Source organism: Melospiza melodia, chromosome Z (assembly GCF_035770615.1).
Source record: "Melospiza melodia melodia isolate bMelMel2 chromosome Z, bMelMel2.pri, whole genome shotgun sequence".
In the NCBI taxonomy this organism is placed as follows: domain Eukaryota; kingdom Metazoa; phylum Chordata; class Aves; order Passeriformes; family Passerellidae; genus Melospiza; species Melospiza melodia.
The window spans coordinates 1,985,607-2,476,564 of record NC_086226.1 but is presented as its reverse complement, the minus strand read 5'-3'; the positions used below and the strand labels follow the sequence as shown (position 1 = coordinate 2,476,564).

The 490,958-nt window shown below is 44.8% G+C and overlaps 9 protein-coding genes across 32 annotated transcripts in view; 4 read left to right on the top strand and 5 right to left on the bottom strand.

Moving 5' to 3' along the window:
• Window positions 1-2,637: 2,637 nt before the first annotated feature.
• ATP5F1A (ATP synthase F1 subunit alpha) lies at window positions 2,638-10,097 on the bottom strand. The gene is made up of 12 exons (XM_063179638.1): window positions 9,997-10,097; window positions 8,793-8,871; window positions 7,661-7,830; window positions 6,717-6,890; window positions 6,473-6,639; window positions 6,195-6,343; window positions 5,122-5,273; window positions 4,768-4,992; window positions 4,553-4,660; window positions 3,891-4,035; window positions 3,545-3,695; window positions 2,638-2,893 (listed from the first exon to the last, which is right to left on the bottom strand). Exons 1-12 carry the CDS (start codon window positions 10,054-10,056, stop codon window positions 2,812-2,814), a joined length of 1,662 nt encoding a protein of 553 aa, XP_063035708.1. The 5' UTR covers window positions 10,057-10,097; the 3' UTR covers window positions 2,638-2,811.
• A 4,438-nt stretch (window positions 10,098-14,535) lies between these two features.
• Window positions 14,536-23,697, top strand: HAUS1 (HAUS augmin like complex subunit 1). 2 transcript variants are annotated; one of them, XM_063180032.1, is made up of 9 exons: window positions 14,536-14,618; window positions 15,668-15,842; window positions 16,821-16,956; window positions 18,280-18,414; window positions 19,362-19,485; window positions 20,046-20,111; window positions 21,398-21,469; window positions 22,522-22,569; window positions 23,467-23,697. In XM_063180032.1, exons 1-9 carry the CDS (start codon window positions 14,565-14,567, stop codon window positions 23,524-23,526), a joined length of 870 nt encoding a protein of 289 aa, XP_063036102.1. In that variant the 5' UTR covers window positions 14,536-14,564; the 3' UTR covers window positions 23,527-23,697. The 2 variants fall into 2 exon arrangements, with proteins under 2 accessions (XP_063036102.1, XP_063036101.1); XM_063180031.1 differs by having other exon boundaries at window positions 22,522-23,697.
• Window positions 23,698-32,500: 8,803 nt separating this feature from the next.
• On the top strand, window positions 32,501-77,969 carry ARK2N (arkadia (RNF111) N-terminal like PKA signaling regulator 2N). 2 transcript variants are annotated; one of them, XM_063180787.1, is made up of 5 exons: window positions 32,501-32,574; window positions 47,610-48,423; window positions 66,643-66,825; window positions 70,910-71,036; window positions 74,976-77,969. In XM_063180787.1, exons 2-5 carry the CDS (start codon window positions 47,700-47,702, stop codon window positions 75,157-75,159), a joined length of 1,218 nt encoding a protein of 405 aa, XP_063036857.1. In that variant the 5' UTR covers window positions 32,501-32,574; window positions 47,610-47,699; the 3' UTR covers window positions 75,160-77,969. The 2 variants fall into 2 exon arrangements, with proteins under 2 accessions (XP_063036857.1, XP_063036858.1); XM_063180788.1 differs by lacking the exons at window positions 66,643-66,825; window positions 70,910-71,036; window positions 74,976-77,969 and adding an exon at window positions 54,569-61,051.
• An 11,595-nt stretch (window positions 77,970-89,564) lies between these two features.
• ARK2C (arkadia (RNF111) C-terminal like ring finger ubiquitin ligase 2C) lies at window positions 89,565-144,828 on the top strand. The gene is made up of 8 exons (XM_063180185.1): window positions 89,565-89,647; window positions 129,090-129,399; window positions 131,313-131,438; window positions 135,813-135,942; window positions 136,944-137,048; window positions 137,554-137,649; window positions 138,753-138,859; window positions 139,967-144,828. Exons 1-8 carry the CDS (start codon window positions 89,587-89,589, stop codon window positions 140,082-140,084), a joined length of 1,053 nt encoding a protein of 350 aa, XP_063036255.1. The 5' UTR covers window positions 89,565-89,586; the 3' UTR covers window positions 140,085-144,828.
• A 4,731-nt stretch (window positions 144,829-149,559) lies between these two features.
• Window positions 149,560-301,564, bottom strand: LOXHD1 (lipoxygenase homology PLAT domains 1). The gene is made up of 41 exons (XM_063180704.1): window positions 301,489-301,564; window positions 283,962-284,076; window positions 274,159-274,239; window positions 273,179-273,363; window positions 259,249-259,347; window positions 257,452-257,600; window positions 254,394-254,517; window positions 252,353-252,603; window positions 250,443-250,578; window positions 246,977-247,137; window positions 246,567-246,653; window positions 243,857-243,992; window positions 240,530-240,684; window positions 237,105-237,265; window positions 230,061-230,137; window positions 229,037-229,233; window positions 228,515-228,707; window positions 227,529-227,689; window positions 224,570-224,858; window positions 223,894-224,048; window positions 222,385-222,518; window positions 221,344-221,492; window positions 220,049-220,153; window positions 219,200-219,328; window positions 218,283-218,447; window positions 213,753-213,934; window positions 208,693-208,809; window positions 204,114-204,276; window positions 201,199-201,353; window positions 200,208-200,417; window positions 198,036-198,159; window positions 194,296-194,504; window positions 189,469-189,654; window positions 185,892-186,019; window positions 181,878-181,995; window positions 173,207-173,384; window positions 167,710-167,895; window positions 156,033-156,203; window positions 154,702-154,840; window positions 153,063-153,224; window positions 149,560-150,156 (listed from the first exon to the last, which is right to left on the bottom strand). Exons 1-41 carry the CDS (start codon window positions 301,562-301,564, stop codon window positions 149,676-149,678), a joined length of 6,579 nt encoding a protein of 2,192 aa, XP_063036774.1. The 3' UTR covers window positions 149,560-149,675.
• A 27,408-nt stretch (window positions 301,565-328,972) lies between these two features.
• On the bottom strand, window positions 328,973-401,177 carry ST8SIA5 (ST8 alpha-N-acetyl-neuraminide alpha-2,8-sialyltransferase 5). 4 transcript variants are annotated; one of them, XM_063181209.1, is made up of 9 exons: window positions 401,025-401,177; window positions 377,643-378,351; window positions 362,057-362,164; window positions 350,107-350,199; window positions 347,606-347,692; window positions 343,681-343,825; window positions 341,146-341,258; window positions 337,671-337,763; window positions 328,973-335,735 (listed from the first exon to the last, which is right to left on the bottom strand). In XM_063181209.1, the coding sequence occupies exons 2-9, from the start codon at window positions 377,771-377,773 to the stop codon at window positions 335,273-335,275; spliced, it is 1,233 nt and encodes a 410-aa protein (XP_063037279.1). In that variant the 5' UTR covers window positions 377,774-378,351; window positions 401,025-401,177; the 3' UTR covers window positions 328,973-335,272. The 4 variants fall into 4 exon arrangements, with proteins under 4 accessions (XP_063037279.1, XP_063037278.1, XP_063037280.1 ...); XM_063181208.1 differs by lacking the exon at window positions 401,025-401,177 and adding an exon at window positions 394,923-395,074; XM_063181210.1 differs by lacking the exon at window positions 401,025-401,177 and adding an exon at window positions 394,923-395,074 and having other exon boundaries at window positions 377,643-378,211.
• Window positions 401,178-424,720: 23,543 nt separating this feature from the next.
• On the bottom strand, window positions 424,721-452,670 carry PIAS2 (protein inhibitor of activated STAT 2). Of its 9 annotated transcripts, none has more exons than XR_010031301.1 (15): window positions 452,573-452,670; window positions 443,174-443,648; window positions 440,767-440,851; window positions 440,115-440,165; window positions 439,930-440,020; window positions 436,527-436,661; window positions 434,482-434,587; window positions 433,888-433,961; window positions 432,911-433,071; window positions 432,179-432,312; window positions 431,563-431,734; window positions 429,196-429,335; window positions 428,646-428,704; window positions 427,330-427,367; window positions 426,581-426,677 (listed from the first exon to the last, which is right to left on the bottom strand). XR_010031301.1 is itself a non-coding variant. In XM_063180945.1 (14 exons), the coding sequence occupies exons 1-14, from the start codon at window positions 452,594-452,596 to the stop codon at window positions 426,512-426,514; spliced, it is 1,881 nt and encodes a 626-aa protein (XP_063037015.1). In that variant the 5' UTR covers window positions 452,597-452,670; the 3' UTR covers window positions 424,721-426,511. The 9 variants fall into 9 exon arrangements, 4 of the variants coding, with proteins under 4 accessions (XP_063037015.1, XP_063037016.1, XP_063037017.1 ...); XR_010031299.1 differs by lacking the exon at window positions 428,646-428,704 and adding an exon at window positions 427,698-427,859 and having other exon boundaries at window positions 426,609-426,703; XR_010031300.1 differs by having other exon boundaries at window positions 426,614-426,703.
• Window positions 452,671-459,409: 6,739 nt separating this feature from the next.
• KATNAL2 (katanin catalytic subunit A1 like 2) lies at window positions 459,410-489,016 on the top strand. Of its 8 annotated transcripts, none has more exons than XM_063180216.1 (16): window positions 459,410-459,543; window positions 465,857-465,927; window positions 466,324-466,490; window positions 468,544-468,586; window positions 468,990-469,113; window positions 470,096-470,191; window positions 470,711-470,809; window positions 471,533-471,610; window positions 474,683-474,781; window positions 475,328-475,391; window positions 476,626-476,744; window positions 478,806-478,897; window positions 480,447-480,557; window positions 486,412-486,487; window positions 488,174-488,276; window positions 488,608-489,016. In XM_063180216.1, the coding sequence occupies exons 1-16, from the start codon at window positions 459,493-459,495 to the stop codon at window positions 488,745-488,747; spliced, it is 1,533 nt and encodes a 510-aa protein (XP_063036286.1). In that variant the 5' UTR covers window positions 459,410-459,492; the 3' UTR covers window positions 488,748-489,016. The 8 variants fall into 8 exon arrangements, 5 of the variants coding, with proteins under 5 accessions (XP_063036286.1, XP_063036285.1, XP_063036288.1 ...); XM_063180215.1 differs by having other exon boundaries at window positions 486,412-486,574; XR_010031148.1 differs by having other exon boundaries at window positions 468,547-468,586; window positions 486,412-488,276; window positions 488,608-488,652.
• A 1,841-nt stretch (window positions 489,017-490,857) lies between these two features.
• Window positions 490,858-490,958, bottom strand: part of HDHD2 (haloacid dehalogenase like hydrolase domain containing 2) — a 13,316-nt gene continuing 13,215 nt past the window's right edge. For all 4 annotated transcript variants that reach the window (XM_063180224.1, XM_063180223.1, XM_063180220.1 and 1 more), the window contains one exon: window positions 490,858-490,958. This exon is cut by the window's right edge and continues 976 nt beyond it. The gene's annotated coding sequence lies outside the window, so the exon portion shown is untranslated.

Here is a 490,958-nt window from a genome sequence, read left to right as displayed (position 1 = left end):
ACAGCCCTGCCCACGCCACCTGCAGCACCCTGCCCGCCCGGCTCGGAGCTTCAGGAATGCTTCGGGAAGGTTTTATGGAATCAGAGAATTGCTTAGGTTGCAAAAGCCCTCCAAGGTCGAGTGCAACCATTCGCCCGGCCGCTACCAAGCCCGCCCATGTCCCACACATCCACATCCACAGGACTTTTTAATGCAAGGGTGAGGAGGTCACTACTGCCCTGGGAAGCCTGTGCTAGGGCAGGAAAACTCTCCAGGTCAAGAAACTTTCCCAATATCCAATCCAAACCTATCCTGGCACAGCTGCAGGCCGTTCCCTCTGCTCCTGTCCCTGTTCCCTGGAGCACAGCCCCACCCCCCCGGCTGTCCCCTCCTGTCAGGAGCTGTGCAGAGCCACAAGGGCCCCCCTGAGCCTCCTTTGCTCCAGGCTCAGCCCCTTCCCAGCCGCTCCTGAACACGCATAACTCCCCTTCACCACACACATCCCGTGTCACACAGTTTATTAGGGGCCATTGCCTGACACAAGGCACTCCATGAGGGAGCTCTGAGCAACGCTTGGAAAATATGAAAGCAAAGATTGGACACTGCATACTGAAATGCCTCAATCACACCCACCACACTCAAATTGAGGCTTTTGCTTGAACACAGGGACAGCTAAAACACTCCAGTAGTGTAAAAAAATGCATTTTCAACTTAGTGAAATAAGTCTGCTCAATTGTAACCTGAGGCTAATTTATGCAGACTGTGTGTAGCCTCTAGACAAAAGAGAGCACAAACCGCTACCATGACTCCACTCCACCGAGCACCTCAATGTGCTCTAAGAGAGCTGGAGAGGGACTTTGGGCACAGAGTAACAGAGCAACAGAGCAAGGGAGAACTGTCTTTCCACTGAGAGGGCAGGGATAGATGGGATATTGGGAAGAGACTCTTCCCAGAGAGGATGGTGAGGCCAGGGCACAGGTTTCCCAGAGCAGCTGTGGCTCCCCACCCCTGGCAGCGTCCAAGGCCAGGCTGGAGAGGGTTTGGAGCAGCCTGGGAAGAAGTGCTCCGCACACAGCAGCAGGTAGACACAGACGATCTTTAAGGTCCTTTTCAAACCAAACCACTGTGATTTTGTGATCCACTCACCATTTCCCAGCTTCCAGCCCCAGCCCTTGGCACCACTCAGCAACATTTATCTTATGTTACTAGGAAAAAATAGATCTCTGTTTAGGACTGAGATACTTTTGAGTTCAGGACTTTCCAACTATAGCAGCACGTGAAGCATGGCACAGCAACATCAAGCAGTAACGAGGGTTTAGTCACTGGGCAGAAAGTCACAAGCTTTTACAGCTGTCCTGGAAGGAACGTGATGTTGGGCAGATCAGAGTGGAAATGTTCCACAGCAGAATTCCCTCACACCTGTGAGGCCCCCCAGCCACCTCCTCTGGGGCTGTAGGGTTAAAGAAACAAGATGAAGGAACACAAGATCCTCCTCCTGGAGCACAGCACTAACTGTTTCCAAAAGGTATTTGCCATCTCTGGATTTCAAGTGTGTGTTTATTTTTGCCCAGTACTGCAGATCCCACTCTCTTAAAGCACTCAGGCCGTTAACAAGAGAAGCTTGTCAGCCCAAACGGTGTGAGAATGTTTCTAGCTGCCTGTAACTCCACACCTGGACTGGGAGGTGGACACTGCTGTACAGGAAGTTAACCTGGGACAGCGCACACATCAAGAGCAGTCCTGCCCCAGCCTGAACCCCCTGCCCTGGGCTGATCCCCAGCGTGGGCAGCAGGGCAGGGGGATCCTGCCCCTGTGCCCCTGGGCTCAGGTGAGAGCCCACCTGCAGAGCTGCCCCAGCCCCGGCTCCAGCAGCACAAGGAGCTGGAGCTGCTGCAGGGAATCCAGAGGCACCAACATGATCAGAGGGATGGAGCAGCTCTGCTGAGAGAATTGGGACTGTTCAGCCTGAGGAGAGGCAGTTTTGGGGTGACCCAACTGCAGCCTTCCAGAGGGCAAGGTTAGATGGGATATTGGAAAGAAATTCTTGTCTGTGAGGTTGCTGAGGCCCTGGCACAGGCTGCTCAGATCAGCTGTGGCTGCATCATCCCTGGAAGTGCTCACGGCCAAGCTGGACAGGGCTTGGAGTGACCTGGGATAGCGGAAGGTGTCCCTGCCCATGGCAGAAGGGTGGAGCGAGACAATGTTCAAGGTCTTCTCCAAAACCATTCTGGGATTCTCAGATTTAAGTCATCAGGTATTACTGCTGTTGACAGCTACACCTGCAATAGTGCCAAGACACAAAGACCAGTATTCCTAAGGCCAGGCACCAGGACGGGTCAGACAGCAATTCCAAGAAATGCTCTGTCAGTGTCACAGTTAAGGGAATCCTGTGAAGCCCAGTGGGTTATCCCTGTGACCCCAGCTGCAATGCCCCTCTGCAGGATAAGCTGCCTGGCACAAATGATGAACACTGAGAAGGTCCCTCAGCTCTGCCACTCTCCTGGCTCCTGTAAGGGGATTTTGCCCACTCAAGCATTAAGGACACCCCTGATTCCCAGAGTGCTTCCAGCAGGGCTGTGTCCAGGGGAGTTCAGATCAGTTCCACAGGTGCAAGAGTGAGCCAGAAGTACGGACAAAAAGAAATCACACAGAACACAGTTATTTTTACATTCAGAACAGAGCCTTTTTACATGGGAACCTTTATTCTCACCGAGATCTGTACATTCAAGTCGCACATGCTTTTGTCATCTTTGACGGAGCTGGAACACTGGATCACAACAGCCTGGGCTGGTCTGCTAGAACCAGCCTGGTCTGGTCTGTTAGTTTTAGAGTTTACGCCTCAAAAGTAGACAGGAATTTTGTGACTATTTCCTTCAACTTTGCTTCTGTCTGGTCAGAGATCTTCCCTTCGGTCCTGTGGGAAGAGTTCAGTGAAATTCTGACACAGCAATCAAAACAGGGTCAACCCCAAGACAAACACAGAAGCTTTACAACAAACCTTCCCATTCCTAACAAATTCAGTAGATAAATGAACACACTTGTTTGGTACATGAAGCCATCCCACTGACAGAGTATCCCTTCTCCTGAAAGAGCCAGTCCTGTTTAATTCACAAATTCTTTCAGAACAGCCATATGAATTCCAACAAGGCCCAACCTACGGAGCTGGTCCCCAGAGACAGAAAGCATATGATTGTCTTCATGACAAAAAAAGCCAGGACCAGTTTCCAGGACAGGACTACAGAAATAATTCCCAACAGTTCACTCAGGAGCACTTAACCTACAGCACTCCAACAGCTCAAAGCTGTCCACAATATGAATCAATAAAGATTTCAGGAACAGGTTAGAGGAGACACATTGCAAGAAGGCTCACTTTAAGCATCAGCTGCTTTTCCTAGGAGCTGAAGCTGAGGACGGCAGATGGTAGGAAGGCTGATTTAAGCCCCAGTTTTGATACAGCCATCTGAATGCCCGATGTTCTAGGACACATTACACTAACAGGTCAGTGACCATTATCTGCACTACAGACATCAATACCCTTGGGATAAATCAAGGTAAACCACCATACCTGATTGTGGAGAGGAGGTCCTGGTGCTGGCTCAGTACATGAGCCAGGAAAGCACTCTCAAATTTGGTGATCTTGCTGGGCTCCAGCTTGTCCAAATGACCTCTTACACCAGCATAGATGACTGCCACCTGCTCCTCAATAGCCATGGGAACTGCAGGAAAAGACAGCACTCACACCACTGGAACTCTTCCACCAGGACATAACAGACTACAGAGTCCTTGGAAAACCAAGTCCACACGGACAGCTCAGTGCAAGCAAATCTGCACGCACCATGAGCACAGAACAGACACAAATGCTACCCAAGGCCAGTGCAGGCAGCCCTGCCAAGCCCGGGGCACGCACTCACCGTACTGGCCCTGCTTGAGCAGCTCTGTCAGGCGCACACCGCGGTTCAGCAGCTGCTGCGTGGCCGCGTCCAGGTCAGAGCCGAACTGGGCGAAGGCGGCGACCTCCCGGTACTGAGCCAGCTCCAGCTTCATGGTGCCGGCCACCTGCAGGGCACAGTCACAGCCACTGACACCACCGCTAACTGTGCCCAGGAGTCTGAACGTTAGCTGGCTGCTGACAGGTGTTACAGTCAGCTCTGCCTTGCACTCCATAAAAGTCAATATACAAACTGACAAATTATTATAAACATTACAAAAACCCCACACTTTACCATAAGCACACTATCTCTCTGTGGAAACAGCAACTGTTGATATACATCTCTCTAATTCTAGATAATTTAGTCTGGACTAAAAGCCTGCAGTTAAGAGAGCATTCTCTGTTTTGTAAGTGATCAATACCCAGTTCAATACATCAAAACTGAATCCTGCATCTTTATGCAGATATTGCTTCCCTTTCTCCCATGCATTTCTCAGCAGGCAATGGAAGCATTAAAGAGCTATCTAAAGTTTGCTCTTTTATAATTGTGTTAACACTGATAGATGCAAAGCTTTAATCCTTCTCTGTTCACACCTACACACCACTCATCTCTAGCACGAGAAGGAACAGCCATTTCCCAATTACCTGCTTCATAGCTCTGGTCTGAGCAGCAGAACCCACACGGGACACAGACAGACCAACGTTGATGGCTGGACGAATACCTTTGTAGAACAACTCAGTTTCCAAGAAGATCTGCAGGACAGAATTGTAGTATCACTATCTTGTTCAGAAGCCTGAAGGCCTCCTCAGAGACCAGTCACTAAGCTCCACGGAGATGCTGGGCTGTGAGGAAGCCCTACCTGTCCATCGGTGATGGAGATGACATTGGTTGGAATGTAAGCAGACACGTCCCCAGCCTGAGTCTCGATGACAGGCAAGGCGGTCAGGGAGCCGCCCCCGAAGGAGTCGTTCATTTTGGCTGCCCTCTCCAGCAGCCGGGAGTGCAGGTAGAACACATCGCCCGGGTAGGCCTCGCGGCCAGGGGGGCGGCGCAGCAGCAGAGACATCTGACGGTAGGCAACGGCCTGCGTGGAGCACAGACAGCCTTCAGAGCTCTGCACCCCACTCAACATTTCACAGCTCTAAACCTGAGGTGTTCTTACGGCTACAAACACTAATGCCACAGCACAAGGCCCAAAACCAAAGTTTCTGACCTGTTTGGACAAGTCATCATAGATGATGAGTGCGTGCTTCCCGTTGTCTCTGAAGTACTCCCCCATGGAGCAGCCCGAATAGGGAGCCAGGTACTGCAGGGGGGCCGCATCGGATGCTGTGGCAGACACCACAATAGTGTACTTCATGGCATCTGGAAAGGATTGGAGACACCTCTGAGTGCCCTGCGTCATCATAAATCAGCAAACACAACAAGCACGAGAAGGACCAGTGCCGAAGCACAGCCAGGCAGTGCCACTGTTGCTACAGGAAAGCCCAGCACACCAGATGTAGCTAAACACACCTGCTAGCAAAACTGACTCAAGAGTTCTCAAGAGCAACTTTGTGGCAGCTAACTTTTAACACTTGCAGACATCTTTCCCATTTAAAACAAAGCTTAAGATGAAGACAATTTTTTCTTCTCAAAAAAACTCATACTGAAAGTCCATAGTTTCCTGGCTGCTGTAAGACAGTACAACCCTCTGTGACAATCTCAAACAAATTACTGTCCTTAATGTGTGGGTTCTTCCATGACAGCTGCCAGGACCACCAGGAATGAGGTCAAAGTGCCTGATCTCCTGCGAGCTCTGTTAAATGTGGAGCCTTGGTCACAGAAATCACTGATTCTGAAGAGATGCTATTATTTAATGCCTTGTGTTTGGGCAGTAAAAGCTCTTCACTGCATTTCCAGCTGCCACTCACACTGACTGCCACATGGAACACATGGGACAAATGCCAAGTCAATGACAATTTGAAGGCCACAGTTTGTCACCAGGCCTGCCTGACTGCCAAGATGAAGCTTTCAACTCTGCTGAAAAAAACTAAATCTACAGGGTGACTTTTCCAGAAGGAATTCAGCAGTTTGGGGACCTCAAAATAGTATTCCTAACTGTGATACAGAAAAAATGATGTTTTTTCCCCATGACAGGTATAGAGATTTCTTGTTCATAAAATTAAGTAATTCACTCATGTAATATGAATTCTGTCTACACCTGCAGCCAGGAGAGGTCACAGCATTACAATGAGAACAGGATGTCATTAGGTGCCAGGCTCAACCATCTCCCAAAATCCATACCTGCATCAGTGAGCCTCTTTACCAGCTGAGCAACAGTGGATCTCTTCTGGCCAATTGCAACATAGATACAGTACAGCTTCTTCTTCTCATCCGTGCCATCGTTGAATCGTTTCTGGTTGATTATGGTGTCAATTGCAATTGAAGTTTTCCTATGCAACAGAGAGGCTGGTGAGTTAAGCTGCCCACGGTTCGCCCAGCCCTTCCCCAACCCTGTGTCCAGCTCCGCTGTACCTGTGTGTCTGTTTAAGGAACATTTTAGGCTTGAGCACTACACTTACCCAGTCTGTCTGTCACCAATGATCAGCTCACGCTGGCCACGGCCAATGGGCACCAAGCTGTCCACAGCCTTAATCCCAGTCTGCATGGGCTCACGCACAGAGATCCTGGGAATGATCCCAGGGGCCTTCAAGCCAACTCTCCTACGTGTCTTAGATGCAATAGCACCCTAAAAGAGAGAAAAAACTGCTGAGGTCTGTATCACACAGATAAGAGCAGAGGTACTCAGCACCCAGCTACACTTACCTTCCCATCAATTGGATTGCCCAGGGCATCCACAACACGGCCCAGCAGCTCCTCCCCCACAGGAACATCCACAATGGCACCGGTCCGCTTCACAACATCCCCCTCCTTGATCAGTCTGTCGTTACCAAACACGACAACACCAACGTTGTCAGGCTCCAAATTCAAGGACATGCCCTGGGACAGAGATCACACCACTCTGAGAAAATCCATACTGACATGCATAAAAACTTTCATATTGACATGATCATTTCACAAATCCTACATGATCTACCTCAACCTTGTGACAATGTTCTGCTTCTATGTACAAGTGTCTATTTTCTTCCACACTGGCTAGAGAACCTGCCTAAGTTTTCAACCTACCAGGTAGTTATACCCCAGCAGCCTAGCACTCAAGTCAATTGTTTCTCTAAAAAGAACAGACTGGGTAAGCAAGGTTCGAGTACGTTACTCCCTTGCCTAGAAGCCAGACAAGAGAAAAGGACTGGCTTCTTCTCCGCTCAAGGTGAAATGGGCCATTAAAAATGTTCAGAGAGCTGTTACAGTACTCTTGAAACAGGTTTTAACCCTAACTCAATGACAGGACTACAACAAACCAGCAAGCTGCATAATGTATTGAAGCAGGGAGGTCATTATTGAACAGTGAACAGAAAAGACACCCTGAAACCAAAGAAATAATCCAGTGCAAATCTAGTCCTTTTACTTTCTAAATGAAGACAAAGACAGCTCAAATGTTCAAATGCTGGCTGAGAATCAGATGCTGATACTGAAAGCAGTGTTATAAATTAAAAAAAAAAAAAAATCACCAGTTACTACATATTAAAGTTGCAATGAAGCTAATGCGATGTTCATAGTGGTGCCTCCAAGCATAGTCTCAGGTTCTCCTTAAAATACTGTCTTTTTAATATCTCTGTGCTAAAGAGACACTGTGCTAAGTGGCAGCTTACCTTCAGCCCCGAGGAGAACTCAACCATCTCCTCTGCCTGCACGTTCCTCAGGCCGTAGACGCGGGCAATGCCGTCACCGATGGAGAGCACGCGGCCCGTCTCCTCCAGCTCGGCCGAGGTGTCAGCTCCCAGGATGCGCTCCTCCAGGATGGAGGATACCTCGGCAGTACCTGGGGAGATGTTTGAAATCAGATTAGCATTGTAAGGCACAATAAGCAATCAGCAAGCTTGCTTCGAATTCACAAGGTGCCTTTTTCTCCCACGTCTAGTTAGCAACACCTTTACCCAGGCTAAGATAAATACCAGTCTCTGTATTGCAAATAAAAGCAGCTTCAACTCATCATCACCAGCCAGCTTCAACCAAAACAGGCCTGGTAGTTATCCACTTTCCTGATTACATCCTATGCTCTTGCTCCCTAGAAAGCAATTTGATTAATTAATCAGCCCAAGCCCAGGCAGAACAGGCCTGCTGGCAGAGCAGCTACTTAGCCTTGGATACATCAGAACACCCTGCCAAATGATTTGTGATCCAAGATCCACACATATGTAAATTAATTTCATTATGTTTCAGGAGCAAGTCGTTTGATGTAAGATATAAAAACATATTCTCCATACTTCAGTTTGACTTCCAACAGCTTATTTCCTCAGCTAAGAAACAATAAGTAACACTGTAAAATTTATTTATTAGTAATGTCCTTAATCACCTTAAACCACTTTAAAAAATTTGCATAAAGCACTGCCAAGCACATGCCACACAGTGCAGCTGTCTTCTCTAAACACCAGACTGCTGGCAGCAAAATAAAGTTGTGCTCAAGGACACAAGGTCAAACCCAGGCAGGCCTGGGGAAGTCATCCAGTCCTTCATTCTGTTGCAGGCAACTCCAATCTGGGGCTATCTTTTTTTTCAAATAATGCTGCAGGTGAAGCAGGTACTCTGTGTAAGCCAGCTGACACACAACCGCTCCCTGCTCTGGGGGCATTCTCAAGGTATTAAAGTGCAGTTTGCTGGATGCAACGGCTCAGCATTTGAATGTCCCGAAGTGTTGTCAACTAATACTCATCATATTCAAATTCCTTTTTTGTCTGACAGACCAAATTCTTAAACCACACTCAAGACCTTCCTCAGACTCACCAGTTTTCTGAAAGCATGTTTTGGAGGCATGGAGGTTTCTTGTAGCAACAAATGCTGCGCTGAGGGTGTTTCTGGAAACCTAAAATAAGCCATTGTTTCAGTAAGATTCCTTTAATCGTGCAAAAAAAAACCGCTGAGAGATTAACACATCTTTGATCTTGAGCTGCTTAAGTGCATTAAAGCTTTGAGCTAAGCTCCACAGCACCCCATTCACAGCTATGGAACCAATTCCAGCACCACTAAGAAAGGACAAATAATGAAGGAAATTGCTCCAAATCCCTCGCTGCATTTTTCTGCAGTGCGCTGATGTCACCATCAATCGCTGCAGCAGCTCTCAAAGAGAAACCTCCTCATACTTGTCATTTCTGTGCTGAACACGAGAACCTTGGGGCATAAAGAAATCACTGCAGCAGTCAGTGCTCTGCAGAGAGAGAAGGTTGTATCTCCTAACACAAATCTGACTGCAGTGATTTCGATTTTGTTAAAACACATATGGAAAAAAAAAAGAAACACAAAGCACTACAACAGAAATACCTCACAATCACAATTACTTTGGAAAAGAGCTCTGAGGTCAACGTCTGCCCAAGCACCACCTTGCCAACTAGAACATGGCAGTAAGTGCATTATATCCTTAAACACCTCTGAGCTGGCATCTCCATCACCCTCTGGGCAGCCCCTTGCAATGCCTAATCACCCTCCCTGAGAAGCAACTCTTCTCATGGCCGACTTTGAACACTAAAGAAGTAAAAAAAAAAAATCTGTGATAATGAATGCATTATATCATGCTTTTGCATTTTAAGCAATGCTCCCAATGCAAAAGCATGCAGCAACGGTGATGCCATTTATTAACCTGCACCCCGAGCAGGCCTCTTCCCCATTCATATTCACTGGAAATACTGGCTCCTCACGGCTCTTCCCACCCTCCGTTTCCTCACAAACATTGAGGGCATGAGAGAGAGATAAACCCCTCACCCCCACAACCTTGACCTTGCCCTGACAGCTTTAAACCACTACCCCGAGCCCGTGCAGGGACACCCTGTTCCTCAGCGGGGTCTGTCCCACAGCGCTGACAGCAGACCCCGTGCTTCCCTCCCCAAACTCCGAAGTCACCCCCTCACACCCTCAATGTCACAGCGGCCCCCAAGATGGCGGCGGCGCCGCGTCCCCCCGGCCCCGCCGGCTCCGGGGCGGGCATGGCGCTCACCAGGCCGGCCTGCCGCGGCAGGGAGCGGGCGAGGGCGGCGGCCACGCGGGCGGAGAGCATCGCGGCGGCGGCGGGTCCCGGGGGAGGCTGAGGCTGGCGGACGCTGAGGGCTGCCGGCCGCGCGCTCTGCACACAAAATGGCCGCGGCGCCTCACGCCCCTTTTGGCGCCGAGGCCGCGCCCAGGGGGCGGGGAGCGCCAGGGAACTGCTTCCCGTGCCCCTGGTTTGGATGCGTGTGTGTATATCTACCTGTCTGTCCGTTTATACACGAATATGTAGAATGGGCAATAAAAATAATAGAAATAATTTTTAAAAACAAAATAAAACACAAATGAGGCTTTTAGAAAAAAAAAACCGCTGCAGGATGTGTCCTTGAAATGGCCCTGAGCGGGCGGAAGGGGCGGGGAGTGAGGGGCCACCGGAGATGGGACAAGGGCAGGGACACGGGAAGGAATAGGGACAAGGGCAGGCACACGAGAAGGAAAACGCACCGGAACAGAGGCGGGGACACGGGTAGTGACAAGGACAGGAGCACGGAAAGGGACGTAGACAAGGGTAGGGACACGGGCACGGAAGAGAACGGGGATAAAGACAGGAGCAGGGACAGTGACAGAATCAGGGACAGAAGTGTTACCCCCCGGGCTCGTTCCCCGGTGTGCAGCACCATTTCACACACCGAGGCGAGGTATTTCTGTCTTTTTCTAGTTGGCAGAAAGCAGGTAGTTGGATGTCGAGGTTATCCATCATCAAAACGTTACTCTGTTTATACATTTCAACAACCAAAGGCGTCAGCATTCATTGCTTACAAGTTACATAACTTCTCGGTTAGTTAGTACCATTCTATTAACTACCACTTCAATTAATTACCACTCTTACCCTTCTTTCCTAGTTAAACCTCTCACTTTTAGTTAGTCTGTTTTGAGTTGGTGGTCAATGAGATGCTGGCCGCAATCTCCCGCTGCCAGAATCACTCTTCTCCCAGGTACTGACTGCTCAGTCCTGCTGACTTCAATCCTCGTGGCTCTCATCCAAACTGCCATTCCTCTTGTAATCATCTTGATTTCCTTAAAAAAGCGAAGCTCACAATATGCAGCTGCTTAATCATAGCTGTCCTGATACAGCTACTGATTAAATCTTGAGGGGTGCAAAGCTGGTGGGGCTCAGTATCGGGCAGGAAAAGGGATGGGGCAGTGACAACGCTGTCTGCAAAAATTTGATTCCATACCTGTTGTGCAATAAGCCAGTAATTAGACACACCAGAGAGACATTGATTATTTATTGCAGGGTTGTGCAAGACTGCGTGCTTAGTGGTATTCTAGAACAATCAAAATGCTTAACAATTTATACATTTTAGCATACAAAGGAACTAGTGTTCACCGGCTATGTTACATAATTCTCTTATTAATTAGTATTGGTTAATGATTCTACTGTTTTTCATGCCCAGTCTTTCTCTTCTTTTGGGTCGGTGGGTTTCTTGGGTCAGTTGTCACAGATTCCCCCTGCCAGAATTACTGTTTACCCAGTCAGAGCTGGTTTCAGCACAGGTGCTGGGTTCACTTTATTAGTTTCTTTCTCATCTTGGAAGTTCAAGCAGATGTCCTTGTGGCCTGTAAACTCTGCATTCTCTGTGCCTGCTATCAGTGTTACATCCTTTCTTCTTGTTAATCTCCCTCTAGGTCTGAGATCATTGAAGTGTATCAAGCTTGACAAGGCAATTCCACCAACAAGTAATTTGTTTTCTCTAACACATGGACATTACTCAGAGCTTGCTTGTTAGCTGCTATCTGTTTCATGGATTAAATCTGGTTGGCCTGAGTATAGAAGCCCAGAAGATTAGAGGTTGTGTGCCTCAAACACCAATAGCTGGATAATTGTAGAGCCAACCACAGATTGTTGGTAACAAGAATCAAGGTTTGTTGGTAAAAACACAGCTGTGAGGAACAACAGGATGTGGCTGGAAAATGGGCCATTCAGAAATTGGGCAGCATTTTTCTGGGACAAACATCCTTGTTCTAGTTCCTGGAGACTAACACAGCACAGCCCAGCAATGAAGCCTAGAAGCAGTCTAGGACTATACAGGGAATTAAAACCACCAGAGACCCTTGAAGCCCTCCAATTCATTATCAGAAAGAAATGAAGAATGAACTGCAGATTATAAATTTGCATAGAAAGTGAGAAAGTAACCTCCAGGGCAGGGAAAGTCATCTGTTAAAGGTGCCCCCACCAAGACCTTATGTACAGGCACCCCAGGACCCTAGACACTCCACCAGCCAGATCAACACTGGAGCCAAGCCTGGTGATCTCTTTCTTCCTCTCTGCCCCTCTTTTATCCTTTCTTCCCTTTCACCCTACCCCTTTATCCAAAACCCACTGCCCTGGGCTTATATGAAGAGGTCAGAGACCAACATTAATTTCCATGCCAAGTGTGTAATTTAACTTGGAAAACTTTTGTGAACACTCTGAATTTTGTCGTTCCTTTTGACCATGAGCACGTTTGAATCTTGGATGCTTCATTCCCCTAAAGGGTTGGACACCACACCAAGCCCAGTCCAACTTGGGCCAGAACACTTCCAAGGCTGGGGCATCCACAGCTTCTCTGGGCACCCTGGGCCAGGGCCTGCCCACCCACACAGTCAGGAATTCCTTCCCAATATCCCATCTATCCCTGCCTTGTCCCCAGTGGCTGTGCAGCTCTCCTGGAGCCCCTGGAGGCCCTGGCAGGGGCTCTGAGGTGTCCCTGGAGCTTCTCTGGTGCAGCTGAGCAGCCCCAGCTGTGCCAGGCTGGCTCCAGAGCAGAGGGGCTCCAGCCCTGGCAGCAGCTCCGTGGCCTCCTCTGCACTGGCTGCAGCAGCTCCAGCTCCTTGTGCTGCTGGAGCCAGGGCTGGGGCAGCTCTGCAGGTGGGCTCTCACCTGAGCCCAGGGGCAGAATCCTCCCCCACACCCCTCAGTCTGCAGCTGGAGATGATTTTATGTCTCATGTGAGACAGGATTTAGTCTGCAGTGAGGAAGTGCTGAAACTCAGGCACAGTGTGATCGGTCCCTCTGGTAATCCAGAGAGGTTGGTAACGCCACAGATTCCAGTGGATTCCCCTTCTAGGAATTGAAAAGGTTGAGTGAAAAATCCTCAGCTACTTTGGCATGTGTTGTACTAAATGTGATTCTTCACCAATTCTTTCCATGCTGATTATTTTGGAAATCACTTAAATTTCTGTAAAACTGCCTGAAAAAAAAAAACAAAAACAAACCACAAAAAAAACACCCACATGGATGTTAAGAACTAACACCACCACTCACCCTGGCCTTAACACCTCCAGGGCTTCACACCCCTTTTTAAGAAGACAATTTTCTGATTATCCCATCTAAACCTACCCTGGCCCGGCCTGAGGCCGTTCCCTCTGCTCCTGTCCCTGTTCCCTGGAGCACAGCCCGACCCCCCCGGCTGTCCCCTCCTGTCAGGAGCTGTGCAGAGCCACAAGGGCCCCCCTGAGCCTCCTTTGCTCCAGGCTCAGCCCCTTCCCAGCTCCCTCAGCCTCTCCTGGGGCTCCAGCCCCTTCCCAGCTCCGTTCCCTGCCCTGGACACGCTCCAGCCCCTCGGTGTCTCTTCTTGTCCTGAGGGCCCAGAGCTGTCCCCAGCACTGGAGGTGCCTCAGCAATGCCAGCACAGGGACGGGCACTGACCTGGTGTTACAAACGAGAGCAAGCTCCTGGTACTAGAGTGATTTTAGCATTTATTATAATAAAAAGAAAGGCCTAAAGCAGGGGGCCCGCGGGCTGAGCGGGAGCGCTCCCGTCTGGGGTGCTGCAGCGCTGGCGCTGGGGCTGCTCAGCAGCGATGGCCCTGATGTCCCAGATGGGGCGGCACAGTTTCACTGGGTCAGAAGCCCCTTTTTAGCCTTTTTTTTTTTTTTTTTTTTGCCCCTTTATATTGGTTTCTGTTTGGATCCTTCACTTGCATGAACGTTTAAGGGGCTTAATTGACCCATTACAGTTCTGTCCTGGCTGGCTCGTTTCGCCTGGGGGCTGGTGCACTTTACTTAGGTGTAATATGGTACGCTGAGTACCGTATTTCCTATAATGTTGTAGTGTGTTGTAGCAGCAAGGGTCAGACTGGCCCAGGCACAATCTAACTGGTAATATTGGGATTCATATTCCAACACTATAACTTAACCCCTTTTACAATAACCAAACTAACAGTACATGCTTAACACTCTAACAACTATTTTACAACAGTTTCTAACCTATTTTTAACCCTGGGGCTGTGTCACATCCTGGCTGGGACAGCCCAGGGGCCATTACCCATTGGGCACTGTGGGCTCATGTCCAGCCGCACCCCCAGACATCTTTCTGCTGTACTTAGCGATGCCTTCCTCCTGCATCTCTTCTGTTTAATTTTTCTGTTGCTGGGGTTCGTTTGGCGTTTTTTTTAACATCTTCCCTTAACGGACAGACGGCGTTTAACGCTCCTCTTAACGGTTAAAACACGTTTCCATCGCTATTTCCCCCCGCCCCGGGGTAAGCCGCGGCGGCGCCGCCCCTCAGCCGCCCACTCCCGACAGGCTCCGGGCAGGATGGCGGCGGCGGGAGCGCCGGGTGGCGATTCCTTCCAGGAGAAGCTCACACGGGTAACGGGGGCCGGCAGGGCTCGCTTTCTCTTTTCTTCACAGTTCTCCGCGCGCACACACACACACACACACACACACACAGTTCGTGCTTTTTGCGCCTTATGCTGCGGTGGTTTTCTCCATCGCTGCTTGTGTGCGCGTACAGCAGCAGGATGAGGGACGAGAAAAAATATACTTAAAATTATACGGCTGCGTCAATTCTCCGTCAGGTTTATTAGGCAGACTTATGCAAGAGTTTATGTTCCTTACATGCTGTAGAACTTCCGTGTTCTTCAGTTATTACTGGTCATAATCTAAGCTTTCCAATCTAATTAGGTTGGATTTAGGGAAAATTTTTTCACTCAAAGAGTTGTCCAGGCCTGACAGAGCTGCCCAGGGCAGTGGTGAAGTCCCCATCCCTGTAGGGACTTAAAAGCTGTGTGGATGTGTCACCTGGGGACGTGGGTCATTGTTGGGCTGGGCAGTGCTGGGGGAATGGATGATCCTGGAGGGCTTTTCCAGCCCAAACAATTCCATGGTTCCTCGATCACAGCCCTACCTGAGAGCACTGTGTTGATCTTTTATTTCTGACCTTGTTTTTGATGGTACAACTGCTTTGCAGGGCTTGTGACTTCACTTTATGGTGACTCCTGTTCTCCTGCAGAGAGACTGCTCCTAGTGATGGCTCAGGCACTTTTATCCCACACACTTTAACACAGTGTTCACCATTTTTCCAAACACCTATTTAACATCTGTTGGGTTGTTACTGTGTCTGTAGCCAAGAGGTCACGTGAATAAAAAGGTGAAATTTTATCACATGGAGATAAGCAGGTATTCCAAGAAATGAGGGAGATTAAAAAGGATATAATATAGTCTTCTAGACCACAGAGGGTGTTTAAAGAAGAGGGAAAGGAATTTGTCTCCCCTTTTCTCACCCATGCCTTCTGGACTGATGTAGGAGTTGCTCTTCAGGAATGCAGAGTTTGCAGTGGTTTATATTCTTCACGTCTATCAGCTATTTTCTGTCATTTCACATGATTGCTTGCTCTTTTGTCTCCCTTCTCTGGCAGGTTATTTCATGGTTAAAGAAATTAAATGGGCATGTGCCTATTCTGGAATGTGAGGTGAATGAAAGGACAGTGGATATTTTGCATGAAATTATGGAGAGCAATGAAGAGAGAGTAAAGGATGTTATGTTGCTGATAGAGGACATGAAGGACAGGACAAGCAAATATAAAGCAGAAGGTGAGTTTGAAGCTCCATTTCTCAGTTCCACCTGAGTCAGGCTGTTCTGAGTGGTCCTGAAGATTGTATTTGTTGGAAACTTTGGAATATATATAAATATATGTAATTGAAACAGACTCAGCTTTTTTTTTAATGCAGTTTATATTACAATTTACAGCGACATAAGATCACTCAAGGACAATTTTATAAGCCATCTTGAGCAGGCCATAAATGTGGACAAGCAGGTTAATTACTAAAACCTCCTAGTCTGCTGGGCTGGATAGCACAGCATGGAAATATTGCCTGGATAGAGAGGGAAGTATCCCTGCAGCTCATTCAAGAGTCTGAGCTGGTGCTAAGCCACTTAAGGAAAGCCCTGGGGGAGCCTGAAACAACATTGAGATGATTACGTTGTGCTGAAGCTGCCTAGAGTGACTATTTCTTGATTTGTTTGGGTTTTTTTGAGCAAGTGAGTGGTTCAGGGGACCATAGTGTGTTTTTAAAACACATAATAAAGGACTGTCACTTCATAGGCTTTTCTCAGGAAGGAATTTTGCTTTTCTGTGCAAAGGCTGGCATGGTACACATGAAGATGTTTTTGTTCTATCAAGTGCCTTGCCACCAAACAAAAAATGATGGAGACAGACTTCCTGGATTTGCCATGAACAAGGCTCAGCCTTGTGGGCTTTGTGGGGAGGTGACCTGCATGTGCTCATTGCTGTAGCACAAGGGTGAGCTCTTGTTTGTCTGATGTCAGACAGACTGATCAGGGACGGAGTGGAGCAGTGCTTTCTCCCTTTATACACTGAATTTGTTTGACAAATGGAGATATGGCAGCAGTTTTGTGTGTTTAATCCTGTTTTAAAAGTGTCTTTTTCCTCCAACAACAGGCAGGTAGCTAAGTTCCCAGTGTGGGATTGGGTTCTAGCTTTGAAGAGTTCCATAAAAGAGCAGTAATGTTAAAAAAAATCACTGCTTTGTTTCATGTATATTTTCCAGCTCACACCTGTCGTAATATTCTTGAAGAAAGCCTGGGATATTTGGAAGACGATATGTCCAAGGAGGCCAAGGATGACCTCACTGACCTGGTACAAAGTGCAGTAGAACTCAACATGGAGGACACGTCTCTTACCAGGTAATTCTTCACACTCTGCATTCGTGGTGAGGGTCTGTGCTGTTTTCCTCTGCTTTTCCACATTGGCAGCTCCAAACTTGGCACTAGGAATCTTCTTTGTCAGGTTTATTTTTCACCCCTTGGGCAGCTTTGGAGTGCATGGGAACTGAGCACAAAGTGCTAGCACCCTCCTGCCAACCACCAAAACAAGCAACACGTGATAGGAGGAGGAGAGGGGTGAAAATCCAAAACTGTACTTGGAAAAAACCCCACCCATCTGTAATAGATATATATTTCATAGGTCTTGTTTAGGCTTCATTTATGCTCTTGGAATTAATTTCTCCCTCTTACAGAGAGCCTTGTGGTCCTTTTCAGCACAGTGGAGGGAGGTGGCAATAATGTCATTTAGGGAGGGAGGAATTTTTCTTTTGGCAAGCAGAGGTGCGCCTGTGCTCCAAGGTCTTGGGTGTACTATGTGAGGATGGATAAGAAGTGAAGACTACATTTGAATTTCCTAGCTCTAGGTTATCCCAGCACAGGAATCTCTGAAGCCTGAGAGGGGCCTGGGATGGAGTTAAATCCCTCCTTTTTCTCCTGCTTTTGTGGTCAGTGGCTGCAGGCTGCTGCCAGTTGGACTGTTGTGCCAGGTGTCCCAGGCTACAGCAGCGTTCACACTGCTTAGGCAAGGACTGGGGAACTGTGACTGCTCTTCCAGCCTCAGCTCCTCATCATTGTCTGTCTCATCTGGCCTCAGTTCATGCAAGGAGATTCCCTCTGCCATGGAGAAATGGCATCTGTTAGTCTGGTCTCCTTGGGCCTCTCTCCCTAGCATGGCTTTGGCCTGTGGCACTGCAACACTTGCAGCAAAGAAGGGGTAAACCCTACTTTGAAACCAATTTTTATGCGATATTTAGGATCTTGGCACTTGCATCTCTCTTCCTGAGCTGGAGGGGGAAGAGCTTTGGGCCGCTTGGGAAGAGGAGGGTACTCAGATGCTGCCGGGCACATCTTGTGACCACGCATTTTCAGGGACTGAATACAGTTTCTCTCAAAGGCAGTGAGGCAAGCCAGGAGTGGAGCACGTGGTGGTTTTATTCACCAGAGTGCCAGTTGTGTTCACTTGCTCACTTACTCAGGTAGCTGGGCTGTTTTCCCTTCCACGTGGAAATCTGTGTTAGTTATGGAAAGGAAATTCCCTTGGTATATCTTACTTAAATTTACTCCTGCCATAACATCAAGAGTAAACTAAGTCAATCATTTAAGGTGTGGAGAAAAGAATAACAACAACTCTGACTTTTAGAAAAGCTGACTCCTAAGCATTCCTACTGATTCTCTCTTCACCAGCTTCTACAGTGCCATCCATGACATGACCTTGGAACTGTATAAAACAAAATCAAAAAACGAAGAAATGGAACAGAAATTGAGGACCCTCACAAAAAAACTGATGTCAGCACTGATGTTGGAAAAGCAGTTAGAGAAGTGAGTAATGGACGAAGAAGAGGGCAAGATTAAAGTAATACTGGTGATTTCTATCTTGGGCAATGTTGGTTATGGTAACTAACAAGGAAAACTGAATTTTTAGGGGTTTGACACATCTCCAATTCAAAGTATTTGGAAGTATCTATCAAAACCCATGTGTTATGGATACTTTCAGTAGTCAAAAGAGATCTGGCAAAGCATCAAACCAATTATTTTAAAGCAAAAGTGATCTACAAGCTGTTTTCAGATGCAAGTTTCCATCTTACACCAGTTACTTTTGTCTGAGGCTGAAGACAAATCTGATTTTCTTAGCACATTTAGCATAGCCTCTGTAGTCAGACTAAGGGAGGCAAAACAAAAACCATTCTCAGGTAAGAAGTTCTCTTAACCAGTGTGTAGAAGACGTAATAATAGTGATAACTCAAAAAAGAATCAGTGTCAAGCATTTCCCTGGAGGATGTAATCTGAAGAGGTCTGCAAAGCACAGCACAATCAACCCCAGCCTTGGTGGGAGCTGGCCCAGATGCTCTCCACAGCTCCCTTCCAGTCTAATTATTTCTAGAATGGTTTTTTTTTGTCTTTTAAAGTGGCAATTGGCCTTGTAAACGATATTCCCATGTGCTTTCTGCAGGTTTGCCTCCTCTTGATCTGAGGTTTAGCTGGTGTAACAGGTCTCTAAGTGAGTTAGGGAATTATGCACGAGATTATTACCCTTTGCTTTTGGGCATATGGCTTTCTTCTTTGCCTCTATTTTCCCTGGTCTGTGGCGTTCTGGATGTAACACTGTATAGGTTTCCATTGGAAAATCTCACAGGGAAATGCAGGGTTTTCTCAGTTTTCTTCTTTCATGTGTTTGTTGTATTGCAGGGTTTAGCTTGAGCATAGGTATTTGTGTACTGATACATCTTTGAATGTAACAGCTTTTTCTTTCTGTGTTATTTTTTAAGGGATATTGAAAAACTGAAGAAATCTCAGGGAATACAACAGGCCAAAGAAGAGATTCAATCCATGAACCTGAAGTTCCTGGAAGACAAATCTAAGGATCTGAAAATAAGGATCTGTGATGCTGAGGTAGGTGGAAGGAGTTTTCCTACATGACACTGTGATAGGATGACACAGCCGTGGTTGGTTGAGCCCAAATTTGTAGTTACAGAGACATTCCATAAGCTTCCTGAACTCCAGTACTGGGGACTCTTGAGCTAACAGGACAACATGTGAATATAGTTCAGGTGTCCCTGCTGATCTCTCCTCAGTGCATCCTGTGATCAGTACAGTGCTGTCTCCTCATTCCCTGAGAAACTCTGGCAGGTTACTTTATGGCTAAAGTAAAGCCATACCTGATACCTTGACAAGCATGGGAATGGAAAGTGTTGTGTTGCAATTGAGATTTTCCTGAGAAGCCTTTCTTCAGCCTTGCCGTGTGCCCTTCTCCCACTGCTTTTCTGGAAAAACTTGTTATTCTTAATACAAATTTTAGCACCACCTCATTTTGTACACCAGCTATCGCTGTGGCTCCAATAATAGCACATGTTTCTGCCATGGACAGCCTGTGTTCTTCCCTGCCTGTTTAAACAGAAAGAAGTGGTGAAATCTTTCTCCTTGTTGCATTTTGTGCTCTCTCCTGTTTGCAGGCTGAGCTTGTTAGCACGGAGTTGAACCAATCCCTGACACATGAGGCGCTGGTGGAATTATCTGAGGTAGGTTTTTGGATACAGGAGGGATGTTGCTACAGTGGGACAGGCCAGGCTTGCTTGTTGGGTGCTTTCAGGAATAGTAGTTTGCTCTTTGGCTGCCTGAACAAATCTTAATGGCCAAAGGAAGCACAAATAAAAATCCTGTAGGTGGATTCCCATGAACTGGGCTCTTTTGTCTCTCCTAGAGGCATCTGCTGGAGAATTTCCACAGAATAAATTGCCTGGCACTGAAAACAGATCTGCCTCCTTTATTTCTGATCTGTGTTATAAACAGAGTGGATATTCTGTGGACTATGTCCACAGAATTATTACCGTTTCTTGATAGAATGACCCATGTGATTCTTGCTTTGTGTGAAGCAAATCTCTTCCAAACACTTAAAAAAAAGGAGATAAGGTCAAAAGAAACCCAAATTCAGAATCACTGTGTTTGTTTTTTTTTTGTTTTTTTTTTTTTTTTTTTTTTTTGTTTTGTGGTGTGTTTTTGTTTTTTTTTGTTTGTTTTGTTTTGGTTTGGTTTGGTTTTTTTTCGGTTTTTTTTTTTTCTGTGTCTTTAAACATAACATTTTTCAGCTTTATTGTAAGCCTAGTTGAACATCTTAAAGAAAAAGCACATTTCTTGAGTTTGTAACTACAGACTTTACATCTTTGTCCTCTGCACTCAACACATCTTCATATTTTTTGCTGTTATTGTAGTGGGAACTCAGTCTTTCTCCTGATTACTTTTGCTGCCTTTTCCTTTATGTTTTCGAGTGGAGCAGTGAAAACAGATTTCCTGGTTTCTCTGTTGTGCTTCTCACCAACCAGCACTGGGTGGCAGTGCTCACATTGCCCAGTGTTACACGAGGGTACTGACCAGGACTAATTTTTGTTGGAATTTTGCATCCAAAAAGCCACAGGCAAATTTTCTGGGCTTGTCATCTTCTAGAGCCCAAGCATAAGGTACAGTTTGACTCCTTGACATTTATAGAACTGCTTTGCCAGGACATCAGTGATATGGGCAGCACAAATGGCTTTATCTTTTTTATTTAACTTTGATTATTTGAAAAGAGTGTGGGACTGTGGAAGGTACTCCGTTTGCAGTCCCAAAAAGAAATTACTCCCACTTGATAAGCATATGGGAGAGTCTTTTTGCTGCTGCATGTGCAAAACTTTGGTTTTCCATGTGTTTTATAGAGGATGAAATCTCACACATACTAAAATGTTGTAGGTAACTGTGGATCCATCTCACCCATTTCCATCAATTCTGCAAATAATTCCCTAGAATGTCGTCTGCCTTTCTCTTTCTGCAGGAGCTGGCTGCGCTGCGTAAAGAAATAGAGCCCTTGAAGATGGAACTGGCATACTATCTTGATTTACCTCTTGTAACTATTTACTCCACTGTTATGTTGTATTTACCATCAGGTTAATTTTAGTGGCCTTCAGAATGTAAGGGATATCCTTGTGATGCCTTTGGTGGACAGGCAGATGTCCTACAGGTCTGGTAAAGACTTGATCTCTATTTATTAATCAAAGCCAAGAAATTAAGCTTCTTGTCAGCCAAACTGTGTTCTAACAAAGTAGACAGATTTGCTGGGTAAATTAGTATTCGGGTGAATTATCTAGAAATTGGACAAAGAAATATGGAAGAAAAGGAATCCCCTAGTATAACCAACTTTTTGAGTTTTACCAGTATTTTAGCTGTAATGCTCGTCAGGCCATATTGGTGGACACAGCATGTGTTGCAGAGCTTGGAGCTCTGAACAGGATTTTAAGGATCCTGAAGAAATAGCCAAATGTAGGTTTTGTCCCCTGAACTGGCTGCTCCATCATTTCCTTTGATTTCTCTTGAGTGTGCTCTATGAAAATGCAGTTTTCTCCCTCATACAAACACTGATGTCTTGCTCCTAGGGAAAAAAATAGGCTGTGGCTAGAAATGTGGGACTGCTGCTCTGTTTAATCCATGTTCCTCCAAGAGGCAGCTTTCTCCTTCTCTCAGGTGGAACAGGACATTCAAATGGGATTAGGTTCCCCAACTCCCACCTCCAGCCTTGCTGTCCCTGGAGACTGGGAGAGCCCCTGGTGCAGGCAGGGGGAAGGGAAGGAGGTTTTTCCCTGCAAACTTACTGTACTTTGGAAAAGTCTTGCACAAATACTGTTGAAATCAAGTCCCTTGGTTGGTAGATTTGGGAAATTGCTTAAAATGAAGGGTTTTTTTTAGACTTTAGGCCATACCAGACTTGAAAAATATGTGATTGCCCAAACCAAACCAATGGCAATGACTTTTAAAGGCAGGACCTTCTGCATGTGAAGTGCCTACACAAAACTTCATTAATTGTCCATTGATTTACCTGAGGCTCATCATTAGACTCTTGTAAAGGTGCAGGGACTTTTATCTTGATGAAATGCTGATTTTTATGCCATTTTCTCTCATTAGAGCATTCCCCTGGCGCAGGTGAAGGTTGAAGAAGTGAGAAGAGAACTTGTAAGAGATTTCTTATCTTTCCAGGAGCTACATGTATTAATTGATTACAGATTTATTTACAGATTTATTACAGAATGTTCTCATGGGGGGATGTGGTGAGGCAGAAGTTGTAGGTACTGATCAGGGGAACTGGTGAACTGATGTCTGAGCTGCAAAGGCAGTTTGGCATAGTGATATCAGTGCAGATTAGGTAGCTGTAGCCCCATGAATTTTGCCTATTGGAATGTTTATCCACTCACTGTAGGTCTCAGAATCTTCCTTGCTCCTCCTGAACTCTCAGAGGGCTCCAGGCTTATTTTAGTCAACATCTGCCTTGTATGCTGCAATGGGGACATTCTCCTGTAAAACACAGTGCCCATGTCCTCCATGCAGGTGTAATCTGTTGAGCCAAACACCATAAAGCTGTTTGGGAAGTTCATACGTAGCTTTCCTGAGTGAGCTGAGCCACGTTTGAGCCCCATAAAACATGTTTTTGTCCCTTTGGGCTACTGCCTGCTTGCTCGTAAAGCACAAGTGGTAAGCCTTAAACCTGTGATCAAAAATCACATCTAGGTAAGAGCATTTTGCACATTTTCAGGTGAGAATACCTGGGGTTTTGATTGAGGGAGTACAGGGTCCCCTTACCAGCCTGCAGCTGTTCTGAGGTCAGAATGCTCACCTCTGGGGAGGACCAGTAAGCTGGGATGTGTTCAGAATCACATTGGGGCTCAGAGTGAAGGCAGCTGAGCTTGTCCAGCCTTCCATTTGGAGGACAGGTCCATCCAGCTCAACACCGGGGTTATTCCATCACTGCTGACAGGCTCCCAGGGTTTGATCACTGCAGATGTGTTTGTTTGTCAGCAGCACGTGGAAGCTGTCTCATGGTCCCTGATTCTTCTTGGTTTTCTCTCCTGGTAGAATGCCTTGGATGAAGAGCTCATAAAGGAGATTAAAGCTCTGCCTCTCGAGCTGCAATAGCCCAGCAGGCCTGCCTGGAACATGATCCTCCTTCTGTCGCCTACCTACTTGCACTAGCAATGCATTTCAGAACTCTTACCTGTACCCTGGCAGCTTCCTGCTGTGTTCTTCTCTCTGTCAGCCTTGTGTTTATAAGCTTCACCTATTTTTCATTAAATAGCATCCAAACTTGCTGTTGTCTTTATGAGTTATTTTTCCCTCTGATACACACCTGTAAAGCAGTTCTATAGATAGAGCAGGCAGGCGTGGTTTTCTAACAAAACAAACAAAAAAACCCACACAGTAAGACCTTTCTAGGTCTGAAAACAGTATTTTTGCAGAACCCCTGTGGGACATGATGATTTTGAAGTCAGATTGTCCTTAACAATTCTACCTCAAACGTCATGGTCCATGACGGTTCCCTGAGCTCTGTTATTTCCATGCCATCACCACACCAGCCTTCTACACTTTGAGAAGTGTTTTACATATGCCAGCTTTTAGAAACTGTTTGATTCCAAAGCCAAAAATCAGAAAATCTGTGGGTAGGGAAAAAGCAAAAAAAGCAAAACCTAGAAAGAGTGGTAGCAGCTGAGGACATTGAGCATGGGCCTATTTGTTGTGGGAGGCAACCAGGCAAATAGTGGTGATTTCAGTGACAATCTGTTTGCAGTTGGAGTTGCAAGAGAATATGGTCACGAGAGCTGTTGCTTCACTGCAAAAGTTGATTTTCCACTGATCTGCAGGACAAGAGATTCAGAATTACACTGGTGTCAATATTAACAGCACAAGTGTAACCTCTGTCCTCTCTTTTTTTTTTTTTGCTGTGATGGGGAGAAGGGAGGGATGCCCAGAGAGCCACTGCTCATGGGAATCTCCAGCCTCTTTCATAGAGCAGAAGGAGTTGCTGTTTAGTTCCTCCAAGCTGTGAGGAAAGGGTGAGTTGCCTTAGTTTTAGGGCTATTTATCTTCACTCCTGGTGGGGTAGGAAATGAGTGCAAAAGCAAGTGGAAAATTCGTGGGCTAAACTGGCTGAGGAGAAATTACCTCAGGGGTCACTGATGTGAAATTTGGAGCAGGCAGCATAGTGCAGGGATGATTACAGGTACAGCTACTGCTTATGAATAAAACCTACACAAAAGAAACCATGGGAATGGTATTTGAACCTGGAAAGAACAAGAATATAATCTGATTTTCCTGTTGTGGTAGGGGAAGAAGTTGCAGTCTTGGAAGACATCAGAACATGGCTGGGTAGACATCAAAGAATGATCTAACAAGAAAGGCACTGGAGGTCATAGCCTGGCAATTAAGGAATCTTAATCACTGGAAGCTCTTAAAAGCAAATTAGAAATTATTTGCTCGAGTGTTTAAAATGTGAAGGAGTGTTAATCACTCTTTGGGATACAAAGATGGGATAGATGAGGGCTTGAGGGTGATGCCAGCCCTGCTTTTTAACGAGAGCCTCAAGACTTACTTGGCTAAGATTAGGAGAAGACTTTTTATCTCGCACGCGTAACCATGACTCCAGGCTTGGGAAGATTTCCTGGGGACTGTGGCACTTCCATAGCTCCACCTCATCATGAAATTGTGAAAAGTTGTGGAGCCTGGGGCTGTTGTCCCCTCCCCACGCCCACGGAGGAGCAGCTGCACCTCTCCCCGGCTGCTGCTGCTTCACAGCACATGAGGAGCCTGAATCCAGAGAGCAGCAGGGCCAGGCTGTCTGGAGAGCTGCCCAAACACAGCCACGTGTTGCTTCCTAGCACTGGAAACTCAAGGAGGAAAATAACAAAAAATCCCCAGCAGCTGCATCTGAGCCGTGTGTCACAGCTGAGCCGTCCCTGGCACACGCAGCGTAAATCAGCAGGCAGCTGTCAGGTCTGACTGCTCAGCTCCCGGTTGGAAATCGGGAAAAGTAAGATAAACGAGATTTGTGGAGCCCTTTGGGAAGGTTTCTCAGCTCTCTTTGGTCAGAGTGCCTTAAGGGAACCCTTTCCCTTGGGGACAGACTGGCTTTTCCCAGGTGGGGATGGGATGCTGGAGGAGGAACGGCTCGCTGAAGTCCTGCTGGGACAGGAGCACACCATGCTGGCTGAGAAAACCCCTGATTCTGGGCTTCCCCCTGTGCCCTGGCAGCTGTTGGGTGTTCTCATGGGAGTCACAGCGGGTGGGTGCCAGCTGGACCCTCGGCTGCTGATGGTATGCAACAATCACCCAAGTGAGAGGGACTGGGGAGCCTCCACTGCTCCACTGTCCCCGCAGGGCGCATCAGCTGCTCCCCTCTGAGCTCCCAGACTGAGCTTTGGAGACACCTGTGTTAACACCTGCAAGATGGGAGCAGGTGCAGGGCCAGGCTGAGCTGCAGACATTCCATTTTCCCAACAATGTGCAAGAGGTGTTTGTGTTTTATTGCGGTGCGCTTCATTTCTCCTCCTGGAAAACACAAGGAATTCCACCAGAAAACAACAACAACAACAACAAAAAAACCATAAAAACCCCACCAAAAACACACAAAAAAAGGAGTGATTAAAATTGTGACTTCAATGTGAAAAATGGGGATCAGCCTCAAGCGAAAGCTCATACATATTTTACCACAAATTGACACACTGTTCTTGTCAGGCCAATATGCAAAATAATAACTCCTTTAGGAAAAAAAGAGAAATCATCTGCAGACTAGCATAGTATTATGAATCTATTTAAAAAAAACCATTCAGATACTAAATCCAGAATAACTAAAGTAAAATGCTAGAGAAATACAGAATCCATCAGGGAAATTTAAGGCTTATGAGCTGACGTATGTGTCTTTTAACTTCAAATGCATTGAATCAAAAGGTGGGGCTGGAATCTCTTTTGGCTGTATGTTTTGGCTAGTAGCATAGAAATACTCCATCTGTTGCAAACATTTCATTGTGATTCCTTTCCCGTCTTTCTTTGACTGTTGTGGTTCCTTTCCAGTCTTCCTTTGACTGGAAGTATTCAGAAATCTCCTTTAATTTATATAAATCCTTTGGTAGATGTAAGATATTAAGATGGGGCCTTAATTAAAAATAGCTAAAAATATTAAAAGTTTCAAGATTTATTTTAAAAGTAAGTTGGTTGCATTTGGTACCACCTCCAGTAAAGCACTCCAAATATCTTGATACTCAATGTTGTTCTGGGGACTTAAAAGCAAAATTTTATGTGTCAAATAGTAAATGTGTAAAAGATCTTTCAAATTACATTTAGAATTGAATGGGTCTTGGAGGTCTGGGAAATGATTTGTATTTCTAAGCTATTCTTTGAATTTTTAAAGTACAGGGTCAGCAGTGAAACAATAGTGATCCTGGTCTCTGTGACCTTGCAGGAAATCCTTCACTTTGCCTGCAAGCAGCTAGTCACTGTTAGCAACTTCAAGCAACTTTAGAAACATGTCTTATTTTGTTAAATGCTCACTTCTCCAAAGAATTTCAGCACTGGGCTGTGTTTCTGCTTCTCCAATTCACAAATATTTCTCTGACAGAACAACACCACATGTGAGTAAGCAAAGGCTTTTACCAGTGAGAGCGTATTTGAAGTGAGACTTGTGATTCCTTCTGTCTTTGCCATGTCCCACCTACCTGGGAGAAGGACACAGAGCTGCCTCCCTCTGCCTTGAAGTCCTTCAGCATTGCACTGTCCTCAGCTGTGTAAACTCTAGTAAAAAATCCATCCAGCAGCTCCAAAATTACAAGCTAATTTAATAAATGCTTCCTCTAGCCCCTTGATAAATATGCCTCTAATGCTAACGAAGCAGCTGTGCTGGTTAATTAGATTATGCTGGCTGATAAAACCTAGCAGCAAGGAAAGGTTTTATTTCTTTTCCTTCCCAAGGAGACTCTGGCTGTACCTCGGGGGTGGATGAACACTGTGGTAGACACACATGTGGGGAGCTGGACCCCACCAGATGGGATTCGTCTTTCTTCTTTCGGGAACTGGACCGTCACCATCTGGGGATACTCCTTTGAGATACATCCTGAGAAAGAAAAATCACAATAGTATATAGAATTGTGATGTAATAATTTAGAATAAAAGTTGCTGATGAGTAAAAGATTGGAAATAGAAACTGCTGAAAAAAAACCTGATGGGTACCCTTATAAATACCTGTAACAATCAATTATCGGTGTGCAGTTGGAGGGAAAACTTCCCCCACTGTACCCAGCGCTGTATTGCTCCTACTTTACCATATTAAATAATAAATTGATTGCTGCTTGAATATTGGCCTAGTCAGGCTTCTTATTCATAACACGAGAAAATGTGGCTGAAGGTTGTGCGCCAGCGCTGAGCTGATTTCCTCCCATTGTCCTTGGGGACGTGCCGAGATTCCCTTTGGTCAAACGCGTTTCCTCCTGGCGGGGGAGTTTTATCACGTCCTTGTGGGGTAACTAACGCTGAAATCATTGCACTCTTGGCAGACACAGTCACAGAATGATAACGTGGAGCCAGAGGAGCCTAGAAGATGTGCTGGGCTGTACTCCCAAAATTCCTGGAGCCAGCACCACCTCCAGCCTTTCCTCTCCCCTTCCTAATCTTTCAGTGCAATCTCCCTGATGTTTCAGAATGAGTCCCTTAATATTTCCCCTAAAATGTCATTTAAAATCTCAGGCAATAAAGCTTTCACCACTCCCCTTAGGGAGACGATTTTTCCAGCCTGTTCTTCTCCATTCAAAAGCTTTCCACACTGATTCCCAGCTTAGACATGCCCTTCTGTAATTTCACCCCATTAAAATAATTAATGTATCCCCAGCCTTCTCCCTTGATGCCACTTGCTTCATCCGGACATTTACACATGACTGCTGTCTCCCTGCTCAGTTCACTAATTCTGCCGTGCTTAAGGCAATCAGGATTCCTTTTCCTCTCTTTTTGCCGGTTCCTTCAGCCACGGAGTCTTGGAGCTCCTTCCCGTGTGTCATTCTTCCTGCAAATCCAAGGCAGATGCTCTCCGCCCTTGTCCTTGTGCTTTCCTGCACTCCATCCAAAACTGTTCCCGACTGCCTGTGAGCTGCCTGGTGTCCTCTGGGTGTCTTTCAGGAGGCAAAGCACATTGTTCCCCAAAAATGGAGGTTCTGGATGTTATTCTCCCCCTGGAAATGCAGGTTCTGGATGTTATTCCCCCCTGGAAATACAGGTTCTGGATGTTATTCCCCCCCGGAAATACAGGTTCTGGATGTTTTGTCCCCTGGAAATGCAGGTTCTGGATGGTTTTGCCCCCCTGGAAATGCAGGTTCTGGATGTTATTCCTCCCTTCCTCCATGGAAATGCAGGTTCTGGATGTTTTCTTCCCCATGGAAATACAGATTCTGGATGTTATTCCCTCCCCTGGAAATTCAGGTTCTGGATGTTATTCCTCCCATTTGAAATGCAGGTGCTGGATGTTATTCCTTCCTGGAAATGCAGATTCTAGATGTTATTTTCCCCCAGAAATGCAGGTTCTGGATGTTTTGTCCTCCCTGGAAATGCAGGTTCTGGATGTTATTCCTCCCTTCCTCCATGGAAATGCAGGTTCTGGATGTTTTCTTCCCCATGGAAATACAGATTCTGGATGTTGTTGCACCCCTGTTGAAAATGCAGGTTCTGGATGTTATTCCCTCCTCTGGAAATACAGATTCTGGATGTTATTCCCCCCATTTGAAATACAGGTTCTGGATGTCATTCCCCACCTGGAAATGCAGGTTCTGGATGTTATTCCTCCCTTCCTCCATGGAAATGCAGGTTCTGGATGTTTTCTTCCCCATGGAAATACAGATTCTGGATGTTGTTGCACCCCTGTTGAAAATGCAGGTTCTGGATGTTATTCCCTCCTCTGGAAATACAGGTTCTGGATGTTAAACCCCCCCCCCCCCCCCAGAAATGCAGGTTCTGGATGTTATTCCTGCCCTTGGAAATGCAGATTCTGGATGTTATTCCCCCCATTTGAAATACTGGTTCTGGATGTTATTTCCCCCCCCCCAGGGAAATGCAGGCTCTGGATGTTATCCCCCCCTGGAAATTCAGGTTCTGGATGTTATTTCTCCCCCTGGAAATGCAGGTTCTGGATGTTATTCCCGCCTGAAAATACAGGTTCTGGATGTTATTCCACCCCTGGAAATACAGGTTCTGGATGTCATTTCCCCTGTAAATGCAGGTTCTGGACGTTTCCCCCCATTCCCCCTTGGAAATGCAGGTTCTGGATGTTTTGTCCTCCCTGGAAATGCAAGTGCTGGATGTTATTCCCCCCTGTAAATTCAGGTTCTGGATGTTAATCCCCCCTGGAAATGCAGGTTCTGGATGTTTTTTCCCTCCTGGAAATGCAGGTTCCGGATGTTATTCCCCGCTTAGTGCTTTCCTTGGTGCTGACATCACAAATGATGCACTCACCTTCCCTGACAATTTTTTTTACATATTTGTGAGAAGTACCTTGGAAAGTACGAGTTTAAAAAATAATTGTGGAAACCTGAATGCATGGTTCTGCTTCCAGCTGCATCTCTCCATCTCTCCCAGTATGATAAATGTTTCTGGGGTGGCATGATGCCTGTTTGTCCCAAGTCCATGCCCACGATTTGGGTGGTGGTGCAGGTGGATTTCCCACACATTTCCCTGCTACCAGCCCTGGCACTGAGTCCTGCCATGAGCAGCGAATGCTTAAATCCTGAATTTCCCCGGCGCTCCTAGCCCTGACCAAGGCTTACAGACTGTGCTGGAATTATTTCCTTCCACCGTTCGGAGTCTCGGGAAACACCTGCAGCTGTGCAGGACAACCCGCCAGGACGGCGTTTAACGAGGGCATTACCATGTTAAAATGTGCATTACCATGTTAAAATGTGCATTACAGTGATTAAAGTGTGCATCACAGTGTTTAAAGAGGGCATTACAGTGTCACTCTGACTGAACCGCAGCTTCCCCCCAAGCAGCCCCCGGGGCTCGGGTCTCCAGAGGCGCCTCCCAAAGCCAAAGATCCCGGAATTCTGCGGTCTCAGGGAGCGCAGGATCGCCAGGATCGGTGTGGAAGGGAGAATGTGCTCCGAGTGTGTGACAGGGACAGGGACAGGGACAAGGGACAGTGATAGGGACAGGGACACAGGGACAGTGACAGAGTGACAGGGACAGTGACACGGTGACACAGGCCTGGTGACACAGGGACAGTGACAGAGTGACAGGGACAGTGAGAGTGACACGATGACAGGGGCAGTGACACAGGGACACAGGGACAGTGATTAGGAACTAAGGGACACAGGTGGACAAGGACACAGGGACACTGACAGAGGGGCAGTGACACAGGGCTGGTGACACAGGGACACAGGGACAGTGACACAGGGGCAGGGACACAGGCATGCAGTGACAGTGACCCAATGACACAGGGATGGTGATAGTGGCCCAGTGACACAGGGACACAGGCAAACAGGGACACAGTGACACAGTGAGAGTGACACAGTGACAGGGACACAGAGACAGGGACACAGAGACACTGTAGCAAGGGGATACAGGCACAAGGGACACGGGACACAGGGACAGAGTGACACAGGGACATGACATAGGAACACAGGGACATGGAGACACAGGGACATAGAGACAGAGGGACATGGGTACACCGGGAAGGGGACACAGGGACTCAAGGACACAGGGATGCAGACACACAGTCGCAGGGACAGGGACACAGGGACATGGGCATAGGAACAGGGACATGGAGACGTAGGGATATAGAGACACAGGGACACAGGCACACAGGGATGGGGACAAGGGGACAGGGACCCAGGGACACGGGGACAAGGGGACAGGGACAGACGGACATGGACATGGACATGGGGGCAGGGGCAAAGGGACATAGGGAAACGGGGACTTGGGGACACAGGGACACAGGGATACAGGCATATGGGGACAGGGACGCGGGGACATAAAGACAGTGACACAGGGGCAAGGGAACAGGGACACAAGGTGAGAGGGACACAGCGGGGCAGGGGCACGGATATGGGGGCAGGGGCACGGGGACACGGGGACAGGGACATGGGGACAGGGATACAGGGACGCAGGCACACAGGCACACAGGGACACGGGGACACGGGGACACAGGGACACAGGAATACAGTGACACAGGGATACATCGACACAGGCACACAGACAGACACAGGGACACAGACACATGGACACACAGTCGGACACACGGGGACACGCACATAGTGAAACACACACACAGACACACAGACATATGGAGACAGACAGACACACGGACACAGCCGCACACACAGACACACACACAGACACACACACACACGGACAGACACACAGACACACACACGGACACACACACACACACACACACACACACAGAGACACACGGACACACGGTCGCACACACGGACAGACACACGGACGCACACACACACACGGACAGACACACGGACAGACACACGGACAGACACACGGACACACATACACACACAAAACACACACACGGACAGACAGACAGACAGACAGACAGACACACACACACACACACACACACACACGGACACACACACGGACACACACACACGGACGCACACACGGACACACACACGGACAGACACACAGACACACACACACACACGGACAGACACACGGTCACACACACACACACACACAGACACACACACAGACACACGGACACACACACGGACACACACACACACACACACACACACACAGACACACACAGACACACAGACACACACACGGACAGACACACGGACACACACACACACGGACACACACACACGGACAGACACACAGACACACACAGACACACAGACACACACACGGACACACACACACGGACAGACACACGGACGCAGCCGCACGCGCGCCCCCGGCGCCGCTCCCGCCGTTCCCTCTCCGGCCGCGCGGGGTCGCTGCGGGGCGCGGGCGGCTCGCGCGGGCGCTCGCGGCGCGGCGGGCGGAAGTGACGGCGCGGCGGCCGCGGTGACATTCCCGGCGCTTCCCGGCGGCCGCTCCGGCTGCGCCCGCGGCTCCGGCTCCCCCGGCCGCTGCCCATGCCCCGGCCGCTGCCCGCGCCGGGCAGGCCGCGAGGGGCCCAGCCTCGCACAGGTGAGCGCGCTGCCGGCCGGGCGGGCGGGGGGCCGCGGGGAGGGGCGGTACCGGCCCGGCCGCCCCGGGCGCGGGCGGGGGCTGCGCCCCTCAGGGTGGTCCCGCCGCCGCCGGTGCTCCTGCCCCGGCCCCTCCGCCCTCCTCTGCCCTGACCCCGCGGGGGCCAAACTCCCCACAGATCCCTGGAGCAGCTCCGGGGCCGCTTTGTCTTTCCCGGGACTTTTGTAACGTGCCTCTTTTTTTTTTTTTTTTCCTTTTCATTTTTTTTTTTTTTTTTTTTTTTTTTTTCTTTTCTCTTCCTGCAACGACTTTTGAAGTCGTGCGAGCTGTTGGAGGGTTGGAGAGTAGCCCTTGTTTCTGCAAGGGGTCCCTTATGTGCTTCTCCAGGGGTTTCTTTGCGTCTTTGTTTACCTTGGCCGGTGTGTTCCTCTGGTGGGAAAATGTGTTTTCTATGGGAAGGACGCTCGAGTCGCTCGTTGCGGATCCAGCCCGGGTTCCCCCTGGGCTCCTGACATCTAATGGGTTGCAGATGTGGCTCCGAGCCGCACAGCCATCCGCGGGGAATATAAAAACTTAACTGTGCTACTGGTTCCTTTTAAAAAGCGAAACAAGGTGGTCTGAGAAGACTTGTAATATTTTAACTGTTTCCCCAGTTCCAGTACTGTAACTTTATTTGCCTGGAGGTTATTGGACAACAAAGGCCACTTTCTGAAAGACTTGTTGTTTTGGTTTTGTTTGTCTGAGTTTTTAAAAATTTAAAATTTATTTTTAGGGTTACATTGCTCCCACCTTTGTTAAGTAGCATCAAGGTGTATTTATGTCTTAGTTTGTTAACCGTGTAGCAAGGCAGCTTGCCTCAAAGTTTGCGGGTCCCTTGGTGAATCTATAACTGTAACAACTTAGTTAAGCAAGGTCGTGGTTGTAACTAGTTGTGCACTTTAAACCAGCACAAAGTACCTAACAACACTTCAAAAGCTGAAAAAAAACTTGTGTGTCGAGATGGCAGGAGTCAGTCCTGTTTGACTTTTTTTTTTTCCCCGACAAGTAATTCTAGCTTTTAAAAGTGAATGAGCAAGTAAATCTTTGAACCCTTGAGCATCCCTTTAAAAATGTAAAATTTATTTTCATTCCCCCTCCCAGGGATTTTATTAGGTTTTAGATCTTCTCTGTTACTTGCCAACCATCAGACCAAATAGTAGTTTCACTTACAGCTTGAAGAGCTGCACTATTTCCACTCTCCGAGCTAAAAATTTAAGCACAAACAGTAATGCCTCTGCCCTTGGAACAGGAAACAAGTGCTACATTTAAAATGTTTCTCTTAACGAGTGCTAAGTTGCTTGAGTCTGTCAAAAACACGCTGTTTGACCTTGAGGTGGAAGATGAGTGTGGTGCTCCTTGGAGCTCCCCAGCGTGTGGCTCTCCTGCCCCTGTGCTCCTGGAATTGCTGCTCCCGAGGTTGCAGTGCTGGGAGCCAGGCAGCCAGGGCAGCACAGCTTGCTTTCCCTGCTGCCCTGGAGGAGGGAAACGTGGCCTCTGTGGAGCAAACAGGTCTGTAGCAAACTCCCAGGGGGAGCAGCGAGGTGCTCGTGGTGTGTTTGTTAAACCCAGACATCCCTCATTTATATACACGTGCATATAGATAGATAAATATAAATAGATATACGGTAGGAAAGCAGCGAGGGGAAGTGTGGGGGACTCATCTGTCCAGCAGCAGTTGTTCTTAAGAGTAATTTTCTGATGTTTCTCACCTCCAGTGATCTAGAGGAGGCTGGTGCTGTCCAGACAAGCTCCCAAGGGGGTGGTTATGTGGCTGCTGAAAGCCAATAAAAGCAGTTTTCTGTGGTTCTGGCTTTCCAGGGACACTGGTGCTCTGTCTGGGGAGCCAAGGGCAGGGATGCAGCAGGTGATGGAAGGCGCTGTGTGAGTCTGGGCAGCTGGTATTTCTGCTCGAGTACATGAGGGCAGCGGTTCTGACTCATTTTGAAACACTCGAATTTTTTAATTACACTGTGTCAACTATTTTCTGTTTGCTCTGCAGCCCGGTTGCTGGCTGGCGTGGTGAGGAGGTGCAGGGAGAAGTCAGGAAGGAGGAAGGGCCGTGGCCTTGCACATGCAGCCGTGCGAGGTGTGTGGCAGTGCAGCTCTGCCTGCCCGCAGGGAGTCACAGAGCACAGACCAGGAGTGGGAAGGAGCCTGGAGCCGCCCACGAGGCAGCTGGGAACAGCCACAGCACACAGAAAATGCTGCCCTGCTGCAGCTGATGGAGAGGAGGCGGGAAGGATGTTTGGGTGCCTCTGACAAATGGGCACTGCGGAGGGGGTGGGACTAATGGGGCAAGTTAAGGTTGAGTGAACAAAGAGTAAATGTGGGTTACCATGAGGGGCTTTGAACATCAAACATTAGGGAGATAAGTTGGTGTAACTCAATGAGAGCAGCAAGAAATAATTGCCTTGGCTGTCCTGACCTCCTCCTCCTTGCTGTATATTTACCTTTAAAATGCAGGATTCTTTGCCTGGGTCCTGTTCACTTTCTTCCCTTTCCCTTGTATGTTATCACATCAACTGCCTGCACCACCAAGGATGTATGTGCCATCTTTGACCTGCCTGTGCATCAACATCTCAGTGAAACATCTGCTAATGAGATGGGGGGTCTGTATGTACCACACGGGGAAGGGGCTGCACGCTGAGTGATCCAACTCTGGTTACCTCTGACCAAAATACCACCAATTATCTAAAGATATGAAAGCTTTGGAAAGTTTTTCAAATTACTAAATAGTTTCAAGCAACTCACACGTACTTGTGTATAGCATTTCAAACTCGTTGTGTTCATGGTACTTTTTGACAGAATTGGGCCTGTGGTCAATCTCAGCTTCTGTGTGTTTATCTGCACCTGGCAGAATGGCTTAGAAAACTGCAACCATTGACAGAAACTGAGCAGCAGATTTAATAACACATGTACTAGATCAAAGTAAAAGATTTAAATATCATAATTGCCAGCATGTAACTTGTACTCACTCTGGAAAAGAGTTACTAGAACTTGAATATTTTTGCTGGCTTGAACATTATTGGTGGTGATGGGAGCTGAAAATGAAGCAGCACTGGAGAGGGGGACAGGCATAGTGCTGGGAAAGAGCTCTGAGATAAAGTGTGGTACAGTGTGTGTCGCTGCTCTGAGATCACCTTGTGTGGAAGGGAAACAACTTTTGGTTTTCCAGAACCAAAGTAAATGTTCAGCACATGAATGGGAGTTCAGCCTTTATCACTCTTACTCAGGAGCAGCCAGAGTTATGATACTGGAATCTGTGGCAGCAGATGTTAATTGCAGAGAACTTGGACAACAAATCACCACAGAAATAGTACTTTCTGTCACATCTTTGTTCCAGGTTTTTAATGCATATTGCAGTTCTGAGTCTGCTACTTGGGGTTTAGAACACAACGTCCACAAATGTGTAGTTTTGAACAGAAAGAGAACTGGATGAAAGGGACTGTAAATCAAAATGTGCATATGGTCTAAACATTAGCCTGTGCTGTTGCCTGCTCTGATGGGCACAGTCCCTCTCTGAGCTAAGCTGAGTGACTGATGCCTCATCACTTGCTCGGTGTTGTGGGATCTCAGCCCCTCAGGACTGATGTGCAGAGTGGCCGAGACCACCCTTGGGGGGCTCGGAGGTCCTGGAATGTTGCCAGAAGTGTCTGGTGGCTGGACTTTGATCCTGCACGGGAGACAACACCTGTATGAGGATGGGAGGATCTCACTGGGGTAAATGGTGAAGGGATGGGTTAATTAGAGTGTGAGACACAGGGTTTGGGATTTCTGTACAGGGGGGTCTAAAGAAGTAAGATGGAGGAATTGGGGCGTGTCCTGTCCTTCTTCTTCTTGGCCTCCATCTTCTGGGGTGATGTTGGCACTTTGGGATTGGTTATTACTAAAAGTGCACTGGTCAATAAGGGTAAAAGGTATTGGGGAAATAGGTAAATATTGTATACGTAGTTTTGGGTATAAAGATAGGTGACCGCCCCGGGGGCTCTCAGTGTGCTCATGGCTGGCTGCTGTGCAGACCTCTGTGGTCCGAGAGAAAATCTTTTAGATAAAAAACTAATAAACACTGAAGACCGAGAAAAAACCAGAAGCCTCTTTCCGTCCTTTGGAGCGCGGGCTGCCCAAGGCCATCCCGAGCCTTTCCAGGCCATAAAACAGCCGAGAAGCCGACAGGTGTTTCTGCTAAGGCTTCACGTGCAATCTGTGCTTGCCCATTCCCGCTGGTTCGTGCTGCCCCTCCCGGTGTCTGACGGGCGTGAGTGGAGCCTGTAGCAGTCTCTCCTGGACGTGGCTGGCTCCCTGCAGCTGGGCACACGCGGGTTCCTCGCAGGGCTGGAAATGGGGCGCAGGTGTTGCGGTGGCGCCGTGTCAGATGCATTACTGGCTGCTCCAGGAGGCCGAGTAACTCGCCCGTGGTCATGAGGTGTGTCAGCTCTATGCTCAGAATGATTCACCTCATTGTTTAAGAAGGTGTCCGGGGCTTTTGTATCAATTTGACCACACAGTTTGTCTCTCCAATGCTCATAAATGATCTAAGTAGCAGAATAGAGTACACACTTCAGCCTTACCATGCCTTGTGGTATTTGGTCTCCAAGAAAACAGCTTGGAAGCTGTTAATACTCAGTCTGACAACTTTTGAGTCATAAGTGGAATGCTGGTCACTTTTTAAATAAATGCAAGGCTTTGAAGACTTCTTCCAGCTCACATTCTTGTTTCAGTGTGTGTGTGTTGTGGATTTGACATTATAGTGAGGATTTTGCAGTGTCCTGCAAGATGTTCTTCTGTGTGATGCTTCAAAATTTCCTGAAAATGAGCGGGAAGACCCAGACTTTGATTGTTCCTCTTGCTGCCTCTTTGCTCTAGTGTCTTGTTTCATGATGCTTGATGGTTAACATTTCACAACTCACTTTAGAAAAGGCAGATTTCAGTTCCATTCATCCAACATGGGTAGAGGCCAAGTGACTCACAGTAACAGAGTTGGGAATAGCAAAGGGCCAGACTTTATAATACCAGTTGTCTGCATGATGAAACAATTACCATTTCAGTAATTTGTTTCCCACTGGGACTGTTGCATTTTGGTGGTTCCAGTGTGAGGCTGGTGCTCAAACACTTGAAGAAAAAAAAATAATCGGGTTGTTCTGATAGCAAGGTGGGGCTGAACCAGTGCCCTTCTCTTGTTCTTTGGATTTCTCATCAGCTGGTAATTCTCCTGGCTCCTCAGCTCACTCTCACTCCTTCATGCTCCCTTGGAATGCCAGGTCTTGCCAGAAAGACATTTCTAAGTAATCTGACAATTTCGGGAAAAAATCTTGGTAAAGAGTAGATCAGGAAAGTTGTCTACTAATTCTGTCTGTTTGTGGTTGGAAATGCAATGATTTAAAGGCTGCCTCCTAATGAAGGAAGTTGGGTGAAATGCTTGGGGGGTCCTCATCGTGTTTGGTGAGAAGCTTTTTGGAAATGAAGTTGCCCTTGTAGGAAAGAATGGTCTTTTGGATAGTAGTGCCCATGAGCCCATAAGTGCAATTTCTGTTTCCAGTAACTAAGATTCATCCAGAGGAGGTAACACCTTTTAATAGCACGGTGCAGAATCTGTGAGGAGTTACAAAAAAACACGTATTTCTTTGAGTATTGTGGTTTGAAAGCCTTCATGGTGAAGTTCTGTCTTTCATGGTTCCACTTACTGCTGTCATCAAGTCATCTTAAATGCAAAATACAGACTTTGGATCCACTCACTGTAGTAAAGAAAAGAATAAAACTAAGCTAAGGAAGTTCACTGAATATCTTGCCAGGGTTACCTTCATAAACCCTCAATAATTACTTATACATCTCACCTCAACCTTAAGTGAATTTGATAACAGACACCTGATTTCCCTTGTTTGTTTTACAAGATCAAAATGTTTTTTTTGCTGTTTAACACCTGTAGTGGATGTCATTGTTTGTCTGAATGGAGCTCTCCAAGCTCCAGCAGCAATAAGGCTGTGTTGAATTAATGGAATGAGGTTGAATTGATAATCCTGGCTCCATGCTCTTTTGGTGTTTTCCTTCCATCTCCCCTTTTACTGGGAAAGTTGTTTGTATAGTTTGTCTCCTGTTGCTAACCATTAGTTCTGCCAGCTGAGCCAATTCTTCCTAAACAGGAATAACAATGTAAGAAGCAGTTTAAGGGTAAAAGATGCACTTTAAGGGAAGGGGGGAAAGGGGATTAATGTTTGGTTTTTTAATTTTTTTTTTTTATCTTGACAGTACTTGTTTGCAGGGTTCTGCTGAAAACTACCTTTTAATTTTTCTTTTTATGTCGCCGGTAACTTGGTATCTTCTTATATACTGTTATTTAATTTCTGCAGTCAAATACACGCAAAGTCTTGTGTCTTGTGGGAAAGAAGTGTCTGCGTTCCTGTCTGTCTGTTCTCTTGAAGCAGAGCTCAAATTTCTTCTCCTCTGCCAACTGGAAGTAAATACTGTAGAAAGATAGTAAAGCCCATGTTAGAGGCACTTTTGGTTATCACACATGTGACTGGCTTTTGACCCAGTCTGTACTTCTTTTTCAAATACCCAAAGTAGTTTTTGTTCATTTGTAGAGCCAACCTGTGTTTGCCTCATACTGAGAACTGGGATGTGAATCCTTTGCTCTTTTAGGAGCACTTTGGACACGTAAAGACTGCACTGTGATTGTTAGCAAGCTGGGGGATGCTGAAATCAACTGGCACCACTTGGTGACAAGAACATCCCAACAGCTGTTAAATTTCATCATTTGAATGCTACATGGCTTTACTTTAGTGTACTGATACCATTTATTTTTCTGTGGTATACCTCCTATAAATCTCTATTGCAGTATTTAGATTTTATACTGCTAGCTCAGAAATTAAAGAAGCAAGTAAATACTATGAGTAGTTATGTGGATAAGAAAATTGTTTGAGATCAGGGCTTGTTGGGCTTGCAGCTCCTTTTCAGCCCTTCTGTAGAATTTGGATGTGTCACCTGATGGTCAGACCATAGAGTGGGTATCTTACTGCCCTGTGTCTTATGGCAAAACATTCATTGGTGTTGAGTTAAAGCCTTTGAAACTTTAAAATACCTGAGAGTTGGTTTTGTTTGTTTACCATGGCAGAGATGAGCAAAAACATCTGACCATAAAATATTCACAAACTGCAGAGTTACTTAGTGTCTCATAAGTCGTCTTTGTAAAAGGGCTCTCCTAAACCCACACAAGTCTAGTTCAGTGCCTTGAGCTTTTGGGGAGATGTGGAGGTGCTGGAAAATTGATGTGGATTGTGGCACTTGAGGACATGGTTTAGTGGTGAACTTGGTGGTGGTGCTGGGTTGAAGGTTGGACTTGATGATTTTAGAGGTATTTTCTTACCTTTATGATTGTGTGGATATGGCACTGCTGAGATGTATTTACTGCTTTGAAGTTACATTGCAGTTGTCCTGATCTACCAGCTGGAGCTGTTGGCGATGACACAATGTTGATTACTTTCAGTATAGCTCAGGTAAATGTTCCTAACTTCTGCTCTGAAAATTAGGATTAATTTGCTACACGGTGTTCAAGCAATTCGAAGTGTGGCTTTTACGTGAATGTTACTTTTATCGTGGTAGAACAACAGACTAGCATTTCTTTAGGACATCTGTTTGTATGTGGTGGGGAAGCACAGAGCCCATTTCATTCAAGAAACAGATATGGGTGGGTAAAGTGGGAAAACCTGTTAAACTCACTATCTTGGAAAAAGGTGATGATCCTCTGTAGAGTGCAACTAATGTGTAGCAAAGAGAAAAGGGAACTTTTGTTGTGTTGATTTCTCCCACTTGTTTTATTGAAAGAAAAAATGCGAAAGTGAGTCATTTGAAGTTTTAGGAACAGGTAGTAATAAAGATATGCCCTCTAATTTTTAGAGTAGAGAGCTTTGTAGACTTTAAATTGTTGTGCCCTTGAGAAAAAATGGTTTCATTATGAGGAAGAAAGGAGATTCTTAGAAGGCTAAGTGCAGCCAACCCTGTGTGCTTTTATCTGTGTGCAAGGACTGTGATTTTTTTTATTGTGGGGTTCCAAGTGCAGCTGGTGAATGTTTATGGAAGCCTGTGTGCAGAGTAGTGAAATAAACCTTAGCTGGTACTTGCCTGTCCTTTGAAAGAGGCAGAATATGTGCATTAAGCATTACAATGCAAAAACCTGTATTTAAATGTGCAGTCTTACTTCTTATGTAGGATAAAAAAATGTTGCTTTTCAAGATTGCAAAGGATGCTCTGCAAAGCTTTGTATTAACATATACACTTGTAATTTGTATTCAGGCCTTGGTAATTTGTGTATGCAGCCTGTTGAGCACTCAGTAGGAGCAGCCTGTTTTTAACCTTCATTTATTTATGCAAAACCAGTTGAAACACAGAATTAGTTTAATCCTCTGTTCTTTTGCTTTGTATTGCAATTCTCTTAACCTGTCTGTTCCGAAGGGTCCTGTTCTTTGGGGTTGCTACCAGGCCTGATTTGTGAATCATCTGATGAAGATCCAGCTCCACTCCCAGAAATGTGCCTTAGGTAGAATCGCATGCCAGTGAGTCAGCTTTAGGGCAGCATTTTCAAAGGAACGCTATATAAATTACACAGTATCCCTGTGGGGGCGGCTCGGTGTTATGAAAAATCTGCCGTGGAGCATCGTGCACACACGTCCACACAGAGCTGAGTCAACTGTCTTGACTTAAATTGACAGAGTGCTGGTCTCACTTGTGTTGTTTTAAGTGCACCGGTTTGTGTAAGACTTAAAAGAAGATGAAAAGGAATGTGTGGTATCTTCGGGAGGAGCTGAACAAGCTGGGAAGTCCAGAAAGTGTCAGCATTTCTACATTCGTCTGGGTGCAGATCGGTCTTTCCTGATAGATGTCTATTTTTTGAATTTAGTCATTTTTAGTTAATGAAGCATTCTGCTCTCTGGCGTAAGGTAATGGCTTTAAACTGACAGTGAGTAGGTTTAATGAGGTATAAGGAAGAAATTCTTGGCTGTGAGGGCGGTGAGGCCCTGGCACAGGATGCTTTGTCCCAGGAAGTGTCCAAGGTAAGGGTGGATGGAGTTGGAACAGCCTCATCCAGTGGATGGTGTCCTTGCCCTTGGCAGGGGATTGGAACTGGATCATCTTTAAGGTCCCTTCCAACCCAAACCATTCTGTCATTCTCTGATAGCTCTATGTGTTTTTTGTACTAAAATGTCACTGGTGAGTTCACTGGATTAACTGTGTTCATTTTCTATGGGAAGGAAGGTGATTTGAGAAGAAAGAAAGCATGAACGAGGCACCTACACTGGCAAAGGGGTTTGGTGAAGCTTCAGAAGTGGACAGGTTCATTGGCACTTCACATCTTCAGAGTTACACGTCCTTCTGTCAGAAGAGGGCCTGACTTTGCTTTTTGCCAACAATTTAACCTGTGTTCTGAAGCATACATGCACTACAGTCAACCCTTGAGTACCCAGGCTGTTTGCAGCTTCTCTCCTTTCCCAACCCACCCTCCTCAGACACACAGTCTATCCAGTGTTCCAGTCAGAGTTCTTAATGAGCTTGTCTGTGTGTTTACATTTTTAAAAATAGTCAGCTGTTTTACATAATTTTATTACCCTCTATTTTATGCATTTGTCATTACCTCTCTCACACCTCTGATTTATTCCATCTCTGTTGGATAAATGTGATATAATGTAATCCACTGGAGATGGAAATAATTGTTTGTGTAAAAATGAGCCATTACAGCATTTAGTTCCTTATAAATATCAAACCATTCATATTTACATGAAAATAACTGACTTCTGTGGCACCGAAGCTGTGAGGTTGGAAGGGTCTCTAGTTAACTCTGTACTCTGAACAAATGACTTGTGTGCAGCACTACCATTTAACTTTTCATTTATGTAGTCACAAAAGCCTAAAGAATGTACATGATGTTATTTCCTTCAATAATATCAGTACAATTTCTCATTTAAAAAAAATATGGCTTCCAGTTGAATGGTAAGTGGTGAGAGGAGGTGGGTTGTTCAAATTGTTTTCTTTCAGCACTAACTGAAAGGGCAGTAAAATGCAGTGTTCTGCTAGATAATTCTTTTTCATTACAACAGTTGCTAGAATTGGCATAAGAAGGTTATATGACCATAAGCAGGGAAAAGAAGTGGTCTGTTGGACTGTGATTAAGAGGAAATGTGTCAGTAATAAGTTGAAGTGAGTTTTCCAGCAAACTGCTGTGAAAACACTGGTACCTGTAAAACAAGAATCTGTCCCGTCCGTAGGTTCAGGAAAAGAAGACCTGGTTTGCTGCACACAAGCTAGGCATTCTTTATCATTAGTCAGCTCAATAACACCTAAAGTGACAATGTACAATTAAGGGTAGGGTGTCATGGGGTTTATTAAGCATTTCAGGCTGTTGAGAGGTACTCCTTGTTCAGCTGAAGTAAGTTAGTTGTAGGTAGAATGAGTAACCTTCTAGCTCTTAATGTATGACACATGATTTAGTATGTTGATTGCTTGGCCTGAGTAGCTGGATTTGATGAAGCCTTCAGCCTTAAGCTGTGTAATTTAGTTAATCTTCCTAATAGCTGATACAGAGCTGCTTTTTATCTGTGTTGTGGGAAGGACATGGGCAACAAATGGATATTTTAATTGCTGCTGTGGACTGCTTACCTAGGTGAGGGCTTTTGTAGTTCCCTGTGCTGTGCCACGGAGCAGAGGCACCAGGGGCTCAAACCAGAGGTCAGCAGGCAACCACCACCAGCAGCAGCTGCAGTTCCACATGGGCTGAATGGCCTGCCTGGACATGGAGAAGGACCCAGAAAGGTGCTGTAAGGCCCCAAAAATCAGCACTGAACTAAGAGGTGCAGGCAAGACATTAAATTCTGTAATTCCCTGGGGATTTCTTTGTTCAGGGTCTCTCTCCAGAGACACACAGCTTATCTACTGCTCTAACACTCTGTTAAATTATTTATTTTTATAATCTGATGCCTGAAACTCTGCTCTGGGAAACCTGCTGTCTTTAATATAAGTCTTTGTGCTGTAGTACATATTACATGAAAATTGTTATTTAGGAAGCTGCTATCACTTCTGAGGCTTTTTGCTCTTAATCCTTTTTTTTTTTTTTTTTTAATTTACAAAAGTCTCTTCCCAGAGCAAATGGTGCTGAGAAGGAATGCTCAGGACCTTCTGCTGTCTCTGGGCAGAACCTCTGAGTTCAAGGTGTGATGATACAAAACAGCAAGCAGCTTTAAATCAGATTTGTTTTTTTTTTTTTTTTTTTTTTTTTAACAGGGATGATTTGTGCTTGCTCTCCCTTCCCTCCTTCCTGCGAGCTCTGGCAGAAAATGTCACTTGCTTTCTCATTTTGACTTGTGCTGGCTTATTGAAAGGAATCTACACACAGAAGGGTGGGCCAGTTGTGTGCACAGGAGGGAATATGATGGTGCAGTCACAGTTAGGTGGGGAAAGAATGGGGACAAAACCCAGAGAGGCTGGGCTGTCTCTGCAAACCTGACCTTCAAAATCCTTCTGGATTTCTTCCCTGAAGAGCAGATTCCCTAGCGTACAAATTGTGTGCCTTTACAAATGAGTCCATGATTTGAAAATGTTTCTCAGGGTAATTTAATGGCTTCCTCGCACTAGTGTGTTATATGTGTGACTTGGAAAATAACATTTTCTATTGGAAAAATCGAGGACAGAAGTTTTTACAAAATTGCCTTTTAAAATTTTCGTTGCAATATCTGCTCACCAGTAAAAGGAGAATGCCATTTCTGATCAACATCTAATTAAGTATCCGTGTCTGTAAGCATCTCAACTTATTTTCAGTTCTGTGTTCCCATTTCAGTAGAAAAATGGTCTTTTGCTTGCACCACCTTGAGATTTCCTCTTCTAGTAGTGTTACTAGAAAGGTGAATGGCAAGAAAGAGTGGGAGTTTTTCAATAAAGTCTCTTCTTGCTGTTCTGTACATTTTTCAGAGGGAACTAAATACAGACATTTTTTTCTTTCTTTGAGACAAGGATTTCCTTGGCATAGATATTTTTTGCCAAACGGGCTGTATTCTTCCATGAAGCAAAGTCTGTTTGAGTCATGGTAGGGTTATTTTTTTCCCACTGAGAGAAAGGCAAAGCTCTGGTATATGTGTATATATATATATATATATATATATATATATATATATATATATATATATATATTAATAAAGGAATTGATGATGTCTAAAGAGCCAGTTCAATGGACCTGTAGAGTACAAACCTTACCAAACATGTGGTTTTTCTATATACACAGAAACACATCAGTGTCATGAAATTACTATTCCCTCCTCTACCGCCAACTCACTGAAAGTCACTGTGTGAGGGATCGAACCAGTGTGGTTGGAGTAGTTAAAGATCCCACTTAATATTAAAAAAATCCAGTAAAATAATTTTAATTGAGCTGTTAGCAAGGCGGCAATGTGCAGATGAAACATATTTTTTTCTGGCTGATAGACCAGAGAGATGGAAAGGCAAGTGCAGGTGTTGTTACAGCCCCTTTGGGAGCTGTGAGGTAAACGATGTTTCCAAATAGGACATTTGTGGAAAAAAGTGTACAGCTGACTTTGGCTGCCCTTTAGCTTCATGTCAAGCTCTGTTCTTTGTGCTCCCCAGGCTGAAAGGTTGAACAGTGCAGAAATTGTTCTGCAGTTATTAGTATGAATATTTAAGTATGTTTTCGTTTGGCCAAGCTAATACTCTTGGTTTGTGTCTGAGCAACCAATATTTTCCCTGTGTGTGTACATTTCAAAACTCTCAGAGAAGATATTTTTCATTTTAAAGTTCATGGCCAGAGGAAAGCCAGGAGCTGCACTAGCAGGTACAACACAAATTCCACTTATTCCATCATCAAATCTGTGCTTTACTTACCTGTGTAATAGGAGAATTATTTGATAATACAGATTTGTGAGTGAATTACCTACAAATATTGGTTTTACTGACATGCATTATGTCTCTGAATGTGTGTATTCATCATTTAGGTTTGTTGGTGCTCTCCAGTAGCCTTGGAAATAAATTGTTCCTACATGATGTTTGCTGCTTACATGAAATTACTGTCTCCAGAAAGTCTTCTTTGAAGTTGCTTTCAAGAGAGCAAAAGTATGCACAAATGTTTTTCCTGATATACATGTTCCTCTTTTCCACAATATACATTTTAGTCTGGTTTTTGGAAGGGATGTGCTGAGTTTATTGTTTGGGATTTCAGGTTTGTGGGTTTCTTTCCTCATATTTAGCAGGTTTGGTCCTGCCATCTGTATCTTTCTTGTGATGTCTGATATTAACCAACCCTTCTTTCCTTAGCTGGTGTTTCACTCCCATGAGTGTTTTCATCATTTCCTTGCCCTATACTGCAGTTCATTCATTAGCCTGAAGGAAGCATGATCTCTATTTTAGCATTCTCTAAAAATGAAGTTTCACAGTGGGTTAGGGCACACAGGACAGTGCTGAGCTTGGCACAGCACCTTTAGAAGCAGGGAAGTACCCTTATATTTTGTATTGCATACCTGTATACACTTAATGCTTGCAAGCAGCTTGGGATGGATCAGGGAAACAAAGAAGGATTTTCAGGGTACAGAAAAATCTCTCTGAACCATCCCTGCTTCCTCAGGGTGCTCAAGGGCTGGTTGGCCGCCTCTGCAGAAATGTGGTTTTTCAGATAAGATCTCACTGCTGCGTTTTCTTGCCTACACTTTGTTTTTTGAAGTGCCATAAATTTATAATTTACTGTACTTCTGAAGCTGTAAAGGATTTGTTCCATGCCATTCATCTGTAAGTGAATGTGGTAATTGAAGAATCTTTATTCTGTGTTGTATTCCAAGAGAAAATTCAGGTGAAAGGCAAAGTGTGAATAATGAAGACAGAATGCTAACTATTGATCTCTCCAAGAAAATTTCTTTGAAGTTGCTTCAGGTAGTTTTGGGTAGATAATGTGCAAGTTATCAATCAGATAAATAGCTTGGTCTTTTTATTTGCACTGAAGCAATGCAATTTATTAAATTATGACTTGAAGTAAAATGTCGGATACTGCTGTGGGTAGATAATGTTTTTTGCTTGCAGCCCCTACTATTTAATGCTTCTTTCCTGGCAGATTTGAGAGAAACTAAATCAGACTTGAGGTTCTCATATAAACAGGGCTTGTATGGGAGACAATCAAGGACTTCCTGAGTGGTGTATTAGATATTCCTAAAACATCTTTGTGTGACTCACCAGCGTGGTGGTGCTCTGGTGAGAGCAATCTGTGTGACACCTCTGGAGCCAGAGCCTGTAGCTGTGCCTCTGACAATTCAGTAGCTCTTCTTTATTTAATAAGTCTTTGATATATAAGGTTCCCATGCAGAATGGTTCCACTGGGAACCCCATTCAGTGTGACTCCTATACCATTTTTCATGGGTGTGTAAATGAAAGAATAATTTGTAAAACGATGAGTTCACTTGGTAAATTGAGAAAGCCAACATGATGCTGAGCAATAAGATGCACTTCTGTAGAGCGAGGCTGGGAGAGGTGGGAAGTGTTCACTTGCACCAGAGAAGCTCCAGGGACACCTCAGAGCCCCTGCCAGGGCCTCCAGGGGCTCCAGGAGAGCTGCACAGCCCCTGGGGACAAGGCAGGCAGGGACAGCACCCAGGCAATGGCTCCCACTGCCAGAGGGCAGGCACAGATTCTGGCACATTGGGAATTAGGAATTGCTGGCTGGGAGGGTGGGCAGGCCCTGGCCCAGGGTGCCCAGAGCAGCTGTGGCTGCCCCTGGATCCCTGGCAGTGCCCCAGGCCAGGCTGGATGGGGCTTGGAGCAGCCTGGGACAGTGGGAGGTGTCCCTGCCCATGGCAGGGGGTGGAATGAGATGATCTCTAAGATCCCTCTCAACCAGAACCACTCTGGGGCTCTGTAAACCCATTCTGCCTGCAACCAAAAGCAGTGAGTTGTTTATGGTAACACTGTGGAGAGCAGGCTGAGCTGCTTGTGTAATTCTTTCCTACTGTTCTGTTCCTGTGCAGGCTGCTGCATTGCTGGAGACCACGTCTAGCTCACCCAACCTCCCAGACAATGTGCTCAATGCTTTGAGACTGGAAGGACCTTCCTCTGCAATGAAGATGGAGGCAGTAGGAAAAGCAGAAGAACTTGTTGATTCAGAAATTCCACCAAAGACTTCTGAAAAGCAAGAGACTGCTGCTGATGAAGGCAGGCCTATAGAACTCGAGACACAACCTCAGAACGACGGTGTGCCCACTGCAGCAGACTCTGCAGTGCTCTCTTCCATGCCTTGCTTGCTGATGGAACTGAGGCGGGACTCCTCGGAGTCTCAGCTGGCATCTACGGAGAGCGACAAGCCCGCGGGCGGCCGGGTTTATGAGAGTGACTCTTCTAACCACTGCATGCTTTCCCCTTCCTCCAGCGGGCACTTGGCCGACTCAGACACGTTGTCTTCCGCGGAGGAGAACGAGCCCTGCCAAGCTGAAGCCGCCGCGGAGGGAGACCCTTCTGCAGGGTCCGGAGCCGCGGTCGGGAGGAAATCCAGGAGATCCAGGTCCGAAAGCGAGACTTCAACAATGGCTGCCAAGAAAAACCGACAGTCTAGCGATAAGCAGAACGGCCGAGTTCCCAGGGTGAAGGGTCACCGGAGCCAAAAGCACAAGGAGAGGATCCGGCTGCTGAGGCAGAAGCGGGAGGCGGCTGCTCGCAAGAAGTACAACCTGCTGCAGGACAGCAGTACCAGCGACAGTGACCTGACCTGTGACTCCAGCACGAGCTCGTCAGACGACGACGAAGAGGTTTCAGGGAGCAGCAAGACAATCACTGCAGAGATACCAGGTAGAGGATGTTTTTTAAACTGAACTGTAACGCGCCTGACATCCTTTCTCAGCTGTCATGCTAAGTTAGATGAGTGACACTTGAGAAAAACCCCAGGAGAACTGCAGCTCTGTGTAAATTTGAAGACTGCAGTGTAATAACAAGACGTGGGCAAATTTAAAAAAATCTCTTCTGTGAGGTTCCTGTGCACTTTTGCACACCAACAAAGAGTAGATATGGTAAATGGGAGGAAGGACTACCTTTGAATTCTGGATTTTTCAGATCTTTGTAAGCCTATATGAACTCATGTCAGTGCTGTCAAATCGCCTTAGATGGTGATGATCTTATTCTTAAGATAAGTGGCCAGCTTTGCTTTAATATAAAAAGCCCACAGCTTGGCAGCTGTGTCAGAAATGGCACGGCACACCTCCTGCCTGTGTAACAGTAAGGCCCTGGCCATTTTTGCACTTATTCTGTGCTTTCAGCTCAACATGTCAGTGCATGACATGCCTGCTTAGCCTTATTCTAAGTTCTTTCAGATTGCAGCTGGTCACCTATTTTAGGATACGGATATGATTACACAGGTGCCCAAGCTATAGTCACACCTAAATTTTCAATATTTTAGACAAAGTTGTTACCATTTTCCTATGTTGTTAGGATCAATAATTTCTACACTTTAAACTTTCTGACACAGCTGTGTTAAGATGGAAGGCGGCAAATTATAGGGGCCTTCTTGTCATTTTGTTAGTGTCATTTTATTAGCAGAAGAAGGTTGAATTCTTCAAGGCTTTTGTCTGCTGAGTCTTTGTTACTATATTAGCCCAAGTGCTGTGGACAGGATTTTGTGTGAATTATTCTTGCAGCATATTATACCATAGAACCATCATCATATGGCAATCAAAAATAAAATCCATAAAAATAAAAATACGTAAAAATAAACTTTTTTTGCTTGCCAATTTTTACTGGGTTACATGCCTTTTGCCTGTTGTGCTAGAATTTTTTCTTTTTGAGAAAAATAACATCTTGGGTAGGGCAAGAACATTTAAAGGAAAACTGCAATATTAAGTTGCGGAACTAATGCTTTCTAGATTAACTATTTAAAATACTGCAGCAGATTTTGCAAATAACTGACTTAACTGAGTTGATTATGGTGGATGATGTTGTCACCATGAAAACTGGCATTTTTCCCACACCTGCTAGGAAGCAGGTTGCACAAAGGAAGTATATGTTTATTATTAGAATGTCTAGAAAAGGCATAATATCCTCCTATAATTATTGTGTAGTAAACTTTTAATAGAAATCTAAAATTATTTTTACCAATTTAGTAGTTAGTCTTGTATCTTTCAGAGTTTTTGCTTTTTTATTTATAATATTTACACTTTGGGCAATTTAATCCTAATTTAAAGCCTATTGAAGAATAACTGTTTCACTGATTTTTGGGACAGGTTGTTCCCCACCTCTCAAAAAACCCCAAAACACACAGAATAAGTCTCTCAGGTCACATTCTTTTTTTAAGTCATAAAAGTACCTTGTGACCCAGAAGGGCACCACATGGTATTTTCAGGTTTCTGAGGGCCATGGTGGGGACCTGATGGGGCCGTTCCAGGATATTGTTTGTGTATCCCTGGGTGCCTCTGTATGTGACTCTCGGTCCTGACCACGAATGAGATGCTTTTGGTGGAAGGATCCCATCACATCAAGGGCTTGACTATTCGTGGTGGTTACACCAAGGCCCAGCTTTACCTGCAGAACAAGAGTGCCCAAACCATCCCGAGGGAGGGACAGTAGCATTTATTCTGATTTCAGAGCACGTGTCATCTGCTCGGTGCTGAGTTCTGTTTGAGACATTGAAAGGTTGGAGCTGCCCCCTTGGTGCAATGGGGTGCGATCTGTGCCTGCCACATTGCGGTTTTCCTTTAAATAGAGATGGCTTTGCTTTGTGGGAAACGCCTTCCAAGTGCAAGGGAAAAAGACCCTCTGTAGAGATAAGGATGTGGTTTGTCCAAAAAACGCATCCTGTGCTGCTCTTGGGTGGAGGAGACGTTGTGGTTTGAGAGCTGCGGTGGAGCTGCGAGTCTGGTCGGACTCCCAGCGCTCCATCTCTGCGGCGGCTTCCAGGCCATCTGCCATCCCTCTGCCTGCAGCTGGCAAAGGACTCTGTTCCTTTTTCTGGCTAGAAAGACATTTCAGGGCAGTTAGCAAAACACTGCGAATAGCCTCAAAATTGAGGGACCGAATTGAGTGTAGATAGGAAACATTGCAGGGTGTCAAAAAGCGTTATTGGAATTTCAGTCTGCCAGCGCGTGTTCTCTGCACACAGTGGAAAGCTGAAAGGTTTGACTTCAGTTTCAGGACATAAGCATGAAAAGCTTTTGCCCTTACTTTTAAAAGAATTACCTGTACACACTGATGCAGAAGAGGTTTTTACAGGCAGCATGTGTTCCCCTTAGTCTGTGTTTGGACATTCAGCTGCAGTCTTGGTTACTTACTCAATCACTTATTTTCATATAGTTTTAATTTTTAGCCTTCTGTTGCCTGAAAACCAGCTTTGCCAACAGAGATGCTTAAAAAAATTTAGTGACAGGTAATTTGACCCTCATTACAAAAATTACACAGACTCTTAAGCTGTCAACACAGGTAGTGTTAACAGCAGGCAGTTTGCTTGTGTGTGGTCTGAAAAATTAAATTGCCACGTTTGAGAATACAGTAACCTTTCATGTTGTGTCACTAGAACTCTTCAATTTAAATAGTGCAGTAGTTTAAATAAACCTTTTTTTTTAAACCATCCACATCACTGGCTCTGAAATACATTTGGCTAAATTTGTAAGGTAAAGAAAATGTTCAGTGAAATACGTGATGATGATGATGACGCCATTAAGTTACAAACAGAGCAGTTGTTCAATAGACAGTCAGGTCTCTCTGCTGAACTTAAAGGTACTGTGGATTAAATTAGTGCCAGGCTTGTTTTTCTCCTCAAGGAAGACTGAAGAGTTGAGATTTTACTGGTGATATTTCAAAAGAAGTACTGTGAGCTGCACAGGAGCTCAGCACAGTGCAAGTTATGGAATTGTGAATGCATCCTGTGGTGTTAATTTACACCTGAAAATACAGGTTCAGTCTAAACTTCAGGGGTGCTCCTGAGAGCCTTTTCACTGGCATGAGCAGTCATAATCTTTGGCTCTTTGTTTCAGGGAATGCTGTGATTTTTGGATTATTGCAGAGGAGGAACAACTTTTTACCTTTTAATGACTGAGCCTCTCTGTTAGCATCTAAAATTTTGCTATTCTTCAACACCACATAAACATGGCATAGGAGTCCTGAAATAGATTCTGCTAGGCTTCCTGCTGTATTAGGATGTTTTTCCTTTAAACAATTCCCAAGTGATGCTGCAAATTAACTCTGGATGAAATTGGCATGAGAACAAGTCTGGGAATCAATATTTATTGCTGTGCAAACACTTAACTTTTGTAAGAAGCAAGAGATTTTAAAATATTCAAGTAATATACAAAAATATTTTGTATTTTACCACCATTGTGGTTTCTACAACTTAGAAAAGTCTGAATTGAAATGGGGATTACTTATATTTTAGGCTATCACAAAAATCAGACAAAAAGTTTGAGGCTTAATGTTGAAAAAGCCTCATCTCACTTTGTTAAAAAAAAAGACAAGTCTTTTAAAATATGCAGTAAACCCAAAGAGATGGGCCCAGCTTTCTTCCTCCTAAGAACTGTGCATAGATCTTGGATAAAACATCTGCAAAGGATAAATTCAGAATGGCAATTATAGTTAATAGATAGGAAAAATAATTAGTCTGTTAAGAATGATTTGCTGTAAGATACTAATTTAGAAGTGTCTGCAGCAGAACCAACCATTGCTACTTAGAATGAAGATGAAGCATATCTTACATTGTTATGTTGCCAGACTTACTAAATTAAATTTCTTTGGGTTTGGTTATTACTTAGACTGTACTTAGGAGATCCCATAAAATGACAACATTGGGACATTTCTTGGGTACTGTTTTGCAGGAGGTGTTGTCTTGAAAATGAGAGAGGAATCTTTGATTCTGACCCCTTTGTGACCTCAAATTTCTTCTACTTTAAACTTAGCATAATTAGAAAACTATAGTTTAAAGTTTATAGACAGAAGAGGGACCAATTAAATAAATGCTAGCATTTTTAATATGTAAAAACTGCATTTTTAGGCTTGGAGATTTTTTTTTTAAATAAAGGAAAGATTGGATACAGCTTGTTGTAGTAACTGCACAGGAAGCATTTAAAACATTGTTTTGCTGCTGCTGTAAATTTGAGATACTCTATCATACTCTATGATGCCTTTTAAAATTTGTCTTGCAGGGCTATATATATTTCAATACATACTTTATTCAGTTTACAAAACAGTTTTGTCAACTTTGACCATTCTAGTTCATTCTTAACTTCAAAAACTTGAAAAGATTGTCTCACTTATCAACATCAATAGTTTTTATTTGAATTGCAATTAAAAATTAACATTACTTATTTGAATGTCTATGGAAATCAGAAAGATTGTAAGTTAGTTCCTGGAGTTTAAGTTAAGGTCTGGGCTAGGGGCAAAGAAACAGAATCATATTGGATGTTCAGTACTAGAAGTAAATGAACAGAAGAAATACTTCTTTTATTGAACATACAAAAGGAGCCATGTTTTAGAAAAAAAATACCATTTTACTTAATTTGTTTTGGTTAAAATGCAGTTGGAGGGATGTAAATTAGTATAAAGTAAATATTTTTAGCAGAGGACCTGAATGCTGAATTTCCAGCATGTCTGATAGGTAAACAGATGGGAAAGAAAGACTTAAAAACTACTCTTCAGAAATGCGAGAATAACCCAGGGCTTAGTTTAGCTGTTCCTGTAGGATCTGTGTATACCTCATTTAAACAGTTCCTAAAAAGAATGTAGGGTTTAAGTGGTACTGTAATTTTGTGTACTCAGTGAAATCCCAATAAAGATTTAGTGCCTTAGGTTTTTATTAGTAAATATTTGCTTAGGTCATGCAATAATTTCTCTCATTCTTAGGGTATTTTGTATTATTCTTAGGTTAGAGGGTGCCACAAGTTTCACATTTAGATATTAAATTACCATCTTCTATAACTTTGTGGAGTTTAATATGATGCTTGTCTTGTTTTGGTATTACCTTAGGTGACATTTGTGTATTTGAATGGCATGCACATACTGTTTATTATTCCTCAAGCGGGTACAGAGCCTTATTTTCTTTGGGGTTTATTGCTTCCTAGATGATTCCTGAGTGAACTCTAGACTTTAAAATATAATTTCCACTGCCTTTTGTTATTGATCTGTAGAGTAAGGCCGTGAGGATTGGCCTTTTCTTCTGGCTGCTGCAGTTCTTCCTAATAATCCCAAAGCCAGTCACTTCCACTGTGCTTTTGATGGATAGCTGGAAGCAGAACAGTTTTCTTCCAACCATTCCCTGTTTTCTGCCTTGCCTGGCACTGGCTGAAGGAATGGTGGCTCAGGGCAGGGTCCTGGCTGCTGTGAGGCTGCTCAGGGCTCCGTGGTGTGCAGGCTGTGCTGTGATGGAGCTGTGTCCATCACGCCTGGCAGAGGATGCTCTCCCCTCCTGTGTCAGCACAGCTCTCACATAACCCCCCCGTGCTCTTGTGTTTTGTGTCCTGTGTTCTCCTCATTCTCTGTGCTTCCCAAAATCAGGCCAAGGGCTTTGGGCCAATTCCACCTGTGTTTAACAGTCTGTTTATAAAAGGGTCCAAGCGTGAAAGCAAAGTACACATAATTATTCAGGTTTGTCAGTTAAAAAATAGCATTTTGGATTGCAACTTAGTAGAACTAAACATATTACTGTATGATGTTTTTGACACCTTCAGTTGAATTCAAAACAAATTGCAAGGGAACTGGAGTAATTTGGTAAAAAAAGAGACCTTTGTGACAGAATTGTCTGAGACTGAGAATGATGCCAAAATTTCTATTATAACCTGAGTGGGTGTAAAATTTTATTATAAGAGTAATACTGTCGGTTAATATATGCTAATTCCTCTCCTCTTGTCGTATCCAAGGGGCAGAATTAGAAAAGTTGTTTTCCTCAGTTAACATGCCTTAATAAACAATATTATGTTCTTACTTAATGATGTCTTATCAAATGGCCTCAATGTCTTTAAAGCTGGCTTCAGTCGTGCTGGGGGATCTGGAGGAGCGACCAGGGAAATTCCAGGATTGCTTGACAGGGGCACCGTGTGGGATAGGAACTGCATAGGCAATGTCCTGGAAGAGGCCATGAACTGCTTTGCCGAGATGCAGAGGCAGACAGAGGAGAAATTCCGCATGTGGATAGAAAAGCTAACCCACCTTGACACGGACGAAGAGAGCAAGCAGCAACTGGAGCCCAGGGAACCTAAAATCCAACTAGTTGGCCAAAGAATCCCCCCTACCAGCCAGTCAGGGGCTTTCGCGCAGATGCCTGATAGCCAAGCGCTTCCTCAGCAGCCCTTTAATTCGTGCGTGGGCTGTCAAAATGCCGATGCCGCGCTGGAGTTTCCAGTGACTTTTAATAACAATTTTACACCAGTCTTTCCAGAGAATGGGAATATGGCAGAGCCTGATCTGAATAAATCATAAACTTTAAAAAAAAAAAAAAAATTAAAAAGAAAAATAAATCTGATTTTGCAATCTTGATGTTATTTTGGATTCTGCTAAAAACGAGGTTTGCTTTTCTCTTTGTATGTGTTTGTTTTGTTTTCTCTTTTGGGTTTTATTACCATGATATTGTTTGTTTTTCTTAATTTATAGTGAATATATGTAGTTAAAAAAAAACACAGTATACCCACCTGCATGTGCCAGTACACACATATAAACAAACACCTTTAAAGGTGTATAGGGGAAGCCACCCTAAGCTTTCATCACCAAACTCGGGACAATATAACTTAGAATCCATGTCTAGATACCCCAAAAGCAGTAGGGCTGTGTTTGCTACAATAGGAGCATTCAGGGTATTCATCCAGATGCCCTTTTTGCATGTTAAAACATTTGTATAAGGAAATAGTTTTATATTTAAAGAGATAAAGCACCCTAGAGATCCAGACCCATGACATTTCCTCAACTCTCTGTTTACTCTCAAGTTTTGCAGCTTGTCCATGCCACACGTTAGCTTATTGATTTTTAAGCAGAACTAATAAATAAGATTACGCTAAAAATTTGGCTGTCCTTAACAAGCGTGCCCAGCAGATGGAATTCCTTTTCGTCTCCCATTCAGCAGCTCAGCCTCTGTCCAGGGTTTTTATCAGCAGCACTGCTGTGTTGCACAGGGTGCATTTATGGAGGTGTCTGCCTTTCCCTGCGTGCTCACACAGGCACACTCACACACGGCTCCGTGTGCAGATCATCTCACCCATGCCAGGTGCCCGCTCTGCCCTTCCCTGGGTCTCAGTGGGAAGAGATAAGGCTCACTGAGGATGCCTCCAGGCAGTGTCTTCTCTCCCACGAGTTGTCCCTAACCTGGCTTATCATTGGTCCCTAAGAGATAACTTGGGGTGAGATGAGTCACCCTGGCCTGTGCACACAGAGCAGCTGCTGCTTCCTCCCGTGAATGCAGCCCAGCCACATCCTTCACACTGGAATAAAAACAATCCTGTCTGCCCTCAGATAAGCAGCCATCAGGGGATGGGTTGAGCCTTGGCACAGGAATTTAAAGGAAGGCTTGATAAGCAAACACTGTGGTGGTCTGATAGCTGCTGGCCTGGGTCAGACTGGACCATGCATGAGCACCACTGAAATCATTCTTTACTTGTGATGGGGAATGCCACAGCATCAGGTTAATTTAAGTGAGGCAAGAATTTACTGTTTTGTGAGTTCTTTTTTTTTGTACTAATAGTTATCCTGAATAGGCAGGCTTGAAACTAATATTTAAAGTAGGATTAATTTAAACTATATATTAGAAATATTTAATTCTTACTGTTATTGCTACACACAGGGATTTTTGGGTCACCTCTCCAATAAGGCCTTCCTTCATGTGAAGTAACTTCTCTGTAGCTACCAAAAATTTTATATTTTTAATTAGCTAGAACTTGATAGAAGTTTCTAATGAAAATGAAATAAAAATTTTTACAATGGCAAATGAAAACCTGCAGTTTGAGTAAAGAAAACACTTAAGTCTCCTTTAGCTCAGTTAGTCTGCTTTTTAAACCACAGTCACTTTTCCCCTAATTATTTTAGTTTACTTTCTTTTTCTCCTCTTGGGAGTAACCACAGTATCTTCTTTAGGTCAGGCTTTTTTTACCCTCCCTAAAGTCAATGGGAGTTTTCCCATCAATTTATGTGACAGTTTGGATCAAACCTGTAACAGGAACTCAAGAAATACTTTTTGTTATCAGTATAATATCTACACTGGTATTTTAACATTATTCTTGCCCTAGACTGACTTCTTTTAAAGTATATGATGCCTTCATCAAAAAAAATTAAGTTAGAGACCTGTGTTATTTTCAGAGTATCTGTTTGAAAGACTGTGCAGGAGATAATTTTTAAGTACTGGGATAAAGTCTTTTCAGATCACCTTCATGCATAATTTTGATACAAAGATTTTGATACGAACTTGTTAGAAAACTCCCTTGTCTGAAATTGTGTGCATTTCAGGTAAAAGTTAAACAAGTTGTTCTGTGTTTGATTGCAATTTAAAAGCTTATCCTCATCTGTTTAAAAAGATTCTTCAGGGAAGAGTATTTGCTGATAAAACAACCCTCACCAAAGTGGATCCATCTGGTGTTCATAGATTATATATATATATATATTATATATATATATATATTAAAAAATCTCTTTATGATGATAATAAGAGCAGAATATTCTAAAGCATGACAGCTTTACAAATCTTCCCGTGCATGCAGAAGCAGCTTTTTGCAGTGACTGGTTTATTTTAATGTGTATGTCTGTAAGCATGCCCATAGTATTTTTTGTAGAATAGTATAAATGGAACAATTAGGTATTTCAGAGCAAATTGTGTAAGGAGTTCAGTTGAACTTATTTATGTCTCAGACTGAAACACCTTTACATATGTATCTCATAAATGGATAATAACTTAATTACATATGTAGCCAGTGAAACTTCTGCAAATTTTCAATGTTTTAGTCAGGTAGTTCTTAAAAAAGAAAAAAAAATGAAATAATTCAATGTATGAATAGATAAAAATTTGTGTTTGGTTACTGGAGGCAAAAATTTAAGCATTTTATTTTTTCCATCACTGCTAACTGTTATTTTCAATGCAAACAGCTGTGAACATAAAGAACAAGCAGAGCATAACAGAAGCTGAACATGCAAACTTTAAAGCTGTACTCTTTCTAGGATAAAATTATCTCAAGGCTTCCAGAAGACTGGGGGAATAGTTCCTGTTAGATATAACTTCAACTTAATTTCCCCACGAAAGCTACCTAGTTGAAGGCTAAGCACACTTGTGCAAGATCAGTGGCTGTAAATTGTTTTGTAAGTGGTAAATAATATTTCCTTTCCTCACTCTTTCTGCTTGGCTCACAACCAGAGCCAAATCTTCAGCTTTGTCACAAACCCTGTCCTTTGAAAAGAGAAGTGTGCGCTGATGTGCACGGCTGGGTACTGCTCCATGAGCTGGTTTTCCACGTGGGGAGTGTGTTTGCCCTGAAAGTGAGAGGGGCACCCCACCTTTCTGTAGTTCAGGTGTAGCATAGCCTGCCTGGTGAAGGATTTGCCCATAAACAGGAGCATTTCTCTTCTTGCTCTGTATTCTGAATCCAGGAGGAACCAACCTCCAGATACCAATACTAGTGATGAGTCTGTGTTTTAACTGTGTGTGACAGTCTTTGGCATCTCTTTAAGAGAACAGGTTCCCAACACATAGTTTCAGATTTTATATTTTTTGCCTCCTGGGAAAATTTTCACTATATTTTTATGACATGGCTGCAGTTGAGTTTGTCATGATTTCCATTATAAGCTCTTATTTTCAAAGGGCTTCGACTAGAAACCCTCAGGGAGTTAAAATTTCTTCAGATGAAATTTTAACATAAATTTTTATCTTACCCATTCTGTATCTCATGGAAACAGTCTGACTTATCTAAGACTACTTTAGGACTATTGGAAGAAAGCTCATCTACTTTTTAACTCTGAGTTACACTTTGAATGTGTGTTTATGCTCATATCTCATCAAACTACTTCAAAACCACCATATTTAACAAGTAGAAATCAGTAGGAGTTTTGCACAGACATGGAGAACCACAGAAATTTAGAGTTTCTCTAATTGCCCCAGGATTTATACTTCAGAATAATGTGAAGAAACATTTTAGTTCCTTTAAGGAATTTTACTTTTGGCTTGGAAAGGTCAGATGCATCGAGTCAGGTGAGCTGGTGTAAACTGGTGTAATTCCAGGGATTTTGTGCCAGTTTAAACCTAACTGGCCTGTTCACAGAATCATGGAATATTTGGGTTGGAAGGGACCTTAAAGCTCATCCAGTGCCACCTCCTGCCATGGGCAGGGACACCTTCAACCATCCCAGACTGCTCCCAGCCCCATCCAGCCTGGCCTTGGGCACTGCCAGGGATCCAGGGGCAGCCACAGCTGCTCTGGTTCAGCTCCTATATTATCACTTTAAATATTGAATTATGTGTTTTTAATATGGCAGCTGTTCCAGCCTGGGAACAGTGGGGCACCTTTACCCCGGAGTTGGAATTTAGCAGCAGGTGATACACAGTGGTTTTGGTTTCATGTTTTTTGTGCACGTGCACAAGAAGTAAGCCTTTATATAAAGGTTCAATTTAATTTTCACTAAATGTCAAAATGACATTGCAGAAAAAGGACTTCCTTCTAGGATCAGTCCCTTTTTAGGAGTTCCTGGAAGTCCAGGGGCTTCAGTGTGCAGTGTTTTTGCAGGCTTGCCTGCAGGTTCTTCCCAAGGCATTCATGCTCCTTTCAGTGGGGTTTGGTGAAGAAGGTCTTTAGGGATAAATATCTGAATGGTCAGGTTTTATTTAGGAAAAAAAATTTATATACATTAAACAAACTCAAGGCAATGAAACTTTTTTTCAGATTTTCTATTGCAAAAATAACAGTGCAGGGAGAAAAAGAGTCAAAATCTAAAACTTTCAGTGTCATTTTTAACAGTACTAGGACAGAATAATTCAGGCAGAAATACACATTTATTTTTTTAAGCTCAGTGTCTTATAATGTTTGTGCAGGATTGTTTGGTTATTTTATCTGAGCTGCTAGGGTAAAGACTGAAAAACCAATCTTAACTTCAATGAAAGGGGATTATATTTTGCAGTTATGTTACAAATTGGAACATATTTATTATCACTGTTTTCTCTTTTAATGTATTTTGTCTCTTTTTGTATCCACATACTGTATGTGGATAAATTTATAAATAATATTTCAGGGGCATTAAGAATTGAACTTTAGCCCCATTGATAGTAGTAGAAATTTTCTACTGGTTTTAATGGGGCTGGCATTTAATCTCATTAAAAATTGAACTTATTCTGCAGTTTTTTGTCCAGAGGATCCTCCAGCTGACCTTGAGGGGAGCCTTTGCCTGATGGGGGATGTGTGAATCAGGCCAGTTGAGTAGATGTTTTTGAAATGATGGGGGTCTGCACTGTGACCACTGCAGTTACATGTGTTAGAACAAATGCACTGTGTGATTTGTACTGTAGAAGCCAAAATAATCAGGCTGATTGACAGAGATGGACAGTACCTTGCGAAAGATGAAGCCAGAAGTTGGTATTTCTCCCAAATTTCATTAATCGCTTGCTATTAGGTCAGCAAAATGAAGGCACATGGAAAAATAGGCTTAATAAGTTAGCAGGGATTTCAAGTGCGATGGAGCAGGGAATTAGTCTGGACCATCAGAGGCTGCATCAGTCCTTCCACGGAAAGGTGCAGTTTGTGCTGGGGAAAATAGGATATGTTCTGCAGGGGTGCATGTTATCTGCCTTTTCCTAATGGAAGTTGTGTTAACACAGGGAATTATTTACTTTCTTTAACTACCATGGCTATGTAAGGATGTGACGATTTCCAAAACCCTCCTGAGACACTTCTCCAAGTAAAGCTGGGAAAGAGATCTGGTTGATATACCTGCTATCATAATTATTGCATTGTTAGGCAGCGTCACAGAAAATAACTCCTGTAATGAGATACAAAGTGAATTCCACTTCCCAGTATTCCCAATCCATAGCCATATTCCATGTGCCTTTGCTTAACGCACAGTGAAAAATGCTTTGTTATCTTCATTCATAATTTACTAAATTAAATCCAAGATATTTTCCATCCAGTCATCAAAAAGCCTGAAAGTATGAATGTTGTTTCGCAAGACTTGAATTTTTGGAATTTCTTTTCTTGTGATATATTAAAAAGTATCCAGTCTGAGAACAAATGATAATTTGATCATGTTGCTTTGATTTTGTTTTATTATTATGGTTAAAAGAAACACCAAACAGAAAAGCTTTACTGTGTGAAACAAAGGAAAATGTCAGGAAAGTGGATTCACTGACAAAGTTCACTTTATGATTTTAGAGAGAATGTTGTTACACTGCTATTGTTTTTTATTGTACTTACAATGTATTATTTGCTTTACCCTGTAAATTTTGAAATGTAACTACTGTAACCTGGAATAAATAAATAAACCTAAATAGCAATGAAGTGCTCCATGTTGCTAAACAACACAAAAAAGCATAAATTTCCAGCCCCCCACTCCCCTTTGGGAATTATTTGAGGGTTCAGGTAGTTTGTGCCATTTGAGCTGCACATACTTTTGAAATGGAAGGTCTGGGTCAAGTTTTAATTAATTCCAGGTTTATATTGCTTATCTGAAACAAAAAGGCTGTCACTTCACCCTGTAGGTTTTGTATCAGTATATTATTTTGATTGTGGTCATCTGACCTTAAAATTTATATAGGTAATAAAGTCAATTTTATATTTTGTGTAATCTGGAAGTAAATGAGAGCTATCTGTTAAATTTAAGCATCCAGTGTAAATGAGGGCGTTCTTAGGTCTTTAATTACTCTAAAACATCTCAGTATTCTCGTTTGTTCCATAGAAATAAATTGAGTTAGAGTAGTGAGGCTGCGACCATCAGTGCCCACGTTCGCAGCCAGGAGGTGGAGGTGAGGCTGGCAGAGGCTGTGCAGCCTTTTTAGCATTTGCACCTTTCCCAAAAGCACTGCTTCTAAACTCCTCAAACATTCAGCAGTTAAAAATAGCCCAGTAATTGGAGGGGAATGTTGTTTTCAGCCACGCTGAGCTCCTCTGCTCCTTAGCCTTGAGCAAGCTGCAGGCTGCTGCCTGCCTCAGTTTCCCTCGTGGACAGAGGAGGTTAATAACCACCTCGGAGTTCTCCAGGATACACCAGTGGAGAGCTTTTTATAAGAACAAAGTGCTGTAATTATTGTTGCTTTTATTACTGTACTGGTCTGTGTGTCTTAAAACTTGGGGTGATTTTCATACCTAAATATGGCTCCATGTCTCTTCCTTGCAGGGACACTAATGAGCAGCTCAGACCACCAAAATTAGGGGTTTAATTTTGGATTTATTTTAGTTGGGATAGGCCTCTGGAGATTTCAGTGTTTTTTCCTCTACTTATAGAGGAAACGTTGCGAATTTTAAATCCCATCCCTGAGGCTGGAATTCGTCTTGTGGAACTTGAGCACTGTAAAATTGAGGTGCCTGGGCTGAGGTGGTGTCTAAGCTTTTTCTGTTTGCTGGGGAAGGAGGGGAGATGGGGATGAGCAAGGTGATGCTCTTGATGCTCCAAGCTGCAATTTCCAGGCTGAGTTTGTCTGACTCTCAACTTCCTCTCTCTGGCTGCAGTGGGAAGGAGTTGAGGTGATGAGCTCTGCTCAGCATGCCTAAATGTAAGAAAGGTGAAGAGAAATAATGACTTGTGATCATAGAATGGTTTGGGTAGAAAGAGACCTTAGGGCTCATCCCATTCCACCCCCTGCTATGGGCAGGGACACCTTCCACTGTCCCAGGCTGCTCCCAGCCCCATCCAGCCTGGCCTGGGGCACTGCCAGGGATCCAGGGGCAGCCACAGCTGCTCTGGGCACCCTGGGCCAGGGCCTGCCCACCCTCCCAGCCAGCAATTCCTAATTCCCAATGTGCCAGAATCTGTGCCTGCCCTCTGGCAGTGGGAGCCATTGCCTGGGTGCTGTCCCTGCCTGCCTTGTCCCCAGGGGCTGTGCAGCTCTCCTGGAGCCCCTGGAGGCCCTGGCAGGGGCTCTGAGGTGTCCCTGGAGCCCCAACACTCTCAGCTCTCAGCCTGTCTCCACAGATTTCAAGGACTTGATTCCCCACTCAGGCTCTGCCAGTGAATATCTTGTGTTTCCTTTGCAATTTTAAGCAGGCTGTGCAGTGCAAAGGGACAGTGCTTCTTATGGAATGGCTGCTTTTAACCTACAGCTGAAATTTTACGCTTGAGTTCCCCTTTCTGCTTGTGCTGCCGTTATAATGAAGTAAGGGATAATAGGAGTGTGGATCTTACAGCATGGGTTAGGCTGCTGAGTGCTGAGATGTGGCTCTAAGAAAAGCAAGGGAGCAGGTAGCAGATGAGAAGTGTTTTAATTTTCTGTGTTGCTAGTTGAAATTGAGAATTGATTTGTGTAGACCTGGATTTTTGTGCATGTGAGTTCTGATTCAGTTGTTCAGAGTGGAATTAGTTGTGATGAGCTGTGTAAATTAAGGGAGAGTTGGACACTTGGAAATGCTGTCCCCGTGATGACCTCTGCCTCTGAATTCCTTGGGGAAGAGAAAAAGAAAGCAGGCTTTCCCTCCCCCCTTATAGCATTGAATGTCAACAGCTGTATTTTGCTGCTGGTACTTATTAACTTTCAGCCTTGCCTTTTTCAAGCATTCATTGCTTTAGAAATGAATTAGTGCTTGTCACCAGGGAAATGTACTTCTTCCAGCTACCTTGGGTTCTCAAAAGATGTAATTTTTCTAAAGTAGATACTTTAAATTACTGACCAGGAAACCTCTTGACTGCTCTACATTAAGTCTTGGTTCTGGCATGGTTTGTCTTGATGTCTGTTTGTTAATATTTTGAAATCCTGTTAGGGTCAGTAATTATGTGTAGTGTCTCTATTATAAAGAAAAGATGATGAATTATACCTATGCTTGTAGTTAATCCTTTTTACCTTTTCAACCTGAAAGCATTTTTTCACTTTATTTCCTAGCTGAAGCCAATTGTCATTATTTCTTAGTACCATTCATTCACTTTGCATCACATCACTGGATGATCATGTACTTGGCTAGGGAAGTATTATTTATTTCCAGATTTAACCACTCCTGTCCCTTCCATGCAGCCCTGAAAAGGAAACAGCTTTTGGGAACAGAGGATTTTTATACAATTTTTTTTAATATGCCTTCACTGCAACTTCCATCTAGTTGTTGTTGCCGGTAACTTCTTTATTGTTTGGTTTTGAGTGTTTTTTGTTGATTTTTTTTTTAAACACATGTGAGCATTTATGCTTATTTATTTTTTTGTAAATATGGGGGATCTGAGGATTTGTTGCAGTTTGGTGGCCATTGTCTTGGCTTTGTCAGTCATTTACTGATGATAGGTGTAGATAAACGTGGTGCTGGGGGCCTTTCCAAATTTCCAGATCTGATCCTGAAAGGCAAGGCTGAGAACTGCAAAAATAGATCTCTGCTGTGCTTGCTTTGTAAATAGGCATCTTGTTTGGGGTTCTTTTTTCCAGATTGTTAAATTGGTGGCTATTACCCTGACAAATATAATTACAGTATATAAATTATATTGAAAATATTTTTGTCTGTTTGATGTATACTGAATTTAAGCTAAGTTATAAGGTGTGCTCTTTGGAAGTGTGGAAGATACAAGAGTGGAGCTACAGATAACAAGTTTATGCTTGTATTTCCTACTGATGAAGACTTTCACACAAGTTATTTCTATGGGTAGGTGATGAGAATATCACTCTGCATGTATATACATTGATGATACATTTTTGCATGATTATACATGTAGGAGTGGTACAATTTTGACTTGAGACTATTGGTGCCTTTTGTCCAAATACAATTTTACTCGTGTGGACACGTCTATCTAAAAATCAAATTTCGCTTCTGCTTTTGGAGGTCTGAGTCAGAAGCGAGAGAAACAAAGGCCTGAGGGAACAGTCCCAAGCTCCTGAAATCTTAGATAACCTGTTGAAAAAATGGTCAAATAGTCAATATTGTACTTGACCCTCGTATCTTCTGCACTCGACTGTTTATTTTTACAGCTCACATTATATATGTTCACGCTGAACTCTGATGATAAGACTGAAAGAAAACATGCCTCCCATGATTCAGTCCAGCCCTAACTTCTGCATGTAATTTAATCATCAGCTGTCACAAATAATTAACCGAACATCAGCCAGCTTAATTCCGAACCCGGTATTCCATTATTTTGTAATTGCCTTTTAAAAAGACAAAGATTGCCTTCCAGTTAATTATCAGGAATTCTGTTCCAGTCATAATCATCAGCGTTTCATGTTGCGAACAGTTTGGTCTTTAATACATTGGCATTTAACTACTCATTTATTTTTGTTGGGTCTGTTTTAAGTTTGTAATGTAACATTGTTTCATGGAATTGTTGTTTTGGAGGCAGGTCTGAGCCGAAATATTTTGCGAATTTCTTCATACCTTGTTGCAAAACTGATCTTTAGTACGACTTAAGCAAAATGTCACTCTCTGATGAACTGTGTTGCTAATCACAAAGCAGGGGTTTCTGAAAATAGTCAGTTGAATTTTATTTCAGGCACCAAGTTACTAAAAAACACCCCCTCCAAAAAACCCCTAAAACCAAAATCCATTCTAAAAACCTCAGAAGAACAGCCTTTCAGAGAAGTAAATTTGAAACTTCTAGTTCATCGTGTTCTTTCAGTCTTCAACAGCCACTCAAAACTATGAAAAGAAAACAGTTTTTCCTAAGGCTTTTCATTTTATTCTTTATCACTTCAAAATATTTTATTAGTCATTTTGTAACTCTGAAAGTCCTGTCTTCCTGAACACATTCTTAGCTTATGATTATTTTATATTATCCCATACAAGTTGTACCCTCCATGTATCACACCCATAACAAAAGGTCCTGCAGATGCTCAGCTGCAGAGCTCCAAGAGCCTCCTTGGAGTTAAAGAATTGCAAAGATGCCGAGCCTTGGCCCAGCCTGTGTTTGTGTCTCATGCTTATTTGTGTGGATGAAGCCTTGGTCCAAATAAAGTTTTGATCCTCTCCTTTGGGGAGGGGGAGCTCCGACCACTTTGATCCATGCTGAGTCAGTGAGCTGCAGATGGGGCAAGGCATTTGAGCTGAAACACTCACATCCTCTCAGAATTGCATTACTTACCCATTCTCTCTGCTTCCTTATCAATCTTTGTCTTGAATTTGCCTGGTTTTTTTCCCTGACCCTCCTGTGTTTCTGGCATGCTTTCCAGTTAAAAGTTATTTTCATTCATCACAAAGAATTTAGTTGGTCCTAACAAAACAGATCAAAAAAAAGTTTTTTGTTATTCCTCAAGGACAGAATCATGTAAGCAGTTTTATCTCCCTCTTTCTCCTTCATTATGGTAGCCAAAAATTCAAATGACAATCATGTTGAATGAAAAGCATATTCATCACTGTAAAATATAATTTTGTTTCTTGTTATTCTTGACCTTATAAAAAACCCCAACAAACACCACCAAAAAACATTGCGATTTTTAAAAATTCCCCTGCTCTTGACAGGTGAATGTTATGAAAAGAAAGTTGCCTAATGTTAAATTCATTGTCACTGGATCAGTTTTATGAAAAAGTTAGTTTTATTCAGTCAACCCTATAATAATGTAAGCTGTCACTTGACTTCTGTAAAATTCTCTAGATAAATATCTTGTCTGCCCAATTTGATGTCCTGTGATGATGTTTTTTTTTAACTGGAGGTTTTATCCTTTAAAGACTGTAAATGTAACCTTGTCAGATATGGAGATGTTTATGTGTTAATGTAAAAGACAGTAGACAAATAACTGATACTCTGATAAACGTGTGTTTCTGACACTTGTGTTTTCTGTGTATGCAAAGGTCAAAATGTCTCTGTAATCTCAGGCTGTGTTCATTAACTGAAGTTTAATAATTAATACAATTTACCACTATGTAACTTCAAGAGCTTCATATAGGATGTTGCATTAATCCTTAAAAAAATTATTTGTACTTTTTGAGGTCTGTGCTGGTTTCTAACCCAAGTTGCTTTTCTCCCCTGCAGATGGACCCCCTGTGGTGGCTCACTATGATATATCAGACACAAACTCAGACCCAGAAGTGGTAAATGTGGACAATCTGTTGGCGGCTGCAGTAGTTCAAGAGCACAATAATTCTTTAGGAAATCAAGACTCAGGATCTGCCTGGAGAACCAGAGGGCTGCTGAATGAAATGAGTGCTGATACAGGTTTGTTTAAATTCTCTGACATTTGTGCCTGCAGTGCAGTTGGTGGGTCTCCCTTTCTTGCTTTCAGTGTTTTTGTAATTTATACAGCTGTAAAAGCTCCCTATGTGGGTTTTGTGAGAAAACAGGACAGGTGCTTATTTAAAAGGTCTGACATTTACTCCAAAATACAAATGATAAAAATTGACAAATATTCCTGCAATATATTTTTGACATTAATTTTCTTAACTACTTTTCTTCTTCTTCTTTTCCTTCTAATTACTACAGGGAGCTTAGATCTGGGATTTTGGTAGTGTTTTTTTTTTTAAATGAAAGTGACCTAATCTTGTTGCTGAATGATTGATTATGACAGCCCATGCCACCAGCTAGTCAACTGGCCCTAATCTCATTTTCAGGATTGGGATTGCCTGTGTATGGGGTTTTTTTTTAAACTTTTTTTTTTTTTTCTCTTTGTATCTGTAAAATACAATCATTAATTCTTCCCATATTCCATCTGCATTTCCAATACCACTCAGAAAATTGGACAGTGTTTTGGATGTTAGCAGGGATCATCTTCTATCAGCTTTATCGCAGCTTTTTATGCCAATGTTTTACTTCCTTTTCACTCCTTTTCTTAACTCCCATGTTAGGATTTCATGCTGCATTGGACACATAAGTCTTGCCTGGTGGAGCACAACAGGTTGGTGTTTGGTGCTGTTTCCCTAAGGTCTCCTGCCACAGGGCTCCCACATGGGGAGTGTTGTGGAGGCTCTGAGCTGCTTTTCACTGTCTCCAAGGCTTAGAGAAACACAATTAGGTGGTGCTTTGTAAAGAGATGCTCCATTACTATGGAGTCTACAAGTGCACAATTTGAGTATGAGAATCTCTGTGCATCATTTTCTCTGTGGTCCATGGCTGGATGTTGTTGCAGCCTTTTTGAAGCTTGCCTTTGTTTTCCAAGCTCACTGCTATTTTTTGCAGGACAGCAGCTGACTGATAGCTATTTGACCTCTAGAAATCCCAGTTCTTTATTAAGGGATTTGTTAAACAATTAGAACAGCTGAAATCACCTGTATTACACAGCAGTAATGGATAAGTACACCAAATGAATGTAAGGAAATAAAAGGTAATGTTTCTTACCAAGCTTTCTTCCACTTTTCTCTTGAAATGCTGCAGTGCAGGTAGGATTTTTCTTTCTTTCCTCCACATATATCCAAGGGGACTTGCAGGTAAAAGACAACTGGAAACATCAAGAGACTTCTTCATCCCTGGGAATGTTGATGTGGATTTGGTCCTGGTTGTATGGCTGTGTCAGCAGCTGAAAGGATGAATCTCTGTTTGCTCTGCATACACCTTTCCCTGCAGCCTCAGAACACATCTGACTGCACCTTTGCCAGTGCTGCCCTTTTCCTGCCAGCTCTAGGGCTGCACATTGGGAAAGCAGAATTTTCAGATCTTGCATCTGGTTCACAAGTGTAATCTTCAGCCAGGATCTTGTTTAGCAGACTTAAAGGAATGTATTTCCATGGGAAAATAGCAACATCAGCAGCTCTATCAAAGTGAAAAATCTTATTGCACTATCACATCTTTGTGCGTGGGCAAATATTTGGGGCTCTTTTGCAAGCCCTGGTGGCATAGGGCAAACAAAACATCACTTTGGGCGTCATCCTAATGTTTGTGCAAAGAAATTAACAGTGTGGGCATGAAATTTGTATGGCCAGAGGCTGTAAATCTGTCTGTCTGTGCTATAATCCTGATTAACACTCAGCTACTCTTGCAGTATTTACTCTGCTAATCATGGTTTTGCTACTGCTAATTGTCTTTTTGTTGTCTGAACTTAAAGCTGTGGTAATATGTGGAAGCTCTTTTAGGACTCCAGTTTATACCTCTGGGGGTAGTTTTTGGGGCTATTCAGGAGCTCCTTTGCTCCTTTGCCAGACATTACCCTGACAAGATAATGAAGAGTGGTTAGGCAGTAAAACAATAGATATCATGTTAATAGGTATTTTATTATATTATATAATATTATGGCCATCCCATTCCCATTCCTTGTCATGGTCAGGGACACCTTCCACTGTCCCAGGCTGCTCCCAGCCCCATCCAGCCTGGCCTGGGGCACTGCCAGGGATCCAGGGGCAGCCACAGCTGCTCTGGGCACCCTGGGCCAGGGCCTGCCCACCCTCATGGGGAAGAATTTCTCCCCAATGTCCAATCCAGTCCTGCCCTCTGGCAATGTGAAGCCCCTGGGAAGTGAATTAAAGCCTCTGAGCACTTTCCTTTCATGTTTCACAGTCTGCCCAGCCACTTCAAGAAATACCCATGACCCATTTTTGGGCTTTCTGGCAGTCACTGATGTTTGCCAATAAATGTTCAGCTCAACTGCAATGCTGGGGTGAGACTGTCTGGGCTATTAATTTGTTTTAAGTTCAGCTGACCAATATTTTTTTGTCTTTTGAGGTGGAAATTCCTCCTTCAGGTACCTGCAGCACAGGTGTTCCCTTCCCTTGCTAACCCTGATCCAGCCACCAAGGGTCTTGGCTTTCCAAGAGTGGCACACACAGCATGGTCTCTGCTCCTGCAGGAGAGCTGCACGGCCCCTGGGGACAAGGCAGGCAGGGACAGCACCCAGGCAATGGCTCCCACTGCCAGAGGGCAGGCACAGATTCTGGCACATTGGGAATTAGGAATTGCTGGCTGGGAGGGTGGGCAGGCCCTGGCCCAGGGTGCCCAGAGCAGCTGGGGCTGCCCCTGGATCCCTGGCAGTGCCCCAGGCCAGGCTGGATGGGGCTTGGAGCAGCCTGGGACAGTGGGAGCTGTCCCTGACCATGGCAGGGGGTGGAATAGGATGAGCTTTAAGGCCCCTTTCAGCTAAACCATTCTGTGATTCCATTTGCTTGCATCTTTCCCACGTGCTTAAAGCACTCATTAGAAAGTTTCCCTGGCGCTTGTTTCAGGTTTAATTTCTTCTGTTTCCATTTAATGTCCCTGGGGGTATAATCAGTTCTGCTTGTTCACACACCTTTGAAATCCTGTGGATCATTATTGCTTCTCCTCCTCCTCTCATCTCTGAGGAGGTGTCCACTCAAACTAGACACACATAAAATATTCACCTACTCTCAAATTTCCTGCTCAACACATGACTCTGCCCTGTGTAGTACACCTGACCAAGTGGTTTTTCAGAAGTAGGCAGGATCAGCTACTTCAAGGCTGCCCAGCATCCCTCAGGCTAATGATAGAGAGAGACAATGGAATTAATAATTTTCTCTTTTTCCTGAGGGAAAAAAAAGGGTAGAAGTTATATCTTTTAATTAACTGATTTTTCAAGGAATCTATTTTCTGTGGGAGAAATAGTAATTCCGGCTGCTTTGTGTTTCCCATGTAAGCATTATCCTGTATGACTCAACACATTCTCTAATTGGGGTGAAGAACCTTCTTAGCAGCACTTTGCAGAAAAGGCAGAAATGTGCCACACTTGCTGTGAGTATTTAGAGAGGGTTTGTGGTTTGACTGACCGACAAACTGGATGTCACTGAGGAACTGTAATGAAAACACAGCCTGCTGCATATGGGAGAAAACCACTTTTTCTTTTCAAGTATTTGTAATAATGTTAGAGCAGATGTGTGAAGCAGCACTGCCAGAAATGGATGGGTTTGCTGTGTTTTTTTGCTGACCAGTTTCCCCTTGTTTTTTATTTAAAGAAATAAATCAATTTTCCTTGATGCGTGGATGCTTCTGTCCAGCTTATTGACTTTTTTTTTTGCTATAGGTATCATTGTGTTTGCTTAGATTGTTTTGTTTCTTAATGTCAAGGAGGCTTAGGACAGTCTGACTCTTATCATAAGACTGCCATAACATTTCAGCTGTAAATTCTGGTTGTTCTTGGTGCAACAGTCAGGCTTTGTTCACACTTGTGTGCCAGCACCATCACCAGAGCTGCTGACACTGGCTAAACCCAGCGATTTTCCTGTATCAGGTGATTAATTGTGAGTTGAAAAACTTGGTCTAAAAACTTGGTATTTTGTTAGGTTGGGAAGCTCCTTTTCCAGCTGATTTCTGGGTCATGTAAGCTGCTAAACACTGTCTGTATTCCCATTTTCCCCATCTCTAGGTCGTTTGGATCCAGGCTTCCTTGCAGGTGACAAAACCTCTTGTGGCAATGCCCAGGCCAATGAAGAAATTAACATTGCCTCTTCTGATAGCGAAGTGGAGATTGTTGGAGTTCAGGAACATGCCAGGTATGAATTATTGTTTCTTGCTCTAATGTTAATTTCATTTTATCAGAATGGCTGTGATACCATAATCACTAAAGAAAAAACTACTGACCATCACTTCTCTAGTTACCCATCCGTGAGTGATGCCCGAAAGGCAGCAATGTTGCCCTTTTCTTTTTCTGTTTTGCTGGTCATGGTGATTTTGGAATGTGTTTTTCTTTAGAAAGTGACCAGTTTGATAGTTATTCAGTTTAAAGCTGTGTTTCAATATCAAACTGTAACTGGCTAAAAGATGTGTGGTATAAAAATACCAAATATTGAGATACTAAGTGTACATACATCAGAAATTCAGATTTTAATGGAATACATGAATATACAAATAACTAAGTGAAAATCTTTGTGTGGGTTCTTATTTCCTTTTGAAATATTAAGTTTTTTTAACAGCTTCCACTTTATTTAATTAGTCATTAGGGGTAAGAATACTATAAGTTTTTCAATGGCTGATGTCATAAGATATCCCCTTTAGGTTAAAAATCAGATAATTTTGAATCTCGGGTTTATTTCAAGACAGGTCAAAGTAGATGAGGGTAAGGGTGCCAGAGGTTTTTCTCTCAGTCAGAAACCTGTGCAGCTGTTCTCCCTGGTAGGTATTTATTTTTATGTTACTCATCATTTTGGTCTGTAGTCTTTCCTTGGCTTAAAATATTATGAAGCAGTTAAGCAAAACTGACATTTTCTAATAGTGTGGAGTGTGAATTTGGTGGAATAAAACCAAGTTAAAACAGGACACAGACAAGCTGCTTGCAAAATTTTCTGCTGCCTAGTGGGTGCTTGGAGGCAGAAAAGGGTGTGAGGAACATGGAAGAGAGTTCCTTGTCCCTTTACTGCATCTTCCTTGAGGAAAGAAGAAAGAAAGTGTTCAGGACCCAATTTCCCAGGCAGGAAACTTCATGGATAATGTCGGCACAGAGCAGGGCTGTTGGCTGTGAAAAAAAGGAAATTTTCAGGTCCAGAAAGCGGATTTAGTCTTAGCTTTTGGAGCAGTGAGAAGGTCCTTGCATGGCCAACTCTTCTGGAGGATGGTAGTTCCTTAGGCAGCAGCTCTGCTGGCTGTTTGTGCCCAGAACCCAGGGCTGGGAGGGTTTGTGCTGGTGGCGAGGGTGTGGGTTCACCCTCAGCGCTGCTGCTGTAAGGCTGTGCAGCCCTGCACACAGCACCCTTGTGCTCCTGCCCCTCTTTGAAAGCTTTCCATGCTGCTGCCTCAATAACACTCACTCTCTGTGGGAATGCAGACATGAGCTAAATGCAGAGCTGCTGTTTAAAATGAGTTTTAGTAGATAAGAACTGAAATGGTTTCAGCAAATCAGCCTAAAAGCACTCTCCTGTGCTTTCCTTTGTTCCTGTACCCATCTCCTGCAGACCTGTGTTTACTGCCTCTCTGGAATACTCACTCACACATTTCACTTGTTTGGATCCTATTTAGAGTTTTATTTCTCTTGCAGGTCTAGGCTTGCAGTTATGAAGTATTGATGGGCTTCTGGCTGGGTTGTTGTTTGGACAGGAGTTAGGTTTTTGATCAGTAATTTCTGCACACTTAGCTAATGTGGTGTTTGGATCCTGGTTTTTATCATGCTCCCTATTCCATGTCTGGTGTGAGTTGTGACTCCCTGGAGTTTGTCCATGGTTTGTAGTTCTTCAGATTCTGAGTGAATTGGTGCTGTTTCTCATCATTGGGATATTCCTTGGCATCTGCTTAGGACACAGAGTCATATTTTTCAGTTTGTTTAATTTTTCACCGGTAGAATTTTTTTTAATCACACATGTATATAAACCAGTTTTCCTCCAGTTTTTCCTAGGAGGATTTTTGGATTTTTTATTGCCTTTACTTGGTATCTTCCCTTAGCTGTAGATTGGAACCATGTTTGACTCAATGTTTTGCTGTTGGCTGCTTGTGTGACTAGTTTGAGGATAAACACTTTTACTTTTCAGAGGTATGTTTTTTTTTATGAGATAATTTATGGCTTGTTTTCATAATCTTCAGGAAGAAAAGTTAGTCTTAGCTTTGCCTAAACACTTGAGGACTGTTCTCAGAATGGTGCACCACAGTTCCTGAGACCAAACATCATATTTAATTTGCTCTGCCTACAAGATTTTCTTACCAGTTAAGCTTAAAAATACTTCTCCTTAAAAGAGAGCTTTAAAGGAAAGAAATCCCATACATTTTTTAGACTTCCAGGATCTTATTGCTAATTCCTTGTAGATATATACTTTAAGTATGTGTTTTTATGACAGAAGAAGTAATAAAAGAGCCATTCTGAACATCACATCTAAACCCAAGCAGCGTATCTGAGAAGGCAATGAGACATTTATATTCACAGAAGTTACAGCTCAGAGAATGAGATTTTTTATTCTATTTCACGAAACTCCAACCAGAACCAAGAGAGCTGAGCATAACTTAAGTAGTTTTGGAGAAAATAAATAGCACGGACGTAAATTGGAATAAATAAAACGTAAATGTCAGGGATATTTGATCAGTGCAGGAAATTGGAGTTTCTGAAATACAAGTGCCTTCACAAAGAAATGGGAAAAGGTTACCCCAGCAGCCAGAGCACCTCGTGTTTATCCATGCAGCCAGGAGGAGCTGCAGCCACTGCCAGTGCTTGCAAGAGCAAAACAATTTTTTGATCACTAGATATCAAGTTTTATTAATGCCTGTGTAGGACTTACAGCTTAAAATTGAGTGATCATCCTAAAGCCTCTAATAAATTCCTGTCATCACTTCATCATACACAAAATCATTCTACCTTTCATTTTGCATTTATTTTCTCTAATTGCTCTTAACCTGAGACTCATTTGTCATGTATCTACTATGGGTATAATAGGTAAAAATGCTGTGTGGAAGGTACCTGTGTATCGTGCTTCAGCAGGGCACTGTAGCCTTATCTTCAAATACACCTTTTAGTCTCGTTGGCTGCAGTCACTTAAAGCTTAAATGTTTTGCTGAAGTGGGGCTGAACTGTTGTCAGTGAGCATTTCCCAGAGTGTTTGTAATTTTCAGTTAAAAAGACCAAAAGAAAAAAAAGTCAGGCATAACGACTGTAATAACATAATTAGCAAGATCTCTTTTGCAATTATTGTAAAGTAAGTATCATTACCTCCTTGTTTTAATATGGCTTTGATTTAATATTGCAGTATAACTTTTCATTTTCTCGTAGGCAGCCTCACTTCAGATTTTTCTCTTTTTAGAAAGTCCAGTGGGTAAAGCTGCATCAGGAAACTGTGCATGGGATTACACATGGTGGGGGAGGCTTCCTCAAGATCTTTGGGATGCATGCACATATTTTTTAAGGAGGATCACTGTGGTGGTGTTCACAGGGGTCTCAGGTTGAGGGAAGAGACGAGGGTTTGACTTCATATTTCAGAAGGCTTGATTTATTATTTTATGATATATATTACATTAAAACTATACTAAAAGAATAGAAGAAAAAGTTTCATCTCAGAAGGTTAGTTAAGCTGAGAATAGAAAAGAATGAATAACAAAGGCAGCTGTCCCAGACTCTCTGTCCGAGCCAGCTGACTGTGATTGGCCATTAATTAGAAACAACCAGATGAGACCAATCACAGATGCACCTGTTGCATTCCACAGCAGCAGATGACCATTGTTTACGTTTGTTCCTGAGGCCTCCAGCTTCTCAGGAGGAAAATATCGTAAGGAAAGGATTTTCATAAAAAGATGTCTGTGACAGATCACATTACACTCACTAGCATTCCTTTGGAATAATTTAATCCCCAAATTTAAATCCAGCTTTGTTCACTGGGCATTTGAGATGCCGCGGACTCTACAAGTGGAGAGTCCAGTTTGGAGAGGGAAGTGCTGAGCAGACAGCAAGCAGCTGGAGGAGGGGGTGTGTTGTGTGCGCTGAGCAGTGTCCCTGAGGCTGTGTGTGTCCCTCTGCTCTGCAGGTGTGTGCATCCCAGGGGAGGGGTGATCCAGAGCGTGGCCTCCTGGAAGCGCGGCTCGCCCTTCGGCAGCGCCCAGCCCGCGCAGCCATGGACAGCAGTGGCTCCCCAGCAGAGCTGGTCCTCGCCCCCAGAAGTGGTGGATCTGACTCTGGACGAGGACACCAGACGCAAATACCTCCTGTGAGGCCGTGTCACTGTGCTCTGCCCCCGTCCCCTCCCGCCCTCCCTGGCACAGAGCGGTGACACCCTCACCTCCAGAGCCCCGTCCTTGGCACCAAGAAACCCAAACCCACGGCGGTTCTGCACCTCCACACAGGAATGTAGTCTGATTTCTGTATCACTTCAAAGGGTTTTGCCTTCTCCGAGGAGGATTCCTGCCCAGAATTAACAGCACCAAATTTAAAACACATCTGCAGTTACTAACGTGTGCGTGTACACCTAACGAAATAACTGCGTGCAAACTTACGTCCTGCCACGCTCCCCACCTCCCAACTCCAGGACTTTTTTAATTTATCAGTATCTTGAGTTTGTTAGTAGAAGTTAGTGTGTTGCTGTGTGAGCATCAGTGATTTTGAGAAATGCTGTGTCCTCACTGATTTCAGTGGAACTGGGGGTATTCAACACTTCCAAAATTTGGGCCAGGAGTATTTTTACCCAAACTGATTTGGTTATGTTACCAGCAGGAGGGATTGTCTTTAATGCAAATGGCCCATAAAAAATGCACTGAACAGCTTTTAATTAAAACATTTTTTATTTTCAATGTAATTTATAGTTTATACTCTTCAGTGCTGAGTCTTCTGTCCACTTGACTACTGTGTTTCACTGGTCAATTCCCACAGCTTGGAATGGCTAAAATAGTAATAGTAGTGACTTAGGAACAGCTGAACATTGCAAAAGCACAGGAAAAGGTAATAAAAAGGCCCAGCATCCATCTCCTTTTTAATTATAGCTTATTATTATTATTACCTCTATCTGAGTTTTGCCTGGAGTAGATGAAGAAGAGGAATTAAATGTTTTACTCACAGTCCCCATCTCTACTGCTGCTTGTTTGCGTCATTCACCATCTCAGAAAACAGAAAACAAATCCCAAGCAGATTCCAAAGCTCCAGCCTGGCAAAGGGGTGGTCATCTGGGACCTGTTCCTGGAATTTGTGGGGCCACTCAAGTGCTTAAAACTCTGTCCTGAAAGATGTTGCAGGATCAGGGTCACAAACTAAGGTTGTGGTTTTTAACTTTTTTTTTGTTTTAAATTAATAATCTGCACCATTTCCCTGGCTTTCAATCATGCCTCTCCTGCTAGTTTTGGAAATGCCAGGATTCAGGAAACACCTTCTACCAGAATATTTACCAGAATCAGTGGAACAACTCACTTTAGCGGGCTGCAGTTTCTGTGGTGTACATGGAAATTCCTGCCCCTCATCTGTCATTTTGAGCCTTTCCCAAGGCAAAAACCAAAGATTAAACTTTGACAAGATGATATTATACACCTTAAATGTCTACTGTGCAATTGAAACATTCCTTCATATTCCAGATGTTTCTATTGGGAATTTTGTACAGCTCTGCCATTAGATTTTTCACTATTTTAAGCTGAACAATGGTGGTCAGGACATGGGAAATTCTGCTTTCCTTTTGTACTGGCTGGTTTTCAAAATTTATTTGGCTTCCCTTAATTTTATCTGTGGGCAAAATAAAAAACTAAAGTAGAGTTATCTGTGTTGTCACATAAAGGCAAAACAGCCCAGCAGGGGGGAATCTTTAGTAACAAACCTCTGTTTCTTCCATAAGCGGAACAGCTCATGCTGCACTTTACACAACAGCTAGGTAAGGACTGATATTCCCATTTCCAGCTTTCTAGAACATTGAACATAAGTGTCCTGCATGGCCAGAGAAATACCTGTGGTGTTTTCAGTGACCAATTCCTTTCTGTGGGAGGGAGGGGAGCGTGGATGGATCCTGTTGGCCCCGCAGCAGGGAGAGGCCCCGTGCTGCTCTGCCCATCCTTTCTGCTCATCTTTGCATCAGCTGTGGGCTCACACTCCTGCTGTAAAGGTAACTTTGGAACAGCCACCTCCTGTGGCTGCTGCTTCCCGTTTCACAGAGTCTCCTGAGGAGTGGTTGTGAGGAAAGCTGCAGGGACCCCGTCTGCAGCCCTTCCGTGAGAAATGCAAACGATCTCTCCTTGATTTTCACTTTGGATATGATGTGACTTCCACGTGTACATAAAAACAACTGCCTCCTAACCAAACTTCCTCCAACTGTGCACTGTGTTTGTTTAAACAGCTCATGTATGGTAGTCCGATGCAGGTTTTCTTTTATTTAAAACACTATGTATTTTCTCTTAACAAATTTCAAGGCTAGTGATCTGAAAAAAGCAATCACTGGATATAGGTAGGAAATAGTTTGGTTTTATTTCCTTTTTTTTTTTTTTAATTTTTTTTTTTAACTTCTGTTTTGTTTTTTGTTTTTTTTTTTTGTTTTCTTTGTAAAAAGAGCAAAAACGTGCCTGGGTGGTTTTTGCTCTTCTCAGCAGGAAAGAGAGAAGTTAGCCATTGTATGGCTGTGAACCAATGCACTTGGGGCCTGGAGCAGAACCCACTGGGGTCGGTGTGGGGCTGCCCATCGACCTCAGTGTGCATTGGCTCGAGCCCTTCAGGGTTTAGCAGTTTTCCTGAATTGCTGGAGTGTGAGCTTGGGATCTTCTGTAGTGAAGACAAATCATTGCGCGGAATATAAATGTTTAAAATGTGCGGCTCTAGTTAAAAATAAAATTCGATTCTTCTCGACACTCACTATTTAGTTCTCATTTTCCATCTAGTATTTAATGGTCTTTGGAGAGAAATAATAATAAAACAGAGTGTTATATATATATATATATATATAAATATATATATTTTTGGTGCAAGATGAGACCTTCTGTTTTTTGAAACAAGTCTGTAGCATAAAGGTTAAACTATTTTAAGACAAAATAAAATAGAGTGTATTATTTAAACAATATTGATTGATTGGGGTTTTTTTTCCTTCTACTTCCATCAAATAAGCTGCTGTTTGTCACATCTACAAATTAAGCTTGTAAATTCTGGGTTACAGTTGCTGAAATTCAGCACTGTTTCTTGCTGTAACACATTTAATTTGTACTTCCAGAATGTTTAAGTGATTTCTTGGCTGCAAAACTTTCCTTTTATCTCAGACCAGGGCAAGACTGACACTTCCCCTGTAGCCTTGCAGCCAGAGGATGTACAGATACCAGTGACAAGTGGCTGCTGCCCGTCACAGAATCCCAGGACAGTTTGGTTTGGGTTGGAAGGGACCTTAAAGATTTTCCAGTTCCACCCCCTGCCATGGGCAGGGACAGCTCCCACTGTCCCAGGCTGCTCCAAGCCCCATCCAGCCTGGCCTGGGGCACTGCCAGGGATCCAGGGGCAGCCACAGCTGCTCTGGGCACCCTGGGCCAGGGCCTGCCCACCCTCCCAGCCAGCAATTCCTAATTCCCAATGTGCCAGAATCTGTGCCTGCCCTCTGGCAGTGGGAGCCATTGCCTGGGCACTGTCCCTGCCTGCCTTGTCCCCAGGGGCTGTGCAGCTCTCCTGGAGCCCCTGGAGGCCCTGGCAGGGGCTCTGAGGTGTCCCTGGAGCTTCTCTGGTGCAGCTGAGCAGCCCCAGCTGTGCCAGGCTGGCTCCAGAGCAGAGGGGCTCCAGCCCTGGCAGCAGCTCCGTGGCCTCCTCTGCACTGGCTGCAGCAGCTCCCTGCCCTCTCTGTTTTGGGGCTCACTGTGCCTGCAGAATCCCCTCCAGGGACACAGTTTCAGCACAGCCTCCGCCTCCCCACACACCTGAGTCCTTCAGGTGTCTGAGCAGCCTTCCCACCATTATTTTTGTGACTGCATCCCCCTGTGCCATCCCCCAGACACCTTCTGCTGTCAGTGACACTGCCTGGCTCAGGGGCTGATGCTTCAGGGTGGTGCCAGGTGTTCAGAGAGCCACAAAATTGTGTGGGGGAATTTGGAGCCACAAGTGAAAAGGACGATGGTAAAGCAAAACTGCCCTGTACTGAACGTGGGGTCCTGCTGCCTGCCAGCCCCCTCACAAATGGGGGGAATGGCAAAATGGGAATGGGAATCGGAATAAAAATAATAATGATTATAATTCAGTACCTCTGCTGGGCTTTATATGGATTTATCACATGAGAAAGCTCCCAGTGCAAATCAGGAAGAACACTTATCTATGTATTTTAAGTACCAATATGGATAATGAAGATAAAGTGGTCTTCAGCCTTACTGAGTTCTTGGCATTTGTGGAGCCTGAAAATACAAAATCTGGGCCGGGTGGTCGTTGCACAGCCAACCAATCTCAGATTTTATTTTGTGTTTATCAGCAGCTGAGGGAGAACAGAACCCTGTTCTGGAGTTTGGTGCAGATGTGGGAAGAGGACAGATAAAATATCTGCTGAATCTGTTCTTCTCTATTACCAAGAGATACCCAGAGTCTGTAGGCTTCAGAGTACACTGGATAGAAAATTTAAAATTCCTCCTGTGGCTCTTGGCACTTCCTTATGCAGGAGCCATTTGACTTTGTGGGAATTGCTATTTCTGGGGCAACACAAAAACTGATGAAAACTACCCAGAACCAGGTTAGATTTTGTATTGTGTTTCCCCCAGTGAATTGGTTGCAATTCAGATTAATTCTGTGGCTGAAAGTTTGATTTGCCTGCCTTGAAATGAGGACTGAAGGGGTTATGCTAAAGTGGCTTTGTTCCCCAGCCCCCTGGAGAATCTGCAAATGGTGCTCTTTGCTGAAGGCATCGCCTCCCTTGGCTGAGACTCTGCCAGTTTTGCCTCTCCTTTTCGGGGCTGTCATCTCTGAATGTCAGCTGCTGTGGCTTTGTCCCCAGAGCACCCCAGGGATGCAGTTTCCCTTCTGCCTGCACCGGGAAGGAGCAGAATGCCTGCAAAATGCAAACTTGGGATGCACAAACCCTGCACTTACTGACAACTTTGGTGCAAATAAGGTGAAATCCTCTTGTTACTGGTGCTAAAGGGCAGACAAGGATCCAACCCACGGATCCCCCCAGTCTGTATCTTGAGTTTTGGAAAAGCAAATTCAATCCTGAGCGTCCTGACGACTGCTGATTCACAAATGCCCCTTGGAAGTTTTCTCATGGATCTGGTTAGTCATCTGGGTTTGCAATTTAGTTTAAAATTAGAATTGAGTGCCAGCCACTGGGAAGGCAGCATCTTTCAGACAGTCTCGGGGCAAAGCTGGAGTGGGCAGGGGGAAAGCTGTCTGGAAGTTTAATTTCAGATAATTTTCTACACTTACTCGCTGCATCGGCAGCTTCGGGTGAACCCAGGGCAGCCACATCAGAGCTGGGAAAACAAACGAGTGCTCTGTCAAATTCATTTTCCATTGCTGTAGGTGCTGTGAATTGAGCACAGCTCCTGGAGCCTGACTGGTGCCTCTGATGAAATGCCATCTGCAGCTGGGCAGGGCTTCTGCTTTGTCCCCGGCTGGCCCGTGATCAGCAGCACCCAAACCTCTCCTGGTTTGTTTCTTCCACATCCTTGTGTGTCTGCTTCAAACTGGGAATTGCCGTGTGCCAGTGAACCCCGGTGTCAGGCCAATCACACAATCACAGAATTATCTGGGTTAGAAGGGAACTTAAAGACCAACTAATTCCAACTCCCTGCCATGGGCAGGGACAGCTCCCACTGTCCCAGGCTGCTCCCAGCCCCATCCAGCCTGGCCTGGGGCACTGCCAGGGATCCAGGGGCAGCCACAGCTGCTCTGGGCACCCTGGGCCAGGGCCTGCCCACCCTCCCAGCCAGCAATTCCTAATTCCCAATGTGCCAGAATCTGTGCCTGCCCTCTGGCAGTGGGAGCCATTGCCTGGGTGCTGTCCCTGCCTGCCTTGTCCCCAGGGGCTGTGCAGCTCTCCTGGAGCCCCTGCAGGCCCTGGCAGGGGCTCTGAGGTGTCCCTGGAGCCTTCTCTCCTCCAGGTAACACACCAAGACCATAATGCAAAACCACAGTGAGCAAATCCTCATAAAAAGGGGGATCATTTCAAAAACAACCTCACGACATGTCTCAGAAGAAGCCTGGCAAGTTGAAAATGTTGCTTAGTTCAATGCCCCCCACAGCAAAAGGAGAACCCCGGGTGCCCACAGGAGACCTCCACACTTCCCAAGCATTTTCTGTGGTTGGGATGCTGTGTAAACAAAGTCTCAGGCCATTAAAAACCCCATCCCACTTGCAGCTGATGAATCCTTGACTCCTTGGACAATCCCTCTTTCCTCCATCTTCTTGTCAAAAGGAGGAATTAGGGCTATAATTAAAGCTGTCCCACCCGGGCATGGCACAATGCAGGGAGTGAGATTTCTGTGAGGGGCTGAGCTCCCTGACACTCAAAAAATTGTTATTTTAATGCTTTATTTTCCCAGTAAGCAGCAGGATTGCACACTACAGCCAGGTTTTGGAGGGGTGATGCAGCACTCCCTCATCCTCCGATGGCCAGTGTAAGGTCTTGCCCTGGGCCAGCATTCCCAGCCTGTCCAATGGTACAGAAAAACTCTAAAATGTCCTCAAAATTATCCAAAATGCTCCAAAATTATCTTTACACCTGCATCCTCTCCTTCCCTGTGCCCCCGGGAGAAATCCCTGTCATTCCTGGGGCTCCAGGCTGGGCTCAGCCTGCTCCCAACCCCACAGAAAGGCTGGGAAGGAGTGGGTGGGTGGCGGTGAGGGCTCTCAGCAGCATCCTTTTTGGAATAACAATGATTTTTACTGCAGTTTGGCCGCGGATATTTTCCCTCAGGAAGCCCTGGCTCTAAGCAGCCCCTGGGAAGGCACTAGATGGCACCAGAGCCAGAGGATACGGGATCTGGCTGCTGTCTCACCCTCCTCTGCATCCCCCAGAACGGGGAAAGTGCCCTCAAAAACAGGCAAAAGGGCTTCTGGATGTTAAAAAAACAATCTATTTTTTAAAATAAATGTAATTTATGTAAAATTAAGTATTTATTTTTTAAATTAAATATTTATTTTAAATTAGTTTTTTTAAAATTTTCCTAAAGCTGCAGGACTCCGTCACCTTTGTCTGACCCTGTCCATGCAGGCCACATCCATCCCAAGGCAGGGAAAAGGGCCCTGGGAAGAGCAAAAGAAATCAAATCATTTAGATGGAATACTGAAATTAAATTATCCAGCCAGGATTTTGAAGTAATTAATCACTAATGAGTCATTTCTCCAGATATTAAGCCCAGGACCTGGGAATGTGGACCTGCAGGGGTTGCTGACCTTGCCTTATTTTTGGTTATTGCAAACCAAGGACCTGATCTCATAAATAAAATAGTTCAATGTCCTTGACTAGAGGCAGAATTTGTGGGATTTTGCAGCAGAGCATGTTTCCAGGAGAGGGCCTTCCTTTCTTCTCAGTTCCTGGTTGCATCCCAAAGCTGCTGCTGCTGCAGGGAGATGCTGGGATACTGGGATGGGGAGAACACTGGGGGGCTACCAAGGAAAACACCCCAAAACCTCTGCTCCCCAGAAATAAGGGCAGGATGGAGGCGACAGGATGAATCTGGGGTCGTTCTGTTTGAAACAGGGTGGTGTGACACATAAAGCCCAAAACCGCCCTCACCTTATGGTGGCACACAGGGAGCAATGAGCATTGCGAGTTAAAACTCTGATGGAAAGGAAGGATTCAGTGTCCCAGTCTGGACTCAGTGCAGTGAATCTCCACCAGCTCCCATTCTGCAGCAGCCACCGCCAGCCAGAAAATCCCCAGCCCTGTTTTGCCATCTGCCACCCCCATGCAGACGGAGAATGAAATTCCCCAAAGAAAAATAATGAAGAAAAATAATTAAGAAAAATGTTAAGATACAAATGGTGCATCATAGACTCATTGAATTGCTTTCGTTGGAAAACCTTTTAAGACCATTGAGTCCAACCATTCCTCAGCACTGCCAAGGCCACCACTGACCCGTGTCCCCAAGTGCCACATCCACACGGCTTTTAAATCCCTCCAGGTGTGGGGGCTCCAACACTGTCCTCTGGGCAGCCTGTTCCTAAGTTAATGACCCCTTTCCATGAAAAAAATTCCCTGCTGTCCACCCTGAGCCTGCCCATGCCCAGCCTGAGGCCGTTCCCTCTGCTCCTGTCCCTGTTCCCTGGAGCACAGCCCGACCCCCCGGCTGTCCCCTCCTGTCAGGAGCTGTGCAGAGCCACAAGGGCCCCCCTGAGCCTCCTTTGCTCCAGGCTCAGCCCCTGCCCAGCTCCCTCAGCCTCTCCTGGGGCTCCAGCCCCTTCCCAGCCCCGTTCCCTGCCCTGGACTCATCCCCTCTGCCCCCTCAAGTTGTGCTCCCTCCTGAAATGAGCCTCATGAGGGCTCTGGGTGTGTGCTGGGTTCCTTGGAGTGCTGTGAGCTCCCAAAAATCCTCCTTTCAGGGAGAAGGGAAAAAGCACCTCCTGGGCCACATATCTGAAACGGGCTACAGCAAAATAATTGCAAAGTGTTTGCTTTCTCTCCCTTTCTCTGCTCCCAAATGGCTGCTCTCTGGAGCTGAGGTTTTCATCCATCTTCTTATTTTATCTCTTACTTTATAAAACTGGAAAATTGAAATGCTGAGATATTACACTTTAATCAAATGCGTAATGATTTCCTCTAGATTGCCTCTCTTTCTTTTTTTTTTTTTTTTTTTTTTTTTTCAGCTAAAGAAACAAGGTAAGAAGCAGAAGAGAAAAAAAAGATTCCAGGGAGGCAGAAAATAAAGCAGCAAAATAACCCGAGATAAAATGTCAGTGTAAAAATTCTCAAATAAAGCCCTTCCATTTTCTGAGTCCCCGCTTGGGTTTGGGTTGCTGCTGCTCTCAGGCATGGAACAATGCTGTTTGCTGTAGAGATTTCCCCTCCTTTTTTGCCCTTTCTCTATCCATGTTACCTTAAGTGTTTTCACCCCTAGTTTTCCCTGGATGTTCTCCAGTGCTGTTCCCCAATTCCAACAGGCTTTGTGCCTCCCCATCCTGAGACTTGAGACCCTTGGTGCCCCAAACCATTCCAGGATTCCATAAAAAGGCCTCAGGGAGGTGTGAGATGTCCCTGTGGAGCAAACCATGACTTCAAAGCTGCTGGATGAAGCCTTTCCCTGGGGGCTGTTCCACTGTCCTGCCTGAGGCCAGACAAAAAAATCCCCAGAATTTCAAGAAAATTGACTCATCATTTTTTGAGCCAGTTGAGACCATCCTGACCCCCCAAAGGGTTTCACCCAGCTTGGTTTTGCAGAGGGGGTGAAATGTCCCATATCAGGGTGAAATGTCCCATATCAGGGTGAAATTACAGAGGGCTTTAGGGTGGGCAGAGTGTGACCGTGTTCACAGGGGTCTCAGGTTGAGGGAAGAGATGAGGATCTGACTCCATGTTTCAGAAGGTTTGATTTATTATTTTGTGATATATATTACATTAAAACTACACTAAAAGAATAGAATAAAGGATTTCATCAGAAGGCTAGCTAAGAATAGAATAGAATGGAATGATAACAAAGGCTTGTGGCTCGGCTCTCTGTCCAAGCAAGCTGGGCTGTGATTGGCCATTAATTAGAAACATCCAACATGGGCCAATCACAGATGCACCTGTTGCATTCCACAGCAGCAGAAAACCATTGTTTACATTTTGTTTTTGAAGCTTCTCAGCTTCTTAGGAGGAATAATCCTAAGGAAAGGATTTTTCATAAAATGTGTCCGTGACAGGCAGAGGGTGGGGGGCACTGGGGTCACCCTCAGTGGTGCTGATGTGCCACGTGTGGCCCTGGGCCTCCCAGCTGCCCTGTGTCACCTTTCAACTCCTGGATATCCTCCTGGATAAGGGGAGATCCTTCCCCATGGCACCGAGGCGTGAGACATCCATCCCCCTGTGCCTGGAGCATCCCGAGAACGCCCGCCCGCAGGGAGGCAGGGAGCGTCCCGGAGGAGCGGGACTGTGAGCCTGGGGCAAAGGCAGGAGCACGCCCCAAACGGGGGGTGCTGCGCCCCAAAAGCTGCTCCGGGGATGGGCAGGAGGGAGCCAGGGGCTAATTTTAACACCAACCTGTGCCTGCGGCATGTGTGGAGGATCGGGTGTCGGGCAGGGCGGGGATGATGCGCAGCGGCAGCAGCGGGGGCTGAGCCCCGTGAAATGCCCGGGACAGCTGCGGGGCCGCGGGAGCAGCTGCCCGAGGCAACTGGGGCTGCGGGAGGGGCTGAGCCCAGCCCGGGGCCAGCGCCGGCCCAGGCACCACGGAGGGGATGGCAGTGACATCCATGAACCCCTGGGACCGTCCTGGGTATGGGATAGGGAAGGCATGGGGGCATCCACCCATCCATCCATCCATCCATCCATCCATCCATCCATCCATCCATCCATCATCCATCCATCCATCCATCCATCCATCCATCCATCATCCATCCATCCATCCATCCATCCATCCATCCATCCATCCATCATCCATCCATCCATCCATCCATCCATCCATCCATCCATCCATCCATCCATCATCCATCATCCATCCATCCATCCATCCATCCATCCATCCATCCATCATCCATCATCCATCCATCCATCCATCCATCCATCCATCATCCATCCATCCATCCATCCATCCATCCATCCATCCATCCATCCATTATCCATCCATCCATCCATCCATCCATCCATCCATCCATCCATCCATCCCTCCATCCATCCATCCATCCATCCATCATCCATCCATCATCCATCCATCATCCATCCATCCATCATCCATCCATCCATCCATCCATCCATCCATCCATCCATCCATCCATCCATCCATCCATCCATCCATCCATCCATCCATCCATCATCCATCATCCATTATCCATCCATCCATCCATCCATCCATCCATCCATCCATCCATCCATCCATCATCCATCATCCATCCATCCATCCATCATCCATCCATCCATCCATCCATCATCCATCCATCCATCCATCCATCCATCCATCCATCCATCATCCATCATCCATCCATCCATCCATCCATCATCCATCCATCCATCCATCCATCCATCCATCCATCCATCCATCCATCCATTATCCATCCATCCATCCATCCATCCATCCATCCATCCATCCATCCATCCATCCATCCATCCATCATCCATCCATTCATCCATCCAGCCATCATCCATCCATCCATCCATCCATCCATCCATCCATCCATCCATCCATCCATCCATCATCCATCCATCCATCCATCATCCATCATCCATCCATCATCCATCCATCCATCCATCATCCATCCATCATCCATCCATCCATCATCCATCCATCCATCCATCCATCCATCCATCCATCCATCCATCCATCCATCCATCCATCCATCATCCATCCATCATCCATCCATCCATCCATCCATCCATCCATCCATCCATCCATCCATCCATCCATCATCCATCCATCCATCCATCCATCCATCCATCCATCCATCCATCCATCCATCCATCCATCCATCCATCCATCCATCCATCTCTGTCGGATCCACGTGTGGGCTGGGGCACCCTGAGGGTTTTTAGCCATTACAGCAGTGTCCCACGATTAGAGAGGTGTCCCCTTGTCGGGTGTGTGTGACACAGCCAGCTCGGCATCACCCTGAGGGTGACCCATTGCTGCTGACAGAGAGGGTGGGGAGCGGGCGTATTTCCATGCTGCCACACAAATGGGGCTCAGGAAGCATTTTATTATGGTATTATAAACATAGGAAATTAGATTGGATTGGATGTAGGGAAGGAGTTTTTTATGGTGAAGGTGGGGATGCCCTCGCACAGGGTGCCCAGAGAGGCTGTGGCTGCTCCTGGAAGCGTCCAAAACCAGGTTGGATGGGGTGTGAAGGAACCTGGGGGAGTGGAAGGTGTCCCTGCTCATGGTTTTAGACAAGCTTTGACGTCCCTTCAAGCCCAAACCATTCTGGGATTACAGGGGAAAGAATGAAACAGCAAATTTTGCTCTTTTCTTGGAAATATTAACGCTGTTGGGACATCATCATGTGCAGCCCGGCGGGGCTGGCAGAGCCACTGCGCACAGCAGCACGGTGACAGAGGGGACAGAACGCAGCCCTGCCCTGCCAAGAGCCCCCCAGGAGCCAAGCAGCCGCCCGAGGGCACGGAGGGGGCAAATCCCAGCCGGGATGCGGTGGGGTGGGCACCGGGAGGCAGCGGGCCCCTGGAACTCGTCCTGCCGCCGTTTTTGGGGGGCTCAGAGCAGCAGCTGTGTGAATGTGCCCCAGAGGGCCCTCGGAGCTGCAGCGCTGGAAAGGCTCCGGGGAGAGCTCGCAGCGACCCTTGCGGATCGAGTTAATCCTTCCCAGCACCTGCCCCGGGGCTGCGGCGCGGGCAAGGAAGGGGTTACACAGATCCAGGACACCGAGCTCACGTTTTCATCCAGATCAGGAGGAAAAAAAAACACCAAAAAACCCCAAACCAACCCTTCCCCTGCAAACAACAGACCCGCAAACGGAGCCCAGCCACGGAGCCGGTGCCATAATCCGGGCGGACAAATCCACGGCACAGCCGCGTCCCGAGCGCCTAAACCCGCCAGATGCGCGGCACGGATAAGGCTAAACCGGGATTAAGGGGGTCCCCACGGCGGGACGGCGGCCCCAGCGGGCGGGGGGAATGGGGGAGAATAAAAAATAAAATAAAATTAAGAAAAAAAAAAAAAGTAAAAAAAAAGAAATAAAATAAAATAAAGTAAAATAAAGTAAAATAATAAAAAATGAAATTTAAAAAATAAAATAAAATAATAAAAAATAAAAAAATAAAATAAAGTAAAATAAAATTAAAAAAATAAAATATAAAATAAAATAAAATAAAATAAAATAAAGTAAAAAAAAGAAATAAAATAAAGTAAAATAAAGTAAAATAATAAAAAATGAAATTTAAAAAATAAAATAAAATAATAAAAAATAAAAAAATTAAAATAAAATAAAGTAAAATAAAATTAAAAAACAAAATAAAATATAAAATAAAATAAAATAATAAAAATATAAAATAAAATAAAATAAAGTAAAAAAAAGAAATAAAATAAAATAAAGTAAAATAAAGTAAAATAATAAAAATGAAATTTAAAAAATAAAATAAAATCATAAAAAATAAAAAAATTAAAATAAAATAAAGTAAAATAAAATTAAAAAAATAAAATAAAATATAAAATAAAATAAAATAATAAAAAATGAAATAAAATGAAATGAAATGAAATGAAATAAAATAAAATAAAATAAAATAAAATAAAATAAAATAAAATAAAATAAAATAAAATAAAATAAAATAAAATAAAATAAAATGACAGCCTGGGCAGGGTGCGAAAGCCACGGAAAAGTCACTTTGCTGTGGGGTGAAATGATTCCCTGGATGTGCGCTTTGCCAGCAATCCCTCCCGCGCAACAGGGGCTCTGAGTCCATTAAAACAGTTTGGGATGGAGATGAGCATGTGTTTGGGGTTTTTTGGGGGGAATGGGGTATGTTTGGGGTTTTTGGGAGTGAATAGGGTGTGTTCGGGGTTGCTGGGGGGGTGAATGGGGTGTGTTTGGGGTTGTTGGGGGGAGAATAGGGTGTGTTTGGTGTTTTTGGGGGGGGTTTGGGTTTTTTGGGGGTGAATAGGGTGTGTTTGGTGTTTTGGGGGTGAATGGGGTGTGTTTTGGGTTTTTTGGGGGTGAATGGCCCTTGCTCAGGCCGGGTTGTTCCTTGCAGTGGCTCCGTGCTCCCAGGGCTTTCCAGCGCTCTCTGGGCTCGGCCGGAGCCGTTTTAGGTCAGGGATGCCCCAGCGGATAAATTCTGTCAGCAACTGGGGCGTCAACACAATAGGCCACTGTGTCACCGCGGGGAGGAGGGACGGGACAGCGCGGGGACGGTGGCACCGGCGTGGGGACAGCGACAAGCCCTCGGTGCCCCTGCTCCTGAGGGTTTCCCAGTGCCAGGGAATGCCAGGGAGAGGGATGGGCGCTCCAGAGTGTGACCCAGGGAGAGTGGGGTGGGAGGGCTCGGGGCTGAGAGCAGGGGACAGCAGGAGCACGGGGGGTGTGGCGGCGTCCGTGTCCCCGTGGGAGGGTGTGACGGTGTCCCTCTGTGAGGGTGTCTGTGGGGGCTCTGAGGGTGTTTGTGGCGTGTGTCTGTGTGTGCAGCTGACAGGGGTGTGATTGTGTGGGAGCGTGGATGGATGGATGGATGGATGGATGGATGGATGGATGGATGGATGGATGGATGGACGGACGGACGGACGAACGGTCAGACAGACAGACGGACAGACAGATAGACGAAGGAAGGATGGATAGACAGACAGACGGACGGAGGGACGGATGGAAGGATGGATGGATGGACAGACGGACGGATGGAAGCACGGCCGGACCGGGGGGCGGGTGCGCGCGCACGCGACCCCGCCGCCGCGCGCGTGCGCGTGCGCGCCTCCCTCGCGCGCGGTGCGCCCCGCCCTCAGCGCCCATTGGCCGGCGGCGGGCGGGGGGGCGTGTCCCGGCGGCGGCCCCCGCGCTGCCATTGGCCGCGCGCCCCTTTGTGTGCCGGCCGAGCGCGGCCGCCGCCAGTCGCCGGCGCGTCCGGGGGGCACAAAGGCCGCAGCATGGTCCTGGTGCACGTCGGATACCTGGTGCTGCCCGTCTTCGGCTCCGTGCGCAACAGAGGTACCGCTCCCGGCAACGCGGGTTCGCGGCCCGGGGCCGCTGGTGGCGGCGAGGGGGGGCGGCGCGTCCCGGGTCCCCGGCGGCAGGCAGGGGGGGCTGCCCCTCAGCGTTCCCCTCAGCGCACCTCACCCAGCCCGGCGGCGTCCCCCGCTCTGGGGCGCCTGCCGCCCCACACACGCCACGCTTCGGGACCCCTCTCCCGCCCGCACCTCCCGACTCCGCTGCGGTAGATCTGTTCCCCCCATTCCCCCCCTCCCGTTCTTCTTTTACGGATTTTATTTTATTTTTTAATTTACCCTCTCCCCCACCCCCACCCCTCACCGTAGCCACCAGGCCATCCCAGCGTAGCTGTAGCCGATAACAGCCATTTTTGTACCTCCATCCTGTGTAGTAGCTGAGTTACATTTGCACTGTAAATTCCTGTTAAGTGGATTCGTTTTGCTGTGGTCGTCGTCGCAGAGTCTCTTTGGGGTGCGGCGGGGCCAAACGCCCCCGAATTGCGGCCAAGCCCACAATCCCGGGGCGGCTGAGCTTGGAGGGCACCACGGTGGGGTCATCTGGTCCCACCTCCCTGCTTGAAAACCTTCCAAAAGCCCATTAAATTTGGGGAGGGGAAGCGCAGCGGTTGGCCGCGGCTCCCCGAATCGGGCTGGCGGGGAGCGGGTGCTCGGGGGTGCAGCATCCCTGTCCCCGCGGTGACACCGCTGTCCCCGCGGGCATCGCCCCCGGCCCCGGCCCTGCCGGCAGCCACAAGTGTCCCGTCCCGCCGGCACAGCCCCGACAGCCCGCCCGGCGACACCCCCCACCCTCCAAAAAAAAAAAAAAACCAAAAAACCAAAAAACCCAAACAAACCGGGCTGCCGAAAGAGACGACTGGCAAAATGGTTTTCCATTAAACAGGGATAACATTTTTTTCTGCTGTGCTAAATTACTTCCTGTTCTTATTTTGTGGGTAATTTTTTCTGTACCGAATATCCTTTGGTTGTGTATCTCCACCTTTTTTCTTGTACTAAAACTAAAGCATGGTCTGTATTTTTTTACATTACCTAGTTTCTGATGTAAATCTCTCTGTAGAGACATACCCTGCTGAAATGTAATGTGCTGTAGCCTATACATCTGCTCAGTGTACGCTGCTTTTGTTCTGTTGCCCTTCCATAGCATGGTGGGCCTTGCCTTTTTGTATTGTGTGCATGATGACATTGTTACACACGATTCCACTAATACTAATATACGATCTCTCAATAAAGAAACTAGTTTTCCTATATTAACCTAGTGTGCTTTTTCTATTGCTGTTTTCCCATTTATTGTCGTATCCTGCTGTTTAGATTTTTTCCTTGCTTTCCCCTCATCGTGAGGTTTGAGTGAGTGGATTTTTTCTCCCTCGTAGAACAGATATGGGGGCTCTTAAGTACATTTTTTCCCCCCGCACTTCCTATCCCATATCTCCCCTCAGCATTAGTCTGTGTGTACATACTTCCCAGCGCACAGTCCATATTGCTGTTGTGCCGATGCAGAATTCTTCGTTTTACCGCAGAACAGCCAAAAAAAAAAAGTGTACAGATCCAATCCCTCATTATTAATCAAAAAGAAATTGATGAAGGGTCTGCTGCTTATTCATTCTAGTTACAACATTACACCTTCCTTACCAGACTGATCCCTCTGTATGGATGGGGGGGGAGGAATTGTTTAATTTTTATAAAGTCCCGATTAACAAGAGGTAAACCAACCTGTATTAAAAAAAAAAAAAAAAAAAATTAAAAATTCCCCCTCTAATCTTTAAGCTGTATATTTTAAACGTATGCATCCATGCGAGTGCCCTGCCCACCATCTGCCAGGCGAGAAGTTGCCGTGCCTCGGTCCCGCGGCGACTGGCACGCTATAAATATCTCCACTAGACCCCTGCAAGGCAGGGCTCGTAAAAACGTCCCAGCTGCTAATGTTGTAACTACATTTTTTCCTGCTCGAAGCCTCCAGGCCCACCATCTTCTGAATAAAAACTCGATTTGGTAAAAAAAAAAAAAAAAAAAAAAAAAAAAAAAAAAGGAAGAAGGCAAACTATGGGGTTTGGTGAAAAAGTCACGGGGAGCCTTAAAATATTGGAAGCGTGGAGGAATGGATGGATTGCGGTCAGCGAGCAGCTTTGCTGCGGCTGCAGGGCGATGATAATCGTAGTGGTCGCCTCCTCTCCCGGGTCTGCGGAACGGTCCCGTAAAACCTCCCGGTTTCGGCTCGGATGCCGCGAGGGGCTGAGGGAAGTCAGGGCTCCCAAAGCCAGGAGACGGGGCCGGGAGGGGAGGCGGGGGAAGCATCTTGTCTTTAATTACATTTCCACACAAGCGGGGGGGAGACGCAGCATTGGTGATTGGTCTTTAATGAGAGGAAGACAAATTCAGCAGGTCGGTGGTTCCCACCCGCTAGAATTTCACGAGGAGCCGCTGGCAAACAAAGCAAAAGCCAGTGGCTCCTGCAGCCCGCCCTGCCTTTACCCCAGCATCCCTCTCAGAGACGCATCATTTCGCAAGGCTGTGCCTTTCCACCTCTCTCCTAGCTCTATCCTGAGTTTGGTTGGTTTTCTCTATGAACATTTATTTATGATTTCCTTCTCCATATTTCCTTTTCCGTGTCCCTCGGTGACTGTTTGGCCATCCTGTCCCCCTCTGTATGAGCCCCGGTGGGGTGCCCCCTGCTCCCCCTGGATGTAGTGTATGCCGTGGCCCTTTGTTCTCGCTCCATCCTCGCCCCGGGCCAGCGCTGAGCTCCTCCGTGCCTGACACGTCCCCATACACATCCCGAGGAGGGAGGCTGTGCTTCTCGCTTGCATGAAGGGAGACATGCATGCCTGTTGGGGCTGATCATTTTCCAATGTGATTTTTTTTTATTATTTTCTCCCCCCTCTCCCGCCCTGTCCCTCCCCTTTTTTTTTTTTTTTTTTTATTTTTTTTGGTTTTGTTTCGTTTCTTTTTTTTTTTTTTAATTCAACCCCCCTTCTCCCCCACCGACCCCACGCCACGTGAGACAATGAGATTCGGGTTATGGCGTGGGGGAAGAAAAATAAAAAAAAACCCCTTTCTCCTGTGCCCCCAGCCCAAACCCCAACACGGATAAACCCATCCCCTCCACGGACACCTGCCGGCAGCTGCCCCTTTGTTGGGAGTGGGGATTCACTGCAGCGAGCGTGACAACCCCCCCAGGTCTCACTCTGCAAATCAGCCCTGCTACAGAGCAGGGCTGCGTGCTCAGCCCACTCCGAGGATGCCTTGGTAATCTAATAATGCACAAAACTGCTGGGTTAATGGCAACTTTTAAAGCAATTTATCATCCGCATCATATTTTTGACCTGTCTTGTTAGAAACACATCCTTACAAGAGGAAGCATCCCCCCCTCCTCCACCTCCCAGCCTTGTTAGTCAGTAACCACCAGGCTTTCATAGCTCATAATCCATCAAACTCATCCACATTTTAATCACTTAATTCCTTTGACACTCTGGAAAAGCCACGTTTGAGTCCTGAAAAAGCCACCTGGTACAGAGAAAATTATTTCTTTTTTGTTTGGTTTTTTTTTTTTTTTGGTTGTTTCTTTTTCTGGTTTTTGTTTTTGTTTTAGCGTTGGTGGGCTGAGGAAATCCAAGGTGGGTCACGTGCTGGTGGTGCTGCTGTGGGTGTGGAGGCACATGCAGTGATTTCTGTAAAGCCTAGACGTCTCTCCAGCACCAACCTGTATCTCTGGGCTCCCTTAAATAACTCCTTTCAGTGACAGGGAAGAGGATAATCCCAAACACGGACAAAAGGGGCTCTGAGGTTCATTTCTGTCAGGGTTGTGTAAAGGTCTCACACTCATCCGTGCGCGATTAATGACGGCAAACGGGAGCTGGGCTGATGGGTCTCTCACACGGGGTTTGGGCTGGTGGCACAGCTTCCATCCTTTCTGAGAGAAGCAGAAACAAATAGTGGTCACGTTTTGCTCATGCTGGGAATTACCAGCAGAGCCTAAAGAGAGAGCTGATCTGGATTTACCTTGCTGCGTGCGGATCTGGCCCCGTGGAAGTGTGTTATTTAAGAACCGGTGAGTTGGTGCGCGAGGGAGGCAGCAGCAGAAGCTGTGAAGCTCGGGGGCGCTCACGGGGGTGTGTCTGCCACAAAGGCCCGGAGCTGCTCTGGTGCAGGGGCATGGATGCTGGGGACACGGTGGGGACACAGCCCAGGCTGCTCGGGGTGCCCTGGGCAGAGTGTGGGTGCCCCACAGAGCCTCCCCGAGTCCTCCTTTGTGACCCTTCTGGAAGGACTTTCCTAGAGTAAGTCTTGAGTTTGGTTTCTGTTGTTGCTGCAAACCCTGCTTGGAACCCAGGCAGCTCCTTGTTAGCTGAAAGGGGAGGATGGAGCATGGCTGGGGCAGGCACTGCCCCAAAAGATGTAGGAGAAAACCCCCCCAGGTACCTCGGGGAGCACGTGGGACATCCAAGACTGGCTCAGGTGTCTCCCCTGATGGTGGCAACCACTGGGGGTGCACAGATGGAAGGACAGGGGAATACAGCTCTTTTGGGGGTAGCAAGGACATCCCCTCCCACCCCTTTACATGCTGGTTTAACCCCAGACCATGCACTGGGGTGCCTCATGTCTAAACTGGAAGATTCTTATCTCCAGAGGTATTTAAAAAGGGACAGGCGCTGCAGCAGATCAGCAGAGAAAAGCCTTTCCCACCCTTAACCTGGGAGCGCTCATTTTGGGAGGCTCTAAATTAAGGAGTGAGAAATCCAAGGGGAGACTTGCAACTTCTCCTGTATTAAATTGTCTTCAATATGGGTAACCCCCAGGAGCAGATTTGGTTTGGCAATTGGAAGAGGTGTGATGGCATTGCCAAATGCTGTGGCTCTCGGGCGTCTCATGGAATTTGGGTGTTCCTGCATAACCCTGCAGCTCCTGGAGCTGGGTGATAGCATGAGGCTTTTCTCTTCAGGGGTTTCACATAACGTGGAGCTTCAAGGTGCTGCTTATGGCCAACTTGGTCCTCAAAACCCACAAGTCTGCACTCAGCAGGTGTTTCAGCTGATGTGGGGGTTTGGGAAGCAGAAGGGGAACATGGGGCTGCAGGGCAGTGAGAGGGGAGACAACATCCAGTGGGGAAAATGCTAATTTTCTCCTTTTTGGTTGGTTTTGGGTAGATGGAGTGGGTTGGTCTGCAGTTGGAGTTGGCAAAGTGGTTTCCCAAGCAACTCTGCACAGGACGTCATGGGAGATCCAGAAGTTAAATCCTTGTGTGGTCTTGTCTTACTCCTAAACCTTCTTAGTGAGAAAACTGTCTTTTGAGAAAGGTTAAAAAAAAAAAAAGAAAAAAAAAGAAAAAAGAAAAAAAGGTGCAATCACTCCTTAGACTCTTGCAACAGGTCCTGGTGGTGGCAAGGACTGGGCTCCTGTGCTGGAGAGCTCAGCAGCAGCCAGGATGGAGGGAAAGGAAATCCTCATCTGCTCCATGCCTCCTCTCCACCTTTTCTTAACCCTTTCTGCTCCTCCTCTGCTCAGTTTTGCAGTCTCCCAGGACCTTTTCTCACACATTTTCCTGCCTGATGGTCCTTTGCATTTCCCAGCCCCAGCTGGATTGGGCTGGTTGGCCCATGCTGTCGTGGATCTCTCTTGGTAAGTGTCCTTAACCTCTGTTGTTTTCTCTCCCTCCCTTTGAAGGCTGCAAAGTGTGCCTGCAGGAGAGCTCTGTGTGCGTGGCTTGTGGCTCTTTAATGAACAGAATCTCTTCATTGGCTTCATTGCTGCACCCAGTGGGGTCAGCAGCAAAGAAGTGCTGGAAGCAGCAAAGGTGCAGGTTGTGGGGACAAAGAGAGAGTGAGGGGCAGCCCTGTGGGCTGGGAGCCTGTGAAGTGAGGGCACGCCAGCAGGGTGAGGATTTTGGTGCTTGGGGGAAGGATTCAGGTGTCTGTGTGTCTCTTATCACATCCCTGGGGTCCCAGCTGCTCCCAGTGTGGAGGTGACACCCCGAGGTGTGAGTGACCCTCACCTCAGTCAGAGCCATTGTCTGATGCTGGTTTTCCTCATTTTTCCTCCCTCTGGAAGGCTTGAGTGGTGCTATGGAGCTGTTGCCATGCTCCACCCCTCCATGTCCTTTCCCAAATGGTCCAAAGAGCAAATGTGTCCCCAAACAAGGAGAGCACCAGGCATGGGCACCTTCTGGGGCTTCTTTGAGCAGGACTGGTGGAACTGGACAGCCTACCAGACCATATGTCAGCTCTAGAGCTAGGAGCGGCTGTGGAAACATTCTCTTGTCCTTTTTTCCAGGCTGGAACGTGTCTCTAAAAGGCATTCAATAAAACCATTCCTGGGACATCTGTCTTGCTGCAGCTGCTTCCCACCCTGGGTTCCTCCAGTGAAGGAAGGGATTGGGAAACATCCCTGTAACAAATGTGCCCTCCCCAGCTGTGCTTCCTCTGTGTCTCAGGGATTCCTCACTCTCCTGGTGGCATCTGACTCCTCTTTCAATCTCGCTGCCAGATGGAGGCACTTCCCACGGGATCTTGGGATTTTTGGAGGCTGTGGGTGCATGAGGAGTCACCACTCATGACCACTTGCCCAACTAGCTAGCTGGTTTTATGCTGCCTCTGCTGAAAACGGGGCATCTACAGACAAAAGGAAGCTTTCTTCTCTCTTTATTTTTTTGTTTTGTTTTGTTTTATAATATCAGAGGAGGTGCCTGTGTTTTCCTGTGTGCCCTGGGGCAATGCAGGAGGTTTTTCTGGTCCATTCAGGGCTGGCCATCCCCAGCTAGTGGGAGCTGGTACCTGAGCAGTCTCTCCTGAGGGCCCAAACCTCAGTGAGCAGCAGCTGGAGTCTGGAAGGAGCTGTGGGCTCATGGTGAGGCTGCCTGGACCTGGGCTTGGATTCCCATCTGGCAAGGCCTGAACTTGTTTGTGCGTGCATAAAACCAAACAAACCCAAACTCCTCAGCTTTTAAAGGAGTTGCTTGGCATTTGCACTGGGGTGAATAAGATGAGACTCTAGTCTGAGGTGTGTTTTTATCTTAAAAGAGAGAGAGAGAGAAAAAAAAAATTGGCAGCAAACTAGCTGCAGAGTAAAGGTATTTTGTTTGCAGGAGGGTTTGGTGGTGAAGCAACCTTTGCAAATACTATTGGGGTGCACTAATCCCTGCTTTGGCATTTGCAGTTAAACTTGAGCAGGAGCTTTTTAAATCTCAGCCAGAGTCTGAAGGTAATGGGGGTGGTGATGCTTCAGGAGAGGTGTCCATCAAGCCTGGCAGCTTCCACAACCTCCAGGCGGAAAATACCACTCGTTTGCCTGTCAGGATAGGAGCTGTAAATCTCATGCAGATTACCACGCTGCTTGTTGTGGTTTGCTAAATCCACACTTCTCTCCCTTGTAGCCTGGCCTTTAATATTAATATCTTTAATTTCATTTATAAATTCACTTATCAGCTTTCATTAGTCATCCCGTTAATGATCCCAGGCAAGAAATTTGTCATTTGACGTCAGAAGGCAGATTAAGGGACTTCTAAAGCCTTGGGAAACAGCTTCATGCTGCACCAGAATTATAGCAGTTGGCATACGAGGCTAATGCTAGGTGTAATTTGCATCTGCTGCTCAGGGGATGAGTGATTATTTTATATATTTAGCAGAAAACAAGAGAATTTCTTAACCGTGAATGGCGCTACATTTCCTGCAAACTCTGCAGCATTATGAATCACTGGGCTATAAACACCTTGTTTGCTGGTTTCATGTCAGCACAGGGGGATCCTGACAGCTCCCCTCCTCCTTGGTGGGGTTTTCCTAATTTAAATTAAGAGATTCCCTCTGTGCTAGGAGCTGGAAGGGACAGGGAGTGGATTAAGTTTTGCTGTGCCAGAACTGAGCGCCTTTGGTGGCTGAGCTCCCCTGATGGAAGGTGAGGATGTTTGGGAGGGTTTGGAGATGGGTGCCTAAGGCGTGGAAATGCAGGGAAGAGCCCTCACAATATTTGCTCAAAATGTCTGGAAAAGAGCAGGGTTGGACTGAAAAGGGATGAGATGTAGCAGCTCCAGGCACTGGTCCATTCAGTCCGTCAGGATGAGGGTTTGCAGATGCTGGGAGCAAGCAGCGTGTTGGGAGAGACCTTATCTTAACCAGCTGTTATTTGTGATATCCCACAAATCTCCTGGGGCTGAGATAAGGAATGAGGAGGCTTCCTGCACAGAGATAGGGGGCTTGGAGTTGTTACAAAGTTGTTTCTTTTTTTTATAATGAATGCCTCATTGCATGCAACCCTGTAAGAAATGCCCCCTTCCCTGCAAAACCCATTGGCAGCCCCAAACTCTCTCCTGCTCCTCTGTGCACAGCCTCCTTTGGGATCAAAGGGCTACAGGCAGATCTCCAGGAGCCTGAACGGAGAAAATGTTATCCAGTGTGCACCAAAAGCATTTGGGAAGCTGGTTTTGCTCAGCCCTCCTTGGTCTGAGTGGGAAATTCCTGTGGAAACTGCAGTGGATGACCCTGACTGGACACCAGGTGCCCACCCAGCTGCTCCATCAGGACGGCAAGAGGGAGAAAATAAAATGGAAAAGAAGTTGTTGAGATAAAGTCAATTTAAAGAAAGCAAAGGAAAATAGAAGGGTTACACTCTATTTCCCATCACCAGGTTATGTCTGGCTACTTCCTGGGAAGTAGGGATTCAGTATTTGTAGCAGATGGTCTCTGGGAGCCAGCCAGGCTGTGACACAGCCCCAGGGCAGTGTCACGTCCTGTCCCCTGTGCTGGCACTGCTGGGACACCTCCAGTGCTGGGGACAGCTCTGGGCCCTCAGCACAAGAGAGACACCGAGGGGCTGGAGCGTATCCAGGGCAGGGAACGGAGCTGGGAAGGGGCTGGAGCCCCAGGAGAGGCTGAGGGAGCTGGGAAGGGGCTGAGCCTGGAGCAAAGGAGGCTCAGGGGGGCCCTTGTGGCTCTGCACAGCTCCTGACAGGAGGGGACAGCCGGGGGGGTGGGGCTGTGCTCCAGGGAACAGGGACAGGAGCAGAGGGAACGGCCTCAGGCTGGGCCAGGGCAGGCTCAGGTTGGATATTGGGAATTTTTATCCATGGAAAGGGTCATTAAGCTTAGGAACAGACTGCCCAGGGCAGTGGTGGAGTCCCCATCCCTGGAGGGATTTAGAAGCTGTGTGGATGTGGCACTTGGGGACGTGGGTCAGTGGTGGCCTTGGCAGTGCTGGGGAGTGTTTGGACATGATCTCAGAGGTGTTTTCAGTCTAAATGATTTGCTGATTCTCTGTTTTCCCGAGTTTATCAAAGCAGCAGCAAAACCCATATCTGTCCTTAATCTGCTGCTCAGCTGTGCCTGCCTCCCTCCTGCAGTATATTGACCAGTGGTGGCCACACTCTTGCCTCCCAGGTTTTCCCTTCAAACTGTGAGCTGAAAATTGGAGTGTGGCATGGATGTTGGGCCCCAAGGCAAGGAATGTCCTGTCCCCACAGCGCCAGGAGAGTGCATGGGTGAGCAGTGGGTGGTGGGCCAGCAGCTCAGCTGGTGGCAGTTCTGTTGAACCGAGTTGCCAGGGACTAGAAAACAAGAATATCTGGTTTTGATGATGATGATTATTTTCCAGTTCACTGGCTGAAAATTTATTTTCCTGGGTTTATATTGTCCTTGAGTTTTTCAACAAAATGAGAGGTGGGGAGAGGCTTTTAAATGGTTCATTTGAAGGGAGATGAAATAGGCCACAACCCCAGAAATGAAATTCTATATTATGACAAAAAATGAAACAGCACCAACTGGATGGAGGGAATAAAACCAATTCATCGTGATCTTTAAATTGGATTTTTCATACACAAATGTTTGACATAATTTTTAAAGTATTTTAGAGGTGGGTTAGGTGTTTTGGGAAGCATGTAATGGTCAGGAATAGACTGCCTTTGTGTTCTTGTACTGTGAAACCATCAAATTTATCTAATCAACAGAAAGTGCTTTAATAATGCCTGAGATGAGTCTTGCAAAGATATGGGAGGTCACAAAATGAGGAAGGTCATGTCAGCCCCTGCCTCTTCCTCCTCCTCACCTCCATTGGCACCAAGGATGAGTTTCCAGGCTCAGGAAGGGCCAGAGGTCATTTCCAAAGTGACAGTGAGAGTGGAAATCCTGACCAGGATGTGTCACCACTGCTCTGCTCCTCACTGGACTCACCCAGCTCAGTCTCTGCTGCTCTGCTCTGGGCTGGGGCAGCCTCACCTCGAGTGCTGAGGGCACTTTTGGGTGTCACAATATAAAAAAAGTCATTAAACTGTTAGAGAGCATCCAAAGAAAGCCACAGGGAGGTGATGGGCCTTGAGGGGAAGCTGTGTGAGGAGCAGCTGAGGGCACTGGGTCTGCTTAGCTGGAGGAGAGGAGACTGAGAGGAGACCTCATTGTGGTCTTCAACATCCTTGTGAGGGGGAGAGGAGGGGCAGGTACTGATATTCCCTCTCTGGTGACAGGACCCAGGGAATGCCTGGAGCTGTGTCAGGGCTGAGTCCTGGATCTCAGGGAAAGGCTGTTCCCCAGAGGGTGCTGGCCCTGCCCAGGCTCCCCAGGGATGGGCACAGCCCCGAGGCTGCCAGAGCTCCAGGAGCCTTTGGACAGCGCTGCCAGGGATGCCCAGGGTGGGATTGCTGGGGTCTGTGCAGGGGCATTGACTCCATGATCCCTGTGAGTTCCCATCCCACTCAGGATATTCTGTGATTCTCTCCCATCCTGCAGGTGCAAACAGCACCTTCTCCATGGCCTTGTTTGCTGTGGGCAGGAAAAGCTGTCTGGCACGTGTGCTTACAAACCTGCCAGTGGAAATCCTGTGTGCTCTGCCACAGGACACCACAGAGGCACCTTGGGGGCCAGGATGTGTCACCTTGCCCTGGGTCACCTGCAGGGACAGTCCTGCTCTGCCAGCTCCAGATGGCTGTGGTGCTTCCCAGGTGCTCCTTCTGGATGGTGCAGGGGTGTCCTGGGAAAGGAAAATATTGCCAGGAGGGAGTCACAGGATTAGAAAAATAGGATGTGTGTCAGGGGGAAGGAAGGCATGTTCCCTTGGATAGGAAGCAGTTCCTCCTGAGAGGGTTTGGGATGCCAGGTATGTTTGCTTGGTGTTCTCTGTTCTTCCTGCAACAAGTGATTTTTAGCCCCTTTTGCAAAATCCAGGGCCAAACCTCAATGCCTGGGAAGCTCAGGGCAGTTTTTGGGGTATGCTGGAGTGGTTCATTGTGGTTTAACCCCATCCAGCCCCTCACAGCCCCTCACTCAATCCCCCAGCGGGATCAGGGAGAGAATCAGAACGGTAAAAGCTGGAGAACTTTTGTGTGGATTGAGATAAAGGCAGTTTAATAGACACAGCAAAAAGTGTGCACATGAGGAAAACAAAAGCAAGGAATGAATTCAGTGCTGCTTCCCACGGTCAGGCAGGTGTTCAGCCATCTCCAGAGAGCAGGGCTTCCTCCCACATGACAGAGGCTTGGGAACACAAACACCATCACTCCAAACATCCCTCCCTTCCTCTTCTTCCCTCACTTTATATTATCTTCACCACTGTGGCCACACAAAAAGCAGAAAAGGCCTTGGCTCTGTGCAAGCCCTGCTCAGCAATAACAAAAACATCTCCTTGATATCAACCCTGTGTTCAGCACAAACCCAAAACACAGCCCTCTAACAGCTACTGTGTAGGAAATTAACTCTATCCCAGCCCAAACCAGCACACTGAAGCATCATGCAGACCTTGTGGGACCCCTGTCCTTGCCGTGGGATTCCTTATCCACAGCCCAGCTGCTCTCAATGGACCTTTTCCTGTGAGAAACTGAGCCATGAGGGAGGTCTTTTCCCCCTGGGCTGGCCTTGGTACCATCAGGCTCAGGCTCATCCTCTGTCTCTCTGCAGACTCAACTTCTGCTGCTCCTCAGCAAATGTCTTCTGGGCCTGGTCGTGTGCTGTATGAGTAGCCTGAGAATCCATCTGAGCTGGAAGGGACCCACAAATCAAATGGGATCATCAAATCCACACCCTGGCCCTGCACAGACCCCCAGCAATCCCACCCTGGGCATCCCTGGCAGTGCTGTCCAAGCACTCCTGGAGCTCTGGCAGCCTCGGGGCTGTGCCCATCCCTGGGGAGCCTGGGCAGGGCCAGCACCCTCTGGGGAAGAGCCTTTCCCTGAAATCCAACCCAAACCTCCTCCTAGCCAGCATCACTCTTGGCATTACCTTCACTACACTTCTCCACCTTTACCTGTCTCATTTCCCACCCCGTGTTACAATACCTGCTGAGCTTCCCCTTGTGGATGCAATGAGTTTTTTTGACTTGTTCCTTCATCACATTCCTCCTCCAAGCGCCAACATCTCCCTCGGGGCTGGTGCTGGCTCTGGGACCCAAACCTGCTGAGAACACTTGAGATGCTTCAGTACTGGCCTGGTGTTGGTGTAGGGGAGGGTAAGGAACTGCTCTCCATGTGTCCAGAGCTCCCTGAGAGCTCAGTGTGGGCTGAAGGGATGAGGAGGCTGAGGAGCAAGCCCTGTCCTCTGGCTGCTGCCCTGGGGGCTGTCTGTGATGGATGGTGTAATAAGTGGTGTCGGGAGCACGGAGCTGGGCAGATCTCTCTCATAACTGGCTTTAAAGAGCAGCCACGTTCATTGTTTGGCCAGGAGAAGGGAACATCGTGGTGTGGTGCCAAGTGGGCTCTCGGTGCACATCCCTCTTCGAGTTTCACTTCCAGAAAACACTGCCTTTGGTGGGGGTGGTGGTTTTGATGGATGCTGTGCAGGAAGTCCCTGTGCTAAAGGGCTGCTGCTCTTTCACAGAACAGGGAGCACTGGTGCCTCTCCTCTATTTTGCTGCAGTGGCATCACTGGTCACAGCTTTGTGGCCCCGTGATGGGAGTGGGGCAGCAGCAAGGGCTCCTTCCCAATGCCCTGCAATTTTAATGGGAAACAGGGATGGAGATGCTCTGCAGGAACCCGACTGGCTGGCAGCATTCCCTGCAGGTGGAGGTGATATCCAGGCCAGCACGAGGGGCAGAGGGCATCAGAGGGGTGCCAGGGCCTGGCAGCAGGGTGGTGCAGCGCAGCAGAGATGCACCAGGGCACCAACAACCCCTGCTTGGAGCTGCCACCTCTGCAGAGGCCCTGGGAGCCCTCTTGGAATGCAGCCTGATGGAGGTAAGTCTAATGGAGCAGGTGGGTGTGCAGAGTGGGCACCCTGCCCCTGAGCCAAAGTGCTCCTCTCCAGTCCATAATGATCCCAGATCCTGCTTGCTATTGGGGATTTTTCCACCCCCAAAAGAGAACAAGCCCTTTTCTAGTGATGCCATGACGTGCACACTTTGCATCAAGCCAGAGAGCTGGAGCTTTGGGAAAGCCGACAAATATAATGAGACTTTGAGATTAAGAGAAAAAAAAAAGGAAAGAAAGAAAGAAAAAAAGATGAAAGCCCAGAGCACAACAGCATGGTGAAAACGTGAAGTGTTTGCCAAGGTTCAGGCACCAAAAAGCCAATGAAAAGTGATTTGTTGCTATCAACACCTGTGGTGAATGATCTGCTCCCCACATCTGAGTTTGGGGTTGGGTGGGGTGCAGCCCATCAGCTGTAGGAGTTGCTTTTTCTGTCTGTCAGGGCAAACCACCTGCCTGGGGGAGAAAAGTGTCTCTCTGCAAAGAGCAGGGCTTAAAATTCCTGGGAAGTTTTCATCTGTGGGGGAGGTTTTAGCCGTGCTCTGTTGTGGAAGCGCTGGGTGACAGGGGAGGAGGGAGGGTAACAACGCAGAGAGAGGTTCAGGAAGTTGTTAGGGCAGCAGGTGATGGAGCAGAGGGTCAAGGGAAAACAGCAACACACAGAGAAAGCCTACAGTGGTCTGGGGCTGCTTGAGGAGCAGCTGGGTGATGGTCAGGAGAGCTGTGGGTCTCCACCTCCAGCCTGGGGTGGAGGAGGTTGTTGGCTGGTTCCTGCAAAATTGAGAGGGAGGGAGACCTTGGTGCAGCCTGCTGAGATGCTCTGCAGGGCTGGGCACCTTTCTGAACGAGCCACCCCTTGTCTTTGAGAAAATGGGGCATTCAGGAGCATGTCTGAGCTCAGGGTCCCAGAGGAAGTTTGCCCTTCACACAGCTTTTGTTGTTGCTGTAAAAAGTAGGGGTGAGGCCACTGCAAAATCATGGAACCATAGAATCTTTAAAGTTGGGGAAAATCCTCCAGGATCGTGGAGTCCAACCACTCCCCCAGCACTGCCAAGGCCACCACTGACCCATGTCCCCAAGTGCCACATCCACAGGGCTTTCAAACCTCTCCAGGGATGGAGACTCCACCATTGCCCTGGGCAGCCCAGTGAAGAAATATTTTCTTAACATCCAATTTAAACCTCCCCTGTCACAACCTGAGGCTATTTGTTCCCATCCTGAATGTACAAAAAAGTCAGGAATTGGGATTTTGCCCACCAGCTTCCTGGGTGAGGGTTTTCAGGGCTTGGGGACAGCCAGCAGACACCTCTTCAGGGCTTGATGTTTGCAGACTTGCCAAATGTTGGGCAGCTTCTGAATCAGCCCAGAGCTCCTAACTGGGGGCTCAGATTGATTTGCTTGCTCAAAATGTTTTTTCTGAATGGAGGGGAAGGGTTAGATGCTTTGTAGTCCATCACTCCCAAAAGCACCAGAAAGATTTTAGAGATTCAGTGTGTGGCTCATCTGATGTTCTAGAGGCGCCAGCCTTTAATTAACATCACTGAGAAGTTCAGATCCCAAATTTAATTCCTTTTTGTGTATAACGGGGAGTTCTGAGGTGTCAACAGGTTTTGTGTCTCGAACAGATGTTACTTTTTTCCCCTCAGAGATGGGTTTAATCTGAAATACTGCTTTGTAATTGCTGCTCCTCTCTCCTGTACTTGATGTCTGCCAGAACCCCCATCCAGTGGATATTACACGAGTTAGTGTTATTTGTGCTCTGTTATTTCCACCCAGGCAGAAGTCTTCTCTTGGGTTCAGCAGTTAGCACTGGAGGAAAAAAAAAAACCCCTTGTAATCTTTTTCTGCTCTCTCTAAAGGTCCAGTTACATTGTGAACTGACGGTATAAGTGGAAAATCTAGGATTATTTTCATTACAGTTTTTGATCTCTCCCAGCTGCCCCATAAGGAGTTGAGTAGGAAGAACATTTTCAGGAAGAAATGTTTTTATCCTGAAGGGGTGGGCAGGCCCTGGCCCAGGGTGCCCAGAGCAGCTGTGGCTGCCCCTGGATCCCTGGCAGTGCCCCAGGCCAGGCTGGATGGGGCTTGGAGCAGCCTGGGACAGTGGGAGCTGTCCCTGCCCATGGCAGGGGGTAGAGCTGGATGAGGTTTAAATGTCCCTTCCAAACCAAACCCTTTTGGAATTCTATGACCCAAACCATCATGGGTGTGTCCAAGGCCAAATATCTGTGCCCAGCACCTGGAGCAGAACCCAGCTCTTCCCAAAGTGCTCCTGGTTTCCCAAACATCCTTGTGTGGCTCAGGTGGGTGTGGGCACAGCTTGCAGACCCCCGGCTCTGCAGATCCCCATCAGAATCTCTGGGAATGGAGATTCTAAGGCTGAGCAAGAGCTTTAGATCTCTCACCTTCATTTCTCCACCTGCACAATGCACCAGTGACTGTCTCGCAGGCCACCCAGTGTAAAATTCAGGGAAAATGCAGGTGATTCTGCTCCTCGGCATGTAAAATTCATGGCTAAATGTAAATATGGGTGAGAAAAGCAGATTTCTGTCTCGTATCCTCCTTTCTGTGGTCACTCTTGAGGAAATGTGTTACAGGAGATGTCTGGAGGATTGTATTTAGACATAAAAACTTGATCAGATGTCTCTGCTTGCTTCAGGAAACAGATTTGGAAATGACACAGAAAACTGACAAAACTGAGACTTTTGAATGAAAAATGAAAACCTCAATTCTTTCCTTATGTCAAAGACACAAATAAATATTACTTTTTAGATAATAGCTTTACCATTATTTGGTTAAAATCCTAGGGGAGGCACTTTCCCGAGGTCACTCACTACAGCAGTGGGAAGAGAGACTCACACCCCTTTTCCTCTAATGAAATCTGCTTAAAAATACTGATCTGGGGGAAAACCCATCTGCTGGCACTGCCTGTACAACTTCCTTATCTGGCTGCTCTGATCAACAGAGCAGGTTTTCTTTCCCTGACAGACCTTGACAAAATTTTCGAGTCCAACAGCAACTTTTCTTTCAATGCCACCTGAGAGAGGGCTGTGGGGATTTGTGGCCACTTCTTCATAGCAGGGGATTTGTCAAAGTGAATCAGATCTGGAGTCACTGAGAGGGAATTAATGTGAAATGCCTTGATGTTGGCTTTGCAGTTGCTTTAATAGGCATAACTGCACTATTAAACTGATCAGCCTGTGTTTAGCAGCTATTTGTATTTCAGGGGAATAAATGTTTTTCTTTAGGAAGGGTGAATTCTACAGAGTAAAAGAGCTATTACAAACCTCCCAAATGCCTCAGCAATAACAATGTGACAACTCACAGCCTGAAATCCATACTCCTTGTGCTGTGGTAGTGCCTCAAAGTCCTGTTTCACCCTCTTCCCTGTGTCCTCTTCTTCACCCCAGGAGAATTTTCAAACTATCTCTGAAACAATGGTGCTGCTCACACACCTTCCACTCTCCCAGGCTGCTTCAAGCCCCATCCAACCTGGCCTTGGACACTTCCAGGGATGGGTTAGCCATCCTGTGCCAGGGCCTCAGCACCCTCTGAGATGGGGATCTAGAGGAAGTTGCACCCTGGACTATTCTGGTATAAACTCTGGTGTAAAACTCTGGTATAGACATGAGCTGGCTGCACCCTTGGGTTGGAGTTTGTGTGCTAAAGGGTGCAGGAAAAGCCATTTTCTGATAACTTTGTAGGTCTCCTTTGCTCAAGGGTGAGAGCAGCCAGCCCATTCAGCTGCACGAGCAGGGAGCTGTGGGCTGTGGTTGGTTTTGGCTGTGCTGCAGTGGGTCAGGAAGGTGTCAGGATGGTTATGGGGAGGACACCTCTGCTGCTCATACTCCTCCAATGCCCAGAGTCCAGCAACAGGGAGGCTCTAGTAACATCCTTGGATCCTCTGAGTCCTCTTTGTGGTGGACAGTGGGTTAAAAATCCTTTAACCTCTCCTACAAAGTGAGAGTAGAATCATACCTGGGGGAGAGGGCTTGAAGCTGAGACAGAACAACCCAGCTGAAATATATTTCTTGCTCTGGGGAATTTTTTTGTAGGGGTTTTTTGTGTATTTTTCCCCCTCCCTTTTCTCTTGGCTCTATCTTTCAAATTGCAGCTCATGAAGATTTGTCACAGGTCAGGAAGACTTAAGCCATGATTTGCAGAAGATGAATGGAATTTTAAAATCAATTTAGTGGTCCCCAGTGTCAGTGGGGTGCCAATCACCATAGGCTGGCACTGCCCACTGCTATCATTAGGAGGCGAGAGCAGCATTCATTACAGAGAGGCTGAGCCTGGCTGCCTGCTAATGGAATTGAGCTGCCTGACCTTAATGTGTGCCTGATATTTAATTTGAAATTTCTGTGGACACCAGCAGGCTGCATCAGAAACAATACAGGCCCAGAAATGCAAAGCCTTAGCACTGAGAAGACAGCAGAGTAAATTAAATTTGGTAATTAGTAAAAAATCCTTGGGGCCTAGAGGTCACATGTGGAAGAGAAAAAAATGTGTATTTTTCTTGCCACTTGGCAGCTGGACAGGTTCCTGGTAGGATCTTGTGTGCCGCAGGGAGGAGTGTGGTGCGCTTTGTTTGTCCTGGACTGGTGGGAAATTTTGGGATGCTCTCGGCCCCACTCGGATGGGCCCCTCAAAATGAGAAAGGGATCGAGGGGCTGGAGCGTGTCCAGGGCAGGGAACGGAGCTGGGAAGGGGCTGGAGCCCCAGGAGAGGCTGAGGGAGCTGGGAAGGGGCTGAGCCTGGAGCAAAGGAGGCTCAGGGGGGCCCTTGTGGCTCTGCACAGCTCCTGACAGGAGGGGACAGCCGGGGGGGTCGGGCTGTGCTCCAGGGAACAGGGACAGGAGCAGAGGGAACGGCCTCAGGCTGGGCATGGGCAGGCTCAGGTTGGATATCAGGGAAAATCCCTCCATGGAAATGCTTGTCCAGCCCTGGCACAGCTGCCCAGGGCAGTAGTGGAGTCCTGGAGGGTTTAAAACCATGTGGATGTGGCATCTGGGGACGTGGGTCAGTGGTGGCCTTGGCAGTGCTGGGGAATGGTTGCCACAGTGACCTTAGAGGGCTTTTCCAACCCAAATGATTCTGTGTTTCCACCCTCACAACCATCACCATCCCCCTCCTGGTCTATTTGAGGTGCTCATGGCCCCCCACGGTACCTCATGGCGCCTCATGGTGCCTCATGGCACTTCATGGCACCTCATGGCACCTTCCTCCCAGCAGTGTGGCTCCCTGTCCTCCCCATCTGGCCTCGGGGCTGTGTCCTGTGAAAATCCATGTTTGCCAGAGTGGATTTGGGATGTGGTCTCCCCTCATCCTCGGTGCCTGCTTGCAGGCCTTGCTCCATGAGGCCTGCAGGCAGCAGATGCATTGAATATGACACACCTGGATCTGCTTTGAGGTCCTTCCTTGGGGAGGTTGTCCACAGCTAGGAACATCTGTGCATCTGGGTGACAAGGTAGGCTGGCTGGAGGAAGTTTTCTTCTCCTCCTGTGGGATTTTCAAGACACACAAACCTCTGCCTTTGTCTCTGGGCTTTGGGCTTCAGCTGGGCCCCAGCACTGACAAGTTTCTGCCCTGCAAGTGCCAAAGATAACAGGTATGAGTAGGTCTGCAGCGACCACAGCCAGGTTTGTTGCCTGTTCCCCTCTCTTCCCTTTCCCCCTTGGAGCAGCAGGACAGGCAGGGTTCTCAGCATAAGGTCCTTGCCAGAACAAAATAAAGCTGGAGAGTGAGACATTCCAGCTGTTTGGCTCCTCAGTCTGGAGCAGATGAAGGTGTCTCTCTGGGGCCAGGAGGAAGGAAGCTCTGGGCTGGCACAAGGCCAGATAAAATATTCCTGGTATTCTATTTGGATGTTAGGAAAAAAATTCTTCTCTTATAGGGTTGCTCAGGGAAGTGGTGGAGTCACCATCCCTGAAAGTGTCCAAAAAAAGGACACTTGGGGACTTTGGCACCTGGGGACATGGTTTAGTGGTGGGCTTGGCAGTGCTGGGGTAATGGTTGGACTCCATGATCTTAGAGGTCTTTTCCAACCTAAACAATTCCATGACTCTACAAAAGATCAGATTGCTATTTCCTAAACGCCTCAGGAAATCTAGGGCTATGACACTGTAATAGGTCCTTTGGGAAGGAAATCTCTCCATAAGAAGCAGGGGTGAGATACATGGATAAAAGCTGAGCTGATAAAAGCTGAGCTGTTAAAAGCTGAGCTATCTTATGTCTGTAAATGTGCTGCCCACTTCTGTGGGGCTGACCCAGTGCCCTCCAGATGCATCTTCCCACTCCTGGTTGTGTGTGTCCATGGTTTGCAGGGCAGAAAATTGCCTGCTGCTGGGAAAAAAAGAGCACATGTAAGGCAAAAATAGGGTATCTAGGCTGTTCCTGGTAGAAACTCAGCCCTGCTTGTGCTTGGGTCACCTTACAAGCAGTGGTAACACACTTACTGTCATATTGTCACATATTGTCACCCTGGGAGGGGGATACCTGAAAATCATGGAATCATGGAATGGTTTTGGAAGGCAACTTAAAGCTTATTTAGTTCCAGCCCCTGCCACAGGCAGGGACGCCTTCCACCAGGCCAGTTTACTCAAAGCCTCATCAAGCCTGCCCTTGGACATGAGGGGATGAACAGAAAATGCTCTGCAGGCCTGTGGGAGGCCTTGGCTGGTCAAAGGGGGAAAAGTGGCTTTGATCCTCAAAGCATCAGCAAAAGGGAGCAGGAAGGGAACAGCATGGCAGCAGCCTGCCCTTGTACAAGCATTTTTCCATGGGACACAGAAGGGGGAATCTGGCCCTGGATCCACCACCCACCCACTGGTTCTGCTGGCCAGGACAGCTCTGCCCTCTGCCCCATCCCCATCATCTCTGTAAAACAGGGTGCAGCCACCAGCCCTGGTTCTCACTGCACTTTGCCACCCTCCCTCTGTGCCATTTAACCAGAGAAACAGCTAATTTGTGTGTGCTGTGGTTTGCCATGGCACGAAAAGCCTGCAGAGGAACTGAAATCAAACAAATTTCAGATGGTCTCGCAAATGAAGCTGAAAGGTCACAACAGTATCAAGCTGGAGGTTGCGTGTGGTGCTGCAAGCCTCTGCTAAATATCAGCCAGAGATTAGTCCAACCTCCCTGAAAGGCCAAGAGCCACACAGGCTCTGAGTTCCTCCTGCCACACGTCCAGGCTCGCAGCATCTAAAAATGGCACATTTTTAGATGTGGAAGAGAGACACAACTTCAGGGACAGAAAATTCAAGGGAGAGCGTCAGGCCGGGGAGGTGTGTGAAACTGAGTTTGGAAAATCCTTAGATATCTTTTTTTTTTTTTCCCTCGAAGCCAAAAGGGACTTGTAGATCATGTGGCTAGTGCTAATTAAGCTGGCCCTGTGCCGAGCATTGTCATGGCAGTTTAATCAGCAGCCGTGAAAGGCAGCGCTGTCCCTCTGCCAGCCTCCAGCCCCGGCTCTGGGGACGGCAAGGGCCATCTCTCCGCTAGGTACATCAACCCATCCTGCATCTGTTTGAGAGCCTTTTGAAGGTCTTTTAGAGGCTTCATCTGACATCAGAGTTGTCAGTACAGGAGCTGTGCCAGCCAGGAATTTCATCTGGGAAAAGCAGTGTCAAACATCAGTTTAACCGGGGGTCAGGCGCTCGAGGAAAGAGCTCAGCAGGGCTGCAGGCTTCTCCCCAAGGCCACCGACCTTCTCCTCATAGCACTGCTCTAATTTAATGGCAAATCCCTTGGCTCTGTCAGGGGTGGATGGTCTCACTTCATTCATTCCACCACCATCCAGTTTCTGCTGCCTTATACTGGGTCCCCCATGAACTCCAGAGAGTCAGGACCTGGAGTTCGAGGAGCAGCTGAGCCTCACACTTACTAAACGCACTAAAAGCCCATTTGAGAAACCCTGCTAGCATGAAATAACCCAATGGTATTAGGGGAATATCCTCTGATATGTGGTGGGTAGTGATTATTCCTGAAAACCTGTGGATGGAAGCATCAGTTAAAATAAAAAGTGCCTGGTGCCCAGGGTGCAGAAATGCCACAGCATCCCACCTTCCTCCCACCGTGTGACAGCTCATGGGCTCCAGTCATTGCCACTCCTTGTATTTATGGGGCACTTAACCAGCTCCTTAAACAACAATTTGCAGGTTTTTCTTCACCCTTTAACAAAAACCTCTTATTTTGTTGTCTCTGTTAAGAGCACTGCCTGCAGCCCTGAGAGTCAAATTCTTTCTAAATGTCAATTTCGTTTCTCAACAGCAAGGCTGGCTTTGGAAAACAAGATAATGGTGGCAACCTGGTGCTGTTAATGGAATATAGCAAGGGGGTTTTGTTGGTCCAGCAGGGCAGAGGGCTGTGCAGCCCCCCCTGTACCTGCTCTGCTTTCTGGTTATGCTGAATGGCAGCGAGGAGATTTCCAAGGGAATAAAAACAACATCCACGTGAGAGAGGAAGAATGTTTCTGTCTGAGCAGGCTGGGCTAAACCACTGTCAGGAATGCTAAAAATCATAGTGGGAGGTCAGCTCAGGTCCTGGAAGGGCACGCAGCGGGAGGATGCAGCTCTTTGGAAGGAAATGGTAAAGGGAGATACACTCATCTGCCATTGCATTTGCAACCCTGCCTCAAGGTGAGTTGGGATGACCTGGTTTGGCTTGTCTTCTGGTGAGAAGAATGTTTTTCTCCTAGCAGCTTCCCCCCCTCCCCAGTGCTCCCCATCCCATGAGGTGCCCGGCCATGGGGTTCGTGCAGGGCGAGGATGTTGGACCCAGAGCAGTTTCCCACCCTGTGATGCTCAGTTTGGCTCTGCCTGAGCTGATTTTATGGAGAGCAGACTGCTGGAAGTCGTGTTTAGCTCAAAGGAGGGAGCAGACTTAGCTGACAGGGTCCCTTTCCTCCTCGCCTGCTCATTCCTCATGAAGCCTCATGCTTTGCTTTGTGTGGGTCTCCCTTGTCACCCAGCTTGGTTCATCCTGGATTTGTTGGTAGCCCCTGCGTCTTTAATGTGTGCATGAATAGGTCTTTTGGCTCTGCAACAGCTTTTCTGTTTGAGGTGGCTGGGTCTGCTTTCTCAGACGAGTTCAATTACTCAATTGACTTTAATTTTAAAATAAAAAATAAAAGGCATTCATTGATGGCAAGCACAGGGAGCGCAGACCCACTGCTGTGTCTTTCCTGCAGAGAGACTGAAGCCAGCTTGCATGGATTTGCACAGACATTCCTGGCATGAGCCTGATGTTGAGCAAACGCTTCCCAAGCGTGGAGCATGCCTGCTGCTTCCTCCAAAGACCCAGCTGTGGGATCTGGGTTATGTCTCCTGTGAATGAGGGGTGGGGAGGCCTCGCTGTGGCTGGAGGTAGCTTCGGATCACAGCGTCGCAGGATGGTTTGGGTTTCCTCCCTCCTTCCCAAGAAAGAGAATGTGGGCCTGAGAGGATGGAAGGGATTGTCCAGCGTGGAGAGGAGAGGAAAAGACCCTGGGGACACCTCATCACAGAATGACATTAAAGCTCAGCCAGTTCCAACCCCCTGCCCTGGGCAGGGACACCTTCCACTATCCCAGATGGCTCTAAGCCCCATCCAGCCTGGCCTTGGACACTCTCAGGGATCCAGGGACAGCCACAGCTGCTCTGGGCACCCTGGGCCAGGGCCTGCCCATCCTCACAGCCAGCAATTCCTTCATAATATCTACCCTACATCTGACTTCTTCCAGCTTAAACCATTCCCCCTTGTCCTGTCCCTCCATCCCTTTCCAAAATCACTCTCCAGCTCTCCTGGAGCCCCTTTAGGCTCTGGAAAAAAGCACTCTAAGGTCTCTAGGCTGCTGTGAGGATGCAGGGCTGCATTTTGTCCACCAAAACCTTCCCCCAAAAACTGCAGCAGGCTGATGCTTCTTCCTTGGGTGTGGCTGCTGCGTCCTGGCAGAGTCGTTCCGCATGGGTGACCTCTTCTCCTAGGAGCTTTGTAAGGTGGCTCGTGGCTGGCATTTCTGAGGACAGATGTCCCAAAACGTACCTGTGTACTGGGGGGGTTTTTCTTTCCATCCACCACTCCCCCATGCAGTGAGTCAGCCTGCTGCTCTGTGAATCCGTTCCCTATGGGAGCCATCCTGCTCCTCCTGGAGACCACGTGCACGCAGGGCTGACGGCAGCCTGGGTCCTGCTGGGACAAGGGGTGGTGCCTGCCTCGCTTGCAGACACAAAATTCCCTCTCCTGGAGGCAAGACTGCACTGGATCTGCTGGGATCTGGGGAGGCTGAGCCTCGGGATCAGTGCGTGGGGAGGCTCTGTCCATGCTGCTGGGTTGCAAGCTGGGCATTGAGATAGAGAATTTGGGGGGAATCTTTCCAATTGTGCAGAATTTATTTCAGCCCTCCTTCCCAGGAAAGGGGGATGTGGGTCTGAGGGGATGATAGGAAGGGGTTGTCCAGCATGGAGAGGAAAAGGCTCTAGGGACACCTCATTGCAGCCTCTCAGTGCCCAAAAGGGTGCTGATATTAAAGAGGGAGAAGGACTTTTTACATAGGATTTTTTACAGACCAAGGGGGAAAGATTGTAAACTATAAGAAGAGGGATTTACATTGAGTATTAGGAAGAAATTCTTCCCTGTGAGGGTGAGGAGGCCAGAGGAGCTGGCCAGAGCAGCTGGCCAGAGGTTTCCCAGAGCAGCTGTGGCTGCCCCTGGATCCCTGGCAGTGTCCCAGGCCAGGCTGGATGGGGCTTGGAGCAGCCTGGGACAGTGGAAGGTGTCCCTGGCAGTAGGGCTGGAACATGACGTCACTTTAAATGTCCCTCCCAACCCAAACCATTCTGGGATTTCTATGAAATCTGCAGAATCCTCCTTGGACTGTGCTGCACGTCTCTGACCCATTATCAGCCCAGCTCCCCATACCAGTGCAAGCTTCTCATTCCCTGAATCCCCGCCCCGTCCTTCTGTGAAAAAATCCCAGCCCCGCAGATAACAAATCACTCGGCAGTGGCACCATCTGGACAGTGGCCCAGTGTCCCACTGGGGAACCTCCTCTGACTGGAGCTGACCATATGAACAAAATCACTATTTCTCTCTGCTCCAGCTGAGGCGGACTTTTGAAGGGCAGCCAAGTCCTCAGGCTGGGGGTTTGGGGCGTTTCCTTGGCTTTTGGCCACTGGGAAGTAGCTGGAGTAGGTAGAGCACAGCCTGAGTTTGGAGTAAATCCCAAAGTGCTGAAATCCTGGCGGGTTGCTGATGAAAACCAGTGCTCGCCCAAGGGCTGGGCAGAGAGTGCTGGGATGCAATAATTGCTGAACTCCAGAGAAATGTGAGGTCACAGAGGCACAGTTAAAACAGCCATGCATCCTCAAAAATATTACTGCTATTGGTTAAAGGGTTCGTGGAATTTTGCTGTGTTTTAACTCTCACAGAACTTCGGGCTTAATGTGCCAAAAATAGAATAGTCCAAAGCACCCCCAGAACACTGGGGCTGCAATGATGGCACTGCAATCAATCCTATTAAAAGTGGATGTAAAAAAAGCAAAAGATTTGAGAAATTACATTGTTGGCTGTCTGCATCTGAAAAAAAAAGCCTGCCATTACTCAGTATAATCTACTTTTCCAAAATTATTGGAAGGTAGGAAAAAAAAATCCCACACATTTTTCTTTTCCCATTTTACACATTTAAGCCAAAATGAAAAATAGCTTATGAGATTTAAGCTATTTATTATCAAATAAAACTGCATCTGGGCCATGTGTTTCTGCGCCAAGCTTTGGCACTGTGAGAGCACAAATGCTGAGAGTTATGAGCCCCTCAAAAGTGAGGTTGATGGTGGAAACATTGACTTAGTCCTAATTCTCTCAGGGAGGACGGGTCCAAAGCTGGTTGTAGGGAATTGAGATGCTGGCCCTGACATGGAGCTGTATCTGCAGCATCCTGTGGGGTTGTGTGCAGCCCTGTGGGATGCTCTTGATGGAATAAATAGAAACCAATTTTTGATAACACCTGGGGGGACAGCTGGAGCTGTGCCAGGGAGGTTTAGGTTGGATATCAGGGAAAGGCTCTGCCCCAGAGGGTGCTGGCCCTGCCCAGGCTCCCCAGGGATGGGCACAGCCCCGAGGCTGCCAGAGCTCCAGGAGGGTTTGGACAATGCTCTCAGGGATGCCCAGGGTGGGATTGCTGGGGGCCTGTGCAGGGCAGAAGTTGGACTGGGTGATCCTGGTGGGTCCCTTCCAGCTCAGGGTGTTCTGTGATTCTATGATGGAATAAGCAGGAATGTGATTCCTCTTCCCATTGTGGTGGAAAATCCCTTGCACTCAGTCTCCTCTGGCTTCAGAGGGAGGGGGAAATACTCACAGTGGGTGGATTTCCATGCTGGAAGGGACAGCTGTTGTCACCTTCTCCATCCGACATCCCAAAATTAATCCCTGTGCAAGTAGGGGGATGTCCTTTAGGAAACCAACCAGCCCTGGTGCTGAGGAAGGGATTTTGGCTGTGGGCAGGTGGTTTCCAGGCTGCGCCTGCTGCAGGCCAGACCTGGCCTCTGGGTTTTGTCAGGCTCATTGCCTGCCTGATGAGAACAAACCTCATCCTGCCCAGCTCACGTGTGGCAGCATTTTAGGCTCTGCTCAGCCATGGTTCTACCTTTGCTGGTTCTGACGTGGAATCACAGGTCTCCTGCAGCGCCTCCCTCCACGGTGGATGCTTGGGCTCCTCTCCAAGCCTCCTTCCCAGCTTTGGCATCAATCTGAGGCCCTTATTGCTCCCAAGGAACCCCACCTCCTGCTTTTTATATAGCAAACATTTGTGCCTTCAGATGCTGCTGGGGCTCTGGGAGCTCATGGTTTGCTGATTACCAAAATTCACTTTCCCTCAGATAGCCTGACACCTGCAAATAGCACCTGTACAGGTTTTTTTGATGGATGACTTTACATTTAGCTGTATAAAATACTTTTTTTTTTTTTTGGTGTTTGGTTAGAGTTTTCCTTTATATGTTATTACAGCAGGGCTTAGCAGCACTAACTCATGCCAGGACCTCATGCAGAAATGTAAAGTAAGAGCTATTTCCACATCAAGGAACTGACGTTTCCCTCGTACTTTAAACACAGCTCTGTCTCTCCTGGAGTGACATGTACCTATAAAGTTTGGGATATTAAATTTAATAGGGAACAGGCTTCCAGGATCTTTGATTTTTAGCCACAGACTTCTTATTCACGGAGCGTAAAAGGGGAATTTCCAGGACACAGCGTGGCAGGACTCACCGTAGCTGGGGTTTTCCCAAACCCGAGTTCAAGTCAGTTCAGTGCAGAGGACTGCTGAGCTGCCCTGACCTGTGCCAGCATCCACTGCACCTCTCACAGCTCCACACCAGCCTTGGACCCTGAGCCCAGATGCTGCCCTGGGTGCAAGCAGGTGACTCAAACCAGAGCACACTGATGGTCTCAACTCCAAAATCCTTTAGAAAGCTGATTAAATGAAGAGGTCCAGTGGGGACAGGGAACTTGTAGGGGCTCCACAGGTGCAGTCGTTCCCCCACTGTGCTTTGGATGTGGGGCTGAGCTCTTGGGCTCAGGATGGGGATTTAAGAGTGGTTTACAGGGGATTTGCTAGCGTTGTTCTGGCACTGCACCCAGCACACCCACCTCCTAGGAGCAGTCTGCTCTCTCTTAAGAGATAATCCTCATTTTTTCTTTTTGTACCTTAGCAGTTGTGAGAGGCTCCTGTATTCTGTGTAATGTCACTTGAAAGAGGAACCAGCTGCTGAGCTTTCACTGCCTTCTGGGGTGAGGAGGGACATTTTGTGGTGTGGCTTCTGAGCCATCTGTAAAATCTCAAGGGGGACTACACATTATACTGTCTTCCCTGAGTGTCAGGTGCTGCACAAGTTACCCTCCTGGCACTCTAAGGGTTTCATGCAGGCTGGTAAATCCCCTACCTGATATGGGATTACAGGATTTAAGATAAAGCCCAGAGGGTGACCTGAAACATGCCATCGTCAACCAATCCCTTTGCAAGGGGGTGTCCCATGTCCTGACTCCCTGCCAAAATCTTCTGGCTTAGGGGCTGATTTGCCAGAGAGCCAGGAAAGAAGAAAGGCTGGGCTGCCAAACATCTCTCATCCAAACTGATGTGCTGTTCCTAGAAATGCTGACATATTCCACCTGTCTCCCAAACCTGCTCGCCTCCCCACAAACCACTGCCACTCACCCTGCACTCTGTGGACATGATGGATGGGAATCTCCCAGCCCTGGGCTTAAGATGCAGATAAATAAATCCTCCAGGAAAACCCAGCTGGTTATTACAGTCCCATTTGAAACAAGGGGTGTGTGGGTGGGGAATTGATGCGTGCAAAACAGAGGCGGATGGGGATTGATGCAGAATAACCCGCCCAGAGCAGCCTCCTCTGTGTTTCCAGGGTAGGTTTCAAAGTCTGTTCCAATCTGTCCCTGGAGGGGAGGTTTAAAGCAGGTCAGGCAAACAATGCCTTCCAAAAAAATGGAATCTCTCCCCTGTTTGCTGATAGTGGGAGAACGGGATGGAAAGCCCTCCCTGGAAACCCCTTTGTGGGGATACAACATGTGTGGGAGAGGAAAGGGCCAAGACCACCACACAGGTCCTCACCCAAAAGCTGCTGTGGAGGGAGGGGATGTGGAGGCTGGCACAGGGCTGGGGTGCTGTGGTTTCCAAGGCTGTGGATGATCCCAGGATCCCGAGTGCCCATGGGGCATGGCCATACACAGGGACTCTGCTCCTGCCTGAGCCCCTCCTGTGTGTGCTGGGCTGGTGCTCAGCTCCTGCAGGGGTGAGACCGGGGGTGATCACAAAACCTTTTGCTTAAACATGGATCAGAGTCAGCTGAGGGCATTGGCTCTTCCCACTGACTCCCTCTCTGGGTTAAAGCTCCATGAGGAGTTCAGACCCCTAAGGTTTGGCAGTTTTTGGATGGGGCTGTCACAGCATTAAGAAGCTCCATGAACAATGCAGAGCAGCCCCCAAGACCCTGCCAGGCCCTTGCACTATCTGGCTGGATTTTTTTTTCCCCCCCCATGGCTTTGGCTTTTTGCCTGTTTCTGGATGTCCCACATATCATTACCAGTAGGAGGGAGCTGCTGCAAACCTCCCTGGCCAGTCATTAGGAGCAGTTAAGAGTGTTTTAAAGGCAGGTGTTGAGCACTTCCAGATGCCTGGGGAAGGCTTTGGACACTGTGAAAGCAAGGAAACATTGGAAACACAAGTATTGAATTTCCTTTTCCAAACAACTGGCTGCAGCCTATCACTGCCTGTCAAAGTTGAAGGCACAAGTCAGCACGTTTTTGCATTCCCAAGGGCAGAGATAGGGATTGCTCCAAATGCTTCCCCATTGCAGGGAGAGCCAAGTAATAGGCCGCTGTCATGCCAGGATTTTTTATTCCTTATTTTTAAATAGGGGAATTCCTTCCCCTGGTTAGTTACCACGTTTCCAGGTTGGGGATTCATTCACATAGTCGTATCACCCTGCCAGCAATATAAAACCACAAAAGTTGAGCTTTATTGGCTCCCTTGGCCAAAGGGGACTCAGACCCACTCCACTTCCTTTTCAACATTTTTATTTTTTAATTTGAGATAACTGGCCAGACCCTGGAGAGGAGCCTTTGAGCCCAGATGTCTTTCCACAAATTGGGAATACTCAAACTTTTTTGGTATTTTCCAATGCAGAGCAGTGCAGAACAGGCTTGGGTTGCACGCAGGATGGAATGGTGGTGAGGGAGAAGGGGTGGCTGAGCACACAGAGTTGGGCTGATGGGCAAAGTTCAGGTACCAGCCAAACCTTCTCTGCCCTTGGAATTGCTGGAATTTTGCTTGGACATAAGCCCTGCAGCCCAAAAAAGCCTGTGGGACCTGCAGCGTTACTCCTGCTTTCAGCATGGGAGTTGTGGTCAAGTGATTCCTATCAGTTGTTCCTTCCCCAGCACCTTCAGACCCAACAGGAAGGAGAAACATTATTTAAAGCACCATTCTCAGAGGGGCTTTTCAACACCTCCAAAGCCAAAATTCCTCCAGGGCTTGCTCCTGGCAGGTGGGCAGGGCTGAGCCTAAACCCAGGAGAAACAGGGCAACCTGGGGAGAATTTGCTGTGCTGGGTGAGAAACACCATGCCAGGCTGTAGAAACATCATGCCATCCCTCTAGACATTCCAGAGCCTGGGAGAAGAGGAATGAAACTGGGACCACTAAATCCCAGAAAACGTTTTCTCCCAGTGCAATGTGGCTTTTTTTTTTTTTTTTCTTTTAATGTGATGATCCAAAAATCTCAAATACACCCTCGAATTCAACACTGAGAATAAGGCTATAATTAAAACACAGTGAGAAGTATAAAAGCAAAAAGACAGCTTTAAGTGTAGCAACGCTGCTGAAGTGTTTCTCCTTCCTCCTTGGAAAATATTGCTGGATTCAACACGTTGCTGTGAAACATCAGCTTCAACAAAACTTTTTTTCCCCACTGAAGCTAGTGGGAAAGAGTTGCAGGAAAAAAACTCTCATCCAGTGGTGTATGAACAGCTGTCTCCCTCCTGTGATGGGTCCAGGCTGCCTGGCTGTATCCCATCCCTCATTCTTGCTGGCTCCCATCCCCAGCACTCAGCACCTCTTCGGTCTTGGTGTAAATAGAGGTGGGGGGTCGGAACTAGATGATCTTTAAGTCCCTTCCAACCCTTAACTATCTATGATTTTGTGTAAATATGCTGATTAACGCTGGTCACTGCCAGCTGTAAATCACAAAATCACTGCTTATCCTGAGTTGGAAGGGACCCATAGGGATCACCGAGTGCAGCTCTGAGCCCTGTGCTGAACTGCCTTAAGAATCAGACCATGTGCTGGGTTTTGATTTTTTTGTGGAATGCTGAGCTTAGGCCCTGGTAGGGTCCCACCTCATCTTTTTTTTGGTGTATTGATGCTGCACGTGGTTTCCCTGCTGTGCTCTGTGTTAGGCACCCTGAGACACACCAGCTCGTGTCACAGCAATTAATGAGAGGCTTCATTAGTGCGAGGGGATGTTGACTGGGGGCTGTACAAGCAGGCAGGGGCACTGTGCAGGCTCTGAGGTCTGTGTTTTTGAGGATTTTGGGAAAAGCTCAGCTGTGTTCTGCCCGCACAGAGGCACAGTGCAAAGAGGGCGGCTGTGACTACCAAAGAATTAATCAGCACTGGGGAGCCCATCTGAGCCCCTTTCCCCTGAATTCCTTTGAAGCACTTTTCCATCAGGTGTGAAAGACTCTGACCAGGAGATGATAAACCTCCAGAACCTCAAGCTGGCACCCAGGACACAAATATGCTCCACCAGCCACCACAGACCAGCCTTTCATCCTGACTCCTTGCTGGCACAGCACCACCTCAACAAGTAAATAAGGCATATTTAAATAGTCTTTATCCATTTATTGCATCTCCCAGCCACAGATTTGGGGGTCCTTTACCACTTCCCTGGCACTAGACCAGTGGGATGGCAGGCTGTACCCTGGAGCTGGCAGCCCATTATTTTTAGCATGGTTTTTGGCTTCTTGCATCTTGCCCCAGCAGAGCAGCAAAGCAGGTCAAGTGTCTAAAAAACAAGTAATATAAGGAGTGGCTGAGGGAGCTGGGAAGGGGCTGAGCCTGGAGCAAAGGAGGCTCAGGGGGGCCCTTGTGGCTCTGCACAGCTCCTGACAGGAGGGGACAGCCGGGGGGTCGGGCTGTGCTCCAGGGAACAGGGACAGGACAAGGAAAAAGGTGCCAGAGGAGATTCAGACAGGATATTAGAGTTTTTCTTTGTCGCTGCTGGAGTGGGTCAGGCATTGGAATAAGTTGCTCAGGGAGGTGGAACCATCACCATCTCTGGAAGTGTCTGAGAGGTGTCTGGATGTGACATTTGGAATGGTTATGTGTGGTGCTGGGTTAATGCCTGGACCCAGTGATCCTGATGGTCTTTTTCAGCCTTGATTGGATTCTGTGATTCTCAGTTTCACTGGATGAAATGAGAAAGCTGTTGGCAAAGGTGCTGAAAGTGAGACAGATTCCTTCCTGCCTGATAGATTTCACTTAAATTCTTTCCTCTTCCTTCATCCTCACCCAGAAGTCAGCTGTCCTGTAACAGCAGTGAGACAGCATCTCCCTCTGCCAGACCACTCAACCTTTATGCAGCTGAATACCTTTAATTTGGTCGGGGGGTTATCTATTTCATGTTTTATTTTCCATGGCAGGGGGGTTGTAACTAGGTGATCTTTAGGGTCCCTTCCAACCCAAGCCATTCAATTGTTCTGTGATTGTCACACCACATTTCCTATCAGTAAGTGAATTTTCACTCATTTCATAAGGGTATGGTCACAAACAATTTGAAGGCATTAACACGTGTGTGATGACCCCAGGCAATGAGGAGCTTGTTTGTAGACACAGCGCGAGTCCCCTGTGGTGTCCTTCTCCATGTGCCACCTGGAGCTGGAGCTGCTCCCATGATTTTGGCCTTTACTCACTGCATGCTGTCAGGGCCCATGCAAATTTCCCACCGTGTTGCTGGCTCCAAGGGGAATTTTAATGCACATCCAGGGAAGGGAGCTGCAGGCTCCTGGGCTGGTAAAAGCCTGGCAGGCTCTCCTGGTGCTTAGAGAGGCACCGCAAGGGCTCCTGTTGAGGGGCTTATCTGCCTGCCCAGTGCCGGACAAGGGGTCACTGGGGGTCTAATCAGGACAAAGTGGGTGAGACAACCAGGCTCCATCCCCCAGCCTGGCTGATTACAACAGCAGCTCGTCCTCAGCTGTAAAAGCTGTCAGTGAGTGAAGCCAGGGCTCTCCAGGAGCTGCCACCTCCCTCTGCCATGATGGGACCTGGATGTGAACCAGCCCCAGCCTCCCTGACACCCCCAGCCCCCACGTGCAGACCACAGGGGCCTCAATGAGCAGCCCAGGTTGCCTTACCCAGGGGAGATGTTCACATGCTTTGCAGGTAGCTTAACAGCATGAGACAGATTTTGTTTTTCCCTCGAAGGCGGCTGGGCTCCCTGGCTCCAGCTGTCTGCTCGAGACACCTATCCCAGCTCCTTTGTCCCTTACCAGGAGCCTGATTGCATCGAGTGCTATAGCCTGAGGAAGGGAGGTGGAAATAAATAGTTCTGCTTTCTGGGTTTTTTTTTTTTTTTCTAAAAGCCTGTAGCATCCCCTGTCTGGCTGCAGGGATTACCCAGAGGCTTTGCATCTCAGAGATGGGTCAGTGTTGGACTGAGCACACAGATCCCTTGAGCCTTTCAGGTTGAAATACTGGTGGGTGGATAAATATGCATGTGCCTAGATGAAGTCAAACCCTGACTGATGCTAAAGGAGAATCCCCAGTGGCAGAATCACCTAGGACCAGACCAGTGTATTTCTGTGACTCAACGTCACTTACCAACCTGCCAAAATTTATAATTCACAGGGTTCACCCGGGGGTGCAAAGGGAGCGTTCCTGCTAATGAAAAAATGTCTGTGCTGCTTTGGATAATGTATGGAAACAATAAATATAACTGTAGAACAGAGGGAGAAAAGGAAAAAAACCCTAAGCAGCAGCAGTGGAAGTGAGAAAGAGGTGGTGAGGGGGATGTGCTGAGTTTCCCTGCGGGTTTCTGCCGCGCTCGACGCCTGTGAGAGCGAAGGGTGGAAATAGCAGCGAGCAGCCGAGCAGGTTCCGCTGTCCACAGGCCTGCATCATCTGCTGCTTTCTAAAAACTAATTTGTACCTTCCTCAGTCTGAGGCTGAAGGCTGTGATGCTTCCAGCTGAGTGTTTTGGGTGCTTTGTAGATTGTTGTTCAGCAGCCTTCCCCGTGGGCTGGTGGAGGATTGTCTGCACAGTGCAGGTGGGGATGTGGTTTGGCAGGGGGATTGGCACGGCTGGATTGGACTTTATGATCTGCGAGGGCTTTTCCAACCCAAACGATTCTATTATTGTATTTTATGGTGCTAAATTATTCTGCGAGGCTGTGGCATCAAGGAGGTGATTTTGCCCCTCTGCCACACTCAGGTGAGAGCTGCCTCCAGCTCTGGGGTGCCCAGCACTGCAAGGACAGGGATCTGTTGGAGCCAGTCCAGAGAAAGCCACTAAGATTATCAGATAGAGATGGACCACCTCTGCTATGAATAAAGGCTGAGAGAATAGGGATTGTTCAGCCTGGGAATGAGAAGGCTTTGGAATGACCTCATTCCCTTCCAGTTACTGAAGGGAACCTGCAGGAAAGAGCCTGGTGTGACAGGACAAGTGGGAATGGCTTCAAATTGAAAGAAAGTAGGTTTCGATTAGATATTAGGAGGAAATTCTTTCCTGTGAGGGTGGTGAGGCCCTGGCATGTGTTGCACAGAGAAGCTGTGGGGGCCCCATCCCTGGCAGTGTCCCAGGCCAGGCTGGATGGGGCTTGGAGCAACCTGGGATAGTGGAAGATGACCCTGCCCATGGCAGGGGAATTGGAACTAGACGACCTTCAAAGACTTCTTCCAGGCCAAACCATTCTGTGATTGTGTGATTGTGTGATTGCAGACCTGGGTATCTGTGGGGTGTACTGCAGGCTGTAGAGACCCAGAGCAGTGGGTATCACACAGACCCAGCTCCATAGCAGGTTTTCAGTATCACAGTGTGAAGCTGCAGCTTCACAGCAGCCGAGGAGAGCCAGGCCAGCTGGGGCAGCCGCTGACCACACTCGTGGTCTGTCAGTGGCAGGAATCACCCAAGTACTGATCCTCCACCTGTTGACCCCTGGTGCTGAACTTGGCTTTAGGATGCCATCAAAGGAGCTGAGAGGGACTGGAAGCAGCAACCAGCAGAGCATTGCACAAGGCAGGGAGATGTTGGTGGTGGTCACCCAAAGGCATCCCTGGCTATATGGCCCTACACCATCACAAAATGCCACAGCCTCTTTTGGGTCAGACTTGTCCCTAGTTAGGCCAGAGAACCACCCAGCTCTCTTTTCCACCCCACAGACAGCTGTCTGGCCCAAGACATGATTCATTTCTCCAGCAGATCCTGTCTCAGTATCCATGTATTATCACAAATTCTGAGGCTTGCAAAGCACCTTTTAGAGCTGGATTATCTAGATTCAGGCATTAGCTATCTCTGTGGCTCAGCTGAGCATAAGGCAACAAGTGCTGTCCAGGCTGGGAGCTTAGGTGGGTGTGTGGGCATCTGGGGGCATTTTGAGGACATTTGGCCTCAACCTGTGAAAGGAAAACTGCCCAAAACTGGAGCAAATAATCACCTGCTTTGCTGACACAGATGTGATGCATTGCTCATCTCAGAGCTGCTGATCTGATGTTGCTCTGAGCTGTCATCATCTGCTACAGCAACAGCATTTAAATGAAAGGAAGCACCATCAGGACAACAAAATGGTTTTTGGCTGGTGGGCAGCCTGACAGTATCCCAGGTAAATCAGTTCTCTACAGCTCCAGACAGGGGCAGCTGGAATTACTCAAGGCACCAGGAGCATGCCAGTGAGCCTCATGGAAGGGGCTGGTTCTCTCATTCCAACCAGCAGGTTGGGCACAGCAAAAGGTGTTTCCAGGCTGGCCTTGGGTCAAAAGCCTCTCTAGGGCTGGTGAGGACTTTATTTTGCCTCTGTGGACTTCCCTGAAAATCTTCCCTAGAGATATTAAAGAGCTGGACAAAATTCTGAGTAATGTGTTCTAGGGGCCCTGCCTGAGCAGGAGGAGTGGACTAGGTGAACTCTGGTGGTCCTTTCAACCTTAATTCTGGGATTTTGTGATTGTCTCCTGGGCTGGAGAAGGCAAGTGTTTGGACATGGAGGGTAAGCCATAAAAACATCCAAAGATCTGGCTAATCTCTCTTCCTCCAAAATCCAAGTATCCCAATGGAGGAGGAGAATCCTTCTATGGTATGGGGACAAAAACTTGAGTTCATTAAGCTGAAAGAAAGTCTCTGCCTTGCTGATTCCAGAGCAACATTGTCTTCACGTGGGCACCACTGGGCAGGTGATGGGGAACTAGGATCCTGGAGCATGATAGGCACACTTTGCATCCTCATTGTCTTTGCTGTGTATGTGTGCCCAAAGCTTGGCTAATGGAAGTGTCAGCTCTGCCCTTGCAGTGGGGAGTGAAAACAAAAGCTGGAATGTGGTATCAGGACTCGGTTTTAGTCATGGATTAGTCTCTGCTGTGGCAGACATTGCTATCCAGGCAAAAAGCAGATTAAATCCGTGAGTTCAATTTTCTTGCAGTATCTTATGGGCAATGCTTATGCTTGTTGGTGTCAATGCAAGTGTGATCTAGGACCACACTTGTGGCTTGGAAAAGAGGGAGAAGACTTTGTGCTATCAAAGTAATCACTAACAGAGCTTCTGGATCTCCACAACCCCCTGAAAGCAGGGGGCAGCCAGGTGGGGATCAGGCTCTGCCCCCAGGGAACAAGGGATGGGATGAGAGGAAACGGCCTTGAACTGTTCCAGGAGAGGTTTAGGTTGAATATTGGGAAAAATTTCTTCACAGAAAGTGTGGTCTGGCTCTGGGGTAGGCATTCAGGGAAGTGGTGGAGTCCTCACTTCTGGAAGTGTTCAATAGTCATGTGAATGTGGCACCTGAGGGCAAGGGTTGAACACGACGACTCTGGGTTAATGAACTCTCTGATCCTAGAGAACTCTTCCAACCTTAACAATACTGGGATTCCCTGACACTGCTAACATGTGAACCTCTGTGGAATTCAAAGGGATGAGTGCCTGCTTTTGGTGTTGATTGTGGTGAGCTACCTGGACAAGGATGCTCAGCTCATGTTTGCAGGGTGACACTGCATTTACCTTGTGTACACCAGACCAAAACGTGGGCTGGGAAAGCAACCCCCACCAGGGCCTTTTGCATCTAGATGCAATGAGCAGGAGAAGGTAAACTCAAAAATAACTAACTTTAAAATGTAATCTTCTGTTTTGAGCTGTTATTTGTTTGCCAGGGCTTTCTGGGGCTCACCAGCACCCTGCTTAGTGAGGACTGGCTCTTTGTTTTGCAGACTGGCTTGGTTATGCCAGCAGTGTAATTGGATAACTGCTAATAAGCATAGGATTGCTGAAGTATTCCCCAAAGTCTTTGCTTTGCTGTAAAAATCCTCATCAGCAATTGGATTAGTTGAAGAGAATGAACAATTACTACGTAGGGTAATGTGTTATGTTAAGACAAATTGATGGGTTTTATTTAATCATATGGTCTCGGTCACATCTTGACGGTGTTATTCCAATGAAGAGAAATGCATCACTGCATCAGTAGGCACTAGCAAAAAATACTGAAAAATGCTTTATTTAATTAATTAGTTCCTACAGATAAGGCTAATTGACTCTGTACCAGAACAAAATGAGTTAGGCTTTTGCTTTCAGATAGGTTAGCTCTGTGTATCTTCCTGCACACATACCACAGATAAAGTTTGTGTGTTCTGGACCTTGGGAAAGTGCATGACTGAGTTCCTCTCAAGGACTCTCTTTGTATGAGAAGCAAAATCCAAATCAAAACCATGACCAGCTGATCTGCCCACCTGGTGCTCTCTAGTTCCCCATGGCTCTGGCATCAAAGGCCCTCCAGAGATTTAACTGAATTAAGGGTTCCCACAACTCAGTAAAAGCTGGGAATCAAGGGCTGAGGTTACACCAGGCATCGAGAGACAAGAGAGTCACAGGAGATGAGAGACAGGCTTTCTCTGCTTCACTTACGTGCTAGAGAATGTGTCCCAGGAAATGTGGGGGAGTCTCGCTGGGTTTCACTGTCTGGTATGGCCCTAAGGCATTTTTGTCTGGAATTCAGCTGAACCTCAGCGTGGTGGCACAGATTGGAGTGTTGGTGTGTGCAGAGGGTGTGACATTTTCACCTGCTCTCATACCTTGTCTCCAGGCCTGCACAATGGCTCACCTGTGACCTGCTGCAGCCTGCGGGAGCACACGGCCATCAGAGGCTGAGCAATTCACCACGAGTTCCTCACAGCAGCCAGGAGGCTTCTCCTCGCAATTCCCTCCAGGAATGGGCCAGGGAAGGGCAGGATCCCCATTATTATGCAGCCTTTACCTCTTTGTGGTGAATTTGGGCCAGGCCACCAGCAACAAATACAGCTTGCAGGGAAACAGGGTATGTGAGTGGCTCCTTGGCCTGGGTTTGCAGCTCTGTCATTGAGGAGCAGCAGGTCTGATCCCACCACCTCTGGCTTTAATTAATATCGTGGCCGAATCATGCCGTGATCTGACAGCAGGGGAAATTATCACCTCAAGAAGCACTGCTGTGGGTGGCACATATTGTGTAACCTGCTCTCTCTCGGAGGGGCACTGTGGAGGATTAGTTTGCATTTAAGAGGTGCTGTGTGTAATTATGCACAGTTTTGCAAACCTATCCATTTCTGACAGGCTCTCTCCTGTTGTTTCTCCTGCTGGCATCTGGCTTGCTCAGGACTCCCTGAGCTGCTGTGATGGACTGGCCCTGCCTGCCAGGGAGATGTGAGGCATTTGGGTGAAGAAGGCATGATGTACATGCTTGTGCTTTGGGATGAAATACTTTCTCTTGGTGCTGTTGTTCTGGGATGTTTTGTACCAATCACAAAGATTAAAACAGAGAGGAGAAGATGGGGTGCTCAAAACACTGTAAAAAGGCAGGTGTCCCATCCTGAGGCTATCCTTAGCAAAGAGGCATCTCTAATAGCCTCGCTGGAGTCCCATCCTTCATTTCTGAATTGACTCTTTCCCCAGTTAAAGAGCCAGAAGTTTTGCATAGCGCCTGTAAATGCTCCAGGAATGTAGGAATTAACAGGCCAGACTGGGCCTAGGGCCTGTCCAAGGGATCTTGAGCAAGGTGCAAGCCAGTGCCAGATGTTTTGCAAAACGCCTCCACTATGGATATCTTTCACACCTCATTTCTCCCTCATTCCCATCAGCTTCATGGCTGATCCCATAGCATTCCATGCAATGTTTCCAGCAGCTGCTCTCTCCCTGCTTGCAGCCCATGAGGACGGGTTGTTGCAGGATCTCAGCAAACACACAGGGCCTCCATCCCTGCTCTCAGAGGGGGAAGTTGTCTCACTCATGTCCTGAAGTCAGTGTGAGGAAGATTTTTAGAGCAGAGATTATTTCCTTGCCTATGAGACAGTTTTAGAGAGGCAAGGAAATGACTTGCAGGAAAAGTCTGCAATTCAGGGAAAACACTCAAAACTTGTGTGAGATAATATATAGAACCCAAATATTTTAGAAAATGGGTTTTGTTGTTTATTTCCTTTTCTAGAGTGTTTGAGTCTATATCATAGAATGGTTTGTATTGGAAAGGACCTTTAAAAATCATCTAGTCCAACCCCACAGCCATGGGCAAGGACATCTCTCACCTAGACAAAATTGCTCCAAAACTCATCCAACCTGGCCTCAAACACTTCCAAAGAGGATGCATCCATGTCTTTTTTGGGAAATCTGTGCCAGGGCCTCACCACCCCCAGCACAAAAAATGTCTTCCTCTTATCTAGGCTAAGTGTCCTCTCTTTTTGTTTAAAACCATCACTCCCTTTTCTATCTCTGAAGGCTCTTTTAAGACTTTTTTTTCCTTTTCTGTTTTAGACAGGAAAGCCAAAACAAGCTCAAAGCAGTTTTCATCAGCATACACTTCAACTTGGAGCCAAAACAGGACTTTGAACCCAAACCTACGTTTTGGCTCCAGCATTTTCTTGGATAAGAAACACCATTAGTCAAAACTAGCACTTTTTCTTGTAATCAGCTTTAACTTGTTCCCTTTTACTTGTGTTTTTTTTACAAACGTTTGGCAAGTGGAGAGTGACAGCTGTTTGTCCAACTCTTTTCCTGGGTGGTGCTCTGCCCTGATCACTGCTCGCCCCTATGACCTCTGTGTACGGTTATTTATTGTTGTGGTGTTGTTGTGGGTCTCAGGACAAGGTGGGAAATGAGAATTGACTCCCAAGTACTCAGAAGGTTGATTTATTATTTTTGATATTATATTATATGATATATGATATATATGATATATATGATATATATGATATATGATATATGATATGATATTATAAGAAAATTATATACTAAAACTGTTCTAAAGAAAGAGAAAGGAGACATCAGAAGGTTAGCCAAGAATGATAATAAAAACCCGTGACAGACTCAGAGAGCCCGACACAGCTGCGATTGGCTATTAATTGAAAACTATTCACATGTTGGGTAAGCAATTCTCCAAATCACATTCCAAAGGAGCAAAACACGGAGAAGCTGAAGCTTCTTAGGAGAAAAAAGCTGAAGCTTCTCAGGAGGAAACATCCCGGCGGAGAGATTTTTCAGAAAATACATCAGTGACCGCCGCGCTCTTCTCTTCCAGGTGCTCCCTTTCAAAGGTCTCAGCATCCCCATGCTACCTCCTGCCGGCACTTCCACCTGGGTCCCCAGCCTCAGCTCTCGGCCGATTTCGCCCTGCCTCACGCGGTGCAGCCGCAGCCGGGGCTGGCTCCCCACATGGCCCCCGCGCACCAGCACAGCGGCGCCCTGCACCAGCCCCTGCCGCCCGTGCCCGCCCTGCCCTTCCAGGACGTGGCCGGGCCCTCCTTCCTACCTCAGGCGCTTCACCAGCAATACCTCCTCCAGCAGCAGCTCCTCGAGGCGCAGCACCGCCGGCTCATGCCCCATCCCAGGTAAGGGCATCCCCAGGGATGTGGAGAGGCCGCGCTGACCGCGCGTTGCCTGCGGAGCCACAGCCGCGCTGGTGGGGTTGGGTTTTCCTCTCCAGCTCACCTGTGTGCGCTGAAAAATGCATCCACCTGAAGGGCAGGCTGCACCTGAAGGTGCGCCCTTCCTGTGGGGATCCTGCTGTGCCCATCTGGTGTGTCCCATTATTGTCACTCCTGGGAGAATCACGGTGGTGTTGCTGGGGGCCTTCCCAGTCTCTGCGTGCGTGAGCTGCATCCTCACAGCTGCTGTTTCAAACCCGTGCATGCCCACCTGCCTCATCAGGTCATACACATGGAGGTCGTGCTGCTCAGGGCTGCTCAGGGTTTCTGTCTCTGTGAGGGAATGATGCCACTGACCTGCAGCACACTCTGTCATTGAGAGCATCCTAAATCCACACTGAGCTGACAAACACAGAGAGAATTGCTGTAACTCAGCAGAGATGGAAATGGATGCCTGGCCTTGTCTTGATTGTGTTTCTCGAGAGAGGAGTGATTTTTTTTGGAAACATATGGAAGCTATTTGTGGGTTGTACCCATGGATCAAGAATCAGAGGATGAGACTTTGCAATGATGCTTCATTTGGAAAGAATGCTATGGATAGAAAACCCTTTCTTTCCATGTCCTTTCTGTCTGAAAATTGTGTGTTCTTCTCATCATTGTTTTGTTATGCATAAACTGGATTTTAGGTGGATTTAATGATTAGCTAATAATTGGGTAGCAAGTATGTTCCAGGCAGAGAAATTGATGATACAAGTGTTTATCTCTTAGTCATAAGCTGAATTCAAATAAAAGCACAGAGCACAATTCCATGCAGAACCTGCTTTGGTAAATGCTGTCAGTGTTGTATTTGCAAGTGGGCTGTAGTGTAGAAGAAGGCAGGAACCTCTTGCCCAGTCCCAGTGCTTGTGTCTGAAAGCTGCAGTGGAGCAGGATGTCAGAACCCTTACAGGCATGAGGCAGGAGGTCCCAGTAATGGGAATATGAGTTATGCCTTTGAGAGTGAAGCTCTGAACTGAGGCTGCACGAAAAGTTATTTACCTGGCAGTCTCCCCTGCTCCATTTGCCCTATTTTTTTTCTGAAGACTTTCTTTCTGATGGTTCTACTGGTCAGCAAGCAAAGGGTAGGAGCCTGTCTGTAATGCAAATCCTGCTTGTGCATCCTCCTTATCTCTTGCCAAATGTGGACACTGATCCAGCTCTTCCCCTGAGTAGTTTAAACAAGCAATAATCATGAGACTCAAATCCCTAGAAAAAAACCTTGCTGTATTTTCTAGCACTTTCTTTTCCCTGCCTGCAATGGCAGCAGAGCAGAGGGAGAAGGACCTGGAACCCAGCCTGGCCTGTCCATCATCCAAAGAAATGCTGGCAAAGGCCAGTGAGGGTAAATTCTGCTTTCAGTCACTCGTGAGTAATCTGGTTATGAATGAGGTTCCCCAGGAGTTTATGGACTGCACAGGAGACGAGACAACCTGCAGCTTCTTTATGATGATGGATCACAGCTGGAGCAGGGGCACATTTTACTTTGTGTGTTGTTTATGGGGCTGACTGCAGCAGAAAAGGAAATAGTGCAAACTGCACAGAGCTGCTGAGAAGTTTTTTGGCTTCCATTCCTTCTCTGCACATTGCCAGCAAATAGCATCTCCTGCAAACTGAGCATATGTGGGTGCCACAGGGCCTGAGAGTGGATTGCTCTGTGATGGCCGTGAGGGAACAACAGCCCAGGGCTCCCCTTCCATTTACACCTGCCTGGAGTGCTTGGCTTTGGACACCTGTCCACAAGCCCAGCCTTTGGGGGGTGCCCGTGGGTGCCTGTGCTGCAGTGGAGCTGCAGTGCCCAGGTGTGCCTGACCCTGCCTGTTGCTGCTCTCCTCCCGCAGGCGGGCCCAAGAGCGCATGTCTGTCCAGCCTCACCGCCTACACCCCAGCTTCGACTTCAGCCACCAACTGCAGACTCCACAACCCATAGGCCCCCAGCCCAGGTACCTGGCAGAGGGCACGGACTGGTGAGTGATCCCCATTTCACTGCTGCACCCAATGAGGTGTTTAAAAAGTCCTGGGAAGGCTGCGGGTTTTGGGGAATGCCACCAGGGATCGCGGTGTTGGCGAAAGCTAAGGAGCCAGCTCAGTGGTTGTGGTGTGGGGAGAGTGCAATGGGAAAACTCATCTCTGACATGTCTGTGAGAGTGTGAAAGCCTCCTGTATAAACAAATCATTGGATCATTTAGGTTGGAAAAGCTTTCTAAGACTGTGAAGACCAACCATTCCCCAGCACAGCCAAGTCCACCACTGACCCATGTCCTCAAGTGCCACATCTGTATGGATTTTAAATCCCTCCAGGAGGGGGGACTCCAGCATTGCCCTGGGCAGCAGTGCCAGGGCTGGACAGCTCCTTGGATGAAGAGATTTTCCCTAACAGGCAATCTGAACTTCCACTGGCAGAACTTGAGGCAATTCCCTCTCCTCCTGTCCCTTGTACCCTGGGAGCAGATCCTGTTCCCTGCCAGCTGTCCCCTCTTGTCAGGGAGCTGTGCAGAGCCACAAGGTCCCCCCTGAGCCTCCTTTTCTCCAGGCTGAGCCCCATTCCAGCTCCCTGAGTTGCTCTTCATTAGATTTGTGCTCCATTCCCTTCCCCAGCTCCATTGACCCCCTTTAGGCACACTCCATTGTTGTTGCTTGTAACTTTTCACCTACAGATTAATAGTGAAGCCAAACATTAATTCTCCCAAGTTGCTCTTTGTGCTGTAGGGCACAGAGGGTGTTTTTTTCCTGTAGACCACTGTCTGCCTGAACTAGACCCTTTGCTGTCCTTCAGGCACTCAAAACCCAGTCGCCATAATAGTTTCTGTGGTCCAAATTAGGGAGCACCTTACTAGCCTGCCATGCAGGGTGGTATGAATGGAGATTTGTTCATCATTCTCCAATTGCAGTGTTTAATACCCTGGAAAAGCTTTGCAAGTTCATTTCATTTTCAGAGCAGGTTGAGAGCCCTTGAACAGTTAATAAAGTATGGTAACCTGGTCAAAAGAATAAGAAAATAAAAACATTCTTCTGAGTAGCTGCTTGTAAGCTGAGCAAAGTCCATTCTGTGCACTGAATGGAAAAAATAGCATGTGAACTTGTAATTAAAGTCAATCGCAATGTGTTTTCACAAGAGGACTGGAATAAAATGGCACAGGAAGTCTTAATGATGGCATTTCCTAACATCTGAGCACTCCACTCTGCAAATGAAAAGTCCTTTTAACCCAGGGTTGTTGCTTTTTCCCCCCCTTCAGTGCATAATACACAATCTAAAATATGACCACATCCTTCTGCAATTTTCTTCTCAGGTGTTCCCATTATTGGCACTCCTGTGGGCTGAATGTGGTCGGGATGACATTTTTCGGATTGGTTTGCAAAGCAGTTCATGTACCATCTGGATAGAGCAATTCTTTCTGCCTCTCTTTCAGCTCAGAGTGCTTAATTATGATCATTAGAAGTATCTGATAAAGCATCACTAAGTGCCTTCCCCCTTCCCTCCTTTCCTCCCCTCTGTTGCTCCATAGCCTTATGAACCCCAGGGAGTGGGGGTGACAGGAGCCATACACGGGGAGCATATGTTTGGGTGACTCACTTTCCCTTGGGGCACACAAAGAGTTTTGTCCAGAGACAAATACAAAAGCTCCCCTCTAATGTGTTACCCCTGGATGAGCAGCAGCAGCAGGGTTTTCTCAGAGGCTGCTGGTGGTGGGTGCTGCCACAGGAGGTGCAAGTGGGGATGGAGAAAAGATCTGAGGGTGTATCAGACAGTCCAACCCCAACTGAAATCTTCTGGTGAAGAATAAACTAGCTCCCACTTGGTTCCTTAAATCTGCACACATATGCAGTGATGACCATCCTACCTGTTTTATCTGGTGTTTGTCCTTCACTCCTTGGCTATTTGTTGGCAGCCCATTTACCACAAGCATCACAACTCTTGGACCTTGCACCTGAGCACCAGGATGCTGTACACTTGTTCCTGTACCATGGGCTAGAAAGTGATGGTTAGTTCCATTCCCCTTCAGCAAGTGTGCTCTGCTTCTTCAGCTCCAAACCCTGGGAAAACACTGTTACGTGCCATGTTCTTCTTTGGACACATCTGTAGACCCAAAGCATCACCTCAGGAACCTCAAGATCTGATTTTAAGTCTCTAGATGCACAAAGAGTTCAGCAGTCCTGTTACTGCAGTTACCTGTGCAGTTTAATAATGACCATTCACCTTTGAGAGATGTTCTCAGTCCTTGATTTCAAAGCACTCCATGAGTTACCACATCTATTTCATAGACAGGGAACATGGGGAGGCAGAGAGAAAGTGGATCAAGGTCATGCATCAAGAAGGTGTCAGGGCTGAGAATGGACCCAAAGCCTCTTGATTTCCAATTGACCCCTACATAACCTGGCAAGAACCTTAAGCAATTGGATAAATATCCAAAATTGGGACACAGGAGCTGGAAAGTGCCAAGACCTGTGGATTCTCCCCTTGGTTGTGTTCCTGCCAGTTGCCGGCTGTGTTTCATCCTCTGCCAGGTGTTGTCTGTCTAGCACATGGCTAACACAGGGCCAGCAAAGGTAGTCCCTCTCCTGGCCTCAATGTAGAATCATAGAGTTACAGAATATCCTGAGTTGGAAGGGACCATGAGGGTCATTGCATTCAGCTTGGTTTGGGTACTAGGGAGTTCTAGAGCATTGCTGCTGCTGCCTGGTGCACAGGCTGTTCTGGATGAAGGGTTTCTGCATCTACTGTCCCTTCAGTTCCCCATCCTCTGGTTGGTGCAAGCAGTTTCACAGCTGCTGGGAGACACATCTGGGCTGCTCCCAAGGAGGTGTGGTACCCACTGCTGCTGTCCACTGTGAAGGGGAGGAGAAGTTGGAGGCTGAAATGGGAAGCCACCCTTTAATTAGCTTTTCTTTGGGAAATGTGAAGACAGTTGTTATTAGCGCAACGGATTTTGAAATGATGATAAAGTGAATGATGTTCAAAGCACTCGTTTGCCAAGAGACTCTCAGGCTGGAGAGAATGGGGATCAGCTAATTGGATTAGAGATGGAAATGCTGCGTGGTGTGGTAGTGGTGGGGTTGTAGTTTGTGTGTTGGGTTGAGCAGAGCTGTGATGTTTGATGGCATTTGGTTATGACAAGTCCAGGGATTCAGTTGGGTTAGCTTTGTGGAGGATGACAGTACTCAGATTCACCAAGCTGAGCTGCATCTCTGCTCACCTGGGCCAGGCTGTGTTCAGGCAAGCAGGGCCACCAGGGATGTCTTGCTCTGTTGGTGTTTGCCCTCTAGTTTTGTTTCATCCTCTCCTCCAGCTGCCTCATCCATGGGCTTTTCATTTCCATTTCTTAAAACCTTAAAATTTTTTTTTGCAAAAATCGTGGTTCTGGAGTTCACAGAATCATAGAATTCCAGAATGGTTTGGGTTGGACAGTACCGCAAAGATCATCTTGTTCCACCCCCTGCCATGTGCAGGGACACCTTCCACTGTCCCAGGCTGCTCCAAGCCCCATCCAACCTGGCCTGGGACACTGCCAGGGATCCAGGGGCAGCCACAGCTGCTCTGGGCACCCTGGGCCAGGGCCTGCCCACCCTCACACCTCAAAGCCTCCCTACCCTGAGGCTGGATTCAGGAAAGGCACAGTGTCCTTTGACTCCCCAAGTCCTGCCATGATCTGGGCTGGACTCTAAGGAGAGCACAGGCACACCAAAAACCTCACAGACAGCGCCCATCCAGCTTCTAAAAGCTACCAGAAGCTTCTGAAGCCACAATTTTTGAGTCCCTTGAGTAATTAACTTCATTCCTGCAAAACATTCAAGGCAAACTGTAATAGTTTGCAGCACTGGAAGATCCTGGTCTGACAGGTTGAGTTGCTGAGCCTGGGTATCCTTTTGAGCCACCAAAATGCTCTTGCTCTGAAATTAGCAGGGTGCATCTGCACGACTCTTGACCCCAAATCACTCAAATGCTACCTGGCACAGAAAAAACCCCTTACTCCTTCATGGTGGCCTGGTGGGTGACTCCCCAAACCGGAGGAAACTCCCTTCCAAGCCAAGCCATGCCAGGCTGAGGAGCAGCCCAGAGCTCAGCAGGGAGGTTTCCTGCTGCAGTCCCCTGGAGCACAGCCAGGCACTCAGAGCCACATGTCCCTCCTGGTGCCCACAGGGAGGGCATAGAAACAACCCCTCACTCCAAGACTCCCCAAAACAGAGGAAGCTCCCTGTCAAGCCAAGCTGTACCACCTCTCCAGCCTGAGGAGCAGCCCAGAGCTCAGCAGGGAGGTTTCCCAGAGTGGGGTCTGGTGTGCTGCAGTCGCCTGGAGCACAGCCAGGCACTCACACCCACGTGTCCCTCCTGGTGCCCACAGGGACCTCAGCGTGGACGCGGGGCTGACCCACGCCCAGTTCCAGGTCCGGCCGGTGCCCCAGCCCTATCAGCATTACCTGGCCACTCCTCGGGTGCACCACTTCCCCAGAAGCACATCCTCAACCCAGGTGGTAAGTGAAACGCTCTTACTGAGAAATGTTTTATGCATTGTCTGCCAGAAAGCAGTCAAAATAAAGGCTGTTATCTTTCTATCACCTGTCTCCTGCAAATCCCACTTATCTCCGGCCGTGGGAGGGAGTGTCTGAATGGATAATGTTGCATCACTGCACTGGCTTAGAGAAAGAAAAGAAAAGCTTCAGCTGTTCTGGAAGGATTCGGTCCATTGCTTGCAGCACCACGTTCACAAGCTGGTCTGCAAAACATGGGCAGGATGTGAGAGACTCAGCAGTTAATATTAATAATATAATTAACACTGGAAGAAACTGTGATCTCCCGGGACTTTTTGTGTGCTGAAGGACTGGCAGTGGGTGACTGCCTTCCCTGGTGTCAGCCCCCAGGACCATCCCTCATCAATCATTGCTCTCTACGTCAGCTCTGATGCCACCTGTAAAGGTTTTCATGACCTCTTGCACAGGTGGAAGTGGGATTGATGAGAAGACAGGCTGACTGGGGTAATTTTCTACCCCTTCTCTTAGCAGGGTGCTGTATTTGGAGCTAAGTCAAGCCAAGCACTGCTAATCCTTAAAACACCCCCAGAAATCCCATGAGGACACTTTTCCCTTATGCTGTGTCAGACCCTGACACCTGTGTACTAAAGCAAGCCTTAAAAAAAACCCAATCAAAGCTTGAATGAACAGAAATCCACCCATTTAAATGAAATAAAATTTCATTGTAATCTAATCCATGTTGGGGGTTTGGAACTACAATGCTGTGGATGATATAGGAATTATTATAACAGTTTATTTTGAAGGAGTTGCACGTTCTTAGATATTTCTAGGAAATGTATTCGATAAAACCTCATTTTTTTGTTATCAAGAGGCTTAAATTGGTGAAAATGTCAATCTACTCTTTCAATTTGAATTTTTCAAGCATTAGATTTACATCAGGGCACACAAAGGTTTTCTGTAGGCAAGTATACAGGTGGCTTTATTTTTCTCCCTCACTTTTTCAGGTTGTTCATGAAATCAGAAATTACCCTTACCCTCAGCTTCAGCTGCTTGCTCTTCAGGGACTGAACCCAAGCAGACACACATCCGCTGTGCGGGAGAGCTATGAAGTACGTATCTGGGGACTGGAATTATTCATTTTTAAAGGGCTGTGAATTTATGCAAGATCTGCTATAGAGCTGTAAGACAGTTTTTTGTGGTGTGGCAGTTGCGTTGAGCCTTTCATCAATTTTAGTAATAGCTGGGAAGTGATGGAGTTGAGTTTGGTTAAAGATGGTTTACTCCAAGGTGCCTGGGTCTGGCTTGGGTTGGCTCTGGCTCCTTTCATTTATGAACAAAGTGCTCCAGATCTATGGGGCTTTCTTTCCCAGCCTGTCAGATGAAGCTCAAATCCCACCCTAATTTGTGAAATATTGGATATCCAGCTCTTTGCCTCTACCTCTTAGTTATTACCCCAAGTGCCAGGGATCAGATCCATCATTACAGCATGGTTGATTTGGGGTTGATGGCCATTCCCACTGAGCAGAGGACAGGAGGGAGCCTCAGTTGCCAGCAGGTATGGCTGCGTGGTGGGAGCAGTGGGGATGGCACGTTGCTGATGTTCCTGTGCCGCAGGAGCTGCTGCAGCTGGAGGACAGGCTGGGCAGCGTGAGCCGGGGCGCCGTCCAGAACACCATCGAGAGATTCACCTTCCCCCACAAGTACAAGAAGGTGAGTGCCCCAGAGCACAGCACGGCTGCCAGCCCCTCTCACTCGGCCAGGGGCTGCGGGCACGAGCAGGCAGCAGGAAGGACTTTGGTGGGTCACAGTCCCACTGCAGCAGGGGTGCTGCAACTTCTGGCGGGGCTCCCGGGGGCGGGAGCGGTGGCGTAGCTCAGCTGCCTGTTTCTCACTTCTAGGCTAGGAAGCTGCGGGCCAAATTTTCAAAAGGGTCTCAACCTTCTCCCACCACCCAGCGGGTGCAATTTTCCCCCTGTCTGCACCTGGTAAGAAAGTGCACACCACCAAGGGGGCTTGGTGCATGCAAACCCGCCCCGTTCTGCATGCCAGCGGCGCTGCCCCGTGAGGGCTCTGTGTCCAGGGAGCCTTCTTCTCCCCTGGCTTCAGCAAGGGTGTCTCCTCTGTTGAAGCTGACCTCCCCACCCATGAGGAAATGGGCACATTTTTGGGTTGTGCTCAGTAGAAATTGGGAAGAATGCTTGTCTGGGTCGTCGTTCCTGGTGTCGGTCACTCCTGGCTGGAGGGTAGGGATGTCGCATTGCCCAGGTTGGAAGTGAGGTAACTCCTGCTGCACTTGTCTCTCATTACATCTCCAGGAAAAGGATATGAATAGCAATGGATGTGTGGGGGAAGAGAAAAAGGGGCAGCTGACATGCTATGCACAGCCCTGTGGTGCAGCATGGGACTGGGCCAGTGGCCAAGCTGGCGTGGGGCACAGTGGCTGCCCTTCCTGGCAGTGGTGGCACCATGAGATTTGGGGTCTCCCCAAGGAGAAGCCTCCAGCAAAGGAGACCATGGGGCCGTCCCCACTGCAAGGAAGTGGTGGGGGGCTGTATTAGGGCAGCAGAGGACAGGCTGCTCCTTGGGCACTGCCACCAGCCTCACTGCCACCAGCCTCAGAGGAGACGTGCCAGCCTGCAGCATGCTGGTGCCACACGCATCTCGCTGGCTGTTTTGGCTGGGCTGGCTTCCCCGAGCTGGAGGATCTGGCTGATAGATGGAGATCTCATTATTTATCTTCCTGCAACTGCCCAGGCTTGGGAGAGCATTAGAAGGGCACGGTCTAACCAAATGTCTTTATAATCTTGCTGCAGAGAAGACCACAGGAAGGCAAAGCTGAGCAAGACAATGGCGAGGAGTCAGATACCGACGAGAAATGCACAATCTGTCTGTCCATGCTTGAAGATGGAGAGGACGTCAGGTGAGATCCTTCCATCCCCTCCTCTGATTCTCAGTGCCACCTGAGTTGTGTTTATTTGGATTAATGTCTCTGTTCTTGTCCTGGGAAACTCACCTGGGCTGTTGTGGGGTCTGGGAACCCAAATGCTTTGCTGATGGACATTGATATGGCAGGAGGAGCCTTGCTGCAGCACGGGGCCAGGTTTTTATAGTATTCCCTGGGTTTGGATCATCTGCTTCCAGGCTGTGCCAGCTGGCCAGGTGGCAAAGTGTCAGAGAAGGGTAGGTTAGACTGATCTCTGACAACCATCTGCAGCTTGGGGTCATCAACACCTGAGCCTGACAGATGACCAAAGTATGATAAAAAGCAGTGTTGGTGAGAAGTCCAGGAGAGCTGGGCTTGTGTCCAAGACACAGCTGCTTTATTGTAGAATGAGTAGGATTACTTTGCCCACATGGTCACAGAGAATCATCCCCAGCCAACAGAACTCCAGTTGTCTCTAACATACATCCCAGGCTGCTCACTGGGTCCAGTCTCTGCTTGAGACAGAGGATGGGGACAAGAAATTGCAAGGGGCTGAACTATCATGGCTGAAGGGACTGCAGGTGAGAAGTACTTCTTCTCTTCTCATCCTTAAATTCCCAAGAAAAGCCCTGATCCTTTTGCTGTTGGTTCTTGTGGTTCAAGGTTTCCCTGTATCACAGGGGTGACACATGATGATGGCAGAAGCGATGTAGGTGAAATGTGACCAGGTTCCCTGGGGACACACATGCAGGAACAGTGTGGGCCCACCTGACTGCTAATGTGACACAACCATGAAGAGCTAAGAGGCTTTGGAGTATAACCTTGCTCCTGAAAGGTTAAAAATTAGCAGCCAGCACAATTAATAACTGGAGCAACTAAATTCAGGATGGTGTGGGGGTTTCTAATAAGCCCTAGGAGGACACTATCTCCAGCCCAGTGCCCTGTGTGAACTGGCATGGCTGGGAAAGGCTGCTGGACCTTGGTGGCAATGGTGTCACCCCAGGAATGTTTCCCATGTTCCAAGCAGCCCCAGATGCTGTTTTTCATCTCTTTTTGCTCCCTTGGACCTCCTCCACCCTAACAGTGCTGTTTGTCTCTCTGCAGGCGGTTGCCCTGCATGCATCTCTTTCACCAAGTGTGTGTGGACCAGTGGCTGGCCACCAGCAAGAAGTGCCCAATCTGCAGGGTGGACATTGAAACACAGCTCGGCTCGGACAGCTGAAAAGACTGGCTGGACACACCATTTTCCTTACCAGGTCGTATGGCCATACACCCTTGCAGCGAAATTTTTTGCCTTCTGAGCCATTTGATTGAGAGGGGAAGTCTGCAGGCACGGTAGGGAGGAGAAGGAGGAGGTGATACAATATCTAGCAGTAGGAGATGTTGCACACATACGCAGGATACAGGCCCAGTGAAAGGGAGCTGGCATTCCCGGAGCTCAGAGACCCCGTGCTGCAGAAGATTTTAGTGTTGAATATGAAGGAACTAGTTGTGGTTAGTCCGGCCTGTCAATCCTGCTTTTCATGGGGATTGTATATATACCTCTCAAATATGTAGAAACATGTTAGGGGTCCTTTAGCTATTTCTATGGATGGCAGCTGGAGCATGTTAGCTTAAGAAATGTTGTGTTTGATGCCCTACTCATCTTGTGGTGGACATGTTGCTGTTACCTAATTTGCACCAAATATTTTTTCATAGATTCCTTATTTTGGTGCCTGATTAATACATTGCAGAGGGGGAAATAAAGAGGTCAAACATCCCCATCCTTGGGGTGGGGGAAAGAGGAGAAAATGCAAAATCCTGTTTACAGTCAGAAGGGTTTGTGCTCTTTGCCTCAGCCGCGTGTACTTCTTTCCCTTGCATTTACAGTGTGTTGCAAATTTAGAGAAGCTTAATAAAAATAAAAATTGGGGATAAAATGAACGAAGCGATAGGGAAAAGCTTCGTTCCTGCTTGTCTGCTGGTGCTGGACACTTTCTGTAGCGGCAGAGTATTTGAGTAGATGCTGTTTCTTTGCTTTCTGTATTTTAACAAAGTAGCTTGTCATATCAAAATCCAAGGAAGTTCTGTCTACACGATTGCAATTGTCCGTGATGCTTTCTTCTGTGAGCTGTGTGGCGTGTTGGCTTTGCCAGCACTGCTCCAAAGGGATGGTTACGGAAACCGGCGCCTTCCACTGTTCTTTGGGGCGTGACAAAGGCGCCGAGAGGTGCAAAACGTTGACTCTCCTCCCATTGCCAAAGCATCTCTTGATAAGGGGACAGAAGAGAACTCGAAGCTCACAAGACACTGCTGAGACCAGGAACTCTTGGTCGTGGGAGGGGAAGGCAGGGTGCAGGTGGGGCTGCCACTTTTGGGAGCCGTGACCTGCCCCAAAGCCCGTGCACTCGCGGGCTGGTGTGCGCGTTTCAGGCCGTACCCACACGGAGTAATCAGTGGCTGTTAAAAAGAAACTTAATCACATTAACACTCAAAACAGAATTAAGAGGTAATACCCAAAGGAGTGAGCTGTTGCAATCCATGCTCCCCCTTAACCAAAAAAAAAAAAAAAGACCACAGTACGCCAACTGTAGGGATCGGGCGGAAAACCCTCGGGAAAACCGACATTCATAACCAAAACCTGTAGTTTTCTTTTTGTTTCTTTTTTTTTTTTTTCTTTCATACTAAGGGAGAAAAGAGCTGCAGAGAGGCAGCAGGGCAATTAGAAACATAATCTATTGAAAATGTTGGTGTGGTGGGAATGATTTCTGTCTCCCCTGAGCGTATGTTTCACTGGAGAGAAATGCTCTCCCAGGTAGATTCAGTCATAAACTCTCATCTGAGAAACTGCAAGATTCTCATGAGCTGTAACTGGAAAACACCAACCTCAGAGGCACACAGAGATTTACTTTTTCCCCCAGTGAGAGAGGAGAGAGAAGAAGGGAAGCCCCATGTGAGGGTGCAGGACCCTCTCATTGTGTGCCAAACCAGGTGGGAGAGAGAGGAAGGAGACAAATGGTGACATATAGGGAAGATGTATAAGGCAGAAGTTCTTGGCTGTGAGGGTGGGGAAGCCCTGGCACAGGTTGTCCAGAGAACCCTGGAAGTGCTAAAGGCCAGGCAGGATGTTGTCTGGAGTGACCTGGCCTAGTGGAAGGTGTCCCTGCCCACAGTTGGGTGTTTGGAACAAGAGGAGCTTTGAGGTCCCTCCCAAGCCATTCCATGACTTGATGGCACATTTGCCACCCAGCACAAGTGACGGCTTCTCGGGGAATGTGGTGGTCCCAGCCCTGATGTCCATGGGTCAGGGGGTGGCCCATGGATACCTATGGGTCTTGCTCCACCAGCATTGAAGCAGCATTACAAATAATACTAATAATACTAATACCATGACAAGCAAAGCAAGGTTTTGGTGGTAAAATACTCTGCGCAGGTTTGGTCTGCCCAGGTGTGACCTGTGGGGGAGAAGCAGGGAGAGCAACAGGGGGATTGACACCCCCACTGGGTGGGGAGGGAATGAGGAACACTTCTGGACCCTGTGTTTTATTTTAAAGCCTATGAGAAAGTGTTACTATTTGCCTAATAAACAAGCACAGTTTTTTAAAAAAAAAGAATAAAAAAAATTGATCAAACTGAAAAAAAAAAAACCAAACCAAACAAACAAAAAATAAACAAGCAAACCTTTGATGAAGAAAAGCACCAAACTCCCATGGTCTTGTGTGAGTGACTGATCCCAAGGTGCGTGAGAATTTACAGTGTCTGGAGTTGTATCAGTGTGTCAGGTTCCTTTGCGTTTAAATAATTTGTACAACTAGGTTGCGAGTTAGGATCGTGAGTTTAAAAACAAAACAAAACAAAACAAACATCAACAACAACAACAAAAAATCTAGAAACAAAACATCAATAGTTTACAGGGTTTTGTGAGTTTAAATGCCTTATATTTAACAATCATAATTTATGACTAACTTGTAGATATTGTGGGTTCTAATTTAATTATTTTTATAGTTTTTTTTGCATTTTTAATTATAATTTATTTATTTAGAAATTACTACTAATTTTTTTTATTACTCCTATTACCTCATTTTTGCATTGTTTCTGGGAATGGAATGCTTTGCATGCATCGGTACTTAAAATAAAATTAAACAGGGGATGTGGGGGGTAATGCTTATCTTGTCAAAAACAGTAAAAAAAAAAAAAGAGAAAAAAATCAGGGTGTGTGATTACAAACTGTATTACTGTGGTGCTGTTACCTTGGATACATTCCATAAAAATGCAAACCTTTGATTCTGTATGCTGTGACATAGTGGAAAACTGCAATATAGTGACTGTGTTTAGCACATATATATGAATATTATTTGCACTCATAATCAAACTCTGGTGATCCTTTCACTTGCGTCCTTGCGCACTGAAGGCGGTTAATGACGCTCTGCATAAACCAAAACGTTTTGGTTGTTTCTCGGTACTGCCCTGTCCCTGATGCCTCTGGCGATGCTGCTGCTGCTGCTGCTGCTGCTGCTGCTGCTTGTGTGACCCTGCAATAACACCCAGCAGGCCCCCACTGCAAGGGGCAATGCATGCCTTTAGTGCAAGATTGTGTCAAAAGCCCAGGTTTGGTGGCTCTGTAATTTCTGGCGTCTATCAGTGCTTGGTTTGGCTCTTTTCACCCTCTGTGTGTGCACCCAGCTGGGGTGAAGGAGGCAATAGGGTGAACTTAAGCTTGGAGGCAACAGAACTGAGGGTTTCAGTGGAGTTTTTAGGGGTTGGCTTCCTTACTCAGAGGCTAGGAAGGCCCTGGCACTGGTTTTCCAGAGAAGCTGTGGCTGCCCCATACCTGGAAGCATCCATGCCCAGGTTGGATGGGACTTGGAGCAACCTGGGATAGTGGAAGCTGTCCCTGCCCATGGCAGGGGGTGGAATGAGATGAGCTTTAGGGTCCCTTCCAGCCCAAGCAATTCTGTGATCCTGTGACACCACGTCTAGCTGAGAGTGGTTGGGATGGACACGGGATCCATTTGCCATCTCCTTGCAGTGCCTGCCATGGGCACTGGCTGTAACCCAGCTCTGACACATGCAGGGGGCAGAAGCACTTAACACTGGTCTTGACCAGTTGGCTTCACCCCTCCTGTACAGGAGGGAGCCTCAATTTGGAGCTTTTTAATCCAGTGTAGTGTTGGGACCCACTCCAGAGCCCTCCTGCCCCCAAGAAGGGGGTCAGCCCCAAAATGACATGGCCAAGCATCCCCATCCTGCCATGGCTGCACCACTCTTGCAATGCATTGCCCTTTCCCCAAAGTCTCCTGAGTATCACAAGTTCCAGCTTTGCCAGAAGGTTAGAGAACCTCTGATAACATTTTAAGCTTTAAGCCATAACCATGCTCGGTCAGTGCAGACATTTAGCTGTGTACAGGCAGAAGTGGGGTTTGATGCACGTGCTCAGCCAGTAGCCATCCTCCCCACAAAAAGGCTCTGGATGAAGTTCTCAGTTGGGTTAGAAAGGCACAAAATCACAGTACCTTAATTCTTTTCTCTCTGTCCCTTCAGGGTGCTGCGCTGCTTTGTTGACTTTGCCTTACCCCAGGTTTTAAACCTGTCTGTGTTTTTTACCTTGCTGCTCTGTAACACTCCTCCCCTGTAGCCTGGAGCTGTGATTTTGAGCTGTGTGGGGACTGGGGGGTTGGCTGTCGTCCCCCACAAAGTCACTGTAAGAAGGATAAGAAAAACAAGGAGCGAGTAAACAAAACCCCCTCTCCTTTAATGACCCGGGCAGGTGAAAGGATCACCCACATTTTTGTATTCCTACTGCTGTTCTGTTGTGCTGTGCAACATTTTGCTACATAGACTATTTTATAGAAGAAAGCTAGAAAAATATTTATTATTAATATTAAAGCAATAGTGCATTGAAGAAATGGAAAGACATTAGAAATTGTGTAAATGCTTAGATTCACTTTTGGTGGACTTTTTGTACTTTATTTATAACTAATAAAACAAACCGCATTGCTAACTATAAACCTGTGCCACGCAGAAGACACCTGCCAGGGCGGTCGCTTGGTCTTTATTTGCTGCTCATTTCTGGTTTCTTTGGGTTGGAACCAATTCTCCTTGCACTGCTTGTGTCTTTGATGAGCAGGAGAAGCACTGCTGGGGTAAAAAATTCCCTGCCCATCTGGTTTGCAGAGGCTGCTGGTGGCTGGGCCCCACGGCAGAGGTGAGGTGAGAGTCTCCACACTGGGCACGTCGCTGTGTGTGGTGTCCTGTGGCACCAGTTTGGTCGTCAGGTACCAAAAGGCTTTCTAGAATTTCAGGAAATTGCCTTGTTAAAGAGAGATTTCTCCTCTAAACACATCACACAGTGCCTGTAAGGTGTCTCTAGCAAGTCCTGCAGAGGTGTCAACAGGTTCTCCCACCCTCTCTCCTGGTGGAGAAGGATTTCCTTCTGCCTGGGTCTCCACTTTAATAACTAGGAACGGGAAATTGACTGGAAGAAAAGAAAAACCCCAAACCCTTCAAACCTATATATTTGGGGGTATTTTCAGTCCTTTTTGCTACCCATTGGAGAATCCAATGGGTCATACACCCAATTTTGCATCCTGCAAAATCCATTCTGTAGATCCTCCCGTGCTCTTATTTCCTCCCACAACAAATGGTGCCAGTCTCTGCTCCTGCCCACTCTTGATTCAGCTGCTCCTCCTGAAAAGCTGAGGCCAGTGCCCAGCTTTGACTGTGTGATTAGACTTAAATAAGCCTTGGAGACAAGTGGCTGCTGATCACAGAGATTTGGTTCCTGTGGCTGAAGGGAATTGCCGGCTCCCCCATCATCCATCAAAAGCTGCATAAGGGATGAACCTTGTTCACACCACATGAACCTCTTGTTACAGGAGGCTTTTAGAAACTCAGAAAACAGAAAACAGGTTAAAAGTGACCCGCTGGTCCAGCTGGGGAAAATCTCAGTTCCTCACTGAGATCCTGCTGATGTCCTTCAGAGGGGTGACGCCGCTGAGAGAGGTGCTGCAGATGGCAATCAGGTTTGTTTTGGAGCTGGAGCAGCAAAGGATCTGCCACAATCTGATAACAGCCCTGCTGAGCACAGAGCCTGCCTGGGGAGGGAGAGGGGCTCTGCCCATCACAGCACAGCAGCACGGACCAAAATGCAACATCTTTATTCACTGCCAGCATCTGCTCTCACTGCAGCTGCCCAGGGTTGAGAAATTGAGCCTTTATCCAGTGTTATCCAGTGTTTTGTGGTGCCTAAATCTGGGCCTGGCCCACAGGTTGCAGCTCAGAACTGTACCACCCCATTAATAATTTTTTTTCTTTTTTTAATTTTTTTTTCATTTTAACTCTTTTCTAGTTTACAGTTGGCCTCTAGACACAAGGAAGGAGCAAGGAAGATTATAAGATATTTTCTACACACAGAACATAAGATACGTCACATCTCAGTCATTGCCCCTTCATGAGCCTAGGGTTCACATAGGGATATGATGCTACCAAAAATGCTTAGCAACAATTTCAAAGAGATTTGTAAATAATTTTCTGTGTCCTGCACCAAGAGGCAACTGGTCCTTCAGCATGAAACACTGCTAAGTACCCCTTGTTAATGCTTGTTTCCACTGGCAGCACCCAAGTGCTTTAGTAAGCCTAAATTTGGTAAACACAGAACTCCATCGGAGTTCCAAAATGATGGAGAACACAAATACAATGGCCCAGCCAGGTTTTGAAGACTCACACTGAGTGCTACCAATCTTGCCCTTTGCTCTTGCTTCTTATTTACATTGTTGTTTTAGGATGAAGGAATGTGCATTAAAATCCCACCAATTAGGAAATAAAGTGGAAAAAAAAAGAAGGCAGAGGTTGGTGGTGGGAGCAGGAGCTTTGAATCTGCCCAAGATTCCAGCCTTGGGCAGCTTGGCCTCCACAGGAAAAGACTGACTAAGCCCTGCAAAAGGCACAGGACTAGGAAAATTTTGGCTTTTCTCCTCCCTAGATCTCCACTTGTCCAAGAAACTGTTGGATCCAGCAGCTTAATGCAAATCCAGCCTCTGGAAAAACTCCACTCTTGCCTTATTACTTCTGTAGCAGCTGTTGTAGCAACAGAGGGATTCCCCAGAGCCAGGGTGGAGCTGAGCTTTGCACTGAGGAGGGGCTTGTTTGAAGTGGAAAAAGCAGAGTTCCTTCATGCTTTGCCAAGGCTGCCTTCCTGGAGTCAGTGTGGGTGCTGACCCTCTATCAGCAAACCCTCCCTGGCCCTTTCCAGCTCCTGGCAGCTTTGCCTGGGGCTTTGGTGCTGAATAAGCCTGTCCAGGGATGGCAGGGGGCCTTGATGACCCCAGGTACCTGCAAACCCATCTCCCACCTGCACAGTGGTTTGGTCACCCTGAAGATATTAATTCCTGTGCCTCAACCCATGTTTCTGGCCACTTGCCACCTGTGATTCCTCCCAGATGTGAGCACATTTCACACGCAAGGTAAGAATTTATCTTTCCTCCTTGCCCCAGGGAGGGATGGTGTGTGGATCAGGAGCTGCCTCCCTGCTCCCCAGGGCTGGAATCATAGAAGAATCCTGGAACCATAGAATCACCATGGGCTCACAGAATGGTTTGGGCTGGAAGGGACCTCAAAGATTCTGTTCTCCCCCTCTGCCATGGGCAGGGACACCTTCCCTTAGAACAGGTTGCTCTCAACCCTGTCCAACCTGGCCATGGAAGCAAGTGCCAGTGCAGTGAGCTTGCCCAGGGGATGGCAGGGGTTAAACTGATGATCTAAAATCAGCTTTCCCCCTACCCTGTATGAAGTAGGAGAGACTGGAGCCAGCTGGAAATGCTGGGACTGCAGCACTGCACAGGGACAAACTCCTATTTCACAGCAGCACTCATTTGTCTGAAAAGGGGCCAAACCTCTTGACAGGAGAGGATTTTTTTCCCACACTGCTGGTCAGACTTGGGTGGGAGGGAATGCAGGGAGATCAAAAGCCTGACCCTTATTTTGCTTCAAACACCTACTGGGGAACTGCAAGGACACTGCACAAGAACAGCAAACCCAGATGCACCAGACTCCACTCATGGGATGCCCTGGGTATCCAGGGAGTCTGAACTCCATCTCAGCAGGATCCCAGGGATGCAATCAGACCCTAGCAATCACCTCCAGCCCTCCTAAGGGCTGTTCTGCTCCTCCTGCTCCTTGCTAAGGGCTGGGCACACCAGTCTGCCATGAGGAGGGAGAGCACAGCCAGCAAAGGCTGCTATTATTGTTATTCCTCTCAGTGAGTAGCTGATCCCTGATGAGCTTGATTACTGGGCTCATTTAAGCAACTTGCTCTGCTCCAGAACCATCAGTTACCATAAAGGTTTCTAAAATGAATTAGGCTGGGCTATTATTTGTGAGCTGGCAGAGACAGCCATGATATAAGGTCATGTCTCTTTGGTGGTGCCTGCTGTGGGAAACAGAAATCCAGAACTCCCCTGGAAGGGCTTTAGTGGGTTAGCAGCTTTCAAACACCTCTGAGCAATCAACAGCATTTCTAAGATGCTCCTGACTCCTGTCTCAGCATCACCAGGCTTTGCTGGGCCTCCCTTGCCCATGAGGAGTGAGGGACTGAGCAGTGGGACAGTTCTGCCTTGTGGCCTGGCACATCCAGGCGTGGTCCCAGCAGAAGCATCATCCTCCACCCAGGAACTGGCTGGGCTTGGTGGGTTGAGCCCACTCTTTGCCCCTTTGATCCCTGTTCTTGCAAAGTTCTTGTTTAAAGCCAGCTTCTGGCAGAGGGTGGGCCAGGAGGAAGGTCCTCATGGCTCAAACACCTCCATTTTTCCTCCTAAGGATGTGTCCTGCTGCTTTGCAGCCTAGAGAGAGAGACAGGGCTCCAGAAGCAATGATTTATGAACAGATTTTCTTGTTGGTACCTGTAGAGATGTGAGTGCCTGGGAAGAGCTCATTGACAGGAGCACTGGCCCTTACTGCCTCCAGGAAATCCCTTCTGAGCTACGGAAAAAGACAAAACAGCAATCCTTATTAAAGGAAAAAAAAAGTTGAAATGCGTGGCAGTTGCTCTGAAACAGAGCTGGTATTCAGGCCATGTAGGGTATGATTATCCTGAGTCAGCTTTGAATATAGTTAGCACAGCTTCCTTGCTGTGGAATTGATTATCTGGAAGGTCTTTTGCACTGGCAGCTGTAACCATAGATCTCAGCTCTTGGCAGAGTTGTAGGAATTCAGCCAGGGAGCAAAGTCTGCCCTGGGGGAAAAAAAGCTCACAGGTCAGAAAACATCACGCAGATCCCACTGCTTGAGACCTGGCTGGGTGGATGCAGATGCTCCCCAAACTCCCCATGGAACATCCCACTGTGCCTGCTGTGTTTTGATGTGGTGCCCTTGGAGATGTCCATATGTGTGTATGGACATGCAGAGCTTGCAGTTGCCAGAAGTGGGAAAAAACTGTGATCTCCAAGCTCAATTTTCTAAAATAAAAGTGTCTCAATTCTCTCAACCTCTATGCTTATCTAAAAGTGGACCCTATCAGTGGAGTAGGTCAGTGGGTATTCTCAGCTCTGTCAAGGCATAGCACTGAAAGCAGAAACATCTGAACTGGTAAAGGAAAGTTTATGTCTCTGCCGGTTGTAGCTTTTAATCATAAATAACCAATAAATGCATTTATTTAATTAATAGTTTTATGTGCACTTTAAAAAAAAAGCAACATTACTTTTACAAAATGTTAACCCAGGAAGAAGGTCTCGCTACTAAAAATCTCTCAATACAAAAGGCAGCGTATTAAAAAGTAAAAGGCAATATAAAACAGTATAATGAGAAAAAAAAATGCATACTGAAGGGACCAAAACCCTCCTCAGTACCTAGGAAAAAGATCCCTACAGATTAACCCATCCCCTCGGTTTTCATCCAGCCACTTCCCACAGGGAAATATGGTGGTGACGCCAGTGGCCGAGTTGGTGATCTCCACCCTCTCCACCAGCCAGCCCGGAGCCAGCCCGCTGTTGTCGTGCTCAATCTTGACCTTCTTCAGCTCCCCCATGTCCAGCGTTTCCAGGTAAAACCTGCTGGTTTTGCCCCGCTCGAAGAGGTTCCTGAACTTCTGCCGGAGCGCGCGCCGCCCCGAGTCGCCGTTGAGGCCGTAGATGGTGATGAACACGTTGGCGTCGGTGCCCGCGCCCTTCTCGAAGCCCGTGACCACGATGGTCTCGTATTTCACTGGCACCAGGCTCCGGGCTTTGCTGGCAAAGCTCTCGGTGACCTTGGCACACTCGAAGACTTTGTAGTCTCGCCGCTTGTAGCGCAGAGGGATCTTCGCGTTGCACCTGAAGAAGTACCTGACGTGGGGAATAAGGGGAAGGTTAGTGGCATCGATGGCCACTTTATGGGGCAAATGTGAGGGAATTGTGAATTGTGGGATTGTTTGTGTTGGAAAAGCCTTCTAGGATTGTTGAGTCAAAGTGCTACCCCACCCCAGCACTGCCCCGTGTTCCCAAAGTGCCACATCCACATGGCTTTTGAATTCCTCCAGGGATGGTGACTCCACCACTGCCCTGGGCAGCTGTGCCAGGGCTGGACAGCTCCTTGCATGAAGAAATTTTCCATAATATCCAATCTATCCTTCCCCTGGCATGTTTTAAGGCCGTTCCCTCTGCTCCTGTCCCTGTTCCCTGGAGCACAGCCCGACCCCCCCGGCTGTCCCCTCCTGTCAGGAGCTGTGCAGAGCCACAAGGGCCCCCCTGAGCCTCCTTTGCTCCAGGCTCAGCCCCTGCCCAGCTCCCTCAGCCTCTCCTGGGGCTCCAGCCCCTTCCCAGCTCCGTTCCCTGCCCTGGACACGATCCAGCCCCTCGGTGTCTCCCTTGTGCTGAGGGCCCAGAGCTGTCCCCAGCACTGGAGCTGCCTCAGCAGGGCCGGCACAGGGACAGGCCCTGTCCACCTGTACCATGTTGTTGGTACAAAAATGGAGCCAGAAAGTTAGGGAGTGTGAATTCTACTAAGTTGCCCAATATTAATGCTGTTTCAGCATTTTCCCCTCCATGTACCAGAACTTGAATATTTCTCTAGAAAGAGAGCCACAATGGAACTTTGCAGTTCCATGGAAAAATCTGACCTGTCCCCACACAGCTGCAGACACACTGCTCGTGGGAAGGATCTCTGTGGCTCTTGTCACCTCTTCAGCCTGTGCAATTGCATGACCAGCTCCAGACCCACCAAGGCAGTGACAAGCAGTCAGGCCCAGAACTAAAGCAGGAAAAAGGCATAAAAAAAAGGAACGGGAAAGATGGAGGAGGTTTAAATCTCCCCTGCCCTTTCTAGATCACCTGTGTCATCTTTAGCAGGAGCAATAAAAGTGGGAGCAGGGAAATGAGAGGTACCACATGCCAACAGTGCTGTGTCTGGTGATGTGCAGGGAGCACCGAGCACATCCATGAATTTCCTCGTAGCTGGCACTCAGCCAGGGGCTGGAGCACTCTGCTTTTAATGATGTATTTCACTTCCAGTGATGCAGATCAGTTCCAAATGAGCTCTGCCCCTTCCCCATCTTCACTGAACTGCAGCAGGTCTCTCTGAATGGAGTGTGGCTGGATTGCAGTGCGTGTGTAAAATAAACACCTGGAGGAAGGGTCCCTGTGAATCCTGCTGTATGGTGTTGCTTAAGCACTTCCTATACTCTTGGCATTTTCTGCAGACAAAGTGAAGCACTTATTCCCTGGGAAGAAGCTTTGTAGATGAGAAATTCTAGGAGGAAAAAAATTTTAGGCTCAGGGGCAGAAAAACTTCATGAGAGTATGATGGAGAGGATGCCCAGTGCTGCAGATTGATTTCCTCAGCTGTGTAATATCTCATGGTCTGGAAGTGAAATGGTGCATGCCAATCTTCACAAGGGGCAAAAAGAAAAAAAACTTACCTTTGTAGCCCTGGAATGTGCAAGGAAAATCTTTAAATACTATCTTTTTACATACTAAGAAAGGAAAAATCCCAGTATAATTCAAAACTATTGCTGCAACAATCTGTTAACTCTTTAAACTTGGTCTTTGGCTTGTCTGGGTAGGTTTTTTGATGGGTAATACCTGAAGTGAGAACTTGTTCTCGTGGTGCAAGCTCTCCAGTTGCTTGTGTGCACTGCAAACACCCCTGTAAAGTGCTGCATCTGCAGAGCTGGAGCCCTGCTCCAGTGCAAGGACAGACTGCAGGCTTTACCCACACCTTCTGGCTGCCCTCTCTAATTTAAAACAATCTCTAAAATGTGAGATTTTATGAGAAAACCTGTGGCTCCCTCACAGCACACTGTCCCAGCAGTTTCAGCGTGCTCCCAGTGAGTTCAGTGCACGGATCTGATTGCACAGCTGGACTCAGAGGGTTCCAGGCTTTTCCCCACCAGGAGAAAAGAGCATGTTTTAGTATGCAATTGACTGAGTTTTCATTCAGCAAATATTATTAAGGCTCTTCAGTTGGCTGATTAATTTGCTAGGAGAGACTCTTAGCTTCTAAAAAAAAACCTCACCACTTCAAGGATTTCTTCTTAAACACTCAACTGTCTCAGCTGGAACAAACTCCTCATAGTTAAATTCTACAGCAGCAATGGAAATATCGTGGAGAAGAGAAGAAATCCACAATTAATGTCGTGGACTGTTTTACTGGAGTGCAGTTTGTTCTGCAGATGGGTGATCTCCTCTGCTCCTGTGGAATCTGCTCCCCTTCCAAAGATGGGGCTCAGATCAAAGTGTGCATGACCTGACCATGCTCAGGGCTCTTCAGGCATGGCTGAGCTGCAGGACTGCAGCCTTTCCAGTGATGTGTGGCCTTTTGGACCAGACCAGGAGGATCTCTCATCCAAACTGGTCGGAATCAGAGGCTCAGCCTTTGTCTTACTCTTGTTTCCAGGAAATCTTTCACAAGACTTACTTAAAGACCAGTCTGTGCAGAGTATCCTACATTTGAATTTTAGCCATTCTGGTTATTTTTCATAATGTGAGACATCAATTCATCCTGGCTGTGAGATTCACCCCAGCCAACTTGTTTGTAAAGTTACCTGCACATGCAAATACCCTCTCTAAGAATTCAGAATTGTGCATGTAAATCAGACAAGGACATTCTGGCCCTGACACACCAAACTACACAACAGAAAACAAGATTTTCTGTTATTTCCTAGGCCTGAAATGCTTCAGGAGGATGTGTGCAGAGCTGCTGAGCTGCCCCATGTCCTCCCAGGGCAGCTCCTTGCAGGTGAGAAGGCACTTACTTGTTGCAAAGCTCCATCTCCGTCACAATGATCTCCTGCACGTGCCAGAAGACATCAGCTTTTGCAGATGACTTCTTCCCATCCTTTGGGCAGTGACCAACACAGATGGCTGCAATATCACCAACGTTCTTCGAAGAAAACTGGAACGTGTCAGTCGCTCCCCTGCAGGAGACAGGGAGCAGTTTCAGCATGCTGGAGGCTGCCAGTGACTTGCCTCATACGGACATTAAGTAATTTGCACATGGCTATGGAAGATAGAGGATAAGCCTTCATTTACAGTCATTTGATTTAACCTACAATCATTCAACACAAAGTATAATTTCCATATTTAAATTTAGTATTTTCTCTGATTAGGGGTGACACTTTAAATTGTTGCCACTAGGACTTTCTAGGATAAACTTGAGCTGTTCCACATACAAAATCAATTTGCCTCATTATAGATAAAGCTAAAGAATGACTAATTTCCCCTCCAGCACTTATTCATTCATTCTTGACAGATACTGTATCTGTTACACATCTACCCACCATAGCTGTTTTAAATTTGCTAGTTGAGCCATCCTTCCTGAAGCTTGAGTTGGAAATAGCTCAGAGGAACAATTAAATCACAGAATCTCAGAATGGTTTGGGTTGGAAAGGACCCTAAAGATCACCTAATTCAAAACCCCTGTCATGGGCAGGCCTGATAGGTTTCTGACAAAGAGTTGGCTGGATTCCTGTTGTGTTCCTTGAGTATCTGTTGGGTTTATTTCCTTGGGCTGGCCCTTGGTCCCTCCAAGGACAGACTGTGCCTAATGAAGAGGGATGTTTAACTCCTCCATGGGCACCATCAGCTCAAGAAGCTCCTCCTGTTCTTCCATATTTCATGTGGTGTCTCAGTCAGTCATATTGTGTTCCACATGAGCCAGAATTGCACCTTCCTTTACCAGAAAAAGTGATTTGGTCATCCATCACTTTTCCTCCCTGCAAAGCAGCAGAACATCAGCAGTGCCCGTGACTTTGGTGAGGTCCCCATCTCCAGAGGGTGTTCCCTGTCCTCAAACAAGCAGAAAACCCATATCACACCTGGAGCATCCCACGTGGGAGAGGGAATATGCCCCCTGTTCCATGATGTGCCTCCAGCAGGAGGCTGATCCTGCCTTTCCTCACACCACGGTGATCTCACAGCCTCACCCCCGGATCCGTCTGCAAAGCCAGATCTGAGCAGCTCTGACAACATCTAGCCTGCAACTGTTATTACTTTCTCTCTGATTCCCCCTCCCAGCGAGATGCTCTGAAAGGAACTAAAACCACCTCCAGCTTCCTCCTGCTCCTCCCAGCTCAGAATCCACTCAGCCTCCCTGGGGGCTCGCCAGGAGCCTCTTTGTATGTTCAGACACAAAAGGACACACACACACACAGACACACATGCAACATCTACATTTCCCTTTGCCAAATGCCTTTTTCTTGCTGTCCTGAAACCTACTCTGTGGCTGCCCACCAGAAACTAATTTTCTATCTTCCCTGTTATCCAAATAGGAAGCCATCAAGCTTTTTGGAAGCAGCATGGCACAAACACAGCTCCCTGTGGCAAGAAGAGGTGACATTTGGGGAGGACACACAGTGGGTGGGAGTTCCTCTGGCCCACCATCCTGCTTATTACCTTTCAAACCTCCTTTTCTTGGAAGAGTTTTCCATGAGGAATTCCTTTGAGCGGCCCATCTTCCCTTCCAGGATGATCCAGATGTTTTCCTTAGTATCTGCATCCTCCCTGTCGCTGGTTACTGTGAGAATCTCATAGGCTTTAAAGCATAATTAACACACACGTTAAGCAGAAAAGGGAGAGCAGATGGCCTGCAAGATCTCTTCATTTGGCTGTCACTTTGCCTAAAAACCCCTTTCCTAATATTTATCACAGCCCACAAGACAGCAAGCATTTGCAAAGTAAGGGTGGAAACACACTGAAATCTGTGGGACTTTTGACTTCTAAGTGGTTTGGGATAGAATACATGAAAAATATGAGTCCTGTTCAATTGGGTAGCAAGAATAGATGGAGTTATTCTTAGAATCATGGAATATTCTGTGTTGGAGGGACCCACAAGGATGATTGAGGTCCCTCTTGAACAATCTGTGTCCAGCTCCATGCTGTGCTGAGCATTTAATCTGAAACACAGCCTGAATCCTCCATATATTATTTTCTTTCTTTTTTTTTTCTTTTTTCTCTTAAATTTGTGCCACTGTTCCTATCAGTGAGGGTGTCCATGCACCCAACAGGATGTGCTCAGATGCTGTGGTGGCCTGTAAGTACCCAGAATGGCCCTCACAAGGCTGATATTTTTTCAGGGGTAGAGCACAATCACGGTGAGGATTGTCTCCCCAGGATTCTCCTGTCAGTAATGTGATTATTGTCTCCCCAGGATTCTCCTGAAGAAGAGCACTGGTGCAGTAGTTCTTGAGATGGACTCTGCATACCCTCAGTGTGGTTAAGTAACTCTTGTTGGCTGAGTCACCCCCACATCAGACAGCAGTGTAATTGCCTTGGCCCCAGTGGGATTACCCAGAGCAGATCCAGGGCCATGGGCTGTTAAGCTCAGCTGTGATATTCAGCTGGGACACTTAAGCTCATAGCCCAGAACCAGTTAAGGAGGAAGCTGGAGCAATGTTACTTACCAAGCTTTAAGGACTGAACTTATTTTCCACCTCAAAGGCTCAAGCACATTACTTCTAATGAGATCATATCCATGAGTTCTCATGGCTCACTGATGGACTGAACCACTGCAGATGGGCCCCTCTTTGCTTTCAACACAGAATGAGAACTTTTTCTTCCTCCCAAATCCTGTTTCATTTCTTTCTTATCCCAGAACTGCACTATTGAACTGAAGTGTACACGAAATAACCCCCAAAGCCTGCATGGGAGCCTCCAGCTTGCAGGACATGTGGTCCTACGACCACTGAGGTCCCTCAGGAAGTGGCACAAGAGCCCTCCAAACTCACCTGTCCGTTCCTTCAGTTCCAGGATGTCATTGTTGGCACAGGCCAGCTCCCTGATGAGCTGCCCATCATCCTCACCCTTTGCCAGCCAGCGATCGCACTGGAACCGGAACGTCTTGTCCATGGCAGAGTCCGTCACATCAATGTATTCCAGGTGCCAGCCTGGGGCAATTCCTGGTAAAAGAGCAGAAATAATAAAGGTCTGAATGTTTGCACATAGGAGGGGAGGTACCTTTCCTTGGTTGTTGCTATAAGTCATGGAATTCAAGGAATGGAAGGGAGCTTTGAAGGTCAGCTCTCCTGCCATGGACAGGGACACTTTCCATTATCCCAGGGTGCTCCAAGCCCTGTCCAACCTGGCCTTGGGCACTGCCAGGGATGGGGCAGCCACAGCTTTTCTGGGCAATCTGTGCCAAAGCCTCCCCATCCTCATTGTGAAATTTTCTTTTTTTCTATATCTAATCTAAATTGACTCTCTTCTAGTTTTCAACCACCCCCACTGCCCTGTTGCAGCAGGTCCGGCTAAAACATTTGTCCCCATCTTTTTTATAAGCACTAAGGTTGGGGCTCTCTCCTCTTTGGATTTGAAGTCAGAATGTAAAGCACAACTTCCTCCCTCAGCCCTGCCAGCCAGCACATGCAAGGAACCTTCCCATCCTTGCCAAGGAGCGAGGGCAAATTAATGAGTGCTGGGACTGGATGTGAAAACAGGACGGAGTAAAGTGATGGATGCTCCAGCATGGATGACCAAATCACTTTACATTTCCCCTGGGGCCTTCTGAGGAGCCACAGCACCTTTTTAGCTTGCTACTTTGTTTGTTCAGTTTGTTTTTTCCCCATTGGAAAAGCAACTTGAAGACAAAGAAAACAGCATTTGAGAATGTTTTCCTGATTTCTTTGTTAAAATCACAGGAACACTTGTTGACCTCAGTGGGGACGGGAGGTTCTGACAGTTCTACTTTCAAGTCCTGCTATTAGTCAGAAAAAAAATGTTATGTTCATGATGAGACATATCTGCTCACTTATTATGTACATCCTGGAGAGATTAAACAGCTCTTGCTCTTCCAGGAATTCACTGCCGTGTGCCTATTCCCTACGTTTGCAAAAATTAATCCTCATTATCCCTGAATAGAAAATGATGGCACATTTTTTGAGTTGTGTCAACAAGCTGCCCTTCTCCTGTGGACTGTGAGCCTCCACACCATGTGCTGGCAGTTCTTTACCAGCTTCACAGCCATTGCTGTTTTGTGCTTTGCTTCCTGAACCTTCTCCAAGTTAAGAAATTAAACTGGGTGCTATGCAGCACAGACCTCAACCAACACCACCATTCACCCCTTAAATTTCAGGGGCACAGAACTGCAAAGTCATTGTGTCTGGAGGGTTCATCTCTAGAACATTTTGCTTAGGGCAAACTCAGCTAAAGCAGATTCCTCAGGGTCAGGTGTGGCCAGGTTTTTAATATCTCCAGGGATGGAGATTCCACAGCCTCTCTGGGTGGCCTGTGCCTGAGTCTCATGACCCATGCAGAGGAAAAGAAAAGCTTTCTTTTCTTTTTTTAAATGGAATTTCCTGTACTTCAGTTTGAGATCATTCATTCTTGTCCTGTCACTGGACACTGGTGAGAAGAGTTTAGTTCCATCTGCTTTAATTTTACAGGTTGCCCCAGAGCAGCTGTGGCTGCCCCTGGATCCCTGGAATGTCCAAGGCCAGGCTGGATGGTGCTTGGTGCCACCTGGGACAGTGGAAGGTGTCCCTGCCCATGGCAGGAGTTGGAACACAATTGTCTTTAAGGTCTCTTTCAACAGAAATCATTCTGTGATTCTACAATTCTGTGAAGTTTTCCAGGGCTCCCACTGTGATTTAACTGGAGCAACTTGCTCTTTGGGGCTGTTTTGGAAATTTATTCTACACATGTTGGCAGTGTCAGCTGTTAATCTTTTGGCAGGATCTTTTCCATTTAAGTTCAGTGAGCATCTCTGCAGGATATTCAGGAGGCTGCTCTGCTCCCATTAAAACTTTACATGGTGACAACAGTACAGCACGAAAGAAGGAAATCATGCCTTCCTTCTGCAGTGAGAAGTGTCAGTGCCTGCAGACCAGGATGGAATAAATTGTTGATCTCAGCCTGGCTGCCAGCAGCAAACAGGATGGTGGGGTCAGGATCAGTGCAAAGCAGCAGTGCCAGAAAGGAGACTGGGTGAGATGCTCGTGCCCTCCTCCCTCTCCTCCAGCCTGCAGTGTGCCAGCAGCCACACTCCCCAAGAAGCTGCAGCAAATTCCTGCTCTTTTATCAGAGGCAGAGATGGGACTGACCTGACTTTGCTGCAGATGTTGGAGCTGAGGACAAAGCCAGCTCCTCCCCACAGAAATGCTTTTATCAGCTCTGGGCTATTTAAAGAGCAAGTGCTGAGCTCTGTCAGGGATCAGCACTGAAAAGCAAATGCCAACAGGGTGTCCCTTACTGCACGGGGGTACATAAATTAAGGAGCTGGATAGACAGTCCTAGAAAAATGGTACAACTTCCCCTAAACATCCTCCTGTCTGCTTTAAAGAAAGAAACATTTCTCTTCTCTCTCACTAAAAATTGCCTTCTCTCATTTTCATTCTTGATTGTTAGTGACTTAAATTAGATTATGAGACCTGTGTTTGGATCCCTAAATTCTTTTCATTTTTAGAAGAAATAGCTCACCCCAGGTGAAAGCTCTGCTGGATACATCCATAGCAGCATATCTCCCCACCCTGTCCATGTCCCATTGTGCCAGGAGTGGTGTCACATCAAGGGTTTCATTGCCACAGCACTAAACACCATTTAAAAGCTGATGTAGAAATGGAAGGGTTGGTTCATGTCTGAAAAATGCACCCTGCTCTACTAGAAAAAAATATTGTTTTTCTTTTGTTTCAGTCTGGGAAATTATTTATAAAATTGCTCTTTGCATTGGTATGGAAAAGAAAATGGAAAGGCCAGTGATGCACAGAGTCTAAATCTGAGACTCCCCCACTGCTGGGCTGGCTCTGTGTGCTGGGCATCACGTCAGCAGAAGGAGAACAAGTCATGTTTGCAGAACTGCTTTCCAGGTCATGAAATCCTGGTTTCAGGCTATTATCCCTTTACCCCTTGTGTTCCTCTGTGACTTTTGCAATGGGCTCAGAGACTCTACAGCAATGATAGGAAAGGAAACTCGTACCCCAGAGTCACCAAATCCACAGCCCAAGCTGGGTTATAGAGCAGCATAAGCAGAAGAGGAAGAGGAGCCAGAAGGGTGATGTGAATATAGTAGAGTGAAAGGACTTTCCCACATCCTGACCACTGCCCACACAGCCTGGCTGCAGGGAGAAACTGAAGGATCTCTGCAGCAATGGCCCATCAGCCTTTCCCCTGGACACTGTCCCTGACTCTGATCCACAGAGCCAGAGCTGCTCCATCACTCAGTTTTGGATGATTGCAGAAAAAACCAGAGCAGACCTGCCTGAGTCCTGTTGGCACCTCAGGCAGCAGTACCAGGAAAACAAGTGCTCAGGAAAACATCAGATGCACAAATTTCTGCTGTGAGCTCAGTACAAACCAGGACCACTACATTTGCCTCCATTAATGCTTTGGGGCAGAAGGGAAGAAATAGCACACATCTGAGTAGTTCCTGCCCCATTATTCATCCCTTGGTCTTTAAAATAATTTGGCGAGCACTGTGCCTTTGTGAAAGGTCCCCTACCACCAAAACAAGTGTTCAACACTTGTAACAAAAGGTATTTCACCCCAGGCCTCATTTTGCTGCCATTGAAATCCCCAGCAACAAACCTGCCTTAATAAAACCCATGGCAGGGCCACATAGGCTCCTTAATGGTCTGCAGCTGGAAGTGACATTTTCAATAGCATGCAAAACATTTCAAATGTAATTAGAGGAAGAGAAGAGCTTTGGGGAAAAAAGAATCACTTTGCTTGCTTGACTCTGTATAATTTAGTGTGATCTAGAGAAAATGTATTCTGTTCCCCAAATGTCCTTATCCAAAAGAACAGTTATTTATCTCATTTATCCTCCTTCCTAAAAGGATCCAAGCTGGCCACTGGGGGATTCTGGGCAGGGACCACCTGAAAGGCCCTGACAGGGCCTCCTTTCCTTTTCCCCAGGTGATGCTGGAAGTCTGTGCTTTCCTGACATTGGACAGGTTGGATTGTAAGCTCCTTGTCACCCATTTCTGCAGTGATTAGCACAATTGAGCCTGACTGTAGAGGCGCAGATGAAACACAGATAATGACATTACTGCTTCATTTAGCTAAAACCCCAGCCTGCAGCACCAGAAGCTTCTTTTGCCTCTCTCAGGAACAGCCACGACTTGCCTGCACTCACCCCTAGAATATTAAAGCATTCTGACACCTGCAGAAACATGGGAGGGTGGGAGGAAAAAATGGGGTGGAACAAGTGTGGTGGGTTCACTGCTCAGCAGGCACCTGGTCCCTGACCTTGCTTTAGTGAACATTAACTATTCCTGGCAAATAAAGTCCTGGTGGGATCAAATCTGCTGTCAGAGCCACATCTGTGCTTGGATACACACACGTCCATGGAAGTCTCCACTTTTTCCAGCCATATTCATTGACTATCTTCTCTATCCCTTGACTTTCTGCAGCAATATCTCTTCTGGTTTGGTTTTGGAAGCAGCTGATGTCTGATCAAGGATAATAGTAGTCGTTACTGCTGCTTATGTTTCCACAGGAGTAAAAAATCCCTCCTGCTAGGGACATTGACTGCTCAAGGGCCAGTGAAGAATTGCTGCTGCCAAGCCATTCACAGCCACCAACCAGCACTGCTCAGCCCCCTAACTGCATTTTTTGTTCATTTATTTTTTAAAAATTTTCACGTTTTCTGACACATGAAGTAATGGCCATAGCACAGACAGCCTTGCATCCTCTGACATTTCTTGTCCCCTGCCTGGTGAGGTGAGCATTCATCTCTAAACCCCACCTCGTGAGGCATCACCCAGAAAGTGGTGGGAGTTTTGATAGCAGACTTCAAACCTCTAGAAACAGAGCATTAATTGTGAGGTGTTAAAATCATAGCATCTAGCTGTGCACCAGTACGTCTCAAAACACTCTAGGAAGGTGAATAATTTTTATCCCTAATTTACATAATTGAAAATGAGGTACAGGGATGCGATTTACGCAAGGTCATTCAGCAAGCCAGTGGCAGAATAAAAATAGATCCATTTTGTGTATCTCTCCTTTAGGCTCATGTTGGTTCACACCACAACATTTCTCATCAGGGCAGACGGGCAATGCAAAAAAACCTCTCACAGTCTTTGAGAAAGCAGAAGATTAACACTTGGGATAGTTTTAGAAAGTGAGTGCCCTGCGCCCCCTCTCCTCTGTTTCTCTGCAACTTGTTCAGAGTTCAGGATTTGACTCGGGTCAAAACCACCCATAAATTACCCTCAGACACACCCCACTCCTCCAGCCCTCACATCTTACAGATGAACTACTCCTGTGCAAAACCACTTAACAACTCAGACTGGAGATGGAACAATTTCTCAGATTATGTTCTTGTGATTGAAGGAAATTTCGTATTTTATAGAGGGATACTTGAAGCAAAAGCTTTTAAAAAGGATGCAGGATAATTTGTCCCCAAGAGGAGCAAAAGAGGCCTGTAGAAAAGAGAAGCTTTTACGGAAATTATAATTCTAAGGCTACATCTGTCCTTTTGGGATCCTTCTGAAAGGTTCTGCAATTCACAAGATTGGAAAGGAATGAATGCAGAAGGTCAACACCAAAGTCTTTGTGTTCTCTCTGGGTCTGCAATTTGAATTCCTTACATGTCTTATTCTGCTTCATGTCACTTCTGGACTGTGATACCTTGGCATTATCTCTTGGTTAAGATGTAACACCTGTAGCACACCTTTCGCAGAATCATGGAATGGTTTGGGATGGATGGGAGATTAAAACTCGTCCCATTCCACCCCTGCCATGGGCAGGGACCCCTTCCACCATCCAAGGCTGCTCCAGGCCCTGTCCAGCCTGGCCTTTGGCACTTCCAGGGGTGAGGCAGCCACAGCTCCTCTGTGCCTCTGTGCCAGGGCCTCATAATCCTCACAGGGTGAAATCCTTATCTTTGTGACAACACCTTTGGGTGAAAAACCTGGCCTTGGAGAGAGAGGAAGGTGCAAGGCACATGAGAGGGGGCTCCTTGTGTCAGTGCTGGGATCTCCCAAGGTGCTGAGGCCAGATTTGGACAATCTGAAGGAGTAATCAGCCATGGCACAGTTGCTGGCATGCTGCAAGTCTGCAGATTGCACTCCCACTTGAGCCCAGTCTGAGTTGTAGAGTTGATCCATGCATGCAGAAGGATGTGCAGGAGTTGGCATGGACTGCCCCTGTACTGAGCCACCAGCAAAACAGAGAGTGTGATGGACTCTCCTCTCCTTGGGCAGTTTTACACATCTATTTCTCGCCCTCTCACTTTTTATTTAAAGCAGAAACTCTTCAACAAATCTGCCCTGAGGATCAGCACAGTTTATGAGGCACCAGTCCAGAGCTGAGAGGGAAGGCTTAGAAAAGCCCTTCTCGGGCCTGATAGCTGAGTAAATCCTTACAAAGGGATAAAAAAAGACAGTTCTTTAGGTTTTTAAAAAAAATAATTTATGGTCTACAAGTGCCCCAAAGGCTTGGAATCATGTCCATGAATTGGAGAACCAGACCTCTGGAATGGCTGTGTGCTGTGAGTTCAAGGCCTGGGCAATTTAACATCTGAGTCAAGACACTGCTCCTGGAAAAGGTAATTCCTTCAGGGAAAGGAAAGGAAAACCAAGGGTATATAAACTGTTTTGACTTGAGTCCAACTCAAAAAGGGAATAAGGTACTTTCTCTTTTGGGAGAGCCACCCAAAAGGAGTCATGGGGGCAGCTGGGCTGTTTAAAACTCTGCTGGACAATGTCAGAGCAGTTGGTGAATTGAGAGAAAGGCCTTGTTAAGGCAAAGAAGAAGTTTGGCTCCATAACCTTGGTATTTACTTTTGTCTTTGCTCCCACAACACAGAAAAGTCTGGTTTATCCATAATTAGACTCTTCCTGGCTCCCCTTGGTTGATGGCAACTGAGATAATCAAGAATCTGAAATTAATTACTTTAGACAGACTGCTTATCACCTGGGTCCAAATCTACTCAGGCAGATGAGGGAGCTAAGTCCAAATTTCCCATACTTCCTTGTTTCATGGAGAAAGGGGCAGCAGCCATCCAAAAACAAACAAACAAAGAAGCAAACAAACAAACAAACACAAAAAAACCCCACCACATAAAAAAGGAGGGAAACCAGCCTTTTTCTAGGTAAATAGTTCTGTTACTGAGATACTGAGAAACTTTCAGTCATTCTTCCAGAGTGGTGATGTAGTCCTTATAGCAGACTAAAAAAAAAAAAATTTAAAAAATTTGAGGCCTATATTTAGAAAGTCAGCATTTCTACAGACCTACAGATAGTGATCTTGCATAAATGTAGAAGTAAATGAACGGAGATATGAGAAAATACATAGTGCCTATCTGAGATCAGGAGATGGCGAGCCTGGAAGTGATTAAATTTGCTCAGGGAGTCTAAATATATTAGGTTGAACATCACTATCTCAAAGTAAACAGGGGCAAGATAAAAAGACATGGAGCAAAATTAAAACTAAATTTCATTCATATCACTTTGCTGTTACCAGAATCTCACTTGTGAGCTCTAAACATCTAAAAACATCAGGAACAAGTTCCTTGAAATTGCAGTTGTGAAGTCTTTAAACTGCCTGTTTACAAATGAGCAACAACTTCCTCCCTAATCATTTTTACTGAAGTTAGAGAAATTAGATGGGGGCTTCATTCCTCCTTTATGTCTCATACAGAGATGTCACTCAGCAGTTTTTGTGGGGAAAATGGCATTTAAAAGCATAAAGGGGGACCATAAAACCGGCATGCTTTTCCACAGGATGAAAACATGGTGTTTGCAATTTAAAGACCTCCTGATTGTCTTGCCATGGCAATTACTGTCTCTTCAGCTCTGAACACCCCACTGCAGTCAAATTTCAGTGAAAGGATAAACAAAAGATGGGAACTGGGAGCGAAGCCACTTCAGCAAGGCTGCACCAAGGGAGAAGGATGCTGAGCTGTGGTGCGTGGCACAGTGAGCACAATGGGCAAGGCATTTAAATGTGTTTTATCCTGAAATACAGGCAGGCAGTTGGCCTCTGGATATGGCTAGGAAAAGGAAGCCTTTGGATGGTTAGTATTTCCCCTTGATGGGGCACCTCATGTGGTGTTGTCATTGGCCCCAAATATCAGCACACGGAGCTGGAGCTGCTGCAGCCAGTGCAGAGGAGGCCACGGAGCTGCTGCCAGGGCTGGAGCCCCTCTGCTCTGGAGCCAGCCTGGCCCAGCTGGGGCTGTTCAGCTGCACCAGAGAAGCTCCAGGGACACCTCAGAGCCCCTGCCAGGGCCTCCAGGGGCTCCAGGAGAGCTGCACAGCCCCTGGGGACAAGGCAGGCAGGGACAGCACCCAGGCAATGGCTCCCACTGCCAGAGGGCAGGCACAGATTCTGGCACATTGGGAATTAGGAATTGCTGGCTGGGAGGGTGGGCAGGCCCTGGCCCAGGGTGCCCAGAGCAGCTGTGGCTGCCCCTGGATCCCTGGCAGTGCCCCAGGCCAGGCTGGATGGGGCTTGGAGCAGCCTGGGACAGTGGAAGGTGTCCCTGCCCATGGCACAGGGTGGAAGGATATGCACTTTAAAGTATCTTCCATCCCAAACCATTCTGTGATTCTGTGGTTCCTTTTTTCTGTCATTCTGTGATTCTGTGATTGAGACTGACAGTTTATTTCAGGAAAAGAACACCAAGCATGCTCCACATATTCAGGACTAGAGGAGCAATGGGGTGGGCGAGTGTGAGGCCAGGCCTTCCACAGGCCATTGGTAGAGAGCCATTTAGTCCAAAAAAGCCAGAAAAGAGGTAGAGAAAGAATGATCAACATCTGAAGCCTCGGAGCAGCGGTAAATACAAACACATTTTTATTTAATACCCAAAAGTCCCTCACACATCTGACAAAAAACATACTTGACCCCTGACCCTACTACTCATTTAAAAGAAATAGAGCCAGGAATTTCTAGGCAGTGCCACAGCCAATTTATATAAATTATATATAGGGAGCAGGCATATATTCAAAGGATAGCTATATCCTGGATCTCAGCAGTAATAAATACTCTACCCACCCAACAAACTGTCATGCTGAATTGTGTGAAGTTTTAGATGGGAGATGCCTTTCACATGACTAATGCAAGAACAATGTAGACAACATATGTTATGATTTAAACAACAGTTTTCCTTCTTTCTGTGGGGAAAAGCAAGAACATTTTTGCTGAACAAAACCTTAGCATGGTGTTTATCCAAGGCTTAAATTAACCTTGCTGTCAGACAGGTCTGGTAAGGACTAGTATTTATAAGTGGAAACCAGTGTTATGAGGAAATAAGGAAACAGAATATGAGGCTGCCATGTGTATTTATATACATATTTTAAGTTCTAGACACCCAGCTTAGTATTTTAGCTGACTTGTGGTGGTTATCTGGGTACAAGTTCTTAGCCCAGAGCAAATTTAAACTAATTGAGCCTATTTACTGCTTAGCCCAAGGCTAACTCTGTTACCTCCCTTTGCCACCAAGCAGCTGCACACAGCCAGCAATTACCAACTTGTGTCAGCAGCATGATCAGTGGCACTCAGAGGGTGAGCTGTGATCACTTGTACAAGAAGGAAAAGGCAACAAACCCCTCCTGGATTAACAGGATTTGCTCGTCACGCAGCAGGCAGCAGACTCGTGGGAATCCCTGCCCATCATGTGTGGGTGCCAGTGGCTCCTGGAGGGCCTGGGCAAGACCTTGAATGAGAAAATTCACTGGAAATTATTTAATGGACAAGAATGACATCCACTTCAGGAAACGCCCTGAGCTATTCGTCATGCAAAATGAAGAGGATTGTGACAGGATTACACGTTCAGCCTGTCCCCTTCCTCGGGCAGCCAGGGATGCTGCTGCTGTTGGAAAGAGCAGCTCAGACCCTTGATCTGATCCAGTTCTCACCTTCCTGCATCCCAGTCTGTCCATTGCCTGAGCCCTAAGGACCAGCTCTGCTCTGGTGAGTTTATTTCATCCTGTTAGCACACCAGGGAGCCATGATGCTACTTGGGGAAAAAGTTCTTTTAGCACACGTTTCAGGTGGTAATAGGTTTGAAAGCAAATCTGCCAGTCCATGTTGATTTCTTGGTGCTATCAGAAGCATGTCTGAACCAGTCTTGGAACAGCCAGAAAACCTGTTTATTGAGCTAAAACTCTCATGCAATAGCCCTTTCCATATCTACATCTAAACTGCAGATCTAAGGAATTAGTGTTTTGGCAAAGTAATCAGGTGAAAGCGGCTCCCTTACTGCATTCAGCACCAGCTATATAACATGATATTATGGAGTTTAATCAACTAAATTGTGCTGTGTAGTGGGAGTGATAAATATGAGCTCAGATCTTGCAGTGTCTGGGAGTAAACAATCATGTTAGGTGGATGCATCCCCATATTTCACTGCAGACAGAGGCTACCATTAGATGTGCTTTTTCTCCCCCTCAAAGACTTTCCAATGGGAAAGTCTAATCTAGAGATAGCATCTTTTATTACTAGAGCATGACATGCAGCCTTCCCCATCTGCCACAGCTTGGAGTAGTTGAGAGGATGGTGGCCAGGTCACATCAATACTGGCATGAAACCTGTCCCAGTCATAAACCAGCTGCCTCAGTACAAACAGGTAATGACCAGGTGGTCCCTGTGCCATTCCTCCCCAGACTGTGATAAATATTGCTGCCAAACAGCATTGTTAAGAGTGGCTCAGGTGTGAGCCTGTGTGAGCTGTGGGGCTTCACCTTTGGGCTGCAGCAAGGGCTGGCCCCCAGTGAGCAAGCAATTGGTAATGCAGTTTATTGTCTTTTGCATGAAGATGGGATGGGATGTCACACAGCAGTGTTAGTGATGCATTTGTTACAAGACACCACTTGGTGCCTGAATGACAACACAAATGACTGTGACAATCCGACTGAGCTCTGCTCTGCAGTTTGTGACACCAGTCAGGGTGTCCAGCAGCAGGGGAGTGTCAGAACCTCTCTGAGCAGCACGCTGCGTGCTCACTGGCTGATGCAATGATCTTAATAAAGCCAGACACAGATCTTCATTTCTTTCTTCTGAGGCTCGCTGTGTTATGCCGGGCTGCGTTTCCCCACGTGTCAGTGTCAGGCTGAGAACATTAAATTGCTCTGGGAGCACCATGCTGGCCTCCTGTGTGAGAGGTGGGGATGGACTCAGTGTGTTGGGACAACAGGCTGGGTGGCTTTGCTCTGGGGGAGGCATCCAGAGGTGGCTGTAAGCTCAGACTGAAGCTGGGGGCCAGTTGCACCAGCAGCCAGGGAGAGAGTCACTACATGAAGTTGTGTATCCAGACAGGGATACTAGGGACACCAGCTCCCTGGATCTGGGTAAAATCCTGGTTAAAATTAAAATTAAAGAATCAATATCTGGGTAAAATTATCCAGGTAATTTTTCCCAGCCTGAAGCAGAGCTGGGGACTCTGCCTTCAGCCTGTCCTGTGTCTGTGTGTTCCCTCAAGTGACAACATCCCGAGCTCTCCCACTGCCCCATCGCTGCCCTGACCTTTGTTGTCGTGCCAGATCCTCACTTTGCAGAGATCTCCCAGGCTCAGCATTTCAGAGAAGCTGAATTCATCCATCTGGTTCCTCTCGAACTTGTTGGACTTGTTGGACTCCTTCAGAGGCAGGGTGCCGCTGTCCCCGTACTCCCCAAAGAGGATCAAGGACACGTTGGCGTCGGTGCCTGCTCCTGGAAGGAGAGAGCAGAGAAAAATGCCATTGTTAAAAATGCCCAGGGTTACCCTGCCACCCTGGGCTGGCTCCCAGCCCCAGCTGCATGGGGAGGCAGCAAAGGTAGGCTGGAGGAGGCTGCAGGGGTGCTCATGTCTCTCTGGGCACCGCCAAGACATTTCGGTGGATTTGTGCAGGATCCTGCAGGGAGGACAATCACCTCTTCCAGTCCATCCCACAAATACAGCTGGATGCTTTGCCCTGGCACTTGAGGTGCATGACTGTGGTGGTGGCAGTGCAGTGGGAAGCAGAAATTTGAAGGACTGCCCATCACAGCACTCTGCAGGGGATGTCAGGTAGTGATTCCCATTATTCCAAAGTAGCTGGGGAAGTAAAGTGACTTACCCAGCAGAATCCAGCAATCTGCTGAGGAGTGTTAAAGAACATACTTTATAACTTTTCTAGCCACAAAGCGGTGTCCTGGGCTTCCCACTGAAGCACAGTCCCTTTTCAGCACTCAGTCATTCCCTCCTGCAGTCCCACAGCCTTCTCCTAGCAATTGTGGCACTCAGGATCCTTCAGCTGGGGTCTGTCTCCTCCTGCTCTCGCTGTGTTTGATGGTACAGGGATTTCAGTGCTACTTACACATCATCAACCCAGCCACTGTGGCATCTCATGGCCCACTTCACAACAGATCCTCCTTCTATATTGCTCTTTCTCAAAGTATTGACCATGCAGCAATCAATGAAAAAAGTCCCAGTTTCTCATGCAACAGTTTGCCCTACCACTTTCCACCTTCTTCTTGTGTATATGCTAGGAAATTAAAAAATTTCCAAGATGATCTTTATTACTTGATATTGAGTGTCATTTGTCCTCTACTGTCCATATTTTGCCAAAGAAAACAGCCATGCTGTTCTCCTGAATTTTGGGAAGTCCAAGACCAAATGACCTGCAGTGAGCTTACATTTTAGCTGCAAGTGTTACATTTTCACCTGGCACTATTTATAGTTCCACCAAAACGATTGCATTTTAATTTTGACACTGTAATACAAAAGCAGATTCACGGAGAGAAATAAGATTACACATGGGCAGACAGTCATTGCTGCGTCAGAACCAGGGCTCTTAAATTTTGGAAAACCAGACCATCAAGCTCAAATCTGCCTTACAAAGAAACTCAGCATCTGCTGCCCTCATTTGGATAGCCCAGCTTTGAAAGTCTAACCTCCTGCCAGGCCCTTTCTTGCACAAGAGTATCACAAATCCACTTTGAGCCACATAGGCAGTATTTCCCACAGCTCCATTTAAACACTATGCAGAGACAAAGTTAGGGGGACTGTAAACTTCTGGAGAAAGGCCCTACTTCCACAGGATTATGACTTGAATACAGAAGTTAGGAAGAAATAATGACTCTTCTTATGGAAGGGCTGGAAAAAAAATTGCTAGAAGAAAAAGAGGAGAAAAAGAGTCCTATAGAGGAAAGGCAAAGCAACATGTGTCCATGCGAGAAGCTGCCCGTGTTAAATTTGGGCTAATTTTCAACAGTTCCCTGGGAAGGGTTTAAGTAGGAAGAGAAACCATCAGGGATCCAGGCAGTTCATCTGGCAGTACTTTTTTTATGATCCCAGAGTTTGCTGAGGTGAGGAACAAAGCAAACTGAAGTCCCTTTCCTTGCAAGGAGCAGGCTCCTAATTAATGCCAGGTCTCAAAAAGCACAGAACCAACTGTTTCTTAGCAAAACTGTCCCTGCAGGAAGAAGCTTATGAAGGTCTCATGCTGTGACATTTCCCTCACAAGCAATTAGCAGGAGATGGGAAAGTAAAAAAACAGAAATGGTAAATCAATGTACATTTCACTTATTTGGGTCACTGATATTTTTGTTGTTGTTGTTATTGCTGCCAGTTCCAGGAAACTGCCAGGCACATTTAGGAACTGTAAAAAACCTGACAAATGAAAAGATGAAGGTACTGTGGTTGCACCAGCCCTAACTGGTGATGAGTGCAGTAGCTCATGGATTGATTCTGGGGTCTGCAGAACTGAGCTGGACTTCATCATCAGCACCCGAAACAGTGGCAGAGTGTTTCCTCAGTGGGTTTCCAGCCAAGGGTAGATTTGTGTGAGTGAGTGACATGCTGAAGGCCAGAATTCCAGCCCAGATGGACCTTGAGAAACTTGAGGGGTGGGCAAGCAGAAATCCCATGGAATCCAGCAAGGAGAAGTGCAAACTCCTCTGTGTGCAAGGTTGGAATAAACCTTGCGCATGCTGAAGAGAAGCAGAAGGTGTCCCAAAGTTTGCAGCAGTACCCTCCACATTCTGATTGGATCCGAGCTAGCGGGAGGTTCCCAGAGCTCAGTGCAATTCAAAGCACTGAATTTGAATTCCTGGGTTGTGTCAAGATGCTGAGAAGAGCTTGGAGGGTGGATACCAAGAGGAACAAGTGCTGGGACACGCCAATGAGAGGAGAAGCCCTGAGGGGAGCTGGGGCAGCGCACAAGGGCCCCAGTGCAGGCACAGGGGTCACAATGACAGGGCCATGCACTGTGCCACATCATTCCCCAAAACACCAAAGCCACAGGCTGCTGGGGAGGCTCAGGCTGGGAATGAGGAAAAAACAAACTTCTCAGGAATATGGTGCAGATCTGGGTGCAGATGCCTGAGGAGGTGCTGGCATCATGACTGGTCCTGGAGCTGTCCAGTGTTTGGCTGGGCAACACTCCTTTGAGCAGGAAAATGGGTGAAATAACCTCTAGAGGACCGTTTAAACAGAAATCCATATGATTATACAATTCCTTATGATTATATGAGCAGATGCTTCATTTTTAAACAAACTCTGGGCTTGAGTCACAACCTTCTGAGGCCAAAGAATGTCTTTCTTTTTACATGAAAAAAACCTATATAAGGCACTATGAGCTGACACCAACTGTCCTAAATTATGTAATTTGTAGGTTGGAACTGAGTTGACAACATCCTAATTAATCTTATAACAGCAGAGATAAGAACCTTCTGTTGCATTAATGCTTGGAAAATGAGAAAGCAGTATTTATTCACTCCCCATCTTTATTGCATTAACATGTATATGATGCCTGCAGAGAGAAAGTAAAAATTAACCAACCAAAGGACATTTTTGTGCCTCAGAAAGAGCCATCAGGTGGTCTTTCCCTATTGCATCTATGTCTGTGGGTCCTGCCATGAAGAAAATCAGATTGTGCTTTACATCTGAGATCAAGACCTTGGTTTTAACCAAAGATTTCCCATCTGCCTCAGGAGGTGTATGCCCTGACAACCTCCTCTTATCTATGTGCAGCCTGAGAGTCATCTGAGGTACTGCTGCTGGTGGTGGAAGAAAGGTGATTTGAGCTTTTCAGGAGCAGAGCTGTTCCCTCTGCAAACTCTGTAGGTTAAATCTTCACTGGAGCAGAGTGACTTTGTGAAAGACAAACTGTAACTTAAAGGTTTCCTTGGGGAAAACGTAAAACAATGATGTTGTTAAACATGTGTGTGTGGTGGAGAGAAAATAGCTTATGCTTTCTAGTTTGCTGCAGAATCTTCTTTGTGGGATTAATTTTCCCTAACTTTATCCATCTAACCTAATTTAATAGTGAAATCTCTGCCTGAATCTGATGAAGAAAAACTCAAGAGTCAGAGACCCTCAGGAGAGTTATCCAGACCACTGGTGAAGACTTCTCTCCCAGATGAATTGACCAGAGACAGTCTAGACTAGGAGGAAATAAAACCAGAAAATATTTCAGAGAGTGGCAAATAGGTGAGATTATTTTGCCTGTTTTTGTTTTTTTTTTTTTCTTTCAGTGACTCTTATGACCTGGAAAGTTGAAATCCACTGCAAACTAAAACTTTATAGCTGGAATTAAGCACATTTGACTCCAGCCCTTGTGCAGTATTGCTGTTCCTCGACAATGTTAGTGTGGCAGGAGATGATACAACATGTTTAAACATCACCAAGGATAAAATGTCTTTCTTCCTGAGTTGGTCCAACCAGGAGTAATTGTGGAATACATAATGATCAAAAGGGGGAGATGGTTCATGACTTGCACCTGCTTTAGATAAGCTGGATGAAGTTCAGCATTGTGTCAGTGAGCTGTGTGATCTAATCACAAACAGACTCCCTGAAACCTCTCTGTAATCTGCTCTTTCCTACTGGTTGTCGCTGTTCATAATGAAATAAAATGTTTCTTCATTAATACCTGTCATCCTTCATTCAATGGGAAGGGCAGATCTGTCTGCTGCTGCTGTCATCTTCTGTTCTCTCCTCACTTCTATTTCCATCACCTTTGTGAGTTAGGGCTGGTTTTCACAAAAAAGGTCAGAGAAAGATTTACTATTATATTAGATGGATGGCCAGATACATAAACAACTCTTCCCCTCTCTCTCTCTTTTGTTTTTTGTATTTCACTACATGTTTTTCAGACAAGCAACCAGCAGAGAAGATAGATAAGAAGTGGTGAGGTGGCACGAAGATGCTCTGCCAGAAAAAATTTTGATATTCCTCAATCAAACTTTAAAAGCTGCATAAATTACTGCTGATAAAACCAGAGGGAAAGAAAAAAAAAGAAGCAGCAAAGGGATAAAGAAAAGATCTTTAGAGGTCAGCAGTTGGTTATGTGCACTGGTGTGACAGAATCTCACTTGAGGAAGACATCTTGGAAACAAGACAATGTCTGGCTTGCCCCATCTTGGCACTATTCACTTTGTATGTGGCAGCAGATTTCATCCAGCAGCCTGACAAAATTTCCCATGAAAAGAGGTGGTGATCCCAGGAAATTACATTGAAACCCCATTTCTTGGCTCTGGAAGCTCTTTCTGTATACTCTGTTCCACCTCTTCTATCTATCTGGTGTGCATTTAGAAAAGTTTTTTTCACAGCCTGAGATAAATGGTCTCAAAACACTTTGGAAAGGTGGGTGAATTATTGCTGCCTGCTTTAGGCGAGGCACACAGTGCTGACTGAAAACCTGAAGCACACCAGCTCTGACCCTACATGGATGGACCTGACCAAAAAAGAAAAATGTGGCTGCTGACCTCTGCAGCTTGGTCTGGTAATAGTTTCTGTTAGGGTGTCTTCAGAGGAATCAAAGAGCAGTCAGACCTGGGCCTTGTGTCTAAATATGTTATTCCCAGAGCTCAGATGTGAATGAGTCTCTTAGACACTGCCACAGTGAACAGCCAGCTAAAATGGTTCTATTCCAGCTAAACGATGTTTTTTCAAATGTAATTTCAAATGAAGCAGATGGGTTTGCTTTTTTTTTTTTTTTTTTCATTATTAAAAAACAAACTTTACACTAGAAAATTAATAAAATACCCAGCAAGGACCAACCTCCAATGTCACTGGTTTTAACCTGAAGAGTGTACGTGGTGTCCTCCATCATCTGCTCGTCGTTTATGACAGCTGGCATCTCACACACCAGGCTTCCCGTGGCATTTTTCAGCTTCGACAGCCAATCCCCATAGGTAAATGTGGCCACTTCTTGGTTAGTAAGGTTCTTTAGGGTGATCTGTGAGGAGACAAAATGGGGGAAAAAAACCTTACCATTTGAATGAGGGCAAATGTTAAACTCATAAAGTGAATGATGTGGTAGGACATGGGGAGAGCTTGGCCATAGCTCCAAAGCCCACACTGGACTCTTCTGGGATAAATGGAGCTCTCTCCTATGGACAGTAGTTGCTGTGGTGGTTTGTCCTGAGAAATGGTCTTCACAGTATTGTAATGCGTTTTCAACCATGTGTCAAAGCAAAGGGAGAAATTTGGACCTGTGACCAAAGTCCATCTCTAAGAGGGTCAGACCTCTCCTGACCCTCCAGATTCCCAGATCCCACCTAAACTGGCTCACCTCCTGTGAGCCAGCATGGAATTCACTCCAGAGAAGGAACATGGTTATTAAAAACTTCACTACCTCTCCTGGAAGCACTCAGCATCTCTCTTTTGCCTGTCTCCTTTGTGTGAACAAGCAGAATTCATTGTAGAGAGACGCAAGCCCAAACAAGTTAAAACAAGGCACAAGATAAAATTAGGCCAGCAAAAACTTAATATTTCACACACACTTCTCCCTCTGGGAAAAGGTGACAGAACAAACAGTATGCAACAGATATTAGTCACACTATCTAACGTGTTGTGGAAGCAGCTCAGATGCTGTGGTGATAAGAACAGAATGGAAATGAATTCAGAGCAGCTCAACAAGTTATTCCAACAAATGCCTAATAAAATACCCACCTTTATGTCTCTTGTTGTGTGTGGGCTCAGTGGAGCATCAGTCAAGTGGGAGGAAAGCATTACACCTGCCTGGAGCAAAAACCTAGCAGCAAGCTCTGACTGAACTGGGGGAGCTGAAGGGAAGGCAGGGGACCGTGGTGTAAATTGCCATTTGTGTCACCGTCTAACAGCAACAGAGGCTGTACCTGTGTGTAGCAGAGCATCAGGAAACGCTGCCTCTGCAAAGGCCATGGAAAGGTGAGCCCAGAAGTGCCAGGGAAGTGTGGCACAGCATCAGGGAGGAGTGAAGAGGAGTGGTGGGAGATGTGACATTGGAAAGGGTGCCTGGAGGTGCACAGCTCCAGCCCTGCTACAAGTGTGGCTGCATGCCGTGCAAAGCCCTGTCCAGCTGAGCTGTGAAAATCCCCAAGGGTGCATGTGACAGTGTTCACAGGGGTTTTCAGGTGAGGGAAGAGGCGAGAATGTTGACTCTATGTTCAGAAGGCTTGATTTATTATTTTATGATATATATTACATTAAAACTATACTAAAAAGAATAGAAGGAAAAGTTTCATCTCAGAAGGCTGGCTAAGCTAAGAATAGAAAGGAATGAATAACAAAGGTCTGTGTCTCAGACAGAGAGTCCAAGCTAACTGGGCTGGGATTGGCCATTAATTAGAAACAACCACATGAGACCAATCACAGATGCACCTGTTGCATTCCACAGCTGCAGATAACCATTGTTTACGTTTTGTTCCTGAAGCCTCTCAGCTTCTCAGGAGGAAAAGATCCTGAGAAAGGATTTTTAATTAAAAGATGTCTGTGACAGGTGCAGATTCCCCAGACACTCTGAGTCCTCATCCCAGGGTGCACCACCCTCATTGGGAAGATTTTATTCTTTGTGTCTGACCAGGGGTTTCCTCAGTGCAGCTCATGTCCATTGCCTCATGACTTTCTGCTGTCCACCTCTGAGGAGAGTGTGGATCAATGGTTTCTGAAACCTCCTTTCAGGCAGCAGAAGACTGTGACTACATTCCCCCTCAGCCTTTTCTTGTCATGGCTTACAAACTCCATTTTCCTCAGCCTTTCCTAGTGTGCCACGTGCTTCTTGTAGCCCCATGACCACCTCAGTGCCCTTCCACTGTGTCTCATATATCAGCCTAAAGAAAAAAAAAAAAAACTTAGTAAAACTTATCTTGAGATAAAATGTGCTCAAATTCTGTCTTCATACTCCAGATGTACCAGTCCATGGCCTTCTATTGACCCTAACCAAGCCTTGCTGGAGTCTTCAGCAATTCAAAAGAAGAATACTGCTCCAGGTTATAAAAAAGTTGTTTCAAAGAGGGCAGTAGCTACACTGAAGATGATCAGTGAGCCAAGCTGTTTGTGCATTGAATGGTTCTGTGGGTAGGACACTCATCTGGGGTTTTCAATCTGCCTGATGCTAAAGAGGGATCTGTAACACAGCACCTTCACCCCTGTCCCAGGGGCACAGGACATTTCTGGCTGTAGAAGATGTCCCACTTTTCTAAAAAGCTGCTTATTCATAGCCAGTGACACTATTACTTTGTGGGCAAAAAAACCTGTTCTGTGAGTCAAGAGATATTCAATCAGACCCTTGCTTTGAACCAAGCAGAAATCAGGTCTCCCCCAGCCCAGCTGGTGGCCTTTCTGCTGGGACACACAAGTGTCCTCTCTCAAGGATGTGTGAATGATGCCTGCATCCTCTTAGGAGTCCAACCCAGAAAGTTTTCTTTGCAAAATTGAACTGTGAGCAATGTCAGGTTGACTGAAAAAATCTATTTTCCCTATTTATGAAAATCTGTGGTCTATTTTCCCCCCACCCCAGGGCATAAACTCCATGCTGGCAGAGATTCAGCCAGCAGTACCCGTGCCCTGCTTGGGAATGACAGTGACACTGTTACAGCAAAATGTCCTGAGCAAATCTTGCAGGGAATTGTCAGGGAAGCAGTAAGGATAGAAGCAGATTAGAGTTGTCAGCTGGAGAGCACTCACAGACACAGAGGTCAGGCCTCTCACCAATACCCAGCCCAGGCTGAGCACTCCAGATGCTGTCTGAGAAAAAAATGTCTGGCTACTAAAGCTGCTGGAGCAAAGTGCCAGTTTTTCCCATCCTCAGCCCCTCACTCAGGATGTGTGATTGCATCTGTGGGCATCTTACTGTGAGGACAGAAACAGAGACCTGCCCTGGTATCCTGTTCTGGAGTGGTGCTATAGGAGGAGTAGATAGGGGAAAGAATTTCATTTTATGAGTGCTGGGATGTCAGCCCAGAAATGCAACTCTATCCTGTGCTGATCCCCCAGCAGAGGAGGGGATCCTGCCCCTGTGCCCCTGGGCTCAGGTGAGAGCCCACCTGCAGAGCTGCCCCAGCCCCGGCTCCAGCAGCACAAGGAGCTGGAGCTGCTGCAGCCAGTGCAGAGGAGGCCACGGAGCTGCTGCCAGGGCTGGAGCCCCTCTGCTCTGGAGCCAGCCTGGCCCAGCTGGGGCTGTTCAGCTGCACCAGAGAAGCTCCAGGGACACCTCAGAGCCCCTGCCAGGGCCTCCAGGGGCTCCAGGAGAGCTGCACAGCCCCTGGGGACAAGGCAGGCAGGGACAGCACCCAGGCAATGGCTCCCACTGCCAGAGGGCAGGCACAGATTCTGGCACATTGGGAATTAGGAATTGCTGGCTGGGAGGGTGGGCAGGCCCTGGCCCAGGGTGCCCAGAGCAGCTGTGGCTGCCCCTGGATCCCTGGCAGTGCCCCAGGCCAGGCTGGATGGGGCTGGGAGCAGCCTGGGACAGTGGGAGCTGTCCCTGCACATGGCAGGGGATGGAATGAGATGATTTTTAAATGTTGTTTCCAAACCATTCTGTGATTTTGTGGTCACAGCAAGAGACACAGAAGCAGCAGCAGGGGCAGGCTGACCGCTGTGTCACAATGTGGGGACATTGGCTCTCACTTACCCAGCATGGACCCATTAAATGTTGGTCATCCAGCCCAAGCACATCGTGTGGTGGGACCTGGGTATCCCCAGGGAAGCCCCAGGTCCCACCTTAACTGGGGGCAGGTAAGGAATTATTGAGGCATCGCCCCCTCTCTCAGGTCTGCCTGTCTCATAACTACAGAGGGCCCCTGAGCAGTTTGTTGGAAAGGATGAAAGCTGAATGTAGCCTTTTTCAGTGACTAAAATAGCAGAAAATTAATCCCATCCTGCAAGGAGATGTTTGTGGGTGTTCCACACACAGAGGATGATGCAGGATTTTGGTTTCAGTCATGAGGGTCAAGCAAGTCATCTCAGTGAGCTGAGACTATATTTAATTTCTGCCTGTTCCTCTCAGTAAAACCAGCTCCTGCTTGGCAATGAGACCACTACTTTGCACTGCACCCAAGCTATTTTTTTAGGATACCTAGAACTTGCTGTGGGCATCCAGAGTGCTTTTCATCTCAAACTTCATTGCTAATTATGCAAGGAGCCTAACTGGGCTATAGAACACCAATAAGGCACGGAGCGGAAGTGGCAGAAGCGTGTATGAATAACACATTGATAATTTGCTTTGTAGCTGAGCAAATACAGTAGTTGACAGGAACATTAAACCAACAATTTGAAATTAATTGCCCACTGTCTCCGGCAATGGAAAGGTTTGACATGTCCGATTATTTGATTTACCCCTACCCAGCCTTTTTCCAGATGTCGTGTAAAACATGCTCCACAGAGTCTCCCACTCCTGGAAATACACAGCACCTGGAATTCACCTTTAAAGGCTCAAACACAGGATTTCATGCTTCTGTCGCATGTCATTATTCTTCACTCGAACCTAGGAACTTCTGACTGTAAAACAAAAAGACTTCTCTCTTTTGCAAAGAATAAAAGTCAGCTTCAGCTATATAATTCTCAATTCTCAATAATAACTCTTAAATTCTCCTAATCTCCTTTATACAAAGGAGAAAGGACTGAATAAAGACCGAGTCCCACATGCAGGATTATTTGTGACGTTTGAATGCAATGCAATTAGTGCTTCATTAAGGCAGCTTCTTATCTGTCTGGCTTTGACAGCACAAAGTAACATTAAAATTCTGAGGGAAGCAATTCTGCAGAATTCAACAGTCTCATAATTCCTGCTATTTCACTGAGCTTTCATCCTTACTTGTTTCTAGCTTTTCAACTTCAAAGCTAAGGCACTGGGCAGCAGGTGAAATCATCACAGGGACTGAGGAAGCAGCTATCCCAGGAAGAGTTTTCCAAAGTATGCATTTAGATAAGTTTTCTAATTAGAGTGAATTTTTTTTAATGCTGATGGTAGTGAGGCCCTGGCCCAGGGTGCCCAGAGCAGCTGTGGCTGCCCCTGGATCCCTGGAATGTCCAAGGCCAGGCTGGATGGGGCTTGGAGCACCTGGGATGGTGGGAGGTGTCCCTGCCCATGGCATAGGGTGGAATGGGATGAACTTTATTGTCCCCTCCAACCCAAACTATTCTGTGATTCTATGATTCTGTTCCCTGTTTTTTCAGAAACACACAGCAGTGTCATGGCAGCTTGGTGTGGAAGAAGATGAGATTCAGCATCAGATCAGTGGAAAAAATCCCCACTCTGTGTTCCTCCAGCAGTGGTGTGATCAGGAAGCATTGCTCAGCTTTGGAGAACATTCACCATGCCTGTTTGGGCATAGTAATGATCAATATTGTTCATTTTGTTGCAAAACATCACTAATCAAATTTTGTTCCCTGTAGAGGTTTAGGTACTAGCATTTAAAACATATTGTGACTTGTGGTAGCAAGTTTGAATTTGCAGCACCAGGTTCATTACTTCGCTGAGATTCTGAATGAAATTTTAGTGTATTTTTATGTAGACAGAAAAAAATATGACTACTTGCCTGCTTGTAAATTGAATCTTTTGGCTGTGTACAGGATCATTGATAATTCATGCATTTTAATCGGTATTTATGCATTTCTATATCTGCTGAACTAAAAGCAGTATAAATTATGGCTAGCAACAGTTTACCAAAAGACCAAAGAGAATTAAAAAGATCATTTATTGTTAGTTTAACAGAACAAGAAAACTGAGAATATCGTGTAGATAAATGGAGCAACAAATGGTTAATTACGGGGTTGATGGCTTAATCTAGCTTCTCATTTCACTGTGCTAGTTAGCACTAACTGTGAACCATCTGTCTGAGAGTTTAGCACTACCCCCACAAGTATTTCATTATGCAGTCTTAATATGCACTTTTGACAGAAATGGAAATGGGCTCCGATCAGTTTTCATGTCACACCAGGCTACGTAAGTTTTTAAGGCTGGAATACAAATCAGAGAACAAAAATCCTTCCTCCCCTCTTCCAGAATGGTTCTGTAAGCCACCCTCTGCCTGGGAATGCAAATGCTGTGTTTACCTTTGCAGGGAAGGTGGGAAAGAAAACCAATAAATACAGTTATCTACGTAACACTGGAGTTAAAAAATCCTCTGTGATGTGTTTATCTAAAAAAAATTAGGGACTATAGGCATAATTTCCATAAGCTTCTAAAATCATATAATTATAAAAGATGGTTTGGGTTGGAAGGAACCTTAAGGACTTTCCAGTTCAACTCCTTGCCACAGGCAGGGACAGCTTCCATTATCCCAGGGTGCTCCAAGCCCCATCCAGCCTGGCCTTCTACACTTCCAGGGATCCAGGGGCAGCCACAGCTGTGCCGGGTCCTCAATACCCTCACAGCCAAGAGTTTCTTTCTAATGTCTAACCTAAATCTCTCATCTTTCAGTGTAAAACCCTTGCCCCTCATTCTGTCACTATCTGCCCAAGTAAAAAATTGCTCTTCCTCGTTTTCACAAGCCCTCTTTTAAGTCTGTCTCAAGACCTGCTCTTGTTCCATGGGTCCACCTGTGGCTTCTGCAGAGCTGGAAGGTGGCTGTAGGTCTGCTGGAGGGGTCCAAATGAGAGTCCTCTGTGCTCAGTTCCCTGGGAAATCTTTGCTTTTGGTAGCAGGCTGAGGGTTTGGAATGCCTGGACAGACAAGGCAGCAGGAAGGTGGGAGGCACACCTAAAGATGCAGCCACCCCTTGCCTTTGTGCTGCTGCTGATTCATGGCTGCAAGACCTGGAATGCCTCTGGATGAATAAGCTTTATTTGATTTCATTTTATACGAATAAGATTTATAAAACTAAGGGGAAAGCATGTGAGAAATTACAAAGGGAGTTTGACCAAGATATCTGAATCAAATCAGACAACAGATTGAGTTATTCCTTAGGCACAGAGGGAAACTCTGCATCTGTGGCATCAGTTCTAAAGATATATGCTGGAGGCCTAATCCCTTGAGGAGCTGCAGAAGCATCATCATAAAATCATGGAATGTTAAGGGTTGGAAGGGACTTTAAAACTCATCCAGCCCCACCCTCTGCTGGGGACATCTTCCACTATTCCAGATGGCTCCAAGCTCTGTCCAACCTGGCATTGGACAATTCTAGGGATGGGGCAGCCACAATCTTCCTGGGCAACCTGTGCCAGTATTTTGCCACACTCACAGTAAAAATTTATTTCTAATGTCCAGCCTGAATTCCTCTCCTTCCCCAGCTGCTGAGAAAAAAAATTAAAAGTAGAAATGTTGAAGTAGAAATGGTACTGCAGCACAGAAATTCTGAAAGTGAAGAGAAATCCATCACTTCACTGAAAACTGGTGGCTGTGTAGGGTCAGTGTTTAGAAACACATTACCTATGTGAAAAAGACTGCAGTAAATTAGTCAAAAAAGGATAAAAGGACCCAATTAAAAAATCATGCAGTGTTTCCTCTGACTGTGGTTAAGCTAATAGGTCCTAAACTGTTCTCATGAAAAGGTCAAGATACAGAAACCCAGCAGGATGTCATCTCCAGGAAAAGCATGGTAAGGAAAATGGCAGAGATGTGTTTCTCCATTAATGACATCTCATGGTCTGCAATCAGCACATCATTCCCCCTCTGTCTTACAAATTTTACTATAGGCACCCACAACAAGCAAACTACTTCCGTCTGCCCAGACAGAGGTCATCCTTACAAGGAGCTGATGGTTTGACAGCAAAGATAAAGGCAAGCACTGTACTTTTGTGAGAGGTAGGACATCAGGGAGAAAGTACCATCAATTTGCATGCTGCATTCAAAAATGCCAGATAAAAAAGACACCTCATTTGTATGGACAAGAAAAGAAATAAATGTGTGTGCTAGAGGAGAAGGAAAGAGGAAAGATGGGATGATCCAGCAGAATGGATGGGTTATTTGGGAATGTCTCACACAGCCCAGGGTGTCTCTGTCTGGCAAACACCCACCCTCCCAAGGATTCAGATTCCCACATGGCAGAGATCTGCAGGGGCCAACAGCACAATCCAGAGACCAGAAAACACTGCAGGAGTCCTGGTGACAAAGCAAGGCTCGTGCAGAGGAGAGTGAGCAGAATCTGTGGTGAAACCATAGAATCATTTATGCTGGAAAAGATGTCCAATATGATCATGTCCACCCATTAACCCAGCACCACAGTGATCATTGTAAAACCATAGCCCACAGACGTGCCACACCCAAAAGCCTTTTGAACACTTCCAGACATGATGATTCCACCACAAGAAAAGCTCCAAAGTACAGCTTTTCCCTCTGCTCTCTTCTTTTGTGACTCAATTCCTGCCGGGAAAAACCGGCAGAAAAACCGTGAGACACCAAACAGAAAAAAACTGTAGAAAATTAATGAAAATGGGTCCCTTGGTGCCTTTCTCCTCTTTGCCAGGGGCTGAGAGGCTCCAGGAGAGGCAGGCTGTGAGCGACCTGTGATGCCAGGAGCGTTACCCTTTCCATGAACCAGTGCGGGCGCGTCCCCTTCCCATCCGTCCGGATCCTCATCTTCCTGAGGGGCGCGATGTCGGCGATCTCCATGATGAAACTGTCCTCCTGGCCCCGCTCAAACCTGCAGGGATTGCAACAACAGGGAGGTTTTCCTGCTGCTTTACAGCCTCTCCACACTTCTGTCCCGTGCCCCAGCCCTGGCCATGCCAACAGCCTCAAATCAGAAGTTTATGAATGTTCTTTATTGGACTTGAGCTTTCCTGTGTTGCAATCACCAGCTATTCTGCTGTTGGCAAGACACCTCGGTGCAGATTTGACAGGGATTCCTCCTTCCCTGGAAAACACAGCCCACCTGGAGCTGCTCCAGGCAGCCTGTGGCATACATTACTGTTCTGTTTGCAGCAGGAACAATAGCGGCTCACAGTCAGGCTTCTGAACATCGCCTCCCTCCTGGCAGCTGCCCACTTGCCTGTCCTTGGCCAGTTCCAGCTAGAAGGCAAAATAATTTTGCCTCATCTCCTTCCCTCTGAGACTCAGCACAAAACTTTGTGTTTTGTGAAGAGAGGCAGTCGCTGCAGCTCAGCTGAATGTGGCACTGGGATTGGAGCCCGGCGCCCAAGTTTAGTAAGCACAGGCAAATTGTGTTAGAGTGGAGACAAAGCCAGCCTGATGGAATTGGGGGATTTGGATTTGCAGACTGTCTCTGCCTCTGGTAAGAACCAGGGTGGGCTTGTGTAAGCTTGCGTGAAAGACCTTCCCCAGTGTGTGGCTGCTGTACAGGCACAGGGATGTGCAGGAGCTGCTCATCCATAGCAATCAGCAGGAAGCAGGAGAAGGGAAAAAACAGCTAACATGTGCTTCCCAAAGAAGATTACATTGGCTAGGACTGCACCTTCCCTCCCTCCTGGCATCACTGGTGTTGATGGAAAGCCTTGCTTCAGTGGAAGTGCTGCCTCAGGTTCAATATTGCTCTGTTCTGAACAAGTGTATCTTCCTGTTTGCTCCCTCAGATACCTGGGGACCTGCTGCGGTCTTGGAATTGGAAATCTAATCCTTGCTAAGGAGAATGGCAGCCAAATCCAGGAGGTCCACCAAGCACGTGGTGACCACTCTGCTGCTGAGGTTTCTCCTTCATGCCAACTTGTTGTGGGGGAATTTCCTGAGTGTGCTGGGAGGTTTGGGAAGAGCCCCGCAAACTGTGGGCACTGCCACAACAGAAACAATCCATAATGATGATATCTCATTCCTGGCAATGCACACAGCCTCCCATAGCTGTGCAGTGACAGAATGTTGAGAAAAAAACCCCAATTTTCTTTACCAACCTCTGTTCAGATTACCCCCTGCAGGATGAATGTGATTATACTCACACCATTATCTGAGCATGCATAGCTGCAGATGTTAGTAATAGGGGTTGGCTCGAGCCTCTCAGTTTGCATCCAGGCATTGCTTCCTCTGCACTCCCAGAGGCATTTGGACAGGGCATTTTGGTCCCAGTCCATTTCTAGTTATTAAGGGTTATGTTTGCTCTTTGAAAAACTCCTTTTTCTTCTTATTTGTCTTTCTTGTGGTACCGGATACTGAGGCAGCCTGTCTCACTGTGAGAAATAGAATGTACTTTTGTCCCTGAACTGGATTGATTTCCACATCTATTTAACAAAAAGGTGTGACCCTTCCAGTCTGAATTGTCCTGTGATCCCATGATCAGTTTTTATTACAATCACTATTACCTACAAAGCTTCATAGAAATCTCTCACTCTGAGGCTTTCCAGGCTGAGCAGCTCTAAGCTAAAATGTCTGCTAGCAAAATACAACATTCTTTATCTTCAGCAAATGCCTTGTTTGAAGTTTGTAACACTGATACCCATCTGCTTCTTCCAAGAGGAAAGTACTAGAGGGAAGTGATTGCCAAAGTGACAAACTGGGTGACCCAGAAGCTCTTTGCTATCCCTAATTTGTATGAAGATGAACATAAACCTGAAAAAAAAAATAAAATTGAGGAGGGAAGAAGTAGCCAGACAAGCTGACTGCTGCTATTCCCTTTTCAGGACACTGAACCATTTATCTACAGGATTTCATTAAGCTTTCCTACCCATGCCTGCCCTTATAAATATTTCCATTGCCCAGGGGTCTTGGCAATAAGTGTAATGTAGCGAAAATTGCCTTAAATCTGTGGCAGGTTAGACAGACGGCTCTTGGTAACACACTAAGCTGCTGTGAGTGAATTGGCACTGGATGGCCCCAATAAAGATGAAGAGCCTTTTACCATTGGGTTGCAGCAGCTCTCCCCCATCCCCTGCTCTGCTGGTGCAAGGGCTGGAGAGATTTCCATGCGGAAAGGAGCCAGGAGAGCCTGTGCTGTTAACAGCTGGATGAAGACTGGTGGCAGTGGTGCGGAAGCAGTCAGGATGTGAATTTGGGGACACGAATGTCCTCTGCAGAGGGTGCTAATGAGATGACAAGAGCTCTGTACAGCTGGAGGTGTGATGCAGAGATGTGCCAGCAGAATAGCACAGCATCCTGGGGCTATTAACATAATAAGAGTTGTGCCTTACACTTCCTTTTCTTTACACAGCCCCAGTGATTTTTCAACACCTTTCACAGCTCCTCTACTGTCAGATGATAACCCAAGCAACTAATAACACAGAGACTTTTCTATTATCCTGCAATGCATTTTCATACTTTTATATCAGAGATTGTCCATCCCACCCGTGTAGACAGATGGGAAGTGTTTTTAAAGGCCACAAGTTTAGGGGTATGGCTTGCCCCAGATGCAGCAAACTTACATCCATGCTCCTGAGGGGCTGGAGATGTCTTGATCCCCTTTTGAGGTTTTTGCTTGACACACCCAGGTATGAAATCTGCTTAATTTCTGACTCTAAACATCAGTGGTCCATTTTTCTGCCTACCAGGACTGAGAGTTAGGATTAAATGAGTGGAAGACAGGCCAGTTTGGGCTTTCCCAGGGTGTTGTAAGAGGGGTGCCATTGAAGGGCACACTTGCTGGTAAGCCAGGGGCATTGCCCCACATGTTGGATGTTCCTCAGTGGTGGGGAGCAGCAAGCCCCAAGAGCTGTGGTTTCCTGCATGACTCAGCTATGTTTCTCACAGATATTTTAGTCAACAGCACCTCTGCTGCATTTTTTTCCACAACAGACAAGGCTCGTGCTTGTCACTAACTAGACACATGAAGCTCTCAATCTTAGCTATGTTTGCCCAGACACCCACTCTGCTACAACAGCTTCAAGTGAAACATACCCTGAGCAAACACCTCTGTGCACCTTATCTCTCAGTTATCCAGCATTCCTTCAGCAAGCTGAGCTCAAAATGTGTGGCCAAAAGCTCCCACCCTTTGATGCTCTGTAGATGCCTTGCTGAATAAGATCAGAGCTAATCTATTAATTAAATGTAAGCATGATGCCACTGAAAGACAATTCATTCTCGAGCATGCCAAAGCTTTCTGTACTAGGGAAGGTGCTAGGAGGGAACAAATAAGCATTGGGAAGTGGATGATTGGTGGCGTGTGTGGGTTTTATGGCTTATGGAAGTGCTGGCATCAGGCTAGGGTTATAGTGTTTGTTAGCTGTTTCTGCTGAAGAAAACATGAGGTTTGTCATTTTTAGTAAAATCAGGGCATTCAGTACAGCATTCTCTGCCACCACCCATCCATTTCCCAGTGCAATCCTGGGCAGTGTTCACAGTTCTTCTTGGGGACAATGCAGGACTTCATACTTTTGTTCAAGGTGCTTATCTCTAAAGCCACTGAGGAACAGGTTAAACAAAACTTGCACAAATAACAAAGGGTGTTTTCCCTGGCTATACAGTGCTCTCTTTTCCTTTGCTTTGCTAAAAATCTGACAGAAATACTTACAAGGGGCCCAGGTCTGAATCTATAATGTCAGTGGGAGTAAATGTTTGTGTTGCAGTGGGAGCATGATCAAAGCTCTGAGTGCTTCTTGACTCGACACTGAAATCTGCCATCACTCCACTTCTAACCAACAAAAATGACAGCCACTGTACCTGTCCCCATTTTTTTCCAGCAGCAGCTCCTCAGTGTTCCCATTGGATCCAAAGACAGTCATGAAAATATTGGCATCGGTGCCGCCTCCTTCGATGTCTCCGGTCACAACCGTGACTTCGTAGAGGACCTGGGGAGGGTTGGAAGCAATCAGAAATTTAAACAGCTGTCCTTAACCCAAGCCGAACTAGGCTGATGCCTCAGGTTTTACTTTTTTTATATTTTTCAGATTCTGTGCTGCTTTAGTGTGTGGGTCTGAGCTTCATATTAGGGGATGGTGAGATCTGTTCACAGAGCAGGGAGACAAAACAATTCCTTCTCTAGATGGGCACCCAGGACAAATGATCCAAATTTCAGGCCCAAGAGCATAAACAACATGGACTGAAGAGATAAAAACAAGAAGGATGGGACTTCATAACCTAAAGCTGTAATTGTACAATTAACTCCAATGTGCAAATAGAGCAGAACTTATAAAAGTGAGAGACCTCATGACTGGTCGTGCATTTTGTGACCATTTTGGTTCATCTTGGGTGTAGCTCTTGTACTCCCCAAAGTGTATCAATTGAGGCCTCCTAATAAATCCCTACTTTATTCTGTAGCTCTGTCTAGTCTCTGTTCTAGGTCAGCCTTCACAAGGCAGCAGGATTTCCTGGGGATCTGCTTCATTGACAGAAAAGGTTCCAACACAGCTTCTTGGTTCTGATCCACACCATTGTTTTCAGAGGCAAAGTTAGGCATCAAAACTCACTACAGGACTTTCCATCTATGACCTTCTCTACAGATTTTCTCAGTCTCAAAAGAGACACATTTATTGTGACAACATCTGAATTTCAGAATCACTGGATGGATTGGGTTGAAAGAGACATTTAAAGCTCATCCTGTTCTACCTTTTGCCATGGACAGGGACACTTTCCACTATCCCAGGCTGATCCAAGCCCTGCCCAACCTGGCCTGGGACAATTTCAGGGATCCAGGGCCAGCCACAGCTCCTCTGGGCATCCTGGGCCAGGGCCTCATCGCCCTCAGTGTAAAAAAAATCATTCCTTTTATCTAATGCAAGTCAACCTTCCCTCAGTTTAAACCTGTTATCCCTGGTCCTGTTGCAATACCAGTGATGCAGATCTCTGAAGCTGCTTCTTCAGAGGAGTCACAACCATCACATCCATAGCTGGGTCTCCAACCCTCTGCTACCAAGTGTCTCTGCCTGGTCACCTCCAGCACTCCAGCTCTGTACTGCACCAAATTCTTGCTAATTTTAAAAAAGACTTTCCCAGGAAAACAATTGTTCCTTTTTCTTGGCTGCAAAATGTTTCCACCAAAACGTCAGTGTTTATCTGGGTAATGTTTATTCCAATATCACTAACAGTTTGGAGGTTTATACATCAGAACACTCCTTGTGGTACAAAAATTCAGCTGTCCTGCTCTCCAAGGGGATGCTCACTATTGCATCAGCTGCAGAGTCCTCCCAGAACTTGTGTGCACTGAAGGCATGTCAGTTTGTGAAAAGATGTTTTCTACAGTTTTCACCTTACTAGCCTAATTTTGTTCTATTCTCCTGATGTGGGAACAATAAGACTCTGAATAAACATGTCAAAAATGTGCAAATCCCAGTGGCCATCAGGGGTTTTAAGACTTCTAGACCACTTAGATGCTTCCAAGGTCATAGCTATGGTACCAAGGCTTCTTTAAGACGTAGAGGAATATCAAGAAACACCTCACAGAAACATATTTTAAATAGTGCCCTGCTAGCCTAGTTTTATTGGCCTGAATTTTGGCTGCCACATAAATAAACAGTGCAAAGGAATAACATGATATTAAAAATATTTTTCACATTTGTTTGAACCTGAGTAACCTGTTGATCACATATTCACCCGCACATATTTTAAATCTTAGCAATGCATCCTATTTTTTTACAGGAAGGAGAAAAACTCTTTTACCACTGCATTGAAGGCTTCTAATGGCTGTGGTGGACATTGAGTAATTTCTCCAACTATGGGAAAACAAATACTCAATTTAAAGCAGAAAGAGGGAATATCAAGCCAAGAAGAAAATTAAGTTGAAATGAGTACGCAGGGCTGTACAAAAGCCAAGCAGGAAAAAAAAATTAGAAAAGTATTAATCTTCCCAATGATGCTAAACATATCAGTTGTCTTTGAACTCTAAAATGCCTGTAAGACTCAGTTTTTAACTACAGCTATTAACGAGAGAACAGTCCCAAATTCCCTCAACTAGGAGACTGATCAGAAAGTCAAATGCTCACTTCTGTTTTCATGTCCCAAGCATCTGCCCAGATTTCCTTCAAGTCTCCCATCAAGTTTCTGGCCCAACATCACAGGGAAAAAAAAATTGTTGCTAGATGTGTCAATTTTTGGTGTGTTTATGAAAATAAATATTCAGGATTGTGCTGTTAAAGGAAGACTGAACATAAGTCTTCATTAAGATCCACTTCAATCTATGGGCAAGCCATCAGCTCACCAATAGGGGCTTGGAAACCTCATCCAGGAGGTTAAACGACAGATGGGGCATTTTTTATGAGATTGGTTTTAACCTTGGTATTAAGTCTGAGGAAGGTTTTAATACCCTCTTAGGTCAATTCCACTACTGAAATCTGCATTGATTTGGTGAATCCTTCACAAATGCTGAAAAAGGTATCAATTTTTTGCATGTCTGGGGAACAAGAAAGATTTCAGGAGAATATCTTTAGCTTGGGGATCAAGAGCAGCATAAAGAAAAAATAATGTACTATGGAAGTGTAACCTGATTGTAAATAGAAGCACATCTGTAGAGATTTTAAATTGTCACACAGGTATTTAAATTGCCACAGGTATTTAAACATGGTGTTATTGTCACATTCATCCAGACTGTTATTTCTGCTACAAATCTTACATCCAAAATCAGCATAGCTCAGCTTTGCAATTTGTACTTGTTTGAAATACAGCGTACCAGATATTACTTCAAAATTCATATATTTGAATGAAAAAAAGATAGAGTTTTATTCATCACTGATTCAACTTTTGTTAGTTATTCTCACCAAAAATCAGGCTTAAAAATGTTTTCACGTTTCAACAACTTCCAGTAATTATTTATTTCCCTATCTCCTGTTAGAAAATTTGGTATGTAGCCACATCATGGAGGGATTAAAACATCAGGATATTTGCACTGCTCTAATCTGATGAGTTACAAGTAATCCTTCACCTTGCAGCTGTTCCCACTCCAGGGGTACCAGGTGGCCCAGTGGGTGATAAGATGAGGACAGGCTGCTGAGCTGTGCCTCACCTGCTCTGCCCTCCCACTCTACCACGGCTGCATCCAGCCAGCCTCACTAAACAGGGCCCTAAACAGTTGTGGTCCTAAACCAAACCTAAAGATTTTGCTAATAAAATAACATAGGGAAGGAAAAGGGGAAAGGGGAAAGAGGGAAGGGGGAGAGGAGGGGAGGGGAGGGGAGGGGAGGGGAGGGGAGGGGAGGGGAGAGGAGGGGAGAGGAGAGGCTCAAGCCAATTACAAAAGTCAAAGCATGAGCTATGCCAGCAGAGCTCCCTGCAGCAGCCAAAGGCACAGAGGGAGCTTGGTGCCTACCTTGATGCCGACGTTAACACATTCTGCATCCATGATGTTGAGGATCCGTGAGGTGAGCCCGTCCCCTTTGTCTCTGGCCAGCCAGCACTTGCAGACAAAGTTGTACATGACGCCTTTGGTGGGCACGACAATGGTGAGCTCTTCCATCATCCAGCAGCTCTCAGGGGTAGCACCATCATGCCCCACCTGTGAGGGACAGAGAGAAAACTCCTCCTGGGAAAGGGGATTTCTCTGGGAGGGGGTGATTCACCTGGAAATGAGGGACTCAGAGGCTGTGTACACCCTCACAGCAAACCATTCCTCACGGGAATGGAGGGAAATGGTGCCATTGCCATGGGCAAGGAAACTCAGGCCATCAGCTGCTATCCATGCGGGAAGGCCAGTCTCAGAAAAAAGGCAAGGAAGACTGGACTGACCTACATGGAAACATGTCCAGCCTCTTGTCACTCTGCTCCTGCACCATTGACCTCTATAGGCTCATTTTCACTTGGCAGCAGACACACTTCTCCACCTTTACAAGCCTTTCCACTTCTGTCACTACACTTGGAAGTGATTATTCAAAGCTTTATAGCCAAGAGGAAAGACGCTCAGCAAACACCCACGTGTATTATTACAAGCACTTCCCTCACAAATCCACATAACAGTGAACTGAATGTATGAGGCTGTTTCTCTGCTTCCCATCCCCTTGGAGTGCAAAAGCTCTGTCTTTGTACAGGAGACAACAGATGGAGCTTACATCTGTAGCTGGTTGATTTTCAAGGACCACCTCCTCCAGCCTCAAGAATGATCTGTCCTGGAGACCAGGAAGGCACATAAGGGTGGCCACAAGCCTGCATGGATTAACAAGGAGCTCCTGAAAAAATTTAAGTGGAAAGAGGAAGAATACTAGAGGTGGCAGCAGGGGCAGATATCCTGAAGAAATACAGAGACAGTGCAGGAATGAGTTAATGATGAAATCCAGAGCCCACCTGGAACTGAATCAGCCAAAACCCAGGGTTCCTGCAGGTATATCAGCAGCAAAACAATGTTGACAGTGTAAATCTCTCCAAGAACCTACATGTTTCTCTCTTAAAGAAGGTAGGGAATTCAACCTGGGGCAGACTTGGAAGCAAAATTATGTATCCAAGTTAATATATCAACCTTGGTCAGTCATTCCAATGAGCTATCTGTCCATAAAAGACCTAACTGCACTTAATTATTTTCAGAGAAAATGTTGTTTCTGTCATTTCCAGGAAAATGAGGTCCTTAATCCAAATACCTCACTGGTTTTTGTTTTTAAATTATTAGGATATTTAGGGAGGCTCAGAAAGCAATTTTTAATAACAGATTCATCTAGGGTGATATATCTGTGGTAACTATTTTTTTCCCAAAAACAAGTGATCTTTTCTGTCTGACGGTCTCAGCCATCACTGCTATTAGGAGTATTATTGCTGTACTAATGTCTGTGCAGCTGCAGAAAATTAGAGCTAACCACTAGGGAAATTCAACTCTACAATGGATGCATTAATCCTCGGATTCTTGGGGTGTGAGGTGAATGGGAATATAACATTTGCCTTCCCATTCCCTCCCTGCCAGCTTGGCTGAGCCCGAAGTCAGTGTCTTAGTGCAGCTCTGCTGCAGGATGGCATGGATGTGGTAGTGGGAAAAGTTCAGGGCCATGGTTCTGCAGTGACAAAACGGCTGGAGGAACAATCCTAATAAGCCTCATAAAATTAGCTGGTCTTTTGTGTTCATTGCACACTCCCACTTGCTCACATCATAGAATCATAAAGGACTTGAAAGCCCATCTCATTCTAACCCTGCTGCCATGGGCAGGGACACCTTCCACTATCCAGGCTGCTCCAAGCCCCATCCAGCCTACCCTTGAACAATTCCATGATGGGATATCCATCTTTGCACAGCTTCCCTGTGAAAAGTTTCTTTCCAAGACCTTGCTAGCTGCCACATCTTCACAGCAAACTTTAACTTCTTTGGTGTCAGTGACAGCCAGAAGGAAACAACCTGAGCATCCAGCTGCCTTGGAGAACCTGTGCACTAACAACTTTCCAAGGACCTCAAGAAAAATTCTGGGACAAATTCAGTCTGTGTCAGCCAAGACTTCCCTGTGGCTGGACTTCAGGAGCAGAGCACCAGGATTTGAGTTTCAGTTCCAGGCAGATCTTCAGACAGACCATGCCAATGGAGTGAATAATGCCAAGCCATGGCCACACCAGCAGCATAGCCTGGATGTGGCATATCAATATCACAGCAAGTGGTTTGGGCTGAGATGTTTGAGCTAAATTAGAGTGACAGAATTTCAAAGGCAGGTGGATCCTTACTTGGGCTGTTTGAAAACCTTCATACCTTGTTCCTCCTGTCCTTCTGGGGGAGGAGGGACTGCACTTCACTGAGACTGAGATTCACAGTGTATACTGGGCAGCTCAGGATCACATAGAAACTGAGCACAGTGGCAGAGGGAAAATCTGAGAGAATATTTGTGGAAAGAAGGTTCAGGGAATACTAGAGAGACTTGAGGGTCAGGTCCGTAGTCCCTGAGGGACTGGACTTGCATTTGCAACATTTCAGTGGCCTTAATCTTCCTCTGTGTTCATGGTGGGGAGAGGCTTTGAACCAGAAGACGTTTGTGAAAACAAACCAATGCAGGACTCTCCTAGACATATCTATGTCTCCCTGCAGCAACAACAGCCTAGAAACAGAGATACTTTCATTCATGTGGAGAAGAAATACTCAAAATTACTTTGAAAACACAGTATAAAGTGTCTACACCGAATAACTTGTGTTTTTTGTTTTCATGTCAGAGTGTCTATTAAAGTCCACCAGTAGTAAATATTATATTTGTAGGCTTACAAGACAGGAATAAATGTGGCCCTTTCAAATTACTTCATGTTCCACTGTTTCTGCTCTCAGTGGAGTGCATTTGTAGCAGGTGCATAATACCAAATCAGGAGTAGAATCACACTGCAAATCTCACCACCCTGCTAAATGTACAGTCTGCTGCCTGGGTTGTACAGAGGGCTCCTGGAAACTTAATCCTCATACTCTGCTGTATACTCTCTGTTTTCACATGGTAACTCACACTCAGAACTTTTCACCTTCCACACAAACAGACAAATGCCAAACCCAAGAACGAACTGTTCCTCACTTTTCCCCAAGTAGATAACTAGCAATTTTCTGCAATGTCCCCGAACACTGCAATTTTCTAGAAGGAAAATGCGGGCTGGTGCCATGGCAACCACGGCAGACTAGCACATCAATGTCATCCCTGGGACACGGGTCCAAAAGAGGGGACCTTCCAAGCTGAGGGCCCTGTGTGAGGGAAGGCAGAAGGCCAGGAGCAGGTGGCTCCTTCAGCTGCGAGCTGGGGAGTCACAAACCAGAAGGGAACAGGGAGCCAGGGGTGAGGCAGCAGGCTGGTGAGATCACTCAGTACAGGGGTGAAAGAGTGCACAGGAACATCACCAGCCTGAAAGATATATGTTATTTCTTTTCCTAGCTCTCTACATTTTATTTGCAACCTTTTATCTTCTTTCCCATTTGTATTCCTTTTCAAATTAATTTTTGCCTTGCTTCTGCCTATTTCAAAGTGTCTTCTCCTACTTCTTTTTTCTACCCATTCCCTACCCTATTCACTGTATCTTTTCCAGCATCCCTTTATATTTCTTTCTTCAGGTTGTTCTTCCTGTCTCTCTGACCCTGAGGGTGACACTGTTATTTTCCTCCCTCTCTGTCCCACTCCCTGGCTGTTTCCCTGTGTGCACAATGTGGAAGAGAAGGATTGATGCACTTGCTTCACTATAAAAAGTTTGACCTCGAGATGGGCCAGACAGAAAGTGCCACTGATACACATAATAACTGGGAGTGCATTAAGAAAATGGCTTGATAATAAACTCAAATCTGATATAGAGATTTCTCAAGATGTCAGAATTCATTGCTTGAGTGAAAGTCAGTGTGAGTGACAGTCCCTCAGCTGCAACAGCAGTACATACAGATGCAAGGATTTTCTTATTAGTTAGGATTTCTATTTCTTTCTTGTCTCTTTCCCATTATACAGGCACACACATCAACAGATAGGATTACTTCCACAAAGGGATGTGGTAAAAACAAAATTAAATAGGCTCCTAGAGTCCTCAAGTGCTGTGGGTTTCAGTACTTGAGGGGCTGGAGCAAGATTTAAGGAGGTGGAACTGCCATATGAAACAAGAATGATGTACACAAACGCTCTGGAATATTCATGCCAAGTTTAAGCCTGGTGATGGAAAGTCTATGCAAATTGTGTCTCCCTGAGCCATAACAGAAAAAATGGTTCCTGTACCGAAATCTGTTTGAGCACATTACTTACAAATTATGATTAATTTTCTTCTCTAAGTCTGTGTCCTCCAAGCTGTGAAAACAATTTTCCTGTTTATCTGGGAAATTATACAAGATGTGTTTCTCACAATTTATGAAACCCTATTGGAAGTAGTGAAAAAAATCAACTAGTAAAAAAGACCAATGAAGAACTGCATCCTGGGAAGCTTTACTGCATCTGGCAATAGCAGGGATTGAGTAAGAAAAAGCAGTGCCAGGGATGGGGCAAAACAGGGATGTGTTATAACTTCTTTATAATTCACAATTCTCTTCCGCTTCACGAGGATCCTGGTTTTATGCAAAGTAAAGCATACTTATTTACAGGTTCAGAGGCATGCAAAATCTCATCAGCAAAGTCTTGTTTACATTCTTTCTATACCCAAGAGCCTTTCCTCCACTGCTGAGAATAACAGAACCACGTGTTTTATTTGGCCACGTATTTCATACGCCTCCGGCGCTCGCGCTGCGTTCACAACATACCTCCACTTTTTTGATCTCCCCAACGTCTAGGCCCCAAACTGAAAATTTCTCCACGGAGCCATCTGCAAATTCGTCCTTTCCTTCTGGGAGATCCAGCCACAGCCTCTCCGTCCGCAGCTTCTGCGGGCCCATGATGATGATGAACACGCGGCTGTCGGTGCTGGAGTCGTACTCCGTGCCCGTCGTGACGGTGATGTGGTACGGGATCACTGCCACACAGAGAGAGGTTTGCTCATCACAAAACCCACACACATATGCACTTCTGTGAGACTTGAGAAAACCCATCCCATCAGAGGGAGCAGCTGTGCGTGCCAAATAGGTTCACATCCCATTGAATTCATTTGGAGAAGTGATAACATCATGCTTTGCTGGGCCACAAGTGTGCTTTGGAGACCACTTTCCCACGGCGCACTTGGGACTGAATTCTGCAAGGGTTAATTTCCCCAGACAACCCTACTGGCTTCAAGGAGGCTGTAAGTCCAGATTTCTCCCTATATGCATGACAGAACAGCAGAAGGGCTGAATCCTTATTGACACCAAGAGACCTTCCTGAAGATGAGTCTGAGCACCTAAATCTTAAACAGGCTATTAGGCCAAAGTGATCTTACACTCCCCATTCAATAAAGACAAATAAATCTGTGCTGACTCCAAGGTAAGCCATCACTGACTGAATGTCCCAGAACAACCACAAATGCTCTCCTTTGTGCTTCATTCAAGGATTGCTGTGATCTATGGGGCAGCTCATGGTTTCAGCGTCCCTGTACAAACCCAGACAGAAGAGAACAGTTCATTGTATTAAAGGTAAGTTGCTCAATATGTCTGTGTGTTGCATAACCATTTTGGTTGGGGGGAAAACCTTCAGGGCAAGGCTTGGTAAAAGAGGAGGTGGTTTTTCTGTGGTTTTCAGAAATTTCAGTTCAGCTGTTAAAAGGGAGGAAGTGCCAGACTGCTTTTCAAGGGCTTTCCAAAAGCTCATTTGGGTAAGCCGAGCAGGCGGTGCAGAATTGGTCGCTGAATACTCGTTTGATTTCTCAGAACATTTGTGCAGGGCTGTTCAAACAGTTCTGACAAGACTCAGAGCTCTGAAACTTGCTTCGTCACAGACTCGAAGCAGCCTGGCTTCATCATCACTCTTCTGATTAAAAATAAAAAAGTTTGTAAGTTGACAAAAAAAATTTGGCTGGTTTTCAAATTACCCAAGATTGACATCTAATTTTGCTTTATGATGACTAGCAACATTTTTGAGGTGGGGTTTGTACTAGAAAATATGTACACTTCACATCAGACTCAGAATACTTTTGCAACATCAGAGAAGGCATAAATTCATGCTGAACAAATCTGTCCTTACCTCTGGACAGAGCAGAACCCAAAAAGATTCGTTCAGCCCCAATTTGAGGATTTTATGTAACAACATAAAATGAGATGATGATTAGGCAAGATTTATTCTCCCATTTATGGTATAATTTACATTCTAGTGGGTATATCACCACAATGATGCATTTAGCAGGAAAGGGGTTTAGTTGTAGTCAAGGTAGATTTTATAAGAATATATTAAGGGGTCATGTTTAGGACATCTCCAGACTTTAAAATAAAGTATATTTTGAATAGGGACATTTTCTTCCATATGGGTTTTGTCCTGTTCTGCTGTGACAGACTAGGTTCAGAGAACTACCAGCATTTCTAGGTGATCCTTAACCCAAGGTACTTGAAGCACCTATAAAAAAGAAATGAGAACTTTGAGTAGCTATAATTTCCCACTTTAAATAATGGACACAGAGATCCAGAGTAGCTTACTATCAGAAGGCAGGAAACATCCTTTGCTGTTCTTTCCTCTGAAAACTGGAAAAATGGATCCCTAAATTAGTTTATCTTCCCTCTCTGTTCTCTCCCCCTTTATCTGGGACTCCTATTACCCCTTTTTCAAACACAGGAGAAAGCAAAACCTGCAGCAAACGGCCACAGCAGGACACCCCAGGTCCTCCAGCCCATCTCCCCTTGTCCTTGAGTGCCAGCACAGGGTTCAGGCTGCTTGAGGCCATGTGTTCCCCTCTCAGGAGTGTGGGTTTCCTTAGGGATCCATCCATGCCATCTCCAGCATGGGAGAAGGTTTCCAGTTCAGATTCCAGCCGCATCCTAGCCAAGAGGACTTTTCCCTGAGCTCCATCCTCACATCCTGCACCTCCTGCCCCTCGGAGGCATTTGCCAGATTGATCTCAGCACAGTCAGGACTGGGCTGAGTGACAAAATTCCCTCCCTTTCCCAGCCAAATCCCTGTTCCTGAGTGAACCAGCTGAGCTGGCTTCTTATCCCACTGGGAAGGTGGCTGCCTGGCTCACCCAGTCCATCTTATCCGACATTCCTTCAGGAAATCTGACATTCCTTCAGGAAGCAGCTTCCTTAACGGGGCCATGTCACTGAGCAGAGACAGTGGTGATGACAGGCTCCAGGGCTCAGGGGAACAAGGACCCTGGCACAATGGGGACAATGGGAACTGCTCTCCTAGCTCTGCTGGAGAGGAGCTCTCCTGGGAAATGATGATATTTCACCCATTATTTGTGAAACTACACAGGATGCCAACGTGGCAGATGTTATCCATTGTCACTGCACAGAAGTAATATCAGAAGGAACATGGAAATAACTTTTTTTTTTATTTGAACACAATGTGGGATTGCAAAAGAAGGACTGCCCCAAGACACATGGGTTGCAGGCCAGGTTTAGCAATGTGCAGCATTAAATCTGTCTCCAAGTGAAAGGTGTGGGATGTGCAACCCAGGTATCACACCTCAAGGTACTGGGCATCAGAGGAGCTGCAAACCATCCCTGTGACCACCTCTGGGCTCTGTGTGAGTCCCCCTGGAGAGCTATCTTTAGCTCCTAATGAAAATGACATAATTTTAACTTCATTTACCATGGAAGCTTAAGATAAATTTAATCATTTTGCACTTGCTGTGGATTAAAAGCACATAGACAGACAGTAACTGTGATGCAGCTGCTGCTCAGTCAATAAAACATAGTATTGTAATCACACATCTAAAATCTTAATCTAAAGCTAAAAGGCCTCGTGTAGTTTCAATTTAGCTCATAAGACATTGTCCTGGAATGCCGAAGTAGTCATAAAAAGGGTATCTAAATCATGGAATCATAGAAAAGCAAGGTTGGAAGGGTCCTTAAAGTTCATCTCATTCCAAGTCCCCTGCCATGGGCAGGGACACCCTCCACTAGGCCCACAGGACAGCTGTTGTGATGCATACTATGTGTGGCAAGGAAAAAGAAACCTAAACCAATTCTAAAAATAAATCAGATTTAAATTCAAATTAAATAACATTTCATCTTGAAACATCATCTCAATTGAGTCAAACAAACAGTTTGGAAACACTTGATTTTCTGTGAATTTCATGACTTATCCCACTGTTGAGGTCAGAGAGCTGTAGGAAAAGCAGCAAACACAGGAACACAAGTCCTGATCCAGCCTTTCCCAAAGCAGTCACAGCACAAAGAAAGAGAAGTAATTGTTCTGCTTCTCCTGGCTCTTCAGCAGGATGAACACAACCTCTTAAGCACTGCAAACACAGAAACACAAGTCCTGATCCAGCCTTTCCCAAAGCAGTCACAGCACAAGGGAAGAGAAGTAATTGTTCTGCCTCTCCTGGCTCTTCAGTGGGATGAACGCAGCTTCTTAAGCACTGAAAGCCAGGAGCACAGGGGTGCATGCAACCAAACACTCAGGCACTGCCACTCACGCGAGCCTTCCTCTGCTGCCTTGACCAGGCTGGACTTTTTGGGCTCCTTCGTGTTGGCATTGCTGTCCTGGCTGGACACACTGAGCGAGGCTCCATCCAGGCTGTTCCGCTCACCATTGTAGCTCTGGGTGGGGAATGGTTGGGAAAATAATGAGGCTGAACTCTCGTGGTGTCCCCTGTTTCCTTGTGCCTCCAAGGACATGAGAAGAAATGCCTCTAGTCCCCCAGGTACCTTTTTGGTCAGTGTAGCTTGAATAAATGTGACTTGTATTGTACTGGTGGATTTTCATTTACTTCATTGGTAACCCTGGCAGGCCGTTTTGGATGTGTGTTACATTAAAAGAAAATATAACAGACATAAGATTCTTGTGAGTTGTGACCTTTTCTGTGCTGCCTGTCTGAAATTGTCTGAGGTTGTCTGAAATTCAGATCAATGGAGCAGTGCCAGAGCTCATAGGATCACAGAAGGGACCTTAAATGTCATCTTGCTCCAACTCCCCATGGGCAGGGACACCTTCAACTATCCCAGGTCGCTCCAAGCCCCATCCAACCTGGCCTTGGACACTGCCAGGGATCCAGGGACAGCCACAGCTGCTCTGGGTATCCTCAGGGCCTCCCCATCCTCACAGGGAAGAATTTTTCCTAATATGAACTCTAAACCATCTCTCTTTCAATCTGAACCCATACCCCTCCTGTCCCATCACTCCAGGCCCTTTTAAATTGTCTCTCTCCATTTTTCTTGTCATCTCTCTTCAGGCACTGGAAGGCTGCAGTTGGGTCACCCCAAAGCTGCCTCTTCTCAAGATGAACAATCCCAATTCTCTCAGCAGAGCTGCTCCATCCCTCTGATCACGTTGGTGCCTCTGGATTCCCTGCAGCAGCTCCAGCTCCTTGTGCTGCTGGAGCCAGGGCTGGGGCAGCTCTGCAGGTGGGCTCTCACCTGAGCTCAGGGGCACAGGGGCAGGATCCCCCTGCCCTGCTGCCCACGCTGGGGATCAGCCCAGGGCAGGGGGTTCAGGCTGGGGCAGGCCCAGCTCTCACCCACAGCACCCCCAGCTCCTTCTCCCAGGGCTGCTCATTAGGTACAGGTCAAATATCACAAGAGGCAGAGTACTGCAAATCTGAGTGATGTGAAACACTGGCTGTGTTTGAAGAGTTACTGACAATGCATTTGGTGTCATTGTCTAACAAATGTGAGGCTTTTGTAAAAAAATAGATGTGAGGCTAATGTCAAATAATTATTTGACAGTGTGAGGCACACCGTCAAATAATATAAAAAAATTGAGTGATTAGTTTTTCCTCATTATGAATTGATATAAGCAACAGGGTAAGGCTGTCCAGAAGCACTGACAGGGTTGTGTGCTGCAGTTTTATGAGGCAGCATAAGGCAACACTCATCCATGGTGTAACTCCTCTTACATCCACTCTGCTGCCTTCAGGATGAGTCCAGGACAATTCCATTGATGATCACTTTAGTGGTAACCGTCACTTACAGCGCACTTTGCAAAGTGGACTCCTTAAATAAAATGAACTTATAATCAGCTGCTTTATTATGTCTCACTGTATAGAAGTAAGAGAAGTCTATTAATCTTGTTTGCTAATTTTAATTAGAGCATGTACCTCGAATTCTAATTAGCTGCACTAGGCTGATAAGCAATGGAGAGCGTGCAAGTAGAAAGGACACTTCAGTAAAAAACATTTGGTGCTTTGAGTGGTAGCAGAGGGACCTGGCTTTTATGTCAGGCAGTGGTGGAATGGGCATCTGAAAAGAAATAAACCACCCAGTCCAACTGAGGATGAAGTGAATGGACCCACCACTCTGGCTGGAGGACTTTGAATAGCGAGACCCACTAATCACCTGCTTTGTGGGCATGGCAAGGACAGCAGCAGGGAAATGCTGTGTATCAGCAAGGTAGTGAACTCTCATCTGAAGGGTTTCTTACTTTCACTCCTTGATTTTTCTGCTGAAATTGCAAATTACAGAGCTAGTGATAATGGGCTGAGAGTGGCCTTAATTTCAGCCCTCATTTGAAAACCAGAAATTCATTTTGGATAAGCCAAACGCCCTCTGAGTCCCTAATGAGCTGCCTTGGACTTCCACCAGATATTCAAGAATTTTATTTTTATGAGAGTTTTATTTTTTATGGAATCTGCTGTGAGCCATAACTGTACCTGCTCGTAAAGTGTCCGCTCTATCTTTTTGTCCTCTTTCTTTTTAGAGAGCCAGCGCTCGCACAGGAAAACGAATGACTCCTCTGTGGTTTCATCCAGGATCTCCACTTTCTCCAGAAACCAGTCAGGGCTGATCATGCTATTGTCATGGCGAATCTTGATCTTGTATATGATGCCAAGGTCAACAGCCTGTATTGTGAACGTGTCCTCCTGCAGGGTGTTCAAGAGCAGTGGATTCTGTTAACAAAACTCTCAACAGACCATCTACTAGGAAAAAAGCAAAAAAAGGGAGGCTACAGAACACATATGTTTAAATTCCATATTGCCGGATGGCATTTGGCTAAAAGCTTTGCAGAAGCCTACTGAGGCATATCTGTAAGCTAAAACTGTTCTTCAGGGAAACGCTTTAAAGCCTGCTACTGCTAGGAGGGGAGCTGCAAGAAACACCACTTCTACAACCAGTTAGAATATTGAAATCCTGGGAGATTTTTAAGTAGACTTCCCTTTCTAATCCAGTTAGATTTGCATGAACAATCCAGATAAGTCAATCCTTGCCACCGTTTTATCCAAGTGACCCATGGGATGGCCACAGGACATCACTTTTGGTGTTACTTTCCCAGATACAGCTGAAGTTTAAGTCCCATCAATTTAACAAGTTTTGTGGTGAATTCCAGCATGTACTGTGTACATGCAAGTTAGTGGCACAGGGACTGTGGGAATCTGCAGCTCACAGCTCCAGCAGTTTCCATGACCAAGCTCATAATTTGTCCATCAATGACTTCATAGGAACATCTGCCTGTTTGCTGCAGTGCCTGTCAGCTGTAATACCCAGCTGACAATCCATACAAAGCATTTTAAGAGGTAATGAATGTGGTAAATGGAATCAATCAATTCATCCCTCATAGGAAAACTCAGCCTATAAAGGCAGTCATTGACTTGACAGATTGAAGACTGAGAAACGGAAAGTGTCATTAACCCTTCACATTTGTACCTGTCCTCTTTCAAACTTGTTGAAGTTTGTTTCGGATTTGCTGAGTTTTCTCTCCCCCATGTCCCCCATGTCTCCGTAGATATTTAGGAAGACATTGGCATCTGTCCCAGCACCGTAGATATCCCCAGTGAACACGCTGATCTTGTAGGTGTGAACTGCAGAAAGAAACAGAGATGGTTTCTGGTCAGATGAAATATTAAGATCCTTGTTAGACACTGAATTTACCTAAGAAAATGTTCCCCAGGTTTTCTGCTCATCACTTGTAGAGGTATTAAACCCCATGTGGTTTTTCTTTGAGGCCTCCAATCCACAGACTGGAGAATCCCTGGGCTAACATTTGCTGACTTTCCCTTTCTCCAGCTAATCAATGCCTGTATGTTGCTTTGATCACACAGCTCATGGTTAAAAATGCAAAGAATCATTATGGCCATTATGGGATGGGAAGTCGATAGAGGTGAGGGAGCTCAGCACCTTCTCAGACAGAGGCTCCAGGGACACAGATCTGAGAACAAGCCACTCAGAGCTGTGAATCCTTAATACTCCATCTTCCATAAACAAAGACTGGGAATTCAGATGTGCAATTACTACAGGAGTTAATGGCATGTATCTCTACAAATTCCCCATACAGACAGAGAACAGGTTTCTGGGTCCTTTTGCTGAGAGAGTATTTAATTAAGGAAGGGCTGGAGCTGTGCTGTTTAAGTACCCTTTCTCTTTAGCTTGCTCAATGATGAGACAATAAAACCTCATCATGCCTTTAGTAATGTGCTTTACTAAACCTGTTAAATACTCCTATTTTTATTTTGGTACTCTTCTCCCAATTATATGGGGAAAACAAACAGTTACTGAAAGCATCCTCTCCAGGAAAACAGTGAGGGTCTGTACAAGTCTCTGATTACCCTGGTGGCATATGAGCCATGGAGAATGCCTCCCTGCAAATCCCAGGGCAATGCAAATGAGCAAGAGGCACAAAGTCTTAGTTAGGATTCTGTGTACGTTAACAGTGTTGAAGAAAATTGCTATATTGTCTTTTTCTTCTTTCACAGTAAGACAGACCCTATTCTGCTTCGTCATCCATGAAAGATTTCCACTGATTTTTCTGAGAAATGGATCAGAGAACATCCACCAGGACAATGTGCAGTGCTGGATTTTCTGGTTTGCCTCCTCACATTTGTCCTACAGAGTTCCAGCTCCATATTTGAGGGGCAGCTGCTAATTTAGTAATGAAGGAAGCAATGCATATTGTCTAATCAGCCAATGCATCCCTCCTTGGCCTTTGCTTGCTGGTTCTAGAGACCTTGAGGACTAAAACACAGCGTATTATTAAAAAAAGATGATCCTCAGAATACCACGAGCTGATTTTCCATCAGTGTCATTTACACCATGTCACTGCCCAAGATGTATGAGAACTCACAGACATTGAGTGTCCCAGATATTTCATATCTAAAGCAGAAGTTCCCAAACTCAGCCCTAACTCCATGCCAGGAGAAACTTTCAACAATCCAAACATTCTATTCCGTAGATTGTAAAACTTGTTTCAAGGCTTTGCCTTCAGAAGGAAAAGTGAGTCACGTAGGTTAATTAACAAATGGTAACTGATCCAAGGTAAAGCAACAGAAATTAACAAGTTAAGGAAAATGTCATGCAGGCACCTAGATATCATAGGATCATTGAATCATCAGTTTGTTTGGGTTGGAAGAGACCTTTAAAGGCCACCTTGTCCAACCCACCTGCCATGGGTAGTGACAACCTCCACAGGGAATAAACCTGGTTTATCAGAGCCTCCTCCAACCTGAGTTCAAATGTCTCCAGAAATGGGTCATCCACCACTACTCTGGGACACCCTTGCCAGTTTTACCACTCAGTAATTGCTTTTAAAATTGTCTTTAAAATCAATTAAAGACAACTGATTTTAAAGACAATTTTAAAATCAATTACTAAATGGGAAAACTTAGTCTTTCCCACTTAGCTTGTAGGGAAACTGCAGGAAAAGAAATCTCCCATAAGCTACCAGGAAGAAGGACACCAGTCTTCCTTCCAGCAAAGCACCTCTTCCCTTGGCAATGGAAAACAATCCACATTAATTCCACCCTGACAATGTTCTACAGCAAATGCAAGTCAGACTCTGAAAGAAAAGAAGCAGTGACAGAACTTATTTTCTCAGTTGAATCATCTTGTTTCCAGATGCAAGAGCCGAGAATGAAAATGGCAGCTGAATTCCTTTTGCTCTGCTCAGGATGAGGAAGTCCATGACCTCTCTCAAGGACATAATGAGCTCTGGGTGAGAAAAGCAGATCCTTTTTCTAGAGGAAAAAGAGGTACAAGCAGCTGGCCATATGGTGACTTAGGGGTGAAATTTCAGTTCTTTTTAATTTGCTTCAGCTACCAGTAAAGCCAAACACCGAATGTCACCACTTTGTACGATAAACTCAGAGCTGAACAAGAATTTTTTCTCCTCCTGGGAGGCACTTTAATGAGGTGAAGGTGGCTGCAGTGACCCAGGTTTTAAAGGTTATGCATGTGTACCTGAAGGGCAGCAGGCAAAACTACTTTAGGAGGAAAGAGGAGCATTAATTAGACGCATAGGATGGGAAAGGAAGAGGCAGAGTGCACAGGACAGGTGAAATTGGGCAAATGTAAGAAGAGAGGTTAGCACAGCCTGGAAGACAAGTTTTTTGTTAGGCATCAGAGGAGATATGGAAACTAGGGTGTGGAAGGGTGTCTGTGACAGGTTCTTCAAAGCCCCAGAGGAAAAGAATGACATTATTGCACAGAAGTGCCTCAGTTGTGAGAGAGGCAGAGAACAGGAAGGGAAAGAGAACAGTGGTACCAGCATGGCACTGAACCACACATCCAAATGTTTTCCTTCAAAAAATCAGACAAGTCATCTCTACCTACTCCTAGGATTATATTACCTTCTAAAGGTTCTTCAACTTCTTCCTCTATTTGCTTGAGTGTCCCATCCTTCATGAGCTTTTCAGTAAAGATATCAGATGGCACCAGTTCCCTGACAGTCTCACCATCATCTTCAGACTTTGCAAGCCATCTTTCACATGGAAATGTGACAGTTTCCGAGCCCTGGAGTAAACATGACAGAGGAAATCTCTTCAAAACAACATGAACACATGTTAGCATGTCCCTTTGAAAACACTCAGATGTACAGGCAAGGATTTTCAACTCATGTATGTGTGCACGAGTGTGTAGAGGCAGACCTAAAAGAGTGCACAGAAATGCATTTCCTCCAGAGAGAGGACATCTGAGGGCTCTCAGAAGAAGCACTGAGCATGCAGCAGAAAACAGGATTCCCAGTGGGTGTGTGAGAGTGGCTGCATGATCCAGCAGATCTCTGCCCTTCCCAGTATTGAAACTTGTAAATTCCTAACCAGGACTGCACCATTCCTGCTGAAGCTGTGCTTTACTGAGACTCTGCAATTCCTCTTCAACCCTTATTCAGGCAGCATTTTCTTTGAAGTCAGTAGGGCTTTTATTTTTTTCCCTGAGCTCAATACTTCATGATTTTGCCGGTAATTCAGTGACTCAAGCTGGGTTCCAGGCAATTCCCATACATGCAATAAGAGGAGAAAAATAATGATTTAATTTTTGATCTTTTGTTTTGACTTCACTTTGGTGGAAACAAATATGATTTATATCATCAAACAGACAAAAACAATAGAACATGTGTTTTCCACTTGGTAAACAAAATTAATCCCAGACTATTCATTAAGAGCAGACTCCCATAAGGCCTCCCTTAAGATGGCAAGATGCAGGCAGCTTTTCTGCTGGGCACCCCAGGCTAAGACTCCATGAAGAGAGGAGCATGAGCCACCATGCAAGACACAGAGGCCACAAGTCTGAACAAAAAAAAACAAAATAAAATAAAATAAGGAAGTTAGTTTTAATCTCACAGTAAATAAATACAGAAAAAAAGTCCTTTTCTTTACTGACAAGCTCATAATTTATCTCTTACCCTTCACAGGGACTTTCTGCTCTTTCCAGAATACTGTGTGGCATCACTTTCATATATAGCATACCAGTGGAGGTTAACAGCATCCCAGAGGGGTTTTTTTGGGCTGGAGGGGACCTTAAAGATCATCTGGTTCCAAGGCCCCTGTCATGGGCAGGGACACATTCCACTGTCCCAGGCTGCTCCAAGCCCTGTCCAGCCTGGCCTTGGGCACTGCCAGGGATCCAGGGGCAGCCACAGCTGCTCTGAGAAACCTGGGCATCCCCACCCTCACATTCAAGAATTTATTTCTAATATCTAATACCCTGCCCTCTGTCAATCTGAAGCCATTTTCCCTTGTCCTGTCCCTCCATCTCTTGCCCAAAATCCCTCTCCAGCTCTCTTGTAGACACTCTTCATGAATAATTTCCACCTTAATTACCCTGCTGTGATTACTTACCAAGCCAATACAGGGCCCTTTCTTCACTACTTTCTCTATTTAAATATTAAATATTAATACACGGCAAGGGAAGGGAATAGATCTCACTGTAGCAGTCCTGAACATTGTTGTGACTGTGTGCTACAGCCTGGAACTGCAGGTCCTGCCCTCCCTGACACCATCAGTGGGGAGGAACAGCTTGTGCACGCAGGAGCAGATGAACACTCTGATCACAGCCAGCCTGGAGTGAGCAGGTCACAGTGTCACCACCCAGAGATGCCGGTCTGTGGGAGCAGAGCCCCTCCAAAGGGCTCGTGTGACTGCAGCAGAATCACACTTGGAGTGCACACAGCCCAAATCCTCTGCTGCTAATGAGAGCCCATTTCTCCTCCCCTCTGCCGTTCCCCGCAGCGCTGCGGTTTAACCCCAGACAGAGATGTTTAACTCCAGGAGGAGGTTTGGAGCGTGGCATACAAAATGGTGTCAAAGGAAACCGGCAGCACTTCAGGTGATTTCACATCTTTTACTTTCAAGTATTATTTGTGCTACACAAGCAGGATGCAGTGCCTAATAATTCCTGCCTCCTCGTTTCTGCACTGGCTGTCTGACCACTTCACCTGTATTATCTGACTGTACGCCGCGCTGATGAACAGTGCTTATCTCCACACCTGCAGGCTGGGAAGAGAGGGCTTTCCAGAACGATGCTTCAGAGCTGAAACTCTCTCCTCCTGATAGAGATCCCACTTCAGTCACATTCCTCACTGAAGCTTTCAACAGCTCCTGAACATTCATACTGCTGGCTGTATGGGCCGTTGATGCAAACACTGTTTATTTGGTAACAAGATATCTAGGGACTGGAGCGACAGCACAGTGGGGCATAATGTGCACTTACTGCAAGAGTTAATTATCTCATTATTGATAATCACCATGTCATTGCCACGGTTTTTATTGGGGTTTCCCTGTTAGTGATTGTATTAATATTTAAGCAATGTAAAGTGCCCTGGTTTATATTACCAACTATAAAGTCCTCTTGCAGCCCTGAACAGAATTTGTTAGAGTCTGAGTCTGACCTAAGCTAGGAGCAGGGTATGATACTGTGCTAAAAGTCAGTGCTTTTCCCCTTCTCCAAGTTGTAACAAATGAAATATAATTATCAACTATAATTGGCATGCCAAGACGTTTTTTTTCAGCACGCAACAATCCTAGTTTCCTACCCAAGTGCTTTCAATTTAATCTGAAAAGTTGCTGACCTCATTTTTTCTTTTGCAGCTCTACAGATACATCTAGACACATCTTAGCAGTCTAATCAGGTAGCAGAGCTTTTAGAAGCACTGGCAGCATATTGCTATCCTGTGGCAGGTCATAATATCCTGCGGCTGATCAGCGGCATCATGCAGCGCGCTGCTTTCTTCTTTTTTTTTCCCATGCCATAATCAAAAGATCAGCAGAACTGTGAATCTCTCCATTCCCAAGTTGTTCAGGGCTTTTCTCCCTTCCTCCCTCCTCAGGTTCCCCCCCCACCTGCCCTTCAAAGCTGCTGCAGTGGCTGAGGAGGGGGTGCAGCCCCAGGACCCTCTCTTGGCAAACTGAGGAGCACCCAAGACAGAGCTCTCAGGCACTTCCCAAAGTTTTCATTTTAAGGCCAGTGCAGAAAGAGGAAGCCCAGGAATCTCTTTTCCCTTGGTTTCCACACATTTGGGCACCCCTCTCTTTATCTTCTCCAGCTTGTGACCAACAACATCTCTGAAAACACTGTATACCTGTTCATTAACCTAAGCAAGGGTTAGGCAATACACAGAATCTGATAATGTCAGATTGTCAAAAAGGTGATAAAGAGGAGCAATCTGAGGCTTGTGAAGAAGCTTGTCCAGGAGGATGGAAATGGGAGAATGAGAGGGATTTTCTCACTCTGCACAACTCCCTGACAGGAGGTTGGAGTCAGGTGGCGATTGGGCTCTTCTCATGGGGAACAAGGGACAGCAAGAGAGGAAACAGCCTCAAGGTGCACCAGGGAAGATTTACTCTGGATATTGGGAAAAATTTATTCCCAGAAAGGGTTGCCCAGCCCTGGCAGAGCTGCCCAGGGCAGTAGAAAAGTCCCCATTCCTGTAGATTTAAAAGCCATGTGGATGTGGCACTTGGGGACATGGGTCAGTGGTGGCCTTGGCAGTGCTGGGGGAATGGTTGGACTCTATGGTCTTGGAGTTCTTTTTCAACCTAAACAATCCCAGAAACAATTCTATGGTGAGCAGGGTTCAAGGAAGAAGACCTGGGAGTTGATTGTGTAGCAAAGAGAATAAAACATATCCTGTAAATTTTGAAGGAGGAAACAAGATGAGCAGTGGGATCACCATGACTGATCTTGGCATTAGGAGTCACCTGAGGAGTGGGCAGACCTGAGGGGAGATAAAAGCTGACATCCCTTTGGAATAAGGGGAAAGAGTCCAGGTCTTCTGCAATGCAGCTACTGCTCCAATTCTGAGCTGGCCCTGAAGAGGTGATTTTCTTTTGAACCTCCCCAGAGCCAGATTCATCCCTGTTGCTATAGCCAGCATCTGAAAGCAGGACTGAGGGACATTTTCTAATGTGGACAGGACCAAGGTGACCAATCTGACTGCACTGTGTTAGTCTTGTTCACATGAACAGCAGAAAATCCTATCATCTAACTTGATTTTTTAACATGATTCAGAGATTTGCACTGAGAGGCATTTTGCTTGCCTTAATTGTACTGGCTCCTGGCATTTCTTTCTTCCAGGATTAAGGGACTGACAAAATTGTTCCTTGTCCGTGTTTGGCAACAACACTTTTTATTTTAAAATACTACGCCCACTTTCCACTCCCGTCCCTGTGATCCCTCAAAACAGAAGTATGCATGAAAACACGAAGCCCCCCAAAAAAAGTAATTATTTCAGTGCCTTATCATCAACATTTGAAGAACAAAACATGATAACACGCGTTTGTTGTCCCCAGATCCCCAGGCTCCAGCAAGTTTAGAGCGCATTTCTCTTCAGGGAGCAGTTTTTCACTGTTAATCACACTTTGTACACAGGAGATGCAATCTGGGAGATGAAAATGGTGGCTCCTGGGGATGTGCAGGGATTTCAGAGCCTACCTTCCCGTTTGGCAGCAGCCTCCGGATCGTCACACGGTCCAAGTGCCACCCCGAGTTCAGCCCTCCGCCGTTGTGTCCGATGCGGATCTTTTCAATAATGTCACCAACGTCCTCCAGCTGCAGAGAAACAAACAAACAAACAAACAAACAAACAAACAAACAAACAAACAAACAAACAAACAAACAAACAGACTAACTAACTAACTAACTAACTAACTAACTAGCACCAAACCTGTCAGAACCCAGGACATTCCTCTGACTGCTCGAGACCCTGGCAGGGGGCTCAGAGACCTTGGCACAGAGTCAAAAACACCTGCGCCTTCGATTTTAACCCATGGAAACAATCACCAACTTTGTGGAAAGAGTTACAAGCCACAAGGGTTTGAGTAGAATGATAGTTAATTTATCACAGGGTGAAAAAGTATAATTTGGGGGTTTTTAGAATAGGGGTTCAAGAGGCAAGATGGAGGAATCTGGGCATGTCCAGTCTTTCTCCTTCTTCTTCTTGTCCTTCATCTTCTGCTGTGAAGGTGACACTTCTGGATTGGTTTAGAGTAGAAACAGAGTGTCTAACATATGTTATAGGTATTGGAAAATTATTGTAAATAAAGTACACATAGTTTTCAGTATAAAATGCTAACACCACTCCAAGGGTGGTCACTGGGTCTCAACCCAACCTACTGGACAGACCTCAGCTGGTCAGAAAGAGAATGTATTAAATAAGAGAAAATAAACGACCTTGAGAACCAGAGAACCAGAGCTGAGGAATCCTGACTTCTTCTTCAGTCACGGGGCTGGGAAAAAAGACTCTTTAATACCTCCGGAGCCATTTCAGCAACACAACAAACCCGAGACAAAACCAAACAAGCAGAACCCCCAAAAAATTTAAAAAAGGGAAATATTAGAGTGTGAACAACTGGCGGCTTTTCAGACACCACTTCTCTACCTTATTTCATCTTTTTCTAGGCTGTTTGAAGTCCCAGGGGAGAAAATGTTAGTGCTGATATATTGTAGAATTATAAAGTAAAATCCTAGAATAGGTTTGGTTCAAAGGGATCATAAAGATCAGTCAGTTCCGCCCTCCTATGATGGGCAGGGACACCTTCCATTAGACCAGGGTGTTCCAAACCCTATCCTTGAACACTTCCAGGGATGGAGCAACCACAGCTTCTCTGCAAAACCTGTGCCAGGGCTCCATCACCCTCACAGGGCAGAATTCCTTCCTAATATCCCATCTAACTCTGCCCTCTGTCAGTTTAATACCATTGACCCTTGTTCTATCTGCCTATATAAAAAGCCCCATACCCTCTTTTATTAAGTCCCTTTTAGGCCCTGGCAGGGGCTCTGAGGTGTCCCTGGAGCTTCTCTGGTGCAGCTGAACAGCCCCAGCTGTGCCAGGCTGGCTCCAGAGCAGAGGGGCTCCAGCCCTGGCAGCATTTCCATGGCCTCCTCTGGAGTTATGCCCTAATTTGCATTTTGGCTAAAAGTTTTCCCTGGACTTCTGCTCCAAAATTGAGAGACCCTTGCTCACCACAAATTACCCACCATATGAGAAAGGCCTGGCTGCACAGCAGCAATCCTTCATCTCAGGCTTCTCCGCATGAGTGGGAATGAAGGCTTGGAAATTGTCCCTGTACTTGGCACTGGTGAGGCAGCACCTTGAGAGCTACCTCCAGATCCGGATCCCTCAAGCCAACGAGGACACTGAGGGGCTGGAGCGATGGGATAACGCTGGGGAGGGGCGAGGGGAGGGACCATCCCTTGGGCAGACCACCAGGGGTACAGAGACCAGGGGGGTGAGGGAGCAACCATGTGAGGGAATATACACGTGGAATATACATCCACGTGACCCAATAACATATTTTCCCAACACTCAGTGAAAACAACTAAATAACTATTTAGTGCAATACCACAGTCCAGGGCAGGGAACGGAGCTGGGCAAGGGGCTGGAGCACAGGTCTGATGAGGAGAGGCTGAGGGAGCTGGGAAGGGGCTGAGCCTGGAGCAAAGGAGGCTCAGGGGGGCCCTTGTGGCTCTGCACAGCTCCTGACAGGAGGGGACAGCCGGGGGGGTCGGGCTGTGCTCCAGGGAACAGGGACAGGACGACGACAGAGTCCTAGGCTGTGGGGAGGTTTAGTTTGGACATTTGGAAGAAATTTGTCACAGAAAGAATGATTAGACATTGAAATGGGCTGCCCAGGGGGGTGGTATAGCCACTGTCCCTGAAGGCATTAAAGGAATGAGGGGATGTGGCCCTCAGTGCTCTGCTCTGGTGACCAGGCCAGACCTGATGATCTCAGAAGTCTTTTCCAGCCTAATTGATTCTGTGATTCTATGAAACTGCAGTGCAGCTGCATTTTAAACTGCTTTTTAAAAATCACTTTCTTTTTTAAACACTTGTGTGAACTCTCTTAAAACTGGAAGAATAACTTTGAGGTTAAAGTTCTATACAAACAGCCTGGCATTTTATATTATCTCCTCTTCTGCCACAGAATCCAATGTCATTCTGAGAAAGCCAACAGGATGATTACCTTACAAAGTTGCTACTGGGTTTTTATGCCTCACCTTATTAATTGAGTAATTTGTTACTAGTGCATTACTTTTAACTCACTTCCCTTTCAAAGGCTTGAACAGAAAAAATTGAAATTTGCTCCTAAGTATTAGCTTTTGGTTATTCCTGTGCAAACTTTTGTGTAGCTGGCCTTCAAATACCCAAGGCTGGCTTCAGACCTTTGCATGTAGAACACTGAGCTGTCCTTCTGTCCTTGGGGCCTCAGAGTCTGATTTTATTGGATAGAAAATGGAGCATATCCATTTGCACCACTGGAGACTGCTCCCTTCTCTCCCCAGCCATACAGAAGCAAAGACAGCAATAGTTTTAGAAGGCTCCATAGGTCAGTGGGTCTGCACTACCCAAGGAATCCACACTCTGAACAAACTGGGTTTGACTCCAGCAGCCCTGCTCCAACTTCAGACAGCATAAGATTCACCACAAAATAATTAAACTATCCAAACTCATTTCTAAAACTCACACACATACATACAAGTATGCGTTAGGGAAAAATTATTTTCCCTCTTTTGTCCTGTCCAAATACTCATCTTTCACTGAGACTTTTAATCAATAGGTAGCAATAAAATGATGCTTGAGCAGTCAAGATCCATGTTAAAGAAGAAGTGGGCTTTGCCCTGCTCCAGGCATCTCCAGCAAATCATCACTTGGAAGCATAGCAAAGAGCAGTCTCTAATCTTTTGTGCCTCTTTTGCAAAATACAAAATGATAGAGGGAGGTAGAACCACAAAGCAAACAGACAATTCCCAGTTTGTGTTTTCTGAAACCCCCCAAATTGTTTTCAAGGTCTGTTGAACTCCAAATTATGGCCCTACACAAGCAGGTGAAAGAAAAATATATTTTGCTTTGTTCCCATCTCCTGCAGAAAGAGGAACTGGTGAACTGAGAATGAAGTTTGGGGACAGGTTAATGTGATGTTATAAATTGGTAGAACACACTGCATTTTCTCTCACTTAATCTAAGAAAAGTACTGATGCTTCAGATTCCACCAAAATTGAAATAAATCTTATGTAATAAAGACTTAAGCAGAACACTCGGTTTAAGATTTATACCTGTGGATTAATGCAATGTCTACTATGAAAAATTGTGTGGAAACTCCACCGAAATAAGTCTTATTCTTTGTTTTAAAGGAATCACACTGGGGATTTATTTTATGATTCATGACATGCAACAACAATGTGGGCTGCAAGTATTTTAAGAATTGGTTTAAAATTTCCCTTCAATTACAAAAACAAACCAGACTCAAAATAGAGAGAAGATGTAAAAGCCTCTGTGAAGTCAGTGTTGGTGCTGTAGCAAGGAAGAAGGGAAGGGAAGGGCATGGAGCAGCATCAACAGGATAAGCCAGAGCAGGTCTGGCTGTGTTTTTTGCCTCTTACAAATCCTCAGCAATAGGAATATACTGTGAATAGGAATTGCTTAAAACTGGATGTAAATGAACTCACTCTTTGATGTGCACTGGTTTACTATTTGCATACAGTTGTGCAAACACTTCAGGAAATACTTGGTGAGATCTTTCAAAAAGTTAGCCCGGGTATTCAAAAATCACATTGTCTACAGCAAAGAAATGATTTCTCTGCCTGAGGATACAGAATGAAAAGCATTATACTTTTAAGTATTGCAAACTGCAAGAGAATCACAGAATCATAGGGACCCCCAAGGATCACCCAGCCCAGCTCCTGCCCTGCACAGACCCCCAACAATCCCACCCTGGTCATCCCTGGCAGCGCTGTCCAAAGGCTCCTGGAGCTCTGGCAGCCTCGGGGCTGTGCCCATCCCTGGGGAGCCTGGGCAGGGCCAGCACCCTCTGGGGAAGAGCCTTTCCCTGATACCCAACCTAAACTTCCCCTTCATGCTGTTTCCTCAATCCTGTCTGCCCATGAGAGTGCAGGGATCAGTGTCTGCCCTTCCTCTTCCCCTCATGAGGATGCTGGAATTGTGGTGGTTTCTCCCTTCAGTCTCCTCCAGCTAAGCAGACCCAGTGCCCTCAGCTGCTCCTCACACAGCTTCTCCTCAAGGCCCATCACCTCCCTGTGGCTTTCTTTGGATGCTCTCTAACAGTTTAATGACTTTTTTTATATTGTGGCACCCAAAAGTGCCCTCAGCACTCGAGGTGAGGCTGCCCCAGCCCAGAGCAGAGCAGCAGAGACTGAGCTGGGTGAGTCCAGTGAGGAGCAGAGCAGTGGTGACACATCCTGGTCAGGATTTCCACTCTCACTGTCACTTTGGAAATGACCTCTGGCCCTTCCTGAGCCTGGAAACTCATCCTTGGTGCCAATGGAGGTGAGGAGGAGGAAGAGGCAGGGGCTGACATGACCTTCCTCATTTTGTGACCTCCCATATCTTTGCAAGACTCATCTCAGGCATTATTAAAGCACTTTCTGTTGATTAGATAAATTTGATGGTTTCACAGTACAAGAATAGAGAGGACTAAGGGTATCTATTGCTGACCGCTGCATGTTCCCCAATGCCCCCCATGCTTCAATCTTACCTCCACGATGAACTGATTCACTGAATTCCTTTCAAAATACATCCTTTGCTCTCTCTTGTTGAGGCACAGGGATTTTTGCTGAGTGCAAATCCCATCACTTCCATAAAGAACAATGAAGACATCTGCATCCGTGCCAGCTCCAAAAATATCACTGGTGTACACTGTGATCTCGTAAGGAACAACTGGTTTAGGAAATGACAAAAAACAGAAACAAGCCAAAAGGAGTTAGAAGCCAGCACAGCAATGCCCCTAAGGAAAAAAAAAATTAGTGAAACAAAAAATGAGTTATAAATCTCAACAGTGAAAGAGGAGAGGGTACCAATCATACACTTGCGGTCAGTTAAATTATCAAGTTGGTCCGTCCTATGAGAATACAAAGGAATTCCCTTTCATAAGGAAATTCCTTTTCTTTATAAAGCAAATTGACCTTGATTTGAGTTGATGTAATGAGTTTTTAGGTTAATCATACGACATTCAGTATACTTGCCATCCAAAGTTACTGAAACAAGATTTATTTCAACAGCTCAAGAGTTAAAGCAAAACATGAATTTGCAAATTGTCGAGCATTTAAGAAGATGGATGAAGTTAAGACAACTGGAGGCAGTGAAAAATATTCAGGATAGTCTTATTGATAAAAAAGTCCGAATATTTCCATTACTAAACACATGACAAAAATCCATCACAAGAAAGTTAATAATTCCTCTGTTCCATTTTTCACTTGGTACCACCCTCCCTGAAACTCTGAGTCAAACAGGTTAAATTACAACTCAGAACCATGGTGAATGCAGAACAGTAATGTTCAAGACCATAAATACTCCCCTATTCTTTTCCTGTAGTTTCTCCAGAATGTCCCATGACCTCAGGATGTGCTGCCTCCTTTTGTTCTATTCTACCTTCACAGCTTCTCAGTCCTGAGTCCTGCTGGAGTATGACTCAGACTTGCTCAGGAATGAGGCTGACCCAGGGATATGGGAACAGGGGCTCTGCTCCTGGCTCTGCTATGGGCTTGCTGAATATATCCTCAGTTTTCAAGGTGAGATGGTGTTCAGCTCACAGAGTAAGAAACAGGTTTAGATGCCTGCTCATCAAGGTGTGTGCATCTCCAGATGTCAGCAATAAAGTCAATAAAGTGCAGAAACACTTAATCAAGGAACGAAGGCACTTTCCTTGGGATTAGCTGGATCACTCCCCAAATCCATGATCAAATAACCATGATGGCAATTCAGACATTCCACTGTCACGAGCACATGTGGTGTCAGGTGTGCCAAACTGTATCCTGTCCCAAACTGTGTCCTGTCCCAAACTCCTTTAAATCCTTTCTGAAATCAAAGCACCAGATAAGGCTTGGGCATCACTGAACAGCTCTGCAGGGACCTCTCCTGCCTCAGGAAGAGGCTTTCCCTCAGTCCCACTACCCACAGGCACAGCCTTCAACACCAGGATTCTGCCACGCCACGATATGCTCCTGGCCATCTCTCTCCCATGCATCTCTAAAAAACTTCCATTCTTTCCCATCCCTCACTACAGTCTTGTCAGCTTGTCATTCTCACCCTCCTACTCTGCCACATCTTCAGTAGTTTTTGATCTTTACATTACAGCAGCTTGCACTGTGTTTCAGAGTCAGCATCTCTGTTAGGGTAGGGAGAAATCTCTCAGTACCACCTCTATTACTGTTGGAGTAACTCTGATTATCCATATAAGACACTAATCATCCATTAAAAGCTCAGGCTCTCTAAATACAGCTCTCAGGAGGCCACAGATGAAGAAGTTTTCTTCTACAGAGAGTCAGCCTGGAGATACTCAATATTCTTCCTGCCCAACCCAATGAAATTTGCTGTGCTGTGCTGCAAGTAAACTGGAATAGTTTCTCCAGAATGTAAGAAGAGGGGGAAAAAAATCCTGCATACCAAAAATCACACACTATGCATTATGAATTAAAAATTATCCTCTCTGCTGAAGGCTGTAGCACTTGCTCTTGTTGCTTGAATATTAACATCAGCTTAGAACTGAATCAGCAAAGCAGCGCCCTAACAAGGTCACCAACAGCACAACTTTCAGCTGTCAGATGCCCAATTCATTTACATGGCACTTTTAAAGCTGTATCCCCACAGGGATGATTTTAATTGGACTGTGGATGACATGTTTTCATCGTGAAACAATTCTGGCACGAGTCATCATAAAACAAATCAAGCCAGTTTAGTTACCTCTGGCAAACTGAAACCCATAGGTTAATTGCTAGGAAACCAGAATGTAGTAAACAGCACAGTGGGGATGGTTCAAATGGTGAAAAAGCCTAAGCTGACAGCGGGCCTGGTGCAAAATGTTTGCCAGAGAGTCCTGACTGCTTCCAAAGGCTGGATGTGGACTGCTGACAAAAATCAGGATAACACGAACTATGTGCTCAAAGGCACAGCATGCCAGAAGCTCCTACATCATTAAAATATTCAGTATTAATAAATTATATAGTCAACATCTGCATCAAAATATGTATTGATTGGGATAACATGGAAAAAACAGAAGGGATGCATGTATTGAGTCTCTGAGGTACAGTCACTCCTGTAAAAGGTATCACTTCATCTATTAATCAGTTTATTTTTTCTGATACAACGAAATGGAATACTGCATCCAGCTCTAGGGTGCCCAGCTTAAAGAGGACATGGAGCTGCTGGAGGGAGTCCAGAGGAGACGATGGAGATGCTCCAAGAGCTTGAGCTCTGGAGCCAGCCTGGCACAGCTGGGGCTGTTCAGCTGCACCAGAGAAGCTCCAGGGACACCTCAGAGCCCCTGCCAGGGCCTCCAGGGGCTCCAGGAGAGCTGCACAGCCCCTGGGGACAAGGCAGGCAGGGACAGCACCCAGGCAATGGCTCCCACTGCCAGAGGGCAGGCACAGATTCTGGCACATTGGGAATTAGGAATTGCTGGCTGGGAGGGTGGGCAGGCCCTGGCCCAGGGTGCCCAGAGCAGCTGTGGCTGCCCCTGGATCCCTGGCAGTGTCCCAGGCCAGGCTGGATGGGGCTGGGAGCAGCCTGGGATGGTGGAAGTTGTCCCTGCTCATGGCATGGGGTGGCACTGGATGATTTTTAAGGTCCCTTTCAATTCTGTGAATTTACTTTGTCTTCCATTGGACTGACAAAAGTGCAGAAGGGAGCAAAGGGAACCCTTTCTTCTGCTCCAGAGAGTTTGGATAAAGAAGGTTAGACACGAGAAATAAAAATACCTTGATCAAAGAATAGGTGAAGCACAAAGACATGACAATGGCAGATCTTCAGAGAAGAAATTATTTCAACTTACAGGCTGCAGGGATCTGAACATGGGAGGGACCTTCAACATGAATCTCTGTCTTCATAGCAAAAAAGAAGGAGGCAAAACAGCTGATGGCCTTCCTTGTGGTTATTCCTACAACTACTTGTGAAAAAGGAAACTGAGGCAGAGAAAGGGAGTTTGGGCAGCTCTAAATTTTGATATCTAAATAAAGAACTGCAGGCAATAAGCCTTTTGATACCTTCAGTGCATACACTGGGGATGAGAGGGGAAACTGCCGCGGTGTGAAATTTTTTAGCTCTTCTTGTGAATGACCAGGGAAGAACCTGTCAGGCAATCAACTCCTAGGTGTCAGACCTCATCCCTCATCATTGTGGCATCCAACCCAATGTTAGGAAAAGGCAGTTCTGACAGTACCCTGACAGTAAGCAAAATTCATCAGCCACTTGAAATTAAGCAGATCAGAGAGGGACAAGTCAAATACAGTCCCAGGGCTGAACTCTGCACACTGTCAAAGATGCTTAAGAAAGGGAAGCAATGAGAAGGGAGAGGGCTAAAAAGTAGGCAAAATATTTCATTTATTTCAAGAAAACCATGGTGTCTGATACTCAGTATTCTGCAAGCAGGAAAAGAAGTTTCCAGAACTAAAGAGTTTGAGTTGCCATAGCAGACTTGAGTTTATACTTAGAAGGAGCTGAGTAGGGGTAGTGTTTACCCAAAAAATTAATTTGGAGGGGAGTGAAGAGTAAGGAAAAATTGGAGAACGCTAAAAAAGGCAGACTGGTGCAACACTTTTAGAAAAGCACCACACTAAAGAAACTCTGGAAGAGGGTCTTTCAGCAAGAGAAGAGTGTGCAATGCCAAAGGCACTGGAAGAACTGAGACTTGGAAGCAAGACCACAGTGTCTGCTTTGGCACCAGAAATGGCAATATTAGAATGGAGCAAGATCAAAGGGAAACTGGAGACAAGAAAGACAGCTTGGAATGAGCAGAGGACTTGGAGGGGATGGGGAAATAGGAAGAAAAAGACAATCATCCACATCCACATGACTTCTGATTATTCTCTGATTTGGCAAACGCAGTAAATGTTAATCTAGAGCACCCAGTGGAACCTTCTTGTAGTAATTTGAATAGCTGGCATGAGATCTACTTTTAAATTTCCCAAAGCCAGTTCGAGGGAGAGGTGAAACCTATAAAACTGCATGAGATAGTGAGATTTTAATCTTCTGTAATGACAGGTGTATCCTGGGGAAATGGCATTCTGCTCACATGGGATGTACTCCACTGTCTGCAGTTCTGCAGGGAAGATGATTCTCTCAACGGCTCCATCATCCTCAGATTTATCCAGCCAGCGGCCACAGGGAAACTTGAGGCACTGTCCCAGGGATGGGGCATCAATCTCGACCCATTCCAGAAACCAGCCAGTTGAATTACCTGTGGTGCAAAGATAACAGTGAATAACCCACCAAGCCTTTGCAGACAACAGCAAATAAATCACTGCACGCCAGACCGCCAAGAAATAAATCTTTCTGTCTCTTGCCAAAGGGAATGTAGAATATATGGCTTAAAGATCATTGGATGAAATTGCCCAGGATTGAGGTAAAATGCTTCACATTTCTATAAGTGTCAGGCTAAAGATGTGCACGTGGAAATGCTAATTACTGCATCACTTTTATCAATTGGCCTCTGTAATAATACAGAGCAGTTATCAATAAACCTGTCATTTAATGACGCATAGGGGAAGAGATCCATGCATAGCTCCACTGCCTTCCTTGTTTGTAGCAGATACACAGAATTCTGTCTAAAAAGCAGCCAAGACTTTATGATCAAAATACCACCAAGAACATAATAAAGAAGTGAAACAAGCCTATGGGTCCCATGCAAAAAAAAAAAAAAAAAGGGGGGGGTTGGTGGTGGTATCTGTGAAATCTCACTAAAGATGTGGCTGCAGAACTATAAAGACTTGCAGAGGGAGAGGATGCAAAGCTGCAAGTTGGCACCACTGAGCTCCTAATGTCACAGGGGAATGGAATCAGCAGCAAAGTTAGTAGCAGCAGCAGCCAAAGTGACAGCAAGGATCTGTCACCAAAAGGTAAATTGCGTTTGGGGTCTTGGAGGCAGGTTATTTTATACAGCAATGCACTCTGTGCACTAGAAACACTGCATTACAGTGCAGATTATCTTACCTTTATTGTCATGGCCTATCTTGATTTTTTTCAGGTCTCCAATGTCCACAGACTCCACTGTAAACTCATCTACCTTCCCACGCTCAAATTTGTTCTTGTTAAACTTTGAGGCCTTTAGGCTGACTATCCCTGTTGTGGCGATGCAAAAGGACATTGTTCAGCATGTGAAACAAATCCTCTGGGAATGTCAACAGTGGGACGAGGGAAGGGGCTGAAATGCAAAAATTGGCTTTTCATCTCAAGATCTGAGCTTTGTCCCTCCCTCTGAGCCCAAGTCTGTATCAACACCCAAAATATACAGAATTCCTCCCTTGAATGATCCTCTGGCAGTGCAACAGGGACGATGTTGTCGTGCTGTGCTCGCAGCTAAAGAAATCAGTGCTACCCATCAGTTCCCTGTCACTCTCACAGGCATCCCAGCCGCTGCACACACAGCTCAGCTGCTTCCAAGAGGATTTGCTCATCAGCTGATTAAATACTTCTGGGCCACTCAAAGAGGCAGAGGAGGGTTGGGTTTCAGGAGCATGCTGATTCATTGCTGAGGAAAGCAAATCATCCAGTGCATTCACTGCTCAATAATGTAGTCCCAGTCAACTGTGCTGTTTCTATAATTGAAATTAAAACCTTTAGACCAGCAGCTGGTGCAAATCAGCATCGCAAAGCTTGGCAGTGATTTACAGCAGCTGGTGCTGTGCTCCAAGTTACCACGACGTGAGCACCGACTGCGAGAACACAGTCACTCTAAAAGGAGTGAGAAATGGGTATTGGGGAAATGAAAAGAAACCATGACCTGTCTTTTCAGGTGTCAGACAGAGAGCTGCTTTCCTTTACCATCATTTGAAGCCATACCTGTATCATCTTTACTTCCATACAGTATGATGAAAACGTTGGCATCTGTCCCAGCATTCTTCTTGTCCCCCGTTTTCACTTTCACTGAGTATGTAGTGGATTTAGCTGCCAGATAAAATATCTTAATTTAAGAGTGTGATGTCCAGCCAGGAGTTAACTCTACTCTTCCTTGCATAAATGTATGCTTGGTTTGAGTTTTGTTTTGACTGATCACAGCCATGCTGTAATCTCTAATTCCTGTCCTATGCTCTGGTAGTCCTTGAGGTGAGTTGGGTTGTCTGGTTCCAGAATTTTCTACTGCCCCAGTCACTCAGCACATTGCCTGCATATCTACAGATAAGAAATGTGCTCAAGCCTTCCCATTTGCTTCCTGGGAACCTCTAACCCTCTTCAAAGCTGCCTCTGACTGCAATATTTCAATTAAAAAATCCACGTACCCCCCCCCCCCCCCTTTATTTCATTTGCATCAAATAATACATGTGCATATAACACATACTGGAAAGTGTGTACATTGACATATACAGTTCATATTCACAAGAACACCTTTCAGAACAGCATTAGTAGGGATGTTTCTACTGCACCATCATCTAGAAAGTAAACTAATAAAAAAATCTCATGGAAAAGTCTAATATGGTGCTCACTCAGCTGCTATAACCTCAAGATTTCCAAAATGGAATGTTTCCTCCCTAGCTGGACATATCTTTCCAAAAGAAAAAAGTTAAAATATTGGGCACTCAGCAGCTTGCTGAGTGTGTCTCAGTGACCCAGGAATATGTCACTGCTCTGTGGTTACAATGCAAATTTATATACAAATGAGGCAAAGTTGTTTTGGAGGACAACAGACACAAGCAGCAAGATGGAGAATGAGACAAATTTGGGTCCCTTCTCTTTCTCTGGGTATGTTTCCTCTCTGCTCAGTTTTATGTTGGAACATTTAACCATTACAGTCCATGATGTGAAATAAATGAGATTTATTCCTTAGATATTAGCAACCAATATGCATTTCAGTTCAAAAACAAGGACGGAACCTATTACCCATCTTCCAAGCTTTGTCACTTGGGGTCCAATCTTGCAAGATGATTAAAGCAACTAAAAATGAGGAGGGTCCACTCCTCACAGTCTGACACACACTTGACACTTCATTCAAGACTGAAAATTTCATTTTGGGGCAAAATTACTGCCAGCACAGTGCGTAACTGCTACTGCTCACTGCTAATGCCCTCAGCAGCACTAATAACCTGGTTTCTTTCCAACCCCACACTGGAAGAAATTCAAGGCCAACATATACATTGCACCTTTCTGTTCCAGGCCCAAAGTTGCAGGGGACTGGCCCTCATTTTCCGAATCTTTCTTTACAAATGCTTCATCCACTGGGACCAGCTCCCTGGCAATCTGACCGTCATCTTCCTCCACTGCCAACCACCGCTGGCATGGAAAGTAATACCTACAAAATGACAGCAGCACCCGGTGCTTACACAGGACTTCACAGGTTTTAAAAATATAAACAAGCACACATCAGAGGCTACTTGAAGGAAAAAACAAAAAACCCCGACAAGATTACTCAAGGCTGAGCAATATATATGTTTTCATCCTTGAGATCTGGTGTTGTGGGAGCTGAATCCATAAATAGGTTAGGGAGCACATACTGCTAAGTGCTGTTTCTGGGCTGCCAGCCCCACATGGTTGATTCATTTTAATTTCACTCCCAGAAAGAGTTCAGTAACTTGAAGGACCTCCAGACTCCCAGGCATTTTATGTTTATGAAGACTGAACCCATCTTGTCCTGAAGAGTGGTCCCACCCATCAGAGCATTGTGCAATTTTTAAGCGTGTGATTTCCAGCAAGTTCCAGCTCGAAGGCAAGCCTATATTTCATGTTTTGAACAGCCCGTTCTTTGCTCATCCAGCTGTCTGTGGAAATCATGAGAGTTTGCTTAGATCAGAATTTGCTTTTGGCCCAGATCTTTGCATTAAGTAGAAAGGGCAAACAAAACTCAGAGACTTCCAAAGTGAGGCCTAGAAGGGAAAAGCTTGAGTGGAGCCTCTGCTCCAGGAGGGAGAGATGAGCCCGTCCCATGAGGAGAAACAGAAAAAAGCTGAGGCCGCCTTCCAAACACTGCTGGTCCCCAAATTACAGAGGTGCTGGGACAGCAAACCCCGCCATGGGGACCCCAGAATGGCCCCACACTCTGGGCCCAGGCTCCCAAAGGATGGCGATTCCCTGAGGAGCTCCAACAAGGCCCTCCTGCATCTCCTCTGCCTCCCCATGGCTCTGCAGGCCCCTGAGAACACAGCCCCTTTTCCAACCCCATGGAAAGGGCACAACAGGCTCCTCACGTGGTGCTCTCCTTGAGGTCAGTAATCTCCACCCTCTCCAGGAACCAGCTGGGTCTGGTACCAGTGTTATCGTGGCGGATCCGCAGCTTCTTCAGCTCGCCCAGGTCGATGGCTTTGATGGTGAACACGTCTACCTGCACAGGAGGCAAGAGGCAAATGACTGTGTTTCCAAGAAAGGAGGAAAGAAATGGCCAAGGGTAATCATCCTTTTTGCCATTAAAACATAGCTATTTGTAAGTTCTCTTTGTACTCTTTGTGTGGGTGTACGAAAATAACTACAGAGCTCTGAGGTCTCCCATTAACACACTCATGTTTGGCTCCTACAAGGCAGTAACAGCCCTGGAGCTGCTCTCCCCTTCATTCCTCTCTTTACCTCATCCCATTTTCAGCTTCCTGTAAGTTTAACACCTCTCTGCTAAATATCATTACTTTCAGGCTTAGCATTTTCCCACAGATTGAATCTGGAACCGGACAAAAACCATGTTGACTCCATGGAAATGCTCCTGCTCACCTCTGTGTAGAATCTTCCAATATCCACAGTTGGAAGGGATCCACAAGGATCACTTGTCCAACTGAGTCCAACTCCTGGCTCTGCATGGGACAGCGCCAAAATACAGCCCATATGCTTTATTTCAAATATTTCAGAATTTCTTCCTTTTGTCATTTACCACAACCAAGAGGATTATTTATTAACTGTGTTAGTGTGACAGGATGGCCCTTGTTATCATAACAGTTTAAACATCTTAATGTGATTAATATGTTGGTAGACTTTGGGTTTGTACTCCCCAGAGTAAGGAGCATTACATTTGCAGCTTGGAGCTCTTCCCACTGAATGAAGAACCATGTGCAGGTTGCAGTTTCACCAGTGCCAAGCTCATAAATCACAGCTAACAGCTTATTTAACAACCTTAGGGCTCTTTTTTTTGTGGTTGCAAGTTTTCCACAGCTGTTTTTTGTTTCTATAATTTTTTGTTCTTCAGAATTACTCCTTGAAAAACTCCTGGCTATAACAGTAGATTTTTGTTAATTGTTCATAAACATTTTATAGCAAATACTCAACATACAAGAGATGATGTTTAATTGGATTGGATTATAATGTAATTACAGCACACTGTGTAATATTGCTTTTATTCCCTGGCTGGTTGGGTAGAACATTTAGAATAGTTTTTGCATCTAAATATCTACATGCTTGAACTTCCCCAAAAATACTCTTCAACATTAATTCAAAGTTTGTAAGTTTTAAGTATTCCTGAAAGGAGGCATTATTACCAGAATGCTTACAGGAAGCAGACGCAGAAAGTGGCTCCAACATGGAATTGGTGTTCAGCTTATTATTCAAATGAATCTCCCCTGTAAAATGTTTTGAGGCATTTTCCTTTATATAATACATTTCAGAAATAAAGCATTTTTGAAAGAAGTGAGAAGAAAGTGTATTGAACGGCCAGCACATCAACCGACAGAGCCCTGCCAGGCTCCTTCTCGCTTGAGCGAGTGGAGTTCATGCATTACCTGTCCTTTCTCAAACTTGTTGAGGTTATTTGACCTTTTCAGCTGGCGCTCACCCGTGTCTCCTCTTTCCATGCCATAGATGCTCAGGAAGACATTAGCATCCGTCCCAGCCCCCCACACAGTCCCAGTGAGGACGCGGACTTCATACGTATTTTCTGCAAGTAAAATAGCAAAGGCAGGTCAGAAGGACCCCTGAAATGGCCGTATTTCATCAAACCTGTGGCTCACCACAAAAGTATGTAACCCCTGAAATGCCAGCACAGAAAGAGTTTGCCTGAAGTTTGTTGGCATCTATATTAAAACATGAGCAGCTCTGCCTTCCTCCAGCCCCTCTCCTTGGCCATAACAGCAGTTACATCTTGCTAAACCCTCAGTTGCAGTGGGACCTTCTGGGACTGTTGATCCAGATGACCTTTGATGAATCCTGTGGAAGTCCTTTAGGATATTCCAATTTCAGGCTGTCTCCTCCGTGCTCTGCCTTAGTTTACCCACCATCCTCTTCCTCCCTAGCTTGACCCACCACAGACCCAGGGCATGCCTGGGGCAGCGGGGTTGTTTTGGGGGATAAATGGTTCTGCCAGATGTGGTTATCATCCTTCATGGAGAGGCTGGATGGATACACACACCCACACACACCCACAGACACTCTTACAGATTTCCTGTGGTATTTATTTACCCTCCAGGTCAGATTCTCCATCAGGCACCAGCTCCACCACGAGCTCCTTATCCCCTTCGTCCTTAGCCAGCCAGCGGTGTGCCACAAACGTATAGACATCCATTCCTTCTCCCTCCTTGGTCTCCTCATTCTCCACATCAGACTTCTTCTTTGTGTCTTCATCAGAGTCCTTTGTTTTGGCGGCCAGGCGCTTCAGCGTGACGCTCTCCAGGAACCAGCCGTCCCCAATGCCTGTCCCGTCGTGGCCTATGCGGATCTTGTAAATCTTGCCAACATCTGCAGCCTCTCTCTGCCACCCAGGGAAAGTCAGCACCCAGAGGGATAGAAGACAATCTTAATTTCATAAAGCGCGTTCTTAAAAAGGAGAAGCACGGCCTCCGTCACACAAAATATCTAAGCAGGAACAAAATCAATTTCCTAATGCAAGTTTACACTTTCCATCCTGCTTTACTCTTTCATACTTCCCATCAACAAATCTCATCTGAGCAGATTAAGCTGAAGACATTCAGAGCAGCCATGGTGAGGGGAGGAGCTAAATCCATATTTATTGGGCTCCCTACTTCCTCATTGCTCTCCTTACCTGTATTGTCTCCGTGTTGTCGCTAAAGATGAATATGTGATAATACCACACCAGGTTTCTACAGATTCTCAGCACATGAGGCATTTTGAAAATTAATAATAAGATGCCTTTCATACTCAGCACAGGATATGAACCCAGCAAGAAGCAATAATGGTGTAGTGAAAAGGCAGTTAACTCATTTAACACGATCTCTGACACAGACTGTGGGTTTGGAGAGCCCTTCTCCCTCCTTCTCATCTGCAAAATTAGAGAAGTATTTCCTCACTGTTCTGGTGAGCAGAGAGGATACAATCACTGGTGGTTACAGTGCTTCAGTGGCAGAAGGCTGATCAGTAAGAAGATTTACATCCCTCCAGTCAGCACAGCAGACACAAAACCTTCTTGGTTTAGATTATCTGTCTGGATTACTACCTAATGAAGTTGGATAGAAGATCTTACTCCACACAATCCTTCAACAGCCCATGACTTGTTTCTGATGATTGCTTATGCTGTTATGCAGTGTTTATGTTATAAAACTTGCAAACATTTGCTTCAGGCTGAAATCTGGCACTTGGCATGTAAGGTTTTAGTCTAGAAGCGTTTTGTAGATTAAAACAAAATCAATTGCACACAAGATGCTTATCAGAAAACTGAAATTGATCCTGCTGTCCTGACATAAAGAATGTATCTATCCTAACACGGATTTACTCTTAGATTTACTGTAATCATCCTGCATGCCTTGTCCATGACTGATGGCATTTCCTATTATCACGTAGCTCACAGAATCTTATTTTTGCCTGTGTCTTTTTGTAAACATTCATATAGTGAAAGAGATAGACGATCTATTTATTAATGCTCTAGAGCTTCTGCCTTGTATGCTTATAAAAAAAAATCACAGAAATGGGCATAATTTTCAAATCTGGCAATAAATATCAGAGAGAGGATATAAGCAAAGCTATGTAAACAGAACACTGTACATATGGCTTTATTATAAATCTTATATTGGCTAATAGCTCTTACTCATAAATTTTAGAAAGCTTATTTCCTTTAAAATCAGAGAAACCTAATTTTAAAATTATAGAGAGTTTTGAAAAAGCAAACATTTATAAGGTACTATTCATTTCAAATCCCCAAAAACTCATTAAAAATAGATAAACATCAGTAACTCCATTCGGTAAAGCAAGAAAATGATGCAGGAGGAGGTGAACTGATCTCAAAACACACAGTATAAAACTGGTGAAACTGTGGACAAAGGCACCTCCATTTGGCCCCTGACAGCAGGAAGGATATCCCAGTCTTGATGATTCAGGGCAGCTTCAGCAATTAGCTGCAAGCTTAACTGTGCTGAGGTGGATCCAGCCTCTGTGGGGCTGCAAATTCTCAGGAATACTTTGGCACTGCTATGAGCACATGTGGCAGATGTGCCTTAAATCCTGCTCCCACCTGCACTCCCTGCTTCACTGTCCAGAAGTTGGTCTGTCCTTCCCCACAGAAGGATGTGGCTCTGACAGAGCACGCTGTCTTTGCTCTGATCCCACATCAGGGCAGGTGCTAGGGCCATTCCTGTCCTGCAAACTGTGGTTCCTCTAGGCAGAAGGGAACATTGGTCCCGAAGGAGAGGATCCTGACCATGTTGTGATCCATGCTTGCTGGGCAGCCTCATCAACCCAGGATTATCTTGCTGGATTATCCAAGTCCTGGCTCACTCCCTAGAGTTAAGTTGGAGGTTCCTCACCCCTCTAAACACTCCCTTTGCTGCTGGGCTGCTCAGAAAGAGGTGTGGGCTCTGCAGTATAAACCTGAATTTTTAAAAAGCTCTGAATTCTGACCATCCTGATACCTGGAGGACTGAGCTGTGCACACAGTCCTTGAGTGTCAGGGCTGTGCAGTGTCTGCTGGGACAGTGTTACAGGCACTGTAAAATCCATGGGGCATTCACACATTCTCAGGAATTACAGCTGCAAACTCTGCAGGGCTGACATCTGTACCCGTAGTTAATGGTGTGTGTGACCACAGGCAAACCTGGGATTCCTTATATTCTCATACAAAGGTGTTTTATTTTTCCCCCAGCTACCAATGAGAATTCGCAATAACACACCGCCCGAAGTTTGGGCAACATGCTATTGCCAGGCCCAAAGTTTGAAGTCTTTTAAAATCCTTTTGAAAGTATTTTTAAACAAATGCTGCTATTTGATAATAAATTTCAATGACATCTTTGCTAGTAAAAAAGCCTTCCAAAACTATGGAGAGAGGACAGTAGACACTGCCAGACCTGCAATTTTCTTGAAAAGAATTCTTTTCAAAAATTTTCTTTTTTGGCCAGTTACTCTGTTGATGTCTGAACTTTGGCTGATAATTTCTTTCCCATTTTAGAAGTGGCAGTGACAGCCTCCATCATACCTTGAAGATATCTGTGGCTCCCCTTTCAAAGTTGTTGGATCTGTTGTCCAAGATGATCAATTCCGTTTTGCCAGTCTCGCCATAAATCTGCATGAAGACGTTGGCGTTGGTGCCTGCGGCTCGCACGTTTCCAGTGACTACAGACACCTCATAGTTTATCACTGCTCCAAAAATAAAGCAATTAAATCAGCAGAGAAACCCAGATAACAACATTCCTGGGGGCTCAGGTTCAAAATTAAATTACCTTGTCTTAACAAATGTCCGCGTAGCCAACCATTTGCTCTTATCCAAACTAAATGTGAGATAACAGAACTCTTCACTGAGGACTAACCTAATAGTTTTCCTTTCACAAGTGTTAGCCAGTGTCAGGGGGGTGCAAAACACAGCCTTAAAAGGGAATTTTGTTTCAGGACTAGCTATAGAATGGTTGAATGATCTCCTTAGCACAGTGCAAGGGAGGGAGGTACAGAGAGCAGGGGAAAACCATAGCATTCTTTCTCAGGACCCAACAGCAGATTTTAACTGCAGCCTTAAAATAAAATGGGTCTACTGATAAAAGTCAAGTGGCCAGTAGGGATTTGGCACTTAGTTATCAAACAGCTTCTCCTTTCCAGGAAACAGAGTAATAAAGACAGGATGGGACATGTGCTGGTGCATAAAGAGAAATAAGGACTGGGGCAGATAAATGTAGAAAAAAGAAGAACCCACTGATATTGCAGTGAAGAAGCACATTGTCTTGTGCTGTGCTGCGCTGCCCAGGTGTAAATTTTTCATATGGTCTCAGGAAATGGAGATGAAAATCTCTGTAATGTTTTTCCACCTCTTTTCAGAAAACATGAGGAGAATATTTTACTTTCCTCACAAATATAAGCCCATAGGAATGGTAATTATTTTGGTTTTGATGTCTAAGACAGTGGTGACCTTGCCCTGAGGATGGGAGCACTACACATTTAGCCCTAGCTTCAAAGCAGCATGTGTTCTCTTACATTTCTCAATAGGCAAAATCTCACTTGGGTAGACCTCCACCTCCACCTTGCCATCAGCCTCATCCTTGTCCAGCCAGCGGTTGCAGGGGAACATGTACTGCCTTCCCTGGACTGGAACTGTGATCTGGACACTGGCCAGGAACCAGCCGGACCGCAGACCCACGTTATCGTGCCCAATCAGAATTCGGTTGATCTTTGGAAAAAGCACACAAAAACCCAGAGGGCAGGGAAAAGCCCAACACAACGGAATTTGCTTAATGTAAAACAGTCTCCTTACCCTGGCACGGTGTTCTCCCACCGTGTTTGTGTAAATAGTTTATATATGTATTTAACTGCAGACTTAAAACACTCCTCGCATGCCAGCATACGCAATACACTGGTGTAAAATCTATGTAAAATGTGTCTCTTAATATCCAGTGTGAATGTCAAAGGCTCTTTCATCACCTTCAATATGGAGTGTTATTTTGCTCCTGAATTCAGGCACTTGCACAAAGTATAGAGCCACCTGCAATTGATTCTTACCTTTCCAATATCCATCATATCTAGAGTAAACTCATCCACTCGACTACGTTCAAAATAATTGCCTAGATCATTATCAGAGACTAAGAGAAACTCTTTGCTGGAGTCTGCTTTTTCACCGTAGAGTTTGATGAAAACCCTGGAATCTGAGCTGGCACCGGGGATATCTCCTGTCTTCACGCTGATGTGATAACTGACATCTGGAGAAAGATTGATGCACAAAACACAGACAGGTGAGTGGCACTGCCAGTGCCCAGCCAGGCAATGGGCTTCTAGCAGCTGACAGGGGAGGAAGGCTCCAGATACAGACACAGAAAGGACCTTGCCATCTATTCATGCGTCCAGAATCTTAGGGACACGCTGGAGAAGCTGCCACACCTGGGAGTTATTCACCAAAAAAAGAAGAGATCCACTAGGTACACTGGTAAGCATAAAACATTCTGTATGCCTCCCTCTCACTGTTAGATGATTACCCAAGGCATAAAATTGCACTTAGGCAAATGGGATTATTTCACCATTTTTATACTTAACAATTTAATTCAATAACTCTGACCTTCTTTTTATTTATTTTTTTAAACACAACAACCTGCACTGTGCAAGCACCATTTTCTAGGGAAAATTGTAGCATTGGAGCCCTGGTTCTCCAGAAAAGGACAATATAATATTTTTTGTTATTTTCTTCAGAGAATGCCATTATTTGACGGCATTTACTCTACAACAGTGGCAATTCAAGATCCTTCAGGGAAAGATATAAAAGAAAGCAGTTATTAAACATATCACAACTTTAAAAACCTTTTCTTTCTACATATATAATGTTGCAATTATGTTCTTTTCCCATTTATAAACTAGAATTTAAGAGTCAGAGGCATTTCTCTCAGCATGACCTACTGCAACTTCTTGCATAAGAATGGCAAAAAAGGCCCAGTAGATTTACTGGGAACTGACAAGAATTATTAAAAAGAATAAAACAAATCAACACATCCATGTACAACTCAAACCCAGACCTTTTTCTCCAAGCTAAACTCACTTTTCAGCAGTGGTGACTCCCCAGCAGGCACTAATTCTCGGACAATCTGACCATCATCCTCATTTTTGTCAAGCCATCTGGTTTACAAACAGAAGTTAGTTATCTTTGAATAATTAGCACCTGTTAGACCTTTCAAAATCTACATTGGCTTCACACATAGCCCATATCCACAGTCAAAAATAGATTTTTAGAGGGCTCTATATCTCTGTTATCTTTGCAGGGACTTGACCAGACCATACGGCAGCCACATTTTAAATCTCCATTTTCCCAAGAAGAGGGACCGTGAGAGCTCTGCTCGCAGCAAACAAGCATCTGCTGTGATGTGCATCTGTCTGAAAAGCACAAACTCCACTACCACAAGTTATTCCTGTGAACGAGCAGTCTTAGTGTCATGAAAGATTTGACCTTCATTGACCAGAAAGACTTGGAGCCTCTGCTACTGAAGGGAGGGGATGAATTGTGTTATTCCCATTTTCAGGGCTGGATATGTGCAGGCAGCTGGCACCAGCAAAAAGGATGGATTTGCAAAGTTTCTTAACTCTAAAGATACAACTAGACTAATTGAGAAGAGGAGCTGGGCACAAAGCAAACTGTGGAATGACCTCAAAGGAAAAAAATCTGAAAGGAAAGTCATGGAATCATAGAATGGTTTGGGTTGGAAGGGACAGTGAAGACCACCCAGCTCCAACTGCCTGCCATGGGCAGGGACCTTCCCCTGTCCCAGGTGTCTCCAAGCCCCATCCAGCCTGAGCTTGAACTCTTCAGGGATGGGGCAGCCGCTGCTTCTCTGGGCAACCAGGGCCTCACCACCCTGATAGTAAAGAATTTCTTCTTAATATTTAACTTCTCTGCCCTCCTGCAGCTTAAAATAATTTCTGCCTTATCCTACCACAACATGCCCTTTCCAAAAGTTTCCTCTTCAGTCCCGCTCTACAATTCCCCTGCCAAAACAGAGGGGAACTAACTGCTAGCCTGGCAACCTTCAGAGCTGCTCCTTCAGCCTCTGGGTAAAGGATTCACAGCCTCAACCCCATCATGTGCCCTACAGCAACCACTGCATGACAGCAACCAGGGCCCTGGCAGAGGTTTGTCGCTTTCCTGTCCCCACCCAGGGTGCTGCAGCACTCAGTGTATTCCTGTAAGCATCTGTTTGGGGTCAGGTTTCCCACAGTGGTGCTGCGAGAGCAGGAGCAGTTCCCAGAATGCTCATTGTTCCCAGGTGCACATCTATCTGCAGCAGCTAAAAATACTGCTTCAAACCAGCAGGGGCGAGAAAAGGACAAATGAGCACTCTCTGCCGGGTCATGCAGAGTATTTAAATGGCTCCAGAAGCAGAAGGAGTAGAAACAAATCCCCAGAAATGGTTTCTTTTTAAAGGTGGCCGCGCTGGAGCACAGCTGCTCCTGCACAAACACATGGAGCCCATGTGCCCTGTGAGCTTCCCACGGAGTCACTGTGACACACACATTGTCCTCGGCTGACCCGTGTGCCAAAAAGGACGGGAGCTCACCTCCCATGGGAGTTTCCCTCTTTGACCTTGACAGTGAGTCAGCACATATGGAAACCTGAAAATGACCCTCAGAACCAGGACTTGGGGACATGGACAAAGAGAGCTGCTGAGAGTTGGACCAAACCTAAGGCACCTCGCTGGTTAAAAGCCAGCACAGTTCAAAGTCGTCACCAGTTGGACCAGATATTTTGGAAGACCCAGGATGGTATGTCTCCACTTCATCCATCTGAAGGAATGTTACATTTTCAATCTTCTCCCCTCTCCTCCCACCCAGAGGAAAACAATAATCACAAAGAAACCATGCAAAAAACCCCCCAACAACCCAGCACCAGGAAAGAAATCCAAACATGAGCTAGAGCCAGCCTGGAAGCACGAGCAGCAGTGTTCTCATGCAAAAGGGGTGCACAGAAGTCCCAGCACACAGACACACATCTCCAGCCCCAGCTTCCCTCTAAGCTTTGGGAGGTTGTTGGGTGTGCACTCTGCCCAAATTCTTCTCTTTCTCTCAGTAAAGCAGGTGGTCCTGTGCAGGACTAAAAGCTCAGGTGGTCAGCATGAAGATGAAGAACACATGAACATGTGATGATCACACGAGCACCACCTGAGGGCATCTGATGTGATGTTGTGCCTCAGAGGAGGCCGAGGGGTGTAGTGGGAGCAGAAAAATCCATGAGGAAGACCAATCAACTGGTGACAAGAATTGAGCAAGGGTAGACTGCAAAAAGAGCATGCTAAGACATCATGTTGCCTTAAGAAAGGAAGCCCTTATTGATAGTTTGGGGCTGGGGTGGGACGGGGTTATTTTACCTGTTAAAACTGGTCCTTAATACCTTTGTCTTATGTAGCTCTTGATGCTGGCTGAGGATTCAAATCCTTGGACAGGTATCCAATGGCTAGGGGATCACGTAATCCCAAAAGTCAAGATGCTTCTCTGTACATGGATGTTAACTAGGAGGACCCACAAAATTCAAGCCACCACCCCAGGACCACTTCAGGAAGGCAGAAGCTCACAAGGTAGACACACTTGTACTCTTTTCCTTCTCTTTTTTGTGCCCTGCAAGCTGCTGTTTCTGTTGCCAGTGGACATGCTGCTGTTTTCTGTCACCTTTGCCACTGCTGACGTTTTAGGGGTATCTGGGATAAATCTGAGTGAATGTCTCCTGCACTGAGGTGGCAGGGTAAAAATACCTCCCACAAGAAACAGATCTCTGTGTGCAGCACAGCAAATGCTAACTGCTCCAGCAGTGAGGGCAGAGGAGAAAAGTGAATCAGAAAAGCAGAACACACCCTGAGATAAAGAAATTCCCTCTGCCAGTGTTGGTAGATAGTGATGGCAAGGGAAGGAGCATATCTTGGACTGGAAGAGGAAGAGGGAGGTTGCTGGAGGAGGGAGAGGGAGGTTTATCAGCAGAGGTGGCTTTAAAGCTCCTTGTGCTGTTTCAGCCAAGAGAACAGCCAGGAGTGGCAGCAGCACTATTTTCTGGAGAAGATTAGTGACAGAGGGAACATTTGGATGAGCAATGCCCTGCATCCCTTCCTTTCATTATATATGCATCAATATCCTAATTTCACTTCAGTGTAATTCCAGCAGCATATCACTGAGCAGCAGATTGAAACCAGGGGTTTATAGTCTTACCCCAAACACAAATGGATTGACACATCTGGCTGCAGAAAATAGAATATTTCAATGCACTGCCATCATATCCCTGGTACAAAAGGCATGTCAAAATCTTTTATTTTATCAGAGCTCTATATGAGTTCAGTGAATGTAATTGACATGCCACTGTGGATTTTACAAGGGTGTAGCCGTGTCCTGTGTCACATCCTTGGTTTAAAGAGATGCTTTATGACCAATATAACTCAAAGAGGACAGAAATATGACATGAAAGCCACTTCAGAATTTCTAGAGGATAAGAGATTCAGGTGACCACTGGAAAAAAATGCAATATGACATCATTTATGGCATTTGAAACCCAGCTTGAGTGCAATTAGAATGATTGGCACATCCATTAGATTCAGAGGCACATATGTATTTGTGTGTGCCTTTAAATATAACCTATATACAAAAATGTGTAAAAAGAGATAGACATCTCAGTTTATTTTTAGGCAAGAAAAGGAGGTTTCTCTGGCTCCTTTGTATGATGAACATTTTTTGGCATTTGATTGAATAAATGTTCTTTTGCAGGAGTCTCCTAGTGCATCATCCCATTTGTGGTCTGTTGCTCTTCAGAGAATTAACAATGTTCCCTTATGCTTGTGCTGGAGACAAATTAGGATGGTGGGGCCGTATGCTTAGAAAAAAAATTTAATGACGTATCACAGAAGATTTCAATGGAGTTGTAGTGATTTATAGCATGTAAAATTCTATCCTATCATGAACTCATGACTTTGTCTGATTGAAAATTCATTTCTCTCTGGGATATAAATATTGTAAAAAATAGGTTGGTTTAGAGCCTGTCAGGTAGTCCATTCCTGGACTTCCAGAAAGCTTTGAGGAGAAAATGACTCCAGAAAAACTCAGTTTTGTCTTGGAAAAAGTTTGACTCCATTTCTGAGGCAAAAGTTGAACTCCCTTTAATTTTGAGCTTTGCAGCACTATTCATCATCACCGTACCTAAACCACACTAGGTACTACAAGGTATAAACTGTTCAGTGATGCCACTGAATGATTCAGTATTCAGCTCCTAAAAGCATGGATATTATAATGCCATGTGGTCGTAAGGGAGGAATAGTACTGCATCCAAGTGATGTACTAGTAATTCTGCAAATAACACCTGTGGAAGTAACCTGCATTTACTTCTTGCAAGCACGGATCAAATGACCACTTTAAAAATCACTGACTTTAAGCCAACTGTTTAAAGAGTTGAAAGCACAGGCCTGGGAGTCGTTATTTCTCGGTGCTCTTCCTGAATCTGACACAAACTCAAAATTAATCCACTTAGCTTCTCTTTATCTCTGCTGGCTCCCTTGGACAACAAAGATAGTTCTTCTCACAGAGCTCTTGTGATTGCTAAATGATAGATGATCCTATGGAGTCACAGCAAAGATTTCAAATTAAAAGGCAAAACATAGTCGTGTATATAAATATGTAAATAACAACAGCAGAGAGACTTCAACAAGTTCTATGCAATGAAGATCTATAAGGGTATGTTAAAGATACCAGTTAGAGAGGAAGCTGTTAGGCAGCTTTTTGATAGAGTGTCTGCTCCTCACATGTGTTGCAGCCTGGTTTGCACAGGGGCAAGGAGCTTGTGGAGCTTCCTGCACAGGTGAGATGTGTTTCTGGAGCTTTCTGCACAGGTGAGATATGTTTCTGCTGGAAGGCATTTTGTCCCCTAGCTGTCTCACAGGAGCAGCTGAGTGTAACAAGGTCAATGGAGTAGTTTTCAGTATGAACCCAGCAGCAAAAGGTGTTTTCTCCAGACCATGCAATTGTGCTGTGTGGAAGAGTGGAAGTTAAACAAGTCTTGGAGATAAAGGCAGTGAGAATAACATGTCTCAACAAGCAGCAAACAACAGCAAGCAGAAAGAGAATCTTCCCTGGTGCACCCCTTGGATGGAGTGTCTAACAAACATCACTTGCATTTCCTCTTCTTGGAAAACCCTTTTCCCAACCTCTTGCCCCTGCAGAGGCGGATGGAACAGGACTCCCTGAGCTCCTGCCAAAGCAGCGAGGACATAAAGCTGTCCTTGGCCCACAGGAGTGGAGAGCAACATCCAGACGCTGCAGGCCATGGAAGTGTCTATCCCTCCCCTGGAGGATGCAGTGGGTGAGCACCTTTGCCCTCAGATCTCTGCAGAGTCCATGACGACACCCGTACACTGCGATGGTGCCGCAGCCTCCCGGGAGACACGGGCACCAAAGGGAGAGAGAGGGAGCAGCTGTCCCTGTGCTTGGTGGCGATCAGTCATGTCACCTCCTCAATCTGAGAGGAAAGAGATAATGCTGGCACAAGGACAGCAGATAGAGCCACTGGTGAGCAACGCTGGTGTCACTTGGGAAAGGAGACATTTAGAAAGATAAGAAGAGTGGAATTCCGTCGCTTGGTGACCTGAAGCCTGAAGGTACACCATGAATGTTTTTGGGGATAAAAGCTTGGGTTTTTCTCTCTGTCCTTTTGCCATCCCTGGCCTGAGGGGAATGCCCGCTGGTGTTTGTGATCAAGAGGTGCAAACTGAAGGGGAAGGGAGTCACTCTGAGCTGATGGAAGACACCCAGTTTAGCAGTCACATAAGGATACAATTCAAAAAGGAAATCTCTAAAATGAGCCAGCTGCTGTATGGAGTTAGACACAGAAATATCTCTGAGGAGCCTGTGCAAAACAGCCCTTCACATGGACACTTCATGTCCAAGGAAAAACCTGTCTAGCCTGCCTGCTTAACTCAGTAAAACATATGGTTGTTAAATATGATCAAAAGGCAGCAATGAGTATGCGGCTGTTTGTTCCCTGAGAAGGGAAAGAGTGGCTTGCTTTTCGCAACCAAGATGACATTGTGTCTGCTGCTCTGTGCTGTCTCCACAGTGACTTTGCTTTCTGATGTGATGGGGCTTTAGCAATGCCAAGAGGCTGGGGCTGGCTCCTGCTTTGTATTTGGCTCCCTTCATTATAGAGGAGCACTTTCAAAGAGACAAGTAACCAGCTTAGAGGCTTTACCTTTGTCTTCAATTTAAAAATAATTGTGTTTGAGCTTTACGATTCCACTTGTCCCCGGGAGATGATTTTTTAGAACAGGTACATGGTGTTGTTAAATGGAGCTCACTGGATGTCCCTCCTACAAGATGGACATTCCTGAGAGGGTGAGTGGGACTGCACTGGAGTTAATCTTTAATGTTTTCACCCAGTTCTCTCTAGTTTGTGCTGCAGTGTTGAGGCAGACCCCAGTTAGTGCCAGGACAGATCATGCATCTTGTTCCCCACAGGCAGCCTCAGTACAGCACATATCTTTTGGCCACTGGATTGTCTAGGGAAGAGAAGACTACACTCATAACTCACCCACAGGGGTAAGCCACAGCCCTCTGCCCTAAAACTGTCTGTCTGCAAGATGTGCATCTCCCCTCATGCAAGGAGCTCTCGAGATGGCAGCATAATAATTTTGCATGCTCCCAACACAAAAATAGCATCCCATTGCTGGGAGAAAGATGGGATGTGCATGTGAGGGACCAGAACCTCGTTACATGCAGTAACACCAGCAGATTGCAGAGTGTGTTTCTGCAGCAGGCAATTGCAGTGACACTGGGTGTGGTACTGGAAGGTTGCTTTTTGTCTTTTGGAAATTCTCTGCATTACTGAGCTAATTGCTGAGAATTCACAATCCAGATTGCTGGTCATTTGGTGAGGGGAGTTAACTGTATCTTAAACCTCCCAAAACACACTCTTTGCTTTCAGGCTTAGCAAAAAATAAATGAACATATGAATAAATAAAAAGGATTAAGCTGTGCTCAGAAAATTCCAGTCATGGACCAACAGCTAGGCTCTTCAAAGTCTGGCAAATGCAGAGACAGAGACTTAATTTGCAAGCATTGTTTCCAGTACCTGTAGCAGGGGAATTCCACAGCCTCACTTTCTGGCTGTCCTTCTTCCCTCACTATCACTTTGGCAAGGTACCAGCCACTGCTTCCTCCTTTGCCATCATGCCCTATCCTCACCCTCCTCACCTGCTTCAGCGTTACTGCTTCAATGAGGAATTCATCAGCCTTTGAGGAGGAGAATAAAAAAGGTAAGGCAATATTTCTCCCTAAAAGCACACAAACAACTCAAATTTATTATTGCAATGAAACCAACATCATCAGCATGCTGCAAGAAAATTCTTGACAAGATGAAGGAGAAAGTACGAATTTACCAAAGAATAAAAAGAATATTTGTGCTAGATGTGTAAGGTTAGATTTGTAAATATATGATCCACCAGCATTTTAAATCTGCCATGTCATTGCACGCCCTCCACAGCTGTAAAAAAAGAGAATTTGATTATTAAGAAATTCACACAGAGAGGCAGGAAATCCAAGTTCAAACCCCTGCTCAGATATAAGCTTTCTGAGCAGTAAGAAGCAGGTCACTCCAGACCAAATCTATGGAGGTGTTTGGAGGCACAGCTCAAAGTCATTACACTGTGCTAAAGTCAGGCAGCATTGACTACCAGCACAGTTTAAACCCCTTTAATTTCCTGGCATGCCAGCATGGGCAGAGCTGCACAGGGATATTTCCAGCTGCTCCATGAGTTGTGTTTGGAGGGTGCTGTGAACCAAACCCAGCAGAGAAATACCCTCAATACCACACAAGAGACATGGATTTATTATCTTTTTTCCTTTTTTTTTTTTTTTTTTTTCCTGGAAATAGGCTCAAATAACCAACCTAGAGATTAGCTTGAGGGATGGCCCCTAAGATCAGAGCTCTGTTACCCAAGAGCTGACTGGCACCAACAATCCCTGATGGATGAGGGAAGAGAAATGCATTAAGAGAGCGAGTTACTCCTCTGGGAACCAGGCCAGGCAAAAGTATCTGTGGCCCATGTACAGATGCACACACATGGCACTGGCATGGTAAATCCTGGGTGTAAACACACAGCATATCTGCAGTGTGTAGCCCAACGAGGAGGCATGACTGCTCTGGTGGCCATCTGGATGAAATGCCTTGCTTAGTTAAGAGATGGAAAACCATTGTCTTTTGGTTGTTCTTCCTGTCCCAAAAGCACTTGTGGTGGTAGCATATATCCAGCTAGCTCCCAGGAAGCATGGTGGCAAGGCAGTGTTTATGCAAATACTGAAAATTATTAAATAATATAAATTATTAAATAACATAATAATTATGTCATCATTCAGGACTCCAAAGTCACCTTTAGAATGAAGACAGCTAAGCATTTTGCCACTGCTTAAAGTGTTAGTGATGGGCTTACCCATGTCAATGCTACTTACACACTCAAAACTGCTGAATTGGGGATTTAAGGCATCAAAACCTCACTGACTCAGTCCAAGTCAATATAATTTAATTCATTAGTCCTGATGCTCACCTTACTTGTTAATGGCTGATATAAATTAATGAGTAAGTAACTAACTGGAACCACAACAGGGCAAACACTTAATTTAGAGGCATCTTTAAATCTTACTTTCTACACAGGCTGTTAGTTTGCATCTGCAGGCAAACTTTTTAAGCCAAATTGGTAATCAACGTTCTATTGGTTTAAGTGGCTGTAGATTAGAGACCATACTGACTTAGCAACATTTCTTTTTAACAGGGCATCTGAGTTAATCAGTGTAGATATACTCATTCAGCCTCTTGAATATATGCGCTCTAAGTGTGTCAGGATCAATTCTTAAACAACTTCCCATTCATTCACCAGCTTTCAGCTCCTCGTGCCAGGAGAGCAGTTTTCCTCTAAAAGGCTCCAGTTTGGTTTATGTCATCTGCATACTACTAATCGCAATTTGATTGCTAAAATTATTTTTCCCTTTTTATCCTCCTTCATGCAAGTTAGCCTGTAACTTATTTTTGTGACTAAATGTCATCTCAGAACCCTAGAATGGTTTGGGTTGGAACGGACCTTAAAGGGGCCTGACATGGGCAGGGACACCTTCCACTAGACCAAGTGGATCCAAGTCTCATCCAGCCTGGACTTGGACTAGGATGGAACATCCCATAAAATAGCCAATATCTGTGTTTAAAATATTTGTATTCTCTGCAAACCAAGCATCTTTCTTTGGAACGGCACTGAAACAATCTTCAGCACCAAAACACTACTCATTTTGCTACCATTTTGACAAACACAGGCTTCATCAAATGACAAAATGCCATCCTTTGGATGGATCAGCTTGGATCTACTTTTTAAAACTAAAATATCTATAATATCAATGCATAGGCAAAAAAAGGGAGATGTTTGTAAAGTCCATTTATGCAAACATACATGATTTAGAAGCAGAATGGACTGTCACACTGCCACGTTTCCACAGACAGATCTTAAAAGCACAAGAAATACTTGATGAAAGTTCCTTTAAAGTCCAGAAGAACTCAGTGATTTCAGTGAAGAATTGGAAATTCTGGACACTCAAAGGCAAATTCAAACTGCTAATGCATATTTCAGAAGTCTAAATTCAGTGGTCTATTTTGAAAATGTGACCTCCTTTTATCTTCATTTTCTTTCCACTCTGAACCTTCAATCAAATAATGACACGAGAAATGGGAAACCTGCAGAGTTCTCTGATCGGATTCTCAAAATCTCCTTCTGGAGATATTGATTACAATTTACCAGTCTAAGTTGGACCCTAGAGATCCAAAATTGGATACATATTAAGTAGTTTGACCCTACAGATCAGATCAGCAAACTATTTGCTTGCTGATACTGCCAATGCTGCAAGGGCTTTAACTACTGTTCGACTTCTTCATTATCTCCAGCTTTCCAGGGAATAAGCGCTGTCTTCATTTCAGTCCATTTCCACCCCCCTGCATTCTGGATATGGACAGGCAAAAATATGTTGAAAATCAGTTTGAAAATAAGACGTAAAATTGAGTGCAGCTTGGTTGAGGGAGACTGGAGGAATTACAAAGGAAAAATGTAAGGCTTTGGGTTCTGACTTGCACATTAAATAAAATGCTTTTTTCTTCCTTTGCCCCAGGGAGCCAAATTTTTGCTATATTAGATGGAAGGGAAAAGGCTCTCTTTTATTCTTGGAAGATTTCCTGGAAGCCTTCCCCAATCTGAAGATGCAATTTCAGCAGTCAGAACTTAGCTGGGAGAGCAAACCAAGAGACTCTTTCATGAGGACACATCAAGCAAGGGCACACTGTCCCCAACCCAAGCCTCCCTCCAGCTGCAACCTGTTACAACGCTCTGTCGGCAAGATTCATTTCTCCCCACTTCCCTAGCCCGAGCTGGCAAGGAAACCACCTGAGTTTACACACACACATTCAAGAAAAAAGAAATTAATTTACAAAAAAAACCATGTTGAGGCGCCGCTGCACGAACTTACGTTGCCTTTTTCAAACTTATTGACGGTGTTGATGCAGTTGTAGAGGACGCGTTCGCCCGTGTCCCCCTGGTCACCAATGAGGCACACGAAGACGTTGGCATCTGTGCCACTGCCACTCACCGTGCCCGTGCACACCGTCACACGATACTTGATCACTGCAGAGACAGAAACCACAGAAATGACCCCAGAATGATGAGGCACACAAAGTATTTGATCACTGGGGAGACAGAAACCACAGAAATGACCCCAGAATGATGAGGCACATGAAGACATTGGTGTCTGTGCTTCTCACTGCTCCTGTGCACATCGTCACATGGTATTTGATCACTGGGGAGACAGAAACCACAGAAATGACCCCAGAATGAGGAGGCAGATGAAGACGTTGGTGTACGTGCTGCTGCCGCTCACTGTGCCCATGCACATCGTCACGCAGTATTTGATCACTGAGAAGACAGAAACCACAGAAATGACCCCAGAATCATGAGGCACATGAAGATATTGGCGTCCATGCGGCTGACCATGCCCATGCACTCCACCACGTGGTACTTGATCACTGGGAAGACAGAAATCACATAAATGACCCCAGAATGATGAGGCACACAAAGTATTTGATCATTGGAGAGACAGAAATCACAGAAACAACCCCAGAATGGTGAGGCAGACAAAGATGTTGGTGTCCGTGCTGCTCACCGTGCCCATGCACACTGTCACGCAGTATTTGATCACTGTGGAGACAGAAACCACCTAAATGACCCCAGAATGATGAGCAGATGAAGACATTGATGTCCGTGCCGCTCACCATGCCTGTGTACACCGTCACACAGTATACTTGATCACTGGGGAGATAGAAATCACAGAAACAACCCCAGAATGATGAGGTACATGAAGATGTTGGTGTCCATGCTTCTCACCGTGCCCATGCACACCGTCATGCAGTATTTGATCGCTGGGGAGACAGAAACCACAGAAATTACCCCAGAACGGAGAGGCAGACAAAGTATTTGATCACTGGGGAGACAGAAATCACAGAAGCAGCACCAGAATGATGAGGCAGACAATGAGGCAGAGCAAGACATTGGCATCTGTGCCACTGCAGCTCACGGTGCCCGGGCACACTGTCTCGTGGTACTTGATCACTACGGAGACAGAAACCACAGAAACGACCCCAGAATGATGAGGCAGATGAAGTATATGATCACTGGAGAGACAGAAAGTACAGAAATGACCCCAGCATGATGAGACACACAAAGACGTTGGCGTCCGTGCCACTCACCATGCCCGTGCACAATGTCACGCGGTACTTGATCGTTGGGCAGACAGAAACCACAGAAATTACCCCAAAATGACGAGGCACACAAAGTATTTGATCAGTGAGAAGACAGAAATCACAGAAACAACCCCAGAATGATGAGGCAGACAATGAGGAACACCAAGATGTTGGCGTCCGTGCCACTGCCGCTCACCCTCACGCGGTACTTGATCACTGGGGAGACAGAAACCACAGAAATTACCCCAGAAACGCCTTTTTTTTTTTTTTTTTTTTTTTTATTTAATTTACTGCTTTTCTGACAGGCTTGTAGTTAACTTTAGGTGTTTGTACTTCTTCCAGTTGGTGCTTCTGCTGGTGTATTGACTTGGATGCTTTTCATGTCGCCACTAGGAAAAGGAGCGGGGGGGGGGAAAGCTAAAATAGAAAGGCCTGAAGCATTGGGAGAACCCATGAAAATCCTCCAAATGAGGACATAAAAATCCTGGCCCTTTCAAGAAAAACGTCATGCAGTGGAGTGTCCCTGTCCTGCTACCTCCACTGCCAAGATGGCCCTGGGGGTCAGGAACCTTGCAGTGTGTGTGAGAAAAACAACATTTTCAGCATCCAGGGCCATGGCAGGCAGATATGAAGAGTTAGAAAGGGAAAAGTGCTCAGAGACCCTAGGAATGGGCTGTTCATGTTAATGTTGTATTTATGGGACAAGACAGCCCCCGCTGGCCTAATCCCCTTGGGACGGTTATAATCACACAATCAGAAAAACATCACATCATAAAGGATGGAAAAGACCCTCAAGATCATCCCTATGAGAGTCCAAAATTTATGGAGGAGGCTGGGTTGTCTTGCCTGCTTTTTTCACCTTCAAGGTCATCACATGGTTTTTCTGGGTGGATTTTAGTCTGCCACCTTCCTCCCCTGACCATGCCCTCCTCTCTGTCCTCCCATCCCATTTGGTGAATGATTTCCAGGAAGAAATATCAGAACATGGAGGCAGCCCACAGACCAGCTTTTGAGAGAGAACCCCTTTCCCCAGCATGGGCAAGGGACAAGAAGCAGTGCTCTCCACCCTCCCTCCAAAATCCTCCTGCAAGCCCAACATGGAGATGCTGCATCTCACCTCTGATCAGCACAAATTCTCCACACAGGAAAGTGCCTGAGCAAGGATTCGAGCTGCCCTCTCCACAGCTGATTAAAAATACATTTCAAAACCCGGTTTATTTACATTTTAATAACATCTGCAATTACAATTACTCTTCCTTTTCTGAGAAACTGCTCCACTGCATGCAGATCACTAATGTCACAACCAGAAATTTCAGAAAATGGGGGACTCAAGGTCTGCAGACTGTGGGTGCTTTGGTGGAAAGATGAAAAATCCCACCAGCTACCTTGAGATGTTCTGCTCTTCTAAATTCTCCCTCTAAGTAGAATTAATTCTTGTGACACAAGGTCAAGGCAGAAATGGCCAGTCCTGGAAGCCAGGGCAAAGTTCTGCAGCTTTCGTTAATTAAATCTCCAGTTCAATTAAAAGAATAAACAGTTTGGATTGCTCATACATACTGAAAGAGGCATATGCACTAACCACTGTGCTGTGCAACTTACTATATATTTATACATACAGCTGCATGAATTTGCATATAACTAAATAAAACTTTAAAGCCCAAAATATGATTGTCAAATTTTAGACTGCATTTCAGCTAAGCTTGCTTTCCATGAATATTCCTCAAACCTTGCATTTCACATTTTAAGGGAGACTGGAAAAAAGAAATCACAAGTTTAAAAAAAACCCAAGCCCTGGAAATGATTGTGCTGTGGCCAGATCTCTCCCATTTCCCACCACAGAGAAATCTGCTCCCAAAAAAAAAAAAAAAAAATTAATAAAAGGCTGGGATTTCTCGAGCTTCATGCAGCTAATGATGCGCACAGAAAATACTGCAGAGAGAAAGTGCCAGAAAGAGAAGTTAATTGAATTGCATCAGTCTGCCTGTGCATCTCTCACACAAAGAGGTTTTCTTTTTATTCAGGTCCTAAGCAAGCCTCTGCACGGAGCCCGTGGCTCTCACCTGGCATGACTTCAGTCACCAGAGATCCCTCGGCGGGGAGCTCCCGCACGATCTCATTGTCCTCTTCATTTATATCTAGCCAGCGGCCGCAGTTGAATGAGTATTTTTCTTTTGTCAGCGTTTTCAGCAGAGTTACCTTCATTAAACCAAAACACCGCATGAGTTCAGAGGCTCAGAGGCAAAAAAGCAACAAGATCCTGACAGGTTTTTTGCCAGGGAGGAAAGATTAGGTAGCAACAGAGAAATAAAACACATTAATAACGAGACCGTCGAGGATGTGCACTGTAGTGTCGCATGGAGAAAAGTCTGCCCTACTGGTGGCTTTTCACTCCTCCTTTCTCCAATCATTCCATGGCATTGAGGAACTTTTGGGGGATTCTGGGGCTCTGCAAATGGCTCACCGTGTGCCACTCTACAACCCCAAGGAGCAAATCTGGGATGGGGCTTGTGCTGTGGGTTCTTGCTGATGAGAATCAATGCATTGAGGGGGAAAAAACTAAAAATAAAATTGCAGGAACCCTGAAAAAAGATCTGCAGTAGCTCCCAAAGGAGTAATGAGCCAATGAGGTGGGGCTCTGCAGTGGTCTGTTGAAGTGTTTAAAGCAAGGGTGTGATGAAGGTCTGTAAAATCACAGGTGACAATGAAGAAGGCAGAGAGGGATCAGATGTTCGCTCTTCTGCCTCAAGAAATACAAGGCATCAAGTGACACCTGTGAAACAAAGTTCTAAGCAAAAAAAAAACCAAAAAACCAAAAACAAAAAAACAAAAAAGACAAAATCAGCCTGTGAAGTCCTTGCCAAAAGCTATTAAGGTTCAAGGGGAGGCTGGAAACTTCAAACCACTAACTGGAAAAATAAACCTGCTAAATGCTTTCTGTTTGGTAGGTCAGTTTAGGAAGTAAGTGTCCAACTGGAAATAGTCAAAACCTGAAAGAATGTTAGGAGGAAGTATCATAAATGCTTGTCTTTTTTCTTACGCTTCTAAAACCACAAACTCATGTGACACAAGAGAGTGGATGTTGGGCTCAAGGGACTTTTGGCCTGACCAGGGTGGCTGTTCTGGGTTCTTGTGATAGAGAATGGAAGTCTGACCCAGCAGGAAGCAAACCAGGCAAGAAATGTGGGAAGACTGGAACAAAGCATCATTCAGGTTTAATCTAATTTCCTAGATGCTATAATGGGTGCAGAAGTGATGGGATTTCTGTGCCATGAGCCTGATCCACCCAGAAAACATCAGAATGAGTGTGTATGGACAGACTCACTTTGCTAAAGTCATAGAATCATTTAGTTTGAAAAAGGCCTAAAATGAGTCCAACCATCAAGAAGAACATAAATTCATCTCTTGCATCTTAATCAGGTTTACTTAGACAGTTTGGCCAAAAGGGAGTCCTAGACACACTCTAAGTTCTTTTCCTTCCTGAACAATTTTTTTTTTGCAGGAAAATAAGATACCACAGGCAAATATACAGCTGTGGAAAATAGAAACATTCTTGCTTATCATCTGTGAACAAACTAATAGGGATGATTGCAGTGGCCCAAAGTCTGACCAGGAATTTCTTTGTCATAAAAGACGCCAGCCAGACACCTTCTCCCACCATGTGGTGACAACAGCAGCACTTGATGCCCTCCTACCCCTGGAGATGGGTGTTGGCAGTGGATAGTTTCACAGCTCCATGACAATGCAGGAGAGCAGGATCTGTCAAAGCACATTAGAGGAGCCCCAGAAAAAGCTCTAAGTGGTAAACTGTGATTTATCAACACACTTATTTACAGATCCAGAGCAAGGTGTGTGTTTTGCTAAGAGCTGAGAGTGCCATCCAAGCTGCCGAGGAGGAGCAGGGGTAAAGCTTAGAGGTGAATTTTCTGTCCAGACAACCCAGATGAGGGGTGATAGCACTGTAATCAATGCTGGTAGAGCAAAGGACACCAAGCAGGTCACCCTTGTCATCTCCCACACAGAACAGGGCTGCTCTCCTCTGCACAGTCTCCGTGGCCTCCTCCAGCCTGCAGGAGCTTAGCCCCCATCACAGGGCTGTCAGCACTTCAGGGCAGGGGATGCTACACTGTGCAATCTCTGCTGGAATCAGGTTCTTTCTTATGGGCATTGTAAATAAGCCACAGAGGGAGTGGGTTTGCCTTTCTGTACAGTAGTGGTGTCTAAGAATAGGAAGTCTTCTGAAGAGCAAGGAAGAAACCCTTGGTAGCAGTGAGATGAGTACATCAGTTGTCTGACATGGGAAGAGTGGGAAATTGGGATTTTCACCACCAGTCCAAGCTGTTGGGAGCTGCCTCCCCCCACTGCTCTCATTTACCACACACAAAATCACACAATCATTTGGGTTGGAAAAGCCCTCCAGGATCATCAAGTCCAACCATTTTCCCAGCACTGCCCGGCCCAACACTGCCCCATGCCCCCAAGGGCCACATCCACATGGCTTTCAAATGGATGGGGGCTCCACCACTGCCCTGGGCAGCTCTGCCAGGGCTGGACAACCTTTTCCATTAAGGAATTTTTCCTAATGTTCAATCTAATCCTTCTCAAGTGCAACTTTAGATCATTTTATTTTGTCTTCTGACAAGGGAGGCACCTCAGAGCCCTGCACATGAAGCTCAGCTGCCAGCTGGGGAACACAGTGACCCAGGACAGGCACTGCAGAGCTCTGTGATCAGCCTGATTTTCCAGCTCTACCTTTCCTTACTGTCCCCTCACCTTATTCAGATGCCAGCCAGCAAAGGGATTTCTCTTCTCGTGCCATATCCGAAGCTTATAAAAGTTGCCGAGATCAGGAAGCTCTATCTGTAAATGGGTAGAAAGGGTGCAACATCCATTTTTGTAAGTCAGAAAAGCACACACACAAAGGGCACCTCTGAACATCATCTTTTAAGAGCTAAATCAGAGAGAAGTCAAAAATATCAGCCTATTCCCTGTTTTGGAAAGACAAGCTACATCCATATGCAAGTAAATAATTTGCATCACCACCAAATGGACTGACTTCACCTCAACTTTAGAAAGATCTAATAGAGTAAAAATCTCTTACTGGTGATTTTCTGCCCAGGATTGAAGCTAAACCCCTGGAAAACAATACCAAGCCAAATCTACCACTTGCAGAAGATTCATACCATGAATTTGTCAGTCTGTCCAGTTTCAAAGTTGTCTGAATTGTTGTCTAGCTTCATCTCATCTGACTTCCCTTTGTCTCCATAAATCTGGAAGAAGATGGTGGCGTCTGTTCCTGCATTTTTAATGTCACTTGTCCAGATCCACAGAGACCAGGGGTTTTCTAGAAAGAAAGGTTAAAGATACCTGTTTTAAAAAGTAATTTTTATAGGGCAACCTGGTGAAAAACATAATTATCATTGCTTCCCCTGGTAGGTAGAGAGGGTAGGATGAAGAAAGACAAAGACCTTTTATCCTTTTCTGCACAAACATAATCAGCTGCTGCATGATGTTCAGGAATGAGACTGGAAACATGAATCTGCAATTTCATTTAAAAGAAAATGAGAAAAAACATAAATAACCTCTTTTCAGGCGAACCATATTCTCTTGTTACGCTCTACCAACAGGGTCGTGCAGGGATGTGACCCAACACTGTAGTTTCAGTTCACTTCTCAAATACCTACAACTCCAGCCCCAAAGACCATAAATTCAGGGAAATATTCTTCTGTTCTTTTGTCAGTGTCCAGTTACTTGTGCACAGTGCAATGCAGCTCCAGGTACCTCCAAAAGCTTGTCTGATCTATGTCTGGACACAGACGCCCTATCACCTCATCCTGAGACAAAAAGCCTCCCAAGACTGGACTAATTATCCCAAAAATGCTTCTTGCAGAACTGTCTGTCTCAAAGGCCACTCAGGCATCCATCCCTAGTGAGGCTGCACCATGTGGGACAAACACACTCAGAAGTACCATATCTTTAGTCAGTGTAAAGATATTTTCCAAAAGGTTTTGAATTATTTAAATACCTAAATCTGACACATCTTCAGCTAACACTTTCTTTAATACTACATGACATACCCAAAGATTGTGGCAAATTTGCAAGATTTTTATCTGAAGTCTTCCTCCAACATTTTAACCATAAGTCTAATCCACCTGCCGCAACTTTACATTGGTTTTCATACCAGAATATTGCATATATAAGGGTTCCATTATTTCCTCTAGATGGCCCCTCATCTGCATGCCTTATTGACCATAATGTGTGTCACTTCTGCAGGCCTTGCTGCACCTACAGGAGAAGGAACAGCTTTTTTTCCTCCCTCAGACACCAGCTGAATTATTAACAAATCCTAATGAGAGAATTGCTAACCCTTTCAGTACACCCGAGCCCACACTAGCACAGCTTGACCTTCAGAGCCCAGAATGGAATATAAAAATATGATGGCATGCATATAAATTAGGTTTTTACTGGTCTTCTCAGTGTTGGACTGTATAAAAAAGAGACAAGAGCTACTGAAAAAAAAAAATAGGAGGGGAAGAGGGATCTCTCAGAAAAAGTTTTGCCCCTGTTTTAATAATATACAAAATATTCATGACCACTCCTCTCTGAAAAGCACCAGCAAGTTTTAGAAGAGCAGAAATGAAGCAAAATCTGTGGATGGCATGTGATGGAGAAGCCTGTTGTCCCTGGGGAAAGCTGCAAGTGCAATTCAGACACCAAAGGCTGCCCTCATCTGTGTGTTTTGGCCTCCCTGACCCCTTGCTGAGGGAAAGGAGGAGTGAAGCATGCACGGAGGGGGAAACGGGACCTTGTACCAGGATTAAATGCTGATAGAGGGCTGTCAGGGAGAAACCACGCAGGGGAGGTGTGGCTGAGCTAGGGCTGAGGCTGCTGGAGAAGGCCAGGCATCTTCCCAAATTCCCATCATCATCATCCTCCTCTCAGGGCTTGCTGGGTGCATCCCATCCCTTCACACTGAGGTATCCAGGCACTTTGGAAATTCTCGAAAGCCCAGGGCACAGGGAGGACAAGCCCTGGCACAACAGTTTCCAGGATAACATTCCAGATAAGGAGAGGAGGGAATAAAAAACCCACAGAATAAACACAAGCTACATATGGAGCTGCAATCTGCTGCGGGAGCAGCTTCTGGATGCTGTGCTGGGAGACGTTTCACCATGGATACCCCAAGTGGGGCTGAAGCCAGCTTTGATCATTTCTGCAGAAAGGGACAGTCCTGTGTGCACAGGGAGATAGCAGGGATGACATAATGGGTCTTTTCTAACTCCGAGTCTTGCACTTCTATAATCTGGCAGCTAAAGGTCACAGATTTCTCAAGGCTAATGCTCTGTGTCTATCTCCTGCAATGCAGTGCTGAGGGAATTAGCCTGTCAATAACAATCAGGGCTGATAATAGGGGGTTAAAGGTTGCAGATGCTTTAGCTAAATGGACCGAGTGCAGGAGGTGCAATGTGGTTACAGCGCTGACTAACATTTAGATAAAGCTTATTCAAATGAACTGCTGTTTAAGCAGGAGCCCACCCGAAGCACTCTCGGATTAAACCGCGTCTATTATCCTAATTAAAATATTTTGTTTACACATGGGCACACCGGCACGGGCCGGGCAGCAGCGATATTTTTTGGCTCGGTGCAGAAGCAGGCTGGAGCAGGAGAATTTGGGGATGGATGAACATGCCCACACGGCACGGAGCAGCTCCTCCCAGCAAACGTGAGCCATTGCCTCCCTCTAGAGAAAAGGCTCTGCATCCAGCACGCACCTGCCACATGGACGGGGCTGGGACCTGTCGTTTCTCTAGGTCAGGAATAAAAAACTGCTGAAGTCAACAAGGAAGAGTTTTGTTTTATTTCTCGTTTTCACTCCCTTCCCCCACCAAGGTTTGTCTCCTTGTTGTATTTTTTTGTTCCTGTCTCTAATAAGAATGGTTTGCTTCTGTAGTGATAAGCAACATGGCCTGGCTTGTCTGCAAAGGTAAGATGATGTCTGAGGGAGCCCAAGCACAGTGGACCTTAAGAAAATGAGTATAATTCTTCAAAATATTTAGGAGTTTAATTTTATACTCCCCTAAAGCAATATTTTCAAAGCTGACACCCATGCCCCACCATCAGAAGGACGTGGAGCTGCTGCAGCCAGTGCAGAGGAGGCCACGGAGCTGCTGCCAGGGCTGGAGCCCCTCTGCTCTGGAGCCAGCCTGGCACAGCTGGGGCTGTTCAGCTGCACCAGAGAAGCTCCAGGGACACCTCAGAGCCCCTGCCAGGGCCTCCAGGGGCTCCAGGAGAGCTGCACAGCCCCTGGGGACAAGGCAGGCAGGGACAGCACCCAGGCAATGGCTCCCACTGCCAGAGGGCAGGCACAGATTCTGGCACATTGGGAATTAGGAATTGCTGGCTGGGAGGGTGGGCAGGCCCTGGCCCAGGGTGCCCAGAGCAGCTGGGGCTGCCCCTGGATCCCTGGCAGTGCCCCAGGCCAGGCTGGATGGGGCTTGGAGCAATCTGTGATCCAGTGACTGAACCCACCTGAATCTCTCCTAGGCCCTGGCTATACCCACTGAGTGTCACTGAGGGGACACTCAGGAGCATGAGGCCTGTGGGAGGAGGGATGATGGGCACAGGAGGCTCCTGGACATTTGCACCTACTTTTCAGCCTTTTCTGGCGCAGAGAGACCATTTCATAGAGCTCCCGCTCGATGAGGCCGTCCCCTTCATCTTCATCCAGCCACTTCCCACATGGGAAGGTCTGCTCAATCCCAGTGAACGGGCAGTAAACCACCACCTGGGAAAAGAGATTGGGACAGTGAGCTTGAATACTCTGCTACTGGCAGCCCACAGGAGCTTGGCACTGTAAACTTAAACAAACAGAGCAAAGACAGAGCTGGAGGTCTTGGTCCTGCTCTCAAAATCAGCATTTCTGGACCAATATGAACCAGACTGGTTGCACAAATCCCAGTTTGGAGTACAGCTACGACTCATCTGTTCTGTTATTCCCGTTTTTGCAGCAGTACATCACAATGGGTCAAGCAGGAAGAGGTGAAACACTGGGAGGGGAAGGGAATGGCAGCAGGCAGGGTGTTTGCAGCAGTCAGCGTGCAGCACAGGCCCTGCACCACACCAGGGCTGTGCAGAAAGCACAGGCTACAAAAAGCCTTCAAACATATCCATCACAAGCTGATTTTGCTTGCCAAGAAAACTGAATTTCCTCATAGCTTGAGGGTAGGCATCTGCCTTCATCTCCACGCTCGTGGTGACCTCGTATATGATCTACTGTTGCCACCAAAAGCTCGGAAATAAGTTCTCCAACAAATTTGCTGGGTTGGAATGACAAAATTACTTCTTAAAGATGCTGGTTTCGTGGGAATTTCACCTCAAAGCATGAGCAACAACCAAACAGAGCAAACATTGCACTAATACATATTTGTCACATTCTATCACATATTCATTACATTTCCTGTATGCATGAATATATGCTTATTATTTCCATTAAGTTACTTAGATACAAGTAGGGGTCTTTTGGGGATTTTTGGTGGTCATTTGAGAACATCCCATTCCCCAAAATTTCCTTATGGTCCTGGATCTTCTGTTGAATCTTCTTTCCTGTATCCAGCTTGTGATGCACTTTTCTTTATCATTCTTTGCTCTGGCACTCCACCTCTGCTCTCAAAACTAAGATATCTACCAGTACATATTAATCACTTGTGGAAGCAAACAAGGAAGCGTTAGCTGGCACAAAACTTATTAGTCACAGATGCAGGGAGTTAACACAAGGCCACATTAATCTCTGGCATGTGTACTAAGCACTGGATGGTACAAAACCAAACATTACCCACGGATATAGGGATCACACACCATGTACTAAACTTAGAATAATTTTCCAACATCTTCCCCCACTGCTGTGTAGAATTCTTCTCAAAGAAATATAAGTCGTTGAGTAACAACTTTGCATATTTCTCCACTGCCTCTCAGTAGCAGCTGGGGTCAGCCACTTTCTATAGGGTATTTTTGTTGTTTGGTTGGTTTTTTTGTTTGGTTTTTTCCCTTTTTAAAAAAGAAATATATTATTATTATTTCTGAGCCTCCAGAACAGCATCTAGAAACTTCAGTGCAGTCTGAGCATAGATGATAACTTTGAAACGCTCAGCACAATCCAAGGCTGCATTTCTGTCCGGCCCCTTGGGCAAACATCTGAAGGTGCTTTTGGAGCTGAGCAAACAATAATCTCTGTCTTTGTGACTGCAGAGGGGCAATCAACCCAATTAGCGAGTGATTGACTTATGCATCTAACGTGCCTTTGAGGCAATCAGCTGCTCTCGTGTATGATGTATAATATTGACTTGTTAAACCGGGGATATTGCCTTCCAAACAAAAAGCAGACTTATTTATTTATTTTTGAGCTGGTCTGGGCTGTCGGGGTCAGGTTCTGAATGGGGAGCAGCTGCCTGCATGCAAAACTCCTGGCAGTGTTGGCCCAGTGGTAGTACTCCATGAGCTCATTCCAAACTGAACCATTCCAAACTGAATGATTCCATGAGTTTATGGTAACTAAGCCTCACCTTCTCACAAAACCAGCCAGAGCTGACCCCACAGTTGTCATGCCCAATGGTGACTCTGCTGAGAGGGCTGAGGAGGGCAGCGATCTCCACGTTGAAGACATCTGTCCTGGCACGCTCAAATTCACCTCCTTCCAGGAAAATCTTCCCGCTGTTCTTCAGGCCTTTGGAGCCGTGGAGGATTACATGGATCTTGGAGTTGGTGCCGGCTCCCCTGATATCTCCGGTCACTACAGCCACGTTGTACACAATGCCTGGAGGAATCAGAAATTTGGTTAGGGGGAAAAAAGAAGGGAGGAAAAGAGTCTGGGAGCTGTGGCTTTGATTGGATTTATATTGGAGACTCTATTGATTTCCCGTGGTCTGTTTTGGCTTCTCTCTTACACACAGTGCAACGCTTCATTTGTTTTTGACCCACACATAATTCTGAGAAATGCACATCTACCTTCAGACTGCCCAAGAGAAACAGGCATGGGGTGACAAGCTCCCTATTCCATGGCCCGATGGGAAAAAAAAAATTCTTTTTTATTCACTCCATGACGCTGATTAGGTGAAGAAAGGTTTAAAAAAAATTAATTGGCATGTATGTAATTTGATTTTGAGAAATTCCAAGCACCAAATAGGTCAGAGAATGCTGAGAAGATGGAGAAGTATTTCTTTAAACAGTGGTAGCAAAATCTTCAATATCACAAAACTCTGAAAACTTTGGGTTTATTTGTTTCTTAGCCTATAATGTGCTGAAGCCATCAGGACCTCCACAGTCACAGTGAGAACCTACAGATCTCAGCAAAAAAGGTTTGGTTTTCCAGCCCAGCTGGAAAAAAGAAAAGTATCTCTGTAAAGAAACCTATTTACATAAAAGTGTCCTTGGGGCTTTTTTTTCCATCTCCAACTGTTGGTCTAAGAATGAAAACACTTCTTCCCACAAGCCTTACCTCACAGAAAAGCACATCTTAAACCTGTCTCATGGCATCAAAAACACACCTAAACACTATAGGAGCACGTAGAAAATAGTTGAGCCTAAGCCAAGTTTTTTGATTAAATCAGTCAGAAATTTCAATAGGGACCTGGGATGAAGCAAAAGCATCAGAACTCACTCTCTTACAAATAATTCTCCCTTTGAAATTTACATTAAAAAGTACTTAAGCATGCTTTACTGTTGATGTATCTTCAACAAAATCCCAGAGAGCAGGAAAACAAAATACAGTCATGAGTGGTAAAAGAAAAAGGAATCTTTTGGGGATTGAATTACATTTATTTCTGGTTTCTTCCCTTGATTTTCCCTCATAAGCATCCTGCAGTGAGGGATCTGCACCCAGACCACTTTACTCATGGATGTGCAGGGGGAAATACAAGGACTGCAGATGCTGAAGACCATACAAGGAAGTAAAGAACAGTTGTTACATGCATCATCACAGTGTTTGCCTTCGTGCTATTAAATAAATACAGGCAGGACACTATCCAAATAATCTTCTGCCTCGTGACAAGTTCTTTTATGGACTTAACATCCAGGTTTCTTTTAACAGAAACATAAACTTTGGTTGTCTTTGCTTTAACCACATTAGACAATAAAAAAGACTGATTTAGGGCTCAGCACTGTGTTTCTTGTTTTGTAAAAGGATGTTTAGCTCCCCAGACAAGAAACCAAAGTACAACATTCACTATTTTGTCCTTTTGGAAATAACAAACACTTTGTTTGAGTGCTGGTGAGCAATTTGCTGAATTGAAGTACAAGCTGTATCTTTTATTCCCTGCCCAGCAGCCCCTTATCCAGGTGCACCAGATGATAAACCAGCACGTAAGTCCTGCACAGCTTCACAGGTGAGGCACAAAGGTGGGAAATGTGCTGGCAGTTCAGGAACCCTCACACAAAGCCTACCACCAGCAGATGCTTCACTGCAGGCCTTCAATATGGGCCTGCTTCACTGCAGGCCTCCCTGAGCATAAGGCCTCCCTGAGCATAAGGCATTCAATCTACTAAAGAAAACTTGGCTAATTGCCTTAATTTCCCATTTCCCACCATGGATTTGGGCCATGATTTTACCTGTGGCTTCAGTGCCCCCAACAAGAATGTCCCTCTGGATTTTCCCATCATCTTCATCTAAAGCGAACCAGCGTCCAACTGGGAATTGGTACACACATTTATTGCCTATGTCCTCAATGATCACCTGAGAGAAAAGAGACACCACGTTGGAAAACAGCATGGGAAAAGCAAAGGTTTTACACAGTGGGGTGGCAGAGGAGCAGAAGCTTAAAAATTTACACTCTCTCACTTGGTATTAACATACTCAATGCTCCGGCAGATCCCACTCCACTCCCCAATTAGTGCTGATAGAATTTCAGACAATCAGTGAGTAAACCCCCAGATTTTTTATTTTCTTTCTTTTTTATCCAGTGAGCCCACTCTGCATCTCTTGCGGTGCACGAGACCAGATGTCTCTGCTATCAAGACCAGCTGGCCTGGCCTGTGTTCCTCCTCTCCAGAGCCTGTGTGCTGGCCACACTGCTCCATCAGCTGAACGACAGCTCTTTGTTCTGCTTTGGGAACAGGCTGTGTTCTCCCTCTCTGCTTTAGAGCTTTGTTATAAAATAATGCCTAGGAATTTCAGGGCAAATCCAGACCATCAGATGAGCCTGTGTGACACAGTACTATCACTAGATCCCAGACATTTACTCCAGGGTGGAACCATTGAAAAGGCACTCCCATTAAAACCCTGTGGCAGGAAACAGTTTCTAATTTGGAAGGATTTGGACCACAGTGAGGTGAAGCTGTGCAAATATCATGAGGTTTAACAAGGCCAAGTGCAGGGTCCTGCACCTGGTCTGAGGCAATCCAAAGACAGGCTGGACAGAGAATGGATCAAGAGCAGCCCTGGGAGAAGGAGCTGGGGGTGCTGTGGGTGAGAGCTGGGCCTGCCCCAGCCTGAACCCCCTGCCCTGGGCTGATCCCCAGCGTGGGCAGCAGGGCAGGGGGATCCTGCCCCTGTGCCCCTGGGCTCAGGTGAGAGCCCACCTGCAGAGCTGCCCCAGCCCTGGCTCCAGCAGCACAAGGAGCTGGAGCTGCTGCAGCCAGTGCAGAGGAGGCCACGGAGCTGCTGCCAGGGCTGGAGCCCCTCTGCTCTGGAGCCAGCCTGGCACAGCTGGGGCTGTTCAGCTGCACCAGAGAAGCTCCAGGGACACCTCAGAGCCCCTGCCAGGGCCTCCAGGGGCTCCAGGAGAGCTGCACAGCCCCTGGGGACAAGGCAGGCAGGGACAGCACCCAGGCAATGGCTCCCACTGCCAGAGGGCAGGCACAGATTCTGGCACATTGGGAATTAGGAATTGCTGGCTGGGAGGGTGGGCAGGCCCTGGCCCAGGGTGCCCAGAGCAGCTGGGGATGCCCCTGGATCCCTGGGAAGATTCAAGGCCAGGCTGGATGGAGCTTGGAGCAATCTGGGCTAGTGGAAAATATCCCTGCCCATGGCAGGGGATGAGACTGGAGGGTCTTAAAGGCTCCTGTCAAACCAGATTGTTCTAGAATTCTGTGATACTTTGCTGAAACAAGCTGGGGAACAATATTCCCCTTTAATATTAGACTAGTTCTCGGCATCTCCTGCTGAGATATCTTCTGCTGGACTCCTGAATCCTGCCATAGAGTTACTGTAGTATTTTAAACCAGCAGAGAAGAGTATTAAAGGATTTCGGTCAGAAGAGAAGAAATCAAAATCTCTACTCCTCTGCGTGGGTTATGTCTCAGAGGGGGGAAAAAAATCACTATAGAAAGCCCTTGACACTTTTCTCAACAGTGAGGGAGAATCTGAAACCTGTCCTTTCTGATAGATTTATGAAACCATTCTTTGGGAAACAGAGCTTCCCCTCCTGTCATTCATCCCACACCGTGCTGTTGCCTGTAGCACTCCTGAGTCCTGTTGTACCTCCACAGACACAGACAGCAGAGTCTGCCAGGGCTGGGATTGTCAGCATGAGAGAGCTGGAGTGCTAGAGACTAAAATAGATGAGGTTTGGGAGAAATAGCAGCACTCCAATGCCTCTCTACCAACTGATCCTCTTTGGGTTCCTTTCAGTGGGTTTGTTATTACATTTAGAGGTGGAAAACCATCTCTGAGTATTAAGCCACTCTGAAAACACAGGAAACATGAGAACAGGTTCATCCTGGAGTGACAACACTAGAGTGTCCAAGTATTGAAACAAATTACAGAAAAAAAATCTAAAACCAGTAGACAACAACAGAACTATTTTAGCTCAGTTCTCCAACCTTCCCTCTGAATTTGCAAGGCCAAAGCTGCATTTTATTTATTTACTTAAATATCCTGGCGGCTTGTGGCAGAGTACAGGTTTGGTGTGATAGCTGCAAGTAGACACTACACCAGGTTTTGGGACTTGAGCAACCTCACCAACCTCATCAAAAATTATGTCATTACACCTCTGATGTGAGAATGAGTTTCTGTGTTTTTTCCCACCCACTATTTATGACATTGAGCACAACCTCTCTGTTTTTTACTTCCACATTTTTCATGGGCTGCCAGCATTGTAACTTTTCCTGCATTGTGTGGTGGGGGAGAAGCATGTGCTAATATTTGCATTTGTATTACATTGAACTATCCTGTTATTGAGGATTTACAAATATGGGGTCAGGTCTTCTGTGGATTAAAGCCAGCTGTGTTAAACTACATCAGCAGAGGAAAGAAAATGAGACCAGAGAGAGTCACAGATTTCCCCTTTTAAAATATTCCTTCAAGTATTATACTAAAAGCTGTAATACCTTCCTACCCTGTAGCAGGAGATTAAAATGAAAATGGAAGAATAGGGTCTTTGTGGCAAACATATCTCTTTTGCTGAGCCAATGACAAATCACTTAAATTTGGGCAAGCTATGAGTCTGCAAATTTTCACTGTGAACAGATCCAACAGATAACTCTTGGATTCTGGTATTTTTATGGTCGTGGTAATGAGTTAAGCCAAGAGAATGAAATTATTTGTGTCCTTCTCAGTAACCTGTATCACCAGCAATTATTCTTAAATCTCTTGCTACCAGACCACTGAGAGGGTGAGATATTTTGAGCCCATGAGATGCTTATGTTGAATGTCTCAGGAGTAACTAACCTTTGCAAGGAACCAGCCAGCAGAGCCTCCCTTGTTATTATGCCCAATATTAATTTTTCTTAATTTTCCCAGATTCGGGGCATCGAGCGTGAACTTGTCTTCTGCTCCTTTTTCAAAGTTGTCTTTGTCATTGTCCAGTTTCCTCACACCTGAATGAGCAAAGAAAAAGTAAAAATAAAAGAAAAACAAACAAGTCCCACAACAAAAAAAAAACCAAACAAAACAAAACAAAAAAATCCCCCCCAAGCAAATAAGTAATAAAAATTAACTCCAGGGAGGAAAGGGTTACTGGCACACGCATGTTTGTAAGTGAAGGAATATTTAGGAATGTCAGAAACTCACCACTGACTGAATCAAATATTCCCTAGATATCAGCTCTCTGCACCCAGGATTCAAGGTAAAGGCAGAGGACTTTCTATTCTAATAAAAAAGGTACCTTTTCTCAAGCCCACAAAAGACCAGGATTTCCATTCTAATGTCACAGTTACTTGCAGCTCTCAGAGCTTTCAGAAATATATATATCCAGATGGCTCTTAAATATTTTTTTTTTTCATATCACCACATTTCCCTTTTATTTTTACTGTCTTTGAAAATCTCCAAACTGTTCAAGAAAGGCTTTGGTCACAAGCTGCAGATTCTGACATTTCAGGACACAGAATTCTTTGCTGTATCCGAGAGGAAGGATTTATTTTCAAATTAGGACCCAGCCGGGGCTGTTGGCTTTTTCCTGATCCCACAGGGGTTTGCCTTTATGAAAAGTATTAAAGCTGTTCCCCCGTTTGCAGCCTGTGTGATGCTGTGAGTGGGATGAAACCCACCCAAGGCTCCAGTGCTGAGAAAGAGGTCAGTGGGCAACTCATCCCTCTTACCTTAGAGAGGATGAATCATCCTCTAGGGGTGTTATTTCTCTGTGTGGATATGACAGAATGCCTGGACACCCAGCTAAGATTCAGACTCCCACTTTGGGATGTCTTCAGGGAGATCAGATGAATCCCCCTGTGAAACTCTGGAGGATTAATCAAGGGTGAGCCCTATCCACCAGGTTTTATAATCTGTTCAAGGACACTTGGCAGACATCATATCATTATTTCTTGAATTTGACAGGATAGATGTAGTGAAGAAGCGAGAGAATATTTGCTCCCTGGTTACAGGGATCTCCAGCAATCTCCACCCACTTCTCTTCATGGCCCAGAGAGCTTGGTTTGGGCACATCTTTTAATATTATTCAATTAATTTTTAAAAAAATTAAAGTTTCCAGACCACTGTTGCAGTACAATCTACATTTAAAAATAATTACAATATTTCTAAAAAAAGCTATTCAAACCCAACTAATATAAACCTTGCCTAAATTATTTTTACAAGTGGCCGAGCAGGCTCAGCCATCACCTCCGCCACAGAGAAGGGATGTCATTATCCCTCCAGGTACCTGGAAAATGAGACACAAGGCTCCCACTGCATTCCCTGTAAATACTATTGGTGTTGGATCCTTCAGTAGGTTGGCACTTTCTCCACTGCTTTCTGCTGGTGGTTTATGCTGTGTTTTTCCCAGAATCTGCTTTTTTTCAATGTCAGGTAACTTGGGTCATGCCCACGCCCAGCCACAGCTGCTGCATTGCAGATGCACCTTCCAGGGGCTGTGGATGTGAGGGCCCCCACACCATTTGTTGTGCCTTTCACTCAGCCAAATCATTCTGCCTTTGCCAGATTGCCTGTGTGTGCGCGTGTGTGTGTGTTGTTCAGATCACAGGCCTGCAGAGCAGGAGGAAATATTTTAGGAAATTATTTGCATTTGAATACCTGTGTCTCCTTTCTCACCGAAGATATTAATGAAGACATCTGCATCTGTTCCGCTGCCGCTGACTTCACCAGTAAAAACCCGGACCACGTATTTGTTGACTGCAATGAGGGAGGCAAAAATCCCAGTACATTAATAACTCAATGGTTTGATGCAAAACCCAACAGTACAGACCAATCCAGGCTGTGCTGGTGCTATCCTGAAAGCGTGGCCTGAACTGTGGCTCTCGGTACAATGACCCCCTTCTCCACAAGAGGAATAAAATCCATAGGCAGGATTCTGACACTGCATATTCACTGCCCAGGGCAGGAGGACAGATCACTTGGTTCCTGGCCTTGGCACTGAAGAGTGAAATAGAAGAGAAAGTGAAAATTTTGATGTGGATACAAAGGACCTATGGACCAGCTCTGCTTTTTCCAAACATCGATGAGTTATGGAGTCTGCCCAAGCTCAGGCCTGACCCCAGTTCTGTCCTGGAGCTATTTTGAAAGTTTAGTTTATACCAAGCAAGTATTTTTGGGAAATAATATCATAGTGATAGAACAAGGAACAAAGGGTTTAAACTGAGAAAGGAGAAATTTAGACTGAATATATACGGAAGAAATTCTTTCCTGGGGGCGTGGTGAGGGACTGGCACAGATTGCTATGAGTTGTTGACACCCCAGCCCTGGGCATGTCCAAGGCCAGGTTGGATGGAGCTTTGAGAAACCTGGTCCAGTGGAAAGTGTCCCTGCCCATGGCAGGGAGTGGAACTGGATGGACCCAAAACATTCTGTGAGTCTCTGAAAGGTCAGCCACACTGCTTGAAACAAAAGTGTGAAGATGGCCACTCTTTCCTTAAAAAAAACAAAAAAACCCCAAGAACAACAACAAAAAAATCAGTCATCCAGTCTTTTTTATTTAATGAGGAAACAGTAGTAGACTCAGGAGCTGTAACACCGTGGAGATACATCATCTATGGCACCAAACCCCTGTGGGTGAGGCCCATCATGGACATTACACACATCATGTCAGTGAATTTGAGAAGCAAGTTCTTCAGACAGATCAGGGTGGGGCCCACTTGGTTCCCAAGGACAGCAAAAGTGACCTCAGTTTCTTCTGGAATCAATGAAAAAGCTTCCATGATTTTCAGTGTGACGTTATTTGAGCCAAAATTTGAGCCAAATGTGAGCAACGTTCAAAATCTGCCACTAAAGTCATCCGACCACCTCCAAGCAAACAGCCATGACAGACACCTTGTGCTGTATCTGCAGTGAAAATCTGAGTGTTTGGAGGCAGGCAGCAAGGCACAAAAGAGTTGAAGATGAATGCAAAATCTGCTACTGAGCAGTGCACGATGTCACACAAGCCCTGGACAGAGTTCCTGTTACTGAACCCTGTGCAATGTCACTTCTGTGTTTCTGAGTCCTGGGCACGCTGCTTCTGTGAAAGGGTCAAATGCACAAGTCTCCTCACACACAGATCCTTGGCAAAAATAGAACTTCTTGCACCACAGAATCATGAAATAATTAAGGCTGAAAAAGACCTCTAAGATCATCAAGTCCAACCATTAACCCTGATTCTTTGTTTGCAACCCTTTTTCCCTTTGGCAAGCGCCAAGTTAGGGCATAATCTTTTCTGCACTTCCCAGCCAGCTACAGAAATGGATTCTCTCAGGAGCCATGGAACATCACCAACACTGGGTTACCACTCCCAGAACAGATCCCCTGCCTCCTCCCCCATAATCAGTGCATATTAAAAGTTATTCCAGAAGACAGCAGAGACCTGGTGCATGTGCTCCCGCAGAGGCAGAGGACGTGAGAGCAAAGGGAAGAAGAGCGGCTGTTGGACCATCCCCTGAATTACAACGACGCTCTCAGCTCCCAGGGTGAGGAGTGCAAGGGCAGAGCCCAAACAGAAGGGAAAATCACCTGTCACAGTTTAATGAATGTGCTGGGAAAAGGCTAAAAATCGAGCTGACATCCCTGGCGCCTCATTGCAAAACATGCCACGGCAAATAAAATAATAATGATAAAACTGCAACAAATACTAAATAACAAGAAAGAGAAGAACAGAGCTGGGCTCAGACAGGGGAGAAAATGCCTTAATGATTCTCTTTAACTCTAACAACCTGCTAGAGAGACACTAACACCAAAAGTGTTCATTTGCATTAGCAAAGTGTGGGGATGGTGCAATTTATGTCTCCTACTTGGCCACTAAGCTGCTCTAACTAAAACTGACCCATTGTACCTTGCAGTCTTTAATTACAGATCACATTTTCCAAGAAGCTTTGCTCCTTGCACCTCCTCTAGAATATTTAATCTGATGTCAGTGGTTAATTTTCCACTCCACTTTTTGGGAGCGAGAAGAACCTGACAGGATAACAGGATCCTCAAAAGGACAAGCTACAGTGGCTTAGCTTACATTCCCCTTGCAGGAAAAGGCTTTATGTCTCTGAGATACAGAGACTCTGAGCCCAGAGGGATGTCTCAATGCATGCAGAGCATCAAGGAAGACATGCAGAGAGCAAGTCCATGAAAAGCAAGTGAGCAAACACAGTGCAGCAAGGGCACCTTGCATGTCTACTGCTAGGGCACATCTGGCCAGCAAGGAAAATGCTGGTAAAATTACTTGCTAGATCCAAAACCTTTAAATGTTCCTCAGCATGGTTGTATTTCCAATCTAAGGTCCAGAATGACATGTTTTGACCTCCTGCTTGGAAAACCAAGGGGTCTCAAGGGCTCTGTGGCACACAGTGCTGCTCTCAGTGTCAGCATGAGGAGCCCTGAGGCAGAGCTGGCTCCTGAGCCAGGGATGGGCCATCACTTTGGACTCGTGGCAGTCACAGGGCACTGTGCTGTGAGGGTTTTATGTTGTCCCCTCTAATATGAGCATGGCTGTGGTGTATGGCATGCCCTGGCATGGCTCTTTTCGACGTTGATGTGTTTCTGTAGGCAAAACTACTTCAAGAGCATTAGAGGTCCTTGACTTAGGTTAGAGCACATTCCTGCTTCACAAACAATGCCTAGCCTGTGCTCATAAGGTCTTTTCATTGGTTTTTTCCTTCTTAACGACTCTGAAATTGGATGCTCAAACCTGTCCCCACACCTGACCCTTAGGTCTGCTTTCAGAAAAAATTTCAGCTCCTCCATCTTCAGAAAGCAAGCCCTGAGCCATGCTGAATTTTTGCCAGCACTTTCTCCCTCTCTAAGCAATTTGACATTCAGCTGCAGCAAGGAGAGGAGCTCTTCATGCTGCTCAGGGGTCCTTCTGTTCTTCGTACATCAGCACATCTTACAGAGTGACATGGTGGATGAGCAATTTAAATGGAAAGGGATGCTGCCTCTTAAAAAGACAGTGAGGATTCAGCTGCTAAAAGCATGCAAGAGAAAGCTCTCGCGGCAGCCAGGAAGAGATCTGCCATAAGTCAAGTACTCTTCATTTTGATCATGGGTGGATGTTGTTCCCTATTTTTTAAGCCCGTGGCAGAAGCATCTTTTCAAAAATACCCACTTGGCTTTTTTTTTTCTTTTTTTTTTTTTTTTTAAAGTTTTTTTTTTTTTTAATTTTTTTAAATCCAAATACATGGCTCTGACTTCATCAGTGAAACACAGATCAAGATGTTGCCTGGATATCTTTTTTTTTTTTTTTTCCTCCTGAATGCTTCTCCTAGCACTGAGAACATGCAAAATGTTAATGTAAAAGCTGTGCTTCCACCGAGCAGTGCACAGGCTCACTGCAGCACAGGCACGGGGAGGGGAGCTTTCCTAGGAGCAAAATTAGCAGCTTCAGAGGCACGTACTGCAAGATGCCAAGAGCAGAACAGCCAACAAAAAAATCAGTAGGAAGAGCAGTAGCTATTTTCTCTTGTCTTTCCACTTTCACATTGCAATGCACAAGTGTAAATGCCCTGTGTGGTAACAGCACCTTCCCTTTCTTCACAGTTGTGTGTCTGCATTTGAAGGCATTACCAGGATGCCATCTCTGGGAGACAGTGGGGTGGCACTGATGTGACCCTACTGCATTAATTTAGCAGAGGAGTGGCATTCAATCAGCCTGTCTGCTACTGATTAACTCAGCCTCAGCTTTCAACAGACAAGAGGAAAGGTTAATTTTGCACTGTGGGCTGGAGTCAGGTTCTCTCCACTGAGAGCCAAGAGGGTTTTATCTGTGAATGTGATGCACTCCCAACACATCCTGGGGGATGAAGGGCACGGGGCTGCTGCTCTCCAAGCCCCCAGCTTTCCCATCCAGGCTGTCCCCACTGTCATCCCCACCCTGCATGCAGCATCAGCCCCATACACTGCCCAGAATATTTCCATCCAGACCCAGCACCCCTGGGTGCTCTTGTGCAGCCTCTGTCCTGCCTCCAGCCATGGAAAATGCATGGACACATCCCAGACAAATCCTGCCATCTGCAACCTGCAGCTGACTGCCCAGCCGTGTGGTATTCATCTGTTAATGTCATTTATTTAGCAGTATGATATCATGGTCACTTGAAGCACCCTAGGATGGAAACGCCTAAAGGAATTTTGTATCTACTATTATTTGGGGCATTAGATAGTATGTTTATGCACAATCTGCTGAGTTTCCTGCTGCAGAAGCCTGAGATTTGGGCAGGAAAACCAATTTGACTGTGTTTCATTACCTGGGGTTATCACCTCCTGCAGGGCACAGTGAATTCCCAGCTGTGCTTGCCTCCCATGCGCCTGACCTGCTGTGGATCCAATATCTGGGAAATGTCACAGCCCTCACAGGCAAAGCACACGGGGTTAAAAGCAAGGAACCAAGCCGTAGGCAGGGATGGATCCTTCTCATAAGGCAACTCTTGGCAATTATCCCTCTGTTTTCACACTGCTCCCAGGAGCTGCAGTGCTGGAGATCCATCCTGTGCTGCTCAGCACTGAGCAGGCAGATTTGGGAAGGGGCTGGGGGAAAGGAGCTGGGTGGACAGGGCAGAGGCACTGCTACCATCTCTGAATTACTGCTGGAAAAGGAATATTTTTGTGGTTAGTGTGGAAAGAATTGTTGCTGGGGGGAGAGGCAGGCACCTGGACCTGCAGACAAGGTACAGCTTCACCCTGAGTGTGCCACAGCCTTGCACCAACTCAGGATGGAGGTTTAATACCCAGATGCCTTGGTTCCTGCCTGTCAGATCGAGTCAGTCAATCCAGCCCACCAGGAACTGTCTGAAAAAACCTCTGCTTGATGGAAGGGACTGACTTGTCAAAGTGGAAGCTGCTTTATACCACTGCTGGCAGCAAGGTCCTCAGTGACAGAGCTCTGGGTCAGAGCATCCTTAAAATGTCAGACAGCCCATGGCCAGGGCACAAAGCTGGGACCTGGCCTCCCAACACACTTGATTCACAGCAAACATTTGAATTTAGTTCTTGTTTGTCCTGGCAGAGAGCTCATCCCACCAGGATAAAATAACCTCTTCCTGCATTAGCTTCTGGTGACCTTCTGCTTGGAGATGTCCTGCTGGTCCTGTGTATCCAGCAGCTGAGTGTCTACAAATGAAAGTAGAACTCACCCAGCCCACCCATTAAACCTCTTTGTGGCACAGTAGCAGGGACCCCAGAGACAGCTTTGCACAGCAAAATATGATTAGAGCCTAAAGCAACCCCTGTAAAAGCAGAGGGGTTCCTCTGAGCTCACCAGCAGCCAGTTCTGTCTCAAAACTGGGTCCTGCTCTTGCACAAAGCAATGGCACACAGATAAAGAGGACTTCTTTTTTCTCCCATTCAGAACAGTGTTGAATTCTAAGGGTTGGTTTAGAGCTCAAACATAATTAATCTCTTTCAAGGGTGATTGACAGCTACATTTGTTAATGAGCAGTGCCTCCAGAAGTGGGGAACAGTATCTTTAACCAAGGGTTCAAACTGGAAATGCAGCTTACAAGCACGCCTGGAGCAGGGGGTGCTGGAGAAGGAGGAGTTTTGCATTTGGCAGAGCACTGAGTGACTTGGTCCAGTTGCAAATGTGACTGCTCACTGTGGGGGCTTGGAATAGCTGAGCTTTAGAAGCTCCTTCCAGCCCAAAGCATTCTGTGATTCCATTCCTTTTGGCTGTGAGCACCTCTGCCAAAACCTGGTGTTAGCAGGGGAGAGATGCTGAGGAGCCTTTGCAAGGCTTTGGGGTTCCTGTCCCTGGAGGCAGCACCAAAGATGCTTTGAGCTGCCTTGACCCTGGTTCAGCACTCCTTTAATCTCACAAGAGCTCTCCAAAAGTGTGTTCCTGAGAGTTATCATTGCTGTCACTCAAGGAGGGAAAAGGAAAGGATTCAAGGAGCATCTGGACAATGCTCTCAGGCACAGGGTGGGATTCTTGCACTGTCCTGTGTAGGGCCAGGGTTTGGACTGGATGCTCCTTGGGGGTCTGCGTGGCCTCGGGGTATTCTGTGACTCTGATTGTGCTGCTCTGTAGTATTGCATCACCCTCAGCCACTGCTCATGCCCCTCCCAGGATGAACCCAGTCCCTTTGGCCTCCCCACCCTGGCCACAAACCAAGAGATTCCCCTCCATTTCCTGCAGCTCTCACAGGAAAGCAAGGCGCGCGCCCAAACAGTTAATGTGTTAGGATTCAGGCTGGATCATCCCTCTGCAGGGCCTGTGAGAGGCAATCTACCACATGCAGGAGGCTTTGCTTGTAGGATATGCTAAACTGATGTTCCTACTGTGACTTCAAAGTGATGATGACTTTTTGAAGTGAGCTTTAAATGACCTTGCTCAGGAGACAATGGTGGTTTAGTTGCAGAGGCATGGAGCTTAGCACATGGCAACCCACCTTGTGACAGCGGTGCAGAAATCCTTGTTCATGTAATTCTCCAAGATTTATCATTATTTTTCATTAGTTCAGCCCCAGGGTGGGAGCCCATTTAAAATAAAAAAAAAAAAAGGCAAATATTTCACAAAAGAAATATCTCTTTTCTGCTTTCACCACATCTGCTATTATCAAAATTGAAGAAATCGTTGAGAATATCCTCTTGGTTTAAACACATTTTCTGAGAAATAAGAGTGAAATAAATAATAAATTTACAGTGTTATCAAAAATCATATTGTTAACTCTGTACTTCAGTCTTGCTTTGAATAGATCAGAACTTTTAAAAAAAGTTACTTCATTTCAAAACTGAAAGCTGAATTAATTTCCATATATAGACATAATTAGTCAAAATTATCACACGTCTTCAAAAACATGCTGTACTCTCTGTTTGGTATTGGGTACACAGAGATCTATTTACCAGCCACACACTCTTGCCTCTCCAAAATCTTTTCTCTCTTTGTGAATTACAAATCCCTTTTTCTGTCCCCTTTCATGACTCAGTGTATTTTTTTGCATTTTTCAAGTCACTGGTGTTTCGTTTTATTTCTACATTTCCATTTCTCATTTCTTTTACCTATCTTTAGGAAAAGAAAAAAAAATAAACCAAAAAAAGAGAAAAAAACACAGGGAAAAAAAAAAAAAAAAGATGTGACAAGTAGAATGTCAGCAGCTCCCTCATTTTGGATACAGTGACAATAAGTTGGGCAAAGTTTGCAGGGAAAGTAAAGTCCTTGTTAGAACAAAGGAAGCATTTTTGATCAAAAAGAAAAGACATTTCTGGATGCTCAGTATGCCAGGTAGCATCACAATTTTTTTTTTCTCAGTGTTTTAAATGGGTGGTAAAAGATATTACTACTTCTACACACCCTGTTTATTGAATGCTTCACCATGCAGCAAGGCCTCATCCTGCACACAGAGGGCACTTGCCATTACTCAGAAGCAAACAACTCATATGTATTTCATAAATATATTTATCTGCATTTTCCTGTGCTGATTATACACTTCCAGCTTTCAGAGCAAATAAAGATGCATTTTGATGAGAAGATAACACATATTAATATTTCATTCCCTCTTCCTCAACTTCTGCGTCCTTAGAAATAATCTTTTTTCATTTTTCCCGTCATGAAAGTTTCCAAAAGCGTGAAATTGTGTGACCTCATTTTGAAACAAAACCCAGGGGAATCCAAGGGTCACGTAGGTTTGAAAAGGCCTCCAAGACCATCGAGTCCAACCATTCCCCCAGCACTGCCAAGGCCACCATTGATTCACGTCCCCATGGGCCACATCTACATGGCTTTGAAATCCCTCCAGGGATAAAGTCTCATCCATGAGGGACCAATGCTGGCCTTCAAGCCCAACCTTTTATAAAATGAGGTTGCAAATCCGGCAGGGCATCATCAACTGGTGCCTCACACCCCAGATTCTGCTCCTTACCTGAGCTTCTAACATCATTGGGAAATATTGGCCACAGTTTCAGCTCTGATCCAGCCCAGCCCTCGAGGACATGCACATCCCAGGATGGAAGGGAGGATTTAGCTTCTGAATCATGTGCAGCAGCACCTGCTGCTCCAGATGTTTCCTCAAGTCACAGCTAGGTCAGTGCTCATGAGCCTTCAAGTCAGCCAACAGCCAGCACTAAAACTCTGGACAATGAAGTGTGAAGCCTTAACCCAAGAATCCTCCAAAGAGCAAAGGAGTAAGCTCACATTCACAGCTCAAATACATGAGTTTTAGGTCATAGTGGATCTGAAAACCTCAGAGAATACCTAGAGCAGGTTAATGCCTTGTTCGTAGACATTTCTCTAATGTTTTTAAAGGCAAGACGCCCCCTTCTGCCTGCATGAACACTCCGGGAAATTCCACCACTCTAATTTCACCTCTTGACTAGAATCCAAATCCCAGCTGCTCATTGTGATTGCACAGCCATTACCCTTTATCCATGCAAACTCTCAGGTGCACCATGTATCACCCCCAAATCAGGCCAGAACTGACACAACCAACAACTTTCCCTTTCAAAACTGCTTCTTGTTTTAGCAAAGCAGAAATGTTGTGTCTGACTGTAAAAGACCCACCCCCAGATAAAGAACAGCTATATTTGCTCTCCTCTTGTGATTCTTTTTTTAAAATATAACAACAATAATAACAAAGAATAGCAATAGATGGCCAACTTTCAACACATTTAAATATGGAAAAATTAAACACAATGTAGCTGTGTTGGAACTCTTCCATCTTCAAGGTCGAGGTGTGCCACAGCAATGTGCTCCTCACTTTCATTATTAATAGACCAAATAAGATTAAACTTTACCCAGAAATAGTAGAGATTGAAGTAGTTCTTCAGTTTGGTGTGACACATGCAATTCTGTCCTACTGGGAATATTCAGCCTTGAAAGAGTTTGACACGAGCTGCTGTCCCAAGCACATTTATAACCCGTCATGTCCAATCCTAAATAATTTCAGGGTGCTGATGGCAAAAAGCCAGATGAAAACCAGTCCCTGGCTCTCAACCTCATTTTCAACAGGCAGGTTGCAAAGCCTTGACCAAAATTTGACAGGTTAGCATAAGATAGAATTGCACAGGAGACTGAATTAGTTTTCAGCTCACCCTGCTCTTGAGCACAATTTTAAGGACCAAGTGAATGAACATCCCCATTGCAAATGAATGATTCTGCTTTCTCAGAGTAAAGCGTGTACAGGGAATTGTTTGATTAGCGAGAGGTTTCAAGGGAAATCAGGAACAGCCAATATCTATTTCCCTTCTTCTGAGCATAACTGGAGGTTACACTGCACAGAGCCCAGACCAGCCTCAAGCAGCTGAGTAGCCTTAAATGCCTGTGGTCACCCCCTGAGCAAAGATGTTTATTGTTGGATAAACAACATGGCATCTAACCCAACCAAACCTCAGCATCTTTTATGAATCTGGACAAAACTCAGCCTTGCAGGTATGTTTTGGTATTATGTCTTGAGAAACCCTGCAACCCACATGAAGACCAGCTCTCAGGGCTCCCTGCTTGCCAGCCAGGTGATGAAAAGCTTTATTCATCACACATAGGGATGGAGGAAGACACAACCTTGGTGTCCCACCTGCAGGGATGAAGACCATGAGGGAAAGGTTGGCAAAGTCCAGGCAAAGGAGAGTCACTGTGGGGTGGGGCACATGGGGATCTGTCCACTGAGTGGTACAAATAATTCCTGACCATTCTGCAAGAATCAAACAAGGGACTGGGGACTTCAGTTACTGGCACAGCTGTCCAGGGAGTCCCCATCCCTGAAGGGGTCCAAAAGCCATGTGGATGTGGCCCTTGGGGACGTGGGGCAATGTGGACTGAGCAGTGCTGGGGAAACTGTTGGGCTCTGTGATCCTGGAGGGCTTCTCCAACATAAAGGATTCTGTGATTCTATGAGCTGACTCCTGAATTTCATGTCCTTTTACACCTCCATGGGGTCAGTAGATCTCCCAGTGCAGCTGCAAGCTGTTATGAATGCACCCCCACCACTTTGGCAGGACATCAGACACCCTCAGAGTGATCCAAAACCGGCAGCACTCAAAGGAAAACCGGCACCTGGCTCCAGTTTTGAGCCTGTCCCTTGCACAAAGGCTCAGCCACAGCCACACAATCCCGAGGCTTCATGAACTCAAGTGAAGCAGCACAAAGCTGAACAATGGGCCTCCCTTGTAATTAATACCTGTAGTGTAAATTAATCCAGGCTGCCAATAGAAGCTGCTGGGTAAATAAGAATCTGTGACACTATCCCTGTCAAAGGCCTGTGGGCATATGATGCCATGGATGTGAATACAGGGAATAGAGGGTCATTCAAGCAGGAACACTTCAATGTAACCTGTTCTCCTTGAGAAACACGTGGCATTCCACAGGGAACATGACAGGAGGCATTTCATTCGGATAAGTAAATGCAATCACTCAGATGTCTGCAACTGCCAAGTCAGACGTCCATGGTAGTTCTATTTGGATCATGAAAAGTACTCTTCTTTTGGGTTTTCAGTGTGTGTGGCCATTTTTTCCACTATATATACATGCATCCATCCATCCATACATACATATTTATATATGTTTATATATTTACACACACACACACACACACACATATATATATGTACATATATATACATATATAAATATATAGTTGACTGGTTTTCTGCCACACATCTTTTTCTGCATTTTTAAATTATTCTCCCTTTTTTTTCCCCCTTAAAATTAACCTCTCCAAAACTCACAGTCTGCAGGAATTCTCTATCTGGCCTGTGCTCCTCACCAAGAAAGAGGCCAAGTCTGCCCATAGTTTAGTCAGTTTTGGTACAAGCACCAAGAGCCCCCCCTTCAAATAGGCTTCAGGTGCCTTTTCAATGAATCAAAAATATGACAAAGAAAAGGAGTTTATTTCTTTCAAGCCCACATCCTTCTCACACAAAGCACAGAGAAGGTCCCAGCAGTGACCTCCAGTTCAAAGGAGGAAGGTAAATCCTCATGACAAAGACGGGAAAGTTCTCTGGGAGAAGATCAAAAGCTGAGGCTGCTGCAGCAGAGGGAACCTGGAGGAAACTTGTTTGATTCCCTCCAAAAACATTCCTGACTGTGACAGCAAATGGAGCATGAAAGCAAAGCATGAAGCTGAGTTTGGCAACAACAGTGTCTGAGTGGTTTACAAAGAAAAACTGAAGTAATAAATGGATTGAAGATGTGATTGAAGAGACATAACTAGAAAGGAGAAGAATATGGCACTGAACTGCTAATGGGAACACAGACTTAGGAGGGAATTACTTATCTTTCCTTACATAAACTTAAAAATAATTTTTCATTATCTGGGGGCCTAGAAAATATTAATACTCAAAGAGTAAACATCACTATTTAATCCATTGGAAAGAAAAAACAAAATGCCCTAAAACCCAATCAAATTCAGGACAAACAACTTGTATGTACAACAAAAATCATATCACAATCTCATTTCAGATCTTTACGGATCTGGAGGGAGGCATATTAATTCAGATACATTTACATTTGCAGCTGACAGCTCACCGCAGCAGTCTGGGGATGTTTATCTTTCATTAATTATGGTTCAAGGGGAACTGCAACCTGAGATAGCTGAGCTAACCCTCTCCTCTTACGGATTCAGGCCTGCCACCTGGAAAGCATCCAACCCTTCACCCGTGCCTCTGGCCCCGGCCCAGCTCCCGCCTTCGCGCACAGCCCGGCCTGCTCAGCAGCGGGGCTTTATCTCTGGTAAAGGCGGTGAGAGCCGATGCATTTCTGACAAATGCCTGCCTAAATCTCTTCTTTCACGCTCGGGAGATGGTCTTACTCATATTTATCCCGGGCCAAGCACGTGGAGAGCAGTTCATCCATATCCCAGAGCCGCTTCTCCAGAAGAGCGAGTGCTCGGGACTGGCTGCTCTGCTTGTGAGATGCAAAGTGGCTCCAGAAATTTCACTGGAGCTGCACTCTCCTGTACCAGCTGAGGGTTTAGCCCACGAGTCCTTTCCTGCTGTGAGACAGGTGTTGAACAGGATGTAGGAAATCACACACGTTCCCTTGAATCATTTCTCCCAGGCAGAGGCAATGATAAATTTGGAAAAGGTGTTGTGTCTTTTAAAGATCTATTAAGATTGAATGGTTGACTTCCTCCTCAAGGGAACCTCTCCTTAATCGTACATTGCTTTGACTCATACACCACCTTCTCCAGAGCCCTTCTGCCCCTCGAGTGTCCTTAGATTCTCCATTTCAGAAATCAATTTGATTAAAAAAGCAGCAAGATACTTCAGCACACACAGCCCCAGTAGTAACTGGGTGGGTTTTTGGCAGATAATGTCTCCAGATGTTATCTCATTCCCTTGTGGCAGCCACCCTGGGGATGTCTGCATTTTTAAAATGCTACAATATGCATTTCTTGTCAATGGATATTATTTGTGCATGCTACCTCACATGCAGCATCCTTTAATGCTTACATATTCGACATACCAGCACTCTTTTAGAAGGCTGTATCTCAACAGTGCAAAATTACTCAACGATTCCGGGTCAATTTAGTGTATTCTTTCACTGTTAACATGACCTCAAGAAAAATAACAATACTTTGCCCTTCTAGAGCATCTATCAATGCCCACAACACTGCTTAAGTCTGGCAATAAATTGGTTTTACCAGACAATTGCTCCTAAGTGATAATGTCAGCAACACTATTGCAAGAGGTCTACTAATTATTCTCAATAAGATCCAATCCTGGCAAAAGCACAAGTTTCCTCTTTTTAGCACTGAACCACACAGACCTGTTTCCCTGCAGATCTGTAGCTGATGGCCTTCCCTTCCATGCCCAAAATTAGGCTCCCAGAAAGGGGCAGTGCCCTGGTGAGTCTATCAGGAACACACAACCCTGTTTCCTCATTAGCACTTGCAGATGGAGTGCTGACATCCCACCTGAGGCTGGTTTGCTGGCTCGTCTTTCACATCTTGATCACTCACGTTTCATGCACCATACATCCCTGTGTGGCTGCCACGCTGGTACCAATCTGGGAGTACATGTCTGGTGTGCAAGCTGTTCTAGCCTCATTTCAACATCATTGGCTTAAAACCACGCTGAAAAAACAGGCACCAGCTCAGTGTGGGTATCATGCCCACATACAGCAACACCAGTGTGGAGTTACAGCAAAACTGGCACAGAGTTACAGCGAAAGGGTTGGGTCCTCTGTGGAAATTTCCTGCAGGACATCACCAGAGCCTGGAAACACTTAACTCTATGGACAGGACTGCAACCACACTGCCTCTCTGGGGAGCACACAAGGGTACCAGCTACATCTTCCAGGGTAGGGTGCCTCTCATCTACATCAATCTAATTTAATGTTGTCATCACAGATCCCTCAGTACTCGAGGAACGAGTGGAGCTTCTCCAAACAGTGATTTATCCCACCCTAGGACATCAGACCTAACACTGGAAGAAGAAATTACCCTCTTGAGTCATCTTGCATCTTCCTATATCTCTCTCCACTGACTATAAAGAAAACTTAAATTAGCTTAGACTACACAATTACTTTTTATGCGATGAGATCATCTCAAAGCAACCCTGTCCTTTCCCACAAGGCACCAGAAAGCCAAGCTGTTTGTAATATTTTTTTTAAAAAACACCTTACTTTTGGGCACATCCATGGGATTCAGGCTGCCGATGAGGTCTCTGACGTAGAGCCCATCCCCATCCTCCTTGCTCAGCCAGTTGTTGCAGGGGAAGTAAAAGCGGAGGTGAGGTCTGTTCATGTCGGTCACGATGACGCGGTCCAGGAACCACCCCGCGTTCAGCCCCGTGTTGTCATGCTCAATCCTGGAGGAAGAACAGCCCTGTTTCAGTATTCTGGCTAAGAATGGCTACTAGCACCACAATTTTGTGGAATATTATTTATTAGGCGAGGCTAGAGCAACTGTATGTACACGTAATTCCCATTTATGGCTGACTATCCAAAGATTTTCAAGGAACTTATGTGCTTTTACAGGGTATATTAAAAATAACAACCTTCCATATGGGCAGAGATCACAGGTGAGTGTGTGAATCTTTTATCTGCTCACAAACGTACCTACACCTCCTCATTCATTCAGCATATGCATTCATTCACCTTGCACTGCATACCTAAAACATAAGGGACTCCCTTCCCACCCAGTCCCCTCCTGCTCTATTCTCCTTTGCATTGTTTTAACCACCTCTTCCCAGCTTTCTTTGTACTACTTAGTAATTTTAAATTTTTTATCAGTCAGTCAGACAGTGGTTAAACATAATAATTATCATTTACATTACACTAAGTTAACAAAAGTGGATGGCAAACCCCATTTACCTCCATCGGGACATAAAAACAGTCCTAAACGTCTTTCCCCGTGATTGCATATGACAGAAATACAATTCTTGGTGGGGAGCATGGATACTTATAAGCAATACCGTAGGTGATTTCACACTTCAGTTCAAATCTTCGGCAGTAAACAAGCTTTTACCACCCCTTAACTTCACCTTGATCGGAGCACGTTAAGGAATAATGAATAAAACATGGCAATGCTTAAACCTCTACAGCCTGTCATCCTATTAGCACCTCACAGAGCAGGTGTTGTGGTAGCAGCTTTGTGCAGGTACCTTATTTTCTTTATTTGTCCGACGTTATTGGTTTTCACTCGGAACACATCTGTTTTGCTCCTCTCAAAGGCCGTGCTGCTCCTGCAATGCACATGCATCAAAAGGAATGGTGAAAAACCAGCAGCCCTGACAGCAGGCACGCAAGTGCTAGCGTGTAAGGATAAAGAAGTGTCATTCCTAATGCTGGAAGGACCTAGTTTTCACTGCCCTCTCCCTAGTGACAGGTTTTGGATGCTCTAGGTACTGACATTCAGCAGACTTTTTTTCCTTCTCAGACTCCAAGAGTTCTTCCAGAAGCTTTGGGGAAAATGCAATGCGCTTTTTGTATCAGAGTCCCACTCCCAGACACGTCCTCTCCTGCCATCCAGACCTGCTCCTGGTGGTGGGGCCAAGGGCTCCAGCAAGTTCCCTGCGTGGCCACAGATCTGCCCAGGACTCAGCCAGAGATAAAAGCATCCAACCACATCCAACTTTCCAGGCCCATCGCCCATCGCGTTTTTAAACAACTACCGAAATTTGGTGCTTCCTCCTACAATTTCCATCTCATTTCAAGTAAAACAATTGTAGGCAGGAAGTAGTTTGATTTTTTGGGGAAGTGTTAAATGTGCAGTTTGTATTTCACAGGTGCAAGAATATAAAGTCTATTGGCCCAGGTCAGGGGATGTAGAACTTAATTCCCAGTTCTGCCTCTAGCCTGCAGCGTCATCCTTGGCAAGCAGCTCTGTCCTTTTCTGAGCTCGTGTTTTCCACGAAAACACCATGAATAACATCAAGGCAAAGCTCTGAAGACACAGCCTCTCCCACCTGCCCTCCCTGATGGGCCCCCATTTCCCCTGGGCTGCTAAGCATGGCTACGGATGATTAAACACAGCAAAACCCAGAAGTTGTATTAAAACGAACAAGAAACCACAGCACTGGAGCAGCCCAAAGCCACGGTGACAAGCGGTTTGCAAGAGAAAGTTAATGAATATTAATAATCTCAGCAAGGGGGTTTGGCTTTGCTTGCTGCTCTTCACGCTGCTGAAGAACCTGCATGTGCCTTGCTTACAGGTCATTTTGTGCTCTGCTAAACCCATGCCCAGCCTTCCTCCTCCTCCTCCTCATCCATTCTGCTGTTTCAGACCCCGTGCCAGGCGCAACACCAGCGTAGGAAAAGGCTAAAATGGTTAACCTTGCCGCGAAGACAAGAGGCAATTAATCCCGGCTCAGCCTCCCCCAGCCTGGCTGGCTGGCTGCGGGAGTGAAAGCAGCCAGCGAGTGCAAGGCAATTAGTCTGTCAGGCTTGAATGAGCATCGTAATGACAGCGTCTTCTCCCCGCATTGGCTCGGGGATCGATGCAGTGCTGCAGGCTGCTACGGAGATGTCATGCAAGTATTAAGTGAGAATAATCAGCCCAAAGCTCCCCGTGCACCAGTCCCACTGGCTGCTGGTTTGTGGCGCTCCTGGCCTCTCTCGTTTGCTGGGGAGCCAACCTCCTTCTGCAGGGCATCCCAAAGTGCCCACTGAGCAGATGCACAGTGCATCCCTAAGCAGCCTGGGGAAGCATTGGAAAACGTGACACAGCCCAGGAGTCAAACCCCTGGGAAGTCTTGCTGTCGAAGGGTAGGAAGAGTTCTGGCAAGTCTCTTCCCTCGAGATGGATCTGCAGCATCAATGGGAAAGAAAAATCCTGTCCTTCCTTCCAGCACTGCGTGGGGAGCGAGTGAGGGAATACCCCACAGTGAATGGCTACACTGAAATATTGGCTAAAGAAAGAAAAGAATGAAAGGAAAGGAGAAATTACAGCTGGGCTGTGTCAGAGTCTGGTCCAGGCCAGGACTAGGATGAGACATTCACAGCCAGATTACCATAAGGAACTTGTTACACCAAACAATGAGGCACACTGTCTTGCACAGCCCTGGTGACAAATAATGCAGGAAAAATATGACTTGGAAATTGCAGCGCTAAATTTGCAATGTTCAGGCTTGACTGGGTTCAAACCCAGGGATTTTAGACCATAAGGATCTTCTGAATTTCACTGGAGGCCTGTCATTAATCTGAAATAACAGGCCAGTGCAACTCCAGAAATATGTTTTGGTTGGGTTTGTTTATTTTGACATATTTGATTGGTCCTAGGAGCTCTATTTTTTCCATATTCTATTGCAGCATTTTTCCCAACTGCTTTGTAAGAAACATCCAAGAAGCTTCATCAAAGACTAGTATACAACATTCTTATATTTTTTTTTTAATTTAATTTTTTTAATCTGTAGCTGTTTTCAGATTTTTTTTTCAGCTGAGTAATTGCCTGCAGGCTGCACTGCTTGTGGCTCTGCAAATGCACAATCCTTCAGAACACTTTGTTCCCTGGTTGGGTTAGTGGTGCTGCTAAAAGTCTGCAAGAACTGGTACATATTCAAGCATAGCATTTTTAAATCCCTGCATTCATCTCCTCTGCAGGCCATGGGCACAGGCAACAGAGCCAGTGCCATGAGAGTTTTGCCAGTTCTTGATGGGATGATAACCAGAAAGCCTCTACAATGCAGTTTTGTTTGCAAAAGTACATAAAACAAACATTTGTACAAGTAGATTTTTTTTTTATGAAGGTGAATTAAAAAGAGTTGACCCACCACCTAAATAAAAGTCACATTTGAAATGGAAATTTTGAGTGTTTTTTTAGATAATAGTCTTCCCTTTTGATCAGCTAACAGCACCCTTTTCACAGGTCAGTTCTTAAGAACAGACAGAAAACCTGGATACTGATCACAGCAGAGGCATAAAAATAATGACCTTCAGCAGTGATGGAGTAACCTAAGCCAATTTAGCTTTGAATCCCTGCTTAACAATCCTTTAAACTGCCTTTGCATTCGGTGTTTTACCTGAAAATGCCTTGTACACACAGAGCTGCCAGCAGAAGTGCCATGGATTAAGGGCTGCACAAAGCACAAAGTGTTATTCTGGATGTCAGTTCAAACAAAATTTTTAAAATGCTCCATTAAACCATTAGAGAGAGTCAGTTCTTGGTTGCATCTCCCCGAAATGCTGCCCACAGGTCTGCCTGCTCCTGCCATGGATGTTTAGCAGCAGTTGGAGGAGCTGAGTATTTGGGATGATTTCGGAAGGTCAGACAGCCCAAACCATCCTAAAGGCTGCCACTCTCTAGGAAAAAACAAATGCTACTTGGTTCACCTGCTAGGTCAGCGGAGTTTCTCATGCACTATGGGTGGGCAGTGTAGAATGCCACAGAACCACGGAATCATTGGGTTGGAGAAGCCCTTCAAGGACATCGAGTCCAACCATTCCCACAGCACTGCCAGGGCCACCGCTGACCCATGTCCCCAAGTGCCACATCCACATGGCTTTTAAAACCCTGCAGGCCTGGGGACTGCCACCACGACCCTGGGTAGCCTGTTCTGGAGTTGGACAGCTCTTTTGGTGGAGAAAATTTCCCTAATATTCAATCATAACCTCCCCATGCCCAGCCTGAGGCCGCGTTCCCTCTGCTCCTGTCCCTGTTCCCTGGAGCACAGCCCGACCCCCCCGGCTGCCCCTCCTGTCAGGAGCTGTGCAGAGCCACAAGGGCCCCCCTGAGCCTCCTTTGCTCCAGGCTCAGCCCCTTCCCAGCTCCCTCAGCCTCTCCTGGGGCTCCAGCCCCTTCCCAGCTCCGTTCCCTGCCCTGGACACTCTCCAGCCCCTTGGTGTCTCCCTTGTGCTGAGGGCCCAGAGCTGTCCCCAGAGTTTAATGTGTGTCAGAGCTGAATTGAGAGGGACAAGAAGGAAATTTCTTCCCAAAACCACACAATGAACCCTGCTCCTCTCCCCGTATATTTGCAATTACTAGAGTGTTCTCTCTTCACGTCCTGTTTCCATGAAGCATTTCCCTTCCACCCTTCAGCCAGTATCAACTGTAAGGGTGCCATGAAAAGGTGTCAGGGATGAGCACTGGTCTGTCCCTGTTGTTTTCCTGGCTGGAAAGTACAGACAGCTTCCCTCATCCTCAGGTTGTCTAATACACATTACAGGCTGTGTGAACCTGTGTTATCAGGCCTGTGGCTAAGATGGCATCTTGCCAGAAGATGCAAAAGGTATTGGAAAAATGCTGACAATGTGTTGGCCTCATCCCTCTGTCCCTTCCTACACATCCACTATCGATCATTCCTGGAGAGAGGACATTGTCATGTAAAAGCTAACTACAAAAAAAAAAAAAAAATCCCCCATATGTTCAAACCAGAGCAGCTCTTAGCACAGAGCTCCAATAGCAGCATCATTAACCTCCTCCTTGGAGCAACAAATACTCCAGGGAGTTTGGTCTGCAAATATTTAGCCAAGGCTGTTTTCATGAAGCTGACAGCATCAGTCAGCAGGTGGCTGGGAGTACCACGTGAGGCAGCAGACGTCCAAAACCACTCCAGATGGAAAAGAAACCAGCAGAAAAGCACAGCCACTGTCAGTGTCTGTACCAAGGACATTATCAACCAGCAGAATGAATCCTGCTTCAGCGGGCACTGAAAAAGTTGGTGAAAAAAACAGCCCCACTTGAAAGGGTTTAATTGGATGGGATGAATTGCTCAGGGCTGTAGCAGAGTGATGACAGCCAGGAGCCAACACCAGGCCAAAACCCTCTGAGTCTGAATTCACCCCAAAACTTTACAAAGTGCCAGAGGACACTCAGGCTCTGCCTTATCCATAAGCATTCCAGGTACAGATTCAGACAGCCTTAATTACAGACACTGAGTAAGTGCTCTTTCACTGTGAACTGCATGGAGCAGCATCATCTTAATATCAGATATTTTCATCTTTGGTGGTGTGATTTGCATAAACAAAATAAAGTAGTGGTGTTTAATTTAGATAATCTTAGCTATGCTTTATCATAACATCATTGAATCATTGAATGTCCTGGTTTGGAAGGGACCTTAAAGATAATTTCTTTCCAACCCCACTGCTGTGCATGGGGATGTCTTTGTTATCTGCAGTTTGGCTGTTATTTTCTAGAGAAACTGTGTGCAAAGCAAACAGTGCCACCAAGAACAGTGCACAGGTTGCTCAGTATTTCCCAGTATTAAATAACATTTTAAATTACATTCACTTTGCCAGATTGATGTAAATTTTAGTCATTTGAAAACTTTCATCCCCTTGCCATGGAGAAATATTTTTAAATTTTCAAAGAGAATGAGCTCAGGCATTTTTAAGACTGACATTAATGAGTTGGGATAGGGGCAGGGCTTTGAGCAAGACAGAATGGTTGAGTTTGTTCCAGGAATACACCTTACTCTCATCCCAAGGGGAAAAGTGGCCAGGTTTTACAGTCTGACAAATGCAGCTGACACTTGATCAGCAGGGACCTGGGTCTAACAGCTGAATTCCCTTAAAAGTCTGGCTATTTTAAGCAAAATCCTATTTTTCTCTCTAAGGCTTGACCTTCCTTGTAGTTGTACCACCAGCTGTTGTGTTCATAGCTGCTGGTGGATTATAATTTATACAGATGCTAGTTATACCCACTCTTATATTTAGGTTGTTCAACACCTCAGTCTAAGCACTCTCTCAGGTATTTTATTCCTGAAATACTAAACATGGGCTGTCTAGTAAGGCTGAGCAAGAGAGAGGGAAAAAATTCCCTCTTTTTCAGAAGTGAATACGGACTCCAAAATGTGCTGTTACTTAATGCTGTCCCAGACCATTAAGCCTTTAGAGAGCACTGAAAGCGCTGCAGAACTGTACAGACATAAATCAGGGCACAGTCAGATACATAAACAGCTGTAAAATGGGAAACCTCCCATGGCATTAAAGGAAAAGGATCACAGCTCCTCACTGAAGCAGCACTTTGGCACCAAGGTGAGAATCCTTCCCTCTCTGCACCTGGGGTTTGTTCCCTTCCTAACCTGAACTGCTCTTTCTGCATCAGCTGCCTAACCCTTCCTAACTTACTATATTAACTGCTCAGAGTAAATAAGCTCTCTTTCCTGTATTTATTAATTTATTCCAGAGAAGTTAAATAACAAAATCAGGTCTTCTTCCACTGGGCTTTTACCTTAACTGTATTAAGGCTACAAGCATTACTATCTTCTAAAGACTACCCTGTACATACTCTGCAATTCATATGTATTTGCTGGCTTAAGGAACAGGAAAAACTCTGTATAGTCACCCAAGATCAGGTACAAGTGACTGACAATTAATTGTCTTCAGCATCAGAAATTTTAAAAAAATCCTCTGTATTGTCGTCAAGTTCAGTAGAAAGCCAGCTGTCACCAATTATTTCATCTTTATTCCACATTGCCATAGCTGCTAAATCTTCTCTTAACTCTTTCCTCTTTTTTTTTTTTTTCTCAAGGTAAAAACCTCTCTGTGATATTATTTGCAGTGGCCCTCAACTGGACCAAGTAAGCCTAACACCGAAAAGTTACACTAGTGAGAAAAAGATGGATTTGGACTAAAAACTGTGAATGAGCCAGCAGTGGCACTCCCAGCTGAGTGCTTTACTATTTCCCCAGCCTCAGCCTGGTGGGAAGCACGTGAAAATGGAGAAGTAAAATACTGTGGAGCACTCTTTGCTCAGAGTTGGACCACAGAGGATCAATTCACAGCTGGGGGAAAAGTTTGGACAGCTGTCAAAATGTCACCAAGCAAAGCCTTGGTGTTCACCCACGTGTCCGTGATGGCGCCTATGGAAAGAAATTAATTTGTGGTGGTGCTTTTAGCTTCTGGCTGAGCTGTACCTGCTGCAGGGTGGCGGATGGGGAACTGAAGAGTTGCATGAGCTGGGTTTTGAGGTGGGATTTCGCCAAGAGCTTCTGGGCCCAAGCAGCACTCTGCCAGCACCAGTGATAGAGTCCCCCCAAACCAGCAGAGAGTGGCTGCAAAGGAGGAGTCATCCAAGCCACACCCAACTACTTGCCTGAACCTCTTTTCCAAAATAAATCACATTATCACAAGATTTTTGTGTTGGAAGGGACCTTAGGGGCCTTAAAGTCCATCTCATTGCACCTCCTGCAATGGGCAGGGACACATTTCACTATGCTAAGTTGCTCCAAGCCCATCTAGCCTGGCCTGGAATATCCCTGCCCCTGCTTCTCTGGGCCTCACCATCCTCATACCAAAGAATTTCCTTCTAATATTCACCTAACCCTGCCCTCTGATATTTTTAAGCAGTTTCCCCCTTGTCCTGTCACTCCATGTCATTTTTTGTAGCCCCCCGCTTTGGAACTCAGCTCTTGGCTCAGATTTTGAGTGCTGTCACTTCCAGAATGGATGCTCTTCCTGACCAGTCATGGCAAAGATTTGTGTCTTTCACAGTTACCGTATTGTTGCCCAACGTTAAAAACACAGGACATCTCATTAGCTTGCCATGTCTTCCCCCTTACAGCCCATGACAAAAAGACCTGGACAGTCATGTCTTTCACTACCAGCACACAGTCGGGAAAGAAACAGGAAAAAACCCATTTTAACCAGAAGGCGAAGTGGTAGTACCATCTTTAGGCAATGCATGATATTTTAGCTGTCTGTCGTACATGGGGAAATGTAAACACCTATAAAATGTCATGCATTTGCAGTCATAAGTGAACTCTTGTAAACATTTAGTTGAAAGATGCATGAGATTCCATCCTTTTGCCATATTCACAAAGCTGCATAACAAGTTTGGGTGAGGAGGGGGCCAAACTGACTATTTCACTATTTCTTCATAATTAGGAGACAAGACTATCAATTAAGCAGGTCTGAAGGCACTCCTAGGTTCAGACTAGATTTTTTTTCTCAGTGTTCCTCGATGGAGCACTGTAAAGTGCCAGACTTTGCTTAGAGACACAGAAATTTTGCTGATGTTTGGGAAACCCCCAGTGGAAAGCTGTGGTTGCATTTCTAGCGGTCACCTCCTATGGGATCAGTTTCAAGAGCCCTGAACTGCACAAGGTTGGCTCCTTTCATCCTTGCTTTCCACACCTCAGCCATCTGCTCACTGCAGCATCAGGGACCAAACCCAAAAGGCTAATTCAGGTTTAAACAAGCTCAGGGAGCTGCTGCTGCTGCAACCTAAAATAATCTCTGTGTGTCCTTTCTTTTTCCTTTTCACAAAATAAAAATGGTGAGAGCAGGAGGAAAGAGGAGGCATTAACCCAAGTTCCAGCAAAGACCACCTGCACAGCCAGCAGCATGTTTAATGCCACCGCTGATGGACATATTTTGACTTCTCTAAAGGGCATAGAGTTTATTTATTGATTTTTAGGGTAATATTTGTGTTCTTCCCATAGCCTCGAGCAGACGAGTGCTTACCCAATGAAATGGCTGTTTATGTAAATGCTGACCACAGGACAACTCCCTGGAAAGCAGATGTTGCTTTGATGGCTTTGCCAAATACTACAGGGCAGGTTTGGAGGCTACAAGCTCTTTCCCCAGCAGAGCTGCTGCTGCTGCTCCCAGTTCTGTCACTGACCTGCAATGGAACCATGTTCCCTTTTAGCTCCTTGCCTCGTTTTCCTCCTCTGTTACATCAAAGAAAATGGCATTCCACTTTCTCAGTTTGATGGGATGTCTGGATGAAAATCACACAACAAAAACCAAAGCATTTCACATAGACATAAAATATACAATCAGGAAGCTCTCCCTGGTGTTTCTAGAAATTCTGGGATAATATAACTCCTTCGCCTAGCTCTGGTTTCTGAATTTGAAATATGGCAAACAGGGCTGAAATTTCATGTATTTTCTTTACCATTCCCATATCATTTTCTTTACAGACTCTCATGTTTGAGTTGTTTCACTGGGAAGAGAAGCTCTTTTGAGGGTAAAATTTAAAATAGCTGCAGGTACCTCTTGTCGGTGCTGTAGAAATGGAGAAAATGTGAAGTTACCGTGTGACATTAGCACAGGATTAATAATTCTGAAACACATTTTCAAGAAAACCAAAACAATAAGAACAGAGACACACAGCCTCTCCCAGACCCTCTGGAGAAGGGATTTCTGATTTATCTTAGTGCAATTGCCTGACTAAGGGGAGATTAGTACATGCAGAGCTGGTACATGTTGATTTCATGGGAAATGAGCACCTGCTGACCCTGATGCTCATTTTGTAAATTAAAAAAAAAAAAATTAAAAAATTTAATAAAAAAAAGGAAAAAAGCTATTTAGTCAAAAGCATCTTAATAGGTTCTTATAAAATATGGCTCCCACTAAGTTCAACATGCTGATAAGGAATGAGAAGATGCATCCATAGGCTGGTGTTGACATCAGCTGGAGGAAAATAGAGCAGGGCCACCAGAGTGATGTGCAACTGCAGTGGTGTGCAGCAAGGCACACAGCAGATAGGATGGAAGCAGTCTAAATTAGGAGTCAGCTTAAATTCTTCCATTTCTGCTTGCCTCAGATTTCCTATGGCTGGTTGTAGGTGGTTATCTATCAACATTACTTCAAACCCACTGAGTTACTCTTCAGAATCATTCAAGGACGCTTCTGTCTGTACCTGACTAGCATGGAGACCTCTGTGGGATCTAGGCATGGGAATACAGCCCATCATGCCCACTTCAACAAGCAATGAATATGCTCAGCTCCTAATTTGGGAGCTCCAAAATTAAGCTCTAAGAAAAGCAAATATCCCCACACCTTGCAAATATGAGCCTTATGTAACATGGATTTCCACCTACAGAAGGGAATGCAGGTTTGTGACGGATTGGGTACGAAATACGCAATGGCAAAAATTCAGATTTCCCTGGTGATCTTAAAATACTGTATAGATTTATTCCCTCCACATCCATCAGCATGATATTATGTTTCATCAAAAATGCTTTAACACAGTCCCTGAAGAGCAGGCCTCAGAGATACAGACTTCCTTTCAGACACGTACTTGCTGGTGAGATGAGTCTTGGGAGTGATGCCGTGCTCTCCAAAGAGAGTGACAAAGACGTTGGCGTCGGTTCCTGCTCCCCGGACATCTCCTGTCACTGTCACCACCTCGTACACTGTGGAAAGAGAAAAGAAACATCAGGACAACAGGAGAGAGCCTTCACCCTTTGTAGATCCAAGTCATCACCAAACCTGAGCTGGTAAACACAAACTAGAGATGAATCTATGCACCCACTGCCCAAAACAACCCATCTCTAGGACAGGGCATAGTGAACCCAGCTCTTGAAGATCATCACATCAAACAAAACTGCTGGAGACACTTTGCATGGGCAGAGAGGGACTGTGTTAGGATGGACTTTGCTGCAAATAAAACACTTCTCTGTGAACATGCTGCCTCCCCTACCACAACGCGTGAGGATGTGTTACATAGAGCAGATGAATTTATGTGAAGTGTTAAAGCTGTTGAGCCACTTTTCATTTATGCACATGTCAATGCAATGCACGCTTTCCTGTTTGCTCTGATAAGATATTTGTATGGAAGCTGGGACATCGCTACAGCCAGGAATTTTGCATTTTGGTTGTTATGGAGATTTTACCAAAGACAAAATGGTAAATTGTGAGGAGAATCACAGAGTGTCCTGAATTGGAAGAGACCTGGAAGGCCCCAAAAAGTCTCGCTCAACAGGGCATCAATCTTTCCACTCTCCCACAGGACCCACAAGGATGATCAAGTCCAGCTCCTGACTCTGTCCAGATACCCCAATTATCCCACCCTGTGCATCCCAGGGAACATTGTCCAAGCACTCCTGGAGCTCTGGCAGCCTCGGGGCTGTGCCCATTCCCTGGGGAGCCTGGGCAGTGCCAGCACCCTCTGGGGAAGAGCCTTTCCTGATACCCAAACTAACCCCCCTGGCAATAGGTAAGAAAACACTTAAATCAGAGTCTCAAAGCTCTATCTATTTATCTTTCCAAGCAGCACACTGAGTGATAGCTTTATTTACACACACACACATCTTCTTGGGAGACACACAAGTTAAAAAGTGCCTTTTACTCAAGAGGCATCAGAAGACCCAATGGCCAAAAGGCAGAGTCAGACAGATTGAAATAACAATAATTCTGTAGTCAGACATACATTTCTTAGGATGATGAGTGATGTTAGAACAAGACTTGAGGCCTGAAAACAGGTTACTTTACTGAAGGACTTGTCTTGGTTGGCTAGACAGAGAAGGAACTGGAAGAAATTACAAAACCTTGCCTGTGGCCAAGCTATGCACCCTGATGGCCCTTTCTGGCTTCAGACAACGTGATGTTCATGATCTAGTGATGGCATCTCAACCTCAGACCTATCAGCTAGAGGAGAGGCTGTACTTTCAGTATTTCATCCTGCACAAACTGACTGCTAACTATGGGATTTCTCACAACTAATGCTGTAAAAATTCCCTCTTGATGGGTGCATCAGAACAGTTACATGTTTTTATTAGTGTCCATCTCTCCCTCCCTACATCACTAATCTATTGTATTCACATATGTATTGTATTGTATTGTATTGTATTGTATTGTATTCTAGTCTAGTCTAGTCTAGTCCGTTCTATTCTAGAATTCTATTCTATTCTATTCAATTCTTGACTCTATTCTATTCTACTCTGTATTTATTCAAAAGACACAAAAACTATATTGTAACTCTGCTCTGAGCATCAAATGTTCTTCCACAATAACACTCTTCCCTCAAAACATCATCAGAAAGAAACGTAATCACCATTTCAACCAAAAGAGCAAAATGCAGAGCGCTCATGTAAAACTGATTAAAAACTATTCTTTATTTCCATCAGCTCTATTGCATTGAGAAAAAAAAAAAGTGCAATATTTTCCTAATCTCACCTTCCCATGAATATAAATAGGACAGGAAAGGGGACATTGTTGTAATAAATACAGGAAGTTGTGATCTGTGCTCGGAACATTTTAAGCATCCCTTGGGCTGGTGTATTTCATTTACAGGCTCAAAGGAAGAGGAGATAAAAAAAAAAAAAAAATCCAACAAAAAAACCCCGGGAAGAATATGGGAACTGTTATGAGTAGAACAGCTGCCCATTTTTTTAAAAGGTTGCAGAGTTACTAGGTTGGGCCAGTTGCTGCCAGGGTGGAGTTCTAACTGTTTGTTATTGCAATCATCTGTTGTTTTCGTTAACACCTGTCACTGATGGTTAAGAATTCCCCTTTTGTCCAGTGACACCCTGCTGCTTCCTGGAGGATGGCACCCGGGACGGTGAAGAGGAGGAGACCTCGGAGTTAGCATGCAAATGACCTCAGAACCAGCATGCAACAGGAGAGACCCCTCACCAAACCTTGCCAAAAAACCCCTAAAACAACGAGCCAACACAAAATTGGCGCATCAAGGTGATGGCAAGATGTGAGGAACAGAATCTAGTACCCACCAAGGCCTTTTTACTCCTCACACTAACCTAAAGATGCTGGCTAGACAGAGGAACTCAAAGCTAAAAGTAAAGGATTTCCCAGCGTTCTCATGAGGATAGAGCCCCTGGCTTTGCCCACAGACCAGTAGTCAAAGCTGCTTTCTTCTTCCTCCTCTTGAGTCACTCCTGGGAGCAGCGGTGGGGTTAGTGCAGACCCGTTGGTTCTCCCCACCCGAGCTGATCACTTTTAATAAAGGCATTAAAAAGGAGAAAGGTCTCCTGCCAGTGTTTATTTCAGGATCCACAGCCTGCACATGAGTAATAAACATGAGCAGTGTTTTCACACAGAAGGTGTTTGCATTAACCATTAGCAGGCCGGGGCTGCGGCTTCAGAAACAGTCGGCTCACCTTAGGATGTTGCTGTGCTCATCCTGACCAGCCCTTTATGCCTGATCATCTCAAAGAGTACTATGACTTATCTGTGCAGTGGAAGTATTTGTCACTCTCAGCTTGCCACTGCCCAAGTGGCAGCTACAGCTCATCATCCCTCTGGAAGCTTCGTGCCTGGTCTAGCTCACAGCTAGTGTTTGTCAAAGTTTGGTGATCCTTGATGATCTTGGAGAGCTTTTCCAACTTCAGTGATTCCATGATTCCAAGCTTTTTTAGGAAAAAGGGTCTTTAGGCATTGTCTCCTCTTTCATCACAGGGCCTAAGCAAAATTTGCCCCTGTTCTGGTTTTCAGGGGTGAGGTCAAGTTATGTTCAACTTTGTCTGGCATGCAGACATTTTTCATGTGAGAAGAGAAAAAAAGAGCCATCACAACAATCTGTAAGTTCCCAGAGACCTTTCAAAAGCTCAGACAGTTTTTCTAGTGAGTTTCTTTCACTGCTAGAGAAGTGCTAGGACTTTTTTGTTATATGTCCATTTAACAGAGTCTGCCATGCTAAACCTGCCCATCAAGTGGAACTCATTTTCTTGAGCTGGTCTGCTGCATCTGTGCAGGCATTGACATCACCCCATCTATACAACCAATCTTAATTTCCTTGCTGAAGTTGTAGAAAATTATCTACTCCCTAGCAAGAGAGGTGATGGGATACAGGGACATTGTCAATCAATTTTCAATCCCTAGCAAGTGAGGTGATGGGATACAGGAACATTGTCTAAGATAATGTCCACCACCAAGCCACAATTTCCCCCCCTCCCATAAAAATAAAATCCCTCATCTGATTTCTGCAATGGGAGTCTCACAATTGGAAAACAGTGACAGCCCGAGTAGATGGGCTGCCCTTTAGGTTCACAGCCCCAAAATCAGCCTTCATGCACTGCAGTGGGCAGGCAGCACGTGGATGAGTAGTTTTTCCCAGGACAGATGTGCTGAGCCCTACTTGATTAGCTCATGCCATTACCAGGCATACATTGTGGTTAAGACCATTTTAATTCACTTTGCACTGAGGGACAACAGGAGGGTTTGGGTTGATGATATCAGCACATCACTGCATTTGACACATGTTACAGTGCACTGCTGGAAGGGGGAAGGAGCCCTGCCACCTCTTTTCCAGCACTACAGCTGGATGGCCAGCTGTGCAAATACATGATGTCCCAGATTTCCAGTGATGTCATGGATGCAGGGCCCATAATTTTCTTTGCAGGAAGAAAATTAAAGTTTAATGCTAATATTGATGCCAGCTACTGCAAAAGGCAGGAGACAAATGCAGATTATTTAGCCACTTCCTTCAAAGGCATGGAAGCTCAGCAGTATAGATTCAGGATTGTTTCTTTTCTTTGCATTTTTTTTCAATAATTTTTTTCTCAGACCCTGACAACTGTCATATTTGCACTTTGAGGGCCCAGAAGACAGAAAAGGCAGAGCTGGGGTGGGGATAAACATTTTGTACCCCAGCCCCTTTGCTGGGAACAGCACCCATGATATAGTTCCACAAAAACTATAGGTTAGTGACATTTCATAACCACCCTCAAGTTTGTTCCTGAATAATTGGATATTCTGTCTTTGAAAGAACATGTCCAGTGCTAGCAAATCCCAAGCATAAACATCTTGTATTTAGTGATTTAGGATGACAAAACTGAAATAACTTAAAACTTGAAATAGGGTATCTGTGGAAGTTATCTAACCAAAGTTGGCATCTAGGTTAGAAGGATAAAGTTTACTACTTCAGTGCTCCAGTTTTGAAAGAGAATATTAGGAAAATACAGAAATTGAATTCCTAGGTATCTTGTAAATTTCATACATCTTCCAATCAAGCTCCCTACTTCCTTTTTGAATGGCTCCGTGATATTTCTAATCTTTCAATTTTGAGTCCCTGTTTTTCATACTCTCCATCACTCAAAAGATCCTAGTTCTCATGGAGGGTTCACCCGCATTATTATTTTCTGGATCATGGGCACTAATGCTCACCAAAGACTTTCCTACATGGTGCCTCTTCAGAGCTTTGCAGTAACTTTTGGCTTCTGGGATGTAAAAAACCAACTCCTTTTACATGTTCCTGCTGTTTTAACTGACTGAGATGTGCTTTGGCAGAGGCTTCTTGGCCTCTCTTTGCACCCATGATGCCCCTACTTCCTTCTTGGTCTAACATAAGATGTAAATCATGACATTCCCATGTCTCCATATACTTTCACTGGTCATTCAGGCAGGATTCCCAAAGGTCTTCACCCAAGTGGTCAGGTCATGAAGCCAGCATTCAGACGCTGCTGTGGGGTTTGGAGCAACCTGCTCCACTGGAGGGTTTCCCTGCCCGTGGCAGAGGTTTGGAATTAAATATTCTTAAAGGTCACTTCCAAGCCAGATCACTCTGTAGTATGCCTTACTGCTTTTCCTAGCAATGTTGGCTGAGTTTATGAAGTTTATGGCAGCCCCTGGGCAGCGGAGCCCCAGAGGGAGACCACCAGGGCAAGGCCTGGACCCCAGTGTGATCATCATGCTGCATGGGCCTCTGCCCACAGGAACACTCCTACATCAGGGTGCTTGATTTAGGTGGCAAACAACCCTGCTTAAAGGTCAGAGTGAGTCTATTCTAAGTGCTCAGATCACTGCCAAGTTGCAGAAACCCACAGTGTTAGTATGGGAATGACTGACTTTCAGCCCAGTCTCCAAGTCTTGCTTTTCTCCCAATAGGCCAGGCTGAGTCAATACAGAGCTTTAATATGCTTACTGATACAGGCTCTTTTGTTCCAAATATTATCTCAATCAAGCGGAATTTAGTTCACTTATCTCCTCTGGTAGATATTGAATCCCCAGCTGACTCCACTGCTCAGCTATCCTGCACAAGGCCTTCAGAAGCTGGTGAAAGTTCCAGCAAGCTAAACAGGGCTGATTTGCTACCAACTGCAAACCCATTACTGCTTTTCTCAGGCAAATACAAGCTCAATAAAGGAAATTACAGACAGTACTTTCTTTGTTGAAAACAAGCATTCAGAAATGGCCATTTCAAGTGCAGGATACAGACAGCATAAAATCAGTTTCAAGTTACATTGCATCGCTGCTGGAAACACTCACACCCGTTTCCTTGCCTTGCAGGAGGAGATGATAAATGTGAAGTTGGCTAATATAAATCCATCCATTCAATGATGAGAGTAGAGAAACACTTTCTTCAAAATGACTCCTAAAATTACTGTAAAACTGTAAACACTGACAAGTGCATACTGGGACACTTCAGCCAAGAGCATGGAAACTTCCCTTAGCGGCCCAAGAAAGGAATATTTCCAGGACAGAAGAGTGCTTTGGCTGATAAATTCAGGTTTTTCTGACTCCAACAACATGGGACTGCTCAGCATCAGTTGTGGCAGTGACTGCAGGCCCTGTCAGGTCACGTTCTCATGAGGTGAATATGAAGAACTGAGTTGGTGCCTAATTTCTGTCCAGCAAGACTGTCCCTTGGAGGAAAAAAAATTAGGGTTGTGCCACTAGAATGATTAAGCAGGTGAAATAAGACAGAAGAGATAGTGAGGAATTGGGGAAAGAGAGAAGGAAAGCAAAACCCACAGGTTTCTGAGGGGATGTGCCAGAGGATGGGCCAGTCCCTTCTCAGTAATGCAGAGCAATGGAACGAGAGGAGCAAGGAGAAACAGAAGGAAGCTCCATCTGAACATGGGGAAGAATTTTGTTGCAGACATTTTTTATGAAAAATCCTTTCCTTGGGATTTTTTCTCCTAAGAAGCTGAGAGGCCTCAAGAACAAAATGTAAACAATGGTTTTCTGCTGCTGTGGAATGCAACAGGTGCATCTGTGATTGGTCTCGTGTGGTTGTTTCTAATTAATGGCCAATCACAGCCCAGTTGGCTTGGACAGAGAGTCCGAGCCACAAACCTTTGTTATCATTCTTTCCTATTCTATTCTTAGCTAGCCTTCTGATGAAATCCTTTCTTCTATTATTTTAGTATAGTTTTAATGTAATATATATAATAAAATAATGAATCAAGCCTTCTGAAACACGGAGTCAGATCCTCATCTCTTCCCTCAGCCTGAGACCCCTGTGAACACGGTCACAGAAGTTTGCTGTGCAGTGATCAAGGGCTGAAACAGAGACCAGAGAGGGTGTGGAGTCTCCCTCACGGGGATATTCCATGGACAAAATCCTGTACCCTGTGCTCTGGCATGACCCTGCTGGAACAAGGAGATGGAACCAGGGGACCCACTGTGGTGCCTCCCAGCCTGAGCCACTCTGGGATTCTGTGACTCATCTTGAGTATAAGCCCAAATCAACACCAGCTGCTTGGAAGCCGTGGCTCTCAGAGCTACCTTCAGATGCTTCTGTTTGGCAGGATGCATTTACCTCAGCAGCACTAATGGCTGTTTGCACTTGGCTGCACCTCCAGCTGGGAATTCACTGATTATCCTCAATATTCACTTCATGTTGATTCATGCAAAGCACCAATCACTCTGGCTTCTCCTGAAACACTTTGGAGTGTGTTTGTCTTGGAGCACCTGAAGAGTACCTTGACATTTATGCAAAATACTTGGAAGTTTTTAAGGGTCTGTGCTGACTGTTTTAGGTTGTGTTTGACAAAACAATGCTCTCTGCATGTGAACGCATCAGTTAAATACTTATGATGGCTGCAGTTTAATCGGGACCATCCTTTACCCACCACAAAGAACAGCCTTTTAAATTGCAGCCTGTTTGTTTTTAGTGAGCCACAATTTGTGCAATAATCTCTTGTCGTACACAAAATGAGTCAAATTCTCCTCTCATTCACTCTGAAGCAAATCCTGACTAACTCCATTGACTTGAGCACAATGGCTTTGGATTTGTACCTCAGAACTGTGAGCAGATTTGGGCCTCACACTCTATGAGAGATTGCCTGCTCTTTAAATGCTTCGTGGAAAGAAGCTTTTGAGTCTGGCATGGATGCCAAATTAATTATTCAAAGCAGAAGAGAGGGATTTTTTTTCACAAATATTTGGACTGGCTGCACACTGTTACACATTTTGCTATTCATAGTTTATACAAGGAATTGCAGAATTAATAGCATCTCGCATTTTGAGACTTTGTCACGGACATGAATAAGGAAGGTTTTCTTCTAAGCAAACTTAGTGCTGGTACTCACAAAGCTCTGATATATCATTTATCTCTTAAAATATAAATCCAAAGCTGAAAACTGTCCTGCCTGTTGTCACAGTCAGAGTAGTCACGGTTTGGAGTGTGTTTTACTTAATCAGCTATTGTAAAAATTAACATTTCATTCTCATGCAATGTAGGAAGCCAAACTCGATTCATCTGGTGCTCCAGCTACCACTTAAACGAGTATTTTTGCCTGAACACTACCAGGAAAAACCACCTTAGTTCTTTGCTGGAACAGTAAAGTAGAATTAGTGTAGCAATCAACATCTTTTTTATTCAAGCTTAAATTGTGTTGGAGGAAAACACTGTGCCTCAGGGGGGACAGACACTCACAACAGAAACCTGTTCCATTTCTTTCATTGTCTCTTGGAGGCAAGAAAGACCTGCCAGGACATGGGGTGCCTCTGAGTCACCACTATCGACAAGAACATTAGAAATTTCTGTCCAATGGGAGGTGTGCAGCACAGCCTGGGTAAAATATGAAATCGATTTTATCTGCAGCACTGAACAAAGTCTGCGGTAGAGCGACGTGCCTGCAGAATGCAGCTGGAAGTAATTCCCTGCTGTCTGTCATGTCTCTGATTAGGGGGATGGAGCATCTCTCCTATGAGGAAAGGCTGAAGGCACTGGGAGAGCTCAGCCTGGAGAAGAGAAGGGTCTGGGGTGGCTTTCTGGCAGCCTTCAATTACCTGAAGGCAGCTTATTAAAAATGTGGGGAGAGACAGTGGACAAGAGCCTGGATTGACAGGACACAGGGAATGGCTTCCACTGCCAGAGGGCAGGGATGGATGGGATATTGGGAATTAGGAATTGCTGGCTGGGAGGGTGGGCAGGCCCTGGCCCAGGGTGCCCAGAGCAGCTGTGGCTGCCCCTGGATCTCTGGCAGTGCCCCAGGCCATGCTGGATGGGGCTTGGAGCAGCCTGGGACAGTGGGAGCTGTCCCTGCACATGGCAGGGGGTGGCACTGGATGCGCTTAAAGATCCCTTCCAACCCAAACCATTCTGTGGCTTTATGCTCTATGCCACCAGCCTCTAACAAGATCCCACCCTCTTCTAGTCACCTAGACAGAGAAAAACCAAGACCAAGGAGAGACCTTCTCCTTGCTGCCAGCCCTGACCCCAATACCCAGGTAGGAGGAAGAGCAATTTCACCAAAGACTCTTTTATTGGCCACTCCTGCCCAGCATCCCTGGCCTGGAGGCATTGCAGGTGCTGGATGTTCCCTGACATGAGCAGGGCAAGACATTTCTCACAGCCTTTATTCCAGAGAACGGCTGAGCTGTTTTCACAGAGCAAAACACAGAGAAAAACACACCCACATCAACAGCCTTTCAAAACTGCCTGGCCTGAGGCGCTGAATCCAACAGGAATGTGTTCAGGAGGGAGCAGCTGGCAAAGCCACTGAGTCAACAGCTGGCAAAGCCACTGAGTCAACAGCTGGCAAAGCCACTGGGTGAGTCAACAGCTGGCAAAGCCACCAGCAGGTGAGGCCACCATGAGCAGGGACAGCCGTGCCACAGCAGGAACACTGGCTGCAAGCCCGAGGGGACGCTGCACCCTTGGCAGCTCTGGGGTGAGGAACCAGCTCATTTGGAGCTGATTTCTAGCTGTGTTTCATGTTCGTGCTTGGCCTAAGCAGGGAACAATGCCTGATAGAAGAACAGTGCCTGTGTAATAAATACAAGTTATGCATGTCACTGATATTTACATGAGCACTGTTAGATGTTGTTATGGGTTGGGTGTTGGGTGAGGTTTGGAGCAAACTGGTCTGGTGGTACTGGAATTATGTAGCCTCCAAGGTCCCTTCCAACCCAAACCATTCCAGGGTTCTATGATTCTAGGAATAAAGAGCAACTCCCCAACTTAAGTAGTCATGGCACAGAGTTTCTACTATTCAAATAGCACCATAAAAAGAAATATTAAAAAAAAATTAGTCTTTCTTCCTCCTACTTCTGCCTTCTTTACAAATATGTCTCAATTAACACTTACAGTTCAGAGTGAAATTCTGATTGAGATACTACTGCAATACAGATGTCTATAAAATGCAGACCTCCAAACTGATGCTGAAAAATACAACATTTCTGAACATCAGGCAACAAAGTACCAAAAAGACCTGGTTTCCAACAGTCACATTCAATTACAGAAACAATGCACAACTCCTCGGTGATATGTCTCCAGCGTGTCTTGCAGTGCACGTAAATCCATCAACCAAAGCCACAATTATTATTTTCAGTCTTTCTTTAGGTGTTGCCATTCAGGTATTTGTGTCACTGTGTTGCAAGGAAGAAAAACCGCCCTGACAATGCCTGGAGAAATAGCTGCACCCACAAGGCACTGGCAATAAATAAATAAATAAATAAATATTTCTTGGAGCAGCAATAGTCAGCCAAGAGGAGGCCTTAACCAGACAAAAACATGTTGTGAATCTGGAATTTACATCCTGATTGCAAGTTTGACATCTAAAACAAACCCTCAGTAAAACACCACATCCCTGCAGTGATCAGAGGCTCTTGACACCAAACCCACCATGACTCTTGGCTTTCCTGGGGCTCAGCCGGATAAACCACCTCACCTGAGGCTGTAGGATTGTCCCAGGCTGGATTAAAATACTGGTTTGCCCTGCTCCCCTCTCTGTGCTTAGCCACTTGTAGCTCAGTATTATTTTTTGCCCAGACTTTCCATCCTGATGGATGTAATTCTGCTGTTTTAATGGAACAGTATTCAGATATTAGTCCAAATTCCCAGGGACAGGATGATAAACAGCTTCACAAAGGGCCTAGAAGATGTATATTTAACAAAGTATAAATGGGAACAAAACTAATGATCCTTAAAATATAAATGTAGTCCTGAAACTTGGAATTTGATGTACTGCTAGAGGAACTGATGTACCTGTGAGCAAAAACATCTCCTCAGTTCTCCTTCTGCAGCCAGAGAATGAAAAACTACCCAGGCAAAGATTGGATGTTTTAAAGACAAAGGAATCTCAGCTGTTAAGGCAGGAAAGAGAAAAGGGAAGAGGGATACAACAGAAGAGGGAAAGGTAAAAACCCCAAATAGTCTTGAATTATTCTAATGTGATCAAGTATAGATAAGTGAATAGAAAACTGAATCCAGACTGGTGGGATACCTGGGCTGGGGTTAGATGATCCAGGACTGAGAATACTGATGTGCATTTAGCATCCATTCTCAGTGCCAGCTCGTTCAACTCCTCTCCAGGAACTCTCAGGTATTTTCTATTCAAGTCCAAACTCAAACACTCAATCTAAAAGGTACCCACAGGCAATCAAGGGTATGAAACTGAACTCCATAAAAGTGAGCTCAGCACTCCATTCAGAGCTGATTGTTTTGGGTGTGAGCAGAGCAGCAGTGCTGGGGAGCTGTGGCTGCTGCTCGTGGGTGTGGGTTTCACATCAGCTGCGCCGTGCCTTTGGCAGCCTGGCACCCACAGCTGCTCCTGGATGCTGTTTTTGGGGCTGCCAGCTGGACTGAGCCATCCCAAACGGATCATGTGTGCCTAACAAGAATGAATTCTGCATATGTTTGGGGTCCTGCCCTGGCAGAGGAGAGGTGGGGGAGCACAAGTGCTTGCTCCCCCCAGCTCTGTGCCTGCACTTGGCCAAACCCACACCTGCAAAGGAAAGGTGACATCTGCAAACCTCCAGATACCAGCAAGAGCTTGCTCCAAAAAGGTTTATTTGCATTCATCTGCTTTATGACACTGATTTTCCACACCAGTGACTAGTGACATCCCTGCTGCAAGTCGATGGCTCATTATGGGCTACGAAGAGCTGCTGTGATTCCTTTCAAAGCCCCTCTCCCAGCATTTTAATCACTCATTTCCAATTTGTAAGGCCCTGTTCCAGCATGACACCTCCAGGCAACTTCAGCTCTCCAGTGGGAATACACAGGTGTGTAGCAGGGGTGTCCAATAGTCAGGCACAAAGACTTTTTAGCACCAACATAAAAGTTATTTTTAAGTGCTCCTGAAACTAATCAACACTTCAGTATCACAACTAATTTAGTATTGGCTTGTTCTGTCACACAATAGTGAATTTCTGTGATAGTTGATAGAATCATAGAATGGCCTGGGTTGGAAATGACCTTAAAGACAGATGAGTCCCAAGCTCCCTGACAGGGGCAGGGTCACCTTTCACTAGACCAGGTTGCTCCAAGCCCCATCCAGGCTGCCCTTGTACATTGTCAGGGATGGGGGATCTTGTGTTTCACCCCCTCCACAGAGAAGAATTTCTTCCTAACATCTAACTCTAAACTGTTATTACAGGACATGAAATAACACAACGTGAATACACTGCTCTTTCAAGGTAAAAGAGACTTTTTAATTTCTGACTCCAACATTTATAGATTTCCAAAAGTGACACCTCTTCAATGACACTGGAGAAACCAACAGTCCATCAAATTTCTCTTCCTCCTCCATAAAAAAATGCAAAACAATAACTAATTTACATAAAATGTGTGAGAAAGTTTGTTACAAGAATGCAAACATCAGAAGGTTTAGAAAATTTTAAAAAATCAGGGTGACACTAAACCTACCCTCTCTCAGTATGAAGTCATTCCCTATTGTCCTGTCATTCCAGGCTCTTGCAAATAGTCCCTTTCCAGCTCTCTTGTAGGCTCCCTTCATTTACTTTAATTAGGAGGACCCAATTAAATAGTTCCAAAGTCCTCTCTATTCCGGGCATGTACTCACAAACACCTAACAAACATTAAAACTAATCTAAACTTTTCAAAATACGTATTTTCTGTGGTCATTCACAGCTGTGGGAGATGCTGGGGAGCAAGCAGATGAGATCCATAACTCCAGTGGGTGTTCAGAACCCCCTTCTCTCAGCAGCACAGTTTGCATCTCCCAATGGACGCGAGACATCAAATTGCCACTGGCACAAAGCTCTCCTCAGAATGTTTTATGCCTGAAACCCAAGCTCATTTTAGTGCCAAGGAGTAAAAATAATACCTGTCTTCCAAAGAGGAGTCCTTGTTCGTCCTGACTCAGAACATTAATCAAAGGCTCAGCTGGGGAAGATCCGTGGGTGCAGGGTGCACACAAGGTGATGCTGCAACTGACGATTGTCTGCAAAGGCATCACTGCAGCTCTGGGCAGGGACAGGGCTGGCCACAGCACTGCGCTTGCACTCCTCCACAGCTGCCAGACTGCATTAAACAGAACTTAGCAATAAACTCAGCACGTCCTGAATGCTTTTTCTGTGTAGCCCTTTTCAGGTTCACGAGTATGGTGTGATAAACATAACACAATAAATCCAATGGCGCACATCAAAGGAAGTGATGAGCAGCTTGCGTGTCTATTTACAAATCAACAAGGGCTGTCTCCCCCTTCCATCACCATTTGAGGCAACACGTTAACAAAAACATGCAATTTTTGAGTAGCTTTCTTCATGTTATGATTTTCATACTGCTAAGATCACTGAAGTCCAGCTTGACCCATTGTGAAGAAGGACAAAGCAGCAGAGAATCACAGAGCTCCTCAGGTTAGAAAAGGCCCCTAAGATCATTGAATCCAACCATTCCCTGCCACTGCCCAGCCCACCAGCAAGCAATGTCTCCAAGTTCCACATCCACATCATTTTTTGAACACTTCAAGGTGTTCACAATGGCGATTCCACCACTTACTGATAATACACGTAATAATATCCATAATATTTGTATCTGAAACTTGTTAAGAAAAAAAAAGAGGAGTGAAAAGAAAAATGGAGTGATTTACCATCATGAGGACCTCCAAAAAATGGATTGGTATTCTCTGAAGTGATATAAAAAAGGAACCTTGAATTTCTCCTGAGCCATCAGCATTTTGCTGTGACACAGGACAGGAAGGAGCTTTGCACCATCTGTCACACCCTGTGCATGTCTGGGCCTGGGCTCACCAAAGTGGCAGCTACTGATTCAGCCAGAGGGAAAACACATTTAATGGCATGAAACCATGCTTGGAAAGAGAAACATTTTCTTTCTTCCTAGCAGCACTGAGATATCCATGACTTTGGCAGGAGTCACCCAAAAAACAGATAGAGACATTTCGTCCCCTCCTTCAAAATTCTATGGCCACAAACGTGAGTGGGAGGAGAAATAATCATGCCAGTCTCACTCTTCCCTATCACAGACAAGACCTGAGATATCAAGAGAAAGGTATGGGGGAAAAAAAAGGAGGTAAATTCCTCCAAAGAGTTGTCTCTGAAAGAGTGAACCTCAGGCATCTGTTACCTGTAAAAGCTTTAATGGTGGTTTGGGCAGCCTGGGAGCTGTGTGAACACTCTCTGGATACCAACAGCCATTGATTCCTCTGATTAAATGTTTCTTACACAAAACATTTGCAGTGTTATTGGCAGTCAAGACTGTTGGACGGTTTGGGTTGGAAGGGACCTTAAAGCTCATCCAGTGTCACAGACACATGTTATGAAAAATCCTTTCCTTAGGATTTTTCCTCCTGAGAAGCTGAGAGGCCTCAAGAACAAAATGTAAACAGTGGTTATCTGCTGCTGTGGAATGCAACAGGTGCATCTGTGATTGGTCTCATGTGGTTGTTTCTAAATAATGGCCAATCACAGTCAGCTGGCTTGGACTCTCTGTCCCAGACACAATCTTCTGTTATCATTCTTTTTCTATTCTTTGCTAGCCTTCTGATGAAATCCTTTCTTCTATTCTTTTAGTATAGTTTTAGTACAATATATATAATAAAATAATAAATCAAGACTTCTGAAACATGGAGTCAGATCCTCATCTCTTCCCTCAGCCTGAGACCCCTGTGATCACTGTCACAGTCCTGTCCCACCCCTGCCATGGGCAGGTACACCTTCCACTGTCCCAGGTTGCTCCAAGCCCCATCCAGCCTGGCCTTGGACACTTCCAGGAATGGGGCAGCCACAGCTGCTCTGGAAAACCAGTGCCAGGGCCTCAGCACCCTCACAAGGAGTAATTTCTGCTTTATGTTCCATCAAACCTACTCTGTAAGTTTAAAGCCATTCCCCCCATCATGTGACTGCAGCACTTGGTAAAAAAGCCTCTCTACAGCTTTCCTTAAAGTCCCCTGCAAACATTGAAAAGCCACAATAAAGTCTCCCTGTAGCTTCCTTACTCTGCTGTAGAAGTAACTTTGCAAACACTTATTAATAAATAACCAATCTCATTAACACCATGATCACAGGAATGGACAACAGCTGCAATTTAGTTAAAAATACCTGCTATCTCTGCTTTAATTTTCTCAGATACACTATCACCCAGTCACTTGATATCTTTTGTTTCCCTGTCCCCAGGAGCTGGATTTGCCTTGTTCTTCAGTCATCGATTGAACTTGATGGGGGGATCCCTTCTCTTGTTTGCTTATACAATAAGATAAAGAGGATGTCAGATGACACAGGCACCATTAACTCCCTGCTTATAAAACATTTATAACATCTCTCTTTTCTTTTTTACAGCAAAAGGAATCACAGCTTGCAGACTGAAATATATCTCTGCTGAATATTCACCAGCACCAAGGGCAGCTGACATCCCCAAAGCTTCTGGGAGGCTTTTGCAGAGGTCACACAATTCTCCAGAGCCTGGCCAGCCACAGCCATTTCACTCAGTGGCCCTTGGGGAGAAAAGGGGCAGAAGCCTCCAAATAAGTCACACAAAAAAAATCTGCTTTTTGAATTCAAAATAGTAAGAATAGCAGTATGATGCACAGTAAAGGGAATAGCTGAAATCCTGTCCAGCCTAGACTTGAACACTTCCAGGGATGGGGCGGCCACAGCTTCTCTGGGCACCCTGTGCCAGGGCCTCCCCACCCTCAGAGCTGAGAATTTCTTCCCAATATCTGATATCAGAAGAGCACAGAGAAATTATATAATTATAATTATATTATATAAATTATATAGAATTTATATATAATATAATATATAATTTATATAATAAAATATAAATTATTGTTTATAATTTAATTGTAATTATAATTACAATATATTATAATTACATTGTAATTATAATATATTGTAATTATATAATATTGTAATTATAATTACAATATATTAATAAATAATTATATATAATACATAATGAATATTATAAATTTATAGTATAATTATAATTTATAATTTATAATTTAAATTATAAATTTATACATAAACAACATAAATTATATAATTATATTACATAATTATAATTATATTATATAAATTATATTTAAATAGTGCTCACCTATATAAAAAAATGTAATATGAGGTGGGACAGCCTCCCTACCCCTCTGGGGCCACCACAAATGAAGCAGGTTTTGTGCATGGGCTAAATACAGTGTATCTGTGAGGTACTCACTTCTCAGAAGACTGGAACAACTTTTTTCCTCTTTTCAGAGGAATGGGACAACTTTTCTTGTCCCAGCCATTCGTCACCACGATAGAAACCCCCAAGTGCGGTGGAGCTAGACCCACCCCAGGAGTGTGGAGTGCTTTCCCACTGCTCAGGCACGCCCAGCTCTCTCCCAGCACATGTTGTGACTCTCGTGGACTGGTGGGGAGCCAGCAGTGATGGAGGTGAAGTGTCCTGCCCCAGGCACGCCCGGATCCAGGTGCTGGTTCCTGGTACCACCCCTCAGCATCCACAACCACTTTGCTGCCCACGTCCCTGACGAGGAGATAACCTCACTGTGCTTGGGAGCATCCTCCTATCATCCTCCTATCTATATTCTTTGTATCATAAAGCTACACCATGGTGTTCTGAAACTGAGTGAATCACCTGAAGCCTTAAGTAGCAGAATCACAGAATCTTTCAGGCTGGAAAAGCCCTCCAAGACCATTGAATCCAACCATACCCTAGCATAGCTAATGCCACTGCTGACCCATGTCCCCAGATTGCACATTCACATGGCTTTTAAATCCTTCCAGGGATTGGTGACTGCACCACTGCCCTTGGCACTCTTCATGAGCCTTTCCATGAGGGGATTTTTTACTTGTGTCCAATCCAAACCTCCTCTGATGCCCCTTTGGGCACAGCTCACCATGCATTGAACCAAAGTACAGTCTGCTTGTGAAATAAGTGGTCTGCTTATTGCAACAACACTGTATTGAGGTTTAGAGGCTAATATTGATGTTTCCCCAGCTGATTTTGTTGCTTTAAAACAGCCAGAGGTCTGGTGTGCTGGACCTCCTGCTTCTACATCAATCCTAAGTGTTCCACCCCTCTGGTTGCTGAAATCCCCAGCACGCTCCTGCTGCTTCTGCTTGATCAGGACCACGCACCTCTGCCACGGATCCTGCTTGCACAGGGGGAGCCTGCTGATTGCAGCTCCTGCACAGCCCCACAATGCAAATATTAATTAGGAGAATGTAATTACAGCAGTGCCACACGCACGGCAAAGCGGCTCCGTAAACAGAAAAGCTCACACGGACACAACCTGTCACTGACACCTCAAACAATTAACAATACATTTAACAAAAATATGACCCATGTAGGAATAACTAGTGCCTGCACCCCAGGAAGGACCCCAACAAGGGCCAACAGTGCCTGCTGAAGAGGGGAGATGGGGAAAGTTTAAGCTGACCTTTTTTTTTGTTGTATTCATCTTCCGTGGCATTGGAGGAGTCCGAATGATAGTCCCGAAGCTCCTGTTCATACATCTCCAAAAAATTATCATCTATCTTTCCTTTCTTGGACTTGTCACCCTTCTTCTTCTTCTTGTCTTTGCCTTTTTTGCCTTTTTTCTTCTTTTTCTTTTTGCGCTCGTAGTCATCTTCCTCCTCACTGCTATACTCTCTTCTCTTGGATTTTTTCTTCTTCTTTTTCTTCACCTCCCCATCAATCTCTGAATCCCCAGACTTTGATTCCTTCTTGCTTTTTTTCTCCTGGCTTTCATCTTCCCCATCTTCCTCAGCTACCTCTTTCACTGCCTCCCCTTCCTCTTCCTCCTCCTCTTCCTCCTCTTCTGTTTTGTTCTTTTCAGTCTTTTCTTTCATGTCATTGTTTTGCGCCCCAACCCTTTTCTCAGCGCTCTGGGCTTGCCTTAATCTCCTGCCACCTTTCCAGCTGCCAAAGTCCTTCTGTTACCCTCTCCCTGCCTGGGGCTGGGCTGCCCTTCTTTCCCAATGTCCTTCCTCCCCACCGGCTCGGTGCAGATGTGTCCCAGAGTCCCTTCCTATCCCCCCTCTCCTTCTGCCTCTTCCTGCCTTCCTTCACCTCCCCGACTGAGGCCCCTTCCTCTCTCCTCTGCCTCTCCCTGTCTTTGGGGTTTCTCTCCTTTTCCTTACTATTATTTATTCATTGGTGTGTGCTGAGAACTTTCTCCTCTTTTTTCAGAGCTGCCTCAGCCTCTCCTCAGGGTCAGTTGACAATCTGGGTCTAGGGTATCAGGACATGCCAATCAAGGCTGTAACTCCCTGGAAAATTGGTCAGGTGAGGGCACGTGGTCAAGCCGCTTCTTGTCCTTCATATGCCAGCCCAGGGCAGGGGAAAACAAAGATATTTCTCCTCCTCATGGCATGTAGCAGCTTCAGAAACCTCATGAAAAATTACTTAGCGTGGCCCAGCCATGTGGTTATGAGACAGATGGGCAGGTGAAAAAGGAGACCCACCAAGCAACCATATCTCACTGGACTGTATTTCCTCTCCATTATTCATGGTGTCAGGATCACCTTACTGATAACAGTGGTCTCAACTTTACATGGATTTTTTTTTTTCTTTTGACCAGTGACCAGTAAAGACAAACACCCCCAGGACCTCTGCATGGAGATGTCATGGCAGTAACAATTTACTCCTCCACCCAACTCCTCCAACCCATTATCGTGCTCCAGAACCTCCAAACAGTGATAATAAATAAATAAATTGCGCTGTATACACAGACAGCTGCCTGTGTTGGCCAACCAAATGGAAGCAAAACTTAGATTAATAACTCAGCACAAGCACAAGTGTGCCCACCTGACTGCTTCCAGGGGCAAATATTGAGGAGAGATAGAAGAGAGAGAGGGAAAATGAGTGATGTAACAGCACAGGACTGCAGCATAAACTGTGCCCAACACCCCACTTGTGCCCTGGGTTCCAGCAGGCTCTCATGGCAGATAAGGGAAGGACAAACACCATGAGATTGGATCAATCTCAGTTGCAGTCAGGAGCTGATGATTTAAAGTCTGACAGAATGAGAACAGAAAAGGGGAAAAATAATATCTTCTTTTTTCTTCAAAGGTGCTGTTATGGGCTTTATCAGAGAAAATTAAGTTTAATAAAAAAACCTGTGGTTTGGAAAAAAACATACAGAATTTCTCCAGTGGAGATGAAGTGCACATAAAGCAGGCAGGGCAGTCAGCCTGGCTTTAAATCCCATTAATGGAAGAGCTGGGTTTATGGCAGGGTTGTAGGATGATGATGATGATGCAGAACCTCCAGCACCACCCACTCTGTCTGTGGGATAACTCTGCCCACAGCTTCCTCAAGTGATAAATTAAATGTGATTTCCTTGATGGTGCGCTGCCCAGGTTAATGATGCATGCCAGTAAGTCAGAGGTTTCATCCACGATGGGTCTTTCATGTACATGATTTAAAACATTTTAACTTTCATGTACATGATAAAACTGGGGGCTTCCATGGCCCAGCTGGAAGGAGAGGATGGCAGGAGCACAAGGAACAGATGTTTTGATGTGCAGCCCACACAGGGTGGCAGTGGCTGGGAATAAAAGGGTGGAGAGCACCAGGCCCAGAGGCTGCAGGGTTGCTGTGGGTCAGTCCCTCCCTCCTTAGCAGTTGTTTGGCACCAATCTCCAAGAATTTCATGTGGATAATATTTTAGAAAGCAACTGTATTTTAATGGTCCCTGTTTGCTGAGTGAAATCCTTTTCTATTAAGGATCATAAAGTGGATTATTCAGGGAGAGCTTCCAAGTTAAAGCACAGGTTCGAGATCACACATGAGAATGGCTTTTCCAGGCTCTTAAAACCACAAAGGAAATAAAATTATCACTGTTGTCCCTTATGATACAGCTCCAACTTGCCAAACTCCCAGGATGTCAGCACCACAGGAGCTGCCTGAAATACCCTGATTATTTCCAGGTCCTTATTTTCTGGGAAGCAGCAGAAAGGCAGATCTCTGCATGTCAGTTCTGAGAGCAGGCATGGAACAATTGTCCCAGCAGGCACCAAGGGCACTCTGCTCCAAAGGCACCATTGAGGCACGTGGATGGTACCAGTCCCAAGGATCCCAGGGATCCTGCAGGGATATTTGATGATGCAGCACATTTTCCCAGACAGATGCTCTGCAGCTCAGTGCATTTCTGGCTGTTGCCTTTCCCCTCTCAGGGAAAGCCACCAGCACACAGCAGAAATTGCAGGTGTAAATATTGCAGCTGAAATCTGGGAGATGGATTTAGGCATTGGATGTGGAGAAGCCAGCCCTCTCCAGCAAGAAAAAAATTAAAAAAAAAAATCCACAGCACAGAATAAAAACATGCCTTCAGAAAAATAAAATGCATGGAGAAGCAAGGCTCATATCTTTGTTATGTTATCTTTGTTATGTTTTAGGTAAAAACTTCACCACATCGAGTCCCTGGGACCTGCTGCTCTGAACAGCTCCAGCTCAATGCAGCAAAATGTTGAGAGCTGAGTGTCACAGAATGGTTTGTAAGGGACTTTTAAACTCATCCAGTTCCACCCCCTGCCATGGGCAGGGACACCTTTCACTATCCCAGGGTGCTCCAAGCCCCATCCAGCCTGGCCTTGGACACTGCCAGGGATCCAGGGGCAGCCACAGCTGCTCTGGTAAACCTGTGCCAATGTTAAACCAACCTCACCAAGAAAGAAAAAAACATTACTTTGACAGCAGAGCTGTTGGAATAGGAGAAATGCCTTTTTCTTCACCTGTACTGAGAGATTTAGATTTAGGATGCTTGTGGCACATCTGGAAGCAGCCTCAGGCTGGTGCAGCCCCAAAGAGGGACAAAACACAGCTACTTTGCAGAAATGTTGCAATTAATGCCTCCTGTGTCATGAGGAATGATCTGAGGCACTGAAGGCACCCTGGAGCAGCAGGACAGCTGTGCCAGGGAGAACCATCCCTCTGAGATAACTCCAGCCTCACACTTCACCTTGTCCTGGCGCAGCAGAGCAGGAGTTTAGGTGCAAGCCAGAGATGAATCCCCTCTATCAAACAGGCTGAAATGATGGGGGAGAAGAGACATTTACCATGTCTTGATCCAGCTTTGCTCCACACTCCTCCTTTGTCTGTCATTTCATTTTAATTAAAAAGAAAAGTGCCGAGAACGCTCCACCTCGCCTTTGTACTTTTTGTGAATAACAGCTGGGAGAGGAACAATAGGATTTATTGGTGCATAAAGAACTACCAGAAAAGCAAGCAAGCTATCGGTGAGAACCATTAGTTACAACTGTCAACAGTATTTATATGGGTTTATACTTAAACTCCACATTCTGCAAGAGATTCTCCCAAATCCTCCCTCCCAAAATGACTCAGGCCAGAGCCCAGAAGAGCACCATGTTCCAGGGAGACTTCTTCTATTATAACAGATTTGGTAGGGTAAAAGAAGTCAAATTCTGTCTTTTTGAGATCCTGACTCACCTGTAAACTTTTTCCCCTAAAGTGTGGAAACCTGTCCAGTGCTAAACCTGGAATTACCCATTATTAGGCAATTATATGACTAATAACAAAAATTACCACCTAAATATTAGGCAATGCATCAACACACCTTTTCTTTAGCTCATTCTCTTCCCTGTCACTCCTGTTTTGCACTGATTACGATAAAATCCAGATGCCTGTACCCACGTGCCATGCAACACAGCTGACACATCCCAAAGAAACCTTAGAAACATTTGTCCCACCCTCCTTCCCAAGGCAGATGCAGGGAATCCTCCTGTTTCACAAGTTGTTTTTCAGTACATGCTGCTCTGCAGTTATGGTTAAGGAAGATTGTTTTCTCATTTTTCTTGCACAGTCTGGGAGGGAAATTTAAATAAAGAAATAAACTAGTTGATAAATAGAACAAAAACTAAACAAACAAATAAATAAACAAACAAGTGAATAAAAATAAATAAATAAAGTCAGTGTGTGCCTGCCGGGTCTATGTTTTAAGTGCTCTCTTGGTGACCAGCACAGCCCATGGAGATGAAGGCAAAGAAAGTGGGTGCAAGGGGCAGACAGCAAGGCTTAGGTCAAGCACAGGCAAAGCACTTTCCCAGATGTTTTATGAACCAGCTGTTTTAATTTGCTGCCCCTATGCAAACCCATGGTGGGTTCAGGTTGAGGTGTAATGTGAATAAAAAGAGCAACTTTGACCTCCAGTTATGAGAGCTTTGGGTGAGTTTGGAGCACTCAATGCTCTGCCCAGGGCATCTGAAATACCAGGCAAACAGCTTCAGAATATTTTATTTTCCTGTGCATATTCTTGGCATTAAAGCAGGCTCTACCCCCATCTCTGGATAGTTTCTTGGAAGTGCTCCCTGCAGCCCAGCACATCACACACTTATTGTAGATGTACTCACAGAGCCCCCGCTCCTCAGGAAAATGAATTTGTTTACCACCATATAAACAAATAGCAAAAGATTTCTTTAGCTGAGACGTTTCATTTCTCTGCCATGCAGGTGAGTGGTGCAGGAGGTTCCCCCAGGCTGGGCAGAGGAGATGTTGTGGGAGCTGCTGCCTGGTGTTGCAGCGCAGTCATGGCAGGTTTAATCAAATCCCAGTGCCTCCCTTCAGCTTGGCTTTTTTTTTTTTTTTTTTTTTTTTTCCACTCCACCTGGCTACTCACCACTTTTTCTTAATTTTTTAAAAAATTTATTTATTTTTGTTTTTTAATTAAATAACAAAACCCTCAGGGGGATCCCCTCTGTGGGATGCAGGGGTGCAGAGAGAGGCAGTTCGGGGACGCAGGGGTAGAGAGACACCTCGGGCAGGCTGGAAGGGTTTTAGAATATCCCTGGGGTTTGGTGTGAGCTCGCTGCTTCCAAGCACATGGGCATATCGGCCTCTGCTGGTAGAACGGGGTTTTGCCGAGAGAAATGTCTCCTGGCAAAACGCAGCGAGGAGTTGAGCATCCCATGGAGAGCAGCAGCAGCCCCGGGAAGCGCAGCATCCATCCGCAGGGAAATGCTGAAATCCAAGGAATCCTCAAAAGCCTCCAGCCAGCAGCTCCCACAGCCACCTCCAGCTCAGGATGAGGGAAACTACATCACTCAAGGTTGTAAGAAAAAGCCTTGAAAACGGCAAAAGGGCATGAAGGCTCTTAACAGATTCTGCGCGGAAAAAACACCCCCAAAAACTGTATATGTGCATCCTGTATCTTTCAAGAACAGGTGATTGAAGTTAGGATCTTAAATCCACCTCACCACAGGTGTTTGTTGGACTTCACAGCACAGAACTGTCCCAGGCACCAGAACAACCCCTGGAGCTCAACTGCACCTCCCATGACTCAGGCAGTGTTACCTGTCCAGCTCCAGGGCCACAGCAGCTGCAGGAGACCCGAGCTCAATGCAGCCTCCATAAACTGAAAAAGGGCAGGTTTAGGCTGGATTTAGATTGGGAATTGGAGAGAAATTCCTTACTGTGGCTGCCCCATCCCTGGAAGTGTCCCAGACCAGGTTGGATGGAGCTTGGAGCAACCTGGGATAGTGGGAAGTGTCCCTGACTTCCAGCTGGATGGGATCAGCTTTAAGGTCCCTCCCAGCCCAAACTATTCTATGATTTTATGATTTTGCACAGGTCTTCTCTCTGATGAGACTTCCCATAGAAACAAGGAGTATGATGCCCTCATCTGCTTTTCTCTGGAGCTGCTGTGCCTTCAGTTTGAAGGCTTCTTCCAAAAATGCAGGATCTGCTCCTGATGCCCACAGCTGACATCCAAGTTATGCGTGCAATAATTCACTAATTTTTATTCAAAATCTTAAATTATTTTAGAATTATTTTTATTTTTAGACTTATTTTTATTTTAGAATTATTTTTTCCACAAGTCTGGAAAAAAGCATTTTAATGCAGTTAGTGTGAAACTGAACACTTAAAAGAACAAGTCGGATGAAAGAGGTGTTGTTTTGTTTGTTGTTGTTGTTGTTTTAAATCCATTTAATTCACGAGATTTAAGCACTGCTAAGAATTCATTAACAACAATTAAAACCAGATTGAACTGTGATTGTGATTAAAAACTCGAGTGTACATGTACTCAGCAAACACAAGCTCAAAAAAATATCTCTATTTGAAACTTTCTGCTTAAACAGAGGGGCCTTGAAGCTGAGAAGTCAAACTCTGTCACCAAAGGAGTGTGCAACAGGGCATTGGGAAGAATGTGATCCAAACCCTCTTCTAGGGAGTTTAACAACATGAGAAAATGGTAATGGGGTTTATTATATTTTCAACTGCTTCTTCAACTGCCCTTTAGCAAGGTGATAAGAAAGTAAGTGATAAGATGATCAGGAATTTCAAGTGTACACATGTAAAACTCCAGTGCAGGAGGGACAAAACTATCAGCTAAACAGCTTAAAGGACATTATTTCTATTTAAACCAGCTGTGCAGGAAGCTCTATCTAAAGCATTAGCTGCAATTATTGGTGTTGCACCTGGCTTCCTACTGAAGAGACTTTTTACTTAAAGACTAGCAGCCCAACATGCTGATTCCAAGAGAATAGGAGACTGAGCCCCAAGACTGCAATCCATCTTTTCCGTCTCATCATAATATAGGTTATCCCAGCCACCAAACATGGGAAGAGTTATTCTGAGCACCTCCTGTACCAAGTCCTTGAGCATCCCACCCAGGAGCCTCCATTGTCTTGCTCAGGGTTATTTTAAGTTTCCCCAGGAAGGATCAGCCTACTTCCTTGCCTGCTACAACCTTCTGATGTGGCTGTTCTGCCAGAAGACTACAAATTCCAGCGTTTCCTGAGAAGACTGTGACTCATCTCAGCTTTAGGTGTTTCAAAGGATGATGTTCTTTCCCAGCAAAGAGGAACACCGCAGGTCACAACGAGAGGCAGCAGCAGAAGTGCCAGGGATGCCAGGAGCAAAGCAGCTGCCTCCAGGCACTGCAGCAGGGGTGAAGAACCCTGAGACCTCTGTTTTGTGAGGTATTGACCACGCTGAGATTTCAAGCATCAATTGAGCCACTGGGACTGATCAATGCTGAAGCTCCGAGCAGGTTAAGCAATCACAGGGACTCTGCTTCTCTCCCAGGGACATCCAGCACATCCCTGCTGCCTGAATTTGGGGGGTGGCTGCTCCTCCCTGCAGAGTCCTGGGCCCCTCTGCCTGCTCCTGCACAGCCCTAGGAACCAGCTGCAGCTCCAGGTCCTGCTCAACTCCTCCCTTGCCCAGGCACTGGGACAGCTCCAAAGGGGAATTTGCACCCTTATAAATTCATTCCTTACCACCCTGTCTAAACTGATGTCTGTGGGGGAGGCCAGGCACCATCCCAGCCCAACATTCCCCAGCTTCTCCCTTCTCACTCCAGTGCTGTTTTGGGCACTGCATCCATCCCGGCACCCACTGCCCCAGCCCTGATCTTCCTCCTCCTCAGTTCAGGTCATTTTGCTCCATCTAGAAGAACATTCAAAGCCACCCCTGAACTCCAAGCTGTTTGCTTTTCACACCTCTGCCCAGCTTAGGCCAACAGCCCCATATCCATCCATATGCAGGGCTGCCACTTCCACTGGGGAGAGGAAATTTGAAGGGGGAAAAAAGGGAGAGAGGGCTCCAGGCCCACACTTTCCTGGTAATTCCAACCGACGGACCAGGCTGCATTTCCATCCTTCTTCTCACTACATCATGATCAGCACATCTTTGCTGCACTGATCTACCCCCTGCAGAGTTAATAATTCTTTTCATTAACCTGCATGCTCTTGGGATTAGATCTTCCAGCAAAAAACCTGACTATAAACCAAGTTATGAGCCAAAGGGTGTGTTTAGGGAGCACCCATGTGGGCAGGGCTCCGGCAAACTGACCGACCTGCTCCCACCTCAGCACTCTGCTCATAGGCAGGCCAGGAAAGAGATTCTCCCTTGGATTAAGAATAAATACACCTCCTCCTTTGAAAAGCATATTAATTAATGGCATTCATTAGGGAGGTAGCCAGGAAACCAGGTAATTTAATTTCTCGAGTACACAACGTCAGGAAAGATAATGGGCCCAATGCCAGTGCTGCCAACAAGGTGAAACCTCTTTCATTTATTATCTGAGAGGTGGGGAAGTCAAGCATGAACGTCAGAGTGTCACTGGAGAAACCAGATACACTAAGCAAGTACTAAATTATCCAAATGAGTCCATTATATCTATTGCTGCCATGCACTGCCTGAAGGAGATGGGAAAGCTCTCCCAGCAGAGCAGGGATGCCATGGGCCAGTGCGCTCCTGCACGTGAGAAGCTTTGCTGGGCTGGGGGACCACACAGATAGACAAAAATCGTGGAAGAGAAAAACCTACCAGGCAGCAGAAAAACCTACCAGGAAATCGTGAGCATGCCCTCACACAAATAGTGCATCCAGTTCTGTGGAACCTCAGCATGGGAGTGACATGAATTTACTGGAGCGTATCCAGAGGATGACACCAAAAAGCCCCAAGGGCTGGAGTACCTCTGTTCTGGAGACAGACAGCTGGGGTGATCATGCTGGAGAAGAGAAGGTTCCGGAAGAGCTCTGGTTTCTTCAAACATCTCATAGAACTTAAAAACCAACCAACCCAACAGAAAGTAGCCTAGCCCAAAAGCTTTTCCACCATTTGAAAAGATAATTTTGGGCTTGAGGTGGGTGGAGATAGTGGATTTATGACAGCCACTTGTCCAAGCTGATTTAGCAAAGCTGGGACAGAAATATGAGCAAATGAGTCCCATTTCCCCATCCTTTCCCTGGTACAAGTGTTGACCTTTTTCACCTTGGGCTGTGACAGCCTTTCCTTTCCAGGGACCCAGCACCAGTCAGGGGAAGCAAGACTGCCTCAAAGCAAGCAAGTACAGGGCAGCTCCCCTTCCTTTTCCATCCCTAAAGAAATGCAAATGTATTTTTTCCCTCCTCTGAATGATAAGCCACCTCAGTACATTAATTTCCCTAATCACCATCATTGCAGTGCACTACTAAGTTCTCCTAATTCATAAAAAGCACTGTACTCCAACACTAAATCTGACCTGGGGAATTTATTCTTTCCTTTAGGACAAGTTTGAAATTACTTTTGGATATACCTAAACCCTTTAAGATTGGAATTCAAGCAATTTCACTGAAACCATGTTTGATTTCTCTATCCAGAAACAGAAACCCTATCCTGCACATATCTCCAAGGGAAAGTGTTCCTGTTATCCGAAATGGCATTAAGATTTAATACAAACAACACAGTAATTTAGCCTTTTAAAATTCAATAATGGCTCCTCTGATTTGACACACAGTGAAGTTGATTGCAGAACTACTATTAACTTCAACAATTTGGCTGCGAGCTTCCTGACAAATTCGAAATTACATCCAAATCACACAACATCATTTATTATGATGTAAGCTATTATACATTAAATTAAAATCAAAGCTTGCAGATGTTTCTACAGCTCTGTTTACTTAAAAGTTACACAACTAAAGAACACCATTTAATTTTTTTTAAATTTTAAACCTATGCACTGTCTTCTGAATCCAAGTACATTGAATATTTAATGCAAACATGGAACCGCAGAGCCATTGAGCTTGGAAAAGCCTCCAAGATCATTGAGTACAGCCATTAAACTGTGTGATCCCAATGAGAATTTATTGCTGCCAAGTGAAGCCATGGCCACTGTTGCCATTTGACAGCAGGAATAAGTGCTTTCAGAGTTCAGACCCATAATTGATGTAATGGCAGTAAATATACAGACCCTGATGAGTATCCTCCAACTTCAATGGAGTTAAACTTTTAAGAGATTTCAGAGAATCCTGGAATGGTTTGGGTTGGGAGGAACCTTAAAGCTCACCCGTCTTGTGTGGGAAAGGACACATTTCACTATCCCAGGTTCCTCCAAGCCCTGTCCAACCTGACCTTGGACATTGGCAGGGATGGGGCAGCCACAGCTTTTGTGCAAAAACTTCTCCAATTCCTCTATCAAATCCATGTGTTGGAGACCAGAGGACCACCAATGATTAAAGCCTGTGGTCCCCAGTGTGCTGTTCAGTCCACAGAAATTTGCAGAAAATATCCCAATCCTGCAAGTTATCCTTGTCCTGCTCACTTAAAGAGAAAGATCTAATTCAACAACCCCAGAAGGGCTCAAGCACTCAGGTCTTCAGATGCTGCCAAATTACCTCTGAAACTTGTATTGATTTCATCCTCAAAATTTGCCAAAACATTGCTCAGCCTCCCTGGCTGCCCCTGACCCTCCTCTCCTGTGGGATGGAGCAGCTGCATGGACAGAAATTTCCTGGCAGCAGTGCCCAGACACATCTGTGGTCTACACCTTAAATACTTCCCTGGTGCAAATGTTGCCTTAGATTTGAAAACATTCGTTAACAGCATAGCCCCAGCCAGAGAAGCCTCTCTTCTGGGATAATAGGGGAAAAATTTCCTTTATTTGTAATTTCATGGTCAGCCTGCAGTGGCATTAGTGTTCCCAGCTGGAAATGGGTCCCTGCTGTGCTGAGCAGTGCAGAAACCACACTGAGAGGGAAAGCCCTCATCCTAAAGGATCTGTGCAGGCAGGAGGGACACAGGACTGTAGGAGCAATGGGAGGTGGGATGGTGGGGATGGACAGAGACAAGAGATCTCTGCAGCCAGGTCAGGAACTTGGGGTTTATTGCAAAGGGCCTGGGTACAGGGGCCTTTTGGAACTTGGGGTTTATTGCAAAGGGCCTGGGTGCAGAGGCCTTTTGGAACTTGGGGTTTATTAAAGCAAAGGGCCTGGGAGCAGGACCCTGCTGGGATTTGGGGTTTATTGCAAAGGGCCTGGGTGCAGGGCCCTGCTGGGATTTGGGGTTCATTGCAAAGGGCCTGGGTGCAGGGCCCTGCTGGGATTGGGGTTTATTGCAAAGGGCCTGGGTGCAGGGCCCTGCTGGGATTTGGGGTTTATTGCACGGGGCCTGGGTGCAGGGCCCTGCTGGGATTTGGGGTTTATTGCACGGGGCCTGGGTGCAGGGCCCTGCTGGGATTTGGGGTTTATTGCAAAGGGCCTGGGTGCAGGGCCCTGCTGGGATTTGGGGTTTATTGCAAAGGGCCTGGGTGCAGAGGCCTTTTGGAACTTGGGGTTTATTAAAGCAAAGGGCCTGGGAGCAGGACCCTGCTGGGATTTGGGGTTTATTGCACAGGGCCTGGGTGCAGGGCCCTGCTGGGATTTGGGGTTTATTGCACAGGGCCTGGGTGCCGGGCCCTGCTGGGATTTGGGGTTTATTGCACAGGGCCTGGGTGCAGGGCCCTGCTGGGATTTGGGGTTTATTGCACGGGGCCTGGGTGCAGGGCCCTGCTGGGATTGGGGTTTATTGCAAAGGGCCTGGGGGCAGGGCCCTGCTGGGATTTGGGGTTTATTGCACAGGGCCTGGGTGCAGGGCCCTGCTGGGATTTGGGGTTTATTGCAAAGGGCCTGGGTGCAGGGCCCTGCTGGGATTTGGGGTTTATTGCAAAGGGCTTGGGTGCAGGGCCCTGCTGGGATTTGGGGTTTATTGCAAAGGGCCTGGGTGCAGGGCCCTGCTGGGATTTGGGGTTTATTGCACAGGGCCTGGGTGCAGGGCCCTGCTGGGAGCTGCCAGACACAGCTCAGAGCAGGCCCCAGAGAAGAGAGGGGGAGAGAGGATGGGAGGGCGAGAGAGTAAAAGCATAAAAGAGTAAAAGGGGTAAGAGAGTAAAAGGCGAGAAGCAAGAGAGCTAAGAGAGCGAAGTTCCCATTACAATACAATAAATCATCTTCTGTGTGGAATATTCTATTTCTCACTAACCAATCTAGTACAATATACAAATCTTATAGCATTTCTATACAACCTATAAGAATCACTACATTACTATACTGTGTTACATTTTAAACCCTAAAAACTCCTCTTTGGGCCCCTTCTGCCAAGCTGTAGGGTCTGCTCTGACCCTTAGGGTATTGCTCCATCAAAAGGGGATTACCTTCAGTCAGCCACACCATTGTTTTCCCATTGTTCTGTAACTAAGGGATCTCAAAGCTTGCTTTCATTTCAATCTCGCTTATAGTTTCTGTATTCTCAAAATCTTTTGCCAGGCAATCATATTTATGAGGCTTTCCCGTTTCATCTTCCCCAACACAGGGCTAACAGGAAAAGGGCAGGAGCATGGCCACCAGGTCAGCACAGCCGAGCTGGGGACACGTCCTGACACCATCACATGTCCTGCTTCAGCAGTCATTGGGTCACCAGCCACAACTGCACTAAAGCCCCCAAGTTCTGGGTGTTGCAAAATGCACCAGCCATCGATGAACCACAGCTGCACACCTTACACGTGAGGCATCAGAGAGGATGGAGAGCTCTAAAAGCAGGGGCAGAGCTGCAGGGGCATTATTTCCTTTAAAATTGAAATAAAAAATAAAAATAAGAAAACAACCCCAAAGACCCCAACAACAACAGTAAAGACCACACGCACACACAATCCCTAAACAAACAAAAAATCCCTAAACAAACAAAAATGCCCCAACAAAGTTTTGTTTTTGCAATCCTGTACAAAAATTGTGTCCTCTTAATTTTTCACCCTTTCTAACACTAATTGTTCCCAGAAAGCTCACAACAAGGCAGAATTTCCAGGACCTGATGTTAAGAAGGAAACAAAAAAACCACTTCTGCAGTTCTTTTACCGATTGGAAATGCTGTGAATCCTACAAGCCCTATCCAAACTCTGACATGGGATTTCAAGTGGTTCCTCTGAGTCTGCTTAAACACAGAGAGGCTGAATGGGTTTATTCCTCTTTTAATTCACACCAAATCTCTGAGTCACCCTGGTAGCATTGTCTATCTTTCATCATACCATCCTCACCCACCCAATGCTCCTTATCTTGAAGAGGTATTAGGGCTTTGCAGCACACAAAGTACTCTAAAGATGTAGTGAAAGTCGACTTCTGGCCAAACTTCTTTCTTCTTTCAGATATTTGTTCACCTCTTTTCTTGTATCAGCCGTAAAATTATCACCACCAATTTTTCTTTTTTAATTTTTTCCTTTTTTGCTAAGAGAATTAGTTTAAAAGATTTCTGCCAAAGAGGATTAGAGACGTTGTTACAAGCTGCCAAGAAACAAGAGTGCACGTGTATGTATGTGTGTCTGGGAAAGGATAAAAGTGAAATAACTGCAGCTGAACTTGCTCAGATAACAGCAAATAAATACAAAACTTTCTATTAAGCTGACACAAAAAATAGAAAAGCTGTCAGAGTTACAGGGATCCGGACCTAACACAGGAAACACCAATACCCCTTATCTGTCTGTGCCACGGATTTACTCTCAGGCTGTCAGGCTTGATCTAGTTATTTCCAGCAGGACTCACTGCTTCCCACACCTTATCTGAATATGCCTGTAAGTAGCTGTGCACATGCAAATAAAGCTCTCCTAAATGCACAACACCAGCTCCCTCCCCAGGTACCTGTATGAATCCTTAGCCCCTTTGCCCAGCTCCCTCTGTTTTATTTGTTCACAGATGACTCCAGCACAGCTGCACAAATGCTCTCCCTCCGGTGATAGAGGGCAAGAAGCAAATCCTCAGGTCACAAAATCCCAGGATGGTTTGGGTGGGAATATGGGCCATGAGCAGAGACACCTTCCACTATCCCAGGCTGCTCCAAATCTCATCCAACCTGAATTTGGAAACTCCCAGGGACAGGGCAGCTTCTGTGGGCAGCCTGTGTCAGTGTTGCAGCACTTCAGGACCTGGCTGGATCCTTTCTGCAAAACCACCAATAAATTCTGTTACAGCCCAGGTGAAGGGAAAACCAAGTTTAGCACCCACTCACACTGACACTTCCCATGGTAAACAGCTCTATTTAGTCTGGTGATTCTTGGTCCTGCTTATCAGCCTGAGACTGGTGGGACTGGATGGCAACACTGATACCTGCAGGTGAATTTTGGGGGTTTTAAAAACAATGCTTCCAAAACTGGAGAATTCAGCATAGTTACAATAAAGGTTCACCACCTCCCCAGAAATCATCTTCTGGTTTCAGCTTCCAACAACATCTTTTGTATTGGCAAGTGCTAAATTGAAGCCAGACTGGCTTTGGGTGCCCAGGCTGGTACTGGCACAGAGACCACACTGAGGAAAACCCAGGTGTTTGATTTTTCTGTCCTCAGGGATATTTCCAAGCTTTTCACCATTATTCTTTGAACTCTATTTCCACAGGTACAAGTCCCATCACAGCAGGAGTTGGTGGTTAACTTGCTTTCACACTTGTAGACGTGCTTTTTATGTCACTGCATGTACTGACAGATCAGCAGACGGATTTTTTTTTTTTTTCCATTTTGTAAAACATAGATCAAGAGCCAAAAACAACTAACTCAAACCCCAACGCACCCAGAAGGTTTTCACTCCTGAGAAGGGTTTGCACCAGCCCTGGAATACTTTACCCACTGAAGCACAAGTGCAGAAACCACAGAATCATTCACAATCACTGAGTCCAACCATTCCCCCAGCTCTGCCAAGGCCACCACTGACCCGTGTGCCCAAGTGCCCCGTCCACAGGGCTTTTAAATCTCTCCAGGGATGGGGACTCCACCACTGCCCTGGGCCATCAGTTCCAATACTTAAAGAAATTTTTCCAAATATCCCATCTAAACCTCTCCTGGTGCAATTTGAGGCCATTCCCTCTGCTCCTGCCCCTGTTCCCTGGGAACACAGCCCGACCCCACAGCTGTCCCCTCCTGTCAGGAGCTGTGGGGAGTGATGAGACCCCTGAGCCTCCTTTGCTCCAGAGCAAACCCTTCCCCACTGCTCTGTGTTGCAGCAGCAGCCACCATGAAGCAAGCAGGTGATGATTTTCTTTCCACTCTGTTAGTTTTGAAATTAGATTTCTGAAATTACTGTCTCAGGACCAACCCTCAATATCCATCTAAGTGATGACTGTGATGCTACACAGCCGAACTCCAAAACAAAGAGGAGGATGGCAGTGACTTCCATTTGCTAAGGGAAAAGGACACCATGGCAGGAGCAGGGAGAGTTGGGGTAATGTGCAAATATATATGCACAGTACACAGACTGTAAACAAGTATCTGAAGCACTAGGACAAACAGAAAGGAGAAAAGTAATCCAGCCCAGCTAACACTCTCTTTGCAGTGGGCCACAGCACACAAAACAAAGACATGAAATATCAAAGCAGACACACAATATAAAGCAGATGAAATAACCTGACACAGAGAAAACCAAAAACCAACCAACCAAAACCCAAAACTAAACAGAAAACCCCAAGCAAAACAAACAAACTGACCCCCATTTATAAAGGGTGCCTTTACAAGAGGACATGTAGAGAGAAATTTTATTAATGTGTGTCTATAATCTAGGAGGCATATCTGATTGAGAGCCAATTCCCATCCTGATCTTTGTACAGAAAGCATTCATGGATTTTATTTTTATTCCCTTCACGAAGAAATTGCACAAGGCCAAATTTCCCAACTCTCATTGTCCTACCTTGAGACAAATCTTGTGCTGTTTTCACCAGGGCTAAAGAAGTGCACCTAAATAGGTTTTTTAGAAAGTTTCCTCAGACAAAGGCCACCAGTGCCACCAGAAGAGCAGCCTGTGCACTCCTCAGGGGCTTTGGGCAGAGCTGAGGACAAACCTCCCCCTCCTTATCCCTTATCAAAACAGTCTCCAAGATGTTTAAAACCCACCCAAAAATCCCTGCCTCAGAGATCAGTAATTAGGGCCATGCCTCACTGGGCATCCTCCATTCCCTGCTTGGGCTCAGTCCAGCAGCACACCCAAGACAGGCTTAAAATTAAGCCTCAGACCCCAGGGTCCAAAACAGGGATTTTTGTGGTTAAAGCTGCTCAAAGAACAGGGAACTGCTCCAGGTTTCAGCTGTACATGATCTTCAACACATAAGGAGAAATCATGCATCTATTTGAAAGACCCTAATTTCTTTCATGTGATGCTACAAAGCAGAATAATTAAAATATATAATTAATAAAGAGCCTGTGAAAGTGTAACTGGTCTTTGGTCTTTTGAGAAGATTTGCTTTCACACCACCTCATGTGCAAATAAAGAGAAATAAAGCAGCAAAATCTCCTGACTGTTTACCATTTTGCCATCAAGATTTTCAATACAGTTCAAACCTCATTGCCAGGGTCAGGACATTGAATTGTTTGGGTCAAAAAAGACCTTTAAAGATCATCTGGTCAGCAACCCCTCTCCCCCACCCCAAATCTTCAAGTCTGCATTATTTCATTTAAAATATTAATAAGCCTCCTGTCTCGTGCTGCAGCAGCCTAACCTATGCCCCCCCAGCCATATGGATTTGGAGAAGCTTATTATAATCATAAGCTACCAAATCATCATTTAAGTTTTTAGTTCCTCATTATTAACTTATGTAAATTCAGCTCCTTTGAGAGTGGAGCTATGGCAGGGAGTGAACAGGGCACTCCACTGCTCTTAACCCCAATTTATGCATGCTCTTACAGGCACCTTCCACCCGTGCCAAAGAACAGCAGCACTCATTTTTGATGTCACCTGTCTCCTCCTGCAGGGGATGATATAAAAATTACATAAGGTTTGAGATTTTGGGTTAAAAAAAAAGGAAAAAAAGCAACAAAACAAACAAGAAAGGGTGCCAGTGTAGCTTTTTTACCTGTCTACAAGATATCAGTATTAGGCTCAAAGTAAACAGAAGCTATTATGGCAGTTTGCTGCATCAGCCTGAAGGCTTTTTCTCTGCATATTTCTTCTTTCTCCTTATAGAGATAAAACACTCTGAAGGTATTTTTTTTCTCTCTGATTACAGCAGGAAAGCAAAAATCATATTACAGCTTCTGATTCTAACTGAATGTTGTTTCATCTCGTTTGCTGGAGGGGAAGGGCATCTGTGCACTCACAAATTTGGGGGTAATAAAAACAGAAAATGAAGACCACTGCCCTACCAGCAGACTGCAGCCTCTTCCCCAACCACATGGTGCCCACTCTTGTTCTGGTAGTGCTGAGCCAGTTCCCTCCTTCAGCTCCTGAGTGCAGGTTCCTGAATGGAGCCACCTGAGAGAGGAAAAAGCTCTTCCCAAGGTCTCAGGTGCCTTCAGCAGAGGAGTTCAGCCAGGAGGGAGTCGGGGTATTTACATGCCAAAGTCAGCTGGGAGCCCTGACTGAGTTAATGAGGGCTTTAAAAAAATATGAAGCCAGCAAGGACCTATTGACTTCTCAGAGATGTCGAGGAAATTATGCCAAATTATTATTATTATTATTATTATTATTATTATTATTATTATTATTATTATTATTATTATTATTATTATTATTATTATTATTAATAGTAATAGTAATAGTAATAGTAATATTAACATTGTTGTTTTGTTGTTGTTGTTAACATTAACATTTACATTATTATCATTATTTACTGTTGTTGTTGTTATTGATAATAATAATGATAAGAAAAAGAATTGTCTGCTAATTCAGCCATTGCAGGTTCACCCAAGAATTCCCACTTAATTCACTTTGCCTTTCTCCATACAATAGAGAGTAGATCCATTTTATCCCCTTGTACAAAGGTGGAGAAAACCTGCAGTTTCTGACTTTCAACATCAAAGAAGAGTCAAATCCCCTTCTCAAGGCACAGACCGGGTTTGTTTGACGGAGTCAATCCTATTTAACTGAGGATATTCAGTTCTGAAGACAAATGGACCTTACAGGTTTTTTGTGCTTTTCAGCATGCAGACCTCAGCACAGATTCCCTCCCTCTTTCCCCAGCATTTTCTGCTCGGGAAAAGGAACAAAGGACGGCTAGGGAGAGCTGTACACCATGGCCAGCTTGTACTCCTGACCAAAGGGCAGGTCACTGCTGCTTTGCAGTCGGGAGAAAATCAGGTCAGAGCAGGAATTCTTAGGAAAATGTGCTGGAGAAACCCTGCGTGGAGGACACCATCTGCTGCTCTTCCTCAGGTCACAACTCACCAGCTGCACTTTCTATTGTAAAACAAATAGTTTTCGCTGTAATTAAAACGCTGCATAATCACAGAGCTGCTCTTGAGAAGATCTGGCCACCAACAAAAGGATACATCACTGGGTCTCTCTGAAAGAGCAAACTTTGAGGTTTGATGTGTGACTTTGAAGGCATTAAACCTACCAGCCCTGTCACAGGGGGTGTTGGGGGGTCTCAAGGTGCTCAAGCCTTAGCTGGGGTGGCACTGCCAGCCCACAACACCAACCACGGTGTTCACCCTGCAGCACACCATCCCTCAGAGAAATATCTGAATTTAGGCACCATTTCTGTTTGCCTGGCCCAGTGCTCTGTGCCTGTGTTCAGGTGAGCACATACTGAAGTGGTCTTTGCTTTGCTGGCTTTGGTAAATTCAAAAGGACAGAGCTTGAAACAACTAATGGAGCTGGTTAGTGAACTCAGCTGCTTCAGAGAGCTGAGGGAACAAAGTGTTGGAGACCTTTTGTGTCAGAAGTTCAAAGCTCATTATTTCCAATGTAAAGAGTATTTTATGGGGGTGGTGGGAGACATACTGAAAGAGTCAGTCTGAGTCAGACTTTGGAGTTAATAAATAATAAGATATATTGCACTGTGGGTTTTGTAAGTAGAGAGAACTAACATGAATTCTTTTTCTGATTACTGACTACTTTTTCAAGGAATGAAAATGCGCCAGCTCTCATATATTTGCAAGTTAGTCTGTTAGGGAATAAACAAACTGTGAAGTGGAAAATAACTTAATCAGCTAAAGAAGGTGTGGGCTGATTCAAGTGCTGGGCAGGGAAAAAGAGTCAAGGAGGTTTGCTGAAAGGTGAATAAATGAGCCAGAGCTTATCAACTGGAAACCCAGCATATGTGAAAGATGTGGGGGGAAAAACCAAAACACAGGAATAATCAATATGAAGGAAAAGGTTTTTCCATTCCTTTAGATGCAAATCTGCTCCAAGCATATGGAGCAGCTCCCAAGCACATGATACCAGTGCCAGCCTGCCCACCTCATCCTTCTCCTCCTGGATTTCCTATCTGGCAGCTGTCCTTTGAGTCCGGTTGGGTTTTGTTTTTTTAGGTGTTTTTCATATCAGTCTCATTGACTGTGATAGCAAGAGGAAAAACTGCTACTCAGGTGCTTCATTAACATCCTCATTAAATAATAAAATTTGTGCTTGTGAAGTTTTTATAATTTTTCATGTGGTTTATTTGGTGTCCCTTTGATCTGGCAGCAGTTACATCTCCTGTATATATATTTAACACCAGAGAAAACTCCTCAAAAAGACAGAAAAGCATAAAAATACGTGAGCTACTATTATTCAAACCAGGCAGGGGTATTGGTGGGGTGAAGAGGGTGTTCCATCACAGAAGGAGTGAGGCCATTGTCAACTGGAGCTGTGGAATTCAGCAAAGAGCAGAGCAATGTGCCTCATTTACACAAAACCCAGCTCAGCTGAGTGTCTTGGGGACCATTTCTGAGATATTTTGCTGTTGAAGGCAGAGTTTCTGCTTGGCTTTGAGGGAATGGCCACGAGGAGCCATCCTGCACAGCCAGGAGAGGTGGCCCAGCATCTCGCTGATGGGCACACCAGTGCTGTGGGAGGGTTCTGGCACCACAAAATATCTCGCACAGCCAGAACTGGGGGGGTTTTGAGCAGCTTCCACCCCACAGGAGCATCAGCAAGCCATTATCTGACAATCAGATCATGATTCTGAGAGGCAATTGCCGCTGGGTGCCTTAGGGCTCCATGGTGAGCGCAGGTGGAGATGGGGAACACTTAAGGATATGTCCTTGAAGGTAAAGGCAGGGACAAGATGCTCAGAGAAAGGAAAGAAATGAGTAGGTGGTGAGCAGGAACATTCCCCCCTCAAATATGAGCAGGGCAAGCTATGAGCTGTGTCTGGGAATGCCTCTGCATGACATTTTCCTGTGCTGCTCTTTGCATGGCAGAGCTGACTACATTGATATTTTGAGTTAGGTTTTAAGCCAACAAAACCCTCACACTCCCCTCAGCCCATTCTAGTCTGTAATTTCATGTTGAAAAAAATCAGAATAATCTGAAATATTTTCTGCAGGGTCACGTTTATATATATTTTGAATTCTGGACTGTAGTTTGCAAAGATATTAACCAATTCTAGGTAGAATTTGAAGACAAATGCTGTCCCACTCCAATCATCTTTGATATGCCTGTCTTGATCTGTTTTCCCTTGACGCCCTTCTCCTGAAAAGATACCCAGGAAACACTTAAGACATACCTCTGTGCAATAAATAAAGCAGCAACATTAATAGTTAATAGTTAAGCACTAAATAACAGTCTATGAAGATATGGCAATAAAGTAAATTAATACTTCAGGGTCCTGATTTGTGTCTCACTTACACTGATGTTCCAGCTCTAAAACTATTGGTTTCTGCTGGGTCATTTACAGACAAGCAGTGGAGGTTAGCCTGACCTTGCATTGCTCCAATAAATACATTAGAGCAACAACAGACCCGGAGTCAGAAGGAGTTTGCAACAGTAGCATGGTGTAAATAATACATGGATATTAGAAAAGCAATTACATCCCAATATCAGAGCCCATATCATGAGCACAAACTGCTCTGCAACACAAGCTGGGTCTGTGGGGATGGAGGCCCTTCCTAAATTACAGCCTCACAGATCAGCTGGATGTTCACTCCCTCTGGAGTTATGCAAATCCACTCCAACCTTAGGATCAGCCCAATTTTATTTTATTTTATTTTATTTTATTTTGTTTTATTTTATTTTATTTTATTTTATTTTATTTTATTTTATTTTATTTTATTTTATTTTATTTTATTTTATTTTATTTTATTTTATTTTATTTTTTTAAGCAGATCTCTTCATCTTTCAGAAAGAGCAATGCCCAACTTTGGCCCTGGAAACGTGTGGGATGACATCTCCATTTAGCTCTGGTGCCTCCAGGCTGGTGCAGAGGAGGGAGGACAAAGGCAGGATGGTGGTCAGGAAAACTGCATTTTGTAGGGAACAACACCTAATCCTGGCCTAAACTGATAAATCTGGGCTGTATTTCTGCTAAACAGAGCCTTGGCAAGGAGCTTACATGTTGGCTCTACACCGGGCACGCCTGAACTTAGGAGAGATTCGTTTCACACTAAGAATTGTTGCTTTGAATTTGCAGGAGGCACAGACTCAACTTCTCCCAGTCCCTGGTTTTCCACATGAAAATGGAGAATGTGAACAGCACACAGCTGTGCTCCCCAGGCTGCTGGAAATCAATGGACAAAGGGAAAGGCTTTCACCCCTGCATTTGCCAGGCTCTTTTCACACTGGGGTTGTGCCTCAATTGTTCAACAAGCAGGATCTTGACAGCAGCTTTAGAAAAAGCTAGGCTGAGCTCTCCTCTTGGCAGAAAGTTCATTTTTCACTCAAAAACGATGAAACGTGACACTGAGAGATGAGCCAGATTTGGTTTTCTTGTGCAAAGGGTATGATTAGACCTAAAAAGCGAGAGTCAAGGTTAACAACTCAACCAGGCCCATCCAAGCCTGTGTGATTTATGGATGGATTACAATGAGCTGTCCTTCATAGCAAGCTCCCTTAAATAGCCATGATCATGCTATAAAATTATGTAACAAAACCCAATAGTTTTTAACAAAAATAATCTTGCTTAGGATAAGGAGGTAGGGCCAAACTATTTTAATGTCATATTTGATTGCTGAGTGAGTGCATCTTGTTTGCTTTTTCCTGTTGGTTGTGCATATAGAATTAAAAATCAAAAGGCTAATAGATGAAAAAGTTGTTAACATAAAGGTTAATTAATCCCCAGAAATCAAATCTTTTGCTCTTGCAGCTATAACATTTTCCTAATCATAAAAATACATTTTTCAAGCAACAGCTTAGCAATACTTAGCAAAACTTTGCACTAGGGGTGGCCAAAAATACTCAGCAGAGGAGATGGAAATGATCTGTGCATAAAGACACACAGCTGGTGCATTAAAGACCCTGCTGAGGACAGTCAGCATCTGGTGAGCTGGTTGAAAACTCACCCAAAACATTTAATGATAAGAGCTTATAAAAATGCAAATACATGCCGCTTTCTTCGGAGAGCCATGGAGCTGCATTTGTACGTGTCTTATCACTCTCTCCTCTGTGACAAAATTTAGCATCTGCCTGGCAAAACATCTGCAGACCTATTTGGGTTTAATATTTGGGGTAAGTAGTGGCTGCTGGTGTGATTTCTTACAGAGCACATTGTGTAAGGGCCCTGTCAGTGTCTGTCAGTCTCACCCTTTCATCCCTGGCACTGAATTTCAACCAAGGCAGAGAGCAAGACTGAAACTGCCAGAGGGCAGGGGGAGGTGGGATATTGGGAATAAATTCTTCCCTATGAGAGTGGGGAGGCCCTGGCACAGGGTGCCCAGGGGAGCTGTCCTGGATTGCCAAGCAAATTGTGTTCTATTCCCATCTGTGTGGCAGCTGTCTGCTGTTCAGTGGGCAGTTTTCCTTATCTCTTCCACAACCAATTCTCCCTCCAGGGGGATATCTGCTGATAACAGGCTATTGAATGTTACTGCATGGCTGATAAGACCTACAGCATCCCATTGGGAGATGCTCTGCCCAGGGGGAGGAGCCAAGCATTCCTACCTGGATATAATCTGGAGATTCTGGAACACCAGCACGACTTCTCCATTGGATTCCCAGAGGAACAGCAGCTGCCTCTTCTTCCACTGGATCTTCAGGGGAAGAGGCTGCACCTTTCTACAGGATCCCTGCTCCAACAGAGCCACCCCTGACACTGCAGGAGGGCTGAGCCACAATTCCAATGGGACTGCTGCAAACACCCTGACCCACAGGGTGTCAGGTTGTGTTCTGACTCTGTCAGTGCTGTTTTAGTTTACTGCATTGTTTATTTTATCTTTTTCTTTCCCCTGTTAAAGAACTGTTATTTCCTGCTCCCATATTATTTCGCCTGAGAGCCCCTTAATTTAAAATTTATAAGCAATTTTGAGTGACGGGGTTTACATTTTCCATATCAGGGGAGGCTCCTGCCTTCTTTAGCAGACTCCTGTCTTTCCAAACCAAGACAGGAGCTGTGGCTGTTCCATCCCTGAAAGTGCCCCAGGCCAGGTTGGACAGGGCTTGGAACAACCTGGGACAGTGGAAGGTGTCCCTGCCCATGTTAGCGGGTGGAATGGATGAGCTTTAGGCCCCTTCCAACCCAATTTATCCTATGATTCCGTGATATTTGCCACCACATATAGCAGTGGCTCATGTACTGCTGCCACAGCCAGCCTTGAAGCAATGGGAGGGCCTCTGCTCCATAAAAATGGAAAATCCAGGGATACCCCTCTGTTCCAAACACCTGCCTTGCTGTGTACAACTCACTGTGAAAGGTTGCAAGGCAAGAAAGACCAAAGAGCCATGAAACTGTGAGTGCTAAGGAGAAAAATAAATACATGAAAAAATGCATCTTCTGAGTGAGGTCAGACAGGCCTGGTTCTGGGGCTGGTCTGAGAGTGGTGCAGAGTGATGTGCAGAGCTTCTGTCCAATCCTCCTGTCTCCCTTCTGCTTCTGGGAAGAAAAGGCAGCAGGAAGATTCCCTCAGACCACAAACAGCAGCCTTGAGATTGCTGCAACCAAAGATTTTCTTGAGTAATGCATTCTGGCAGAAACACATCCATACTACCTTGTAGAGAATGCAAACAAGATTTCCCAGAAAAAGGCAAGAGAAGCAGTGAGACTCATCCCACTAAAATAGGAGAAAGGAGCTGGTGAATGTAGCAACCTGCACTAAGATATTTAGATGATTAGACTGGGTACTTTGAAAAAATGCTTCATGACAAGGGTGTTAAAGGATCAGGACAGAGCACCCAGGGAAGTGGTGGAGTCACCATGCCTGGAAATGCTCTAAAAATGTGTGTGTGACACCTGAGGATGTGGTTTGTAGTGAACGTGGTGTTGGTGCTGAGTTGATGGCAGGAATTTGTGATATTAAAGGTATTTTCCAACAGTAATTCTATATTCCCATATTCTCTTCAAGAGGTTGTGGCTGAACACCCAAATCTCATTGGGAGAGAGGGGAATGTACATGTTCAACGATCTGGACTCAGTAGTTCTGCACAAGTGACTGAGTGTCCACCAAGGACAAAGGGAAATATCTCAGGGTGGTTAATTCCCATTCTCACCATCATCCAAAGAGCCTATTCAATCAGTTTTGAGGTAAGGAGAAATTGAAATTCATCACTATTACAAATCCTTCCCCAGAGTTGCCACACAAAGGAAAAAATTGTGAGAGATTTATTAAAGACGTGATTGGGGAGACAGATCTGAAACAAAAATCCCCAAAACCCATTCTGAGCACACAGCACTTCATGAAACACCTAGATGGGAAGTCAAAAATTTAATTAATCTTTTCAGAGGGAAGGGACACGTATCCCATATTTATCATCCTGCACCACATACTCATGGAAACCTCCAAAGAGCAGGGCATTAGGGACTCAGGATTTCATTTTATCTCCTGCTGGTGTCTGTGTTGAGCAGTAAAGATGGCAAATTATTTGCAAAATTATCAGGCTCCCTCAGTGCCTCAGCACTTGTCAAGGGAAATAACGTGCTTAGAAATACAGATGTCACCAAGATTAACTTCCAGTGCCTGAAAGGCATTTGCCTGCCTGACCTGAGTGCAGACCATGGCTTTGCCAAGTGCCACTCAGCAAATGAAAATGCTCACGTGAAGCTCCAGACATCAGCTCAGACACCTCGATGGCATTTCACTCACCTTGTCTGGGGGTAGGGTGAACTTCACTCTCCAAAACCTGACTCTCAGCCCAGCAAGGCAGAAAGACTTCTGAAACTGACAGTGGGGCTGTTTGTATGGCTGACAAAATCTATTCCTTCCAAAAAGAAACAGAAGATGCTCCATGAAGAGAAAATGGTGGATTTTAGCCCTTATTGTTTCTAAAGATGCAATAAAACTATGTGAAACCTGGTTTTTGTGGATGAATTTTGTCACGCTCTCTCAGGCCTGGCAGAGCACCTTGTATCTTGTGTCTGGAAGGCCCTTAATTCACTGGTCCTTAATTCTGGGGGTCTCAAAAGGCAGAACTGAATCCCAGGAATTCAGTGGAATTCCAAGACCCTCTTGTCATTCCACCATGGGACCAGCTGCCCCAACAGCAAGGACCTCTCACAACTCAGAGGTTCCATTGTTGTCTCTGAGGTCTACAGAAGTCTATATTCACCTTCAACAAAATGCTCATGCTCTCAGCTCAGGGTTAAAACCTGAACATGCTGAATCAAAAGTTTAAAGGTTTAGAAAAAAGTAAGCGGGAGTCCTGAAACCCTCCTCATGGGCAGCTTTAGTGCTGACATCCTTGCAAACAGCATCTTCTCCACCTAAAAGAGTGGCAGCACTTACACAGACTTAATGTAGTATTTTACCTCTCTGTGATGGACAGTAGTCTCTTTATGGATTAAAATGTTTATTCTTCTAGCCAGATCCATTGGATGATGAAAAGATGACTAAAAGATGTAGAGAGAGAAAACAACTAAGTGATAAAATTACCTGACCTCTAACATTTCACCATCCAGGAGCAGATTTGAGTCAGCAGTGCTAGGGAAAAAAAAAAAAAAAAAATAAAAAAGAAACAAAAAAAAGGGAAGCAGAAGATAAATAGAAATTCATAAAACTTTCATTCCAAGAGGTGCTCCCTGTGATGCTTGTGCTGGGAAGAGGAAGGTCAGTACCTGCCCTGGCTCCATCTGGCAGGGCCTACAATCCAAAAACATCTTGCTGGGCACTCTTGGGAGCTCATAAGAGCAGGAGGAACCACTTCATCATGAACACAGAGCTGAAATCTGACACTCAGTACCACACAGCACTGCCGAGGCCAAAAATACAAGCTGTCAATACCAGTCTGAGGGAATACCAGCAGAAGGGCCATTTATTATTTCCCCTGTTTCTTCTGCTCTTTCCCTAAGTGCCCACTTCTGGGCACTGTCAGACTGTGGTGAAACATCTCTGTAATTCACTCTGGCTTTTTATGGAGACTTTCTGGGAGCCAAGGCTGCAAATGCCACTGAGGAAAATGACGGATGCAGCAGGCTTTAGGAAATTAACCATTCTTTGATTGCTTGCTTAGCCGAGCAATTTGCAGCGTGATAGACAGAAATTATATCATCCAGTGTCAATTTGTCTATTCATTTTTCCCTCTCCACATGCTTCCTCTCCTTGATTGAATAATCACTAACAATAATCACAAGCATCTGGGGGAAGGAAGTACATCCATCAGTTTTAATGTCAGCAAGAATGAGGGCTGATTCCTCCAGCATTCACCACAGCTCTGCATCTTCAAAGTCATTTACATTCTCCTTATACCAGCACTAATACCCAGATTGTATTATTTCTGTTACGTACTTCCATTTCAGTTTATAATCGAGGAACAATAGAATGGCAATTGGGAAAATACCCAGTTTCAAAAAATAGATGGTTGTTTCATCTGCTATCATGCATTACCACAAATATTTTTACATCTATGTTTTAATTCTCTGAGAATATTGATGGAAGTGTAAGCTTGAAAGACTGAGGCTGAATAAGACAGACCAGATCCAAAAACGATGATTTTCTATGAAGGATGAAGACAGTAAAGGACAGAGCTGTTAGGAAGGTGTAAGCAGGCAAATCCCAGGGATTGCAGAGGCTTTGCAAAGGCTGTCTCTGCACAGTTTGCTACTTGCAGTAATAAATTACCTTACTGTGTCTAGATATTTTGAAGACAACAGTCCAGAACATATACTGAATATTCAGTGATCAAAATACCAAATTCTCAGTTTTTATGGCTGCATAACTCTAAGTATACTTTTATATATATATATATATATATATATAAATGATGCTCTATCATCATATAATTCTACAGTGACATTCTCTAGTTTTGTGAATCAATTTCTACCAGCTGAGCTTCCAACTCCCCCTGTTCAGGGACACAGAACAGCAGAAAATACAAAATCAGTGTGAAGGCACAATAAGAGGCCCAAAGATTGCCTTTCCCACAAAACTGTTAAAGTGATTTGTTTATTCAATAGAATTAAATCATCTTTCAAACACAGTGACACAGACCAAAAAAAAAAAAAAACAGAAAAAAAAAACAAACCCCAAACCCCCTGATTACTGTTCTAGTTATGGCTTACAGCAATTGATAGGCTTTCTATCACAACCATAGTACAGCTACAGAAACAATAATAAGCCAAAATTACAAGGTGTAAGGTCGACAAAATAAAGGTCAGCCAAAGGACACAAGAGATTAACATCATCATAAAACCAACATGAACCCTGCATGGATTTCTCCACCCTCCCTGCCACTGCCTTACAGAAACAACAAACATGAAACAGCTTTATTTTTGTCACAGCCCAAGCTCCCCTTCAATGAAGACACAAAGTTTTACTCCAGTATTCCCAAAATAAGCATTTGTTTCCCACCAGGTGAAAACCAGGGAAATACTCAACAGGCAGCAGTTGCTCAGTAAATTTACATGGGCTCAATGCAGAGGTTTGATCAGGAACCTCATGGCTGGCAGCAGGAGGGCCCAGAAATGAAGAAAAGTCACCAAATTTTTGTCCTGTCTCAGAGAGGGAAGGGATTTTTCTCCCTCTCCTCATCTCTAAGGGGACAGGCTCGAATGCACACCTAAGTGTGTGTCACACAATGCCAACAAATAGGGATTAATTCTGCCTGTTCCACACTGATAAGAAGGCAATAACCAGAGTCTTCACAAGCTGTAGGGAGCACTGGAGATACTTCAGTGTCTTGGTCCATCAGGCAGTTTCAGGTACAGCAAACTTCTCAAGATAAAGCCAATGCAATATCTGATTTTTCTGGCTTAATTTGTCACTGCTTTACATGCTAACACATTTTACAGTGATTAGTACAGTCAAAAATGTACATCAGCTTACCCAAAGATCAAACACTGAGAACATCTATGGCTTCTAAATAGAAAGTCAGACACATTGGTAACATATTTACATCTTTCAATCCTTGAAGCACTGAGGCAGATTTGTCTTACTTCAAGCTTCCCACTGTGGCCCAGTCCCTCATTTCTGATGCTTCTTGGGTGCTCAGGGCTTTGGGGAGCACTGGAGGTGCTGACAGCCTGGGACCCAGGCTCCCTCAACCCAATGCCTCTCGTACATTTGGATTTCTCTTAAGTTTATTTTTAAAAGCACTTAAGTACAATTTCATTGAATAGAATCAGTTTTGTTTTTTTTTTTTCTTTTTATTTTTAATACCATGCAGACAACACGGGATGACAAGCAGGCTCACACACATTGGACAGGATGATAACAAGACACAAAATGATAATAATCTGGGTGGGTTTTTTGGGAGATGCAGGTTATTGGCTTGGCTTACAAGCACTGATGTAAGGCCTGAATTCTCTTTCTGCTGAACCCAAATGTGAATGTTGTGGTGGCTTTAAAGGTAGTGGGCTGCATCCTGCCTTCAACACATTCATATCACTGACAAATTCCATACTGGTATTTTAAAGCAAGCAGAAAAAAACCCTCTTTTCCTGAGGCCTGTGGTTCACACACATACTGCCAGGTACAGGGGGCTCATGTAGGATTTACACCACCACAATGAAATGCTTTGCATAGATGAGCTTGAAAGGATGAATTGATGAAATCTGGAAGGGAGAGTGACAGTCACAACACTTCTGCTTCCAGAGAAGCTTGTTCTTTACTCACACCATTAAAAACATAGTATTGCTCCTGCACTGTATCTAAAGCATATGAAAAAAGTGTATCTGAAATCAAGTGAAGGGGGGGAAAAAGAGGCTGCCTCATTTTGCCAATGATCAAGGCCCATTTCTGGAGCACACAAAATTTCCACACACTTCACTGGGTTTTGCAAAGGCCCTAAGCATATATACTGACCTCCTTATTCCTGGAACCTCAGCTCACTCTAGAATTTCCCAGGGAGCTTGGCCCTTTAGGGACTGCCGAATTTTGCTGTTTCCTTTTTCCTATACTTGTGAAAGCTCCAAGGCTCTCTGCACACTCAAACGCGAGTGAGGTGGGGGAAAAGGCCCATTTCATAGCATTTCACATTCACTACCCTGGCAGACAAGTGGACATGCCAGAAGATGAGAAAGGACAGATTCCCAGCCTCCCCACCTCGGTTTCCCCCCAGCCACAGCAGGGTTTGCTCCTCGCTGCCAGGGAGGGCTGAGCACCCACGCAGCTGCGTCAGCACCAGCGCTCTGCCTCCAAGCAGGAGCAGCCCTGCCACTGATTCACCAAACACCCACAGAGGGGACTATTCTTGGAGCTGATTTCCTTCCATCCACTACATCTGGCCATCCCGAGTCACCTTTAATTCATCGTCAGCCGAGCCTGCAAGAGGGTGGATTTTTCAAGGGCTGCAGGAGCCACCCCTGATTGCTGCAAGCTGTGAAACTTCTCCTGTTCTCTCTGCCGTGTTATTCCAGGGCACTAAAGGCTCTGGAGCAGAGCTGTGCTTGCAGCCTCCTGTATTCCCTTGACATTGTTTCTCAAGGAGACCACAGACCTGCTCAGCACGGTGCCTCTCCTCCTTGAGATAGCAGCAGAAGGAGCTGCTGCTGCCATGGCATGGCTCTCCCTTTTGCAATTCATGAGCTGGCTTTGACAACTCTGCTGCAATCACAGGAAATATGCTAAAATATTATAATGGCCCTATCGCCATTGAAGCCATTCTGTCCAACAGCAAAGTTGGATTTCATGAATCAAAAGCAATCAGCTAAACTATTCCAGCTAAATACTTCCTTCCCTTTGATGACAGCACTGGCAGATTCATAAGCCTCCTCTGTTGACCCGACAATAAAGTCAAAGCAATCCCAGTTATCATTTCCAACTCAACTTGCCTTGCTAGTGTGTGCAGTATCAGGAACTTCTTAAGGGATTCTCCTAAATAATGTGAGGGATTGGGGATTAAACCATAACATTTTCTCTCTGCCTGTCTCAGGCTTCATATCCTCAGCAGCAGAGCTGAGATTACAGCTCAAGCTCAGGATGTGGTACCAGACAGCTGACAGCCTTTCTTCATGCACAGATCAGAATTATTGGTGGGGGGGATTTTTCTGGGAAAGCACAACGTGCTACACACATCCTTTACTTGCAGGAAACACACCTGACAGTCACTTCTTATCACTCATCTATCCCATTGTTCAGAGGTTAAGATTGGACATTTGGAGCTTAGACCTTGTGGGAGAAGGGAAAACAAAAGCAGCCCCAAACTCAGACAAATGATTGATGTCAAAAGAATATTTTCTTATGCTCAGCACACAAAAGAATGATGGCAGAAACCAAGGAGGATCCTTCTTTCTGCAAAAGCCCTTCTACATATGACATTTCTGACAAATGCCATAGTTTTGCAATCATTTTTTGAGCAACACCTGAAAAATTAATCAGAAAGTGAACATGTTGCAACATGTGTTTCATCACAAGGATTATTTTATATATATTTCATTAATAATCTTTCTGGCTTGCTAATCACTCCTTAACTGTACAGCTATGTACACCTTCACAGAAATATCTGGGCCTGTTTCTGCAGTCCCTACACAAATAAAATACCCACCCACCTTAATGGGGGCTCTTTTCAGATAAATGTGGCAAGATTGGGCCTTTGGTACATATGTGCAAGTAACCTGCACACACTTCTTAAAATCATTAAAAAAATATAGTAGCTATAGATTTATAAGCAATCAAAATCTAAGCACAGTAACACTGCACTTATTACAGTGAATTTACATTGCTGATTTATATGAAGCAAACAATGGAAAGGAAATGTCTGTGACTCTGTATTTACAGATTAACTGTAAATGCAGTTTTGCTTATACTTTTGTCTGTCCAAAAGGATTTCTTGCAACGAAAAAGAGGGATTTGCACTATTTCTATCAGCATATGGATGCTTCTCAAGTGCTTTCCCATCTTTTTTGAAGTGCCTTTTGCAACGTATCAGACTCCTTTCAGTTGATTTTGTTCGCTTCCATCACCACAGTAAAGAAAAATCTCTTACTAAAGAAGGTAACCTTAGCAGAGCAGCAGCAGCAAAGCAAACCTGAAGCCACTACTAGCCCCAAACTCAGGCAGAATAAGGAGTAAGGGCTCCAAGTACCAGCTTCAGTGTCATTACTGTTATCATAATAACTCAATGCACAGCGAGACGGCCAACCTGCAGTGTCACATTGTTCTCTAAATAGCACTTTCATCACAGCACTTCATTGTCAAAGCCCTTTGCACACAAATTTACAGAACACAGCAAAGACAAAGATCTCTTTTGCATATTGAGTCAAGGAAACCATTTCACCTGCAGGTTGATGGGGGTGCTGCCTATTTCACAGGTAGACAATATGAGGGGGTGCTCAATAACACACAGTGTAACTCTAAGACCTAAAACACATCATCACCACAAATAATACATTAAGCTTAAGCACTGGTCCTTCACCTGCCCCTGGCTGGTGTTTCCCAGGAGAGTTCTGACACCTTCATCAAGGACATGGGTTGCTTCTAAGGCAATCAAACCTCAAGAGCGCAGTGTAAATAAAATGCACTCTCACATACCACCCAGGTCACTGCTGGCCAGCAGGGACTTTTGAAGTGGTGACCAACGTGCTTTCACTTTCTTTGTGATTCATTTTATCTGTAGTGTGAGCAACTTGCACAGCTCTCAGCATAGCACAGAGGCTTTTAAAAGAAGCTTTGTGCATTCATGCATTACAAAGTCAAAATCCAAGTCCATATTTGGATTTAAACCCTCTCCCCGCCAGCCCCCCACAAAAATAAAATATCCCTCATACAGAATTTTAAACTTCAAGTCCTTGATCAAAGATCTTGCAATCTACATAAGACAAGACAAGGCAACAGCCCTAGTGCTTCAGACTAAGAACTTAGACAGGGAAACTCTGTTCATTTAGCTATGCCAGCACAGCTGGAATAGCAAACCTCACCTCCTGTGTATGCAGTCATACCAGTATGAAAGAGCAATTACCAGTAGCCTACTACAACAAAATAAACTCCAGCAACTTCTGGCACCTTTTCTGCTCCAGGATTTTGTCAACTGTAGCAGGTGAAAAATTAGGCTTGGCATACCTGGTAGAGCTACATTGATGACATTTAAAGAATACACCACCAGCCCTTTCACTATCCTAATAACATTCTCAATATACAAAAATGCCACATTAAGACATTTGACATTTCAAGATGCATAATTTTAAAATAAGCATCATAATCTAAGCCACAAAATAACTTCTCTGAATTTTAACTTCATTTCCTGACATTAACATATTACAGATACCTGAAAATGTTAACTCAACCTGTACAACAGTGAATCAACATTCAGATACTTTTACAAAGTCTTTAATAAAAATCAACGAGGAAATTATTTTTTTTCTATCTTATGCTGAACAAAAAAATCAACTTGTAAAATATAACTATGTAATCCCCTTGCTCTTCATCTCAAGAAAACCTTGTGAAGGAGCTTGTTTCTTCAGCAAGGACTCCAATGTGATGCTGAGATGGTGGCTGTGGGAGGAAGTGCACACATTGCCATGTGTTAGCCAGAAGGAAAGCATCACAGACAGGGAGAAAGGAAGCACAGTCAGCAGAGGAGAACAGAAATGGCAGGCGCAAGAAGGAAGAAACAATCTCTAAAACAATATCACAACATGATTCACACAGTTACCTGTTGCTGTGAATGGGAGTTCAACGTTCTGTTCTATCTTGGTTGAAAAAATTCATAAAGTGATTTTGTTTATTTCTAACACAACTATCTGCTATTTTTGATCAACACTTTGTGACATTACAGAACAAAGATTTTAAGTTATATATCCCCATTAAGCTATAACGCTGAAGAGTATTTTCAAAAATCTAAAGGCCAGAGAACAGAGTGTTCAATAACATCTGGCAATACCCCAAGGTACTCGATTCAGAAACCTATGTAAAGTCATATAATCTATGCTAAAATTCTCCACCTCTGTTTTTCCTCAAAAGTTTGGTGCTTTTCTCCATAGTGAAATGATAACTATATTAATGTGCTCTATTTATCTCTAAATGTATTGTAAATGTGCTTCTTATCTGACTTGCTTTCCAGGACAGGGTGTACCCTGGGGCACAGGAGTTTTGCTTCTCCTACACTGTTACGGACCCAACTCTGCTAGCAGGAAAGATGCTGGTGTCCTAGATCTTATGGGATGCAACGCCTTGAGGAACTTTATATCAAACAATTATTGCATAATCTCGGGGTGTAACAAAACCTCCTCCACCATACACAGGCCATCGAGCTCACGCCACACTCTGGCAGTGTCCCCTGTCAGCTGCAGGTCCCCGTGTGAACCCGCAGGATCCCCTTGCTGTGCATGTGGAGGAAGTTGAATATCTCCGAGGGCATCGCGTGGAAGCCGGGGCGAGGCTTCACGTTGTCGTAGTAGTGGTGAGTTATAAAAATCCCTGAGGGGTTCATGGGGAAGGCCCAGAAGCCGAAGAGGTGCACCTCCTCGCAGAGCTCCAGGGCCGCAGTCACCAGGATCAGCCCGGTGCTGACCCGCTTGGCCCGCACGCCCTGGCCGAGCCAGTAGCGCGAGACGTTGATGAGATACTGGGGGTGGAAGTAGTAGACGGCCTGCTGCGACTCGAAGTCGTCCAGCACGTACTTGACGCGGATGGACACGTCCGTGTTGCGCGTGTTGTAGAAGGCCGGCAGCAGCACGGAGGCGTTCTCGTACACCTGCAGCACGTCGTAGAAGGGCTTCCTCCACTTCTCCAGCTTGTGGAATCTGCAGGGGAGAGGGTGGGAGCGATTGCCATGGTTTGACGCTGGCACAAAGCCAGCGCCCCCATGAAAATACATTCTTTCTGCTGTCTGCTGTGAGATGTGAGCAGGAATAAGCAAAGCAGGCCCCTACTCAGAAATAAAGAAAGGAAAACTTTATTAACTAAACTACAACTATGTGTAAAAAGAAACACACAGGGAAAAATGAAAGCCTTCTAAAACATTTCCTCCTCCCCCCACCAAATTTCTAATACATCTATCTCTTAAATTACCAACTCCGTCCGTCACTACTCTTTAGATAATCAATTCTCAGTTCATCAAGAGGAGAGGAGTCCCTCTTGTGCCATAGGCTTCCTGAGGAAACACTGTTGGAAATCTGAACACCTATTGGCTTGACCACTTCATATCCCAGAAAACTTACTTCTTCTCAAACCACGACAGTGATGGTCGGCACATTCCCAGCAAGAAACCCCCCACAATGGGCTTTTACTGAAATACTTCTGACACAGGGATAATTGAGATGATTCTTCCCATTGATGGCTTCCCGTTATCAATGGGAATGTACTTAGATTTGTAGATACAGCATCAGCATGAAATGTAGGGTAGAAATGACATACTTCTGAAAAAACTATTAAAAATATAACATTTTAAAAAATTTGTTTTTAAAAAATTAAAAAAAAAATCATAATAACTTCATAATAACCCTGTGGCCATTACTGATGGTGTCTCGCTTCTCATGGTATTATTAGAAGTACGTAATTTTTCCAAGCTACGTGGTGCACTGTAGAAGGATTTTTAGCAGAACAAGGCCATGCTGTACTCCTCCATGGACAACCCTGGCCTTCAGACTACAGAGTTACTTTGAAGACCATGTGCTGTCTTCAGGACAAGATAGACCATGTACTGTCCTCATAACAAGACAGACCATGTACTGACCTCGAATGGATCCAACAAGGAAGAATGAGCATTGTGCCAAGATGTGACTAGATGCCAAGCACATTGTGGGAAACTCTTAATTTGGCACACCTTAACTAAAGATGCTTATAGGTGTGACAACCCATCAGTAATTAACATGTATGTGCAACTATAGTTGCTTAACCAATGAGCATCAAGCACTAGTGGTGTGAGACAACGTATAGAAAGGAATAAATATGCCAAAGTTGGTGAATAAAGGAGAACAATATGTAGCAATGTAGAACAACATTGGTATGATTGTTGTTACTCAGCCGACTCTCCTGTCGAGGACCCTCCTCAGTGCACCATGCAGTGCAGGGCTGTATAAAAAAGTGGCCAACACCAAAGCTAGCAAGTGCTTAAAATGTCTTACTGTAACATTTTTAAAAGAAATCCAAAGTCAAACAAATTATTTTATGTTGCTTGAGGAAAGAAAAATATCCCCCTCCTTTGAGAAAGGAAAGCAATAATGAGCCTTATGGTCCCAAAAGTGTCACTACGTAGCATTAGGGCATTTACAAATTTAAAATTAAAATCACCTAGTCAATCCTGTCTACAGTAAAGTTTCACTGGCATTTCTTTAAAATATGTGACAATGTGTTACTTTATTTACTTGATGATCTTAGTTTCCCAAAGTTGATGACTCTGATTCTGTGACTTCAGCATTTCGGGTGAGATCCAGTTTCTTTCACCCTGAATGTTTCTAAGATGTTTGACTGGGACTTGCAAGCAGAGCAGGGGAAGGATGGCTCTGTTGTTTTAATTTAATTTTAGCTCATTGCCTTTCCATTTTCCATCATCAAAGTGCAGGATTAAGTGTTTAACACATTTCTACAACTTGTTACTTATTCAAGTCAGAATGAAATGTATGATTCATAGTGATGGTATAAAGTAGGGTTTGGTAAAAAATTCTGTGTAACAGAATTACATTTAAGGTAGATTTGGGAAATCAAGAAAAATGAAAATACAAAAAACCAGAAATAACCTCTCAGTGATTATACTGGGATTGACAGTCACGACATCTGTCTTCACCCCAACGTCCATGAAGTATTTCTCAGATATAGGAGGCAAATTGCATCTATAAAAAAGAGAAATCAGTAAGAAAGTTCAAAAATTTATTTCACCTTTTCAGGACCAGTAAATAAAATTTATTTAAGCATTTCTGCCAAGCAACAAATGTAGAAGCAGAGTGAGAATTTAAAATTGTATCTAAACATGCTGATGCCCAAACTTTGCAATAATCTAACAAGTTCTTGAGGGCTGTGCGAGGACTTTTCTTGTTCCCTCACCTGTGAGAGATGACTTCTCTTTGCAGGTGTAGCCAAGGCTCATTTTGCCTCCTTAACAGCAATTTACCTATTTACTCTGGCAGTTTAGGATGCAAAATGAATTGAAGCTGCAAGGCCAATCAGCCTATAAAATCAAAGGCTTGCTGAGCAGTAGCTGAGATGCATTCAATAATTAATAAACTATATCTAAAACACTGCCTTTAAGATGCTTCGGTTTATACCCAGGAGAATTTAGGGGAAATGTTCCACAAGAGAGAAATCAATCCAGACCTAATTAATCCCAAACTATCTGCTTCATTTCCTTTTCCATTTATAAGCATCTCCCAACATGGTTTAATAGCAGCAATTCTGACTCTACAAGTTCACCATAGTTATTGGAAGCAAACTTGTGAGATTTGCAAGACTTGACTTTGCCCAGCCTCCATTCACCTTGGCCTTGTCCTAGATACATCATCTCACAAAATTTAGAGTATCTCTCAAGAGATGCTGAAGTTACTGAAATGCACACTCACAAGTTATCACGCTGTCTTTCCTTCCAAAGGAAATCCAGCTGAAAAAAACCTTCAGCATGTGTTTTCAGGGATAAAATGTGTGGTCTGGCAACTGGTTTTACACTCAGTTTAAGCTAGAGTTAGGCACTGAGTGACACTTTGAAAGCTTTTTGAAGTGACCTGCAAGCCTCAATTAAAACCATCACTGTTAAGGCCCCCCTCATCTCAAAAATACTGCTGTGCCTAATTTTCAAAGCTGTCCTTATTTCTGAAGGACAGGGCTGAGCAAAAACTGTGATGGGATTTAAGGTAAGAGATGCTTACTGTTTTCACAATACCACAGTTCAGCTGACAGGAAAATTTCTCAGTCAAAGAGAGAGGACAGCTTGGGGAGCAGAAGAATGCACAAAATTCCTCTAAAGTCCTTCTAACACTCAAAAGGTTCACATCCACCTCACAGATAGTCCATCTTTATATGGCCAGAGAATTGGTTTTGGTTATCCTTTTCATAGACAATGCCATTTCTAGGACTTCCTTCTGCTGGGTCATACAACTCAAGTGTTTGGGCACCCCCAGCACCACCTAGCACTGGGCACTGTGCTTATTAGATAATATTTGAGAAGGGTTTTCAGATAATCAGCTTCAATGTTTCTGAACAGAAAATTCACACCAGGATTAAGAGTGACTGAATTTTTTTAAGATAATGATAATGCCTTATAAAAATGGTCTAATCTGGACAAACTGTACTTCTGTCACAAGACTCCAAAAACTCATCCTCACCAAGAGCAGTCCCATCTCTAAATTCACAGAGGTCCCCTCTGGCCAGTAGATGGAGACAGACAATAACTACTGGTATATGCAACCCTGGTGTGTATTTTATATATTCTATTGTACTATAACTGATTGCTTTCAGAATTTACTTCACAGAACAATCCTGGCTGCATGCTGCTGGCCACAAGAAAAGATTTCCCCAAGTGTCATGAAAGTATTGCTGAATGTAATCAGGGCTCCAGAAACACTTGTGAAATGTTTTATAAAATTTCACTGGTGGCCAAGATGATGATTCCTGATAGTTTGGTGGACTGGAAAGCAGATGTGCTCAGACCTGATCTTGAACACAAGCTTTACTTTAAAACTGATGCCAGCAAGACCTTGAGTTTTAAAACACTGGCACATCTTTTTGCATAATCCACAATTTGGAGATGGTGAACCAGCGGTTTCTTTGGCACTGATATATTTTTTCATATTCCAGTTCTGACTAAACCTCCATTGAAATGCAACCCAGTTTCTAAGTTCTGTAATAATCTCCTTTTTTTTTCACCAGTTTTGGTACCATTCAAGGAAGAGTAGCAGTGGTAGAAGAGGAACTCTACTAAAAGTCCTTAAAGATAAATGATAAATTTCCCAGACATATTTCAGCTTCTGCTTAAGAGCTTGCAATCTCCGTGTGTCACATGGGCTGCTCCTTTCATCCATACTTATGGTTGTGATCCAACACAACAGCAGCGAATCTACAGTAATTATTTAATGCAAATGGAATACACTAAGCTTTTAAGAAAGAAGTTATGTGAAGCCTAGACTTTCTCACAGACTTTTTTTTCATTGAAAACTAAGATAATAATTTTCTGTAAAGTTGCAATAGGAGGCAGACACAGGAGTCTGAAAATAATAAATCCTGAATGTAAAATTTTCTCATATGATGTCAAGTTGAATTAAGACTGCACTGAATCAAAATCTGATCTAATTTTTGCTGGTGTGAAGTCAGAGAAATTAATTGCTTTATGCATGGTTATTCTAAACTGACAACAACATACCCAAGATCAGAAAATAGGCCAACTGAAATAAAGAGATTTTTCTTTTCTAGAGAGCAAGTCATGAATCTGTGAGCTAGCGGTCATATGCCATGACCCAGGCAAAGAGCTTAACAGGATTTAGAGAGGGATTAGTCATGCATATGAATAACCAAAAAAAAAAAATCTTTCTCATATATATTAAGGATTATAAAATTGCTGCTAGACTCTCTTATCCAGGGACACTCATCGTGGGACATCCCAGTTTATGCAAAACCTGGGTAATTCCACATATAGTGAGGAGCAGTGAAGACACTTAACCTTTAAAGTTATTCTGGTGACTTTGGAAGCCCTGGATAGATTATTGATTACAGTAAATCCTGTTATTGAGCACCTGAGCTCTGCACTAGTCCAGAAACACACCTCTGAGGCACATCAGCTGTGAGCTATTAGCATCTGACCAGGCTGCTTGTCACTTAATAGAGGTTGTACCTCTGGCTCAGATCTGCCCCAGAAAATTATGCCCAGGTTCATAGGACACTGCTTATAGCGTAATATCCATAGAAGGATAAATCCATAACCTCAGTGGCAGGGAGAGGGCATCAGACTTTGCCAATAAGTCAGTGATTAACCCCACGGAGTTTGGGAGAAGTAATTCCTCAAAGCTTAATTAAAAAAAAATATTATGAAGAAAGATGTTTTGGGGTGGGTTTTTTTTGTTGTTGTTTTGGGGTTTTTTTTGAAAACCAGCTTTTTGTGCAAGAAGTAGGCTTGACACAGCCAATTTAGCAAATGTCATGTTTCCATGCGAGAGAGAATAGCTTCTCAACGTTCCATTTGTCATTGGAAAAGGCAAAAATAAAAGAGGAAAATGGAGCCGTGGTGGTTACCGAAACACGAAGTCTGCACTGTCAATCTCCCGGCCACATCTGCTGTTCTTCAGAATTCCTCCATTCCCAACCACTGCACACCTCTTGAACTGGGAGCGGTGGTACGGCATGTCCTGCAGCAGCACGGCAAGGAAACAGTTAAAGACCCCAAAACATGGACACAACAACCCCCCTTTTTCACTTCTTCCTTTGTTGTTTTTTTTTTTTTCCTCTGCAGCTGCACCTTGCTGCATTAACCACAGGATGTTGACACTGGTTCTGGGGTGCAATATTCCCTTTACACAAAGCGATGGATATTTTGCTGTGCAGTTAGAGATGGCACAGGCAACAAACCCAAATGGCACAGGCAACAAACCCAAATAACCTATCATTTTTCCCCAGGTTCAATAACATAAGGAATAATTTCAGACATTTTCTTTCCCCTTTGATTTCCATGTGAGGGCACAAACCATGAATTAGTGTAGCTCTTTTCTGGGCCGCCTGCAAACTGCTGGCTCCTGAGGTTCTGGTGTCCTGCTTTTGGGAAGGCTGCACACAGAGCTCCAGGGCAGCCAGTAAAACCCAAGAAGTCTGTCAGACAGCATGTCACAGAAAGCAGCCCAAATTTCATTGCTTACCAGTAATTGTACTGATAGTATTAATGATTATTAATTAGCATTTGCACTACCAGCACTGCCTTTGGTCAGGCACCTTTATGAACTTGTGGATGATGCAATCCACAATTTTCTCCTGTAATCTTTGGGAAAAATCCCGCCTTCACACACAGAGATGCAGCTGCTGCTGGAGCCAGAGAGTGAAAATCACATCCTGAGAACAAACTGGGCTGTTAGGGTGAGAGGGCTGTGACGAAGAACTGAGCCATGCTACACCTTATGAATATGTAGGGATGTGCTTACATAAGCATGAGAGTGCTCGTTTTTGGTACATACATATTTTATCAATAATCTCACGCTGCAAACTACAGAGGGATGCAAGAATGGCTTGACATTTCTGGGTGATTATTCCCAGGATCTTTCCACGGCATCCATAAGCCATGAGGCAAAAAGGGCATGCAATTACACCTGTCTGAGAAAAGCAGCAGCTGTCTAACAGAGAGGAAATATGGAGCTGTCTGTGCTTTATGCAGTGATTTCTTAACACACAGTCCCTTGGCAGCCCTGGAAGGGAAATCAGAAGCCAGGTGTCCATGCTTAGCACAAAGCTCTTGCCCCTGCAGCATTGCTTCTGTGTTTTCAGCCCTTTATTTCCTACATGTGAGAGGCTACAGCCGTACTCCCATGCAGAGGGTGGCTTTGGTCACTGCCCAGTGACTCCCAAAGGCATTTTGGCATGCAATGATGCCTTCACAGCATCCTGATCATCCAGGACAAACCTAGCAGATCTCAGGTGTTCAGACTTTGATGCACTCATTTGCCTAACCAGGCAGGGTTCTGAGGATAATAGTCCTGGATTTAGACGTACCCATTCTTTGCACGTCTCCAGATGCCAAAGTGCTTTCCTGGATCCCAGCCTTTCCCTGCTTCTGCCCCAGCTCCCCACGTGCACATTCAGATAACAGCACTTCCCTTCCTCTCAGCAGTGCTCAGAAAGCCAAAGGATTAGATGTGGTGTGACCCTGAAGGACGGGTTCAACGGCACAGATTCTAAGTACTTAACCTGAATATTGGTGTCTGGCTTTTCAAAAGGGATCAGTTTCAGCCACCCCCTCCAAGTATTCTGTGTAAATTGAAGGGGTGAGCCCTGTGATAAATCTGCAGCCACATCAGCCCATTCCTGCTCATCAGTCATTCTGTGCAGAGGGAATTGCCCACTGATTATAACCTTGAACACTCCTGGAGGTCAAGTGTTATTTGCTGGAAAGGCTTTGAATAATCATTACGATGAATACATTTAAAAATTATGAAGCCTGTTTACAGATAATCTGCAAACGGAAATAAGTATAAAAATAATCATTGTGAATATGAATTATAAAATAATCATGCCAAAAAGAAAATCAGACCTACCCTCAAATGTTGGATTTACTCTATGTGAATATTATACTTTGAAAGAGTTCTGATAAATCAGTGTCTCTTTTATTTAGCTTTCTTATTTCATTATCCACTTTGCTCCTAAGTCAGCAATATTCTGCAGGAAATTACATATATATGTATCTATATGTATCTATATCTATATCTATATCTATATCTATATCTATATCTATATCTATATCTATATCTATATATCATATACACATACACATACATATACATATACATATACATATACATATACATATACATATACATATACATATACATATACATATACATATACATATACATATGGATGGATGTGTATGTGTATATTTTGCAGATGACGCCAGAAAACAGAATAATCACCTAAAATATCACATTAAAAAAATAAAGATTTTCATATCAAATATAAGCAGTGAATGAATTCTGTAGAAATGTCAAACAAGTGCTAAATGCTTGGCTATAGGATAGTGCCTAATGCAGCAAGTACAGTGAAGCTGATCCTGCAAGTGGGCAGAGGCACCTTTGGAAACATTTTGAAGATTTCTTGGTTGATATGAAAGATTCCACTCGTATCCACTTCATATTTCAGTTTAGTTCCCAAGGGAGTATTTTTCTGGGTGGTGAACAGAAAGGATGGGGCATTGCAACACCTTGACAGAGTAGACCTGTGAAAAGAAAAAGAAATAAGAACAAGGAGATGATGGCATGACACAGGATTTGCAATTACTGTTGCTCCTAACAAGGTATTTTTCACCAAAAAAATGTTTTTAGCTCTTGGATGGGTAAAATGGTGGTTTGATGGATTTTCACTCAGAAAACTTCAGATTTGGTGAAATTTTCTTTGATTGAGAAAACTGTGGCAAAACAAAAAGAAAAAAGAGTAAATTAGATACCTACACTTGTCTCTTCTAGGGGAAGATGGAAAATCATGCGCAAATTCATGGGAATTGCACGTGGGAAACTCATGTGCAGATTCTGCCCTGCTCAAGCCCCAGAGATGAGCTTCTGCCTCCCATATCCTGGCAAAACCACATCAGTGAATTAGTCCCTCTCTGCTTTCGAGATCTTCACCATTTTATGAATTATACACTCATCACTGGGCAGGAAATGTAGGGGTTCAAGAGTCCCTCTGGAGACATGGAAATGTGGCAGGGCAGTATTTGAACACAGCAATACCAAAGACACTGCCCCACCTGACAGACTGCTGTGGAGCACAGCACACTTTGGCTGCAACAAAAAAAAAAACTTCAAAAATCTTAATTTTGCCCTTGGCCTTGCACATGTGTGCATCAGGGAGGTGATGTGGCCCCAAGAGTTTGGCGCCAGGCAAACTGGTCATGCCTAAAACTCAAAATCCTCTGACTAATGATCAAAATATTTTTGCATAAAATCCCAAATATGGGATTCAGAGTAAGAGAGAAAAAACATTCAGGTCTGATCTCTTTGCTGTGTTTTGCATTGTAGAAACCCAAACCACCAAAAATATTTCTCTGTCTACTCAAAGTGTCCTAACCCCCAAGGTAGCACTAACTTTAACCCTCATTCATAGAAAAAGTTTCCTAGACTTCAAAATAGACTGAAATCCACATAAGTGTAAAATAAAGTATAGGAAATGGTGTATCACTTAGTAAAAAATGTAAGTTAAAAAATTTTTTGTATGTTGTAGATGGAAGCAAAATAAAAACCACAAAGTGTCGTCCTAAGTGTCTTCATGCTTCTTCTTCCTTCTTCTTCGTAAGTTTAAGTAACATTTTGTAATTAGCCAAAAAAATACACATTACAAACTTTTTAGAATCAATTATTAAGTTAAGAGAAAAAAATAATCTAAGTGTAAATTCTTAATTAAATATTTAGTCCTGAAAAACCTTGTAACAAAAGATCGTTAACCATTTTCTGCCTTCTAATGAAAAGCTGCCAAACTCACAGTAATGAAACTGTTTTATAATAAAAAAAAAATGAAGACTTAAATCCAAACATAAACTACCATCTCAAATACCTTCAATCCAAACCCAAAAAAAACAACAACCAATACCCCAAAAATGAAACACCCTCCCATACATGAAATGTAGATAGGAAAAGCAGCTTTGTGAATAAGATTCCCTTTCCCCATCCTGCCCTGGATACTTTTCTTCTTTCACTGGTGGCACTGGAAGCCCTGACTTCTGCTCACCCTTATTCCAGAGATGGTATATTTCCCAGTCAATGTGTTTGATACCTTTAGTGAAAAATCCATGTCATAGCAAATGTATGAGCATGAAGGCAAAGCCAGATGGCTCTCAAATAACCCAGATTAAATGCCTTGCCTCTGGGGTGTGTGGCCTCATATTCTCAGTTGGAAGAATAAGCCTGTCTTCTTTATGGGTTTTATTACAAGCACCAGAAAGCAAATAGAGAATTATGCAAACATTTCAGTGATGTCCAATTACTCTCATATACTTGACTCATGCAGGATGGCACAAAATGACCAGATCAAGGCAGCAAATGAGACTGAAAAAGTCAATGAATAACGTTCAACAGCAAAAACAATTACAAACAGATTCAAGGAATTGAATTGTTATAGTTTGGATATGAGAAAAACCTCTTCATTGGCTGCTCCTTAAGGAATGGGAAGAGATGTTTTTCCTTAATGTCCAGCTGGTTTTCCAGAGGCACAGAGGCACACATGCACATTTTGTGAATGCCTGATATCTGATGGAAGAAGATTCTCAAGGAAACTGCTTTCCTTAGTCTTTACATACAAACTTTATTGTGATTTTTGCCCTTCATCCCTCTCTGCTGCTCAAGGAGCTGCCATTTAAATCTGCTGGATTCTCCTCATCCACATGATGGGACTGGAATGGCAAAGCTCAAAATCCCACAGCTGTAAGGGTTACACATTTCATCCTCCTCCTAACAGCCTCCAAACTCAGAGACCTTGATTTGCTGTTAGGGACAGCAGCTTCCCCACAACCCCACACACTGATGTCTCTGCCCCACTGAACACAGATGAAACAGGCTTTACACATTTTCTTCTTTTTAATTGCAAGCACTACTGTTGCTCCTGAGACCAGCTGACAGAGATTATGTTTGCATCTGGGTGCCAGTGAGGGTTCCTGGAGCAGTGATATATCAGTCAGGCAGGTAGAAGCAGTGACAGGAGTCCCTCATCTCTGTTTTCTCTCAGTGCACAGGGTGGAGAGGGGTTCTTTGTTTAATGTGCTGGTGTTGGTGGCCTGAGATAGACTGATGGTCCTCCTGGTGGTCTTTGGAAACTCCTTTCTCATTGCTCCCATCTCTGCTCTGGCCTCCAAAGCTCAAGGGGCTCCTTTCCATACCTCAAAGTGCTGCTTTCTCTCTGGGCACAATCATTACTCCTCTCACTCCAGCTGTTTTTAAAATAATGAGCTGCAATCCTGAATGACTCTCCTCTTCAAAACAGGCTCTGATAATTGCCTACCAAGTAATTTCCAGGAAAAATGCAGGGGAAAAAAAAACCAAACAAAACCCAAACACCTAAAAAAACTTAGGTGTGGAGATCACATTGGAGAAACTGCTATGAGTCTGAGACTAACAATGTTATTTTTAAAGATGTCAATGACTAAGTCAGCACATGCATTCTCACACTCTCTCATTAACTCCTGACAGCTATTTCCTGGAATCATGCAAGAGAATTTGAGATAAAGCTGGGGGCCTTATTACAAACAACGTCTCTGGATTGTACCAGTGACTTGCAGACTCCAGTCTACAGCACTTACCCTGAAATAGTTTATTTTCTCAAAACCTACTCAAATATGGCACTGGAATATATCAATATATAACATTCAAAAACTGGTTTGGCTTCAATCCACTGCTGCCTTCACAAGGCCAGTTCCAAAAGCTGTGTCTTGAGAGGATCATGGAGCAGAGAAGTTACATGAAGAAAGACAGAGCACTACAGAAATTAACTGAGAGGTCTCTGAAGACCAGAAAAAAAATATGTAGATAATCTGTGAGTAAGAGCTGAGAAGCCATTACCAAAAAAAAACCAAACAACCAGAGAAAGTCATAACCAAGGGCTGACAGTACCTAAAACACCCAGAAGAAATCAAGTATTTTGAGTATTTTGTAGGCCAAATTTGCACTATCACCAGTGGTATTACCATTCCAAGCCAGAGAGTTAGGCTGATGTGTTAGGGGCAGCCATTAAATCTCATCTCCATCCCCACTGCTGCCCAAATAACATATGGAAGTCTTTCCCACATCAAATTCCTTGCCTTTCCTGGAAGACTGTTCCACCTGCCAGAAATCTTATTGCTGAGTTGTTTTCTTTAAAGTAGGAGGAAAAGTCCACATTTATTCAAAAGCATGGTATTCCAAATGTTGTCATGCTTACTCTTGGTAACCATGTGAAATTTTGATCTCTGCAAGAAGCTAAACTCAAACTAAAGTAGATTTTACCCAGTCTCATTAATGTGAGACATTCTTACTTGAATAAATTGGCTTCTGTGACATTCATCTCCCATTTGCACATCTGTAGGCTCTTCCATCTGTCAAACAATTCAGTTTGTTTCACCCTAAAATATATAAAAAAAGAAAAATTAAGTTTATTACAAGGGCTTAATTTCCTAAAACAGCTGCAGATAGAATACCATGCAAATTGATGGGACAAATCAGCCAGTCTCAACAGTACAAAATTTATAATTTTTCTTCCTTTTTCTGCTCAGACATAGCCACTCCAAGCCCAGTGAATGCAAGAACTGATGTTTGGGACTGATTTCTTCTCCCTGATAGGCTTTGACTGTTTTTTTCAGGATAAAAAAAATGCAATATTGAGCAAGAAGCAGCTGCTCTACCAAAATCTGCTGGGAAGCAAATTAATTTCAATCAGCTGGGTTTTGGGGAAAAGGTGCACCCAGCAGAAGGGCCCAGGAGGGGAGTATTGGAAAAGAGGATTAATTTGGCCAACTAAAGCTGCATTTTGGTGAGGTTAACTTGAACTGTGAGATCCTACAGCACAACATTGTGGGTAAATTTATTTTATGAACAATTTATAAGCTCACGTGTAGGGATAAGAGTCTGTGATGGTAAGGGGAAATGAAAAGAAATGAACAGCTCTTTACATAACGATCTCTACCTCCTCCTCTGCTAATCAGTACACCTGTAGTCACATTAAAAAAAAAAATAAAAATCCCCACTCCTATTTCAACTAGGCTGATAGAGGATGACTCATTTTTTGATGATATCACCAATTCCAAGAAGTTCCTCACTGAAGTTCGCACATATTCTGGTGCGTTTGGACAACAGAGATAATGAAGGCTTTGCAAATATCTGGAGGTAGGAAGCAACTGTATAATCTGGCTAGGAAATTTGGAAGCCTGTGATTTCTGCTAGATTGATAGGTCTTAATGAGTTCTTTTCAGGCTTGAGGGCTTTTAATGTTTGAATAAAGCATAGACTTTTAAGATAATTATATATTTAATGTGAGTAAAACCGAGCATTTCCCAGGCTGAGGAAGTTGCAGGAAGGAATTAGGTCATATTGTACTTTCTGTAGCCCACCAGAGCACATTAACTTGGAAATCTTCCATTACCATAAGGGCTGACTTGGGAAACATAGCACATTTGAATCAAGAACATCAGAAGAGACCAGCAGAGTAGAAGAGTTTAATGTCAAACAGCATCTACTGTAGAATTTAGGGTAACTCATATCTAGCTGAGCAGGAATCCACTACCTTCCTTGGGCCACTGGGTAAGATGAAGAAAAATGAGGAATTCTCTGTGCATGCAAAAATTAAAAAGGCATATCAGAGCTCCTGATCTTCAGCAGAACACTGGGGAAGTGTGACATTCTCACCCCTCCCTTTTATTTTTAAGCACTGCGAGTCAGCAAGCCGTGCAAAGTGTGTTACTCGTGTACCCTTCATCCAGTGCAGGAGGCAAGGACATAACCTACATTCTGCTGTGCACACAGGCAGGCAGGGAGGCGTGCTCAGATTCGTGCAGACCTGGAGCAACAAATTCTATTTTCTGTAGCCCTGGCTGCTCAATGTTGTGCATGTGTGGAGCTGCATTTTGAAGTTACATTCCCAGGGCAATTTTCAGACCCTGTGCATTGCCTGCCACATTAATAAACCATTGGCTTTAGATGTGGTGAGGGAGTAGGCATAATCGAAGCACCTAAACTCCACATTCAGTGAAATGCTGAAAAATGCAAAAAGGCAACACTAAAATCACCCAGCTGTGCACTGTCGTACTGGCAAACTCACTTTTTTCACCCAGTTCCCTTGCTGTAGCTTGACATAAACATCTCATTCAACTCATTGGTTTCCTAACATACTTACTGGACCACAAAACACAATTTAGAGATATTTTATTGTTTCCCAGAATCATATTTTCTTACCTTTTCACTGAGGTGTTTTGACTTGTGAAACTCTCTGCTGTTTGAAAAGGTCAGAAACACAAATGGGCTCAGAAAATATCTAAACAAATTAATAGAAAGGTCTACTCTGATTACTCCACTCTGGACTCCTTCTACCAGTCCACAAGCCCCGATGCCAGTATTTATTATCAGGAAGGGCTGAACATTTTCTTCCTTTCTCAGCCTTCACTACTGGCCACTGCCAATGAAAGAGCCTTAAGCTGGACACTTGCATGAGTCAGTCTGGCTGTTCTTGCCCTTCAAGTACTGCAAATATGATATTACAAACACTGTATTGAATTCTCAACAATAATTCTGGGCCTGACCAAAATGCCTCAATGTATGGGAAAAGCTTCCATGTTCTGTAAATGGAGCTCAGATCAAATTCAAACACTGCTTGCACAGGTAAGAGAAGGCTAGAGATCCCTTCTGAGATCCCTGCTGATGTCACCTCTTGAGCCTTTTGGCAGTGTCATTGTAAGACACCATTCCATCCTGCCTCAGAAGTAACACTTTTAGCAATGCTTTTATTGCTAAGTACTTCTACTTTTTGCATTTAGCTCATACTTACATAGACAAGACCTTCACCTCGATGATGTCCTGCCTTAATTCCAGGCATTTTGTAGAGTTGTACTCCAAAGGCCCTTCATAAAACTCAAAATACCTGGGGAAGGACAAGAAAAGACATCGTAAATAAGGTTTAGGCTAGAATAATTCTCTTGCACATCAACAGAATTTTGCTGAAAGTTGTCATTTATGATTTTTTCCTAACTTGAGGCTGCACTGCCTGGCCCCTAGGCAGCTTGTTCCTTCACAGGAAAGCACAGATGTCCCTGCTGGTCCTGGAACAGTCTCCCATGCCCAGTTTGTCCATTCCTACAGGAGGTCACCTATCTTGAGGCAACAACAAGGACCAGCTACCTTTTCCAGCAGTCAGCACTTGGCAGCTGGAACTGAAAGCCAGGGCAAAAGCACCGATCATTTAAGGGACACTGTTCCCATCTTTGGAGTGCCTGACTGTGCTGGGTTGGAAAAAACAATACCATAAAAGTGCTAGAGATGGTATGCCATCTGTGGAGGCTATTCCATAGCTCCTGAGCAACTGAGCTTTTCACTGGGATTTACTGTTTTGGTCTATTTGGAAGTGAGTGGAAACAGGGATTATATTCTAGAAAAAGTAATTTGAGAACAAAAGGATTTGAATGCTCAGACACAGGAGAAATAAGAGTGATATTCTTTATTAAAATATAGAGAGAAATAATTAATTTATTGGCTAATTTCTTTACCTTAATCACTGGGCTGAAGGGGAAGAAAACCACAATGGTAGCTACTCATGCTAGGGAAAAGAAAAAGCCCAGGCTGACAAGTGAACTCAATGAGTCTGCATTGAAATGACAAACAAGATTTTGGATTTAAACCAAGCTCTGCATTAGTTTCACTCCTAATCATTACAAGTCTGTATTAAAACCTAATGCCTAAGACCTGCACATACCCATGAAACACTTGAGAGGATAATGAAAAACTGAGAGAAGGTGACCTGAGGAATAGGTACTATGAACAAGACTAGGGAAAGCTCTTTTGATGGATCATTTAAAATCCTGGTATTCATGAGGTTGTAACTCCAAGAACTCAATTTTTGAATCTTCAATGAGAAATATAAGATAAGATTTGTGGAAAAGCTTCATTCAATCCATCATTGGAAAGGAAATATTTGAGGTTTGTGTCATTGCAAAATAGTATCAAAATTCATGTTTGACCCGTGTGTAACTGGAAAAAGTCCAAGAGACTCCCAAAGCAATTTGCTTTCAACAGGGAATATTTCTGTCCTTCTGTCAAGTGCTGCTTTAGAAAAATGTCTCCTTCACCTCTCCCTGAGGTTTTCACCACCTCAGCTTTGTCAAACCCCAAACCAAACATTTCTGTGATCCAGTGAGAAGCACAAGCCTTGAGACTGAAAGGAGGAAGCCCATGCTTAAAAGGTGGCAGGAGAACAAAAAAAAAAAAATCCTAATAAAGAAGAACCCAATAGCTCATCCTCAAAAAATGTGGCAATTTGTAAATGTATTTGTATAGACTTCAAGGCAACAAACATGTATTTTTTTATAAGTTTTGTAGAAGAAAATATGCAATTAAAGGATTCCAAGATCAGTAAGAACTCTATGAAAAGACTGTTGAATGGAGACCTAACATGAATCTTCATCTCACCAAAAGGCTCAAAGTCTCCTTCCAGCTGAATTATTCACTGGGATGTGACAGTGTTCACAGGGGTTCTTGGATGGGGCAAGAGATGAGGATGTTTACTCCATGTTCAGAAGGCTTGATTTATTATTTTATGATATATATATATTACATTATAAGTATACTAAAAAGAATAGAAGGAAAGGTTTCCTCTCAGAAGGCTAGCTAAGAATAGAAAAAAAAAAGAATGATAACAAAAGGCAGCTCTCTCTGTCCGAGATAGCGCAGCCCTTAATTGGCCATTAATTATAAACATCTAAGGTGGGCCAATCACAGATGCACTTGTTGCATTCTACAGCAGCAGATAATCATTGTTTATATTATGTTGCTGAAACTTCTTAGCTTCAGCAGGAAAAATCCTAAGAAAGGATTTTCACAAAAAGATGTCTGCGATGCCTGGACATTCAGCATTTGCTAAGGAGAGGCTGAGATCCACTGCCCTGGCGCATCTCCCATGGGCTTGTCTTGTTGAGCTGGAGCTGAAAAACTTGTGGAAGAGGCTTCAACTGGATTTGGATTTAGAGCCCACCTGCTTGCTCCAGACCAAAGACCTGCGTGGATGTACTCAAGGTAACCTCCCCAAACTAAACCAAAATCTCTCTTTAGACAGCACCAGAGAATTTCTTAGAGTTCACAGAAAATTCACAGAATGTTCCAGGGCTGAAGGAGTACCCTCTGGCTGCCAGTACAGACAACATTTTAATCCTCTGAAATAATCGTTTTTCTGACTGTCTTTTTCAGAAGCAATCCTTTTCTTTGGCTCTTTGAGTAAGGCAATGCTGGCACCCTGGATGTGCACGTTCTACACAGTGACAAGGGGCAGATAAACACCCCCACACAACATTCAGCACCTCACACACCCCTCCTGCCACTCAGGGTGTGCAGGAGTGAGCAATCCTATCAGCCTCATCCTCACCTGCCTCCCAACACTTCATTTCAGTGCCTTGAATGTGCCTCAGGACAGATAAGCAGAGCAAAAATCTAGATTAACATTTATTTTTATCTTTCCTGCGCACTTCTGGCTGTGCTGCTAGGTTAGAGAGCAGCAGCTCAGATGTTGAACAGCACATGCAGTCACGTGGGAGCACCACAGCACAGGAAAGCTGCCTTCAGCCTGTGGCATTGGAGTCAAAGATGTCATTTTATGGAATGGAGATGAAATTTCCTGTGTCCCAGCCATTCCCTTTGATCGTTGCCTGTTTACTCAATCCACAAACCAAAAATAGAAATGAAAAAGGATGTGTTACCACAGCAGCAGAAGGTTAAGAAGGAAAGGATTGGGTCAAAAATAAACCACTTCTGGATCTGAAAGGAAATCAATCCATGAGGCAACACTGCGTTTCCAGCAGAGCTATTCCATGAGCCTATAGATTGAAAAAGCACAGTCCTGCAAATCTCTACCCTCACAACAGCTTCAGCTTTCCCAACAGAGCCACTGGCAGCACTGAATTCACCATTTAGCACCCCATGGAAGGGCAGAGGGAGGATCCATGGGACGGGCTGGATGACACATTGCTGATGGGACACATGCAGCAAAGGCAGGGGACAACAATGGCAATGTCATTCTGCACAGAGAGGGGAGGAAATGCTGCTGGCCATGGGGTCAGTTTGGCTGAAGTGAGCTCAGTGATGCCAAGCTATTGAATAAACATCCTTTGGGCTGTCCTTCCTCAGCCTGAACCTCTCTGGAGCAGACAGACAGCCACTGAACCCTCCTGAGTTGAAATGCTGTGGATGCTTCTGCACATCAGCTGCCCATAATAATGGTGCTGCAACAGCAGTGGGAGTTTTTCAAGACAGTGGCTGGTCAATAGACTCAGGGAAAAAAAAGAGTTTCTCTCTTTCTCCCAGGAGTATTCATGCTTTTTATTTGCTTCACAGTGATTCCTCCTGCTGCAGATATTACAGGATATTAGCAGAGGCTGTTCCCCAGAGCACTGGACAACCTCTTCCCACAGAAATGCTTCACATTGTGCTTTCCTAGAGTGCAGCTTTTGCACAACACCAGGCCCTAGCACAAGGGCCATGGGTTCCCTCAGCTCCAGAGATGTCCTTTAAACCCACGTCCTCATCCTGCAAGGGTCTGGACCTGCAGGGAGTGTTTGGAGATCAGGCCCCCACACTTTCCCAGAGGAAGCATCAGTCTCACCCACTCCCTGGTCTCTGAGAGCTCTTCCTGCCTATTAACTCCCACTCCAAAACATGTAGTTCCCTGTGAACGAAGATACATTTGCCTGTCAGAAAGCTTAATTAGCACAAATGGAAACTGTCCTCCCCATCATCCTCCTCAGTCTGATCTCCAGCTAAGAAACAAGGATGTAGTTCAGTTTATTTTGATTTATGTTCTGGATTAGTGACAAGTGACAAACCTGACTATACTACTTACTCCTTTTGCTACAGAAAAGGTCTGTGCTTTGGCTTTAAAAGAATGACAGTCAAGTTTTATTATCCATAAAACAGAGTTGATCTGTCACCACCATAATGTCCTCTCCCTGCATTTTTCCACTGCCCCTGACGAAACATAAATCCCTTTAAAGGTCAAACTCTACAGGTAAACCAATACAAGAATTCATGATTCTTTACCTTAAGAACACAACTGCAAATGAATTATAGCAAACAGCTCAGTTGTATGTAGGATTGTGCTTTCCCGGGGCACTGGGTGCTACACACCTCTCCCTGCTCTGTGTCTGCTCACGTCAGTTGTAGCTTTCAAACCCACAACACTTTTCCAGGGTCAAATTCTATGCCTGAACACCACACAGTGCTCAGAGAGCACTATTTTTTTACAGCCCACTGCACTGAGTACCCAGGAATTAGATGCTGTTCACTCTGTAATTTTCCATTTTTGACTGACTGAAACTTTCTTCTTTTCTAACCTTCACGTCCCCCATTGCAACCTCACCTCCAGCTGAGCTGCCTACTGAGCTCGCTAGTGAGAGACACATTTGGTTTCTCAGTACATCAGCTAACACTTAGGTCTTTGATCATCTGCAGCTGGGCAGCTCCTGCTTTGATCAGAAGTAAGCTTTTCTTGATCACACTACACGAATTAAAAAGTCCGAGACTTCAATCCTGCCTTCAAGCAACACTTGGGTTGAGACACTGATTTTGTCTGATATACTGAACAAAGGTTTAAAAGTATAATTTACTGCAATGGTCAGGCATCTTTTAAGCAGGATCATTTTCTGAAGCTGCCTTCCCATTCATTCTGCTCACTCCTGAAGTGCCAGTTCCCAACCCTGCCTGCAGTGAGGCTGCAGCACTTGCACGGCGAGACCGCAGAGCATGGCAGGAAGGATTCCACCCACCCTGCAGGAAAAACAAAGATCTTTCCAAAAATATACATTATCCAGTGACTAAGAAATGAGAATAAAAGAACCAAGCCCTGCAGGCTTCTACTAAATGCTTATTAAGAGTGCTGTCCAATTAGCAGTGCCTGTGTTCATCACTATGGGCAGATCCATGGCCAACCTTGGGTCGAGATTCACCTTCCTTACTCAGGAACGCTCCAAGTGTGCCAGAGCACACATTCCCCAAAGCACAGGGGACTCACAGCATCTGGCAAAGTCTGCATGGAACCTTCAGGTCCCTGGAGCAAAAATAGAGCTGGGGTGGAGCCTACCACAGCTCTAGAGGCCCTGGACAATTCATCTGGAATAGAGCACAGTAGGTGTTGACTTCATCAGAGCCCATTGTGAGAGACCAAATCCCTCTGGCCTTTGCTTCTCTTAATGCTTCTATGTGACAACATCAAAACCCACAAGATTTGGTCAAAGGGTTTAAGGGCTTTACATGAATTCAGGGTTTTTTCTCCCTTAATAAAAGCATCCTACCACTTTGCATGGCCTGTTCTCCCAAGACTATTTTGTCCCATTGGGAAGGGATGATCCCTGTTCAGCAGGTGAAGGAGCTGATGTAGATGTGGCAAGGGAAGCAGGAATCTTTGATGCTCTTAGAGTAACTTAAACTTCACTTCACTAGGACTGTGGCACAAAAAAAAAAAAAAAAAAAAAAAAAAAAAAAAAAAAAAAAGAAGAAAAATCACATTGCTGCTTGTGCTGTTTCTGCTATTTGAGAGCCTGAGTCAAACTGTCCACAACAGGATGATGCCTGAAAGGCTGAACTGAGAGAGGAAGAGCTGTGGGTTCAACAGAGGAGACTGGAGAAGCATCAGGCTTCTTTTGCACAGCTTCATGAGACTATTTGATTGTCTCATCTCGGGGGACAACAAATATTAAGAAAGGCGGTTCACATTCCTCCTGCCTACCTCGTGCTGATGACAATGTCACTGGCAATACTGGTTTAAACCCTGTACCATTTTCATCTCTAATGCCTTAGATGTCTAACTGATCATGAACTTCCAGTATGTCTCTGTAGGTGGGAGCAAAATATGCCACCATGAGCTGTGTCATGTAAAAAAATTTAAAATACAAGCAAGATAAAATGGTCATTTATCTCTGTATGTATCATGTAGTAATAGCTCTTATGAATTACTGCATCCACTTCTGACATTTCATCTTTGGGGAAGATTTGAGACACTGGCGAGAGTTACAAAAGGACTTGCAGAAATTTTCTGGATTCTAAAATATTATGAGAGGCGTGTGAAGCTTAATCTAAACATATGGTGACTGAATAAGGAGATACTGCACCAGGAAGCAATTACCAGTGGCAGGAAGGTTTTCAATGCAGTATAGCAAGGAAAAACAGTATTCAGTGCCTGGAAGCTAAAGATAGAAGTGGCATGCTTAGTTCAAGATTAGTTGTCTTTCTAGAAGAATCAAAGTAACTAAAACTCAGGATGTGGAATTCTTGTACAGGGGTTTAGGTTTTCCAGGAGATTCTTGTAGCTGAGATTATAGATTCATGAACCCACTGGTCATTCACTTTGGATATTTTTGTATGTTTGGTCTTACAGAGTTGTAAGCTTTCCTGGGGTTTCATAATAGATGATTTTAGATAGGTCCATCCATCAAGACAAGGACCATGATATTGCGCCTGTTTTCCAAATTAAAATTTTTGCTTTCAAAAAACCAAAAGTGCTTCCATGAACCAGCCATAAATCCATAAGTTTGATCTTCTTCAGAGGAGGAGTGGCTTTTATATTTTTGTCCTTTAAAGGCTTTTCTTGTATAGCTCACTGAACATCCCCAGAAAAGTAGAAAGTGCACAATTTTTTTCTAGTTGGAGTAGCTCCTTTTCTGGATTCTTTTTCTGACCATGACTCCACAGGTATCACACACCCTATCTGTGCAGTCAAGATGATGGCTGTGATGCCCTGAGGATATATTTTTCATCACAACCATGGAAGCTCCTGGCAAACTGTCACTGGCTGCTCACTGCCATCTTCATTATGATCTCCCATCTCATCTCCAAGTCTCCACACACAGATCACTTGGAATTGCTTGGCTCTGCTGCTCATTGCCTCATTAGCAATGGGAATTGACCAAACATCCCCTCCTGCCAAAGGCACGTTGTTCCCTTCCCATCTGCTCACTGATTTGGGACACAAGGCTTTCTCTCCATGGTTTCAGCCTAGCACAGCACCACAGTAAGTTGCAGAACACAGCTCCACTGCAGCAGGCGTGGGTGTAGCAGCAGGAGCTCCAGCAGAAACAGCCCTAAATGGCACAGCAAAGTCCAGGCTGCCTCCTGCTTCTCCCTGGAGATAAGCCCACCTTGCAGCCCATCAGCACCACCACCCCCTGTGCTTCCCAGGCCCTCTCTGAGCCAGGCTGACACCCATCCTCATTTAGAGGTGTTCCCACTGCGCTCTGTGTGTGAATGATTTATTGGAGATTGCATTGGATTTGAGTTTCAGGGACATGTTGGTGCTTCTTGTCTTTTGCTGTGTCAAACCAATGCTGTCTCTTGACAAGCAGCAGTGGAGTGTGCTGCAGGAAGCCCTGTTTTCCCAATTTAATTTCAAAATTCTCAGATTTTTAATAAACTGGTTCTTGGGTGTTTTAATCAAGCCCTTTCCCATTCACTCTGACTGAAATAATCTGCTGATGTTGTTACCCATATGACCACCCACCTAGAAGATACAGCAACATTCATGACAACCCTTATGCATCAATGACATCTTAAACCCCACATTTTAGCTTATTGCAAGCATCTGCCTTTTTTTTTTTTTTTTTTGTCATTTTTAGATTTTAAGATCCTTGTATGAAGAACTCAGCAAGGTGACTTAAGCAAAATCCTAAGTCCTTATATTCACTTCTGTGAAACATGTATTTGACAAATCAAATTGATTCTACTCTTTACTTTGTAGCCAGTGGGGACAAGACAAAGCTTCAGATTTGTCATGCTAGAGAATTCAGTGTGCAGATTGACAGGCCTTAAAGTAAGATCTCCTCTCACCCACCAAAGGTTTCTGCAGTTTTATCACAGAATTTTACATTGAATTTTATCTGCAGCTCCAGTTGACTGAAGGAAACACCATAAACCAACTCATATGGCAGACAAGTCATCCTGTCATTAAGGCAGCTTCTTGCCAGTGAAAAATTACTTAAGCGTGAAGACTCACAATTCCAGTAAGTTGGAAAATATATTAAAAGGAGAGCAGAAGAATCAGGGCTCTGGGAAGGGGTTGTGTATATCACTTGTCATAACCAGCACTAGATAAAACCCTTGATCTGATTCTCCACAGGGATGCTCTAAGGTTTAACAATGCTTAGCACAAAGTAAAATGCAAAAGATAGAAATATGAGTAATGGGTGATGCACAAGAATCAAAAATAAGCCAGTGTTCAACAACTGGTTGTTATTGCATCTGTGTGGGTAGTCCTCCTTTGGTTGAAATCCCTATGGATTTTGTGGAGCTCCTGTGCTTCACTTTTACTTCTTGTTAGTAATCACTATTTCCTTGACACCTAGGAGGCCTTCAGCAACATAATGAAATGAAGACTCTGGTGCCCAAAAAGGCCCAGCAAATTGGGATCTGTCAAGTGCCTGCCCAGAGCAGTGTTAGGTGACACAAAGGGGATCCACACTCTTGGTTGCACCACATACATGACACAGGATTTTATTTCCATGGACTGCTTCTACACAGTCTGAAGAACTGTCTTTAAGCACTGTGATGAAAACCTGGGTTAGCTGAGTTACCCCAGCTCAGCAGAGCTGTCAGAGCAGGGATCAGTGTGAGAAATGTGTTTGGTTTCAGACTTCAGACATCAGAGGGCTGGAGCCCCTCTGCTCTGGAGCCAGCCTGGCCCAGCTGGGGCTGTTCAGCTGCACCAGAGAAGCTCCAGGGACACCTCAGAGCCCCTGCCAGGGCCTCCAGGGGCTCCAGGAGAGCTGCACAGCCCCTGGGGACAAGGCAGGCAGGGACAGCACCCAGGCAATGGCTCCCACTGCCAGAGGGCAGGCACAGATTCTGGCACATTGGGAATTAGGAATTGCTGGCTGGGAGGGTGGGCAGGCCCTGGCCCAGGGTGCCCAGAGCAGCTGTGGCTGCCCCTGGATCCCTGGCAGTGCCCCAGGCCAGGCTGGATGGGGCTAGAAACAATCAAGGATAGTGGGAAGTGTCTGGGTCCATGGCAGGGGAATGGCACTGGATGGGCTTTAATGTCCCTTCCAAAATATTGCGTGATTTTATCTAAGGCGTGCCTCAATGTTTACTGAAATCACATAACACAATAATATTAATATCTTTCTTACTTAATCATTTTCATGCAGTGTTTAATCTTCACTGCTCATTGGTTTCTCTAAGGCCACTATTCTCATTAAGTCTGGCTGACTTGCAATTCTAATGCACTCATTCTTTCTGCGTGCTTTTGCTTTGGAAGTCCTTCATTTTGATCTAAACCTTCACTCCTACAGGATGAGTTGTCAGCATCTCTACACCCTGTATTAGGTTATGTAATTAAAAGATAAAGAGTAGTTCTAGAATATGTTCAAGTTGATACCACACATGCATGAATAAACATATGTCTTTATATATATAAATGGTACAAGTGAATGGAAATGATATTCACATCTATTTCAATTAATATCTTTAAACACTAAATCTTTTACAAGAAGGTGGTGGCACAGCAAACTGCAGAGCTATGCAGTGAAAAGGTATTCTGTGTGCTTATGTTGACATACAATTAGTTTTGTGCACTTCAGACATCTCTCTGGAGTCCTGTAAATATATACAAATAAAATCAGTTCTGTGAAATGTAGTCTGCAAGTTTTCCATTCAGTGGAAAGAATTATTCATTAAAGGAAGACTTGTTTCCATTTTACAACAACAGCATAAAGTTGAGTGTCAGATTAAGACTCTCAGGAGATGTCTGGTGACAACACAGTCAGAAAGGTGATCAAATGTAAATAGTAAACAATTTTGACACAGCTCTGCAGTAGTCACCACACAGTCTCATCTCCACACTTACAAAGTACTTTTTTTTATTTTCCTATATTCCCAGGTTCCATACAAAAGGATAAATAATATCTCTAGCACACTTAGATGCGAAATATGTTGCAGGTAGACTTATCCCTGACTGAAAAAGCTTTCAGCTCCACCGCCAGTAACACAGAACCCCAGAATGTCTTGAGATGGAAGAGACCCACCAGGATCACCAGCCCAGCTCCTGCCCTGCACAGACCCCAACAATCCCACCCTGTGCATCCCTGGCAGCGCTGTCCAAAGGCTCCTGGAGCTCTGGCAGCCTCGGGGCTGTGCCCATCCCTGGGGAGCCTGGGCAGCGGAGATACAGTCACTGACATATCACATAACACAGGCTTTGAAATACACATTTTTTCTTCATTGATATTATGACTTTGTCCTGTTTATATCTAGCTTGTGTGGTTTGTTTGTGTAAAAACCCCTTGCACCTTGAACCTGTTTGTCTTTGAAGAGGCTGAAGAGACTGAGAGCAGCACTGTGGCTCCGCCCCTCACGACTCTGTCTTTTGTATTCAAGGCTTTTGGTTCCCTGTCATGCAATCAATGATGGTTCAATTGCCTCTGTCAAAGGTGTCTAGAGGAGGAAATCTATATTTGTTTATTTTCTCATGCCTTCAAGATGATGTGTGTCTTTGTGTCTCACTGAGTTCTTTTATACGCCAAGCGCCTAAACTGAAGACTTTGTAAATACAGATTATATATGCAGATACTGAAAAGGCAACAAGAGAGGAAGATATATACACACACCAACACATATACACATGAATCCTTTTCCCCCCTGCTCTAAGAGAAAAACTGCAGTGGAGGATGGTTGTTCTCATAAAGAACCTTTACAAAGCCAACCAGCAGAGCAGCAGGCAGCACTCACAGGATCACATTACAGCAAGAGCCTGAACAGGAACTGCAGCATTGCTGTGGCTCAGTGACACGATGATTTCTGGCAGGTTAGACTCTGCAACTTCTGCTTGCCTTTGAAGTGCTATCAGCTCCACAGATGCAGTGGTGTACGGTTACAAAATGATGATATTTAAAATAAAATGGGCAATTTACCCAGTGTTTTGTTTATACACAAGTACTAAGTGTAAGGTTCTTTTAATTGTTTTTGGTTTTTTCTTTATTTTACAGCTCTTTCTAAGATTTCCCTGCTGCTTATTGCACTCGATGCTACACATGACTCAGGATTTTTAACTACTCCTGTAACCGGTGTTCCAGGAAGAGAGCCCAAATATCCACCCTGTGCCTGTGCCTGGATTTGTGCAGATGGCCTGGGATAGCTGTGGAGTTCTCTAGGCACAACTGCTGCCAGTTTTCTGACTCTGCTCATGACCCTGCAGACACCTGAGCCCATGTCAAACCCGGAAGTACAAAGAGTGCAGCAGCACATCAGTGCTTCTCATGTTGCCAAATACTGTAAATAAAGGAAATACTCCAGCCTTATCTTGACAGAACACTTTTCCCCTGCTAGGCCCTGAAAAGAATTTAAATTAAGCTATGTTTTCATGGAATACATGTTTTATTCTAAAGACCACATTCCCCAGTGTGCTCTGTATGCACCAGCAGTGTTATGTTGGGACATTTTCTGCTGAAATCCCATTCTCCCATACTGCCACACCTTGACACACAGCATTGGTAGGGAAACAGGAGAGGACAGAACATAGAAACCACCCTCCTGCAGACTTAATGGATGCTTATGGCACATTCCAAAATGTCCCCAAGGCCTGCAAGGGGGAAAGCAGCACAGTGCTTGGGCATCCCTGACGTCTTCTGTACTGTGGGGAGCAGTGCCAGGCAGCCAAAGCACACTGCAGGTCTCATTTTTCATACAGCCTGTGCTCACATTTGTGGTTCACACAAGGAGAGAGAGATCTCTACAGCCATTCCCTCGGGTGTTGGTACCTGGTGCCTGTGTCACTGCCACTCTTCACTGCTCCGTCATCCGTGAAATTAAAGGTGCCGGTCCAATTTGCCAATTCCTCTCCATTCTGCCAGCTAAACTGCAGCCCTCTAGCAAGAAAACGAGGCAGTTGATATTTGATATCATTCATTAGGTCAAGTCTATCAGCATGAGTTCTCATGTCCTATTTATTAACATACACATGTGACTATGACACATTCATCAAAAGCAATTAAAAGGTACCAAGCGCAACAAGATATCACCTTATTAGGGTAAACAAATAATATTTACTTCCCATAGACTCTGCAAGTCGTTGGATGAAAACAATACCAGGTTCCCCACACAAATTTGAAGGCCAGTAGTTATCTGTGTTCATAAACAGCACACATCTATGAGGAGGAGGAAATTTCATTCTCCAAAGATAAGGGCAAAAAGCTGGAGACATGGGAAACCACAGGGCCAAAGAAGTAAAAGCTCCAAACTTCAGTTTTACATCTATAGGCGTTGCTAAATGTGTTGGGCACTGGGTCGTTCCTCTGATTTGCTGGCTTTGCTAGCAAAGGATGTGTCATTTTGTGACGTCTCTATTAAAGTCATAACACAGTGCTTATTTTGCCTGTTTGGTAAGATGGCATTTTCTTAAAGCCAATGCATAAATGCAATCACCACAAGCCCCTGTTTTCCAAACTTTCACAGATTTGTTCCAACCCCCATGAGGCTTGCAGTCTTCTGGAAACTACACCAGTAGCAGGGTAGAAATTTAAAAATGCTGGGGAAATATTGGACAACACAAGCCAAAACCCTTCTCTTATCTCAGAAGCCAATGAAGAAGGATCTTGCGGATTGTTATTTTTAAACTTCTCCTTTTTAACCCTATTTCATTATTTCAGAAGCCCGTCAAGCTGAGTTGCAAACATTTGGTGCTGCCAATACTGAAAGTTAACTTCCCAGTTGGGCTGTGTGGGGACAGCCAGGAAGCAATCTGCCAGCAGGCTTTATCCAAAACAAAGGGCATCCAGGACCCCGATAGCTTTGCTGGTCACCAGGCTTATGACAAGGGATGGTGAATCTCTCTGGCCACATCCATCCTCCTGTCTAATTGGAGCAATCATCAGCATAGGGAATTAAGAAGGAACAACATGGGGTGTTAAAAAATGCCCAAGGGAATCTTGTGAGGTTTAACAAGGCCAAGTGCTGGAGCTGCACCTGGATGAGGGCAGCCCATGGGATGAACCCAGGCTGGGGCTGAGCAGAGGCAGCAGCCCTGGGAGAAGGAGCTGGGGGTGCTGTGGGTGAGAGCTGGGCCTGCCCCAGCCTGAACCCCCTGCCCTGGGCTGATCCCCAGCGTGGGCAGCAGGGCAGGGGGATCCTGCCCCTGTGCCCCTGGGCTCAGGTGAGAGCCCACCTGCAGAGCTGCCCCAGCCCCGGCTCCAGCAGCACAAGGAGCTGGAGCTGCTGCAGGGAATCCAGAGGAGGCCACAGAGCTGCTGCCAGGGCTGGAGCCCCTCTGCTCTGGAGCCAGCCTGGCCCAGCTGGGGCTGTTCAGCTGCACCAGAGAAGCTCCAGGGACACCTCAGAGCCCCTGCCAGGGCCTCCAGGGGCTCCAGGAGAGCTGCACAGCCCCTGGGGACAAGGCAGGCAGGGACAGCACCCAGGCAATGGCTCCCACTGCCAGAGGGCAGGCACAGATTCTGGCACATTGGGAATTAGGAATTGCTGGCTGGGAGGGTGGGCAGGCCCTGGCCCAGGGTGCCCAGAGCAGCTGTGGCTGCCCCTGGATCCCTGGCAGTGCCCCAGGCCAGGCTGGATGGGGCTTGGAGCAGCCTGGGACAGTGGGAGCTGTCCCTGCCCATGGCAGGGGGTGTGACTGGATGATCTTAAGGTCCTTCCCACCCAAAGCATTCTGTGACTCTGTGAAACCCTTGCAGTCTCTTTCTCTTCAGCCCCGTTTAACCCCCGCTCCTTGGAGCCCAGCCTGATGCTGCTTTGTCGTGAGGAGACGATTGCGGCTCTGAACTGAATCCCGATGGATGCAGGTGAGGACACGCGAGCTGGTGTTCGCCCCTGGCGCTGTCTTGGGTGGGTGAACACCGCCCCAAAGGCTGCTCTGAGCCCGGCTGGTCTCTCACCAGCCCCGCAGGGTTTGCGACTCGCTGGCTGAGGGTCCCAGGGTTTGGGCATCTGGGGGTTCCCTGCCAGATCCCTGGCTGTGGCTGCCCCTGGATCCCTGGAAGTGTTTAAGGCCAGGCTGGATGGGGCTTGGAGCCACCTGGAATAGTGGAACCTCCCCCTGCCCATGGCAGGAGGTGGCACTGGATGAGGCTAAAGTTTCCTTCCTGCCCAAACCACCCTGTGATTCCATGATTAATGTCCAAGTGTGAATACATTATGCTGTAATAGCCATTGGGTAATGCAGTGTTCTGGATTGTCAGGCAGCCCCATAACTTTCGTTTTTATTCAGCTGACCGGCCCAAGGTAAAATTTATGAATCGAATATTGGTGTGTGAAGAAAACATAAGAAAATTACTTGGACACCTTCACTTTGAGGCTTGTTGAAATAAATGCTTGTGGTTCTGTCCCATATACCACAGTCTTACACATTTTTTACCACACTAACTGGTATAGAACCATGGTTTCTTCAAATATATATCTTTGTAAAAGACATTTAAGTATATGGCCTTAAAAATATCTTTTAATTGTTAAAGGCATCACTGAATGATACATTGGGAGAGAGGGTAGAAGTGTGGGAAAACCAAGCTGGAATTGTGCCTTTTAATTGGATTTAAATTCACTATTTGGGACTTCAATATTTGCTTGCAAATTGAAATAGAGAGCATTAATCCAGATAAATGGCTGGTCTTGGTGTGTCCTCCAGAGGTGAACTCTTCTACAGCATAGCCAATATTCAGGCAGATTAAATGAAGAATTAAAACATGCAGTAAAGTCCCTTCCCTGTCTGTGTGTCTTTACTCTGTATGTAACAGCTGAAAGGAAATCTAAGTAAATGTTTCAGAGTGGAGGGGGGTGAATCTGTCCATCAAGCAAAACAAATCGTAAAATCACTTTTTAATGCCCTCCTTTCATCAAGCTGGTTTTGGGGAAGGGCGTGCACTGCAGCAGAAGCACAAAGTGTAAAGGACATTCTCATTTTGGGTAAGATCCAAGGGGAGATTGCAAGACTAACCCTGAGGAATGGCAGATATGCCTTATGATGACCAGCTTGAAATAGTTAGCTTTGAAGTGGCAGGGTGGGGATCTAATGGAGGTACAAAAATATCCAGGGAGGGATCTGGGTACGACACCTCTCTGTGGTTAAGGACAGAGCTGTGAGCTGAGCTTAGGGTCAGATTAAAGTTAAGTGTCCAGCCCTGAGCCAGCCAGACCACACAGGGCTCTTCTTCCAACAGGTACTCCAGGGATTAACAGAATACAGACTTATAAATGCACAAAACACCCCACCAAAGAAACTTTTCACAGCTTACAGAGCTGTGTGTCTCACTGTAAGTCTGCAAGAGTAAGACCAAGCTGCTGCTCTGCATTTTTTCCAGAGGTGGTGCAATAAATCTCTTTCTCACAGTAAGAACTACTTCCATAAATAATGGTTTGTGGTATTAGGACTGAGTAGATACCAAGGATGAGACATTTAAAAACACTGAATTAATTCTGTTTCTAACAGGATTACTGAGAGCTTTACCATTGATTTCAATCAGCCTTGAGTTGGGAGAATTTAATTTTTGAAATACAAAATTTTCTAATCCTCTCAGGTTTGAGTTGTAAGCATCCGTAAAAAATTGTCTGGCCAAATGTGCAAACAGCCTGAGAAAACAGAAAAGAGACTTGAGCTGCTTCATCAGTGTATTTCTTTGGCATTCTATTTGAGTCAAATTCTACCCTGTTCACTCTCAGCAGTAACTGCATTTAAACAGGTAAACAAATTAAGGTTCTGTGAATCAGAATTGCAATATAAAAGCACACAGAGCACAGACACACAGAAAAGGAAGAGAAAAAGCATCAGAGCAAAAGGGAGGGTAAGGAAAGATTAAAAGAAGGTGAGGAAAGCTGAGGAAATGACTGAGACATCAAGGCCTACTATGTAATTTACATAGCTTGTGTCAAACAGTTCAAACAAAAAAAAAAAAGAAAAAAAGGAAAAAGAGAGAAAAGGGGAAAGAAAAAGAGAAAAGGAAAAAAAAAAGGAAAGAAAGAAAAGCTAAGTGGAAGCTTGGAATTGTTGCCAATGATTGTCAAGTGGAACTTTGCCATTTGCTCAATTTGCCCTAATATAACAACTTCTAAAATTGGGATGTGTCCCCAGCGTGTGATGCTGATGACGGCAAGGAAAGAATTCATAAAAGGTGCAATAACCAGAAACCCTCTCAGTGCAGAGATGCTTCGTTTTGCCCATGAATGTAAGCAAATTGTTCATCAAGGAAGATGTACGTCAGTTATGGATACCATTAATCACAAGACTTATCCCTAACAAACAAAAGTGTGAGCAATGCTCTGCCTCGCATTGCAGAAACTCCATGAAGTTGGATGCCTTAGCAACAGAGGCCTTGAGTTTCAGGTAAATGTCAAAGCAATATTTTGATCCTAATTGGTAACTGTAAGTGTTGAATCAGTGTGTGGTCAAATAAACATCAGTGTAAAGTAATAATAGGAGGAGGGGGTGAAAAGCCAGAAAATTAACAAAGCAGCAGTGACTCTGAAGGGCTTGTCAAAACCGGCTGTTAGGAAGCAGCAGGAAGCAAAGACTGAAAGCCTGTTGCTGCAATCCAAACAAAAAACAACTCCTACACAAGCAGAGGTTTTAATAGCAGAGGATGTCAGATAATTATGAGTGTTTTGAACTACAAGGCAAGAACGAGCAAGCGGATGAATTGCAGGGAGAAGCTTTGCACCCGTGCTGCTGCCACACTGAGATCCCCCCTCAGCAGGGCCTATTGTCCTTCTGAAAAGGAAAGGAAAGGTGAAAACCCACTTCAAACCGGAAGGCAGGGTGTATAAAGGGAGCTGCTGAAAGAAGGAGACCCAAAAGTCTCCAAGCACAGCTGGAGGTCGTGTCTGGGCACTGTCCACGACTGTGTGTGCAGCAGAACCTGCTCAGGAGAGATCCATGTGCTTCCCAGGCACAAGAGCAGCTTGGTGCAGGCGGCACAGTCATCAGCACCTCTGGGTGACAGAGGAGCCATCAGTGCCAGTGGGGCCATCACCTGCCACTCCTGCCACAATTATTCCCCAAATACCACCGGTTCATCCCATTTAATCCCAGGCAGCGGGAGACTTCCACTCACGTCTAAAAGGTGACAGCTACAACTATCCTCATTTGGCATCCACCACAGGCAGGCTAAATCCAAGCCCAAGCAAAAACCAGGCAGAAATGAATGTTATTTTCTAATGGTGAAGCTAAGCCAAAACCTGACTCAGCTTGCTGGCCTGCACAGATGGGCAAGGAAGGAGAAGCAGAGGAAGGGAAGGAAGATATGGATATCCCCAAGAACAAGGCAAATTTTTTGTCTTTCTGAGCTCCCTCTATTATTTGTCTTCACTTCTCCTGCTCTTGCTTTCCAGCAGTTCTCACATCCCTTCTCTGTATGCACTCTCCCTAACAAAGAACCCATTAGGAAGTGACAGGACATCCAGGTTTTGTGACTTCAGCTCCTGTTGAAGTTATTAGCAAATAGTACATTCATTAATTCCATATACATCATTAGTAATTTTATAATCCTGTTTCTGCTAGAAGCCATATACACTTCTCAGATATAGAAGCCATATCCAGCCTCTGTCCTGATGATCGACAGCCCAGGCCATGTAAAGGCTTCCTAAAGTCACTGGAAAATCAATTTCACTGTACCTCAGTTTCCCTGTTTTGTAATTCGTGTGCCCTTGAGGGGGAGGAACTGAAGCCTTTAGTGTTAAATGATCATTGCTGTCTTTGAAAATGGAAAGTGGTGCCCTTAGCCTGTTAGCAGGGGTGTCACAGAGGTGCTGGAAAGTCAGATGGTTAATCTTGCCAGAGATCCAGTTCCTTCTTTCCGCAAAATAAGGAAACTATGACTCACTGTGTCCACAGGGTGTACGGAAAATAAAACTAAAGCCGTGGTATGCATGAGTGACCTGCAGATGAGAGGGACTGGAAGCACTCACTAAAATGGATCAGGGAGCTGGAGGAGCTTGGGTGAGGGGAATATCAGGAGTCTCAGTGTGACAGACTGCTGCACAGGTGAGGAGAAGCACAGCAGCCAGCAGAGACAGCAGCAAGAAGAGGTTTGGAGCAAAACCAAGGACCCCTTTTCATTTTTGCACAGGCCAGAAAAAGCAAAATTAATTACACTGAGCTTGAAAAGATATCAGAGGGGCCTAAAAGGAGTAAAGGACTAAAGTCACCGCAGTGAACAGTGAGACACTGGGATCAGACCCAGCCCAGCAGTGCCCAGTCGGACCAGCCTATGCTCAAAACCCCTTCCCTGACAAAAGGGTCAGACTTAGTCCCTGAAGATAACAAAGCCAGGTGACAAGAACAAGGCAAATGCCTACTTGATTAGTTAAATATTACTTTAAACACCCCAATCAATTTTGAAATAAATATGCAAGGCACAACAAGTTAAAAGATGCAGGACAGAGGAGAGAAAGAAAGAGAGAGAGAGAAAGAAGGGGCGGAAGGAAGAGAAGGAAGGAAGAGAAGGAAGAGAAGGAAGGGAAGGGAGGGAGGAAGGAAGGAAGGAAGGAAGGAAGGAAGGAAGGAAGGAAGGAAGGAAGGAAGGAAGGAAGGAAGGAAGGAAGGAAGGAAGGAAGGAAGGAAGGAAGGAAGGAAGGAAGGAAGGAAGGAAGGAAGGAAGGAAGGAAGGAAGGAAGGAAGGAAGGAAGGAAGGAAGGAAGGAAGGAAGGAAGGAAGGAAGGAAGGAAGGAAGGAAGGAAGGAAGGAAGGAAGGAAGGAAGGAAGGAAGGAAGGAAGGAAGGAAGGAAGGAAGGAAGGAAGGAAGGAAAGAAGGAAAGAAGGAAAAAGAAAGAGAAAGAATCTGCCTGCAGCAGTAGTCCAGGTCCAATTCACCTGTGCTGTGTCAGGTAATACCTGTAATCCAGGTCCATAACCGTGCCAGGCAAGGCACAAATAAATAAAACATTCCTGGGGCCATCTCAAGGACTTGAGCAATATGCTCTCCTTCTAATGTGAGTCCATTAAAAAATTCATATCTTTCGGTGGAAGAAGCATTGAATTTGACCAGCCCAGTTTAGAGAAATACTTATTTCTCCAGAGAAATTAGCAAAATGCAAGTTTTAGTCCTGCTACAAGCACTTACATTCTTCTGCTCACTGCTTTAATAGAGATCAACCTTTGTCTCAGTGACCTACAGCTCTGTAGATAGACTGACAGTGGGTAATTACTGAGCTCATCACTTACCATCTCACAGGGACAAGATTATTAAAAGGCTTTGAAAATTGTATGAAAATAAGTGGAAGAGCAGGAATGGTATATTCAGAGCAAAAGGAAGAAATTAAATAACATGAGCCCCACAAAACACAAAATATGGATGGACAATATAGGAAAGGTGCACATCTGGTTTCACCACACTCTTGGCCTTACAGAATTATACCAGGGAAAACTTTGGCTCTTTATGTTAGAGGGAAATAATAGTATTAAAATGGTGGAGGAGTATATTTTGACTAGTGCAAAAAGCAAAATTGGAAACATAGGTGGGAAGCTTCTGGATTATAACCATTATTACACAGAAAAAAGGTTTTGTTTCATGTAGCACGTTTCACATTTGGGTTAAATCTTGCATCAGATACTCACAAGCAGTATCTGAAAAAACTTGGTCTAAAAGGACTTCCCAGGAAGGAAAAAACACATTCAAATGGTTGGCTTAAACTGGATCTAATGTTGACCAGGACATCAAGAATATCCAAGGATACCTTCCAAACCTTTACAGTCTTACCTTTTCTCATCTGTGGCTGGAAGAGAAACATCCAAGGAGTAATAGATAACCTTTATCAAACTTATTAGCAATAATTATTCACAATTATAATTATTCATAATTTAAATATCCTGATTTGTAATACTGAGGGACAGGACAAAACCAACAACAGAATGAAATTATAGTGAGGGATGTAGTTTTCAAGAAAAGAAAAAAAAAAAAATCAACCAACACAACCAAGCCCTGAGCACAGATACAGGGAATCTCAAATGTTTTAAGATACCAGCAAATTCTCACATTTGAGATGGTAGATGCCTGATGCAGTGTGGGTTCCAAATCTCACCACACCACAAGAGATCTGACTAAAATAATTGCACTGCATCTCAAGCTTCCAGCACCAATATATTCAGCATCAGGTCAAGTGTCCCCACAGTGCCCTGAGGGCTCAGGCTGAAGACAAGGAGAAAAATGCATTCACAGTCAGTGAGGGTGTACCCAGTGCCAGGCACAGGGGTAGCACATATTCTCTCTCTCCATCACAGAGGTGGATGGCACAGTCTTCTCCTGCCACTTAGGCAACCCTTCCAAAATATTTACAGCCTAAGATGTTCAGTTAGGGCTTACAAAAGCCCAGCTTTGGCTGTATTTGCTCTGATAGAAAATGCCAGACCAATGACAGAGGCTGCTTTTAAGGCATTCACCCTGAGAACTAAAGCATAAACCCATCCAAATAAAATGGATGTGAAAGGACATCAACTATCTGCAGGGCTGATGGAAAAGCAAAATGGATGCAAGCAACAGAGGGCAAGCATGCCTCAAAGAAATGAGAGGTTAAGTCCACAATTTGCCTGAGGGAGACATGGACTGCTGAGCAATGAATACACTTGAATTAAAAATTGAGAAATGAAATGAAAAAGCAATCAAGGGTAAGAATGAAGCACAGTGGAAGTAAGAAAATACAAAGCTTTGCGCAGTGATTATGGCTGAAGCAAATCCAGCAAGTGTAAGAACCATCAGGAAACTCCAGCAGGGTCAAAATTAAAGGACCAAGGCAGCAGGTGATCAACATTGGCCACAGAGGTTCGTGGTCAAGGCTGTGATCCATCCCAGGTGGGGAGCATGGGTGGATCACAACCCAAAATGGGAACACAGGTTTCTGGGTTTGGCTTTTCACAAATGGCTTCACCCAGAGTTCTGGGTTTGGCTTTTCACAAATGAAGGCAAGACTGACCTTTGTACCTGCCCACACACAAAGAGGCCAAGCAGGTAATTATTTTCAAAACATCATAAAACAAATTGATGGCATTTCTTCTCTAAGAGAGATGTCTCAGCAGTTAAATCATGTTGGGTGAAAAGGTGTTGAATGCTGGGCATTGGCAAAACTCAGCCATTACTTTGTCATACCAAGGCAACAGGTCTGTGTAAAATGAGGATTTAACCCAGATATTCAGCCAAATACACAAGAATTTTGTTTGCTTGGATGGAAGGAGGCCTAGATCTTCACAGAACAAAGTAGACTAAAGGAAGCTGCTGCTGGGTACTACATGAATTAGAATCAGGATTTAATTTTCTCTGTATTAATGAGTAGGGACAATGGCCACTTTTTGGCTAGCAGGCAGGACACCTATAATCCACTGCTCCAGGGCAAAAAGTTTCTGGAGAGCTCCTACAGCCCAGCACAATTCAAACCAGCCACAGGGTGGGCTTGTGGACACTGGCCTAGGAGCTGCTGGGTGTCCAAAGCCACAATAAAAGGGACAAGTGTCCAAAGGCCACCGTGTAGGACACATCCCTCATGACATGAGGTCAGGAAGGACCATGGTGTGACACACCAGGGAGTGACACGCTTGGATAGTGGAATTTGCACATGTAAAACACTGAAATAAAGGATGCTCATTAACTTAATTGACTGTCATCTCAAGAGTGGAGAAGGACTGGCAATCCACAGGCCAGACCAGCAGGTGGTTTTGCCATCTCAACAGCAGAGGTGGAACAAAACAATGCTGGAAATACAGCATAGAGGGAGCAGGGATATAAACCCTGCTGGTTTTCTGCATCAGGGCCATGGGGATCACTGCCAGGGAGCACAGGACAGGAAATAACATTTCCTCACACTCTAAAATTTCAGCCATTAGATGGTCTCCTTTAAAAGCAAATTAAAATCATGGTTAAAAATCCCCAAACCTTTAAGTATAGAAGGAAAAATTGTTGGATTCAGGAGAATTGCCTAAAGCAACCAACAGTAGCAGTGGGAAAGGGAATGGGGTGACAAATGGGAAGGGGTGACTGCATCCAGCCTCTGGATGGAGGAACATCAACCTGTTGGAGCCAGTCCAGAGGAAGCCACCAGGATCATCAGAGGGATGGAGCAGCTCTGCTGAGAGAAAAGGCTGAGAGGACTGGGGCTGTTCAGCCTGGAAAAGAGAAGCTTTGGGGTGGCCTCTCAGCACATGAAGGGAGACAACAAGGAAGATGGAGTGGGACTATTTACAAGGGCCTGGAGTGACAGGACAAGGGGCAATGGCCTCAAATTGACAAAGGGTGAATTTAGGGTAGATGTTAAATTGTCCCCTGTCAGAGCGGTGGCCCAGGGTGCCCAGAGCAGCTGTGGCTGCCCCTGGATCCCTGGCAGTGCCCCAGGCCAGGCTGGATGGGGCTGGGAGCAGCCTGGGACAGTGGGAGGTGTCCCTGCCCATGGCAGGGGTGGCACTGGATGGGCTTTAAGGTCCCTTCCAACCCAAACCATTCGGTGATTCTGTGAGCCCATGACTTTGGAGACAGCTGAATTAATCTATCAGCTCCCTGTTGGTTCTGCCCCCTCCATCCCATTGCCAGCAGGGATGCCTGCACTCCATGAAATGGCCTTGGGAGTGCCCTGTAGCAGGAACAGCATGAGTCTCAGCTTCTCCTGCTGTGCTCAACTAGATCCGGCCACTTTAAGGTGATGTCCATATCCTGTAAACACATATTTTTTGGTGTTCTATATTGTTTGAAGACTTTGCTTTGTTCTGAAGTTTCCAGCACTCTTCTCTGAAGAAAGCTTCCCAAACCCAAGACCTCCCAGCACCTTGTCAGGGATTCATCCAGATGACTCACAGGATACATGTAATTTCTGTGGAGTAGTAATTCCCTCTGGTTAGAGCTGGAAGCACAGAGCAGTGTGACCAGAGAGAGATGACTCACTAGGTGACCTTCAGATTACGCCTTTTGGGGAAGATATTTCAATGGCAGGAGAGTTTTAACACGGGAATAGATGGTCCTAGGTTATGGCTAGCACTTTCACAGGGTGTTATGAGCTGGCCAGAGGAGCATGTGCCAGAGATGGGGCAGGAGCTCTCAGCTGACCTGAGCTGGCTGGAGTTAGGGCAAAAAAAAAAACATTTTAGGACAAAATACAACTTGGGCCACACGTAGCCTCCATGTCCCCATTTGCAGCTCCTGCTGTCCCTGCTGTAGGAATGACATGAATTTAGGGTACAGATGAAATGTGCAATTCAGGTTCATCTTCCCTGGGTTTATTCCTTTAGTCCATGCAGTGATCACAGATAATCTTACATGGTAAGGAAAGAAGTAAGGATGCCTGGGAATTGATTTGCAAGTGCTGAGTAAAAGCTGCCTAAGATATTAAAAAATGGTGGATTTACCTCAAGTCATGAGATTCAGATATTAATAAGAGGGCACACATACATAAGAGTGATGTTTTATTCTCATTTAGAAGATACAAAGCTTCCAAATCATACAGGCTGCCTGCATGGGAAGGTTTGCTGAATCTTGCTGTATGATTCTTTGCAATCTTTTTTTACCCTCTGGCAGGCCCTGGGGTAGTATTTGTTTAGGGTCTTTAATAGTTTTGGAAATGTGTTCTCCTAACTCAGCTGAATAAAAGGAGTTTCAAAGGTGCAGATTCCCTTCTTCACATGACATTCTTCAGTGTGCAGAAGTGAGTCTCTTAAAATACCCAGAATTTAGTGAATTTCCTGCCAACAGAATATTGGTATATAGCAAAGTATTGCTCTGATATCTTTCCCTTGCCAAAGGGAAGGACTGTCCTATTGATCTCTCCCATGCTACAGGTTGGGAGATGAAGACAGATTTCAACATTTTTTTACTGTAGTGGCAGTTTCCTAATGTAATCCAGGATTATTCCCTGCTGGCCAAACAAGAGCTGACAAAAAAAAGGCCAGCCCTCAGCTGAGCATCTGATTCAAAAGAAAATTCAGCTGAAAGGCGAGCATTGGAAAGATGAGTCAATACAAAAGCAAGAGGCAGCTCTGGATTTAAGCAGAAGACCACAGCATTTAACCTACTTTAGCAGATCAATGCAGTGGATTTTTAATCATCACATTAATCCTAAAATAAAAATAATTACCCCAGAGATCGGTATTAAAGTCTCTTAATTATATCTCATTTCATCATCCTTTTTACTGGGGATCAGAAGCTGCAGAGACCAGAGCTTCCCGATGCCATTTCTGCAGCTTGTGGTTTGACTCTCCTGTTAGAGAACTTCAGCTGCAACTGCAGGGATGAGGCCCTGGCCTTGATGAGAGCACCCACACCCATCCCACCTGGGAGAAAACTGAAAAAGGGCAAAAAAGAAGGGGGACAGGACTCTGCTTTCCAATGACACTGCATAAAACTGCAAAGGAAGGAGTGGGGAACATTACACAGTGGGTGAAAAATGTGTGAATGCCTAGAAATTCAATCCCTACGCTGTCCCCTTCTTCCAGCAATGCCAGGAGCTCATTAACATCCCATAAGGGTAAAGGGAGAACTCTGACCTGAGGCTGGGCCCCTTATCAAATTTCCCTGAGCAGAGTTTATCTCCGGGAGCATCCTTTCCTGTCCTGCCACCCCCACAGATGCTCTGGGAACATGGCCACGGGCAAATGCAGGATCCTGAGCCTCCATGGACAGCCTCAGGTGGGATTTCACGGCCATCAAACCAGCCCATTCCCTGCTGGTATGGGTAAGTGGCATGGCACACAGCAAGCTTCCCCATCTTTCTCCCAGAAAAGGGTACCTTTCTCCACTCTGCTCTTTGGGACCAGTCCTGTGTCTCTGCTGTCACCTGCATTGTGCCCAAGCTGCTTGTTTCAGGTCACACTTCCCTGCCTTGATGGCCTTTACCCATTTCCACCACCTTCTTGCAGAGAAATGAGCCACCCTGGTGTTATATTTAGACTTAAAAGCACTGTACACTTACTGAAATAGTACTTTAGGGCAATTTCTCCAAATACACGGGGGAATTTCTTCCTGCTGCCTTGGGAGGAGGCCATGGGGCCTGCTGTTGCTGCAGGTGCTGGGATGCAGGCAAAGGCATCCCAAGCAAGCAGCACATGGAATCCCAGAGAGTAAAAGGCTGTGTCCCCAAGCTCCAGCTTGGCAAGTGGCACCAGGGATATAAACACCCCGCTTCCCCTCTCCGAGGAGCCTCTCCAAAAGCACCAGGTACAAGTCAAAACACGTCCAAGGAGCCTCACAGCCGGAATCAGCTTCTAGCAGGGGGCTTAACACAGGAGGTTTGTGAAGTGCAGGAGTAATTAAAGGTTACAGCTGCCCCTCGCTGGCAATCAGGCTGCCCTGGAATGCTCACCAGAAGGTAATGCAGGGTGTTAAGGGAGAGGGAGGGAAAGGAAAGCTGGAAAAAAAAAAGGTACCTTCATAATAACGTTGTGGTAACAATGCAGGACGCTGATTAAATCACATTTCTGTCACCAAAAACTTGCAGCCACATCCTGCATTTCTATTTCCATGGAAGAGGGGAACTGCCAGTTCCCAGCAGAAAGGAGCTGAGGTGCTTTTTTTTTCCCTGCACTGAGTTAGCAGAGCTCTTTATGAGACTATTTTCACATGGTTAATTAAAAAAAAAAAAAAAAAAAAAAAAAAAAAAAAAAAAGAAGAAGAAACTAAAAGAAACAAATCATTGCAAGCTGGAGTTAAAAAAAAAAAAAAACAGAAAAGTAATATTTTCCAGTCCAAGTGACAAAATATATGCTCATCTCCCTACTTGAGACTCTTTGATGGCAGAGGGCTCAGAACCAGACTTTCTCCTTGCAATCCCAGGAATTGGACATCAGCCTTTTTTCATTCCCTGATGATGACAGGAGAGGTTCTCAGGGCATGAAGCAGGACAGAGGCAGGCCCCAGAGATCACTCAGTGGAAGAGTTTTTGGTTGCATCTTTTCATAATTTTATCTTTACTGTGACATTTTTAATTTCAGTGTGTACTTTCTTCTCTCAAACCCCGTTACAGTAATTTTGACTGGGAAAAGCAAGGATTGGTAGGACTGCCAGGCCTCCAGGATAAATGGAAAAAACTGAGAAAATAAGACAAAATGAGGCCTTGACCTGGCCATAAAGTCATGTTCTTAACACTCTACCCTTGTCTACCTACCAGGTTCCTGAAGCTCCCCAAATGTGGAGATTTTATACCTCCTCAGGTAATTATTTTCTTTAAAAGTTCCCCGTCATGATTAAATCCAAATCTTTCCTGCTACAACATTTTAGCACTTTGTGAGTGTTTAGAGAGAGGCACTTATTGCTTATTTTCTTCTAAGATTTAATTTGGCTATTTCAAGTCAGTTATCCTTTTTCCCCTCAGTTTTCTCCAAGCCAAAACCCCCCATGTTTTCTACACTTCTGCTCCTTCTCGCTTCTTCTAGCTGAGGAAGTCACGTCTTTCTGGAGCTGAGGTGCCCAAAAAAATCAGAGTCCCCCAGACAAGGCCTTGTGCTACACAAGGCACACAAATTGCTCTGTGGATAAACAACACCCCTGTCTAAACATATTAATATCATGCTTGCTTTTCCCTCCCAGAGAGAAATGTTGGCTGATTTGCCAGCATTTTGCTTGCTCTTGGCACAGGGCAAACAACTCCATGAGTTGCAAGCAAGGCAAGAACAAAACCATTTATCTCTCCTGGCAGAATGCAGCTCAATTCCAGTAAAAAATTCCACAGCAGCTGCCTACACAACTGAAACACTTACCTCAAAGCATGTAAGGGAAACATTCATCTTCATAAAATCATGCGAGCTGTAACTTCTCAAACTAGGTTTAAGTAAAATAAACTCCGCATGGGTCAAGGTTAAACATTTATAGAGCCCCCTCGGTGTTTGCTGTGAAAAGAGCATTTTCAGATCAAAGAGTGATGTGCTCCACAGCGAGGCAGTCTCAGCAGCTATTCCTGAGAACACAGCAGTGCAAAAATAAAGTGCTCTCTCGGTTATCTGGAACACTAATATTGATTTTAGGAACTGCATCTGCATGTTTGTTTCTAAAGACATTGAAGTTTCAGCAATGAACATGCTACTTCAATTCAACATCTCGAGCCATTTCAGCCTGAACTTACACAGAGTGGGAGCCTTGTAAGGGGCAAATACTCAGATGGCACGAGTCTGTTTAAGTTGAATACAAACCCATATTTTTGCCGCAGCTGAGGACTTAAACATAACCCAGGGAACTCACAAAACATTATATTCTGCCTAACCCTCTCCTGCACTCAACCTAACAAACATTACAGATGCTGGATACACCTTCCCAGAACTGACAAGATACTGTTATCATCAGCAAAACACTGAGACGTGGTTTGAACTGCTGTAATGGTCTGCCTGGGGCTCCCTCTCCCCTCAGCCTGATCAGACAACTTTTCCTATTCCCTCTGATCCCCCCTTACCTCTTGAGATAGTTCCTCCCGTAGAGGATCTGCTGCAGCAAGGTGACCACGGCAAAGGCGCAGATGAAGATGAAGAACAAAGTTCTGTTTCCCAGCAAATCCCGGCTTGATGAAGGGTCAGTGTATCCCATCCTTCTGAAAAGCCACGGAAGCTTCGCCGGGTAAAATTCAGTTCATTGCCACCTTCATGCCCTTTTTGCTGGGGGCTGGAGGGGAATGCCTGCTGGCTTTTCTGTGAGCAATCCAAGGACAAGGTATCCCATTGTTTGGCCCTGCTGCCCCTTCCTTGCCCCTTTTGGATGTTAGCTCCAGGACTGTGCGCAATGGCTTGCTTCCATGGCAAAGTTTCCAGGAGATTCAGACGTGGGTAACATCTAAAATCATCTCTCAGAGCTCTCTCAGCGCAGGCAGCCTGTGCTGTGTGAGAGGCATTCTGTTCCCTCTAAGCCTCTCTTGAAAACCCGCTGCTAGCAATTATCTACTTCAATCCCATTTTCATATTCCAGATGGGGGAAGCTGCACACAGACCGGGGAACTGCAGCCAATGGCAAACACGGGGCTCCGGCAACCTGCGTTGGAAGCACATAGTCGTCAGCTCCTCTCTGCTTCTGCTCAGTGATTCCGACCAAATGTGCTCGCAAGGAGACGTGACTGGGGCTTGCTATTATTGAACAAGCATGCAACAATCATGAGGATTTCATTCAGAACCCTGCAGGGGAAAAAAAAAAAAAAAAAAGGGGAAAAAGCAGCTCAGCAGCAGCAGCAGTCTGGTCAGGCTAGCAGGAAAGCTGCATTCTGTGCAGCAGCACGCCGTCCGTGCCGTGGCTCCCGTGCTGTGGCATTTGCATGCAGAATGCAGAGCCTTCGGTGCCACTCTGCTCACTATTTGGGCTCCTCTGTTTCCCCTATTCCACCAGAGGAAGCATGAGCAAGGTCACTGTGCATCCCTTCAAGGACAGAGCTCTCCCTGCCTGCATGCTGATTTATTGGAGGCTCTGAGTAGCCTCACAGCCGCAGAGAGGGAGCCTGCCTCTCAGTGCAGGCTCTAAGAACCATTCATTTAAAGAGACAAATATTCTGATTGTTCCTCCGCTAGACACAGTTCCCTTTTGAAAGGGCAGAGCAACAAGACCTTGTCCACAGCCATCGTAACTCCTCTAAAACCCCCTCATTTTCAGGAGAGGCTCAGTTCAGCTCACAGAGAGTTTTGTTGCTCATTTCTCTGGGAGCAAAGTCAAACCCAACCCTAAAACAAGTTCCAATGAAAGCTTTATCCATGAATGAAACATCCAGACTAGGAGGTTGTTTTGCCCCAATAACAGATGGGAAAACGATTTTGACAACAAAATGAGGGGGGGGGGGAAATCCTTTGTCTAAGAGAATAGAAGATTTTTGTGTGAATAGATTTTTCCAACAGTTAAATCAGCGTATGCAAATTGCTCTAGTGTGCCAGCAGCCCAGCTGTGTGGAGCAGCAAACAGAGTGTTCATGGATTTTGTTTCAGCTGTAACTCGTGCTCCTTGTGAAGAAGGGCCAAAGGTAACTTTGTGCAACCCTTTCAACACAATCCTTAAAGACAGGGCTAGTCCTCAGCATGCCCTACAGCAATTTAGCCAAGACAGATAATGGCTAAAGCAGGCTTTACCTTACTTGATTTTGAGTAGTAAAAGTCACACAAGTGTTTAAGGTGTGATGCTGGTCACCCTGAACTCCTGCACGCTGGAGAGCAGCATTTTAGACACAACTAACTTTGCAGAGAAGGTTCAGGGACCCAGCCCCTGGTGTGTCCTGCCTCAGTGCCTCTCACAAATCCCACACCTCTATTTCTGAACCCTGCTAAATGCTTCCATTATCACCTTGCTTATAAATACAGTGGGGACCCCAAGCCTCATCAAAGATTATCCAGGGAAAAGCAGGGGTAGAGGGCAAGGACATACTGATACTTCCTTGGAAACACTCTTCTACTATCTTGTCATTCAGGGTCTTCCATAAAAAAGGAAAAAAAACCCAATATTTAGGATAGAGAAATAACTCAGTGGGATGCACTGCACTGGGAATAATACATACACCAGGGGACTTCAAGCTAAACACAAAAAGTAGTTTGATTCCCTATTGTCAAAGCCATCAGCTCTGGGGTCAAATAAAAGCCATCAGCTCTGGGGGGCAAATATTTATTCTTTAAATGATCAGTTCTACAAGCTCACATTATATGAGACTGTTTCCATATAGGAACTGAACCATCTAGATGGATCTACCAAAAACCCTCTCAGGAATAGGAAAAGCTGCACAGCCATCAAAATTCCCAGTCTGAGACCCCACAAGACACTGCACTGGCAGATCTGTATGCAGCAGCTTAGTCAAGGCCAATAAGTTCAGAAGTGAAGGAAAATTTACTTAATGATTTGAACTGTTTGATTTCTACTGATAGCTTTGAAAACTCAGAGAAATTTGCCTCAGTTGCTCTGGGAGTCATTTTACAATAACAGCAAATTATCAGAGAGTAGAATTTGGCTTCCTATGATTTTCTGTAGGTGTGAAACTTATTTTGCAGATTCCTATGTCACCTAGGTTTTGGTGAAAACACTTTCAGCTTTTCTACTTTTACTGCCCTCCATTCAAAATGATTTTTTTTCCCCTCGAGATCTGTGCAGTAATGCACCAAATTCCTGAGCCTAGCAGAAGCTCTTTCTCCTGGAGTGATGGTGAGCCTGAGCTGCAGCAAACAGCCCATGTATTCTGTCAGTCTTTGATTTTCTGTGTCCTCTCATCATTCTCTGCTATATCAGGACTGGCCAGAAGATGCAGCACCTGAGAGACCTACGAGCAGGAGAGCTGCAGACCCAAAGTACAAAGGTATCTACAAAAAATAGGAGAGGTTTTCCGTGCCAGAGCTTGCACAGGCATCATTCCCGACGTCACATGCAAAAGAAATCTGTTTGCTGCCCTCAGCCCAGTACAACAACAACACTGCACAACTGGAAGCAGACCAGCTCCGTGCAAGCACAGAGAAACAGAATGTCTATTGACAAATTTTCATAGGATGCTCAAGGTTGCCTGCAATATTTATTGTGAGTGAAACAGTCTGAGACTGCAGAAGAAGTGCTGAATGAGCAGTGTCAGCACTCATTCCTGGGGCCCTTTGAGAGTTTGACTTGTAAACTGCAGGCCTCCTTTAAAGCATCAGGCCTCTGCAGAGAAAAAAAAATATTTTTTTTATAATAATTTTACACCCTGCACTTGAACAAGCAGCAGACAACAACAGATCCCCTCCAGAGTCTGAGAAGGATTGGAAAAGCCCTCTAAGAGCCTTGAGCCCAACCATTCCCCCAACACTGACAGGTCCACATTCACCCATGCCCCCAAGTGCTGCATCCAGCTGCTTTAATAACATTTCCAGCACAACAGACACAAGCTCAGAACGGGTATTCCTGCATCCATTCTTGGAGCACAGACTTCAAAATCTAAAGCAAATCTGGCAAAATGGATCTTAATATGAAGCTGCCAGAAGCAGTCACTCTTACTTACTGCTTACACGTGTCTGGCCTTTATTTGTTGCATGTGAGCTGCTTGCTAAATATCACCAGAGATAATCTGTCACAAGAAACTCCTCCAGCCTGAGCAGTGAGACTCTGAGTGCTCTAACACAAACACAAACATGCTCCTTACAGTGACACCCTCCAATGGGAGCTCATCATTTGCCCTTGGGGCCCAATGAAGCAGGTTTGAATTTATTCATTTTTTTTAAAAATAAGCTAGCATTAAATTTCAAAGACAAAGAAGACAAGACCATGCTACTGAAGCTCTATTTGAGGAAAGATGAATTGGCAAGAGGACAAAATCTGGTAGGGGTCAGACTCTACTTCTCTTCTGGAGGCACTAAGTTCCTCTCTCTCTCTCTGTTGAAAGTACAATACACAGCCTTTCCTGCTGAAATGCAGTTTATTTTTTAATGCAAATGAACTAGAAAAATTCATTTTTGATAGGCAGGCCTGATTGGGATATTTTTTTAAGTATCTTTCACTGAACCTGTCATTTGAATCAATGTTTGACTGATCATGCATCCTAATTTCAGCTGAAAGCAAGGGTATTTGGTGTCTGGGACAGCAGATCTGTCTCTTGGTTGTTTAACCAAAGAACACTTAACTGAACATGTTAACTCACAGAATCATACAGGTTCAGGGTAAAACGTTCCCCTTCAGGATTTTTTTTATTCCTGCCTGCTCAGCCACTCTTCATGGCTGTTATTCAGACCAAAGAACTCCCCAGCCAGCATTGCAGAATACTATGGGTGGTAAACAGTTTGAGGAGAACATTTTTTACACCTCATTTTCCCCCCTAAATTAAAATTAAATCGTGGCTATTTACAGTTTCCACAATGCTTGTGTAAACTGCTAGATCCCTGATTTTGCAAAGAGCTGGCACATAGGTATATGGCTGGAAGGTTCTGCTGAACACGAAACTCATAAACATATGCTTATCAATATTAATTCTTTTGCAGATATAAAACATGAATGTATTAGCATAATCGAGCGCTTAACACAATGTCTAGTCCCCCATCACTGCCACAAATCCATATGTCTTAAACTGAGAAAGAGAAGGAAGCTGAAAGGATCCAGCTAAGATGTAAACATTTATTTTCTTCTGAGTTGGGTTCAGCCACGTGGAGATGACAGTGGCCAATTTGGCACCAGGCTCCCACCTGTGGAGACAGCTGAATTAGAGGACATGTCCTGAACACAACATATGGCCTGTACACTGGATACACATTACATCATCTCTTAAATCATGACCAATTTTTCTCCAATTAGGGGTCACATAGTGCTCCATTATGGGGGAAAAAATGACCCAGTGTATAAAATATCCCTTTTTTACCCTGATGACATCGTCTCTGTTGGGAAAGGAATGATGTCTGCCTCAAAGGAATAAGGTCTCCTGGCAGGAAGCTCTGCAGAGGCTGCCTTGGCTGCAGTGCTGTACATTTACTGTTGACAGTTCCTTATAGCAGAGCCTGCTAAAATATACAGCAAAATGCAAAACTCAGAGCTGAGGACATCTCTGCTTTCCCAGAGGTATTTCCATGTTCCTAGAAAACAAAGGAAGTTAAGTGTGATTGTTATGGTCCTATTCAGGCTCATGGCCCCAGCTGGAAGAAACTGAGAACAGTGGAAGCCCAGCCTCTCTGCAGAGAAAAAGAAACAGGACCCTGATTCATTTACAGGAATCATCAATAATAAACATTAGTTTGATTTTGGAGCACTGCATGAGAGCCCTGGGTTTAGCAACAACTCAAGGGGACTGAGATGTTGGCAGAGCCAACAGAGGGGTCAAAGGGTTTCCATGGCCAGCAGTTGCTCTCAAATAAGAAATGTGATCCTGCCTCTGTTCCAAACAAGTCATAACTCCCACCCAGTTCTCCAAAACCACCTTTAAAACCTCCCAAAGGAAAGTACTGGAATTAGTAGCACTCACTTTAATGGGTGTTGAAAGATTGGTATTTCTTTTGGATGAAAATATTCCAGTAGTAACATCACAATGAACAAATATTTCCCATGACCAGAGTAAGGATTACACGTTATCTAATGCTGAAAACCACAATTAATAATTACTTCACTATTTCAGCAGTACATTTTTACAGAAAAAGTGAAAAGGTTAATCTCAAATATTTTTAAAAATATGCAATATGGCATATTAATTCACAGAGAGAGCACATCAGATTTTGGAATACGTTTTGCTCTGTCAGTGAGTGGCATTAATCCACATTAAAGAATGGATGTAAACGTGAAAATGAAACTTTTCCTCTGAACTATCACCTAATTAAAACCTTCAAATTTTTACATTGCTTTTATGATCAAGATGTAAAAGAGACCTATTATAGAAAAATCATTTAGAAAAAGTTACAAGGGTAACTTTTTATCTCAGTTCTGCAGTGATTTTGTATTCAGAGGAATTAAGTATATTCCTCTTGAATTAACCATCAGCTTTAGTTCCCATGACCTTTCAAGAAAGCCAGACATTCAGGTTTTGAGCCATTCCTCATTATGCCCTCCAACAGCACTAATTACAATGCTGGCTACACACATTAGTATCCACTAGTCTAACTGCTACTTCACCTGAGCTACTCCTCTAGCCAAAGCCAGTATGTATTCAGACACATCATGATTTTTTAAATAATTCATGCTAGTCCATGACAAAAATTATTAATTAAAAAAAAATATCCATCTGGCTTTTGTGGTCTTCAAAAATCCCCATTATTCATGAGGCATATTTCATTTTGCTCTTCTGGCACTCTGGAAATGCCCACTGGAACCTGGACAAGGAACCTGGAAGAGAGACACCTCTACCCTTACAGCATTGTGACCAGACACACCTTTCTGCCCCTCCTGGGGCAGTGTGGATTCAGATTTTAAGCCCTGCACAGTCTCCGTTCTGACCTGAAAAGTGGCCACAGAGGTGGCTATTAATAAAGCTGGTGGCATTTTCAAACTCCTTCCTTTGGATCTGTGATCTGCCATAAATCCCTGGGTCGTGCTTTCCTGTGTTAGGGTAACAAATAAAGAACATTCCTGGAACAGTCAGACACTGCAGCCAGGCATCAGCTGAGTCAGCTCCTGCCACCGGCATTTGTAATTTACCCAGGCAAGAAGGAAAGGTGACAGTGGGATTTATTAGCCCCTTTGGCAGGCAGCAGGAATTGCAATTTGGAAGTCATGTTTGGTAGCATGGAAACGGCTCGGCTTACAAACAAGTGCAAAACCAAGACAACAATGGTCCATTTTGCTGCCAGAGAAGCTTGAGAGTCTCAAGGGCAGCACCAGCCACCCGGAGGGATAAGCTCCGACCAGAGGCAGGGCCTGGATCACCCCTGACCTCTGCCAGCATCTTGGCCTTTTACAGCCCTGTTACAGGCAGTGCTGGCATGGGCAGGGGGATGGAGGGCCGCAGCCAAAACTGTATGTAAGCATCTTCCTCCCCTTAGGATGTTGGGAGTTAAATGGAAATCCTTGTTTGGCTCTTGGCTGCAAGTGAATTTGTCCAGGGCTGTGATTAGAGTGAGACCTTAAACTCAGGCTGGGATAGTGGAAGGTGTCCCTGCTGATGGCAGGGGTTGGAACAAGATGGTCCTTAGGGTTCTTTCCAACCCAAATTGTGATTCTATGATTTATGATGACCCTGTTGACAAAAGCTACTTCCAGCTACTTCCAGTGCTGTATTCCACATATTTCTTTCTATAACAGGACCACCAGTACATCCATCAGTCAGAAAATTTTCAGTTTTTATCCACGATCTTTGGTGGTGGTATTGATCTCTTGCTGGAGACCCTGCAACAGATGTTCATTTAAATAGCCGAGTACACTCAACTGGATGCATTTATTGTCTCTAAGAACCTAAAATGGGGAAGACAGAATGGTAATTTATCCACAGCCAATATTAACATCCAACACCATACGGCCTACAGGATCCAGTGCTGTGCAGGCAGATATTGTGGAAATGCCTTTGACAGGGAGAGACAATCCCCAGAAGAGTGGGGATGAGGAGAGGGCAGCACAGCATGGCATTCAGCCAGAATAGGGCTGGGGTTTTTTTTTTTTTCAGAATGTTCCCATCAGCATCACCTTTATTTAAACATCACTTTCAATCAGCTTTTTTATTTTCTTCCAGGTGTATCCAGCAGCTCCTCTGGAGCTAAGAAATTTGTGCGTGGGTTTTCTTTCACGCACTGTGGGTAGGAAGGTATGTGGGAACTATAATTCAGTCACTCTAAATCACATGTAGCTGAAGCTTGAAAGAAAAATAATAATAAATGGTTCAGATTGTCAGGCTCAGTGCAATTCTCAATCAATTAAAGCTTATTTTAGCACCAGGACAGTTCATTTTTATAATGTTCTTCTGGCATTTTGATGCTTTCATGTTACTGTGTAGCTAAAAGGTCCTCCTGGGAACGAATTACTCTTGGTAGAGCATTCTCTGAATTACAATTTCAGTTTCAATGATAATAAATATCAAATGATAATAAATATTACCCACAAGAGCAAACACCAGCAAGAAAGGGGCTGCTGGCAGTGAGAGAGAATGGCTTTGGACCTGGGTAAAGGAGGAAGATAAACCAAGTGTTCAAGCACAGTAAAACCACTGTTTGGGCTCAGAGTCTACAAAGTATTCTTCAATGCTTATGACTTCCAAATGTAATTCAGTGTATTGAAACATTAAACAGTGAAAAGTCACCAGTGAAAATATTCCTCCACTGGCTTGCTGCTTCTTTTCATGATCAGTTAAAATTAAATACTGTGTCTGCATTTTAGATCTGCATTTTCTGTTGTTATCATGGTTCCCTTTCACAGATACGGACTGCCCAAATCTAAATTTCTCTTTTGCTGCGCTTGAGAATTTGAACCACAGTGCCACATTCACACTGAAGGTTTCAGAGCTTCAAAAGTTTCTTAATTGGTGAGGAGAGCTCTGACAATTGATGTGACAACAGAAACCAAATCTCGTACTGTTTGTAGGTCCTTGCAGGGCATGGAAGCAGCTGGCAAACAAGAACAACACTGTGGCTTCACCTTTGCTCGCTGGAATCAGAGACAAAATATTTGTTTAATAAGAGGGGCAATAATCACAATAAGTTGTTCTTTTTTTTTTTTTTTCACTGTGCCAAAGACAAAGATATTAAGGAGGATATATCCTAAAGTGTTGCACACTGTCATTATAAACCGATTCAACTTTTGCTCTAAGCTTTACCAGGTAAGGGAATTAAAAGCAAAGTGGGAAGGGTGTATGAAGAATGTCCCTTACCCCTTTTTAATTTACAGATTTCTAGCCTCCTGGTTGCTCTTGCTTTTCCTCATTTGGAGCCATCCCTCACAATACACTATTCCAGGTAGAGGTTTTCTGTTTTCTTTTCCCAACTGGAAAAAAGGACCATGTCAAACACAAAATAATATTAAAATTAAGTCCTTCCAGTGCAGGAGGGAGCTATGGCAGAGTCATCAGCTTGCTTCCCTCTGGCAGCTCATGCTCAGGTGCGGGCCCCTCGCCTTGGGTATCACTGAAGGTTTGGCTTGGAAATCCAAGGAAGCTGCAGCTCAGATCTGTACACTCAGCATTCTTCTGCTCTGGACAAAGGAAGGACAAACTTTTTTCCTCAGCACTTCTCCTTCCAGTTGATGAAGCAGAACCAGCTGGCACTGCAAAAATCAGTGTTTTCACAACAAACGCTGCGCTGTGACACATCACCTTAGCTGAGACAGTCACCAGCTCCACAGGAATACACACCTTGCCCTGGGATACACACCTGGAAAATCCCTGCAAGTCCTGACCAGTTCTCTATGCAGAGCTCCAGGCCTGAGTTCACCAGCTGCTGCCTGGAACCAGCACATCACCTCCCCTAAAATACGCAGAAAAGCCATTAACTCTGCATTTTGTACCCACTGTCTGTCCTTGCAGTCTCCACTCTCCCATCACAACATGTCTGTGCTCCAGAAATTAATGTGTTCCTGTTAGCAGTTTTATCTCCCCAGCAGCTAGTGAAGAGTTACACAGCTACAAAAAGTCACAGCTCAATATCCATCCAACGTGATTTCAAGCTACAGTTCCAAATGTTTCACACCCCATTGGCTTTAATAGGTTATTAATATTATATGTCAAAGCTTCAATTAAAGAATCGCTAATGATTTTGCTGCTTTTGCAGAACTATCCTGTCTTATTTTAATGTAAAACCCTAAACTCCCTCTCAGCAGGCTAAAATACCAAGTCCATCCTTATCTTCATTGGAGAGGGGACAGCAACCCTAACTATCATTCCTAATTAGCTGTAGGTTTGGGCTCAGCTCCATGTTCTACCAGGCTTCCTCCCTGAATTTAGGCAGAGCTGCACCACAGTGCTGGGGACTCCAGGCCGGCTTGGCAAGGCAAGAGGGGATTTCTGTGATGGCATGCTGCTCCCAGCACCCGAGCTGTGACTGCTGCAGGCTGGGGAGGAGTCATCTGCCACCCAGTCAGCTCACATGCAGCGCAGGTGGGCGTCTTTGCCCTCCTCAGCACCTCTTCCCTCATTTCCGAACCAGCAGCCAGAGCATTTCTTGGCCTTGCAGGTCTACTGCAGAAGGACCAAGGACAACTTTCCACAGGCAAAAAACCAAAAAAAAACAGCAACAAAAAAATCTCTGCTGCCTTTTAACATATCATTTTGCCAGTAAGGTCCTAAGATCTCGCTCTAGCAAGAGCAGGATCCACCTGACTGAGCACAGGATCCACTTCCCTACGCAATCACATCCCCAATTCCTTGACATGCCTGCTGAAGATGCGCAAGTATCACGCACAGCTCTTGGAAAACAAGAAATCTTGATGTTACCAGCACTGAAGAGAGATGAGTCTAACTCCCACCACCAGTGAATGTGCCTACACTCACCAAAACCCTCCAGGCACTTAGCTGGGATTTAGTCAACATGCTCCGTGGAGAATAAGAGCTCTTTGAATCCCAGAGTATCCCAAAGATACGTCAAATGAGTCACACCCCAGAAACACCTTTTCCTTTCCTGAGTATAGCAGGAGCTTAGGATGACCATTTCAGCTGCAAGTGGGATGACAAGAGGGCCAAGTGTGAAAACAGCATGGAAACAAGCTGATATCAGGAAAATAACATCAGGAAAATAACATCAGGAAGTGAGCTATGATTGTTTTCCCCTTAATATTTAATCCACTCAAAGTGTCAGTCTTAAATCCAGGGAAAATGTCACAGAAAATCACACTTCCTGCAACCACCTACCACCAAAGGGGGACAAAGCTACAGAGAATTTTACCCAGATTTCCACTTTTACCCTGGTCCTCTTGTTTCTCTCCCATAGCTACTGTAGATGATCATCACAAAATGAATAAAACATACTTCCATGTGAATGGAACAACATGTGCCAGCTTTGCTGCTGGCATTCTGTCCACATGACTAGCACTCCCCTTTGCTAACCCTTCTTCCCTCTTCTGCTGTTAACCCTCCACTCACAGACAAAAGGAAAACAAAGCAAACCTTGGGTTCTTCTTCCCCCTCAGTGATATCAAAAAAGGGTCTGGAATGAGGAGATGGGGGGAGTTATATTTCCATACAACATAAGAGAATCAGATACTTTAAAATAACAGGTCGCCTAGAACTGAAATAATTTTAAAAGCAAGAAAAATCAAATAATTTGAAACTATAAAAAGGAAATAATCTGAAACTATGAAAAGGAAATGCCCAGTTATATAGAAGGTAGCTTTTGGACCACGCTGCCAAAAACCAAAGTGCTTAGTGAGCTTCAAAATCTGCTCTGATGATCCATGCAAAGATTAAGATCATTGGCAGCTTCACAGACTGCATATGAACACCTCAAAATCACTGTGTGAGCTACCCAGACTTCCCTCAGCTCAGCTATTCTGTATTCATCTGCCACGGAGGTGGGACACAGGGAGAGCTTGCAGGACCTGAAGCATTTATTATTCAGTATTATTCTGTATTTTCATGTTCTTCAATAAGATGCCTGACCTGCAGGTTACCCCACAGGGATGGCAGGGAATGACGATAGGAATATAAAATGAAAAAAACCTAATGTTTGCATAATTTGGCCCCTGGATGAAATCTCAGAGTGAAATCAGAGGATCTAAAGATTATTAAGAGACTCTGCCCTGATTTCTAGGTTATATTTCACCCTTCGGCCATCTCACTTGGCTGCAGAATAAATATCACCTGCTGTGGCAATAACAAATACAGGTTGCTGGGGCTGAAGTTCCTGGTACAGTGCTTTATTTGCCTTGAACACTTCAGGAAAAGAATGCCTGCAAAAGAAATCTTCATTTATTGCACCATTTGAAGGCTAGCAGAGAAATCCTCAAACAACAAGCAGCTAACAGCTGGGTAAATGCCACATTTCACTGAGTTGTGCCACGGATGTGTTTGGCCATGTATTTTTTTGTTTGTGCATCCCCCATAAAGTTGAATCATTGGGCAAATTTTGCTTAATCAAGAGCTTAAGCCAGTACATGTTTAAATCAATGGGAAGCAATCTTGATTTCCTAGGGAGGAATGGCAATCTAAATCACTTTATTATAAACTCAGACTCACTTTTTTTGTTCTCACAGCAAAATCTACTGCTCAAGCAGCTTTAACCTACCCCTGTTACCATCAGTAATAGAGATCTTTAATCCAGCAAGCGGCCAAGCACTACCCACAAGCTTTTAAAGCCCTGGGGAAAGCTTAGAGCAATCCTGGGAAGCATCCAATACCATACTGGACTGATATGTAGAATAGCTATTTCAAGCTCTTTTCCCTATTTGTTACCATCCCGGATAAAAAGGCATTAACTAATTATTTTAATTGCACTTTTTGTAGTATTCCTCATGGGACCTGGACTGCAGCTGCCTCAGCTTGATCCCATTTGGCTGGGGGATGGGATGCTACTGTAAAATGTGTTTTCCCCAGAGTGGATGGGGCTTTCTGCTGCAGCTGTCTGTGCCGAGGTGGGGGAGATGTTGGCACAGGTGTGTGGCACAGAAATGCTCCCTGGTCTGAAACTATCTCAGACTCCAGCAGGAAATCTTCAGCCAGCTCCTCAGGAGCAAGGCCAGATTAACTCTCCCTCCAACCTTTTTGGTAGGGAAGAAAGCTCACACTGATTACTTTTAAAAGAACAAACACCTTTGTGGGACCAATGCCCTGGCCATTGTACTGATGGGATGTTTTTCAACCAGAATTTTCTTAGTTTCTGAGAGCAAAATATTGCAACTGTTTGGAAGAGTCATGATCTCACAGGCAACGAGCTATCTGCAACAAGATTCAGATCACTTATGGAAAAATATGCTGTTAGGAATGGAGCGAAAGAAAACACCCCCACAGAAATCTGATTAATCAAGCACAATTGGCAGAGAGTACAGAAGAGAGACTGTGGTCTTTAGGAGACATTTTTTGGTGCAGATGAGTTTCTGCTCCCCTCCAAGTGACGTTGTCCTGTTTTCCCTGCTCCCTTTCCTGTTTCAGGCCTGGTGGAGCTGAACACCTGGTGGTGTTGGTGCCTCAAACCCCACATGTATTTTGCTTGGGCTCCAGTCTTTTACAGGTGCTTGGTGAGAGGTAAGAAAGGAAGGTAATAGGGATTTCCAGCCAAACTATCACTACAAAAAAATCTGTGTTTCCTCCTGAAAATCCTGTTCAAGTTAAAGATGAGTTACATCAGTATCAAAGACACATTCCCAGGAGCTGGTCAGATCCTGGTTTGCAAAGGTCCCATGATATCATCCTCTTCTGAACTTGCTGTTGGGAATCTCTTTGTTCAGGGTGGACTAGGGGCTGACATTTCCCCCCAACACAATCAGAATCTGATAACGAGAAAGGGATAACTCCTTCTCCATGTGTGATGTTAGGGAGTTAACTTTCCTCCCCCTTTGTTATTTCAGTTCATTTACTGAAAAAATAACAGATGTGCCCAGAAGAGGAGCTTTGGGAAATATTCCTGTTTTTTTCACTAAACAAACTCTGACAAGTTGAACATCCAAAGTACAGCAGCTCCCTTCCCCTCTCTGACCTTTGCCTCCCAGCTTGGGGAGGTTGTCAAAGGCCTCTCCTCCTCCCCTCACAATTTCTGCCTCTGCAGCCTGGTCTGTGCACTTGCTTGCAAGTTACCCCGGGGTGAAACAGCATCTTCTGACTCTGGAAGAGACTGAATTATATAATAATACTATATTTTAGGTGCAGATAGGGTTTTGTTTGATTCTCCTACATCTGCAGAGTTGTTTAATGAAAGTGCAGCATCTGGTCTAATTAAAAATAAAATTTAAAAAACTACCACTTTCTCAAACAGCTCTAACTAGCTGTTCCAGACTACATTATTTGATGGAAAAATTCGTGGTGTGCCAGGGCAGACTGGCTTTTTAATGAAGGAAACATGAAGCTGCATCGCTACAAGCACTACAACCTGGCTTAAACTGGAATACCAATGGAAAATCAAACCTGTCCTGCTCTCAGCCACCTATGTTTGTTGTTGCACTGCTCCTCATCTTGCACAGCATTAGTGTTTGCATGGGTTTTCCATCATTAACTGAGAGGCAATCCAGTTTAGAATAAGCCCAGCAGGAAAAGAATTTTAAAGGTTAGTTGTCAGATGGCTCAGCTGCCCAAGAAACAGACAGACCCAAAATCAGGAGAAGGGATGCTACACTGGAATTTGGAGATGAAGGGGTGAGAAGGCTGGATGCTTTTGGCAGCAGTGCTGCTTTCTGTGAGCTGAAAGTGCTTGCAAAGTGATGGCCTGAAAATGTGGCTTGTGGCATTCTCAAGCAAGCCCCGCTGAAATCTTCGGACAGCATCGCATCGCATCTCTCAATTTTTGCACACCACAGGCTGGTTCTCCAGCCAAGCCAGTCCAGCTCAAGCAGGCAGGAGGATAAAGAAGAGTCACACGAGTGTGCAGGACAGAAAGCCCAAGAGCCATGTTGAGATGGAGGATTTCAAGCACAGGAGAGCTTCTGCCTCGCCGTGTCCCCTCGGGAGAGGCACTGCATTCCCTTGGGAAGGCAGTGGGGAGGGATGCGTGGGGGACTGTGCTGTGCTGGGCTGGATGTTGAGTAACAGAGCTGGATGCTGTGTAGCTGCTCGTGGGCAATTGTGTACAAAGTCACAACAGTGATGCTAGAAAGCTCCAGGCATCTTCACCAGATTTTGCTGGCCATTAATCCAACAGAAGGCTGCTAATGGCATCTGATCGCTTTCTTTGTGCTACTGCTATTTAAGGCCACTCTGAAGGGCACAAACTCTTCCCTATTATACAATGTGAGATTCAGGCAAAATTATAACCCTGGGTTTCAGAAGGATGAGTTCTCAAAATGACAATACGCTAACAAGATGTGAACTTTATTTTTTAAGTCTTCAGCCGTGAGCTGGAAAGGAATCAACTCTTGAAAAGCAAGGATCTCTGATCATAAATGAAATATCATCTAGACAGAGGGGACAGAAAATTCACCCATAATATTCCATTACTAAAAACCTTTGCAACAACACTGTGGTTATGAACCTTTCCCATTGCAAAAGTCTATTGCACTGCAGCTCCTGCTTGTCCACCCAGCATCCCTGCACATGGAAAACTGCACATCATCCCCTGGGAATTTCAGGGCATGCCAGTGTGCAGTGGAGGTTTTTTATATGGGTCAGAAAGAGATATGCCAGCACAGGAAAATGGGCAGCCAGAGGTGTCCCTCACTTCATCCTTGCAAAGAGAGCTCCTGGAGTAGGTCCATAGGTGGGTGACACAGGTAATGGAGGGACTGGAGCATCTCCTGTGAGGAAACACTGAGGGAGCTGGGGCTGTTCAGCCTGGGGAGGAGCCCCAGCTGAGAGGCACCCTCAGCCCTGGGTGTCCCAGTGTGTCCCTGGGTGTCCCTGGCTGTCCCTGTGTGCAGGGAGGGTCAGAGCAGAGCCCAGGATCTGCTCCAGGCCCAGCAATGCCACCAGATCCACGGGCAGGGCCTGAGCCCAGCAATTTTCCTGCACAGGAGGCAAAACTTCTGCCCTGGGCAGTGTCCAAGCCCTGAAATAGAGAGGGTGTAGAGTCTCCCTCCCAGGGGATATTCCAGACCCTTCTGGATACAATCCTGTGCCCTGTGTTGTGGGATGATCCTGCTGGAGCAGGGCTGTGGCACCAGATTGACTCCCTCTGGTCCCTTCCAAACTTATCCAGTCTGGGATTCTGGGATCCTGTGACACACCAGGTCCAGCTGGGCAAACTTTCAGCATCCAGAACTGGTATCAGGCTTATGAGGCTTTCAGTCCATCTTTGGGGTGAAAGACCTTTAGTGTGGTCATGCAATGGTCGACCCTGGCAAGTTATTATTATTTGTTCCCTTCCAGCAAAATAAGACAGAAAACTCATTGTCTGACTGGGAAAGGGCTCACACAACAACTCACAGCCACTGACTGTGAGAATTGCCCAAGTGCTGGCCTCACATTCAGAGGCAATAGATCTTTCTCAGAGTCTGGAAAGTAATTTATTATGAGCAAAAGCAGAGCCAAGCTGTTGGGAGAGGCGAGGACTCTGCTTGTCTTCACACTTAGGCAGCTCCTTACAGCCTCAGGGAAAGAGTTCACCTGACTCAGGAAAGATGGTGTGCCTCATTTTAGTCACCAAAGAGATGTACCTAAAGACAGTGATGTCAAAATTGAGTCACTCAGCAAGTGACACACTGCCTGCCTTCCTGCCTTCCCCAGGAGGGACTAAGTCAGAATCCCAGCACGGTCTCTCCTGCCCTGCATAAGGAAAACTCAGAGGGAAAAGCTGGAAGAGGGCAGGAGGGTACCTGGAGTCAGAGGCACAAACCCAGATTTTTCAGCCAGACTGAAAAATCCCCCATCCTATGGAACCACTCCAACACAGGACAAGGCTAGGAATAATGAATGACTCAGCTTTGTCCAGATCCCTTAAAAACACACTGAAAACACATTCTAAAGCACCTATAAAATGGTTGGGTTTATACAGGCTAGTGAATATCTAAAGGGAAATCTAACCAGCTTGTACAGCAGGCGAGTCAAATACAGTTTTTCATTTGGCTTGCAGTCAAAAAGAAGATCAAATGATGTACCGAATCCTACCTTCACAAGTACACAGGACAGCAGTGGGGCTGAGAGCAGAATTTGATTGGAAAAAAAAGGAGTGAACTGGCCATTTCAATCCCTGCTGTGAGCATTCCTGATTAACACCAGCTGATACTTTTAGAATAGTAGGTCTGAGGATTAAAGTATTATGTAGGCTGAAAACACTACGTCACATCTCTAAAATTACTTTGTATCATTTAATACTCTGCATTCTATTAGGCTGAATTCTTAGGTTCACAATCAATAATGAGAACCTCCACCTCAAATCCAGATAGTATTTAGGGTTACTCACTTACCCTCAGAGGTTTCTATAAGAGATTTTGCCTCCAACTCTGCTTCATTATATTTTTTCATTTGTTTTCTTCAAATCCTACCTTAATGGTTTCTCTGTGAACCAACAGAATGTCCCATATGTAGATTAATGAGAACTACTATTTTTGTTTTACTCTGATAGTTCTTAACAGAAGATAGTAATGCAATTTCTATTCACTCAAATATCTAAGCTCCAAATAATACATTATACAAAAAAATTGCATTTCAAAAAAAAAAAAAAAAAAACCAAAAAAAACCCCAAACAAACAAACAAAAAAACCCAAAAATGCCAAAACCAAAACAAAAACCACAAAACAAAACAAAGACAAAACAAAAAAGAACAAAAACCAACAAACCAAAGAAACATACTCAGATCCTACAGTTCACGATCCCAATGTCCTCTCTTCACATGTTCACCTTCCAGAGTTCAGGCACCAGATTGCTTTACCTCTCATTGCTCTCTTCTCTGTTTACTGCAAATAGGTGGAAAACAGTTTTCTGGATGTCACATTATGCAGAAAGACTTTAAAAGAAAAGGCATATTATATTAAAAGTGGCAAATAAAAAATATGATTAATGCTCTATCCTTATATCATTATTATTATATACAATATAATTGTATATTACATGTACATATAATTAAGGATATGTTCTATGCTTTTTCTGAACCAAGATTTATAAAAAATTAAGTCCAGCTTGAAATGTGCCCTGGGCCTGTACAGAACATGACTGTAGTGCATAAAAGCCAGAGTTTGTTTGATAGAATATTAGCTCTCTCTCAGTGATAGATCTGTAGAAAAGCTGTTCAGAAAACACATGCTATAAACAGCAGAGGAGAACAGGCATCTCTGGAAAAGTTGCTTTTTAAGGCAGCTAGTCAGGCAATTCAGCCCTTGGGTGTGCTCATCAGCCCCACTCACTCCAGAAACTGCTTAAATTATCCTTTCAGATATGACAAAAGGTTGAGGGAGGGGATCCTGCCCCTGTGCCCCTGGGCTCAGGTGAGAGCCCACCTGCAGAGCTGCCCCAGCCCTGGCTCCAGCAGCACAAGGAGCTGGAGCTGCTGCAGCCAGTGCAGAGGAGGCCAAGGAGCTGCTGCCAGGGCTGGAGCCCCTCTGCTCTGGAGCCAGCCTGGCACAGCTGGGGCTGTTCAGCTGCACCAGAGAAGCTCCAGGGACACCTCAGAGCCCCTGCCAGGGCCTGCAGGGGAGGGGCTGATAAAAGAGATGGAGAGCAATTTTTTTTACAAGGACAAGAAGAACGGTTTTAACCCAAAAGATGAATGATTTAGATGAAATGTTGGGAGGATATTCTAGCTTAGTCACTTAGTTTTTGTAAAGAAGCTGGAACTCTGAGCTCATCACAGGATCTCAGAATGGTTTGGGTGGGAAGTGACCTTAAAGCTTATGCAGTACCACCCTGTGCCATGGTCAGGGACAGCTCCCACTGTCCCAGGCTGCTCCCAGCCCCATCCAGCCTGGCCTGGGACACTGCCAGGGATCCAGGGGCAGCCACAGCTGCTCTGGGCACCCTGGGCCAGGGCCTGCCCACCCTCACAGACAGGAACTCCTTCCCATCTGAATCCACCCCTGCCACAGACAGGGACAGTTCTTGGAAGGCAGGAACATTTGGTGATCCTCTATTCCCACTCAGTGCCATCTGGAGAAGACCCACCCTGAAACTGTGGCAGTTTGCTCAGAGCCTTTTCCAGTGAAGGTCTGGGTATCTCCAAGGAAATTCCACAGTTTCACCTTAGCAGCCTCTTGTAATGTTGAATGAATGCATCCACTTAATAAATTTGCCTTGAAATTTCACAAAACTGTAGTAAATTTTCTCAGGATGGATTTTCCTTTCCTTTTCCCTTTCCTTTTCCCTTTCCTTTTCCCTTTCCTTTTCCCTTTCCTTTTCCCTTTCCTTTTCCCTTTCCTTTTCCCTTTCCTTTTCCCTTTCCTTTTCCCTTTCCTTTTCCCTTTCCTTTTCCCTTTCCTTTTCCCTTTCCTTTTCCCTTTCCTTTTCCCTTTCCTTTTCCCTTTCCTTTTCCCTTTCCTTTTCCCTTTCCTTTTCCCTTTCCTTTTCCCTTTCCTTTTCCCTTTCCTTTTCCCTTTCCTTTTCCCTTTCCTTTTCCCTTTCCTTTTCCCTTTCCTTTTCCCTTTCCTTTTCCCTTTCCTTTCCTTTCCTTTCCTTTCCTTTCCTTTCCTTTCCTTTCCTTTCCTTTCCTTTCCTTTCCTTTCCTTTCCTTTCCTTTCCATCTACCCATTTATCTATCTATTTTTCAGTGAAAAAAAATAATATAAAAACTGGTTTGATTTGTGGCCCAGAAAATCTGCTGTAGTCTAGGACCATTTCCTTTCAGGCCTAAGTAAACCCTTTTTGTTTTGGTCAGATATTGAAAAGTGCAGATATTAATTTACCTTACTTATAATGTCTCTCATTCTGTTCCAGCCTTGAGAGACATCAAAAAGCTTAGGTGAAAAAGGAGTAGGAGTCATGTCACTTGTGCTAAGCTCAATCTTTTTTGCAAATAACAACAATCCTGGGTTTTTTTGGTGATTTTACTTCAGGAGCATAGGCCACCAGAAGCTGTGAATTACTCCAAGATATAACACAGCAGTGTTTTTTGGTTTCATCATTAAGAATAAAACCTTCTTGCCAAACAGATCTACTGAGTGTGAAGCGGACAGGCATCTGCCCTGCTTTGAATCTGCTCTTTGAAACTGATATTTTTCTCATTAGCTGCCTCATGCTGGGAAGGGTATCAGTTTCAGCTGCAGGTCTAGGAAGTTGCCCATGCTAAGAAAATTTCACCAGCTGTTGGTCTTATTTCCAAAATTTAGCTATCTAAAATTTAGTTATGAGGTTCTTAGTTTATGAAGAACTTGAGTCTGTGAAGAACTTCTTATGAAGAACTTGAGGTTCTTCATTTATGGTTACCTTTACATCAATAAGTACAAGCATATACATCCACTAAAACATGGTACTTTTCAGAACAGAATGTTGCATGTTTGAAATGTCATAAATTACATTACTTAAGCAAGGACAGACCATTGCTCAACAAAAGTCCCTTACTAGGACACTGAAAAATAGATCAGAATTTAAATATTTAAACTAATAGAATTTTAGAATTAACTGCAAAATGAGTATAACTGAAAAAAATAAGAAAGTTCTTTTAAAGATAGCATTTGATAGTTCGGGAGCTACAAAATATTGAGAGCTTGCCAGGATCACATGGAACATACATTCCCTCCAACTAAGATGGTCACACATCATTTTTACTTGCAAAATCACTTACAAGATATTGACAGGAGCAGCAGCAAAACAGAACTGATAACTGAGCACACAGTTCTCACATTGCCAGGAAAAACAGGCCAACAGCTATTTCCTTCTCAGATCTCAAGCTGGGATATATATAACTGAGTTCACAAACCAGAAATTATCATCTGCCCAGTCTTAGAGGTTCAAAAAGTGGCATTTTGCTGAAACTACACAAGTAGCTAAAAACACCAAAAATATTATTAGCATTTAAACTTGTCACACCAGAATTTCAGACATTAAAGGTCAAAGACATTAGTGTGAGATTTCACTTCAGAAGTTGTCCCTCTCTTCCTCTTCTTGAAAAGGGAGCAGAAAGCTCCTCGATGGCTCCACATCCTTGCTGGTAAGACCCAGAGAGACTCAGTGAGAACATTAGTGAGGTGGGATTTTTGTACTAATTAAAGCTAATTTTCCTCATAGAGACTGCATTGAGTTATAATCAATAAATTTAAATATTTTACAGCATGTCCTAATACCCAAATAGCAAGAATCACATTCTTGAGAGTTTTGTAAGGCAATTACATCCTGTTTCTTTGGGAAATAGTTGGAAAGTTAATAAATGAGCACTAAAAGTTAGAACTGATAATGATGGGCAAACGCAATAAAAAGTTATTTTCTTGTTCTGTGACTCTGAATCCTATTAGAGTAATTCAACTGCCCTGCATCACCTCCTTTTGCTCACTCTTTCCCAGAAATGAACTATTGATTACACCTCTAGTCTGTCATTTTCAGTGACCTAGCAAGCCTCCCACACACCAATTTAAAAAATAGTTTCCAAGTAAGAGCTGTTCTGAAAATGAGGTAGACGTAAATTCATCAAACCCCACAAAAAAAAAGGAGGTTATTCTAATTCAATCCTATAACAATATGGTCTTTAGAAGCTCTACACAGTTAGACTAGAGCTGTCTGGGAACTTTGCAACAACTTGAGCTTGTCCCTCTTCATGCGTGGCTCCACAGGTGCCATCCAAAGCCTCCTACCAAGGGTCAGAGAGTGAACAGTTGACTTATTTAATGAGACAGGCTGTTTTCCAGTTTTCCAAGGTTTGTTTCCATGTAAATCCTGGAGTTCTGAGGCTCCTGGGGGCACCTACTTCATTGCATTCACTGTAGTTAGTGATAGATCTGTAGCTACCACAAAACCTTTTCATCCTGGGCAACTTGGAATTTTCAAAGCACTTCCATATCCTGTGAGGGAAGATGCTGTATAAATGCAAATACTGACTATTCCCATTTCGTCATTTTTTTCTGACAAGAAAACACTGCCGGTTTTCAATACTTTAAAAAACACTTATGCCTGAAATATGAAGTTAACTCCTAAAAATAAGTTCATATTAAAGTAAACATAATAATAGCCAAGAATAAAATCACTCTGTAAAAACAGAGATTTACATTTGGAGGAAACTAAGACTGGTGGTCAAAAATCCCTTTGTTCTGTAAACAGCTTAATCTAAAAAAGTTGCAGTCTTTCAAAACCATGATTCATACACATATTGATATGCTCTAGAAATATCAGAATTATTCTAGAAACAGGTTTAGATCTTTCTGTACATTGACTTTAAAGCAAGCTTATTTGGTCTGTGTCTGAAATTTGGATAATTTTTGAGCAAAAAAATCTACTTGTTTGGTTACTGTTGATTTAAAATAATACAAATAATTAGTCCATCAAATCCTTTAAACTGGTATACCTGTGGAAAAGTCTTTTGAGAAGGGAGCTGTGTGCATAACCCTCCTGGCAAACAGTGCTGAGCACAGGGCAGTGGGTGGCTGGGGAGTAATTTTGTTCTTCAAAATAAAGCTGTAATAGGCCGTGGGTGCTGCATCATGCCTCTGGAGTGCAATTAATTGCAATTACTGCAGCCTCTGTTTGTGGCTTTTGACACACTTGCAGGCAGAGCTGAGTATTCTCTTTCTGTCCGTGAAACAAGCTGCATTTTCTCTGTTGTGTTTTATCTGATCTGCTCCTGGTCCATCTTGGTTTTGGGGTTGTTTTTTTTTTTTAATCTTTGCTTTTGTCTTTCTCTCTGTTCCACGACGTCTCTGCACCCCTGAAAACCTTGCGTGCAATTAGAGCGTGTAATGGCAGAGAGGTGCAGTGCTGCTATCAGCCTCCCCTGCGCGTGATGGAGAGATTTATCACTGCAATCTCCCAGCAAACTGGGGGAAAGTGGATAATAGGTCCTAGATAACAGATGTACTTGAAACCAGAGAACAATATCTTAAATCTCTGTCCAAGGACACAACCTGTGTCACATTTGTGGGGTCAGGTGCCAAGACACGGGTTCCTTTTCCTGCCATCTCCACCCCACACGGGATCACCTGCCTGATATTCGGTTTGATGGGGTGCTGCATGACCTGCAGCCTCAGCGAACACCTTGAGCACTCATCCCTGAAAACTCATGCTCGTGCTCAAATGAACATTTCTTTCATTAACTTGGCAGCATCTGCACAGTGCTCAAATTCTATTTAGGTAGCACAGGAGAAAACACCCTACAACCCCACAGAAATCATGTTGAGGCAAATCAGCTCTGAGTCAGATTAAATAGGACTTAATTTGACTTCTGATTTGTTTACACTTCATCACACAGCCAGTCTCCATTATGATCCCTTTTTATTTCCTACTTCTACAATTTCACACCATTCTCTTAATATATGAAACTATTATTAGAATTATTCAAGTACTCCGAGGCTTTTTTTGGCAACTCAGTTACCTGCAGGTGTTAGCAGCTTGCTAGCACATCTAAAGGAAGCAATCTAAAGTCCACGGTGAAGTTCTGCACGTAATTGCAAGAGATCTTTAGCTTTCAGTTCCCCCTCCCATAGCACGCATGCATCTTACAGATGTGCCGTGCCTGCCTCTGAACTCCCACTTCCTGACATAACAAGGGTATTTTGCTTTAGAGAGAAAAATTACCATTTGAAAAAACTTAATTTCTCTGTGCTTGGAGTTGACTCACAGTTTTTAACCCGGCTTTCAGATCAATGCAGATGGCTGTGGAGCCAGGTTTCCCGTGAAACTCGTGGGAATGGATCAGGAACGTGCCGAGCAGAGAGAGCAGCGCACACCCTCTGCAAGAAACCCAGCCAGACCAGGAGAGCAGCAGCAACCTGGCGCTTTGCAATCAAACTGCCCCTTCTTTTACTGTGGCTGCTTATTTACCTTCCACACACGCTGTGGCTGCCCTCCTGTTTTGCCAGGCTGCCCCTTTCTCTGTGTTTCTCCTCCAGCGCCACTCACGGGCTCCTCCTGCTTCTCTGGCTCTTTGGATCCCGGGATGTGCGCCTCTTCCCTGCCGGATTGCCGAGCCGGATCCAGCCCTCACCTCTGCATCACGGGCAGCTTCCACCAATGCTGGATTTCAGCTTCCTCCTGATGTCAAGTCTCAGCCCAGCCCACGGCTCTTGCATCATGAGCTGGAAAACCCTCCTATGCTCCAGACTTTGCAAGGGATGTTTGCAGAGAATGAACAGTTTTATTCGCTCTGTGCTTGATGCCCCATTTCTTGCAGCTTTTCTCTCTTATGTGACAAGAGACAGCTGTTTGTGTGGAGGGAAGCCTCTTTCTTTCCTTTTCTAGAAACAGATCTCTCAGTTACTCCAGTGGGACTGAAATCCCCTGGAGTCAATAAAACTTCTCAAAGGAGCATTTCTTCTATCAGACTTTATTTTTATACTCCTAAGAAACGTTTACACCACATTTAAAGGGGATTATTTCTCTCAAAATAACGTGATTCAAAACCTAAAATTTTAAATCCATGCAACTTTTTAAATTACTTGCATAATTTTTAGTTAAATGCTGAATCTACAGGGTAATCCTGCAAACCTCCTCATGAGCAACTTGATTCAAACAATCACTTGTTTGGAGTCACACAGGTGTGTACAGTGGCAACACAACACAGGTTAAAATTTTCTGGGTTATTAGCTTAATATCTGATTGAGGCCGGGACTGACTGCTGCTGTTTGTTTAACACACTGCACAAAGCAGTTTTCTGCTCCTGCAAAAGGCCTCGGGTGCAGATCTGCAGTGAGACTGAGCACTCACAGCAGATTGCTGATGACTTCTGGAGAAATGTCCCTGCCTCATCAACTCTACATCATGTTTTGCACCGCAAATCGCGTTTGAAGTTTTAAAGCTGGATGAATGTGTGAGCTTGATTACAGACATTCATGCAGATAAGATTGTGGAAGAGAAGTTACATTGCAGGACTACACCCTTTGTACAATTCTGTACCAGACCTTTGCAATTCTGTAGTAATTTAGCAGTTTACTTGACTTAAAAAGCAGCTGGAGAATGTTTTTTCCAAGCTCTGAACAACTCGCTCTGTTTAAATCCACCACTAAATCTGGACTCTAACTGAGTGAAATTAATGGCTGTACCATATTCCAGCTTTCAGAACTCTCAGATCAGATATATTTGCAGGATTCAATGGGATATACAGGAATAGGAGGAATAAAATTTTGTTTCCTCACACAGAAAAGGCAGTAAAAAAAAGTGAGAACAACGTTTTCACCCAGTCCTGAGGATCAAGGAGAAGTGGCAAGTTCAAACTGAGTATCTCAGGAGTGAGAACTCATAGAGAGTTTAATCCCAAGGAAACAAAGCAGATCAAAAGGCTTTGGCTTCAGAAATGCTGTAAATGTGCGTGCACAGGCTACTGAAGAGATCTGCTGCTTCTGAGCAGGGAGAAGATGAGATCCTACTGCTTCCAAGGGATATTGTTATCAACACAGCAGTGTCCAGTGTCACCTTCAGAAAACCTTGCTGCCTTCTTTTGCTCTGGTTGTGGAGCAGCACCCTGACCCCAGAGAAAAAACATTAAAAAACAAAATACAATAAACAGTCAGGACATGGAGAGTGCTAATAGAGCACGCACTGGGAAAGCAAGATGATGCTTCCACTTTGCCTCTAATGCCACAAATGACGTTGTCATAGACACTGCCAGCTCTGCTCTGCTCAGCATTTGAGAAATAAAATAAAGCTTTCTGTCAAGAACATGGCGATGATGATGATGATGATGATGATGATGATGATGATGATGATGATGATGATGATGATGATGATGATGATGAAACCCAAATTCTTCAACCAGCATACAGAGGCACGACAGCAGCAGGGCAGATAAACAATCTGGTGGGTGCTCCATGTGCTCCACTGGCAAGGGGTGGCACTCACAAGTCACTGCCTGGAAGTGCAACTTGGATTGCAATCCATAGGAGAATCTGCAGAGTATTTGCTTTGCATCTCTACTTGTTTTGTGAGTTTGAGTCAGTGTGCATTAATGCACATTTTCATCCCCTAGGGACAACAGGCACAAAGGAGGTAAGGTAAGAGAAGTAAAGGAAGAAGCGAGATGGAGGCACAGCTAGTTTTTAGGAGTATAGTGAACAACTCAGCATTTTAGGCCTGTCACAGCCATTCTGCAACCACACTGCAAAGCTGGCAGTTACAGCCTTGCCCAAATAGGCATCCACAATTTCCTTTCAGCCCTGCTGCCAAACATATCTTGAGGCTTCTAAATGTTTGGGTACCACAGGGTGGAAACCTAGTGTAGAAACATCCTCCATGCAGGGAACTTTGTGAGAAGTTCATTTTGCTCCAAGGGATTTCCTGCAGACAGAAATCACAGAGGACAGTAGCCTAATATGATTTTTAAAAAGGACTGCTCAATGGAAATACCCACAGTTACAATAGAAGTAGGAGCTCTAGAGATAATTTTTGGAGAGATGTAGCCCCCTCCATCTTCAGAGTAGAAGGCAGTCATTAAACTGCTCATGATTCCAGATGAACTTCCTTGCATGAGTTTCTTATTTCAAAAGTGCCACATGCCCAAGATTAATGCCTTTTTCCTCAGAAGCCACGAGCAGCAGCCTTCCTCAGAAACTGTACAGTGCAGTGACCTGACACTGAGGTATGAGACTGAAACAAATACAACTGCTTCTGCTTTTTGCCATAATCTCTGATCACACACTTGTCCAAAGCACTTCACCACATCCCACAGGAATTCAGGGCCTGGGGATGCAGCAGCCCTCTGTGCAGTTCTTGGCATGCCTGGCCAAGCGGAGGGGAGCAGGATGGCAGGCACTCAGGCGGTGCTAAAACTTCAGCAGCATCATCACAGCCTGAGGAGTGTGCTGAGAAACTTGAACAACAAACAATAAATTCCAAAATGCAATACTTCCCAAGCAATCAACTCCAAACGGAGGAAGGAAACAATAAGACCAAGCCAGCTGCAGGTCAGTGTTATTGCAAGGGCATAAAAACTGCCTGAGGACCAGCATTGTTTTCTTTCAAGATGGGGAAAGGTTCCTTCTCCTGGGATTTCAGCATCCAAAAATCTTCATTAAGGCTGGTGAAATCCAAGCCTCTGCAAACTCTTCAACATTGTAAAATTGGTTCAAACAACTAGTGAGAAAAATTTTCATACATTTTCTCTTTTTCTTCTGGGGTTTTCTCTGAAGTGGAATCTGATCTCACAGGTAGGTTTGAAGATGGAGGAGCACACTATACCTAGCCACAAACAGAAAAGCTGAACACACATCAGAACAGTCATATTTGCCAGAGAAGACAAGAGAAGGAAAATTCACAGTCAGAGCTGGAACATTATTGCACCATATGCTTTCCAACAGCCAAGCACAACAGGGGCCCTGCACGATCCTTGCCTTACTGCACCCTGTTGTATTTCCACCTGGAAAGACATATGGCAGTACCTAGGAGAGAAAATGTTCCTTTTTCTTTTTTTATTTTCCTAATGTTAATGTCATTTCCCAGCTTTAAAGGAACATTTGATTATGAAACATGCTCAGCCCAAGGATGAGAAAAATCTTCCTATCTCTTCCCACTAATGACAAAAACAGGTCCATTGGCCTGTTGGTATTATGACCAAATGAAAATTTGAAGGCATGGCTTGGATACTACTTTGTCTTATGCATCACTGACAAAATTGCCTTCTCTGCAGAAACCTGGTACCTCACAGTTATGGCAGAGATGCTAAAAATTGTCCTGGAAGTGTGACCTTACAAAAACCATCCTTCTGCTTATGAAATGAAAAACACTGCTTTGTAAAGAACTGACCAGGAGCAAACATTCAGCCCAGCAAGAGTCACTTTTATCCCTAATTACAGTCAGTCTTAAAATGCCATTTTTTACTGAGAGAACATTCAGCATTACAGGAACCTACTCATGACTGCTGCTGGGCAAGGGAAGCAGTAGTTATGTTTAAAGATGTAAGAATAAGAAACCACACAAAAAGCTCTTATAACTACCTTCTCATCACTCGGGTAAGTAGAAATATTTTAACAGGGATTTTACTGTAGCAGTAATGCTTTCCACCGCCTTTCACAGTAGCTCTGAAAGAGGTATGTTGATCACTTCTGCTAGAAGAGGGCTATATTTAAAAGGAAAACCTGCATAAAATTGATTATTACAAGTCTCACCACCCCATACCACCACTGGGTATGAGAGGAATATGGTGAAACTCTGTATTTATTTCACCAGCCTTGATTAATATAATTCTGAAGGTTGTTCCACCTCTCTTTAGGGAGGTTGCCCTTCCTCTGGCCACCCCAAACTTAGCCCTGTGACATCCCCTGCCTCAAAGGGGCACATCTGCCTTAACAGGCTGTGACCAGAGATTGCCCCAGGCAGCTGATCCAGCTGGGCTTCCAGGTGACTACTCTTCCATCACAGATTTTAAAGTGGTCACAGTGGTTTTATCACTGAGTCACAGAATCATTCAGGTTGGTGAAGACCTCCAAGACCATGGAGTCCCAGCTGTGTCCAATGCCCACCTTGTCACCAGCCCAGAGATGTCCAGGCCTTCCTTGGACACCTCCAGGAACGGGGACTCCAACACCTCCCTGGGCATCTCCTTCCAATGTTCAACAACACTTTCATAAAGGAATTCCTCTTGATGTCCAACCTGAGCCTGCCCTGGCCCGGCCTGAGGCCGTTCCCTCTGCTCCTGTCCCTGTCCCCTGGAGCACAGCCCGACCCCCCCGGCTGTCCCCTCCTGTCAGGAGCTGTGCAGAGCCACAAGGGCCCCCCTGAGCCTCCTTTGCTCCAGGCTCAGCCCCTTTCCAGCTCCCTCAGCCTCTCCTGGGGCTCCAGCCCCTTCCCAGCTCCGTTCCTTGCCCTGGACACGCTCCAGCCCCTCCAGGCCTTTCTGAGCTGAGGGAACATGGCTGCTGGGCCTGGCTCAGGCTGAGAGCTTTCACTCTTAATCTCTTCATTTCCTGAAAAAAAAGACTCACGAATTCCTTGGATACTTCCAGCCCTGTGCACGAGGGCTTCCCCATGACTGCTCATTCCTGGTGGAGCACCCTGGATGCCTGCTGAGCCCTGATGGGCCTTGCTCAGGACAGGCTCCCTGCCCAGCCATTTTGGCCCACACCACTCCTTTCAATCCATCATAGGATACATCCTGCTCCCAATAAACGGGTGTGACCTTCCCACTGCAATTTGGCAGATGTTCCCAATATACCAAAGGCTGAGTGGTGGCCCTTATTTAATACATTGTAGAAAACCTGCCCGCATCTTTCCTGAAGCAGAATAGCACTTAATTCCTTGTGCTTTCTCTTCTTTTCCACTGTCTTTTGAAACCAGAATTGAATGAACACTAAAATGTATCCCTTTTGAATCTTTGATAACATAGAACTACTTCTACATCCCTTTCACTATATTGAATATTATAATTAACAATAATCATACATAATTGAAAAATATATTATAATAATAAATTATTTTAAGATAAGGAAGCATTGTTAATTTCATTCACAAGCAGGGACCTTTTGGCAAAGAAATTATGTAAATTTTCAGTAATGTCTTCCATTTATTTCCCAAATGTAGTGAGATGCCTTTTAATGAGGCCAGCCCTAAACTCTAAATAAGCTTGGATGAGTTACCTACTCATTCATTTGGTCCAGGCAGACAAGCAAGTGTGTTTCACTAGCACAAATGATCACACAGTCCATTTCAAATTTACACATAATTATCTTTGCTTAGCACTCTTTTTCTTACAGCTTTTCAAAAACAGTCATTTGGGGGCAAACTGCTTAAAATGACAAGAGCAATCCCACTGATTTAAGGAGAACTGAATAAATGCAGCCCTTTTCAAGATCATATGTGCTGCTTTTATGTGTTAAAATTAATATCAGATGTTCTCACACAGCATCCAGTGAAGGAACAGAAGTAATATCATGTGGCACATCCTTCTTGTCATTCAGTCACAACACATCAGAGGCAAGCAAGAAGCTGAAACGCCTTCCTGAAGTGCCTGCCCTCTTCATCCCTAAGTAAGGCCTCCAAGGAAGATATCCCTGTCAAATGCCTCATATTTTGTGAGGTGGACAGAGGTGATTCTGAAGTGAAGGCAAAATCCAAGGAAATTGCTTGACTGTTGCCAATGCATAATTTAAAAAAAAAAAAAGGTTCATCAAAAAAACCCAGCAAAATAAGTCACCAGCTTTTTGATTAATACCTTTAAAGGACTGGTGTGCTGTTAGGAAAAAGCCTTTGCTAGGGAAAGAAAAGTTAAGGTCACACTCAATCTATAACTCTATAACCTGATTATCAAGATTAATTTAAGTTCCATGCTCAGAGGTTCAAACACATAGGCTGCTTGAGGTAACAGATTTCCAAAAAGGAAAAAAAAAAAAAAAAAGACTATGGCAACATATTAGGGAAACTTTCAGTGCTACCCTGGAAAAGTCCAAATACTCGGGGTTTAAATTATCTGTTTTTCAAAGATTATTAAGCAAAACAACTTCAACTTACAACTAACACAATTTTCTTTTCCCACTCCTGAAAATCAAACATTTTAGACATTTTCTGCTTTGTTCTTTTACTGGCATCAGTTGTGCAGATTTTCTAACACTGTGTTGGTCAGGTACATTTTTATTCCCATGAATTTATCCATCACAGGCTTTTATTCTCACAGAGGTGTTGTAAGGCAGAAGATTTACAATATTATTTTGGGTATTTTTGAGATAAATAATTTGAGTATTTTGAGAGACAGCACTTCCTTGATGAGAAACATGCAGGATTGCTCCCTGACAGTATGTGAATTACCAGCTGAAGAGAAGCTGTTGCCCCCATCAGGTATCTTACAACAGTAAAATATTTTGTTGTAGATTGACTTTAGGTGTTATAAAATTATAAGTTTTTAGTTCTCAATCATCATTACTAGAAATACAAACAGGTACTATACTGAAATGTGGATCAGACCCTCTGTCTTCAGAAGATCCCTCAGAGCTGTTAGTGGTAGGTATAGAGAAATGCAGTTGGTAAATAAAACAAATAGGCTGCAGATTGATCTTGACTAACTGCAGGGCTTAAATAATGCAAATGAGAAAATACTGCAAATGAGAAAATATTTTAGTCAATGCATTGATTTACAGAATAAAATATGTTTTAAGCTAAAGCTGTGCCATTTTTATCCAGGGACGGTTCAGATTTGAACTTTTCATGACTTGTGCACAAGCAGGTGAAGGCAGGCTTGAGCTCTTCAGATGTACTTGGAATTCTCAAGATCTGAGGCAGCACCGATGTGGAAACTGCAGAGTAATGATAATTGAGTTGTCTTCTGCTTGGCTACTCTGGGTGATAGCCAGGGAGGGTCCTGCCTGTCCACACAAGCCCATGTACCAATAAACTTCAGAAACACCCATCCTCCAAGCCACTGAATGTTACCAAAATTTATTTGAATAGACAAGGCATGGAAAACCAAGTACTCCATGCACTACAAAGCAAGGCAAACCTATCTATCTGAAATTAATAGAAAGTCGAACCTAGACCAAAATGAAACGCAGAGGAAAAATCTGAATATATGAATGAGAAAGGGTGGATCCAGGGCAAAACAGGGTAAGTGAAAATGGATTAAAACTCTGAGAAGCACTGGACACAGGAAATGGCTCCCCCTGACCCATCATGGCGTATCCTGCCACACATGGGGTAACAGGCAAGCAATTTTTTAATTGTTCCAATATGTGTTACTGAATAAGGGCTCTGGGTCTTTGTACCCTCTGTACAATGGTGATAAAATACTAGGTGCAGTTTGAACCAGCTTCTTCTCATGAAGCCTCAGCTACCCTTTGACAAACCTCTCTTTTCAACATTTTCCAATCCTCCAGAACTGCTGGCCTGCTCTTATTTACAGTGCTCTAAACACAGAACAATTGATCACTTACCCAGAATCATTTTAGACTCTCCTCCTAAGCAAACCCCAGCATATTAAAGAAATCAAGTCTGGCAGAAGGCAAGCACAAAAATAATGTCTCTTCAATTTCCCTTCTGCCTTTAAAATGTGTGCTGAATTGCACACAGCTCTTTCATTCTTCAGGAACAATTTACATGATTATATTGATTGAAGATACAGCCAGGAGGGGGTTCAGTACAGCACTCTCCACATCCAGGGCTGAAGGCGATGCTGTGGAGGAGAGAATAAGGACAGTAATTGCTCCAGAAACACAAAAGACCATGCTTCTAGCAAAAAAAAAATGTGGGAAGAGGAATGGTTAGTGCCTGTAAGAAGGTTTTTGTAGGTAAGTAACATGCTGAAAGACAGTTTGTGGAAGAGCTGTCATTTTTAAATGGATTTGAGGTCATACGAAGAATAAAATGCCCATGAAAATGGCATGCCAGTGTACACTGTGTGGTTTTTTCCAGGAACCTGTTAACTTGGAAAATTTCAACACTTCTCTGAGCTTTGTTTTCCTGCACAGATTGGCATAAATTGGAAAGGAATAAAAGGCAGAGGAAAATAAATTTCAGTTATATGTACAGGACTGTGTTTGAGCACCAGCTCAGCAAAATGGTCCAAAAATTGTGTACTTAAATGCACACAGACCCAAGGAAAAGCTGGTTTTGTTACCAGACATCAAGTCTTCAGAAAGAACTCTTCGTGCTGACAAAGAACTGTGCACAGAGCTGACGTTCAGACTGCACAAGCAGGGCCCTCACAAGTGCTGCTCAGCTCTTCAGAACAAAACAACAGCGCTTTCCCTCTGCTGTGACACAACCTGCTTGTTTAAAGGAAGCTATTTCATATCTGCTTCATAACCCCTTGAAGATAAGCTGAAAGAAAAATGTGCCTTTGGGCAGGAAAGGCTTGGCAGAGAAGTGCCTTGTGAACATTTCCTCTTGTCCAGGAGAAGGAGATGAGCAAAAGAGTCCTTCTCTTTCTTGGCAAGTAAAGGGCTTTGGTTATTTAGATAATTTTGTCTTGAGTACAGGTGCTGACAAGGCATCAAACACACTGGGCTTACAGCCTGCTCAACGTGAAGTTGTTAATTGTCTGGCCAAGGAAAGTTTGAAGCTCTCAGATCCAGCTTTTCCTCTGTTATGGCTCCTCTGCTTTGAGGAGCACGGTGCAACTAATACCTGCTTTCTAATAAAATGAACAATGCCCTTGAGGCAACATGTAATTTTGAGCTTCAGGCTGAGCATTTATGACCACTGAAATTGCTGTTTAATTAAAAAAAAATTCTGATGCTGGAGGCCAGAATTTCCACATTCCCATGCTCTGACACCCTCTGAATGTGTACTCTTGGTATTTTGTTATCTTAAACATATGTAATCGTGTTAAGCTTCATCCAGTTGAGCCAAGTCTTGCAAGTTCTCCTTTGGCAGATCTGTGGAAAGCTACAGCAGCATTTTTCCATGCCCAAGGCTGACAGGTCCTTTTAAAAATGGACCTTTCATTCTGTAGGGTTGATACAACCATATATCCCACCCATAGCCCTCCGTATGTAATAATGGGCTTGATTTGATATTCATCTTTCCTGACCTTCAGCTCTTAGGATGTATTCCTGTATAAATGTTCCCTTAGCTTGGTCCCTGAAGTTGGAGCTTTTCAGTGAAGCCATTCACACACTCACTCTGCGCTTGACAATTTAATTACCCAATATTTCTAAAAGGCGTTTTTGGATGAAAGTCTGTATTAGAAACGTGAAGTGCTGTTATTACTTTAGTGCCTTCCATGACAGCGAGTTATTTTTAATGGGACTTGGTGTCATCCCTGCATTCCAACAGAGAGCTGATCAGTCATTTAACTCATTTTTAAAGGTAACTAATGGGGGGGTTATGGCACTGACTACCTGCTCCAAGCCAGGAATCAAAACTAAACATCCTCAGAGGGAAAACCCACGGCAAGAGGGGGCCCTTGGAACACCACAGCATGGAGTTGTGTCAGGGATACAGGGAAAGGCTCTTTTCCTGGTTTAGGGCAAATTTGGGAGGAAATTTCCAAAGGGATCTCTCTAGAAAGCAGATGCAAGTGGCTTGTCCCTCAACAGGTTTGGTAAAATATTTCCTTGGAGAAAAGTGGAAAAAACTGATTATTTAGCAAGCAAAGTATTTACAAGCATAAAAAATTAATATTAAACAGCAAAGCCTCTTGCTGTTCTGAAGAGATGGCAAATTTAGAAAGTCCTTTTTGTGGGGTGTAGCTCAGCTTGCTCAGTCTCTCATCAGTCCCTCCTGTGCTGGAAAGTGCTGTGTCCCAGGCTCCAGTGGGCCGCAGGTGTGACCTCCTGGTGTTCTTCTGGGTTTTCAGTCCAGAGCAGGTGTGAGAAACTTCCAAGAAAAAGAAAAACCACAGTCCAGGGAACTTCTCTGCCTCAGCTAACTAAAAACTAACTAAAAGCAAAGGAAAGCTCTGTCCCACTGTCAGTCCATGCTGAACAGAGCAGCTGTGGCTGCCCCTGGATCCCTGGAAGTGTCCAAGGCCAGGTTGTCCCAGGAGCAGCCTGGGACAGTGGAAGGTGTCCCTGCCCATGGCAGGGGGTGGCCCTGGATGAGCTTTAAGGTCCTTTTCAACCCAAACCATTCTGGGATTTTATGATTCTTTTAAATCACTGCAGTTCTTGTAATATGTTTCGCTCACTCTGAGCTTTTTTTTTATTCTAGTGAACCAGTGGAAAAACAGATGCTTTCACACCTTTGCATTTCTTGAGAATTAATGCTATTAAAATTCTTTCCCTTCTTAATTTTTTTTTCTCAAATTCTTGTAGTCTTTCCTTGTATTAATGTTACTTTTTATTGAAATGGACATTCTAGTTACCCATGTCAGCTTTTGTAAGCGTTTTCATTTTTCTTTGGCTTTCAGGATATTTATTTCTGAGGTGAAGCATGTAATTGTTCAATACAATAAGAATTTCAACATCTTTAAGAGAAAGAGATGCCTTGCAGAAGAAGTCCAGTCTGGAGGCAGCACTGCAATGTGAGATAACCAAACAATGTCAGATAGAAGTTACAAGGAAGGAAGGTAATTTTCTGCCCATTCTGGCCATGAAACTTGGGAGTTTTGGAAAAAAAAAAAGTGAAGTTCTGTTTTTAATAAAGTGGTAATATTTCTCCTTTTTACAGATACTACTTTCACCTCAATTATTTCTTGCTTGCTGGTTAAGGATCTTATTCCCTCTGCAGCAAGAATCTCATGGCAAGATATCTTTGATCTGGTTCCTGACTGACACAGCAGAACAGAAATTCTGTAAAATTCTCTTCAATTAGAATAATTTAAAATTAAAGTCGCTGATAATTTTTAATCTGAATATGTGTTCTCAATTGTATTTAAGACCAAAAAAACTGTGCTTTTCTCTCTTGCAGAGCAGCACACATACCCAGGCCTGTTCTGGAATTTGTGTAAATGAAGTGGTAAATAAAATGTTTGGAAGTGGACAGCATTTATTGATACATAATCCTGAAGTTCCTGCCACAGGATAACAACCAGCCCTGTTGAAATTACATGCTCATGATGTTTATATTTAGAATTAGTGCAAATGGACATTTATAGAAGGCTTAAAATATGAAATAAAAATAAACAGCTGTGGCCATCTCTGTTCCTTGTCCCAAAAGAAAACCACAGTGTGGCCTATGCAAATAAATGTGGTGGAAACTTAAAGCAAATGGAAAAAATGCAATTATCTTTGCTAGCTAAATATTTATCTGGCACAAATTTCAGCTGCACCATCACCAAAGTGTAAAATTAGGAAGAACAAAGAGCAGGTAGAGAGCATTTTTCAACACTTAGGTATTTATTTGCATTGTGAAACAAGTGTACATAGCATACTTATGGAACTATACATAATTCTAGCTAAGAGTCTTGATTTTATATTATTTTAGCACAGCACAACTTAATAAACAGGGAAAATTATAAAAGTAGAAAAGTGGTGCCATCTGTAAATGGAAAAGAAAGAGAAGAAATAAATAGTTCAAAGAAGTTCAGAAGTATGTAAGTGTTACTGTGAGTGAGACTTTGGATGCAAGGACACTGTGGAACTTTATGGAAAAGGAATACAATTGTTTCTTTATTAAGCTGAAAAATAACCCAGTGAATCAAATTCAGAAATGAGGTACTTTCATATGAAGTGGATCACTGACAAAAGTGTAAACGTACAGTAAAAATTGTCTTCTTTATACTAAGTTTCTCTTGGTGGCAAAAGAGGGAGAGGTTGGTTGGTTGTTTTCTACAGACTTTTACGTGGGAAAGAAACTATAAATGAAAAGGACTGTGGGGAAATAACACATTTTTGGGTGAAGAGGCCAAGCTGCTGCTCAGATATTTCTCATTTCCAAACAGAACTTGACTATTTTAATGAGAACCAATTTCTGAGAAAACATACAATTAAAAAAATGGAACTAAAGATCCAAAGTTAGTAAGAGAACATGCAGTAATTTATTTCTGCAGTGTATCTGTCTATGCACAAAATAATCCTGTTTTGTCTCTTACATTTAATTATATTTTGAGCTTGGCTGGTTGATATTTTAAATTAATATCTTATCCTTGGAGGAAGATGTGCTCATTAGCACTCCAGCTGTGTTGGAAACTTCTGTTGGTGTAGCAGTAGAAAAGCGTGTTTAATTTGATTTTTCAGTCATTTGTGACTCCAGCTCAGACAAGGAGCCTATTTAGGTGTTTCTTATGGGGCATTTTTCTTCCCTTGATCAACAAGTACAAACTACTGCTGCAACATGGGATTTCTGTGCTTGTTTGTTTGCTATTCCCTATAATTTTTCCCTCCCACTCCTGTCCTTTTCCCTGTCCCTCTGAAGCGCTTCCTGCATTAAGAGGATTTGCAGGAATAACCAATTAAAGGTGCTTGTGACAGACTGAGACAGGCCAAGATTAGAAACATCTCACCTACCTTTGCTAAGGTGTCTAATGTGCTTAACAGATAAATACCAGCACTTCTAGGGGGCCAAGATTTCTTCTTTCCTTTCTTTTTTTTACAAGCTGGAAGAGGGGAGGTGCTCTTAGCAAGAGATAGAAGAGTTATGGAAATAAGAACTATTTCTTTCAGGGGAAATTTGTGAAAGGGGCTCTGAAAATTCTGCTCTTGGCCTATTAATTATTTAAGAGGTTTTCGTCTGAGTTGGACCACCAGTTTCTGGACTTGGTGGTTTTGTCCCCAAAGGGAAGAGAGAGCCAGGAGGGTGTGCTGGAGGCTGGGCTCACCTGGGATGCTGGGGATGGGGATGTGGAGAGGGAGCAGGGCTTGGCGCGGCGAGGAGCCGGGGTGGGAGCGGAGCGGAGGAGAAGGATGGAGCTCTGCAGAGAGAGAGAGAGAGAGCTGCAGCTCTCAGCCGCGAGCACCAAACCCTCCATGTGGAGCATTTGGAAGGGACGAGCTGTTCCGTCTCTCTGCAAGTGGGCTCCTCGTTTTCTGTGCTGGTTGACATTTCGTGGTACAGAACCAGGGATTTATTTTAAGTTGTGCCTCCGCTCTTTGTACTCGCACAAACAAGACAAAAATGTGAATGGATGTTTGTAATGCTGAGCTTAAAATCACGAGCAACCTCATTTCCTCTTTAGGTTGTGAATTTAACGACAGTAAAAATTTAAAACTTCGTGTCATTTGTATACTTTGAAAGAAAGCAATAGCTGATTTTTCATTATTTTTTTCCTCCCTCCTCAGGGTGAATTTCACAGTAGAGCAGAACAAATCAACCTTGTCAGACTCCTTGGTGTGCAGAGCATGATTTCTTCAGCCAGAGCTTGAGGAATCTGATTCACAGATGCAGAAAAAGAGCAAGAAAAGTGTGTCATAATTCAATCTACGTAAATTCTGATTGTATCTTCTCTTCCTGTCTTTTTCTTTAAAACCTGAAGACAGAAGAGGGCTCTGCTGAAAGCCTTGCCTCTTGCCAGATCTTTTTTAACTTGACATGTGCCTCAAGCTCTGCACTACAGAACAGAAGCTCACAGTCCTCAGAGTGAAATCTCAGCAGTTTTGGGGCTGAGCTTTTATGTGGTACCCACTGACCATTCCCACCTGCTCCTCAGTATGGAGGAAGATGCTTTTGGAGAGTTTCTTTGTAGTATCCTTCATTTTTCATGGATTTCTTACTCTAGAGGGCTGTGCCTTGTTATTTCCTCTATATTTGAAGTCTGCAACTGCAAAGTTTTAAAGTTAATAAATTTTAAAGTGAATTGGAGCATTGCTCTACAAGTGTCTCACAGAGATGTCATGCTGACTATAAGGTTAGGGTGTTGGTTTTGAATAAGAATAAAAATTAATTACAAAAACCCAGAGTTTTAGATCCTAATAACTTCAGGAATTGAAATATTAAAGTATATTGAGAAGCACTGGCACCATAACTGTTGGCACAGTAATTGCCCAACCAATGAAACATAAAATCAGCACAAAATGAAACATTATTAATTCATTGTTTTTATTTTCTACTCTTACAGGGCAATTTCTGGGAATTGTAAACTCTCAGAGAGCACCTTGACCTTCATCAGACAGTTCAGGGATGGTTTGAGTTTTCTTATTAACTTAATTGGCTTCCCAGGAACTGTCAATTTCTTCTCTGAATTCACAGCAGCCTCCTGTCGCTGATGGTGCCCCTGTTGTGACTGGCTGTTTCAGGTAAACATGCTCTTCTGCTGGAAAGAACTGTGTGTGTTTTACTTTTATCTTCTAAAGGGGAAAAAATTTCACAAGTGATGGGGGAAGCTTGTTTCTCTAACAGTTTAACTTTGAATGATATGAATTCTGACATGAATTTTAGCCCATGGCCTTTCCTCTCTCTTAGGAGATTGTAGCGCTTCATACCCAACCTGTGGGTTGAATATAGAGTAAATATATGTTTGTAGGAATGAAGAAATGCAGGAAATAAAGTTGATCTTTCAGCAAAATCCTGGAGAGTGGAGGTGCCTGTCTCTATTCTCCTTCCATTAGAGAAGTACAGACAACTGAAAATTATTTGGTACCAGTTTGACTTTCCCTCTCACCACTCTTCTCAAGCAGATTAGATGTCTTGCCCATATATAATACCATTTTTAATTGTGGTTGTATTTTATTAAGGGGTTTGTGTACAGACAGAGACAGCTTTGTGACAGGCTACTGCAGAACACATCAAACTCATACTGATGATGAACAAAATGGATCATTCTTTTTGCTGCTTCTGTCACTTGCACAACAAGAAACGTGGCCTTTCTGCTATTCCTGACTGAGGGGATATTTAACTTGCTCTGTTCTGATCTGAAGATGTAAGTCTCTGTTTTTCTGTCAGTAATTATATGATAATGTGCTGGATACCTCTGGAAGCATAGTTGGACAGAAAGACAAACTGTATTTCCTGTGTTGCAGATGAGGACTGTAAAATAAAAAAGCAAAGTCAATTGGAAGTTTTCTGTGGTGGTCTAGCTGTTAAGGTGAGGAGTTGTCAGAACTGTGCTGGTTCAGATACTATTTGTTTTCAGCAAAGAGGTACAAGACCAACTTTGTCACCAGTTTTGTGCTCTGTTTCCCTTTGTTCAGATGGAATTCTCCCATACTGGCTTGTTTTAAGGCTAAAATTGACTGCAGCATACCCAGTTACTGAAACAAAGGTCTCTGAGCTAAGGATTTTACTCTGATTCTTTTATTCCATGGATCTCAGCCACCCCAAAGTCAGGCCAGTTCCCTCTGTGTGGCAGGAGCGAGCCACCTCCATTCCAAATGCCAGAGAAAGTTCACCAACAATTCAATTAACACTCACCACAAAGCTGTAATCCCCCCAGATCCTACTCGGAGCCTTACAGATGCATTTCTCAAGTCTCAATTTAACCCTTGCTATAAATATTCCCGCCGTGTGGAAGGAAACTCCTGCTTGGAATGAAGCAGAAGAGACGGTGAGAGGGCTCTGGGGCGGAGGGGAGGCAGAGGGGAGGCTGCACACGGATGCATGCTGAGGTACCACAGTGACACTCTGAGGATGCCAGCGGCGCGTACAAGCGCTTCTGCTGAGCTAAGCTCCCACAGGCAGCCCCTGCAGGGAGTTTGGAACTCCTGCAACGAGAATATTTAAACATCTGAGTGTTTAACCGCGACACTGAGACGGGAAATTCGCTGTCGTGCGGGTATTCCGAGCGTGCCTTCGCTTCTCTGCAAGAGCAGAGAGAAAGGAGTCGCCATCACAGCTTCAGAACCTGGATTATTTCATTGGCCCGCGCAGGTAAAATCAATGTACAAACACAAGATTATGGACCAAACACAGTCTTATGATTCCACTGAGTATTTTTGTGAATTTAATATACCTGAAATTGTTGAAATCAACTTGCTATTACTTGCTGTGTACACAGCTTGCTGTTAACAGAATGATTTATACAAGTGTGAAAGTTCAATGTATTTACTTGTCTTTTGGTGCCTTATAATAAATTGGCCTACCCTGACTCGGGTAGCTCACAGGTTCCTCCAGGATTTCTCTTTCTAAATTATTTTAGCAAGGCTTCAAGAGGCAGTTACAGGTAACAGGGTGGACTAGGAGAATTCTGGACAGCAAAGTTACTTTAAGTGCCTATTTCCCTGTAAAAGACAAGAAATTAATGAATCTCAGAATGGTTTGGGTAGGAAGAGACCTTAAAAGTCATCTATTCCAACCCCTTGCCAAGGGCAGGGACACTCCCACTGGACCAGGTTGTTCCAAACTCTGTCCAACGTGGAAAAATGAGTGTTTATAGTAAAATCAATCAATCAGTCAATAAATCAAAGGGCTAAATTACCAAAAAAGCCATCCTTTGCCTCCGCAGACTTCTAGCAGTTATTCTATACTGAAATGAGCCACCTTCTGTTATTTGAATCTCTGCTTAAATGTGAAAGTTTGCAAAGCTTTCTTTTAAAAGTAACTGAGTGGAAATTTGCAGGGGAAGTGGATACTCCGCGAGTTCAAACTGGATGAGTCAAAATAAACATCTTCTTCAGATATTTTGATCCAGCAATTGGAAAACTCAGCAAATCAGCCTCTAGCCCAGATGGAAAGAAGTTGCTGAGGACATTCTGTCAGCTAGTTCTCGATCCTGTCTTTAAGGTAAAACACTGTTTTTCTTGATTTGATTGCAAGACAGTAAGCATAGACTTTTTTGTTTTTTTCAGTTTAACAGGTTAACCCTTAGGACATCCAACCTTCTTTTAAATAGGTCCATGCTTTCCGTACATATTAGAAAAAAAAGAACAGCGTGAAAAATGTGGGACAGAAGAAGAATATGAGCAGTCTGTTATACAGTCTGTTACCTGCAATAACATATCCAATTGTCCTTTTACAACCTGGTCAGTGCCAAATTTGTGTGTCAGGAATGCCGCAATCTGAAATAATGTGCTGGGAATGTACTGCACTGGATCTGCCAGGGAGATAACAGGATGTGAGCATGGTGCAGCACACAAAGCACACACCTGGTCTAGGAAAAGAGGGAATTTTTTATTTCCTACTAGAAAGAGACACCAGCGCTGCCTCCCCGCCTCTTCTCAAGGTGTCAGTGTCAGTGCAATGCTGATACAAATGCTGTGTCTGTGCAGTCAAAATGAGATTTCTGCGGGCCCTCACGGATTCCAGTGTACCCAAAAAGATTGAATTCCAGTCAGCCCCTGGAAGAGCAATGCCTGGAAGCACGTCAGCACTTTCTGTGCAGCTCCGAATGCTAAGAGAAGGGAAAATTAAGAAACTGACTAGTTCCCTTTGTAACTCACGTTCTCCTCAGGTTTGTTAAAACCCACAGGAAAAGGGTTTCCAGGGGATGTGTAAATTTCTTTAAATCTTCACTGGAGAAGGGAAATCCTAACACATCACTGTGACTAGTGATTTAATAAAACATTTGGGTTTATTTTTAATATTCTCTATATGGAAAAGGCAACCATAAAATATGGCTATGCATGGACCTTTTCCTTTTTAGCACTGTATAGTACTGTTTTGAAGGTGCTTTAATGGCCTTTTTTTAGGACCTTAACAAAATCCAAGATCCCAACCTTTGGCTGGAATGTAAGCCACCAGCCCAAGGAAACACAGAATGCAATGAGAGATGGTTTTTAGCAATTCAAACATAGAGTTGTGTCCAAATCACTTGTTCTGAATAAGTATTTTACTCATAGCTTTACTTTAAAGGATTTAAGTAGACACAAGGAAAACTCAAATGGCTGCCATGACTTTTTGAATTGAATAGAATTAAATTGAATTTAATTGAAATTAATCCCTAGGTGAGGCCTTCTGCATGGAATCCAAGATGTTTATTTTGATGTTTGTTGCTAAGTTTGTTGAAACAAGCTTAAATTCCAGTGTGAATTTTGGATTCCCTAGGCCATGCATGATGTGCTGATGGCTCCCTGCTGATCATCATTCACCTACCCTGCCCTGCACCAGCAAAAAAAGCACCACAGTGCACCTGACAGTGAAGGTGAGGGGCCACCTGACAGTGAAGCTGCTTTGGGAAAAAAAAAAATAATATCCCCACAATACCAAGGGCTGTCAAAAATATAACACTCCTCCTGCACACATGAGCAAAACTGCCAAAAATGGATTTAGATTATGTTCTGTGTTATAATTAGTAATTTGGCACTGTTGAACAGAGTATTGCAAAGAGAAAACAAGAACAAAAAAGCCTTGGGGTACCACACAAAGTTTGGCTTACATCTTTATATGCTGGATGCTGATGTGTGGGAAACTAAATTGTATTTAATTTAGACTCAGAGAATGCATGGTTGAGATCAGCAGGAATATGATGGAGGCATGCTAGGATTAAATTCTAGCTCACCTAATTTTTTTGTAAAGGAGACAGAGCTCTCCTCTAATCCCAGAGTAGTTTGGGTCAGAAGGGACCTTAAAGCTCATCCCATTCCACCCCCTGCCATGGGCAGGGACACCTTCCACCATCCCAGGCTGCTCCAAGCCCCATGCAGCCTGGCCTGGGGCACTGCCAGGGATCCAGGGGCAGCCACAGCTGCTCTGGGCACCCTGGGCCAGGGCCTGCCCACCCTCCCAGCCAGCAATTCCTAATTCCCAATGTGCCAGAATCTGTGCCTGCCCTCTGGCAGTGGGAGCCATTGCCTGGGTGCTGTCCCTGCCTGCCTTGTCCCCAGGGGCTGTGCAGCTCTCCTGGAGCCCCTGGAGGCCCTGGCAGGGGCTCTGAGGTGTCCCTGGAGCTTCTCTGGTGCAGCTCAACAGCCCCAGCTGGGCCAGGCTGGCTCCAGAGCAGAGGGGCTCCAGCCCTGGCAGCAGCTCCGTGGCCTCCTCTGCACTGGCTGCAGCAGCTCCAGCTCCTTGTGCTGCTGGAGCCGGGGCTGGGGCAGCTCTGCAGGTGGGCTCTCACCTGAGCCCAGGGGCACAGGGGCAGGATCCCCCTGCCCTGCTGCCCACGCTGGGGATCAGCCCAGGGCAGGGGGTTCAGGCTGGGGCAGGCCCAGCTCTCACCCACAGCACCCCCAGCTCCTTCTCCCAGGGCTGCTCTTGATCCATTCTGTACCCAGCCTGTACTTGGGCCTGTGATTGCCAAATCATTCAATCATCTGAGGAGGAAGAGACCCTTGAGATCATCAAACCCAGCTGTAAACCCAGCTATGACAAAACAAGAGATGCAATAGCCAGCCTAAATGTGTTTTCACATTCACTTCCAGGAAACCACAATAGGTCTGTTCTGATGCTGAACACTGAACAGTGTCTTTGATGCAGTGATGCAGAAACTTGGAGAGGGGCTGGACTCAGCATTCCCACCTGGATTCCTGTGTTCACCTCTATGGCACCCAACATAACACCTGGAGCTGCTGGAATGAGTCCAGAGGAGGCCACGGAGCTGCTGCCAGGGCTGGAGCCCCTCTGCTCTGGAGCCAGCCTGGCCCAGCTGGGGCTGTTCAGCTGCACCAGAGAAGCTCCAGGGACACCTCAGAGCCCCTGCCAGGGCCTCCAGGGGCTCCAGGAGAGCTGCACAGCCCCTGGGGACAAGGCAGGCAGGGACAGCACCCAGGCAATGGCTCCCACTGCCAGAGGGCAGGCACAGATTCTGGCACATTGGGAATTAGGAATTGCTGGCTGGGAGGGTGGGCAGGCCCTGGCCCAGGGTGCCCAGAGCAGCTGTGGCTGCCCCTGGATCCCTGGCAGTGCCCCAGGCCAGGCTGGATGGGGCTGGGAGCAGCCTGGGACAGTGGGAGCTGTCCCTGCCCATGGATGGGGGTGGCGCTGGATGGACTTGAAGGTCCTTTCCCACCCAAACCATCCTTATTCTGTGATTCTGGAGGCTTTTTATTCTAAAGTTATGAAAAGGTTAAATGGAAATAGCAAAATGTAGGTGCCTAGGTAAATTGTTCTTTATAAATTACCTTTCCTCAGGGGAAGTTACTATTTGGAGACAACTTCTCTCCTTTCTTTATGTCACTATACCTTTAGGATACCAAGCAATAGGTAGCCAAAAAACCAGAAAGAGCAGGGTTTTTAAAATAAACTCTTTTTGAACTGCTTAAACATTAACTTCTGGCCTTTGAATAACTGGATTTTCTTAGTAAATTAATTTTTTCCACAAAAAGCCTGGAAAACACATTCCATCCTAAAAGTATTTGTTTATCACTGAGCCCAGCTTTTCACATACCAATTTGTCTTAACTATCTTAAAAGCAATCCGAAGATTTAAAACCTGCTTTAAAAATTAATTCCAGACCCCAGTGCTGGGTGGTGGGCGGGCAATATACCAGCCCAGCTGCTTAAAAATTGTCTTGGCCATCGGGGCTGAAGGATGTGAGTGCAAGGACAAAAGAGCAAAATGGGGAATATTTTCCACCTCTGTGACTCCTGAGACCTATCCTGGCAGAGCAGTGGAGTTTTGCAGCTGTAGAGATATTTCTAAGCCAAGTTGATGGTTATTTTGGTACAGTATTTGTCAGGCAGCTTGTCCTGTACATCCTCAGTTCAGAGCATCTCCAGTTCAGATAATTTACTCCTTTTTTCCTGGCAGCCAGCTCCTCCAGGCTTTGGTGCCAGCAGAGGGTGCCAGAAAGATGTGGCAGCTCCTGCACACTCAGACTTTTTCTTTTCAGGTTGGGCTTCCATCATTTTAAGCAAAGATTTTCCTTTGCAGCAAGCCTGGGAGGAAGAGCTGGTCACCACCAGCAGCAGAATAGAACAGAAAATTTAGTAGAAATTTGAAGCTTTAAAAGGAGAACACCGTGCCAGCCAAAAGAGCTTCCATGACAGGACGCCCCCTTGCCAATCCTTAAGCTACCTTTAAAATAATGTGATATTTCTTATGCTGCCACTGAAATAATTTTCAGTGTAACAGAGCCCTTCCTCTGGTACTGTGCTTTGTTTGCGAGTCCCATTTCACTCCTCCCTTTTAAAAATGCAGTCCTGGAGCGTCCCGCGGCATGGGGAGGTTTCAGGGGGGCACATTTGGAACTCCTCACACGGAAAAACTGCAAGAAATGCCATGTTTTATTTCGGAAGTGGCTCCTTTCAAAGCATCAGTGTGATGCCTGCTTAAGTAATCAGTGGTGAAATGAGAGATGGCCAACTTATAAAGTCTAAACTGGCAATCTAACTTCTTGAAGTAATAGTCTACATACTTGCGTGGCTGGTTTTGAGTATTTAGGAGGTTTTTTCCCAGGTTTGATTTTTAGCCCTCTGTAGCTGCTGCCTTTCCCACACTGGAGGGCCCGAGCCTGGCAGAGTGTGTCGAGGGCTTTGTTCCTGTTCCCCTTCTGGAACCTTCTCTGCAGTAATTGCTGTGACAATAATAGAGCCACACTGCACATGTTCGTGATGAAGGACAGGCTGTCACTGCACATATTGTTTTGTGTCCTGTTCCCTTGCTGGCAGGTGCAAGCACTCCATTTCTCACCTTGGCTGCTTCTGAACACTGAATTAACACTTCTGGGTGCTTGTAAGAGCCTAAGGAGCTCAAGCTGACCAGGTCAGCTCCTGTGACAAGAGAAACAGCTTTTTCTCCATGTCCCATTTTGTCTGTCTGAACTGAATTTTTGACTTTTTATTGCCAATTAACTTGGTCACGTGAGAGCCTTCTGCAAGTGGGAGTTGGCCTCACTTTTACCTGCTTCAAAGAATTAATTGGAAAGGAGCTGTTTCCTAGCTACCATCAGGGTGTTCTAGGGTTTTGTCTATGCAAAAACTCACAATAAGCCAGTCCTATTTTTTCCTCTAGCTGGCCCATCCCTTTTAAATTTATTTTTTTTTCCTTCCCACTGGATTTTACTGCCAGTTTGAGATCCAACACTGGCAGCCAGGTTTTTCCAGTGCATCTTTGATCATTGGCAGATTCTGCATGAAGATCCCTGGCAAGTTGTGACTGAAACAGGTAAAGGCAAAGGCTTCAAGGACTTTGTTCCAACTCTGGATAACTTCCTAGGTAAGTTGTAATCACATCTGTTTCATAGCATGTGATGCCCAGTTTTGCCCAAAACTGCCTAGTTTTGTCCTGACAGTTTCCTCTTGAAACCAGGAAGGAAATGGAAAATTTTTAGATTGACACATTGAATACACACAGTGCTAACAAAGTGCGGTGATGACATGATCACCTAATTAAAAAAAACCCAAAAATGACACCCAAATTTGACTTATGTGGTTGTTGTTGCCTGTATGTTATCGGTGTCGTTGCCTGTTTGACACTCCTGCCTGTGTCAAAAGCCTACTTTAAAAAAAAGCCACCCAGGACTAATGGTGTTCTGTACAGTTTGCCTAGACTGCAATTATTTTTAACCTGGCAAGCGCCTCCTTTCGCTGCTGCTCACAGGAGCCAGTTCGGGCTGAGCCTTTAAGAACGTAGAGCCTTCCTGTCACTAGAATTTTAGCAGCTAGCTCCCTTCCAGACACTGCAGAGAAAATCATGGCAGTGAATGGGTGAGGGGAAGGAGACCAGTGTGTGGAGCAAGGCTTTCACAGCATGCTGCTATCTGTACGGAGGGGGAAATTTGTGTGTTAACCTCACCAGCTTTACTGCCCTTCTGCCCTGGCTCAAATGTGTATTTGATACAGTCCACCCAAGGCAGCAACCATCAACTCACACAGCAGAAACAAACAGGCAAAGACCCTATCTAACCTTTTCTCCAAACTTTTTCTTGTTGGAAGTTCTTGGATAGACATTCTGATGTGCTTTAGGATTTGCTGAAAGGGAAAGAAACCAAAGCCACATCTAGCTACACTGGCCAGTTTGGCTGAGCCCCTCCCCACCCATCCCAACAAATTCCTTGTTCCCTTGTGGAAGCAGGAGGATGGAAGGGGACACTGCACTGCTCTGACACCTTGGTACACCCTCATCTGCAGCAGAGCTAAAGGATTCAGGGGTTACACAAGCCTTGTACTTAACTGGCACTGCAGGAAAAGCACGCGCAAAAGGACAATCCAGGCTGAAATGTCTTCAGCTTGCACTGTTGCTGTCATGGCTCTGCAAGGTTTGAAGAACACAACCTTGCCTCAGCCCAATTACTGCCTGCTACATGGGGCACTGTAATTTACAAAATTGCAGCTGTACTTTATTACACCCTGAGTGGTTTAGAGCACATCCTAAGGACACTTGTCCTAACTTCACCTTCCTGATGCACGTGCAAGATGTTCTCATCCCCTCAGACAGTTCAGCCACGCTCGAGTTTGACATTAAGAGCACAAACACCATTTTCAGCAGAGACCAGTTTCAAACTTTTATTCAGAATTACTCTTGGAACCTCTTTCCACACTCTACTTACAGGTCAAGTCGACGTGCAATGGTGATGCAGAAAGCACTGATCTGCTGCAGGCCATCAAGAAAAACTTTGTAACAAGCACGGTTTTATTGGAAATAAATCATGCTAAAAACTGACCCTTAACAGGTACAAAATATTAAACTGATAAGAAAAAAGAAAAGAAAGATTGGGGCACTATTAAGACCAACATGTGAACTCAAGACTGCGTGAAAAATCATACAAAAAAGGCAATAAGGAACAATAATGCAGCATTAAAGGTAGGGGTACAGGGCAGACAAAAATTACAAAACATTCTGTTTCAATATACCTCATCCATGTACTTGGTTCAAATACTGTAACAGTACTGGAAGGCAAAAAGCACCAGACATCCAACTAAAGAGGTAAGAAAAAAGGAACAAAAAATTAGCAAAAAAAGTAAGATCTGGTCATTAGGGAAGGAATAATTTCAAATACAGTTACTGAACAGAAACGCAACACTTGAGAAAGCTGTTATTTCAGCATACATAGACAATACCATTATTCCAGCTCCATGGAAATGACTTGGTTTTCCTAGTCTGTAACCTCTTCCACATACAGTACTGCTGAGGTTATCCCCAGGTGTGTGTGGGCAGACACCGCGTACACACTAACAAAGCAGCACGGTCATCAGAGGAGTACAACGGGGAAATTGTTCCCTTTCAAGTAGAAAAGCAACAACCAGGAGGCCAGGAAATGTGGGGCAAAGCATCATTAAGCCCTAAACACACAATTCAAAATTAGGTGGGGACACTGTGCACCTATGGCTTCTATTTCCTAAAAAGCCAAGGCTCCCTTTACAGTCCACATGGAATACAGCAGCTGCTGAGGAGACAGAAACCATAATCAGGAGATCCTAGAAAACACTCCTGCACTGGAGGAAGTCTTTCCCATTTCATCTCCTTATGGCTGCCACAGAAAGGAGCTGTACATTCCATGGGATACCGGGAGTTTTTGGTGGTGGCAAGGTGTCCCAATTATAACATGGCAGCACAGAGACTGTGTGATACAGGGTTTGCATAGATATTCTGTCCCCTTCCTAGCTGAAAGAACATAAAAGAGGAAGAGGTCACAGCTTAGGCTCTTGTTGCATTTGGAACATGAAACTAGGAAAAAAAACCCCAACAACTCCATTTATAGAGGCTTTCTATGTGTCCCCAGGTAAGGGGGAGGTGGGTAACAAGACATAAATCACATGTCATGGCTATTCAAAGCTTCATTCTCCTAATGAAGTTTATTACAGGCCCCAGTGAAAATATTACAAATTCACTAATTCCTATACTTCTGCACCTTTTTCCTAACTGCTGTTCTAGAGCAAGTAAGTGCTTTTCTTTATTAAAAAAAAAACTCATTTGTTTTTACATTATTGCTGTATTTTACAACAAAATTAAAAAGCACTTGTGGAATCCACACAACAGAAGTCAGTATCCCCAGAACAAACTAAGAGCTTGAACATGTATTCTCAAAAGGGCCTTTTCTATACCATCTATTCAACGAGCAGGAGAAAGAAAAACAACAAGTCCAACCAAAAACCATCCTATCGCTTCTCTTCCGAGCATCAGCGAAATTCACCCCACTCTCCCAGGGGGGGAAATCCTTTCAATAAATATCAGCGTGAGCTCCGAGGCGCTGGAATTCCGGGTGGGGGGAAGAGGAGCAGCAGCAGCAGCTGTGTGCAATGCCTGCGGGGTCCGTGGCGCCCCGAGGGTCAGTCCAGGGAGATGATGTCGGGCGCGCTGCCGCCGCCGCCGCCGCTGCTGGTGATGACGCCGGCCTCGGCCCGGCCCGAGGAGCTAACGTGCGTGCTGCTCTCGTGGTGGCTGGTGGAGGTGATGATGCTGCCAGGCGTGCTGCTTGTTAAGGTTGAGGTGAGACTATCCAAAAACATAGGAGGACAGTACTGCTTGAAACAAACAATGAAGAGTGAAGAGACTAACTGCACGAGGGAAATGTATGCTCTGAAGATACATCTTCCCCACGCGACGGGACCACAGCGAGAACCGCAGCTCTGCGGAGCAGCGACCGAGCGGGGACGGCAGCCACCGGCCTCCTCCCTCACCTCCCCCTTTTTCTACTCCAGAATGGTTTGCGTTGGAAGAACCCTAAAACTCATCTCATTCCATCCCTTGCCATGGGTAGGGACACCTTCCAGTACCCCAGGTTGCTCCAAGCTCCATCCAACCTGGACAATTCCAGGGATGGGGCAGCCATAGCTGCTCTGTGCAGCCTATGCCAGGGCCTCAAATACACTCTGGTATATTCAAGTTAGTGCTGAGCACATATTTACTTTAAAAAGGCACACTATCAGTAAGGAATGAGCTTCCAGGCCTGGATTCATCATGGAAAAGCTGAATCCTGTTTAATGCACATTCATTACTAGCTCTTGCTAGGTTTTCCTAGACTTTGGTTAGGTCTAAGCAAGTGAATGGCAAACACAGTTTGGATGACGGCACCCTGACAATTACTGGAGCACAACATCGCAAAATCAGGCTTGGAAATTGACCCCACAACAGATCAGAAACATACCTGTGAATCAACTGGGATTAGCGAAAGAAAATCCAGACCTAGGAAGAAGAGAAGGATGATAAGTAGACAAGTCTCTCCTTTATTCACACACAACAAATTTAAGGATTTTTTTTTGTGGTTGTAGAACAGGCTTTGCAATTCATACAGAGTTTCTAAATGGAATATACCACTGTGACACCACTCTCAACGACTACTTCAGGCAGCAGCAAAACGAATTATCTAGTACAAGTGGCTCTTTTTAATAATGAGGATGACATAATGATGTATTATTCACTGAATACTGCAGGGTGGTTCAATGTGGTTGCTTAGATGGAGGTTGCCATTTGGAGCTGTTGGTTCATTAATGCAAGTTTCACTGCATATTGTACCTGACTTGGCCAAACTGGGACATGAAGAGTGTCATCACATTAAAGATGCTGGAATGAAGTAAAGTCACAACATGCACAAGTCCAAAAACAAGCAGCAGGTCTCTTCCTCCACCCACGGGCAGCCAATAAGGAAACATTTCTAATATCATCCCCGTTTTGTGTCTAGACAAATAAAAGGAATGAAGAAGAGGAAACTACAAGTAGTTCAATGTATATCCTCCAAGACCAGTGACAACTAGTGTCCATCTTAAACACCATTTGCGTGTAAGCATTTAGGGCAAGATGTTTAGAATTATAAAACCAATGAGAAATTACCGCATTTTTTGGTTTTTTTTGGTTTTTTTTTTTTAATAAATATTGGCCTTGTGTTTGCTATGTCAACAGAAAGAAATGATATACTCCCTCCCACTCCCCTCACCTCCAAATCTCTTCTGGCCTGTGACATCTCTCCTCCTCTTCTCCATGAGAGAAAAATTTTGAAGGAGATTTAAAAAGTCAGTTGCATTTACAGAACTGACAGCTTCTTTTGACTGTGCAAGTTCTAGAACTTCAGTTGGTAAGTGCTGAACAACAGTTCTAGACTTCTGTTCTCTCAGCTTATTCTCCTATCCAATTTCAGAAGACAACTGATTTCTTAACAAGGGAGAAGTGGAGGGAGGGAGCAGTAAGGGAGCCAAGATGGACAGAGAAACAAGGGGAATGATATCCATCTCATTGCCAAACTGGTGCTGAAAGAAGAGGAAAAAACCCAGAGATGTGCAGGGGAGGAATGGAGACAGGCAATGGAGCGGGGAAAGGGAAGAACAGGAGGCCAAAGTGACACCCGTCACCACAAGTCACTACTTCCTGTGCTCTGGGTTTGTTACAGCCGGCCAAGAGAACCCCCAGAGTCCCTTTACACATTGCGCTTTTCAAGGAGCCAGGATAGAAAACAATCAGTATCCCCACCTTTTGTCTGATATTTAGCAGCAGTGTTGAAGAATACATCATAGGCATTTAGGGTATGTCTAGGTAAAGAAAGTCAATAGAGGTCAGCTCACAGATTGTAGCTCACCTTAACCTTTTTCATACAGTCTAGACAGAGCACCACTACAATCAGCTAGCAGAGTAACTACACTGAGGGCTGGGATGAGTTAGCACCCTCACACCTCTAGTAACTAAAACAAGCAACTACTCTCCCTCGCATCTACAACACATAACCACCAGATGTTTACAAAAAGTCTGGCTGAGCACAGCAAGAGCAGTTTCTGGCTGCCATGCCCAAGTGCCAGTTTGTACCCCAAAAGCAGTGCTTGTCACATCACTGCTGCAAATTGCAATCTGAAAATGGGCAGACAGCCTGTACTGGGCTTGTCCGGACATCCCATCAGTGCCATACTGCATATAGACTTGTTCCATTAAAAACAAAAACAAAGAGTTAATAAATTCTTCCAATTTCTACCCACCCCACAAATTAATACTGCCGTCAGAACATACATGAAAAACACTCAGCACCTACCTGGCAAGTCTGATGAAATACTGGATATTGGTGGGTGATGGAATGGTACTGGGTAGTCTGTTAATGAAGGAGGAATAGCAGCAGCATCGACCGTCGTCACGCTGGGCACTCTGGCAGTAGATGGCTGATACATGAGAACCCTGTTTCAAACAGCATGGGAAATTACAAACAACCTGGCTGTTAGTTGCACAAGGGAAACCATGCACTGCTGTGCACTCTCATTCACAAGTCACCGTGCGACAACACAACTACAGCGTGGCTACTCACTACACAGTACTCCACTCTAATTTCCTTTTTCATAACAGTCTTCATAATAACATGACCGTATCTTGGCTCTCAACAGCAGCTGTGACATAAGAGCAAGTTGGCATTAAAACAAAGTACAGTGCTGGAGTCATTGGCAACAGTCAAAGACAAAGGGGTGTCTGTGAGCACCCACAGAGGGATGTAAAGGTGACCAGAGCCAGGAGAGTGTTCCATCTGATTTCTCCACAGAACTGCTGCTCAGTGCCTACCTGTTTCACCAAGGGCACAACTGACCATTATCCTGCCCCACAGGATGACACAGATTGCACAGGTGGGAGTTAAATACAAGTCTGCCTTTACTCACAGCCTCCAGTTCAGCGCTCAAGGAGCATGTTACAACTCTTCTGCTTCCCCTCACGCTGCCTGCTCTCTTGGCAGCATTGTTACAAACACTGCCACAGGTGCCCAGGCACCAGCCACGTGCACAGAACAGTTCATGAACTCCAAGTCAGGTGGAAATACACAGAATTCTGCTCCCACATGCTCTGCATCGCTCCCTCCAGCCTTTAGTGCAATCCACTCATCTTCCTTCCCACACTCCTACCTGTTGACCTACTTCTAATGTCAGAACCTTGGATTTCAGACCCTCCCTTCTCAGGCACCTCTCACACTTCAGCATGTATTGTTGCTTCCTCTAAGAAGACACCCCAGTTTTCCCAAAACTAGCATTCAGACAACACTGTTTAAAGGAGATAAGCTATATCCCAAAAGCCTGACATTGATCTGGATTTGAAGAATAAAAATATGCCATATTCATACCCAAAAAGCAAGGAAAATACATGGGTCATAGAGAGAAAAGTCAGTCCTCCTACAATTACAGTTGCACGTAGCCATCTCCAACCATAGGAGCACGGAAGGAAGTCTTGGTGCCTTCTGAAACTTCATTAAGAGATGTATTTGTAGCTACACTTTCTTGTAAAAGTGAGGAAGAGTCTCTTGCAGAAGGACTCCTCCACAATCCTCACAAAAAAGCAACAGCATTGCAGCATCACTGCTGAAAGTGGTTGAAGATGACCAACTACTTGCTCATCAAGGACCACACAGACATTCCTGTGGACTAGAGACTCACCACACCTGCTCATTACTTCTGAAACAGAAGGGGAACCTTCAAAACAGAAGGGGATTGGGTTTATTATTATTATTATTATTATTTTACAACAGGTCATAAGCCACTACACAGAGAGACACAGACACACACCTCATGCAGGCAGCAACACTAACTGATGAGCCAGTACTGAAAGCTGAGCTTGGAGCAGTGAGTGTTGGTGAGCCTGGCCAGTGGCCCTCACTCCCTGCAGGTCTGGGGTGCCCCACGGGCCAAGAGCAGAAACAGGGGAGCCACAAGCAGCACCCAAGCTGAGGTGCACAGATCAGGACAGACAGGAGGTCTGGACAGACAGAAGGGCACAGCAGCAGAGAAGGTGGTCAAGCCAGTGCCAAAGTCAGGCCTGACTACAAAGATGGAGGAGTTGCCAAAAGACTTGGGAAGTCATTGGTTGCGCTAATCAAGGTGCAGGACTGACTGATGACCACAGCCAACAACAGCATCCAAGACATTCCAAAATTTAACAGAGAGATGGAGGAAAAGCTCATCTTGATTCAAAACAGAAAAGTGGCTCCCTTGCAAGACTGACAGGATGGATGAAACACACAACACAGTCTCGTTCCCTGGGCACCAGAGCAGATTAGATAGAGGATACTGAAGACAGCAAGAGAAAAGCCTTTAAGATGACACTAACTCAGCAAGAATGCATGAAGTTCCTCCACTTGGCATAATCTACTTTCTCAGGAGAACACTGCCCACTAGCTTAGTCCTTTTCTATGGAGAAGTATCCCTGCAAACACAGCAACAGTCAGCGCAAAAAAAAAGTTTTTTTGTGAAGTGAAAATCTATTTAATAGTGTTTTGCCTGTACAAAGTTACTGCATCAATACAACCTTCTACAGGAGAGGCCTAGACAATCTCCTCTGCAAGAGCAGAGCTGGATTCCAAGTACATTTCGCTACAGATCAGTTTAGCTGAGACATTACAGAATAACAACTAACTTTAAAATTGACAAACCCTTTGGTTGGGCTCCCGTGTATTTCAGACATAAATATGCAGTTCCTTTTGGCTGGAGGATCTTCTTCTTCATCAGAAGAGCTTTCTACTGTCAAGTCGATAACATCAACCTTCTTCTTGTTTACCTCACTGGCCACTGTCACGGAACATGGTTTGCTAACAACACTGGAACCTGAAGAAGAAAATAAAACACCATTGTTCTCCAAAAGATGGTGATGTCAGCAGTTTCTATTTGCAAGAGAACCAGGAACCCAGATCCTGTATAATCGATCACCTGGCCATTACAAATAATATTTTGCCCCAGTACCTGCTTTGTGACTCTTCTGTGTCACATTGAGACTATTAAAGAACAAACTTTTGTTTTCACTTATCATTTTAAGGATGTAAAACAAAAGCAACCTTTCATTTTCTTAACTGCTATTATAAAGAGCAAAGACAAAGACAAAAAATGCACTCTTAGAGATACAACCCTTTCTTTTCTAGCTTAAATTCCAAGAGGATTAGTAGTAGTAAGCCCTCTACAAAACAAACACCAACATCCACACGCATTATCCAAGCTACAACTAATTCTCCAAGATTTTGTCCTGGTTTGTAATGAGTACCCAGATGTACATACTTTCTATTTTGCTGCACTGTTGACTTGACACTTTCACAGCTTCCTTCTTTGGCCTCATGGGGCACCAGGAGCCATCTTCCTGGAATTTTATCTCATCCACATCAGAACATTCATTAAGGATTTCCATAAAGAGGCTGAAAAAATAAAGTTTCACTTTTGATTCTAATTTACATTTTTATTCTAAGTGAAAAGGAGACATGAATAAAGAGATAATTATGATCACCTTCTACCCATTGTGTCTCCTTTCCCCATAGTTCCTCTTAATCTGAAAACCTGTAATTACTGCCTTTTTCAGATAGCAGAAAATAAGATTATCCCAACCCATCCATAATTCACTTCAACACTACTGCAATGCACAGATTTCCATTCTGAAGCAGAATACATCACCTCTTGAACCAAGTTATGCAATTGTTATGAGTTAGAAGTTACATTTTGAAGTTAACACCTTTCAGGGATAGAGACATGTGAAAGGAAGACCTGTCCTTTTATGCTGCATTTGTATTTCTCCAGAAGAAATACACTGAGACTCAGGAGTTTGATGGTGCACTTAGGACATAAACTTACATAGGTCACTATGGGAAGAGAAACTAATGGAATCTAATGGCTCCTCCAGTCTGAAGTATTTTGACCAAAAATAGTACTAAATGGCTAACTTCAAGTCACAAAAGCAGCTACTGAGTACATAATGAAAGATTTTAAGTAATTGTGTAATCTGCAAAGCCAGTCTCTTACCCATCTAGTATTAGGCTCTCGTAAGCTGCCTTTTTGTCACAGACAGGGCAGATCCAGGTAGGCTTCTTCTCATTCATTTGAAGATAAAGAGCAGCATCGAAACATTGCAGGTGTGTGCAGGTCACTGCCCGGCATGGGATTGTCAGTCTCATTTTTCCCAGCTGCAGGAGATGCATTTGAAGGGTGTCAGAACAGAAGACAGAGAAACAGGCCTGAATGGTTAACAATGAATCCAGAGGCACTTGGTGAAACAACTCTTGCTGCTCACTACACAAGTGCCTGGGGCTAAGGGTGCTGTAAGTAAGTTCACTCCATCACAGCACCCACACAGTGCTCCTAAAGGAAAAATTAAGCCATGCTCCAAGGCCTCAACACACTGATAACAGTCAGGAACACTTTTAATGGACCTGAAACAACATTACTTGGAAGAATTTATTTTTATTAAACAATCAGGTGAAGTTGATTCTTCTATAATTTTCTTTTAACCCGGTACTTCAGGCGTTTTCCTGAGCTCCAGGTACTCGTTACACTCAGAATGACCAAGTTCTTCCTGGGAAGAGAGCCTCCAAGGCAGCATTACCTTGTTATAAGGTGATCGCCTGTTTTTTTGCTTGATTCTGTATCTGCAGTACAGGCAAAGCCACAAAGATGAGGAGATAAGAGGTTTTAATTAACATTCCACCCTTTAATTATTCTGTCAGCCTGACTGATTAGCCTCAGCATGTCAATATAGGAGATTAATCCCTCTACAGGCCTCACTGTACACAAGCAGCAGCTCGACTCAGTGCATCACAGCTGAGGCATCCAGTCCTAAACCACAGCTGGGTTACTGCTGCTTCTCCCCGCTATTTTATCTTAGCTTGCTGATAAAATACAAAACAAGTGAGGTTTCTAAAGCAAGGCCTTTGAAAAGCAGCCCAATTCTACACTACAGATGAAAATATGAATGTTATCTGGAAATTTCCAGCCATACTTACAGGACACATCAGAGAGACCCGCAGACTGGTTGTGGCAATCTCACTATCAGGATCTGCAGTTAGTTTTTCTTTAACTATTAAAATAAATAAAGAAGTTATACATAGAGGTCATTATTTCAAATGCTAACCTTGATTCAGTAGTACATGCACTTTTTTTTCAGCTATCTAAAAATATTAATCTAGTTCATAAACAACAGTTTCATTACTTATAAGCAAGTAGCAAATGTTTTAACATCTGATGTTCACAGAGCAAACTCAACTCGACATGTCAAGAGATAAATAAACCATTATGAGTGAATGAGGTACAGGTGAAAAGAACTCAGGACGTCTAGCTGCACCTCACAGCCCAGCACAGTAAGGAGTGCTTGTGGCATTCCCATAACCACATTTCAGATGGGATCTCTGGGTATGCTTCCTAGAAACCCCCACTGAAAAGGAGTGTGTTGCCTCACCAACAGCCAAGGGAAACCTGAGAAACGCTAGGCATGGACTTCATTCTCAAAAAACAGCAAATCTCTCCTGTATTACTAATTCTAGATTTAAAGAGCCACTAATCACCCTCCAAAAGTATAGACAGGCAAGTTGATTACTTACTTAGTGCTCTGGAATGATCAGGATTTCTGATACCTTTCATTTTTAACCTCTGCAAAAGCATAGCTGAGGTGAGCTGGCGAACCAGATACACAGACATGGAGTAATTCTACAAAAAAGAAAGATTAAAGATTAAATGTTTATTTCGTATAGTACTCCCACTATGACAATAGATGACTATTTACACTTGTTGTAGCATATAGTTAAAACAAAAATGTGACTTTTTGCTTCATCGGTAATTATTAAGAGCATTGACAGACAACTTCAATTCTGTGGAGGTCCAACATTCTGCCAAAATTCTCTGGCCAGTGAGGTCTAATTATCCTACTCCAGTTATGACTGAACTAAAAGGTAATTTCACAACCAAGAGACAATCTGAATTCTCCTCCTGGAAAGAACATATGCGACACATTTCATACATGTAATCTTTTAAGAATTTCTCACATTTTGTCTCCTTTATTGTCCCCTTTTTTCCAGTGTCAGTGGGGAGCTCAAAGAATTACGTGACAAAAGGTCTTTATGTTATAAACAACAGCTTCAGATGGTACAGAGCTGCCCCAGTTTCTTTGTACCTTTTCTTTAGCTTGTTCTGTACTCCTAAGCCCAGCCTTGTTACACCATGTCTGTTCCACTGAGCCTGGCCCCGTTCCCCAGCATTTTCTACTCCTCCCTAACTCACACCACTTGTCAGCTTCTTTTGTTCACTGTTCACTCCCACTTCTAGGTCACTAATGAAAAGTCTGCAAGCCCCAGTGCTGCAGGATAATAATGGTTTCATCTGTGTTATAAGAACAACTCGTGACCTCTTATTTCCACCGCCTGTCAGTCATCTTCCTATGGCTCCTGCACTGCCTGGGCACTGCACAGGAACTTCAAACAACTCCTACAGCCCTGCTCCTCCTTTACCACCTGTAGGAAAACCTCCTCTTACCTAGAGCAGCAGATAAAGCATTCTAATTGTACATGAAACCACTAAGAAACCTAGAACTTTTGTTTTTTCCTTAAAGAACGACCAACTGTTGCCTTACAGAGAGGATTCTAGAGGCTCAAGACCGCCCAGCACTGAGGGGTTTATGCCCCCTTGGCTCAGCAGCCCTCCAGTATCAGCCCGGTCCATGCCAACAAGCCCTTTTGTGACACGTGCTGCTCCCCAGGGTCTCACTTTGAGGATGAAAAGCAGCAAATTCTGGCATCAGCACTAAACCATAGACTCACTTCACTTCTCAGGCCAAGGGGAGGATGTCCAAGCATTCCGAGTCATCTGCTTCCATCAGAGTATATTTTGGCAATACAGGGAGGAAAGCTAGCAGGCCTCAGCATGAGAGGCCAAGACCACACACAGGACTGGAGCCATTTTAAGATTCTGTGCTCTGACTGGGAAGCAATGGCTCAGATCTTCATCTCCATCCTGGTTCTAGAAAATCATCCTTTGATGTCAGCACTGCCCTTTATTTATTTTTTGAACATTACCTTTCAATCCTATTTCTTTTTAAAATTTTAATATAAAAGCTTATACTGGAGTCTCTTTGAAATATGTGGTATTTTTAGTCCAGAGAATTTGATTTTGAATAAAACCTTGTAGAGCAAACTACTTTGATAACTGCATCCAGAATTAACACAAACAGTCACAGATAAGGAATAAATAGTTCTTGACAACAGCTGAAAGGCTGCTGCAACAGTTATTTAAACCTAGGATGGAGTCAAAAATTCCTTGCACTCTCCTTCTCTTTCCTTAATAAATCTACAGGGGGATTTACTATTCACACCACAAAAAGAGTTTGTTATTTTTGACATGCATTTCAGGCAAACTCTAAAAGGAGACTTTTGAATGTGAAGGCTGTAAGAAAATCTTTCCATCTGTATGTAAATCCCACATGTGTTGCTGAAAACTACCACAGTTCTAGAGCAAACTTTGTTTCCTGGCACTGATAGTAAGCTCAGGCATCTAACAAAAAACACTTGCCAGCCACACCAGGCAGCAGGGGAGCAGGACTGCTCCAACAGGCTATTTAGATGACTTCCCACATCCTACAGAACATGCAAGTTACCTTTCCAATTTCAGAAGCCCAAGAGATAGAAATCTGGTTTGGCACTGCTGATGACAGCCTAACTAGAGAAGTGATATTCAAGGGACGTCCAGGTCGCTTCTGTTCAATTCCATTTTTTGGTGGTGGAGCATATCCCTATGGGAAAAAAGGACAATGGATGTGTTACCCAGCGTACTCTGAAACTGCTGACACATACTTGTTAGTTTCAAACAGATCTATGAGAAGCAGGCAAACTTAGAGGCTGTCTAGGCCGGAGAGCAAAGCTAGCATTTATTCTGAAAAATATCAGACTTTCACAGTACATCAGCAGAGACAAACACAGTTGTAAGGCATTTGTTGTTTTAAAAGGGTTTTACAGAAGCACTGGAAAGGTGAAAGAGAACACAGTTTGGGTCCAGGTAAGTTCACTGGAAGAGTGAAAGGTCATGTGGATGTTCTGTCCTCCTTCTCCCCATGTCCTACTAAAACAGAGTGAAACATCATAAGGTCACAGCCTTAGTGACAAACAGAGCAAGTAATGAAGACTAAACTCAGTGTTTCACACACTGAAAACGCTTCACTGATTAGGAAACAATTAAACCTTGTTCCAAGAGCTCCACATCACCTCAGTGACTACTTTGCCTCATTAGCAACAGGTGTCACCTGCCCCCTGCCAAGGTCCCTGAAGAAGGACTGCACATGGAGTACCAGCTGTATTTAAGATATCATGGAATCAGAGGGTTTGGGATGGAAGTGACCTTAAAGATCATGCAGTTCCAACACCCTCGTCACACAATAAGCCTGCAGCTTATTCCTCTCACCCTGCATCTGTCACGATGACAACAAGCCAGTCTGACAGAGCCACCCTGAGAAGCCCTGCTCTGAGCTCACAGCCAGCCTGCAGCCACTCAGCTCAAACTCATCCTGCACATGAAGGATGCCACACGTGCAGCTCTGCCTCTTGCACAGGCAGTACTGATGAATTTCCAGACCATGTTGTTTTAAACAAAAAACTCACCCAGAAAGGATATGCTGAGGAAAAAAAAAAAGTATTTATTTAACCAGAGAAATACAAATTCACAACCTAGTGTTTGGTGAAGGAGTTACCTTGAAAGATGCTGAGTCTGGAAATAAAAACAATAATAATAATAAAAAAATATTATATATATAAACAGCCTTTTCTACTCACTAGCCCAGTATGCCATGAGGGCTTTATTCCAAACACAGAGGGAACAGACATATGGGAAGTGGTGACAATTTCACATTTAAAACACAGAATTATTTCAGAAGAGAGTGAATGCAAGTTCTCTTACACTTCCCTTGTTTTTCTTTTCCAGAGACAGACTCTGCAGCGCACGATTTGCTTCAGCAAAGCTTTTAGTGTTTTCTTCCACAGAGCTTATTCTTGAGAACAGATTCACGCTCATACTCCTACAACAATTTGGAACCTTCTCTTCCTGTCCTTTCAGGAGCTTTCTGCTGGCCTGGCACTGTTTAGGCAGGCTGCCAACTCTAGTGGCAATATTATTGGGGTCTTGAAGTCTTCCATGGTTCTTCAAAGAACCACACTACCCAAGGCAGGTATCATCTGCTACAGCAAGGAAATTCATCAGGAGAAAGCATAACTGCCCATTTATCTGGCTTTTCCCAGTGACACTAATGCAGGATACAAGGAAACATGATGTTCACATAAACACAATCCCATGCAGCACTGGCACACAGGCAGCATTGCTGTGAAGCTTCTGGTAAGGATTGCAAGCAAGGAGATGACCAAGAATAACTTACAGACCAAGAATAATTCACAGAATAGTTTTTTCTGCAGAGGTGTGAACTGCCCTACCAGGCAAAGACAGAAGTTCACTTATGCACCGTGCAGGTGGGCAAAAAAAGCTGGCATCAGAGGTTAACTAACTAACACTACTGCAGTGGAAAACAGTGGTCTTTGAGGCAAAGAAGTTACCTTACACTTCCTGCTACAGAAAGGAAGTGCCCAATGATGCAGAGAGAGAGCAAAAAACGTCTACAGAAGCACTCAGACTGAGACTCTATTTGTCATTCAGCTCATAGTGAATGAGGAGGGGAAGTTGCCAAGGCAATAGTGATTTATTCATTTTCGCAGCTAAGGTTCAGCTGAACAGATTAAAAAATCATCTTATCATGTGCAGGAAGAACCTAGAGGATTTAAGTCTCCAAACTAAGCAATAATCCAAGATTAGTAGTAGTTTCTGCTACAACTGTGACACCTTACACACAAAATGGAGAGCACAGCAGGGTGTAACCTATATTAACAAGACTGAGAATCAGTTGACACTGATGTCCAAAAGACAACATCAGACTGAATTCTTTTTTGCTGTAATCCTCAAAGTTATCACACAGAATGTAACCAGCATTTGCAAAAAACACTGATCAGAAAACATGAAAAAGAAACCTTTTATAACCTGAAGACTGAAATAGGAGGAAGAGAATCTAAGGAGTCTCATTTAAGCTGAGCAGAGGCAAAATTTGAAAAAAGCAGTCACAGTTGCATATGGGAAGAGGGAGGGTACAGGACAATACGTCTAAGACACCAAAAACAATCTGAAAAAGAGGTTTCACACCTTCTCTCTCCACATGGTATCCTTCCAAACCCACCAAAAAAACCCACTTTCCAAACCTACTGAAAAAACCCTCTGTTCCATGACTTTTACCACACTTTATAGCCTCAAGAAGTATTTCTGAATGGGTTGTGCAAGAGTTTCTCTCTGTCCTATTGAAAGAAGAGAGAAACCTATTCCAGAAATGTTTTGAGAATGAGAGAGCTTTTCCCTTTCTGTCCATACCCAAGGCTCCAGATGACCCTGTGGTGACTATGTACTAATTTCTGCAACATCAGACACTCCTGAAGTGCGACTGCGAACAGCGTTCTGATACAGTATCAGCAATGTGCTAGGAACCCTAAAACGTGTCTATTCTTCATCCCCATAATAAACTGTGCTCTAAGCAGACAGAGGCAGAGCAGTGCACAAGTGGCACACGAGAGGCTGAGGCCATTACCTCAGAACTAGAAGGAACTCAAGCCTCTCACAAATACAGGCAGCCCACACAGCAAGGGCTACCATCCTCATATAAACTGAGTCTGAGCAGGTGTGAGGAGGATTCTCCATGCAGACACCACATTGGTTTTGAATTATTTAGTTACATTAACAGCAAAAGACAAGGTTTGCTGTAGGGGCCTTAATCACATTTAGTCCGTGCAGTGGCTGTAAGATTATTAACAGCAGTAATGGCTATCTCACACAGCAAATGTACAAACTCCATGCCTAACATTAGAGAAATCTGAGTGATAACAAACAGCTCGACCGTTTTGGCAAGCTAACACTACAGAAAAACACATACACACTCCACAAGTCACCAAGAAGCCACAAATACATACATACATACTTACTGGCAACGGGGACAGCTTCCCATTTACTTTAATGCACAAACTATTAGGATAATGATCCTCTTGAGGGCAGCTTGTCTCTGCTAGGCATAGCCTGTATCCATAGAAAGAGAAAGCATCATTTTCAAGTGTCCCCACAAACATCCATCAGCCAATTAAGTTTTCAGAGAACACTGCACAAAACGTACCTTAGCTGAACTTGGACTGTGTAATCTCTCCTGCCTCCAGGCAAAAAGTCCCTGTGACAATGAGAAAGAAAAAGAGAAGTACCCACTTAGCAGGACTCATATTGCAGCCATACAGAGAAACAACTGCCACAACATTAAACTTTGCTCTTGTTTTTGTTTTATTGAGCTATGAGCACCTTACAACTGACATTTCTGTTTAACTACTCCCAAGTTACACAGAACTTCAGGATCAGCATCCTCCATCAAAAGTTCATAGCAACAGTCAAGTTGGACGCTGCCAGGGATGAAAAAGCACCCCTGAATTTTCATAGTTTACAACATCAAGCCTGGGCAAAAACAGAAAAGCAGGCTTCCATTCCTACAGCCAGGAGAAATGGAGGGAAGCTTCCCACCTCTCTAAACAATGGCATTATTCGGAACTGAGTAATTGTTAATTCTTTAACAGACTACAATTTTCACAAAATGCACACAAATTCTGTGCACAGTTGTTCCTGAAGAAAACAGAAGAGATACAAACTCAAGAGTAACTTCAGTGAGAATTATCATTCTGCATCGGCTGAATAAGTGATGCATTTGGTGAACCAAAACCTCACACTTTCTCCTGAAATTGTGTAGAGATTTACCTACACTATACAACACTCTTAATTCTTACCTGGAAATACAGATTTCTCTGACCTGCTGTGGTGTTAAAGCAAAGATAAAAAACTTCTCCTGGAACCTCTGAATACTGCTCTGTACTAGAAGAAGAAAAAAAGACACAAAAGAGGTTGAACCATGGTGATTAAAGCCGTTGATTAAAACAGGATCTGGAACAAGGCATTAAGTCACCCAAATGGTGGTTGAACTGCATGTAACTGTTAATAAAAAAAACAATGGAACAAATCTTTCATTAAACTACATTCAGATGGTTTAACATCACATTACACTTCAGTACTGAAGCAGCTTGACAAACTGTGCTACAATCCTTTCTCCCAAAGGAGGAAGGTTCAAACAAATACACAACAAAGTATTTCATTGGATACCTGACAAAAGGAATACCATAGAGATGCCAACAACTACTGTAAGGTACCACAGGAAGAACATGTGCACCAGAAGTTCTTAATGGACAGCTGGAAAATTCATAAACAGCTACACAGGTAACAAAGTCTTGGGAGAAGAAGTGATGGACCACAACCCCTCAAGCCAGAGAAGCCAGCTAGACTTCATGTCTGGAGTTACCCTTTAGTTGCATCTGACAAAAAAATAAAGAAATACAATGTTCACATTGTATCTATGAATATAAATTGTCTGTCAGTGATGGGAATTGGCAATATTTTCATATTTAAAGTCCACAGTAGGCACATGTCACTTTCTTACTTCCTTTAAAATTGACGAGAAGTTAAAAATTTTGACCTGAAATAAAGGCAGATTAGGCATGTCCAATTTAAAATAAGCAGCAGGGAGCTGCCGCTTATTTTAAATTGGACATGCCTAATCTAAGCAACAAATCAAAAAACAGCACAACTAAACCAGTCAAATTTGGAAGAGTTGGACTGTCTTGTGCACTGTGACATTCCGGGAAGATTGTTTCTATACCCAGAAAAAAGCCACACAAGAAGGCGGCAAACATTAAAAGGAACCCAGGTGGAGCAAACACACACCAAGTTCCTCGAGCAATTCCAAACAGATACAGTGTGCATGTATGCACTCAAACATCACAGAGCACATTGGTTACCTAAGAATAATACTTGAGCACATAAGAATACCTATAAGAATACTTCAGCACTTAAGAATAATACTTGAGCAAAAAAGACAGCAGAAGTATTTTGTTATTTAATTTGGTGTGGGTTAAAACTAAACCCCACACTTACACCTGGGCTCTCATGTTAGCGCAAAGGAATACCACACTAATCCCTTCTCAAGCATGAAGCAGTGAGGTGGACTATATTCCTAGTTCTCTGACTAAACTGTTATTTAAATACTTAACTCTCAAATGCACAAGAAAAATGAGTGTCACTATGCACAAAGAGAAGTGACAATAGGCACTGTAATTACTGTTTGTTGATAAAGTTTTCTGCTTTAGGTACTGGAGGATGGCAGATGATCAGTTCATCGATCACTGAGTTACAAGTCACAGCCTAAATGACTTTGTGATCAGTTAAGAAACGAAATTGTTTAAGAGGATGCAAACTTATTTTATAAATATGTTACTAAAGAGGGAACATTTTTTGACATGTAAGGTAAGACTGACTGAATTTCAAGACAGAAGATTTAGCTCCAAATAATTCAAAATTTTCGAGACTGAGGGGAAGATAAAGCTGATTTCAGGTTATTTGGAAGACAACGTCCACTCCATATTACAACATACAGTACTGCAACAACTTTCAGGCTGACAAACTTCACTACTCTGAGCACAACACCGAACACTGCAGCACCAAGTGTCTATTGCAGTGCCAGATCTCAGAGCCTGCAGAAGTACTGTGAGATAAGGGTAAAGCAGCAAACCAATGAACTCATTCTCTTTACCCTGTTGCAACTTGTAAATTACTGACCCTGAAATCCTTTTTCTATTACTCCTCACAAAATTGTTCCTCATTTGAACTAAGCAGAAACTTCAGGTCCAAATCTTTCAGCCAAAAAGTGGGCGTTCAGACTAGGTATTAAGAAACATTTTGTTACAAAGAGAGCGGTCAAACCCAAGGAAAAGCAGTCAGTGCTGTCAGCTGTCAGTGTTTAAGAGGAATTTGGATAACGCCCTTAACTATTATTGTCTAACTTTTGGTTAGACAGTTGGTTGACCATAGTAGGTACCTTCCAACTGAATAACCCTGCTCTTCTCTTTAATATTCAAAAGAAAGAAGTCTTTAATCATATTACTTTTATAACAGAAAACTATTTTCTGAAGTGTGGTTTTGCACTTTTGGGAAAAACGGTAAAGAAAAAGAAAAGGTGAAGATATAAAAGGAAAGGAGTTTTGTTTTGTCCCAGCTGCAAAAACCCACTGAAATCTGGGCTCAGTACTGTTAGAAGCAAAGCTTATTTAATGAATTAAGCAAGCTGCAGAGGTATTAAACACTTACCTAGACTCGTGGGTTTAATGAGCACATCGAGCACATCGTAGAAAGGCAATCTTTTCAGCTGAACGTCAGGGTGAACAGGTGGAATCGGAGGAGATGGCTGCTGCATCTCAAAGTGGGGCTTAGTGTCCTGGAGGAGCACAGAACTGACAGGCGGGGACGGAGACTGAGGCGTGACTGACGTGGAAGGGAGTGGGTGAATGCCCGCGACAGCCAAGTCAGGCTCCACCGGAGAGGAGCTGCTGTCCAAGCTGGACGCTGCGGGTCTTATAGCCGACAAATCCGACAGTGCCTCGCTGGTCCGCGGGTACCGGCGCCTATAGAGCTCTCGGATCTTGATCTGAACCGCTGGGCTGCAGCCGCTCTTCAGTAAGTGCAGTGCCCTCATCAGGAGGTCATGTTTGCGACCACTTTTATTACGTCCGGCAAATCCCAGCAGCACTTGCAGTTCAGAAACGCGAAAACTTGATACCATATTCTGAAAGGGAGAGAGAGGAAAGCACAGGTGAGCCCACAGCACCCCAAGGAGGCCTTTTCAAGGAGTGTGGTGCGGCATCTTTCATCACTTAACCTGACAACTTGTTACTTGGTTATGGGTACTGCCCACACCTTCACAGAACATAAAAGCACAGTTAGTTTAAAATGAAGAAACAAAGCGTCCAGGATGCAGGTTGAGTTTGCCCATGAAAGATTTGTTTCCACACTCAAACAATAGCAACAACAAAATCTTAAATTCACAGCACAAGCTGTACCACAAAGAATCTGTCTCACTTTGTGAAGCAAAATACCAAACAAAAAAATCAAGTGAATCAGTATCATCACCTGTCTTCAAACCCATTTTAAGGACTTCATTATTTTATTTCTTAATTTCTGAACAGTTTATTGTGAAACTCCCTTTATTTTGGACACTGTTAAAGCAAGCACAAAGAGAGATAGGCATATCAGATTTCATTGCTGAAAGATATGCACACAGCAAGGAGGACAGTTCTTAAAAGCTACATTATGTATTGCATACTGTGGCATACAGTATGACACACAAACAACATAATTGATTCCTCAAATGTCACAAAAAACTCCCCCTCCTTTTCAGATCACATTCTGGCATCAAGCGTCACAAAGGTATCTTCAAAGCAAATAATACTATTTACTTGGTTACCACCGTGAGTTTTGGAAGACTAATTTTTTTAACTTCACAGTGCAATCCTCAGAATCCTACTGTTTCTGAAAATAGAAATTTAAAAAAAAAGAGCTCACTATACAAAAGGAAACAATCTTGTGCTCCACTGCTACCAACAATTAACTTTGCACAGATGCATCATCTCTCATTTTTGTGAGCACTTTATACCTCCATTTCAGAGGTACAAAGTTGTCCGGAATACTTCTAACCAACTTCCTTCCCACTTCTTAGGGACCCCTTCATCATAGCAAGGAGATTAAGTTTTTAAAGGTGAAAGAACACCTGCCTCCAATCTGTGCTGCTGCACCATGACAACTCCAGACTCAAGCCCTGGAGTTAAGGGGCTAACAGAAGGTATGAAAGAGCAGACATCTGGGATCACACATATTTTTAAAAACAGTTCAGAAGTGCATCTGGACTCTTACTAAAACTTTGGGCGTTCATTTCAAAAAGAGACACAACTCAAAACAATGCTTTGCCTTTACCTTCCAGGTCCTTACTATACAAAGTTAATACTCATGTTCTGACAGACCTGATCTCAGCTGAAGTTTTAACACAATTTTTGCCAAAACACTGAGTCAGCCACCAATAAAGTCAAAATCCTCCCTGTGTCCCTGGCCTGTTCCCCATTCTCTTTTTAATATTGTGAAAAATCTTTTGGCAGTAAGACCAGTGAATTGTATCAGATGAAAACTGAACTTAAAATCACAGAATCATTTAGGTTGGAAAAAAAACCTCCAAGATAATGAAGAACAACCATTGCTCCAGCACTGCCAAGGCCACCCTTAACCCATGTCCCTAAATGCCACATCCACGTTGCTTTTAAATTTTCCAAGATGGGGACTCCTCCACCGCCCTGGGAAACTTGCGCAGGGCAGGACAACAGCCTTGGTCAAGAAATTTTCCCCAGTATCAAATCCAGACCTCCACTAGAATAAATTGAGGCCATTTAATCTTGTCCCATCCCTTGTTACATGAGAGCAGAGCCCAACTTCCCTCAACCTCTCCTGGGGCTCCAGCCCCTTCCCAGCTCCGTTCCCTGCCCTGGACACGCTCCAGCCCCTCGGTGTCTCTCCTGTGCTGAGGGCCCAGAGCTGTCCCCAGCACTGGAGCTGCCTCAGCAGGGCCGGCACAGGGACGGGCCCTGCCCTGGGGCTGTGTCACAGCCTGGCTGGGACACCATGGGCACCTTGTCCAGCTGGGCACACACTGACCCAGGTATGCGCACATGCAGTCCCAAGTCCAAGTCACTGGCTACTTGTTGTGCCATTAAAACACAGCAGAGAAGTAGCCAGGACCTGCCTTCTCAAGGGCCACACTATTTATGCAAATCAAAATGACCATCTAAAACAGTATGGCAGAAACCCCACCTGGCACACCCTTTCCTCATCATTGATGAGACAAGGTTATTGCATTTCAGCCCCTGATTTTCAACATTTCCAGACAGCCCATTTGGATCCAGTGACTCTTCTACCAAGAAGCTGCTCCGAGCAGAGATAACACAGTGGCTTTCACACAGGTATTCCCCCAACACCCTGTCTATAAATGCACCGTGGACACAGCACCCAGCAAAAAGTCATGGGAGCCACTGAGTGGCTCACCCAGACTTCTGAAGAAACCAACAGCAGATGTTACCTTAATTTCATCCCAGCAATTTCCCTCAACAACAAAACAAGATAGAGAATATTAGTTTCCACCCAGGACTCCCCTTCTACTTTTCCTTGCACTCAGTCAAACAGTGATAAAAAGAAAGTGTTCCAACATTCATAAAAAATGGCTTGAAATACTGTAACGGCTTTATAGTTATGACATAAAAGAGAAACTGTGTTAAAAGATAATACTAGTATTCATGAATTTACAGAAAACTTCATGTTGCATGCTTCTGTAGATAACTGCATAAGCTTGATAGCAACGCCAGCTCCTTTATTTCAGATGCAGGCAGAAAGCACAACGCTGGATTCCATAATCGCAATGCAAATGAGTAAAATAATCCTTTACACAGAGATTATGGAAACAGCATGCATGTATTGCAAAATACTGTCTACTACCCTGCCTGCTGCCTTCTGTGCATTCCTGCAAGTTAATCAAGGTGAAATGTGCAGTCAGTCACGCCTCAACACAGCTAACATTTCATACAAAAAAAATTTCACAAACTAGCACTTTGTTATAAGATGGATTTCATTTTACTAGAAGACACAGCCTGGCTTCAATACCAGAGTCATCAAAATTTTAAATTAACGCCCACATTAAAAATGCTTTCAAGTATGAAAAATAAACACTGTTTTTGTCCATCAATGTTAAAATCTTAGACAGGCTTTAGAAAGAAGACTTGCAAAAAGAGAAGTTTACAGGAGTATCTAAGCAATAGCATTTACAACACTTTCCCTCTAAACCCGTTTCTATTTTCCCTTTAAGGCAACAACAAACATCGGCCAGGGCCTCCAGGGGCTCCAGGAGAGCTGCACAGCCCCTGGGGACAAGGCAGGCAGGGACAGCACCCAGGCAATGGCTCCCACTGCCAGAGGGCAGGCACAGATTCTGGCACATTGGGAATTAGGAATTGCTGGCTGGGAGGGTGGGCAGGCCCTGGCCCAGGGTGCCCAGAGCAGCTGTGGCTGCCCCTGGATCCCTGGCAGTGCCCCAGGCCAGGCTGGATGGGCCTGGGAGCAGCCTGGGACAGTGGGAGCTGTCCCTGCCCATGGGAGTGAAGCTTTAAGGTCCCATCTATTCCAAACCTATGATTCTGTACTTATCTTGCTATTCCATTTACAAATATAGAGTGGACATTCATTATCATCAATAAACTTTATAGGGATGTATGTCTGAGAATATTTATAAAATCATGGTGCAAGGCAGACACTGCTTCCAACAAACCCTTATCAAGTTACTTTCTTTTGGTTTTCCAGCATATTGCGGAAGACTGCAGCCTTGTTATTAATATGCTTTTCACATCACTCAATTACGATTAGACATTCAAGTTGTGTCATGTAGATGACATTTTCTCTTAAGAGAAGTTCTTTACAGCTGCACAGCCCAATAAAAAGCACTTTTTTAACACAAAACCAAAGCCATTTTAGTTTTAACACTACTCCATGAACACAAAGTAGTTTGACAGAAATTTAAGGAAATCAGACTGGCTAATTCAAGCACTGTCATATTCCAGAAATTTTTTCCCCCTGAAATTCATACTTGAAGGTTATAAGAAGCTTCATAGGTTTTTTTGTTTCTTACAGTTAAACTTTACCAACCATGATTCATCAGCAGAAACACTGTTCTAAAGCATTAAGCCGTAGGTGTATCTGGAATGGCATTAATTTCCCTGGGAGGATGATGTTAAGGAGCCCAGGAAATGCTGACATGCCACTGAAATTAAGGGGCAGGCGTGTTTCAAGGCTAAGTAAGGGATCAAACACCTCTCCAAACAAGACCTTGTGTGATTCTCCACACTCCCCTGCAATATTAACAGTCACTCTACATCTCTCTCTCCTTTTATATATATATATGTAAAGAGAGAGAGAGAGAGAGAGATCAGTGCAAGGTAACTGAAAATGCCTTGCATTAAACAAAACTGTTTAATTTGTTTATTTCTTGACACACGCCCTACAATAAGCAATAACAACTGTGGCTTTAAGGCAAGTCCTGCCTGAGCTGCCAGCTGGACACCTGCAGCCCAGAAGCAATCCAGCCTGCTCAGAAGGGCTGGTCAGCTTGCCCCTGAGAGCTCTGCTTCAGCCCCACTGCCTTCCAGATAATCCCCAAAGTGCCTGGATGCTCTCTACAGAAGGGACACACCAAGGACAGGCTCCACAAATCCTCTCTCCTGACTTTAAGCCCCTTCATGGACATTCAGCAGAGCAGCACATTTGTGACATCTCTGGCAGCAGGTCTGCATCCATGCTGACTTACAGCAGGCTAGAAATGGGTAATGATGGCGAGGAAAAACAACTTGTGTCCTGGGACAGCCGAAGATCTCTCTGCTGAGCGGAAATGTTTTCTCAAACAGATATAAACATAGCTAAAGAAATGCAAGTCACAAGGAAAAATGAAGATGCCATTATTGAAATCTGTGTCAGTAGTACAGGAAAGCAAAAGCAGCTCTAAAGGAAACCAGAGTCAATGCAAATCATAACCACCACATCCACAGCATTATGGAGATTTTCCTCTGCATAGACTCTAGCCTGGCTCTTTATTAGGAATTAGCTCCAAAGTTGCATGCACTTAAGAACAGCAAAAATCCTAAGTTAAACAAACACAAATATTTAAGACATTCAAAACAAAGCTTGGCCATTTCATTGCAGCTTCTTTTTTAGAGTATCCAAAAACTCATTATCTCCTTCCTTTCCCCAGCACTGTACCTCAGCACAATCAGTTAATTGTTAATGATTTTACATAAACAAACTTTTAAGGTGTCTCAACAAACCTTAGTGATCTAGAATAGTGACTGTGAATCTATGGGGCATGCAAGAACTTTGTGCAGGTACGAAATTCTGACCAAAGTATCACAGGCTATTAGGAGTATTTTATCAGCATTTATGTTATTTAATACACTCAATTTAACTGCAGCCTAAGGATCATAACAGCACCAACAGCAACTTCTCACATCCATTCTGTTCACCACCTTAAGTTTAACCAAGATCATGATGCGGAATTTGATTTCTACATCAAAAACATAAACTGGTCGGCATAGACAATAAAATTATATTTAACACAGATAAAATAAAACAGTGTTTGTCAATGACCTTGAGGAGGACACATGAAAACAGCCCTCAGCATTTTCTTATTAGCAATTTAACACTAAGCACTGCTTCACCTGGTAAATGTGAGGCAGTCACTTACAGCCTTCTTCCAGACTGGAAAAATAAAGCAAGTGAAGTGGAAAGGCACCAAGTCTGGCAAGAACAAGAGATCCAATGTATGAGACTTCAACTTCTGTATTTTAATATGCTATCCAAACAACATTTCTCCTCCCATTTGAATCGTGTGTCTTCAGTACTGGGTGTGCAATCACAAAAAGTAAAAGTGGGACCTACTTCCAGCATTTATAAACATGATTTTCCAGTAAATTTTATTCAATCTCTCCTGCCAGAAAGGATATACTAACACTCTTCCATTTCTTCTCAACAAAATGAGTTATCTTCCACAATGGCTATGAAACTGATCACAAGTGTCACAGACTAGTTTTGGCACAGGCAGAGCCATTTGCCTATAAAGAGCCTTCTTTTTTGCCCCACAGAGATGACGCTAACAAATTACTTCAAAACGTGACTGAACACAAACTGTGAGACTGATACTGCCACCTAAACTAGAGATCTGTTTCAAAGACTGCATGCACTCCACATTTTTTGTTTCAATTTTAGAGTCAGGACGCCAGCAGAAACGCAGGGGACGCAAGAATACTAAATAATATGTAACTGATCCTCTTATGTGCAGTATTTTGCCGAGATTCAACAAGCTTCAAGCTAAATCCTGGTGAGTTCAGAATCTGCTGGGAGCTGGAATTGTTGCCTCACAGATGGCTCTCAGAAGGAGCTGTAGTTCCCCACTTCTGGGCCAATTCTGCTCAAAAATGTGTCTGCTCGTCATCTCTGGCCCCCACAACAGGCTGATGATTCTGTTCCACATCCGCCTGCGCCTGAGCAATTCCTTCATCATTTACTGGGCTGCTCCAGAGAGGGGATTATGGGGAAAGGTATGAGCCAGGTTTAAAAACACATCTGCGAACAGCAGCTCTGGAAATGGTACCTCAAAACTATAACTAGACACTGTGGTGGTGCTCTCCCCATCTTCTCAGCCACTCCCAAAGCCTCCAGAAACCAGTAATCTACAGAAATCAATAAACACTCCAAGCTAATAAAAGCTTAACCACATGGTCTGGAAGGGTAAGCCTCAGACCAGACATTTTCACCAATATCTCGAAAAGTAGCAAATCCTTTAACAAAACTGAAGATTTTCAAAAGGCCTGATGTAACAGCAGGTTTCCTTAAGTCTGGTTTCTTTCACTACAGCCTCTCAGTTATAACTTTTGGCTCCCAACTCCACAGAACTTTTTCTGTGAAGATACAGAGGATACCAGCAATAGTCCTAACAAATATCAAAATGCTCCTTTGCCCAGGAAAAAAAAAAAACAAAAACCCTCACACTAAAAAACCCTAACCAACCTACCAAAAACCACACAAAAAAAAACCCCACACCAACACAGGTGTGCCTGCTTGTTTCCCTCAAGAAACAGGGTTTAAGAGAGAACTCTGATCTCCTGCCTTTAGACAGTCCTTAACCAATTACTAAAATAAATTCCACTCTCAAAATGGCCCAAGTGGCCTTTTATAAAGCAGGTAGAGATTATATACTACAGGAAACTGCAATCAACAAGAGAGCAGCAAACAATACTGCCATAAAAACATTCAGTAGGTTAATCTATAAAGCAGCCATTTCAGATCACACCTAAAGGTCAATTCACAAAATCTACTGGGGGTAGGGGAATCTCTCTTATCTTTGGTCAAAAGCAGGAAGATTTGGTTGTCTGAAAAAAAAATTTAAGCCTCAAAACCAAATATTCAAGCAGACACATTCAAATGCATCCTCAAATGCAAAAAGAAAAAAGGAAAAAATCACCTATGGCCTGGCAGACATGAGGCAGACAATAACATTCTCTTCCAAAAATTACCTAGAGCTTTCCCACAACAGGCCATGAATTATTATCACACCGATGCTGAACATTTAGAGAAGCTGCAGGCTAACAGACTCATCTCGCAAGCACTCCAGTTTACAAATAAGATTAACAGGAATATCAAAAGATATATCTTCAGAATTAATTTTTTTAAACTAGTGGCACTTCTTGAGTGATGAAAGGGCAGCCCTGCAGTCGGTCTGAAACATAGTTCCCTTTCCCCTCCATACTTCCTGCATTACATCTATCTATGCACCTCAAGTTTCCTGTCAATTTTAAAGGTATTCAGGAACCTAATGCCCTGAGGGAAACTATCAATACTTATGGATATCTAGGTAAGTGATTCCAGTGCTTTGGGAGAGACAGATCATAACTCCACCTCAAGACTGGAGAGGAAGACCTAAAAGAAGAGTCACCACTGGTGCGAAGTTTACACTAGGGCTTCAGCCAAACCCTTTGAGACACCTTGGAATGAGGGTGAGAATGGGTAAGGACACCGAGCAAGAAAATCTGTAAACACAAACACATTTAAAGGGGGAAAAAAACCCCAAAAACACAAGGCTGACGTACAAAAAAAAAAAATAAGCCAACAATTCCTAAACCTAAAACTGAGACAGAGCACTGTTGTCCTCAGACAAAGAAACTCCGTTCTTTCCACTATATTTTCATAAGTGAGCTCGTCAGTTGCACTACCAGTGTTAGTGCTGGAAGAAGCCTCAGCACGGGAAATTCTCTGGCGGCTGCAGCACATTTCGCACTGGTCTCACCAACACCAGCTCTTCCTCTCCACTAAAGCCCAGCTCACAGGGGTTCCTATTTAACTGGCTTTTATCCCTCCTGTAACAAAGTCCAGGTGGGGGGGAGCGGCCTGCACGCAGAATTCCACTTCTGCAGCTGTGGACGCTGCTGAAAGACAACCTCCTCCTTCCACACAAAGGTAACAGCGGATTGTTCAGGAAATAGCAGGAAAAGCAGCAACTATGCAGTCAGCTCTTTGTGTACACACCTTAACAAAATGAAAGGACACGCACGCACACACCCACACCGACAAATCTGCTACATAGAGTCCACCATGGCAATATGAAAGATAATGAACCGAAGATAAAACAAGTCTGAAAAGAGGCTCTGGGTTTCACGCTGGGCAAGCACAGCTTTCCCGGATGGAAAGCGGTCCACGGATTTCCAGAGATTCCACAACTATCAGCATTTTTAACAGCCCGGCGGTTATTCACCGCCCTCCCTTCAGCCGCACGGAGCGCGGGGCCCAGCAGGAGCCGTTCGAGCCCTGGGGCCGCTCGGCAGAGCCGAGATGGCTTTTAAAATGTCGGGAGGAGCGCGAAGAACCTCCCCGGCGGCAGCAGCAGCAGAACCCGCGCGGCGGGGATGGGGAACCCGGCATTGACAGGGAGGGTCTCCTCAGGCAGACCCGCCGACTCCCGGGAAGTCGCGGCGGGCCCGCTCCTTCCCTTCCTCCCTCCCTCTCACTCCGCGGATGGCGCGGGCCCCCCAGCACCGACATCTTGCCCCGCAGCCACCTCTCTCCCTCCTTCCTCCTCACCCGCAGCTCCTCGAAATCCGCCATTTTCTACCCGCCGCCGGGCGCCACCGCCACCATCATCGTGCACCCGGAGCGCGCTCCCGGCACGTGACGGGGAGGGCGGTCCGGCGGGAAGGGCGGCAGGGAGGGGCGGGGGGACCTCAGGGGAAACTGGGCTAGAGGGGCACAGACAGCGCAGGAACCCTCAGAGGAAACTGGGCTAGAGGGGCACAGACACCGCAGGAACCCTCAGAGGAAACTGGGCTACAGTGATACTGACACACCGGGAACCCTCTGGGGAAACTGGGCTACAGTGATACTGACACAACAGGATCCCTGGGGGGAAACTGGGCTGGAGTGATACACACCGGGAACCCTGGGGGTAAAGTGGGCTACAGTGATACTGACACACCGAGAACCCTGCGGGGAAACTGGGCTAGAGTGGTACAGACACACCGGGAACCCTGAGGGGAAACTGGGCTAGAGTGGTACAGACACACCAGGAACCCTGAGGGGAAACTGGGCTAGAGGGGTACTGACACACCGGGAGCCCTACCTCAGGGGAAACTGGGCTACAGTGATACTGACACACGGGGAACCCTGAGGGGAAACTGGGCTAGAGGGGTACCGACACACTGGCAACCCTGAGGGAAAACTGCGGTGGTACAGACTAGGAACTGAGAGGGAAAACTAGTCCAGCTGCATACACACAGGCCGGTAGGTACCGGCCCCAATTACACGGTGCTCCTGCAGCAGCTCCAGGGTGTGAAGAATTCAAGTGGCTTTGGAAATGATCCCGGAAGGATCACAGAATCACAAAATAAAGATGATCTCTGGAGATCACCTAGACCACACCCCTGACAAGGCAGAGTCAAACAGAGCAGGTAGCATAGGAAATCCAGGTGGGTGTGAAATGTCTCACAGAGGGACACTGCCCGACCTCACCGGAACCCCTTTACCAGAGCTATGCCACCTTCAACATAAAGTTATTCTTCATGCTGAAGTGAAATTTCCTGTATTTCAGTTGTGGCCATTGCTCTTCATTCAGTCGCTGGGCACCACTGCCATGTTTCTTCCCCTGCAGAATTAAAACTCCACTCTTTAACTAAGTTGTTCTATTAAAAACCAACCAAACAAAAATAAAAAAGAAAAACCAACCAAACCAGCAAATCATAGAATAAAATAAATAGAACATATTCCAGTTTGCAATTGAAGTGGATTAAATAGAAATCTTGTGATTTTACAGCCCAGTTTATCCACCCAATCAAGAGCACTCATAATTTGTGTTATAATGATGATGCAGCACGTTTTAGTAATAAAAAATGAAGGGAAAATGTCACCAGCAGTAAGCTTCAAAAACTGGATAATGGGTTTCCTGCTGTAAGGAATGTAAATGTTGAGACATTTACAGAAAAATAAACATCGAGGTGCAGCCGAGAATATTGTTTTCAAAAGCAGCCAGAGATCATTACCTAGTCACAATAATTACCTACTCACAATATTCAGTTTCATCAGCATCTTGGCTGTAAAACCAAACAACCGATTTATTGCAATAAGAAACAGGAAAGACTCAGCCAACAAACAGGCAAGCAGCCAGCACAACCCAAACAAGAAGATAGACACTGGAAAAGAAAAAGAGGCCTGAAATGCAAAACATATTTGCTTGCATTAAACAAAAGGCAGCTAGTTTTGCACGACTGACACATCCAGAGCAGCAACTACAACAGTAACTTACAGGCCAAGGGACATGCCATGCCAGCAGCAGGCTCTGCGAGGAGCGGTGCTGGCAGGTAATTTTGGGAACAAACAGCTGACCTTTTCTAGAGGATACTGATCCCTGTGCCATACACACTACCTATGAGCACTTAATGCTGCTGTAAGACCTGGACACCAAGGAACTCAATAACTAACATAATTTGTTGTAATTTTGCAACAGCTTGTTGAGACACTCTTTCCTTTTTATGTACTATTTACTCCAAGATAAACCCTTAAATGTGCTGAAGTTTTCCACTACAGGCACAGATACCTAGTCCTCTGCACTAATAGCTTTTGTGCTTGGTTCTATGACACCCCTTTCCCTGAAGACTTAAACATAAGGACTTCATTAATTTCAAACCCCTTCTGTTAGTCAAAACCAGAATCAACAGGCTAATAAAACATGCCATCTGCCACACCACTGCATGAGTTCAAATCCTAAGTCCATCAAATGCTTATTTTCCCCTCCAATTCAATACCAGACTAAAGGGGCAAGCAGTAGGTTAGACTCCCTTAGATCATTAAAGCATGACCAGACCAAAGCCTTCTTTTGTTCTTTTAACAAAACCTCAATTGTTCCTTCCTTCAAACACACCGGGAAGGACATCAGTGTTGAAGCTCACATCAGAGCCAGGCGGCTCTTTTCTAGTGTACACTCACTTCTGACTTCATAACCACATCTTTTAACAATTACAATCATCTTATCCCCAGTATTTGTGGGGGTAAAATTTTTATCTATCTCACATGCATATGATAACAAGAGTTTATATAGTAGCTTTCCATAATATTTTACTGAAGTGTTCCTCCATCCTATCTTGTTTTCCTCCACCTTTCCCTCACAGCCTTTCTACTACACATCTCTGGGGCCCTATCTGTAAAAAAAAAAAAAAAAAAGGACTTTTGGTTCTCCTCAAATTTTTTCTAGTTCTTCAAAATCCTGCTGTTTTATCATAACTTCTCACAAACACATCACCTTCAGGCTTACGCTCCACAGCTACCAAGTCATCTTTGCTAAAATTCAACATTCCCAATATTGCTCTTTCCACCAAACTTTTAAGAAACCTAACTAAAGTGTAAGAAATTCTTTTGGGACCTGAATCTTCTGCATCTTCTTGGACCTCCATCTCCAATGCCGCTTTCTTCTTCTCCTCCTTCTCAGTAAACCTACTGCTGCAGCTCCTGAATCAGTTCCCAGGCTCTTCTCTTGGGCATTTTCTGCATTAATGTTTAAACTTGGCCCAGCATGAGCCATTGGAGGAGGAGACCTTCCTCCAGGCAGCTAGTGCATACTATCTCCCAGAAACATCACTGAATTAGTCACTGGGGTTTTTGTCTTCCCCAGTAGGCTCTAATTAAGGTAACGAGCCTATAGGTGCTAAGCAACCTACCCCCTAAATTGAGGCTTATTAGGGGAAAAAAGCCCCACCTGGTTTCAACCTTTTCTAGTATTCTAGTGCTATGCACAGTATGTCTATATAAGCACTGCCTGTTCCCGCAGCTGTGTTAACTACAGAAAGATATCTGAACGTCCAAATAAACCCTCCCAGCCTGCCACAAACACTGCCGTTAAAAAAAAAAAAACCAAAATAAAAAAAAAAAAAAAGCCCAAAACAACAAACAAAATCACTCTACAGCTGCTCGCAGGACTGCAACAATTGCTTTTATCAGCATTATACCTCATCAAACCCCTCCTGTGTTGCTTAACCAGCTGCTAATAAACTACAGAGTGTGAACTGCAGGCAGGGCTGGGGCGACTGGGTGGAAAGTAGATTTGTTTTGTGTGTACTGTGCTTAAAGGAAGGAATTTTATGAGGTCAGCCTTAAGCTTCACCATCATCTCTTGTATCCCACAGTCATGTACTTTTTAAGGTAACATTATAAGTGAATGGCAAAAATATTTAAGTGGTGGTCAGTGCCTACAACCCTCTTGTGTGAGGTCTAGAGCTGTCAAAGCAGAGAGCCTGAAAAACACCCTTAATCATGCTGCTAACAAAAAATATGTGTGCTCTGGCTATAAGACAAAATAATCTAAGTTGGATACTCAGGTTGGACAGGGCTTGGAGTAACCTGGGCTAGTCGAAGGTGTCCCTGTCCAAGGCAGGGCATTGGAACTGAATGGTCTTCAAAGTCCCTTCCAACCCCAACTATCCTGTGGTTCTCTGAGTCTGCTTATTGGAAAGAAATAATTTATGTGTCTGCAGTGTATCTGCATTTTCTATGCAGCTGTTTGACAAAACAGTTTGGATGGGACATAATCTTCTGTCAAGGTGATGCTGTTTGGCTTTTGCCTTTTTTTCTTTTACATGTTCTCTGCATTCTTCACACACCTATTTGTAACTCTGTCATTTATTCTACTAGTAGCTAGTTTTCCCAGTAGGTTTCATGGCCTTTCCCTAAGCAGAAGGACAAAATAAATTCCAGAGCTCCAAGCCCCGGGAGACACAAGGCTCGCTGCTATCTTGGCTTTTCCTGGGAGCCAAGGCTGAGAACAGACTTTGAGACACATTTTCATGGGCAAAGTACAGCCAGTGCTGAAGGGGGGACTGCAGAGAAGGGGCTTGGCCTGGGGGGGAGCTGCATCACCACTTGTCCTCCTAACTGGTGCTTTTATCAATTATGCTAATTTCCTAAAACCTATAAAAATGCACTCACCCCTGGGGGGGGAGTGGGCTTTTGTGGACATCTTTCCATAACTGCCCCTGAAGGCCTTCATTAAAGATCCTTTTTTATATTACCTACCTCCTTACTAAAATGATCCCAAGTTTCATTTCCAGTTTGGGACAAAGGCAACAAAGGGACATGATGAATATAGTTATATATAACTTCATTGACAATAGATATATTAAAGTTTAGAAAATTAGAAACATAATATATTCATATATTAATATATATATTCTAATCAGTTTTGATAATGAAATATTAATTTTGCCTAACATACCACAGTAATACACCTATATTTTGGTAATAGGACTAACAGCAAAATGTTTTAATTTTGTTTTGAAGTTGCTTACTTGATCATTATTATTTTTATTAAATTATGTCTATTGACATAGGCCTGGATTTCAGTCTTAAACACAGCCTCCCTGACTGTGGGTGAGCAGTTGCGTCTATGGACAGTTTTTCTGAAAACTACTCTCAACTTTTGTTCAAAGGATTTGAAGAGTTCTCTTTATCCATCAAAACTATAGGAAACCACATATTAAGGTAGCATTACTCCTTTAGCAGTAATGGTGGAGAACCCTCCAGTCAAGCACAGCCCTGAACCCAGGCTATTCTCCCAACAGTGACGAACCTGGGATGGTTTGAATTCTGACTTCAATTGCAGGAATTTCTCTTTCAGAGCCATAAAAAAAGAAGTCCATGGCAATGGAAAAACAAATGCATTACCACTCTACTACCACATTAAGGCCACAAAACTAAGCACACATTCTAATAGGAGGGGACCTAATTTAGTTAGTAAAACATCAGTCTGATCCACTTTGAAAAAACTTATGGGACAAATGTAATTTTAAAAGTGTATTAATATGCATCCTTGAGAGGATGAATGTATATACATTTACAGCACAGCTACTGAGCTGTGAACATGCACTGCAGCCTGTGTATGTACCAGATTGGGAATGTTTTAGAAAAGGGCTGGAGAAACATTCCAGAGTGGGAACAGAGTGACACCAAAAGGACAAAGCCATAATGGAGTATTGACAGTTATACTGAGGAGTATTTTTGGAAGATCTGGATGTCTGGAAAAAACATATTTTTGAGGATTTGATGCTAAGCAAGTGTGGCAGCAGCTCTCTGACCACAGAAAGCAATACACAACTTTCCCAGGCCTTGTGCTGGGAAAGGCTGTGAGAAGATCAGAGACAAGAATTATAGACAATTCTTATCTTCACTTGCTCCACACGCTGTTGTGAACATGTGGAATGTGTTATGGAGATTTGTTTACCAAAGGGTGATTTCTTGATGGCCAATGGTGATGGTGTTTTGACTGAAGGACCCGTTGGGCCCACCTATATCATGGCTGTCTATAAGGGCAATGGGTTTCTTAATAAGTATAGTATAATAAAATGATTGCTCAGCCTTCTGAGAATCACGGAGTCAATGCTAATTATTACTCAGCTGGAGGCCTGCGATGACAAGCAAGTGTAATATAGAGTCCCAGAATGTTTTGGGTTGGAAGGGACCTTAAAACTCATCCAGTTTCATCTCCCTGTTGTGGTCAGGGGCACCTTCCATTAGACCAGGCTGTGTTCCATGGTGTGGGAACCTGGTCATTACCCTGAGAACTGAGAAGCTGTCGGATTTGGGAACAGGGATAACAAAAGCCCTTTCCACAAAGCTGTGCATATGTCCATCAATTCATCTTCCCACTGTGTGAGAAAAGCATAGGATTCCTCATGCAAGAGGAGTTTTGGTAGATTTCCTGAGACTGAGCTTTAGGTTTTATCTCGCCTGATCATGAGTTCTCCTCCAGCTGGACTGAAGCTGGACCACATCCAACAGGCACAATTCACCTCTCGAATAATTCACACCCTGAACCCCAGGAGGCTGCAGCAACCAGGGAGCCAAGCTGTGCTCTAAGGAGAGCATTTCTCACAGCCCTGTGCTCCCTCACAGCGGTGATCTCCATTTTAATGTCCCTTGATGTGAACGGCAAACTGCACTCTGCTGCTTATCAGGCACACCTCAGCTGTGTGGGCGAGCTGGATATGTCCAACAATGGAGTGAGATGGGCTGTGCTCATTGCTTTGGCTTCATTTGGCTTGTTTGGGGTGGGCTTTGGTTGGATAGGCATGGTTTGGTTTGGTTTGGCTTGTCTGGGGTTGGTTTGGCTTGGATTGGCATATTTTGGGTTGATTTGGCTTCATTTATGTTGGTTTGGCTTGTTCTGGGTAGTTTTGGATTGTTTAGGGCTCCGTCTCCTCAGCCGCGGCCCCCGCCTAACCGCCCTGCACCACACAGGGGAGCCCGGCCCCCATTGGCCAGCGCCGCCTTCCACTCACGCTCCTCTACTCGTGATTGGGCAGGTTTTCAGTCAATCTTTCACCTTCCGACGTTCCGATTGGCTGCGCTGGGGAGGCGGGGCGCGCCTGTCCCCCTCGGGGGTCGGCGGGGTGCGGGTCCGGGCGCTCGGTGCGCTATTCCCGGCGGCGTTCCCGGGAACATTCCCGGCGGCACCCCTTGCCGCCATGGAGCTCGCCTGCCAGGCGCTGAAAACCACCCACCAGGCGAGGGAAGCGGTGAGAACGGACGGGGTGCGCGGTTGCGCGTCGCGGTTGCCTTGTCAACGGGGAGCGGGCGCTCTGCGCATGCGCGGGGGGGTTGGTGTTGTCATGGCGGCGGGGATGGGGTTGGGCCCGAGGGGCCGGGGTTGGTGTGGATCCCTCGCAGCCCCGCTCTACATGGTTCTGGAGCCATAGGCACGGCCAAAGGAGACAGTCCATACCCTTCCTCCATTCGTTATTTTTTTTCAAAAAGAAACGAGGAAAAAAGAAGTCACAGCTGTATTGCCTCATCCCCAGGTCGGGTTGGACGGGGCTTGGAGCAAGCTGGGATAACGGAATGTGCCCCTGGCCATGGCAGGGTTTGGAATTGGATGGTCTTCAGATCCCTTCCAATCCAAACCATCTTGTAATTCAATGATTCTATGCTTCTTGCTCTAGAAAGCCAAGAAACAGCAACATAGCAAGATTTTTGCTGAATTTCATAACCTGTTCTTTTGCTTCCATCTGCTGGTTAAATTACACCAGAGGGAGAGAGACTGCTAAAAGCCTTTCCCATACAGCTGTTGGATGCTGTGCATGCATACACCAGTCCCTCTTATTACTTAAGAATGAGAAGTACAGGATTTTTCACAAAAGAGGTGTTTTGGGAGGACCCCTGAGACAGAGCTTTAGATGTTACATCAACTTCTTGTAGAATCATAGAATGTTCTGGGCTGGAAGATACCCACAAGGATCATCACGTTCTTCCTCTTGGCCTTGCACAGCACAGCCCAAAACTCACACCATGTTCTTGAGAGCATTGTCAAAACACTCCTGGAGCTCTGGCAGCCTTGCACTACTCCTCGGGGAGCCTGTTGAGTGCCTGACCACCCTCTGGGGGAAAAACCTTTTCTTTCTATCCAGCCTAAAACTCCCCTGACCCAGTTCTGTGAAATTCCCTTGGATCATGTCACTGGTCACCAGAGAGAAGAGATTGGTGCCTGCCCCTCAATTTTCTCTCCTCAGGAAGTGTTAATAGGATAGATATGTTTACCTAGGAAAGGGATCCTCTAGCATGGTCTCCTTCTGAGCCCTGAAGTGAATTCAGATCTGAACCACTGCAAATGGAGCCTGAAGGTGTTGGTATTGAAACAGCATCAACGTGCAGGAGGAGAGGAGAAAAGGGGACCTGATTTTTAACTTCACCAGTGGGGATTTGCATGGCCTTTGTCCCAAAGATGGTGCTGGATACTAAATGCAGAAACATTTGTGGGATTGAGAACTGGAGCTCAAGAGCTCTGTTAGCTGTGCCACAGGATTTGGTTTGATTTGCTCTTGCTAAACTGGCTTCTCCATAGCCTTTTGAAGGTAGCAGTCAATATTTTGGGTACAGAGATGAGGGAGTAGTTTGTGTTTCTCAGAAGAGCAGAAGTTTGGAGCCTCTTTTTTTGATTAGTGACATGAAGAGCCACCTGAAGCTGCCAAGTGGATTTTTTCCTTCTTGTTCCCAGTCATAAGTTCTATGGTGAGCTCAGTGTATGTCTTTAATTATGAAAGCTCATTGTAATCCTTGAAAAACTTTGGCAACTCTATTGTTTGCAGCAGCCTCATATTATTTGGAGGAGAGAGGAGGGCAAAGCGCCCTTTCTTTGTCCTGGGAAATTGTATTCAATGGCAGCCAAGTTATACATTGTTTAAAACTCACCAGTTCCATTTTCTGCTTGTGTTTCTCAGAAAGTGCGGTCAGCAAGCCAAACAAGAACTGAACATTCAGCCTTCTGAAAAGCCTGTCAAGTGTGCAGATATCCAAAGGGCTACGGGGAATGCAAAGCTGTGGGAATACAGGGTGGTGGGGGGAGGGAGGGAGGGAGGGAGGAGGAAAACTAGGGGAGCCCATCAGGCCATGGTGCTTGATTTTGAGGAACTCCATGTTTGTCAGCATCCTGGGATCCCAAAGACAAAGAGGGAAGGGGGCATTACAGTTAGTGCTTTCCCTATGTGGTTGCACAGCCACCTGGCTGCCTCTTGTCTGAGTTCCTAATCAGAGGTCTTTCTGAACACATCCTGACTGCCCCAGTTGTTTGCCCTTAGAGTGCATGCACTAAAGCAGAGCAGTTCTTATTCCCAGGCTCCCCAGATGATAACTTACTCTTGTAGCTCTTTATTTTTCATCCCAACAAACATGCAAAATTCATGCAGAATATATAGGGTCAAATGATAATGAAATGTTAGAGTTAAATTAATCTTTTAGTAGGCCCATTAGTTTCAGGAAATTGCACAAGAGACTTGGTTCATTCATTTACTTGAATGTAAATGCATTTTAGTGAAAGGTGTGGAAATTACTAAACAAACAATTGCACCTAAGATGCACAACTCTATTAGAGTTTAATTCAAAATGACTCAAAAAAAGGAATGTGTGCCACTCTTTTGTTAAGCTAGAAATAAAGAAAATAACACTATAAGTGTTGAAGCTAATTAGTTAAGTGCTCAACTATTTGGTTTTTAAAACAAGATCATATTTAAGTGCCTTAAGGTTTTATTAATTTCATGGACACCAAAACCCCCTATAGTAATTGAAAATTTAATTACATATGTTTTTCTTTTCTTTTAAGAATGGAAGCTTATTAAACTTTAAACATTTAAACATCTATTGAAATACCAGTGGCTATAAGCAACATGCAATTCTAAATACTAATTAAACAGGAAGGCTAGATCACTATAAAGCTAAACTGAATTTTAAGTAACTTTGCACTTGTAAGTACTCCTGTTTTTTCATGCTGTGTAAGATTTGCCATTTCCTCCCTAAGCACAGTAGAAGCCTTGGGCAGTGTTAGTGTCTGCCTGGATTGTGGCAGGGAGGTTTTTATGGACATAAGTGCAGTGGGTCAGTCCTAGAGGACAAACTGGGGCTCAGGACAGCAGACCAGGGCAGGCACAGAGCTCTTTTAAGGGGACAGATAAAGCTTCTGTTGGCACTGACACAGAGGCTCATCTGCCTTCTGGAAAGGGTGCATGCTAAAATAATGGTGAAAAATAATGGTGAAATGCAGGAAAGGGATTGGTGGGGCTGGTCAGGCAATAATCCGTATGCCACTGGTTCACCAGATTAGTGACTTGGCAGCAGGTGCATGTTGAAAGGTCCTTGGTTTTTCTTTGGTTTATAGAGCTCTCACAGAACTGAGTTACAAGACATACCTCGGTTCTGTTTTTCAGTCCAACCTAATACAAGTCGTTGTCACTTGATTAACTGATTAACAGCTTAGTTAATTTTCTTTGGACACATCTGATTCTCAAAATCAGCCATTGCTGTTTGCACTCTTCTTAAAAAAGGTTAAAGACAGAATTAACCTCTCAGTCTAAACTCTCTTCTCATTTTTAGATGGGGCTCTTTTAGGATGTAAAGGTTCATTTTTCCTTCTGTTTGGTCAGCACAGCCAGAGGAACATTGCTGTGTCAAGGCTGAAGTAGGTGGCTCACACATAGACACAATGCTATCCTACCCCCAAAGCAAGCCTGTACTTAAATTATTTGAGATGCTGCCAATCACTATTTATACTAGAATTTAAAGTGCTTTTTAAAGAAGTAACAAAAGGGGATGAACAGCAGCAGATGACATGCCAGAACACAAATTCTTTTCAAGGGAAGTTCCAACCATGGATCATGCATCCTGTCAGTCCATCAGGCAGAGGTAATTCCTCTCTTGTCAGAATATCCACGTTTATTCCATGAAACACTTGATGTGTTTGTCTTCTGTGGTGGCCAGGCTGTTTGCATACTGTATTTTAAATATTCAGAGGTAGCTGTAACCTTGCCCTTTGATACATTAGGGAACACGACAGTTAATCTTTCGCAGCATAAACCTTCAGGAGCAGTTGCATTTTAAAGGATGTACAGGTGGGATTCTCAGCAAGTGATGACTCCAGCTTCCTTCTTGCATCTCCAGATGTGTTTTGGAATTTCAGGTCATACAGGAGAAACGGTAAAAAGGCAACAATTCAAAATGTTTTCCAAGCATCAATATCAAAAGATTGAGAAGGAAAAAAGTCATCTCAGTGTGTGTGTGTGTTCTCTGTTTGCTCATGGCAATTCTCAGAATTGCTTCATTTCTTGTTGCAGCACCTCCCAGGAACCATTCTGCTTCATACAAGAGTTACCAATCTACAAAACATTTACACAGCACTCCTTTCTCCCCAGAATGATTCAGAAAAATTATCTTTGTACCACCACTGAAGTGGTATTGTAACTTCTTTTGGAAACACGTTCTCAAGAGGATATCAAAGGTAGAAAGGGGTTATGTTTTTTTCCCTTTTCCCCAGCCAGTTTTAGCCTTCATTCTAGAAAACCAGAATGAACATTTTACAAATCTTATTTGCAATGTGTGAAATGCCAATTCACTCTGACTGCAGGAAACGTTAAGAGCAAACCCCAGCTCTTCCTTAGTCGTGACACTAGATGGCCCCACGACTGAAGCAAACGTCCCAGGAAATATCTGCTGGACTGCGATACTTTTTCCCAGTTCTATCCAGTACATTTTACAGGCTGTCAGATTTTATTTTAAAATAAAACAGAAGCTGATGATGCTATCTCAAGTGTTGAAATTAGCAGTGGAATGCCATGTGATACCCAGTGCTGTGTGCAGAGCAGAGGGAGGTCTAACCTTGCAAAGGAGTGGCGTATAAAGAGGTAAATTGGTTTTGCACCACCCAAAAAACACCTTTGATTTTTGTAATGAGTGATTCTCTACTATTGGAAGTCTGCTATGGTTGCTCTCTCTTCCAAGAGACCAGAAAGAATAAAGTAATGGTTGTTATGTATAAATATTTCTTTTGGGGGTTTATCCTGGGGGGTTTAAAAACATCAGCCTTGATCAGTAGTAGTTTGTTGGCATCTTTGTGTGCCAGGCACGGGCAGAGAGCAGCCCAAGTCCTTGGTACAGGTGGTGGGGCTCTGTCTGCAGTGGGAAGAGGACAGAAATCTCATTTGTCACTGCAGGCAGTGGGTGACACTTGGGCTGGGCTTTTCCTTGCGGGTGGATGGGGATGCTGCTCATTTGGGATAGAAGAGAGGGAAACGGGGGCCGGAAGCAGGAGCCTGTGTAGCTTTACTGTGCAATGTGATCAGGGATGTGTGTGTGCTGTGCAGTCAACAGAGATCATTGCTCTTTCCCCGTCCATTAAGTGCCACTCCTTCCTGTTCACACTGGGTCCTCACAAGTAATCACCAAATCAGAGGAAGGACACAATACCTCAAGTTGGAGGGGACACATGAGGATCATCGAGTCCAACTCCCAATGCCTCCCAACCTAAAAGAGAAGGGAAGTCATTAATTTACCTAAATGTGTGTTTGGCCATACCTACTTCCCCTGTGGTCACAGTTTCAAGTCCCAGTGAAGCAGACCAAAGGCAATGTGCTGATTTCTAGAGCTTTCATTGTAGCACCTTCTGTTATGACCGAAGAATCTCAGAAGTTCTCTACAGACACTGAGCATATGTGGCATGTTTCATCAGAGTAAGGCTTAATTCCACCATCCTCCATGATTCTGTTTCCACTGTGCCTTTTCCTCTCCCTGAAATTGCATCTGATACTCTCTCCGCTGAAGCTTCACTGGGTGAAGAAAAGGATGTTTTATGCTGCCTTATTTTTATTGCTGAACCATTTGTGAATGACTTTGGGTTCTCCAGTCTGTGCCAAGACATCCATGGGACTGACTCTCTATTGAATTTCTTCATGTTGAGTCCTGATTTTGGTCAGTCCTGTGTGAAAATCGTGCAAGTTTCATGTTATCCCAATATACTAATTTTTCCAGTGACCGTGTTTCATTTGTTGTGTTTATACATCAAGGGCTATGAAATGGGAGGTGTCAGCAAGTGTTAGAGCTGGTCCTTGTAGTAGAGTCATGCAGATCCCAGACCTGTTCGCTAGCCCCCTTCTCCAGGCACTCAGAGAACAGGTTTCAGGTTGCAAGGGAAGGACACAGACAGGATGGAGCACAAGGTTTCCTTGCACAGTCCCTGAAGCATTCAGGTCTGCAAGAGTCCTGCCCTGAAATTCACAGCAGTCTGAACATGCTGTGAGCCATAGCCATAGTAAGGGAAGTAAGTTACTTGTTCAACCCTAAAATAATTTTCTCTTCTCTAGGAAAAGGTTTCTACCCATCCAGTAGCCCTGATAATGTGTAAGAAAAATTAGATTGAAAACCACTTTCCTTGTGTTTATTAACAGTGAGTTGTTTTACAGTTCTTACATGCTGTTGTGTTAATTTGTTTGTTTCCAGAGGCTACATTTAGATGTTGCTAACAGCAATAAAGAGAATATTACATTTGATCTAGAGTTCTGTCTTAATTCACAGGAGGAGATGCGAACAGAAGCTCGTCGGAAAAATCTCCTCATTCTAATTTTGCATTATTTAATGGAGAAAGGGTATGTTTTTTAAATAATATTGCTCTACCCTTGTGGGACTGTGTGTGTCTGACCTGCTGTACTGCATCTCTCTGTCCTCTGTTGGCTGAATGGACAGTGGGGCCTTGGGGTTAATGTGAGGAAGTGGCAAACTACTATGAGGTGTCCTCACAGTTTACTTTGCTAAATTGTTTCAGTTTCTGAAACAAAAAATCTCTATATAATTTAAAATACTTTAGATCCACCAACAAAGCTTATTAAAATTAGAGTTTATACTTCTATGAAAATAGGACTGTGGACAGGTTAAAGATACCGTATGCTTACTAGTGCCATTGTTTGCTGCTTCTTTCAGAAATCAGAGTAAGATGATGACTCTCAGCTTTTTGATCCTTGTTTGTTTTGTTTTTAAATTGCCAGATATGTTGATGCTGCAAATGCTTTGGAACAAGAGACAAAATTAGGTTTACGTGGCTTTGAAGTTTGTGACAACATTGATCTTGAGACAATATTGATGGAATATGAAAGCTACTATTTTGTAAAATTTCAAAAGTATCCTAAAATTACCAAAAAGGTCCTGGACACTGGTATGTGGCTTTGTTCCAAAAAGAAAGCTTTTGTTTCCAAAGTCTAAAATGTTTATTTCCCTGCTATGCTCACAGCCCTGACATTATGTCAGCATTTAATGTTCAGGTTAATGTAATGTTCAATTTAATGTACAGTTACACATCTGAAGTTCTAGCACACAAGACACCAGAATTAAAAGAGGTGGCTTTGAGCCCTTCTGTTTTTTCTTCTTTCTTTTATATTAAGGACCTAGAAGGTGGCATTTTTCTGTCTTTTGAAAGCTGCTTTGGTATTGGAAAATGTCAGCTAAGCACAAAGCATAATGGCAGAGATATATTTATTCACTTTCTTCTCATGGTTAGAGAATAGTGGATGAACGATACAGAATGAGGCAAATCAGAATATGAGCATTCTGTTATGACCCTGAATGGTTTTGCACTTGAGCACAAAATGTAATTTGGAGAAGCCATAATAACAACTGTATGAGAGTAAGTGATAAAAAACTTGAAGGATCTAAGTTTGGATTAGACATTAGGGAAAATTTCCTGATGAAAAGGGTTGTCAAGCCCTGGCACAGGCTGCTCAAGGAAGTGATGGAGCAATATCCCTGAAAGGGTTCAAAACACGTGTAGATGTGGCACTTGGGGACATGGATCAATGGTGGCCACTTCAGGGGTTGGGGAGTGATTGGACTGGATGGTCTTAGAGGTTTTTTCCAAATTAAAGGGTTTAGTAATTGGATTTTTCCTGAAATTTGCTTGAAAAAGGCAAGTACATCTAGAACCCTATTGATTGCTGTTGATACAAAGAGGAAGAACAGCCCTGCAGGACATAACAAAAAGGATTTGTTACGAGGCAAGAGTGAAAAAATATTATAAAGCATTTTTTCACATCATAGTCAGAGCAGTAGGCAAGACTGAATCCATGATCTAAGTAAAAAAGAATTCCCAAAAAGCCACTCTTGGACACTTAAAAGCTCTCATTATGCATTTTTTGGTCAGTAAAGCTTCTCAGGCGTGGAGTAGTCTGCCATTACCTAAGCTCAGATTTGTGACCATGCTGGCAGGGAGGCATCATCCTTTTTCCCTAAAGCACAAGCAGCCTCTTCTCCTGCACTACACGTAGTTTTCACCATGCCTTAATTGTGCCTGTTGCCAGACTTGGATATCTAAATAAAACCCTTGGTGTGGTGTTCCTTCCAACTGAATTCTTTGCACCATTCTTGGCAAGTCCTACAGTAACAGGTTGGTCATTTCCATGCTCATTTCCAATGAGTTGGAAATGTTGTAGATACACCCACAAGATTACAGGTTGCTCCATGGGCTCTGCTGCCCCTAAACTCACCATGTTCCCAAGCTCCTTCAGGGAAATAACTGTTTGGGAAGGATTATTTCATTGTGTAGAATCATGAGTGCAAGAGCATTGTACTTACAGGAGAGGTGTTTTGGAGCAACCAGGGGCATGCTGGTAGCATCATACAAATCCTTGGCTTTATGAGTTCACATCTGGGCTTTGCAAGTTGGACATTTTGTGAAAAAGAAGCTCTCCTTTGACAGAAGTTGTTTAAAATGATAATAATGCGAAAGATAACGTAGCTTGATAACCACTATTGCAATGTGACATTTGTTCTGTCTTGTTATGTTGAACTTGATTCCTCTTCAGAGGAGTAAGGCAAATTCATATTTCCCAATTCAGCAACGAAAAAATTATTAGCATTAAATAACATTAAATAAGCATTCTGTGTGCTATATTAAATTATTGTACTTAATCTAATTTCTGATGGTGTCCATTTTACTGTGAATATGATACTGGTTTTAAAATGTAAGCAGAGAAACCTAAGACTGAATGAGCTAAAATGTAAGAAGCTTGAAGCAAAAGCACTCTCACCAACACCAGTTTGTTTTCACTAAGTTTTTGCAAGCTTGCAGTGCTTATATGCTGTTCTTGTTTATGCATTATTATTTCCAAAGTCATTATTGCGTGCTTAAAAATATTTTTAAAGGGGGAAAAAGGTTCAAATTGCCCTTTTTAGATCCTTAATTATTTTCCATTTTAATATTAATTTTGCCTCAGCAGAAAATAAACAACAGCTGAGAAGTGGAGGAAGAGCAAGAAGGTGAGATATATGTGTGGGGTGTTTTTCTGGGCAGAAAATTTTCGTAGTAAAAGCAAATATGCACCGTGGTTAAGATAATGCTGTGACACCAGAGGAGCACCAAAGCCTAGAGCCATGCTCCTGACTGTGTGGTGCATTTTTTCTGTATGTGCTGGAGGAAATTAGAGACTTGTTTCCCAAATGGAGAGGCAGACAATTTACAGAGCTTCTGCAGTGTGGGTAAAGTGGCGAGGGGGTGTTTGAAAAAAGTAAGCATTGAACTCTGCTGTGATTGAGATTAACACCATCACTTCAGTGGAAGCAAAGTTAGCCTAAAGCTGCTTTATTTGGAAGCTTTGGGTCTTTTGGTATTTTGAAGAAAAAAAAAGTCATGGAAGTCTTGCTTTTTTTTTCTTTATTCTAGGACAGCAGCTTCTTCTCTGAATGTACCAAGGGTCAAACAACAGACAGTGCAACGATCAGTATCAAAAACTTCAGCTGGGAGTACAGCAGAACCTAAATCCTCCACCAAGGAGAGCCCCAGACAGGTTTAAACATGCTCTATCTTGGCAGCAGTACAGTTGAAATTAATGGGATTTTGTCTGGGAAGTCTGTAGGCAGCAAGAGGATGGGAGTTGCGCAATTAATAATTGTGCAACTAATGGGTTTGACTGATTTTGTCATTTAAGGATTATAGGTGCAAGACCTTGAGAGAATTTCTGGCCATGAGTTTGGGGGCAGTCACAGGCAAAAATTAGAGGAAAAGGAGTTATATAATCCAACCTATAGTAAAAGCAAACAGAGGTTTTTTCCATTAATACCAATATAGTCATTCTTGAGCGCCAGAAAACAGAACAAACAAATAAAGGATGAAGTGGTATCAGTTGTAAGCATCTTCACAGTGCATAAGTTGTTTGAGACTCAGGGAGTAATTTGGGTCTGTAATGTTTAGGTTTGAGAATCTCATTTTGGTGAGATTACTGTGAAATCGACTTTATTATCATCCCTGTACAGAGGGTGGACAGGAACAGCAGGTTGGTGGGCAAGCACTGTGTCTATTGCAACCTTTTTTTAAGGGCCTGGCTATATTTCTGCATCCAGAGGAACTCTTCTCTGACCTATTGCTACCCCTAAAAATACTGCAAAACTTTGCCTTTTGGATTTTACAGCAGTAAATGCTGTGAAGTTACTAAAATAGCTCCTAAAATAGCTCCTCATTTCTGAGGTGACATGCTGTGCCTTTTACTTGGCCTGTCATTTCCATTGTGCATAAGAGCTGCTTCTTATGTAAAATGCAGTTTTCTGTTCAGTACATGGAATAACTTCACTGCTGAGCTCCAGAGCTGTGGCTTTCACTGCTGTCACCAGTTAGGTGAAGTCCAGTTAAATCTACCGTGGTGTTTAAATGATCAATATTTCTCTTGGAACTTCATCTGGGCCTCTGTGAAGAGAGGGAATGATACCTATCACATAATACCTTCAATCCATTTACTTGGCAATACATCTGTTTTAAAAGTCATTTCTCTTTAGAATAGTGATGGTGCAGATACTCTGGATCAATCTGATTTTGGCTTAAGCATCTCAGGAATCGGCAAAACTGGAGGAGACAGCTCTCACCCAAGAAAGGTTGGTGGAAACCTGGTATGTGGTTTCTCAGAGAAATATGTATGTGGAAAAAAAAAGCACAGAGGTTTTAAAAAATATCAAATGGTAGGGTTTTTTCTCCATTTTTATATAAAAATGTTTCTGTATAGTCAGCTGAATAGTCCGTTTTATAATTTTGTATTAAAAAAATTAATTCTTTGCATAGGAGGCACTTTTTGCTTTAAATACTATTTCAAACATACTCAGAGAGGAATATTTATTTTTTTAAAGCCCAGTGGTAAATAACTAAGACTGACTATAAATTTTGAATTCCTGAATGAGGTAATAAAAGGCTCTGCAGTTAAATTATTGAATTGACTGAGTTGTGTGTTCTATCCCCATTGATACCACAGTTTTTGGGGTAAATTTTTGCCATAGCTAGGACTGTATATGCAGTAAGGAAACACACTGCTGTAATTGCAAGCAAAATTTGGTCCAGTGTATTTTTAAGAGTAGTGCTACCACCATGGTAAAGCCTACAGCAACATTTTTCTCCTTTAGGGCCAAATAATTGACTACCGCAAGATGATTCAGGATGCTGTCAGAGTGCCACCAGATGGAATTCCCTTGAACAGCCTTAATTGTGATCCAGATCCATCAGTAAGTGTTTCTGTTCGTATTTCCATCCAATGAATATGAACTTGAGTTTTGCACAACCAGGAGCAAAACAAAGTACTGTAACAATGTTGGTTTTGTTCCCAAGTGCTAAAAAAGGCCTTGGATTTCTGAGAGGTGTATTTCCTCCTTGAAGGGACAGCCATACTTGATAGTGGTTGTTTATTCTGAATATGAAAGGCAACAAATAAAAAGGAGGCCTTAATATGAAAAAATAATTGCAGACACTTGCAGAACTTCTGGGAGTGAAATCCTGGTTCCTTTCAGCTCAGTATGTCTCTACAATAGAATTTTGATGTAGGAGATAAATTTTCTGTAAACACTCCACACACAAGCCGGAATTTCTCAGATAGTGCTTCCAGCTTTCATGGTGCTTGTCTGCCTGGTTACTTGCTACACTGGAAGAAACTATCCAGAAAGAGAATGTGGCAAAACTGTGATCTACAGTTACATTTTTCACTCCTCTTAGTCTATGTAGGTTGTATTTAGGACTTTAAGTGCAATAAGAGAGCTGCTCATTTTAATGTTGATTAGGGTTAGATTCTGTCAGAGGAAAATGACACTGCAAATATGGTTTTCTTTAAAATTTGTATTATTACACATATTTCTGCAACCTTAAAAGTTGATATTACTACAACTAAAAAATTATATAATAGTTTGTCTAAAAATACTTGCAGTCTGACAAGAACCTATGTTTTTCTCTTTTAGGAACGATTATTGAAACCTCTTAGTGCTTTTACTGGCATGACTGGTGAGATGAGAGAACTTGCAGTGGTTGTGAACAAAGTAAGAGCCGCTCTCCATATCAGTTGTAGAGAGATGTTGGTTACCTTTGTCATGTGGGAATGCTGTTTGCTTCTTTTTACTGTCACTGATAGTGCAAGTTATTTTTCCCTCTGCATAGCTCCCCAACAAGTCATCTCTTTACATGTAATGATGTTTCTTTCTGATGCACAGTGGGAGGAAATAATTAAGTCCATTCATTTCTAATGGGGAACAGGCAATTTAATCATGCTGTGCAAACTGTCGTGGATTTCCTTTTTGCTACACAAAAAAGTGCAATACTTCACTGGAAAAAGAGATTTAAATATATTAGCTAAAACTAACTATTATCTAATGTTTTATCTAGCTGTGATCAGATGATGGGAGAAACCTTGATTCCACCCTTTGGGTGCAGTTCCATTCCAGGCACAGGGCTGTAGTCACTGTGGGCAGTGTGCCAGTATCACAGCAATATCTCCGTTCTGAATGTATCTACTAGATAGCATCTACCAAAATTACTGTTAGACCCTGGTATCCCCGCATGGTTTAGAATCAGAGAATCATTTAGGTTGGAAAAGCCATCTAAGGTCATCAGGTCAGCACTGCCAAGGCCATCACTAACCCGTGTCCCCAAGTGCCACATCAACATGGCTTTTAAACTGCAGGGATGAGGATTCCACCACACCCTGAGCAGCTGTGCCAAGGCTTGATAAACCTTTCCATGAAGGAATTGCTCCTGAGGTACATCCTGAGCCTCCCCATGCCCAGCCTGAGGCCATTCCCTCTGCTCCTGTCCCTGTTCCCTGGAGCACAGCCCGACCCCCCCTGGCTGTCCCCTCCTGTCAGGAGCTGTGCAGAGCCACAAGGGCCCCCCTGAGCCTCCTTTGCTCCAGGCTCAGCCCCTTCCCAGCTCCCTCAGCCTCTCCTGGGGCTCCAGCCCCTTCCCAGCTCCGTTCCCTGCCCTGGACACGCTCCAGCCCCTCGGTGTCTCTCCTGTGCTGAGGGCCCAGAGCTGTCCCCAGCACTGGAGCTGCCTCAGCAGGGCCGGCACAGGGACAGGCCCTGCCCTGGGGCTGTGTCACAGGACAGTCCAGGGCCATTGGGTTAGAACTTGCCCTGAGCCTTGCTTTGTGCATCCTGTGCACAAAGGATTTGCACTCCCTGTGCATTCTCAGTGGTGCAGTGGAGAGATGCTGTTGCTGTGAGCTCTGCAAGCAGTACCCTCATCCCAGCACTGCCAGAGCAGCATCAGTAATGCACCATGTCCCAGGGCAGACTTGGGGATTCCTCCAGAATGGGCAGCTTGACCCCTGGAGGGAAGCACAGCCTTGTCAGCAGCATTCATTTCACTCCTGGGCTGAGGTGTAGCCTGACAAACAAGCCCTGGTCCACTGGGGATGTGTGGCTACAGGAAACACAAATGCTTAGCATGCACCACTTTCGGATGAGTCACTCATCAGAAAGGATTCTCAGCACCACAGTGTTTGGTAGTGTTGTGAGTTTCTGGATATAAATATCATGAGTGGTAACACCTTGGGCAAACCTGATTAAAATCATCTTTCTAAAAATCATGGAAGACTTTTGCTGACTGATTTTTAAATCTGTGTACGGCCCAAATTCTTGGTCCACAAGTTTTGTATTTGGCATTTAGTAGAACTTAATAAATGTCTTAGGAAATTTCCAACCTTAAAGTAAGAAAATTTTCACTTGTTTCAATTCCTATCTGGTCTTTTATTTATGGTAGACCTTTAAAATAATGTTGTTCTTGCTGCTACATTAACAGAAAAAGCAATAAAAAATTGCTTTCCATTTGTTATAGTGTGTTTTTTGAATTGTGCTCCATTATGGTATGTTCCTAGTTGCTATGGTAATCAACACTGTATAAATCAATACAAATAAATAGCATGTTATATCTATTTCATAACACAATCTAATTTAATTTGGAAACAGTTATGTAAGTCTCTACTTAATGGCAGAAATCTGATTCATCTTAATTCACTGTTAATAGACAGGGAAAGTATAACCTATTCTATATAAATAATTTTTTCTAATTGTATTAACTTTTCCCCTTGGATGCAACCACATAATTTTTTTCCAGCCTATGTGGACTATTTTTGTTGGAGAGCAGAATTTATCCTGAATATTTGTACTGAGGATGTGATATTTTTTGCAATTAGCCCCTGGAACACGAAGTCACAAAATATTATAAAGGCAAATGGAAAGATTCATAGAAGATTTGGGAAGCTGAATGAATTAAATGAAATTAATATAGTGAGTGTTTCAGAGCATAGACTAATTGCCATCTATCTTTTGATAGATTCTTAGGGGGAAAATTTCTTCCTGTTGCAGAGTTTTTCACAGCTTTTCTTGCAGCATATAAAATCTTGCATAGAGTGGAGTACATAGAATTTTTTCACTGTTATTACAACACAAGAAATTACATAAATAATAGGTAATAACATAATAAGTAATAATGTAAGTAATAGGTGCAGCCATAAAGTTACTAAGCATCCAGTTTTAAAAAAAAGAAAATATTTTCACATTGCACATGGTTGAGCTGTGGAACTTGTGACTATAAAATGAACATGTTTAAAATAGGGAAGAAAAATTCACTGATGAGTGAGGCTCAGAAGGTATTTCAGCTCAAAGATTCAGATGTAATTTGAATTACTGAAGTTCATTGGTGGTGTAAACTTGAACCAATGTGTCACTATGATTACTTTTGCTTCTTTTTTTAAACATCCAATAACTTGCAGCAGTAGAGACAAAATATTAGGGCTGGTGAACTGTCTTATCCCAATTGCTCTTGATATGTTGGTTGGTTCCTAAATCAAACTAACAGAAAACAGATCTGAGAAAGATCTGCTCAGCATCTACATTTGCTAGGAATACATTAGGGAAACTGGGGCCTGGAGGGGAAGTGATTGCTGTGTGTGCTTCCCTCCTGGGAGGTGCCTGGTACCTAGGGTTAAATAACACAGCCTGTATCACTTAACAGCACCACTATTTTATCCCCGAGTCGATCCTTTTACTTTGCCAGAGTCATTATCCGACTGCAGAAGGAGTTTTGCTAACAAGATGTGATGTGTGTTGCAGGACATTTATCTCCATAAGCCAAACGTGAAGTGGGATGATATTATAGGGCTGGATGCAGCTAAAAGGCTGGTCAAGGAAGCAGTTGTTTACCCCATAAAGGTAAGGTGCTAAATAGCTTTGACAAAACCAGCGTTGGGCTTGTTTCCTTGCAGTTAGAGTGGTGTTTCAGAGTTCTCAGTATTGCTGTGCCTTGGTAGGCATTTGTGTTAGGGCTGTTGGTGTTCCTGTTTCATGACAGAACTATTCCTGTTCCATCTGAAATGGCACCTGCATTCTTCTACAGGAAAATTACCTTTCAATATAATTACTGTATGAGTTAGGTCCAATTCTTTGGCACCTTTGGCATTGTAAGAAGAGCTGGGTTTGACCTATATTATTTCCATGAAAAATTATTTACAGAAGAGAATGTCACATCAATTGCACTTGAAAAAAAAAACAACATTGAAAGCAGATTTCAAATAATAAACACAGCATTTTTCTCAGTACTCAGATCATACATGTCACATTGTTTTGGCATTGTTTTGTGCCTCTCTTCAAACTTCTAATGTTTCTTGAATGTGCTAGGAGCAGTGAAGGTGAGGACCACAATCCCTTGCAGTTTGTTTTCGATGATACATTTTTAATCCCTAAATTACTTTCCTTCAGTATCCAGAGCTGTTTACTGGCATTCTGTCCCCTTGGAAAGGATTGTTGCTCTATGGACCACCAGGTATGGAGAGCTTTTTACCACATCTCTGTGTTAGTCGCTGCTTCTTATTTTGTCCTGTGGATAAATCATCAATGTTAATTAGATCAGATTGTTAAAAAATAGCATGTTCTGTACGTAAATTAAAAGGAGAGAATGTTGGATGGTTGTGTACATCTCTGACACTCAAACCTGCCCTTTCTTGTGAGCCTTGGCTATTTTTATAGTGGAATCTTCCAGAGACAGTACTTACACTAAGAATTCAGGGGAATGAAAACTCAGATCTCTGTTTTACTCAGCTTGGACCATTTTAATCAAGATTGGCATGATCCTATGATATGTCAATAAATCTGCCATGGGTTTAGCTCCTTAGTAAAAAATGTCCTTCCTTTCTTCTGCTTTTAGGGGTTGTTTTGGGAATGGGGTGGAAGCTTTGCCTTCTTCTAGCTGCGTATTTTACTTGTTGGTGCGGCTTCCCTGCTCCCATTGCCCCCCCTTTGACACCAGGATGTGGCTGGAAGGGGGCAGAGGGCACAAGGACCACCTGAGTCAGGTTGCAAAGCCTCTCTCTGCAATGAAATCCATTTGTTCTGTGAATGTTTAGGTGTTCGTGCCACAGAAGGCATCTGACCATTCAGCATGCACTACCTCAGGTTTGGAGAATCTGCATTTGCAGTTCTGTATTACCTGAGTTTCTCCAGACAGTCCTGAAAGGGCCACAAAATATTCTGAGGGCTGGAGCCCCTCTGCTCTGGAGCCAGCCTGGCCCAGCTGGGGCTGTTCAGCTGCACCAGAGAAGCTCCAGGGACACCTCAGAGCCCCTGCCAGGGCCTCCAGGGGCTCCAGGAGAGCTGCACAGCCCCTGGGGACAAGGCAGGCAGGGACAGCACCCAGGCAATGGCTCCCACTGCCAGAGGGCAGGCACAGATTCTGGCACATTGGGAATTAGGAATTGCTGGCTGGGAGGGTGGGCAGGCCCTGGCCCAGGGTGCCCAGAGCAGCTGTGGCTGCCCCTGGATCCCTGGCAGTGCCCCAGGCCAGGCTGGATGGGGCTTGGAGCAGCCTGGGACAGTGGAAGTTGTCCCTGCCCATTGCAGGGTGTTGGACTCAATGACATTTAAAGGTCCCTTTCAATCCAAACCATCCTATGAGTTTTTTACTGGTTTTACCTGAGTGGTAGTAGGATGAGGGAGATTTATTCAAACATTCACATTTTATTCCTTTGCAGAGTGATTTTCTCAAACACTGTTGTTTGTAGGTACTGGAAAAACTTTGCTTGCTAAGGCTGTTGCCACAGAATGCAATACAACCTTTTTCAACATATCAGCATCCACCATTGTCAGCAAATGGAGGGGCGATTCAGAAAAACTTGTCCGGGTAAGAATTCCTCTCTCATACATTATACTTTAGCAAACATCACATTCCCCCTTAAAGAACTTGGGTTCAGCACAGCACTGGAGACAAGTGTTCCTCTGGTACTCATAATCTTTCCTGAATTTAGACATGACTTTGATTATACCTAGTTTTGAAAGCAGGAATAACATCACTTCTGTAGACATCTCGTAATGGATTCTGTCTGTGGGACTTCAGTTCTGTAATGTAAGATGGAGCAGATGTTCTGCAGGCAGCAAAGATCTTTGACTGCCTGATCAGGAGTCAGAGCATCAGAGTTCCAAACTAGTGTGTGCTTAGTGACCTCTTCAGAGCACTTCACATCCATTTTGCAGAGGTTGGCTCCTAGGCACCCTGCAAAATGTAATTTAGATCCCCAAATTCCTAACTGTTCATTGTGGCACGAAATGGGCAAAGAACTCCCTTGTCACAAACATCTTCCAGTCAAGTGCAGATGTAATGTTGTTTCAAGAAAGGTAGTTTGCTGGCAAGTGGATAAATGCATTTTTGTGTATAAACTAGCATGGCTCAGCTGTGGTACAAAAGGTTCAGGGGTTCATGTGCAGCATCTTTGCCCATCTGAATCTCTCCATAACATCCACTAGCTCAGTGGAAATCCACAAGCCCTTAACCTGCCTTACCCTCATCTCTTGAGCTGCACTTCAGGTAAATGCAGAGCTCTTGGAAAAAATAACCACAGCAAACTGTTCTCTGGAAACTGTATTGTTTGTCTCTCTTGAAATGTAGGCAATGGCTGCAGCACACTTACTTGTCCTGCCTCCTTTGTCCTTTAAAATTGCATATTTTTCTCCTGACATTCCCTTTTTCTCTTACTGATTCTCTTGACATCTGTCTCAGTAGCTTCCTGGAATTTTCTTTTCTGGCAGGAGTGTGTGGGGACAATCTGGTTTCTGCCACCATGATACAGAAAGTTTTTGTGAACATGCTGCAGCACATGCATTTATATTGAATTTGTGGCTTTTTACCCTTAATTAAAGTTACAGCAGAATCAAAAAATGAAGTAAGGTTGTTGATCAGGAGAGCTCTAAGAAAAGTATTGTGTGAATTTATATCCTAAATTCACATGTGCCTGATGAAGGGGAAGTATATATGGGGTTTGTGGTCATTTGGAGGCACATCCTCTCATCCTGTTTTGCTTTGTTCTACATGGTAGTTCTGTATTTCATATATTATTTATTTTATGTATTTTATACGTTATATTTCTAGTAAAATTGTATACTGGTCATGGTCTACTTCTTACTCTGGGCAAGTGGCTTAAACCCTGTGTTTCATGCTCAAAGTGATGAAAAATAAAAGTATCTTTTAAAATTTGATTTTTTCAAGTGTTCAGATTTAAAAGTGCCGGACTAATATACTGTTACTGATACTTATCTAAAAACTCAAAAGCCACTTTACTCAAGAAGAACTGACAGTGTTTTCTTACTCCTAACACAGGCCTCTCCATGTTTACGGAAAATTAGATGAAGCTTCATTCTCCGAAGAGCAGATCCACATTTTTTGTTTCAGCTTTCAGTCCATTTTTTAAATTGTGATTGTTCAAGGAATTTATGTTTGTTTTGATCATGAAAAAAAATGAGTGCTTGATTTTTATCAAAAGAATCAGTGCATTTTCTTTCATTATGCTTCAGCTGACCTGCATTTTTTTTCCTCAAATCCTTATTAAAAAAAAAAAAGTACAAATGGAGCAACAACAAAAGGCACATGTTTAATCTCAGTAACAATTTAGGAGTTCCCAGAATCCTCTGATGGATCATTTTCTTCTATCCCATTATTCTCAGGGTACTCTGATAGGATTTAGACAGAAAGATTTACACATAAAGACAGGATTACAAGGCTGTGTTCTTTATATCTCCTTTACAAACCTCTCAGATTTTGAGAGGATTCAGGGACCCTCAGCCTGGCCAGAGCTTTTTTCCAGCAGATATCCCCTGGGATGTGGGTGCTGTTAATTTGTCTTCCATGCCAGTTCACTTTAGTGCCTTCTTGTGTCAATTTCTCTTTCACATTTACTGTTCTCTCTGGCAGGTGTTGTTTGAGCTCGCCCGGTACCACGCTCCTTCCACAATTTTCCTGGATGAGCTGGAGTCAGTTATGAGTCAGAGAGGCACTGTTCCTGGGTAACTGGTGGGACCACTTTGGGATTAAAGGGAGAGGTGCAGTGCTTGTGTCAGTCACGGCAGAGAAGCAAGAGAGCTTCTGTGAGAATTAGCAAGGGGCTACAGGGACAGCAAGAAGGAGAGAGGCGCAGGGCTTTATAACCAGGTGTGCTGTACTTTAAAGGGATTTGAAATGGAAATAAAGGGCAGTTGTGAGGGAAACAACACGTGAATTGTTAGAGGTAAGTAAGAAGCAGCTTATTTTGTGGCACTTAGAACATAGGCAGAGCAGAGTAATAGGGAGTGTACACAGTGGAGTGGCATTTCCATTAGTGACAGATTTTGGTGGCATTGTCAGGACTCCCCATTGCAGGACTGGGAGTATGTTGTTACTTGAATCCAAGGTTCAAGACAATTTTTAGTTAAAAACACATTAAAAAAAGGTTAGGGATGGGAAAGAAGCCAGAGAAATATAAAAATATTGTTACAACCATTAGGAACCTGTTACAGGGGATTTTATTATCATTTATGTGCAGTGAATTACATGATCACTTTATATGTATTATATTGTATGTCTATATTGTATGCTTACTGTTTGTAAATAGAGTATGTCCTATTGTGATGGGACAAAGATGCTACTTCTAGTCATTCTCACTTAGATGCAAATGTTTAGCCAAATTTGTCCTTCATGTGTATATTTAAAAGCTCTCATTAACATCACTGGGTTATATATTCTAATAAGGACTTTTGTCCTCGATGCTGTACTTATTTTTACAGGTACTTATTAAATACTGACTTGGCATTGATGTTTGAATGCCTTTGCAGAAATAAGTCATTAAACCTGAACTGCAGCCCTTACCATCTAAGGTCCTGATGTTTTCCCTGGGCTTGATCCAGGAGTTTCCAAGAGCTTCACATCTGGAACCGAGAGTTCCAGCTGGTTTTCTGCAAAACAGATTACCTGTATTGGGGCCAGAGTTCTTAGCACTTTGCTTAAGTTCTCCTTTTTGGAAGAAGGATCCTTTCTGTGTGGTCTCTGCCACTTTCTAAATTCATATCAGTGTGGTGTATTTTTCTGTTTTCTTTTGATAGAACATTTTGCAAAATGTTGAATTCAGTAGTAGTTTTATTTTCTTGTGGCCACTTCAGATTCAGTCACAGCAAAATGCTACCCTGAAGAGATAGGTGTACCAGTTATTTAATGGCAGCTATCACATTGTAAGAATTCCCTGCTGTAGATCAATCAATCAGTCAGTCACTCAATTGGAGCCCTAGCTATTTTGCAGTAAATGTTGGTCTTGCATGGAGATTAACATGAAGAAAAAAACCAAATAAATATTTTCTTTGGATTCAGTAATAGTGAATTCTCCTTGCTTTAATGCACTGAAAAGAGTCCATTTAAGTAATCATTAGAAAGCTTGATTTTAATGCTTAGATGTTAGCTAATGGAGCTTAATCATGCTTTGAACTGGGGCAAAACTGTGACAAGGGCTCAGTTGCTGTGAATGACACTGTATAAATAAAGATGATTAATGCACTGAGCAAATACCATTTCTCTGAATCTTGGTAGTGGTGAGCACGAAGGAAGTCGGCGGATGAAAACAGAATTACTGGTGCAGATGGATGGCTTGGCCCGATCTGATGATCTTGTATTTGTTTTAGCAGCTTCCAATCTGCCATGGTAAGAGATCCAGAGAGTACATTTTGAATACATTTTCATGAGCTTCTAAGCACAGATAAAGATTTTATTTAGACTTCTGCAGAAAAAGCCTTGATATTTGGTTAAAGCATTTAAAGATTAATTTTGAGCTTCTACTTTTAAACTCTTCAATTCTTGCTATTTGTGTCACATGAGAATAATCCATAATAAAGTCAACATATGCTGGTTGTACCAGCTGCTAATATTTAAAATGGAGTATTTGACTATAGGCAAGTTATTTACTATGTTTAAGCTAAGAAGGGTTTTCAGCCTGGAACTGTAAGGTGCTTAAAACATCTGGTGCTTAGAAGGATACTCCATAAATAGGAATGTTGGATTTTATTAGTATCAAATGTGACTTTGAAAAGTTGAGGGACAAAATTCTTCAGTTTTTTCAACAGAATTTAGTATAGAAGAAAAAACAGTTTAAGATTGGAACTGTGGAATTTCATTGAGCTGGGCAGGATGTGTATTGGGAACAAGACAAGTTGGAGAGGATAAGGAAGGGAGGTAACATTTGTAGTGTAACGACTGTGGATGCTCAGGAGAGGAGCTGCTGATCCTCACAGCACTGAGGTCTTTGTGGATACCCTTCTCCCTAAGGGCACATGGAGCTAAGTGAGTCTGTTTCCCTCTCACGTGGAGAGCAGTGGGTCTGTTCCCCTCTCACATGGAGAGCAGTGGGTCTGTTCCCTCTCACATGGAGAGCAGTGGGTCTGTTCCCTCTCACATGGAGAGCAGTGGGTCTGTTCCCTCTCACGTGGAGAGCAGTGGGTCTGTTCCTCTGTCACATGGAGAGCAGTGGGTCTGTTCCCCTCTCACATGGAGAGCAGTGGGTCTGTTCCCTCTCACATGGAGAGCAGTGAGTCTGTTCCCTCTCACATGGAGAGCAGTGGGTCTGTTCCCCTCTCACATGGAGAGCAGTGGGTCTGTTCCTCTCTCACATGGAGCTAAGTGAGTCTGTTCCCTCTCACATGGAGAGCAGTGGGTCTGTTCCCCTCTCACATGGAGAGCAGTGGGTCTGTTTCCTTCTCACCTGGGTCAGAACAGGAGAAGACAGCAGTCCTATTTCCAAAGAACTTCAAGCCATGGTCTGGGAGTCGTTTGTTGGACCCCAGTGGGGGGTGTTCATGGAATGACCTCATGTGAGCAGCAGTTCAGCAGCATTTCAAGTGGCAAAACTAGAAATTTGGCTTAGAGGTGCTTTGTTTCATGATATGACACCTGCCCAGCTCTGCAGTGTGACAGACACAGAGCAGGCCACCTAAAACCAGCTGGGAGCCAGAGAGGGCTCTGTACCCACAAAGACACAGGCTTCATGGATTGTTTTTCAACATCAGTGATTTCTGGCTGAATCTTACAAAGTTACCATGGGGACAAATGTTGGAAAAGCCTCTCTTTGTGACTGGAGAGCTCAGGGTTGTGATCAGCAGACTGTTGGGAGTGTCTTGAATGTCACTGGGTGTGTAACAACAGCTGCTTCATTTTAAGTACTTAAAAAAAGTCTCAAGTCCTAGATCATGTATTATTTGAACATACAAATGCACATTTTGGTTGTGCATATCACCAAATGTTCTCTCACAAAGTCTGTGGTAATATTTTATTCCTCTTGTCAGCTGATCCCCTTTTTGTCAGGCCTGGCTGAAAAGGTCTAGGGAACAGGCAGGTAGAATTAAACAACAGAAGTGGAGCTTTTGCCTGAGAATTGAGGCTCAAAGGTAATATTTTCAATCAGTCCCGTGTGGCAGGTAAGCCTAGCTTGTCTTGTCCAGGGTTTTCAGGCTCTTTAAATAGAAGAATGGCTGTGTGAGCACCTAAAATTTGCATAGAAGTTAGCTGTACTAAGTTAGGCTGGTCCCTACTCTGGCCCAGAAGTGTGAGTACAGAGCCACAATGGTCTTTTTTTTTATAGCCATAATAGCAAAGTCTGTATGTTGGTTTCAGGGATTTATGTCTTGGACAAACTCATGAATTTAAATCAGTGCAAAATCCTCCCCATTTTGTTACAATATCTGTATAAAAGGAACTGAGCTGAATGAGATTTAATTGTGTTCCAGTTGTATAAGAAAATGCTGAAAAAAATAACTGCTCTCTGTGTGGACAGTTAAGTTTGAAAGAGAATTAATACAGTATTGATACATTTATCTCTCTGTCAGTAATACATATAAATGTTTACATTATTGCAGAATGGTTGCCCTTTCAGAAGAAGCTCTGAGCAGTGCATTGCACCTGTGGTCTCTTAAATTATCCTGTGAGATAATTATACATGCAGAGTGATTTTTGCATGTGTTTTTTTACCCTATATCTGCCTTATACAATCAATAAGCTTTCTGGGAAGTTGTGTAAAATACACAGAATTCAGTTTTAAGTATTTTATGTATTTGATTTTTGATTATTTTTAAATACTCAAGTTCTAATTTCTGCAAAATTGCTTCCTTGAAGCATCCAAAATGACAGCCTTTTTTAAAGGTTGAGAAAAAACAAAAAGGTTTCTCTTTTGAGGGACCTGCCCTGAAAGAAAGCAGTCAAGTCCATGTCGGAACAAGAGTGGCAGCTGGGGTTTCACTTTTGAAAGTTTTATACCTGAGACTTTAGAACTTCCTTTTGGACTTTCTCTCTTGTCTGGTGGAAATGTTCCTACCACAGAGAAAATGCTTAAAGAAGGGGCTGGGTGAATGCTTAGAAAGGTGTTTGAGGAGGATGGAAAGCCTGGTGAAAGCCTGAGCTGTCACATCACTGGGGTTCTCCAGCCTTGAGGAATTTGGGATTATCTGCCTCCAGAGAGGTCAGCAGGTTTTAAACCTCTTTTAGGATCCCAACTATATATTTACAGATTATTTTTATGAGCATTAGGACATTTAGCTCCTACTGTCAGACCTAGACTTCATCTCCACAGGAATATTTCACAACAAAATTTCAAAAGGCCTACTGCAACCTAAGCTGTGGCTTCACAGCACTGCCCTGTGCTCTTGCAAACATTTGTTGTTAAGCTGGATTTCAAGAGATTTGTTTAACATAGATATTTATTGATCAGGGAAAAAAATAATTGGTACCAAGCTGCTTTTAGAAGAATGAAAAGAAGCCTAAACAAAGCTCTTTACAGTGTCCTAAGCTGCACTGCAGCTATTGATCTTCCTCTTCAGCCTGTGCTTGCTGCCCAGCCCTGCTTTCTGCTGCTCATCTGCAAGGCATTTCTGTTAACAAATTACTTGTTGAAATGGTTGAATGTCATTAAATAAAATATAGGCCTTGTTTGTGAAGGAATAAAGAGATCCTTAATCATGGAGTGAATGTTTCCTAGTGTATCAGCACATTTAATTCAGTTTTCATTGCAGTGCTGTTTTCTTCTCACCCTTACCCTCAGGATGGGTGAAGTTGTGGTGCACACAGATAGATTCTTACCTTTCAACCCAAACCATTTTGTGAATCTGTGATGCCTCCTAATGTTAATTGCAAAAAGTCATCCATCTTATGGATTTGTAGAGCTTTGTTTATCTTTTCATGAGCATCTCTCAGTACTCCCATTGGCTGTTGTTTCAGAGAATATTTAGGTTGGCTCAGTGCTTTGTATTCTGCTCTGGTTAATGTCACTTAACCTTGCATCTGATCACTGACAAAACAATTCAGCAACAACCTAAACACTCAAGATAACAAAAACATTGTTTCTTTATTTCCCTCTTCAGCCAACAGGTCAGCGTAACCTTCTGGATAAACAGAATCACAGAATCAGAGAATCACAGAATGAGTGGTTTGGGTTGGCAGACACTTTAGAGCACATCTAGTTCTGCTCTCCTGCCACTTGCATCTTCCACTGACGAGGTTGTTCAAGCACCCTGGTTTTGAACACTCTGGGGATGGCACAGCCACAGAGCAGCTGTGGCACAGCTCCTCTGGCACAGCTCCTCTGGGCCACAGCTCCAACAGACTTCTGTTGGAGACTTACTTACAGAACATGGCTAAGGGTGCTCATGAGTCTGTGTTCTTGGGGGCCTGAAGCAGGAGGAGTGATGGAAAATGTCATTTGGGGGATGTGCAGACTATTTGCAGAGGCTGGCTGTGGTTGTCCTTCACCTGCAAAGGCTTTTTAGAGTACCTGTGTGGGCACCTCTAAAACCCTGAGAACTTCTGCCCTCTTTACACAGATGATGTTAATGTGAGTATTAATATGGCTAAGTAACAGCAAAGGGTTTTCAGCCAGAGTAATTATTTCCAGCCAAGCAAGGCAATTTTAAGAAGCTGAGCTGAAAAATACATTTGGAAGATGAAAGGAGACTAACATGGTTCTTTGTCTGTGCTGGGTGGGACCCTCTGCGAGAGACATTGCACTGAACATTGGACAGCACCTGAAGCAGCATAAAAATACTAATATCAATATAGCAATAATAATATTGTCAATATAGCAACAGCTGTTGATTAACAAATCCTGGTATTTACTTCTGAGGCCTTGATTACAAGCACAAGGGTGGATCTGAGTGAATTCCTGTTATCCTCTGGGCTCCTGGTTTTCTGATTTTTGTGTTCATTGTTTGGATCAGTGTACGAGGAACAAGGTCTCCCACACCATGACACTGTGGGGAGAGGGACACTTCTGTTCCTGCAGAGCTGACAGCCAAGCATGCTAAGATTGGGCAGCCACTTGTGTGGGGATTTGGGAGCCCGTTTTTGGTTGGTGGTTTTTTTGTTGTTGTTGTTGTTTGGTTTTTTTGTTTTGTTTTTTTTTTTTTTTTTTTTTTATCATGTGTCGTGCCATAGAAACACTTGGTATTAAAAAAATAAGGACAAGTCACCAAAGGTAACAGAAATCAGCTCTGGTGTTGGGCTACAAATCCATCTTGAGCTGGCTTTGAACTCCCTGTGAACTAAAAGGGAGTTTCCTTTTAGAAGGAAAGAAGAAACTCCATTTGTTGCTTTAAAATTGACCTTGCTGGGAAAAATATTTCACCCAGGGAATTGGAGATGGGGCAGATTTAAGTGTATCTGCAGTCCCAGGTTGCAGGTAGAATCCTCCAGCAGCTGGTTCTTTGTGCCAGCACAGGTGGAAATGATGCTTAGAGCTTCTGTTCTTCTGTCTGTACAAGAAACTTTGAAGTGGGTTTCCCCTGGACGAGATTTTCTTGCCAGGTATAAGGACTAAATAATATTTTAAACTGGAATAATGTGTCTGTGACTGAATGGGGCCAGTAGAGAAAGACTGGTACAGGACGTTTTTCTTATCTCTTTTTTAGACAAAATATCATAACCAGTCTTAATGTTGACGGAATCAGAGTTTTTGGCTCACTGACACATTTATCCAGTATGTTCATCCTGCACATATTTTTCATAAGGATAATGTCCTTTGTGGCTCTTTATTTATAATTATGAAAATATAAATAAAAATAAAACAAACTTAAACAAAATATAAATAATATAAACAATTATTTATAATTTGTATTGCAGGAGGAGTCTCAGTTTGGTGTCCTGTTCTGCCATGATACACGGTCTGGCATCCAAGACCTTCAGTCTGGATTTTATACCTACTGAACATCCCTTACTAAGTAGCAATTAATTAGTCCTGAGAGTGCCCCAGACAGACAATTTGTAGTGACTCCTTAATAGCAGAGGGGGAAAGGGAGATGATGTTGCTGATGAGACATGCTGCAGATGAGTACCAGGGCAAAGGATGGAAATTGCAACTTCTGATTGTTATTGTTAGCATTGCTATCACAAGTAGCATATCACTGAACAGGAATACTCTGGATAATTAACCCTTTTTCTCTTTTGGCACAGCTAGGGGAGGGTGTTGCTGTCAAAGCCAGGTCTCCACGCTGAGACGCTGCCTGTTGTCCTGTGCTTGCAGGGAGCTGGACTCTGCCATGCTGCGGCGGCTGGAGAAGAGGATCCTGGTGGACCTGCCGAGCGAGGAGGCGCGGCGGGTGATGATCCAGCACTGGCTGCCCCCTCTGAGCAACAGCGGCGGCGTCAAGCTCCGGGCGGAGCTGGACTACAGCCTGCTGAGCCGGGTGGGCTGGGACAGCATCTCAGCGTGCAGGCACTGCCACACAGGCAGCTGGGCACCTCCTCAGCTCACCTGGGAACCAGCGAGAGCGGCACTGGTGGGACCTGGCGCTGGGCACGGCACACACACACACGGAGACACACACAGACACACACAGAGACACACACACACTGACACAGACAGAGACACACACACACAGACACACACACAGAGACACAGACGCATAGACATAGACACACACACACACACGGAGACACACACACACTGACACAGACAGAGACACACACACACAGACACACACACAGAGACACAGACACAGACATAGACACACACACACACACGGAGACACACGGAGACACAGACAGAGACACACACAGACACACACAGACACACACACACACAGACACACACACACACAGACACACACGGACACAGACATAGACACACACACAGAGACAGAGACAGAGACATAGACACACACACAGACAGAGACACACACAGACACACAGAGACACACAGACACAGAGAAACAGACACACAGACACACAGACACACAGACACAGAGAAACAGACACATAGACACACACAGAGACACACAGAGACACAGACACACACACACACAGACACGGACACACATAGACCCACACACAGAGACAGAGACATAGACACACACACACACACATAGACACACACACACACAGAGACACACACACACACACAGAAACAGACACACAGAGACACATAGAGACACACACAGACACACACACAGAGACAAGTGGAAATTGCCATCATCGCGCAGCTCTGCGTGCAACACGGTGTGTGCTGGCCCTCTCTGCCAGCCCAGCTTTTCAGCCTTAAATACAGGGAGACATCCAGCAACAGCAGATTTTATCACTGCTCTCACCAAGCTGGGAGCATTTCCAATTCATCAGGGTAATGAACAGTTAATTGTGAAGGGAGGGTTTGTCACAGCTCCACTGATGTGGCAGAAAAGAGCATTTGGCAGCGAAGAGATTCACTAGGTACCCCAGCTTCCTTCGTGTAGCCCTTTGTCACATCCTGGATTCTTCGGAAACAGAATCCTAGAATGGTTTGGGCTGTAAGGGACTTCAGAGATAATCTTGTTCCAACTTCCAGCAGTAAGCAGGAGCACCTTCAATTAGCTCAGGTTGCTCAAGGTCCCAGCCCTTAAATATTTTACTTTACCCAGCTGAGATTCTTACATCTGTTTAGAGAGACAATACTGCTCAGTTCTGGGCTCATAAGGGAATACATTTATTTTATTAACTGCAAAGCTGAGGATGGACTCAGAAAGGTGGGTTTTATTTCCCTTACAGAAAGCTGTCATTTAGTAAGAAAATACCCAGTATTTTTCTTGGTCCTATGAGATGTTGCAGGCATGCAAAGGATAAGAAGCTACTGAATTTGAGGGGACAGTACAAAAAAAAAAATTGTGTGTGTTTCTGTGTGTATATAGATGTGTATTTCAGACAGCAAGAGACTTCACAAATATTTATATAAATACATACACAATATATATGCCTGCAAATTCCATTTATGTCTGATTCATGAACTGTAATGTATCATTCTCATCCCCTCACAGGAAACAAATGGATACTCTGGCTCAGACATAAAACTCGTGTGCAAGGAGGCAGCCATGAGACCAGTGAGAAAAATTTTCGATGCTCTGGAAAATCATCAGCCAGGTACCTCAGCTCTAAGCAGAGAATCTGGCCTGGGAAATGCTGATATCCTGCTGTAACTCTTGGAAAGAACATTCTAACTCCAGCAGGTGGAGCTCTGATATCTGCCTGGGAAAGTGTTAAAATCTACTGTTCCAAACCCTGTAAAATTTCTAAAAATCAGGGCTTCTTTTAAAGCTGTCACTATCTGTGCTCTCAGCATAAATGCAATTTTTTATTTATCTCACTACATTTAGTCTGTTGTTTTCCTACACTAAGTGTTGGACTAGGCATGGATATTAAAAAGTGTCTTTTGGTTATAGTAACAGGATTTTTTCAATTTTCTTGTCTTCAGGTAACAGTAACTTGCCCACGATCCAGCTGGACACAATCACAACCGCAGATTTCCTGGATGTGATCACCCACACCAAGCCATCAGCAAAGAATCTGAGCCAGAAGTACACAGACTGGCAGAGGGAATTTGAGTCTGTCTGACAGGAGAAATCAAAAACCTCCAAGCCATTTGCCATCCAAACTGGCCTCCAAAGGGTCAAATGTTGATGGGGAAGGAAGTGCTCTTGTTTCAAGGAACAAAATGCAGTGACAAGTGTCAGAGGGAAATCTTTACTTTCAAAATGCAGGGGTGGGTAAAGGGGTGGTGGTTAGTTGTTATTCAAAAAAGTTCTTGGAGTTAGTGTGATGGCACAATCCTATGCAACAAAGCCTGCAGCCTTAATTTTATGTATAAAGACTTAAAAGATTGATTGATTGATTGATTGATTCTCAGTCTTTATTCATGACAGATTTTGGTAGAACTGGAGCAAAGTTTAAAAGCAGATAGACAATTAGTGTTAATTCTCCATTTCGGACACTCTGTAGAACATCACAGTCAGTGTAGCTTTCCCAGCAGAGACCTGCACCCTTCTTAATGAAACACAAAATAGGAGTTTTCAGTGAAATTAGCAGGGCATGTAAATTTGGCTAGTTTGTCACTATTTTCAGCTGAGTTCAAAGCCTTGAAGCATGTTATTGTACCACTGGTTTGGGGTATTGCCAAAGTGAAAAAGGCAAGGAATTAGAGAAAAACTGCAGAAAATCAGCAAATTTAGGATAATTAACTAAATTGGCGGCTACCCAATGCTGGTTTGCAGCCAGCCATAAAGCAGAATCGCAGAACGCCAGCATGGGTCAGGCTGGAAGGGACCAGAGGGGATCACAGCTGGTGCCACATCCCTGCTCCAGCAGGGCCATCCCAGAGCACAGGGCACAGCATTGTGTCCAGAGGGCTCTGGAATATCCCTGGTGAGGGAGACTCCAGCCCTGTCTGGTCTCTGTTTTTGTGCCTCCTGCGCAGGGGAATTGCTGGGCTCAGTCCCTGCCCGTGGCTCTGGTGGCATTGCTGGGCCTGGAGCGGCGCCTGGGCCCTGCTCTGTCCCTCCCTGCACACGGGGACAGACACAGGGACAGCCGGGGCTGCGGCCCTCTCACAGCCCTGCACGGCCCCAGCTCCCGCAGCCTGTCCTCCCTGGAGGGATGCTGCAGGCCTTTCCCAGGCGTGCCAGCCTGCCCTGCCCGTGGGTGCTGCAGGCAGCTGTGCAGGCTGTGCCAAATGTTCCCCTGCTCACACACATGGCCAGGTGCAGCTAGCACTGCCACGTGTCCTGCACTCTTCCCATCAGAAATTCCAACATTTTTTCATTTTTTGTCATTTTTTCAGGGTCCAGGTCCCATCACTGCCCTCTCTCACCCTCCTCCTTGCTCACCAATACACTTCCCCTCCATGCAGTTCTCAGTTTTCCTTGGGCTGTGTGTGTCTGCATTCCAAGCACCAGGGTTGTGCAAACTTTCCAGCACATTCCAGGACCTCTGAGGCACTGACAGTCCCTTTTATTCCTGCATCAGTCACACATTATTGGAAGTCTCCAAGGGAAATACCTTCACAGGATTTTGCTGGTACATCTCCCACCTCCTGTACCTAACTGTGACCCTAGGCCACAGACCTCCCTCACATCCATCCTTCCAAGCAGAAACCAACAGGTTCAGAATGGCTGGCACAAAACCCAGACGTGTGAATTTATGCAAAACTGAAGCTGGCAGTACGAGGGCCCACAGACACTATCTAAAGATGGCTTCTGTTCCTCAGAGGTCTCTTGTCCCAGGCAGAAAGCGTCACGATGAGAGGAAACAACCTCAAGTTGCACCAGGGGAGGTTCAGGTTGGATATTTGGAATTATTTTTTCCTGGGAAAGATTGTCCAGGCCTGGGACAGCTGCCCAGGGCAGTGGTGCAGTCCCCATCCCTGGAGGGATTTAAAAGCCATATGGATGTGGCACCTGTGGATGTGGGTCACTGCTGGCCTTGGCTGTGCTGGGGAATGGTTGGACTCGATGATCTTAGGTAACTTTTCCAGCCTAAATGATTCTGAGATTCTGTGATTTATTCTTGAGTTTGTACTGCAAAATCTCCTCCATCCACCCATTCTGTTCCTGGCATAGTCTAAATCTGAACGTAGTAACCACCCACCAAGGGAGGCTGCAGAGAGACACTGTCACATGTGAGGAGTTCATTCATCACCATGGTTTTGTTTAACAAGAACGAGCATGGCTCATTAACACAAAACTGTATTTTCAATAAGGTTAATACTCCAGTAATGCATAATTACAATCTAATAATTTAACACACAGGAGCACTGTAAAACAACTGTAA

What these genes read in the sequence shown, in the direction of transcription:
- LOXHD1 (XM_063180704.1), bottom strand. Translation starts at nt 301,564, where the DNA reads ATGTATGAACAGGAGCTTCGGGACTATCATTCGGACTCCTCCAATGCC. An exon ending in GACAGACTGACAAATTCATG is followed by an intron (nt 246,654 to 246,976) that starts GTATGAATCTTC and finishes ACCCATTTACAG; the next exon opens with ATAGAGCTTCCTGATCTCGG. An exon ending in GATCTGGCACGACAACAAAG is followed by an intron (nt 156,204 to 167,709) that starts GTCAGGGCAGCG and finishes CTCTTTTACCAG; the next exon opens with GAATTGCCCCAGGCTGGCAC.
- ARK2N (XM_063180787.1), top strand. Translation starts at nt 47,700, where the DNA reads ATGAAGATGGAGGCAGTAGGAAAAGCAGAAGAACTTGTTGATTCAGAA. An exon ending in AATCACTGCAGAGATACCAG is followed by an intron (nt 48,424 to 66,642) that starts GTAGAGGATGTT and finishes TCTCCCCTGCAG; the next exon opens with ATGGACCCCCTGTGGTGGCT. An exon ending in TGAAATGAGTGCTGATACAG is followed by an intron (nt 66,826 to 70,909) that starts GTTTGTTTAAAT and finishes CCCCATCTCTAG; the next exon opens with GTCGTTTGGATCCAGGCTTC.
- ARK2C (XM_063180185.1), top strand. Translation starts at nt 89,587, where the DNA reads ATGGTCCTGGTGCACGTCGGATACCTGGTGCTGCCCGTCTTCGGCTCC. An exon ending in CTGGCAGAGGGCACGGACTG is followed by an intron (nt 131,439 to 135,812) that starts GTGAGTGATCCC and finishes TGGTGCCCACAG; the next exon opens with GGACCTCAGCGTGGACGCGG. An exon ending in GCACATCCTCAACCCAGGTG is followed by an intron (nt 135,943 to 136,943) that starts GTAAGTGAAACG and finishes TCACTTTTTCAG; the next exon opens with GTTGTTCATGAAATCAGAAA.
- ST8SIA5 (XM_063181209.1), bottom strand. Translation starts at nt 377,773, where the DNA reads ATGGGATACACTGACCCTTCATCAAGCCGGGATTTGCTGGGAAACAGA. An exon ending in ACAGAAGCCAATTTATTCAA is followed by an intron (nt 343,826 to 347,605) that starts GTAAGAATGTCT and finishes TTCTTTTCACAG; the next exon opens with GTCTACTCTGTCAAGGTGTT. An exon ending in AGTGCAGACTTCGTGTTTCG is followed by an intron (nt 337,764 to 341,145) that starts GTAACCACCACG and finishes TCTTTTTTATAG; the next exon opens with ATGCAATTTGCCTCCTATAT.
- HAUS1 (XM_063180031.1), top strand. Translation starts at nt 14,565, where the DNA reads ATGGCGGCGGCGGGAGCGCCGGGTGGCGATTCCTTCCAGGAGAAGCTC. An exon ending in TCCAGGAGAAGCTCACACGG is followed by an intron (nt 14,619 to 15,667) that starts GTAACGGGGGCC and finishes CTTCTCTGGCAG; the next exon opens with GTTATTTCATGGTTAAAGAA. An exon ending in CGCTGGTGGAATTATCTGAG is followed by an intron (nt 20,112 to 21,397) that starts GTAGGTTTTTGG and finishes CTCTTTCTGCAG; the next exon opens with GAGCTGGCTGCGCTGCGTAA.
- ATP5F1A (XM_063179638.1), bottom strand. Translation starts at nt 10,056, where the DNA reads ATGCTCTCCGCCCGCGTGGCCGCCGCCCTCGCCCGCTCCCTGCCGCGG. An exon ending in AGACCAGAGCTATGAAGCAG is followed by an intron (nt 4,036 to 4,552) that starts GTAATTGGGAAA and finishes TGTGCCCTGCAG; the next exon opens with GTGGCCGGCACCATGAAGCT. An exon ending in GCTCAAGCAGGGCCAGTACG is followed by an intron (nt 3,696 to 3,890) that starts GTGAGTGCGTGC and finishes CTTTTCCTGCAG; the next exon opens with TTCCCATGGCTATTGAGGAG.
- KATNAL2 (XM_063180215.1), top strand. Translation starts at nt 459,493, where the DNA reads ATGGAGCTCGCCTGCCAGGCGCTGAAAACCACCCACCAGGCGAGGGAA. An exon ending in CATTATTTAATGGAGAAAGG is followed by an intron (nt 465,928 to 466,323) that starts GTATGTTTTTTA and finishes TTAAATTGCCAG; the next exon opens with ATATGTTGATGCTGCAAATG. An exon ending in ATTCAGAAAAACTTGTCCGG is followed by an intron (nt 476,745 to 478,805) that starts GTAAGAATTCCT and finishes TCTCTCTGGCAG; the next exon opens with GTGTTGTTTGAGCTCGCCCG.
- PIAS2 (XM_063180945.1), bottom strand. Translation starts at nt 452,596, where the DNA reads ATGGCGGATTTCGAGGAGCTGCGG. An exon ending in CATTAAACCCACGAGTCTAG is followed by an intron (nt 440,852 to 443,173) that starts GTAAGTGTTTAA and finishes TTCTTCTTCTAG; the next exon opens with TACAGAGCAGTATTCAGAGG. An exon ending in CACGGGAGCCCAACCAAAGG is followed by an intron (nt 429,336 to 431,562) that starts GTTTGTCAATTT and finishes TGTTTGAAACAG; the next exon opens with GGTTCTCATGTATCAGCCAT.